The 425,949-nt window shown below is 33.5% G+C and overlaps 6 protein-coding genes and 1 long non-coding RNA gene across 10 annotated transcripts; 4 read left to right on the top strand and 3 right to left on the bottom strand.

The window, feature by feature from the left end:
• Nucleotides 1–51,716: 51,716 nt before the first annotated feature.
• On the top strand, nt 51,717–85,009 carry LOC140448425 (uncharacterized). Its single transcript, XM_072541510.1, has 5 exons — nt 51,717–51,834; nt 58,030–58,217; nt 63,734–63,789; nt 74,601–75,512; nt 84,821–85,009. The coding sequence occupies exons 1-5, from the start codon at nt 51,790–51,792 to the stop codon at nt 84,997–84,999; spliced, it is 1,380 nt and encodes a 459-aa protein (XP_072397611.1). The 5' UTR covers nt 51,717–51,789; the 3' UTR covers nt 85,000–85,009.
• A 6,163-nt stretch (nt 85,010–91,172) lies between these two features.
• On the bottom strand, nt 91,173–238,197 carry yl (Putative vitellogenin receptor yl). The gene is made up of 24 exons (XM_072540372.1): nt 238,075–238,197; nt 229,810–229,982; nt 221,167–221,291; nt 207,785–208,031; nt 204,760–205,044; nt 199,277–199,578; nt 176,456–176,643; nt 175,259–175,460; nt 173,191–173,503; nt 164,670–164,930; nt 162,321–162,465; nt 155,041–155,237; nt 150,431–150,583; nt 146,505–146,754; nt 141,943–142,133; nt 141,639–141,777; nt 137,010–137,092; nt 128,107–128,554; nt 126,653–126,961; nt 121,911–122,446; nt 118,459–118,675; nt 109,483–109,684; nt 105,645–105,823; nt 91,173–91,697 (listed from the first exon to the last, which is right to left on the bottom strand). Exons 2-24 carry the CDS (start codon nt 229,979–229,981, stop codon nt 91,529–91,531), a joined length of 5,313 nt encoding a protein of 1,770 aa, XP_072396473.1. The 5' UTR covers nt 229,982; nt 238,075–238,197; the 3' UTR covers nt 91,173–91,528.
• LOC140447616 (uncharacterized) lies at nt 203,455–203,942 on the top strand. The gene is made up of 2 exons (XR_011951614.1): nt 203,455–203,533; nt 203,691–203,942. It is a non-coding gene; the product is annotated as an uncharacterized lncRNA (long non-coding RNA).
• Nucleotides 238,198–246,173: 7,976 nt separating the features above from the next.
• Upf2 (UPF2 regulator of nonsense mediated mRNA decay) lies at nt 246,174–300,120 on the top strand. Its single transcript, XM_072540373.1, has 10 exons — nt 246,174–247,017; nt 248,767–249,116; nt 253,231–253,459; nt 261,468–261,854; nt 277,278–277,740; nt 282,765–282,963; nt 284,302–284,419; nt 288,460–288,867; nt 291,994–292,229; nt 299,676–300,120. Exons 1-10 carry the CDS (start codon nt 246,351–246,353, stop codon nt 300,009–300,011), a joined length of 3,393 nt encoding a protein of 1,130 aa, XP_072396474.1. The 5' UTR covers nt 246,174–246,350; the 3' UTR covers nt 300,012–300,120.
• Nucleotides 300,121–317,776: 17,656 nt separating this feature from the next.
• On the bottom strand, nt 317,777–345,955 carry LOC140448426 (methylosome subunit pICln-like). The gene is made up of 5 exons (XM_072541512.1): nt 345,694–345,955; nt 345,261–345,403; nt 333,408–333,541; nt 320,232–320,367; nt 317,777–318,027 (listed from the first exon to the last, which is right to left on the bottom strand). The coding sequence occupies exons 1-5, from the start codon at nt 345,810–345,812 to the stop codon at nt 317,924–317,926; spliced, it is 636 nt and encodes a 211-aa protein (XP_072397613.1). The 5' UTR covers nt 345,813–345,955; the 3' UTR covers nt 317,777–317,923.
• Nucleotides 345,956–355,015: 9,060 nt separating this feature from the next.
• On the bottom strand, nt 355,016–401,413 carry LOC140447618 (uncharacterized). Of its 4 annotated transcripts, none has more exons than XR_011951616.1 (4): nt 401,264–401,413; nt 386,793–386,899; nt 372,877–373,013; nt 371,975–372,357 (listed from the first exon to the last, which is right to left on the bottom strand). XR_011951616.1 is itself a non-coding variant. In XM_072540375.1 (3 exons), the coding sequence occupies exons 1-3, from the start codon at nt 401,319–401,321 to the stop codon at nt 355,261–355,263; spliced, it is 300 nt and encodes a 99-aa protein (XP_072396476.1). In that variant the 5' UTR covers nt 401,322–401,413; the 3' UTR covers nt 355,016–355,260. The 4 variants fall into 4 exon arrangements, 2 of the variants coding, with proteins under 2 accessions (XP_072396476.1, XP_072396475.1); XR_011951615.1 differs by lacking the exon at nt 401,264–401,413 and adding an exon at nt 390,252–391,513; XM_072540375.1 differs by lacking the exons at nt 371,975–372,357; nt 372,877–373,013 and adding an exon at nt 355,016–355,395.
• A 12,058-nt stretch (nt 401,414–413,471) lies between these two features.
• Spt3 (Transcription initiation protein Spt3) lies at nt 413,472–414,667 on the top strand. Its single transcript, XM_072541513.1, has one exon. The coding sequence runs from the start codon at nt 413,651–413,653 to the stop codon at nt 414,530–414,532; it is 882 nt and encodes a 293-aa protein (XP_072397614.1). The 5' UTR covers nt 413,472–413,650; the 3' UTR covers nt 414,533–414,667.
• The last annotated feature ends 11,282 nt before the right edge of the window (nt 414,668–425,949 follow it).

Genomic DNA, 425,949 nt, shown 5'->3' on the forward strand with positions numbered 1-425,949 from the left:
TTTTCAATACCATTTATACCAGCGGACAACTACCTAATGGTTGGTCTAATTGACTGTTTATAGCTCTACCTAAAAAGACAACAGCAAAAACCTGTGCTGATTATAGAACTATCAGTTTATTATACCACTTATTGAAAACTTTTTTGTGGGTAAGATATAGTCGTATCTACAATAAATGCTAGGAATACCTGGATGACACCCAGTTTGGTTTCCGTAACGGGTTTGGAACGAGAGAGGCACTGTTTGGAATGAACGTACTTGCTCAAAGATGTAGAGATATATCTGTAGATATATACTGTTGTATTATTGACTTCCGAAAGGCATTTGATCGTTTTAATCACTCTATATTGATCGAAGTTCTAAAAGACATTAGCTTGGACGACAGAGATGTTAGAATAAGTTTTAACAACATCAGTTTTAGTAGATGGTGTGGAATCACAGGCTCTTAATATTAAAAGAGGAGTACGGCAGGGATGCCTCTTGTCACCCCTGCTTTTCAACGTTTACTCCGAAAGAATTTTCAGAAAAGCACTTTCTGAAAAACAAGAAGGAATACTTGTGAACGGTGAAGTCATCAATAATTTGCGATATGCGGACGAAACAGTACTCCTAGGTTCTAGTCAAGAAGATCTGCAAACACTACTTGATAGTGTCGTTGAGAGTTGTAGGGAGGCAGGTCTGGATCTGAACATACGGAAAACCAAAATACTCATCATAAGTAAACAACAGCATATAAAACCGTCTATATACGTAAATAATACCAAACTTGAGCAAGTTGATAAAATGGTTTATCTTGGACAGTAATTAAATTGTAACGCAGAAAGTCACGGCGAAATTATATCTAGGATAGAGCAAGCTTCTTCTTCTTCGTCAGTGCCTTATCCGGTCCGGATGTTGGCGATCATCAAGGCTATCATGGTTTTGTTGACTGCTCTGCAAAACAGCTCCGCTGAGGTCATCCCAAACCATTGTCGGAGATTTTTCAACCACGAGATACGACGGCGTCCCGGTCCTCTTCTGCCAAATACTTTACCCTGCATAACGAGTTGAAGAATTCGATATTTTTCTTCGTTCCGCATCACGTGGCCGAGGTACTCAAGCTTACGTTGTTTAATTAAATTAAGCACTTCTTTCTCTTTTGTCATGCGCTGTAGGACCTCAACGTTGGTGACATGGTCCACATAAGATATTTTTAGTATCCTTCTGTATATCCACATCTCTAAGGCTTCGATTCGTTTTTCAGTGGCTTGCGTCAGTGTGCAGGCTTCAACTCCATATAGTAACACTGGAAGAACGTAGCACCTCACTATCCGCATCTTGGTTTCCAAACTGAGATCACTGCAGCACAGCAAGGATCTCAACTTAATAAATGTAGATTGTGCTATTTCAATTCTAGATCTAATCTCTTGAGCGTAGTCCCATTGTACATTGAGGGTAGTTCCGAGGTAAGTGAATCTGTCGACTCTCTGGATCTCTTCGCTACCTGTCATTAGTGCCCCGGGATCTAAATTTGTACGGCTAACAACCATGAATTTAGTTTTCTTAATATTGAGGTTCAGTCCTCGGTCTAGTAAGGCCTGCAGATCGTTTAGGCTGGTTGCTAGTAACACAGTGTCTCAGTAGAGCAGGCTAGAGCGGCTTTTAGAAGGATGTCCAAGGTTTTATGTAACAGAGACCTAAAATTGGCATTGAGGATCTGCCTACTTCGCTGCTACGTGTTCTCGGTCTTACTTTATGCTGCCGAGTCCTGGACTTTGAATAAAATCGATATAAATCGCCTTGAGGCTTTCGAAATATGGTGCTATAAAAGAATTTTAAAAGTTTCCTGGGTGGAGAAGATTCGAAACTCCACAATACTAGAACGTCTCAGCAAGACTACTGAGATCATAAAAAACATCAAGCATAGAAAGCTGGAGTATTTCGGACATGTAATGAGAGGTCCCAAATATAGGTTGCTACAAATATCATGCAAGAAAAAATAGCAGGCAAAAGCAGTTCAGGACAAAGAAGAACTTCATGGTTAAAGAACTTGCAAAATTGGTATGGTGTTGATACAGGTATGCTATTTAGGGTGGCAGTGAATAAAATTAAGATAGCTATGATGGTAACCAACGTTCTGAAAGGACATGGTACATGAAGAAGAAAGAATGTCTAATGTCTGTAACAATAAAATACTGAAAACTTTGTTTTTAAAACTTCCACAAAATTTATTATAATATTTTGTCACTACAGCTGTTTCGGCAGAGTTCATTTCTTAAGTGATCTATTGTTGGATGTGTGTACAATTTATAGTCTTTAACGAAATAGGTTTAGGAGAGGAGAACTGATTATCTTAATCTCGAATCTATGGAAATTAACAAATTAAAAAACACAGTCATAATTCCGAATGACCAATTTAAAACAAAAAGTTCTCCCCTCCTCAACCTATTTCGTTAAAAAGACTATAATTGTTTTATTGTTATATAAAATGAATTTCCATCAAGCACCGGTCGAATTCATCACTTATAAATAATGTCTTTAAGTTATATGAGCAAAATTTATTTTTTTATTTATTTATTTATTTACGGACTTGACATAACGATAAAATCACATGAAACAACTACACAATATACAAAAATACAAATAACTTGCAAAAAATATAAAACATATTTATATAAAAGTCATAAAACATTATAGGCATAAGATGCTTTCTGAAAAGGGACTATGGATACAATTTCTTTTCTAATTGATTAAGTGTACAGCCAAATAAATCTATATCAGGAATGTTATTAAATTTATTACAAATTCTAGTTAAAGCTGACTGTTGGCCATGGAGTGTACGATGGCATTCAATCTGAAAAGTATCTGAACTACGGGTAGCACTTGTAGGTACTACCCCCACGTTTCTTATGGATGTACCATGATTAAGCACGTTATCATTTAATGTGTAATCATAACTTTGGAGATTTGCGTTTTAAGAAACTCCTACAGCAGCATTTGTTGACATTTAGTGAAAATTTGTTTTGCTGACACCAAGCAAAAATCTGTTTAAATCCTGTTGAAGCAGTTTGCAGTCTTGAACATTCTCAATTTTTCTAAAAAGCTTAAAATCATCAGCATATAATAAAAATTTGATATTCTAGACACTTTTTCTTTTTTGCCTCTTTATCACCTTAGCTTCTTTAGCTCTAGCCTCTTTAGCAACTTATCACTTGCTATTTTGACGACACGGGTCTCCTCCATTTTGCTTGGGATACCAAGAGATAAGTCACCAATCGGCAGGAGAAGTATCGGACGACCGCGCAAAAGAAGGAGTGACAACCTTCCATAGAGGTATTAATCCGCCAATGAACAAGCAGAATGGCTTATAAAGAGAAAGAAAAAGAAGAAGAAGAAAAAATTGTTGAGAAGTGACTCCCCTGAGGAATCATTGGGATGACATCCTATGGTTTTTAGAGACCAAAATTTATGTTAAAAATTTGAAGACGATTTGATAAAAAGCTTTAGATCCAACTAAAAAGTGACCCAAATACTCCCAGAGATGATAACTTACTTCTCACCATAGAATGACTTACTGTGTCAAATCGGTGTAAATAGCATGTACTTCACTCCTATCCTCCAAGGAATCAATAGTTGATCAATTTGCGGGAAAACCATGTTGTTCCTTACTTCTTCTTCTTAACATGCCATACACCAAAGTGCGTAGGCGACTATCTCATTACTAGAATTCTGTTCTTGGCGGCGTGACACAGCTCGCCTGTATTGTTTATTCCTGTCCATTCTTTAATATTCCTTAACCAGGATAATTGTTTGCGGCCGGCTCCTCTCCTACCTTCGATCTTCCCTTGTAGGATTAACTGTGGTATTTCATATTTTGCTCCTCTCAATATGTGCCCAAGGTAACCAATCTTGCGTTTTTTAATTAATTCAAAGAGTTCCTTACATAAAATATTAAATAAAAAGCATTTTAAAATTCCTCTATAGTTTCTAACATCTGTCTTGTTACCATATTTAAAGACAGGAGTAATATAACTTGTCTTCCAAGCTTCTGAAAAGATTCCTGAGCTAAGAGATAAATTAAAGATCTTCAGTAGATTTGGAGATATAACGAATCTAGTATTATAAGAAATCTCGTGAAATACCATCTTGACCTATTTTTAATTTAACATGCATGCTTTCTAAACAGTTGTACACATTCATTAGATCAATAGAAATATAGCCTTAGTTGAGAGCAGGATTATAGTTAGACAGGTAAGGCTGTAGATTTTCATTAGAAGAATACACTAAACCAAAAAAATCAGCAAACATTTAAACTCCATCCATCCAATGGCACTACAGCCCAAATCGGGCCTTGGCTTCCTTCAACAGGCTTCTCCAATCATTTCGATTTACCGCTGTTCTTTTCCATGAACGCGTTCCCAGGCAGTTCCTGGCATCCTAATCGACTTCGTCTTCACATCTCTTTTTAGGTCTTCCAACAGGTATTTTTCCCTGCATTCTTACATTTAGTAATTTTCTGGGGATTCTATTCTCATGCATGCGGACCACGTGCCCTGCTCACCGTAATCTCTGCAGTTTAGTATATTGTACTAGAGTTGGTTCGCTATATTGCTCGTATATTCGTCTATTATACCTAATTCGCCAGTTGTTGTTATCACTTATTTAGTATTCCTAGTATCCTACGTAATATTTTTCTTTCAAACACATCTAATGCATTGGCAGATTTCTGTGTCACCACCCATGTTTCAAAACCATAACTTACTATGGGCCTGATTATTGTTTTATAGACCCGGAGTTTTGTTTTACGGTGTACGTCTCGCGATTTGAATATGTGGTTCACCGCGAAATAGGCTTTATTTGCCAGCATAAGCCTTCTATTAATTTCCGGTTCTTCTTCATTGCTTGCGACCAGATCCATTCCTAGGTATGTGAATCTATTCACATGTTCTATATCGTCAATAAAGTGTTGTTGCGCAGGTCTATTTGATCTGGTTTGTATAAATAGTTTTGTTTTATTTATATTTATTGCTAGCCCTACTGCTTCTGCACTCTTAGTAGGTTTCTTCCGCTGCATTCACTGTTCTGCTCATTATATTTATATCATCTGCGTATTGTATTAATCTACTAATTGAATAGATTCGTTTGTAAGTATGTTATTTCCGCTCACCGTCAACCGTCTAATTACATATTCAAGAATAAGATTAAAGAGCGTTGGGGCCAGTCCGTCGCCTTATTTCAGTCCTTGCGTTATCGTAAACTCATCAGTGATCTGTCTCTGAATACATACCTGTGCTTCTGTTTCTGTCATTGTCATTTGCGCTAGTCCTATTAATTTTGATGGTATGCCAAATTCTTCCAATATATTAGGTAGAATTGTTCTATCTATTGAATCATAGGCTTGTTTAAAATCTACAAAGAAATTGTAAACGTCCATGTCATATTCCCATGCTTTGGCTAGTATTTGTTTAACTGTAAATAGTTGGTCAATGGTAGATCTATTTTGCCTAAACCCTGCTTGATATTCCCGATGATTTTTTCCGTGAGGTTGAAGTATTCGATTAATGATGTTTGTGAGTATTTTGTATCCCGAAAAAAGTAAAGAGATGCCTCTATAATTCTTACACAACAGTCTGTCTCCTTTTTTATAAATAGGGCAGATTATACTTTTCTTCCATTGTTGGGGGATTTCTTTTTCTATCCATATCTCTCGTATTAGCTGCTACATTTATTGTGTCAAATTCCTTCCTCCTTTCTTGAGTAGTTTTGCCGGTATTTTATCTATTCCCGGTGCTTCATGGCTTTTTTGTACGTATATTGCCGTTTGGACCTCCTCTAGCGGTGGGGGTCTAGTTAATTCATTTTCTTCTTCATCTTCCCCCAGTTCTTGTTGTTGTACCTCCTGCCGTGCGCGGTTGTTGTAATGGTGGTTGTGTCCCTTTGTTTAGTAATTCCTTAAAATATGTCATCCAGGTTCTCTTAATTTCGTCCATATCGCTGATGATTTCACCCTTCTTATTTTTGCAGAGGCTAGTCTTCGGTTTGTATCCCTTGTAGCATTTAAACTGTTGACATAAATTATTAGAAGTAACATTATTATATGACGTAGCATTTAGAATGTTGTCATTATTTTTTCACGGACCTAACTCCAGAACTTTAAACTATCATTGGCGGTTGAATTATCAATATCCAGAGGACTTAAAATTCTTATGGCTTTTTTCTCAATTATGAGTTTTCGAAGTTCGGGTTCAATGTCTTTGGAAATTTTTTATTTCTAGATCTACTCCTAGGTACAAAACAGTCTATTGTTGGGAGTAAAATATCATAAAATCTATCAACGGCTATATCTATATTATTCACATCTCAGAATGGTGTCCCATGGGAGACTAGGTAGAAAAAATAAATGTCCCTGTAAAGTGCCCATTTAAAGTCATAATAATCATAATCATAAATTTATTTTGGACAATATATATATATATATATATATATATATATATATATATATATTAAATGTTATAGCTAAAATAACAACATAGCTGATAGATAAAAATCACCTGCTAGAACAAAAAAATTAAATTGATTGTTGGAAATAACATAGTCAACATTATTACAGAATTTTTCATAAATAAGTATACCTGATTTTGTTGGTAAATATACATAGCTAAAGATAATACTCAACCCTTCTAACTCAATCAATAAAAATAACTGCGGAGAGTGTTGAAACATTTAGGTTTTCGATATAAAAAGACAAATAATAGACAAGTATTGTGTGAACTCTCTAATGTTTCAAAACGGTGGCATTTTTTAAGAAAATTCATGAAAAATAAAATGTCTGATAGTCCGAGGCAAGTTGTATTTTTAGACGAAACTTGGATTTTCGCTAAAGGAAATATATCAAAATCATCTTGGCAAGATGGCACCACGAAATGTTATTTTTCTAGTCGTTCCGGTAATGGTAAACGCTACATTATACTTCATGCTGGAAATGATGAGGGTTTTATTCCTGACGCTAGTTTAATTTTTTTGTCCAAAAAGAATACAGGTGATTACCATGGAAATATGGATGCAAATATTTTTGAAGAATGGTTTGAAGAAAATTTGTTAAAAAAATTGGAGCGACCATCCATAATAGTGTTGGATAATGCATCCTACCACTCAAGAGTAGAAGAGAGATTTCCTTCAAGCAGCTGGACAAAAGAAGAAATAAAGTTGTGGTTGACAGAAAAGAAAATTTATCACAGTGACATATTTTTAAAAGTCGATTTACTTCAAAGGTGTGGAGAGCACAAAATTCAAAAAAAAATTGATACTGACTAAATGGCTCTTAAATATGGCCATGAAGTTCTTCGACTTCCGCCCTACCATTGCCACTATAATGCAATTGAGTTGGTTTGGGGTATAGCCAAAAATGTTTATGATAAACATGCATCCAAAACAAAAGATGACGCTATCGTTCTTGGTTTATGAAAAGAATCGCTAGAACAAATAAAGGCATAACAATGACAAAATTGTATTATACATACGGAAGACATAATCGTTCAGTCTTTTCAAACCGAACGAGTTCTAGATGAGGCCTCTAATTATTCGGATAGACAATTCAGCTAGTGACGACTCTGTTAGTGAAATATCAGACAGTGAATAGGACAAATCGTTTGCTAAAAAGAAGAAACAAAAAAGTGTTTCGGGAATTCAATTCGGACTTTGTGGTGTGTTTAAGTTAAACGATAAAGTACCTTCGGTCTAATTAATGGACTGCATACTCTCAATAGCTTTGGTATTAATTACTGGACTACACATGTTTAAACCATTTGTTTTGCTGAAAACTCGGAAGTGATTTAGTGCCAATTTGTTTTAAGGTTATATTTAATATAGTGTCGCAGAAAGTAAAGTATTGGATGTATTTTATTCAAATTTGGACATACCAGCAACTTGGCAAGTATTTTCCAATTTAACTGCATGCAAAACCATTCGTATAATTTTCACTCTACGCAAAATAGAGACTTATAGAGACCTTGATGAACATTTGATATCGACAAATAATTTCGAGTATTCGAAATATTCCGTCCCACTTCTTTTAACCGCCCTGTATATACATATTGTGTATATAATATTACAATATTATACATATTGTAAAATCCAATGTTATTACTAAACGTAAAATACAGGAAATTAAATATTTTTACTTTTCAAGCAAGCGATCGGAATTAAATTTAACGTCCAAAGTCCCACTGTTTGAGGCCCACTGATCATATCTTAATTACATATCGGCCTTCATAGGGTAAAAGGAGTATAGTTCGTGAGCAGTTGATGCATTTGCAATTAACCCTAGCTGCTTATTTTAAGGCCATGCTTAACACAGATGGAAAACAATATTAAAATGATTTCTAATGGCATACGCGAAAAGTATTGGATAAAAACAAAGGAGCAGAAATTCGATAAACCAAAAATTATAAATGCCATTAATGAACTGAAAAGAAATAATCCCAGGTCCCAAATATAGCCCAGGTCCAGATGGATTATATCTAAAAAGGTTAAATTAGTCTGCTGGGAACACATCGAAATATTTGTCCTTTTATTCAATCGCATTTATGATACAGAAAAGAACTGGCTAGAATCAATATTCATTCCACTGTCGAAAAGGCCAAAACCTCCACACTGAAATGAGTTCCGTATTATGAGTCATACAGTTAAAGTCTTAAAAATTATACATAACCGAATCATTAAAAAGTGCGAAACAATTATCGGAGATGATCAGTTTGGAGTCAGAGCCGGTTAGGAACAAGACAAGCCCTGTTTAATTTACTTATTTTGGTCCAAAAATGATACGGCTACAAAAAGATATATTTGTATGTTTAATAGACTTCGAAAAAGCATTTGATAGAGTAGGACACAAACTACTATTAGAACATTTTCAAGAGGTCGATTTAGATAGGAAGGATATCAAACTCTAAAAAACTTGTATTAAAAATAAAACGCTAGAGTTAGGATCAAATGTTCCAAGTCCGAGTAGAAATTAGGAGAGGAGTTAGAGAAGAATGTGTTTTGTCACTTCTGCTATTTATTCTGTATTCCGAGTTTGTTTTTAAAGAGGCACTGGAGGATTCAAAGGATGAAGTCAAGGTGAATGGCGTAAATATCAATAATATCCGACAGCCGATGATACGGTCTTGAGTGTGGTTTCCGATTTGGGTCTTCAACGACTCATCGACAGGACCAACTCGGTCTGTGAACAATTTGGGATGGAAATAAACATTAAGGAAACCAGAATGATGTTAATCCGAAAAAAACAAAATGTACCTCAATCTTACAAAATACATGGGCATATTTTAGAACAGATCAACAAGTTCAGGTACCTGAGATGTATAGCATTGATCTAGAAATAAGATCGAACATCGAATAGGCCAAAAAATGCTTCGAAAAAATCAAAAGACTGTTATGTGCGTCCTTAAAACATTTACCCGAAAATGAATTATAGGTCTTTAAAATGTATATCTATCGCAGAATCCTCAAGATTTCATGGACATTGCATATCTAAAACGAAGAAGTGCTGCAAGAATAGGCAAGGAACGAGAACTTGTTAACACAGTGAAAGTTAGAAAAACATCATACTTAGGCCATATGCTGAGAAATAATAAGTACTAATATGTTCAACTAATAGTAAAAGAAATCATCTAGAGAGAAATATCTATGAAGGAAAAGACTATCATTATCATTATTCTGGCTTTACAACCCTACGTGGATCTAGCCTTCTCAAGAATGTCTCTCCAGTCGTCCCTATTTATCGCCTTCCTCCACCAAGCACGTATTCCCATATTTCTCATGTCTTCATCGATGTTATCAAGGAACCTTGTTTTGGGTCTTCCTCTTCTTTTCTGACCAATGGGTCTATCAAGGAGCATTTTTATAGCTGGGTCATTTTGGTACGGAACGAATACCTATATACGTTAAGTTTTGCAGACGATCAAGTAGTGATTGCACAAGACCAAGACGACCTCAGCTACATGATGAAGAAACTACAAGAAGAATATACCAAGGCTGGCCTAGATATTAACCTCGCGAAAACAGAGTACCTATCTACAAGTGAAGAAGACATAGAAGATCTACAGATTGATGACAACGTAACAATCAAAGGAAAGGATAAATTCAAATACCTGGGGTCACGAAAAAGGCAACAACAGAGGAAGAAATTACACAAAGATTAGGACAAACAAGAACAGCAATCCGACAACTTAACTCAGTATGGTGGGATAGACACCTAAATATGAAGACAAAAACGCAGATTTATAAAACATTAGTGCGAAGTATTATGACATATGGGGCCGAAAATTGGATCATAAACAAGAAAAACAGCAGTAAGATAATAGCAACAGAGATGGAATGCCTGCGAAGATGCTGCAGAGTAACAAGAATGGATAGGAGAAGTAATGACGAAATAAAGCAAAGAACATCAATAGAAACAGACATACTAACATATATAGAACAAAAAAGACTAAAGTGGTATGGACATGTAAGAAGAGCTAGCGACAGCAGATGGATAAAAAGAATAACCGAATGGAGCCCCATAGGAAGGAGGAAAAGAGGACGACCCCGAAAATCCTGGAGGAACGAAGTAGACGACGCCATGAGTAAGAGAGGACTAAACGATCGAGAATGGAACAACAGAGAGAGATGGAAACGGTTGAGCGAGGGAAGGCAGTGAATACTGTAGAATCCCTAAATATATATATTTTGTTCCATTCGCATTACATGCCCTATCCATCTCAGACGTTGTATCTTAAAATGTTTTACGATATCTGGTTACTGGTATATTCTGTAAAGTTCCATAGATTCGCCTTAATACATTTCTTTCTAAACATCCTAACATATTTTCATTACTTTTTTGTTAGAGTTCAGGTCTCTGACCCATACGTTAGAACTAAGCGTATTATTGTTTTGTACAGTTTTATTTTTGTATTTCTTGATATAATTGTGGATTTAAGGAGGAGATTAAGCCTAAAATAGCATCTGTTGGCCGTGCAAATTCTGCGATTTATCTCTACGGTAGTATTATTTTTAGTTTTAAGGAGCGCTCTCAGGTATACAAATTAGTTCTCTGCTTCGATCACGTCGTTTTCTATAACAAGTAGTCATAGAATTTGTGGTTGCGTGCTTATTTTCATCGTGTTCGTTTCAGCGTGTTCGTTATTAAACCCATTTTTGTAGCTGATTCTTTTATTGATACATACATCTCTCGTACAGTATTTTCCGTTCTCCCAACAATATTAATATCATCAACATAGGCAAGGATTTGGACATACGTACTACTTTGTAAGAGCCAGATTAAACAGTATACAGGAGAGAGGGTCTCCTTGGCGCAGCCCGTTATTTGTTTTAAAAGGTTTAGACAGTTCATATTTCAGTGTTTTTTCTAAAATTTGTTTCAGGATTGCAATCTGATGAATTGTTAATTTATCACCTTTGAAACCAGGCTAATATTTTTCTACTTATGGTGCACATGGTGCCATACGGTGACGTAGTACTGTGGATAATATTTTATACGCTGCGTTTAAAAGCATAATTCTTCTGTGGTTAGAGCATTCAAAGATATCTCTTTTTTGTGTTTGGTGCAAAATATTCCAACATTCCAATCATTGGTGAGGGATTTCAGTGTCCATATTTCTTTCATAAGCTGCCTTAATGCCATTATGGTCTAAAAAAAGTCTATCATGGCTATGAAATATCCGACAAAGGAAAGGGCTAAACTTCGAATAGCTAATAAGAACAGCTGCTGAAGACAGAAAAGAGTTCGCAATTTTAGTAGCTAACCTCCATTAACGAGAGGGCACTTTAAGAAGAAAAACAATTTTAAGGCATATTACAGACTTGTAATCGTATTCTTCTAGACAATAAAAGTCCTGCAGGCGAACCTCCACCATACTAAGGCACCTTTGGCGGAAGTTACGGTTGCTATGAAAAAATTTGATCTAGCTTTAATACAAGATTAGTAGATTTACCAGGATAGGTGGGTCTTCTTCTTCTTTCTTGGCTCTGAAACTATAAGTGATTCTTGGTTGCGTTTACTATTTTCCTCCACTCTGGCCGGTCTTGAGCAGCAATCTTTCATTGTTGTACACCAATCTTACTTAGATCACTTGTTACTACATCTTTCCATCTTTTTCTTTTTAACTGCCCTTCTACCATCGGGTCGTTTCCAGAAGGTTGTATTTAGTAGTCTTTCATCGTTTTATCTTAGTACATTTCTTGAACATTTTATCCGATTTTTCTTAATGTATCGTACCATGTTTTCTTTGATCTTTTGATCTCTTTCGATTGGTACATTACAGCAACAAAAGTCAACTAAAAACTGCATATGGGTATAAACATATCTGGCGAAAGGTACGAGAGAGTTATTACAACTTGTCTCGTTTTTTTTTAACTAGTTAGAGTTACTAACTTAGTTTAAATGTATATATGTAATAGTATAATGGTATATATTTATTATAAAATTTAAGATCATAGAAGTATTAAATTTAGTAATTTGGTAAGAAATACTAGAAATATAACCACGTAAATATAAAAAATTAGAAATAAAGACAGATATTGATAATACCGTATGTAACAAAAGTTTTCGAAAATATATCGTATGAATGATTTAACAAGTTGACTGCTAGTGTTTTCTATAGGACACACGCTAGACTTCTGCGAGAGCCCAGTGTTTCTTATAGAACACACCAGTCGACCATATATTGTGAGCCGGTGTTTGCTAAAGAATACAAAGTTTATTGCATTTTACATTGGAGACCTGTAGTAGTGGCTCCAAAGGATATCTCACGTGAATGGGTTGTGGATACTATCGGTTTTTGTTAAACATTAAAAAAATAAAATATTAAATGAAAAAAAAACACAGTATTTTTAAAAAATAACTAATGATATTTATTAAAGCACTTTAAAGAAAACATAATAATCAAACAAACATAATAAATATTAACATCATTCAAACTTATGCCCCTACGGCCGATAAACCCATAGAAGGGCTAGAAGCGTGGTATGCTGACGTAGAAAAACTTATAAAGATGACCAAAAAACGAGACCTAACATTTATCTTAGGTGACTTTAATGCTAAGTTAGGTAGAGGAAAAGTTTCTGGATTGATCGGAGACTTCGGACTTGGAGCAAGGAACGACAGGGGAGAGAGAATGACCGAATTCTGCCAACAACACAACATGGTAGCGACAAATACATGGTTTAAATTACACCCTCGCAGATTGTACACTTGGACTTCACCACAACACAATGAAAACAGAGTAATTCGTAACCAAATAGATTACATATTGGTCAACAAAAGATATCACAATGCAATCATCAGTGCAAAAACATATCCTGGAACTGACATCAATTCTGATCATAATCCTGTTGTTGCAAAAGTTCGCGCAAGATGGAAACTAATAAAGAAACAAAAACCTCAACACCAACTATTAGACATCCAATTATTAAAAAACGACACCATACATCAGACAGTAAATAAAGAATTAAACAAAAATTTAGGAAATATCGACCACAATAGAATTAGCGAGTACGATGACATAAACGTTCTGTGGAAAACTATTAAAGAACAAATGAACAATATAACGGAAAAACATCTAAAAGTAACACCTAGAAGTAACAAACAGGAATGGATGACAGAAGAGATTTTACAATTAATGAACAAACGAAGAGAATCTAAAGGAAAAAATGACAAGGATGGAGAATACAAAAGACTAAATGGAATAATTCGAAAAAAAATAATCGAAGCAAAAGAGAAATGGCTGGAAACAAAATGCGTGAAAATAGAAGAACTACAACAAAGGCACGTTTTTTTTAATTTACATAAAAAGGTAAAAGAGTTTACATCGACTACCAAGAGAACGACTTTTCACACCATGCTGAACACGGATGGCAAACTGTTAGAATCAACGGAAGATAAACTGAAAGAATGGGAAAACTATATTAAAATTCTTTTTCACGACATACGAGAAGAACCAAGATTGGAAAATAACAACGAAGGGCCAACAATTCTGAAATCTGAAATCATAAATACAATTAATCATCTTAAAACAAATAAAAGCCCAGGTCCAGACGGAATATACCCAGAAACGTTAAAATTAATTAGCGAAGAAAATATCGAAATATTTGTCCTTTTATTCAATCGCATTTATGATACAGGCAAAATACCCCAAGATTGGCTGAAGTCAATATTCATCCCACTACCAAAAAAGCCAAACCCACAACACTGCAATGAGTTCCGTCTGATAAGCCTTATGAGTCATGCAGTAAAAGTCCTACTAAAAATCGTACATAATCGTATCTATAGAAAGTGCGAAACAATCATCGGAGACGATCAGTTTGGATTCAGAGCCGGCATGGGAACGAGAGAAGCCCTGTTCAGTTTACTAGTTCTCGCCCAAAAATGCTACGACCAACAGAAAGATATATTTATATGCTTTATAGACTTCGAAAAAGCATTTGATAGAGTAAGACACGACCTACTATTAGAACGTTTGCAAGAAGTCGGTTTAGATGGAAAAGACATCAAATTCTTAAAAAACTTGTACTGGAACCAAAACGCCAGAGTTAGGATCGAAGGCTCCACATCCGCAGAAGTAGAAATTAGGAGGGGAGTTAGACAGGGATGTGTTCTGTCGCCTCTGCTGTTTAATCTTTACTCCGAGTTTCTATTTAAACAAGCATTGGAGGATTCCACGGATGAAGTCAATGTGAATGGCGTAAATATCAACAGTATCAGATACGCCGATGATACAGTGTTAATTGCGGACAAGACCAACTCGACTTGTGAGCAATTTGGTATGAAAATAAACATTAAAAAAAACCAAAGTGATGTCAATCCGAAAAAACCAAAACGTACCTCAACCTTGCACAATAAATGGGCACATTTTAGAACAGGTCAATAGATTTAAGTACCTGGGATGTTGGATCGATAGCAGCCTAAATCCTGATCTAGAAATAAGATCGAGAATAGAACAGGCCAGAAAATCTTTCGAAAAAATAAAAAAACTGCTTTGTGATTCTCGAATAAAACTCGAAATTCGACTACGTTTATCAAAATGCTACGTCTGGTCGACTCTTCTATATGCAGTTGAAACGTGGACCCTTAAAACATCAACCGTAAATAAATTGGAGGCCTTTGAAATGTGGATCTACCGGAGAATACTCAAAATTTCATGGACATCGCATATCTCAAACGAAGAAGTGCTGCATAGAATAGGCAAGGAAAGAGAACTTTTTAACACGGTAAAAGTTAGAAAAACATCATACCTAGGCCACATACTGAGAAATAATAAGTACCAATATACCCAACTTAGTGAAAGGAAAAATCGAGGGAAAGAGAGACCTAGGAAAGAAAAGACTATCGTGGCTCAGAAACATCCGACAATGGACAGGGCTAAATTTTGAACAGCTAATAAGAACAGCTGACGATAGAGAAGAGTTTAAAATTGTATTAGCCAACCTCCATTGAGGAGAGGGCACTTTAAGAAGAAGAAACAAAACATTTTACTGCATCCGGTGCACATTGCTTGTATACATTGTTACTACTTGTAGTTTGTAGTAACAAATTTGATTTTTCCGTCAACCATAGTTCCTTTTTTGCTACACTTTTTGTATCATTCCGAACACCTTCCTTTAGTTTTTCGTGGTGGATCTCCAATTAATTTTTGAATTAATTTGTGTCCATGTTTACGCGAATTTGGCGATGGTGGTTCATCAGTTGCGTATTTTTGTAACATAAAACAAGTTACGTGTTTTCTAAATTCAGTAATTTTAAGAAACCTCTGCATTCTTAAATCATTATTGTTGTATAGAAAATAACCATTAACGATGCTAGTTCCCCATATAATTTCAAATGTTAATTTTCTGTAGCACTTTGTACAGCGTCTCAATGCTGTATTATATGACGTCATTTGGTCGCTCAAATTGATGGAAGGCTTTCCTGTGTTATAGACAACTATACACGTGGGTTTGGTGATGTTACTTCCAGAACGTGTAGTCTTTTCTACAGTCTGTAATGCAGAATATTTTGTACTAAGGACAGAAACAATTCTCTTATCTCTGCATTTTAAAATACTAATACTATCTTTACTCGTGCTGGCAACAAATTCTTCCTTGTTTAGTTTGGCATTAACATCTTGTGGCAAATATTTTCGATCGAGTCTAAGTATACCAACTAAATGGGTATTTCGATTCAGTAGACGATATGCCAATGAAAGGCTAGTGTAGTAATTGTCCATGTATAAAACTCTAGCTTTATCCAGAAGATGGTCAATGAGCTCTATTACTACACTTTAAGCAACGCCAATATCTCCATTTTTTGATCTTCCAGAGTACATCGGCATATTCCAGGTGTATTCTTTGTCACAACACGACCTGAAAATTTGAATGCCGTATTCAGACTTTCATTGATGTTTTGGAAATTGCTGATAAACATATTGTTAACGTTTCGTATTTTATATAAGCGGTCATTTTCTGCAACTTTCATGTTTCATAGTGTAATGAAGCATTTTCAAAATAATTTCGAATCTGTTTCTGGACATAACAGACCTGGCTAGTGAGAAATTATATAAATTATCTGTTTGCCAATAGTAGCGAAGAATTGGTACTTTCACCAATCTTATACAACCAATAAGAGTAAGGAATCGATATATTTTTGCTTTATCAACTGGTCGCCATTGATGAATTCTGGATCGCTGAAAGATATCTTGACCAGTCGTAAGTATTTGAGTGACGTAAAGATTTGTTTCATCATCTATTACACTAATTATGTGGTCAGTTAAGAATAGTTCGAAATATTCCAATAGTTTAGCATTTGCAAACATTGCTTTGTATATTTCTTTCAGACCACTTTTGTATTGTGCAATAAATTTAAACTGATTTGGATTATATTCTTGATCTATCTTCCAGACTACATTCTTTAGCTGATTTTCAACTAACTTTCTTTCGTTTAAGCTGTTGATATACATGGTTGATTGTTGACATTCCTAAAGGTTGGACTAAAAGCTGATGGAGGTACTAGTAGAGTCAATTTATGATCAGAATCTAAGTCGAAATACCCAATCGAATCTGAATCTGATTCGTCTGTCTTATTTGGCATAAAATCAGGATTGTCATACGAATCGTCACTTGAAAAGTTCATTATTATTATTTGTTCACTAACTGTTTTTCTAAATATGTAACTAAAAAATCTCAGTCTATTTTTAGTAAATCACTTTAAATCTGAAGCTCATTTTACGACTCTCTTAACAATGGAGAATATTTTTAAAATGGAGTAATAAAAGTATTTTCAATATGTTTCGCCATCTAAAACAAAAAAATCAGTTAATCCACAATAATGTTATGTGTCTTATAGGACATATTGGCCCCTATATCTATTTTTTTTTTTTTTTCAAAAAACTATCTCAGAGGCCGATGTATCCTATAATACACACGGTAAAAATGAATAGAATAAAATAGAATTTATTTAATCAAATATACAAAAAATAATTTTTGTTTTTGACAAGTCAACGGAATAGTGACAATACATATAAAATGTTTGGCGAATTTAAACATTACTTAATAATAAAAATTAAAAAAAAAACGACAAACACTCTTAATGGAATTATAAAAAACATGAAATATAATTATAATAGGCAAATACCCTGACCAAACTAGTACTATTGTGTAAAAGCTGTACTAAGGTACTCCGTTTTTGAATAGAAACAATGTTTCAAAAAGTGTGATTTGATTTTAGGCTTAAACGATAACAAGTGAAGACTTTTTACTTCATCTGGCAAAAAGTTATACAAACTAACATAAGTCGAATTTTTTATGCTCTTTGTCAACCTAAAACGTTGTGCTCTAATAGCATCTCTAGATCTTGTATCGTGATCGTGGACGTTGGAGTTTATGTTAAACTTACCTTTGTTGGCATGAATTTCAATCAGCGTCTCATATAGATTGAAGGTAGTGGCACCTAAATCCAGAAATAAAGATTTACAGTGTTCCCTATACTCTGCTCTTGCAAGTATCCTCACTACTCTTTTTTGTAGTTTAAAAATTCGATCTGCGTGAGAAGAATTACCCCAAACAGTTATTTCGTACTGTAAATGGTTATGAAATAGTGCAAAGTAGCACATTCTAAGGGAATTTTTAGGAATCATATAAACTAAGTTGCGTATTAAAAATATACTTGTTGCAAGTCTAGAACTTAAGTAATCTGTATGAGCACTCCAATCCAAATTATCATCTAGAAAGATTCCTAATAGTTTAACACTATTTTTTGAGATATACTTCCAATCGGAACTAAAAATCAAATTCTGATTTTTCTCTTCATTTAGCTTTAGCCCATTATGTACAAGCCAGTTTTTTGCTTTCTTTGTATCACTATCTATTTTAATTTTTAAATTATTCTGACTAATATCAGTATTTATGAGTGTTGTATCATCTGCAAAGCAAACACATTTTATAGGAAAAGTGTAGTGAAATAAATCGTTCAGATAAATAAGAAACAAAGTGGGTCCTAATATCGGACCTTGAGGTACAAAATATTCGACAGTGTTAAACTCAGAATAGCTGTTATTAAGAAAAAGTGCCTGTTTTCTATTTGTTAGGTATGATCTAAATAGATTAAGGGTGTTGCCCCTAATACCGTATTTATGCATTTTTTCCAACAGTAATTCATGCGAAATACAATCAAAAGCTTTGGATAAGTCACACAATGTCAAATACACAAAATGACCTTCCTCCAAGCCATCAACTATATCTCTCACAATTGTCTGTATAGCTAGTGTAGTGCTACACTTTTTTCTAAAGCCATATTGATTACAGTGAAGTATTTAGTGTTTTTTTAGATATTCTACCAAACGATCATTTAGAATACTCTCAAAAATTTTGCCGAAAATGGGAATGATTGAGATGGGACCATAATTTCCAATTTCATCTAAAGCTCCCTTTTTGAACACTGGTAGCACTTTTGTTACTTTTAAAACATCTGGGAAAATCCCTTGAGTAAGACAATTATTATAAAGTATACTTAATTTGTCAATAATTATATTGATTGTTTCCACAATTATTTGTTTGTTTAAGAAATAAAAATCCGTGCAGTGTGAATTTTTCAATGTATGCAAAACATTCCTGATTTCAGTATCACTAACAAGTAATAAAAATAAAGAGTCGCAAAGAACTTCCAATATGTTTAGCCAGTGAAGTAAAGTAATTATTGAAATCGTTTGATGTAATCGCGCTTGGACAGACTTTTTTGTTTTGAAATTTATTTCTGTGATAATTTATAAGTTTCCAACTATCACGAGATATATTTTTTGAATTGGAAAAGAAATTCTCATAAGCCAGTTTTTTCTTTAATCATATTGTTGATTTATGGTGCTTCTTAAATTTTTTATACTCACTATATTCCTTTGTAACATCAGCAATTATCTTGACTGTGGAAAGATTTTCTCGCATTTCTATTAGTTCATCATCATACCAAGAAATTGGAGCTTTACTATGAGTTTGTGATTTTTTTAATGGAAAATTAATTTCATTTAATTTTACATATATTACGGTAATAAATTGAGCTAATTCTGTTGCTGTTTTGAGAGAAACAACTGAAGCCCAATCAACGTTGTTTAACGACTATTTTAACATCAGGATGCCATTACTTGTTATATGTCTTTTGTATGTATTAGCATTATGATTTTTATCAGATTTTATTTTTAAATAGAAAAATTGAGCAAGATGATCAGAAATACATGGGTCCACAATTCCGCAACCAACTATCTCACTGCTAATGTTTGTTAAGATGTTATCTAAACAAGTTGCTGATCTAGTTGTGATTCTACTGAATTCATTAATATTTATGGTTAAGCCAAAAGTAGAAATTAGATCACGGAAACTGTTTAATTCATTAAAAGTTTTTTTGAAATCAATGTTGAAATCTCCAATTATTATTATTTCTGAAAAATTAGCAGAGCAAAACTCCAATAACTTTTCAAATAGCTCTAGAAAATCTTTGACATTCCCATTTCCGATTCTATACACTGTTACTAAAATAGTTTTAATATCTATAATTTCTAATGCACAAAATTCACCCTCATATTCACATGATATATCATTTAAACAAATTGGTCGTGTAGAGATTTTATTATCGCTAAAAATTACAACACCTCCATATTCCCTTACCTTCCGATAATAAAAAGTTGACAAAAAATACCCATCAAGCTTTAATGTTGTTAATTCATTTTCTCTGAGCCAGTGTTCAGAGAAACATAATATATTGTATCTTGTATTTTTCAAAAAAATATTAAGCTGATCTATTTTGTTTAATAAACTTTCTGTGTTTACATTAAAAATATTAACTAGACTAATCTGCTCAGAGTTTGCTAAAGATTTTTGTTTAATATAAAATGGTACAGATTTATTCGAAACAACTCTTTCACTTCTGTCTTTTTCGGTTGATGTAGGTATCTAGTCTGTCTAGAAGATTTATCGACGGAATGTTTTCTGCGAAAAAAATATTCACTCACCTCTATGCCCTTCGGCCACGTCTGTGGTTGAAAAAGAATATCCCTTAATTCTGCATCTGCCGTGATTCTGAAGGAATTGGATCCATTTACCTTGTTCGCGTACAAAGTGCACGAGAACTCATGTCCGGGGAACTTTGTTTGTAGATATGTTTCCAGTTTTTCTGTACTTCTTTTAGTGCCTATCTGTTTCGGATATTGGCGACCATCATAGCAATCTGTACTTTGCAGACTGCTGCTATAAATGGATTTGTGGTTTTTGTGTTGAACTAGGTATGTAGATTTTTCAGCCAGAAAATCCTTGGCCTTTCTGGTTATCGTTTTTCTTTTTCCTGTTTTTCCTGTTAAATTAGTTGCTGTAATTTGTACCTTTCGCTGTTCCACATGATGTGACCTAGGTATTCGATTTCGGCTGTTTTTATTAACAGTCCCTTTTTCTATTTGCATTCTTAATAAAACGTCCTGATTAGTAACGTAGTCAGTATAGGATATCTTTAGGATTACCGCCATTATAAGTATTATCCCAGATTTAGCCATACGGCTCACACTCCCTCTAAGGGGAAAATTCACTCATCCCAGACACCTAGGGTATCAAAAGGATTGAGCTCTGGTGGGACTCTTTCCATGTTATCGAGTCTTAGGTGACTTAATACTTGATTTCCTTTTTGACAAATACAATTTGTATAGGATCAATCCCAGTTTAGAAAACAAAATAAGTAAATATAAATGTAAATCTAAAATTACGCTAAACCTAACATTACAAGACAAACACAAATAGAAAATGTAACATTACTAGTATATACTTAAAATAATGTCAACTACTAAAATATTCATCAACAGAATAAAACGTATTCTGCAATAAAAAATCTTTTAAAATTAATTTAAATATTTTCATATTCTTACATTTTTTTATTGGGTCGGGTAACTTATTATATATTCTTTGACCTATTATTGCAGGTGAGTAAAAATGCATATTTCCTTTAGAAAAAGGCACATGTAATTTTTGATTCTGCCTTGTATTTATATTGTGAATTTGACTATTAGTTTTAAATTTCTCAAGATTTGAATGTATAAAAACACAAACTTCAAAAATATATAAACACGGCACAGTTAAAAGTTTATATCTAGTAAAGTAACTCTTACAGCTAGTGATTCGAGAAATACCAGCAATACAACGGACTATTCTCTTTTGAGACAGAAAGACTTCACCGAATTTACAAGACCTACCCCAAAATACTATGCCATACCGCAAACGAGACTCCACCTGAGCATAATACAGCATAATTAGCTGTTTTTCACTTAGTATATCTTTGAGGTTTCGAAGTAGATAGCATGATGAGTTTATTTTGGAAATAATATCATCACATTGCCTTTTCCAGTTGAGACATTCATCAACATACAAACCCAAAAACTTTAGGCAATGAACTTTTTCAATTTGTTTAGAATATATTGATAGTTCGATATCTAACAGATGTTTCTGTCTATTGTGGAAATGAATAGCATGTGTTTTATCCGCATTAAGATGTAAGTAATTCGAGGAAAACCAATTACTAAGATCACACAAAAGTTCGTTACATTTATTTTCAAGAGATATATGTGATTTATCTGATATAAGTATTGAAGTATCATCTGCATAAAGTGTAAACTGTACAGCAGAATTTATTGAGACAATATCATTTAAGTAAATAAGAAATAATATTGGGCCAATTACAGAACCTTGTGGAACACCCATATGAATGTAAATGTAATCTGATTTGCAAATATTTACTGATTGTTGGGATACATCTGTTAAGGAGACATACTGACGACGTTCTGATAGGTAGGATTCTATCCATTTTAGAGGGAGATCTTTTATTCCAATATTTTCTAACTTATTAATGAGTAACGTATGATCGACACAGTCAAATGCCCTACTGAGATCACAAAAAATCCCGACAGGGCATTCATCCGCATCAATATAGTTAGTTAAAGTCTCATAAAATGAATGAACTGCTGTATTTGTAGACTTACCTGCCTGAAAGCCATGCTGATATTTACTAACAATACCTTTCTCCAATAAATAAGAATTTAATCTGTTAAGATAACAGTATTCGAATATTTTTGAAAACACTGAAGGGACAGTTATTGGGCGATAATTACTAATATTCTTTGGATCACCTTTCTTATGTACAGGAACGACTTTTCCCACCTTTAGATAATCCGGGAAAATACCATTGCAAAAAGACAAGTTTATTAGAAATGTTAAAAGTGATAATATGAATGGAATTACTTTTTTAATAAAAATTGAGGTATTTCATCAAATCCACACGATTTTGAAGATTTCAATTTTCCTATCAATAATTCACTCAGCTCATTTGGAGTGTAAGGACATAATTGTAAAAAATTGTCATTTTCATTATAAGGCGGTTTCCTTAAAGTACTATTTTGATGACTGGGAATTTTAGAACGTACCTCAATTGGAGCATTCTTAAAGAAAACATTAAACATGTTAGCAACAATAGGGCATTCCTCTATGACACAATTTTCATCTGTTTTTAGACATATATTTTTCCTTCTATTATTGTCAACATTATTAGTCACGTCGGCAACAAGTCTCCAGGCACTTTTTGTTGGATTATCTGATGATGAAATAATATTCTGGTAATAATTTTTCTTTGTCAAACATAAAAGTTTCTGGTGTTTCTTTTTTTCTAACTTGTAATATTCACGAAGACACGGACAGGATCTAGATAAAACATGCAAGTTTTTTAAGTTACTACTAGATAAGCGTACTTCAGTGTTTACCCATTTTTTACGATCATTTATAATACGTTTATTTTGCAATGGAAAATTAATGTTAAAATAATACGAAAAAATATCAACAAACACATTAAAAGCCAAATTAGTATCAAGTATACCATAAACAAGATTCCAATCTTCCAGCACAAGGCTCGTAACAAAATTATCTATCCCACTCTCAGAAAAATATCGTTTTTGACAAGACATAGGCAATTTCGATATATCGATTTCAAGTTCGACTAAAACAGTTCTATGATCAGACACAGTGTTGTCAAGAATAGATGATGTACCTAAATTAGAAAAATTTACAAAAATATTATCAATTGTTGTTATGCTGGTATTTGTTACTCTTGTAGGCCATTTGACAAGATTAGTATGTATGTTATAAGCAGATAAGCAATTAAGTAGTTTTGTTTGGTTATTGTTTGACGTTTTCATATCAATATTAAAGTCACCACAAATAATATAACATGCATTTGGCTTGTATAAATGATTTAAAAGACAGTCAAGATTATCTAAAAAAATATTTACATCTCCACACGGAGATCGGTAGCAATTCAATATGTAAAAGATATTATTGTTTTTATCCCTAATTAAAGAACAACAAAACTCTGAATGTTTATCAGAACAGAATTATTTAACATTAATATTATGAGCGTTTACATTTCTCTTTACGAATATTCCTACACCACCTCCTCTTACGGAGGAGTTTCTACAATAACTACTACTCGTAGTAAATCCAGCAATGTATACATTATTAATAGAGTCAATGGTTTCCCATAATTCTGTTAGACATAAGATTTCTATATTTTTAAATGTATTAATATCCACAACAATGTCACATATTTTATGGTTATTTATACTTTGAACATTTAATAACATTAATTTAGGGTTAAACATTACCTCTGGAACCTCTGATTTTTCCGTAGGTACAAAAAATTGTTCACACATGCATTTTCAGGCCAGAGTGCTGGATCCATAGCTTTATTGAAATTGTTTTGATATATTCGGACCTTAAATGATGAGTAAAGACTTGGGTAGCGAGACTCCATAGACTCGCAAAGCACTTCCGGAAAATAGGGTTTTAGAAGATTTTCCATTGCAGTCACATTGGTGCTAGGATCAATGCGATACACATGTAGATCCACATATTTTGGAACACCTTTGACAGATCCAGCACCAGTTCCAACAACTACCTGTCTTCTTCTTTTGTTTCTGTCTTGAACTTTCTGCCATGGAGCTTCGTCTTTTGTGGCTTCTTTCGTAAGATTTATTACAGATGACATAATACTTTCTTGGGCCTTTTGACACTCATCACTTCCTAAATCAACTGAAGCGGGAAGTGCTGCTTCCACAGTGGACGTAGATTGACTTTTACTACGACTACGACTACTATTATTAGCTACAGCATTTGAATTTTCAGGTGGTTTAAGTCCCCCGTTAGTAGGTTTGGCAACGTTGGACGTAGTCCGTTTATGTTCAATATTTTTATTTGAATTCGTTTTTAATAAAGAAATAATTAAATCTTGACGTTCATTTACCTTTTACTAGCTCTGTATTTAACGATTTTAAGTAAGTAATCTCAATCTCGGCACACTTTAACTTGCACTGTAGTTGAGTGAGTTCTAACCTCAAATCACTATTGCACAGTTTCACATCGGAACAAGAAGATCCACTGGTCTCCAAAACATTTTTGACACTTTCACTAATTTTTATTCCTTCGGGAACCTTTTTGTGAATAAGTATTTCCAATAATTCTGATTTCTTAAGACGATCTAGTTCTTTGTATATTAATTCGTCAGTCGCCATCTTGATGAACTTAGTACGTCGGTGTATCTTCCAAAAATTTTTACACGCATCTGGACGTCGAAAGTAGCACAGCTTTCTGCACGATCCTATAAAGATGTTCATTTAGTCCCAGCTTTTTTATGTTTTTTAGGAGATTCCTCGAAATGACTCCAGTGGTAGAAACAATAATAGGTATCGTCTGGGTACTTTCCATTCTCCATTTTCTCCTTATTTGTATTGTCAGATATCTCTGTACTTGGCGATCTTGTCGTTGTACTTAACAGGCAAATTATTGTTGTTAGGTATCGCTACGTCGATTAGTATTGTTTGTCTTGTTAGTTTATTAACTAGCACGAGATCTGGTCTATTATGTGCTACAATTTGGTCTGTGAGCACAGTGCGATTCCGGTATAGCTTGTAGTTGTTATTCTTAAGCATACTCTCAGGAACGTAGTGATAATATGGGAGATGGTTTGTTTGTAGAAGTCCCAGTTTAAAATCTATCTCTTGATGGAGGATCTTCCCTACTGAATCATGCTGTTCCTTTTATTCAGTTGCAGCAAATGCCTGGCAGCCCCCGGTAAGATGTTGGATGGTTTCTTTGGCTTGACATCCATATCGGCATTTGTCGTTTTGGACCTGAGGGTCTTTGACAATATATTTCATCTAATTTTTGGTTGGTATAACCTGATCCTGAATGGCAAGTAATGAACCTTCTGTTTCAGGGAACATCTTTCCTGATGTCAACCAATAGTTCGACGCTATATTGTCGACATAGTCTTGACTGACTTCATTCGGATGTCTTGCGTGTAGAAGTTTACCCATCCAGATGAGAATTTTTTCGTTCTTAGTAAAATGGTTTATGCGCATTTCTTGTTCCCTCAGTTTGATCGGTGTTGTGTCATCTACTGCACAAATCGCGCGATGAAGAGTAGACGTCTCCGCCTGCACCTGAAAATAAGTTCTTAAATTACTAATCTGTTTTTCTAATTGCTCGCTTATATCCATAAGTCCTCGTCCTCCTAAATACCGCGGTAATGTCGTTCTTTTCACTGCACTTCTAGGATAATGTTTTTGTGCCTTTGTGAGGTGTTTTCGTACTTTTCGCCAAAGTGTTTCTATATCCGTTTTAGTCCACTTAATAATCCCAAATGAGTAGCTAAGCGCGGAAAATGCGTAGGTGTTTAATGCCTTAAACAAATTTTTACTATTAAGATGTGAGCGAAGTAGCTGTTTTACCCTTTGTATGAACTCTGATGTTAATTCAATTTTCATTTGTTTATGGTTAATTTTCTACGCTTGCTTTACTCCTAGATATTTATACATGTCATTTTCGCCCATAGCCTCGATGTTTTGGCTATTTTGCATATCGAATCCTCCGGGCTGAACCTTTCCCTTGACTATATTTAGTACACGACATTTGTCTAGCCCAAAGTGCATACTGATATTATTTGAAAAAGTTTCTACAGTTTTTAGCATTTGATCTAAGTGATTTCGAGTGGAAGACATTAGTTTCAAATCTACCATATACAACAGATGATTAAGCTTCGCCACTACAGTATTATTGTTTTTAATGCTAAAACCTGAGTTAGTAGAGTTCAATAGCTGGGATAGTGGGTTCATCGCTAGACAGAACCACAAAGGACTCAGCGAATCTCCTTGGAATAGGCCGCGGTTAATTGCAATATTTTCCGTTTCGATATTGTTTTCACCAGGTATTTGGAGGTGAATTTTAGTCTTCCAATCTTTCATTTTATCTCTTAAGAAGGTCACTATATTATCATCGACTTTATATATTCTTAATATATCTACCAGCCATTCATGCTGCACTCAGTCAAAGGCTTTCTTATAGTCAATAAAAGCAGTGAAGAGGTTCCTTTATTTGGTGTATGCCTGGTTAGAAATAACTGGGTCGATAATAAGTTGTTCTTTGCAACCCATGTAACCCTTAGCGCATCCTTTCTGTTAAGGTTCTATGATATTGTTTAGAGCGCAGTGTTGGTAGATACGCTGGGCTACACAGGATGTGATTAATTCATACAGATTTAAAAGACAAGTAATTGGGCGGTACTTGGCTGGATCTTGGGTATTATTTTGATCCTTCGGTAAATAAGTTGATCCCTGAGTTAGTAATGGTAGTATTTCCTGCGGATTAGAAATAACACGATTAATTAGTATTGACAAGTAATCATGAGCACTCCACAACTTCTTAAGCCAGAAGTTTTGAACTCCGTCTGGTCCAAGAGATTTCCAGTTATGAAGCTCTTTGATGGTATTAGAGACTTCTTCTGTGGTGAAGGGTTCACAGACAGTTGTACGGTAGTGTTGATAGCTGTGCGTCTTATCTTCTATTCATCCAGCATTGGTGTTAAGAGCAGCTAGTGTGGAAAGTTGATTTCCTCAAAATTCCTGAATGTCTTCTTGGCTTAGGTATGATTTATTGACAGTTGAATTGAGTTTCCGATAGAAAGCCTTCTCGGCATGCTCAAAAAACGCTTTATCACATTTCCGGCTGTTACTAACTTTATACTTCCTTAGTCGTCCTGAATAAACGGAGAGTTTTTGTTTTAATGTATCCAGGCACTATTGGGCTGTGTTGTTTTCTGGATCATATTTCGAGTGCCTTGCAGGGTTTAGCATTATTTGATCAGCTTTTTTAATGACTTTTCTACTTGTTGTTTCCCGTATATTTCTGTCATTTGACCAATGTCCCTGCGCAATAATTCAATCTTGTTTAGAAGCAGTTTCTCCCAGGGTGCAACTCTGTTATCTGTCCTTCTGGCATTGGTACCCCGTCGTGTTCTGATCTTAATTCCCATTACATTAGCTGTTGCTGTTGCTGCACAGTAAATAAGCACGTGCCATTTCGCTTACCAGAGAATAGCGTAACTCGTTGTTGTCCTGTAGTGTATGATAGAGTTTCTTGTATGGCAAGCTCAGGAATCTGCTCATATATTTTATTAGGGACTTGATCCACATTTACCTCTTGGTGAATAATCTCCCGTTCTACTTCGCTTCTGATGGTACTGCGTCTAGTCTCTGTGTATCTTAGTATTATTATTATTATTATATTAGTATTAATAAATCATGACATTTGAATAGCTTAGCCATTTTTGGAAATACAAATCTGGTTTTCTCTATCTTACATTTGATTTCCAGGGAATGGTTCCAATTTTCATTAACGTTCGTACCAAGATAGGTATTTTATTACTTTTTTTATTTGTTGAGTATAGGAAAGATCGTAGTAAGCTGATTGTTATGGGTATCGGTAAATCATGACAATTGAATAGCTTAGCCATTTTTTGAAATACATATCTTGTTTTCCTTATCCTACATTTAATTTTTAGGGAATGGTCCTAATTTTCATTGATGTTCGTACCAAGGTAGGTGTATATTTTTCATCTCTCACGTGGTCAATATAAGACCATGAAATGCTTGTAATTTATTTAACACATTAGGCTAGAAACAGATAAATTTTATTTTACAAAGCCAAAATAAAAGAGTTTTTGTATGTATTTGGTCCATAGGCAAATTTCTTGATTTTTATATATGTGATGATGTTCCCCTGGTGACGTTGATCCATAGTTTGCTAGCTGTGTTGGATTTCTGAAGGCCAGCTGTTTGTTTAACATTTTAATGTTTATTAAACGTATCGTGTTTTTGTTAACCAAAATAAAATGTAAGAAACCAATTTTTTTGGCCTTTCGTATTTCAGGTTTTATTTTTGTCTCTGAATATTGTTGTACATTATTTTGTTGTTCTTTGATTTTCTTCTTTTTTTCATGATTTGCAGTATACTGTCATTCATCCAACTTTTCCTCTTCTATTTATTTTCTATTAGATGTTCTTCTCTGATTAGAAGTTTCACATATATTCTAGAGTAATTCTACTGCAGTTTTCCATTTATTGTTGTCAAAAATGTTTAATTGGATGAGCCTGGAGTACATTTGAGGTTGTCATTTTTGGGTACATATGAGATGTTGTAGTACTGTAACCAAGTTTTCATTGTTGCAGAGTACAAGTCTCGAAATCGGACCAAACTATAATTTCATCGTTAGGATGATCTGTATTAATAAAATCATCCAATTTTAAATGGTAACGCTGAGTATACATATAACAGTCCAATACCTCACCTCTCACCCGGTAAACATAAGGCCACAAAATACCCGTGGCTGATATAACACATCAGGCTAGAAAACGATTGAAAACAAGTTTCGAAGCTCTAAGCTAAATTTTATTTACAAAGTCAAAAGAAATCGCCATTAACATTAATTTGTAATCTCACATTAAAACCCCTTAATTTGTAATCTCACATTAATCCTAACTTCCTATATACCTGTATATAATTTTTTACCTATTTTAATGATAATACATATCTATGCTTTAATTACGAGGTTATTTATCTTCCAGTAGAATTGGATCAGTTACTAAATTCTTTTACAAAAATTTCATAGTTCGACTTATATTTGTATAAGCACTTGGTTTATCGTGCAAGTCACAAGGTTTAAGTCAATGGCCTTTTTTATGAATGTAGTTTTATTTGTTGTCTTTTTTTAATGTGTAGTGTAACAGAAAATTTACCTCAATAAACATAGTTAAGTCAATTGTTTGAAGTTTACGTCGATTGTACTTATTTTGGAGCTACCAATAAACCCTTACGACTTCTATAATATTTCACCTAGTCGATCGAGAAGTTGGACATAGGCATTTTAATTCGAAATATATTATATCGCAAATATACATTGAATTTATACAATGAAAATTTTTATTTCCGAGTGAAAATAATTGTTGAAAATTTATAATATTGTCGTCCCTTATAATTTAGTTTCAAAGAATTTCTATGGCTGTATTATTTAAATCTAATAAGATGATGCGTTAATTCTGTCCAGTCGTTAATCATAAGGAATGAAATCGATCACATTCATTTTAAAAGACACCAAAACGGTGAAAATGCAATTTAACTGGTTAAAAAGTTCGATTGCATCATGAATTACGGCTGAAATCGACAAAGCGTTGGCACTAGTCGTTTAAATAGCGGCTTAAGATTTAGAATTCTGTGGACATGGTTTAGCTGAAACTGAAAAGAGAATTCGAACTGCCGTGACGTTCGAGAAGATGCAGTTAGTTAGCGACTATTGCCCGCCAGATGTCAGAACAGTAGCGGGTGACAGTCACGGCTAATATATGTTCAAGATAATCGAGAAACAACCAATATGGGTTGGATTCAGCCAGGTTAATTTCCGAGAAATTTGACGCAATATATTTAGATAGTGCAATGGCATTAAATATGTATTATTTGTAATAAAAAACGAAATATTATTTTCTAACTGTTTTGATACTTTTTGTAGTTATTTGAAATTGAAAAGTCGGAAATAAAACAGGTAAAATATATAATGCCATAAAAGAAATGAAAAGAATGCAAATCAGCATCCTCGGAATAAGTGAAATGCGGTGGCCGGGATCAGGAGTATGTAACGTATATGGATATCAAGTGTACCATGCCGAAATACCGAGCCAATCGCTATAACGAAGTTGCAATCGCAGTAACAAAACACTTAGCTCAATCAGTATTAAGTTATATCCCCATATCTGACGGAGTAATGCTAGTGAAATTTAGTTCAAAGTTGTTCATTACCAATGTAATTCAGGTCTATGCCCCAACATCATCCAGTGATGAAGATAAATTAGAAGCATTTTACAAAGATCTTACTGATGCTCTAGATCTTGTCAAAACAGCAGAAAATACCATACTCCTCTGATATTTAAATGCTAAAGTCGGCAAAGGACGCTGTTTGAACATTGTGGGAGATTATGGCTTGGGAAACAGAAACGAACGTGGAAATCGACTTGTCCAGTTCTGTCAATAACACGATTTCATTATATCGAATACTCACTTTAAACTACCACCGAGAAGACTCTACACCTGGAAGTCAAATGCAGAATCAGAGGACAAAATTATTAGGAACCAAATCGACTTCATTCTAATAAAAAATCGATTTAGAAACTGCATCAAATCAGTTAAAACTTATCCAGGTGCTGACATTGGGTCTGATCACAATCCCATAGTAGCTGTAACTCAATTAAAATTAAAAAAGGTGATCAAAATGAAGTCTCGCAAAAATATTAATACAGCCCAATTACAAGACGAGAAAGTTAAGGAATCAGTTCAAAGACAACTGAACGAAAGTTTAATTTGGGAAAATATTGGTGAAAATGTTGATGAGGGCTTAAATAAAATCGTAACAACAGTAAAAAAAATCTGTGTGAGAAATTTACAAGGCAGGTCAAAGCTAAAAACGCAGGCTTGGATGACAGATGACATATTGGATTTGATGGAACAACGGCGACTAGCGAAAAACAACAAAACACTTTATAAAAGCATACAAAAAAAAATTCGACGTAAAATACGAGGAGCAAAGAGTCAACATCTAGCCAAACAGTGTCATGACATTCTTCTTCTTCAAGTGCCATCTCCGCCGTGGAGGTCGGCAATCATCATAGCTATTCGGACTTCTGAGACGGCTGTTCTGAAAAGTTCATTTGATGTACATCCGTACCACTCTCTCAGGTTGCGCAGCCATGACATTCTACGCCTCCCTATGCTTCTCTTTCCTTGGATCTTTCCCTGTGTAATCAGTTGGAGCAAGGTGTATTTCTCTCCACGTGTACTATGTAATATGTCATGGCATTGAAGAACTTGAAAATAGATACGACACGTTTAACACGTATAAAAAAGTGAAAGAACGGCTGGTATCATCAATAAAAAACAAACTGCATTGCTACAGGATGAACATGGTAAAGTAATATTTGAAGTAGAGGACACACTTAAAGAATGAGAAAATTACGTCACGAACCTATTCGAAGACGATAGGAATAGTTCACCTCCCGATATTACTAACTGCGACGGACCCCTAATAACACGCTCTGAGGTTATAAAAGCCATACATTCATCAAAAGATGGCAGAGCGACTGGTCCTGATGAAATTCCAACTAAAATATACAAGTCTATAAATGATAGCAATGTTTTAGAGGCTATAACTTCGTTTTTTAATACCATTTATACCAGCGGACAACTACCTAATTTTTGGTATAATTCACTGTTTATAGCTCTATCTAAGAAGACAACAGCAAAAACCTTTGCTGATTATAGAACCATCAGTTTGTTAAACAACTTATTGAAAATTTTTCTGAAGGTAATACATGGTCGTATCTACAATAAATGTGAGGAATACCTAGATGATACACAGTTTGGTTTCCGTAACGGGTTTGGAACGAGAAAGGCACTGTTTGGAATGAACGTACTTGCTGAAAGATGTCAAGATATATCTGTAGACATATACTGTTGTTTTATTGACTTCCAAAAGGCATTTGATTGTGTTAAGCACTCTATATTGATCGAAGCTCTAAAAGACATTGGCTTGGACGGCAGAGATGTTCGAATAATTGCAAATTTATATTGGAATCAAACAACATCAGTTTTAGTAGATGGTGTGGAATCACAGGTTTTTAATATTAAAAGAAGAGTACGGCAGGGACGCCTCTTGTCACCCCTGCTTTTTAACGTTTACTCCGAAAGAATTTGCAGAAAAGCCCTTTCTGAAAAACAAGAAGAAATACTTGTGAACGATGAAGTCATCAATAATTTGCGATATGGGACGATACGGTACTCCTAGCTTCTAGTCAATAAGATCTGCAAACACTACTTGATAGTGTCGTTGAGAGTTGTAGGGAGGCAGGTCTGGATCTGAACATACGAAAAACCAAAATACTCGTAATAAGTAAACAACAGCATATAAAACCGTCTATAATATGTAAATAATACCAAATTTGAGCAAGTTGATAAAATCGTTTACCTTGAACAGCAATTAAATTGTAACGCAGAAAGTCGCGACGAAATTAGATCTAACATAGAGCAGGCTAGAGCGGCTTTAAGAAGGATGTCCAAGGTGTTATGTAACAGAGACCTAAAATTGCCATTGAGGATCCGCCTACTTCGCTGCTACGTGTTTTTGGTCTTACTTTATGGTGTCGAGTCCTGGACTGTGAATAAAATCGATCTAAATCGCCTTGAGGTTTTCGAAATGTGGTGCTATAGAAGAATTTTAAAAGTTTCCTGGGTGGAGGAGATTCGAAACTCCACAATACTAGAACGTCTCAGCAAGACTACTGAGATCATAAAAAGCATCAAGCAGAGAAAGCTGGAGTATTTCAGACATGTAATGGTAGATCCCAAATATAGGTTGCTACAAAATATCATGCAAGGAAAAATAGCAGGCAAACGCAGTCTAGGACGAAGAATAACCTCATGGTTAAAGAACTTCCGAGTTTGGTATGGTGTTGATACAAGCCTGCTATTTAGGGTGGCAGTGAATAAAATTAAGATAGCTATGATGGTAACCAACGTTCTGAAAGGACATGGTACATGAAGAAGAAGAAGAAATAAAACAAGGCATGCATAAATTAAAGAATAAGAAAAAACTCAAGATTTAATTCCAATTGAATTACTGGAATACCGGTGAAGAAAGTAGAATACAATAGTTGACAATACTACTCCCAAAGATTTTGTAACACCATAAAACCCCAAATTAATGGCAGGCGTGCATTACCACTTCTATGTTTAGAAAGTGCGATAAGAAAATTCCTCCAATTACAGAAATTTAAACTTAGTGACCGTAAAAATAAAACTTAAAACATATATAATAGCAAATAAAACCATAAGTTTTAGTCAAGCAGATCCTATACAGATGCCATCTTTGTTCTTAGTCAAATAACTGAAAGATTAAATAAGTATAAGGATATGGTGCACTTATGATTATTAATTTAGTTAACGCATTTGACTGTGTCTACCTGAATGATGTCATAGAACTTACTCGTCAAGTATTCGCTGAAATATAATCTGTAACAAAGATGACCCCCTTTTCTCTATATCATCATTGGATAAATTTTTGTAAGAAATGTATCCAAGTGTTGCTACGCCACTTGGATAGTTCCAAAGAAATCGCTGGTATAAAGTATTCAAAAGCTGTTGTTAACCATTGAAAACTGATACCTTGAAAATTCTTGGTTAAAAATCATTCAAAAGGGGGTTTTGGATACCTAATAGAAATGTGAAAGGAATTTCCCCTGGCCCCTGATAGGTAAGGCAGTGATAATTTGAAAGTAGTCACGTAGTCAGTGTCATATTGTATCCCAGCTTAGCTGGTCGCGTCTTGGTTAGAGTTTTCATCTCCCGCATATTAGTCAGTGTCAGTTTAGAATTCGATCAAAGGGATCGACGCATTTCTGGTTCAAGTGTTTTAGACTCTCGCGTATTGAGTACACCTAGTTATTGTTATATAGCCTATAGTTTAAACGCTGCATGTTTTACAAACGCTTATTAAAATTGCGTAAATTGAAAAATTAGAAAGTACTGTCTAGAGCATACGTTGTTAATAAAGTGGATGACAAAAACGATCTACCATGACTTTTAAAACAAGTTAATGGTATAGCCAATTTATTTAATAAAATGATTTCTGCTTATAAAACACAATATAAATATCAACGATACCCCTAAAAAATAATCTTTTAAAGTAATTGTAGTTGTTATTAATAATTAGGTAGAGAAATATCAGGTTTTGGATATGTTTATACGAAATTAACAGAGCAAATAATAAGAATAGCAAAAATGGTAGATTTAGATAGGTGACAGATCTACTTCAGAGTTTCAGCCCTGCCTACGTGAACGTTGGTTTATCTACTAATACCATACAGGGCAAACCATTGTCCTACCCTTAGGCCATATCCAAATCTATCATTTCCCTTCCAGTATCCTTGATGGATTTACCGATAAAGAGCCTAAATTAAATACGGAAATGATTTTAATTAACGAACAGGCACTATGGAAAGAATAGGAGGTTGAGGCGCCGGACCTCCTACCCGACACTCAGAAAAAACTATTTTACAAAAAACAATCCAAGACAACCTAGAAATTTGTACGGAAACAAGGATATACGATTTAGGCAAAGAAAAAAGACTATGACGATGGGAACGTGGAATATACATATAAGGGATCACAAAGAAACAAAATGAAATATTTCCAGAAATCGAAAGACTAGGCACAGATAGTCTTAACTGAAAAAAAAATAGTATCGAGGAGAGTCAATTAACTTTCAATCAAGTGTGAAATATACACACATATGGAATGAGGTTTGCAAACATAAAAGAGCACCAAAATAAGTATCAATATTAAAAAAACGGGTGTGGCAGTCCAGTGGGACTGCCGGTGGAAGTTACACTTCTATACACGCATTCGCCGTTACAAATTTATTTGGGAGTCAATCTGCACAATCATTACATATGTAATTCTATAGGTAAGACATAGCAGAAAGAGAACAGAATTAATAACAACTTACTAACAATGAAGGATTGAATCAATATTTTGATGAAAATGTATATTTTTATTTTCATATATGTATGAAAGGAGTTGAATGCAAAAATTTTTTTACACATACTCTGCAGTAAAATTCATTGTTTATTTTGTTATTAATATAATAATACAATACAAATTAAACTGCAATATTCATAAGTATTTATTATTATCATTATTATTTATCATTAAAAATGACAATAATATACATAAAAAAATACACTACAATACAGTGCAACATAATTCCATATAATAATACAATACAAATTAAAATGCAATATCCATAAGTATTTAAAAATGACAATAATGTAATGATATTAATAAAAAAAGTCCTCCCAAACTGGGAATCGAACCCCGGTCTCCCGCGTGACAGGCGGGGATACTGACTACTATACTACCGAGGACATAACACAAACGTATTTCAAAATTGACAGTTCTGGATCATACAGTGATTTATTGAGATTATTATTTTGAAATACAAAAGACTAATATAATTATGAACATTTAATAAATAATACAAAACATATCACATAAATAATAATATTAATAAATATTTTATTATATGTATAATATTATATGTATATATATAATATAATAGTCTCCCGTTTTATACCGCTGTCGCGGCTTTGGGAGTATAGCAGGGTAGTCTGCTATATCTATATTATATGCTATGTATATATATCTTTATATAATATATAAAATATTAAATTATATATACAAAAGGAACATTTTTATATTCGAGAGAGGAAGAGAGAGAAAATATATCTTCTGTCTCTCTCTTACTCATTATCTTACATATGTAATGATTTCACAGATTCACTTCCATACAAATTTCCAACGTGGAGCTCGCATATAGAAGTATAACATCAAAAAAATAAATTGAGAAAACACATACAAGATTACTAGTAAATAAATGAACAAATAATGGAAGTTAGAATGAACATTTTTGTACTACTTCTTAGGGTGCCTGTCATCATCTGATCATTCTAAGTGTTGTTCAATAAAATTGAAACAGGAGAGAAGATTCCAGATGAGTTTAATCTATCATATATGTCGCCAATTTTCAAAAAAGGTGGGATATAGAAATATAGAGGGATCAGAAAAAAAGAACAACACATGGACCATTATGGCTAAGAACAAGCCGGATTCCGAAAAGCCAGATCATGTTTAGATAATATATTCGTCGTGAGACAAGTGATAGAAAATAACAAAGAGGAAAATATTGAAACATATATGAACTTTGTTGACTTAAAAATAGCATACAATAGCGTGCACGGGAAACAATTATGGGAAGCTATGAGAAGAATACAAGTTAGAGAGAAATGAGTGAATATAACACAAATACTGTATTGCACAAAAACAGAGGTACAAATAAAGTTAGTCAATGAAAAGATGGTATAGAAAATGCGGAAGAAAATATATTACATTGATTACTTTTCGCAGATAACCAAGTCACTTTTGCACAAGACAGGGAATACATGGAATATGTTTAACGAAATTAGTAGAAGAATATGAGCGATAAGAAGTTAAGATATTTATAAGACCGAATATTTATGCATTGGATCCGAGGTTGCAGATTTGAAATTCATTTAAGAAGAAACTGTTAAAAGTTAGAAGATTATAAGTATTTAGGGTCAATGTTAAGCCAAGATGGTACTTATATGAAAAATATATAAATGAAAACAGCACGTGAAAAACAAGCCACGAAAACACTCCACGGAGTAATATCGAACAACACTCTAACCAAAGAAAACAAAAAAAAACATCTTTCAGAGCATAGTGCTAAATATTACCCTATATGGAGCTAAAGTGTGGCCAATGACAATAACGATACGAAATATCATAGGATCAGTTGAAGTAGACCTTATGAAAAGAGGTCTATAAATCAACAGAGAGGATAGAATAAGAACAGAGCAGATATGGAAGTTAAATGGTCAATTATAAAAAGATTGAAAAACAGCGCCCTGCAATGGTACGGGCGTGTAGAAAGAATGTCAGAGCACAGGTTGCTGAAAAGAACATTGGACTGGGACTAACAGAGAAGAAGACGGAAAGAAGACTTGCTATAAGATGAAAAATGTACATAATAAATGTTAGGATAGACAGAGACCTTATACTCTGGAAAGGTGACTGGGAGAATACAGTGCTTTGGACGACGAAAACTCATATTAAAAATGTTAAAAAGCCAAGGAAGAAGATAAAAATAGTAGATTGTCCAATAAAGTACGAAAACGCGCAAATTGAGTTTGACATAAGAGAAGCCAGATAGTTGACCTAACAGAAGCCGGATTTTTTGCTTTCGGGAAATTGTGAATAGGATTCACATAAGTTTAGATACTGTGTTAAGATGTTATCGGGGATGGCGTCAAGAAGGCCGAAAACAAAAATTGAGGTGCTCAGGGCAACGTTGAAGAAGAACAGATCCTCAAGATCGTCGCCTTTGGTTTGGCTCTAAGAGGCCGCTTCTCCAGTATCAAGTCTATTACAAATCAGTAGTTTGCAGAACATGGAAGACCAATTGGAATGCGAACAATTTATCATCAAATTCGTAGTCGTGGCATCTTTTCATTTATCATCGCTTATAGTTTAAGGTTACCTCTAATCTTTGTCATAGTGAACAGGACAGCTCAGCAATACGTAGAAAAAATTTTAGAATCTCATCTCATATCCTACCTTTAGACGCTTTAAAACCCCAATATCCTCACGTCAACGCAAGGCTATACAATACGAGAGTTACTTTGTACTTATTTGAACAGGCTGGAGTCAGCCTTTTGCTCGAGATCACCAGATTTATCCCCAATTGAACACGTGTGGAACATGATGAGTCGGAGACTTCTTAAAACTTTGGAAGCTCTTCGGAAGAAGTTAGTTAGTCCATTGAACGAATTAACCCTAACTCTAACCCAAGAGAATATTGACAACCTAATTAGAAGCGAACCCAGCTGCATCCAAGAGTGTGATGCCGACTGAGATAAATCAACACATTATTAATTATTAATTTACTCCTGTAAGTTTTTCAATCATATTAAAATTTTAATCGTTTATTTATTTTGCTAAACTATATAAATGTACAAATTTTTTTCAAAATATAATATTTTATAATGGGTGTTCGAATTTCTATGTCACTTAGTATATCTACTTCATCTAATCCTCTTCCATTTATTTTTAATTTAGCTGCCTAGCGTTATTTCTTAAAGTTTTTAATAATTTTTTTTTTGTACATTATAACGTTGTAAACATCACATGTTTGTTATTTTTAAATTTTTTTCATTTTATTAACTTTCTCTTTTATTTTAACATTTTTATTCTAAAACTAGTTTTTCGATCAACTAAATATCCAATGTAATGTTTATTTTTCAATTTTAATCTTTCAATTACTATAATAATATTCTAATTCCTATTATTTAGACCCCATTATGTTCTATGTGATAGACATATATAAATTTCTATGGTTCACTTTAGTCAACAAACGTTATTTGTCAGTTGGAAACTCTTCCCTTTGAGCAGTTTTACTTCAATGCAAAAATAGGGAGTGATTTTTATAATATTTTTCATCTATTATATGATTAAATATTTTCTTGGGTTAAGTATATTTCATATTTATAGGTAATTATTTTTTTACATATCTGTCTTTTTATAATTTTCTATAGTTTACTTGTTTTTTACATTAGCTCCAACCTACGTGTATCTTTTCAAACCGTGTGCATGGAGGATCTTTATTTAAATAATTTTAACTAATTTATTTGAATAATAATTATATTCATTTAATTATCCTTGCCATCAAATATGTTCTATAAAAAAGTTGTTTTTTGAAACGTAGTGGCTAACTTAAGGTATTTTAGTGTTTTGGCCTTAATAAACTTTTCTTGTCCCCCTTGTTGGAAGAAACTGTCCGAAGGCTTGTAGTGTACCACACATAGGGATGATAACTGCAGCAGCATAGCATAACATCATGCAAAACTCAATAGCTGCTTGAAGTTACAACCGATTAAAACGCTGGATCCACCAACTTGAAATATACTGCAACATCAGAAGCCACTAGCAACTTATCCTGTCAACCACATCAGGCCAATCAATTTAAAATTTTGTAAAGCTATAGACGTGATTTGCTTTTTTTATTTAATAATTTCATTCTATTATATTTTTACAATAAATACGATTAGTTAATATCTTGGTTTATTTGTGCCAGCCAGATTCATTTTTGGATTTAATTTTCAGATAAGAAGTTCTCACACAATTGGCGCCCAGAGAAAGTTGTGAGTTTTATTTTTATACATTTTCTCCCAACTTTTAGAGGCTTTTATAAAGTCAATAAACATTACATACAGGTATGTCTTTTCTTTATTTGGTGACCTGTTCCAAGATAATTTTAGTGTATAGATGTAGTCAATACTGTAGTTCTAGCCCACAGTTGGATAGTATAAGACTGAATATATTTGAGCGTTATTATATCAACTTGAGCCCTACGAATTTTTGCTACGGCATCACAAACTTTGTTAAAAAGGCTGGAATGAAGAAAAAACTCTAACTTATGGATTAGCCACAATACACCTCTTAGGTCGAGCGGAAGAGTAGTTAAGCGCCCACTCGTATTAATCCTAACCTGATTCTGGCTTGAATCTGTTCAATATGATCTTTGACAGTATTTTAGAAGTATCTGTCAAGAACTGTTGTTCCATTCGTTTGGTAGTTGTTCGCCAGACCATATCTTGATAATTAATTTCTGTAGCATTTCGACTGAATCAGTTCAATTAAAAGTAGCCAATAAAAATGGAAAAATTTTATCTGGTTGTATGCTGCATCCAGTTACCAATATTATTTAAACATGATTGAAAATACTATTGAATTTTTTCCATTTTTTATAAACAAATTTTTTTATCCCCAATAAACTATTAGTCAATATATAAAAAAGGAGATAAGAGGGAATGCCAGAATTATAGGCCAATTACATTGCTAAATGTAATATACAAAATTCTTTCTGGTATAATCTACAATAGATTATTAGAATACTCCGAAAATATAATTGGTGATTATCAAAATGGATTCAGACCAAATAGAGCCACTACAGATAACATATTCATACTAAGAACGATACAAGAAAAAGCTTATGAATACGACATAGACCTATATAATATGTATATAGACTTTAAACAAGCTTTTGATAGTGTGAAAAGAGACAGAATGCTGGAAGACCTTTGTAATCTAGGTATACCTAAGAAATACATCAGCCTCATAAAAATGACGTTGCAGGGTTCAAAAGCCGTAGTCAGAGTAGATGGAGAACTGACTCCCCTGTTTAACATCAACATGGGAGTAAGACAGAGAGATGCCCTATCAACCATGCTATTCAACCTAGTTCTTGAGGCAGTCATCAGAAAAACCAATATAACCGGTCATATAAACACCAAATCAGTACAAATTACTGCATATGCAGACGATGTAGTCATCATTAGTAGGAATAATCCACGACTAATAGAAGTGTTCAAACAAATTGATCCTGAAGCAAGAAAAAGAGGTCTCAAAACAAACGAAGCAAAAACGAAGTATATGACAGTCAAAAGAATAACTGACAATGAAAATAATATCACAATAGACAACTATACTATCAAACGAGTGGATGCCTTTACATACCACAGAATGAAAGAAAGATGCACAGAAATCAACCAGAAGAACTCCGTAAGTAGCGAAATTAATGCACGTATTTCCAGCGGGAATCGTACATACTATGCTAATAAAAGATTGATGACATCGAAATTATTAGACAAAAAAACCAAAATGACTATCTACAGAACACTGATTAGACCCGTAGTAACCTATGGATATGAAACTTGGGTAATGACGAAAAAAGATGAAGCCCAACTCTGGACATTCGAGAGAAAAATACTGAGGAAAGTATATTTCCCGGTACAAGAGGAAGATGGCACATAGAGAATCGGGAGAAACGACGAGGTTAATGAGTTAAATGAAGGTTATGACATTGTAAGATTTGTGAAAAGTCAAAGACTGTCATGGCTGGGACATGACAGTCATTGGTGCAGAGACAAAACGATGCAAAAGCAACAAAGAAAATGTTACAATGGAAGCCCATAGGAAGGTGAAAAAGAGGAAGGCTCAGAACGAGATGGTTGGATGACGTAGAAGACGACCTGAAACAATGAACATAAGACAATGGAGAAGAAGGGCACAAGAGAGATCTGAATGGAAGGACATAGCCAGACAGGCAAAGACCCATCCAGGGTTATGATGCCAAAAGAAGAAGAAGAAGAAAATATTAGTTTATTCAGTTAAATTATAATTCCGAATTAAAATTACTCAACCGAAGCATAACAAATTTTAAAACAAAGTCACATCTGCACTGTGTGCTGTATATCTGTTTTAAATGGAAACTTTAATTTATACTTTACTTCTTTAGAGTATTGTACTTTGGACGTAAATGACTATAAGTGCTTTTTAAAAATGCGCAATTGACTCTTTCTACTTTTTTCTGTCTAACTTTTTCATGCGTTCAATGCGAAAGAGTGTTATATCTATTCTGTTTATAGCAGGCGGGGTCGTTATCATGGTTCTTTGTTTGTTTAACTTAGCGTGTTGTTATTCTGTTAATAGAGGTAAAGAGATAAATCATGAAGTAAATCTATATATAAAACTCTGAAAAATAGCTCTGATTGTGAAATATCACTGAACTCAAAATCAGATCAGCAGAAAAAAATCACGATTAAGTCAAAGTAGCCTTATGTAATATATAAGGTAATTTACTGTATAGGTTGGTACATAAATAGGCTTTGAGTCTTAGCAAATGCATGGCGATTTGTCTATCTATTAAACAGTAAAATGTATTTCATTCTATATACAATTTCTGCGTGAGTAATTTTTTATTAGTTTAGCAGATATTTAAAAGCATAAAAAACAACAAAAAAGATTTGTGGTTGCAGAGACAAGCAACCTGTGTGTGTATGTAGATAGTGAATGGTCAGATGGCATGTAGAAGTTATGGTCGCTTGCGACTTGCGACCGCATATTGCTTTGCAGGCTAAACCGCCGACAAACCCAGGGATGGACTGAGTAGTCTCACGGAATTATCATTTTCAAATATTCTCTCAAATTCAAGCTTCAAACATCATTTAGTCTACCAATTACCCACTATAATTTAAGAACTAAAGCTTTTTTATTCTTAAATTTAACCCAGTCAGTTAATCCTTTGTTTTTTGTGGGTAACTTCCAAATAACATTCATAGATTTCGAAAAACTCTCTAATCTGGTGTAAATATACACATTAACAAAGTAGTTAAGGAAAAACAGAATTAACTTTCGATACATTTAGAACATTAAAGATGTCTATAAGGACACCACTTTAACAGTTAACCTATTCGCCCATACACATTTAATTGAAGTAGAAACGCGTTAGGCGCGGAGATCCACTATCCTCGAAATTATTCATGAACCTACTAGAGGACTGAAAAAGCTTAATACTTTCATTTAAGAGAAAGAAAAATAAATATCAACGGCCCCTAGCAAAATTGGGATTTACAGAAGACATTTGCTAAAATAGGTAAGAGAAATAAGAATAAGTTACTTCAAGGAAAAGTATAAGGAAAACGAAGATCAGGAAGGCGAAGCATTTCCAGTCTGAAAAATCTACGTACGTGGTTCAACACAACAACCACAAATATTTTCAGAGCCGCAGTTTGCAAAATACAGATTGCCATGATGGTCGCCAACATCCAAAACGGATAGGCCTACAAGAAGAAGATCTTGGTAAACTGGTGACCGGTGATCATCGTTTTTATTGTAACTATTTAACAAATAATTATGGGGAAAGTTCTTGAGGGGAGAGATATTAACAAATAAACTAGGAAGTAGGTAATGTGTAGATTGTTTGTTGAAATGAATGTGATGTGCTATATTATTTAAAACTTATTTATATTTATTCAATAGATATAGTTTGGAAACGTGTGTTAATTTATTGAAAATCCTTTATTTAGAACAGACAGCTCTATGATAATAAATAAAGGTAGATGTATAATTTGTGGGTGTGCAATAACTTCAACTTGTAATTATCAAATGATGATAAATTGATTTGGTCTATATTAGAGCAGAATTGTTGTAATCAAATCTCAATAATATTTTAGATGTCAAATAAATTTAAATTAAAAACAATTAAGAACACTTAGGGACAAACAGAACACATTTAAAAAGACACAATAGACATTTAATTTAAAAGGGACACTTAGTGGCACTACATCACTTCTAAGGAGAGGAACTGGTAAAAAAGACTAGTTTTTTGATGTATAATAAATTTTTAAGAGATAAAATTGACAAGTAATTGTGGGTTAAAGTGTAACAGTTGTTCTTCTATTTGTTCTTCTTCTTCTAGTTTCATGACCATTATCGATCGTTGGATATCATGTTGGCTACCATATTCGCTATCGTGACTTTATTGACAGCAGCTCTAAATAACGATGTAGTTGTTTTTCCATACCATTGCCTTAGATTTTTCAGCCATGATGTTCTTCTTCTACCAGGACCACGATTACCTTGGACCTTTTCCTGAATGATCAGATGTAAAAGATCATATTTTTCAGGGTGTCCCATAATGTGACCGAAGTATTCCAGCTTGCGTTTCTTTATTATATTGACCAGTTGTGTTGTTTGGTTCAGCCGTCTAAGTACCTCCTCATTTCTAACTCTGTCGACCCAGCTTATTTTCAGTAGTCGTCTGTATATCGACATCTCAAAGGCTGTCAAGCGTCTAAGGATAGCCTCCGTTAAAGTCCACGCTTCCACTCCATACAACATAACAGGAAAGATGTAGCAAGATGTCATTCGAACTCTAAGGTCAATGCTAAGATCGTGACTGCAAAGTACGTTTCTCATTTTTACAAAGGCAGCTCGGGCTTGTCCAGTGTGGCATCTCCGACTTTTATACGGTCATCCTGTATATAATTTTGTTTGCTAACTATCATATATTTAGTTTTCTTAACGTTGAGTTTTAATCCATACTGATCACAAGTCTGTTTTATTTTGTTCATTAGATTTTGTGGGTCTTCTCCGCAATTAGCAAGCACTAAGGTATCGTCGGCATATCTAATATTGTTGACGGTTACTCCATTCACAATAATACCTTCGGTTGTCTCCATTAAGGCTTCCTTAAATATTTACTCCGAATATAAGGTAAAAAGTAAAGGCGACAATATATAGCCTTGTCTCACTCCTCTTTTTATATTTATTTCATCCGACAGTTCTTGTTCAACCTTTATTCTTGCCACTTGGTGCCAGTATAGATTTGTAATTATTCGTAGATCTTTATCGTCCAATCCAGCTGTTTCCAATATTTCTAGCATTTTGTTATGTCGGACTGTCAAAAGCCTTTTCAAAATCGATTGCACAAATGTACACGTTTTGATTTATATCTCTGCATCTCTGTACTAGCACCTGTATACTAAACAAGGCTTCTCTTGTGCCCAAGCCACTCGTAAACCCAAATTGAGTATTGCTAATTTTGTCCTCTAACAGCGTGTAAATTCTGCTGTGTATTACTCGCAGGAAGATCTTCAAAACGTGACTCATGAGACTTATTGTCCGATAAAAACCGCATGTCTTTGGACGATGTTTCTTAGGTATTGTGACAAATGTCGACTTTAACCAATCAGTTGGTAATATCCCAGTGTCATAAATTCTGTTAAAGAGATTACACAGAGCTTTAATTCCATTTTCTCCCAAAAACTTTAGTATTTCAGCACTTACTTTATCGCTGCCAAGTGCTTTTCCATTTTTTGCCATTTGTAGTGAACGTGTAACCTCACTTTATGTTATAGATGGACCTGATATAGCAATCGGTGTATAGTGTTCTACTCTCTCATCTTCAAATAATTCAGAAATGTAGTTTTCCCATTCTTTTAACTGTTCATTGATGTCTAATATTCTGTGTCCGTTTCTGTCTTCTATACTTTGGGATACTTGTTTCCGTTTGTTTACAGCGACCTCTTTTAATTTCTTGTGCAGATGAAATGTATCGTGTTTCTTTTCATATTGTTCAATTTCATTACATTCTTTACTATGAAATTGTGTTTGCGCGTGTCTTATCTTCTGCCTAATTATTGCGTGTATCCTCTTGTATTCGTTTTTATCTTTTTTTCTGACTTCTCTTCTTTGATCCATAAGTCTCAGTATTTCTTCTGTCATCCACCCTTGTTTTTTTCTTGCTTTTAGCGCACTCAATTTTGTTTCTTGAACAGTCTTTAATATGTGTTTAATTCTCATCCAGTTTTCCTCAGTACTTTCCTCTTTGCTTGATGTTAACTTTATTTTTTGTTCTAATATACTAGTTATTTCTTGTTTTACAGTATCATTTAACATCTTTTCCCTATCAGTAGTAACTGTTTGCTTATTCGTCCTTGCAACTCTTTTTAATTTCAGTCTTATTTTTCCTACTAAAATATTGTGATCTGTTGGTACATCTGCGCCTGGATATATTTTTACTGCTAATACTGAATTTCTGTATCTCTTATTTATACATATGAAGTCTATTTGGTTACGAACAACTCGTTCAGGTGTGGTGATTTTCAGGTGTAAAGACGACGTTTTGGAAGTTTGAAAATTGTGTTTGTTATTACTAATTGCTTTTCTACGCAAAAAGATGCCAACATATCTCCTCTTTCATTTCGTATTTCCAGACCATATTTTCCTATGATATCTTCCTGTTCACCTTCACCAATCTTTGCAATAAAATCTCCCATGATAATATTGAGATCGTGTTTCTTTGTAGGTGCTAATACTTTTTCTAAATCATGATAGAATTTTTCAATGTCTTCTTCTTCAGAGTCTTGTGTGGGTGCATATACTTGTAATATGTTCACATTGATTGTTGTTGATTTTATTTGTATCATCAGTATCCTGCCTGAGAATAGGACAACGTTTTTTACAGCTTTATCTGTTTCCTTCGACACAATTATTGCTACATAATTTTTGTGTTTTGAGCTGTGTTCTCCTGAATAGTATACAATGTGATCATCTACAGTTACTTTTCCAGACCCTGGCCATCTCATTTCACTTATTCGTTCGTACATGCTTCTTACATTTCATGTACCTATTTTTCTTTCTTTAGAAAATGTGTTCATGTTTCTAGCTGATCGGGAGATTCTTAGCACCCCTGCTCCATTTAAGGAGCGCCCGTACTCGGGGCTGTTGTATTTATCAGCCATTTCCATGATTTTTTTTCTTGGGAAAATTAGGCTCTAGGTGGTTTCCCGTTGCCTTCGTACACGTAGAGTGTGTAATAGAAGGAAATATAGTGACCCGTCTGCCCTCGGAAACCTAATAGCCATTCAGGGTCGAAAGAAACAAGAGTTAGCCAAGAGAGGCTGATAGGAAAGATTAAAGACATTTCACTCAAGACAAGTTGAAAAAGAGTAAAATGTGAAGGCCCTTATGATGCGCCAGGTGCGTTTCATAAGCGTATGAGTATTAATACATTTTGTGTTCCCGCTCACACCTCGGGGTATTAAAGATTTCAATATGGCGGTACAGTGCAAAACTGTGTGAATATTGCTGTCGCTAATTTGCATTTATTAATTAAAATAATGGAAGAACTAACTAAACAAATTGAAAAAGGAGTCCTAATTAAGGAAGGAAAAGAAAAAGTCAGCCGGATTTATGGAAAAAGAACAAATTGAAGGAAAAAATGTGAGTTAAAGTTGTGTCTTTTACTATGGCTTTAGGTACTATTAGTAAGGTGATACAGCATGTCCGTTTTGTTGACAATTCATAACCAAAACATTAGAGTAACATTGATTCTCTATATTGTTCTGAAGCTATTTTCTTGTGGCATTTTAAATTAATTACTATTTAAATGGGAATAAGCCACAATTAAAGTTTAAAATACGTTTATTGACGTTTCAATTTCCACTTCGGAAATCGTTCCCAAAATACAAACATTAGTAAATTAAACAAATTTTGTTTTTTGTTACTTAGTGAAAAATTCTTCTAATAATTTAATTTTATCTGACTCATCTATATTGACAATTCAGACATACATTATACATTTTAAAGTAGACGACTTTAAAATGATATTGCCAATATTGTTGAGTTGCGATCCTGGGACGACTTTACTTATAAGATAGTTCATTCGATTACATGAAATCAACTTTAACTTGAGAATATCCGTCAGAAAAGTTATTAAAAAGAAAATACCAGTATTGGTAAGTCAGTAACATATAGAGAAAGCATCATTTATGTTTTTTAAATAACAAACATATAAAATCTGAATTTGATGTTTATTGAAGGTAAACTAAATGCACGATCAAATACTTAACATGTCGGGATAGTATTATGAGGATTTTTTTCCTGGTTTTTCCCTTATAATTTACTATGGAATCACTAACAGGAGAATTTTACTGTCATCATGGCATGTATTTGTCTTTTTAAAGACGAATTACATGTTATGATCTTTTCTGACGGATATTCTCAAGTTAAAGTTGATTTCATGTAATCGAATGAACTATCATATAAGTAGAGTCGTCCTAGGATCGCAACTCAACAATATTGGCAATATCATTTTAAAGTCGTCTACTTTAAAATGTATAATGTATGTCTGAATTGTCAATATAGATGAGTCAGATAAAATTAAATTATTAGAAGAATTTTTCACTAAGTAACAAAAAACAAAATTTGTTTAATTTACTAATGTTTGTATTTTGAGAACGATTTCCGAAGTGGAAATTGAAACGTCAATAAACGTATTTTAACCTTTAATTGTGGCTTATTCCCATTTAAATAGTATTTAATTGATTCTCTATGATTTACAATTATTTATTTATTATACACTTGTAAAATGAGCTACGTTTAAATCCATTTTTTTTCTTTTTGGATTAATGTTATTAACAGTGGAGTAAATTCCAACATAATTCCGTCATGTATTATGAGTAAGTACCTTTATTTTTTTCAGATATACAGCTGCTGATTTGCATGTTTTACCGAAATGTAAACATAATACAAAAAGCTTAAAGTGTGGTTCTTTGACAATGAGCGATATCATGAATTAACACAAGCACTTTTACACAAAACATAATAAAATATACCAAGATAATTTCATTTTAAAGAACTGTGTGACAAAAAATATTCAAAGACATCGACCTAAAGATGGAAGTCGAATTTCCAGAACAATGGTTACAAAATATTTCCTTTATAACAAAACTGATGGAAAAAATTTTCGTGTTTGCAAATCAGCTTTTATGTCAATTTTACGTATCAACAAGGACAGATATACTGGAGTATTGCAACGGTCACACCAATCGTCAGGTGGATAAGCAAAAGAAACCAGAGGTGGAGATCACCGATCTCAGAAAAAAGAAGAAAAGCGTATCGCCATTCACAATTTCATTCAGTCGTTTGAATGCAGCGAAGCACATTATTGTAGAGGAAAATCGGATGGACGAGTGTATTTGAGCGCTGATCTCAACATAAAAAAAATGTCGAGGCTGTATAATAGTAGCACATCTCTGGAAAATAAAGTGAAGCAATCATTTTTCAGGAAGGAATTAAACATTAATTATAATATTGGTTTTGGAAGCCCTCGAACTGATGTATGCTCCCGCTGTAGCGAATTACTGGCGAACATAAATGTGTCTAAAACTTATGAAGAAAAGCAGTCTCTAATGGTAACTAAACGAGTACATAACTTAAAAGCTAAAGCGTTTTATAACCTACTCAAAGATAAAGACAGTAAAATAATGTCACTTTCTTCTGACTGCCAGAAAAATCATTGCCTACCAAAACTTCCTGACCGGAGTGCATATTTTAGTAGACAATATAACTTTTATAATTTCACTATTGTCATTGGCAACTCTAAAAGTAAGCTGAGTACTGAAAATGTTTTGTGTTACTATTGGTATGAAACAGGGAGGCCCAAAGGGTCAAATGAAATCGCAAGTGCAGTTTACCATACTTTGAAGACCCTAAACATACCAGAACACGTAACAATATTGAGGTTATTTGCAGACGGCTGTGGTGGCCAAAACAGAAACACAATTTTGATTGGTATGTGTGGCAAGTGGCTGTATTCATTTTCACCAGTTCAATTAAAAAAAATTGAAATTATATTTCCGGTAGTCGGTCACTCTTTTCTTTTGGCAGACAGAGTGTTTGCTAAAATAGAAAAAGATATTCGAAGAAGAGAAGTTATCATTAAGCCAGAGAACTATGTGAAAATTTTAAGTCAGCATGGACAAACATTCCATCTCTCACAGGAAGTACCAGTTTTAGACTGGAAAACGCAGTCAATGCTGTATCCTCCAGGAAGTTGGCATTTTGGTTTCAATATTTCAAAAAGATTTTTTTTTATATATAAAGGGAAAACGAATGTTGCCGTACAAGGAGAGGAAAATTACAGGAGTGAAAGAAATGATAAAAAACTGGTTATCAAAAAGGGTAAATCTGTATCCATCTTATCACCTATTAACTTACCTGTGGGAACTAACTTGAAAAAAGAAAAAGTTAATGATGTCTGCAAATTACTACAGAAGCATTATGGAGAGAATTGGCGTGAACTATCCAACTTAAACTATTACTACAAAGCTGAACAGGCCTATCTTAATGTAACAGCAACAAGTAAGGAGGAGAATAAAAATGAGGATATTGTTTATGAAAGAGTAGTAGAAAATGAACGATTTGTTTAATTTTTTTTGTTTTAATATAGTTTTGTATGCCTTAATTTTGTGATTTAAATATAAATATTAGTCTCAGTAACTGACTTTTTCATTTAAACAACCTGTATATGAGCAAAAAAGTAATTCGTTAAAAAAGCCGGTAAATTCACCTATAGTTATATCCAAAATCCGCTAACTCCACTGGTTAGTTTCAAAACTCGCTATATCCATTTTTTTTTATATATAAATTAATGTTTATCTCTTTTTTAATAATCAAATTACGTAAATAAATGTTATAAACAAATTAGAATTACATTCCCTAATGGAATAGTTACAATTCATTTAGACAGGTACTCGGAAATAATAGATACACTTTTTTGCTTTTACTGAAAATATGTTGCGTGTGGAGTTAGCACACATTGGAATTATACGACTCATTTCAACCTTCTGTACTTTCTATTAGAAGTAAACCTTTTGTTTTTGCAATACTTCATATTATTCTTGTTAGTTTCCCTAGATTTCATAACTTCTTGGTAGAAAATGGACAGATTTATCTTCAATAAATTTTATACACACAAATTTTAAAGATTGTTTGTTGATTCTTCTATAATAGCTACTAAAATATATCTAATTTCAAGCTTTGTGCTTCGAAATGTTAGATGTATGCAAAGTTTATACTTACTACCAGTCAGATTACTGTCAATTGACTTTAATATGAGACCGCTATGTTTATTGGTTGGTTTGATCTCAGAGTACTCGTTTTACATTTTAACTCTAAGCGTTCATTGGTATAGTTAAGACTTCAGCTGCAAAGGACTATCTTCTTTAGCTGACCCTGGTGCCGTATTTTGTTAAACATTTTAGCGATCCAGAAATATAGACTCCACCTCCGAGAAAGTGCTGAAGCTTCCTGACAATTCACCAACCAACAGAAGGCTTAACAGAAGGTAGCCGTCAAATTAAGTGCTATAGCATTAGTCAAAATTGGATGCAGAAACTGGTCACGCAAATTTGTTACGTTCTTATTCTTGTTCAAAAAGCATACCAATGAGGATTTCATAGATAAGTACAGAATTTAGTTTGTAATAAATATCAGGTAAAAGCTGTAGGTTAGTCAATTAAGACTAGTAATAATTTTAATAATAAAAAATAATAATTTAAAAAACTAATTATTTTTAAAAATAAGGATAAGAAAGGACAAAGAATAAACAGAAATACAGCATTTTTTTTAAAAGATGGTCAAAGTAAATATGGTTAGTGGGACATGATTAAAATACATGGAGAACTTATCTATGAAAGGGATGAATATTTTTATGATCTAAGATAAAAACTTGTGAAGAAATTTAATTATGGAAGTTAACCCCGCCCGTTAATTACGATGTTAAATGGATCTCACAATCCAAACAACACGCGAAGCAAATATGAGTTGCTACCAAGAAATATTATTACTGGATTGGTACATTAGATCAAGTAATTGTTTATACAAAATTTAAGAGAAAGAAGAATGCAAAGTTAAATTTCTTATATACGAATATAAACAGTTCACCGTTCCCGTATTTACTCTTCGAATTATCACTAAAATAAAGGGGGTCAAACATTAGTCTGGTTTAGTTCTATGGTTTTATTCAGACTGAACGTTTAATATTTCATTATGTGGTCAATTTAATTTTTAAATATGGATTACTTGATAATATTATTGGGCACGTACATATTTATATCGGTAAGTCAGTACATTTAATTAAAATATTTATATTTATTCCGTTCTTATTGATTTCATAATACCGTACATAATGTTTTAATGTATGTTTTTGTGGTAAAGAATATAAAGTAAAAAATATCTATTTGTTTTTTTATCAATAATATTTGTGCTTTAAATTCTACGTGCTAGAATCAGTGTATCCTTTGTGTACCCAGTGTACCTTTAACGATTTCACAACTATGACAATTAACAACACATTCTTTTTTTCTGAGGTCTCACCATTTGATATTGAAAATGCTATATCTTCCTTAAACTATACCAGCTCAGAAGGTATTGATCAAATCCCCACTAAAATAATTAAATACATTTCTTCATATATATCTCCTGTTCTGTCTCACATCATCAACCTATCTGTTAAGGATGGCAAGTTTCCAAGTGACCTTAAAACGGGAGTAGTTAGTCCAATTTTCAAAAAGGGAGATCCATGTTTGGTTGATAATTACAGGCCAATCACCGTAACAAGTGTACTCTCTAAGATTATCGAAAAGTGTATTTACAGTAAAATGTTAAATTTTCTGAATAAATATGATATCTTAAATAAATGCCAGCATGGTTTTCTTCCTAATAAATCTACAGAGAGTGCTTCTATTTCATTATTTAATTATATCCACGCTGCTTTGGATCGAAAAAGGTATGTGGGTGCACTCTTTTTTGACTTAACTAAGGCTTTTGACTCTCTCTCTCTTGTCGTTTCCTCATTGCTGAGGATCGTGATTTACTACAATGCGGCTGTCAATTCTCTCCATCTCTTGCGATTTTGGGCTGCTCTCATGGACTCGGAAAATATCTCTCCAGTGGCTTTCTGTACTTGATCTGACCATTGGATAGGTGAGCGATAGTTTGACTCTATTGACATTGAAATTATACTGCATAAATTAGAAGCCCTTGGTTTTCGGGGTCATTTCTTGAACTGGTTAAGGTCATACTTACAACATCGTAAATTCCTAGTAAAAGTCGATAATAAGAAGTCATCTATTTTTAAACTTGATCAAGGTGTACCGCAAGGCTCCGTATTGGGACCATACAGTTCTTTATGCAGATGATTTAACAATTGTAGTTGACGAGTCAACTGAAGTCGAACTCATTTCAAAAATGAACTTAGTAGTACAGGAATTTACAACCTGGTGTAAAAGGAACTCTTTAATGGTAAATGCAAAGAAAACTATTTGTATGCAGTTCTACTCGCGCTGTAAGCCATCCCATGGTTATAAAATCACAGTCAGTTGTGAGGAAATACCCTTTAGTGATAAGTGATACAACACTATTTCTTGGTAGCATTTTAGAAAGTAATATGACATGGGATGAAAATGTCACTAAAGTCTCCAAAGCAATGAATAAGGGTTACTATGCGATCCTTCAGTTGAAAACTCTATTTAACACCAATCAATGGATAAGTGTGTATTATGCATTGGTTTATTCATATATGGCCTATAATGTTGTCTTGTGGGGAAACTCTAGAAACTCTTCTAGAGTTTTTATAACTCAAAAGAGAATTCTTAGATTGATATTCAATATTGATAATAGACAATCGTGTCGTAAATATTTTATTGAACACGACTGTTGACTTTTCATGCTTTATATATATATATATATAAGTGTATTATTCACGTCAAAACTAAATTTCAAAATTTTATCCTCAACTCTTACTTTCATAATTACCCGACAAGACACGGGAGGTTGATTAGCGTGTGTAAACACTCCACAACTCTCTTTGAAACTAGCCCTGATTTTGCAGGATCTAAATTTTACAATTGTTTGCCACTTAATATAAGAAATGAAAATAATATTCAAAAATTCAAAAATAAATTAAAAGCATGCTTGATCCAATTATGCGTTTACAACCTAAATGATTATTTTGACTAAATAAAAGACTACAGGGAATGAGGACCGACGGGTTCAGAGACGCTCTATATCGCATATCTTTTTTTTTGTGATTTTATTGATTTTGTTTTATGTAATTGTTCTATATAACTTGTTGATCATGCTTTATGTACTGTATGACTTGTCCTATATCACAATGTGATCTGATGGGATTAATAAAGAATATTCTATTCTATTCTATTCTATTCTATTCTATTCTATTCTATTCTATTCTATCTCATATATAGATCAGTCATATAAGCATTTGAAAAAAATTGCAGTTTTCTTTCAATAAAACAACTGCTGTTTACTATGTTATTTATGTATTTAACTATAATCTCTCTTAACAGGTATGTAGTGAATATAATCATTCATAATTATGAATGTTCTTCCAATGTTATTATGGCGTTAGTTCGAAATCTTTCTCTGTACTGACTTTCTTGCGAATATTTATTTATATTATTATTTATTTACAGCCCTTACGAATATTTATCTAGTAGTTTTGCCATTATGTTAGTCCAGTTGGTTGTGATCGAAATCCACTTATTCTCTGTACCTGGAGTTCCCAACGTTTTAGCAACTGTGTACTACCCAAAGGATTTTAAAGGTTTAGGCATACCACCATCAACAGGTAGTCGGGGCGTGGGGGGGGGGTGTAAATTAAAAAAAAGCAGTCCTGATTCTAGTTTGCTTAGAAACGTATTTGCTATCAGTAGCATGTCCATTATTTATTTTGTTTTTATTAAATAAGTAATAAAACTTCATATGCATTGTATAAAAACAACATTTTTCATGGAAATGTCTTCTGGTATATCGGTAAATTTGTCCTTGCAGTTCTAATTCATTTAGTGAGCTTCCTACAAAAGGAATTCTGATCCAGTCAGATTTGGAAAAATATTCAATAAAACATTTATTATTACTTTCTTGAAGACCTTCGTTGTGCAGAAATATATCAACAAATACATAGGTTTTCAATTTCTTCTAAAAACGTTGGACAGTGTAAAAATGCTAAGGCTCTTCTCCTATATTTATGAACATATTTGGGACCCATTTTTTTATAAAGAGTTTATTTTGTCATTGGTTGTGAATGGTATTGTATTTGCGCCCTAAAGACGCCAAGAATGTGGAAAATCGAGAAGTATATTATTCAGGTGAAGACAGCGACTATCATCGTAAGGCTGTAGAATTCATAGTCTCTAGGTTGGCTAGCAAATGTGAATGCGGAGAAGAAAGCGAAAACAGAAATATAAATGTAATACAAGTGTATGCACCGACAGCTGAAAGTGAACTAGAAGCAGATGTAAAAAACTGTTACTGACCAACTCACCACTAAAGATCTCATTATTCTGATGGATGAGCTTAATGCTTAGGTAGGAAAACGCGAACAAAGTAACTTTATTGAAGATTTTAAGGACCCTTAAGCTAGGAGGGACAAATGAGTGGAATCCAGTTTAACCTACGTAATATTTTTTCATCCATTTTTCACTAATTTATAACCACCCTAATAATTTTTCACCGCCAAACCACCCTTAATGGGGGCCATTCTGTTGGCTTAAGGTTCGCAGAATTCAGAAAAAAGACTGTTTGCCGATGGCATATTTTTTACCCATTTTTCACTAATTTATTACCACCCTAATAATGTTTTACCACCAAACCACCCTTAAGGGCAGCGATTCTGTTGGCTTAAGGTTCAAGCTAGCAGAATTCAGAAAAAAGACTTTTTGCCGATGGCATATTTTTTTACTAATTTATTACCACCTTAATAATTTTTTACCACCAAACCACCCTTAATGGAAGCGATTCTGTTGACTTAAGGTTCAACCTAGCAGAATTCAGAAAAAAGACTGTTTGCCGATGGCATATTTTTTACCCATTTTTTACTAATTTATTACCACCCTAATAATGTTTCACCACCAAACCACCCTTAAGGGCAGGGATTCTGCTGGCTTACGGTTAAAACTAGTAGAATACAAAAAAATATTTATGATATACCACAGTGCTCTGGTAGGTACGAATTTATTACCACACTAGTAATTATTCACCCCTCAACTTTTCCTTATTTTTCCTTGTGAGAAGTCAATAATTCTGTTGGGTTAATATTTAACGTGATAAAAAATCTACTTTTACAATTTTACTGTACTCTACTTGTAACTGAAAGTATAAATGGCTTGCCAGGTTTTAACTTAATTTTATCCACACTCATAATTTTTGACCCCCTAAGCCACAGTTAGTGGGAAACATTCAATAAGCTACGCATTCACGCTCGCTAAATGCGTAATCTTCTTGGAAATACAAAAGTGCTCTACTAGATTTTTACTATATTTTTACCAACCTAGTCATTGTTTTCTGAACTATCCTCATTGAAAACATTCTGAAATGTTACTCTGTGCTGACTAATATTTATTTTTTAAATGTTTAAATATTGAAAATATGAAAATGCTTTATTCCAAAAATTATAAATTTTAACTGTTTTAAAAAATTGACTCTGATTATAGTAGTGAGTACATGGCTAAGAGATATCGAATCGTGAGTCCCTTTTATGAATATAAAATAACTGAAATCAAGTTGAGTTTTAGTAAATACAATGAAATTGATATACAGAACAGTGGCTATACCGTTCTGACGAGACTTAAATAGGTCGAAATACGTATAAGCGGTTGTCACTGCCCTGTATCAAAACAAAAATCTAATACCGTCATTATGTTATGAAATTGATATATTTTACAGAATAATAATTAACAGGTAGAAAATATTTAAATTGAAATAATTTTATTGTGTATATTACATTAATTACCTAATTGTAAAGGAGGGTCGGGACACCTTGCGCACCTATTGTTAAAAGATTAAAAGATTTTTATTTATATGGTACATCCATAGACCTGAGCGAAGTGTACCGCCAATCAAAGAGTGGGGACTGCAGTATTAATCGGATATTATATCGATACAGCCCTCTTCACTATTATTTAACTTTGGCAATAAATTGCAAATATAGCGCCTCTGTACTGTTCCTGAGTATGTTTATGCTGAGTGCAATGGTTTTTGAGTAATTTTTAATAGTCAACACCGGTGCACATTCATCTACGCACGATCTCGTCTATACATATAGTTAACTCTTGAAATGTGAAAACAGGCATTTTTTTTATAGCGGAAGAAAAAGTACGACTTTACGCCCCCAAAATTAGAGCCTAAAGGGCGGAATTTATGCCCAGTGTGTTAGGTGAAAAATATGAAGATATCAAAAAATAGAAAAAGGTTGAAGTAAAAGTACAATACAGAAAAATTATTAAAAATACCTTTTATAATTTTGTTTTGTCAATTAAAAATTCAACCTAGCAGAATTATTGGCTTCTCACAGAGTGGTAAACAATTGTGAAGGTGGTAAATGAATTGGAAAAGCTTTGTAGCACACAGTGGTATTTAAAAATTACTTTTTTTATTTTAACCTAAGCTACTACGGGTTAGTTGAGAGGGGGAAAATTAGTAAAAATCGAGTAGAAACATGTAATATTTCAAAGTTAAATTAGCTAGCTTACTATTCGAGCTTCCGCTTAATAGCTGAATATTGACTTCCCACAAGGAGTAGTTAAGAAGTGAAAAATTAATAGGGTAATAATAAATTTGTAAAAACCTGTCAAAACACTGTAGTACTTCAAAAAAATATTTTTTTTTAATCTGGTGGCTCGAATATTTCGCTAGCGGGAACGTTTCCAAATAAAAATGCTTTAGTGGTGGAAAATTATCAGGGTGGTAAGTAAAACTGTAGCAAAACTTACCAGAAAACGTTTTTATTTCAATTACAAGTAGAGTACAGTGAAATATAAAGAAAACATTTTGCCATAAATTTTAACCTATAACTTATAACAAAATTATTGATTGATAGACTATATTAAAATTGTAAAAATAGATTTTTCGTTACCTTAAATCTTACCCAAGAATTGTTGACTTTCGACATGGATTAGTTGAGGGTGAAAAATTACTAGGGTGGTAATAAATTCGTAAAAACCTAGCAGAACACTGTGGTATTTCAGGACTGTGCAACTACTCCTCGACAGGATAGGTATGTGGTAGGATTAGCTAGTCGAAATATGCATATAACTTCATATAAAAATCTTGTAAATTCCTCAAAATAAAGTACTCTTTTCTCATGGTTGCTAAAACTAAATATTTGTACGCAGTTATCTATATTACAGGTGGATATGATTTGCCTAAACTTCACATAAACATTTAGCATATAACACATAACTTCATTTAGCAATTTAAATTATAACTAAAATTCATCTTATTTTTTCGTTTTAGAATTCTTGTATTCAACGGAATAGTGCCTTTGATACAATAAAACCAAAGTGTTCCAACAAAAGAATAACATGTTTAGATAATAAGAGATACAGATTTTGTTTTCATACTAGTAAGTCAGTTATAGAGTATGGAAACATAAAATATTGTCCAAAATCTACGACGTGCTGCGAATACACAGGAACATCACCGTAAGTGTTTTGATGCAATATTTTTAGCACTACTTAGATTCTAAGGAAAACCATTGGGATTACCTAGAACAGTAAGGTAGCAGATTAGATAAATATAAAATGCTGGTTAATCATAGAAATAGGTGCAGTGTTCCTTTTCTCTCCAGGTTCTAGGGCGTTGTCTGTAACAGACTAGAGCAATTATTGTTTCATTCAAGAAGATCAGATGAAGTCGTGCCAGAGGCTTTATATTAGGTAAACCATTTTCTTCTAAATTATATGCTTCGAGTTAACGTGTTGTTTAGTTGCTTTGTTCGCGACAATTTGGATGTATAGAGGTTTGATCATTTACCTCACACAATTTGCATTTTGAATTACTACATATTATTGATTTACCACATTAATTGTTTTTATCAGTCCATAATGACCGGTAAATATTCCTGTGAAAATACGTAGTACTTTTGTTTAAACTATTCTTCTATGGTTATCTTGTTCTTAAAGTACCTTCTCTTTAATAAAGTTAGTTACTACAATTACAAACTCCTCTCTATCTTCAGCTGATGTTATTAGCTGTTCAAAATTTAGCCCTACCCTGTGTCTCTATCTCTTTTACGATATTTCCCTTCACTATTGATTAAGCGTATTGGTACTTATTATTTCTTTGTATGTGGACTAGGTATTAGATAACTACTAACTTTCTCTGGGTTGAAAAGTTCTCGCTCCTTGCCTGTTCTATGCAGCACTTTTTCGTTTGGGATGTGCTATGTCTATGAATTCTTTAGGATCCTTCGGCAGAGCCACATTTCAAAAGCCTCCTTTTATGTTTTTATTTACTGTTACTGTTTTAAATTTCGAGATTTATTCGAGAATCAAACCGAATCTTTTCATTATTTCGAAAGATTTAGCTTTCATTTCAACTTTCGAAAGAACGAGTTGGACATGTTGATGAATCGTTGTAGACCCAAATTGAAATCTGCAATAACTATGGTTATGGTTCCTTAAAAGTATTTTTGATTTTTTCTTTTTTTGTAACTCTTTCAAATGTTTAGATCTTTTACGACCTACTATTCTTTTGATCTCAGAAAACTCAAGTTCCATAAAAGATGTTTTTGTAGCTCTTATATGTTCCGAAATCTGTAAGCGAGTAATTGATTTTTTTATTATCTTACTCTTTCTATTATCTTTAACTCATTATTTTTCAAAGCATTTCCATACCACTTTGGAGTTAATTATATTATTGCAATGTTTTATTGACTGTTTAACTAGGTATCTAATATTATCTCTATATCGAATATCAAATATAATCTCTTGCCCATAAGATTTTTTTTCTAAATTTAACTGCGTGCATCCTTCAATAGTGTTCTAAAGATTAAATAGAATTTTGTTGTCCGTATCTTTTAAGTGAGATATTTACACTTAAAATGGTGCGTTACTTTTTTTGTGTTATGCTACACTAATTATTTTCTTTTTTGCTTAATTTATGGATGTTTCTACAAAAAGCTCGAAAAATACAGGTTCGCCAACGCAGAGCTCCTCTAGCACTGAGGGGGCCAAAGAGTTTTGATGGTACCCCTAGAAAACCGTTCGAGAATATGTGCTGTGTGGTTATTCAGTCTTCAGCATGGTTTCTCACATTTTGAATTACGGATTTTTTTGTGCGACAGTTTGTCTCGTGAAGTTGAGTTTGAGTAGTAAAAGTTGGTAAGAAATTTGAGAGAAAAGTACGTACGGTCAAGTTGCTGGGGCAAGACACTCAACCTATGGCTAAATGATTGGAAGTGGACTTTTCAGCATCCATTTTGGGAATTTTAAACATATCCCCGTTAAAAGTGCCAATTCGTATATTTGTGAATTTAGTTAAGGTACGTTTAACACCGTTCTAGATCTTAAATTATCAGCATGCAGTGTGCTTCTTGTTATACTGTAAGAGATTGATCTACGGTATGTTCAGAACGTAGGCGCAAAATTTCGGGCCAATGTTTATAAATGCAATCTTTTTTTCGAATCGAGAAAACTAATAAATATTTTAAAAAAATTTAAAAGTAGAATGAAAGACTACATTATTACTGTGGGCCGAAAGTCTCTTAGAATAAAAAAAAAGTTTCTTTAGAATGAGATATTTGAAATTAAAAATCACACTTAATTTAATCTTCTTTTTCAAATCCGTAACTTACTAAAATAAACATTATAGAAGTTTTCAGGGACTTTCCGCCCTCGGTAATAATGTAATCTTTCATTATTTCGTCTATGGATAAAATCAGCTAAATAATATTGTCTTTTCTTTTTTTTTATTGTTTAGAAGTCAAATTAGACACCACTTGTGATGTAAATTCATTAAAGATAAATTTGCAATAACCCAATGTATGGCACATACATGTAAGACATAACCCCTAATTATGTGTGCGCTTATCTATATCTTAATATATTTTATGTCGGTTGATTCTTAGTTCAATAATCACGTATGTGACTTCAATAAATATGAATTTTAATAATATGACTAAAGTTTTTGTTTATAGTTATCAACAAAGGAAGAGGTCAACAAATAGTCTTTCGATCAACCCTGTATTAAATAAAAATATAAAATAAAACATGCATATTATACATATACATACATACATACATATATATATATATATATATATATATATATATATATATATATATATATAAGAATAAGAAAAAAGAAGTACTTGTGACTCGTTTGGAACAAATATATAACTGTTTTGGATGGGTTGGAGTCAATAATAGGGCTATTGGTTAACTATTTTTTTATTCTCGAGCTTTCAATTGTGTTTACAATTATTATCAAGAGCTAAAAAAGACAAAATACTTACAAGGTTGAACTAAAAAGAAAAAACAATTTTTGTTAACTTACCAAATAAAAATTAGTTTGGTAAGTAAAAATCACTGCTTACATGTTCAAAATATTTAATACAAAAATGTTTTTATCTAATAAATGTTTCTCTGAAAAATTTTTATAATTTTGAAAACATTTTTTTTAATATAAGAATAATTGAATTTATAAATAAGTTCAAATAGCAACCAATTACAAATAGCCTCAATGTCATAAATGCCAACATAAAATTTTTATTTTTGACAATTATATTGCCAAAAGTAAAACTTCGTTTAAACATTCGTTTTTGTTTAGTAACAAAAAGAAGAAGATTTATTCACCCTTGACAGATGTCTGAAAGAATGTGACAGATATATGGAGAATTAAATATGACATTTTACAAGTTTTATATATAAATCATAAAGAAAGAATATAATTATAAATTTTGCTTAAATTTTGAATTTCAGATCAGTGAAAGTAATAAATTTAAAAGGACTTTTTTGGAAATGTTTTGTATTAGCAAAAATGATAAGAGTTTAAACAAAAGATCTGAAATTCAAAATTTAAGCAAAATTTATAATTATATTCTTTCTTTATGATTTATATATAAAACTTGTAAAATGTCATATTTAATTCTCCATATATCTGTCACATTCTTTCAGACATCTGTCAAGGGTGAATAAATCTTCTTCTTTTTGTTACTAAACAAAAAAGAATGTTTAAACGAAGTTTTACTTTTGGCAATATAATTGTCAAAAATAAAAATTTTATGTTGGCATTTATGACATTGAGGCTATTTGTAATTGGTTGCTATTTGAACTTATTTATAAATTCAATTATTCTTATATTAAAAAAAAATGTTTTCAAAATTATTAAAATTTTTCAGAGAAACATTTATTAGATAAAAACATTTTTGTATTAAATATTTTGAACATGTAAGCAGTGATTTTTACTTACCAAACTAATTTTTATTTGGTAAGTTAACAAAAATTGTTTTTTCTTTTTAGTTCAACCTTGTAAGTATTTTGTCTTTTTTAGCTCTTGATAATAATTGTAAACACAATTGAAAGCTCGAGAATAAAAAAATAGTTAACCAATAGCCCTATTATTGACTCCAACCCATCCAAAACAGTTATATATATATATATATATATATATATATATATATATATATATATATATATATATATATATATATATATATATATATATATATATATATTGAGATGATTGGTGTTTAAAGAAAATAATTTATAAGTTATATACTAGATAATATTAGATATAACAAGTATTTGGTTATTTTAAGAAGTTATATACTAGAGAATTTAATAAAAATTATTTATGTGAGGGCGTTTTTAAGAAATTAGCATATAATAATTGTAAAAAGTTGTATTTTAATGTTGTAAACATATTTAAGTGAGCCATGTGATTAGGCAACCAGATATACATACTCTCGAAGTGACAGTTTAAGTAATGATTACGAATATAAAGTGGGGTTATAATAATAGGTTGTTTAAAATGTGTATTTTATTAAATTAGAATGTTAAGTTACTGATTTAAGTGTATATTCTGATCTGAAAAGCCTAAACGTCAACAAAATTATCAATAGAAAATAAAAGAATTCTCCAGAATAGAGAATTTGACCTTTGTTTACGGTGGAACATTCTCGAAATAATGGTTATGTCTGTGGATCGAACATATACTTTTTTCGAGAACATCCATATAGAAGAAATAGAACAAATCGAACATGATTTCTTACCAGATGGTTCTGGAACATGAAAAAAGGATATAAATACCCGGTGATTTGGATTCAAGAGGTCCATTCAGTTAGTCAATCAGTTATGAGTTACAGTTACTATGAGACCAGTTTTAGTATGAAAGTTAGTTAGAGTCAGTCAATCAGTTCAGTAAGTTCAAGATAGTCAGAAGGTCCAATTCTTCAATATAGTGAGTTAAATGAAGATTAAGAAACAGTATAAAGAAAATATTATTGAAGATTAAGAATTATGTTATGTATAAATAGTGATTGGATAATGGAAGAAGTATTAATTGAATATTAAAATTATATAATATATTTGGTGATTGGATATTGGTATATTGAAAAGAAGAATAAATATAAATATATAATATATTTGGTGATTGGATATTGGTATATTGAAAAGAAGAATAAATGTAAATGCTGTTTGCTGGTTTGCTTGGTGGTTTATAAATGCTTAAGAAGAAATATATTTTAAATTGGTGGAAGCTGATAATTGGAAAAAGTAATTTCACAAAAACAAGGATAACCGAAGCACGAAGACATTGAGTGGTGATTAGAATCTATATAGTGGAAAACAGTTCATTTAGGCATTCAGTGACAGAAAGGTACAAAATTTTGTTAATATAATTTAGATAGTGTCATAACAATTTCAATTTTGAAGATAGTTTGTTTAAATTTTACATTGTCTATAGAATTTAATTAGTATCATAAGAATTTAAATTTAAAGATAGTTTATTTTAAATTTACATTGGCTAGGTTAGATATATATGTGTGTTTCATAATAGATATAATAAAGATAATTTAAAAAAGTACTTACAAACTAATTCTTTGAGAACCGCGATAAAAACCCTATATTATTAAAAAAACACTCATTGCTCATCATTCACAAACAATACATTAGTATATAATAAAAAAAAGAAAAATTAAAATATTTTTATTTTTTAGGTGTATTAAACAAGAGAATAATGAGACGAATGTAACGTTCCAAATGATAACTCCAGGTATAATACATATTATAAAAATTTTAAAATATAATTGTTTCTTTATAAATATATTGGAACTAATTTATGAATTAATAATAACAATAATTTGTAATAGGAACGGCTTAACTATATTTGCATTCTTTACTCTAAGGCACATTTTACATTTAGTTGGTATACTTAGTATAAATCTCGATGCACGTCATTATCTACGTCAGAGATCTAAGTTGACTTCTTCTTCTTCATGTGCCGAGCCCGATTATCGAGCGTTGGCTATCAAATTGGTTATAGTAATTTTGTTGACGGCAGCTCGGAAAACAGATGCAGAGGATCTGTTAAACCAATCTCTCAGGTTTCTAAGCCATGACGTTCTTCTTTCATCTACCTTGCCTTGTATTATTAAATGGAGTATATTATATCTCTCAAGTTTGCGATCTTTAACTGTTTTGACGACTTCCGTAACTTTTCCCATCCGATGCAAAACAACTTCGTTACGAACTCTATCCACCCAACTTATTTGTAGGATTCTCCGATACACCCAGATTTCAAAGGCTCTCAGTTTCTTGAGAAGTGTATCCGTCAAAGTCCAACCTTTGACACCATATAAAAGAGTAGAGAACACATAACATCTCACTAATCTAATTTTCAAAAGAACTATTGAGAACAGTCAAAAGAAGAAAAACCTGTTATTTAGGGCATTTGTTGCGCAACGAGAAATACTACATCCCTCAGTTGATAATAAAAGGCAAAATAGAAGGAAAGCGAGGAATTGGAAGAAAAAAATTGTCCTGGTTACGTAACATCAGAAACTGGACAGGACTTGGATTTGAGGAACTCTTAAGAACAGCTGAAGATAGACAAACGTTTGCCACCATAACCGCTAACCTCCATTGATGGAGACGGCACTTGAAGAAGAAGAAGAATCTAATTTTCAGACTTAAAGTAATATTGTTTCCACATAACAGTTTCTTCATCTTAAAAAATGCAGCTCTGGCCTTCTCTATCCGTATTCTAATTTCTTTGCTCATGTTTCAGTTCTCATTTAGATTACAACCAAGGTAAGTGATACTGCTAGTTCTCTCCAGTTGTTCACCATAAGCTGTTATCACTTCCGGTTGTATTGGCGTTTTACTGACGACCATCACCGTTGTCTTTGCGGTGTTTAGCTTAAGGCCATATTCATCACACGTTGTGGTAATCCTATTAATTAGATGTTGAAGTTCTTCGTAATTGCTTGCAATTAACACTGTGTCATCCGCATATCTCAAATTATTAATATTGACGCCATTCATTTTTATACCATATTGAACATTATCCACTGCTTTATTGAAAACGAACTCAGAATAGATGTTAAATAGTAGCGGGGAATAGTGTTAAATCTAAGTTGACATTGTTGCTAAATTATTGAGATAACATTGTCTCATTGAAACACACTTTATTGTTCGTTAACCAATCTTTTATTTCAGTCTTGGTTGAAGACATGTTTGGTGTTTTCTCTAACAACATACTCTGGTATCGAGTGTTATCAATTATATTTAAATATGGTTTAGACAAACTTTTTAATAGTTGATTTTCAAACCATGATAAAAAATTTACTTGATTCATTTTCTTCCCCATGGTAATCCATTAAAGCCGATTTAAAGGAAAATATAGCCTCTCTACCCTGAATGAAGCAATTCTCATTACCGGCCTGAAAAATAATGTGTCTACAAAAAATTTTAACATCTCTTTAACATATGTTCTTCATAATATTAAATAGATTACCGTTTCTCATTTTAATAGTTTTTACACTTCTTTTATTCTTATTTTGCCATGAGCGACATTAGATCCATTCCAAAAAATCCAAGTTCATCTATAAAAACAAACTTGTATAGTTCTTTATGATAATATTTTTGATATAATCACAAATATTTTGCTCTCTTTACAGCAATATGAGACTGTTCCAACAGTCCTTGCCTTGGATTATCTTTTAGCTATTTAACAATATCTTTCAGTAAAATACTGAGTGACATGCGATAACCACTAAACAGTTCGTTTTCCTTCAATTTAATTAATAAATAGGTCAAAGTCACATGTTCTTCTGAAAATAATTAAATTTGTTTCATGTTAAACAAATCTGGTTAACTTAACAAACTTTATAATATCTAATGAAAAGTATACTTACTTCATTCATACATACGTACTGTAAATTGTATTAGGAATTTAGCTTGTATTTATTATTTCGGTATTGGTAACTTTCTTAGTGCTATTTAATGTTTATAGTGAAAGCATCTGCCAGGAAACCCTTTTGCAAGCAAACGAAGGAATCGTAATCAATGGAGAGGTTGTAAATAATATTCGATACGCAGACGACACTGTACTAGTTGCAAGAACAGTAGAAGAATTACAACGATTACTTACAAATATAAATATTGCCTGCAAAAATTATGGCATAAGTATCAATATCAAAAAAACTAAGTATATGGTCTTCAGTAAGAACATGACACAACCAGCACATATTAGTATAAACGGCATTCAAATTGAAAAAGTATCAAGTTACAAATACTTGAGTACTTCAATAAACGAAACTGGAGACCAAAACAATGAAATAAAAAGACGTATCGAAATTGCCAGTTTCATAAACATGAGGAAATTCTTCTGCAACAGAGATATAAGCATCCCTCTCCGATTAAGAATGCTAAGGGCCTACGTATTTAACACGCTATTATACGGTGTAGAGGCCTGGACTCTTAAGCAGAACAATATAAAAAATATTGAAAGTTTCGAGATGTGGTGCTACCGTCGAATGCTGAAGATAAGTTGCGTTGAAAGAATTACAAATTTTAAAGCAATGCGAAGGATAGGAAAAGACCCAGAAATTTTGTCAACGATCAAACGAAGAAAACTCGAATATCTGAGTCACCTGATGAGAGGACATAAATACGTATTACTTCAAAATATAATGCAAGGAAAAATAGAAGGAAAACGGAATCCAGGCCGTAGAAGAATGTCATGGCTGCGTAATTTGAGAGAGTGGTTTGGCTGTACCACTAATGAACTCTTTAGGTCAGTAAACAAGATCAGGATAGCCTTGACGATTTCTAATCTCCAATAGGAGTGGCACAAGAAGAAGAAGAACAACTTTCTTAGGCCTAGTATGTTTTTGGGTGGTGATGTTTAAGGTTTTTAAGTTTTCAGCTTGAGAGATAGACCTCAAAGTTAAAATATATAAATTTAAAGATGCACCTACAAGCTAAAACAAGAATGTATATTTTAAGCATCCACATAAACATATAAGAAATACATTACATACTTCCCTAACAGCAGTCAACGGTAGAATGGAGTCGTTATTATCACGTTCCTGTTTAAAATAATAAATCAGAGAAGCTACCATCTCTTTACAACGACTAATTATAGCCATTTGTGTATTGTACAGCAAATTAAACGTTTTGGTGTAAAAACTAAAGAATTACTACTGGAATGCCTTTATAACTGCCTAGAGCGATATTTGTACTCAACAGGAAAGACAATACCAACGTCAACATAAGGAAAAGGACGAAAATCGTTGATATTCTACAACGTATCACACAGTCTGAATGCAGATGGGCAGGTCACATAGCCCAATTATTGGCAACCGTTAGACCAGAAGACTAGTAAGATTGACGAGCAGAGCGAATAAAATAAATAGAAGGAAACCACCAACCAGATGGAGTGACGATATAAAGACGATAACCAGCAAACTGGATAAACAAATGGATAAAACGGAATATTTGGAAGAAGTCGGAGGAAGCCAATGTTCGGTAGTGGACAAGAGTAGCTGACTCATGTTAATGATGATTAGCGCCACTTCTCGTCCCATATCATGCCGGTCTTCACAGGGTACTACCTAATAAATATTAAACCTTACGCAGTATTTTGACAACGGATAAGAAAATCTTATAGGTCAGTAGATAGGCCAATGGTACTGCCAATCTAAGATTTATGTTACAAAAGGTCTAACTCATCATCTCGGCTATTAGAAGTCTTCTTGAGATCCGCGTGTTCTTTGTTCTATTTCAAGACGATAAAAATAGGTGGCGAATATAGAAATGACCTGCTACTAACAAACGATACCACGAACTTTATATACTTGATACAGCCGTAGCTGTCTAGGTTAACACGTTTGACGAGCTATTACAACAACCTTGTCTAGGGTCGAATAATACTATAACTAGAACTAACTTAAGCCAAACCCAATAAAGACTCAAGTATGCGTCTAGAATACTACAGATTATCTGGAGAGGAATGCTGCTGAAACATGGCCACTATCTTAAATACTTGGGCGTTAACTTATATAAAGCATTGACGTATAAACAATACTGTTATAACACCAAGATAAAAGTCTGTGACAGAAATATTCTCCTCCGTAAAATTAAAGCTTACACTGGAGTGTCACATCACAAATAGGTACTGAGGACAACGGCACTAGCAGTATTTAACAGTTTTTACTAACAGGTTGCTTCTTCAGTCTAGTTTAAGTATGCCACTACCAAACAAGTAGACGTAGTACTTAATGAAACGTGCAGACTCATTACAGGAATTGCTTCACCAGAAGTTTGACGGGAGGCGGACGCCTATAAAGAGGGAATAAAGTTGATAGAGCCCAAACACTATCTATATTGTATTTATCCGACTCCACTTAGGCTAAAATCGTAATATAATTTTCGCAGAGTAACTTAGAACTACGCCCATCAAACCATATCCAAATCAGAGAGATTAATAGCATTAACAGATCATCACTGGCTGGAACCATACTATTAGAACTAGCTCCTGACCACGATAAATCATGGGAAATCTGGAACTCCGTTAACATACTACGGACTGGGAATACGAGGTATAAAGATAACCCCTACATATAGAGATATACGGTACCATTCAATCTCAACCTCTGTTGGAAGGTTCAATTGACAATTGGCTGTCAGTGGTCACAGATGTTGATTGTATTCCAACTAACGCAGCCCCAAATATCTGATGGATTCAACCCATAATTGACATAGGCACTATCGTTCCAAGCACATCTAACTTAAATCCTCTGGCTAATTGGCTAAGCCAAAGCCATTATACAATAAAAAACACTTAAAGCCTTAATTATGTAAAATGCAGATTTTACCAATAATGACACAATATCCTTTTTTAGCAAGACAGACGTGGCGAAAGGGTCGGGACGGTTCAGATAAAGTGTATGGTTATGGTACCTCGAAGAAATTTTTATTTTTCATGATAATTATGTCATATGTCGCGCACAACACAATAAAAATATGTTGCAATAAAGAAATATTTATAAAATGAACTGACCTCCTAACTCACCAGACTTAAATCTCATTTAACATTTAACACCTTACCACGGATATAATCTTCTCTTCTTCTCTTTAGCAATACGATCCGGTGTGTCTTCACTGATTTTACAATCTAACTCCACTTGCTGCGGTCCATCATTAGATCCTCTATACATTCGATATTGATCGAAAATATCGAAAATATCTGCAAAACAACACAATAGAAGTAAAAATAGAAGAAAAACTAACTGACCCTATTGAAGCTGGCAATTGGCTAATACAGAGAGATTCCCGGAGTCCTCTATTGATAAACCTGATTAGGGATGAAATCATATTAAAAGTAAGAACTAAAAAAGGATACCAAATGGGAGAAAAACAGCTTAAAATAATCTGCTATGCAGACAACGCCATACGACTCTCTCAGAGTGAAGATGATTTACAACGTATGCTGTACCAATTTAATATAACCGCCAAAAAATTTAATATGTTAATTTCCCCAAAAACGACAAAATGCATGGTTTTAACACGACAAAATGCATGGAGTTTTAATATATAAATACGCATTACATTATCTGGCTATGGAAAGCTCAAAACAGAAGTTGAACATAAAGTGAATAGAGCAAACAGAGCCGCAGGTTGTCTGAATGAAACAATATGGAGAAATAAAAATATCGGGAAACAAATGAAAGGCATAATTTACAAAAAAATCATCAGACCAATAATGGCATACGCGGTAGAAACACGTCCTGACACAGAGAGGATAAAAAGTATGTTAGAAACAGGAGACATGAATACAAAAAATTTATAGTGAAATACTATGGGGCAGAGCTAGAAGTACAGATATACGACGTAGATGTAAGGTGGAGAACATCAAGGACTGGGTAAGAAATAGTGGAGTAAAATGGAACGATCATATAAGCCGAATAACAACAAATAGAGTAGTAAAGACGGCAAGAGACGGTTCCCTAACATAAAAACGATCAGTAGGAAGACCATGTAAACGATGGAACGACAACTTACTGAAGGAACATTGAAAAACAGACAGAGTCCTGTCTACATAAAAAGAAGAAAAAGAAGAGATCATTTGATGTTTAGGCTACGTAAATATGCTCCCATATTATCTCTCCATTGCATCTTTGGTGTTCCCAGCGAGCGTTTTTCGTTCGGAATTACCTCCCACTTTAACCTGACACATTCTGGTCTTGTCTTTTGACATGGCTGGATCATCTCAATCTTACTTTGTTATTTTCATTATATCTGTCTGATTATATAAGCCTTCGAATTTGCATTTAGTTTTTACGATGTAAAGGTAAATTCTTCTTTCAACAATTGTTAATCAGTTTTTATTTTATTTTGTCATCATCCGTATTTTACATGCATATTTTATTTTAGTCTTATAACCATGATAAATTATTATTTTTGCGCAAAATAGCAGCGATGTCCTCCTTGCAGTCTGTTGTTTTTCTCTTGGGTAATATTGTTGTTTTTTCAAAGTTCATAGTGGTCCAATTTTTCGTTCTATTATATTTAATATTTTAATAAAATCTTTCTTGACATTAATAGTTTTATTTTCTACAATATACATATTATCAAAAGCCAGTATAGTTCAAAAACCTTGACTTCTAAATAGAAGCGTTTTAGTGTTTATTTTTTCACGATGCAAAGCGAAGTTAAAGAAGAGTTGGGATAGCGCATTTCCCTATTTAAGAGATATGCTAATGATTCTTTGATATGCTCAGTTCTGTCATAGCATCCCACTGCTTCGCATTTATGATGCTATCATATGCTTGCTGAAAATCTATAAATAGCTGGAACAATGTTGTGTTATATTCCGATCATTTCTTTATTAACTATCTAATTGTAAAATTTTTTCCTAAATCCACACTTAATCTCCTACTTGATATTTCACACACTCAATCAGACATTTTAATAGCTTCTTGTTCTTTATGTTCCGTCTTCTGATAAAGGTTGGCGCACATCAAACGATAGATTTCTTTGTTTTATGCCACACGTATTATGATGGCAGCTTCAGGTATTTAGAACCATTCTCGTAAGTTTCTCAGACAGGATTTCGTCTTTCTGCCCAAACCTCTTCTATTCTCAATATGGCCTTTCATACTAAGCTGTAGCAGACTGTACTTATCAGTACGGAACACGTGGCCTAGATATGACACTTTAACAGTTGAAAAAAGTACTTTATATCCTATGTTAATTAAAAGATTAAAATACTTATATAGTATGTATATGTATGTATACAATATTTTTTCTCCAGAGGGTTGGCACGTGCTTTCCTTTTTAAGTTGACAGATCTTCTTCTTGTAGTGCCTATTCTTTCCGGATGTTGGCGACCATCATGTCAATCTGTATTTTGCAAACTTCTGCCCTGAAAAGATTTGTGATTATTGTGTTAAACCACGTACGTAGATTTTTCAGGTAATTCTTCGCATTCCCTCGTTTTTCTTCTACATTTTCCTGTAGAATTAATTGCAGCAACTTATAACTTTTGAGCATGTACCGAAGTTTCCCCTACATTTTATCACAGAGACAGTGACGTTTCCCGTGGCTTTCAGTTTACGGATAGCTCTTAATACCTCTTCTGAAATATTCTGTAGACTTCGGTCGATCGAGATATACACGTTTAGCAGCCCATTAAAGTATCTTCTTCAGGCCTGATAGCCTTACTCATACCCGAAGTTACTTACGAACAGCTTGTAAAAGGCCGCCTTGTGCGAGAGTTAGAAGAAAGGCATGCGCTGAGCAACCACCAATATAGTTTAGATCATAGATGCGGTCACAGAAGTAACCTCTTTAGTTACGCAGGATACAAAGAGCTGGGTGGCTCTCATCCTGCTTGACGTCAAGAATGCCTTTAATACGGCATCATGGGAAAAAATCATGTCCAGGCTTTCGTTAGTGAGTACCTGGTCAATGTAATTGACAGATACTTTTCTGACAGGTCCATAAGGGAAAAAGATACCAGCATTAATTTGTCGCATTGTGTTCCGCAGGGTTCAGTTCTAGGTCTTATCCCGTGGAATGTCCTGTACGATGGGGTGTTGAGGCTAAAGATGCCAAGGGGATGCACTCTTGTAGCTTATGCCGATGATCTCGCACTGGTTGCGAAGGCGAGTCAGAAAACGAACATGGCTAATGCGGCTAACACAGCCCTGGGTCGCATTAGTAGGTGGATCAGAAAGAACGATCTACAGCTAGCGCCTCAGAAAACTCAGGTGTTAGTTCTCAAGGGGAGCCGGGAAAAATCCTATCTTCGCCTGATAGTGGAAGGTGTGGAGGTTGTACCGGTTAAATCGATTAAGTATCTAGGAGTCTGGTTGTCAGAAGGACTAAGGTTTGAAGTACATATCCAAAAGACGGTAGAGAATGCGAACCGAAATGTGGAGGCGTTGATACGGCTGATGCCAAATATTGGAGGCCCAGGTAGTGCCAAAAGAAAGGTGTTAAATGGAGTTTTCCAGTCGGTGGTAACCCACGCTGCCCCCGTGTGTTGTAGCGTACTAAATACTGCGAAATACGCTAAGGCAATGGAGACTTCTCAAAGGCGAATGCTCCTCAGAGTATCTAGCGCATATGGAACAGTTTCAAATGAGGTTCTATGTCTTTGGAGCGATGATACCAATCGTTTTGTTGTGCAAAGAGCGAGCAAGGGTGTATGCGAGGAGGATGGATGTAAATATAGATGAGAATGAGAGAGAAAGAACGATAGTAGAGTGCTAGAGAGAATGGGCGAATGATAGCGGAAAGGCAAGGTAGGCGAAGAAGCTAATTTCCGATCCAAGGCCGTGGTTGGAACGTAAGTTCAGGAAACTAGACTACTTTCTGACGCAGTTTCTGACCGGACATGGTAGTTTTGGCACCTTCACAAATAGAATAGGCAAATCTGCCTCAGCAGATTGTACTGTTTGTGGGCTACCGGACGCTCCCGACCACATTTTTAACTGCCAGGGATGGACAAATAAGAAGAGAGATTTCGAGGGGCGAATGGGTTTCGGGCTGGATGAAAGAAACGTTGTAAACATATTGTTGAGAGGAGAGAAAAAATGAAGAGAAGTACACTGTCTAATTTCTGGGGTGCTGAAGAAAAAGGAGCAGGAGGACAAAGGAGGAAATTGAGCCAGGGATCTGAAATTTATGGTTAATATTATTTATCAGTTTATGGCCTAACGTCTGAAACATTTTCTGACTTACGGTTATAGGAATGGTTATTTATAAATTTGATCAAGATAAAGACGATCAAGTAGTGATTGCACAAGACCAAGACGACCTCAGCTACATGATGAAGAAACTACAAGAAGAATATACCAAGGCTGGCCTAGATATTAACCTCGTAATAAAACAGAGTACCTATCTACAAGTGAAGAAGACGTAGAAGATATACAGATTGATGACTATGTAATAATCAAAGAAAAGGATAAATTCAAATACTTGGGGTTTATAATCACGAAAAAGGCAACAACAGAGGAAGAAATTACACAAAGATTAGGACAAACAAGAACAGCAATCCGACAACTAAACTCAGTATGCTGGGATAGACACCTAAATATGAAGACAAAAACACAGATTTATAAAACATTAGTGCGAAGTATTATGACATATGGGGCTGAAACTTGGATCATAAACAAGAAAAACAGCAGTAAGATAGTAGCAACAGAGATGGAATGCCTGCGAAGATGCTGCAGAGTAACAAGAATGGATAGGAGAAGTAATGACAAAATAAAGCAAAGAACATCAATAGAAACAGACATACTAACATACATAGAACAAAAAAGACGAAAGTGGTATGGACATGTAAGAAGAACTAGTGACAGCAGATGAATAAAGTGAATAACCGAATGGAGTCCCATAGGAAGGAGGAAAAGAGGACGACCCCGAAACTCCTGGAGGAACGAAATAGACGACGCCATGAGTAAGAGAGGCCTACACGATGGAGAATGGAACAACAGAGAGAGATGGAAACGGTTGAGCGAGGGAAGGCAGTGAATACTGTAGAATCCCTGAATATATATATATATATATATATATATATATATATATATAAATTTTTAGATTTTTATTTTAGTTGTTCATTGAGTGGCAAGACCACCTCTCTGGAACGGTGTGGTTAAGGTTTTAGCTGGAACACGGTAAATCCGGAACTACCCTAAGGTCTTCTGGCCTAGTATCCTACTCGGTCGAAAGATGCCAGGGTGTCTTGTTCTGTGACGTAGATGTCCAAAAAAGTTTTTCCCCACTGTTGCCTGTCAGAATTCAATGGATACCTTTTTAGGCTCTTACTGGAATCTGGCAATACGGCAATTAAAAAAAAATAAAAAAAAAGTTACATTCGTCACTCTTTATAATAATTCTAACTCTTGGTTTAAATATTATTATATTTTAGATATTTTCTTGTGGCAAAAATACAGAGAACCTGTGATATATATTTTGCTCGTTTGTATACCGCGGCATTCGGTATTTTTTTGTTAAATTTAAAATGCCAATTTTCGGAGGTGTGTACATTAGTTTAGTAACTTTTATTTTTAGATTACGAAATTACCAAGGCAACTGGAACTACCTTTAAGAATCAAAGTATTACTGCTGCTAACATAACTCCCTTTATTCAACAACATGAGACATTTATTACGACACCAACCCAGATTGAAGCATTATTGACTACTAAGTTTACAACAGAGCAAAACACAAAGTTAACTAAAAAACCAACAACTGAGAGAACTGTACAAATAAAACGTAAAAAGAAACCAAACAAAACTAAAAATAAGGTTCAAAAGTCCAAAAGAAAAACGCTATTGACCAAAGTTAAGATGTATTTAGATAAATTGCAGAAAAAAATTAATAAAAAGAAAAAGCATAAGAAAACTAATTACTCCTCTACACCCAATTATATACAAGCGGTACAACAAGTTTCAACACCAGATATACATCTATTTACAAGGCAACACATAGATGTTAAGAAGAAGAAACCGGTACGAAAATTACCAACAACATACCCTGTAATAAAAGTAACCCAGAAAATTAAAAAGAAAGCTGCAACCAAACGATTTCCAACAAAAAGTACAAATTCTAAACTTAAACAAAACAAAATAAAATTGCATCTGGACCAGATAAGTTTATATACTAGAACAAATGATATTTTACTACCAGTTACAGAGCACTTGTCTGAATACGATGGTTTGAAAAATCTATATACAACGAGTACCATAGAAGTCGTTAATAAAGTTACCGATAAGTCTAAAGTTAAAAGAATTAAAAATAAACCAGTTAAAATGTCGAGTATTAAAGATAATTTAGATTTAAGTAATCACACTTTTACCAGCGTTACAGATAGTTCTACAATTCATACAATAACAGATAGCCCTTCGACATCTTTGTACACCCAGACTTCATCCCCATTGATCTTTACAAACTTTAAAATACTATCCACGACAAGATCAACAGGTAAGTCAAATAAATTTGTAAGTTTACTTGTTTTAATATTTTATTATATAATTTTGATCACATAAAGAAATTCAAAATATTAAAACAATAAATTTATCCAAAGGATTCTAAATACTCAGGAAGATCAAATAAGATTATAAAAAATTGTTTAATAAAAAATTAATACACATGACTAACATCCAAATCAAATTTATGAAGAGTTTTTTATTAGTAAGAAAACTCACTCTATTAGTTTTAAATAAAAATTGTAGTACAATCCCTGTATCTACGTGTAAATCTTTGTAAAGTTTCAAGGGTATGTCTAATGGATATTTTTGCCATTTAATTTCCAATAAGGCGAATGAACGGGTCTCATATAAATTCAGTATAAATAATATTTTCTGGAAGAGGCTCGTGACATACGGACCGATACAGAAACGCAAATACTCTCGAAAATTTAATATCGCTACATACAACGTTAGGAGCCTATCGACAGAGAATCAATTATTGAAACTCTAAGAAGTATTAAAAGCTCGAAATTAGCAAAATTAGAAACCGAGGTGAAGAATGGATTATTCCCAAGTCAGGAGATATTCTCTTTTTTCGGTTTATAGGTGAAGGGGATAAATCCATAGGTGTTGTGGGCTACTTGATAAATAAAAAATATGATCTAGATATTATATTATAAGCATTACAAGCGTTTTCAAGAGCGTAGTGTACTTAATACTCTGCCTACACACCAAACTTAGAAAGAAAAATATCCAAGTGTATGCACCCACATCTGCAAACGGTGAAGAAGAAATGAAACGTCAACGCCCTTGCAGTTACTTAATGCAGTCAAATTTTCATAAGGCGGAAAATTTTCAAAAATAAGTGCATAAAATGCCAACGCTACAGCCAGACCAAAAATTTTTTGCTTCCTTGTTCAAAGATATGTGAGTCAACCACAATTCTGACCAGTGTCCTTGCAAAGAAAAACACAATCAGGTGAGAAGGAAATCACACATCAAACTATTGTGGGTGCTTAGTCCACAAAGATCTGCAAAAAACGGCATTTTTACAACTGAGAAGCAAACCAACATTAACAACAAGTAAGTCTGTCTAATCAAAACAACATTTAGTAGTTCCGGATATGACCTATGCTTATATAGCAACTGCTGGTAATCAGGTTCCCAGTTTTCAACAGTCCACTGACTTAAAAATATTATTATCAAACAATTGGTAGAGCAAATGAGCACAACAGTAAATTTCTTAACTGTTCTCATTGATAAGAAAGGATGGATGCATTTCTAAAATTGATATAAGGTTGAATGCTCAAATAAATGAACTTTGATTAAATAAAAGGCAGATATCGCACAGTTTATTAATTAAATCTTGTCCAAGTACTTTCTCTTCCTAGACGAAAAATTGACGAAATGCCAATGAAGATGCTCTAGGAAGCAAAAGTATTTGGGCAAGATTTAATTAATAAACTGTGCTCGATATCTGCCTTTTATTTGATCAAAATTTCTAAAATAAGCTGCATGAAACGCCAATGGCATATCAGAACACACACAGAAAATTAAATACTTTCTACACCTTTATAAAATAGATACATTGCTAGTATTCGAAGCTCACTTTTCACAAAAAAGTTACCTTAAGATTGAAAACTATATTATATACACTGCTAATTACCCATATGGATCCGCACGTGGAAGCTCTGAAATTATAGTTAGAAATACAATAAAACATCATAATGGTGGCGATTACATATTAAATCATATTCAAGCGACCAATATTGTGGTTAAAAACTGGAGTGAACCACTTACAATATCTGCGCTGTATTGTCCCCCTCGACACTATATTACCAAGGAACAATTTAAAAATTATTACGATTCACTTGGGAGCCGCTAGATTCCACCAGGGGACTATGATGCCAAACACATCAAGACTAATCACTCTGAGGGGTAAAGTTCTTCTCAATATCATAGAGTCAAATAATATGGATTATGCATTCACCGGCGAACCAACATACTGGCCTTCGGATAGAAATAAAGCTCCCGATTTGGTCGATTATACTGTGGTTAAGAAAATTCCTAGGGCTAATATAAAAGCTACATTATACTACGATTTATTGGTCTCATCACTCACCTATATTATTTACATTTCTAACATTTACATTTGGAAGGATATATCCCCCCACTTCATAACATACGCACAAACTGGCCAAAATTCAGATCAATCCTGAAGATTCAAGTGCCCCTAGATATTCCACTAAAGCCAAAGATAATCTTTTTCTTGCTGTGGAACAATTACCCACAAATATTCAATCAGCTGCCTGACAAGCAACACCAATAATACAAGACAAGTGCATAACAAATAACTGCCCGCAAATAGTCAAAAAAAAGTTATGCCAAAGAGAAGATTGAGAAAAAGAAGGCAAGAGACTGGAGATCCTGCTGATAAACATAGATTCAATATTACAACAAGAAAATTTTGAAAAACTGTTCCAACACCTCAAAACCAGTCAATTCAGTTGTTCTACTTAAAAAATTTAGATTCCACCAAAGGAAGCGATTTCTCACCATGAAAAGCTATAAGAAAACTGAAAAACAACAAAAACCGCCACTTCTTATCAGAAAATTGAGCAAAGAATGAGCACGTAGTGCACAAGGGAAAACATGTTATTTTGCAGAGCATTTCTCTGAAGTATTTACTCCCAACCTGATGGATTCACCTATAGAAGAATACTTATCCTCATTTCTTAAAAGTTCCTAGTTAAAAAATTACCTCCCAAATGCATAAAACTTATAAGAGTTTATATGAAATGCCATACTAAACTTATGTTACTTCCCCGATCAGTAAAAAGTATTTTAGAAAATAAAAATTCTAAAACCAGGAAAGTCTCAGGAAAAAACTACATCCTACCGACCAATCAGCATCTTGCCAATCACGTCCAAAGTGTTCGAAAAACTATTAGTCAAAAGATTTAAACCCTGGATCAAAAATCTAATTCCAGACCACCAGTTTGGATTTCAGTCTCATCACTTAACAATCCAACAAGTTCACAGGTAGTGGTAAAACATATAAAAGGAGATTTTGAGACCAAGAGGTACTGTTCAGTTGCGTTTCTGGACGTTAGTCAGATATTCGATAAGGTGGGGCATGAAGGCCTCCTATACAAGCTAAAAAGGACATTATCGCACAGCGCTTACATTGCTCTTGAGTTATTTGTCAAGTAGGCGTTACTTTATTAAATATTAAGATGCAATTTCCAAACTCTATTTTATCAAAGCTGGCGTACCACAGGTTAGCGTACTGGCAACCTACCTTGTATCTCTTGTTTACCGAAAATACTGATGATGACATTATTTTTGTTACAAATCTATTCCTGTTACATTGACAACTCGGAGAGGGATCTGTACCCCTGTAACTTTAAATAATCATCAATTACCTTCAGCCAATGAAGTAAAATATCTTGGTATTTATTTGGACAGAAGTCTCACATGAAATAAACATATTTGAATCAAGAGAAAGCAACTAAGCCTCCAATTAAGAAATACGCATTGGTTAATGGATCGTTCATTAAGGTTCATTTCTGGATAATAAATTGCTACTCTATAAGGTAATACTTACGCTCATCTGAACATATGAGTTGGAACTATGGGGAACAGCCAGTCACTCCAACCATGAAATCATTCTGCACTTTTAATCAAAAATCCTCCGAACTATCACCAATGCACCGTGGTACATCAACAACAAAATTATTCATCGTTACCTTAAAATGGATATGATATAGAAACTCTTTAAAAATTTAGCACTGCATATATTACCAAGCTGGAAGATCATGAAAACCAGTTTGCACTTAACCTCCTAGACAATTTCCAGGAACAACGTAGATGAAAGAGATTAAAACCACCAAACTTGCCATTTAAACTTGTAAACTAGTTAGTTGGTAGTTATAACATGAATGTATCTGTTTCCAATATAACTTTATAATAATTCTACTTTGATTTTACCAGTGGGTAAAATCCTTTTTGTCTTTAGTCCATGTAACTACTTTTTTTAATGTTGATACTTAATAGATTGAAAAATACTTTTAATTAAAAAAACAACGCTAAAATTTCAAAATGACACGATAAAATTGAGAAAGTAATCGGACCATTTGGAATTGAAGTCAGAAAGGATAGAGGCAGTACTCTAAAATCGAAGATGTACCAACGAAAAAAAATACTAAATGGACCCCTTTAAGAACGAGTTTAATTACGGAGACCCTGCTACAGTTACTTTAGAAGTAATGACTTTATAGAACTAACTTGATATTAAAACTATAAATACCAATATAAGTAAAGGTATAAAAGAAGCAGAAAAATAACAGTGAAAACAAAATAACAAAAAGCAATAGAATCTCAATCAAAATACGAAAAATATTATATATTTACAAAAAGAAATGTTCAAACCCAACGACAGAAACTATGAAGACCTAGAAAGGTTAGTTAAACAAAAGAATATCTTAAGAAATCAGGAAAGACGTAAGAAATTTCAATACAGAAAGTATAAAACAAGCTATAGCAGATAATAAAAGTATATAGGAGTTGCAGACAAAGATGTAAAATGGAAAGAGAGAGATCTTTAAGATAATGAAAACTACAAAGCAAGCTTGAAAACTTCACACCGATAAGCCTTCTTTGTCGCTTGTATAAGCTATTCAGCAACAGCATAGCCAAACGTTTAAAAAAATAAACTGGACTTCTATCAACCAAGCGAACAAGCAGCTTTCAGGAAAATTTATGGGACAAATGATCATCTTCAAGTAATTTAAGTCCTGATAAAAAGGTCCCGATTAAAATGAAAAAACTAACATCAATAATAGCAATATTGGAACAATGTAAAGTGGATTACATTTACTTAACGCATACAGAATGCACACAGTAATGCCACCACCACAATAATCGGAAAGAATCTTCTATCCGAACAGAATATATATATATATATATATATATATATATATATATATATATATATATATATATATACCCGGTATTTAGGCGTTCCACGCCCTTCCGGTAGGGATCTATGGAGGAGTATCACCTAGCCGCAAGCCCTTATCTCTTGCCGTACTGCTCCACCATAGGCCGATCAGATACCAGCATATTCTAGACTAAGCCGCAGATTCATTTTAGAATTTTAAACTACTGCGTTAGCCTTTTTGTTTTGCTATTCACCGAGCCGGGGATTTGAACTGACATCTCTCGCATTGAAGCGAAGGAGAAGCCAGCCGCCCAGCCCGCTTGGACATCCGATCGACCGAACAGAATATAATTAGAAATAAAAATACTGAGAATGTGAACATTATGTGGGGCAAAATTAAAGATTCTGTTATAAAGACACAGAACAAAACTCTACAAAAGAAAGAAAAAAGCCTTAAAACTTGGATGACTCACGAAATACTGGAAATCATGGAATAAAGAAGAAAATATAGAAACAAAACCCAGATAACTACATAAAAAAAACATAAATTAATAAGGTACAAAATAAAAAAGGTGAAGAAATAGTGGATGATGGAAACATGCATTGAGATGGAGGAATTACAGGAAAAAAACAAGATCATTATAATTTACTTTAAAAAGTTAAAGAATTATCTGGAAAATCACGAATGAAAACACTTAGTATGAACTAAATATATTGAAAATATTTTCAAGGACGGAACCAACACAAATAGACAGCGAGGAAGCCCCAATAATATCATAATCTGAAGTCCAATATGCTATAAAGAAATCTGACATAGCCCCTTGACTGGATAAAGTGCACATCGAGCTGATTAAAGTTATACATGAGGACGATTTAAGCGCAATAAATATGCTCTTTAACAACATATACAAATCTAGAGAGAGATCTCAAGAATGCATACTATCGAGCTTTGTTCCGCTACCAAAAACCAAGAACCCAAACACAATAGATTGAGCAGTTTAATGTCCCAATTGTTAAAAATATTTTTAAAGGTGATACATATAAGTATTTTCAGAAAGTGTAAAGCGGATATCAATAATAACCAGTTTGGCTTTCGTAATGGCTTCGGAATAAGAGAAGCTCTATATAGTTTCACAATTCTTGCTCAAAAATGTCGAGATCAACAAAAAGATATATACATCGGCGTCGCTTTTATAGACTATGAGAACATTTTCGGCAAAGTTAAGCATAACATTCTTAAGGAAGGTCCAAAGCGAAAAGGACTTAGCAAAAATGATAACATGGTTAGAAATCTCTATTGAAATCCACGGGCTGTGGTAACGTTAGATGGAAATAGTACAGATGCACAACAGATAGGCTGATTAGTAGGACAATAATGGTGTGTACTTTCACTATTACTATTTAATAGAAACTCTGAAGAGTTATTTACACAAACACTTGAAAACTACAGAAGGGATCAAGTAAATCAAACAAGCGGGAAACAAAAACCATGGTTATGTGTAAATATTAGGGGTAAATTAATTTATATTTAAATGGGAATAAGCCACAATTAAAGGTTAAAATACGTTTATTGACGTTTCAATTTCCACTTCAATAAAAAAACGTCAATAAACGTATTTTAACCTTTAATTGTGGCTTATTCCCATTTAAATATAAATTAATTTAAAATGCCACAAGAGAATAGCTTCAGAACAATATTAGGGGTAAAGTCATAACAAATATTCAGATAAAAATAAAGATATTGAACAAGTGAACAAAATAAAATACTGTAAAAGACTTGCAATCCATTTAGCTCATCGCTCACTATTAGCTTCATCTCCGTAACTGATTATTTTTCTGATATATATTATTTTTCCATTAATTTTTACACCATATTCCAATTTGTCCAAAGTGTGTTTAAAGATTCTATCTGAATATAAACTAAACAACAGTGGAGTCAGCACACAACCTTGTCTAACTCTTTTTAGAATCTTACACTATTCTGTTAACTTCTGCTTTATATGAAAGGTCGCTGTTGGATGCTAATGTAATATTCCAACGATTCTGACGTCACGAGTATTAACATTATCTCTTAATATTTAAATGAACTTGTCGTAATCTACAATACCAAATACCTTTTCATAAATATTAAATATAGCAAAGGCATTTAAATGTTGTTCTGGGCAATTCTGTAGCAAACCATTTAATGCAAAAATTACTTCTCTAGTTCCCAACCCATCTCTTAAACGAAACTGCGTTTCACCTTGATCTTCGTCACACTTACTATTTATTTTACTGTGAATGTTACATATGAATAACTTTAAGGTGTGACTCATAAGACTTTTAAGTCTCTAGTCGCTACAGTATTTCAAATGTTGTTTTATTTTTGTAAAGTTATGAATTCGGACTTTAAACAGTCATCTGGGATTTCACCAGTTGTACACATGATTTAAAACCTTAGCCGTTAATTAGTTTTAACATATCTTCCGGAATATTGTCAAGGGCAACACCTTTCCTGTGCTTTGCCAATTTTGTAGCATGCAGTACTTCTACCTTTAGTATTTCTGGTCCTTCGTCTTTACCTTATGTCTGTTTTTCTTCTTATCTGACATCAATAAACAGTATACTAAGTTGTCCGAATTTTTTCTGTATATATTATGGTTTGCTCTGTCGAGTCTGTGATTGTATGAGAAAATTTCTTATGATTCAGGGCAGCTATTTCTCTGCTTTCTCGAACAAATTTAATGTGTCATGTTTTTATTTTAACTCTTTCATCTCAACGTTTTTATCCTCCATCCACTTTTCTTTCGCGATCTTTATCTTTTGTTTTAATAATTTATGTTGTTTCTTATATTCCTCTGTTGTCATTTCTGCTCCATCAATTCAAAAATTTCTTTAGTTATCCATTGCTATTTTTTTTAATTCTTTTTAGTATGTTTTTTTATTATTTGTGAGATATTATTTTTAAACATTTTCCATATTTCCACACCTTTGTTTTGATGTATTGTTTTATTAAGCTGGTTATTTAGATCTTCTTCTATTTGTTTTTGTTGTCCTCTGTTATATTTATTTTCGTGTTTTGGAATTTTGTTGAAACTTTTTTGAGCTTGAATTTGATGTTATTTGTTGATCTTAGAATTGTGGTCTAAACCCCTGTAGTTACTTGAATATGCCGTATTCTGTTGACACCATTTTTGAATCTCTTATCTAGAATATAAGCTGATTTCTGATTATATGATGTGGATTATCTTCTGTTTCTTTTCACGTATACAGCCTTCTCGTGTGTAGTTTAAACCAGGTATTTGTTATTATCATATCGTTTTCTTGACATAACTACTTAGTAAAACCTGTTGCCTCGTTCATTGCCTTTTTCTTGTTCATATTCGGCTACCACGTCAGATCTTCGACCTTTACATTACATTAAATGGTATGCTATTTAATTGGATCAATACTATTATGTCACTAATACGTGTAATATTTTTAACGTATATTTAAACTGCGATATTCTAGATATACCCACTCTGTTCCTGTTATGTGTATCGTCCTCCTTACTCCAAGACTACACTTACATCTCATGTACATATCCTAATTATGTTCTTGAAATTGTTTAGAAGTGTTGTTTTATATTTTAAACTGTAAGAATTTCGTGTGATAACGACCATGTAGACCCCTTCTTCTTTGCCGTTTTCTAACGAAGTTTGGGGATCACGTCTTTAAAAGCTTCCCTATCTTTTTCAACGTAAAATATCTGTTTAACACTGAGGTTAGTCCAATCTCTGATATTCATTAGACAAAATTTCATCTTTCTTCTTAAGCCTTTTCTTCACTCTACTCTTCCTTGTATGATGATGTGCAGAAGAGAGTATTTATCGTTTCTAAGTACATATGTAGCTCAGACCCCGCAATTTGATAGTGTATGTCCTCCTCAGCTGAATCTTGGCTTCCAAAGTCCATCAGTAATACTTTCTTGGCTATTGAGTTCCCTGTTAATTATACCCGGGAAAATTAATTATGGTGGTTTAGCGTTACCTTCCCAATGATTTTTCTGCCATGTTAGGTTTACTTTTGGAGATTGGATATGATGTGTAATAATTTATGGTTACTTTAAGAAAACTTTGGGTTGGAACACGACTTCTCCCCCTGAAGGAATTGGGATATAATCATGGCTTGCAAGGGAAAAGTCTCGTCCCTAAAATAGATCTGTATTATACTGAAGTCGTATAAGAGTATCCATCCGCTACCTTTAAAAACCCATAATTAATTAATTTATAGTATGTTTCAATATTCTAAATTTCTTCCAGATCTTCTTAAATAATGTCTTCGTCTAAATTACTTACCACTTAAAGCTTTTATTTAAATACATAAACATTAAGCTTACAACTAAATTTTATTATTTTTAGTACCAACACAGTTATCAGCTTGCTCCATGCCTACAAAATTTCGTGGTGCCAAGTGTAACGAATATTACGAATGTGTGAAAATAATGTGGACAAACAGATTGATGTTATTTAGGTGCAGATCAAAAGAAAGTTTTGACTCAGAAACATTAAATTGTATACCAAATACAGATTGTTATTAAATAAATGTATATTTACAAAAATTGTAATATTCATTACCCATTTTCCTATATTTTAAAGTTTTAAAATATGAGGACCTTGAGTAAAATTGTTAAACGCTAATTCAAAGCAATATGGTGATATATATCTAACAAGATAAGTCTCGTTGTGTTCTTGCAGATTTCTCAATGTAATACTGAAGAAAAAAGGTCTGTAATGTTTTCTACGACTTAGTGATGCGAACTGTATTTTTTAAACCTTTTCTAATACATCGTAATAATATTACTAACGATCGTCTTACATCTGTAACTTTTTTATTTCTTTACTTACGATATTTTCTATTTTACGATGATTATTTTGCAGCAAATTTGAAATTATCGTAAAATCGTCAAAATTCCTCAAAACATTGAGGAAGATCGTCTAATCTGCGTTACCTGACATTTAATGTAATCTACAGTCTGATCTAGAATCATTCATTTCACTGCATCCCCATACTTTCGACTGAAGCCTTATCGATGATCCTCCAGTTTCCGGTTTTTTGCCGTCTATAATTATTTTCTCGTGTCTTGTCATGTGTATTCACCTTCGCCTAAATTATTGGAATATCACATTCATTTTTATCATCTAAATAAATATATTTTTTAACATTTAAGTTCGTACAGATTCATAAGAAATTATTGGAGAAGCTAGAATTTATTAGGTTTTTAAACGTTTGGTCTTACTCTAGCTTTGTTTAAAAGGCATGCAAATAGATATTTTATGATTTTAACTACCTACTAACTATTAACAACACAAGCGAAGGCAATCACTGGTGCCCGATAGAAGATTTTCCAATTCCAATACTTCCGGTCTGTAGCTAAGTTCCTGCCTTGCACGCAATTCTTAACGCACGTATTGGCTGTGGGACAAATAAGAAATAGAATCCAGCTCTGCTGTCAAATTCTACTCTCACGGCCCCGGAGACTTGGTCTGATGATCACAATGGATGTACGCAGTTGACAATAGAAGACAAAAAGCGAGTTTTCGGAGCCTAAAAATAAACTGGAGAACATCGACTAACAGATAGAAAACTGCTGCAAAAACCAGGCAGGTTTTAAGTCCCTTAGGTGGCATCCCCAGTATCCGACTTACTTAGCTACATATTTGTAGCTTGGATTTTCCTTGGACAATCTCGAGGTTCGTGCTTCTGTCTAAGTTTAAGGCGGGAAAATTTCGTCATATTTGCTTTCTTACTTGCATCGAAAAATTGTGTAAGAGAATGCTGCTTGCACGTATTGAGGATGTGATTGTGCGGTCTGGAGGTTTGTCACCGAGACAGTATGGTTTGTGTCAAGGAACGTGCAGTCGATACGGTCACCGATGTGCTTAGGCCGTACGGAGAATTAGGACTGACCACTAAATGATCGTTTTGATCCTCTTTGACGTTCAAAATGCTTTTTATACATTGCAATGGGGGCACGTAACGAGTTCTTTAGAAGCAGGGAACTCTCTGGGGCATCTGAGAAACGTTGTCGCTAATTATATTTCCAGGGTAACGCTGTGGTGGAAATGGTGTGATGTTGGATGTAATGGCTAGGGTCCCGCAGAGTTCCGTCCTGGGTTCAACGATATGGAACCGAGCATATGACGGAGCCTTAAACTAGGAATATAAAGAAAGCATTACCCCCTTCGCATTCGTGGACGACCTCACTATGCTGATGGTATCGCGGGACAAGTAGGAACTTATGTTTAGAATTACACGTGCTTATGTCCTCGTTGAGGATTGAATAAGGAGCTGTTCTCGCGGAGGATAAGGTACAGGCTGTAGTACACTCATATACTATAGTATACACGAGGTCTTTTTCCGATAAACTTCATATTAGTGTTGGCGCTATCTTTCTGCTATGTATGTATTTTGATGGCTCTTATAATTTTATGTTATACATAAAATACTCTTCTACTCAATTCCGACTCTTACCTTTACGTGGCGAAACCCCGGCTGTGCAATCCTGTGGAAGATTGTGGTAACTTTAAAACTTAAACGACATTTCATCAACTACAGTCTAATTAATGCGCATGCCCAGATGAAAAAAATTGAAGATGAAATTAGAAAAGAGTTTTATGATAAACCATCCTCATCGGTCATGCCCAAAAAATGATGATACAAATAATCTATAGAGACCTAAACGCAAAAGTTGGTAAGTAACAGCAAATCAAAAGATCCGTGTGTGTCAAAGAGCGATGGAGCGTGCTATGTTAAGCGTTTCACTACGAGACAAGATCCCAAATCGCCAGCTACGACAAAAAACAGGAGTGGCTGATGCAGTAGACAGAGTAGCAACACAGAAATGGAACTGGGCAGGTCACGTGGCTCGAATGACAGATAATAGATGGACAAAGCGGATACTGGAATGGAGACCAAGAGATGATGCTTAACGAAGCAGAGGTCGTCCACCAACACGTTGGACTGACGATCTAAAACGTTGTCATAGGAATTGGATGCAAGAGGCACAAGACCGAAATAGATGGAAAATTATGAGGAATATCTATGTCCAGCAGTGGATAAGCGAAGATTGAATGATGAACAGCAATTTTAACCCACAATAAATAAGCACAGTTTCCATGAGCAATCAAATGACAATGGCAATAGATTAATAAACCTAGCAGGATCACTTAACATGATGATTGCTACCACATACTTCGTTAAAAAAGATATAGGTACACAAAGGCACCTGGAACTCACCAGAAGGACTTACTGTAAATATTATAGATCAAATTATTCTAGACTCAAGACACCAATCAAACATAACAAACGTCCGCACCATAAGAAGATAGATCAAATACGGATTCTGATCACTACCTGGTCAGAGAGGAACATCAGACAGGAAAGAAGTTCTACACATAAACGATACAATATAGAAGAACTCAAGCATATGAATAAAAATAGAGAGTATAAAGAAAACATAAACGTCAGACTAGAAGACAGGCTAAAACATGAAAACATAAATAAGAAGTGGAAAGAGTGCAGATAAATCATAACAGAAGCAGCTAGCTAAACATACGATGAACTTATGACTGGTTTGATGAAAAATTCCTGTTTACAACATAAAGAAAAAATAGAGCATAATATATACTGATGAAATACAGCCCCGACAAGCAGGGGAACAATATAAACAATCACGTAAAAAAAAGAAAACTCACCAAAGAAAGAAGAGAGAAAATATGAACAAAGAACTACAAAAATTAAGTAAACCAAGAGTGTCGTACGGTCGGAGCATCCGCAAAGGTATTTTCTGTATCTGGATGTGATTCGACCGCTGCTCGTGAGGCGGAGCGAATGTTCTTCGCCTCCATCCTCGACCTCATGATTATCTGTATGTACTTGTACCACACTCCACGAGAAGTTTACTGCTGGCTCTGTAATTCCCGAAGGCCTACCAGCAATTCAGAATACCTTAACAGTTTGAAGGTTCTTACTTGACAGTGGATTTATCTTACATATAATAATTATGGGTATTCTAATTGCGGTGTACGCCTTCGCTCTCATAGAGATGCCGGTCCTGTACGTTTCGACGTCTGGTCGAGCACACACTCCACGAGGTATATAGGAACACCGTCGGATTGGCGACTTCACGTTGGTGCTACGCTTCACACGTCACCTCCCGCGGAAACAACCTCATGTCTTGTAAAGAGGTTGATTGTTTCCGTCGAAAAAGTTTCTAACGGCGAAGCGCGACTTCAGCTCGGCTACCGAGTGAGGAGTAATTTCAAGTCCACCCGGAGCTTTTATTCACTCCTAACCTTCGATGGTTCAGTGGAATACTATGCCAGTTTAGCACATCTCCAGGATAGATGGCTACTCGGGCAAAGAATGTTCACTCCGAGCTGATAGTGTTTTTCGTAAAGTGATAAGTGTTCATGATTGACAATGTCAATCATGAACAATTGATAGATATTCTGCGAAAGACAGGTATTGACGACAAGGACATTCGAATTGTGGCAAACCTATACTGGGGTCAAACAGCAAGAGCAAAAATTGGCAACGAACTCACTAAAAGTGTGCAGATCAAAAGAGGTATCCGTCAGGGTTGTATATTATCCCCACTCCTATTCAATATTTATTCCGAAGAAATATTTAATAAATGTATGGAAAATGCAAATGAGGGCATAAAAATAAACGGCGAGTTAACAAACAATATAAGATATGCCGACGACACGGTGATCCTTGCCAGTACCATAGACGAATTACAGCAGGTAATGGAAAGAGTTTATTCAGTTAGTGAGGAATACGGCCTGAGCCTCAACTTCAAGAAGACAAAGTGGATGCTGATAAGCAGGAAGCAACAGCCTGCTCGACAGTTACGGATAAGTAACATACTAATTGACCATGTAGAATCTTATGTGTACCTTGGCACCAACGTAAATGCAAAATGGGAACAGGCCACAGAAATTAAGGCGAGAATAGAACGAGCTAGAGCAGCATTTAGCAATATGAAAAAGCTCCTCATAAGCAGGGATTTGTCTCTTCCCCTAAAACTACGTCTAGTTAAATGCTACATTTTTCCGATCTTACTGTATGGTGTGGAGGCTTGGACGCTGACGGAGACGCTCACGAGAAAACTAGAAGCATTCGAAATGTGGGTGTACCGACGCATTCTTCGTATATCCTGGACCGAACATGTCACCAACACAGAGGTAATCCAAAGAATCGGAAAGGAGAAAGAAATCGTGAATACAATTAAACAAAGAAAGCTTGAATATCTAGGCCACATATTGAGACACGATAAGTACCGTCTACTGCAATTGATTGTCCAGGGAAAAATAGACAGTAAGCGAGGGCCAGGCAGGAGAAGACACTCGTGGCTCCAAAATCTGAGGAAGTGGTTCGGGCTCACATCGGTCGAACTATTCAGAAGCGCCGCAAATAAGATCAGAATTGCCATGTTAATAGCCAACGTTCGCAACGGACAGGGCACTTGAAGAAGAAGAAGATAAGTTTACTACTAAACTGTTCTTCATCTCAAAGAAAGAATGACCAACAGTCGCTATTCCGGTTCACTCTTCTTCAAACGAAGTCGTCTCACAAGGGTTCACTCTTGGGTAATAACAATAAACGTTGAATTTTTAAGAGGCACTCGTCCAACAAGGTCTAGTAGGGGCTAGTGGTGTAAGACGACTAGATCCCGATCGGAAGCTACCTTTTCATACACTTCGTGTTTGCAATTCAGCACAGATCTTTCATCGGAAGGCCAATAACAAAGCAATTAATAAAATTGTTTGATATCGGCCGACCAGAGTGACAATCTCGTCCTGATGGGTCACTTCTGGTGACAAGAGAAAAGAAAATTTTACCAGAAACTCAAAAAAACAGAAAATAATTCGAACCGAAAACAACAATTTGTAGAGATAAGGAAGGTAATATATTTACAGCAAGAAATATTAAAAAGATGGACATACCATTTTAGGGAAAGCTTAAGGGAGATAGGAGATAGGTATACCCTAATATATTATTAGACCAAGCAGATACCAGAGAAGAGTCCACCAACAATAGCCGAGATTAGAACAGCAGTAGTCAAATTAAAGAACAATAAATAACCGAGATCGGATTAAATAGCATCGGAACTACTGAAGAATGGAGGAGTTGTTATTAAAAATTAATTAAAAATTATTAGGAATTATTAAAAACAATACATGACCTAATAACAAGGATATGGTTAAATAAGCAGTTACCAGCGGAGTGGAACAGCGGTCTTATTGTAGGAGACCCTTTAGAATATGGAAACTACCGTCGAATCAAGCTGTTAAACGCAGCATACAAACTAATGTCCAACGTCATTTATGAAAGACTTAGATCACACGCTGGAAAACAGTTGGCAAATACCAATGTGGCTTTTTCAGACCGAAGTCACATAAATAAAGCACAAAATAGATCAGAATGAACAAAAATCCTGGAACAGGCCAAGAGCCAAAAAGGGTTGTAGAACCAGTGATGATGATGACTTACACTATAAATTTTAACGTGGCCTTTACTGTTATTTCCACTGGATTTTGGTTTATTTTTTCTTATAAACATGGAAAGGTGGAACTTTTGACTAAGAAGGGTCAAAAGGATTTTTTCTTAATTAACGTTACAAGATTATTGTTTACTCATCAGTAAACTTTAATATCATATTTTTTTATTGTTTTTTATTTAGTAAAGCAAACCAAATAATACACATTTAAAAGTTCATAAAATTTTAATAAAATATAATTATAAAAATATAAAGTATTATGCATTTAGCCTATTCTATAATAAATAATTTGATATTGTCAAATGCACCCGTTACACCTATTTATTGGTATTAAGGTTAAACTCTACTGCTCGATATAGCGTTATAATAAATATTCATTTGTATCTATTTTGATGTAGGTATAATATAGATTGTTATGTTCAACAATTCAATTTTCAACGAATTTAATATTTGTGAAGTGTAAGAATTAATTTACTTTTAATACACTTCAAAAGATTAAAACAACGTTTATAAGATTATATAAAACATAAAACAAAGAATGACGTAACAAAAAGATACAAAGTTAACAAACACAACTATCGTTTAGCATTCTGCTAGCATCTTTCGCATGGTCCTCTTGACTTCTTTCTTCTGCCACAATGATCGGATTTGTGTACTCGTGTTGTCCTGGCTGAAGGATTGGTTTTTGGTCTTCGACAGGTTTTCCGTAAAGTGGGTTATAAAATCTCATGCTAAAATAAAATGTTAAAATCAGTCGAGATACCTATCTATAATAAAAAATGGCATTAATAAACGTTTTTAGAAAGACTTTGCTAACGATTATCAATAACCGATTTAAATAGTGTTCATATATTTTCTCTATTACTAATAGAGAAATAAATAGTCCAAATGTAGTCCAGTCATCAGAGATTTGACCTCTAAAAATCATACAAAACAGGCTGATTTTGCTAAGAATATCAATTTCGGGATCCCAAAAAGATGCAAAAAAGTTCACTACTTCTGCCCCCAGGAAGTCCCCTAAAACGGCCCCTCGTAGGTGGTCGATTTACTTCCCTTTCTCTAAATCGATTTACCAAGAAAGCGTCAAAGCAGAGCATTGTGCGATTTTAATATATCTGTGTAAACTTTACACAGATAGAGCTCCTTTGATGATTGGTGTCAATTCCGGGCTAGTTACTTTACTGAAAAAGCATCTGCAAGAAAAAAACATAAACGCTGAAGATCTTAAGCAGTTTCACTACATTATACACCAAGAAGCCCTCTGTTCTAAAAAAATTGAATTTCAAAATGTCATGAAAGTGGTAGTTTTGTTTGTAAATTTCATAAAATCACGAAGACTCAATCACAGACAATTCAAACAATTCCTTGATGACATCGGAAGCGAATACGGAGATTTACTGTATTATACAGAAGTAAGGTGGCTAAGTCGTGGATTGACACTGGAACGATTTCTAAATTTAATAGAAGAAATTGGAATATTTCTGGCGGAAAAGCAAAGGGATGTCCCGGAACTTAAAAATCCTGATTGGTTGTGTGATTTGGCTTTTTTAGTTGACATTACAAATCATTTGAATGTCTTGAACACACGGCTTCAAGGCAAAAATCAACTGATATCCCAGCTCTACGCTCATGTATCATCCTTTCAATGCAAGCTGACACTTTTCAGATCACAGTTGAATTCTGGAAATTACAATCATTTTCCGAATTATAAGCGAATTATAAGAAAATGGCTGAAAAATTCAACAAAACTGCGATTAATTTCAGTTATGTAGAAAAGCTAGATATTTTGATTCAATCTTTTCAAGAAAGATTTTCGGAGTTTAAAAAAGTGAAACCTCTGTTGGACATATTCAGCAATCCTTTCACGATTTCAGTTTAAAATGCACCAGAGTCAATGCAGTTAGAAATTATCGACATTCAAAACGACCAAGATTAACGCAACAAATTCAACGAAGGAGACTTGCTGAACTTTTACCGCTGCATTGATAAAAATATGTACGAAGAGTTGCGCATAAACGCTCTGAAATGTGCCAGCTTCTTTGGTTCTACCTATATATGTGAAAAAACTTTTTCAATACTAAATAATAATAAAACAAAAAATCGAAACCGCCTTGCAAATGAAAGTTTGGAAGCAGTTTTACGTATTGCTACAAGTAAATTTGAGCCAAATATAAAAAAGATTGTAAGCACTATGCAGTGCCACGCTTCAAATTAATAAATTATTTTTCAATTTTAATAAATTATTATCAATTCTTTATTGTCTTTAATTACCTATACTTCTGGCGGCCGGCCCGCCATCAGTTCATGATTTGCCCGAGTGGCCCCTAGTCTTAATAAGTCTGTGCATCCCTGGTGTAAAGTGTAATTATTACTATAAGTAACTTAGTACCTTTATAAACATTACGGAATGAAATTCTAGTTATTATAATGACAACTGTAACAATAATTTAAGTTAGAATAGAACTGCTCACAATCTTTTTGATCAGACTATAGTACAAAGTACCTTTAGTTTGTTGGTATAATAAAAAAATGTCTAATGAAAAATGATTAATTTTAATTTATAAAATCTAAAAATATAATCGTCTTACACGTAATACACGTCTTAAAATCTACCGAGGTAAGTTCTCCAGCAAATTCTCATGAAAGCCGATAATGTATTCAAAAAATATTTTTACCCACAGATTAACTTTCTCCGACTAATTCCCAAAATTGCACTGCTGGAAAGAATTCAAAAGGTTGGTTTTACCTACCTCTATTTAGAAATATCGATGTCACCCCCCGCAAATTTCTTGGCAATAGTCAGGCATTGCAATCAGAATTTTAAGTAGTCAGTATAAAATTGTATCCGAGCTTAGCTGGTCGCTGCTTGGTTAGAAGTTTAACTCTCGCATATTAGTTAGTGTTAGTTTCGTATTCGATCAAATTCGGCACATTTCTGGTTTAAGAGTTTAGACTCTCGCGTATTGAATATCATCATCATCATCATATAACGGGGGTCCTACGGCGATTGCCGCTTCCCGCATTTCAGCCTCCATCTTTTCCTATCTCTTCAATCTCCCTCTTCTAAGCCTCTAGATTGCATTGTTTTTGTAATTTCTCTTCTCCAGGAATTTGGTGGTCTTCCCCTTTTCCTTCTTTCTGGCGGAACATACATTAAGGCTTTCTTTGGCCACAGCTCCTCCTCCATTCTCATCACGTGACCATACCATTGTAATTGCCTTCCTTGTATTCTATCTGAAAGAGTATCTCTAATTCCTGTACGGTTTCGTATTTCCTCATTCCTGATTCTTTCCATTCTCGATACTCGACATGACCTTCTAAGATAATCCATTTCCACAACGTCTACTTTATCTCGTTCATTCTTTGTCATCGTCCAACATTCGGCACCATATGTAGTAATTGGTTCTACAATTGCTCTGTATACGCGAAGTTTGGTATGCATCTTTATTTTATTAGACCACAGTAATGAATTCAGTATTCGGATGCATTTTTTCCCTTGGGTTATTCGGTTTTGTACATCTATCTTAACTCTGCCATCTGCTGATATGATGCTTCCTAGATATTTATACTGGTTGCAGCCTTTTATGACTGCGTTTTCAAGCCTCAGATCTGTGGTATTTCCTCCAATTTTTAAATATTCTGTTTTGCTTATATTTACAGTAAGCCCCCATTTGGCATATTCCTCAAATAATTTTCGATTCATATAATTTATATCTTCCTCATCGGTTGCAACCACCCCCTGATCATCTGCAAACAACAATGTATACAGAGTTTCTTGTCCCACTTCGATGCCCATAAATCTACATTTATTTCTCCAATTCCTCAATGCTTCTTGGACGTATATTTTAAAGAGTGTCGGTGACAAACAGCATCCTTGCTTTAGGCTTTTAGTGACTTTAAATTCATTTGAGGTTCTGGTTCCAATTTTTACACAACTAACTGCATTTTCGTACAATTTATACAATTGTACAAATTGTACGCGTATTGAATATACCTAGTTATTGTTACATAGCTTATAGTTAAAAGCTGAACGCTCATTCTTAATCAAGTATATTAATATTGAAGAAAACACCCTTAGTTGAAGTGATATTTATTAGTAACATTTTAATCTGTATCAGTGCTAGTGTAGTGTGTCGCAGACTAGTGTATGGTTGACAGTGATCGGAGGTTTTAATAAAAGAACTTGCGCTAAAACTTTAGCTACATATTAACTTAGTTGTAGTAACATTCAATTATTAAATTACGTATTGTTTAAACTGCTTGTGTTCTTATTTCTAGTGTTGCCCAAAATCGGTCTTGGTCTTGCAGTCTTGGTCTTGTTCTTGCGTTTTTGCAAGACCAAGACCAAGACTGCCTAATTTTAGCAAGACCAAGACCAAGACTGACCATGCAAGATTTAAGCAAGAACAAGACTAAGCCTGCGAGACTCTTGCATCTTGCAGTTAGGACTGAGTGTGGTTTTAGCGAGTATAGTAGTTCGGGTATATGCTTAAAGACTCTATGAGATGCAAAAAAATATGTAATAAAATTTGAAAAACTGGACTTGCGAATTACAAACAATACCATAAACATACATACCGAATTAAAATATTCATTAAAAAACACATTTGACACGTGCTCAGAGGTCATAATTACAATGTAAAAATAAAATATTTTGTACATTTTCCAGCAGACTTCTTCGCTCTGAAATTAATTGTACATATTTTGAGAATAGCCGCTCTCTAATCATAAAAATAATCTTCTTGCATTGCGACGCCGACAGTAATATCGTATCGATATTTTTTTAAATATGTCACCCTAGCTAGTCAGGAGTAATCTAAATAAACAAATCTTATCGGCCTAAGGCTATATTGTTTCTGCTGAGTGTGCGATGAGATCATTAGGTTAAAGAAAATTTGCTGAAAGCTTTCCTTTGAGTTTAATGTAGTAATTGTTTTTCAACTAATCCTTGTTGTTCCCGGAGTGACCAGTTTACAATGTGACATGAGGGACAAAGATTCAAATAGTTCTAGTCGGAGTAATGAGCGTTGGAGTTATAGATCTAAAAGCCCTAAAAGCAAATTTGATGAGTTTTTCGAAATAATTTATGCATCCCAAATTTTTTTGTGTAAATTGTGCCTACATAGGAAGGTTGAAATGAAAATGAACACCAGAAACACGTCAGGTTTAAGGAAGCATCTAATATCTTTTCACAAAAAGGAATTACAAATATTTCTTCCTGAAAAACCAAAATTCGGTGGAGATATTACAAGCTTTTTAATAACCGCTAGAAAAAGTGGAGATGTAAAAAATATACTTATTACCTTATTACCAATTACATATACTACCTACTATTTTAGTTTGGTAAATTAATGTATTTATTAAGTAGGTATCTCCTTAATTTAAAACAACTTCTTTTGATTATCATTGCTTTTTTACCTATTCTTTATTTTTTCTTTATTCTTTATTTTTTATTTAACTATAAGTTAGTTTTTTATATAAAAGTAGAAATAAGATTGGTAAAAACATTTATTTTGCTTTACTAAGTGTATTATAGTTATATAATCCTTACATATATAGTATATGTAAGCATAGTAAATACAAACGTTTATTAAGAAACAGATTGACTTCCGTGGGGCATGGTAGATAGATGAGTTAATTAGAGCATAGGCACAGATCGTGGCTTCAAACCCCACCCGATGTCAGTTGTTTAGACATTTATTAATTTGGTTGGTCTTTATTATTCTTCTTCTTCTTCATGTGCCGAGCTGGTTGTCGAGCGTTGGCTATCAAATTGGCTATAGTAATTTTGTTGACGGCAGCTCGGAAAAGAGATGTAGAGGATCTGTTAAACCAATCTCTCAGATTTCTAAGCCCTTTTTCAGATTTCTTCTTCGACCTTTATTACGGCTTTATTTTGGCTATGTTAATTCAAGCTTAAAATGTACTTACTCTGTTACGTTGTTCTAAGATCTAAAGTAACGTTTAATAAATAGCAGTAGGCTAATAGGTAACTGCAAGACTTGCAAGACTCTTGCTGCAAGACCAAGACCAAGACCGGAAGTGCAATACCAAAACCAAGACCAAGACCAGGTGCATTGCCGCAAGACCAAGACCAAGACTGTCTAAGTCTCGTCTTGTTCTTGCATTTGGGCAACACTACTTATTTCCCACGCCAGTGGGTGGTCCTTCAAGTTGGAAATAATTACATGACTTAGTACGCTCTAAATGGTAGGAATCCATCCTAATTTGTTGAACAAATGTCCGTCTAATTCTACTAATCAATGTAAAAAAATATTTTATTTCTAATGCTCCTCTAATTTCCTCCTCTTAATGCGGCGCTGATTCTCATGAGAATCGTAATTAAAGCAAAAAATTGCTAATGAACATTTTTGTTTAAAATTATCACAGCTACATTTTGAATTTGATACATTTTTTTCGACGGAGTACAATAATTCTTCTTAAATCGATTTTATTCGTTTTCCCTTCCTACCAGGAGGAACCGAGGGGGTAGGAGTGGTAAACATTTTTGCATATTTTTGGGGTCCCAAAATTGACATTTTTAGCAAATATTTGTTTGTATGATTTTTAAGATTTGGTGGCATTTTCGTCTCAAATGACTGCAATGTAAATGTAAATGATACATATGTAAAAGAATAATTAACCAAGCTGTATTGATTCGATCAAGCTGATTCGGTTATAAATGTGAATATATCACAAAAAAGAATGAATATTTCACATCAATTTATGCAGCAAAAAAGAACTAGATATAAGAAACAAACTTATAAAAACTGCATTCTTATAGACCTATTTAAAAACGAAGGTAATATATTTATAGATTAAATTTACAAAATAAATGTCAGTTTGTAATAAAATACGAATAGCAGAACGGTGGAAAGAGTGCAATGGAATTACCTAGTCCCAACAACGAGTTTAAAAATTACATCTTCTTCTTCTTCTTCTGGTGAACTCTATTACTGGAGTCATGACATGACTCTTCTGCCTACTTCTCTTCGGCCCTCTATTTTCTCTCTAATTTGATTACTCGTAGTAAGTTATATTTGTCATTTTTCCATTATCTGGCCTACATACGAGGTCTTTCTTTTCTTAATCGTTATTATAAGTTCTAACTCTCTATTCTGAGCATTCTGCGGTAAAGCGACATTCCAAAGGCTTCTAGCTATTTCATGGAATTTAATTTTAATGTAGGTTTTAACACCACACAGAAGTACTGAGGACTGACCAAACGTAGCATTTAATAACTCTTATTCGGATGTCGAAGCTTAGTTTTCGGTTATAGATAATTTGTTTCCATTTATTGTACATGTTTCTAGCTCGTTCTATTCGTATTTTTATTTCTACATCCGAAACCCACTTATCGTTTAGTACTACTCCTAAGTATCTGAATTTGTGAACTTGTTCTAATCAAATGTTATTTAGATCAATGCGACAATTTTCATCGCTATTACTTTAATTTTTTTTAGATTTATTTTAGTCCCATTGCTTAACTTGCATTACTAACTCCGTCTAGTATATAATGTAAGTCTTTCATTTTTTCTGTTATTAGAACGGTATCGTCTGCATACCTGATATTGTTAATATATTAACCGTTTATTTTTTATACCAATTTTGGCGCCGTCTAGTGCTTGTTTGAATATGCAATCAGAGTACAAGTTAAAGAACAATGGAGACATGACACAGCCATGTCGGACACCTCTTTGTATATGGACGCTTTTAGTAGTGTGTTTGGAATATTTTAAGGTTGCTTCTTGGTTCCAATAATGATTTTGAACTATGCGGAGATCTTTTCAGTCTAGCTTCATTTTCTGTAGCTAGTACAACAATTTTTTATGCTGGACTCTATCAAAAGTCTTCTGATAGTCCATGAAACAGAGATCCATTTTTTTCTGACGAACGAGACATTTTTAAATAAGTGTTTGGGTCACAAATAGCGTCCCTCTTGTTCTTTCTTTCTTTCTAATTTCGAATTGAGAGTATATTTTCTATTTTTTATAATTTCTATTTTGTATAATCTTTAAGAATATTTTTAGTAAGTGACTCATTAAGCTAATGAGCCTAAATTCGTCGCATTTGCGTGACCTAGATTTATTTGGTAACGCTATGAACTCTGAGTTAAGCCATTCCTCTATCTATTAGTTTTATTACATCTATTTCGTCTGGTCCAAAAGCTTTCCAATTCTTTACATATTGTATCGCATATTTTACCATTATATCCAGGATTGGTGGGGGTCCTTTCATTTCCCACGTCGACATCTGTTGGAATTCAGGTCTGTCATCCGCAAAGGATTTTTCGATAAATTCCTTCCATACATCTTACTTCATTGAATCGTAATGTTTCAATAGTATTCCTGCTGATTTTTTTTATTACATTATGGACCTTTCCTACTTTTAGTAGGCTTCGAATATCCTGTAACAGAGTAATACTCGCGACGGTACTGTATACACTTTAAAAGACAATTTATCTACTAAAAGACTACTAAGGGTGCCTAACAGATACCTATTATAGTTGGACAGCCATTCATCAATAATGAGAGCGTCATTATGACGGTACACGGCGAACAAGTTAGACTTTTTAACAAACACAAAGCGGATTTAGGGGCTGTTGCAAGCCTACTTTCTCGTAAAGTCACCTTATGGGCTAAAGAAACGACGGTTATACTTCCCATCATTTAGGTCATATCACAATACACAGTGATCAGTAGAGTGGCGGCATTTTTGTTGACTTGCATCATAGATCGTGGCCTTCCCAATTCCATGTCATTCCTCGTTGTATTCTTAATCTAGATGAAGACTATATTTTACCTATTTTCAATGGTACGGACGAACCAGTGGAGTATTTAAAAGGTGTCGTGGTTGCCAGAGGTTATAATTGCCATAAAATGCAAAATTGAAATCTGAAATAAGCCTTAATTGGAATAAGTGGTCGGCTTTTAATTATTAATTTATAATTCCATGTTCCAATTTTTACAAATTACATAAGTGTATCTTATTTCAACACAATATACAACATATTCTATAACACTTATACAGTCCTCCAAATTCACACCTGGGAAAGCTCCTTGATATTTTTTTCTTTGTGGGTACAATTTCCTTAAAAGAGGTTGGTAATTATCACGCCTATTTTCACTTTCTGAAGCTTTGAACAGGTCATAAGCTTTGAAAATGAGCATTTTTCTAATAGTATATTTTTCCTGCATTATAGTTTGTAAAAATATTTATCTATCTATCTACCACATCTATCATTTGTGATATGACCCACATTTTCTTCTTTTAAACGTATTGTTTGGGAAAGTATATACTATTTGTTTTCATATTTTTACATTTAATATTTTTCTGTTACGATACTGTAATGTGATCTAATTCAATGATGTATTCTAACGACTTTGGTAAAATATATTGCTTCCTGTAAAATTGTTAAACTGGCCATCTCATGTATTATGTTTTAAGTACGGAGAATTTGACTTCTCTTTTGTATTCTGTGTCACAAAGATGCACACAAGTGTACGGTTTCGTATTACAGTCACAATTAACTTAAATTATCGCCACTCAAAATCACAATACACTAGGGTGATTTATTGATGGACCCTCTTCCACCCAACGGCCAGAAGGTTCTTTTCTGACCTGCAATCTCAAAACACTTCATCCTCAGACAGCGAACCAAACGTACCTAGTGTGTTATAAGTTCTCTCCATCGAGCGTCGGCGGGCGCCCCGACGCGGTATCAACAAGAGTTCCCTGGCTAAGAATACATCAATATTTCAAGGGGTAAGTCTATATTCTTTGTACAAACATCAATAATGAGTCTTCTTCTCATTGCGCCGTCTCCTTTCGAAGGTTGGCGATCCAAATGGCAATTGTAGTTTTGGAAACTGCTGCGCGAAAGATTTCTGCGGATGAGCGGTCGAACCATCTCCTCAGGTCTTTCAGCCACAAGTTCTGGCGTCTTCCTACTGATCTTTTGCCCTGTACTTTTCCTTCCAGTATAACTTGAAGTAATTCATATCTTTCGCCTCTCAGCACATGACCCAAGTATTGCATTTTCCTCTCTTTGATTATTCTTAGTAATTCTTTTTGTTTACACATGCGACGAAGTACCTCAACATTAGTAACTCTTTGTACCCATGGAATCCTCAACATTCGTCTGTATATATACATCTCAAAGACATCTATTCTTTTTTCTACTTCGGAGTCCATTGTCCAACTTTCACAGCCATACAGTAAGACAGAAAAAACGTAACATCTGATCATTCGGATTCTAAGCTGTAGACTAAGGTCTGATCTTGTAAAAAATGCTCATGAATGTTTTCCTTGCTTGTTCGATTCTTGACAGGATTTCTTTTTTTGGATTACACTGACTATTGATATTTGTTCCCAAATATTTTATGGAATTTACCTGTTCTATTATTTGACCCTTGGCATACACCTGTACGTTTATTGGTGTCTTTGAAAATACTAAAGTTTTAGTTTTGGAAACGTTTAGATGTAAACCGAACATTTCGCTGTGGTGAACTACCGCATTTATTATATTTTGTAGTTCTTTTGCGTTGCTTGCTATTAAGACGGTATCATCAGCATATCTGATGTTGTCTATGCTGATTCCGTTAATCTTAATTCCGCCTTGGACCTCGTCTAATGCTTCTCTGAATATAGAGTCCGAATACAAATTAAAGAGTAGCGGTGATAAGACGCAACCCTGTCTCACTCCTCGTCGGATTTGTATGTCTTCGGATGTTGTGTGCTCTATTTCAATTGTTGCCGTTTGGTGCCAGTATAGTTCTGAGATAATTCGCAAGTCTTGTTCGTCAACTCCAGTTGTTCTCAGAATTTCGATCATCTTTTGATAGTTAACGCAGTCAAATGCTTTTCGATAGTCAATAAAACATGCATATACATCCACATTCATGTCTCTACATCGTTGCGTTAACACGTCAATAATGAGTAAGACCAGTTAATTTCTTAATTTACTGACAGTTGTGTTTGCTTTTTGTCGCTAATTTATTCACAAACAAAATATCGCATTTTTACTTTATAATTATTTATCTAATATCATTTAACCAGCGACCTCTTAAGTTTTATACAAAACACGTATTCATCACTTCCTTCTTCTTTTTCATTATTCTGAGGACCTCTGGATTTGAAACTATGTCTAACCAATTTATTTTTAATATTCTTCTTTAGTTGGTAAATCAAGGTCACACTGTACAGCATTTTTATTATTTTATTGAAATCCTTCTAGCTTGTCCCAGTAATATTCTTATTTCTTCTGTATATTGTCATTAATAATCCTACCAAGATATATGTATTTTTTACCTTTCTACTGGCACACCTTTTAAATTTAAAGTGTCTTTTGCTATATTTTTTAAATTATCATAAATTTCGTCTTGTTAACGTAAATATTTTTATATGGAATTAAAGCACACATGATTGTAATGGGAAGTGTAAATTGTTTTGATGTTTCGATTTCCAATCCGGTAATCATTTTCAAACAATTTTTAAACGAAGAATTTTCAATTACTTTACCTGTAAGTGTTTACAGAGTGGCGCTGGGTGGTGACACTAATTTGATAGTTGACTTTCTTGGCCTCGATCTTGTAGGCATTAGCCATATTTTAAGTAAAATTCTGAAAGGTGTTGTGTACCCTCTAATTGATTTTTGATCAATCTCCAAGTTTGATCTTTTTGTGCCTAACTAGTTAATTACAGATGATGTGTCTTTGACATGATATTATCTCATTAACCTTTGGGTATTGGCGTCACTATGTGAGAGACCGGTCGACTGTTTTTTTTTGGTGTTGATATCAAACAGGAGTCGAACGTGTCAGTACCTTCATGTATCATTTTCACTGACATTGGGTTAGTCGTCGTGTGACCATTACAGTGTAATAATGTGGTATATTAAACGAGCTCGCGGGTGTCTCAGCCCGGCGCCACATATTGATACAAAATTATTCCGAGGTAAGCTCTTAGATATTTATATATATATATATATATATATATATATATATATATATATATATATATATATACATATATATATATACATATATATACCGGTATTTAGGCGCCTCGCCCTTCCGGTAGGGATCTATGGAGGAGTATAGCTAAGCCGCAAGCCCTTATCTCTTGCCGTACTGCCCCACCATAGGCCGATCAGACACCAGCATATTCTAGTCCAAGCCGCAGATTCATTTAGAATTTTAAACTGCTGCGTTAGCCTTTTTGTTTTCTGTACACCGAGCTGGGGATCGAACCACTGAACCACTCGCAGTGAAGCGAATGAGAACCAGCCGCCCAGCCCGCTTGGCTATCTGACCGACGACTTTTAGATATTTATCCGTTTTCCTAATTCTAATTAAAAGATTGTTAGATTTTAGTAATGGGAGATTACGAGCACGGACAAGCTTACTTGCAGAAACTTTTAGAACAAGTAGGACTAGATAATAATAGTGATAGTGAATCAGTGGCATACAGAGATAAATCAGAGTAAGAGAAACAGGACATTGAAGAGGATACAATTTACGACAGTGAATCAGAACAGGAGATATCAGATGCAGATGAAATAGTTGCGATTCGTCAGTCTGCCTGTCTTTTGTATATACGTATGTTAATAAACTAGAATATGTATTAGCAAGTTTTAGTCGTGTTAAATTTTTATTGTTTTATGCAAGAATCGTACAACTTACTGAAAGAAGCATCCTCCAACGCCAAGAATCACTAGAACAAAACAGGATAACATAATAATTCGCTTACCAGGAAATACAAAAATTACTAAACATTTAAAGCACACTGTCGAGATTTGGAATTATTTCTTGGACGGCTCGATACGGAGTGAGTTGCTAATCTCAATGATGGAATCGAAATGTGTTTTTATAGGACTCTTGTAGTTATCTGAACCAGGTCACAACAATCTTGCCCTCGCAGAAGATCTTTGGAGGAGAGACTGTTATGGTATAAAAATATTTACATCTTACGATGACTCTGCCAAGGTTCTGATTTCTTCTTCGTTGCATTAGTTTTGATAAAGTAAAGTTCGTGTAACCTTCTGGCTGAGGTTTAGTGTTAGGGTTTTCAGGTCACGCAAGCGCCCCTAACATGACTTAACGACTACTTTCGTAGCCGGGACCGACGGATTTACGTGCCCCCGAAACACGGTGGCAGCTCAGTTAAATTAGAAATTGAAAATTTTGTCGGTGCTGGGATTTGAACCTGGGCCCTCCAGCTTGTTAAGCCAGGAACATAGCCACTGAGCTACGGCTTTTACATTAGGTTTGAAGTTTTGATGATAAGGAAATACGTGCAGAGCAATCGAAAATTGACAAGCTAGCTCTCATTCGTGTGGTATTTCACCAGTTCGTAAAAAATTGTCAAAATGGTTAAAATTATTCAGCATTTATTACCATTGATGAGGTTCTCCCTGGTTTCAGAGGGAGATGTTTATTCCGTCCGTACATTCCCTCAAAACCTAACAAATATAGGTTGAAAATTTTTGCAATTTGTGATTCAAAAGTATTTTACACTTCAAAATGGATGCCTACATGGGATCCCAACCCGATGGCCCATATAAATTTTCTAATAACCTTAGTGATGTGGTTTTAAGATTGTGCAAACACATTTCTTGTTCACGCGTTAACTTGATAATGGATAACTGAACTGGTTTAAGTTCCACTTGTGGAAAAGTTGCTTCGGGATTACAAAATAGCTATAATTGGATCGCTAAGAAAAAATAAAACAGAATTCTCAATCGAATTTTCAAACCACAATAAACGTTCAACCCATACAAGCATGTTTGGATTTACAGAGGATATCACAATCGTTTCTTATATCCCAAAGCAAAGCAAAAATTTGATTTTAATATCAAGTATGCACCATTATAATGGTATTGACATAAAAAGTGGTAATAAATCTAATCCAGTAAGTCACTACTTGTGCGCTAGTTACAACTGCTCCCGGAATAGCAGAAGATGGTCCATGGTGATATTCTACACATTATTTAATGTTGCAGGAATCAATACTCAGGTGATATATAAAGAAAACAACAGAGACCCAAATATACGACGACTTTTTTAAGAGATTTACCAAACGCATCAGTTCATCCACATTTGAAAAGCAGCTCTTAGCAATCTTCCGAGGAAAGTAACGAAGTGATGCACCGAAAAATCAAGAGACGCCAGTACCTACTGGAAGGTGCGTCTACTGGGGTTGGAGAAAGAATAAAAAAACTCGTTTTTCCCACTACAAATGCAATGCATTTATGTGTATAGAGCATGTCATAGGTGTATGTCAGAACTGTAGGGATCTACAATAAAAGTATATGGTTTTGTTTTATGTAGCTATTTGTTACATTTATGTTTATTTATCATTTTTTAGGTATGTTTGTTACGTTACGTTTATTTTTATTTTATAAGAAAAAATTAAAACACATAACATTTTTTTCAATAACCATTCAAAAGATTTTTCTGTTAAGTTTAATAAAGTTTAAATTAGTTTTTTTTCGAACTTCGAACTATATTCATTAGAGAACTAAACTTGTAAGATAAGTTATGATTCATGTATTTTTTATCGAAATGTTTATCTCTATACAGCTGTACAAGACGATTACAACATAAAAATTTCCGAAATTAAAAATTTGGGACTTGTAATGGATCGAATCAATTATTAAATGATGTTTGTACACTTACCTTATATTTAAGCCAGTATCACCTTTCTTTTTTAGCACATAATAAAATACTGCTCCAAGGAATACCAAGAGTATTGGAATTAATATTGCTGAGGCCACTGCTCCAGAGTGTTTATCGGATGCCGTTTGTAATGGTGTAGTGTGTACAGCAAACTTGTGATTATTTCCTGACTGATTATCCTTAAAAACATTATATATGAAATTACTGTTTTTGTTGGGAATCAGCCACAATTTAAGTTTAAAATTAGGTGTTTTCGACGTTTCGATTTACGTTTTGGAAATCTTTTTCAAAATACAAAACATTAACAATTTTTTTTTCTTGGTGAAAAATTCTTCTAATAATTTAATTTTGTCTGACTTAATTATGTTGACAATTCAGACATATATTAAACATTTTAAAGTAGACAACTTTAAAATAATATTGCCAATATTGCTGAGTTGCGTTTCTGGGACGACTTTATAATTTTAACTTGAGAATAACCATCAGAAAAAAAATTATTGCATGTGATTTGTTTTTGGAAAGACAACCACATGTAATGATGGTCGTAAAATTCTCCTGTTAGTGATTTCATAGTAAATCCTGAGGAAAAAAAACAGGAAAAAACCATGATAACATCCCGACATGGTAAGTATTTGGTCTTACATTTAGTTTACTCTCAATAAACACCAAACTCTGATTTTATATGTATGTAAAATAATCTAAATACATACACTAAGAGTAATAATCTAATTTGATCTATATATTGTTAAGGTTTATTGTTTTTTCTGTCATGATCGTACGTGCCTATTGATCATACGATTGTTTTATGAACTTTTGAACTTTTCTTTCGTATGCATTTCTTTGGATCCACACACCTGCAAATAAACTAAGGACGTTCTGTTACCTATTATTATTCTTATTATTTTCTACTCATCGATGTCGGTCTTAATTATCTGTATGTCAAGGTATTTGAACTGCTTTACGACTTCAATGTTTACATCGTTTATTGTCAAATTTTGCATAAGTCGTTGTTTTCTTATTGCACTATGGCTTTAGTTTTACCTATGTTGACGATTGGACCAATTTCTTTCGCATTTTTCCTAGGTTGCAGTTAAAGTTCATTGATAACTCCTACGATTTGGCCCATTAAGTTGACATGATGGAACACCACAATATGTTTAGATTTATTAAACAATATATTTTTTAAGTTGGCAGACATTTTTCTTAACATATTTCATATGCATGTTAACCAGAGTCGGAAGCTAACCAGACCCTCTGTTTTGGTCCTTTAGTTATATGGAATAAAACTGTCAGTTGACTTTACACTCGCACATGCACTTATGTGTAACTCATAGTGCAAATAATTTTACCAATTGTCTTGGTAGATCAAATTTGTCGCATCAGCAAATATAGTTTGTCTCTATTTATGTTGTCATAAACGTGAAAAATCTACGGAGATATGGTAGATATTTAGATCGGGTTCACAGGCGTTAGCTAATATTTGTTTTATGTCGAATAACTGGCCAATAGAAGACCGCCCCGATGTTATCCTATTATTTACTCTGTGAAGTGACCCAATCTCTTGTTTCTAAACCATGTCAATACTTTATAGCCCACACAAAGTAAGATTATGCCTGTATCTTGTACAACTAAGCTTGTCTGTTGTTTTTAATTTCCTTCCATGCTTAAATTGCTTTCAAAAAAGCAAAAAAATAATCCACCAACCCAGATAAAAACAGCTACTGGAAATATAAGAAATATCAACCTGAAAAACTTCATAACGTTATCAAAGAAAAACAGAGGTTAAATATAGATATACTCGGTGTTAGTGATGTAAAATGATCAGGAAATGGAGAGCTATCAATAAATTACCACAATATGTATTCAACTGGAGGAGACAAAACTGATCATAGATAGGGTATATGGGGTTCATCATAAGCAACACAAATAGAAAATCAGTGCTAGTGCGAAGATCGAAAAGTTTTATTTAGAATCGCACAATACACTGCAGTTAACAAAGTCTAGATACATTGCGTACATTTTAAGAGAATTTAATGTAAAAATTGTAATGTAAAAATTGAAAATATAGTTGGACAGTTTGGATCAGAAACTAGAAACGAGAGAGGAGAAAGGCAAATAGAATTCTGGCAAGAAAAAACTATGATAATTGCCAATAATACGATTAGCTTCCTAATAGAAGCCTCTATACATATACAACTTTACTATATACATAGACGTTTCCTTCACATGCAGAAAACCATATTTTTAGAAGTCAGATAGATTTTATACTTGTAAAGAGCAGATATAAAAACTCTATAATCTCCAGGATAAGTTAAAACTTATCCTGAAGCCGATGTTAACTTAGACCACAATCCGTTAGTTGCTGTCGTAAAAATAACATTAAAAAGAATTAAACTCAGGAGACAAAAACCAAAAATTAATATAATAATGCTAAAAAACGAAGAATTTAAAAGGGAATTAAAAAATAATACGAATGTGAATTTACAAAAGACACTAACCGACAACAAACAATTTATGGATGTAAATAAAAAGTAAAATAATATAAAAAACCATATTGCTAAAACGAGCTCCAAAAAGTTTAACACAACATAGGTCAGAAGCTAAAAAACAATAGATGACAGATGAAATACTACGACAGATGGAAGAAAGAAAGAAATATAAAGGAAAAGATGTACACAAGTATAAAGAAATACAAAGAAATATTAAGGAAAAAATCAATACAACTAAGAAAATGTATTTGATGAAACAACGTAAAGAGGTAGAAGAACCATAAACAAAATGTAATATGAGAAATATGCACAAAAAAATAAAATAAGTGACCAGAATGGGTCAAAAAAGACAGCGAGGGCACATCAACGACAAATGGTACTGCTAGTTGACTTCCTATGTAAATGTAAATGTAAATGTAAATGTAAATGTAAAAATTTAAATTCTTAGATGGATGAGTGGAGTGACAAAAAAGGATAACATTAAGTATGAGTATATTAAGGGAAGTTTAGGGGTGGTACCAATTGTTACCAAATTAGAGAGAATGGGTTAAGATCGTTTGTATGAGAGGAATAACAAAGAAGACCTGGGTGAGACGATTAGGCAGGACATGTCGGTAAAGGCGATTGATGTTGCTATGACAAAAAATAGATTCTTAGAGAAACTGGAAATGTAATAAGGGGTATAGGAGAAATGTATTTAGGGAAGTCGGCCCTGCTTAGTGATCAAGGTAAAGAGAACGGTGAGAGAATGACAATGGAAATAAACACAGACACTTAATATTTTGGAATGACTCTGGATCGGTCTCTTGTTCTAGTAAGTTAAAAACAACAAACATAGGTACTATGTTTCTTGACTATACATTTGACACTAAATAAGACATGCAGGATAATTGCATGCATGCATGCAAGATTCATGAAACCGACCACGAATCTATATAACGAGATGGGACTTGCAGATTCCATAACCCGCAGCGTAGAAATCGTATAAAAGCGGCCCTATAGAGTTTAAATACCAAGAAGATAACGGAAATTTAGGAAAACCGTTCTTCAGTCTTTCTACAGCTTCTTATCGATTTCCGTAGAGATTAATATATTGGTCGATCTGATACACCAGCGTATTCTAGTTTAAGTCGTAGATCCATTTTGAATCGTGGAATACTCTTTAAAGAAAAGTGTCGCCCATTTCTCCCGAATTGTAATAACCTTTCTACTTTTTAGTTACTTTGAACTAACAAGCCTCTTTAAATTTTCCTACATAACTAATTTAGATATTTTATAAATTGGTCTAATAAGCCCAATAATATTGATACAATCTACCAAATATCTAATTATTGCAAAACTATACTTACATCATTTTCGCCACAAATTTCTGAATGATTACTAACTTTCCCGTCATGGCAAAGACATCTATAACCTGTTTCTGCTGGTACACATAAGTATGGACATTTGTGTCCAGTACAAACATTTTCGGTTTTAGGCTGAAGCGATTCCTGCTCAATAATAAATTGACCACTGGCAAAAGTGTGTAATTTATATCTGGGATGACAAGATCTAGTAAAATATAACTTAGTTAGAAAAAGAAGAGTATTCAATTATAGGTAACAGTAAATTCTTACCGCTACAATTCTAAATATACATTACATAAAACATAACAGAATGATGTGCTTACAATGATAAAGGAGAGAAAACAAAAAACAGTAAATAAAGAAAGCAATTATTCATTTGTTATGAGAAAAGCAGTATATTTACAAATAAGCAAAGGCTTTTTTATAGAAATAATATATTAAGTGAGATTTCTGAAAATAAGATACGTCAAATAGTTGATATTTTAAAATGTATAATAATTTCGGTAAAAGGCATTACTACAAAAAAAAATTACATTTCTGCACATGTTTCTGTTTACGGTAATACCAATAATAATCCCTTTTTGAAGACGTATCTTGACTAAATATTCTCGTCATCGGCTCTACAACCGATAGTGGGTCTTGACCTGTTCTAGGATCAGCTTTAATTTCTTCCTATCCTTCGTCTTGGTTTTCCAATTTCGTACTCTTAACACTCGTAAGTCCTCTTTCACCTGATCCTTAAATCGTGCTCTGAGCATGCCTATTCTCCTCACTCTTTTTGGTTATAAATGTGTTTCGACGGCTCCATCTCGTTCATTTTGTCTAAGTAGCCTAGCCACCGCAGCCTGTTTATTTTGATGGACCTACTAGGTTTATTATAATCAGTTTTTCTGCACGCCTTAATAAATAGATCTGAGGATTTTACGTTCAAAACAAGCTAAACGTTCTTCATCGCTTTTTGTCATCATCCCCGTTTCTGACGCGTGAGGGCGGCCTTGATAAGAGTTCTGTAAATCAATATTTTCGTTCTTGTTGTGACTATGTTTGATTTTAAAAGTTTCTTTGATCCATAGTATGCTCTATTTGCTAGATATATACGTCTGTTAATTTCTGCAGTTACTGTATTACTTTAGTTGATTTATGAGCTTAGATACATGAACTCTCTTACTCCTTTAAAAGTATATTTAGGCCGATATTATTCTTGTTATGATATCGATGTCCTCCGCATAAGCTGGTATTTGTACACTCCTATTAATAAATGTTCCTCTTATTGTTATTTCAGATTCACTAATAGCTTTTGATAAGGATTCTCTAATAGATTTCTCTTAATGTTGGATAGCAGTCATGATAGACTATCTCTTTGTATAAGTCCTATTTGTGTCCGGAAAATTTTTGATACTCCATTCTATACTCTAACCTTTCACTCAACTGTTGAGAGGGTTACTTTCAGCAATTTCACCAAATAAATTGGGATATTTAATTCTACCCTAGTGCGTTTCAAACATAATTCAAGTCTATGCCCCAACGGCCGAAAAAGATAACGAAAGGCGGAATCGTTCTATGAACAAATTCAAGAGGTATTGAAAACTACCAAAGCACGTGACGTCAAAATAATAATGGGTGACCTGAACGCCAAAATTGTAAAGGGTAGCACAAGCAACGTAGTGGAAAATTTTGGATTAGGTAATAAAAATCAAAGAGGAGATAGGTTGATACAATTCTGTCCAGATAATAATATGATTGTTACAAACACGTTCTTTGAATTACCTAATAGACGTTTGTACACGTGGAAATTGCCAAGAGATAATGAACATCAGATAATAAAAAATCAAATAGAAATAGACAGCAAAAGAAGAAAGAACTGATATTAATACACTAAGAGATCCAGAAATCAGAGAAAATATCAAGGAAAAAATAAATGAACGTCTAAAGATCGTACAGATTGAAGGGGAATGCAATGAAGAAAACATCATCAAAAACTGGGAAAAAATAAAGGCTGACTTAATAGAACCTTCAAAAAAGTATCTACGCAAAACCAAAGAAAAGAAAAAAGATTAGAGGACGAACGAAATACTAAACTTGATAAACAAAAGAAGAGTATATAAGGACAAAAATAAATCATTATACCAGCAAACACAAAAAGAAATACGGCGACAAATTCGAATAGCAAAATAAAATTGGTTAAAAGAAAAATGTGATGAAATAGAAATGCTAAAAAATAAACATGATAACTTTAATTTACACAGGAAAGTAAAAGAATTAACTAGATGACAGAATTCAAACAAAATAGGCATACTAGTTGATGAAAAGGTGGACACAGTAATGGATACAGAAAACAAATTGATGGTATGGGCAAACTATATAGAACAGATGTTTAACGACAAACGAGACAAAATAGATAACGAATATTTCGTTAAAGAGACTGGACCAGAAATAACAAAGAGTTAAGTAAAATACACAATTAAAGAAATGAAAACTGGAAAAGCAGTAGGACCAGACGAAATACCGACAGAAATATTGCAACTTATCGCCAACTGCAATATACATGTTATTGTCGAATTATTTAATATCATATACAGAACAGGTATATTACTTAAAGAATGGCTTCTATCAACATTCGTAACTATACCGAAAAAGAAAAACACCAGACAATGTTGCGATCACCGTACCATCAGTCTAATGTGCCACAAACTAAAATTATTCCTAAATATTATTCATCGTAGAATATATAAAAAGTTAGAACAAGACATTGGACAAACTCAGTTCGGATTTAGAAATGCTCAAGGATCCAGAGAAGCACTATATGCAGTAAATGTGATAATACAGAGATGTTTAGATGTAAACCAGGATATCTATGTCTGCTTCCTAGATTATAACAAGGCATTCAATACAGTGAAACATAATCCGTTAATAAAACTACTGAGAACAAAGAACATCGACACACGGGATATAAGAATAATAAATATTCTGTATTATGAACAAGAAGCTGTCATAAAATAAAATAATTTAAAAACTATTAAAATAAAAATCAAAAGTGGTGTTAGACAGGGCTGTGTCTTGTCGCCATCACTGTTTAATGCATACTCAGAGAAAATATTCAAAAAAGCATTAGAAGATGAACTAGCAGGCATAAAAATAAATGGCCTACCCATACGTGAAATTATATATGATGATGATACAATACTAATAGCAGAAAATATTACAGATCTACAAAGAATTTTAGATAAGGTTGTTGCAGCGAGTGAAGAATTTGGTCTGTCACTTAACATAAAGAAAGCAAAATTCATGGTTATATTAAAGAAAAATATTAGATACATCAATCTACACGTAAATTAAAAAGACGATAGAACAAGTTCAGAATTATAACTATTTAGGGGCAAATATTAAGGAAACAAACGATTATACCAAAGAAATTAGAGTTAGAATAGAAAAGGCTAGAAGTGAATTCAATAATGTGAAACAAATATTATGTTGTAGAGAACTCAGCCTAAATATTAGAAAACGAGAACTAAAGTGTTATGTATTTTCTGTTCTATTGTATGGTGTGGAGATATGGACTTTAAATAAACAATATCTCAATAAATTGGAAGCATTTAAACTGTGGACATATCGAAGAATGCTGAGAATCTCCTGGACAGACAGAATAACCAATGAAGAAGTACTAACAAAAATAGAGAACAGCAGGGAGATACTCGATTCCATCAAAATAAAAAAACTACAATATCTGGGTCATATACCACGTGGTGACAGATATGAATTCCTAAAACTAATAATGCAGGGAAAGATTCAAGGAAAGCGCAGCATTGGTAGAAGAAGAATGTCCTGGCTGAGAAACCTCATAGAATGGTTTGGATGCAGCTCAACTGAACTCTTTCGGGCTGTAGTGTCAAAAGTTAGAATAGCAGTGATGATTGCCAACCTTCGTCGCGGAGGTGGCACGTAAAGAAGAAGAAGACAGTGCATTTCTGTCTACACTATCATAAACACATATAAAATTTACAAACAAATGGTCAGTTTCAATTCCATACTCAAAGGATTTTTCTAAAACGTGACTTAAAAGAATATTTAATGTATAGTTGATTTTTCTTTGCGAAACCCACACTAATATCTGCCTATTATATTTACACAATATCCCGATAGTCAATCATAAAGAATGTAGACCAATATTTGTAGTTGCATTTCCATTTATGTGTTATACTTCTCTAGTTCTTTCAGTTGGTTTTCTATATGCTCCGGCTTTTTTTCAGTATTCTACTCTTCATCTACTTGTCTTGTTTGTCGTCCTTGGAGTCTTCTATATGCTTGATTTTTTCTTGGCGTTGCTTGTGCACATTCCTCATCGTACCAGTCCGACCTTATTTTTTCACTATTTTGTCTTCCAATTTCTTTGGTTGCTACTTTTTCCAATATGGTTCTACACCATATTTAATAGTTGTTAACATCTTCAACTACATCACCTGTAGCTTAACTTTAACTAGACTTTTCTCAAATTTCTTCACTATCGCAGAGTTTTTTGCCGCTTTTACGTCAAAACTTTTCTCTTTAATTCCTCTTACTTTCTTTGCATTGGAGATTCTAGCTTTTATATTTGTTTGAACTAGATAGTGGTTCGGAGTTTATGTTTGTCCCGCGTCTTGCACATACGTCTATAACGCCGCTTAAATGTCTTGTGTCGACCACTAAATATTCTACCAATCTCTTTTTTGGCCTTTCACTCCGATTTCCTCTAGGCCATTGACTCTGACGGATTCATGATATTAAGATATTATCATTTCATTATTAAAGGTGTCTTAACTATCCTAACTAATGTTTTTATATTTTTGTATCACTCACTGCCACACCTCGACTTCTTTTTATACATTTATTTTATCCTTTTGTAAAATTAAACCAATTTCATTATTATTCTACAAAAGACATTCTTTGTTTTTTTTTTTATTTTTACCTACCTAGTATCCTACCTTATAGTTGATCTTTTAGGGCCTATAAAGTTTCATGGAAATTTTTTCCACTCAACACATTTTTCCTTCTATTTAATCCATTCTATATTTACTTAGACCTACTAAGTTTTAAAATTATTTTATTATTTTAGGTCATCATCATTATTCTGGCTTTACAACTCTGCGTGAGTCCTAGCTTCCTCAAGAATTTCTCTGCAGTCGTCCCTATACATCGCCAAGCATGTATTCCCATATTTCTCATGTCTTTATCGATGTTATCAAGGAACCTTGTTCTGGGTCTTCCTCTTCTTCTCTGGCCAATGGGTCTAAGGAGTGTTTTTCTAGCTGGATTATTTTGTTCCATCTGCATTGCATGCCCTATCGACCTCAGACGTCATATCTTAATATGTTTTACGATATCTGGATTCTGGTATATTCTATAAAGTTCGAAGTTGTATCGTCTTCTCTACACTTCATTGGCATTTGCTGCTCCATATATTCGCCTTAGGACTTTTCTTTCGAAACATCCTAATATGTTATCATTACTTTTTGTCCAGGTGTCTCACCCATATGTTAAGACTGGGCGTATTATTGTTTTGTAGAGTTTTATTTGTGTATTTTTTGATATAATTGTGGATTTAAGGAGGAGATTGAGCCCAAAATATCATCTCTTGGCCATGCAAATTCTGCGGTTTATCTCTGCGGTAGTATTATTTTTAGTGTTAAGGAGCGCTCCCAACTATACAAATTCGTTCACTGCTTCAATAACGTCGTTTTCTATAACAAGTAGTCGTAGGATTTGTAGTTGCATGCTTATTGTCATATACTTCGTTTTGTTGGTGTTTATTATCAAACCCATTTTCGTAGCTAATTCTTTTAATGCTACATACGCCCCTCGTACAGCGTTTTGCGTTCTTCCAACAATATTCAACGTATATCATCAGCATGGGCAAGGATTTGCACTGATTTATTATATATTGAACCAATGGCTGTGGTTTGTAACATACGTATTACTTTTTCCAGAGTTAGATTGAACAGTATACAGGAAAAGAGAAAGGGTCTTCCTGGCACAGCCCGTTATTTGTTTTAAAAGTTTCAGACAGTTCCCTCTAAATTCTTACTCGGCATTCAACTTTTTCAAGAGTTAGTTTTGTTAAATTTACCAACTGTTTTTTCTTAAATTTGTCTCAGAGTTGCAATCTGATGAATTGTCGATTTACCACCTCTGAAACCAGTCTGGTATTTTTCTATTATCCGTTTTACATATGGTGCCATACGGTGATATAGTAATGTGTAAAATATTTTATACGCTGCATTTAGAAGCGTAATTCTTCTATGGTTAAAACATTCATTAAAGGTTCTACCGGTTTGACAGATATAAGTTTTTGGGCAGTCACCATATTTAAGATTGTAAATACCACTGTGTAAGTGCTTTTTATTTTGGCTCTTGTTGTTTTTAATATATTTGGATAAGTTGTTGTTTTTTCTAGAAGCTGGTGTTATTTTTTTTATTTTTTATGTGTTTGGCTATTTTTGTTGTTATTTTGCCTGTATATGTAATTGAGCAGAAAGTACTGGATTTTTTCTCTGATGGTGGAAATACTAATTGCAGGGCTTTCTTGTCTAGTTTTTAATTTAAAATTTTATTAATTATTTGTCCGTTGTACCCATTGTTTCCTGCTATTTCCTTAATAATATTTAATTCTGTCTCAAAGTTGTATTTTGACATCGGATTTCTATTAATCTACGTAACATGCTATGTTAGGCTGCCAGTTTATGTTGTGTAGGATGGGATGATGAATTGTGTATAGTCGTGTCAGTATGGATGGGTTTATGAAATATAGAGAACTCATGTTTGTTTTTAAGTCTGATGATTTTTAAATTTAAAAAATTAATGGATTGATTTTGTTCTGTTCCTATTGTAAATTTAATGTGACTATGGAGTGAATTAATAAACGATAAAAATTGGTCAAGTTGTCTGTTAGTTCCTGTAAATTTTACCAGTACATCGTCTACGTATCTCCACCAATATAGAAACTGTTTGAATACGGGATATTTTGAAATCTTTGTCTCTAGATGATCCATAAAAATTACTAAAGTCCTGCACTGTTATTTGTATATATTTAATTATTAAATTCAAATTAGTTCTGGTTTATGCAAATTTCGAAAATATGTAGAATTTCAGATGTATTTATTGTATTTGTAATATTATGGTGTAAAAGATTTTTTACTAGAACAAAAGTTTCTGTAGGAGGAATACTAAGAAAAATATTTTTTACGACAAATGAAATTAATCTGGAGTTGTTAGGTAATTGAAAATATTGTCTTTTATTAACTAGTTCTATTGTATATTTACGGTAAATTTAGGTAAAAATTTAGTGTGTTCTAAAATAATCACAGTTTTTTTTAAGTTTATATAACGGAGCTGTATAAAAAGAAACTTAGGTCTTATTGGGTGATCAGGTTTGTGTAGTTTATTAAAAGACTATAAGTTGTAGCATTTTTATATTCTTTCATATGTATTGAAATCACCCCGTATATGTTAAAACACCGAAGAATATGTGCCATGTATTTCTGTTTCCTATCGTATATGCTAAAACACCGAAATATTATTTCGATCATTTTTGCACCGCTGAGGTCGATAATAGACACATTTTAAAGTTTGATTATATATCACAAATGGGTATTTCCTCGGTATTCTTTGATCGTTTGCTGCTTAAAATTGCGCCTGAAATAATATATAACCTAGGTGTCGGCGTCCAGAAGCCGGCAGATTAGGATAGAGTATAGTAAGTTTGTTTTTGATACTTTCTTTTTCTCTTTAACTAACTATCTAACCCTTTTTTGTGTTTTTAGGAAGGAATAACCTTTTCTTTCATCCAGCAGGAAGATTCTTCAAAGCGGCGTCCTTATTTTAAATAGCTTAAGAACCTTCTTGTGTTTTGTTTGTCCAAGAGACTCATGTAAGTACCCCTTTGTTTCATTTTTGTATTTGCCACAATCCCAACCCCCTTGTCATTTACTTATCCACGATCCAGCTCTCAAATAAACCCTGAATAGCCGTTCGCCAAAGTTTTGATTTGTTTTGCTTGCCCTACCTCTACCCCAATAATTTCTGTCCCCAATATTCAACCCCCCATAGTAATACTATGCCTATGTGGTAGGCAAAATAAATGTTACCAATTCAGGAGGCTGTGGATTTATGGTGTTGAGGTATTTCTGTTCTAATAAATTTAATATTGATTTTAAATTTTCTAAAGCTAGTATAATTTGTTTTTGATACTTTTCTGTCGGATCTTTGTTTACAGTTTCAATATTTTGATTATTCAAAAATTTTATTGTTTTATTATTATATTCTATTTTAACTATAGCAAAAGTAGTGGTACCTTTGTCTGCTTTTGTAAACACTATGTTGGTTTTTATTGATTTATTTTTAATTGAAATCGCTGTTTGATTCTCTTTGTAACAGGATTTTTAGTTTCACTACACACATCGGTTATAGATTATACAATGATACTTTTTTCGATATTGTTGACAGTTGGCAGTACTTTGAATTTAATAATCAAATATATACAACTAACAGTACAGGACTTATAATGGATAATCCTCTAAACCCAATGCTATCAGATATGTTTATGGTTCATCTAGAGACAAATTACTATACACAAATGCCACTGATGATGATGATTCTTTTAGTGACGAATTTAAAATTCTTTACAATTAAAATAAAGGCCTTAAGCTATCTTTATTAGAATCTATAGAAAGTAACAAATTAGAAAACACAGACATAATTCTGAATGACCAACTTGAGACAAACAGTTCTTCCCTCCTGAACATATTTTATTAAATACTATAAATTGTAAACGCATCCAAAAATGATGCACTTGAGAAAGGTACTCTGCCGAAACAGCTGTAGTGTTAAGATAGTATAATAAATTTTGTGGAAGTTTTGAAAACAAAGTTTTCTGTGTTTTATTGTTATATAAAATGAATGTCCATCAAGTAACGGTCGAATCTATAATTAAATAAAAATTTAACTTACTTGTCTCCATATAGCTTACAACTGACTATATAACCAGTTGCAACAGTATAGTATAACTGATTTTCGAAAAATTTAAGACCTTCTGGTTGAGAGATGTTTGAAAATACAGTTTTAACAGGTCCTCCTTTGTAGTTTACTTCATATATACTTTCATCTTGTTTATTAGTGTAGTATAAAAGTTTCTTGTTAATATCGAAAGTTATATCTTCAACATTACCTAAAAAACCAAAATTTATAAATAAATTAGTATAATTTAATTTTTGCTCGTAGCTTCTCTTACAGAATATATGCTCTACAGTAACGAGATAACGTTGTCCGAGCTACCATAAGCTACCATAGCGATTAACTGGCTATTTAATTTATTTACCTATGTATTTAGTTGGATGACAGAGAAAATTCTAGGCATCATGGAAGAAAGAAGAAATTTAAAGAATAATAAAAGAGAATACAAATAAACAAATAAACGAATTAAAAAGAAAATAAAGAATACCAAAAATAAACAAATAAATAAATAAAAACTACGAGAAAGCAGAACTACTACTTATAAAAAATGCTCTTTCAACTTCCATCAAAAACTCAAAGAAACAACAAAGACCTTCAGAAAAAGTAACTAATAAAAAATAACAAAAGTCAATAACATCATAACAGATCACAACGAACTATGCAACATTTGGCAGACATATATACTAGACCTTTACTCTGACGATCTCAACTTAGATATAGATATAGAAAGATTCATCTTCTGCATAATAGAGAAGTTCCTCTAAATATTATAAAAACTATGGAAAACATCTATCAAAACAACAAAATGGAAGTCAGAATAGATAGACAACTTACAGAACCTATAGAAATAGGCAGCGGAATAAGACAAGGTGATTCATTAAGCCCCATGCTCTTTAATTTGATCATGGATGAAATCATCAAAAGCGTTAGCAAAGGAAGAGGATACATCCTCTTCCTAAACATCGATTTACCAAGAATACGTACGCCACGCGCCGTGGAAAAAATGTTTCAAAAAAAAATGTAGCCGAGATAATTTTGAACAAAAATGTTTATTAGCCTATTTTTAAGATGTTTTCCCCGTGTGGTATGGAAATCAGTTAAGAGGAATACACCCACAAAATCTCCTACTTGTAAAAGGCTACTAACTGGGGCAGATGATCGCTGTCCTTACCCGACATTCATCCTAACTTACCCAACTAACTGTCTCAGAAACCGTTTTACCCACGTCTCGAGCAGTGAAGAAGTCATTTGACCATATTTGAGTGGATACGGTTTATTTTATATTTTGTTACACACAAACTCCGAAACTGCGCCTCTGTCTATTTACATACTCCGAAATTTTTCCCTCCACCTATCAATCTGTTTTACCAACGTAAAGAGTCATTCACCGAATGATTGCCGGTACAATCAATCCCCCATTTACTGACCAACGGCTCCGGGCAGATGAGTTGGTAAGTGGTAGGGCTTCCTTTTGTCCTGAGGTTGTGAAATCGGCCGAAGGCGGATGAACCAAAGATTTAATCAATGGCATAAGGATGGATAAGACCAAGTAGGGCAACACCCTATTAAAGATCCATAGCGATGCGTTTTAGTCAATCAATTATAGCGATCCTCAATACTGAAATAAATTTCGGAGTGAGTCCTCCGATCGTGTCTCCGGAGAGGACAGTTTTGATTTCACAAAAAGATGATAAATTAAAGTGCAGAAAGAATATAAATATTTGCACATGGAATATTAAAACCTTGTATAGAGCAGAAACAATATACAATGCAATGAAGGGGGTAAAGAATATGCATATAGAAATCATGGGAAGAGCAGAAACGAGTCAAAGTAATCGTATTATATAAGGTCGCCAAATTCGTTACTAACTTTACACCAATATCAGAGAGAATGATGTTACTACAAGGACAATCCAACCCCATCGATATAAACATCCAAGTCTGCACTCCCACTTCAGACAAATAGGAAGAAGAGGTAATTGACTTGTATCAAGAAATCAACAGAATCATACAGAAAATTCTACCACAGGAAGTTCTCATCATTATGAGTGATTTTATTGCCAAGTTTGGAGCTGAAGATAAGACACAGTACATCGGAGACCATGGACTTAGAGTCAGCAACGAGAAGGGAGACCTCCTATAAAAGTTAGCAGAGGAGTCAGAACTAGTTTTCATCAACACATTCTTCCAATTGCCATCGTGAAAACTGTACACGTAAAAATCTCTTCAAGCTAGACCCGGTAGAATCAGAAATCAAATAGAGTATCCTGGAGAAGACTTGGAGATGGACCAGGTTCCGCTGGTGGGAGTATTTCGAGTCAAACTCAAAGTGGTGCAGCAAAGAAAATCACAATCATACGATCTATAAATGCTAAAAGACGTTAATATAACAATAATAGTCCAAGCCACGTTAAACAAGTAAGTGACTGCAATTAGAGACGAATCGAATCAGGAACAAACGATTAAACAGATTACAGGAATAGTTGAAAATTAAAGAATAAACACTTAAAGACAGAAAAAATAATCAAGAAAAAATCGTGGAGGGGAGATGAAATAGTGAAACTAATGGAAGAAAGAAGAAAAGTCAAAAGAAAAGGTCAAAAATGATCCAGACATATATAAAACGATAAATATAACGATAATAAGGAAATAAAAGAAGCGAAAGGAAAAGAATCAATGAAAAGATGCAAAAAAATTGAGCCTCTACAGTGAAAGTACGATAGTCCCAATGTACATAGGAAAGTTAATGAACTCACAGGTATACTAGGATGAAGACAGAAAGGAGATCTAACTGATTCTGACGGAAACATTATCTTGGACAAACAGAGTAAAATAAGAATGTGGAAAGAATACCTAGAGAAACTTTTTTAAGACCAAAGAGATAACACCTTTGAGCTAGAAAAAGGCATAAATGATGGACCAACGATATTACAACAAGAAGTTTATTCTGCAATAACATAGCTAAAGGATGGCAAAGCAACAAGCCCCGATAATATATAAGCAGAACTATTCAAGTTAATGGACAATGAATCAATCGAAATAATCATAAAGATACTCAACAAATCAACAACATATACAACTCTGGCTGGAGAAATACCAACAGAATGGCTGAGGTTTCTGAGAGAACGGTTCATTCAACACAAAAAAGGCTAATAAACATTTTTGTTTGAAATTATCTCAGTTAAATTTGTTTTTTTTTTTAGCTCTGTTTTTCGTTAAAACATGTTTTTCTACAGCGTAGAAATTCTTGGTAAATAATCTTAAAATGCCTTAAATAACTATTTTACCCGCCACCTGGCAAATCAAACTAATACCAATTTTAACCAAAAAGCTTTTTATCGACGTTGAACTGTTAGTTTTACTATTATTAAGATTGGTATATTCAAATTTTTTCTTAAAATAAATAATACTCTACGTCGTATCATTAATGAAAGATAACAAATACGCACCTGTTGTTGTTTTTACTATTTCTTGTCTATTAGATCCATCCAAGTTTACACTGTATATTACGAAGCTTGGTGTTTCTAATACCCACCAATTCCTCAAAACGTAGAAAAGTTTTTTATTAACGGAATCAACAGCTAAGGCAGATACATGTCGAGGCGATTCAATATTTATTAACTTAGCACACTTTTCTTCAAAACTGCAAACACTAATGGACCGGCCATTATAATCAGTATCGAAGTAATAAATGTTTTGAGTGGACCAATCAACTGCAATTTTTCTAGGAAAACCTACGTTTCTGATGTAGTGCATCATGTTTGTGGTGGTATCCAGTTTATAAATAGCTTGAGTTTCATAAGAACCAAAGAAGATTAGTTTTGGTTTAATCAGAGTATCCAAGCTGGAGATTTTTATCATTGGATTGGTGTAAACAACAGCCATTGTATTTGATTTAGGAATTAGTTGACGGATTTCGTTTCCGTAAATCACTAAGTATATGGTCATTCGTGGTCCGTGAGCCTTACAAGATTTTTTATTAGAACTAAAATGAAAAAAACCAGTGCAGTCTATAACAAATCAATACATTTAAAATTATAACCGAATTTGTACCTATTATTCAAGAACATATATACTTTAGGAGCCAGAGAGGTTTGATGTTTTTATGTATGCACTTTTATGTTTCCTCGGTACCTTGACGTTTTTTAGGTTTTTTGGTGAGTAGAGGGTACGAGGCTGAAAGCCCGTCAAATAATTTGTTATTAATAGTTTAATTGTTTAAATTATTGTATCTGCTAAACTATTCGTTTTGAAAAAATGAACAAAATACTGTTCGGTAAATTTGATCCGATTGTGAGAACCGGAGTTACCAAATAACATTAATAGTAATATTTGCCCGCTTTTAACTAAAAGGGCGACAATACATTGAACAGATCTTCGTTAATTATACACGATGTCCCAAAATATAGTTAATAATAGTTTCTGTAGTGTAATTTACTCTTAAATCATCTTTTCCAAACAATAATCAAGCTATAGTGATGCATGCTGCTAAAAATCTTAAGCTATTTAAATGTGTGAAGGTAGTAGGTCTACATTTTTTTTGCTTCCAGAGTATCCAATAATCGAATCTGTATCATCATTCAATCTTCGCTTATCCACTGCTGGACATAGATCTCCCTCATAATTTTCCATCTATTTCGATCTTGTGCCTCTTGCATCCAATTCCTATGACAACGTTTTAGATCGTCAGTCCAACGTGTTGGTGGACGACCTCTGCTTCGGTAGGCATCATCTCTTGGTCTCCATTCCAGTATCCGCTTTGTCCATCTAGTATCTGTCATTCGAGCCACGTGACCTGCCCAGTTCCATTTCAGTGTTGCTACTCTCTCTACTGCATCAGCCACTCCTGTTCTTTGTCGTAGCTGGCGATTTGAGATCTTTTCTCGTAGTGAAACGCCCAACATAGCACGCTCCATCGCCCTTTGACACACACGGATCTTTTGAACTGTTTTTCTTGTCATGGTCAACGTTTCCGCACCGTAAGTTAACACTGGCAAAACACACTGATTGAACGTTTTTCTTTTAAGGCATATTGATATATCAGACGATTTGAAAATATGGTTCAGCTTGCCGAAGGCTGCCCAAGTCAGTCTTATAAGACGGAGAAGCTCAACGGTTTGGTTGTCTTTTTATATGCGAATCTCATGACCTAGGTATTTATAGACCATTACCTGGTCTATGGATCTTGTTCCTACGCATATATCTTCGCTGACTACAAGATTTGTAATCATCTGGGTTTTAGATATATTTATTTTCAATCCCCCTTCTAGCGAGGAAAGGTAGCGCTGATTAAAAGTTCTTTGGCCTCATCTATCCTATCAGCTATTAGTACAATATCATCTGCAAACCTTAGATGGCTAAGCTTTTCTCCGTTTATGTTTATGCCCTTGTTGGTCAGTTTTGTCCTTTTACATATATATTCCAAAAGCGTAGTGAACAGTTCCGGCGATATGGTGTCCCCCTGGCGTACTTCACCTTGTATCGGGAATTTCTGGGTTTGACGATCACCCACTCTAACACTGGCTGTTGCGTTTTGTGTTTAATTATATTTATATAACGATAGTCAATTCAGCATTCTGTCAAGGCTTCCAACATTTTTTGTTGATTTACGGTGTCGAATGCCTTTTCGTAGTCGACAAATATTAAAGCTAGTGGTTTATTATATTCAGTGCATTTTTCTATAAGATTTTTTATTACCAGTAGGTGATCGTTTGTTCCATAGCCTTTTCTAAAACCCGCCTGTTCTATGGGCTGATAAAATTCCAATTTATTTTCTAGTCGTTTCGTAATTATTTTTGTAAATAGTTTATAAATATGTGCAAGTAGACTTATGGGCCTGTAATTCCTGAGGTCGGTAGCATCCCCTTTTTTTATGAAGTATGATAATTTCTGCGTTATATCACTGGGTTGGTGTTATTAGTTCCTGCAAACATCCAGTGATTAGTTTGGCAAGGACCTGCCATAATCTTTTTCCAGCCACTTTCAAGGCATCTGCCACTATTTCATCGCCTCCGGGGGACTTGTTTTTCATTTCTTGCACTGACCTTCGAACTTCATTGGGTGTTACGTCCGGTAAAATTTCAGATCCGAATTTCGATTTCGATTCTGTATATACCTAAATAATTCAGATTTTGTTGATAACCTTTAAAAATTGCATCCAACGCTGACAGTTCCGAACTCCATCATGAATCTAGGTAGACTGGTTTCACCTGCTTAAAGAATAATAATCTCAATCATTTCTCCTTGCATTTCACACGATCTTGTAGAGGATACTAGGAAAAATCTTGGTTTTCAGCTGGCATCTCCAGTTTCATTTTTAGAGCAGGAATACCCGATGACGAAAATTATCATATTTTAAGTTTTACGCGACAAGTATATATCTTTACTTCCCAAGACAACTTCGAACTCCAAACCTCTTTAGTAATCACATTTGGTGGTAATGCCTGTAATGACTCCTCCTTAAATAAATACCAAAAAACCAAAAAAGAAATGAAAGGTGAGCTCTCCTTTGCAAACGCTCTTTTTGAAATTGCAAAAGAGTATATTGTGTAATGATGTGTACCATTAATCCCCCAAAATCTTTTGTATTCCTTCTGATACCATGATCGCATTTATAGAAAAATACTTTGGATTGTATTGACCCATATACCGAGGCAATAAAATTCACAAATATTGTCACAACACTAGATTCCAATTTACCACTGTTACCCGATTTTTACAGAAAAATCTGTGAATAATTAACTTGCTTAACAAAAAAACTTAATAATACAATATGTATTTCCGAAAACTCGCTGAGCTGATGATTTTACCAGATTCGGAGTAAGAGGATATTGAACAATTGTCTAGAGCAGAGCTACTGTCTAAGTCAGATATATCTGTCCCTAAACTCTTAAGTAGTTGCTTTTGAAGTTTTGCAAACTTGGATTTTGTTGAGCTATCATTTGCATATTGATAGCTGCATTTTAAAAAATAGGGTAAACTAACCATATCAGTTGTAAATTCTTTGACGACGTTAATAGTGTCGCGTAAGCCTAGGACATTATCAATCTTAAAGGACAATTGGTGGTAATTTAAAACAAAATGTGTTATATGATTAGCAATAAAATTTTCAAGAGTTTTCCGCATAGATGGATCTTTGGATAAGCGCAGTATTTTAATTTAGAAGATTTGGAATTTGTAAGCAGATTTTGTGATGAAATTGCTGAATCTGTAGGACGAGAAACAACCTCACCAAAACTTAGTTTTAGTTTTTACTCTTGCGTTGGCGCAAGTATTATCACAGTTTTTACTTAGCTGCTCTAGCTTTATTACATTTGGAAGTACTGCATCAGACTCACACATAATGGCAGAAGTCGAGCTGGAAGTTTTATTTAAAAAATTGGCTTTAACTTTATCAGAGTTTTCTGCAATTTTATCTATTGAGAGAGGTGCAGATAGATTGGAGGATATTGCTAATTTTTAGGCTATAACTTAACTAAACACTATTCGTAAATTCCACTGTAAATTGCAAATTTTGTAGGACCGAAGAAAAACACTGTTTACTATTATACCACCAGGTACGGTCTCCTTGGAATTTCTTTTTTAGAAACGTCATCTTTCTTTGGAGATCTGGTTGTTTTTTGGATTGTTTAAAAGCAAATAAAACATCTTTGACTTTTCTTTTTCCCTCTTCATCTGCTGTAGAATCATCGGAGTCAAATATTTTGGTAGACCGCGATAGGAACTAGTATTTAGGTAAGCCCTTCAGAAATACCTGTTTCTCTCAGTGCAGCATATTCGTTCCCACCTCTATTATTTACAAATTTTATTAGTTTTTATTGACTTTAGTTCTTTTACTGATAACTATTGTTTCTTGTTTTAATGGAGGTTATAAAAATATTACATTCTACTTACCGTTTCTAATTGCAATATTTTTGTTGCCGCTTACTACTAAACATACTAATTATCAATTATTATTTATTATTAAATTTTACTAAATTTGTTACATATATTGTCCCATTCTTTGTTATTTTTAATTTATCTTCTATTCATACTTTTCTATGCTTCTTTTGTTTTCGTCTTCGAACAATTATTGAATGCATTATCTTAACCTATTTAGTTCGACTTGTCTTCTGTTAAAATCTAACTGAATTGATATTGAAATTGGTAATATTTAATACCTATATAGATATAAAAACAAAGCGAAACTCACCTTAAAAGGAAATTATTGTAACAATCACAAGAATAACCTCCTTCTTTATTGTGACATAACTGACTACAGATTGGGGGATCCGTTTGGCATTCATTATCATCGATACACGTTTTTCCGTCTCCTAGCAATTTATATCCCAGTCTACATTCACATCTTGGTCCAGATGGTGTTTTTACGCATATTTGATTGCAGGGATTTTTTACACCGACACAAGATGAAGAACAGAGTCCATCTTCATCAGAGCCATCATAACAATCGTGTTTATTATTGCATACTGAAGTCATATTTATGCATGCACCGCTGCGACATCTGAAAATTTAATATACTATTACGAATTGCGAAAATAAAGGTATATTATATATATATATATATATATATATATATATATATATATATATATATATAAAGGGGGTTGAAGTTAATTGGATATACAGCTGATTGGAAGCCAAGTGTACTCTGTTCAACAGTTCATTATATTTCGCCAATTTTCATTGGCATCATCAGATGAGAGTTGATTGAGGCTAACGGCAGTCTGATTTTTTAATAACGTCAAGTAATGGTTTGTGGATACAATGTGGGTTGCAGCTATATTCTACATGTAACATTTAGTTGTATAATCTACTTTAACAGTTAAAATATAAGTACAAACACAATTCAAATTAAAAACAAAATAAAAATAAAAACATTTAGTTGATGTTATTAAAAAATCAGACTGCCGTTAACCTCAATCAACTCTCATCTGATGATGCCAATGAAAATTGGCGAAATATAATGAACTGTTGAACAGAGTACACTTGGCTTTCAATCAGCTGCTGTATATATATATATATATATATATATATACAGTTAGAAGACCCTGATGGTTTCCAGGGCAACAACTAACACCAACCACGGAGGAAGCTACAGCTACCTGGAGAAAGGAATGCCAAACGTTGAAACGTTTAAAATAAATGGAAAAGGATAATGCGAGTGAATAATAAAAGTAAAAAGTAATGGCATGTCTCGCAAAACAGAAAACCCAAAATTATATATATATATATATATATATATATATATATATATATATATATATATATATATATATAGATATATATATATATATATATATATATGTATATATATATATATATATATATATATATATATATGTATATATATATATATATATATAGATATATATATATATATATATAACCAAAGATTCATGAGGATGCGGACAAAATTATATTTTCAATAATATATTTGAAATTTTGTATTTTACAATTATATATTATATTGTTTTTTATTTTAATATGGCTTGCGAACTATTCGAAGCTTTACATTTATTGTCTTGATAAAGAGACTAAACAGTTTTGAAAGCTCGACTTTTATTAAAAGAGTCTACATATGTTAGTGTAATCACTGAGATGATAAAGATACTTCCAGAGTTATATAAATAAATCCACTATACTCACCTATATCCGGTTAGACACGGATCAGCAACAGCAGTATTATTTCCCAGAGTTTTGAGTTTTGAAGAACATGTTTCCATATTCTCATCACTATTATCACCGCAATCATCTGCGCCATCACATAACCAGGATCTAGGAATACATTCTCTGTAATGCTTATTCTTACACTCAAATTCATCTTCTTCGCATTTTGAACAATCCTTTTCGTCTTCTTTATTCGGGCATTCTGATGTTCCGTTACATTTAGCTGATTGTGGAAGACAAATGGAAGTATTAGTGGTGCATGCGAATTCCTCCAATGTACATTTTGGTGCTTTCGAGTGATGCAAACATTGCTCGAATTTTTCATCAGAGTGGTCACCGCAGTCATCAAACCCATCGCAATGAAGTTTAGGATCGATACATCTGTTGTTATCACACTTGAAATAGTCGGAGCGACAACCTTCTGAAGCTAAAAAAACGTATTTTTCTAAATTAGCAGCTGTTTTATTGAACTAATTATTTACACAATAACAGTTGAGTAACGACAAACAAGAACTAAACAACAAAATGCCACTAAAAAGTCCAATACATTATTTTTTATCATTAAATATATAGAAAAAGCAATACAAAAGGTTTGAACATACACTGCTGAACAACGAAATCTGACACCTTCATGTTAATAACTTGGTAATATTAAACACAATTTTTAAACAGAAAGGCGGTATTAGATTTAATTTTAATGCAAGGCACCCACTAGCCGCTTATACGTATTTCAACCTCATTCAGTATCATCAGAGCGACATATGCAGAGGCTCTATTTGAATATAATTTGAATTTAGTTTCACCAAGTAGGAAATCTTAGAATTATTACTCTATACTCTAATCTAGTGTTATTACAAATTTTAAAATTTATTCTTCGGAAATAAAGGTTGATTTCTTAACATTTCTCTCGGCCTTTTCTTCCACTCTTTTCTTATCGAACTTACAAGGTTGGTACTTATAATTTAATCAAAAATACTGTGAATTCTTAAGCCGTTTCAGAAAAGTGATTTTTACGAGGACGAAGAAGGTTCTGGCCGAGCAAGGTGCACCACAGAACTAGGGGAGCAATGTACACAATGTTCAGCATTAATTAAACAATGTTCACGATAATACCATTTCTGTAAGAATAGTATGTGTGTCACTATAGCATTCCATATACCATTCAAAAGCCTGAAATTTGTCGAAAATTAGAAAAGAGTTTCTTTTTTTTATTTATTTTAAGTGACTCATTTCCACGAAGTTAAAGCATTTAAGCATTTATTTACTCATATTTATCATAATCTAGATGTTATGTTTATTTCCAAAGCACACATGACTAATAAGAGCCATGTCTATATTTCCAAATATTCAACATATGTAACTCAACATCCATTAGGTAAAGTCCACGGAGGTACGGCAATTATTACAAGAAATAACATTAAGCATCATGAAACAAATAAAATTAGTAAAGTTAACATCCAAGCCACATCAGTGTCGGTCGAAGTTTCACAAGGTCCGATTATTCTATCTGCTGTTTACTGTCCACCGAATAAAATAATTACAGCTGATCATTTTACTGAATACTTTAAGATGCTAGGACACCGTTTCATTACTGCTGGAGATTATAATGCCAAACATCATAAATGGAGTTCCAGAATCGTAACCTCACGTGGACGAGAATTATTAAAAAGTATTAATGAGAATCACTTAAGTCCTTTCTCTACTGGAGAACCTACGTATTGGCCTACTGATAGACAAAAAATTCCTGATCTTATTGATTTCGCTAGAGTAAAAGGAATATTACATACCTACCTCCAAAATTTTCCTTCATTTGACTTCTCATTAGATCATTCTCCTTTCTTCATAGATCTACAAAGCCAAATTCATAACTGTCCTAAACATTCAATACTCTCTAATAAAAGACCACACTGGAACAGATATAGAGAAGAAATAAAAACATCCATTAATCTAAACTTGCCTCTTAAAAGTGATAGCGACATAGAAAATGCAGTTGCTCACTGAACTACAGTTATTCAGCAAGCTGCTTGGATGTCCACCCCAGAAATTAATTACAAACACAACTCGAGTCCTATCCTGCACACATAAATACACTCATATTGGAAAAAAGAAAACTTCGAAAGATATGGCAGCTCACTAGGCATTCAGAAGATAAAGCAAATCTAAATAGAGCTTGCAGACTACTCAAAAGAAAACTGATCCAACATAAACACAATGGAATCAACAAATATTTAATGCATACTTAATGCATATTTAATGCAGATGATACAAACTATTCGCTGTGGAATCTAACAAAAAAACTTAAACTCAACGAACAAATAAATATGCCAATCAGGAAACAAAATGGCACTTGGGCTAAAACTGACATAGATAAAGCATATACTTTTGCAAATCATCTGTGGGAGGTATTTCAACCACATCAGAGGGAAGTCTCAGTTGAAGAAGAGCAAGCTATCCATGAAGTCGTAAATGCATCATATCAAATGGCTCCACCTAATAAATCTGTTAAGAAAACTGAAATCAAAGAAATAATTGATAATCTGGAAATTAAAAAGTCACCTGGATATGACTTAATATCTAGTTTAGTACTAAAAAATCTACCCAACAAAGACGTAAGCTTAATTACTTATATATTTAATTCAATATTAAAAACAGGTTATTTTCCACTCCAATGGAAAGTTGCTCAAATTGTTCTTATTCCAAAACCTAATAAGGATCACACGGAAGTATCTTCATACCGCCCAATTAGCTTGTTGCCGATTATATCCAAAGTATTTGAACGGCTTTTTCTGAGAAGACCGGAGCTTATTTTATATGACAGTAATGTTTTACCGAATTATCAGTTTGGGTTTAGGAAACAGCATGGTACTATCGAGTAAATTCATAGGGTGGTAAAGACTATCAGAAATTCTCTCGAACAAAAAATTACTGTACTGCTGCATTTCTAGATGTCTCTCAAGCATTCGACAAAGTTTGGCATGTAGGTCTTATCTCCAAAATTAAATCCATATTTCCTCATCCCATAAGTTCACTTTTAAGATCCTACCTGACATATCGATTCTTTCAAGTCAAAAGAGGTGGGGAAATCACTAACCTGTTTCCAATTTGTTCCGGAGTTCCACAAGGAAGCATACTAGGACCCACCCTCTACTTAATATACACATCAGACCAAAAAAGGTGTCTCTCCACCAGTTTCTATAAACAACACTCCACTACCTATTAATACCGTCATTAAATACTTAGGATTCCATTTGGATAGCAAACTTAATTGGGGTATTCACATCTGGAAGAAACGCTTTTAACTCAGCTTAATCTACAGGAAAATGTATTGGTACGTGAGTCGAAAATCAAATCTTAGCCTGGAGAACAAACTTCTGATAGATAAATGTAATGTAGTTTAAAACCGGAATGGCAATATGCAGCACAAATCTGGGATACAGCAAGTAATACCAACGTACAAAAACTTCAACATTTCCAATCAAAAGTACTGCGCCAGATCTGTAATGCCCCTTGGTATATCACGAACCACAGATTACACCACGATTTACAGTTACCAACAGTTAGCGAAGCAATATCTGCTGTAAACTCTGTATACAAGACCAGAATACCCTGCCATCCACCGCTGGCCACGGATCTGCTCAACATTTCACACGTAAGAAGATAACAACGACCAGACCCTTTGGACCTCTAGTAAATCAGGAGAAACAGAGCCTAGTGTCATGGTGCGGTGAAATAACAAGTTTCTATTCTCGTATTTTCTAAATCTTTTCTTAATTTGTTTTTTTTTTAGTCTTGTAATACTCATATGTGTGTCAGTGATGTTTATCTGTATTAAACTTTGTTTGTTAAGTTGAAGTTTAAATTAATTGTTATATCATAGATTATATTTATATTATGTCTTACCTGGGTGCTCGCCACTGGGCAGCTTCCCACTATGTTATTGTACATAAATTATACATATTGCTCATTGTTTGTAATGAGACAGATTGCTATAAACATTGGATGTTAAATAAAAAAAAGTGACCCAATCAGAGACAATGTATTTGAAGATGTAAATTTTTGTATTATTTTCTTCGGTTCTTTTTGCTTATACATTGTATTTTCGCAGTTTTTGTGTGTAACTATGTAAATATTTCTCGCTACTATTCTAATTTCCTTCTCTACTTTCTCACGTACATATAATATAACTATTATCTTTATTATTTTTAGCGTACATACCTAGTAATTCAAACATCGTCTCATGAATACATTACTTAATATAATATTATATTATTATAGCTTTCAGTATAATGTCTTCACACTTTAGTTTTTAGTGTAGATTATCAAATTTATCGTTAAATTCATTCAAGACCATAATCGAGAAATAAAAACCGACAAGATTGCAGAAACCTGAAAAAATTACTTCTTAGATTTATACAAAGACACTTCAAAAGATGCATTAGATGCAAAAAAAACACAAAAAACACAAGAAATATGCAATCAAAGAGGTAGAACCAGTAATTTTACGAGCATAGGGTTCCAACCAACTAAGAAACAAAAAACCATGAATACATGGCATACCAATGAAGACTCTAAAACAAATGAGCAAGATTAGTATAAATGTAATACTGGATATGTGCAACATAATATCGTTCGCAGGTGAATGGACTGATGAATGATGCAAATCAAGCTTTATCCCTATCCATAAAAAAGGATCACCACCCATATGCATCAATTACAGAACCATTGCACTTTTTCCTCATGTAAGCAAAAGCTTGCTACATATAATCAATGATTGGCTAAAGAGATAGTCAAAGAAATACTTGGAAAAGCAATGCGTAAACTGATATTGAACACCAGACAGATAATAGAAAACGAGAGGGAACACAGTATATTAATGCTGCTCGGTGTCGTAGATTATGCAAAGGCTTTCGATTCAGTAAAATAGAATTTCCACTGTAGCATAATGGGAAATACGTTAGGAAAGGAAGTAGACAGGGCTGTCTAGTATCAACATATTCTGAATGCATAATGAGGAAAGTACTAGAAAAATGGAATAGAGAAATCACTATAAAAGACAGAAAAATCAGTAACGTGCGATACACAGATACACTTATACTAGCAGCGAATGAAGTCGAAATAATTATTATCACTGAGCGGCTAAGCCGGATAAGCAAAGAATTCATATTTCAGATCAACACCGCAAAAACCAAAATAATTATCTTAGACGGGACAAATATACGGAACTGTCTATACTTGGATTCCCCGATAACCAACAATAGCGACAGGTCCTCAGAAATCAAGCGTACTAGCAACGGCCCGGACCGCAACAGCTAAATTAATTAACATATGAAAAGACCGAGCAATAACAAGAAATATTAGGCTCATGTTGGTCAATGCCCTTATTTTTCCCATTATTATATACGCAGTTAAAACATGGACTTTCAAAAAAATCTATAGAAGTAAGCCGTTAATAAGAAGTAAGCCTTCGAAATGTGGGTCTACACAGAAGAATTCTACGCGTATTCTGAACAGAGCACAGAACCAACTTGTCAATTCTGGAAGAGCTTCATACAAAAGAGAGGCTACTGAAAAACGTAAACCCAGCATACCTGAATTACTTCGGTCACATATTTAGAAGAATTTTGGTAGTAGAAGAAAAGTTAGAAGGTCAAAGACCAAGGGGAAGATCTTCAACAGGTTGGACATACCAAATGAAGACTCTGGTGGGAAAATCCATATATAAAGCTGTTCATCTGATACAAGAGGATAAAATTTATATTTTTTTATACTTTGCTTGTATTTTCTTATCGATTTTTCTTTTCTCTTCATCTTTAATTTTCTATTTTTAATTCAGTTACTTTTAGTCACTTTATTATTTTGGGCTCACATTTTTGGTTTATGGTTTTTGGTTACTTAGTATTCAGGTTATCAACTATTAGCTCTAGATTTTGGGTAGACTACGTTCATGAATTAACAGATATATCTTGGTATAACATTGGTATAGTATTTTACAATGTAATAAAAACTGTCTAGTGACACTGCCATTTATTACTTATTTCTGTATTTAATTTTTACCACTTATTTCGCCGAATTGTTCCACAATTTCTTTATTATTTTTCAACAGTTCCTCTTCAATTCAGAGCCTACTTAGCGGTATCCCGTTATTTTATTTAACAAAAAAGAAAGTTTTTCCAACTATCAACTTTTCTTTTTAACGGGACTTTCGAGTACAATTTCTCTCTAAAAGGCTTTGCAGATGTTTCATATAGAATTTCTTCTTCTTTTTATGTAGACATGACTCTGTCTGTTTTTTAATGTGCCTCCAGAATGTTGTCGTTTCATCTTTTTCGTGACCTTCCTACTGATCGTCTTCCTATTGAGAAACCTACTATAGGAAAACTATTTGTTGTCATCCGGCTTATATGATCGTTCCATTCCATTTTTTTATTTTTTACCCCGCTCTTGATGTTCTCCACCTTGCATCTACGTCGTATATCTGTACTTCTAGCTGTTTACATCTTTGCTGTTTATAACATCCTTTTTGTCCTCTCTGTGTCAGATTGTGGTCTGATGACTGTTTTGTAAATTCTGCCTTTCTTTGTTTTTGATATTTTTATTTCTCCATATTGTTTCATCCAGGCAACCTGCGTCTCTGTTTGCTCTATTTACTTGATCTTTCACTTCAGTTTTGACCTTTCTGTGGCTAGATAATGTGATGATTACATATTTAAACTCCATCCCTAGTTCTATTATATGACCTTCCAGCTCCAATTTCCATCTTAGTAAATTTGCTGTTATAACCAGGCATTTTGTCTGTTTTGGAGAAATCAACACATTAAATATTCTGGCGATTATATAAAATTGGTGCAGCATACATTGTAAATCATCTTCACTTTGAGAGAGCAGTATTGTTCATCCATAATCAGGTTAAAAAATAGAGGACTAGGGAATCTCTCTGTCGTATCCCATTGCCAGCTTCAATAGGGTCGGTTAGTTCTTCTTCTACTTTTACTTTTATTGTGTTATTTTGGTAGATATTTTTGATCGTTTTGATTATTCCCCTGAACGTCCTTTAATTTAACCAGGTCAAATTAAGGTTCAGGACACAGATATTCCCTGTTTGTTGTATTCTAGTGATTTCTCTTGCACTTGCCTCATTATAAATATACCGTCGGTGCGCGATCTTCCTGGCCGAAAAGCTTGTTGTTTTTCTGTTAGTGTTATAATTTCTTTTAGTTTATTTGTTATCAGTTTGGTTGTTAATTTTGGTATTGTGTTTATGCTGTTTAATAAATTAATTCCTCTGTAATTTTCCGAATCCGATTTGTCTCCATTTTGAAGAGAGGTATTAAAATGCTTGATCTCCATTCTTGAGGAATTCTGTTTTGTTTTATTATTTTTTGGATTAGTTTTAATAGTTGTTTGGTCAGATCTAGTCCTCCTTATAGGAGTATGTTCTGTATTCTGTCCTCTCCTGGTGATTTTCTATTTTTTTATTTCGTTAATGCTTCCTTTACCCCTTCCTCCTTAATAAATATTTCTTCGTTTGTCGTCACCTCTGGTGTTCATTATCGTCACCTTTAACAAATAGGAATCGAAAGTAGTCTACCCATGTTTCCTTCTGAATGTAGTTCGTTCATATCTTTTCTTTGTTCTCTGATCATTGTCCATATTTCTTTTTGTGTTCCGAAGAAATCCTGTTCCATCTGTTTTGAGAAGCTCTGCCAGTATTCCCTTTTATTTATTTAACTAAAGTATTCGTTCCATTTCTAAGTCGATTATAGTGGTTATATGCCTGTTGTGTTTGTTTTACTTTGTATTCTAAAAAGAATGCTTTCTTCTTTTCTTCACATTTTATCTTCACTTCCTCTCTAAGCCATGGTGTTTCCTTTTTGATATATTAGTGTTCGTTACTTTTTGTTCTCCAAGTGATTCTGTTTCTGCGTTAATTATGTTATTTTTTCCCAGCTTTTCTCGATGTTATCGTTTTCCAATATTTTATTCCCAGCGATCTTCTCTGATATTTTTATATGGAATTTGATTAAGTAATTTATTTTATTTGTATAATTAATATGGGTTGATTTGATTTATCCAATTCAACATTGGATCAATGGATTTTTAAATGACGTTTGCAACTTTTTAGTCTTTGTTTTATTTGGATTTACAACGTAATATACTCTTCTGTGTGATTACACCTCTAATCTCCCTTAAATCTTCATACACCCCTTCGTTCTTTATTCTGAAATACCTATTCAAAATGTATGATTTTAAGATAACATATCGTTTTAAATTTAAACCCAACTGAGTTGCTACTTTAAGTCCTTTATACTATAACATCCTATAAAATTATCAGCAACAATGTAGTATAAAACCAATTTTTATACTACATTTAAATCGCTTAAATTACTACATTTAAATTGTTTTTACCCTTATATTTAGTGGCTTCACATGTGTATACCCAGTACCAGCAGTGATGATGAAAACTTTCTGTAATGTAGCCCAAAAGGGTTCTTTTAACTAAAATGCCTTTTAATAAAGGATTTTTTAATTAAAATTTTTTGTTAAATATTAAAATTTAAATTTAAAATTTTTGTGATTTGTGGTACAGCCGACTACAGGAAATTTATTTTCCTTGAAAATTTCTTATATAATCCAGGTATACTTTTATTTATTATTTGTCTTATATAATAAATATTCTTATATATACTAATAAAATACTAGTTTCTAATTATGCTCTGTGTGTGTTTCTTGCGACTCATAAGTTATATTCTACTTATTTCGAGAATATTGTATAATATATGATTAAAAACAAACATAGTATAACCGAGAAAAAGGTTAATGCAGAATGGACTTTGTAAATTACACACATTGAAAAATTATATGAAATAAATCAAATAACTTACAACAGTGCTCATCTGAATTATCAGTACAGTCATATTCTCCATCGCATTCCCAATCTTTTGGTATGCAAGTTCCGACATCACACCTAGAATTATAAAAAATAATTAAATATATTGAACAAGAAATAAAAAAAAAAGAAAATATTCATATTCGGATGACCAAAACTCATCACTACTACACCGATCACCAATTTATGCACTACTATTGGTGATCAGTGTAGTAGTGTCTGGAGGCTCGGGAGACTGAGATCTCGGAAGCCCTGAAGAAGACATCAGAGAGGATGTCGAAAGCTCAGCTTAATGAGAATCAATGCGGTTCAATCTGGAAGACTGTTAACTTTAATATTTATTTTTGCAATAGTATTAATCTTATCTCAAGGTTTAATTGTGCTACGCAAACCGCGAAAATCTTTCGGAATATATATATATATATATATATATATATATATATATATATATATATATATATATATATATATATATATATATATATATATATATATATATATACAGGCGCGGATACAGAGGGGGTCTACGAGGTTTTAGACCCCCCTATTATATTTAGTTTATAAACATTATTTTTCGCAGTTTCGCATCTCGGGACAGTGAGTGCGGATTGGGATTCAGTGCGTCTTTTATTAAGATAAGGCAATATAAATCAATTTTAACTCGTGACGACTTGCACCGCGGAACGATCATTCTCAGCAAGACGTGTGAAAATCTATCTCAGATCCAGGAAACATTTATCGCACATTTAACACTCACTTCTGTGTGTGTATCAAAAAAAATCATACACCTTTGCGCAAGAAAACATTCTAGACGACCCCAATCATATTAAAATGTACATAGGCTGTATAATTTATTTTGAAGAATTAAATTTTAGCACTTAAAATTATCCTTTATATTGTATTCGGTGATAATTATACAATTTATAATAATAACTTCATTAAACTGTGAGTAGACTATATAATTATTGATTCTGAAGATCCGATATGCAAAAGGCCGAAACATTGAGGCCATTGGTAAAAGTGATAGTATAAATATCTCAGAGTAAAGCAAGCGTGGAAAATTGAGCATCAGCAAATGAAAACTGAGATAACTACGACGATTATACGAAGGATAAAACAGCTGCTTCATTTACACCTGATCAGTAAATATTTGTTTAAGGCACTAAGGCATTTTTCACTCTTAACTGTTCATTTCGTATTGCTAAGCAGACCTAAACGAATATGGAAAATCTTTAGCGAAAAGTATGAACACACCTCATGAAAGCACGAAAACATCATCCTCGTAGTGCAGTTGAAAGAACGACATTACCACGATATTTACACAGCACCGTTTAAATTGAGGAAACCAAAATCGTGCACAAACCATCTTTTTAAGGAGGAAAAAAATGCGTACTTGCATGAGTAAACCTCTACATAGGTGACATCCCAATGAAATCAGCCAAGAATTCGTCGATAATATTGCGTCAAACTATTGGTTTACCAGGACTGCCAGGCATTTACAACTGAATATAAGGAACGACATGACTCAGTAGGGAAAATCCTCCATCAAGAGATTACTATTAAATTGGGACTTCTCCAAACCAACCATCTTTTATATTCTGAAAGCGTTAATGAGCATATGCTTGAGAATGGCAACTACAAGCTATACTGGGACCGCATTGTGCACACAGACCAAACAGTGGCACATAATAGACCAGATCTCATATTAGTTAATAAGTTAACTCAACAAAGAACACTAATTGATGCGGCGATACTTAACAACAATAATCTGCATGTTACATATATCGAAAAAATCGCCAAATACAAAGATCTGGAAATTCAAATACAGAGGCAACAGAGAATGGAAGGTACCCAGACAATACCTATTAGACTTTCTACTACTGGAGTCATTCCGAAAAATCTCCTAGAAAAGTCGGTGGCAGGCTATTGTGCAGGCGGACCCTTGTCGTACAATCAGCTACATCCCCACAACAAGAAGAACCACATATGAGCTAAACAACAATAGGAGCTCCACTCGCTGAAGGTGCTGCGCAGGAACATCAGCCGTTACTCACTAAAGCATGACTGACGACGAATAGCAGATAAATTTCGAGTAATTATAAGAAATAATCTTATCCCAGAGACTAGACGCAATACCACCAGAAGGCAAGTCGAACGGGAGATTTATAACCAAAAGCTAGTTGTAGATCAAGTCCCTAATGAAATCCCTATTGAACAGACTTCTGAGCCTCTCATACAAGAAACTTAACTTATTAATACGCAGCAGGACAACAACGAGTTGTACGATAGCCTGGTAAGTGAAATGGCACGTGCTGTACAACAGTCTAATGAGACAAACCCAATTAGCAGACCACCGCTACTAAAAATAAATTTTTTTAAGCGCTGTTACAAATTGTGAGGACTGAAGTTCTACCCAATTATATCTTGGAAACATGTATATTGGAATATTTGCATATGCTTATTTACTGTGCATCAACAGCAATTGCTAATGTTATAGGCATTAAAATCAGTACACGACGATATACTGATATCGGAAGGACTGAAAGCAGAATTGCACCCTGGGAAAAACGACTTCTAAGTAAAATTGAATTATTGGACAAATTACGGAATACATCCGTATACTGCAAGACACTCACAACATGATCTAGAAAACAACACAGCTCAACACTGTCTGGACATATTAAAATAAAAACACTCCGTTTGTTCAGGTCGCCTTAGTAGATACAAAATTAGTAACAACCGAAAATGCGACAATATACTTTTTGAGTATGCAAAGAAGGCTTTCTATAGCAAAACTAAATTTCACTGTAGAAAATAAAAATAAACCCTACCCAAGCCAAGAAGAAATTCATGAGTTTTGGGGAAACCAACTTTCGACGCCAGCCATTAATAACAAAAATGCTGGATGGATTGAAGACCCGACGAATAACTGTCAATGCTACAGTAATATTCCCTATGAACCTTTTACCACTAAAGAAGTCTCGAACATTATCAAAGACCTTTATTACTGAACATGTCCTGAACCAGACGGGGTTCAAAACTTCTGGATAAAGAAGTTTTGGAGTGTCCATGAACAATGTTAATTAATCATGTTATTTCTGATCCGCAAAAAAAATTACCATTTATTACTCAGATAACCACTTATCTAATACCGAAGGGTCAAAATAATATCCAAGATATAGCCAAGTACCGTCCAATAACTTGTCTTCCACCTTTGTACAAATTGGTTTCATCCTGTGTAATCCAGTGTATCTACCAAAACTGTTCTTTAAACAATAGCATAAGGTCTCAGCAGAAAGGATGCACTAAGGGTTTTATGGGTTGCAAAAAACAACTTATAATCGACTCAGAAGAAAGGTTAAGACCGGAGGTTTCTATATGCAAGATGGCCAAAACATCGAGGAAATGGGTGAAAATGATATATACAAATATCTCGAAGTAAAGTAAGCGCGAAAAATTGACCATAGATAAATGAAAACCGAACTAACTTCTGAGTTTGTGCAAAGAGTAATACAACTTAATCGGTCATATCTTAATAGTAAAAATCTGTTTAAGGTAATAAATACGTACGCCTGTTCCGCGCTAAGCTACTCATTAGGTATTATAAACTGGTCAGAAACGGATATAGAAAGTCGTCAGCGAAAAGTAAGAACACTTCTTGCAAAGGCGCAAAAACACCATTTACGCAGTGCAGTATAGAGAACAACATTACGGCGGTATCCAATAAAGTGTCGAACTATTGGTTGATATCAGGAAATATGTTTCCCGAGACTGAGGGTTTTCTATTTATCATTCAGAATCAGGTTATTTCAACTCTTACCTGAAATATATTGTTAAAGATCCTTAAGTCCAAAATGACAAATGCCGATATGGACAACAAAACCCAACAAACAATACAACATCTTACCGGAGGCTGCCAGGCGTTTGTCGGTAATGATTATAAAGCACGCAATGACTCACTAGAAAATATTATCCACTAAGAACTACCTGACAAATTGGGACTTCGCCAAACCGACCATCTTTATTATTACGCATTAGGTCATGCAGAAATCTGTACTCCTCACGACGTCCAAATGTGTATTAAAATTTTTGGGAGATAATCCAGGATACCAAATCACCTAGGGCTCGATAAGATGGAAAGAGTCCCACCAGAGCTCAATCCTTTTGATACTGCAGGTATATTTAATGAGTGAATTTTCCCCTTGGAGGGAGTGTGAGTGTATGGCTAAATCTGGATAATAATAATATTTTAATATATATATATATATATATATATATATATATATATATATATCTTCTTCTTCTCGTGCCACTCCTAACGGAGATTGGAAATCATCATGGCCACTGCGACTTTGTTAGCAGCGCGCCTAAAAAGTTCAATCGAACTACACCCGAACCATTCACGTAGATTACGAAGATTACGAATTATATATATATATATATATATATATATATATATATATAAATATATATATATATATATATATATATATATATAAATATATATATATATATATAAATATATATATATATATATATATATATATATATATATATATATATATATATATATATATATATATAGATACTACAAAGATTCAAATCGGTAATTGGGTAAACTTACCTGAACTGAGATTCCAAACAAATATTATTCTCGCAATTAAATTCATCTGATCCATCATCGCAATCATGATAACCATCACATAAAAATCGTTCTGATATACATTCAGAGCTCTTACAGGTAAAATGACCGGGAGGACACCCTACAAACGATTGTGAAAGAAATTAGATGCAATATTAGACTATCAAACATAATCAAAGTATAGTTAAATTAGAAATTAAATTAAAATAATAAGACGCATTGTTTAAAAAAATAGTTACATAGCGCTAAAGCTGATCTAATAGATAATAATAAATATTTGTATTACCTAGTTTCTTCTTTTTATCTGCACATCCATACTCGTCCGACTTATCTTTACAGTCATAACTATGATTGCAGACCAAATCTTCACTGATGCACTGTCCATCGTCGCATTTATACTGACCAGGTAAACATTCGGAAGCAGCTTGACAATCCCATTCATCTTCACCAAATGCGCAGTCTTTAAAACCATTGCACCTAAATTTATAATATATTCATAATAATATAGATGTAGCAAACATTAAACATAACGTAAATTAAATATGCAGTAAAGTCTCAAAAAAAACAGAATATCCTTTTACCTATATTGATAAATGGGATAATATTAAAACGAAATAAAATTAAAAGGAAAAATCTCAGTGGTTGGCTGTATAACATAGTTTAAAAAACATTGTTTTTTAATATTTTAAATACTTAAATATATAGTTTAAAATTTTAAATCATCTAAAAGAATTAACAATTTGAAAACATTTCGGTCCTATCTACCATCATCAGTAAAAACGTAGAAATAAGTATTTCTTCTTACGAATCCGATTTCGACAGTTCGTCGTCAGACACCGACGACGATGAGGGTGACCTAAAATGTAAACTGTTATAATGATAAAACCAGTGTTATTTTCTTTGTTTTTGTAAAAACTATTTTTTATTGAGATATATGTTTTAAATACTAATATTGTATTATTATGTATTATGTTATCCAGTCGGTTCATTATAACGCAAATTATTTTATTTGTACATAATTTTTAAAAACAATTGTTTAGAAATAATATTAGTTATACTCAACTCTATCTCAACTCAAAATAAATTGAAAATATGAAATTATAAACAACTAGTACCTTTGGCCGTCGCAATCCAATGCGACGGGGAATCCAATCAATTATTGTCATCTACAGTCAGTCATTCATTTTTTAAAATAATAAACTTTTGCATATAAGTATAATATATAAAGTATGATCTGGTGAGTTTCTGACCTGATAACATGTTTTTACTATACCATATATATATATATATATATATATATATATATATATATATATATATATATATATATATATATATAGATATATATATATATATATATATATATATATATATATATATATATGTTAATGGAACGCTATATACATTATATGTACAATATGTCTCACGGTCATATGCTAGTATTAGGCTAGTTGTTTATTTTGTAATCAGTCAGAGGCCTTTTTGAGGTCAATAAAGCAAATTTACCTTATGCTTTATATATAAAGGAAATATGTCTATTATCATCCATTAGGGTAGTGCCCTTTTGGTAGTCTCTTAACAATCAGTTGTTTATTTTGTACTCAGCCTTCTGTAAGTCAATAAATCAAAATTTGTCTTATGGTAAATTTCTTTTTGTCCATAGTGACCTATGATATCTCGTATGTCACCGCTATACGTTCATCAATAATGAAGATACTGTGTAGTGCCTTTTTAGTAGTAGCCTTGTTTGTGTTTTCTATCTAAATATATTCATTATATCTGCAATTTCATTTAATATGTCGCATGTTAGTACTCGTTCAGTTGTTTTTTTTTTTTTTGTATACAGCCAGAGGACTTCTTTAAGTTTAATAATATTAAATTAAGTTCTTTAAAAGATCAATATCATCAGCGTATGCTAAGATTTTTATTGATCTATTTTAAATAGTACTGCCGTCTCTAATTCGTGTCTCGGGCTGCCTTTTCCAAGGCAATGGTAGATAGGAGGCAAGCCAGGGCATTCCCTTGTCTGAGTCCATCCTTTATCTCAAAGGATCGAGAATTTTCTCCCTGCATACTAACTCTGGCTTTTAAATTATGCATTGTTATTCTCGTTAATCGGATAAGTTTTTCTGGTATACCAAATTCATGCATTGATTGGGATAGTAATGTTCTCTTGACACTGCCATATGCAACCTTGAAGTCGACGAATAAGTGATGGGTTTCAATATTAAATTCTAATGTTTTCTCGAGGATCTGTCTTATTGAATGAATCTGGCCAATTGTTGATTTTTCTGGAGTAAATCCAGGCTGGTATTTTCCAACTATGCCAACTGTGTAAATTTGTAGCCTTGTATAGAGAATATTTTGTAAACAGTTGTTAACAGGGCTATACCTCTATAGTGTCACACTGGAGCTGATCGCCTTTTTATGTAACGGGCATATCAGGCCTTAAAACCATTTATACGGCCTGATCTAATTTTGACAGGGAAGAAGTAAAAGTTTATGCAGTGCTTGCAGCAGGGCGTCGCCACCATTCTTGTAGAGCTCACTACAAATTTGATCAGTTCCTGGTGATTTATTATTTTTAGGCTTTTTAATAGCTTGGACAACCTCTTCAGTAGTGGGTGGTCTTTCGTTTGGGTTAAATAGATTCCAACCATTTCGATCTGCTACGGTGTTAACTGCTTCCTCGATATAATAGCCGTTCAATTTTAAGTCGAAAAATGCAACCCATCGGTTCAAGGTTAAGGCCGTATCACTTAGGATATTTCCTTCTCCATCCCTATTCTTGGCTTAAAGTCTTTACTCATTTTGTTTACATTTCTGTACTTTCGAGTTTCGTTTTGATTTCATAACCATTCAATGTTTTCTTACTTATTTCTTTAAATTGCTTTTTTCTTCTTTTATGTAGTCTTTTTTCTTCTCTTTCTGCTTTCAAATTTTTTTTGTTATCTGTTGCTGCTTGGCACTCCTCGTCAAGTCATTCGTTTTGTTTAACTGATCCTCCTCCTACTATCACGTTTTTGGTGCTTGCAAAGTTTATTAATCTCAACCCGTTATCATTTGACTCTTCATGTAAACTCTCAAATCCTATAGTTGGCTGGAAAAACTGCTCTCTCTTGCCAGTTTTTGCATTAAGGTACCCCGCAATTATTTTCACGTCATGATGTGGACATTGACCATATTCTTTGTCTAAGGTGTCGTAGAATTTATCTTTTTCGTCGACTTCCTGTTCTTCTGTGGGTGCGTGTACACTAAGTAAGCTACTGTAAAAGAATTTTCCTTTAAGCCATAGATAACATATTCTGTCATTTATGGGTTTAAAGCTGAGGACTAATTGCTTTACTTTTTTACTGACTAGAAAACGACTGCCAAATATGTGTACAATGTTCTGCTATAGTATATATTGTAGTCTTTTCTTTTAAAAAATCCTAAACCAGTCCATCGCATCTCATGAATCGCTATTACATCGGTTTTCAAATTATTCAGTTCTTGTGTTAGCAATTTGAGAGCGCCTCGGGCATAAATGGTTCATACGTATCATGTGCAGATCCGTAAATCGTTAATTCTTTGTCGTTTGCTATGTCGTCGTCCTAAATTAAACAGTCTGGCTTTTCTTCTTCGTGGTTTTTTCGACACTCTTCTTCCATTCGGCATTTCTTCCGCTCTCGTTTGCCCTGACTCTGCTTCCCACTGGGATTGGTTACCACAATCTTCCACGAGTTGCTCAGGTTACCGTGACCAACGCGTGGAGGTCAACGCGTGGAGGTTAGAGTCGGAATTGAATAGGAGAGATTAGTGACGCTAACAGGATACAGCGTCATATCTTGCGCATAACTTCCTTATTTAAACCCCATATTAGTAATATTAAAAGGTTGTTTCGATAGGTCCTAGTGAATTTTGCGTTAAAACTTAAAACTTTAGTAAATGTGTCCAAATTATTTTATCTTATATCGATCTAAGAGAATTTACATTTACTGCTTATACAGGGAATGATAAGAGATGTGCAGAGTCGGTTTCCCTCTTGGGTGATTTTTGCTTCTGAATTTCGGTGTTGATATAGTACAAAAACCTTTAACATATTACAGTTTGGTAAACGAATATAAATGCTTTTACAAAACGATATTAACGGCAAACCACTCATATGAACACGAAGTACAAATAAGAGCTAAGACATTTAAGCGTACATAATTAATGAGACCTTGCTCAGACCAGCAAAGTGGTATCAAGAAAATACCACTTGAAGTGAAATAGCTGAACCTTGCTGATTATTTACTCTCACTTTTTTTGTTTTCAATAGATAAAGATATACAGACAAAGATGGACTTAAATCTAGAATCTAGAAAAAAGTAAGGAGAAAAATTATTAATCAACGTTTTGAAGGTAACCACTTTTTGAAAATTTTACTACATATCTAAATCTGAATAAGGAATGAAAAAAACAAATCTTGCTAAAAATGATAAGAATCAAAGTACTACAAAACTTCTTGTAGAATACTGAAATTATATTAAATGATCTCTTAATAGATTAAGAGGATTTGAAATGTAAATACAATTTCTGGATGGTAGGAAAATTTTAATGCTAATACCTTGCTAACTGGAGAAGAAGAATCGTTTTCAACTCTCAAATATTATAAAGTTTGTAACCTATGACATATATTTCGTCGCGACTGATACTACACTCATAATGATTTTAAAAGTTAAAGCCGAGTAGTAATCAGAAGAAGAAAATTTTCTTCTTCCAATTACTATTATTATTACTATGAAAAAGTAAGTTATGATGATCTTTAAATAGTCAGTCACAGTAGTAGTAGCAATAGCAAATATTTGGTTATATAAAAAAACTCACCTTAAGCTCTTTAGAATGCAAGTATTGGAATGAGGACAAAGCATCTCTTTATTGTCGCAGGTTAACCTTTTATTACATGTAAAACCATTTGCCGATAGCTCCCATCCAGCTGGACATGCACAAATTATTGATTTGTGGGATTGAAGACAAAGATGACTGCATCCATTATTATTAACACGGCAACCATTAATTTCTAATTGTTTATGTGTCACTGATACTAAGTGAATATTAACGTTATCTTCTTTAAAACCTACAATTAAAATTTGAACGTAAGTATAATTAAATAGTAAAATATTTTTTCAAGTTTTATTAATAAATTAAATCTTATTGTGTTAAAGTTAACAATCAAATACAAATTTAGATCACTTTGTGGTGAAATATCTATCATGAAATATCTAGGGTGTAGAGCTAGTTCGCGTCCGTAGTAGAATAGTACACGTGCATCCTGGGTAACGCTAAATGAACTAGCAAATACTGGCGGTCAGATAATCTCAGAATTTCCTAACCAGAGACACATTGCAAACAATGCCAATAAACGTTATCAGAAGGCAAATTAACAGTAATACAAATGGCCCTTCTCAGGACCCAACGACTATAAAACTCGGAAATAAGATCCGAATTTGTCACTTAAATGTAGAAAGCACATGCTATTCAAAGAGCCAGTACTTATCAAAATTTCTAAAAGATAACAACATCGACCTAGTCGCTCTACAGGAAACACACGTACCATCGATCATACGGCACAGCAACGTACGTTAAATAAAACGTAGAAAACGCCGTTCTTGTTTCCACGTGTATTAATGATAAAATTCACAATGTTGTAAAAATTGGAAGCATCACCGTTACTAACACCTACAATACAAACCACCAGCTATAGCCTGGTCAGCTCCATACACATCCGCACATCCACACACATCCGCACCCATCAATATACGTGGGGGACTACAACAGTCACCATGAGCAGTGGAAATATGAACAATGCAACAGCAATGGGAATGCCCTAGTAAAATGGGCAGAGGACGGGCATTTATCACTTAAGTTTGATGCTAAATACCGACCTACATTCATGTCAGCTACATGGAAGAAGGAGTACAATCCTGATCTATGTTTTGTCTCTACTAAGAAAAACGGGCAACCTCCAGCACTCTCTCGAAAAGTAATGGACGACTTCCCACACAGCCAACACAGCCCAGTGATCATAGAGTCAGGAACCCAGATTTCCATAATCACATCCATCCCTTGCCCACGGTGGAATATAGAGAAAGCTATGTGGGGTAGCTTTTCTGCGGAACTGGACAAGACTCTAGGCTGGATACCTCCTACCATCAGAAATTACAAAAGATTAGTTTGAGCCGCAATAAGCACGGCCAAAAATCATATACCAAGAGGCTACCGAAAAGAATACATTCCTGGTTGGTCCCATATCAGCGAAGAACTGTACCAAAATTTCCTTGAAAGCGGCGATAAAGAATTAGCAGATGAACTGCTCCATAGACAAAAATGGACGGAAACGGTAGAAAGTCTTAATTTTCAAACATCAAGTAGGCAAGCATGGACACTACTAAGAAAATTAGGAAGCGAAACTCCCATAACAAGGGACAAAACAACAATTAACCCAAACACTATTGCCTCACATCTGGTATCGACATCTAGAGCCCCGAAAGACAAGCCACACAAAATCAAGGTAAAACGTGAGCTCAAATTTTAAAATTCCAATCTGCAGAAACCGAATACTTCCGCCCTTTCACTTACGAAGAAGACACTATAGCTCTCAAGGATGTAAAGCCAGGTAAAGCCTTAGGTTTTGACAATATTCATCCCGAATTCTTAATTAACAGCAGCAAATACGCGAAAGAATGGATGGCCCACTTTTTCACAGACATTATGAAGACCGGTACCATACCACAGGAACTCAAACGCTCGAAGATCATTGTTATATTAAAACCAGGGAAACCAAATGATAACAACCCTAAGAACTACAGACCAATAGCTCTACTATCGGCGACGTTCAAGCTACTAGAACGACTTATCTTCAACAGAAGTAGTCCAAAGCTACTTGAATCAATACCGGTTGATCAGGCAGGTTTCCGACCGAAAAGTAGCTGCGCAGATCAGGTTCTTTCACTTACCACATTTATTGAGGCAGAGTTCCAGAGAAAACTTAAAACTGCAGCCACATTCATAGACCTAATAGCGGCCAACGATACAGTCTGGAGAAAAGGCATGATATACAAGCTCCTCTGTACAATCTCCTGTAAATCCACCGCTCGAATAATCAACAGCATGCTAGCCGACTCAAGTAGTCATGGGAACTGAAATCAGCACCCAAATAAAACTAAAGAATGGACTGCCTCAGGGATCTGTCCTAGCTCCTCTTCTCTTTAGCCTGTATATCGCTGATATACCAGAAACCAGATCAAGGAAGTTTGGTTATGCCGATGACTGGGTTCTTGCAACAAGGTGTAAGTCATTTGAACAAACAAAAGAAATCCTCACGGCGGACTTGCACACAGTGGGAAAGTATTTCCATAAATGGAGGCTCCAGCCAAGCGCTGCCAAAACAGAGGTTTCCAGTTTTCACCTCAATAACAAGCTTGCAGGAAGAACACCCAACATCCAATTGGAAAACACCACACACGCCTAAAATAAAACACCAAAGTACCTTGGGGTGACTCTTGACATAATCCTATCTTTCAAGGAACATCTGTCAAAAACAGCGGAAAAACTTAAATCCAGAAACAATATCATCCAAAAGCTTTGCGGCACAACATGGGGAGCATCGGCTTCCACCTTGCGATCATCTGCCCTGGGCCGCGGAATACTGCTCTTCAGCCTGGTTTAACAGCCCACATGTACACAAAATAGATGCCCAATTGAACAGTACAATGAGAATGATTGCTGGTGTTATCAAATCTACTCCTACGCAATGGCTCCCAGTACTGAGCCACATTCCATCACCCAAACTACGGCACATAGACTCCCTCACTAGTGAGTACAGAAAGATAATTAGTAACTAGATCCTGCCAATCCATCAAGATAAAGATGCTGCCAACGGTAACAGTCTACGCTCCAGACGACCGCCAATAAAAACAGCACAGACTTCTGTGGAAAATGAGTTCAACTGAACGACTACTTGGACTCTAGAATGGATGGAACAACAAAATAACAGCTTACTCTGCATCACACAAAAACCACCAGGTTTTGACTTACCACGCCACATATGGACTATGCTGAACCGAATCAGAACCCAACACGACAGATGCGATTACATGATGCACAAATGGGGTAAACGACCATCCCAACTCTGTGACTGCGGACAACCACAAAACATCTGTCATATTACAGAACAGTGTCCCACAAAATCCTATCAAGGCAGGTCAGAGGATTTCCTAATGGCCACTCCAGAGTCGATAGACTATATAAATAAGTTAGATGTTCATTTGTAAACATATATGTGTTATGTTTTATACAAAATACACGTAAATTTAAATGTAAATGTGTCAAGTGCCATACGATAAATAAAAATAAATATCATCAATATATCAATAATACATCTACAGAATATCTATCAAGAATATCTAAACATAACAAATACTGACACTATTCAAGAAAAATAGTAAAGCAAAAAACTCTATATAAAAAAGCAGTTTATGGTCAGTAGTGAAATTGTTTAAAAAACAAGGAATAATGAAGAATCTGCAACAGATAAAAGAAACCGTATACTAATAAAATTAATTCAAAAAAATCAACATAGATTTTTTTTTATTTTAAGTAGTTAAAATTGTTTCGATTTTTAGACGTAATTTCGTTTGTTCAATACGAAAGCTCAAATGGCTCGTATACAATTTAGTATTAAAAAATTAGATTAAAATTTTAATAACATTTTATTAATGTATAGTGGGTATTCCTATAAGATTTAAACTCACCTAAAGTAATTTTCTTCTCATAAGACTCACTAGATCTTTTTTCAGACCAATATAAATCCTTGGAGTCAATATTTGTCCACAATATATCATCTTTCAAAACCGCTAAACTTACTGGATGAGTAGTCAGAGTACGAAAATGATGTCTATCGTCACCTAAAAATAAAAAACGTATAATTACTATAGACAGGAATTGTAATTAATATGTATACGGGGATGTTTATGTATACGACTAAATGAGAATCTATATTCATAGCCTCTTCTCTTGGTTTGCATCAGTTGGTACTGCTCTAACTGTAATATTATAATTTTGACTAATGTTTTATATAATGTGTCCAATACGGCAGGTTCTTCACAGTCCTTTAATCTTAATTAGTTCATACACTTTCTCAGCTAATTTTTTTATCTCAAAATTGGAACTTTTTTTTATTTTTCTGCAGAACTGTTACTGTTTAAATTCAAATATGGTTGTGTAAATTAATCGATAGATTTCTCCTCCCTGGAACCCTACGATTTCTATAACACCAATCAGAGAATGGATCTCGGAATCAAGAGCGTGGGCGTCGATAAGATGGAACAGGCGCAACTCGAAAGTGGACAGTGGAAAGTGGTAAAAATTTACCATTGAAGTTACCGGTAAGTCCACAACTAGTTTTACCATAACCTGTACATTGTTAAGATTGTTTACTGCAACAATTTAAAACTTGATAATTGTTTGCACCTATGAGTTAAAGTTCATGTATATCACCTGGGCTATTGAAGGAAATTTAGTTGATATTAATTTACTACTACTACTACTAAGGATTTCCACAGTTTTCACTGTCTTCCTTCACTCAACCGTTTTCTCCAATTTTCCCTGTCATTCCAGTCTCCATCTCGCAGGGTTCTTTTCTCCATAGCCTCGTCGATTTCATCTCTGAATGACCTTCGGGGTCTTCCTCTCTTTCTTCTTCCAATCGGGCTCCATTCTGTGATTTTGTTTATCCAGCGTCCTCTGTCCGCTCTTCTGACGTGGCCGTACCAGGATAGTCTCTTCTCCTCTATATAGTCGATTATGTCTGATTGCACTCCCATTCTCCGCTTAATCTCTGCGTTTTCAATTCTGTCTCTTTTTGTAAGTCTACAGCTTCTCCTCAGGAACTCCATTTCTACTGCTCTTATTCTACCTCTATTTCTCTTGTTTATTGTCCAGTTTTCGGACCCATATGTCAGGATACTTCTTGTCAGGGTGTTATATATTCTCTTTTTTGTCTTTATCGTAATGTTCTTATCCCACAACACTGAGTTTAGTTGTCTTATACAGTTTCTTGTTTGTCTCAGTCTGTTGTTTATATCTTCTTCTGTTGTTCCCTGGTTCGATATTATGGTTCCTAAATACTTGAATTTATCTGTTCCATTTATTTGTCTTCCCTCGTCTATCTCTAGGTTTCTCATATCCTTGTTTTCTGTTGTTAGGTATTCGGTTTTCTCTAAGTTTATTTCCATTCCGTTGTTTTTATATTCTTCTTCTAGTTTTCTGAGCATAAAGCTGAGATCTTCTTCATCTTGTGCGATGACTACTTGATCGTCGGCAAAACTTAAGGTGTATAGGTATTCGTCTCTTACTGGTATGCCCATTCCTTCGCACTTTCTCCTCCATGGTTTGAGTGTCTTTTCCAAGAATATTTTAAACAGAGTAGGGGACGTAGCACAGCCTTGTAGAAGTCCTTTTGTCGTCTTAAATGGATTGTAGGCTTTATTTCCACATTTAATATTTATTTATTTAATTTATTAATTTAATTATTATTAATTATCTCGTAATAGATCATTGTTTGTTTAATTCGCCACAGTTACAATTCTTTAATATTATATTAAATTTATTATTTCTTTGAAAGAATGTTTGTACATTAGTTTATCCTATATATGAGACATTGATACGAGCAAACTCAACAATTGACTAAAAAAAAATTCGTAAAGTATGTCCTAAAAGTATTGGCACAAAATTCCTCGGCTTTAATATTAACAAAAAAAATAATAATATAAGTTGCCTTTTGAAACAAAAGTTTGTTTACTGTCAGTTAAGATTTATTTACTTTGTAGTTTTCGCTTTAAGATGTCTTATGAAAAAGTATCTAAAAGTTGGTTGGGCGGGTACCCAAAGCTTAAATCTGATGAATATTCCAAAATGAAAATATTTTACTCAGAATCATTTATAGAACAATAGCGGAATGCGAGCAAGAAATACCATATCTAAATCTTTCAAAAAGTTAAAAACCGCAGTAGGTACCACCAATACAGATCTAAGATGTAAGATTACGATATTGTTGGGATTTAAAAGGAATGGTCTTCAATATCAAAAGCGATGTAAGTTCCCCAAATACTCTCAAGCGCAACTCCTTCGTGTACCAAGATGCTGTCGTCAACTGAGGCGGGTTCACTTTGTCGATAAAAAAATTAATATTTCAGATGATGAAAAGTATTTCACTTGAAGTAGTTCTAAAATAATAAGAAACGATGGATTTTATACATATAAACAAAGCCTTCTTTAGAACATTCCTCCATTCCGTCCTAAATATAATAGCAGTCCTCCATCCTTTACCTTCAATTATTACAGTTGTCATTTTTTAAGTTGTCGGTGGGATTTTAAGTCATCTTGCAAGTTGTCCAGGTACCTAGCTTGTCCAGCTTCTCCGAAACTTCTATATAACTCAAAGTTGTAGCATTTTCTCCACAAACTCCGCACATTTAATCTTCCGAATATTGTTCTTAGAATCTTTCGCTACAACCGCTTAAGAAGGTCTTGGTCATTCTGTGTGAGTGGCCACATTTTAGCTTCATAAGTTGAAACTGATCTTATTAGTGTTCTATACATGGTCAGTTTAATTCTTGGAACTTTTGTCATTTTTTTTCCGAACCATAATAACATTTATTGACAATGACTATTTTTCTTTTGATTTCTTTGCGGACATTGTTGTTCTTAGTCACTAACTAACCTAGGTATATGAAGGTATCCACACGTTATAACTCCATATCGTTATGTATAACTCCGTATCGTATTAGTGTAGGTGTCTGATTGTCAGACTTGGAGACGTACACATAGTTCGTTTTTTGAGCATTTATTTTTAGTCCCATTTTCAGACGCCCTGAACTATTAAAAAGCTTCTTTTAGGGAGTTTGTGGATCTAACGATTATGTCAATGTCATCTGCATATCTATTATACCTTCTTAATGCACCGCCTTCTACCGAAGGTCGATGGTCATCAAACGATATCTTTATCTATTTTGTACCGTATGTATTATGTTTGCAGCTTCTGGTATTTGGAATCATTCCCTTAAGTTTCTTAGTCAATATTTTTAAATATATAGGTTGCGGATGCTTAAGAGCATATAAATTTTTATAATTCTGGATCTTGCTATTTCAATTCGGATCTTGATCTCTACGTCATGGTCCCGCTTCATTTGCTGTGTGTCCCAGATATTTAATGAGACAACCAATATGCAGCTTCTTGTCTCAAGTTCTTTTTACTAATCCTATAAATTTAGTTTTCTTCCTGTTAATTTTTATATTAAATTGGTTGCCTGTAGTATTTATTTTACTGAGACATCATCTGTACATTTTTTTATGTTATCCGCTAGTTTCACAGAATTATCTGCATACCGAAGATTACTTATTGGTACGCCATTAATCTTGATGCCTTCATTATACTCTTCCAGTGCCTCTTGAAATATGTTTTCATATATAGGTTAAAAAGCAGTGACAAAATAATGCTGCCCTATCTAACCCCGTTAGAAATGGTTAAGTTTTCCATATTGTATGTTGGCTGGTTGATTCCAATACAGATTTTTAATAATCCGGATATCCTTAGTATCAAGTCCTGAAAGATGTATTAGTTCTATAATTTTGTCATGTCTGATAGTGTCGAAGGGTTTCTCATAGTCAATAAAGCAGGCGTAAACATATTTTTGTTGACCCGGGCATTTTTGCATTGCAAAGAGGGGCTCTCCTCATCTAAAGCCGAACCGTGTTTTACCTATACTTTGTTCTAATTTTTTGTTGCTCATTAAACTAAGGCGATATTCACAGCACATCTTAGAATTTAATTTCTTGTGAAGAGTCACAAACGTAGATTTCAACCAGTCCGATGGAATTTTACCGGTTAAATATTGTACCAGTCGTATAATTCTGATACTCAAGAATAATATTTTTCAGTGCAAGGTTAAAAAGGAAGCACGATAGATAGTCCATCACCTTGTCTTAATCCATTTTTGTAGCGGAAGGACCTTGAGGTGCCGTTCTGGATTTTGACTATACTATATATGCGTATTAATTCCATTAGCTTAACTATCTGGAACGATATATGGAATCTAATGCCAGGAACAGTACCTGGAATAGCCCTCGCTCTATTAGCAGAGTAATTTGAGTCAGTATAATAAACTCTGTAATTATTTTTTGTATTCCCTGATATTAAAAAAAAATCTATTAAAAAAGTATAATAAAACTTATTTTGTAATTTATATTTTATTAGTGCCTATAGTTTACTTCAGGTTCTATTTTTTATTATTTTTTTGTCTTTCTTTATTAAACTCACTTAAGAAATAATGTTATTTAAAAATAATTGAATATAAAATCTTACCGGTCACACTCGTAGATTCGATAACACCAGTACTTAGATCCGCAAAGAAAATTCTATAAAGACTGTGGTCATACACTACATGGACTGGGCCCACTAATCCGCTTTCGATGACGTGAGTTCTTCCGGTACCATCCATGAATAAACGATCGATGTGACTATTTCCTGATTTTCCTTGTTTAAAACTTACAAACATGATACTGAAAATGAGAAATAAGTAAATATAAAATTTATTATATTTTAACTTTAGTGACAAATTAGACAAGAATTTAATTAATACTAAAACTATAAATCTATAATATTTATCGTTTAAGGGAGGTTACAGCTAAAACAAAAGGATATTGCTGAATTATCCTTTTATTGAAAAACGTTTCATATATTAATTCAAGAACATCATCAGCTTCTTGTCTAAAAGTAAAGAGACACTGCGACAGTGTTTCATAGTCTCTCAAAGGATACAATATGATAAACCTACATAATGTGTAGCTCTAACGATTGATCTTAACATTAGCAAAGAGTTGCTTTAAATATAAATGAAATATAAATAAATTCCCCACTCATAAGGAAAAAAGAGAATCAAGTCGTAAAATCCAAAACTATTTTAATTTTAATATAATAATAATAATGACAAGATCCCCATATGTTTTATAGATCTAACAAAGGCTTTCGATCGCATCCAAGTCAAAGACGTATTGCACCTACTGTATAAAAGGAATATACCAATCAATATTATACAAACTATCTACTTCTATAATCGAATACAGGCAAGATAAATGGAAAACTAACACAGTGTATACACAGTACAAAGCGGAGTCAGGACTCGTTAAGCCCACTTCTTTTTAATATAATAATGGAGGAAATAATACAAGCAGTACGTAAAGGTCATGATTACAGATTGGCAAATAAAGAAATCCAAATCTTATATTATGCAGACGACGCCGCATTATTCGCAGAGATAGAAGACGAGCTCCAAAGATTAACATATATCTTGAATACAACAACCAAGAAATACAATATGATAATATCAGCAGAAAAAACCAAATGTATGACAACATCTAAATACCCACTACGATGTAAAATCGAAATTGATGGGAAAATAATAAAGCAGGAAGCAAGGTTTAGATATCTGGGAATAGATATAACTAGTTACGGAGATGTTAAAGAAGAAGTAGGACAACCAAGTTAAAAGCAAGTAAAGCGGCGGGATCTCTTAATGATACAATCTGAAAGAACAAACACCTAAGACAAGACACAAAAACAAGAATCTATAAAGCAGCAATTAGACCTATATTAACATACACGGCGGAGACAAGACCTGACACATCTAAAACGAGACGACTACTAGAGACAACAGAGATGAAAATACTCCGACGAATATCAGGGAAAAGTATGTTGCATAGCAGCAAACAGGAGTGGAACGAACACATTAGTAGAATGGCAGAGGATAGGATAGGACGAATAGCACGAGATAAGTATAAGTCACCAAATACAAAGAAGTATTGGTAGACCAAGAAAAGAAAAAGATGGTGGGATAATTTAAACAATTTAGGAGACTAATATTAAAAAAGAAACAGGCTTTAATGCCTACATACAAGAAGGAAGAAGAAGAAGAAGAAGACAAGATCCTTGAACATGTGCGCATTATTTGTATAAATTAAAAAGAAAACGTTTTTTTTTGTAAATAGTGTTGATTTCTATTTTAGGTAAAAAGTTATAATTTATCAAACGATAAAAGTTAGCAAAGGCACTTGTGAACTGAATAAACGATGAAGCCAAAATTGCTTAGGTCAATTCAATAATGACAATCGTGGATTGTGGTTATAATTTCACACACAAGAAATCAGTGGAGAAGCCGGTGTAGCGTTTAGCGATTTATTTGAATATTTATGGAAATATTATATTGGGATTATAGCAATAATGGACTATAGTTATACAATCAACATTCATAAACTGTCAGAAAGGTAGACAAAAACTCAAATGGTGTGTTAAAATATGGGAAAGAAGGTCCATTCAGAGCAATGTAACATGAAAAGAAATCCTAAGATAATTTGGAAGAATATTGCTAGTGTTATTAGAAAACTATTACTGAAATAGTTGGAAAAACCTTTAAAAATAAGTTAAACGATAAAGAAACCTACTAGTGGTAAAACGAAGATAAAGCAGAAAAGAAAACTATATAAACAGTGGAAAGGGAAGACGCTTAAAACTATAAGTTCGCCAAAAAGGACTAAAATGTAGCAGTAGTAAAAGCTAAAGCATAAGCGTATACAAATCAATTATCTCCCAATTATCTTAAACAACCGCATTGTTCCTAATAAGAAAACACCTAAATACCAAGGTTTAAACCTGGACGTCAAACTCAAATGGAAGGAGCATGTTAAAAAGAAAACTGAATAGTTGAAGATAAAGTACAAAAATATGTATTGGCCGATAGGTAGGTACTCTCAACTTTCCATCCAGAACAAATTTACAACTGATTTACAAACAAATATTGAAACCGGTGTGGACATATGGCCTATAATTATGGGGCTGTACCAAAAAAAAAGTAATTATAGAAATTAAGAAACGCTCCAGAAGCGAATACTAAGGAATATTGTAATTGCTCCTTGGTATGTTCGGAATGACGATTTACGTAGAGATTTTAAAGTCGAATCTATTCCAAATTAAATTAAGAAAGTCACTAGGTGACATTAAGAGAGGCACCATAAGCATCCCACCATAAAGTACTGAAGCTTCTTGTCAACCAACCCTAGATCCGAAGGCTCAAGAGGACTAAACCATTCTAGCTTGTGTAATGTGTGAAGTTGTGCAAGGCTTAGTTAGTGTTGTCCATTGTAGCCACAAGAAGAGCGTGAGCAATTAGTTAAAAGCAGAGTCGGTGCTGTGCTATGTGGCCACAACAAAGAAGTGGGCTTTTTTGTCAAAAAAGCTAGGATGGACCAGGTGACATCTAGTTTACAAACAGTCTTAGGAAAATTGGTTAAAGAAAAAATGCTGATTAATCTTGTAGATTAGGCGTATTCTTATTGTTTAAAATTAAAAAAATAAAAAAATAATAATTTGATTTTTATTTCTTAGCATATACATTTTTATTGTCTCTTTTATAATTGGTTTTTTCTTTCTGTACTAGTCTTTTTCTTCTTTTTTATTTCTTCTCGTATCTTTGTTACTACCATGTAATGGTCGCTGCCTATTTCGGGTCCTCTCTGTACTTTTGCATCCATTACTCTTCTTTTATCATTGCTTTCAACTAGTATATAGTCAATTATGTATTTTTTATTTCGACTTTTTACTTCTTTAGTATACTTGTGGATTTCCTTGAGTTTAAAAAGTGTGTTCGTTATTGTCATATTGCTTAAAGTGCAAAATTCTAGCAATCTCCTTCCATTGGTATTTTTGGTCATTTATCCATATGGTTCTATATAAAGAACCGATTTAAAGAACCAAAAACTAAAAGAAGACTGGCTTAGGAGGCAAACCATCTAGGAACTCCATTTACACTAAAGTAACGTCACGATGGTATGAACAGGCTAAACTACGAGAAAGATGCAGGTGTGGATGATATATGCAGTAAACAAATAAAATAGGCCAAGGTACAAGAAAATGGATCTTGCAGCTCTATAATACAATATTGACAATTATATCGACGAATTTTTAAAATATCGCAGATTGTTTATATTATTATTTAAAAAGTGTTTACAAGAATGAACAAGTAGGAACACAGTTGAGATACATAGAAAAGTTAAGTCAATTGTCTTAAGACAGTCACCTAAGAGTACCTAGCATTGATTGAAATTACTTTCATTCCTTCTTCTTATTAGAATGTTCCAAACACTGAGAATAGTCTTTTTTTCTCAAACCAGACAGCATTAAGTAAACCCAACCCTTTTTGTTGTTTGGATGAGTACAATACTTAGATTGACGTATTGTTTCACACTTCATGTCATATGTGTGTCACGGTCTTCAACGTGTACACATTCTAGTGATTTTACATAATCACTAGGTTAATTAGATCTTTTTATATATAACATCATGTGTTAAAAATTATTACTATTTTCAATGGATAATGGACCGAGTGGGTGTTTACCAATTCCTCTACATTTCTTTTCGTGAATCTCCTATTTTCTTTCTTGTTGTGCAACATTAATATTATATAAAATTAAACCAAATAATATAACTTTTCTTTTAACCATATATAGCGTATACAGGGATGAGTGCCTTAAGAACCGGCAAAATAACGCAAAAGATAGAAAACATAATACGTTGTGAAGTAAAAAGAGATGAAAGTAGTAGAGGTGAGAAATTATGGATATAAATCTATAATTTACTTTACATTACATTAGAATTATCGAAAATTTCCCACCTTTAGACGTTAGCTTATGAGCTGGTTGACTTCAGTCATAGTAATACGTATCACGTAATGTAAGTAAAAACAGTTTAAGTAGGAGTATTTTTTTATCCAAAATTAAAGTATTGATCAATAATAAACTATGATTTGAGACGTCGCATACACTCTTCTCAATACAGAATTATCATAGCTTGTTATTCTGTATTCGTCAACACAGAATTAATTATCAAATTGCTACTAATTAAACTGTTTACTTACATTTGCTTTATTGCCTTCAATCAGTTTTTATTTTATGCGAAATTTAAAAAATGTTAATGTTCGACGTCAAACTTGTAATATTATGACTGAAGTCAACTAGCTCATAAGCATAAGCTAACGTCTAAAGGTGGGAAACTATCGATAGTCCTAATATAATGTAATGTAAATGTAATGTAAGGTTTCTATCGATAGTTTCCCACCTCTACTACTTTCATCTCTTTTTATTTCACAACGTATTATGTTTTCTATCTTTTGCGTTATTTTGCCGGTTCTTAAGGCACTCATCACTGTATATAAAATTGAGCACATCGCTTATTCTAAATTAATGTCAGGATATGTTTTAACCGATACGAATGCATTATATATCTCTTGTTTATCATTATGTAATCAATTTAATTTGTTCTACTCGTGTTGTATTTTTTTGAGTATGCATTGGGAATGTTAAAGAGTTTTTGGAACTAGAAAAAAGATTTTTTGAATATATTTAATATTCTCGCGAATAGTAAGGAACTAGTATAAGAAGATGTAATATACAGAACAAATATGCATATATATATATATATATATATATATATATATATATATATATATATATATACAAAACCACCAGTTTAGTAGGGCTGCAGTCAGGTTGGCCGAGATGTTAGAGAAACACTCATTTGACTTTTTGTCAAGCGTTCGGAATAGTTTTATTCCTTTTTCAAGACATTGTAATATAAATAAAAATGTGTAAATGTTTACAAAATATCATAATTTGTCAGTGCAACTTACTAGTCGTTGAGATTATTTAAAATAAACTTTGACACTCAACATTAACAACACAAATATAAAATTAATAATGGACAATACATTCTAAAAATTTGGTCAGGATAGTAAAACTTAGTTTATTTGATGACATCTTTTGATAGTGTGTTTTAACTCTGATAGATAGAGAACAGAAAGAAAAAACAATGTGATTAAAATGTAATTAGTTGTTCTTAATATTGTATTTATTTTCAAGAAACAAGAGGCTCATATTGGGTAGTTTTTTATTTTTAATTATTAAACCTGTCTTAATGGTATCCAACCAGTTATGTATACAAGAATATGTAGAGGTTAATATTTATTTTATTTTTGATGCTTTTCCAGTTAATAACAATAAATGTTGCTCAATTTATCTATGTCAGATTTTTTATTTATGCAAGATGTACTAGATGTTATGAAACACATTTCCAAGGAAACATGTTTTGCATGATTTTTTCTTTTGCCAGATTATAGCTTGATAGTTTCTGGATGTTCTTTTAGAACCGAAGCTTTACGCAAAGAAAATGTATCAATTTACTCTTGGGCTGAACACGAAATGAAAAAGTCTTCGAATGAAATAGCCTCTGCAGTATTTGAAGAACTTGAGTGCAGATCTAGATCTGGTTACTTTGAAGGAAAAGACACCTTAAGGCTGGTAGCTGATGGGTGTCCAGGCCAAAACAAGAATAGTATTGTATTAACAATGTGCATTGCTTGGCTGCAGAGGACTAAAAGTTCAATCGCAACAGTGGAGCTTTTGTTTCCTGTTACCGGTCACTCATATATGCCTAGTGATAGAAGTTTTGGTGGCGTAGAACGTCAGTGTAAAGAAAATAGATACAATTGTGTAGCTTGAAAAGTATCATTCAGAGTTTAATAAGCATGGGACAGTCAAACTTTTAGGAAAATACTGGACCAACCAAGATTGGAAGTCAGAAGCTAAAAACTGTGTTAAAGACCCAACAAATCTTCATTTCAAAATTTCACAAGTCGAAAAGTTAATTCTGACCAAGAAACAAGAGACAGTAACTGTCAGTGGCGAACAAAACTACAGTTTTCCAATTAATTTAAGTTTGAGTGTCAAGAGACCAGAGAAAAAAGTGTGGAATATAAACCCAACTGAACTTATGCTTGGAGTCAAAGTGAATGCGTTAAAAATTAAAGACGTGCGCGTTTTATTACAAAAACATTATGGTAAAAAATGGAGTGAAATGGAAAATGTGAAATGGTATCATGAAGTGATAACCAATAATAAAATGATGCCTGAAAATCCACTTCCTGAATGTGAGTACTTAAATAATGCAGAATGTGATGAAGTCATGGAAGTCAACCAAGTTGTAGTGGACTTTTTGATTCAGAATTATTGTAAGATTCAGGTATTATCTACCGATCAAGCTGATATCTAAAGAACTTTTGTTGTTAGTGTATTGATCGGGTTTTTAAATTTTATTGACAAATATTGTATTAGCCCAATAAATTATTAATATTTTTAACACATATTTCAACTTTTTTAATTTTCACCAAAAAAATCTTCAGTATAGGGCAAGCCCTGATGCATTGCTACTGATATTTTACTGCTGACTTAAGATATCAGCAATATCAGCATCACTATCAGCAATATTTTGGTGACAAAAACGACTACCTCCACATGTTGGTTACAAACACGGCGAACTCCATATTTCAACGTTAAATATTCCTTTAACTACAGTAAAAAAGCATAAATATTGTTATTCCAAGATGCTCTGGAAATAATTGTTAATCAACAAAAAAAAATTCAACAGTACCAATTGTGTGAAAGTAGTTTAAACAATTTGTTACCTATACTGAAAATTATGCTAAATGGAGTTGGCCATCTTTGTAACGAGGCTACAGACATAAAAAAAATTATACTTACCCATCTTCCGGTACCAAAGCAATGCTTTCAGGACTTTCTCCAAAAGTGTCGTGAACAATTATTTTTCTTTCTTGACTATTCATATCAATAATTTCTACAACCAGCCTTTCCGTATCGCAAATGTATAAATTATTACTTTTTGGATCTGCAAAAAAAAAATTTTTAGAATATTATTTATATATAAATTAGAGAAAACATTGTGGGCTTTCTTCAATCAAGTTTTCTTGATATGATTCATTCATAACTTTTACGCGAAGACCTGCTATACGACGATCTCGCTAAAAGGCGACGTTGTCCATGTGTAAAAACCAGGTTTCGCAAATAAATTTTATCGCACGGCAATGCCTAATCTTGAGCTTGTTCTGTTTGGATTAAGTCTTATTAACTTAACAATAAACTAACAATCATAAAGCTTGAATAAGAGCTCCGTTTTTCATGGACATAAATATATTCTAGGGATAAACATGACTTCCAGGGCCGCCGCTACCATGTGTGCCAAGTGCCACCGCACACGGGCGGCCAACAATAGGGGCGGCCAAAAGCAGTCCACTGATGATAAAATACTTTTTTAAAAAGAAAATAAATTCAAATAATTCAATAATAGTAATGATTCAGATAATTCTGTGAACTCTAATATTCCAAACAATAATAATTATTCAGTACGTAATAATACTTAAATGTGTTTCATTTATCATGTATACTTCTTTTTTTCATCCTAATCTAAAAAAAATGTCAGAAAATATTATTTATTGTATGAACTGCCGCCCTTTTGCAGGTACAGTCATAAAGCAGTTTTGGGAATACTTTTTAATTCAAAGCAGCTGGCGGCTTTCGGACTTCAGTTATTTGAGATTTCCCACGTAGATACTTTACAAGAATTTAGGCAAGTGGTAGTAAAGTTTCTGTTATAATATTGTTCCTATGGTTATGTTTATAGATGGGTTATATATCTTATGTTCAGTCTTAGTTGAGAATTCGATGAATTTAGACACGTTTTTGATAAACGATTATGTTTTGTAAAATATAGTAGTGTACCCGTTTCTATTGCACAGATATCAGAGCAATTTTATTCGTATACGCGTTACGGCTACATATTATTTGGAGAAACATTATTTGGACAACTTATTTGCAGTGTTTTTGGATTTATTTTGTTAAATTCGCCCGGCTTCGTTCTTAAGTGGTACTTTCAAAATGTCCGAAAGAAAAAGAAAACGACTTTCAGGTTTTTAATATAGAAAAATAAAAGAGGCAAAAACTGAGGAGAAAAAAAACTTACCGGTACACTGGAATCATTTTTGATAAAAAACATACATGAAAATATGGAAGACTCGGATATAAATTTAGGACCTTCAACTTCAAGCGAACTCCAAACCATAGAAAAAAGTACCAAACAATTTCATATTCCTGCGGATAGAGACGGATGATTTGATGACAATAATAGCGATAGTGCGAGTGCTGATGCTGAAACGCCTAAACCTGAAACCACCAACCAAGACAGAACAATTAATGTTCCAGTTAATCTGGATTGCAGTGTAGGAAGCTCCAGCATATACTTGGTTTCAGATGATGCCGGAAAATGGCCTGCAAATATGAATCCAAGTGAAGTCCAATTTGTTGTTGAAAATTTTCCTCAGCAAATTACAAAAATTAACTTCCCCAGAGATACAAATAATAGGAAAGATTCAGAAACTTATTATTATCGCACATTACCTAATCAATACCAAATTCATCGCCCGTGGTTACTTTGCTCATTATCACTAAATAGTGTTTTTGTGCACCTTGTAAACTGTTTTGTTGTGATGAAAACAGCCGACAATTACTTAGTGGAATTAATGGGGTAAGTGACTGGCAACATTTAGCTATTATTTTAAAAAGACATGAATCCGGTGCAGCTCATATAAAATATTCTCAAACACTGTTTAAACTGTCTACAACATTAAAAAAAGGATTAACAGTTGACTCTGCTCATCAAAAATTATATGAAGTGGAGAAAAAACATTGGGGCGCACGTAGAACAAATAACAATTGTAGTAGCGCTTTTTCCTCAAAGCGCTTTAAAATTTTTTGTACCGTAGCCTTATGGATAGGAGAATGGTTTAGGAAAGTATCGTTGAACAAAGTGGCTATTTTACTATAAGATTTTTTTCTACTGCCGTAACCCCTCATCAATAAAACCGCAATTTGCTATTTTTCTTTAAAAACCTTCTCTAATTTTAGAGCTTTTAAAAACACATAAAACAACTTTATGTTAGGTTTAGTTTAATACAATTTATTTTACAAAACTTTTCATTAAACGTCAGGGTATTGTTAGTTATGTATCGAAAAATTATATATCTAATAAATTCTTACCAAAATCCATTGAAGTAACTCTGCCAATACCGCTGATATCAAGAGTTTTGCTAACGCCTGTAACCATGTTAAGCTCAACTATACTTTTTGTTTCCAAATCGCTAACATACAAAACTTTTTTATAACTGTCATACGCTAAGCTTCCTACGTGTTTCACCAGGTCTGGTAGGAATGTTACGTCGTGTTTGCCTAGAAATTGATGTTTGATTGACACTAAAACATGTCCAGTTCCTCCAACAAGTGCTTGCGTTGGTTGTATTTCTAAAAACATATAAATCAAATATGAGATTTAGTTGGCATAAAAGTAAATATATTATTACGAAAGTTCCGTATTATTAAAATTAAAATTCTAGAATATTCAAGATGCCATCATAAATCCTAAAATGTCTAGTAAAGTCTAGAACGTGGGAAAATGTATATAAACAGATGTTAATATTTTGAACAATATAAAAGTGTTTTTGTGAACAATACAGCAAGATGAATACAGACACTTCAAGACAGAAAACATTTCATTTATTTACATTATTTATGGTTCGTTTCCGAACTATCACTATTACTACATAGCAACCTTCCTTCCTTTAGATGAATTTTTACATTGGATACAGACACTTCAAGACAGAAAACATTTCATTTATTTACATTATTTATGGTTCGTTTCCGAACTACCACAATTACTACATAGCAACCTCCGTTCCTTTAGATGAATTCTTACATTACGAAGAAAAGTAAACATAAAGCTAGGTCAAAATTAAGATGGAAATGCAATGTCTATAAGGATGTTAGGAAAATTGGTCGCTGCTTATCAAAGTGAAACGAAGATCAAGTCTCTATTTTAAGAATTTAGTACTCATTATGATAAACAAAGATCCATCAAGCTTCTCTTCCTAGAGTGCCGTCTCCCTACGAAGGTTGGCAATCATAATGGCTATTTTTATTTTTGAGCTTGCTGCTCTAAACAAATCAATCGATCTGCATTGATACCAATCACGTAGATTCTTCAATCATGAGTTCTGCCTTCGGCCAACAGATCTTCTTCTTTGAATCTTTCCCTGTATTATGAGTCTCAAAATTTCATATTTTGGTCCCCTCATCACGTGGCCTAGGTCTTCCAGTATTTTGGTTTGTATGGTGGTGATTAGTTCTGTTTCTTTACCAACCCTCTCCAATACTTCTTTATTTGTAATTCTATCCATCTATCCATCAAGCACTTCAAGATGACAAGAGCATCAAAGTTTTAAAGATAAAATTAACAAATAGCAAAAAAATGACGAAATTAAAGAATAAAAATTAAAATATCATAACCAACAGATATGAATTACTAAGGGTAGTAAAAGATTTCTATAGACAATTATAGAAAAGTCAACAGAACCGTAATGAGCATCTAATAGAAAAGTTTAGAAAGAAAATTCGGAAAAAAGATTAGTCAACCAAGAATCGATATTGATTCCTTATAGATCAATAGAAGAAATAAGGAATGCACTGAAGAAAATGATAAGAAATAAAGCTCCTAGAGAAGACAATATCTTTATAAAAGCCGCAAAGATTGGAAGAGACTTGTAGAAAATATAAAGAAACTTAATTCAACTTAAATTGGAGCTCTATCAGACATCTTCAAGAGCAACATGCCAAATTATTTGAAAAAGAAGACGTTAGAACAATGTGTAGTTCCAGTCTTTATTGCGCCAAAACATTTTTCTCAACCCAGACCACAGCAACCAAACTAAGAGTAGTCTAAAGAAGAATGAGACGGTCGTTACTTGGACTGGCTCTCAGAGACAGGGTAAGATACAAGGAAATAATAAGGGCAGGCGTCTCAGGTGACATAGAATGCTATCCACATGGCTTAAGTGGAACCGGGCGGGGTGGCCAAAATTATTGACGGTCGGTGGGTCCAAAAAATTACAGTATGAGCAGACAGAAGAATCATAGATAGAATATCTACACGATGGACAGACGTCAAAAGAATCGCTGAAAAACGTCTGCAGGAAGCTCAACACTTAGAACTGGAAGAAATTGGTGGATACCTATGTTTAACTTTGGACGCAGAAGGCTGGATGATGATGATGATGATAAAGGTTTTTTCCCGCATACTAATTTGTTACCATACTAAAAATAGTTAGTAGGTAACCATTTTGTATTATTTTTATATCCCTAACAATATTCCCTTCTCTTGGATACTAAATAAGTAATTCTAATAATGTTTACTAAAAAACATATAGGGTAAGTGCATTGTGGACGTCTTTAAACCTAGGTTTCTGCGTTTAACTTAAATTCAAGGAAGGAACGTCCGCTTGGGTTAATTTTTTCTTTCCACTAGGAAACTAAGTTCCTGTAGGTGGCTGTATACCATGTATCACAAAAAAATTTTATTTCAAAATTTTTAGTAAAAGGTATAAATAAAATACCCAAACGGGCTATATCACAAATACAGAACGTTTTCGGAATGTAAATTAGATCATCAGTGTAACAAAGTGCACATGATATGAGCCACTAAAATATATGGGTGAAAACCCTTTAAATGTTATAAATTTACAAATATGTTACATTATATACTATTAAAAATTAGGATGTTTAAGTTACCGTTGGAATTGGTAACATGGCAACGTATGGGTTTACATCGGTTACTTGGTCCTGAGACAAAGTGTCTTCGAGGACCTGTTGGACCTGTTGATAACAACTGTCGAGTTGTTATCAACAGGTCCTCGAAGACACTTTGTCTCAGGACCAAGTAACCGATGTAGAGCCATACGTTGCCATGTTACCAATTCCAACGGTAACTTAAACATCCTAATTTTTAATAGTATATAATGTAACATATACTTCATCTAATTTACATTCCGTTGCACGTCATCGGCGTCACAGCCTGTGACGTCCCATTATACCAACACGAAACATTTAGGCGGTAAGTATGTTCTTTTTTAGAATCACTTTTGCGGAGTACACTGGCATTACAGCCACTAGACATATTTTATTATATACTCGTATAGTATATTTAAAGAATAAGCTGGAGTAAATTCTTAGAATACTAATCTTCGCACCTCGAAATACATAGGCGTGCACATCTAACTAAAACGTAATCTTAAAAGAAAAGTTTGCGTTAAATTTATTTGGATATTTAGAACAAAGTAATTAATCCAATCCAATACTGGTTTAAAATAAAAAGATATACATAAAAAGAATAAAAATTCTATTATTTGTGAAACATACAGTTAATATAAAATAATAAAATATAATAAATTATACTGAAACGTAAAATACATACACAAAAACTGTAAGTTTTTATATATTCCTATTAGGTAATAAATAATAATATTCTTAATACTAATAATATTGGAAATAAGAATGAAAATTATATTAGCAATAAAAAATAAATAAAAAATAAACAATGAAGTTGTCGGCAGTTAGTTCAAATGTAAAATAAACTTCTTTTCTGAATATCCATAACGTGATTAATACATTTTTGCCAATGTTCAGTCGTTACTTCGGATATTGATTTATGAAAAAGAATAGTAACATCTGACAATTTAAAAGTTGTATTATTTCGAGCAACGTTACTTTTAACTTCGGCCCATACTAATTCAATCGGATTTAGCTCGCAATGATTCGGTGGTAGGCGAAGTATTTCAATTCCTCGTTTTTTGGCTATTTCCTCAATGACATATTTTTTATAATTTTGTTTATTATTCTAATAATTCTGCTTTTGTCATTGTATCGTCAAAGATTAAATTCTTAGAAGTTAACCACATTACAATTTTATCTTTCCTCCATTGAGTAGTTGGTAAACGTTCAACTAATCTAGAGTGGTAACTTGCATTGTCCATCACAATAACTGAATTTTTAGGTATGGATTCAATCATCTGTTCGAAATATTCTTCAAACACGTCTCCGTTCATCTCTTCGTGATAATCACAGGTCTTTTTTGATTCAAACAAAAGTAAACCCTCCTTAAGAAATCCATTCATACTACCTATATGGGTAACAATTAATCGTCGACCTTTACCTGTTGGTTCCTTGAAACCAGGTGAATATCCTTCCAGAAATGCTTGTCGACATGTTTTTATAGTTTGGTCTTTCCAAACTCTCCCTACAGTATGCCCTTCATTAACCCACCTTTCATCTAAATAATAAATGTTCTTATTTTCTGTCCTCATTTTTTTTATTTTTTCGAGGTAGTCTCGTCTCCAACACACAATTTTTTCGGAATCGATAAGCATTGACTGTCTGCCCACTTTTTCATACTTAAAGTTTAACTCATGCAAAACTTTCCAAAGTTTGTCTCTACTTATTGTGGGTAAATCGGGATCGTCGGTAATGGCTTGTAAAACTTTATCTAAAGTTGGTATTTGTTTGTTAAAAAAAAAATGAGTGGACCATTCTACGAATTGCATTTTTGAAAAATTCATCCACATTCACTTTCGACAATTTTGGCCTTCCTGGTCTCGGTTTGGGTGGCGTTATACCAGCTGATTTTTCCTCTTTTAAAATGTTATATACAGTTGATTTTAAATATCCCATTACTTTAGACGAAATTTCAACTATACTATCAACAGTATTGGAAGGATTGTGTTGCTTAAAATAATTGTAGACGTTAAGGATAACACTCTTTTCGTTAAGTGATAAATGATTCAACTTTAATTTTTTAACTGGTGTATAATCACACGTTAATTTCATATTCTATAAACTCACTATTCACTCTTGCAAAAAACAACTGTGTCAGATATCTTCACTCGCTTATAATCGACTAAACAACAATTTTCTGATATTAATGAATGACTATTTAAAGACCATTAACCATTTTATTAATCATTGGTTTTCCAAACAAAATCGAAATTTATACTATTTAAGATAGCGTTCACATTTATCAGAAACCATCTTTCGCTAATCGACTTTTTCTATCTAAACTATCAAAAGACCATTAACTAAATACCTATGTATTTTAAAAGTTTCTTTATTTCTTGTTATTTAATGGGTCATTATAATAACGACAAAAATAACCATAAATAAGGTTACTAAAATAAACAGATTTATATAAATATAATATGCTTTGAAAATGGTTTAAATATCTAACCTAACAAACCGAAACAAATAATGTAATACCCTTAAAGTACGTCTATGACCAGCTGAAAAATCCGTAGCCTGCACAGTTCTAACAATAGCAGGTATTTAAATTTTACGATAGTCCATGTGACATGGAAAAATTTCTATCTAAATAGTTAAACCCAACGTAAAATAAGCTAAAATATTGACGTTGTACGGAAAGCACACGTACTAAAATATGCTTAACAATTTAGTTTTTTTTTCTGAGAATTTACTCCAGCTTATTCTTCAAATATACTATAGAAATAATATTTAAAGATTTCTATTAATGTTAACTTAAAGAAATAAACAATAATATGTTTCATTTAATTTGTATAAATGCACTATAAAGCGTTTTTATGAAGAACATTTATTCGGAAAACGCTGTAACTGTAATCGAACGAAGGTGAAATTTTGGCATAAATTGGTAACACTTATTTGACAGTTGCGGTGTTGACACTTTAGTTTTGTTTTTATTATTAACTTATAATTAAACTATGTTGTTTTTTAAACAAGCGGCTCAAATTGTTTTTAACAAGATTATTTTTTGACTCTTGTTTTGTTTCTATTTATTTACATTAAATATTAGTTTATTTTGTTGTATAATCCACTTTTGAAATAATTATGTGACCTATTTGATTTGAAATGGATTCAGGAATTTTTTATACTTTGGCAACTATGTCAACTTCGATCTCTGACGTAGATAATGACGTGCAACGGTATGTAAATTAGATGGACTGTATTTGTAAATTTATAACATTTAAAGGGTTTTCACCCATATATTTTAGTGGCTCATAGCATGTGCACTTTGTTACACTGATGATGGAATTTACATTCCGAAAACGTTCTGTATTTGTGATATAGCCCGTTTGGGTATTTTATTTATACCTTTTACTAAAAATTTTGAAATAAAAATTTTTTTTTTAATTTTTTCTTTCTCAAAACACCCAACCTCTGGGCCTCCTATCCATCTAGATTGATTATATAGCCATAAGTGGTAATCTATATTTTCCTCGTCCGTCGAAGACGATTTAGTCGAAGACATTCGACTGTAGGTAGTATTTGAATATACAGGGTGTAACAAAAAGGTAGGTCATAAATTAAATCACGTATTCTGGGACCAAAAATAGTTCGATTGAACCTAACTTATCTTAGTACAGATGTGCACATAAAAAAAGCTACAGCACTTTGAAGTAACAAAATGAAACTCGATTGTTTCCAATTTATTTCCAATGTATAGATTTTTTTCAATATATCGAAAACTATTAGAGATTTTATATTGAAAATGGACAGGTGGCTTTCTTATAGCAGGAATATCTTAAAAAAATAACAGTGAAATTTGTACCCCCATGCAAAATTTATAGGGGTTTTGTTCCCTTAAACCCCCAAATGTTTGTATACGTTCCAATTTAATTATTACTGTGGAACCATTAGTTAAACACAATGTTTGTAAAACTTTTTTGCCTCTCAGTACTTTTTCGATAAGTCAGTTTTTATCGAGATGGGACTACTATTATATTTTAAAAACTCTCTAGTCGGTTGTATAACACTTGTTGCTATGATTACTATGTATTTAATAGTAGTATCAAAAATACATGTTGTCAGTTATAAATATTCCAATTGTTGTGCATTTAGATGCAAGACTAGTAGCGGCTCAATTAGATGTTTCTCACATGATAATTTGGAGAAGATTCAAGGAACAGCAGTTTCATCCTTGGCACTTAACACCCGTTCAAGAAATACTGGATGAAGATTATTCTAAAATAATGGGGTTTTGCGATTGGTATTTAACGGAAAACACACAAAATGTCAATTTTAACAATCATGTTATGTTTGCCGACGAAGCTACCTTTAACTGAAATGTCATTACAAACCATCATAACACGCACATCTGGGCAGAAGAAAACCCCCACGCAAAAAAAAAAGTCTCTCATCATCAAAGAAATTTTAAAGTCAATGTTTGGGCAGAAATTGTGGATAATAATCTAATAGTATTTCTTCTAAACAATTTAAACGGTGAAAATTATTCACACTTTCCACAAACCGTGTTACCAGAGTACTTAGACGAGGTCATTCTCGCAGTCAGGAAAAATATGTGGTTTTTACAGGATGGCACTCCAGGACATTACCATAATAAAATACGAGAATATCTTTTCGATCAGTCTTGGGCATAGGATTGGAAGGGGCCCTGATGTGCCTATTTCTTGGCCACCCAGAGGTGCAGATCTTAACCCAATTGACTTTTGCTTCTAGGATTTTATGACAGGGTACGTATATTTCGTACCAACTATGAACGAACAACAACTAAGGAAGTAAATCGTGAAGCTGCACATCGATTTCGTCAGAAGCCCATGATTTTCCAAACTATTTGATTTTCCTTTTTAAAACGGTGTCGAATGTGTATTCAAGAAAATGGAGGTCATTTTGAGAAATGGCAGAAATGGAGGGCATTTGTAAAATCCACCACATATTTGTAAATGGTTAAGTAAGATTATAGAGACCTGGTGAGAATATGAAAATTTATTTATATTTTACGTTGTGTTAGATACTCAGAAATTTTTAAAGATATTAAAAAGAAGCCACATCTCGATAAAAAGTGGCTTATCAAAAAGTACTGAGAGGCAAAAAAGATTTTAAAACATTGTATTTAACTAACGGTACGAAAATAATAATTTAATTGAAACCTATACAAACATATGGGGGGAGTTTAAGGGAACAAAAGCCCCATCAAATTTTTATTTTATTTTTACGGGATGTACAAATTTCACTGTTATTCTTTCTAAAGATATTTCTGTCATAAGAAATCCACATGTCTATTTTCAATATAAAATCTCTAACAGCTTCGATATATTGGAAAAAATCAATTTTCATTTTCTAACTATAAGGGGCTGTAACTTTTTTTATTTGCACATTTGTACTAAGGTAAGTTAGGTTCAATCAAACTATTTTTGGTACCAAAATAGGCGACTTAATTTATGACCTACCTTTGTTGTTACACCCTGTATAAGTTGTTCACATTTACGACAATAAAACCCTTGTAAATGTATCGGATAATCCAATTTTTTTAATCACGCCCTATTTACAACCCTTATTTTCAATGGGTGTTAAAAATGATATTTTTTTCAATTTTTGCTTTCAAATTTTAAAAAATTGTATGGACATTAAATGTTGAAAAAAATATCTAGCTTATTATCACTACTTTATTTTATGGTACACTCAATTTAGTTCAGAAAAAACTTTTATCACGAGAAAATCTCGGAAACAAGTGGTGCAAGAATGTAGAGAGAATCAGTGAGACCAAATGAGTTCAATGAATCTGAAATTTAAAAGACTAGGTGTGTTAGTTGAAAAACAAATAATCTTATTACTTTTCACAAGAAAACATACCACGTATCAATTTTTAAATTCATATTATAGTATTATACAAAATAAATAAAATACATACCTTTGCACGTATGACCATCCGTATCTAAAATTTTATTTTCCGGGCACGCACAAGCATATGACTGAGCCTTCAATAGACAAATATCACTACAGGAAGTATGGTCACAAGGATTCACTAGACGCTTTTCGAGAGCATAGTGAAAGATACTGATTCCATAGATTAGATTTTTATGTTCTTCTACGAGTGTATGGTGATTTTTACCATCGAACTTATCACAAGTTTGAATGCTATGGGAGTCCCAATCTGACCAATACAATTTGTTTTCAAACACAGCGATGGCATAGGGATGTTTCACGATTCCTTCCAAAACAATCTAAAATTAAATAGAACTGCTAAAATATATTTTATAACAAATAATTATATGTATATATATATATATATATATATATATATATATATATATATATATATATCACAGGACAAATAATTCTGTTAATCTATCATCCGAGTCATTTGTTTGCAGCCACTTCTGATATGCTTGTTTCTTGTTGTGTACTGAATTAGCGATGTCTTGTGTCCACCAGAATGGAGTATCCTTTTTGTTCCTTTGGACCATGCCGACTGCTTCATAAGCTGCTTAATTGACTTTATTTATTATCTCTTGGTAGGTATTCTGGGCTAAAGAGTAGATCAGGTTTGTTAATTTTTGGCTAAGCCGTAACTTATATAAAAATGAAGTCGTTTTGCAACAATATTGTATTTGGTTGGATTCATTTCCAGTAGCTTTGATTGTGCTGGTTGGTTGTCACTTTGATGTAGCGGTTGCGGTCGATACTGTAGGTAACATTTTGATCTTACCATATAGTGGTCCGCACTCCGGTCCTCTTAACACTCTTAAGCCTTCGACTTGTATGTGTATTTCTTGTTTTGTAATAACTTAATCTACAATTGACTTATCGTTTCTCGTTGGTGGACCCAGGTATACTTATGTATATTTTTAAGATGGTAGAATCCGTTTAGGATTTTCAGAGAGTGCTGTTCCCAGAATTGGATTAATTTTTTATTTATTTTTGCACCTACTAATTTGTCATTTGTTTTTTTCCTGTCCAAGCACTAAACTCTCCCAACAGTACAATTCTTTATGACTATTTATATTTTCAATGAGTTCTGATAAAGTGTCGTAGAATATTTGTTTATCTGTTTTTAATGTACTTTCTGATGGCGCATATATTCCAATGATCTTGAGATCGTACCCTTTCCACGTAATAGATACTCTAATAATTCTCTCATTGATTTGTTTTAAGCTTTTTAGCTTTCCTTTTAAGTCTTTTTTATCAATATAGATACCCCTGCTTGTGCTCTCTTGTCTTTTTCTACTCCACTATAAATATGAATAAAACCTCCTATGTTTTCGCTACCTTGGCCTTTTTTCGATAAGAACTGTGATATTTTATTTTATTTTTTTTTTACTTCTGCTATGACTTTTTCTGACTTTCTGAAGTTCGTTCTCAACAGAGAACGAACTCTGGGTTAAGCTGTCGGGCAGAAGATCATTCTGATAAGTAGGACGATGGTAGTTTCTTTTGTTGGAGATGTTTGGAGGATTCCTTCCTTCTTACGTACCAGCAGGATTTGGGCGTTAAGGAAGAATAACCGGAATAGACGAAAATTAATTTTTAATTCGTTGATAATTTATATGAAAAAATTGGTTAAATTAGTCCTATTATATATTGACTATATTTTGGAATCAACATAATTTTATTTTGTTCAAAATTTAGAAAATATTTTGAAAGTTATCAATCAATTGCTAATAAATAATATCAAATAATAATAAAATACTGCGGGTGGCCTGATATACTAGTTAAATTCCTGACCTTAATTAAAGATACATATTATATAATTGGAGAACGTGCAAATTAATGATAGCGAAACAAGAATTAACAAATGTTCACAACCTTTAACAAAAAGAGCTTTTTAAAAACACAAACCAGAAAACAAGATATTGATAAAAGACAAACTATTATTGGACAAAAATACCCTTTCCAAGAATATATATATATATATATATATATATATATATATATATATATATATATATATATATATATATAATCTATGTATAGCTTACCCTTTGATCAGTTCCGTCTAAATTAATACTTTCTAATGTCATCTTTTTGGCATCAGTCCAATAAAGTCTAGAGTTAGGTTGATCTAGAGCCAAACCATTGGGCCAGTGTATATTATTGGTGACAAACGGTCTGTCATGGGAACCATCCATAAGTGAATATCCAATTGCTGCTGGTACTCCCCAATCAGACCAATACATATCTCTACAAAAGAAATTCTACTATTTACTCGCCCGTAAATTACGTAGTAAAAAATGAAGTAGGTAGCTAAATATTTTTTTTGTAAATTTTATTGTATTTATGAAGGACTATCGTATTAAGACTGAAATATTATGCCCTAATTAGTAGAAGCCTCGTGATTTCCTTGGTCACAACTATTCATATTTAAAGGTCGAATGGTGCCTCAATGATCTCAAATAGATAACTTAATGTAGAGTCATATGTCGACATGTTACCAATCCAACGGTAACTTTAACATCTCAACTGTAAATTAGACATAATGTAAACTAAATTTCATTTAATAATTTTTAAAGGGTTTTTACCCACATATTTAGTGGCTACATCCATGTATTAACTAGACACTGATGATGGAATACTTATTCCGAAAACGTTTTGTCAATTCAACATAGCCCAACTGGGTTTTTTATATACCTTTTTATAAAGGATTTTATTTAAAAAATTTTTAATATATGGTATACAGCCAAATACAGGAACTTTGTTTCCTTGTGGATTTTTTAATATACTTATATTTTTAAATTAGTTATTTTTTTTTAATTTACTACTGTATGTTTAAGATTGCATCTACCATAATGACTAATATTAATTTTTACATTAATCATTTATTATAAGTACATTTTTACATTACAAGTACAAATTACTCATTTATTGAAGTTTATATCGCGCAAAGGCTCCTTCTTGGGCTTTTATATATCCCTAGCTCTAATATTATTTATTATTAAATAACTAGTTTTTATAATTAAATAAACCAATAGGTGAGTAAAATAAACGTTTTGTTTTTTTTTTTTAAATCTAAATTGTAATACAATTAAATGTAATAATTCACGACATGCCTATAACATTACAATTGGTCACAACTGAAAGAAGGCTGTGAGAAGCATAGAAGAACCTACGAAGGTAACAAGTAGGACCTGTCACTAAATATGACTTTGAAAGAGAAATTAAAAGAAGTTATCACTTACCCAGCTTCCACATTAACAACAATCCCACGTGGTTTTCGAATATCTTTGTTGACTAGTACTGTACAATGGTTACCATCATTGGAACATACTCCAACATGTTGTTTCAGAGCATCGGTAAAATAAATATTATGAGTTAACCAATCAAATGCTAGATCCTCTGGTAAACTTAATCCAGATGTTACCAATACCTAAAAACATAAAAAATTATATTTATATCTAAAAACATAATTATTCATTACAATTACAACATAGAATCATCTCTACCCGTATCATAAACTTTATGGTTACGGACCTAACACAGGACATTTTCATTATTGAAAAACTTTTCACAAAACTTGTGACCAGAGTATTTTGTGGTTTATAAATTCATCTTTAACATAGTATTTCTTTTGATATTTTTTTATCGAGTTGAATTTTTGCCACTATTACAATACGTCAATCTGAGGAAGATCTTCTTAAAGTGCCTATCCGTTCCGGATGTTGGCGATCATCACGGCTATCTTTACTTTGTTTATTGCAACGCGGAACAGTTCAGTGGTAGTCGTGTTATACCACTTTCGTAAATTTTGAAGCCAGGAAATGCGTCTTCTTCCCGGTCCTCTCTTACCATTTACCTTCCCTTGGAGAATCAGCTGGAGAAGGCCGTAACGTTCTTGATTTCTCATTACATGTCCTAGATATTCCAACTTTTTGGTTTTGACGGTCATGAGAATTTCACATTCTTTCCCCATTCTACACAGGACCTCCACATTAGTAACTCTGTCAACCCAGGATATACGTAAGATGCGGCTATAACACCACATTTCGAAAGCTTCGAGCCGATTCATAGATGCAACAGTTAGTGTCCACGCTTCCATTCCGTAGAGCAGAACTGTGAATATGTAGCAGTTCAATAGACGGCATTTTGTTTTTAATGATATGTCTCGACTGTTGAAAATGGTTCTCATTTTAACGAATGCTGCTTTTGCTTTTATTATTTGCTGTTTAATTTCTGTTGAGTGGTCCCATTGGCTATTTAAATTGATGCCTAGATATGTATATTGCTCGACTCTTTCGATATTCTGTTGGTTGATTGTAAGTTGAGCGTTTAGTATTGGTTTTTTACTAATTGTCATAAATTTGGTTTTCTTTATGTTAAGAGCTAGTCCGTATCTGTTGCTGACTTCTGTTATGCGATTTGTTAATATCTGTAAGTCATTCAGATTATCGGCAAAAACTATAGTGTCATCTGCATATATAATGTTATTCAACCATTCACCGTTTATTAGTATTCCTTTCGCACAACAGTCTAAAGCTTCCTTAAATACCCATTCAGAATAAATATTGAACAACGATGGAGACAAAATACAGCCCTGTCGTACTCCACGTTCTATTGCAATTTTATCCGTTAACTGGACTTCTATTTTGATTTTAGCCATTTGATTGTACTAAATGTTTCTTATAATTTTAAGATCTTTGTTGTCAATTCCAATTTCTTGCATTAGAGTCATTAATTTGTCATGTTTTACTCTGTCAAATGCCTTCTGCTAATCTATAAAGCATACGTATATGTCATAATTCACATCCCTGCATCTCTGAAATAGCACCTGTACAGCAAAAAAGGCCTCCCGTGTTCCCAGAGCATCACGAAATCCGAATTGTGTTCTTGTTAGTTGTTCCTCACATTTTGTATATATTCTTTTGTGAATGACCTTTAGAAATGTTTTAAGTAAATGGCTCATAAGGCTTATCATATATATTGTTAAATATATTTGTCAACCATTTTATGCCATCATAGTCCATAAGTTTTAAGAATTCTGAGTGAAAATTATCAGGGCCTACTGCTTTACCATCTTTGGTGCTTTTGATGGCATATTTTACTTCTTCGACTGTAAATGGTGGTCCAGATTCGCAATTGGTGTTTGTTGTAATACCAGTGTTACTTCGTATATCTTCAAAAGTTTTTTCCACGTATTTAATCCAAATATTCCTTTTATGCTCTATTTTCAGTACTATGTTTCCCTGATTATCTGTCAGGAATCCAGTGTTCTTGTGTTTATATAAGCCTGCCGCTTCTTTAATCTTTTTATGGAGGTTAAATGAATCATGTTTTTGTTGTAATGACTCTATCTCTGTACACTTCGAGCTAAACCAATTTTCTTTTGCTATTTTAATAGCCCTTTTTATTTCGTTATTTATGTTGTTGTAGTAATTCTTATTATCTTTAGCGTTTCTTCTGTCTTCCATCATACATAGAATCTCCTCCGTCATCCATTCCTTTTTATTTGTTCTTTTAGGTTTCAAGTATTTCTCTATTATTTCTTGACTTACTTTGTGCAAATTTTCTAATTCTACATATGTGTTATCTGTTTCTGTACGAGCCCATGGTTTTTCTGTACGAGCCAACGTTTTTTCTTTTGGGCGTTTTTGTACCTTTTTCTTTACTGTTTTATTTTTCAGTTGGTTAATATCGTACTTTATAATTTTTGGTCTTTGAACTTTCTTTAAACTAAGTTTCATTTTGGCGATAAGTGGATTGTGGTCCGAATTTATGTCGGATCCCGGGTACGCTTTAACAGATGTTATAGAATTTCTAAATCGTTTGTTAATAAGAATATAGTCTATTTGATTTCGTACTGTGTGATCTGGAGTATCCTGGGGAGATTTCCACGTATATAGTCGTCTTGGAGGAAGATCATAAAAGGTGTTTGTCACTACGAGCTGTTCTTCAGTTGCAAATTCATCAAACGGTCTCCGCGTTCATTACGTTCCTCTAGACCAAAGGATCCCACTAAATTTTCACTTTGTCCTTTGCCAACTTTGGCATTAAAGTCTCCCATTATTAGTATTATTTCGTTTTTCCGAATCCTTTTGACAATAGTAGTAAGGTCATTGTAAAATTCTTCTATGATTTCTTCTGGGGCGTCCGCTGTAGGAGCGTATACTTGAATAATGTTTGTTTTTATGGGAGTTGTGTTTAGTTGAACTAAGAGCATCCTTTCTGATACAGATACAAAGTGACTGACACAATTGGCGATTTTATTATTCATAATTAGGCCCACTCTATTTATATGTTCGTTCTTAAGATTTCCTGAATAGAATATTTTGTAATCTTTCATAACTCGGTATCCCGTATCTGTCCAGCGCATTTCGCTTATTCCGATAATATTATTCGAGAGTCTTTCCACTTCTTGAATGGTATTATAGATTTTTCCCGCCTCGTACATTGTTCTAACGTTCCATGTACCTATCTTTATGGCTGTTCGCAATACTTTTAGAGATCCATCATGTAGAATGTAGTTTGGTTCGTGAGGATTTCTCTTGATAACGACCTGGAAGGCCTCACGGTTTGAGCTAGATTTACCTTTCCTGCCGAATCTTGAATTCCGATTTTCATGGTCAGTAGTCGGAATCTTAAAGTTTTTTATCACCATGATAATTGTACTAGAGATACTTATAAGAAGTCTTTAATGCAGTGGTTTCTCCTTGCATTCTGAGGAAGATAGGGAAGATAGTCCCTTTTTTATATATTCTTGAGATTGAAAAGTACAATAACTTAAGTTTAGTGTGAGTAATAAAGCAAACCATGTTTTTTCAAAGTAGAACTTCCAAGTACGTTATATAAAACTACAAACAAATATTAAAATATACAGCTTTCTTCTACAAGAAATTAATTTTAAATCTAGTTAGTAGTCAACATTGTAAAGAATAGTTTCATCCTGCTTATAAAGTGCGGTATCCCATATCCCATATAAAGATACGTTCATCCAAGTGACGAAATACGGGCACTCCTCACAGTAGTTATTCTGGGCCTATACAAAAAATGTAAGCGGGAGTGAGGTAATAATATTCTTTAGTTGCATTGGTAGTGTAATTGCCAAATCGTGATTAAAATAAAATATATAAAGCTGATAGGAAAGGCATTCAGGCATCAAATGTCCGAAAATGATTTAAGACCATAATAATAAAAGGACCTTCTCCAACATAAAAAAAGATCTCCGTTCCGATTTTCAGGTGAATACTGTTTCAAATTAGAAAAAACAGAATAGTTACACTAAGAATGGGGTTTGAATAATTCTGATAGAGAAAAACATTATTTATATGATAAATTAGAAGATACACTTAGATATATTCCATCGGAAGATGAAATTATAATAAAAGGTAATAGGTACCATGAAATATATTGAGAACTGGGCTTTGGAACTAAAAATGATGTTAAAATAACGAATGAAGAACTTTATTACTTGAGACCTGGTGGTGGTCATTCGAAATTTAAGAAAAAATAAAGGAGAAGAGAAAACCGTATAAAGAGTGGCAGTTGTGAATAAAATAATGCCATAAAATATGCAGAATTTAAAACACCGACCAAAGAAAATATTTTAATTAGATGGGATGTATCCGAGACGAAAATAAAAAAATAGTTCACGCAAAGAATATCAACAACTAATCGAACAACAGTTTATTAAATAAATAATTTGTCAAAAAATCAGTTTAACTAACGCATAACGGAGGCAGAATGGAAACATTAGGCAAAATCTAGGGGTGGCACCATTTGATGCCAAAATGAAATAGTATAAAATAACATAGTTAGGACGTGTTAAACGTTGTAACGTTATAAACGTTACATGTTTCTTATTTTTCGTTAAATAATTATTTTATTTTAATTTCTTTCGATTTTAGTCATTTAATAACTTGACTCTTTCTTTTTACTATTTTTATTCTAAAATTATTTGACGCTCAACTCTTCGATTAACTTTCTATTTACTAAATATTCTGCCATAATCTAATTTTCACTTAATGTTCTAATTCCCTGTACTCAGACCCCATTATGTTCTATGATATAGAACATATATTAATTTCTATGCCCTTCTTCAGTCGACAAAATATATCTGTCAGTTGGCTACTCTTGACTTCTATCATGTCAGTTGTACTTCAAAATAGAAAAGAAAATATTATTTATAAATATCCTTCACCTATAAAAAGATATGCTTCTATTAAAAATTGATTTAAATTGTTAAATTTTTCTTAGGGTTTTTGGCCTACATTCAATTTTATATTGTTCCTCCTTGTTGAGTGAAACTTCCTAAAGCCTTGTGGTGCACCACACATGCGATAATAACAGCATAGGAGATATGCAAAACTTAATAGCTGCTTAAGACCAAAACGAGCTCGATCCCGGTGTCTGCCTTCACCAACCTGAAAGCTACCCATAAGCAAGTTATTCTGTGAAGCTAACATCACAAGTCATCAGCAAGTTATCCTGTGAGGTCGTAAGTATCATTTTAAAATCTTTATGTAAAGCTATAGGCAAGAGTTGTTTTTAATTTAATAATAAAATTTTATTTTTTTTTTTAATTTTATTTATGACCAATAAATATGATTAGTTAATATTTTAATTTATTTGTCCTAGCCAAACTCATTTTTCAAATTTACATTTAAGATAAGACGTTCGCATACCTGAGAGACTAAACTAGACGAGGATTAACAATTGACTCCCAAAGAAAGTTGTGAGTTTTATTGTTCTACATTGGCTCCCAACTTTCGGCAATAGTTATACTGTTACCCAGTGACCCAGTGACACCCACCGTTTCTGATGGGTCGTTCGATGGTTACACTTCGGCGCCCAATGCCTAAAACTTAGATCTAGAAGGTAACAACGTCAAGTTGCTAATCACACAATACAAAGAATGACTGCGTTGCTAGTTCCTGAAAGAAGTAGAAGAAAAAAAAGACCAAAGAAGACTTGATGGGAGATACTAATGCAGAACGTTTTTTTCTTTTTGACGTTTACTATAGTGCCTTTTTTGTCTGTATTTAATTTCATTGTGTATTAGTTTTTAGTATTTGCCATTTATATGTCTACTAGTTGAAACTTATATAGAAATTATTATATTGATTTATACATATTACTTTTTTTATTACCTATTCTACATTTTCTCATGATGGACCTGGCCTAACTTAACGTAATCAACTTTTTAATAAACGACAATATATTCTGCAAAGGAAGAGGATACAGAATGGGAAACAAAGAAATAAAAATATTTTGTTACGCAGACGACGCAATTTTGATAGCTCAAGATGAAGATAGTCTGCAAAGACTGGTCCACAGATTTAACATAAGAGCAAAAGAATTTAATATGACAATCTCATCTCATAAAACTAAAACAGTAATAGTCAGCAAAGAACCAACCAAATATAAAATAGAAATTGATGGCATCAGCATTGAACAAGTAATGGAAATAAAATACCTGGGAATTACACTATCCAGCTGTGGAGACTTGGACAAAGTAAGAGATCAAGTACAAAAAGCAAATAGATTGGCAGGATGCCTTAATAACAGTATATGGCGAAACGGACACACTAACACTGAGATGAAGTCAAGAATTTATAAAGCCAGTGTAAGACCAATAATGACATATGCCTCAGAAACAAGACCCAACACAGCCATAACGCATAAGCTACTGGAAACTGCAGAGATACTACTGCAGAGTACTAAGAAGAATTACAGGAAATACGCTGAGAGATCGAAAGAGAATTGAAGACATTTGAAGTAAATGTAACGTACAGTGTATAAATGAATGGACACAAAATAAAAAAAAAGAATGGAATACCCACATAAGCAGAATGGAGAAGACCCCCGTCGTCAAAATAGCAAGAGATAAGTCACCAATCGGCAGAAGAAGTATCAGACGACCACTCAAAAGATGGAGTAACAACCTTTCATAGAGCTATTATTCCGCTAATGAACAAGCGGAATTGCTTATAAAGAGGAAGAAAAAGAAGAAGATATTCTGCTTAGTCTTACTACTATTAGACTTCAATTAATATGCTTTCAATTACCTCTAGCCGTTTATGAAGCATACCATGTAGTGTTTTTAATGACGACAATTCATGTGTAGTTTTTTAATGGCATAGAACTTTCGTTATACAGCCAAACACAAAATAAATAAGAGAGTACCCATAATTATAAGGAGCCTAAATTCTCTAATACAAGATCATGATTAAATCTACGTTAGGACAAAAACACTTTCTTCTCTCCTAAGGATCAATCAAGATATTGGTTTGCAAAAGACATACAACACGAAAAGAGGGAAGTTATACAAATGGTTAAAGAAAAGGTAATAAGATTAACTACAACTTTATATATAAAAATCTCGTGTCACGATGTTTGCCCAATCTAATATTCAAAAACCGCTGAACCGATTTCAATAAAATTTTGTGAAAGTGTATTTGTTGGTCCAGCTTAGAATATATGATATTTTTTATCTCGATGAATGAATGAATATTTATTTTTTTAATTATTGTAAATTCAAAATGTTTTGTACCACTTCACTTCTACAGTTTTAGTTTATTTGATTCGTTTGTTAAACGTCCTTTTGTGGTATTTTATAACTACATACAAAATATCATAAAATGACGTTTAATCGTGTGTTATCCATTTTTCTAAAGTTTGTGTTTGTAGTCAGATTCTGGCTATTTCAATTTTATAAAGAATTATAATGATAGCAGTTTAGCAGTTCTGAAGAGTTTTATTGTTTTTTCCGCTCCACTGCTTTAAATTTTTCAATCAGGATGTACGTTGTTTCCCGGATCTTGTTTTTCCTCCCACCTTTCACCAATCGTATCAATTTCCTTTTCTTCACAGTGTTGAGTATTTCTTTAACTTTTTTCATCTTTCTTAAGATGTCCGTGTTTGGTTACGTGTTTATGATATTTTCCATATTCTTCGATAATATCAAATCAAATTTCAACGCTAGCAAGTCTTTTTTCAGTTGCATCCGAAATTGTCCGGTCTTCAACTCCATATAACAGGACAGAAAATATGTAGCATCTTAATACTCTAGATCTAATTTCTATTCCCAGTTTTCCATGACATAATATTCTGGCTATCACAATGTGTCGTTTTATGACAAGACTACAGTCCCATCGTTTATTTAGCTCACATCTTCGTTTCGTCTTCAATCTTTTTCTTACTAAAAATTACGATTTTTTTTGTGTGTTCAGAGCCATTCCATGCCTTTCGCAGAACTACACAGCGTGCTTAACCAAAATGTGTAGCGCTTCTCTGCTCTCCGGAAGGAGTATCGTATTATTTGCATATCTAAGACAATTCACTAGTATATTTTAATAGATGTACTGTGGCGCACACAGGGAGGGGGGTTTTGGGGGTTAAACCCCCCCCAGGGCATATAAAGTAAACAATATATAAAGAATAATAGGAAAATGTAACTTGTCTTTCACACATAATACAAAAAATCCAAAACGCTGATTGAATAATTAAATTACCACTTTAAATATGTAGAACACAATAATTATTGTATAAATAGACACTAATTAATAATACTTTTCATTATATTTAGAAGATATAGATACCTAATATTAGGCTTATGAAAAAGTAGACAGAACGAGTCTGTTGCGAGTAGGATGCGCCTACAGGACTGTATCTGCGGCGGCCTTGTGGACTATCACGGGCTGTATTCCTCTGCATGTGTTAGCAGTAGAAGAGACGTATCTATGGGAGAAGAAAACATTTGACAACAGCTATAAAAAACAGAAGAAAGGGAAAGATCAATGGAAAGATGGCAAGAAGAGTGGAACAATAAGGAAGATGTTGCTCAGTGGACAAAGATGCTGATCCCGAGCCTAAGGGACTGGGTAGATTGTCTGTTTTAGGGCGTATCTTCATAGGTTCAGAAAGACAGATACAGATAAATGCCTATACTGCGAATATTCCGACATTGTTAGTCACACAATGTTGGAGTTTAATACATGTATAGTGAAGAGAAACAGAATGTATAAAGAAATAGGTATGAACCCTGTGACTGTAAGAGAGATGATCGTGAATATGGCGGAAAATACGGAGGGATGGAATAGTGTTCATAATTACATCCGAGCAGTCATTAAAATTAAAATAGCGATGATGATTTCCAACCTCCGATAGGAGAAGGAACCTGAAGAAGTCATTGAAAAAAAAGAAGAAGAAAAGAAACACCAACCGGGCTAACGACAGAGATAAGATCTAATTACTGTTTCAATGGAAATAAGTCGCAATTGAAGGTTAAAATAAGTTTATTGGCGTTTGAATTTTTGATCTTTGATCTTGCACTGATAACTTGTTTATACTCCAACAATTAATAGAAAAAAGAATAGCGGTTGGTACCGAAGTACATCTAGCCTTCATTGACCTAGAAAAGGCGTATAATATAGTTCCAAGACTTAAATTGTGGTAAGCTTAATAACAACTCGACATTAGTCCATACCTTTTAGGAATAATCACAGAAGTATACAGGGATAACACTACTTACCTAAAAATCGGATAGAGACTATCAAAGCCAATAAAAGTAACTAAAGGACTAAAACAAGGATGCAGTATGTCACCCTTACTGTTTAATTTATATATTGAGGCAGCCCTCCAAAATTGGAAAAACCACTGCCGGGGAAGAACTTTGCAGATGACCAAGTCATCCTAGCTCAAGATTCTTATGATCTAGAATTTATGATAAAGTGTCGATAGAGAGAATATTTAAAATGGGGGTTACAAGTCAGCGGCTTAGGAGAAACCGAAATTAAACACGAATTAATCAGGGACGTAAAATTGTAGGATGTCTCCTTATGGTGGGAAAACGATGGTTGAATCAGTTCTTTGTTATGGCTCTGAAGTATGGACAATTAATGCAGACCTGAAGAGAAGATTGTTGGCAGTTGAAATGGATTATTTGAGAAGAAGTGCAAGAACATCAAGGCTGGAAAGGAAGACCAACGAATATATAAGAAATAACATGAATGCTACAGAAACGGTTATTGACAGAATAGAAAGAACAGGTTCAAAATGGTTTGGACATCTATTGAGAATGCCTGACGAACGTTGGCCCCAAAAACTTCACAAATCGAAGCTCCCTGGAAGAAAAAAAAAAGACCTCGACGCTCATAAACTGAAGGAATTAGAAGAGCGATGGAATCGAGAGGTTTGGAGGAGGAGCATGCCTTGGACCGGGAGGATTCGCTGAGGAGAACGGGAATACGGCGATAGCCGTCTTTAAAATGTATTGTATTTACATATCGGATTAATGTCAAATATCAATAACCTTATTTTAACCTTCAATTGTGGTTTATTTCCATTAAAATAGTAATTACTTTAAAATTCCACAAGAAAATAGCTTTAGAACAATAGATAAGATCTAGATAAGAGAAGGGAGTGTTCCAAAAATGTCGTCAGCCTTACAGTGGCCACCCCACTTGCGACTGGAGTACGGTACGTGCGACAGTCAACTGCGCACAAGTAAGAGAGGATGGTTTTAGTTGGTAGGCAAACTTTGGGGACTCAAAATGGAGGTAGCATAAAAAAATTTCAAACCCCCCCCCCAAAGACAAATTCTGGGTGCGCCACTGTAGATGTATATGTAAATTTTTAACTGTCTTGTAGCTTTTTAAATTCTACTGTTTGTCATTGGTTACAATTATTTTCAACATTTAATTTTTAATATTGTGGAACAATTGCATCGGATAGTAAAGCTTCTTCATTTCTTATGATACTCCTTCATATATTTAATACTGCACTTAAAACTGCGCCTTTAATGAGAAACAATTATAAATAGACATAATGTAACTGACCTATATGGATAACAGTAATACTACATAATATAATAATAGTAAGCAAAGAATCTTGCAGCATAAGATATTTTAAAAACAATACACTTATTTTGTATAAACTCTTAGATAATCTAATTACATTGTAAACACTCAGCTGATGACTTTATAAATAGATAAAGAAATATTTAATTTGTATATAGTTTGATTCACGTATAATTTGAAACTCGATAATTTGTATATAAATTTCAGTTGCGTAAATAATTAAATTGAAAATATATTGCCTCATTGCTTTTAAAAGCCGTCTCCCAAGTGATTACCAAACCTTGCCAAAGTTTGGAGATAACTGATGTACATTTTTCTCTTTATTTTATGGATTTCATATTTATTTTTGAAATCCTACTCCCCAATTCATTATGAATGCTATGTATATACGGCATTTGATCTATGACGCGATCACGTTTCAGCTATCTTCCCTTCCATTTTGACCTTCAGCAAGTTTTACTTGCAGGTGAAAATGAAAGGGTAAATAGCTGAAACGTGATCGCGATAGACATCAAATACCATGCATGCATTGCATTGCATATTGAATTAATAAACTAACGAGACAAAATAACACTAATCGATGTGGCGATACCTAATAACAATAATCTGCGTGTTAAATACAACTAAAAGATTGCCAAGTACAGAGATCTGGAAATTCAAATATGAAGATAATGGAGAATGGAAAGTACTCAGACAGTTCCTATTATCCGTTCTACTACTGAAACCATTCCGAAGAACCTTCTAGAAAATATAAAAAAGCTTGGTCTTAATAAACATCTGTATACGACCATGCAAAAAGCTGTGGTAGTCTCGACGTCCAAATGCGTACGAACATTTTTGGGAGATTGGGAGATACTACGACGTATTAAGCCCCTAGGGCTCGATAACAAGAAAAAATTCCCACCAGAGCTTAATGCTTTTGATACCGTAGGTATCTGGTAATAGACCAGATCTCATACTAGTTAATAAACTAACGAGAAAAACAACACTAATCAATGTAGCGATACCTAACAACAATAATCTGCGTGTTAAATACAACGAAAAGATCGCCAAGTGCAGAGACATGAAGATACAACTAAGGAGACAATAGAGAATGGAAAGTACCTAGACGATGCCTATTATTCTTTCTACTACTGGAGTCATTCCGAAGAACCTCCTAGCAAACATAAAAAAGCTGGGTCTAAATGAACATATATATAAGACCATGCAGAAAGCTGTGCTATTGTCGACATCCAGATGCGTACAAAATTTTTGGGAGATACAACGACGTATCCGAAGTCCCCTGGGACTAGATAACCCGGAAAGAGTCCCACCAGAGCTCAATCCTTTTGATACCGTAGGTAACTTTGATGACTGAATTTTCCCCTGGAGGGAGTGTGAGCCGCGATTATAGCGAGCATATTCGAGGAATTACAAATTATGATGAAGGAACTCGCAGACAGCTCCCAATACGTCGGCCTAAAAATGAATATGATAAAAATAATAAGAATGACAAACACAGGTGACCACAGACGTAGAACTATAAATATCAGTGAGATAGAACAAGTTCAGGAATATAACTACCTATAAGGTCAAATTCTGTCATATTATAGGCCAAATTCTGAAACTTGATAAAAAGAGCACCAAAGTTCGGAAATCACTAGAAGAGCAAGACTCTAACTAAGGCAAATATGAATAAACTAGCCACAACAGAATGAAAAGAGCAATGTTAGGTATACGACTGTCAGATAAAAATAGAAACGACTGGGTAAGATCAAAAATGAAAGGATATCACAACAAAAATTGCCAAACTCAAATGGAACTTCGAAGATCATGCTTCTGGACAAAAAGACCAACGTTGTAACGCCACTAGATAACATTGGAGACCTTAAAAAGGTAGACACCAAGAGGAAGACCACAGATGAGATGATAGATGACATAAAAAGAAAAGCCGGAACAAATTGGAAGTGTGTTGCTCAAGATCGAGACCAATGGAAGGAGTTGGGAGAGGCCTATGTAAAAAAATTGATGAAAGAAGGCTAAGAAGAAGAAATAATAAGCTAAGAAAAATATGTACAAAATAAAAAACAAAGATGGAAACATTACTACTCATAGAACCAAAATCCTTGAAGTTGTCGAATCCTTTTAACGCGAAATTTATGAGAGCACCGACGTAAGGCAAGATCAGCCCCTGCCCAAAATCACAAACCAGGGATCAGACATAATGCCAGAAATAACTCCTTCTTCTATCGGAGGTTGGAAATCATCATCGCTGTTTTAATTTTATTGGCCGCGTTTCTGAATAATTCTAAAGAGCTGCAACCGAACCACTCTCTCAAATTTCTTAGCCAGGATATTTTGCGTCGTCCTGGGTTTCTCTTCCCTTATATCTTCCCTTGCATAATTAATTTAAGTATTTCTCGCCCCTCATTATATGACCCAGATATTGAATCTTTCTAATTTTAACAGTTTCTATGACTTCACATTATTTCTTCATTCTTTGTAACATAGTTACTTTTTCAGTCCACGATATTCTGTGGATTCTTCTGTAGCACCACATCACAAAGAAGTTTAATTTTTTAATTTCAGACTGTTTTATCGTCCGAGCTTCCATGCCGTAAAGTAAAGTAGAAAAAACGTAACAACGTAGCATTCTTGTGCGGATCTCTAGATTAAGGTTACGGTTGCAAAGTAAGTTCTTCAATTTTATGAACGTGTTTCTTGCCATTTCTATTCTAGATCTGATTTCTTTTGTTTGATCTCCATCTTCGGTTAGCCACGTTCCTAAATATTTATATGTTGTTACTCTTTCGATCGTTGTATTATTGATGATCAGGTTATCTACATTTTGTAGTTTTTTTGAGAATATCATTGACCTCGTTTTCTTGAGATTCATTTGCAGTTCGTACCTTTCACATGCATTGTATACATGTTGTATTATGTACTGTAGATCTTCCATGTCACTTGCAAATATGACCGTATCGTCCGCATATCTAATAATATTAATGCTATTTCCGTTGACCAAAATACCTTCCACAATATCCAATATAGCTTCTTGAAATATCACTTCACTGTAGACGTTGAGTAAGAGTAGTGAAAGTATGCACCCTTGTCGAACTCCTCTAAGTATACTTACTTCCTCTGTTAGTTCTCCTTCGACTCTTATTCTTGCTTTCTGATTTTGATACAGATTCGATATAATTTGTAGATCTCTACTATCTATGTTTTTGGTATATATTTTAAGAATACTTAAAAACTTTTCATGTTGAACTCTGTCAAAAGCTTTTTTGAAATCTATGAAGCAAGCATATATGTTCTGATTCATATCCAGACATCGTTGTGTCAGAACATTGACTCCGAATAATGCTTCTCTAGTTCCTAGACCCTTTCTAAAACCCATCTGTGAATTACTTATTTCTTGTTCTAATTTCATGTGGATTCTGTTATGTATGATTTTAAGGAAGGTTTTCAATGTGTAGCTCATTAATGAAATTGTCCGATAGTCATTGCAATCTTTAGCATTTGTGATTTTTGAAATCGTTACAAAAGTTGAGAGAAGCCATTCTTTGGGTATGTGTCCTGTCTTGTATATGAAGTTAAAAAGGTCTACCAAGACATCAATATTATCTTCATCAATTATCTTCAATAGTTCAATTGATATATTATCGGGTCCTGGAGCTTTTCTACCTTTTGTGTGTTTTATGGCATAAATAACTTCCTCTTTCATTATTTCTGGTCCCGTGATTTCTCCGTCAACTTCTAATTGTTCTACTTTTTATTCATAAAATAGGTGTTCAATGTATTTTTTTCATCTACGTAATTTGCCTTGCGTTTCAGTTATAGTGGTACCTTCTGCATTTGTTAATATCCCGATTGGTTTGTTACAATTTCCTGAAATCATTTCTTTAACCTTCTTATGGGTGTTGAAAGTGTCATACCTTGCCTCACATTCCTCAATTTCTTCACATTTAATAGACATCCATGTTTCATTAGCTTGTTTTATATTGTACTGTTTTATTTGTTTATTAATTTCTTGATATTTAATTTTATTTTTGTTTTTATGTATTCTTTGACCGTGCCATTTCAATTCTCCCATTGTGAGTTGAGGGTAGTTACAAGGTAAGTGAAGGCTTGTAGATCATTTAGGATGGTTGCTAGTAACACAGTGTCATCGGCGTAGCGGATATTATTGATGTATTCACCGTTCACTCGGATTCCCATCTCTAGGTTTGTAAGGGCTTCAGTAAAAATTTCTTCAGAATATATATTGAAAAGAGTCAGCGAGAGTACACAGCCCTCCTTACTCCTCGCATGATCTGCACTTGGTCGGTCAGCTGGTCTCCGGCCTTGACTTGAGCGCGCTGGTTCCAGTATAAATTCATGATGATCCAAATGTCCTTCTCATTCAATCCTACTCTTTGTAGGGCAGCAACCACCTTTGGGTGCTTACAACGGTCAAATGCCTTGGCGTAGTCAATAAAACAAATATAGACTCACAACAAATATCACAACTGACATCGCGGCATCTCTGAAGTAGGACTTGTAAGGTGAAAAGTGCTTCACGTGTACCCATGGAATTGCTGAATCCAAATTACATTTTATCGACATTTTCTTCGCCTTTCTTGTAAATTCTGGCATGTATGACTTTAAGAAAAATGCATGACTCATAAGGCTGATAGTTCAAAAATCTTCGCACGTTTTCGCAGATCGTTTTTTTTTTGGAAGTATTACAAATGTTGACAATAGCCATTCCTCTGGGATATTACCTGAATCGTATATGGCGTTAAACAGTTCATTTAACTCCTTTGTGCTCTCTTCACTCATCACCTTAATAAGTTCAACGCGTATTTCATCCGGACCTGTGGCCTTACCATTCTTAGACTGTTTTAAAGCTGCTTTCATCTTGCTTTCTAGTATTGACGGCCCTGTCATGCAATTTATTTCTGGAAGGTTACCTCGGTAGTCCCATAAAAGTTTTCGATGTACATTTTCCAGGTCACCAACTTCTCCTTAACTGTCTTCACCAGGTTCTTATTTTTGTTTATGAGGATATGTGTGTTTTTCCTCTTGTATTAACCAGTGGCTGCTTGAATCTTTCGGTGGATATTTATATGATCGTGTTTTACTTGGAACTCTTCGATTAGTTTACATTTTTTTTGCATCCATGTCTCCTTGGCTCTTCGTATTTCTTGTTTAATTGTTTGGTTGATTTCTTGGTATTTCTTGGCGTCCCTGTTTTTCATTTATCTTCTTTGGTCCGTCATCTGCAGAATGTCTATATGGATCATCTTTCCACATAGTGCATAGCTCAGATATAACTCGATTACTGAACTCTCTACCAGTATCCCAATGTAATAAGGCGAGAGCACATATGTTAAAAACCTTTTAAGAAGGTGATAAGCTACTTCTTCCGCCCTCTTGGTTTTCAATAATAGTAGCTGAAAAAACTTGGTTAAATGGTCTTGGTATGCCATTTTAAATTTGTAATCGCCGTCTCTATGAGATTGCAAGTATACTAAGTCGAGTTGACATGTTAAGTTAAATTTGGAACTTATCATTTTTTTCACAACAATACCTTTTTTCGGAGCACTATGTTTCATTTGACACTGTTTACACAAATTTAAATATAACATTACAACTTTATAAGTAATATTTTTGTATTTAACTTGTAATTCTTTAAGCATATATATATATATATATATATATATATATATATATATGTTACAGCATCCAACTGGTAAATACAATACATTTTGGAGACAGCTATCGCCGTATTCCCGTTCTCCTTCGTCAATCCTCCCGGTCCAAGACATGCTTCTCCTCCAAACCTCTCGATTCCATCGCTCTTCTAATTCCTTCATTTCATGAGCATCGAGGTCTACCTCTTTTTCTTCTTTTTTTTCTATTATTATCACTAACCTATAAAATGTCAAAACCTTTTAAACCTCTGTAGTCCAAAGGTGTACTGCACTTATTTTTAGCAGAATTCACTTTCAACATTATTTTAGTGTATATTTCCTGAGAAAAATAGAAACAATTTTCTTTTCGTTTACTTTTAATTAGGGCATGTAATTTTTGAAAAAACTGATCACGATTTACTGCAGCAGCCATTGATAACACATAAGATAATGCCAAATATAACCTTAACTTAGCACACGCTTCTTAACCTTGCTTAAGACTGACCAGAGGCAACAAGAAATAGAACACGCCACCCTTGAACCATCAAAAACCAGTTACAGCCGCTTATTTCCAACATTCGCCGAAACTCATTTGCTATTGTCGACATACACCGGTGATACTTCGAAACTATAACACCGGTGAATGTCGGCCAATTTCTGACTTTCACTTGTAATTCCTTAAATATCTAGGAAATAGGGCATACTATGGATTAAAGAAACTTTTAACATCAAACATAGTCACGAATATATTGATATACAGAACTCTTATTAAGCCTGTCCTTACTTACGCGTGCAGTAAAATGAATTCTGGCGTAGGCGCTATAACTTTGAGCTTCCCCGCCTTTATAGTGAACCTAGTATTTGTAGATCCATCAAAATAAACAAGCTGCGGCGGCTTGGCAGTTAGAGAGAATGAACGAGATGGAGCAATCGAAACACATATATAACCAAAGATGAGATGGAGTAAGGAGAAAAGGCAGACCCAGATCACGATTTAAGGGCCAAGTGGAAGACGACCTACGAGTGTTGAGAGTACGAAATTGGAAAAACATTAAGGCGAATGATAGGAAGAAATAGAAGCTGATCCTAGAATAGGCCAAGACCCACTATGGGTTGTAGAGCCAATGGTGATGATAATTATTAGTTTAGGTTGAAACATTTTAACTTTTGTTTACATTGAAGCAGTTTTATTATATTATTAAGTACCCTTAAGATCCGATTAATATTGGTTATTAGCTCTTGTTCTTGGTTGTATAGTAACTTCCAGCCTCTTCCAGTCCAAGTTAAAATTTAACTAATGTAGCAAAAAATAAAGCGAATCGAGTATTGTAGCGTTTTAAATTTTATAATTCGTCCCTGTTCGTTTATCTCGTCAGTACGCATAAAGATTGCCATAAAATCTGTTTTTGTCTTTTACGAAAATCCTTAATGCGTAAATAACGCTGAATATATTTTTTGTCTATGTGTACTTTCAAATCCCATAACCTTTTGTTACAAAGTCAGGTAGAACTCCGGTTTAAAAACTACGTGCTATTTTGTTAATTTGAATTATGTTATATCTATTTCGACAAGTTTTTGTCGCCTAGAGGATTATATTTCATGATGCCCCCCTAATATAAAAAAGAGTTTTTATTTGTCTTTCGTCGTTAAAACGCAATAAACTGGAATATTTAAAAAGTTGTTTTTGTCGCTTAGAACGAGGGTCCGAGGGATATTTGTTTGTTTAGGTTTTGTAAACACAAGGGGGAGAGTTATTTTATGACGTGGAATTTGTAAAATTTAACGTAAATAGGAGTCGACATTTAAGTTCCAAGCAGGGCAGACGTTCTACAATGTGAGTCGAGCTAAGGAAGTCTAACAAAAGATTTGAAATGTAAAATCTGGGGCAATTTTTGAATCGAACAAGCAATTCAACTTTTTTGTAATGTTCTCATACCAGTGGACGTGATGATACTCTTTGCATAGGCAGTTCTGTCAGAGTGGTCACTGGAAGATTTGAACAGATACTGGAAATTTTTGAAAAGTATTATATAGAATGTCCCCGTCGACAGCTTGATTCCTCCACCAAGTTCCTGTTTCAATCGTCTCTGCGTATGGAAATGGTTTCCTTTTGTCCAAGTTGAGAGTTTTGCCCTTTGCAGCTCCAATCCCAGAGATAGTAGCAAATTTTTTCTTTGAAGTTAAGTGAAACAAGTGAAATTAAGGTAACAATTAACATTTTAAATTTTAAAGTAAAGACAGACTTTTTTTTGATAATTATTAATAATTGCTTTCATTAAAATTTAAAGGAATTGTAATATTTAATAAATTGTAAATTTTATGGTTTAACTTAGCTGTCATTTTAATTGTTTTTTTTTAATTTAATGTTAACATATGATAGCTAGCTTTATTTGTTTCGATATTAATTTGTTTTGTTTGTTTTAAAAAAAGGTTAATCTCTGTGCGGTAACATTTGTAAGTTTTTGTAGTATCTCCAACCCCTTTGTAAACGGAGTTTGTAAACGGACACATGTAAGTTTTTTTTATTCGGTATTTGGCAACTATTTATATAGTATATTTTTTGTGTCATTTATATGTTTGATAACTGTTTGTATGAGACAAAAATAAACGCTTGATTTGTTTCTCCAACCATTTTGTTTATTTTATTTAGAAAAATCTCCTAACCTTTTTTGTGTGTTTACTTTTTAGGAAGGAAGAGCCCTTTTTTTCTTTCCTTCAGCAAGTTTAGGATTCTTCGAAGCGGCGTCCTTTCCTGTAAAATAGCTAAAAGCCCTTTCTTGTTGTATTAATTGTCCAGTTGTCCAGAAGATTTACGTAAGTAACACCTTTGTTTCATATTTTGGTAGCTACCCCAATCTCAACCCCTTGTCGTTCACTTATCCACGACCCCAGCTCTCCAACAACCCCCTGAGTGCCGTTCGCATACGTATCGATTTGTTTTGCTTGCCCTTTCTCAACCCCTTTAGTTTCTGTCCCCAACTTTCTACCCTATATTCTTACCTTGAGGTAGGCAAGATAAATTTCGTTACAGTATATTATATTACTTTGTAACTGTTTGTAAATATTAATTATTTAGATGTTGACGTTAATTCCATGTTGTATGTATACATACAACATGGAATATTTGTTTATTATTATTAACCGTTATCTAACAAGCGTGTTATAAATATTTGCCAGTTTGCACTTAAAATTGTTATTGCAATATTATTTTTATTTTTCTGTTTACTATTAAAAATACATCGTAAAATACGTCAAAATAATAACAAATAAGAAATTTGTTACTTTTTTATATTAACTATCAATATATTTGTAAAATTAATAATTTGTAACGAAGTTCTTTCGGTCTTAGGCCATCATCGGAGCTATGCTTAAGCCATATAGAAGGGATTCCAAAAAATCTGTTTTCTGTATACATCTGATTTACGTTAAAATAAATAGTATATATATATATATATATATATATATATATATATATATATATATATATATATATATATATATATATATATATATATATATATATATATATATATATATTTATATATATATATATATATATATAAATTAGGGAATACTCGAAGAGTGGTGGGTTTTTCGGTCAAAGTGGAGAAATAAAAGACAAAGAAGGTGGCTACTTCATCTAGTTATTGAAGACGTTTCGCTTTCTAATCAGAAAGCCTCATCAGTTCATCTAAAAAGAACAATATGAAAAACCAAACATCCATAGAAAAGTTATTACATGTATGTTACCTTAAAAAGACATGTAGCAGTCAATCATATTAAATGTGTGTATTGAAACTAGGTACAGTTTACAAATTAACAAACTTAGCACAGCAAAAGAACATGTGATAATCATACATGTATATAAAAATTTTTTGTAACAAACTTAAGCAAAAAACATTATATTCATATTGTTCTTTTTAGATGAACTGATGATGCTTTCTGATTAGAAAGCGAAACGTCTTCAATAAATAGATGAAGTAGCCACCTTCTTTGCCTTTTATTTCTCCACTTTGACCGAAAAACCCACCACTCTTCGAGTGTTCCTTAATTTATATTGGATTGACGGTCGTACTCCTTTTCTCGATATATACAATATATATATATATATATATATATATATATATATATATATATATATATATATATATATATATATATATATATATATATACGAAGTAACAAGAAGTCTAGAGAGACCTCTCTGATAGTAAATTAGGTGAACCGCAAATTCAAAGCCTCTTACTAGATACTTTTAACGACGCTAGAAGTATCTTTTTACTTCAACATGCATCTACGATTCACCTTTGAAAATTACTATCTTTTTCGCTCTTTACGTAGAGAAAGACGTTTAAATGAAAGTAAAAGATTGCATTTCATTTCAATCGGAACTCCACCATTGCTCTACACGTGTTTCGAGTTATTCAACTCATCATCAGGAGCACTTGTGCGGAGTTAGTTATATTGTTAGTTAGTTAGTTATATTGTCATCATTGAAAAGTCTCCTGACTTCATATTTGTTCATTTAGGGGTCGCTACTAGTGTAAACTTAAATATTATGTTACAATAATAGTCAGGAGGATGGACCATTTCTTAAAAATTTGAAGACTAATTTGAAAGGGTTTTAGAATAGAAAGAAATTCTGAACAACTGGCAAGACTGATGAGATGTACAAAAATTGACTTTAAAAGAAAGAAAAGGACAAAAATTGCCATACTAGATGTAGACAAAGCCTACGACACAGTTTGGAGAAAAAGCCCTAATCTACAAGAGCTAAGCTGTCTCAATACTTTCAACATATGTGATACATATTTGACTAAGAAGACGTCCAGGATACAATCTGTTTAAGAAGATGTCTCAGGGCAGCATTTTATTACCGATACTATATGAAATTTTTATTTCAGATTTTGCCATCGATACCAGAACAAATACATACAGACGTATATGACTGTATATGCAGACTACACGGCAATATACAGTGCAGACAAAGACCACAGGAGGATCGTCGGGAGACTAGAGTAATAGGACACTACACGTACAAATGAAAAATAAAAATCAACAGAGAAGAGTTCATCATTTTTACGAACGACTTAAAGTATGATTAAAAATGAGAGCAAACAGAATTCAGGATAAAAAGTCATCAAGTAGTCCACCTCGATAGAAAACTAAACTTCACAAGACACATTCAGGAAATTAAATAAATATCAGTGGCTAAGAAAGTGATCCAACCCTATATATTCAGGACCAACCCTCTATCGCAGGCCAAGACGATTTAATTATACCAGGCCTACGTTAGAGATGTAATGTTATATGCAGTTCCAGTATGGATTAACATAGACAAACTAGAAGAAGGTTATAAAAACAGAAACGCCTTACTATAGGTTAATAAATGGATCGAAATGAAAAGCCAGAGTTACAAATGTAACCATATAAGAAAGGCCCTAGTACACACCACTAAGTGTGTGACCGTTAATAGGAACAGAAAATTCTTCCACCAGACCACAAAAAACTCTTAAGACCAGGAATATCCTTACCAAAAACAGAGTGCAGAGGATTCATCGTGAAACCATGGACTGATTTACCTCCTAACTTTTGTTTTGTTGCCGAAGGCAGCTAAAGTTAGCTTAGGCAGCTTAGTTCTGGCCAAAGGTCTTTGGCCAGATCTTATATTAGCTATAGTGATAAAGTTAGCCATTAGATTAAATATTTGTTAAATATTTTATTTTTTATTCCCACATCCTTGGATGGTCCTTCGATATTAAATTTATTGAATAGCTAATTTCGCCATCCCAACTTCTTATTTATCTTTCACAAGCTTATTCTTCTCCCTTCTAGGATTTGTCCTACTTCCGAAATTTTATTAAACAAATCTATAAGATAACGTATTTTTACTGGCACCAAAATATTCATGTCTCGAAGGACCTAAAACTTTCCGACTATTGTGTACTACAAAAAATTAAGAAAAAGTACTATTGCTCTGACCGTATTTGCTTGTGCTATTACTATGTAGTTCTACCCTTTATTGGGACTTATAAAATGTAGAATAGAAAAAGACAAGAATAAAGTGAGAATAATAAATTTTACAAAATTTTATGAATCGAACTAAATAGTTGTTTCGACAAAAATTTATTTAACACCGGAAGTAAATTTGTTAATAACAATAGACTTATTTGTCTAACAGTAGATTTATTTCTTAATCCTAATGAATATTTTGTTTAAATTTGTTCAATTAAAAGTAGGTTTCAATTTCTAAATTTGTTTTCATTGAACAATAGTATGGAAACTTAATAATGTATGAGAGTAAATGTTTGCTCTAGTTTACTCGAAACCAGAAAAACTTCCAATTTCATTATTTTCCTCACATAACTTTAAATAACTATTGCAGTTTTGGCGGCTCCAATTTTCGAACGCGCAGACTCAAAGCATAAATTTGTTATACTTATATTATATTTTATTTATATTTATTTTTGATACTTGTATTTTTTTGTTTCGGTCCAAAATTTCATCATAAATATTAATCAGAAACAAACCTAATAAAAATTCGTATACAAACCTCTCTCTGTGATCCATCTTCAATAGACCTCGATATAGTTTCATGTCCAGTAAATACGTCTGTCCAATAAATATGATTTCCATCGTATGCTATTCCGACTACTTGTTTTAAATCTTTAGCCACTGTAAAATAATCTAAAGAATCCAAGGTTAAAGCTCTAATTTCCTGCTTGGAACTAAAGATCATTATTCCGCTTCCTCCAATTGCTTTACAAGTTCTTTTATCAGCTTGGAGTTTGTATTTATCATCACAGTAGCATTCGTATGATCCAGGAAGATTTCGACATTTTTGGTCGCATATACCTGAAAAGTTATCAAAGTAAATATAAAATTTAAGTGGTTTCTCCTACAGAAACAGAAAGTATTTAAAAACATTACGGAATATATATTAATTAAGGAACCTAGAAGTAAAGGGGTATAAGTCATTTTTGTGAATATTGAGAAAACGGCATCGCTGAACTGGAAATCTTTCATTCTAATTTAAGGTAAAGAGATCTAAGCGATAAGTCCAACAGGTGCTGCTTTTTAGTGGCAAGTTACTTAGCCTCCAAGACAACTATAAGTATGGCATGGAAAAGAAGGGACACACGTGCACTTGTACCCCTGCTCCACTGTGTCAGACTGTTAGTTGAGTTTTTTATCATTTTGGATAGCAGTATAGTTCCTAAGTAATACTTTAATGTAAACTGCTGCGTTTTACGTTATTATATACTACAGTGTTTTTAGGAAGAGTTCGTTTTGTTTCTTTGCGGAATACGGAGCCAATGATAAGGAATTTACCTGCTAATGCATTTCCACCACCAAAGCAGACTAGCAAGAAAAGGAGTCGGAGACGGATCTTACATGAACAAAAAATAATACTCACGAAGCTAAAAAGTTACGAGAACTTTAAAATATTATTTTTGGAAAAAAAGTACCAATATTATTTCACAAGAACAAAGACTTTCAATGTTTAAATAGTATTAAGCATTGGGCACTGGAATCTCCCAAACAGCTTTTCTAAATCGATCCATACAGACTAAGCCTATAAAAAGAATAAAACTAATTACAGTTAGCAACAAAGAGGTCTCATGTGTTTATAATCTGTAAAGTTTTAGAGTATGTAAACAATTTATAATGAAAACTCTTGATGTCTCCAACAAACATTTACAAAATGTAGTTGAAATCAAAAAAATTCTTCTCAGGCATGTCATAAATAGACAAAAGAGGAAAGAAATCACCCGCGAACAAAATTTATTAAAAGGCAATTGAAATCATAAAAGAGCATATTTATAAGTTTCCTGAGGACACAAGCCACTACACTAGAAATAAGACTCCGAAAAGGAAGTATCTTCCTCAGGAGTGTAATTTGAAAATAATGTACAAACTTTGTGATTTCTGTAAGGATGAAAAACAGAAAGAACCTGTAAGTGAAAGCTTTTACAGAAATATTTTTAATACTTAGTTTAATCTTAGTTTTAAAAGGTTGAGTACAGATATCTTTGATAAATGTGACAAATTTCAGATAAAAATAAATCATGGTTCGGCAGAAGAAAACGCTTTAGCTTAGACATAAAAAGTCTTTCACTTGCGTAAGACGGAAGCCATAAGAACAGAAAAAGATGAGTGTCACGACCTAAAGGATGCTATATAGCAAAGTGTCGATAATCTTCGACTTGCAAAAAACTATGTCAACTCAATTATTTAAACAAACTATGGACTTATAACTTAGGAGTTCATAACCTACTGACTAGAACGACCCATTTCTTAATGTAACACGAAGACCAGGCGTCACGCGGATGTCGGGAAATATCACCTTGTCTCCTAAAATATATCAGAAGCCTTTCCACATCTGTGAAACACAAACTGCATTTAGCGATAACTGTGAACGTCAGAATAAGAGTCATCTGACACTCATATTTTGGCTTTACATTGTTAAAAACACTAATATTTAAACAGTAGATCATCGTTTTTTTTAAGTGGTCATTTTTATAATGAGTGTGACCAAGACTGTGGATGAATAGATTTTAAAAAACAAGAACCAAAAGGAACCTTTATGTACCTCAACGTTGGATGGAGCTGATAACTTCTACAAGTAGAAAGTTCTTTCCAGTACAGGTGGAAAATGACGATTTTTTAGACTTCTAAACACTTACGCCATACTTTAAGAAAAGCGTAAGTGGAATGCAAAGCATGCAATTGTTACATTACAATAGGACAAACCTTCAACCCTGTTTTACAATAAAACAGCTAAAGGTATCATAGAAGAGTTTAGAGAGCTATCTATGAAACCCGTTCGAGCTGGCAAAAACTCTGCCATCTTGCCAGTATTAAAAATTAATTAAATTGTCAGTATTAATATTGCCAATATTAAAAATTACCAGTATTGCCAGTATTAATACCAATTGACAAAAGGCCTCTCATTAAACAAGACAAATATTCATATTTTCAACAGTTACTCAACTACGTATCTCCAATTTACCATGAGTTTTTGATAAATCTGCGACGTGATGGTCAACAATGACACTGATGTCGATTATGGTGTCAATTATGTATTAGTGTTATGGTAAAGAAAAAATTTGTACAAAAACTTTATGATCTTTTTACATTTTTTACCTTTATGTTGCATTTCTTAGAAGTAAAAGGGTACAAGTGCTAGTTAGCAACACAAAAATAGCTCCAAAATGAGTAAAGTCAAAAAAATTATAATTTTGTTAACAATAATAATAATGCCAACAGTTACTAAACCGGAGAAGAAAAACTAGCATTAAAAAACCATGGCAATTACAGTGAAGGCTTGTCATTGAACGGCATTTACTCAAAATTTACTTGTTGTCACTTATACCCCTTTACTTCTAGGTTCCTCAATTAAATATTTTGAGTAGCGATTAGGTACCCTTCCTATAGTGAAGAATAGATCTACTTCAGGGATGCGATTCGACTTTAACTAAGCCTTGATTCTCTGTCAACTCCTGTACTGGAGAGAAATCAGGCCCTAAAACTATTCCTCCCTAATTTGTACCATATCCTACCAATTTCCCAGCCAACAATTTGACCGTTACACGATTCATTCAGGACACTTTGACAAACTTCTTTTTTCAGATGCCATTCCATTAAATAGATTTGTAATTTTCTTATCAAATGCTGCCCCATATATGGTTAAGGTGGCGCAAAATTTAAAAATATTTTATCAGAATCTTTTTCATATTACTTGTTTAGCTCATGCAGTTAACAGAGTTGCAGAGATTATCAGAGCCCAATTTTCTCTTATGAACGAATTAATTAGCAATGTAAAGAAGGTATTCCTTAAGGCTCCTTTAAGAGTTCGCGACGTACCGCTACCTCCCCAACCTGTATTAACTCGATGGAGGACTTGGCTAAGTGCAGCTATTTTTTATGCTGAAAATTATGCTAGAATATACTTAATAAACGACATATCAGACTCTTCGCAGGCTGTCATATCATCAGAAGCAGTTTTCGATAATAAGGAGGTGCATAAAAGTCTGATATTTATTAAAACGAAGTATAGTTTTATCCCGGAAACAATTATCGCAACTTCTACTAGATTCTGTGGAACTAATTGAAAATTTTCAGAAGGAATGCCAAAAAGTAAAAGGCGACATTGGTACAAAAGTTTTTGTGAAGCTTAAGCAGGTTTTAGAAAATAATGAAGGCTTCAAAATTATTCAGAATATGTCATACATTTTTAGAGGCTATTTTGACATTGAAACCTGTATTGATGAAAGCCTGTTGCCAAAATTAAAATATGCCCCTATTACGTCAGTAGATGTGGAGCGAAGCAATGTGTCCATTTTTTATGTATACCATTTTTCAAAGTAAAACACTAGCACGTCACGATTTATACAAAGTGACATTTAAAATTTCCAGAACGTCAACCTTAGAGTTCAAATGTTTCTAACACAGCTAATATTACGAAACCCATACGGAACTGCTCGATCTTTCATAGGCGTCAACATGGTGTAATAATCAGAAAAATGTAATCATCATTATATTGAAAATTTTAGTATTATATTGATAAAATAACCAAAAACATTTGTTATTATTAATAATATAAATTTTATGAAATAACTCTTCAAGCCTAATATTGCACAAAATAATAATTTTAATTAAATAGATTAGATAATTGTACGCAACTGATACCGGAATACTTCAAATTTTATTGACAGTTCAGCGTGTGGCAAAAGATAATAAAGATGTGTACATAATTTTGAACAAGAAATAATGTCGGGAAGTCTTTACTATTACAGCCCTAAAACAGGTAAGTTTAAAATTTAGAATATATAATTTTGTATTAAAATGTTTTCTTATGTATTTTAGTGTGTTGCAGTAGTCTTAAAACTAAGTGTATTGTTACGATAAATATCATGGCGTAAAATAACTGTAAATATATTATGACTAATTCTGTTTTGTTGTAGAAATTTCGGTGAAGGATCTAGACCCAAATTATGATGAATCATCCGATTCGAGGTGTCCAGGTAGACCGAAATAAAACCGGTCTGAGCTTCTGGGGAGATCGCCGCCGGAATAACAGGACTTCATATATAATAACGGAACTGTAATTGAAGGGGATCAGTTAATTTTGAAGAAGACGCGCTCGCGATTTTAATTGTTACGTTCGCCTAAAATAAATTATGTATTCTTAGTGGTTAATAAACTTATATAAATTATTGTGCTTTTTAATAAATTAAAATAAGAACCTTTTAATAAAGACATTATAAATTAAATAAAGACATAGCAGTTAAATAAATTTCATTTCAGTATTTAATGTTAATATAATAGTTTGACAAATAGTGGACATTTTAAAAATTCCTCACTTACTAACTATTCTGATGTTTTGGCAACGCTGTGGGGTTCTGACGTCGTAAATCTTGAATGACGTGCAAGCATTTTTATGTGAAAAATGCTGTATGTATTTTATTTGATTTGAATTTTCCACGATGACGACATACGGTGTACGACGATAAATCAAAACAGCGGTGTTGCGTTGGTTCACAAATAAGGCGGCAAACTTCTATGACCACGAAATATAAAAGATTGTTGTTTAAACCAGGTTATTTAATACTAGTTGTAATTATATGAAAAAATAAACAAAAATGTATTTTTTCATGTAAAAATAAAATATTTACAAAAAGTTTACTTCCACTCTTTAACATATCAAAACAGTACATACTCTAAAAATACGCATCGTACAAAACTAACAGGTGCTAATGAAATACACTACACATATTATAAGAGTAACAATAACCAAAAGAAAGGATCGAGACAGTGGGAACGAAAACCATACGAAAGATAATAAAGCAACCACTGACCAGACAACACAATTAAGGAAAAATCAAACTGATACCTATCGAAGAAGTAGGAAAATTATATCCTTTTTGCATTGCTTTTATTACTCTTTTATTCTCATATCTAATATATAATATATTACATCGTAATACCATATAATAACCTTAAGTAGATAATCAATTGTTAAAAAATACTTACCATAAATTGTACATTCATTAATATCCAAACATTTCGAATCATCAATCGTATGGTATCCATTCGGACACAGACATTTTGTACCCGTTGGAAGTGGGATACATGTGTGCGAACATTTGTTATTCTTACATAATACTGTAGACGAATTGCAAAGTTTTCCTTCATCAGAATAATCGGGACAATCAAACTTATTATCACAGACTGAGTGAAGATCGATGCAAGTTTTATTGTTGCTACACAAGAATTTTCTTTTATCCAAAGTGCATTGATCAAGTGGCACGTGGTCTTCTAAAAAATAATATAAATTGAAATAGTTATGTTAATAATTTATTAAAAAAGACAATAATAATCTTTTCCTTGGACTTGTGGCAGGATATGTGGGAAAACATGGAGTTTAAAACCCGAACAGATCTACTCGGTATATATGACTGTAGTTAGACCTATGATTACGTATGGCGCACTAATATGGTGGTCTAAATGCCAACAAAACATTACCAAAGAGAAGCTTCAACGACAAGCATTTTTAATCATAACGGATGCCACGCACTCTAAATATAATTTCAAAAAGCCGTTTACCGTCTCCTTTCCAAGATGGGATGAATGGGAGTCGAATAAAACAAATCTCATAATGACAAATAAGTGCCGGTATACAGACGGCTCTAAAACCGATGAAGGAGCTGGGGTATATGGAGGAAAACTAAGGCTAAGCCTTAGTGAAAGCCTAGGTATAGTCAGGCGATATTAAAGGCACTGGAATCAAATCGGATTGACTCTAAGTTAGTTTGGAACTGTCTTTAGAATCTGATTCGGATCGGAAAAATAATAAAGTAAGCTAACTATGAGTGCCTGGACATACTAGTCCATAACGAAATATATGGTCATTAGCAGAAACCCTCCAGAAAACCCGATAATATGCATAGGTGACGATCGCATAAAACGCGTGAAAACTTTTAAATACCTTGGCACCACAATCAATGACCAATCGGATCCACAACAAGAGATAAAAACCCGAATACAAATGGCAAGACAAGCTTTTGTGAAATTCAGACCGCTCCTATGTAATCAAAACCTACATTTCGAAATACGCTACAGAATGGTCAAGTGCTACATATAGTCCATCTTGCTTTATGGCATGGAAACGTGGACTTTAAAAAAAACATCTATCAACAAACTTGAAGCATTTGAAATGTGGTCATTAAGAAGAATGATGCGCATACCTTGAGTGGATAGAGTTCGAAACGATGACGTCCTTAAGAGCGCCGGCGTGGAAAGGGACTCTTTAAATTAATTAAAAAACGTAAGATTGGTTACCTTGGGCACATATTGAGAGGAGCAAAATATGAAATACCACAGTTAATCCTACAAGGGAAGATCGAAGGTAGGAGAGGAGCCGGCGGCAAACAATTATCCTGGTTAAGAAATATTAAAGAATGGACAGGAATACACAATACAGGCGAGCTGTGTCACGCCGCCAAGAACAGAATTCTAGTAATGAGATAGTCGCCTACGCACTTTGGTGTATGGCATGTTAAGAAGAAGAAGAAGGACATACTAGTATTGATGAAAACGAAATGAGAAATAAACATTCGAAGGCTTTTATACATTAACCTTAAAAGATCCAAAGATCTACTAGATATAAATAGGAGTAATCTGCGGATAATCGTAGGTCTCCTAACAGGATACTTTCGCCTTAAGGAGCACATAAACAAAATCAAACTGACAGAAAGTACGAATTGCAGATTCTGTAAGGCTGATGAAGAGATGGTGGAACATGTTCTGTGCAACTTCCCAGGGCTGGATAGGATAAGACTCAATACATTTGAGCATTATAAACGAGATCCCTAGAACTTCGTAGAAGTGTCACCGAGGAACATAATAGACTTAACCTAACCTAAAATTTCGTCATTTGCTTAAGTGGTTACCAAAAGGCGTTTGATAATGTAAGCCATGAGTTATTGGTGTAATTTTTAAACTTAAGTGGGTTCGGTGGCAAAGACAGAAGGAAGATTCATAAACTATATTGTATATAATATATACAATCAAACAAATAGAAATAAGCAAAGGCATGAGACAATGATGCATTCTCTCCTCAACTTTGTTTAATATTTATGTAAACCAGATATTTTATCTTGCACAACCAATTGAAAACGGTATCAATATAAGTGGTACGTCTATGGAGCTGAAGAAGAATACGGATTTCATATCAACATCGCAAGGGCTAAGTTAATGATAATCACTAAAGAGCCTCATATGGAAGCTCAGTTGAAAATAAATATCTCATCAGGCATAAAATTCCTTTAAACCTTCGAATATGGGTCTACTAACATGAAATCTGCTCACTAAAAGTAAGATCTGAATCGTGTGGAAGTTTTCGAGATGTGGTATCTTAAAAGTTTACTTACAATTCGATGGGTGGACCACACAGAAATTAGTTACAAATTAAGAGGTCCTAAGAAAAGTTAATATCCGAAAGAACTACTGGATCTCATTAAATGGCGAAGGTTTCATGCTTGGTGCATACTCTATGATATGCCAAATATAAGCTACTAAATATAATCTTAATGGGCACAATTGAAGCAAGAAGTGGACCAGGTAGCAAGCAACAGTCATCCAAAAGTATGTTGCCCATCGATGTTCATCAATATATTATAATTGATTTACCCCTGTTAAGTAAGTTCCTTCATATTGAAATTTTGATCTTCGTTTATTTTGCTGCCCTGTATAATTGTACACAATATTTTTAAAATATAATAATTTATAATAGGTGTTTGGATTTCTATGTTACTTTCTAGTAGTCTGGTATATTTATAGATTATTTTCTAGTCATTTTCTAAATATATGGATTATGAAAAATATCAGAATCCTCTACTATTTTTACAGATCCTAACTAGATTAAGTATGACTTGACATTAAGTACTTGAATTATTGTAGTACGTGATTTACAATTTAAGTTTACATGTACACGACTAAAATATTTGATGACCTACCTACTGTTCTCTATATCTATATATAATATTGGTCTACTTACCACAATCTTGTTCATCAGTTTTATCGCCGCAATCGTCAACACCATCGCAATTCCATTCATTTGGTATACAATGACCATTTTTACATTTAAACCCATCACAATCGATCTTGCTGCTACATCCAATAGTTTCATCTGATCCATCCAAACATTCAGGTACGCCATTACACACCCAGTCATTTGGAATACACAATCTATCAGTACACTTCCAATGACCATCTTCACAATGCTGATCAGTTTCGAGAGTTAGCTAAAATGAAAAGTTATATATAGAGAAAATAAATATCAAACTCGAACATGGAAGTAAAACAATACTGTTGTAATTGTATATTTAATTTAAGGTATATTTCATTAAAATTAAATTTAGAAATTTAAAAATTAAAAATTTAAAAGGATTAAGTTCAAAAGGTTTTCACACTTCTCCAGTGAACTTAAAAGCAAGTAATACCATTTAATTAATAAAAACGCAAGGTCAAATTATGACTATTATATGCAAACATGTGATTTATTACTTACTTTGTAGTACTTGCAAAATAACTTCAAAAAAAAACAATGGTTGGGTTTAAATGACTTAAACCAAACTTGAAATTATTATCTGGTAAAATTCCAATGAAATTAGATTGGCTACAGGGAAAATAAGTCCCTACTCGAAAGAGTTTTCTACATCCGAACTGTGGGAATGTTAATTGCCAACTAATCTGATATATCAGTGATAATTCACTGTTTACAATGGCAATGACTTAATTAAATATACCCATTAAAACAGCAGTGTTTTACTTATATGTTCACTCGAACTCCCGAACTCCCGAATGTTCATACAGCCAACTCCCTGAAATGATCCCTTTTTAAATTAAAAATAAATATCGTTTTAAACACAATTATTTACGATATAAATACGACATTAAATTTATCACTCTACAGTGAAATAAATGGAGAGTGGCGTCAGAATTGAAGTCACTCTGTGGATTCGAATGCCTATGATATTTACACTAGAATTTATATGAAATTCATTTTGTTTTCGGCTTTTTATAATTTCAGTAAGCTCACGTTTTGAGCTTATTTAATGGAAAACTTCTAAGTTGGTGTTGTGGAAAGTCCAAGGCATTCGTAAAATTTGTCTATATAAACAGGTTGCAAATGCTTTAAATTCGCTTAGAAATCTACTGCACTATAAATACAATTCAAAAACTCATTTACATTCAAAATATTAAAAGTATAAAATAGATTATCAAAAGAATTAAAATTAAAATCGATAGCTTCTTTTAAAATATACGTCTAAATCCAAAATTGTTCCAGGGCTTCGTCTTTGGTAACTTGTCAATTCTTTTATTTTCTTATAGAGGTTAAAGCTGTCAAATTTTGCCTGTAGTATCTCTATTTTACCGAATTTTTCCTGTACCCATCGCTCGTTAGACTCCTTAATTGCTCTGATTACTGTTTGATGTAATTACTTGTATTTCTCTTCATTTTTACGCCTGTGTTATATTTTTTCTTCTAGAAGCTCCAGAATAGCGTCTGTCATCCATTCCTGTCTTTTTGTTTCCTCGTTGAGTTTCAGTTCTTTTTGTGTTATTGTGGTTGTCTTTATTTTGTTCCAGAGCGATTCTATTTCTGTATCATGGTTATTACGTTCCGCTATAGTTTTAAGTTCTGTGATTATCTTTTCTTTAATTTGTTGAAGGATAATGCCTGTCTTGTTTAAGTCTCCGTACGTCAATATCTCTTGGAGATATTTTTTTTAAGTTTTGTAAGAATCAGCAATAGGTTGTGGTCTGATGGAATGTCTGTCCTTAGATAGGTTTTACAGCGCATAACCTTATTGCAGTATTTTCTGTTTATCATGACGAAGTCAATCGGGTTTCTCACAATTTCATAATATTCATGATTATTGTATTGTCTATTTCCTGAAAAAATTCTATTAGTCGTTTTCCTCTTTGGGTTTTACTCCTAGTCCAAAACCTTCTACCACTTGTTCAATGTTTTCTTTTCCAACTTTGGTATTCATCTAACTCAATATGATATTAACTTCTATCTTCTTTATGTAAGTATGTTAGGTAGATTTTTAAGTTCTTAATAAAACTCTTCTCTATCGGTTTCGCTAGCTTTGGCTGTCGGTGAATATGTCTACATGACCTTTAGATCAAATGGTTTTGCCTAGTTCTTGATTAACGCGACTCTTCTCCAAATTATTATGAATCCTTTTACAGCTCTCTTGATGTGCGTGTTAAGGATTATTGCCACTTTGTCTTTGTTTCTAGCGGTATCATCTCACAAGAAATATACATGAAGTTCGTCTATGACACATTCTCCTAAATTTGGTCATCTTGTTTCGCTGCAGCCTAAGATATCTATTTGAAATCGTTATATCTCTTTTATTGTATTTGTCGCTTGAGAAACTAACAGAAAAATTAGAAAATTCAGAAAAAAAATTTGTCAAACAAGGATCGGAGTTGATGACTGATATATCAACAGACAAAATAAGGAAAGCGCTGAAGAAAATGAAAAGAAATAAAGCCCCGGGAGAAGATAATATTGATATAGAAGTCGCAAATATTGGAGGAGATAGACTTTTAGGGAATATATAGAAATTGCTTAAGTTATGTCTGCACCAAAGTGAAATACCTACAAGATGGCACAGTGCACTTAACATATTATTACACAAAAAGAGCGATCCAATAGACCTAAAGAGTTACCGATGCATAAGCCTATTAAACCACCCCTATAAGTTATTCACAAGAATAATAACAAACAGACTGGAAACAAAATTAGATTTATATCAATCAAAAATTTAGTACAGGCAGGTTTTAGAAAAAACTCTGGCACCAACGACCACCTCTACTGACGAAAAGGGATTAAAGAAAAATCCACCAAATAGAACTGACAAAGGACCCACATCGGCATGTCGGCATATTAACGAAGGAAGATGGAAACAAAACTTCCAACCTTTGCGAAAGTGCTGAAGTCCTGATGAAAACACACTTTCCCGGTTCTAGTGTCTCAACAGCACCAAACTGGATGGAAGAAGCAATCATACACTGAACAAACGACTGACATCTCGCCAGAACAATGATTAATGAGGAAAAGGTAAAATGGGCCATATTGGGCTTCACTCCTTTTAAATCACCAGGGCCTGACGGCATATATCCAGCCCTAGTACGGTGGGGACTGGATGTTCTTCTGCCGCACCTCGTGGAAATATTCAGAGCCTCTTTGGCTCTGAGATATATTCCTAGGAAGTGGAGAGAGGTACGTGTGGTCTTCATACCAAAACCAGGTAGGATGGACTACACCCTACCAAAGGTTTTCCGACCAATTAGCCTAACATCCTTTCTGTTGGAAACGATGGAAAGGCTATGCGAGAGGTACATAAGGGATGAAGTTCTGGTCCATAACCCACTTCACCCAAATCAGCATGCATATACTTCGGGAAAATCTGCCGATTCTGCACTGAATCATGTAGTGGGAAGAATTGAAAAATCGCTGAATAATAAAGAATCCACCCTAGGTATATCCATAGAGATTGAGGGAGCGTTTGTTAAAACCACATCCCCAACCATCACCCAACAGCTCAACGTCAGGAATGTTCCCCTGGTCGTAAGCGAATGAATATTCAGTATGCTCTCTAATAGAACAATAAGCATAAATGTAGAAGACGTTTCTGTTAGAGGCATGGTTACGAGGGGGTGTCCACAGGGAGGGGTGCTATCACCACTCCTCTGGAACATAGTTCTAGATACCCTGTTTGACCAACTCAGTAGCAACGATTTCTACACAATAGCCTAAGCAGGCGACATTGCTGTCCTGCAAAGCGGTAAGTTTGAGAACACACTATGTGAGAGATTACAAGTTGCTCTCCGACTAAATAGAAACATGGTGCAAGAAACACTCACTATCTCTAAATCCTAAGAAAACAGAGATGGTCCTCTTTACCAGAAAAAGAAAAATCACGGGTTTAATACCCCCAAGGATACTAAACTATAGTCTTAATTTTTCTGGCGAGGTGAAGTACCTTGGTATTACCCTTGACAGGAAGTTAACATGGAACTCACACTTAGATGGTAGAGCTAAAAGAGCATATATTGCCTATGAGCAGTGTCGACGAACGGTCGGATGCACCTGGGGCCTTTCGCCCAGGGTGAACGCCTGGTTCTACACTGCTATCATTACGCCAATGCTAACTTACGGAGATATTGTTGGGGTACCAAAAGTGATACAGGCAACAGCGATTAACAAACTAAACCATATTCAGCGGATGGCTTGCATAAATATAACAGGTGCCATGAAAACAACACCAACTGCTGCAATGAAGTTGATCATTGGCATCACGCCTCTAGATATATATGTCAAAGAGGTGGCGCTAGTAACAATGATGCGACTGCGCTCAGCTAGTGCAAACCTTGATGTAGGAATGGGACAATTGAAAACTCGTTTCTGGCGGGGAGAACTGGATGCGCTACCACTGCTACAGGCAGGCTGCGACTCGATTGAACCAAAGTTTGTCTTTAACAAACCCTACAAAATCGAAACACTTGTATAGGGAGACAAACGTGGCAAATGCCTATTGCATATACACCAATGGCTCCAAAATGAAAGAAGGCTCAGGATGCGGGATATACTCCAGATCACTGAACCTAAGAATAAAGTGGGGTATGGGCAAAAATTCGAGCGTAGTTCAGACAGAACTGACTGGTATCTCCATAGATGCAGAAGAGATAACCCAAAAAGATATAGCAGGGAAAACTATAATGATCTGCACAGATAGCAGACAAGCGTTACTAACCTTGAATAGACCACGTATCACTTCAGGGTTAGTAATGGAGTGTCACGAGTCACTAACTCAAGCTTCGGATGGTAATACCATCATCCTGAGGTGGGTTAAAGGACACAATAGGAATAAAGGTAACCGCATTGCTGACCTGGGAATCTTTTTGCTTGGTCAACTACAACAATCGCGGAAATTGTCAAATGTCACTCCCATACGCAAACCGTAAAAAGATGGGAAGAAGGGAAGGATGTAAACTTGCCAGGGTAACACTAAGTAACCTTGAAGAGTCAACATCAAAGAAGTACTTGGGAATGACCAGGAAAAACCTACGTTTGACAGTTGGTTTTCTAACTGGTCATTGTAAACTAAGTAAACACCTCCACACACTGGGGCTAGCAGACACACCTCTATGTAGGAAGTGTAAACGAGAAGATGAAACTGTAGAGCATGTCCTATGTGAATGTCCGGAGTTATCGTTAATACGAGAGTACGCGTTCGGCGAGTCCTGGCCCACACCTGCCCACATAAGAGAGATGTCTCCTGGTGACTTGTCCACCTTCCTAGAAAGGGCAGGATGGACAATAAGCTAAGGGTGACAGCTCCCTGGGAGGATGCACAATGGGTTAATTGTGGCCTAAGTGCTGTGAAACTTAACTCGCCCTCCCTACTCTGCAGATACAGATACAACTGACAATTGGCTCTGGCTTTCGTAGACTTTTGCAAAGCATTCGATACTATAAAAATTAACAGTATAGATTATCAGTACTCCAAACTGATCGCGAATATATACAATAATGCAACCATGACCATAAGACTACACAAAGATATAAACTGTATAAAAATTAAAAGAGGAACCAAACAAGAAGTCACGTTACCTCCCAAACTCTTTACGTCAGTTCACAAGCCTTTTGTTATTATCTTCATGAATAGTTTGTATGTACGGGAGAGCAAACTAATAGGTCTGTAGTTCTTTAGGTCTGAAATGTTACATTTTTTGTGCATAATGGTTACTATTGCATTATTCCATTACGAGGGGGTTACGCCTCTTGTCAAACAAACATTGAACATATTTTTCAACACATTTATTACCGTTTCTCCTCCTTCTTTGATTTTTTCTACGACTATCCCATCTTCTCCAGGTGATTTGTTGGTTTTCATCTCCAAGAGAGCTTTTTTATTTCCTCTCTTGTGATATCTGGGATGCCTTCTGAGCCTATATTTAGGACTTTTGGTATTTGACTTCGATTAGGATCTGGAAGTTTTTCTCGTTTATACAATTCTGAGTAAAAGTCTTGAATAAATTTTAAAATATCTTCTTTATTTGTTTAAGTTTATCCCTTTTCATTTACAAGTTTTCAAAATATACTATCTGTTCCAATGTTGATCAATATTTTTACTCTAACCAACCCATGGTCACTCCTAACAGTGATTTTATTAATTACAGTAATATCTTGGACAATATTTTTTCTATTTGTGATTATAAAATCAGTTTCGTTTTTTAATTTGTTCATGATATAGAGACGAAGATGCAACAAAAAAAAAAAAAAAAAAAAAAATTGAGTAGCATACCTTCTCTATCGAGTTTCGTTTGAACCTTCGAAGAGAGAAGTCAAACAACAATAACCGGCTTACCGATTTGTTATTAATTAGTGTTCAAGTTTTTGTTTTTCGTGTTGCTAAATTTATGAAAACAATTTAAATAAGTTAGATTTTAAAAACTTCGCCCCCGCCATGGGGAGCGTAAAAAATAAGACGCCAGATGGTGATAGTGGAGTTATTTGTGAAAGTGATAGTTTTTCCAATATGGAAAGTACTGCTGCCGTCATGGAAACGGGAACAATAGGTGCTAAGGAGGACGAACCAAAACTATTTGACTCGATAAATCCAGATAAGTACTTGTTAAATAATTATTGCGTATATGTTGAAAAAACTAATCAGCAAAGTTTGGGTCGTTTGCATCCTATGTTTGTAGGACATATTTTACACAAAAATCTAAAAGTACAAAACATTCAGGAAATTAAGGGAATAGGTAGAAATCGCGTTAAAGTAATATTAAATTCAATAGCAGAAGCTAATAAGTTGGTCACAAATAAAAATTTAAAAGAATTAAACTTAAAAGCTTTCATACCTAATCACCTTTTAGAGGTCAAGGGTCTGATCCGAGACGTTGACACAAGTTACGACGTTGATTATTTAAAACAAAACATAAATTCAAACTCAAGGGTTCTAGACATCAGACGAATGCACAGGAAAATTGAAAAAGATGGTAAAGCTGAGTATGTACCTAAGAAGACCATTGTAGTCAGCTTTGAAGGAAACATATTACCCAGCCATATATCCGTTAATTTTGTTTATTTTAATGTGGAAAAGTTTATAGGCAGGGTCACACAATGATATAGATGTTTGAGATTCGGACACATATCAAAACAGTGCAAAAGCAGCCAAGAACATTGTATTTTATGTGGATCTGTCAAAACCGAAGAACATAACTGCTCTGAATTTAATAAATCATGTATACATTGCAAGAGTACACAGCATACATCGATTTCCAAACTATGCCCAATTTACGAGGAACAGAAACGTATTAAAAATTTGATGATAGAACAGAAAGTATCCTTTTTAGAAGCCAAAAAGCTTTTTCAATCTTCATATTCAGAAATAACAACGAACAATCGCTTTTCTGCCTTAACAAACTACGAGGCAGATTTCCCGAAACTACCTCAAAGTTCTGGTAATAAACATGCTTTCCAGCAGCCACAACCTACAAATTCTCAACGTTCGGATAGTAGCAGACCTATGGCACTAACCCATAACAACAAAAAACGTAAAGCCACTACTTCTCCCTCATCCCCAAACTTACAGAACCCTCCCATGTTTAACTTCTATTTTGGACCATCACATCCTCTTCCCCAGTATCCAAAGCAATCTACCTTTCAACCCACAGAAGGTGATAATAAAGACATTGCTCAGGCAGTGACGGAGTGTGTCATTAATTTTTTAAAAAATATTCACACACTTGAGGATTTAAAATCTGTAGATAATGAGAGCATAAATCAAAAAATATTTTCAGTATTGGAGGGTACTAAAACATTGAAATAAAATTCTTAGCATATATCAAAATTAAAATTATTTATCTAAATTATGTAATTCAAATGGAACTTTTTTCTGGCAGTATTTCTTATTTAAACATTAATCCAAGATCAAAATGCACTATTAAAAAAACCAATATGAATGTTTTCACTTATTTTATTATACAACTTTTTACTTATTCGTTAGAATCAGATGTTGGAGGACATCTTCAGTAAATAAGGTTTTCCAAGGAGAAACAACTCTGGGAATTTTACAATGGAACGGAAGGTCCGTTGCATCCAATAAAAATAGTTTAGTTCATTTTTTAACAGCTGAAAACATTGATATAGCGTTGTTAAGTGAAACATGGTTCAAACCAAATCAAAACTATATATTTAAAGGTTATAATATAATCCGCCAGGATAGATACGATGGATATGCCGGTGTAGCAATTTTGATTAAAACTTCTATCTCATTCTGTCAAGTGAATATTACTAAAAATTTCAATGATAAAATTTTCGTTTGTGGCATCTCCGTTAAATTTAACAATTTAGAATTAAGTTTCTTGTCTGTGTATAGGCCTCCTAAAGTCCATACTTCTAAAGATGATTGGAAAAATATCTTCTCTCAAGTTACATCACCTTGTATAATTGGAGGGGATATGAATGCTCATAACTCTTTATGGGGCTCACTGCACAATGATGCTGCAGGTCATCAAATCGTCAGCAGTGTCGAGGACCTAGATCTTATTATTTTGAATAACGGGGAACCCACATATCTTTCCAAATATGGTACTCAGAAATCTATGATTGACATTTCTCTCTGTACAGCTAATCTAGCCAGTAAAGTTTCCTGGTCCGTATCTTCAGATACCTTAGGGTCAAATCATTTTGCTATAACCATGAACCTTTCCACAACTAACACATCACATGAAACAATTTATCCAAAAAGCAAATGGAATATCAATAAAGCCAATTGGTCACTTTATACATCCTTGATAGAAAACATGTTTGTCAACTATAGTATCTCTTTAAACACTTACGAAAATTATAATTTTCTTATTAATTGTATTAATGAATCTGCTTCAAAATCTATCCCTCAATATAAAATTCTTAAACTCAAAAATCGTCCCCCACCACCTTGGTGGGACCCTGAATGTGATATTATAATTAATGAAAGAAAAAAGGCTTTAAAAGCTTACAAACTTTCATCGAGTTTTGATAACTACTTAAAATGTCAGGAAGTTACTGCTCGAACAAAAAAGCAGTTGAAGCAAAAAGTTAAATCCAGTTGGATCAAATGGTGCTCCAATTTAAACAAAAATACCTCTGCTAAGCAAATATGGTCACAGGCCAACAAAATGAATCGAAAACCGCAGAATAGTATAAAACCTTTCAGCAATGAAGTTTTAGATGACTTCTTTAATAAAGTTTCTCCTCCCTGGGTTCAATATTTCTCTAACCAATCCGAACAAAGTCACCAAATCAATCACTTTTTGTTGAAACCTTTCACTAAATCTGAATTAGATTTTGCTCTCAAAAATTGCAATAATACCTCCCCAGGGATTGATCAAATCAAATACCCTATGTTAATCAACCTACCAAGAGCCGCTAAAGATCTGCTGTTACAGGTATTTAATGACATCATTCAAAATAACATCGTTATTGATTCATTTAAAAACGCCATTGTGGTTCCTATCCTAAAGTCTGGTGAAGATCCAAATATTGCAAATTCATACAGACCAATATCGTTACTTTCCTGTGTTTTTAAAACTCTAGAGAGACTCATAAAATTTAAACTGGATTGGTGGTTACAAAAAAATAATTTGCTACCAGAAAATCAGTTTGGTTATAAAAGAAGCTTTGGAACACTAGATGCTCTAACAACCATTGTGGTAGATGTACAAAATACCTTAACCAGAAACAACTATTTAACAGGACTATTCTTGGATATTGAGGGAGCATACGAATCAGTTTTCTTGTCAACTTTAAGAAATAAAATGGTTAATTTATTTCATATGCCAATCGCATTCGTGGATACAATAATTGGATTTTACACAAAGAGGATCATCTATGTAAGAGATCATAATAACAAGCTAATTGGACCGCGATATAATTATCAAGGTATACCACAAGGCTCAGTTTTATCTCCAATCTTATTCAATATATACAGCTCTGACATACATAACATCCAAATAAATAACAGTTCATTCAAAATCGTACAGTATGCCGACGATTTCTGCATCTATACAGAAAACAAAAAATATGAAACCTGTATACAAAGCCTTAGCAAAGTATGTGAATCCCTTTTTTCATGGTTCTTAGAGAATGGTCTCAATTTATCTATAGAAAAATCAGTAGTATCTATCTTCACAAGACACAACATTCCTACAAATGAAAATATCATTCTGAACGATCAATGTTTTAAACTTCAAAATCATGTCAAATATCTAGGCCTTATTTTGGATAAGAAGTTAACTTGGAGACAACACATAGAGTACATGCTTGATAGATGTAACAAAGGCAGCAATTTCCTCAGAATGACAACTAAAACGTGGTGGGGATGCGATGTAGAAACATCCTTGTTGTTTTATCGCGCATATATACGATCTATTCTAGATTACGGTGCTACTCTTTATGGTTCCGCCTCTAAGAACCTTTTAAGAAAAATCGACACGTTTCAAAATTCTATTATGAGGATATGTTTGGGTGCTATGAGATCAACCCCTATACAACCCTTATATGTTGAAGCCGCTGAGCTACCCCTGGAAAATAGAAGAAATTTTTTAAGTGAAAAAAGCCTTCTTAAAATTCTATTAACTAACTCCCAGTTATTTTCAAGCGTCCGTCAACTTAACGAGTCAGATCTTACAAACAAATATTGGGAGAAAAAACCTTCCCCGCCTTTATGCATGGCATTACAGAATAATCCTATTTTTTTCAAGAAATTGGACACGGTTGACAGAAGCTTAGACTACTATTCTTTATTCCACAGAACTCAGGTTATAATACCCACTTATAGTGAGAACACCATTATGAGTAGCAATCTTCTAACATCTCTATTGCAGGATTATAGGGAAGCCACAGTAATATACACGGACGCATCAAAAACAACAGAAGGGACGGGATGCGCATACTTTTTACCTGCTACAAACGTAGATTTCAAGTATAAACTACCATATGAATTTTCAATCTTTTCAGCGGAATCAATAGCTATACTTGAAGCTCTAAAATATGTTAAAAACACCTGTAATAGACATATATCTTAATTCTGTCAGATTGCCTTTCAGTTTTGCAGAGCATAAAAAACATTGAATTACCCTCAACATTTAGCAACCCCTACATATTTGAAATAAAAGACCGATTGTATCATTTATCATCGACTGGAGTCAACATAAAATTTATTTGGGTCAAAGCACATATTGGTCTCAAACACAATGAATATGTAGATCACTTGGCTAAAATGAGTGTAACAACTGGCTCTACGTTGAAATATATGCTTAACACATCAGATGTTACTACGATTTTCAAAAAAAATCAGCAACTTAGATGGAAAGAGCAATGGAAACATTACTGTTCTACAAACTCTAAAAGGTATACCTCTTTACAACCAACTCTACCTCAAACAACCTGGTTTCAGAATTTCAAAGCTCCTCGTAAATATATTACTACTATAAATCGAATACGCTTTGGACATGCATGCTACCCATACCATTTATTTAAAATTAAAGTCATCGATGATGATAGTTGCAAACATTGCGGCAAGCTAGGTGACCTCGATCACATCTTCTTTGAATGTCCTAAATTTATTCAGCATTCAAACGCCCTGTATACAAAATTAACTAAATGCAATACATACGCTCCATATAATATACAGTCTTTGTTAGCCATAGGTTCTGTAACAATATATAATTTAATTATAGAATTTTTGTCAGACACATGCATAGCTTTATAAATCTGGTACTCGTTCATGAAAATTTTCATGAGCGTGTATAGGATTAGACTTGTACCCTTTGTTTATCCTTTATGTAACAATACCTTATCCGTGGTCCAGTATTGTTTGTCTGTTAAAATAAATGTCTTGACGGACCCCTAGACGAGAAGCGAGTGTCCTTGTATTTTCCTTCGACGTGTTCTTCTATTAATTATTCGTCTATTTCGTTTTAGGGATATCGCTGTGCATTTGTCTGAGAGAAATAATCTGTACTTATCTGTCTATACTTTTTTAAGGAATATATTATAACCTTTCGAGACTGGCTGAATGACGAAAGTCAATGCCACAAAAAAAAAAAAAAAAAATACCTTCTCTATCGTTCCGCTTACCGTATCCAAATGATCGAATAGTCACTTCTGCGTTATCTTCTTTAAATCCAAGTTTAGCGTTAAAATCACCCATTAAGATTACTTGGTGGGTTTTATCCTTTACCATGGCTCAATGTATAGCTTCATAAAAGTTTTGAATTCCTTCATCGCTATGGCTCGTCGTGGGTGCAAATATTTGGATAATTTTAATAGAGCGTCTCCCGTTTAGTTTTAAAATGAGGTACACAATTCTTGAGCTTACACTCTCTACTTTTATAATTTTATATCGGAGTTTTTGTGTACGAGAAAGCCTACGCCGCCAAGTACGCCTTATCATTTTCTTCAATGGAATGCAGCAGATGCCCTGATTTTAAAACTAATTGGTTTTGTCCTTTTCTTCGTATTTCATAAAGTCGTAATACTTGACATTTTATGCAGTTAAGTTCTTCCTGCAATTTAATGAGCTTCTCCTGAGCTGCAAGAGTTCTTACGTTATAAGTGAAAATATGCAATGTTCGTTGTCCATGGTAGCCGTATCTGCCCGGTGATTATTTACACCTTCTGCACTCTTGGACTTTTTCTAGTTTGTGTCATATCATTTATGGGGGAGATTAGCCATTTCACGACACGCTGACATGTGCTGGTTGGTAGCGGGATTTGCGGGATGTTGTAAGGATTGGAAAATGAGGAGAAAGATAGGTTGAGGATCTGGTATCTCCTGAAGGCTTGGACATAGGAGAAAATCGGTAGATAGCATACTGCAGGGACGCCACTCCCTGTAGCAGCCTTTCCTTTACCGGGATCGTAGAGAAGTACTACCCGCTACCGTAATACATATTATACAATACAATACAGTATATAATAACTTAGCTAGTCAATCAACACTTCATAACACCACTGTCTAGTCTACAGTTATCTAAAAAATTAGCGAAACACGTTTTTGAGAAGCTTTTAAGAACGTTTTTCTACGTATTTCTCATTAAACTCTTTTTCAAAGACTTTTTAGTATTGATAATGAATAACAAATAATAAACGAAAGCATCGTAGCTTTTATTGGTTGGGAAAGTTCGAAAGATACTACCTGACTACTACCTACTGCTACTACCACTACCTCGAAAATATCCTAGATATTTCCACATACAGCGAGTTTCAGTACAATAAAAGTTACAAATAAACGCTTATGACCTTCTTTCGCATTTTATATTTATTATTTGATTAACTGTTTGAGGCAATATTAATAGTTAACTTACCGTTTTATCCTTACAGTCTTTTTCATCCAAAAAGTTATTACAATCATTTTCACCATCACATACGAATGCTTCGCTTATACATCTCCCATTTCGACAATCGAAAAAATGTTCATGACATTTATGATCTGCAAAAAAGGTTTTATTTTAAGTTGTTTATGAGAATGCTTAACAACGCTAAAATGACAATTTCAGTTATTTCATAATACACATGTCAAGTGTTTAAATATAACCAATAAAATTCTAGATATAATTAAGGGTCTTAAATATATTTGTTATTGGTACCCCATTTTGATTATTTATAATACGCTGTAGCGTGTTTATATTCAACTTTCAAAAACGCGCGTGTTTTAAAGTTACCATGGCAACATCAACAGTTTTAAATATTTATCTGACCTGACAAGAGTACATAACTTGTGACGTCAAATAAATAAAAGATGAATAAAATATTACTATAGTATTTTTCATATAAAAACACGTGCACGTCACAATTTATATAAAGTGGCGTCACTTATATAAGTCCAATATAAATATAAAGTCCAATATTCCACAAAATAATAATTTGAATTAAATAGATTAGACAATTGTACGCAACTGATACAGGAATACTTCAAATTTTATTGACAGTTCAGCGTGTGGCAAAAGTGTATAAAGTGTTGCCGTTTTTTTAGAGTAAGAATTTTGTTTATGTTTTGATTTCTTGCACAATTTGATCGTAATATATTATATATTAATAAATTGTATTTATAAATACATATTAAATTTAGATTAATAGCTTTAAAAACTAATTACTGTTGTGTTGTGTATTGTGATTGTGCTATGCCAAAACAACTAAATAGTCTGTAGAAAGCTGATAAACTTTTATATAAGATAGATTATTTTGAACAAGAAATAATGGCGGGACGTTTTTACTATTAATGCTCTAAATAGAGGTAAGTTTAAAATTTAGAAGTAGTAGTAGTCTTAAAACTAAGTGTATTTACTGTTATATGATAGTTTGACAAATTCACTGACTGACTATTCCCTTTTTTTTTTTCAACGCTGTGGGGTTCTGACGTCGTAAATCTTGATTGACGTGCACGCATTTTTATATGAAAAATACTATAACAAATATTTCAAAAGTTTTATTCAAATATTTGGAAATCTTAATCTTTTAAATGAATATGAAAGGTACAGTTATTATTGTTTGAAATGTTTGTACTTCCGTTTTGTAAATCAGAGTAAATGCTGTTCAAATTAATACTACCGACATTCTCAGAAGCCAATTGGGTTGTACTTCCATTAATGGCACTCCCAATAATGTTTGAAACATTCTTCTCATTCTTCTTTTAAGCAATATACAACCAGTAATAACAATTAATCTGATGTGACAGATTGCAAATTAATTTTTGTTTTTCTCATTTTCATAATAACGAAAGGTATACTGATGTACATCACAAATTCAACCATTTTACATTATTAGCTCTTATTTCAATTTTTTGCAGTAATAATACATGATTTTAAAGTGTACCAATAAAAAAAATAGCGTAAAGTATTCGTGGATAACTTGTCTTTGAAACACTTGCTATATTTCGAGCAAATGCTTCACAGTGCTCAAAAATTGGGCGTGTTTTAAAGACCTCAATATCCACTTATACTTTAATATACTATTATAATTACGTAGTGATCACGAACGGTCTAGGATTCATAATGTACAGTTCTTTTAGTTAGCCACTAGCCACTAGCGTAATATGTGATGGTAAGTAAAAACAATAATAAATGACAAAAAAATAAAAGCATTCTGTAACTAGTACACACTATTACAAGACAATGATATTCACAAACTATAAATGATACGAGTATATTTTGAAAGTTTATTATAAAATAAACACAAATTGATAATGTAGAGATAGTGCAAGCACTCCTAACCACGGCGCAGTAGACAAAATTTGGTTTAGTCCCCACTTCCATGCGAAACGCATTGTAATATGCACTGTATAATTCCACTTACAATAGAACTTTTCTGCCTTTACGTGAATTTGACTCCGCCTTCGCGCAGCTCCATGGTCAGGAGTGTTTGAACTATCTTTAATATATTGGTCAGATATTAAAAAGAGAAGAAAGACTTCAAACCCAAGAGAGCGGCGCCAACACAAACAAAAATCAAAGTCGAAGTATCCACAGAATACTTATACAGAAAAAGAAACTATTAAAAAAGAAAATGATATCAAAAAAAGCTGGGAAAAACTTAAAAATAACATAATTAACGAAGCAACAGAATCACTTGGAGAAAGGAAAGTAACGAACACCAACATATCAAAAAAGAAAACCACATGGTTTCGAGAGGAAATGATGAAAAGAAGAAAATCTTTTTACAATACAGAACACAACAAAACACAACAGGCATACAACCACTATAAACGAATCAGAAATGAAACGAATACGTTAGTTAGACAAATAAAAAGGGAACGCTGGCAGAACTTCTCAAAACAGATGGAACACGACTTCTACGGAATACAAAAAAAATATGGACAATGATCAGAGGACAAAGAAAAGAGATGAACGCACCAACAAAAACAAAACACATTCAGAAGGAAATATGGACAGACTACTTTCGATCCCTATTTGCTAAAGTTAACGATAATGAACCACCAACACCAGAAGTGATGACTAACGAAAAAATAAATATTGAGTAAAAGAGGTAAAGGAAGCATTAAGGAACTTAAGAAATAGAAAATCACATGCATAGGACAGAATACTGAACGAACTTCTTAAGTACAGAGGACCAGATCTGACCAAACAACTATTAAAAGTAATCCAAAAAATAATAGAACAAAACAGAATTCCTCAGGAATGGAGACCAAATAGCCTAATTCCTCTCTACAAAAAAACGGAGATAAATGGGAAAATTACAGAGGAATTAATTTATTAAACACAACAATAAAATTAGCAACCAAAGTAATAACAAATAAATTGAATGAAAATATAACACTAGCATAAGAACAACAAGATCATGAAGATCTTGCTGTAATAAGAAGGCTGTAACATTTTAAACGTCACATCTTTATTAATTTATATTTAAATGATTATTTTATTTTAATTTCTTTATTTATTTATTAATTCCTTAACCTTCAGTTTCTTTCTTACTATTTTTTCTTCAAAAAATAGTTGGTGTCCTCTCTTTTTTGTCCGGTAGAATAAATAGTCGTCCTGTCTCTTTCTGTCCGGTAGACTAAATATTTTGTTCTATGTTGACAGAAGAGCTAATTTCATCATAGACATAATATGCTAAATATATGTTCTATGGCTTCTGTGCTATACTTCATTCTAGTCACAACTTTTGTCTCCCACTTATTTTAGTCAATTAGCTTTTCTAACGTGATGGGAATATTCTTTTTTATGTGTAGTTGAAATTTATAAAAGAAGGTAAAAATTATTATAAGGTTCATTTTATGGTCTGCAGAAATCTCTTGGCTTTCTGAAATATTTTACGGAATAATTTATGAAATAATTTATCGAATGATTTATGAGATAATTTATTAAATCAAATGATGGATTAACCACATATCCAACCAACTAAGACTGCAACTAAGACCATCCAACCACCATCAGGAGCCATCAACAACTTACCCTGTCAACCACATTAAGCCATAAGTATCACTTTTAAATTTGTTTATTGTAAAGCTTTAGGCAGGGTTTGTTTGTGCAAACTAAATATTATTGTTTTATGCTGAATAAATATGATTAGTTAATTCATTGTTTTATTTGTTACCAACTGAATGTTCATTGTTTATTTCACAGTTTAAGACAAGACGGATTCACACTTGAGAGACTGAGCTAGGCGAAGCATATACGATAAACTCCCATAGAAAATGTAACATGTTAATTTTTTCAAAAAAGACAAAATGCATGGTTATAACAGGGGAGTTAAAATATCTAGACATTACATTATCTAGCTACGGAAAACACGAAATAAAAGTGAAAGATCAAGTTAATAGAGCAAACAGAGCCGCAGGTTGCCTGAATAAAATAATATGGAGAAAGAAAAATATCGGGAAAGAAATGAAAGGCAGAATGTACAAAATAGTCATCAGACCAATAAAGACATACGTTTCAGAAACACAACCTGACACAGAGTGAACAAAATTACTGTTAGAAACAGCAGAGATAAAAACACTTCAAAAACTGGATAAGAAAATAGAAGAGTAGAATGAAACGAACATATAAGTCGAATGACAACAAAGAGAGTAGTAAGGACGGCAAAAGGCGGTTCCCCAATAAGAAGACAATCATTGGGAAGATCACGTAATAGATGAAATGACAATTTACTGGAGGCACATTAAAAAACAGACAGAGCCATGTCTACATAAAAGAAGAAGGAGAAGATATTAAAGATAAACCCCACTACGGCGCTCTTGTATATATATCACACCATAGTATTAATTTTAATTTTATAAGTTAAAGCAATATGTAGTTTGTTTAGACCAGATTGTTAAGCCGCTCCCGTAGGAAAAATGTTTCTGATTCGGTTTCGTTGTGGATTTTTGTTTACAAATGTCCTCTTTCAAAAAATCTGAAATTTTTGTGGGTCATTTTAAAGAAAAAAGATGGTACAGTAGGGGGTGCAGTAGATTTGCGCGAAGCTCATGTTTTCTGTATTTTTAAAATTTAAATAATACTTTTTAAATTAAATAAAGTGCTTATATTATTAAATTATTATTTATATTTTAAACAAATTATATTATATTAAAATAATTCAATAAAATAATATGTTTGCTCCTAACACCACATCCTAACGTATTAACAAAGTATACGTTGTTTACTTCTGACAGACCTGCCAAATTCAGACGAAGAATTAATAATAAAATACAAATAAATGAAATTTTAAAGTAAGTTTAGTTGTTATATAAAATAAATAAGATGTTTAAAATAATAATTGTATTTATATAAAATAATTTTAAAACGAGAATTATTATAAAAGTTTAAACATATGATTCAATATTGTCAGATATTAATTGCATGACATTTATGACTTCGTTATGAACAATATTAACTGACAATCGTTACGAATCAAATCTCTTATTGACAGATATTATTTTAATTTTTTAGCTCTCATTTTTTGTATGTATTTTTTTTTTTAGTTATTTTCCATAAAGTTTTTAATTTAAACCTGCTTAAAATAAATATATAATGACGAGAAACGAATTGGTCTAGAGTACCTAGTAATTTGATGTGAAAAAACGCTATTTCGTGACGCTATCCATGACGCTTTCTCGTGGCGCTAGTTTCGTGACGCTCGCCTTAGCATTTTACTATAGAGAAAAAAATAATACACGGACAGTATAGAAGCTTCGTTTTAAAAAGGTTTCTTGTCATTTTTCTCTCAAGGTGATAGTTTTAGAGTTTAAAACTATAAATAAACGATTTAAAATATGAAAAATGCGAAAATATGCACTTTCGCTTAAAAACTCTAATATGTAAATTATTATTTTTGAGGTTGCCAAGTTCTTAAATTGAAGTTTAAACATTTAATTTTAAAATTCTGAAAGTAATCGGGGCCTATTTAAATTTGGACCGTAGTTTTTTAATTGTTAATTATTCGCGTCCACTCGATTTTTAAGCTGCCGCGCGCGTCTCACTATATGGTGCGTCTCTGTCACCCTTTACATACTACACCTTACGCGGAAAATTCCCAACAAAAATACTTAAAATTTATTAAAATTTTGTAATTTATTATTAACATAGTTTTTTTTAATAATTTAATTATTAAATTAATAATTGCCCAATGTGGTAATTAAATTCGCCAATCATCACAATATAGTAAGCGTATTGTTATTTTCTTTTTTTTTTATTGGTGTTCCATTTTGCTTATTTAAAGTACGTCGTGGCGTGTTTAAATTCAACTTCAACAATTCAAATTCAAAAACACGCGTGTTTTAAAGTTCCATGGCAGCATCAACAGTTTTAAATTTTTTAAATATATATCTGACCTGACAAGAGTACATAACTTGTAACGTCAAATAAATAAAATATGAATAAAATATTACTAACAAATATTTCAAAAGCTTTATTCAAATATTATCATTTTACATTATTAGCTCTTATTTCAATTTTTTGTAGTAATAATACATGACTTCAAAGTGTGTGTTTTAAAGACCTCAACATCCACTTATACTTTAATATCCATTTTTTTCTTTAATGTGATCGATACAAAATACTTATCTACTGAATATATATTTATTTGTATTAATTGTACACAAAACTTCTTCTTCTTATAGTGCCGTGTACCTATATGTTCCGTAGCCACGACATTTGTTTGCGACCTACTCCTCTCTTGCCTTCAATCTTTCCCTGGATGATTAGTTGAGGGATTGCGTATTTTTTCCTCTCAGAATATGGCGGAGGTATCCAATTTTTCGTACCTTGATAAAATTGAGTAGTTCTCTCTTAGTATTAGCCTTTCTTAAGACTTCCTCGTTTCTCACCCTATCTGTCCATGGTATGCGGAACATTCTTCGCCGTATCCACATTTCAAAGGCCTCTAACCTATTAATGGAAGGTACTCTTAACGTCCATGTTTCCATGCCATATAACAATATGGACCATACATAGCAATTAACCATCCTGTAGGGGAGATTGAAGGAAAGATTGCGGTTACATAGTAGCGGTTCAAATTTGATAAAAGCTTGTCTTGTTTGTTCGGCACGGCATTTTATTTCTTGTTGAGGATCCCATTGGTCATTCATCATCATTTCCAAGTATTTAAATGTTTTCACTTGATCGATTGGAGCATTATTTACTTGCAGTTGTATTCTTAAAAGTGCGTTTTTTCTTATTGCCATGATTTAGTTTTTCCAGCATTTATCTTCAAGTCATATATTTTTCCTACGGTGTTTATTTTATATAACATCAACTGCATATCATATTCGTTGTCTGTTATTATCGCAGTGGCGTAACGAATGTTATTTATCGGGAACCTGTTCACCTTTATTCCACACATAGAGCCTTCCTGTGTCTCTGCAAAAATGTTCTCCACATAGTAATTGAAGAGCATAGGAGACAAAATGCACACCCCTGTCGCACCCCTCTTAAAATTTCAAATTTTTCTGTGTTGGTTGATTTGTTCAGTCTTACTCGTGCTTTTTGATTCCAATAGAGATTCTGGATAACTCTTATATCTTTCTTGTCAAACAAAACTATAATTCTAATACTTGACATGTATTAAAATTTGGTTATTTATTATTAACATTTTTTAAATAACTAAAATATTAAGTTATTAATTATTTGTAGTTTATTATAATTGATTTTTACTGTAAATTATATGTAAAAATTATAGTAGGTAGACAATAAATTTCAAAAGGTGTCATTTTATTTAAAAGTCTAATAATAATTACACAAAGTAATTGTTTAAAAGATATTAATTTAATAAATAAATTAATAATTAAAAAAAACTACGCTAATAATAAATTACAAAATTTTAATAAATGTCAAGTATTTGACATTTATGTATATTTATTAAATTATGTATAATCTAATCATATAATCCAATCGGGTGGACGCGCATAATTAGTAATAAAAAAACAAAGGTCTAAATTGAAATAAGCCCCGTTACTCTTTAGTATCTTGAAATTTAATATTTAAACTTCAATTTAAGCATTTGGCAACCCCAAAAATAATAATTTACATATGAGTTTTCAAACGTAGACCTGATTTGTTCAAATGACCCGAAAAACTAAAAAAAGGTGATTTTTGGAATTTGTTTAAACAATTTCTGCCCAAAAATTTCGCCTGATAGCCTTTATATTTGTTTAAAGGGGAAATTTTTGAAAAGTAGTCGGCAAAGAAACCAAATCAGAAACATTTTCCCTACGGGAGCGCCCTCACAACCTGGACTAGTTGTGTTTGCTATGTATAGAAATAAACGGTAATTTTAGGCTTCGGTGTTAAGTGTTTTTTGTACGAAACATTTCATGGCGATCAAGATAAAACCTTTTTGTAAATTTTTAAATTGTTTATAAAAGTGATAAACGAAATTTCGAAGGACGAGAAATTAGGTTTAACGGTAAATTTGAAATGTAATCCAAAATGTGTGAATGAAGTGTGTTCATTAAAAAGCTCGAACAGTATTATTACCAAACAAATTACAGATGTTCATATTAAAAGCGCTATTTTGTTATACAGCCTCTTAGAAGAAGCTTATATTTTGTTATCAGATTGATCAGTACCTGAAGAATGTGAATTGTCTAGATAGCTATTATATTTTATTGTGCTTCGAAATCAGAAAGCTAGCACAAATTGAAGAAGCAGCAATGACATTTTTTGAAGAAAATCAATATTTTTTCGATGAAAGTTTAAACAGAAAATTGAAACTTTAATATAAAATTTATAAGAATGGATCAAAACTGCATATTTTTTATTTATTTTTGAAAACAAGCCTCTGGCGACAGAAATAAACTTTCACAGAAGATCACTATAAAAATCCAAACTAAAAATAAATAGATATAAAATATCCGGAACTATAAACAAAACGGGTGCAGGTTGAATACTAAATGAATAATAATAGATTTAATAACTTTTAGTAAACTTTAATCATCCGTACACATGAGGAGCACTAAAAAAGAAATAACAGTTGACTTAGCATTAAAAAAAAATTTTATATTTACTTACCACACTCCAGTTCATCCGATCCATCCCCACAATTATCGGAACCATCACATCTTTGCTGAAAATCTATACATTTTGAATTTGTGCATCTGAACTGATGTTGAAGACAATCATTGTTATTCGTTGAAACGACTGCATTTAATAACGTGGAAAGCACAAAAAACAAAATTAACATACTGAAAATAAAAATTACACTATAAGTTACTTGTCTACACAAACTGATTAAGACTAGTATAATAAGAGTACTAGCAATAAATAAATAATGAATAATATTACAGCCTGAACTTTAATATTGACTCTAATCAAATAAATACGTAATAATGTAGAAATTGATTAAAATTAGATCTGTGCCAGTCATTTGCGTTGTTTATTATTAATAAACTATTGGGATTTACTATGATTTTATAATATTTGTAATATGGACAATATATTGTATTATTGTACCTATAAGTATTAGCATTTTTTGGACTACTATTTTTTTTTCTTTCTTCAAAAAATTGATATAAAAATTATTCTTCTTCATTACGTGCCATATCAGAATTGTCCGACGTTAGCGATCACTATTGCGAAGGCTTCTCGATCTTCTGCCACATGAAATAATTGTCCTGTATTTCTTCCTACACCTCTCCAACCTTCTATTTTACCTTTAAGAATTAGTTGTAGTATTGTATATCAATTTCTCCTCAATATATGTCATAGACAAGACTTTTCCTGTGTTTAACAGTATTTAGTAATTCTGTGTTTGTTGACCCTCCTTAGTACTTACTGGTTAGTTTTTCTTGCCGTCCAAATTATTTCAACATCAGCCTATGAATCCACATTTTAGTGCTTGCTAATACTTAAAAAAGGATTACTAGTTGTTAATTGCAAGCTGTTCTAGTTATAAATGTAAACAATAGTCACAAATCGATTTTTTTTTAAATCCACTTAATGAAAGTTAGATATGTTTACAATTTGTTATTTTCTTCTATTCATACACTAATATTTATGGTTTGACCCTTGAAAGCTGAAGGAGCTTAAACCAACATTCAAATGAAGCCATCGGTCAAAATTAAATGAACAATAGTGCCCTTTTACAGTTTTTCTTGTGTTTTTTGTTTCTTTTTTCTCGTTTAGTTAGTAAGTTATCGTAGAGTTTTTATAACATCTAAAAAAAACCTATTGTTTTTGTAAGTATGAACCCTGTTCGTTGTTTACTTATACTCTAAGGATATATATATATTTTATTTAGCGGTATAGCCACTGCTTTGAATTGAAACAAAATCTATCCCGTCGTAGGCCAATAGTTATCAAAATAACTATTTATGTACGTATCTACGCCATCTAATAACAAAAAGAAAAATCATACGATTTCTACCTGTCGAAACCGCATTCAAATTTTAACCACTGTGCCTTCTAAAACTTGCAAAGCAAACAGCTTGATAAATTACTCGGCAAGGAAATCTAAAAATTGCATTCCACCTGCCGTTCATTATGGTGAAAATTTGTAGTGAATTCAGTTTCTGGTACTCCAAACGGAGTAAAGAAATAAATCATAATGAGGGTATTAGATTTTTGTTTCGATACAGGGTAGCGGAAGCCGCTTATGCGAATTTAGATCTCTTTAGGTCTCCTCAGAGCGGTATAGCCACTGCTCTGAATCGAAACAAAATCTATCCCGTCGTAGACCAATGGCTATACTACTCTGAGGAGACCTAAAGAGGTCGGAAAACGTATAAACGGCTTGACGCTGCCCTGTATTGAAACAAAAATCTAATACCGTCATTATGTATTATTTCTTTACTCCGTTTGAAGTACCAGAAACTGAATTGCCGTTTTTGCAAAAAAAGTTGAAAACATCTGATTTTTGGATTCTGTCAGATTCAATAATTTTTGGTTTATTTGAGAATTTTAAATGTCATTAGTTTTCATCATTTGTACGATCGGTACTGTCATTCAGCTGTAGTTGTCAAGATGGTTTACAGTATACCTGAACGCGTGGAGATCATTTTCATATTTGCCTTCCAGAACCAGTGTTATTTACGAACTCAAATATTTCATGAAAGGCATCCGGGCAAAAATGTAAGTCACGTGTACGACTGTGGTTTAGTTAAAAAGTTTGGAGAAACGGGATCAGTGCAAAATAAAAAAAGGCATGCCCTAAAATCACTGAATAAAGCATCCCAAATTGAGGTTCTTGGAAATTTTGCAATAGAGTCTACTGCATTAACACGTCATGTATCTGCAATGATAGGACTTTTACATGAGTCGGTTAAAAAAGTGTTCAAAGTTTTACCCGTACAAAACATAAATTCTTCAAGAACTAAGCGATGATGATCCAAACCGACGAATTGAGTTTTGTGAACTCATGACTGAAAGAATTCGCGTTGAACCAAGAATCTTAAAAAATATTTGTTTCACTGATGAATGTACTTTTATGCTGAATGATAATGTAAATAAACAAAACTGTCGGTACTGGAGTGATGCGAACCCGCATCGATCCAGAGAACGTCACACTCAATATCCTGAAAAACTGAATGTTTGGGCAGGAATATTAGGTGATGCTATAATTGGCCCCTTGTTCATACCAGGCAGTTTAAGTGGAGACATTTATCTCGATATGCTGGAAAACACCATCGAACCTTTAAATGTCCATGAATTAGAGAACGAAAGGGACGATCAAGGCAACCTAGCTGGAGCACCTTCTCACTATGCAGCTCCAGTTAGGCACTGGTTGGATACTAATTATCCGAACAAATGGATTTGAAGGAGAGGTTCTATTGAGTGGTCACCGAGGTCTCTAGACTTACCGCCACCTGACTTTTTTCTATGGAGTTACCTCAAGTCAGTTGTTTATAAAACTCAATCTGCGTCACTTGGGGAATTGCGAGATAGAATTACGCAAGCATGTCGCGCTATTAATAGAACAACATATAATAAAAATAACATAATAACATTAATGATAATAAAAAATAAATAATATTATATATATATACATAGTATATATTATATATAATATGTATTATATACACACACTCAAAAATGTTTTGCATAATGTAATATTTTCAAAATTATCCACCTAATCCGGTAAAATCTATTTTTTTTTTAACAAAATACTTTATTATATATACAAAATTGTATGTTTTGAAAAAAAAACAATAAACAAAATTTAAAGGATTAAAAATTTATTATCATTATTTATAATATGTATTATAAATATATTTTTTTAAATTTGTACAGATATAGGAACTAATACTTAATATACCGTATTTCCACCTCTTGTATCAATGCAAGACTTAATGCCATGTCCCATGCTTCTTATAAGTGTATTAATGTAGTTCTGGTCCATGGTACCCCATTCTTCAATCGCTGCTATTCTAAGGTCTTGTAGTGTCCTTGGGGGTGGCTGCCGAGACTAAATTTTTCTTTTGAGCATATCTCATCCGTGCTCAATGGTATGGAGGTCAGGTGAGCAAGGTGGCCATTGTAATCTGACGATATCTTCTGTCTCTAAAAAATCTGCTATATGTCTCATACGATGGGAAGGCGCATTGTCGTCCATAAAAATAAATTCTGGACCAATAGCTCCTTGCCACAAGCGTACAACAGGCCTAAGAATGGTATCAATATAAATTTGTCCATTCATGTTACCAACAATAGGAATTAAAGGAGTTTTATTATTTAGCATGATGCCGCCCCAAAACATTATGAAGCCACCTTGATATGGGACTCTTTGGACAGCTTGGTTAAGTCTATCCTGTCGATTTGGGTTCCCCCAAATCCTAATTCGGCGATTATCCGACAAAAGGCTAATTTTGGTTTCATCAGAAAATAACACGTTTCCCCATCTGCTGTCATGCCATTGTAAATGTTCATTGCACCATTCCAGTCGAGTCCTTTTCTGCTCTAACGTAAGCTTTGGTACAAACAATTGTCTTCTTGTAAATAAATTCGCCGAATGTAACCTGTTTCTAATAGTCTGATCGCAAATTACAATATTATGAGCTTGCTGGAGCTCTCTTCTAATAGCTGGGGCAGTCATAGTGGGGTTTCTCCGGGCAGTTAACGTTAAAAAGCGTTCTTGGACATTGGTAGTAATTCTGGGTCTTCCGCTTTTTGGACGATCGCTAACAGAATTCGTCTCTCAATATTTTTTCACAATCCGAGACACATCACTCTAATTAACTCCAACCCGGACAGCAACGTCGACTTGTGTGTGGCCTTCTTCAATCAAAGTAACGATTCTAGCTCTGTTGAACTCAGATATCACTTCTCTATTCATATTGTTTACTACAAAGTGAATAAAACGCAAACCAATTTTTACAAATATCGGTTTTCGAAAACTGATGAACACAATATGAATACTGAGAATCTTTTCGACGATTAAGAAACAAAAAACAAGCAATAAAATACTTTATTTTAGTACACAAAAAGAAAACAATGCAAAAAATTTCAAATAAGAAACGTTCAGTGGCGTTACAGATAATATGCAAAACATTTTTGAGTGTGTATAGATTATATATAATATTATATATATATATATATATATATATATATATATATATATATATATATATTATATAAACAAATAATTATTAATGGCTTCCACTCGAAACCACCTACATCAGATGCTAAAAACTGTAGAAACTTTCTCTAATGATATTAGTATGCACTTTGGACTAGACAAGTGCCTTATACTAAATATAGTCAGAGAAAAGGTTCAGCCCGGAGGTTTCGATATGCAAGATGGAAAAAAAAATTGAAGCAATGGGTGAAAATGATATGTACAAATATCTCTGAGTACAGTAAGCGCGAAAAATTGACCATAAACTAATGAAAACCGAACTAACTTCTGAGTTTGTGCGAAGAGTAAGACAGCTAAATCGGTCATATCTTAATAGTAAAAATTTGTTTAAGACATTAAATACGTACGCCTGTTCCGCGCTTAGCTACTTATTTGGTATTATCAAGTGGTCAAAAACGGATATAGAAAGTCTCCAGCGAAAAGTAAGAACACTTCTTACAAATGCGAAAACACACCATCCACGCAGTGCAGTAGAGAGAACAACAGTACTGAGATATCAAGGAAGAAGAGGACTTATGGACATAGATGAGCAACTAGAAAAACAGATTGCTAATTTAAGAACTTATTTTCAGGTCCAGGCTGAGACTTCTATTTTACATCGACCGATTTGCGCAGTAGACGATACAACGCCGCTTAAACTGAGGGAACAAGAAATACGCATAAACCACCTGACTAAGCAAGAAAAAATGCGCACCTGGATGAGTAAACCTCTGCATGGGCGACATCTCAATGAGATCAGCCAAGAATATTCGTTGAAATCAGGAAAGATGTTTTCCGATACTGAGGGTTTCCTACTTGCCATTCAGGATCAGGTTATTCCAACAAAAATTTTAGAACAACAAGAACAACATAGTAATTTTCTTTGTAGACCTTGATAAAGGTGGCAAAAAACCACCGAAAGCTTGGATTCAGAATAAATAGTACGCCTTAGCAAAGCTCTATTTTTATTGACTACCGCACCCAAAAAGAAAAAAGTATTTACCTATTATATATATATATATATATATATATATATATATATATATATATATATATATATATATATATATATATATTATATGTATATAATATATATATATATTATATATATATACTACATATATATATATATATATGTATATATATATATATATATATATTATATATATATATATATAAATATATATATATATATATATATATATATATATATATATATATATATATATATATATAATATAGGTATATATATAAAAAAGGATCACTCGAAGAGTGGTGGGTTTTTCGGTCAAAAGTTGGAGAAAAAAGACAAAGAAGTTGGCTACTTCATCTATTTATTGAAGACGTTTCGCTCTCTAATCAGAAAGCATCATCAGTTCATCTAAAAAGCACAATATGAAAAACCAAACATCCATAGACAAGTCAATATAAATGTGTTACCTCAAAAAGACATGTAGCAGTCAATGGTGTAACCTGTGAAGTAAATGATGTAAAGAAGCTTAAGTTAATGGACATCAATAATTAGTTGTATAAACAATAAATTGAAACTAGATACAGTTTACAATTTGATTACAAACATAGCACAGCAAAAGACCATGTGGTTTTTGTACATGTAATTTAAAAAAGTATGTAAAAAACTTATGTAAAAAATAAGTATTTGCCGAGAACTAGCAAGATCATAAGATCACACTTCCAACAATTTAATACTAATTTAATTTTATTTTTACTTTAGGTAACATTATTGAACAGATTAAGAGTTTAATTAATAATATTATAAAAGGTGTAATGAAGTTAGCACAAAAGCTTCCAATGCTAACAGGAGATACCCAGCAAATGGGAGCACAATTCAGGTCCACATAGCTATCACTTGAAAAGACAGTGTCCTTGAAGGCAAAAAATGACACACAACAAGGCGAGTTACCAACCGCTTAAGCAATATGACGGTAAGTTTAAAAAATATGAAAAAGTAGGCGAAAACCTTGTCTGTACGAACCATTAAATGAAAGAAAAAGATGTTTAAAAACACCATTTTCCACTCAGGGAATGGCTCGGAGAAAATATATATATATATATATATATATATATATATATATATATATATATATATATATATATATATATATATATATATATATATATATAAAATAAAGTTTTGTTTTGGGGTTGCAGTATTTGCTTCTTCAGGATATGCTAAAATATGGTATCAGTAAATACAATGAAATTAAAATTAAATAGCATTGTATAAAACTAGTATAAAAACTTACAACATGAGTATTGTACAAAATTAAATAAAATTAAAATATTGTACTTACATAACTAGATAATTTTAATAAGTTAAGTTTTAGTGTTTTGTAAATTTGAAAATTTAATGGATTAACCTCATGTTGTAAGTATTTATACTAGTTTTATACAATGCCATTTAATTTTAATTTCATTGTATTTACTGATACCATATTTTAGCATATCCTGAAGAAGCAAATAAATTTTGCGAAAGCTAGATAAAGAACAAAGAGTTTCACTTTCCTGTCCTATTAATGACTGCAACCCCAAAATAAAACTTTATTTTACATAACGTGTCAGTCATTAATACCTAACTACTTTATATATATATATATATATATATTATATATATATATATATATATATATATATATATACCTATATATATATATATATATATATATATATATATATATATATATATATATATATATATATATATATATATATATAGATAGATAGAGAAAATAATAATCTACTGGAAATACACCAAGTGGCAAATTTCTTACGCTCCCTGATAACCATCAGCGATTGCTTCTCAGATATTAAGCGTAGACTAACAATGGCCCGAACCGTAACAGCTAAATTAATTAAAATATGGAAAGACCGCACAATAACAAAGAATACTAGACTCAGGTTGGTCAATTACTTTATTTTTCCCATTGTTACATACAAAGCTCAAAAACCGACTCTCAAAAAAATCGATAGGAGTAAGATCGAAGCCTTCAAAATATGGGTCTATAGAAGAATTCCACGCATGTCCTGGACAGACTATAGAACCAACCTGTCAATTCTGAAAGAGCTTTATATAAAAGACAGGCTATAAAAAAAGTAAACCGAGAATACCTAAATTACTTCGGCCACATAGCTAGAAGAACGGGGACTATGGAATTATTGGTAGTAGAAGTAAAGATAGAAGACCGAAGACCAAGAGGAAAATCTCCAACACAATGGGCAGACCAAATGAAGACTCTGGTGGGAAAATTCCTACATGAAGCCGTAAGAAAAAAAAACTGTAAAGTATTTCTACAAATCATTACAACCTACTATAAATTTTCATTCATTCATTTAATTAATTTGTTATGTATTTTAATACTGATGTATTTTCAAGGTCCTAATAGATACGTAACCCGAAAAATAAGAAGACCATGAGGTAAGCAACAGGACATAATTTTTTTTTTTTTTTTCGATTGTAAATCATCGATAAAAAAATTAACTTACAGACACGTTTAAATAAATAAAAAGTACATGTAGTTGTTGAGTTCTTTATACAATCAAAAACTTTTGAATAATTCTTTAGAAATTATCTATTCCGATAGTTATAGTAATTTATCTAAAAAAACACTCAACTAAAAAGTATATTTATAAAAAGCTTATTAACCAGCCATATATAGGTTATTATTCTTATATTGATCCAATATAAAGAATGATGAATTAATACATACCTTTACGAGATATTCAAAAAATGTAGCACTCACAGTTTTAACTGATGAACTGGCCAAAAGATACACCAACAATAAAAGTTCTAATGGCATATTGGGTTTCTATATTATCAATCAAGTTTTTTTGTTACTTTTTAGTATTAGTACGGCCAGTTAGCAAATTATTGATAAATAGGTAGTTCTTTTTAATTTACAGGCTTTTAAAAATCTTTAAGGATTTTACGATAAAATAATAATTGAAATAAACAAACAAGTTTAAATGCTCTAAAAAAATATTGCACCACTAGTGCTTTAAATAAATATACTCATTCAATAATAAAATATTGATAGCAGCAAAGAATTATTATGTTATGTATATGTTTTATTCGTTCTTTCTTTTAATTCCACTGATTTTTTGCCTCATTTTTATCCTTATTATATCCTTGTTGCATGCAATAAGTAATGGAGTGCATGAGATGCTTCTTAAATGCCCAGTTTCCTGGTGAAACATTTATTGAAGACATTTAAGGCAAATTTACGATAAAAGATTTTATCTTTCAACCCCTACTATAACAAGATATTTATAACATACTACCTCACATGTCAAAATAATTAAAGGTGAGTTTTCATCTCCTTCTTTCACAATAGTGAGGATCGATTAGAGTCTGCTTTATTTCTGAAAGGAGCAAACGTCTTCCAGAAGGTATTTCTTATAAAAGAAATGGAAAAAAGTAAACACGTATATAAAAAGTGAATACTACTTATCAAATCTACGACTTCAACCAGGTAATCAACTAGTTCAACCCTACTTTTACCAGGCAAATTTGTCCTACCTATTCTTACTCTCCTTTTGACTAATAACTGATTGGAAAAAATTCAGTCCAAGCTGCTACTAAAGTGTCAATTTCGTCTCTAGGTGTATTCTCTGGTGTGTGTGTGTGCTTGATTTAAGGGTACCCTATAACCCTTATCCCGATTTAAGGCAACTCTTATCCCCCCTCCCAAATGTCCAGACACTTATTCTTGATTTTTTTTACTAGTGGTGGCGGTTGTTTTGGAATCCTACGGAGGAGTTATCAAGAGTAGACAAGACTAAGATGAATATATAACAACGGATCTTTTCGCACGTTTCTTCTTGTTGGGTAAATTTACCGTTTGCGATTGTGCTATGCGTTGAGGGCAGATGTGGCAGAAGTGAAAGTGTGGTATATTTGTACGATGGGATCTAGAAATCACTTAATACCAATCCCAAATTGTCTATGTGCAAAGTTCGAGTTAGACTATTTAACTAATGACAGTAAGAAAGCAGAGTTTCCTCCAGGATGTCTATGTATTTGTAAGGGAGTTCATTACTGGCATAAGTAAGCAATTTAGTAGGGAGGTGAGGGATTTTCTTTTTGGGATTTCTAACGAAATTGCCGAAAGACGAGCACGATGTTTTGGGCTGGGATATTTTCTCCACGAATCATTTTTTGGATGTAACTCCTGCTCGCCAACCTTCGAAAGGACACAGCGCCATGAGAAGAAGAAGAACTCCTGCTCAGGGTGGAAAGCATGATTAGGTTGTTTGATAATTAATGTATTTGGGCGGAGAGGAATTTTGTTGTTTTTAATTTGCTTTACACAAAATATTTAAAGTTACTAGCTTGTGTACAACATCGTGATTGAGGGAGAGTAGATAAATTTGCTCTACACTCAATAAGAAGACGTATGTACGTTTTTCTAGGTTACAGAGGACTAGCTTAAAATCAACGAGCCCTTTTTTTGTATAAAAATATACCACAATTGCTAGGTATGATGGGCCACGTTCAGCTCATGGTGGCACCCTAATTCTTTCTACAAATAATGATTTCTCTATGGTAACAAAATATGACTTTCTGTTGAGTTAAGCCTCTTTGAGTTTTCCTTAGTTTATAATAAGAATCTTAGTCTATACATTATTTGCATTTATAGATCACCTGACTCTTTCGCCAGACTCTGACACCTGAAATTTTTTAGATGACCTGCACAATTAATTTTCGTTAATTCTCCTACAGGAATTTCTAAAATAACATCTGCTATAATTGATTATAGATAGATAGATAGATAGAACGTTTATTGACCACTTTACATAAAGTTTGAAGTCCGTATAAAAAATACAATAAAAGATATAATAATGTAAACTTAAAATTAACTTAACCATATTGGCTAAAGTAATATACATATGTAAGTATTAGCAGAAGAATTAAAATTAAAAATTTAAGATAAAAAAATCTCTAACCAAAAAAAAAAAACAAACCTAAGCTGCCACATAAAAAATCTTTGAAATATGGAAGTAACAAAAATGTGCAAATAATTAAGAATATTCCCGAATCGATGACTTTAAAACTCCCCTAAAAATCCAACTGAATACTTCGTTAATGTGAGTTAAAATATAACATGAATTATTTTGTCACAACAAGATCCCATTTTCTCTCTCCCAAGTCAAAAAATTTCTCCGAATTCATTCTTTATAAGACCAGTTGATAAATCTGAACTGATCGACACAACCAATATTATCTAAAACAAATCTTCCTGTGGTACTGATGAACTATCTATTAAAACATTTCTTAAATCTTCCAAAAAATTTGTTGGAAGTCCTGGTTACTAATTAATGATTCCTTTGAAAAAGGTTATTTCCAGATTGGTTAAAGACAGCCATTAATATTCCTCTTCATAAGGGTGGTAAAAAATCTAATCCCTGCAACTATAGACATTTTGCCTTGTCAAAATGTTCAATTCTGCATCAAATTTTATATTTTCGCACTAAGTTTATTACATTAAATGTTAAACATCATACTGATCATACTCTCCGATTTCATTAAATGTTTTAATATCCATGTCTGTAACCTACACTAAACAACAATATTTAGGTTATATTTTTGATTTCGCGATAACCTACAACATAATAACGAACTACAATGAACACAATTTATTTTTTAGATTACTTTTTTTCAGTACTTTATTTGACAAATAAGTATTTTATATTTTATAAGTCAAATAATTTTAATTTATTTTATCTGTCAGTTTATCTGTACCTTAAAAATATTAATAATATTATTTATTAATTATATTAATACGTAATTAATATTTTTTGTATTATTAATTAAACGTATCGTTTCAAAAACAAACTATGATTGACTCATAGGTTGATATGTCAGTAATTCAGATTTCTGTGTTCAGATGGCGTTAGGATTTGAAATCTAAACTAACATAAAGATGCATAAAGCTTTAAATTATTTTGATTGTTATTAATAACAAAATATGATTGAAATGTCAAATGGTGGTAGTTCAGATTTCTTTCTTAGATGGCGTCGTTAGTTTACTGGACAAACGATGTGACTTGTCATTATTATAAAGATAAATTAGTGTGTTATATGATCAATGGCGGATCGAGACATTTGCTTTGGGAGGGAAACTTCCAACTTGGTTGGAACTTTCAATAAAATACCAACCAAAAGACATAAAAAATATAAACCCAAACTACATAAAAGTCATAAATAATAGGTTTTCTTTAATTTTGAACCTTCTTGGGGAAGAAATTTCCCCATTTCTCCGCGAGTATCCGCTACTGGTAGAGGTTGACTCTTCTTCTTAACCTCTCTACGGTTGCTCTCAGATCATGACCCCAGTTCAATGTTCTACTCAACACTACGCAGAGATACTTGTCTGATCGCTGAAGTGAAGTCGGTCTTCTCACAGTCTGAGGACAATAATTCATTATTACGCTTGCTGTGTGTTAAAGCAGCTAAAATTTGGGTCTCTAAAGAGTATAAGTTGTATTTTGTTTAAATTTGGTATTACTCTCTCTCTCTCTCTCTCTCTCTCTCTCTCTCTCTCTCTCTCTCTCTCTCTCTCTCTCTCTCTCTTCTGCATCACCTATCGCTATGATTAAGATGAGTTCGTACTTTCACTGACCTTCTCTAGGTCTCGTAATGTTGATAGTAGTAGATAGTGCATAACGTCGATGCAAGAATAAAACCTTGGGCTACTTCTGCGGAGGAAGTGAAAGGTATTAAGAATTAATTTTTCCCCTTGGCCTTTATGCTCCTATTTGAGAATTACGAAAGGATGAGTTTAACAAAACGGATGGGTAGGACGATATTTCATTGTTTCTTCAATGGTCCGGCATGCCAGACTTTGTTAAAGGTTTTCTGGACATTAAGAAAGATGCCCAAAGAGATTTTTTGTCAATTAGGTTTTAAGTGATGTGGGTGACGACTTTAGTCAACGCAGTTGTAAAATAGTGACCTTCTCGAAAGCTTCATTAGAAAGAGGTGATGTTTTTGTTTTCTGTGGTAAATTCTAGAAATCTCTTCTTTAGAATCCTTTCGAAGACTACTGGGAATTTTAAGTAGAGATCGCTCTATGTGAGTTAAGAGTGGTTAGAGTTTAGGGAGCATGGTAGTGTTGATTACTTTCGCTGATAACAAATTCCTTTGGTGACGCGAAGAAACAATGTGATCGTGCATACGCATCGATGGCCAAATGGCACGGCATCGAGCCCTGTAGCATTCGATCACTGTCATCACATGGACGGCTGCCGTAATCATTGCCGTCCTTCCAAGCCAAACGGTTATAAATGAAAACGCGCACACACATCGATCTTTGTCGACCAACCAGAGGACCAGTTGCGGTTTTTGGACACTGCTGAAGGTACGTTGCTCCATGTTGCTACGTAGTTCTGTGTTGTGATTTGGTGTACTTTACCTAACAAACCATTGTGAATTAACAAACGTCATCGAATAAATGTCGGGTAGTGTGCGTGAAAAGCATCGTCGACAAAAGTTCGATAAAACCGAATTTGATGTGTGTGCGCCTAGCCTTACACTTGTACTTGTAAAGCAATAAAACTTATTTATTTTCTAATTAAGTATAATAATAGTGTTATTATTATTAATCTGCGTAGACAGGTTTCGAGCCCAGCTGCAGAAATATACAAAAGTGTTTTTAAGTTTTTGTTTTGAAAAAAGTAAAATTTGTGCTGCTAAAAGTGTAGTTTGCAGGAAAAATTGTATTCACAATTTTTGCACGTGTGTCATTTAGTTATGGCTTCGTCAAGCAATTAATTTTTTATGGCTAATGTAAAATAATATAATAGAGCCGGTTTTGATTCGTGTAAATTTCGATTGGAAAGAACATTGGAACGACATGGTGTTTAGATGTCTTCTCAATAGAAACCTGCTAGCACTGACGATAAGTACAAGCCACACTTGTATCTGCAATCCCTGATAAATTTAGTTCAGTTCTAACATCCATTGATATTTTGTTTCGTTCTGATCCATTAAAAGTAACTGTAGATTTTGTGAAAATAGTTTAATGGTAGAAGAAGATCTTTAAAAATAAAGGAAGTTACTAGTGTACCTGTTCCTTCGCAAACATACTTTTACAGTTCGTTGTTATCACTGTCATGAAATGGCGCATATGTTAAAAATAAAGAAATTGCATTTCTTGGTAGTCACACATAACAGGAAGTTGCAGTCAGATTTGATTCAAATGTAATGAATAGTGTACATCTGGTTGTGGATAGTGTCTGAGTTCTAAAGTTTGGTATGGTTACAAACCTGATATGAGCAAAATTAAATTATTTGGATGTAATGCCTACGCACATATTCCTGAAGAAGATCGATCTGAGAAGTTTAATGAGAGATCAGAAAAATGTATTTTTATTGGCTATTGTGACAATGGATATCGCTTCTGGGATCCTCTAAAACGAGCAGTGTTTACATCTCGTTCAGTTAGATTTGATGAAACTTGTGAAAGTGTATCTCTAGCTCATGTGATGAGACATAGAGGTCTGGATGAGCAAACTACTAATGAACCTGTTAAAATTGAACCTGAAGTAATACAACCTGATAGTAATCAAGAAAACGAGATAGGTACGTAGAAGTTCAAGAAATAGAATGAAGTGAGTATGATGATGTCTTTATCTGCTGGCTGTTTCCCTTCTGAATATCTAAAAACTACACTGAATCTGTGTTGATAGGAAATGGATGGAAGAACGCCATAGATAAGGAATTTCACTATTTTCATGTATCCGCCCCTGGCCCTGGTGGCGACTGCCCAAAACTTACATCGGTCAAACTGATAAAACTGTTAACAAACGTATAACAGAACATAAAACGGCTTTCAATATTAGAAAAACAGATTCTACGTAAAAACTTCACCTTCTAGATCATAATCATTCTTTTAATGACGAATTTCAAATTCTTCACATTCAAAATAAAGGCCTTAAGCTATCCTTGTTAGAATCTATGGAAATTAACAAATTTAAAAAATACAGATATAATTCTGAATGACCAACTAGAGACAAACAGTTCTCCCCTCCTCAACCTACTGCGCGGCATAAGTTAGGAGTATTGCCAATATAAAGGTAATGGTACTTCGTACTTCATTCTGCATCAATTATATGTAAGTAAACATTTAAAAATTATTATAGATTTTAAAAAACATGTTATATGTTATATATTTGTAATCAGGAAATGCAGGACTACTCAAAACTATAAAATAATTCAGGGTGTCCCATTTGAAATATTGAAGATACATTTTATTGGGCACTCCCTGTATAGTACAAAATTTGGTCTGTTGCTACACTGTTGGTCGTTACAGATAAAATAATACAACTTTTATTTGAAACTTTTTTTGGTATTCCAGAAATTAAGGAAAATAAGTGGGGGTCAAAAAATAATGAAAACCCCTGTAAACTTTACTCTTGTACAATATTTCCATCAATGCTTGTACTTAGTCGTAAAACAATAAAACTTTTTTTTTCTAATTAAGTAAGTATAACAATAGTGTTATTATTATTAACCAGCGTAAGCATAAACATCCTTATTTATTTATCGATCATCACAAGATCCAAATATAATAAGATTTGCAGTAGAAGTACAAAATTATCGGTTAGTCAATCGAATAGTCAATTATATCTTATGTCACTTCCTGTCCTGTATATAAATCATTTTAAGATCAAAAAACAAAACAAAAAAAATGGTAAAATGGGAAAGAACCGTAGTATATATATAATCTAGACCTAGACAGCTAGTCGCAAGAAGAAGAGATCTAATCATAATGAGATGAAGTTGTAAATGAATGCTTCGTTTCACTGATGCCGCAGTTATGTGTGTATCTGTAGATCTCCAAATTTTTACTAAAAATCACAAATAAATTTTTGAGCTCATAATAAAAATGTAGTATGCTAGTACTACAACTAAACTCCATTCGCTTAGCTCGGGCATATTTTGACAGATTCATTGTCGGAAACCTACAACACAATTCCTACTTCTCAGTATTAATAGCTCAAGTATCCTACTATTGCAGACTTCTTTCTTTAAAAAAAAAAAGAAGAATTATTCTAAATAGTGGAAGTGTATACTAAACTCATCAAATTTTGGATAGTATATATTTAAAAAATATATTTTAGTCGTTATAATTTAACATAACCATTTATTATATGGTGCAGATAAATAAATATTAATTGTCGGTAATTCGCAAAGTTCTATTTTATTTACTATTTAGTTTGTTTACTATTAATATTGGCTGTGAGTACGTGTGCTTGGTTGTATAGTAATTTCCAGCCACTTTTAGTCTGTCAAAAAGTAACTAACTTCGCAAAAAAATAATTACTAAATGCACTAGACAGTTCGGACTGGGAATAGCGAACCGAGTTTAGTGCAAAATTAAAATTATATATACAACTAAAACGCAGATTATGAAAATACATATATAATGTCTTTGTTACTAAAGCTTGTTTATATTCAGCATGTTTACATTAGCACAGAATAATAAAACAATTGTTATTTTATTCTATGACATTAGTTTGCGTGTTTACTTTTAAATACATTCTTTGAAAATATGAAATAAATATAACATATTTCGGTTTGTACATTAAGATCGGTACAACAATTTACTAACTGAATGCTTTTCAAGGCAAACTAAATTCAAATTATTTAAATGTTTTATGCCTTTGTTGCACTATTAGTTGAAACAAATTATTTGGCAAGAGTTTGGGATTATACCTTCAAAACGCGAACATTATACGTCAAGTCGATATGATAATAAGTTTGCTGAACATTTGTAACCCCTTCGAAAAGGTAGCAGTCTACTTATATAATCATGGAAGCGTGGCATCAGTGTATAGTTTTTTAAGTTGTCAAGTATATCATAATCATAGACATTAGACAGTATTTTTGTAGTGTTTACTGCTGATTTACTGTCATATAAGGAACATAAAAATAAATAAAATAAGTTATATTGCAGAGAAATAATACAAGACATTATTTAAAATGACTGTTAATGAGAATACTGAAGATGACCCAGAGCAAATTGCGGGATCAAATTCAGATTTAGCTGAAAGTGAAAAAGCTGTTCTACTAACATTCATTCAGGAAATCCAAGAAAAACTTGCTCAGAAAAAAGAACTAAGGGCTAAAAACACAAATGCCTCGAGCAACAGACCTAGTGACTCATCTTTTAGTAAACTAGATTCAAGTTTAAAGAAAAATACAGCATTTGTTAAAAAAATTAAGAACTTTTCTTCATCATGTGTAGAAGGCTACCTTAAGGATATGGCTGGTTTGAATTTATCTAAATACATATCAGAAATTGCAGCCGCAATAGTTGACTCAAAACTTAAAATGAGTGATGCTCCAGCTGCAGTAAAGCTATGTAGTGTTTTACACCAAACCTATGCAGATTTTTCACAACATCTTTTCGAAAACTGGCAGAAAATTTTAGCTATTAAGGTTGGAGACAAAATTCCCAACCCCAGTAAATTACGTGTTGATTTAAGATTTTATGCTGATCTGTTACAAGCAGGAATATTTTCAAATAAGAATGCTCTCTCACTACTGGGCTCTGTTTTAACAACTTTGATTAACATGGATAAAGAGGAACATTTCAATATTGCTATTATTTTGAGTTTTTGTAGACATTGTGGAGATGATTATGCAGGTATGTTTTTATATGATAAACAAGTTTTTTAGGGATCAAAATACATACTGGTTAATTTTGAGTATTTGTAATTGGTTATAAGTGAAAACTGTAATATATTTTATATATGAATTATTATGTATATGTAGTTAATAACCCTACGGGTTAATGACAAATCCATAAAATAAATATAAAAATGTGTTTGGTAATATAATAAAAATAATAATATAATGGAATATAAGAAGGATGTTATCATGGATATTAAGAGGTATAGGTACCACCTAAGATCACATATATAACATACTAATCTGTATAAGAAATCAAATTAATTGTCTGTCATTAGAATCCCTATGTTTGCAGCAGTAATGGAAACAAAATACTGGATATAAAAACACATCAAATTAGCAAAATTTGTATTAACATGTTAATTCCAAAATCATTGACATGCTCTTTTCGTCTTAGACCAAATGTGCTGTGGCCACATTTGAATACAATTACACTGTGAGTGAAATTGGTATGAATGGTCTGTAGTAGTAAAAACATGTGCAACAGACTGGTGCACATGGGGTTAAACATATTAATATATATCTTTGGCTTAGGATGAAAACCATGTATCTACAAAAACTAGATTACAGGCGACGAAAAGAACTGTCTAGTTTATTTGCATTTACAGTTTTTCAATCTTTTTGTCTTCTTAAAAATTGTGTCATCAGCAGACATTGCCGGCTTATGTATTGATGCTGGTCCAGAAAGCCCCGGTAGATGTGATACTATATCTGATGCACGGGTCCAGCTTGAGGCAGGAGCTATTTTCAACCATTTTTTCCTATTTCTTCCATAATAATAATTTCTCTCAGTCCCCTCTTTATTATAAACATTTTTGTTCTCACTACTCAAATCACTGACCAGTATTTGATCATTCCCCGCAGTATCACCTTGGTCATAATCATTAAGTTCAGAATTACTATTAGTATCATGATCAATAATAACTCTTTTGGTGTCAGAAATATCATCACTGTCAAAAAAGTGTTCAGCAATCTCCTCTAACTCCTGCTGGGTTAGAGGTTTCTTTTTATCTTTTCAATTGGCCATTATTCTTTAAAAACTATACACTGCAAAAAACACTGAAGGTATGGCAGGGTCAAATTTTACCCGATCAACATGTAACACCCAACTAAGTGGAAGGTTAAAGATGACTACTACATGTAAGTGATATTCTTGGTATCATAGGGAAATAGCTGTTAGGCGAGGTTGCCACATCCTTCTGTCTCTCAGAAATATGTCATACCAATTAAGGGTTAACTAGTTTTATGGAAACTGGTTAACTGGTTTGTTGTTGTAACTGGTCATACTGCAGCCATTTGGATTATTGTAATATCTTCCATTTGTGTAACCTTCTGGCTCAGGTTTTAGTATTAACTATTTACTTAACCAGGACCAATGGCTTTATGTGTCTTAGTTGGATTAGAAATTGAAAAATTGCTTGTGTATGCCAGGCTTGAACCTGGATCTTCTGGATTAGTAAGCCAGCACCTAGTGACTGAGCTATGGCCACTACATTAACCATTAACTAGTTATGGTTTCATTATGATTTTTTTTATTTTGTTGTCTTGTTCTGTTTAAAGCTTTTCTTCATATTTTGGTAACAGATTGCAATAAGACCTTATCAAATTTGTGTTTCTAAAAACTAAATATAATTATATTTTTTTATTATTTTTACCATTTTTGGTTAACAATATTATGTTTTCTCTAATGTTTGTTATTTTTTAGGGCTTGTACCTCGAAAGATGAAAGAATTTTCTACCAAATACAATATGGAAATACCAAAAAGTGCATTTCTACCTTCTGAGAAGCAGCAAAATGTTAGAGCTTTACTAAAAGACTACTATGTTTCACTTTGTAAACATTTGGTAAAAGATCACATTGAGATGCAAAATTTTGAGAGACAAAACATGAGAATACTTCAGACCAAAGGAGAATTGAGTCAAGAAAGAAAGGAAAAACTTGAACAATTGCAATCAGCATATGAAAAGTTATTAGCTAATACTCAAAATTTTTCGGATATATTAGATGAAGATATGCCTGCATTAAGAACACAAAACTTGCCAAAGGGAGATGAAGTAAGTAATCAAAATAACTGTATTTCAAAATCAATAGTTAGGCAATTATAAACCAATCATTTGAATGTCCTATATTTTGGATAAGAAAACCATTTTATGTTCTTCCCCTCTAAATGTTGATTTATGATCAAATATTGACTATCTTTGTAGATGTTCCTACTTGATGGAAAAGTTCTGTAGTATCTGACCCCATGTCTTCAGGTTGTTAAACCAGGATATTTTTCTTCGTAAAGGATTCCTTTTTCCAGGTATTTTTCCTTGCATTAGTAGTTTTAACACTTCATATCTGTTTTCAGTAGCATTACATGATCTAGATATTTGTGTTTGTGTATTTGAACTGCTTGAAAGACTTTTCAAACTACATTTCAAAAGCCTTCAATTTTTATGTAAATGCATCTGTAATGGTCTATGTTTCGGATAAGCACTGGAAACATAGCTGAACTTTTATTTTTGTTTGAAGTTTATGACTGTAAAATAATAAGGAGGATACACATGGAACTTCTTCATGGCGATCCTGTATCCCTGATCCCAGATGTCCTCATCTAGCTTTTCACACAGCTCTTTTCAGTGCCTTCTTTTTTCTGTATGGATTTTCTTGTAAAGTTCCCTCTTATTTGCACGGTACTCTTCCTCAATCTCCTCGATGACCTTAGGGTTGATCGCTGCTCTACCCCTTGCTCTTGTTAACCTTCCTCTCATTGCTATACATTCATTTCTCAGTGCCTCGATGTCTGCATTCCACCAGTATGGCATCCTGTTGACATCTCAGTGACCTATCTTGCTTCCGTCAGTATTCTGCCAAGAGTGTCAGTGATATGAAATCCCTACTCCGCTGCTTTTGCGTTAAAATCTCCCAGCACTACGCATTCTCCTCCTGTGTTTCCCACTTCCTGCATGATCTCGTCTATCTTCATCTCGTACTCGCCCACCGTTACGTTTTGAGAAATATAACAGCAGACCAGCAGCACCCCTTCCATTCAAACAATCACATATCCTTCTTTTGGCTTAATTTCACACTCGCAGCTTCCTATTGTAGATTTTAGTACTCCCGGTCGTATCTACAAACCATCCTCTTCTCCTCACCGCTGTTGGTTTTGGCTCCGCTGTCAACGGCACATCGATGTTCTTTTCTACTGCGGCAGCCTCGGCAAGATCATTTGCTAATCTTGCTGTTCCCACGTTAGTTTGGAGCACCCTAATCTCTCGAGTCTTGTTTCCTGTGTTTGCTATTTCTAAGCCTTGGACTTCTTCCGCCTCACTTTCGTACTGTTTATACTCGCATACTCTTCTTGGGACTTGTACTCAGTTATTCCTATTTTCAACCAGTCAGTTAAACTTTGGGCATATTCTTGAATTCGCCACATCCCAGTCACATCGCAGTTGAGGCATCTGGTTGTTTCTTCCTTGCATTCCAGTGCTATGTGACCCTCTTTGCCACATCGGAAGCAACATCCTCTTCTGTTCTACCCCTTACAGTGCCATTGTTTGTGTCCAAAGACGAGTCATCTCAGGCATCCCGGTATTTCTACCCTTGATTCTATTACTCAGCAGGATGTGTAGTCTACCTTTATTCGTTTCATTTTCAAGATCTTTTCGGCCGCGTTTTTATCCACATCCATCACGGCACTCATTATCCTTCTTACTTCGCCTCGTGTCTCAGTCCAAGCAGCCTTTGCCGGCTGCTTCCTCTGTGGCCTTTTGGATCTCTTCCTCCGTTGTATTGGGTGGGATTGCCTATACCAAGATTGTTCTCTTCACGATGCCCCCTTTTGCTACCGCTCTCGACACGCATGTATTATCAGAGAGGAGTTTCTTCACTTCCTGCGCCATTTTCCGTCCTCCGCCCAACTCCAGTGATTCCTTGGTCTCTAGTCTGTCTGATCCTTTTTATGTCAATGCTCTTTCTTCCTGTCAGTTTGTTTTTTACTTCTGTCATTAGATCTACAAAAGATTTTTCTTTGGTTTGGCCAATGATTACGACTCCATTTTGTTCTTTGGGCTTGGTGTTAATGTTGACCCACCTTCTTGTTCATCCACATCCCTTCCTCTTCCAGCCCACTTCATAATTCTTCTCGATGTCTCAACTCCAAGTGCTGCCGGCGTGTGAATCTTTATGAGCAGACATCATGACTCTCATAGTTCCCAGACCGCCCTCCTCGTCCACCTCTGCTGGAGCACCTGGTAGCTGCGGAAACATAGCTTTGATCTTTTCCATGGCATTGTTGTGCTCAGAATTGCACCCACTTAGACAGGCTGACGATATATATAAAAGAAACAGTACTCACAATACTTGATCTAGAAAACAGCTTAACAGCATGTTGACTGACTGTATAGCCAATTCCTGGAGACACACTCAGATGACTCCATGTTCAGCAAGGGAAAACTCGATTGCACCTGGACTAAATTGGACATACTCAAGATATGTCGGACCAACAGTGAGTTGGCTTCAGAATAAACTGAAGACCCAAATTGGAAAATACTGAGACCGCCGTTGGATTAACGTTGGACCGATATAAACTTTGTATTAAGATTATATTATACTTCAGATTATATTCCGGATCATACTTGTGACCCTAATTAAATAGGAAAATACAAAGTCACAAATAGGCGAAGATAAAGCAAAAATAAAAACAAAGAAATACTAGACTTATCCTTTGTGAGGGGTCTGGAAAAGTAACACCATCGACTGCATCGTTCTGTTCATTGGCAAAATGAATTTAATTCAAGAAGTATCCCTATTTATAGAAATAAATATTTAAAAGAGGAAAAGATCCTTTAAGAAATAAAGGAGGGGTACAGATATTTTTTTGTGTGTGGTCTGTTTTCGATGTGAACATTAGTATATTTCATAACTTTTGGATGGCATAAGGCTATTACACGTGGATGGCATAAGAAGAATGGGAAGAGATATTTCATTTCATATTTCAAGTGCATAACTCAAAGGCTTATGGTTTTATTTTCTGCCATCCACCTCATAAACCTCATAAGAATGGCACATGTCATAGTGTGGATGGAGCACAAACTTTTATGTAGGATTAGGGAAATTTTAACAAAATCCTGTAAATAATAATATGAAAATAAAACATTGTTATTTGTAGTGCTTTTTCCATGCTGTATTAGTACACTTGCTAATTGCCTTATTGTACATCTTCCATTCTTTCATGATACTCATTCCAGGATTCTGGAATCCTGTACCAGCTTATACAGGTTAAGTGGATGGGTACCATATATATTTGGAGTCACTTCGTTGTCTCCAAAAAGTGTTTGGTTGACTTTTTCAGGTTTTTTTGCTGTATAGTCTGTAGCTCAAGTGTCCATGAAACACACCCTTTTTATGCAGGTGTCACTTCACTGGGGCATGTCCAGTAAGGAAAGGAAGCCTGTTGTGACTCAGTTGATTCCTGCTTATTTTCCACAGTACTTTAGCCTTATTAGTACATGTCCGTATACATCTTGCCATTTCTTTCATTGCCACATATTACTTGATGACCCATACAGGTGTAAAACTGTTATGCCAGTCTGTTGAGTTTGATGAGAACCCCCTGGCTGCTTGACTATCTGTGCATTGACTCGCTAAAGGAGGGAGATCCAGTAGGACCTCTATAGCTGCCGTTGGTTTGCCCCTCATAGCCCCTGTGATTCCGAGGCAAGCAAATCTTCGCACCTTGCTTAGTTTGAGGATGGTACTTGTTTGGTGCATCTTTGTGCACCATACCACTGATGTATATATAATTGTTGGTTTTACTACCATGTTAAGTCCAATATAACATGTTTGGTTTTAAAACCCAGATTTTTTGCATTGCATTGCATTATGTCTCGGTGGGCTAAGATGACTAGGTCATCCGCATAGCCCAGGATATGATGCATGTTGTTACTCAGTCTAGCTATCAGTCCATCTATGACCAGATTCTTAAAGAAAGGAGATAAAACAGTTTCTGGCTATCTGTGCTGACACTGGATTCCCCAGCAATGTTGCGTATATCACACGGCTCATCAGCATACTTTAACAATCAAGAGATATCATAGATATGATATCAAGAGATATCATAGATATGATATCAAGAGATTTCATAGATAGAATTATTTCCGTTTTAATATTTATTTCTCTTTTTAGAACATGATAGTAACTGGTTCAGGTACTGATTTAGAAGATGGAACCGGTAATGTAGAAAATATATGGTGTGATATAGAAACTCAAAAGTTTTACTGTGATTTGCCTGAACTGACTGTATTTCTTCCTACAGCATTTTTAAACAAAGGGCAAACTCCTCCTCCAGCTGAAACTGCCGTGACGGAAGAAGTTTTGGATAGCGATTTACCTGTAGAGGAATTGGAAGATGATAGTAAGTCATTTAAAGAGTTTTTAGTTTATTACTGTCACTGTATATTTTTAGAATGTATATCTTTAGAAACAAATGTAGAAATATATACTCGGTTCGCTGACCCTTAGTCTAGTAAATTTAGTGATTATTTTTGGTTACGTTGGATAAATTTTGACCGGCTGGTGTAGATAGATAAATACAGTAAGTTATAGATTAGTATTTGCAAATGAAAAGTTTTTAATTAGAATTAATGATTATTCGTATCCATATTATTCATGATTATTCTTCTTTTTTTCAATGAAAGAAGTCTGCAACAGTAAGTTTATTTGGGTTATTAATAGTGAGAGGTAGAAATTGTTGTGTTATACGTTTCTGACAATAAATCTGTCAAAATCATAGACGTATAAATAAAGTAAAAAATATTCACAAGCTGGGCGAATGGCCTGTAGTTACCATACTGGCCGTATATACATACTAATTAGCTATAAATTATATATACTCATTATAAACTCTGTAAAAAATTACGCAGACTAGTACATCATCATTAAGTATCTAATCCACATGTAAGGTATCAGGAAGTTTAAAGTAAATACTTCCATACTGTTTATTGAATCTGTTCAGTTCATAGTTGTTTCAGCCCATAATATTCAGATGATTAAACTTAAGCATATTTGGAAATATCTTTGAATATAAGACTCAGCATTCAAGGCTTGTCCTCAAAGTAAGGCTAACATGTGCTGTTGAATTCCCATCCATAGAAATCCGTCAGCAAATTTTGGTTTTGCTTTAAATTTAACTTTGTACATTTTTGAATATCAGAGGTGCAAAATCCATTGCTGTCTTTTATTTCAGAATGTGCTTTAAATGTTTCTCGTCATCTAGTTAAATGGTTAAATCATATGAGGAACATAGTTTGAAAAGGTTCTGAAATTGTATTCTTATGGCATGTCTAAGTTATGTAAATATTATGTTTATAATGAATTAAATTTAGTTGATTGTGGAAAATGGGAATGGAAATAAATAATCAATGATATTATATATATATATATATATATATATATATATATATATATATATATATATATATATATATATATATATATATATATATATATATATATATATATATATATATCACATTCACGACGGGTAGTATTTCCATTGAAACTGTTTAAATACGATTCGGGCCCCGGGCGTTCTGTATCAAGATTTTATTCATATACTATTCGGGTCTCCGGCGTCCCTAATAGTGCCTTTTTTTAAACGTTGTTTTTTTCATATAAACAAATATTCTTAAAATTCTAATATGTGAAATAAATGTCGACAATTATGTTTTAAATACAAGGTTTTATCAGGAACTAAATATAATAAAAAATAAGACTAATTTTTAAAAGAAAAAATCTATTTTATTTATAAAAGAAATACCTGGACAAAATTAACAAATATGCATTAAAAATTAATTTACATGGTTTTCGTTGAAACAAGGTAAACAACATCCTGGCTGACCTGTACAATTAGCACAATAGCTGATTACTTTTCTAACTTTCATATCTGCTTCTTGACTTAAAAGTGATTTCCGTAACATTGTGTAACATCCTACACACTTTTTCCTTGGTTTGCGTCCTTTACCCTCCGGTTTTACAAATGTATGGATTTTCGTTTTGGTGTTTTATTTATTGTATCTCTAGTATCCGTAGTAACTAATGACCGAGCTAATTGCCTTCTAAATTGCATCATAGACAACTTTTTTCCTGTGGTTAACTGAAAAACGACCCATGCATTTACAACACACGTTCCAAAAAGCAACTCGAAACAAAGCTTTCGATACCATTTTAGTGATTTCCTCAAAACCGTAAAATAGGCGGACATTTGATCACTTATATCCACACCTTTTTTAGCTTTATTGTAATCAATAATACATTTTGGTTTTTTTATTTCGTTACCTTTTCTATCTTTTTTACCAGTTTCTACAAGGATCGCTTTATGTGTGACATCAGAAGTGATCATCAAAACTGGTCTCTTATCTATCCACTTTATTATTCTTAAATTCCCACTTTCTTCTCCATACACCTCAGATTTCTTCATCTTTCTTTCAAAAGATTTTGGAATCCCTTTTCTATTAGATCGAAGTGTTTCGCAATATTTGATATTTTTTAGATACAATTCCTTCACTAAAGAAATGCTGGAATAGAAATTATCAGCGTTTAAGGTTCTGCCCTCCTTCTGGTCTAAACTTAAAATTAATTTTAGTACAATGCCTTCTGAATGATTGCTACTGCTAATATTAACCGTATCGTAGTTTTTACCTGCATAAACTATCATATTGTGCGTATACCCATCTACTGTACATAATTTGTCTAGTTTGATGCCATATTTATGTGTTTTATTACGAATGTACTGTTTGAATAACAATCTGCCTCTCCAAGGAATCATGCTTTCATCTATTATAATCTCTTGGCCAGGTGTCAGACAGACTTAAAAGTTTTCCAGCAGTATATCAAGCAATGGTTTTACTTTGCAGAGCCTATTTTCACTAGCAACGGTGTTATCGGAAAAATGTAGATATTTGAGCAATGTTAAAAATCTATCACGGGGCATGATGGAACTTACAAATGCATTATGAAACATTTCGTCTTTACTCCAATAAGCACTAAGTGTCGGCAAAGGAACTAAGCCCATTGTTAAAATGATTGCAAAAAATGATAAAATTTCATTTTTATCGGTATTACTCCATTCAACTCTCTTCTTACTTTTCTTTTAAATATCTAATTTTTGGATTGCATTAGTTTCTCTAATAATCAGTTCCAAAACATCGTCGGTTAAAAAAGCCTGTAAGCATCTAGCGGTTCTTTGATATTTTCCATATTAACATTTAACTTTTGTGTACAAGTTGTTACAAACGGGTCGAGTTTCCGAAAAATAGGCCTCCATAGGTCACATTGTTGACTTTGAATGTTAGTGACATTTTGGTCAGAGTATTGATTATCTTGATCCCCTGCATCTGAAGCAGAAAATAAATCTGATTCTGCTTCAGAAATTGACTCTTCTTCAGAAGACGGCATGTAGTTTGTATCTATTATAGTCACTTGATACTTCGATATCAGTTCTTTCACACATAGTAGTATTCTCAGAGGGGCCATATTCAATTTCTTCTTCTAACACATCTTCCCTAATATAATTGTCTTGATTTACTGTTTTTTCATGAGTAACTCTTGTAACCATTCCAAAATAATTTCCATTTTGCTCTTGTAATGGATTATTACCAGATTCTTCCGAAAAAACGGAACATGCAGGTGACTCGTCATAATCTACTAGTTTCTGTACAATAACTTTTGGTTCAGAAGATTGGTTTTCTTTGTCAGTTTCGAAAGCTAGTTTTAATATTTTGGTCGCTCTTCTATCCATTTTTGAAACACTGGAACAAATATCATGTTTGTATAAAAGGCACAGTGCAATGAAATAAACAATTAAAAGTTTATTTTACAATCCAAAGCATCTTTACACACATATATCTATATTTTATATAGAGTCTACCTTGTGTCTTACGAATAGAATCATATAGTATTCAGTTATGAAACAATGGAGAAATATCTGTGTCTAAAATGGTTTCCGATTCCGAAAGCTCGACCAAAAGTCAAAAGAGTGTTTCTATAACATCCCGGCCAAACCTACTGACTGCAGCCCTAATAAACTGTGTTGTTTGTATATATATATATATATATATATATATATATATATATATATATATATATATATATATATATATATATATATCTTCCTATAGGGTTCCTGTCGTTAGCTTTTTAGCAATCATGTTGTCAGGCATTCGTATTATGTGTCCGGTCCATCTAAGTCGCTGTGTTTTAATGAACGTTACAACATCTGGTTTATTAAAGAGTTAGTATAATTCGAAATTAAATCTTTTATGCCACTGTCCTTAATCCACTGATTTCCGCCCTGTATGTAAGGACCGGCTTCATCAGTGTTTTGTATATAATAATTTTAGTTTTTATTTGGATATTTCTTGAGTGGAATTGTTTTTGGAGTCCATAGCATGCCCTATTTGTAAGATTCATTCGTCTTTCAATGTCTTCGCTTGTTTTATTGGTAGTAGTCACTAGCGAGCGAAGGTATGTGAAGCTGTCAACACGTTCAAAGATATGACTTCCAAATGCTGTTTCCCGTTCCTCGTTTGCTATAGGATTCTTAGTAACCAACATGTACCTGGTTTTGTCTTCGTTGATGACTAGACCGACCTGTTTCGCGGCCGTTTCGAATTCTAGGAAATATTGTTTAACATCTCGGTTGCTACGGCCTATTATGCCAATGTCATCTGCGTATGCTAAGATTTGTATCCATCTATTGTAAATAGTACCGCCGTCTCTAATTCGTGTGTCTCGGACTGCCTTTTTCGAGGCAATGTTAAATAGGAGGCATTCCCTTGTCTGAGTCCATCCTTTATTTCAAAGGATCGAGAATGTTCTCTCTGTATCCTAACGCTGGCTTTTAAGTTAGACATTGTCATTCTCGTTAATCGGATAAGTTGTTCTGGTATACCAAACTCACTCATTGTTTGGTATAATACTGTTCTCTTGACAGTCATATGCAGCCTTGAAGTCGACGAATAGGTGATGGGTTTCGATGTTAAATTCTAATGTTTTCTCGAGGATCTATCTTATTGAATGAATCTGGTAAAATTTTTATTTTTCTGGAGTAAATCCGGCCTGGTTTTTTCCACCTGAGCCAACTGTGTAAACTTGTAGCCTTTCGTAGAGAATATTTGCTAGTCTTTTGTAAGCAATTGTTAACAGATACCTCTGTAGTTGTCACACTGTAGCTGATCGCCTTTTTTATGTAACGGGAATATCACGCTTTGAGATCATTCACAGGGCGTGGTCTCATTTTACCAGACAAGAAGTAAAAGTTTTTTCAGTGCTTGTAGCAGGGCGTCGCCACCATTCTTGTAGAGCTCACTACAAATTTGATCAGTTCCTGGTGCTTTATTATTTTTAAGCTTTTTAATGGCTTGGGCAATCTCTTCAGTGGTTTCTTCAGTCTTTCGTTTGGGTTGAATATTCCAATCATTGTGATCTGCTACGGTGTTATCATCATCTTCGATATAACGGCAGTAAAATTTTGCTTCGAAAAATTCAACCCATCGGTTCAAGATTGAGGCCATATCAGTTAGGATATTTCCTTCTCCATTCTTACAGCTCCCTATTCTTGGCTTAAATTCTTTACTTATTTTGTTTACATTTCTATAGAACTTTCTAGTTTCGTTGTGATTTCTTAGCCATTCTATGTTTTCTATCTACTATTCTTCAAATTGCCTTCTTTTTCTTCGATGTAATATTTTATCTTCCCTTTCTAGGGTCCGGTATTCCTCCTTTGCTCTTCTTGTGCATCTAGCTTGATTTGATTTGTCTTTAGGTATGCTCTATTTTTGTTACCTGTTGCCTCTTGGCACTCCTCGTCAAACCATTCGTTTTGTCTAACTGGTTTGGTTTTCCCAAATATTTCTGATACCTTCTCAGTTATTACATTTCTACAGTTTGCCCACAATTCGTCCACATTTCCCCCCGCTTCCAGGCTCTCTATTTCCTCATCAATTTGTCTCCTATACTCTCTCGCAACGGTTTCAATGCGCAGATTATCAAAATTAATTTTGTCATGTTTCATGTGTTTATCCTTCTTTAGATTTGATATTTTTCCTCTGATTTATCCTATTACAAGAAAGTGGTCACTATATATGTTTGGACCTCGTTAGCTTCTGACATCCATGAGGTCGGAAGAATGCTTTGCATCTATTAGGATGTGATCTATCTGGTTAACGGTTTCGTTGTCAGGTGATTTCCATGTTCCTTTGTGTATTATTTTATGGGGAAATCTTGTTCCTCCTACTATCATGTTTTTAATGGTACTAATAAACAAAGTTTATTAGTCTCAACCCGTTATCATTGGACTCTTCATGCAAGCTCTCACATCCTATAGTTGGCTGGAAAAATTGCTCTTTGCCAATTTGACCCCAGCAATTATTTTCATGTTATGACGTGGTCATCGATCATATTTTTTGTCTAAGGTGTCGTAGAATTCATATTTTTCGTCGTCTGTCTTTTCTTCCATGCGTGCGTGTACACAAAGTATGCTATAGTTAAAGAATTTTCCTTTAAGACGTTATAGATAACATATTCTGTTGTTTATGGGTTTAAAGTTAAGGACTAATTGCTTTGCTGTTTTACTGACTACAAAACCACTGCCAAACTCTTGTCGGGTGCTATGTCCGCTATAGTATATATTGTACTCTTTTCTCTCGATAATTCCTAAACCAGTCCATGTTATCTCTTGAATCGCTATTACACCGGTTCTCATTTCATCCAGTTCTTGCGTTAGCAATTTAAGAGTGCCTAGGAGATAACATCGTACGTTCCATGTGCAGATCCGTAAATCGTTTGTCGTTTGCTAGGTCGTCGTGAATTAAACAGTCCGGCTTTTCTTCTTTGTGCTTTCATAACAATCAGTTTTGTTTAAGGGAGAAGGTCGTTAATTAACCTTTTGCCCAATCCCCTAATATTCGAAGGACCATTTCTGCCGCTCTCGTTTGCCCTGACTCTGCTTCCCACTGGGTTTGTTTACCACAATCTTCCACAGATTTGCTTAGGTTACCGAGGTTCACCGCAGTGGTCAAAGTCGGAATCGAGTAGGGGAGGCTAGTGACGCTAACAGAATACAGCGTCATATTTGCGCTTCACTACATTATTTAAATTCCATATATATATATATATATATATATATATATATATATATATATATATATATATATATATATATATATATATATATATATATATATATATATATAACTTAAGAGTGGCATTAATCTGAATAAAGTACAAGCCTGTGCATTAAGTGAGCATTCTGTCACGATTGGTCTCATGCCTAACTATGACCAAGTAGAGATATTGAGAAGGGAAAGAAATCATAACAAAAGACTGTTTCTAAAAAAGGGTTTAATTAAAACTACACAAAACGTCTTGAACAAAAGAGCAGACATTTAGAATCTAAGTGCTATATACAGTAATCTACTATCAATGAAAAAAACAACCATATAAAAGTCTCATAAAAATTACACAAATTAGAGGGGTTATTCCAAGTTCAAATGAAATCAATTGTTTTTTGGTAATATTAGGCTGAGGAAATATTACAGGTAGGTACATATTACAAGAGGAACTTTGTTTAATATTACGATTGATTAATATACATGGTGTTCCATTTAAAATAGGCCTCATATTACACATTGAATAATCCAATAATGAAACTTTAAGTTTTGAACACCCTGTAAAGAGAGAGATGTTTGATAATCAATCATGGAATATCTTCAACGAATATCCAACTATTTAGATGTAAGAGAAAAGTTTTTATAATTGCTTAAATAAGTTGAGAATGACTCTTCTGTTAAATCTATACCTTTTAAGAAAAGTCGACATAACTCAGAACTCTGTATACTTAAGTATAGGGAACCCATATGAAACTGTACCTTATTTTTTGCGGACAATTAGAAAATACAATGAAATACATGGTGCACAATAACTTTGATACGCCACAATTTATTAGGACATCCTATTATATTTTAAAATAATTTTAAAATGTAGCTTTTATCAACTTAGGAACTATTAATGTAAAAAATTTTTTAATTCTTTTATCCTTTCGCTATAATCTTCCGTCCCTTTAGTGATGTCTCACCCTGTATATGTCAAAAACAAAAAATGTACAAATCCATTTCTATTGTATTTGTCGTCGCTTTCTCGCTCTTTTCCATAGCGAGGAAGCAAATAAAGAACGCTTGTGTCGAATTAGAATGTAAATATTTATAGAAACTTAATATAATATTTCGTCCACTGATAAGCGTTTTTCATACTAAATTGTAGTTTATCCCTCTTGTCGTGCAGAGGGGCTACTACAGATTTGCTTCGCAGTATATATTAGTTAGTCAAACTTCTCAAATGCCTAAATTAAACAAATATTATTTTAGGTAAAGCAGAAGAACCTCCTATTACCGAGGAAGAAATAGAAGATCCAACTTCAACAACTGCCAGCAATAAAATAGTGTTAGAAGCTTTTTTAAACAATTTACCTAACTGCGTAAACAGGGAAATGATCGATAATGCAGCAATAGATTTTCTGGTTACATTAAACAACAAACATAATCGTAAGAAATTGGTTCGTAGTTTGTTTGGCGTTAACCGCACCAGATTAGATCTGCTTCCGTTTTATGCACGGTTTGTTGCTATTTTGCATCCTGCAGTTCCCGAAGTAGGAAGCGAGTTATGTCAAATGTTACGACAGGATTTTAAGTATCATGTTAGGAAAAAAGATCAGATAAATATAGAATCGAAAATTAAAGTCGCTAGGTTTATAGGTAAGTCAATTTTCCTTTCAGTTACTTTTAGTTTTTTGATATATGTAAATGATTATGACGAAAAGATAGGCAGTGTAATGAAATATAGCTTAAAATGGTTGATACATGAAATTTTAAAGTTTCAGACGCAATGGAAACGATTTTATTATTCAACTGTATGGTTTGAATATATCTTTAATTATACAGAAAGTCCCAATAGCATTAAATGCAAGTGCTGATTTTGAGATCAGTTATTACCCAAGTAAGCGCTATGGAAGCAATTTAAAAGAAAGCGAATAATACATAAAAAATGAAATTATCCATGCTTGGAATAACCTTGATAAAATAAAAAATGACGAAATAAGAAGATTTTTTGACCTCAAAGGCCAACATAAATATACATTTAATAACACTCGTGGACAAAGATCTATGATAGATTATGTTATAACTAACAGAGATATACATCCATCGAAAATAATTGAGTTAATATGCCTCAACTCAGCAGATGTAGGTAGCGACCATAGCCTAGTATTATGTATAATAAGATTCATCCTGAAATACTTCACACCCAAGAGAGCGGCGCCAACACAAAAAAAAATCATTATTAGAAATCAAAATATTAGAATAATTTTTATTTTAATGGGAATAATAATAATAAACATTAATGTTTGTATTTTGAGAACGATTTCCGAAGTGGAAATTGAAACGTTAATAAACTTACTTTAACCTTTAACTGTGGCTTATTCCCATTTAAATAGTAAGTACTTTAAAATGCCACAAGAAAATAGCTTTAGAACAATATTAAAAAATAATAGAAAACGACAACATCGAGGAATATTGGGAAAACTCAAAAATAACATAATTAACGCAGCAACAGAATCACTGACATATCAAAAAAGAAAATACCATGGTTTAGTGAGGAAGTTAAGACAAAATGTGAAGAAAAGAAGAAAGCCTTTTTACAATACAGAACACAACAAAACACAACAGGCATACAACCACTATAAACGAATCAGAAATGAAACGAATACTTTAGATAGACGAATAAAAAGGGAACACTGGGAGAGCTTCTCAAAACAGATGGAACACGACTTCTACGGAACACAAAAATAAATATGGAGAATGATCAGAGGACAAAGAAAAGAGATGAACGAACTAATAAAAACGAAACACATTCAGAAGGAAACATGGGTAGACTACTTTCGATCTCTATTTGCCAAAGGTGGCGATAATGAACCACCAATACCAGAGGTGACGACAAACGAAGAAATAAATATTGAGGAGGAAGAGGTAAAGAAAGCATTAAGGAAATTAAAAAATAGAAAATCACTAGGAGAGGACAGAATACCGAACGAACTCCCAAAGTACGGAGGATCAAATCTGACCAAAAAACTATTAAAACTAATCCAAAAAATAATAGAACAAAACAGAATTCGTCAAGAATGAATTTCAAAGCATCCTGTGGCCTGTTTGCGGAAAGCAAAGTAGTCGGGGCACACTTTAAACTGTTTTATTGATTTATTAGCAATAAACTACATACTAAAAACAAGTAAGAAAACTGTAAGAGTTCTTTTCGTTGTGACCTCGTCGTGTGATCATGTTCTGACAGACCTCAGCTGCTCTGATCTCTTCTTCTTTTCTCCGTCGACGTTCCATCACTTCGGTAGCACAGTCAACCCATGTGTGGCTGGAGGTTAACTGTCAATCTGCCACAGGGCTCCCCTCCAGTGAGGAACCTGCTGGTTTCGAACGGCTATGTTGACTTGTGTTTCTCATCAGACGGTTGGCATATGCATGTTCTCCCTGCAACTGTTGGGCCGCTGGAATATATGCTGGTTTGAGCCAGTCCATGGAAATCCGCTGAGGAACATTTTGGACATCCACTGTTAAAAACTTATCACTTCATTCTAACACTCTAAACGGGCCAGTATAGGGAGGTGTAAGAGGAGGCTTCACTTTATCGGTCCGCACAAACACATGACTCGTCGTCTATAGATCCGGATGGACAAAGGCAGTGCGGGCTGAGTGGTTGCTCGTCGGTACAGGACGCAATGCTCCCATGGTCTCCGTAGTCGTTGGACAAAACTATGCTCGTCGGGTGTAACAGCACTAGGGACAAGCAGCTGTCCAGGGAGACTCACTGGGGTACCATACACTAACTCGGAGGCTGCACATGCAATATCTTGTTTGAAAAAGTTTCGAAGGCTTAGCATGACCAGAGGGAGGGCTTCAACCCACGATACTGTGTCCGCGGCGATGAGAGCAGCCTTGAGTGTTCGGTGGAAACGTTCAATACATCCGTTTGATTGTGGGTGGTAGGCAGTGGTTTTAATATGTTGTACACCTAGCAATCCATTGAGCTGGCGAAACAACTGGCTCTCAAATTGCCTACCTCGGTCCGTTGTTATGGTTGCTGGCACGCCAAACCGGGATATCCATCCCTCAAGAAGCTTCTGCGCGACAACTTCGGTTGTAATCTCCGAGATAGGTATGGCCTCTGGCCATCTTGTGAAACGGTCGATAATTGTGAGCAGGTATCGAAAGTTCTAATTTGCTGGAAGTGGGCCCACGATGTCGACATGTATGTGTGCGAATCGATCATCTGGCATTCCTAGAGGTGTCACAGGTGTAACAGTGTGACGTCCGATTTTGGCACGTTGACATTGGATGCACTCTCGTGACCACTGATTGACTTGGCGATTCATGTTATGCCACACAAAACGTTCAGCAATGATTCGTAATGTAGCAGCATGCCCTGGGTGGGACTGCGTGTGGAACTTTAGGAAAACATCTCTTTGGAACACTGTTGGCACATAAACTCGTATACGACCATCTTGGACTGAACAATAAATCGGCCGCTGGCTATCTGGTAGAACTATGCGTTGAAGTTGTAAGGAACTGGCAGGATCGTTCAGGGTCTGTTGAAGACCCTCATCTATAGTCTAAGCTTCGGATAGCCGGTCATAGTCAATAGTAATGGGTGTTGTGATAGCGTCTACTTCAGGTCGTGAGAGACAATCGGCAACAATATTGGCTGCGCCCTGTATATGTCGAATATGTTCTAGAACTGACATGTTCAATTGGGCATTTGGTGCTGGAAAGACCAATTCAGTCGACGCGGCCAAGAGTTCTTTTACCTTGGTGAAAGCTGCTGCAGCTGCTGATGTTAATGTTAGTTCTTGCTGCTTTTTCTTTTGCTGAGACAATAACTCCGTTAGTGGCATTAGCTCATTGGCAGCATTAGGTAACCAACGTCTGTAGAAATTGAACATACCCATAAATCGTCGTAGCTGTCGATAGGTCGTAGGTTGTGGAAACTTACGAATCGCGCTAACTTTAGCCGGTAATGGACGAACGCCAGTTGGGGATACCGTGGCACCCAGGAAGTTTACTTCACGTTTACGGAATTTTGATTTATCCTTGTTGATTTGGAGTCCATTTGCTTCCAGAATTCGAAGTACTGATGCCAGGTGTTGCTCATGCTCAGTCTCAGTCTCCGAGGCAACCAAGATATCGTCAATGTATACATACACATATGAGCATTCTCGAAAAAGGTGATCGAGGTATCTCTGGAACGTCTGGGCAGCATTTCGCAAACCGAACGGCATTCGGAGGAACTCGTACAGCCCAAAGGGGGTTATTACAGCCGTCTTTTGGACATCCTTCGGGTGGACTGGAATTTGGTAAAAAGCACGTACCAAGTCGATGCAAGAGAAAATTTTCTTACCATGTAGCTGGTTAGCAAAATCCTGGATGTGCGGTATAGGGTAGCGATCTGGTTTCGTCATGGCATTTAAACGGCGGAAATCTCCACAGGCACGCCATCGTCCATTGGACTTCTGAACTAAGTGAAGCGGACTGGCCCAAGATGACTTTGATGGTCGGATAATGCCTGACTGCATCAGCTCGTTGAATCCTGCTCGTGCAGCTTGAAGACGGTCTGGTGGAAGTCTTCGTGGTTTAGAGAAAACTGGTGTACCTCGAGTCTCAATATAGTGCTGGACTCTTTCAGTATCCTCTGGTATAGCAACAGTTGGATGATCATAGGGATGTGCAGTGGATAAGCCTACTTCTGGCACCCTAACACGACGAGACACACAGGTAATACTGCTTGACATACTTGGACTTACTAGTCGTTTGTTTCTCATGTCTACACTAATGCCATGGTACGTCAGAAAATCGGCTCCTAGTATGGGTGTGGTGACATCTACGACTACAAATGTCCATGTTTTACAGGTTGGCCTAGACCAAGGTTTAGTGTGAGCTGTTTCTGACCATATGTTTGGATGCACGATCCGGTGGCAGAATACAGGCATACAGTGCTGGGCTGAGTCGCAGTGCAGATTTTACGTGGAAGCACACTTAGGTCTGCCCCTGTATCAATAAGAAATTGAAGTTGGAGAGCACTATCGGTAATGAAGAGGCGGCGTGGTATGTGAGGGGCTGCGGTTGCCGCCATTACTGCGCCCTTCGATCGTTTTTTGTAAAATTGCAGGGTGGTCTACATTTCTTTGCTTGTGCACCAAATCTTCGATGGTAGTAACACTGTTCGTTAGATGATGACTTGGTACTCTTGGTCATTTGAATCTGTTGCCCTTCTTCAGCTACAGTTAATCTGTTGGATAAAGCATTCACTTGGTCACTCAATGCAGCCACTGTTTTGTCTAAGGTAGAGCTTTCGGTAACAACCATGACTGGAAAACTGGAACACCGGAGGTACGTAGCAAGTTCTTCTAGGTCTCCATCAAGAATAGATATAACGCTTCGAACTGAAGGTGGTAGGCGGTCCAACCAAAAATTTTTGAGAACTTGCCTACTAATGCTATCCATGGCCAAAGCTTGCATTCGATGGAGTAGTTGAGTGGGTTTTAGGTCACCCAGAGTGAGTTCCATCAACTTGTGGATCTTTTCATCTGAGCTGGTGCCATACCTGTCGAGAAGTCGAGTTTTTAGTTGTATATAGGCATTGCCAGCAGTGGGATTCTTTACTATGTCTGCTACTTCTATAACTACTTCACTGTTTAAACTAGCAACAGTATGGTCGAATTTACAGTTGTCAGTTGTGATTTTGGCTTGTCGAAACTGCGCTTCTAGCCGGAGAAACCATAGTTCTGGTTCAGTGCGCCAAAACTCTGGCGCTTTAATGCCTACCCGTGCAATTAATTAGTGATCATCGCCTTCGCACGGTGTAATATTCATATTGTTTGGCATTGTTTGGTCGGTGTTTGTCATAGTTGTGTATAAAACGTTTTACTTACAGTTTTTTTTTTTCTCGGGGTCACCAATGTGGCCTGTTTGCGGGAAGCAAAGTAGTCGGGGCACACTTTAAACTGTTTTATTGATTTATTAGCAATAATCTACATACTAAAAACAAGTAAGAAAACTGTAAGAGTTCTTTTCGTTGTCACCTCGTCATGTGATCATGTTCTGACAGACCTCAGCTGCTCTGATCTCTTCTTCTTTTCTCCGTCGACGTTCCATCACTTCGGTAGCACAGTCAACCCATGTGTGGCTGGAGGTTAACTGTCAATCTGCCACAATCCTAATCATCATCATCATCATTGGCTCCACAACCAATGGTGGGTCTTGGCCTGCTCAAAGATACGTCTCCATTCTCTTCTATTCTTCGCCTTGGTTTTCCAGTTTCGTACTCCCAACATTCTCAAGTCTTCCTCCACCTGATCCTTAAATCGTGCTCTGGGTCTGCCTCTCCTTCTCACTCCTCCTATTCTTTGGTTATAAATATGTTTTGGCGGCTCCATCTCATTCATTCTCTCTATGTGACCTAACCACCTCAGCCGCAAGCATCCTAATGCCTCTCTTCAAAATGGGAGACAAATCGGACCCGGAAAATTACAGAGGAATTAATTTATGAAACACAACACTAAAATTAACAACCAAAGTGATAACAAATAAACTGAATGAAATTATAACACTAGCAGAAGAACAACGAGGTTTTAGGTCGGGAAGACCGACCATGCACCGAAGCTATATTTATAATGAGAAGTGCAAGAGAAATCATTAGAATACAACCAACCGGCATATCTATGTTTCGTGGACCTGAAGAAGGCATTTGACTGGGTCAAATTAAAGGATGTTATCCACTTATTGTACGTAAGACAGATGCCTCTAGGAATAATCAAAATGATCGAAAATACCTACCAAAGCAACACAATAAAAGTAAAAGTAGAAGAACTGACCGGTCCTATTGAAGCAGGCAATGAGGATGATTTACAACGTATTCTGCACTAATTTAATATAACCGCCAAAAAATTTAACATGTTAATTTACCCAAAAAAGACCAAATGCATGGTTATAACATCAAATTTACTAAGATGTAAATTGGAGCTGGAAGGTCAGATAATAGAACAAGTGATGGAGTTTAAATATCTAGGCATCACATTATCTATCTACAGAGAGCTCGAAACTGAAGTGGAAGATCAAGTGAATGAGCAAACAGAGCCGCAGATTGCCCGAATAAAACCATATGGGGAAATAAAAATATCGGGAAAGAAATAAAAGGCAGAATTTACAAAACAGCCATCAGTCATATCCGACACACTTAGAAAAATTGATCGTAAAACACTATGGAACAGAGCTAGAAGCACAGATATACGACGTAGATGTAAGGAGGAGAACATCAAGAACTGAGTAAGAAATAGAAGAGTAGAATGGAACGATCATATAAGCCGAATGACAGCTAATAGAGTAGTCAACACAGCAAGAGACGCTTCCCCATTAGGAAGACGATCAGTAGGAAGACCACGAAAACGATGGAACAACAACTTACTGGAGGCACATTGAAAAACAGACAGTCATGTCTATATAAAAAGAAAAAGAAGAAGAACCAAAGTGCCCGACGTAGACAGTATAGCACGGGAAAAATAGAGATGTACTACAAAATAGCGGTTTATACGGGTTATTCAATTTTTTCGAAGAAAAAAATGTTGCCCGTATTTTATTACTTTTTCTTACTTAGCGATGACTCAAAAGAGTATCGAAAAATACATCTTCAATGTAAAATTTTCTACCGAACATGATTCCGGTGTTAAAATTAGCCTAACTATCAAGGAAAATTTGAAAACTCTTTTTCTTAAAAAAAAAGTATATTGAGGTAAAAATAAGCGCAGCTCTTATGCCAGAGGATGAAATGGTATTACATTCATATGAATGGCCAAATTCCCAATTTTTCCGAAATTGTACGTTTTTTTTTTGAAAGTTTTCTGCAATTTCTCCTTATTTTCTCAACCTAAATGCCACTCTGAACACAGATTTGGATTCTCCACAAAATTTTACATGAAATAGTCTATTTTAATATCATTTTTCAGCATATAATTAGATGTCTTCAGTAATTGAAAAAAATCGTTTTTTTGTAATTTGTCACAATTGTAATTTATTATTTGTTAATTATTACAACTGCAAAATACTACAAATTAAATTACTAAAACTTATATTTATTTAATCTGTTCTCTGAAATTTTTATTTACACGCAAGAATTAAGTGTCCTGAAAAAAGACAAAAATCCTAAAATAATATGATGTGACATATAATACTTTTTCCTATTGCTTGAAAAATATGTATTAATGATAAAAATTATTTGCGAGTAGGAAAATTTTAAATAACGAGCTAACTGGCTCACTGTTTCAGTGCGTATGGCTTTTAATGCCATTTAAGAATGGTGGCTTCTTTAGTCCCCTCAGCTTTGTATTGAAAAACGTGTAGTATGATGAGGTGTTTTTGTGTGTTATTGTGCCTCTTCGTATTATAATTAGATCAATTGCTAGCTCAATTTTTGAAACTCATACATTATATTACATTTGTTTTTATCTGTAATTATAATTGTCTGTGATGGAAGTAATGGAAGTAAATCAAATTGCACTTAGATATCTCACAATTTTCTTAAGAAGAGTATTCTAACAACCAACCTATAATTATAATACGAAGAGGCACGATAACATTGTAAAGTATCTAGGATTTAAATAAAACTTGTCTGTCAATCGAGTTTTACAAAAAGGTTTGGAATTTTTTATGACAATGAAAACAATCTATAAAGCATTCGATAATAAACACGTTATCATACTACACGTTTTCTAACTACAAAGCTGAGGGGGCTAGACGAAGCGACCATTTTTAACTGGCTGAATCATAAGTCATGCGCAGTGCAACAGCGAGCCATGGAGTGCATTATTTAAAATTTTCCTACTTGCAAATAATTATTGTCATTAATACTTATTTTTCAAGTAAGAATATTTTATATACTATAAAAGTGTAATGAATCGTATATTATTTAGCAATTTCTTTACAGAAAACATTACAAATATATTTTACAGAAATTAATTTTTATAAACTGTGTATAATTATAAATAAAAAGTATTAGATTAATCTTTATATATAATTAACATATTACAATGATTACGTTATTAATATTAACATACTAAAATTATAAGCATAATTCAAGAAAAATTATCACATATAGATTTGATTTTCAAATAAAAAATTAATTTTTTTGGAAAATTTATTTTTAAAAGAAATTATTTATAACTACAATACATAAATATTTAAGTTACCTATCATTTCATAACCTTATCTTTTAATAATAATAACAGAAAAGTAAAATTTTGCAAAATAATTATTTATTTTTTGGGTTCAAAAGGGGTTGTGAGGCGCAATACAAGATGCTGTTTCCAGTTAGCATATCTAGCCTATCCTACTCAATTCCTATCCTCACCTCCACGAACTACGGCTTGAGCTGCACGGGCGAATCCCGGAGGACCTGAGCAACCCTGCTGGAGATTGGGTAACCAACCCCATTGGAAGACAGGGTCAGGGCAGACGAGGAAGGGAGAAATGGTCCTCCGAAAAGGGGATTTTGCTATGGACCAGCAATCCGTACATAGAAAAAGAAAGACGCTACGAATCGGATACTATTGCCTGGTTCAGGCCCAGAATTGCAACACATGCCATAAAACAGCTTCAAAAATATAAGATGGACGTAACTGAGATTCAGGAAATGAGATGGACAGGATCGGGAAGCCTGCAAATGGAAAATTCCCTGGTTTTCTGGTCAGGAGAAGAAGAAAGGCACGAATTTGGATGTGGGTTTGTAGTTAACTGCCATAATTGATTTCAAACCAATCAACAAGCGCATGAGCTCTCTAAGACTCAAAGGAAAATGGTTGAACCTAACCCTCTTCTCAATCCACGCACCAACGGAAGAAGCAAATGAAAACTACAAGGAGGAATTTTATGAAATTTTAGACCAACATTACACAACGTCACCCAGATACGACGTCAAAATTATACTGGGAGACTTAAATGCCAAACTAGGTAAAGAGGACCATCTTAAAGCGGTGATCAGCACACATAGCTTACATGATAACACTAATGCAGAAATATCATCAGCGCACACAGTCTGAGGGGAGCAGAAAGTGACTCTGACCACTTCCTGATCAGAACAAAAATGAGAAATAGGCTAAAGACGAGACAGCCAAAGCAACGCCAACAAGGAAACAGATGGGACATTTCAAGGCTCGATTTACCTGATAATGAACGCCAATATCAGGCACTGATCCAAAACAAATTGCAGATACTGGAAGAAGAAGAAACATCAACGCCAGAATTGACCATAGGCCAGAAATGGCAAAATATAACGAACGCCATAGAAAGTGCCGCAGCCGAAACTATAGGAAAAGAAAGGAATAACAAGAAGAAAAACCAATGGTTTTTCTCCAGAAAAGGAAAGTAGGCAACAGAGTGATAACTCAAACGAGAAGACTTTTGAGAAGAAAAAAGAAACAGTACCTAGAAGAGCGAACACAGCAACTGGAGGAGGAGCATAGAACCGGTCAGGCTAGACAATTTTATAATGCCCTAAAAACAATTAAGGGCAACACGACCAACAGCCCAAGATTTATAAAAGACGATGACGTGGACATAATTGCACAATCCTCCAGAGATGCAAAAGAATTTTTTACCCTATTCGAAAACGGAGCCAAGGAAGTTGGTCTGAAAGTCAACGATGACAAGACCAAGTACGTGGTGGTTACGAAGAACCCAAGACCAAGGGTTAGACAAAACGTAACAATCAATAAATACAACTTTCAGGTCGTCAAAGAATTCAAGTACCTGGGAGCGATCGTAACATCTGAAAATAAATATGAGAAGGACGTGGCAGCCAGAATCATTGCAGCAAACAGGGCATATTACTCATTAATGACCGTACTTAAGAGCGTACGCGCAAAATTTTGGGCCAATGCTTTTAAATGCAGTCATTTTTTTCGAATCCTGAGAAAACTAATAAGTATTTTTGAAAAATTTAAATGCAGAATGACAGATTACATTATTGCCGAGGGCCAAAAGTCCCTGAAAACTTCTATAATGTTTATTTTAATAAGCTACAGGGGTGAAAAAGAAGAGAAAATTAAGTGTAATTTTTAATTTCAAATATCTTATTTGAAAGAAACTTCTTGTTTATTCTAAGGGACTTTCGGCCCTCGGGAATAATGTAAACTTTCATTCTGCGTTTAAATTTGTCAAAAATATTTATTAGTTTTCTCAGGATTCGAAAAAAATAAAAGCATTGACCCGAAATACCCTCTTAAATCAAAAATACTCTCAATACCAGCAAAAATAAGCGTGTACAAGACAATAATTCGCCCCACAATAACGTATGGAAGCGAGACATGGACTCTGAACCAGCGGGAAACGACAAAATTACTGGTACTGGAAAGAAAGACACTGCGGACTATCTATGGGCCTTGCAGAGAAGAGACACCAGGAGAATGGAGAAGAAGACACAATGATGAACTACAGACAGTATATGGAGATAAAAACATAGTACGCTACATTAAAGCAAACCGAATAAGATAGGCGGACCATGGCGAACGCCACACTCTGGGAAAGGCCCGATGGCAGAAGGTCAGTTGGTCGCCCAAGAAAGAGATGGAAGGACGCAGTACAAAAAATCGGAATACAGCAATGGGAAATAGCTGCTCAGGACCGACAACAAGGGAGGCAAATAGTAAACGCGGCCAAGACTCACATAGAGTTGTAGAGCCAAATGATGATGATTATGAATTATTTATTCTTAATTATTTAAACAAATTACCCGGTTAAATAAACAATTCACAAATTGCCTGATTAAATCTTTAGAATCTATGCAACGAGGTACCCCAAATTTCAAAACGTCAATTTTCGTTGATTATAACCGGAGATTTTTATAAATTTAAATTTATCAATTTAGTTTTTAAAATAGTAAAATCTAGAAATAAAACAGGGATGACTCGGGTTCTAAGGGTCGTATTACATGGTATTTTTTAACATTTCGAATAAAACAAATTAACTTCCTATATGTTGATGTTATTTTAAATGTTTATAAGTTTAAAATCACAGTACTTTTGTAACCTAAATAGTTAAAGTAAATTGTCTAATCGTTAAATGATTTAATTTGATATCATAAGCCTTTCTCTTAAATTTAGTGCTTTCAGAATTCATGTATACCTAATAGTTAATAGTAGATAAAAGCTTACTGGATAAAAAGTTTCAATTTTGCATTAACTATTAAGTGAAACTTCTTGAAATTTTTATACCTGAATACATATGATATTGCCGCTATTATCACGCGAAGTTAAAGTTTTTTGTTTTGTGCATTTTTAGAAAAGTCATTAATAATTTTCAAAAAATGGACTTTTGAAGCTATTTTTGCAATAATTAAGCAACAGATTAACAAAAATAACTTTGTTTATATATTATTTGTAAGTAAAAAATTAAGTTTCATTTTTGCATATTTTGTTTATTACGTATTGTTATCACCAAATTTATCAAAATCTGTTGTTCGATACCTGTATCAGAGTATCACAAAAAAAGGCTTTTTATTTGCTAATTTCTCTGGTCTACAATTCTAAAATTGTTAATACACTTGTAAATAAAGCTCAATTATAAAAAATGAAGACTAAAAACTTTTCATCAATTCGTAATTGATCTTAAGAGGCTACATCAGCGCGTCATCACTATTAATTTGAGAAATAGTAGCCGCACCGTCTTTTGAAAGTTCTGCGAACCTTTGGCAACAGTGCGTCGGCAGTGCGTGATATTATCAAAAAGGAAGGCACAATATTGTGATAATTAGAGTTCGGATTTAAAAGTATAAAGAAACGCAAAAAAAGCATTACGATTTTATGAAAATATTTTATTATTTATTTATTATACAAAAAAGAATAAACATAAGCATATAAATTTTAACAAACATTTTTTTACGAAATTAGTATAAAACATCTTAGCTTAAGAATTAGTAAGTACCTATCATAAATTTAATAATAATATATTTTCACACTTTTTATTTACGACAACAGTAGATTGCTTATACTTACATTATTAAAATTTGTGGTGGCTCTAATTTCGATTTTCGAATCATTTTAGCACGGTTTTTACTGGACTTTTTCTTGGAAGGCGTGACTTTATCTTTCGCTTGAGAAATTTTTCTGTTTTAAAATAATTTATATTTCTAGAATAAAAAATCCTCCTAAAACTATACAGGGTGTTTCATAAAGGTATGTCATAAATTAAATCACGCATTTCGGAGACAAAAATAAATTGATTGAATCCAACTTACCTCAGTACAAAAGTGTACACAAAAAAAGTTACAGCCCTTTGAAGTTACAAAATAAAAATTTTTTTTTTACATTTTCTCCTAAACTACTTTACATTTTGTAATAAAATGGACACGTTACTTTCTTGTTCTGAAAGCATTTTTCCTACAAAAGGAACAACAAAATCTAAGCGCACAGAAAATTTTTAAAGGGGTGTGCAGCCATAAATCTCCCCAAACTTTTGAGTACGTTCAAATCAAATGAATTTTGTGGCATCATGTGTTCAAATAAACACATTATTTTTAAAACTTATTTGCCTTTTATCATTTTTTCGAAAAACTAGTTTTTTCCTAGTTGGCCATAAAATTACAATTAGTTTCTACGGGTACAATAATTACAAACAGTTCCATCAATAATAGTCAATAATTTGAAGCTATCATTTATTGTGTGAATAAGATTAATATTAAAAATTTTGATGGCCTACACATTTCAGGAAATGGCAGATATGCATTTAACTTTGAGTAAGTTGGATCAGATTAAATTATGATTTCAATAAACTATCGGGAATATCGTAAGTGAATGTCAAGGAAATAGTGCAGCCGCAAGGCGTTATGCAGTAAAATACCTAAACTCGAAATGCACCCGATAGACGATTATTTCTGACCACTGATCGTCGTTTACGGGAAACGGGTACATTCGAACCGCAAGTTGCTGGTAATAGTGGTCGTCCAATAATGGATGCAACTGATGAAGACATTTTAGAAATCATTGAAGAAGTCCCTGAAACAAGTACAAGGGTAATAGCTGCTCAACTAAATGTTCCTCACGAAAGGGTTTGGAGGCGTTTGAAGGATCAGCTGCTTAAACCCTATCACTTAACAACGGTTCAAGAGTAATTGGTTGAAGATTATCCTAAAAGGATTGGATTTTGCGATTAGTTGTTAATGGAAAACACTCGAAATGTTAATTTTATTAGAAATATTTTGTTTACCGACGAGGCTACCTTCAGCAGAAATGGAATAACAAACCATCATAACGAGCACATTTGGGCCGACGAAAATCCTCACGCCAAAAAAACGACTCATCACCAAAGGACTTTCAAAGTTAATGTTTGGGCAGGAATTGTGGATAACAATCTAATAGGCCCAGTATTTCTTCCCAACAATTTAAATGGTGATAATTATTTGCAGTTCTTGGCAAAAGATTTACAAGAGTATTTGGAAGAAGTGGATATTGCAATAAGGCAAAATATGTGGTTTTTACAAGATGGCGCTCCACCGAGTTACAGTAATGAAGTCCGGGAATATTTTTGCCTGCAGGCAGTATCCTGGTAGGTGGATTGGAAGGGGTCGTGACGCACCTATTTCTTGGCCACCCAGAAGTCCTGATCTTAATCCCATGGACTTTTGCTTTTAGAGGTTTATGAAAGAGAAAGTGTATTCTGTAACAATAGAGGACGAACAACAATTGAGGATTAGAATAATTGAAGCTGCAAATCAATTTCGTCAGGACATATGGTTTTTCAGCGCATTCGGTTTTCCTTATTAAAACGATACCAAATGTGTATTGAAGAAAATGGGGGTCATTTTGAACATTTATTATAATATCATATTTATAGAGGTTATAAACATTTTTTGTACTTGTTAATTCATTTAAGCCATATATTTAGTTGCACGTAATTTTTTAAAGTTTAATGAAAAGGGCCGTAACTCAATAAAAACTGTTTTTTGAAAAAAGTGATACGAGGCAAACAATTTTAAAAATAATGTGTTAAACTAATGATGACACAAAATTTATTTGATTTGAACGTACTCAAAAGTTTGAGGGGATTTAGGGCTGCACACGCCCCTTAAAATTTTTCTGTATGCTTAGATTTTGTTGTTTCTTTTTTATGAAAAATGCTTTCAAAACAAGAAAGTAACGTGTCCATTTTTATTACAAAATGTCAAGTAGTTTCGGAGATAATGCAAAAAAACAATTTTTATTTTGTAACTTCAAAGGGCTGCAACGTTTTTGTGTACACTTTTGTACTAAGGTAAGTCGGATTCAATCAATTTATTTTTGTCCCCGGAATGCGTGATTTAATTTATGAAATACCTTTTTGAAACACCCTGTATACTCGCATTAGAATTTGAAATATTTTTACTTTATTTGAAATATAACTATAAAACTCACAATTAATAATAATCTATTTTTTTCAAATAGTCCAACAACCTAGTTCTATTACACAAATATAATACATTCATTTTAAACAAACACTACTTCACTATGAATCAACAATAACGAATTCCAATATCTTAGAAAATAATATCCATAATCCACATCCAAAATAATATTCCAATATCTGGCTGAACAGATATCGATACAGATAACAGAGCAGAATCGTGCTATCACTTACACAAAAAACAGACGCAGGTGTGCAAATGTGATGGCGCTGACTTATTCTCTATGTTGCCAACTCACTCAGTTAAGTTCGATTTCTTGTTATAGATCTTTGATTTTAGGTGATTTTAGTAATTCCAATCTGACACAAAATCTAGGCATGGGATAAAAAAGGTTATTTGAAGAAAGTGTAATTTTTTGTTTTTCTTAATGACGGTACAGACTCGTTTTTGTAATATTTTATTTAGTTATAGAGTAATTTCCATAAACTAACATATTTCTCAAATTGGGCTCCGTACCGCCATTCTTTACTATATCACGTATGTGTGTGCCAAATATCTCGACAAAATATTAAAAATTAAAGCTGTAATCTTGGAACGCGTTTTCCGTCTTGATGACGCGCTGATGTAGCCTCTTAAATTTAATCGCTAGTGAATTTGAGTTATATTTAATCTAACTTATAAAAATGTTTTAGGGGAACTCGTAAAATTTAAATTATATTCTAAAATAGAAGCTCTCTACTGCCTGAAAGTTTTACTTCATGATTTTTCTCATCATCACATTGAAATGGCATGTAATTTGTTGGAAGTCTGCGGAAGATTCTTATACTGTAGTCCAGACTCTTACCAAAGAACTAAAGTGTATCTAGAACAAATGATGAGAAAAAAGGCAGTTATGGCATTGGATTCGAGATACGTAACACAGATTGAAAATGCTTACTATTATGTTAATCCCCCTGAAGTCGTTACAATTACGAAAAAAGAGAGACCTGTGATGCATCAATTTATAAGAAAGTTACTCTATCAGGATTTACAGAAGAATAATACTGACAAAATTATGAGACTTATGAGAAAATTAGATTGGGCCAATCCAGAAATTGCTGCTTATGCTGTAAAATGTTTGACAGGTGCTCATAATCTTAAATATTTCAATATTAGGTAAGTTGTTATAATTTATTTTTCAAAACATTATTTATTACCATAGTTAAGTATTAAAAATGTAGACATCATTGCCAGGTTGTGATCATAGATAATGTATCCAACTTCTATATTAATAATTCACATACAGTCAAATAGTCATAGGATACCGGATTTTTAAAGTATCTCATAAAATATGACAACGCTTACCAGTAGAAAACAACAGTAGATAATCGAAGCCGCAAGTTAGATAGAGATATATCAATCAGTCTGGACGTTCACTGCACACACAGCAGCTTATCGTTCACGTTGTTAAGTGAATTTTAAAAATGTATATGTACTAAAATAAGTATTTTTACGAAATGTATTTGAAACAAAATTACGTAAAGCTTATTTAGTTTTTAAAAATTAGTAACGTATGTAGGAGTTATAGAAGACATAATTATTTTAATTTGACATGTATGTAAAAAATAACATACCTATTATATGAGACATTGAGGGCTATGATGTATCGTTTATGTGAAATAATTACATGCTGTAAACTCCGATTTTAACACATTTATGTAAAAATTTTCAAATTGGTATGATGTAAGAACTACGTATAACGGGTTGCCTACCTTGATATGTAATTTATCTATATGTAAATGTAATTTTTAAGCTGTCTAAAATTAGGTGCCGTTTTCTCTCTTAGTTAGGTTATGTTATTGTATGTAATTTGTGGTAACAAGTTACTATTTTTTTATAATTATAATAAAATAAACTAATGGCTTCAATTAAAAAGAAAACAACCAGGAAACAATTGTAAGTGATGTTAGACTTCATAAAAATAAATAGTGCTTACTGGCAAAATAGTCAAGGAAGGCTAAGAAAGTAGCCCAATTGTGAGAGGAATTTGCTATCATGGTAAATACAGTAGATGGTGGCCCTAAAAAACAGGAGAACAATGAAGACATGTAAGAAGATTAATTTCTGTTACTATCAAATTTAATAAATGCTAAATTTTTAGGTGTTCAATGAGTGGAAGATTTTGCAACTCATTTCAAAGATTCATCTTGGGGAGCCCCAGATTATAAATACATTGGAGTTTAAAAGTAAAGATTAATTATTGATGTATTATGTTTATTATGGTGTATAATATTTTTCAGAAGGAGAAGGAAGTCAACCTGTAAAAATTAAAAATGCAATAGTTTTATTTAAAATTCTATAAACATATCCTTTATAAAATTTTATCTCAATTATGGAATAAACTGAATATAAACATTTTTATTTAACAATTTTATAACTCAAAATTTTTTAGCCACTTTGTAATATGTTTCAGATTTTTTGTTTTGTCTTGATCTTTGTGTTATTCTTTTTGATTTTGTAACTAATTATAACATAAATACCTACATATCATTATGAAATATACTAATTATAAACACTTTTATTTAACAACTTTTTTTTTTTTATTTTACAACACCGAAGTTTGCAGCAATAATACTTCTTCATATTCTCTAAGGTTTATGAGCACATTTGGACCATTTTGTTATATATTTTAGTTTGTTTTACCATTATCATTAGTCAACATCAATGCAACACAGGAATATATGTTTCCAGCTTTAACAAGGCTATAATGTAAACCTCTGTGCTTGTGCAAATAATTCTTTAGGACAATCCTCTATTCACCCCTGTGTCTACCAACTCTTCTTTACATTCTAACTCCAATAGATTTTAAATCATCGTCTAAACTGTCTTGATACCCAAGTCTTGGTTTTCTTCTAGTTTATTGTCCCATCAGCCCTCTTCTGTTAAAAACCTTTCTGACTGTTGCACCTACCTCTTGCCTGATGAAATGCTCTGCTTTATCCATGTAAGATATGCTACCTTAATGAATTTTATGTCAGGTTCTATACAACCCAAAGTTGTAATGCTTGTGCTACAAACCTTGTTCTTTGTAGTAGTATATTTTAGGTGTATTTGTAGGTTTACTTTGTGATATATTTTAGGTTTGCGTTAATTTTTGAAATTGTATTCTTTACTTGTATGTTTTAATTTTCCAAGGGTTTTAACAAATTTTGGACTACTTTTTAATATACTTTAAATTTGTTTATTTTGAACTTTTTGCAATTAATTGTAACATAAGGGTTTTATGTTTTTAAACATTTTTATTTAACAATTTTATAACACAAAGTTTGTATAAATATAAATCATATAATTATAAAATAAACTGAGGATAAACATTTTTATTTAAATATTTTATAACATAACATTTGCAGCGATAACACTTCTTTATATTCTCTAAGGGTTTTCAAAACTTTTGAGCCAGGTTGTAATATATTTTTATTTTGTTAGTGTTGTGTCATTTTTGTAATTAATTGTAACATACATGATTTGTGTTTTTGTTTTTAACAATATATAAACATTTTTAATTTAATATGTTATAATACAGTGTGCAGCAATATAATATCTTCGTATTATCTAAACAGTTTAAAAAATTTTTGAGCCACTTAGTAATATGTTTTAGATTGTTTGTTTTGAGCTTTTTGTAATTAATTGAAATATTAACATTTATATCACTAAACTATACTAGATTATAAAACTCTATCATATATATTATAAAATGATGAAATATCACTAAATTGTAAAATTATATTACTAAACTATATTTGATTATAAAACTATATCACTATTTATCATTGTGAAATAAATAAATTATGAAAATATTAATACGTTTTTGTTTCACTACACAAAGTTTGCAGCAATAACACTTCTTATTCTCTGTGCTTCCAACACCCAACCATTGTTTTGATTTGCCTCTTTTGGAATCATTTCTATGAGAACTACAGGCTGTACTTCATCTTTTTCACCATTTTGGCACAAAGTGTTCCACTATCCCTGCAGCTATTTCTGTTAATACTTTACTAAATGTACTTTGTTCCATTGAAAATAACAGGTTGTTACCAGTACATTTTTGGTAACTTTCATTTCCTACAAAATTAAGTAGGGAGAGAACCTTTAATTCTATTGCAATTTAGTTAGAGCTGGTTATCTATTTCAAATGGGTTACTGGTGTCCCGTAACTGAAGTTGCTCTACATTTACATAATTTCTTTCTGCCACATCATTCAATTCATTGTGTAATAACAAATTTACAAAATCCATTTTTTCAAAAACAAACAAGAAGCCAAAAGTTAGGTTAATTTGAATTATCTGACAGATCTTCAGGATATGACAGAACCGAAAATAACGTTTTATGTAATTTTCTGCTGTGGCTTGGTCATTTTACGCATAGCAACGCAGGGCATGATACATCATACCGTTTTTACACATTATGTTTTGAGAACTGTAATCTGATGTACGTTTTCTGAATTTTACACTAGTATGTAATTATTTACGTAAATGATACATCATAGCCCCCATTATTGACAAAGTAGTCAGACATCCACAAAAGGTCAAAATATTAACTATCGTCTGAAGAAAACTCGTCGGACGATGAAGAACACTATGATAATAAAAGGTTTGACAGAAAAATCCTCTCTAGTGTCCAGATCCCACATTTTGCTTTCTTCAAATTTTTGGGCGTCCATTTCTTCATGATAGTCATTGGTTTTCTTGGATTCGAAGAGTAACAAGCCGTTATCCAAAAAACCTACAATTAAATTAGAGCAGTAGAGCCATCTCTAGAATTAGAAACAAAATTAAGGGTGCAGGTCAACCTTCTGGCAGTTGTGGCAGAAAGGGATGGGTTCTTTATTTATTAAGTGGATATGGGTTGGTACAGATAGTATATCCTAATCGCAGTCCAGTTATTATTACTTGCTCACTACGTTTGGGTGGGAGTGGTAAGGTGGTGCCGACAGTTTCTAGAATATCTTTTAATTTGTTGGATGTGGAATTCCAGTTATTCTGTCATAAATTGGTAATATGTTTTCTGATAGAGGCTTTATAGTCGTTTCTTGTTAGCATGTTTGACTCAGTGATGCTTTCATCTAGTGTATCTTCGCAAGTTGTTCCCCTGCTTCGTTTCCTTTGATTCCCACCTGTGATGGCACCCATAAAAAAGTCGTTTCTATATTTTTTGTTAATGATAGTATGAGTTCATTTTTATTAGCATTATAATTTCGTTTGATGGATATCTCTTCTCTCTTTGTCAACCATTTTCCATCCACTCATGAATGTAGGTCTCTCCCAATTGCTTCCATATTTCTCTATCTTGTTTTCCACTGTTTCACTGAATCCACTGTTTGCCTCCCACTGCTCTTATATCATCTACCCATCTTTTTTGAAATTTCATTTCATTTTTGTAATTTCTTCCACAATATCCCTAATCTTCGTTCTACGTCTTATCTCGGTGTTTCTAATCTTGTCTCTCAGTGATATTCCAAGCATGATTCGTTCCATTGCTCTTTGCGTTGTTTCTAATTTTTTAGCAGATTTTTTGGTAAGGCCTACTGTCTCATATGAAAAGCCGTAGGTACAAACTGGTAATATGCATGTGTTATACACCTTTTTCTTTAAGTTTACAGGAATGGAGGTGTTTTTCAAGATATATGCTAGTTTACCGAAAGCGTTTGATGGATATAATTGCTGTAAAGCTTTTAGTGTACTTAAAGAGTCCAAAATATTCCAATATAGAGTCATAAATATTTTTGTGGCCACTACTTTTCTACCATTCTGCGTTTCTTTCTCTCTATATTTCTACAAATTTTCCCCATTAGTATTTATTGGAATGTATTTCAACTGTATTCATTCATCTGGTGCATTATGTTCTTTGTTCTAGTTGTATTTGTCTGTGGAGAATGTGTTTATATTATTATTTGATATTTAGATTCTTAAATAATTACATATTCCGTTTTTATACCATTTATTTGTCACTTTTGCCACTGTCGCAATTTTCTATGACGACTCGAAGGAAATATATACTTCAATCGCGGCAATATCATTATGCTTGGCGTTTGCTACATTATTTTTTGACTTTAATTGGCAGTGAAAGTGTTTTGTTTCCTCCTATCATTGAAGCATGATATAATTTCAATGTCTTATAAGTTCAATGAATTATAATTTTAGGTGCTTAGCAAATCTATTGGCAGGCCTAGTTGCCTATCAAGAAGAGGTTGGAACTAAAGTTGTAGATGGTGTTTTAGAAGATATTAGATTAGGTATGGAAGTAAACCTTCCCAAGTACAACCAAAGACGAATAGCTCAAGTCAAATATCTTGGGGAATTATACAATTATAGAATGGTAGAAAGTTCAGATGTTTTTAAAGTAAGTATAATTATTAATATACGCAGTTAATATTCATTAACAAATCTAGAGACCAGGCAAAAGCAATAAACCAAATTGGTGTCATTTAAGTTTATATATGGCACTTTTGCACTACTACTATTGTAGGAAGGATGGAAATGCACTTACTGCTTTCTGATTTTGATTTAAAAAACGACGAAATTACAATTTGAATGTAGACAAAAACAGGGTACAAAACTTAGAGCCTGTCAAATCTGATACAGAAATTCCTAAATGAATGAATCCAGAAATGAATTTGGTATTCCTAAACTAATAATAGGTATAAAATGATATCCCGAAAAACTTTTGGCAAGGTAAGGTACAATGAATTTATAGTCCTTCTAAAAAGGAAAAGAATTCGAAAAGACCTTAAATAAAAAGAACAGTTTGATCTAGCAATATAACACTGAAAACTTTTGTTTTCAACACTTCTACAAAATTTATTATAGTTTATTATCACTACAGCTGTTTCGGCCAGAGTGCCTTTCTCGAGTGAGATATTTTTGTTATGCGTATACATGTCTGTATTTTAATTTGTTAATTTCCATAGATTCTAATAATGATAGCTTAAGGCCTTTATTTTAAATGTGAAGAATTTGAAATCGGGTATTAAAAGAATGATTATGATCTAGAAGGTGAAGTGCATACGTAGAATCGGTTTTTATGTTATTCAAAGCCCTTTTGCGTTCTGCTTTACGTTTGTTGAAGGTTCTACCAGTTTGACCTATTTAAGTTTTTATACACCACTGTATTAGTATTTTTTTTTTGGCTCTTGTTGTTCTTTATATATTGGCTTAAGTTGTTGTTTGTTCTGAAAGTTGGCGTTATTCCTTTCTTTTTTATGTGTTTGGCTATTTTTGTTGATATCTTGTCTGTATATGTAATCGAGCAGAAAGTACTGGGTTTTTCTCTTTTGGTGAGAAAACTAATTTCAGGGCCTTCGTATGCAGTTTTTGGTTTAAAATCTTGTTTATTGTCTATTCGTTGTATTACTATATACTGCATATACCATTAGCCACGGTCCATGAAAACCATCAAAATAAACCGCCTAAGATGGGTGGATCACGTGATGGGAATGGATAGAAGTGACTCTATTAAAATACCTACGCTAGACAAGTCGATCTAAGAAGAAGAGGACGACCTAAGGTCATATATCTTAATGATGCCGAGGAAGATTTGATAAAGATTAGAGTGGCACTAACCTTTAACAGAAGGTGTTAAATCATATTTATGACGAATGAGTTGAGTTGAATTGTGTACAAATAATAATAAAATATTCTGTATAAATAATCCATCTGAAAAATAGCACAATATTTTTAGGTTTTATATTCAATAATATCATTTGGAGTTTCAATGGATCCTACTGAGCCTTCTCCACTTGATCCGCCCCATCATTTATTTAGAATTCGATTGGCCTCCGTGCTTTTAGAAACTTGCGGTAAGTATATTTAAATCATAACAGCTCAAAATTTATATGTCCTTTAAATATAAGTATTTACTAAAAACATTTAAAATAATAATTGTTTCTTCTCTAAATACCTATACAGATAACGACATTGTTTTGTTGACCATAGGAATTAACATTTATTGCAATCCCATCTCTAGAATATATTTATTATAATGCTCTAAAACTAATTTTTTGGTTATTTTTTAGCCTTAATAGCAATACAAATAAATTAAGTAAATAAGTAATATGCTTTATTGTCACTGAAAATTGTACAAATTTTATGGACAAAGCTTATAACAACAAGACAAGAAAGAAGAAAAAAAATCAGAATAAGAATCGTTTGTACTTTTAAATAAAAAAAACAATAAAATTCTTCCAAACTTAAACATAAAAAATACTACCTAATTAAGAACCTACAAACTTACCTAACAATGTAAAATGTACCTAACAAAAAATAAAAATTAGGAAAGCAGATTAATGAATTAAGGGCTCAAATATTCGACCAAAATCACAGGATCTAGCGGGTCATTTAATTGTACCACGTGTACTTATCAGTCGATCAGTAAACGTTTTATTGAGGAAGTCAATAGTTACTCTAGAGTTGTGAGCCGAACACCCATCCTGTTGGAAAGAAACCTCCTGAAAATTAACAGAAAGGCGTCGAACTTCCAAAATGATCTCATTCTGTAAAAGTTGTAAATATTTGGGCCCGTTTAGGTTTCCATCGATAAAAAATGGACCGACAATATGGTCGCCTAACATCCCAATCCAAACATTTAACTTTTGCAGATGCTGCGTTCGCACTGCAACACTGGGGTGCTTATTTTTCAGAGAATAATACCTTGCAACGGATGGATTGTGTTTTTTATGTAATGAAAATGAAGATTCGTCAGAAAATCAAATATTTTTTAAAAAGTGTACATTTTCAATCTGTTTATCTGACATAATTTCACAAAACTCCATCCGCCTAAAGTTATCTTCTAGAAACAGTTCTTGTGTTGGTTGCATCTTAAAACAGTGATATCCATTCCTTTTGAGAACTGACTGGACAGTTCGAACATTCACGTTAACTTCCCTAGCAATTTGTACACTATTGCAGGGTTCACTAGCTTCCACAACAGCACAAATATCAATATCCCTGTTTTGACGCTCCTCATCGACAGGTCTAATACGTGGTTCATTACCTTCATGACACTTTTTACAACTGTTTACACATCCCGTGTAAATGTTTAATGGTATTTTTAACTGTTGTAACACTTGGTGGGGGTCTATTTTCGAAGGCAACAATAAATAAATCAATTACTTCGCGTATCGAATGACCCTGAAAGTACCACGTTACAAGTTGCACTTTTTCTTGGACGGTATACAACTTAATAGGCATTTTATTAATTATTTGTTTATTCTTTCAGAACTTCGTTTGAAATTTTTAATGTCAATGTGACAATTACGACAATTCTTACCTACTGTGAAATGAATATAGAGGTGGAAACGTGTAACATGTCACAACGTTTGCCATTGTGTTGTATGGTCAATAAAACAATGTCGTGATCTGTATAAGTTAAAACACGCATATCTTAATAGTTTAAATTGTTTAAAAATTTACAATATTGATAGAGAGACATGCGTGAAAATTATAGCCTAAAATCCCACTGCAGGATCACCACGTTCATAACATAGTTAATCAAACTCACATTTGTACATACATTTAAAATTAGGAGAATAAATTGATAATAGGTTGTCAATCAAAAAGTGGCCGCATATATTTTTAATTCGATTGATAGTAATTAATGTTTGACAAAAAAATTATTTCGTTCATTTATTGTTTAAATAAAATACTCTGCTCATGACGTATATGCATGTATTTTATATCAAATTAAAGATCATTTTTTTCTTAATATGATATTAATTAATATAAGGTTGCCTGAGAAAAAATGGTCGATAACGCGAGCTTGCCAGAGCTGTTAAAAACGCAAGTTGTAACGAGATTTAAATAAGCATCAGATCTAAGTAACCTTTTAATAACATGACACATATTTGCGAAACGCAATTGTTTATTTATGACCTAGTGAAATTTGCAATGTAATCAAAAGCTTATTAAATAACGTGTATAAATTAAACAAGTAAAAACAATATTATATCAACAAACGCAAGTGAGTTAAATAGCTGGAAATCACGGGAGTAAGATTATAATTAAGAATGAAGAATCCAGAAAACGGTCTAAGTTAGTGTTGTCATCCGTCAACTGAGTACTATCTGTTTAGAGAACGAATAAACGGAATTATCAGTATCTAGTGTGTTCAAGTAATTAACCACCTGCAAGGGGTAAACTACCCTGGAGTTCCATTATATGGAACTCTTGATAGAATCAATCCCATCAGCGTTACAAGAATGATACAACATTATTATAGAGTTATCAAAGATAAAATAAAAGACAGCTAGCGGGCAACGCTATTGGTTTGAACTGTCAATTGTGTGAGTTCTATCACTTGTCAAACCAATTTCGTTGCGGCCTAATTCTACTTTACTTTATCGTTGATACCTCAAGTAAGTAGGTGGAGAGTTCAAAAAAATGGCCTTCCACAGGGAAGTGTTTTAGCACCGACGCTCTTCAATATATATACAAACGACCAACCTACGCCGACCGAAACCAAGCACTTCCTCTATGCTGACGATCTTGCAATATGTGCTCAAGGAAATAGTTTTGAAGAAGTGGAGAAGAAACTCGAAACTGCATTAAAAACAATGACAGCGTACTACCTGCAGAATTCCCTGAGACCCAATCCCTCTAAAACCCAAGTCTGCGCTTTCCACCTTCGCGCAAAGGAAGCCAAGCGAAAACTCCAAATTGTGTGGAATGGTAATACATTAGAACACACAAGCCAACCTATATATCTTGGAGTAACTCTGGACCGGTCCCTCACCTACAGACAACATTGCATAAAAACGAAAGGGAAAGTAACAACTAGGAACAGCATACTCAGAAAGCTAACGGGAAGTAAATGGGGCGCACGTCCTGGCGTTTTAAGAACAACGGCACAGGCACTGTGTTTCTCAACTGCTGAATATGCGTGCCCCGTTTGGGGAAGATCTGCCCACACCAAACAAGTTGATACTGCGCTAAATGAGACATGCAGGATAGTAACGGGGTGCATGAAACCGACGCCACTCTCAAATCTATATAAAGCAGCGGGTTTTGCAGAACCCTCAACACGCAGAGGCGTTGCAGAGCACATAGAGAAAATTAAACAGATCGCGGACGAGCGGCATGCCCTATACAAAGCTCGAACGTCACGAAAGCGACTAAAATCTAGGAAAAGCTTCCTTGGAACAGTGCAGGATGAACCGCCTGAGTATTTTCCTCTTCCCCAGGTTCAATGGACCGGCCAGTCCCTAGACTTTAAAACGTGGAAAACTATGAATCGGATAAGAACGGGGGTCGCTCCAGTAAAATCAAACATGGCAAAATGGGGAAAAATCGACCAAGATGATGTGAACTGTGACTGTGGAGAAACACAGAATATGGAACATCTTCTTACATGCAGAAACTGTCCTCATCGATGTAAATTCGAATTGATGTATCATCGATCGAAATTTTATGAATGACATGTCCGGACACGATAAAGTAAAGTAAGTAAGTTGATACCTCGCGTTTTTAACCGCTGTCAACCTTAATTTGCGACCATTTCTTCTCAGGCAGCCTTATATCATATTTAGAAAAAATTAGCTTTAATTTAATATAAAAAAACATGCATATACGCCATGATCAGTGTATTTTATTTAAAAAATAAATGAACGAAATAAAATATTTGTCAAATACTAATTACTATTAGTGGAGTAGATGAATTAAAAATATTTGCGGCCACGCTTTGACTGGCAACCTATTATCAATCTATTGTCCTAATTTTAAATTTGTGTAAAAATGTGAGTTTGCAAACTACGTTATGAACGTAGTGATCCTGTAGTGGGATCTTGTATTATTATGATTAAAAGCAAACTAACTTGTATATAATTTACGATGTATATTTTTTCAGGAACATATTTTAGTAGTGGTAGCAGTAAACGGAAGCTTGACTATTATTTAGCATTTTTACAAGCATATTACTGGTTTAAAAAGAAAATGTGGCAAGAAGGATTCCCTCCAATACTTGAACATATCTTTAAAGATACCCTAACTACTTTGAGGCCCAAACTGAAACTTTGTCAAAGTTACGATGAGGCGATCGAAGAATTAAACAATATCAAAGTGGCGTTAGGTATAGAAAAATTACTGGAAATCGATCATGGAACCGTAGAAGAAGATGGATTAGACACAATAACGGAAACTGATAACGAAGAAGTAGCAGAGGATGAGACATCCGAAGGCGTAACGGGTCCTGTGACTGATGACACTGCCACTGAAGATGAAACAGTTGATAACACTCAAGGATCGGATGATGAAGGTATTTTTTTTTATTTTTACAATTTTCTGTCTTCTGACGTCCACTGGCACTAGTTTGCATGTTAAAGACCATGTGATTTATTATCTTCGATTTTATCTTTGTGTTTCTTTGTTTTTTGCTTTTAGTTTTCATTTGCACTTGACTAAACTTTGCGTCGTGTCTGTTAATTTGTTCTGACGGATAGTACAGAGTTAGATTATAAGTCATCATCATCATTCTGGCTTTACAACCCTACGTAGGTCCTAGCCTCCTCAAGAATTTCTCTCCAGTCGTCCCTATTCTTCGCCTTTCTCCGCCAAGCACGTATTCCCATATTTCTCATGTCTTTATCGATGTTATCAAGGAACCTTGTTCTAGGTCTTCTCTTCTTCTCTGACCAATGGGTCTATCAAGGAGCGTTTTTCTAGCTGGGTCATTTTGTTTCATCCGCATTACATGCCCTATCCACCTCAGACGTCCTATCTTAATATGTTTTACGATATCAGGATTCTAATATATTCTATAAAGTTCGAAGTTGTGTCGTCTTCTCCACACTCCATTGTCATTCACTGCTTCATAAATTCATCTTAGTATTTTTCTTTCGAAACATCCTAACATGTTTTCATTATTTTTTGTTAGATTCAGGTCTCTGAACCATAAGTTAGGAATGGACGTATTATTGTTTTGTAGAGCTTTATTTTTGTATTTCTCGATATAATTGTGGATTTAAGGGGGAGATTGAGTCCAAAATAGCATCTGTTAGCCGTGCAAATTCTGCAGTTTATCTCTGCGGTAGTATTATTTTCAGTGTTAAGGAGCGCTCCCAGGTATACAAATTCGCTGCTTCGATGACGTCGTTTTATATAACAAGTGGTCGTAGTATTTGTGGTTGCGTGCTTATTTTCATATACTTCGTTTTGTTTGTGTTTATTATTAAACCCATTTTTGTGGCTGATTATTTTAATGCTATATACGCCTCCCGTACAGCGTTTTCCGTTCCCCCAACAATATTGATATCATCAGCATAGGCCAGGATTTGCACTGATTTATTAATATATTGAACTAGTGGTTGTGATTTGGGACATACGTATTAATTTTCCCAGAGGCAGATTGAACAGTATACAGGAGAGAGAGTCTCTCTGGCGCAGCCGTTATTTGTTTTAAAAGGTTCAGACAGTTCCGCCTGTTCTACATTCAACTTTTTCAAGAGTTAGTTTTGTTAAATTTACCAACTGATTTGGTATTCCTAGCTCTTTCATTGCTTTGAACATTTTTCTTCTATTCACAGAGTCGTAGGCTGCTCGTAGTATGTGATGAGTATCAATGCCATATTCCAGTGTTTTTTCCAAAATTTGTTTCAGGGTTGCAATCTGATGAATTGTCTCTTTACCACCTCTTAAATCAGCCTGGTATTTTCCTACTATCCGGTAGGCATATGGTGCCATACGATCACATAGTACCGTGGATAATATTTTATACGCTGCATTTAGAAGTGTAATACCTCTGTGGTTAGAGCATTCAAAGATATCTCTTTTTTGTGTATGGTGCAAAGTATTCCGATATTCCAATCATTGGGGAGGGATTTCTGTGTCCATATTTCTTTTATCTTCTTCTTCTTGTGCCACTCCTATCGGAGATTTGAAATCATCAAGGCTATCCTGACCTTGTTTACAGCTGACCTAAAGAGTTCATTAGTGGTACAGCCAAACCACTCTCTCAAATTACGCAACCATGACATTCTTCTACGGCCTGGAGTCCGTTTCCCTTCTATTTTTCCTTGCATTATATTTTGAAGTAATGCGTATTTATCTCCTCTCATCAGGTGACCCAAATATTCGAGTTTTCTTTGTTTGATCGTTGACAAAATTTCTGGGTCTTTTCTTATCCTTCGCATTACTTCAAAGTTTGTAACTCTTTCGACCCAACTTATCTTCAGCATTCGACGGTAGCACCACATCTCGAAACTTTCAATATTTTTTATATTGTTCTGCTTGAGAGTCCAGACCTCTACACCGTATAATAGCGTGTTAAATACGTAGCCCCTTAGCATTCTTAATCGGAGAGGGATGCTTATATCTCTGTTGCAGAAGTATTTCCTCATCTTAATGAAAGTGGCCCTGGCAATTTCGATGCGTCTTTTTATTTCTGTTATAAGCTGCTGTAATGCCATTATGCTATCATGGCCACCCTCTTTATATAGTTCAGCTGGGAGATTATCTATTCCGGATGATTTGTTTCTGGCTAGTTTTTTAACTGCATCTTTAACTTCAAGAATCGTTGGTGGTTCCTCTTCCCTCTCGTCTGTTCCCCTTACCTCATCTCTTTCGTCTTCCAGGTTTTCTTTTTCTTCCTCTATATTAAATGCCTTGTTAAAGTATTGCACCCATCTATTCAATACCTCTTTCCTTGTTGTTAATAGGTCGCCATTCTGACTTCTACATTGTCTTGTGGTTGCCTTGAATTCTTTTCTATTGATGTTTGATTACAAGTAATAGTGTTTATATTCTGGAGATGACTTTCGAGTTTCTAGTGCTTCACGAATTTCTCTATCTATTTTTAGACAGAAAATGGATTTTATCAAATTATATGGAATGTCATTTTCTTAGTAGTGTTGTTTTACTTCAAAATGTTGTTTATACATATCTTGTTTGTTTATAACAATTAAGAAACCCAATTAGTGGCATTTGAAAAATCAAGGAATGATATCGTAATGTACAAAGTTTGAAAAGATTGCCTATAAACAGAGTCATCTACAAAGCTTTAAAATGTGGAGCTCCAATTCGGTGAACTTGGAGTTGTGGAGGAGGAACTTGAAAATTCCCTCTCTCAAAAAATTAAATATTTAAGTTTATTTAAATTTTCCTGACTATAATGTCCCGCGTTGTGTATATGAAAAGGTTGTCGTCATTGCCATTTCTTGTAGTTTTATGTCGGTGGCTTCTAAAAGCAAGACATATTTTAAATGCAACATAAAAATGAACGTTAAACACCCCACAAAAAGCATTGTAGATTAATCAGTAACTAAAACAGAACTCATTGTTATCATTTTCTGGTTCGTAGAGGTCCTACCCTCTTGCTACACTAGTACCAATGATTTTAGTGAATATGTCGTCCAAAAATGTAGTAAAATAATATTTGAAATTTTAGGTGAAAATATGACTAGTGAAGCCGAACAAGATCCAGTTTCAGAATCTTTGGCGATACCCAAAGGTCCCAAAAAGGTTGACTGTGCTGAAGATGACGAATTTCTAAATGCTCTTGATAAAATGGTTTCGGAAAATATCCAGGAGCGCATGAAGGAGCCTGTTAAAGCCGGAAATATTGACATTTCTGTTCCAGTTGTTCTTAAGTCTAACGTTAAACGAACTTACGAACAGTTACAGGTAAATATTATATGTTTTTTATGTGGTTTTAACCTTGCACCACCACCCATGCCTAGTCTGTCAGACCCGAACTATCTTTATTTCTTTTTAATTTAGGGTTGGGCTGAAATATGCGGTTATCGTGCTTTGTACCTTTCGCCTAGTAGGTGTTCTGTACCCTTGAGCACTTTCGTAGCAAGTGGTTATATTTTTTTTGTTTATCTGTTGCAAAAATCTAATACACCCTTCGCGAGTAGTTGTGTAACTGTGTTATAGGATGAGCTGATTTTCTTCTAACGTCGATTCTCGGATAATCTATAGTATATAACATTTCTCAAATGGAAAATTAAAAGTTATGAAAAGAGACAGAAACGTCTTTTTAGGCTTTTTGAATAAGTTGAAGTAGATAAGATAACCCTCGAATTGATGAAGAATAGGATTTTGATGAAGATAACGTTGAGCAGAGGTTTGAAAATACCTATACTGACCAAGATGGAGAAACGTGAAAAGAAATTTGTTGGAAAAGAAGGCAAAACTATTTGGAAGAAATATGCTACCAAAAGAAACGTCAGAGCAAGACGTCTGAATCTTATTACTAGACTTCATGGTGTCATATCATGTACTAAGGATTCAAATACAATACTGGAATGTTGGAACTTATTTTTTACACCTAATATATTAAAAATAATTGAGACATTGACAATGAAAAGAAGGTCTTCTTCTTCTTTACGTGCCATCTCCGCGACCGAGGTTGGCAATCATCATGGTTATTCTGATTTTAGATGCTGCCGCTCTGAATGTGCATCCGTACTATTTCCTCAAGTTACGCAACCATAAGATTCTTCTCCTTCCTTCACTTCTCTTGCTCTGGATTTTCCCTTGTATAATTAATTGAAGTATGTTGTATCTTTTATTACGCATAACATGCCCCAGGTATTGCAGCTTTCGTGTCTTGATTTCCATTCTTTTGTTCACTCTTCTCATGACTTCGTTGTTTGTTACATGCTCGGTCCATGATATCTTCAGGATTCTTCTATACACCCACAGTTCAAATGCTTTTAACTTTTTAGTAGTCGACGTGTTATGTGTCCATGCTTCTATCCCGTAAAGCAAAGTCGAGAAAATATAACACCTTGCCAGCCTAACTCTCAAGTCTAATTTCAGTTCTCTTACACAAAGTACCTTTCCCATTTTATTGAAGTTTGTTCGTGCTTTCTCTATTCGAACTTTAATTTCTTTGGAGTAATCGTTTGTGTGATTAATTATTGTTCTAAGATAATTGTAGTTTTCAACTTCAACTGTCACCTCATCAATGACATTGGCCTTGGTTTAAACTATATTTCTAAGGCAAAAACAACGTTTTGAAAATTTTGGCACTTACCTTCTTTTCAATTCAGTTTAAATTCTTCAGTCAAGAGCTGAACAATTTCTAGAGATGCAAAGTGCACCGACATAATTGAAATCAAGTCATGATTTTAGCTGGCACATTACGAAATAGTCGTCTGAATGTTGAAGAATTTTGAAATCGCAAATGGTACCGGTATTTATCTTTCTTGGACATCGATGATAAAGAAACACGAGATCATCGAAGAACTGTTGATAAGCTAGACCTAATAAGAGATATGTTTGATGTATTCGTAATATAACGCAATATAACGTGCCACAGCTGGTTTACTTCATTTTCACTTATAATTAAATTGCAAAAAGACCATAATTTCAATTTGTTTAGAACAGTTCGGAAAATAATCGAGAGTTACCACTTAAATTTCTCAACGCCAAAAATCGTCCTATAATCCTAACATTTTTGGTTACCAAGAAAATATTACAATTATTTCCTACGTACTACGCAAGGGTTAAAATATTATTGCCGAAAGTTTACATACCAATGATAACGGTGATAAAATATGTATTAATTGATAAGATTGTTTTTATAATTCGACCAAGGGTGGTATAGATAAATTTTGTGGCAAATATGATGTATCTAAAAATACCAGACGTTGGCCAATGGTTATTTTCTTTCACCTTTTAAATATTGGTGTCATAAATCGTCAAATAATCTAAAATTCTAAAAGATCCTGCTTGTGCACTTACCGATGATCATCAAAGGCTTAACTGTCAAATTTGTCTAGGGAAGTATGAGACAGAAGACAAGAGATATCAGGAGTGATTGTTTTGGTTGCTCAAACTTCATGCCCAAGTGGAATCCGAAAAAGATGTCACTTTTGCAATAAAGACAGCAAAACAAGATTTAATGCTAGTGTGACAAATTTGAATGTCTTACTCACGCTCAAATCTTGTACCCAGAGTGCATAAATATTTATAAAAAAAATAGTAGGAATATGTAATATGAAATATTTTATACAAAAATTTGTATTTGTTTATGTTATTTTTGTCTTAATAATTGAATCGGTTTGGGGGATAAAGGGCTAGAATGCGAAAACATGGAGTTGATTCCAGTTTACTTTAATTAGCCTCTTCCACTTAAATCCGACTCTCAGCTTCACGCTGGTGTCCCCTGTAAACTGAGCAACATAACTAAAGATCCGGTATCCAACCCAGGTGGAAAGTTGGGTCAGGAACTGACGAGGGCGGGTGAAATGGCCCTCCGAAAAGGGGGTTTGGCGTTGGGTTAACTACCCAACCCTGTAAAAAATCTTTTGTTATGAGAGCTACAACGACTGAAACCGGACTGTATAACCTACGACGAACTCGCAAACGACATAAGGATAATGATTTAAAAATTTGCACGTGGAACGTAAGAAGCCTTTATTAGCCTGGAGCCACGGCTCTGCTCATACAGGAAATGAATAAAGCCAAAGCAGATATCACTGCTTTACAGGAAATGGGGTGAACTATCCTGGAAAAAAATAACTGCAATATTTACTACAGTGGACATCCTACCCGACACGAATTTGGTACCGGATTTATTGTAAGCAGCAAGGTCAAACATAGTGTAATTGATTTCAAAGCTATTGATCATAGGATATGTGGAATAAGACTTAAAGGGAAGTTCGCTAATATTAGAATTATTAACATCCATGCTCCAACGGAAGAAAAAGAGGATGATGAAAAAGACATGTTCTATGAAGCACTAGACCGAGAGTACGATGAGTGCCCAAAAAATGACATCAAAATAATAGCAGGAGACTTAAATGCCTAAGTCGGAAGAGAGAATATATTTTCGCCTACCATCGGAAAAGAGAGCCTATACGTAGACTCTAATGATAACGGTCTCAGAATCATAAACTTTGCGATGTCTAAGAACATGGTAATAGCTGGGACACGATTTCCCCATAAAGATATACAAAAGGGAACTTGGAAATCTCCTGATAATGAAACGATTAACCAAATAGATCATATAATCATCGATGCAAGACACTGCTCTAACTTATTAGATGTTAGGTGTTTTAGAGAAGCAAACATAGATAGGGATCACTATTTAGTTAAAGCGCGATTTAAAGAGAGAATATCCAATTTAAAAAGGGAGATCGGGAAAAGGGGAGAAAAAATCAACATTAATAAACTAAAAGATCCCGGCATTGCAAATGTATACAGACAGCAAATGGAAGATCAAATAAGGATAGAAAACTGAGAAGAAGAAGAAGACATTAATAAGCTATGGGCAAATATACGAGATATTGTGTTACAGAAATCATTGGACAAAACCAAGTCAAAAAAAGAAATCATTGGTTTGATCAGGAGTGCAAAATGGCCACAAATAGAAAGAACGCAGCATATCAAAAAACCATCGACGCACGTTGCAAAAAGGGGAAAAAGGAAGAGTATAGACGTCTTAGAAGAGAGAAAAAACGTATCCATCGACGTAAGAAGAGGAAATACGAACCGAACACTCTCAATGAGATACAAAGTTTATTCGATAAAAATGAAACGAGGAAATACTACAAATCCTTAAATAATACCCGTCGAGAATTTAAACCATGATTAAAAATTTGTAAAGACACTAACGGTGAAATTCTACATGGTAAAAACTCAGTCTTAACAGATGAGCACAACATTTCAGCGAACATCTAAATGTAAACGATATTGAAGGAGGCTACAACATATACAATCAACAATCAACAAAATCCATAATGTCAACTACACAGTGAAGACCAACAAGAGAAGAAGTGTCAAATGCCATCCTAAAACTCAAAGACACTAAAGCTCCAGGAATCGATGAAATCTGTTCGGAAATGTATAAAAAAAAAGCCGGTGATCAACTTTTTGCAGCAATCCATAAACTAAGAGTACTTATATGGCAGAATGAATTGGTACCAGAAGAGTGGCTAAAGGGAATAATACGTCCGTTACATAAAAAGGGTGAGCAACTGGAGTGTAAGAACTATAGAGGCATTACTCTGTTAGCATCTGCGTATAAAATCTTCGGCAATGTATTGTTTAAAAGACAAGCATTTTATAAAAGATATTGTTGGACAATATCAATGTGGATTTTTCTGCTGGAAAGTCAATTACACATCAAATTCAAGCACATAAGCAGATTCTAGATAAGTCACTAGAATATAACATAGATACACACCATCTATTCGTCGACTTCAAAGCAGTCTATGAGAGTGTGAAAAGAACTGCAATATATAATGCAATGATAGGAGACCCTACCTAAGTTAGTTAAGTTGACCCAACTAACAATGCAAAACGTAAGCTAATGCGTTAGAATTGAAGGAGAAAACTCTTCATCCGTGGATGGTGGAGAACAAGGTCTATCATCGTCAAAAGTGTCTGAATGTATTCTTTCCGTGTCTCCAGTTTGTCTTCTGTACCTGAGTGACTTGGTATAACTGGTGAGTTACTACTTTTTTACAATTATTCGTTCCACTTTATCGGATGGTTTTTATTACGTTCTTTGACATTAATAATGGTCTAAGACAGGGGGACGCGCTGGCGTATCTCCTCTTTAATATTGCCTTGGAAAAGGCGATCAGACAATTAAATATTAGAATGAATGGGACTATTTTTAATAGATCGACGCAAATTCTCGCATTCGCTGACGATATAGTTGAAGTGGACAGAAGTATGAGAGACATGGTGCAGTGTTTTACAAGGCTTGCGGACACGGCAAGTGAATTAGGACTTGTGGTAAACGAGGAAAAAATCAAATATATGTTGATTTCTAAAAACCCCCGAAATATCCAACAGAGAATTCAAATTAACCAAGTCAAAGATTTTGATATAAGACTATAAGAGATATAAGACCGGTTTTGATATATGGTGCTGAAAAGTGGACCTTATCTTAAAATGATGAAAGACTTCTTGATATTTTTGAGAGAAAAATTCTTAGAAAGATTTTTGGGGTCGTAAATAAAAATGGGCTATGGTGTCGAAGATACAACTTTGAACTATATCAGTTATACACCGATCCAGATATTGTGAAATTCGTTAAAGTGCAGAGACTTAGATGAACTGGACACATTGCTAGGATGTCAGATTACGAATACACGAAGAGATTAACATTTTCAAAACCAGACGGCACAAGAAGTAGAGGACGACCACGAAGGAGGTGGATTGATGATGTGGAAGAAGACCTACAGATTCTAAGGGTCAGAAGATGGAGGGAAGTTGCCAGGAATCGACAGGAGTGGCGACTTCTTTGTGAGCAGGCCAAGATCCACAACGGATTGTCGAGCCACTTATCCTCCTAAGTGCCTTCTCTGTTGAGGTTGGCGATCAATATGGCAAATTTCTCTCTATTCTGGGCTTGATGAATTAATTCATTTCCTTTTGTGTGGGTCCAATCTCTGATGTTTCGTAGCCAAGATTTTTTCTTTCGCCCTATGCCTCTTTTACCTTCAATCTTGCCTTCTAATATTACCTGGCGCTGCTCAAATTCCCTATGGCGAATTATGTGTCCTAGATATGACGTCTTTCTAATTTTGATAGTATTGACCAGATGAGGGCGTGTGTTCAGTGCTCTCAGTACTTCTTCATTCGTAGTTCTGCTGGTCCAGCTTATTCTTAGCATTCGGCGGTACATCTACATTTCAAATGAATTTAATTTGTTGACGTCATACTGTTTTAATGTCCAGGTCCCACAGCCATATAGTAATAGAGACCACACATAACACTTTAGTGTTCTCAATCTTATTGAGACTGTAGCTTGGGGTTACATAGCATTTTACGCATATTCAAGAAACCAGATCTTGCTATTTCGATGCGTCTTCTAATTTCTTTTGAGTGGTCTAGTTGACTATTTAGTTCACTGCCCGTGTATATGAAGCTTATGCCACTTATGATGAATTGAATCGGTTTGTCTTTTTTATGAAAGTGCTTTGTTTGCCCTTTTTTAATAAAAAGATTTTCGTATATCTGTAGTACATATTAAAAAAAGTGAAGAAGTCTGAAGTTCCAGAAATGTCAGCATATTTAATGAGTTCTGTATTTATCCCATCTACCATTTCAGTGTTCCCATTTTTCATATTTTTAAGTGTGGTTTTTAGTTAGTTCATTGTTATTTGATCGATTCTTAGGTTTCACTATTAGCGTCTAAATCTATTATTATCTCGAACTTCTCCTTGTTTTTGCCAGAGTGCTTTGTAGTGGTTTATCGATTGGTAATTCTTTAATTAATTCAGTTTAGGCTCATCTTTTTCTATCTGATTTAAATATCTCACTGTATATACTAATGTCTGCAGTCCGTGTATATCATGTTCGTAATCAGTAATAAACTTATCCCAGGGTTCTTGTTGAACTTGTGCTGGTTACCTAGCGTAACTTCTCTTTTGATTAATATGTCTTTAGCTTCTTATGTGTTTTTCTGTAGAAATTCTAGCTAAGCATTCCGTTGCTTGTTTATGACTGTTTATAGTTATTCGTTTCACAATCGTAGTTTTTGTCTTCCTTTTTCCCTATTGTATAGCATAACATTCAATTCTATGTTAAATATTGTATGTGCTATTCTTAGCCTTTCTATGGTGTATGATATACAAGATTGTAAGTGCAAGAAATACTCTATAATATACTGGCTGAAGGTTGAATTTTTTAAGTTGCCATTTTTTTAACTATTTTTTGGCTGTTTTGAAATGTTAATCTTTCGATAATTCGTTCCGAAAATTAGCTAGTCGTTTTCAAAATTAAATTTTTCCAAATTTGAAAAAATATATTGGGAAAAATATATAAGTTCATGCTTCAACTGAATAATATGTATAAATAAAAAAGTGATTTGAGATAGCATCGCTAATAGTAGGTTGAATTGTATGACGGGAACATATTTTATATGGTTGACCGCCTGAGTTGAAACTTAGTGCGGTACGATTGGTTCTCGTAATAAAATTATTGAAAATATTTTAGTGACGTTTTGATTTTTCGGCTTCCGGTGAAATTGTAATATTCGAAAACTTTTATTTCGAAGAGGATTTTAGATGTGAAAGTTAGTAGGTCAATAAAATATGTCCAATCCCACAATTGTCCTTTTTTCCGAATATACATTAATTATAAAATTATATTTCTTTGTAGGAAACTCCAGATGAAAGCACCCAGGGGAAAATTGGATTCGTACTTATGGTACGTAAAGGTAACAAACAACAATATAAACAGTTTGAAGCTGATGTTGATTCAGAATTAGCACAAAATCTTAGAGACCAAGAGCAGGCTCAAAGGGAAGAAAAGGAGAAAGTCAAACGTCTTACGTTAAACATAACAGAGAGATTCGAAGAGGAAGACTATCAAGAAATGATGCAACAGCAAAACAAGCCTATTACCCAAAATTTAAACCGGGAAAGAAAAAAATATCAACATCTTAAAGGTACCCCAGACGCCGACTTAATATTCGGTCCTAAAAAAGTTCGATAAAGAATATGTAAGTACCACGAAGGAATTAAATATTGGAAATCAAATTGAACTGAAGATTTTAAAAGAAAAAAAACGTCTTAGACTAGTTGTGGTTTGAAGTTAAGATTTTTTTTGAGAATTACGTCCTTTATGAAGTATTTTAGAAGTTTTTTACGATTTGAGTGACGTTTTGTTTAAATTTTCTAAATAAATTAGTAGTTTACTTATTGTTGAAGACTGTGTTTATTATTATAAAACCTCATAGAAATTATTTGTTTATCTATAGTGTTAACTAGTTAACTATAATGTATTTTTTATAAACCGTTACACGTCATCCAATTTTGACGTGAAAGTGACGAAAATATAGGTTAATATTAGGATGGGGCTATATCTCCAAGAGATGTGTGCATAGAATAGAGCAATATGTAGGAGTATCAAAAAGAATAGCAATGATAAAACTCATGATACACGCAAAATTATCTTAAAAATTATGTATGCTACTACATCAATTCGCTGCAACAAAGAAAAAACGAGGTTTACGAGAAAGTCACGGAAACTAATGCGAGTTATTCCAGCACAAATACCATAATAATGATAGATTTCAACTCTAAAATTGGTAAAAAGCTGTACCTTTCTTAAAAATTAGGAGGTGAATATGGCTTGGAAGAGGAGAAACAATGGTCAACTTCCTAATGCTGTAAATGGATTCTACAAGAAACCACTGCAAAGAAAGTGAATGTGGATGTCTCCGGATGGAATAACATATAACGGAATACATGGAGGGGGCGAAACCATAATAATTAGGTGTTATGCAATATTAAGAAGTTAATCAATCGGTTATGTTTCAACAGAATAGTAATGTGTTGGTCTTTATTTGGGTAAGGACATGCGGGAATAAAAGGTAATGAGGTAGTGGATGACAATGATGACATGTCAAAAATTCCGCAACTTTAAATCAAATACAAAACTTTGTATGCTATGGTATAAAAATGGTTACCTAATGCGATCTCCTCTTTTGAACACAAATACACGTTGGGGAGGGAGAAGGAATTGTAATTAAAATTTTGATTTTCAAATTACAAATCTTGAAAATATAGCTCAATACGAATAAATGAATCCTTGTAAAGACGGCAACAATTTTTGCAATTGAAAAATGGCAATATTTGTACGAACAATTTCAATAATTCATAAGTTATTGAATACTTTTTAATCAAATTTTGAGGGTTTTACCAAGGTACTGTATACCCAGGATAGCAGTAAAAATTGGAGGGTAGACACTTTTCCCATAAATATCGACTGATTTCTTTGTATCTACAGAAATGTTGCTTATATGAATCATTGTTTTGCAAAATTAGTGACTGTCTAACGAGTTGGTTATTTAACATTGATACTTAATAGTGATGGTTTGAAACTAATTACACTTACCTAAGGTACGGTAATTTCCATAGTCTGTGGTACACAATAATATAAATTATAAAAAGGACGGACTCATAATAAAAAATAGAATTTGGAATTAAATCAAATCACCTACATTAATAATACATGATTCTATAGCAGCATCAAATAATGGCTCCTTTGGATGGGAATTCATGCTCAATCATTCTAACTTTGTCTACAATTTTCCCCACTGTTCTACGTACAATATTTCTTAGAATAGGCCTAGAAATTTTTTTTTTATTTTTGTTTAATCTACAAAAAAAACGTTAACACATTATTAATTAAAGTATAAAACCAATAAAATACTATAAATTAGATTTTCGTGATCTTCATCAGAAACACACTAGGTGGTTCATCACAGGCTTTAACGACCGGTAAAATCGGTGATACTGCCTAAACTAAATTTCAATACGTGATGCAGGGCGTGTAAACAAACATAAACTTGTATTTTAATTGAATCGTTTATTTCAGAAGCCACCTAAGCGACAAAATATCAAAAAATGTGTTTTTGATGGTACTGTACATTTTAAAGGTAAATATATCTTTTAGTGCAGAAATAACCTATGTTTCATATCAGCAATGTTATTTGGCAGCCTTGAAAATAATTCGTTTATTTCCTTTCTCAAAGAACAATAAAAAAACAGATTTACACGATTAATGAAAAGAATCAGACAACAATACAATGTTAAATCAGCAGAAAATACTTAACGATATAATAACAATACCATGTCTTTCACAAACATATCCCAGTGACGATGAATCTTACTCTGATACTTAACTTACCTCCCAAAACTCTTTAAAATAATCTTATCGATACATTTCTGTTTTCTTTTAATTCTGAGATATCTTTTCTTCTTTCTGTGTAATCTTTCTCTTTAATACAATGAAATTATGATGGGTTTTACGCCCGTCTAGAACGCATCCGACAACTTATTCAAGAGACCGCTCCAGATATTCTTTGTCTACAAGAAACAAATTTGAAGGAAACCCAAAATCCGTACCTAAAAAATTACATAGGCTATCATTAGATTAGATCCACACCCCTACGCGCAAGTGGTGGTACTTCTATTTTTGTATCGCCAGATATATATTCCGAAAAATTTAATATCACTTCTAATTTAGAGGTAGTAGCTGTTTCATTCTGGTGTCCTCTGGATAAAATCACTATTTGCAATATATATTTACCGCCTAATAAGGTACAGTAAAGATAAGTAAATCATACAGAAATTTCTAACTTAATAGCAGAACTCCCATCCCCATAGGAGATTTCAATGCTCGCAGCACAATGTGGGGTCTAACAGCACATTTGGCAGAGGAAAAATTATAGAAAACATAATTAGCAATGAAGATATATTTCTACTCAATACTGGTTGTAGCACCCACTTCAATATATCTTGAGGAACTTTCTCAAATATCGATCTCAGCCTTTGTGATCCAAAACTAGGTCCATCTCTAACATGGTGTCCACTAGATAGTCTGTTCGATAGTGATCATTTCCGTATATTAATCTCAGACAATAAACCCAAATCGTACAACCCAGTAAGTAAATGGCGTATTGCACAAGCGGACTGGATGAATTTCAGTCTAAACGTCCGAGATCAAGTCAATTCAATTAAATATGAATATAACATAGACCACTTAGTTGATCAGTTTACCAATTTCATAATTAACTCCGCTCAAAAATATATAGGAAAATATTCTGTTAAACCTACACGAAAATTAGTTCCTTGGTGGAATGACTCCTGTGCTGTAGCAGTTCGTGTATGCAAGAAAGCTCTGAATAAATATAGACGAACAAGAACTAATGAAAATCTTATCAAGTTTAAATTAGCGAAAGCTAAATCAAAACGTATCATAAAGGAAAGCAAAAAGACTTCATGGAACCTTTATACCAATTCTATTTCTTCCGACACAGCTCCAAGCCAAGTTTGGAACAAAATTAAACATATGAAAGGTCAAAGCACCGCCTACAAAATCCTCGCCTAATTCATGACAACAAAATAGTGACTCAAAGTCAAGTATTGCCAAGATTTTTGCGCATCACTTTCAATCCAAAACGCTAAACCAAAATAAGTCTCCTTTACACTAATTTAACATCGCAAGTGGTAAAACTAACGATATTTCCAACCCAATAAACCTACCCTTTGTACCTTGCTTTAAATACAAATCTGCATGATCTGCGGAAAAGCTCGAAATGCAGGAGAGTTATGAAAACACATTGAAAAAAACAAGGAAGCTAACAAATTTCACGATGAATCAAATAATAGTGTTAATTTTATTAAATTTGATTTAGAGGCAGTACGGTATTGCCCAAATGTAAAAACGCAAAAGCTTTGTTTTATAAAAGATTAGCTGTTTATAATCTCATAGAATATATATCGTAAAAAATAATAACGCTCTGTGCTACATGTGGCATGAAGAAGTGGCAGGACGAGACTCAAATTAGGTGCTGTCATGTATCTTTGATTATTTGAAAAAAAAAAAAAAAATGTAAACGGCAAACCATTTGTCCTAATGAGTGATAGTTACGGTGGACAAAACAGAAATGTTAATATTTCCGCTGTTTTATTGTATGCAGTTCAAACGCTAAATATCCCCGTCACAGATCAATGTTTTTTTGAACTTGGCCACTCCATGATGGAATGCGACACAGTACATGCACAAATAGAGGCAAAGCGTAAAAATATTGAAATTTTTGACCCAGCCGGCTGGTACATAGTGGTCAGAATGTCATCAAAGAAACAAAGATAATTAGTACAAGAGATGTGTCAAGGAAATATTTTTGACGTAAATAATTTGAAAACAAAATTATTAAAAAACAAAAAAGTTGGCACAAATGGCAATGATATTAATTGGTTAAAATTTCTTGGATTCAATACAGAAAAGATGATCCAAATCACATTTATTTCAAATATGATAAAAGCGAAAGGGGAGGGATAAGGCAAGCACCTACAAAATTTTACTTCAACTGGCATATCGGCAGACAGGAGGCATGTTGCCTATAGCCAAAGAAAAATTAAATGACCAGCTACACCTTTGTGACAGTAGGATAATACCTATACTAAAATCAATAAGCTATGCAGGTGACGAAATATTACCAGGTGTAGGTTTCTAAATGTTTGTACGATTCCAAAAAGTTTAAGTATTAAAAAAAACATTATGAACTGGATAATATGTCACTATCATCAACGTTTATAACAAGCGTTTCAACATGTGTTTAAATTATATTGTTCAGCCGCCACATTTCCTTTTTCTAGAGCATGTAAAATGCAGTTCTTCCACATTTCTGGTGTAAATAATGAACTTGAATTATAAAACAGATTTATGGCATCTGAAAATTTGAAGGTGGTGTTTTTTCCTGCACTATCATTTTTGAGCCTAGCATTCCGAATAATATTCCGTTTGTATTTTTCTTCGTGCACAACTCCACGCCTACGCTTGAGACTAGGTTCATCATCTGTACTATCTGACATGGCTTAAGAACTATATAACGTAACAATAAACAACAAAACACCTCATTTTCATCGAAAACTCACGAAAACTAATCACTCAGTGTTACCTAACCTTTAAATCGAACAAAACAGCGAGTTACAAAATTCACCGCCAACCGTCACGAGTGAGTGCAATTTATCGCAGAAAGAACCTAAGCGACGGCGTTTGGGTTCTTTCATAGATAGAAATCACATTGGTGAGGAGTGTATTGATGTCGTTTGTAAACTTTAGGGCTTCATGATAGGGGTCACTGCTGCCTTTAGTATTTTCTAAAAACGCAAAAAGAACGTTTAAGAAGAGTATATTGTTATGTGGATTTTGTTGTAATAGTCGGTAATGTCAAGTTTAGTAATATCAGAGATACTAGTATCATCCGTTTTTCGTTTTTTCTTCTTGGATTTTTTTTAGTTAATTCATTGGGGATATAAGGCGGTTGCATTTCAGAGGTTTCAGCTAACGGAGTTGTAGAAAGACTAGATTCATCCTTAAGTGATTCCGAAGGAGGTCTTTTTGGCCTATTACTGGAATGTCTTGAGATGATTGGACGCTTTTATTTATATTCGTGCTAGGTTTATTGTTAGAAATGGGAGATTGGGTATCTGACTGTATAGGAATAATGGAAGATTGCGACACAAGCCCTCAATAAGGATCAAATTAAGGCATGGTTCCTGAAGAAAGATATTGTTACGTAAAAATATGAGTCATAGTTTTAACCTTTAAAACATGTTTTTATTCTAATATGTTGTAGAGTTTACGAGAGGCCTCGATTTACCTGAGCGACCTTCCAGAACCGATGCGAGGGAAATCCAGTTTGCCTTTACCGTTTCGCCATCGAAGGTTTTAGACTATTCGAGATAACGGCACTGGTATATAATAACGGAACTTTATTTGGAAGGAACAGTTAATTCTCAAGAGCCGCGCTCGCGAATTTGTTACGTACGGATATATATAAATTATTGTCAGATAAGTTAATATAAATAAAAATAAATTAAATCCATAAGTGTTATAAATATTGAACCTTTTAATAAATTCACAACAAATGGTGCCAGAAGTGAGATCGAACATAAATTAGACTTATAATAATAATACAAGTGAATACGTAAAATAAATTGTGAAAATGACGACGATTTATGAGCTGACAGTGACTAATTTAAGAAGACATCTTGAAGACAGAGAATTAGCTTCTACCGGAAAAAAGGCTGAGTTAGTCCAACGACTAAAGAACGCTTTGCTAGAAGAAGGACTAGATCCAGAGACTTATATATTTGAAGATGCTGTGATCTCGTCGATTTCGAAATTAGAGAACAAAGTTTCTGGTGACATCGCATCATTAGAGAACAAAGTTTCCGGCGACATCGCTTCTTTGGAAGACAAAGTTTCTAACGAGATTTCTTCGCTGGAAAGCAAAGTCTCTGCTAATATCTCTTTGGAAATCTCTAAAGTAACTTCTGAGATGTCTGCCCTCGACAATAGAATGTCTTCGCTAAAAAACCAAGTTGCTGCCGATATGTCGGCCTTCGAAGAAAAGATTAAAGAGATAGAAAGGAAGATGGAGGAAACCGGGACAGCAGAGAGAGGAAACAATCCAATTACAGTGGAGACAAAAGAAGACGAGACGAAATGTAAGTTGGAAACACGACCGAAATTTGAAGGAAGTGGAGGTACTATCCATGTGAAAGTCATAACTTTCGACGGAAAATCATCATGGAACAACTACATGAAACAGTTCGAATCAGCCGCAAGAGCAAATGGATGGTCTGAAAAAGAAAAGGCTGTAAACCTGACTATCGCTCTTCGAGGAGATGCCTTAGATGTGCTTCAGACCATAGCCGTAGAGGAGACCGATGATTTCGAACAACTGAAGAAGAGGTTAAATATGCGATATGGCCACGAACATTTGGAGCATGTATATCAGTCACAGCTTAAAAATCGTAGACAGAAGAAAGATGAGGCTCTTCAAGAATATGAGGTAGATATTGCCAGATTAGTACGATATGCTTATCCAACAGCTCCCGAAGACATGATGGAAAAATTGGCCGTGCAAACATTTATTGATGGTCTTCGTGATCATGAAATGCAGAGAACACTGCGATTAGCTCGTCACAAGACGCTGGTTGATGTCCTATCCGCCGCCCTCGAATACGAGTCAGCTACGCAGGCCTCTGGCGGGTACAGTAAAGTTGGGACTGTAAAAGAGGAAGAAGATGAAGATAAACTTGACCAGCTCGTTAATATGATAAAAAGCATGACATACAAGAAAACGAAGACCATCAGATGCTGGAATTGTGGCGAAATAGGACACGTACGAAGCTCCTGTAAGCACCCTAGGTACGACGCAAATCAAGAAACTCACCATCAGGAAAACTAGAACGGGTCAGCCTTAGGGGGGCAGCTTCGACCCAGAACTTTTCCAAAGACCCTCTCATACTAATAGCTTCTTTGAAATGTCGTGAAGATAGTGTATATGTAGATGGAGACATAAATGGTAAAAAGCATACGTTGTTGGTGGATACCGGAGCGACCAGAACCATTATACGCCCGACAGTTATAAACAGCCGAAAGAAACTGTTACCAACGAGGTTACGACTTCGGACCGCTACAGGTGAAAATGCCAACATTCATGGAGAAATCCAGGTACAATTGGGAATTGGGGCAGAAAAGTTTGTCCATACTGTTATAGTTGCTGACATCGAAGAGGATGTTATGTTAGGAATGGACGTAATGAATATGCATGGATTCCAATTGGATTTTAAGAATAAGGTAATCAAAGTTGGCAACGAGGAGGTATTTCTCCATCCACATAATGACAACACTGTGCAAGCAGCCATTACAGAAGATACAGTCGTGCCTGCGAGAAGCGAAACGATCATAGTAGCGCGACTACAGGGAATTGTAGACGAAGGGAGACCTGTTATGATGGAGCCTTGGAACCACGACGATGAGGTTGGCCGTGGAATCATAATTGGAAAGGAATTGGTGACTTCGGCTAAAGAAATTCCTGTGAGACTTATCAATGTCAACGACTACCCAGTGACCATAAAGAAAGAGACAAAAGTAGGAACTTGTGTACCTGTGACATCCATAATCCGTCAGGCGACAACATCTGATAATTCCAACGACAAATTCGACCAAATGGTTGCAGTTGCAGGACAGTCTCTAAATCAGATGGAGAAAAGGAAATTAAGGGAATTTCTTCGGCAGTATCGTGATATTTTCGTACCGAAAGGAGGGAAGACGGGAAGAACTACCGTTGTTAAGCATAAAATTGATACTGGTAATGCTAAGCCAATTCGTCAAACAGCTCGACGATTACCACAGGCGAAAAGAGAGGAAGCTGAAACGATTGTTCAGGAAATGAAGAAAGACGGGGTGATAGAACCTTCTACGAGCCCATGGGTCTCTCCGGTGGTCCTGGTTAAGAAGAAAGACGGAACGACGAGGTTCTGTGTGGATTACCGTTTGCTGAACAACGTTACCAAGAAAGATAGTTATCCTCTGCCTCGGATCGATGACACATTGGACACATTGGCTGGAAGTAAATTGTTTTCTACTTTGGATTTGAAGTCTGGATACTGGCAGGTAGAAATGGACCCAGTCGATAAAGAAAAGACAGCCTTCACCACAGGATCTGGATTGTGGCAATTCAACGTTATGCCATTTGGACTTTGTAATGCTCCTGCGACATTTGAGAGGCTTATGGAAAATGTGTTGAGAGGGTTATCTTGGAAAACATGCCTGGTTTATTTAGATGACATAATCGTCTTGGGGGAGACATTCGAAGACCATTTGAGGAATTTGGAAAACGTTTTTAATCGACTTAAAGCTGCCCAATTGATGTTAAACCCCAAGAAGTGCCAGCTATTTCAAGGTAAAGTCAATTATCTGGGTCATATAGTCAGTAAAGAAGGAGTGGCCGTGGATAAGGGAAAAATCGATTCCATTAAGGAATGGCCAAAACCAACTGACAAACATCAAGTGAGAAGTTTTCTTGGACTATGTACTTACTACCGGAGGTTTATTAAGAAGTTTGCAGATATCGCTAAGCCATTAACGCGACTTACGGAGGAAGCAAGAGATTACCGCTGGGATACAGACTGCCAAAATGCCTTTGAGACCTTGAAAAAGCATTTAATAACAGCACCAATTTTAGGGTATCCACTGCCAGAAGGAGAGTTCATCTTAGATACAGATGCAAGTAATGTGGGAATTGGAGGAGTGCTGTCTCAGATTCAAGGAGGACAGGAACGAGTCCTCGGATATTTTAGTAAAGTTCTTTCAAAACCTGAGCGGAATTATTGCGTCACGAGAAGAGAACTTCTGGCAGTAGTGAAATCAGTAGAGCACTTCTATCAATACCTCTATGGAAGGAAGTTTTTAATCCGAACCGACCATGCCGCCCTTAAGTGGTTGATGCAGTTTAAGAATCCAGAGGGTCAGATAGCCAGGTGGATCGAACGACTCCAAGAATACGATTTTAAGATTGAGCACCGAGCCGGAGTTAGCCACAGAAACGCTGATTCTCTTTCCAGACGGCCATGCCCAGCAGAGTGTCCCCACTGCAACAAAACGGAATCCAAGGAAGCAGCAGTGCTAAGAACGACGATTGTCAACGACGACTGGACGCCTACTAAGATAAGGGAAGAACAAGAGAGAGATCCAGTTATACAGAAAATCCGAAAATGGAAAGAGGAAAACCGTCGACCACCTTGGCAGGAAATATCAAACCTATGCTCAGTAGTTAAGACGTATTGGGCCCAGTGGGACTCATTTATCATCGAAGATGGCTTGCTTAAACGAGTCCTGGAAAATGATGACGGTTCAGAGAAGAGAAGACAGTTGGTGATCCCAAAGAGCAGAATAGCCGAAGTACTTCGTCAGTTACACGACAGTCCATCGGGAGGGCATTTTGGTGTAAGGAAAACCCTTCAGCGAATTCGGGAACGGTTTTATTGGATGAACAGTTCCGACGACGTAAAAGACTGGTGTAAGAAATGTACTATTTGTGCTACGAGTAACGGGCCTCACCGGAAAAGGAGAGCTCCTATGAGACAATATAATGTTGGAAGCCCGTTTGAAAGAATAGCTTTGGACATTGCAGGGCCATTTCCAGAAAGTGAAAATGGGGGCAAGTACATGTTGGTAGTAATGGATTACTTCACTAAGTGGGTCGAGATTTACGCACTTCCAGACCAGAAGGCCGCCACCGTTGCAGATAAGTTGATCCAAGAATATATCAGCCGATTTGGAGTGCCTTTGGAGATCCATAGTGACCAAGGCAGGAACTTCGAAAGTGATCTATTCCAAGGAATATGTGATAGACTAGGCATGAAGAAAACAAGAACTACCGCGTATCATCCGCAATCAGATGGTATGGTAGAACGAATGAATAGGACAGTTGGCAAGTATTTGACAAAGATGGTGTCCGATCATCAGCGAGACTGGGACCAATACCTTCCGTTCTTCACAATGGCCTACAGATCTGCTGTTAACGAATCAACGGGCCAGACACCAGCCAGAGTCCTGTTCGGACGCGAAATGCGACTACCTTGTGATCTAGAATTTGGGTGTCGACCTGGAGAAGATGTAGCAGGTGAAGATTATGTGATCGAATTACGAAGAAGAATGGACGATGTACATGAGTTGGTCCGTTCCCACCTTCAGATCGCTAGCGACCGAATGAAGAAACGGTACGATACACAAGCCGAAAAGGGTTGCTTTAAGAAGAACGACAAAGTATGGCTGTATAATCCCAAGAAGCGAAAAGGTTGTTCTCCCAAATTGCAGCAGTTTTGGGAAGGTCCATACCTCATCATGGAGAAGATCAACGATGTCATCTACCGAATAAGCAAGATTCCGAGGGGAAAGCCGATGATAGTACACCATAACCGGTTGGCATCTTTCGAAGGTGACCACGACGTAGATGAAGAAGTGGAAGTAAACCAAGTCCAAGATGTGTTTGACCTCACGTTTGAGGAATTCATGGGTGCCTATGGAGGTACCGGTAAAGCGAGACATGGTGTTACCACTGAAGAAAAGCAAGATCTACTCGCGCTTCCCGATGACTACTCGCTGGCCCTTACCATCCCGGCCAGTATCAAAGACGCACCAGGGTTGGCATCCGTCTTTCGAAGGAAGTTTGGTCGAGTTGCAGAACTTCAATGCCAAGTGCCAGCTCCCGGTAAAACCTTGAAACTCCAAGATGCATCACGTTACCTTTTCTACCTGGTAACAAAAGACACTGCCCGTGACCAACCTACCTACCGAGATGTATGGGAAGCCTTACTTCAATTGAGAGGGCACGTACTAGAGTCCGACGTGCAAAAGTTAGCCATGCCAAAGTTGGAGTGCCGCCAATTAGATTGGAGGGTTATCCGAAATATGGTGGAGGAGATCTTTAAAGACACCGAAGTCCAGGTGTTAGTCTGTTGCAAAACGCATAGTTACTGGTGCGGAGAGAAAACCGTCCCTTGTCATTTTTATACAACTGGAAGTTGTAAAAGAGGGTCCAGTTGCCGATACCAACATACCGTTCCAGTTCTAGTCCCAACAAGGTTCCAGGAGGAACCATCTTTTGAGAGGGGGGCAATGTTACGTAAAAATATGAGTCATAGTTTTAACCTTTAAAACATGTTTTTATTCTAATATGTTGTAGAGTTTACGAGAGGCCTCGATTTACCTGAGCGACCTTCCAGAACCGATGCGAGGGAAATCCAGTTTGCCTTTACCGTTTCGCCATCGAAGGTTTTAGACTATTCGAGATAACGGCACTGGTATATAATAACGGAACTTTATTTGGAAGGAACAGTTAATTCTCAAGAGCCGCGCTCGCGAATTTGTTACGTACGGATATATATAAATTATTGTCAGATAAGTTAATATAAATAAAAATAAATTAAATCCATAAGTGTTATAAATATTGAACCTTTTAATAAATTCACAACAATATCTTTTTTGAAGAATATTATTTAAAATCAGAGCTCATAGAAGTCATAAACACATACAAAGAAAAATACATAAAATATAAAATCGACGAGATGTGCAAAGAGAAAAATGTTGCCATTCTGAGACTACCTCCATACCATTGTGAGTTAAATCCAATTGAAATGGTATGTAGTCAAGTCAAAAGACATATTGCCTCACACAACACAATGTTTAAGACCGCCGCTATGGAACAATTAAAAAGAAATGCATTTGGTGTAGTAACAGTGGAAAACTGGAAAAACTATTGTAAACTTGCTACTAAGGAAGAGCAAAAATTTTGGGTTATTGACGGGTTGATGGACGATATTGATCCTGTGGTAATACATATATAATATATATATATATATATATATATATATATATATATATATATATATATATATATATATATATATATATATATATATATATATATATATATACATATATACATACATATATACATATATATACATATATATGTATATATATATATATATATATATATATATATATATATATATATATATATATGTAACAATATATATGTATATATATATATATATATATATATATATATATATATATGTAACATATAGTGTATTAATGAATGGACACTAAATAGAAAAAAGAATGGAATAACCACATAAGCAGAATTGGGGAGACACGTGTGGTCAAAATAGCAAGAGATAAATCATTAATTGGTAGAAGTAGTATCGGCCGACCGCGCAAAAGATAGTGTGACAACCTTCCATAGAGGTATCAATCCGCCAATGAACAAGCAGGATTGCTTATAAAGAGGAAGAAGAATAAGAAGATAAAATATAACTTTGATACGCCGAAATTCATTGGGACACCCTGTATATTTCAAAAATTTTAAAATGTAGCTTTTATCAGCTTACAAACTAATAATTTAAAATTTTTTTACTCTTTCGCTGTAACCTTCCGTTCCGTTAGTGATGATTTACGCTGTATACAAGGAAAAATTTTTATGTATGCAATTGTTGTTACTACTTAAATGAAAATAAAATTAAAGCTGCACTTGTTTTTTTTTTTAGTTACATCTTATCTTATCTCTTAAAGCTTAATAAATATGTAATGTTAAACAATAGTAAAATTTAACTATTTTTATTAGACCTATAATAATTACATACCTATATCTGCCAATTAAAGAAACAAGTATTTATAATGTATTATTTTGTATTCAACTATACAATCCTTTTATTAGTGAAATTAATTAACTACAACTACACAGTGCTGAACACGGCTCTGATTAGAATGAATCATATATCGACAATTTAACAGCAACACGTGCCTGAGAGTTTTGGCAACACTGATCTCCATAAGCGCAATGTTATTTTCTTAACTTGAAACAAAGTATAGTCGTTTCTTCTGCCCCTGTTTTTAATTTTGAATATATTTCTGCCGCCTCTTCTGTTCTGCGAGACATAATGATGTCATCGATGCTAAAGGAGATTACCTATTCCTATATTCAGCTGTGTTACCACATCTTCAAGAGACTGGTTGAATAGTATCGGTGCCACCCCGTCTCCTTGTTTTAATCCTTTGAGTATTGAAAAGTTCTCAGTGAGCTCATTTTGTACTCTGACAGTTGCTGCTAACGAGTCCATTGTTGCTTTTACTAGTCGGATGTATAAGCTATGCAATATTTGATATAACTTTTGTCTGTTAATTGAGTCGTAGGCCTGTTTGAAATCTATGAATATGTTGTGGAAGTCAATGTCGTATTCCCACGATTTGTTTCACTGTGAATAGCTGTTCAGTTGTAGATCTTCCTTGTCGGAAACCGGTTTGATATTCCCCGACAATATTTTCAGTTCGTTGTTGGAGTCGTTTATTTAGTATATAAGTAAAAACTTTATACGATTTGCACAAGAGGGTTATGTAAGTAAGTATATGCATTTGTCTTACTAAGTGTTCACCACCTAATTTATGAAGCTCAAAGAGGACGTTGTCAATACCAGGAGCCTTGTTATTCTTCTGTGCTCGTATTGCTTGTTTTGTCTCTTCCATCGTCGGGGGATGATTTGACGATTTCGTTTGTGTGTCTCCCTCAATGTGCTGCATGTAAATATGCTCTTCATTTTCTTACGTCTCTGGGAGAATTTGGAAATAGGTTTTCCAGAATGATTTTGTTTCTTTTGGATAACTGGTCATTTTCCCTTTTTGATTTGGAAAATACTTATTTTTTCATTAGGCTAAACAATCTGAAATTTCAACATACGATCTCGTCATTACACATCATTCTCTATTTATAGAATTGCTGTTTGCTGTAAACGTTACATTTGTTTTTTTAACTTAATTTGAAAGTTTCCTTGTGTTTATTTGTTTATATAAATATAAAAATATATTATGACGTTCATATAAATTAAAATGAAGTAAGCCAAACTATTATCATGTGAATGCGTGTATATAGTAGTGCATTTGTTTATTTCAGTAAATTCTCGAAATATGAAATGAAGATGGCACTAACTACTAAAGAGTTAATAGCTTTGTTAGAAGAAGGCTCAGATTGTGAAAATGCTGACTCACTTAATGTGGTGTATTTGCCGCCGAGATTAGATTAGAAAGTTTCTGATGTAGAAGACATTGATGATAATATTATTTGTGAAGAATCAATAAAATCGGGTACATATAAAATACAAGTGATTGGGAATTCTGACGATTCTGATTATGATATTCCCCTGATAGATAAAACGTCCAAAGAAAAAACCAGGCAAAAATAGTAAATCCAAATTTGTCTCAAGTTGTAACAACAGATACTCCTTCGTGCTCAGTAGTAATTCAACATCAGTCTGATATTTCGACAATATAAGAGCCCACCATGGAAGCAAGTCATATATTGAGGTTTTTCACTCTTTTTTGATAAAAAAGTAATGGAGAGCATTCTATATTTTACAAATATTTGTGCATCGCAGAATAACTCACGATTTTGAAATGAATAACAGATTTAAAAAAAAAATTATTAGCATATGTATATTATCTGGTTCACACTCTGCTTCAAGTTGATATGCATTGGTCAAAGGATGAGGATAAAGAAGTCCACATTATAAGAGAAAGCATGAGCCGACATATATTTATAATTTATAATAGTGAAGAAACCGCTACATCAGTGTCAAACTTAGTACATGGACGTCAATCTAAATTGGCTTTGCCAGATGAAACCAGATTCGACAATATTAGCCACATTACAAAAAGAGACGATAGTGCAAGAATGTAGGATGTGCAAAAGTAATACTATTTATTTACACTGAGCGGCAAAAAAAGGGGCCACCCTATAAATTTCGGAAAATAAAAATTTATTGCTATCATATGCTTGTTTTTGACAGTTTTGACACTTATGTTGTTGTTTTCTGTAGTCGTTGTGATTCTTCTAAGTTGAAAACATTTAATCAAACAGAAATTTAGCGTTTTAAACGTGGATTTCCACTAGTCGCTGTTTATCTTCTAATTTGAAAACATTTAATTAAACAGTTTTTTTCCGTTGATTTCCACTAAGTAAATAATTAAGATATGGTGTTATTACCAGTAGATGTTGTTCGAATTATTAAGTAAGGCTGGCTATTGTTCCTGAATTACAACTCAAGACACTGTAGGAATCGATTAATTTTTGCTCGACAACATTAACACTCGATTGGAGCCGAATTCCCTTTACTGATAAATCGCGGTTCTGTTTGAAGTCTGACCATATCCGAGAGAGTGTTTGGAGACATAGAAATAAAAAATATACCCAAGATTGTATGTCCCAGAGAAGAAAGTTTGGCGGTGGTGGTGTCATGGTTTGTGCTCTAATCTCATTTGAAGCTCGAAGTGAACTTAGTTTCATCAATGCCCCCCCGAATGCTCACCGGTATATAGAGGATATTTTGACAGAAGCAGTAGTTCTATTTGGTCCATTTATTGGGGACAAATTCGTCTTTACGCACAATAATGCATACGCAAGAATCGTGACAAATTACTTGGGGGAAGTAAGAATTAATACTATGGAATGGCCAGCCTGCAGCCCTGATCTGAACATCATCGAACATCTTTGGGATGAACTTCATCGTAGGGTCAGAAGTCAACCAGGCCAGCCAGAAAGTCTTGCAAAACTTCAAAACATGCTTTGTAAAGAATATAAACATATTCCTCAAGTTTTTATTCAAAATTTGTTTCTTTTCCTTACAAACCGTATGCAAACGGTTACTGATGTTTTAGCGCAAAATACTCGATATTAGACAATTTTGTTCAATTTCACTCGTAATTTTTATTGTATGTAATTCGTTTGTATATTACACTATTTTCTTTTGTATCCTTCTAATTAAATACATTATGCTAAGGAATCAAGCAGTAATGGCAATTTAAGTGAAAGATCTTGAGTATAGAATATGAAACAGTGCATAAAACTTTCAATGAATTTTTACTTTCGGAAATTTGTAGGGTAGCCACTTTTTTTGCCGGTTAGTGTATGTAAAAGGTGTAGAATGCATCTACACCCCGAGTGTTTAGAAAATGTTCACCTTAAAATTTAATTTACATTTAAGATACAATATGTTCCTTTATTAAAAATTGTACTGTTTTCCTTGAAAATGAGAAAAAACAATCTTTTTGGTTGTAAATTAATCTTAATTTATGTGTTTTTAATCCAATCTAATAAATTAATTGTCAAATTTCTCTTTGTATATTGAGCGGCCGTTAATGGGTTAATACTATATAAAGAATAAACTTGCCTCAAATTTACTTTACTTACCTCAAAACTATTTTAAAGTTAATAATAAGGTCTATTTAATAAATAAATATATTCCCAAGAAATAGAACACACTACGCCTATGCACATATAAAATGCGGAACGAATAAACTAAAATATCATATTTCTCTCATTGCCATTCTTTCTAAGAACGTAAATATATATAGACCAGCAAAATATTGATAAGTTTACCGATCTTTCAAACTATTCAATGAACTTGTCTCACTATACACTAGTGAATTGCACCAATTTATATTGTTACGGGGGCAAATTTTATGGCACTATGTTACTTTTTCACTTATTTACATGAGCGAAGCATACACAATAAAAATGACCCCGGTAAGAATTTACTGCTGACATTTTACATGGTTGCCGCTACCGTTTAGTTCAATTTGTAGATTAGTCACCTTTAATTGAAAATTGTCCGACTATAACACAAAAACTGAATTTATTTTAAATTAGTTTTCTCTTGATTATCTCCTTATGCATCCATAGAATGTTGGGGTACATAACAAAAAACAAAACAACGAACTCTAAACAACTTAGAAAAGTATAAAACGGCTTATTATAATATATAGTTGGTAGTAGTCACTAGCGAGCCCAGGTATGTGTAGATGTCAACACGTTGAAAGATATGGCTTCCAAAGACCGTTTTTCATTCCTCATTTGCTATAGGAAGCTTAGTAACCAACATGTACTTGGTTTTGTATTCGTTGATGATTAGATCGACCTGTTTTGCCGCCGTTTCTAATTCTAGGAAATATTGCTCAACATCTCGCTCGCTACGCCCTATTATGTCAATGTCATCAGCGTATGCTAAGATTCGTATCGATCTATTGTAAATAGTACCACCGCCTCTAATTCATGTGTCTTGGACTGCCTTTTTCAAGGCAATGTTAAATAGGAGGCAAACCAGGACAGCTCATTGTCTGAGTTCATCCTTTAACTCAAAGGATGGATAATTCTCTCCTTATATCCTAACACTGTCTTTCAAGTGTCAACGATTTAAAATCACTACGTTTACCATCACTAGTTCAAATGGTGAAATCTCCCACGACCTATCACTTTGTTGCCGCGCACCCGAAGATCAGATACAAAATGAAATTTTCCAAGGAATATATCTTGAATATAAAATTTTAAATAAATACAATTAGCACAAAAACTGAATTTATTTTAAATTAGTTTTCTCTTGATCTCTCCTTATGCATCCATAGGATGTTGGAGTAAATAACAAAAAAATAAAAAAACAACTAACTCTAAACAAATTAGAAAAGTATAAAACGGCTTATTGTAATATTCAGTCGGCATCTTGAAAGTCATCTTCTTCAGTTGTGCCGTTTGTATAATTTATTTGAATGTTGAGATTGTTTCTCAGGATTCTTCTAGAAAGATCATCTACATCTGAAATTAAATAGAGCGAGATTAAAAGAAGAAAAAATAATTGTACTATACTCTTGACTTTCTTTCTACAGTAACATCTACTACTAGTCTCTTTATATATGCAGGCAGATGAACAATAACTTTGGTATTCTAAATGCAACATATATATTATTGTATTTTTAGATTCTACGTAAAATTCTAGATAAAATTTGTATAAGATACCATGAGTCAAAACTTCATATTTTTTGAGTTATTCATCGTTTGACCACAGTAACAAAATATTTTAAATGAAACACCCTTTTATAATTTTAATGAAAAAAGAAGTTAATTGTCTTTCAAATCACCCCACACATTTTAAGGATCGTCTAGTTTGACTCTTTGTAATTATGTGGTTCGGATTTGATGTGGAGTAATAGTGGAAGTTATGCCGATTGACACATCGAATTATTGTTTGTTGTGTTGTAGCATTTTCGTTTCACCCCGTATATAAAAAAACGCAAAAAGATACTTAATCTTTTTGCGTCTCTGAGATTGATAATAATCTAAACATTTTTAGTCTGTTTATAATAACACAAATTGCTTTTTCTTTTGATATTTTTTCCGCCTAGATGTTACGCAGGAAATAAAAGGAATCTTTCCGCTCATGTCTATACTGCTTTGGGAGGATGATATCACTCTTCGATGAATCGGCAGCGAAAGCAGTCGATTTCATTGTTGAAGTTATGAAGAATTTTGTAACATCGGGACTTCGATAAGTAGTAGTCAGAGAACGAATTGGGATCGCACGAGAAAAGATCTTTTTCGGCGATAGTTTCAAAAACGGCAAATTTTGGCTTAATTCGAATGAGTTTTGGTTAAAAGGAAGGTGATTGTGAAAGTGATGAAGGTTGTGGTTGTGAAGGTGATTGTGGAAGTGAATGTTTGACTGAATGAATCTTGTTTCACTGAACCAGTACGATTTAATCTATCCATTACATTTTAAAATGCTTCCCTATTCGGTTGCCTACGATCTGGATATCGCTCATCATAGACTCTTGCTGCAGGTAAACAGTTCTTACTACATTCCTAATATCCATACCATATCTACCAGTTCTTCCCTTTCAAAATTCATTGTTGACTGTTGTTTTATTCTATTCTATTTTATTTCTATTCGATTCGATAATTGATTGGATTCGATAATCGATTCGATATTTGATTCGATTCGATAATCGATAAACTTGAATTAAAACTTAATTGTCAATTTGTGAAACATACCTTCAAAGCAACCTTGATTTTAATGATATGTGAACTCATTTCGAACACCTTCTACAATGAAAATAACAAATTCTTTATTTTTTTTTGTGTTTCACTTCGATCGCAGTGGTTGTTAATGGAAGTGCGGGTACGCAGCGAGCTAAAGAGTATTAGGACAATCAATATGGCTACAACAGGTCGTTGCTTTTGTACCCATTTTCAATTATACAGGACATTGAACTTGACACGATTGTCATTGAAATTTGGTTATAACTTTTTAAATATCCTGTATCACACACAATTTTGTATTCTTGTAACGAGGATGTGGCGAATTAAATAAACAATGAACTATTACGAGAATTAATAATAATTAAATTAACACCAACTATATTTCCTTCGATAGCCCTGGCGAGATGAATGAACTTTAACTCATAAGTGCAAATAATTATCAAAATTTAAATGGTTGCAATAGACAATCAAAACAATGCATATATTCAGGTAAAACTAGGTATGGCTTACCGCTACTTGAAGCTAATTACCATGGTTTACACTACTTTACAAAACAACGAACAAAACGAATTTTATATGAGTGCATTGGTTCACTGTCAATTCACAGTTCAGCTGCGTCTGTCCTTCTTAACGGCTCACGCTCTTTAAAATTTAAGGTGTGAAGGTAACAGCTACCTTCTATTTTTGTAAATATTGTTTTTTTGTATCTCTTATAATTACAGATACAACAGATTTTGACACGAAAGTTGATCAGCCTGTATAGAGTTTTGCAAATTAAAATAAAAGATATATTGACGTCAGTGTTGGGTAATTCGTTTAAATAATTAATGAACTAAAAATTAATTGTGACTCAATTTAATAGAAAATGTAAGGCAAATTAAAATAAACATAATTGTAGCAAATAAAAACGTATATGTTAATATAAGTTAGTTTTTATAATAATTAGTTTAATAATATAATAAATTAATCATGAGATCTTTTACCTGCATCACCTCCCCCTCTTTCACCAATATTATATTCTCCTTCCAGATCATCTTCAGCATCTTCATATAAGTTGTCATCGTTATCATCACTCAATTCATCTTCGCCTACTTCATCCATGGGATCCGGATTCAATTCCTAAAAGGTAATAAGGTAAAACATAAAAAATAAAAATGAGCCACCGTATACAGTCACTACGAAATACTGCAATATCTCAGTAGAATTATGAAATAGGAAAGTTAAACATATGTTTGATTACTAGAGTAAATTGTAGTAAATTAGAATATAATAGAAATTATTGATGTTGAATACCAATACTGATGTCACGGGCGTAGCCAGATGAGTTTTGGAGATCCAAACCCTCCCCCTCCGAAAAGTCATCATCACGGTGCTACAGTTCTTAAAGGGTCTTGACCTTTCTGCGCCATTCTGCTGCGTCCGTTGCTTGAATTTTCCAGTTGCCATCCTGTGTTTCCTCGTCTATCCACCTCAGCTTTGGTCTGCCTCGTCTTCTTATTCCCAACGGCTGCGCTGTTAAAATCTTGTTTATCATGTTCGATTCCGGGGCTCGAGCTACATGCTCTTCTCACTGCAGACGGTCTCGTTTAATTACTGTGGTAATATATTTTCCACCAAACTTATGCTTATAGATATTCTACAGTTCAAAGTTAGATCTATACACCGAATATTTGGATTTTTTTCAAACATCGATGGAAAGGATTCGTGTGGTTTGGTTAAGGTTCATGCCTCTGATACATATTTGAGAACGGGGTTCATCAGTGCTCGATAAGTCTTAAACAAGTTTTTTGAGAGTTTTTGTCTTTTTCATTCATTACTATTACATATTTTATGCCACCTTTTAATTCTGCTAAATTGGATGTTGGTTTGTATGCCGATCAAGATAAAATCGAGAATCATTATCTAATTATTTTAGATTTAGATAGATAGAATTATATCTATCTGGTTGTCATATTCTGAATATAAATGTAGAACATACTGTAGAATTTGCATTATAATGAGGCGTTCGCTTAATGATGGTAAAAGGGGCCATGAGCGGTTTATCCAGCTTATAATCGGCACTTTTTGCAAGTAGAAAAATGCACTAGAAATATTTGAAACTCATGGAAAATCAGGATATCACAAACGAAATTCGGAACTTGCAGTAACACCCTAAAAGTAATGTCTTCTAAACTTTTTCAGTCGAGGAGCAGTTATCTTCTGAAAGAAAGAGACAGCAACAGGAAAACCGAAAGAAACTATCACTATCGTAAAAGGAATAATTTTTTGTGGCAAACAAGGATATTCCTTTCGGAATGATGGTAATTTTCGAGCACTGTTCGGTATGCAGCCGAATCTGCGGATAAAGATCTCTCTGATCATTTGGATCATCTTAGAAGAATTCCCGCCCACAAATCCAAAATAAAATAATTAACAGTTGCGGTGAAATTATTTAACATAAGATAATCAGTGGAGTAAAGGATCCTAAATTTTTCTCGATTCTCGCTGATGAGACGACTGACATTGCGCGTATGGAGCAAGTCTCGCTGTGGTTGCGATATGTTGATTTAGAAGATACTGAACAAAATAAAGTTAAGGAGATGTTCTTAGAGTATATTCCAACTGTAGTCTTGACAGGATCCAGCTTTGAAAACCTCATACTTACAACTATAAAAAAACATTGACATGAATATTCTCATGTGGTTGGTCAAGGTTACGACGGGGCTGCAGCTGTGGGTGGGTATTTGCACGATGTCCAAGCGTATATTCGTCAAGAATGTCCTCTTCATCTTTATGTGTGCAGACGTGTACGAAATTGCTTTGGGATCGTGCAGTCTGTTGGTTCCTAATTAGGCATTCGGCTCAACGCACTGCCGTTCTGAAAGAAAAATTCGGGATCTGTTACCGGCTGATCATCAAAAAAGTCTGCTTGCGATGTGCGAAACACAGTAGCTTCACAAGCATGAAGCCGTTACAATATTCAAGGAAATTTATTCAGTGACTGCGCATGTTCTAGAAGAACTCCAATCTAGCCACAATAAAGAAACATCACAACACGTCGTCTAAACGCTTAACACACTTCAATCTTCGAATTTTGTTATATATCTAGTGATTCTTCAAAAAGTAATGAGCTATACATTGCCGCTATCAAAGCAATTGCACGCAATTAACACAGACCTCATACGAGCCGCGTTGATGATGGTATTAACGTCTTGCAACTTTTGAGTCAGAAATTTGACGAAGAGTAGATCTCTATGAAGAAGCAAAGGTGTTGCTCGAAAAAAAAAATGGTGGTATACTGTTGTCACATATCGTCGGAAAGCAATTAAAGGCATTATCTGGTGTGTTGCCAACAAATTTTGAGGCCAGTTTTGAAATTGAAGAGGCAATCTGTATGTATTACATGTTAGATAAGTGCGACCAAAAACTATATCCAAATATTTACAAATTGTTGCAAATATTGGCTACCATACCTGTTTCCACTGCTACCCCTGAAAGGAGTTTTTCGAGCCTAAGAAGACTTAAAAACTACTTGTGCAACACAATGAGTGAAAGCAGACTTGGCTTGGTTCTCGTGTACATTTACTATGGGATAGAAATTGATGCTAATGAAGTAGTGGATATATTTAAAAATAAAAACAGTACATTAATTCTGTAATGCATCCTATATATAAAACCGATGGTTATTTTTTTTATTTAGCCTATTATCCCACTGCTCGAAAAAGGACTTCCCCAATTCCTTCCAGGAGCTGTCGCCAATAGCTCAATTCCGGCTTTACGATTGGTCAAATTGCAACCACAATTGCAGCCAATGGTATTACCCGAAATTGAAACTCAATTCCGGCTTTACGATTGGTCGAATTGCAACGATAATTGCAACCAATGGTATTGCCAATTTCATATAAGTATAGGTGCACGACGGCCAAAAACTCGTTCTGGTCTGGACAGGGCTCCTCAGAACCAGTCTTCTTGGCATTAGAGACCTTCTGGTTTTTAATTGGATTTAGTTCCCAGAAACTCTGCTTTGTATTGCACCTAACCACTAACCTTTTATTTCAGGAAGTTCTCTAGCGAGACTTACTAATTTATATTTAAATTGTATTTATTTCAGCTTTTTCGACTTCAAATATTTCTCGTGAAATATTTTATTTCGAATTAAATCGTATTTTCGACTTAGTACGATTTCATATTTTTCTTCTATTTTCATGGTATTTTCGACTTAGAAAATTTTGGTAAGATATTTATTTCTGATTTAATAACTTGAATAATAAGAACTTAATAAATAATAATAGTCTCCCGTTTTATACCGCTGTCGCGGCTTTGGGAGTATAGCAGGGTAGTCTGCTATATCTAGGGCCTACGGTATACAAGGAAGGTAACATGGCCAGTGCTACGCTTCAACCGTCTATTATTACCCCTGGTTTTACCCAAGGTACTCATTTTTATTCAGGCTGAGTCGACCTGGGGCCTATAGACATTTTTGAAATGTCTAGATGTTCTTGCCGGCGGTAGGATTCGAACTCCGGACCACCGGCTTGCGAGGCAAGCATCCTACCGCTTGCGCTACGCAGGCCCTATAATAAGAACTTAAAGACTTAAATAATAAGAATAATTTGAATTATTTGGTTATTTCTTTCAGGATTTTTCTAAGGTCTTAAACGAACTTATAGTTTTTCATATTTATTTATTTGGTATTTTTCGACGAATTTAGACTTAGGATAATTTTGTAAAATTATTTCTCTTTCAGATTCTCTAAGTTACTGAACGGAACTTAGAAGAATTATATAATATTTCTTTCAGCGACTTAGGATAATTTCTGACAAATTATTTCTTTTCCTTTAGGTACTTTGAAATATTTTCGGATGTAAAATAAATTAGGATATTTTTATATTTATTCCCTTTTAGGGACTTTGAAATATTTTTGATATAAAAATAACTTGGATCTTGACTTGGATCGAAAATTTCCAATAACTTGCTTTGTGTTGATATTTCGTTACATGTGTTTGTTGATTCGTCCCGAAGTCATCACGACAAACACTTTATTTGCAGATTCTTAGTTTTAGTAAACATTTCTTTTCATTTCTCTAAAAAGGTATTTCCCTCTAGCTTTATGGGCATATACGGCCTATATGTCCACGGACCGTGACCCTTACCTGCTCCGGTCCATTTCAGCTATGGACCACCTTCCCTCATTCCCGAGGATTCAGGCCAGCGACAGAGCTTTGTTCTCTACCAATTTTTTACATCTTTAATATTTTTCATATAATTATAAGGGTTATTTTATGTACTTTTAGTCGTTTTATTTCTTAACCCCCTTCCCCCCAAACTAAAACCTGGCTACGCCCGTGTCATATATAAATGATATTTATCTGCTTCGCAACTTCAGCTGGCTTTTTGCTTTTCAAAATAAAATTATACAGTAATAGATTGGCACGAGCTAATAATGTACCTCTAACGTGGGAGCAGCAACAAGATAATCACAAGAAGAGTACAAAATGCCAAGAAAAGAAGAGAAAAAGCTATATAGAAGAAAGAAAGGGAACAAACAAAAAGAGAAATGTAAGATCTTGAAACTCTTAACAACAGATCAGAGAGAGTTCCTACCTCTAGACTAACTATGTGTAGAAATAAAGACGGAATAATAATAAACGACCAACAAGAAATTCTGAAAATATTCAGAATCCAGAGAAGAAGAAATCCCCACAATTTCAAAAATTAAAGATCCTATTATCAAACTTAGGAATGGAAAATCAACAGGGTCAGTCAATATTACATCAGAGTTAAGTAACCAGGGTGGAGAAAGCCTAATGGAATTATTACAGAAATTTCTTACTCTGGAATCAGACATAAATACCATATCAATGGAGTCTCAGAGTTATAGCCCCCATATTCAAAAAGGGAGACTCAATCGAATGTGATAATTACTGAGGTATTACCCTGCTCTGTACAGAAATATGTCAGACAGAAAGAGCAAGAACTAAGAAAGGAAGGGAGAAAAGTGAAAGTAGGATATAAGAAAATATATTCCGATCAGGAAATATGGCGATGGGATGGCATGAACCAAACGTTGGTGGTAGAGACCAAAGCAAAAAACTAAGCACCAGCATGAAAAGGAAAGAAATGAAGACGAACAATACGAAAAAAAGGATTACGAACTATGAAAACGAAACAAAACAAGACAGTAGTACAAAGGTAAAGCCGAAGAATGACAAGATACATTTAGCTACATGGAATGTCAGAGGAACCTTTTATGAAGGTGCGCTAAAAGAACTAATGAATGAGGCAAGGAAGTATAAAATCGATTTAATGGCTCTTCAAGAGACAAAACAATTAGGATCGGAAATAACTGATATAGAAGATATGGTGCTCTTCAAAAGTGGAGGTAAAGATAGAATGCTTGGAACTGGTTTTTTAGTAGCTGAATGTATCAAGGACAAAGTGATAGCTTTTAATCCTATCTCTGATAGGATGTGTTCAATACGAATTAAAAAGTAAGAAAAGGATATAATCAATATTCATGCACCGTCAGACAAAGACGACGAAATAAAAGATCTTTACTACGAACAGCTAAATGATGAATACGAGCGTCTACCTAAACGTGATGTAAAAATAATAATGGGTGATTGTAATGCTAAAGTGGGAAAAGAACCTCTGTACACTGCAGTAACTGGTAACTACAGTAAACACGAAGTACCAAACGATAATGGTCAAAAACTTATTGGATTTGCCATGGAGAAAAACATGGTGGTGAGAAGCACACAACTAAAACGAAAAGAAATATACAAAGGTACGTGGGTCTCCCCAGATGGAAGGACGGTGAATCAAATAGATCATGTTATGATTGAAAGTCAATACATGAATATCGTTCAGAAGGTAAGAGCTGAGCCAGACATGAGCTAAGAGAGGAGCTGAAATCGACTCGGACCATTACCTCGTTAAAGTCACATGTGGGAGGAGGCTGGAAGAAAAAGAGAAATCGAACAATAAAACGAAGAGAAAGTACAATATTGAGAAACTTAAGGAAGTAGAAATAAAAAATAAATATGAAGAAGACATAAATAAAATTCTACAACAATGTGACCAAAATTTACAGACAGATCAAGCCTGGGAGCAAATTAAATCTGCCGTAGGAGAAGCTAGCGAGAAAATAGTTATGTGCGACTCCAAGAGAAGTACAAACAAAGATTGGTTTGACGAAGAGTGTCAGGCGATAGCAAAGGAAAAGAAGAAGATCAGACAACAAATATTAACAGATAATAGAGAGTGTAAAAAACAAGAATATAGAATAATACGAGGAAGATTGAAAGCTCTGTGTAGAAGGAAAAAGAGATACCACAATAAGTTGAAATTAAAAGAGATAGAAGAGAAGTTTAAAAACAAAGAGGTGAGGTCGTTCTATCAAGAATTTAAAAATGGGAAAAGGTTACCAAAGACACTGTAGTTATATGAAAGGTAAAGACGGAAATTTAATCAGCGATCCGGCAGAAATAATGACGGAATGGAAAAAACATTTTGAAGAATTATTAAATGGTGAGGTGGACCACAAAGCAGTAGACATCTAGACGGTTTCAGAAGATGCGATAGGTGAAAGGCAGCCTACAGAGGGGGAGGTGGTGACAGCAATACAAGAAATGAAAAATAACAGAAGTCCTGGTAAAAATGACATATGCATAGAAATGATCAAGTTTGGTGGAGAACAACTACAAAGAAAAATACGTGGATTTCTGCACTGCATATGACAGTATAATTCGTGACATTCTATATAGACCAATAGTAAGATCTGACATACGAAAGAAATTATTAGAACTAGTCAAAAGACTGTTAAACAGAAAATTTAGGGTGAAAATCCAAGGAAATGATCAGTGACAGTGATGTTTGACAGATCAGTTCTCGACAAACACCGGCCTCAGACAATAAGACTCAGTGCCTTGTATTCTACTCAATCTGATCCTAGAAAACATTGTAAGAGACTCAAACATAAACTTAAGGGGCACAACAGTAAACAAGAGCGTATCAATTATGACATATTCAGATGATGTAGATATCACAGATCGCACGCAACAATAAATACTGGAGTCATTCTCTTGCATAGATGGGACTAGGAGTAATTTTGATAAAATATAATACATGCCAATGAATAGTAGGCGAGAAGCCACCCAAATTACTATAATGGGGAAGAAAGTCAAAGCGTCTCAGAATTTACAAGACAGAATGTACAAATACAGACAAAGACAGAAATTCAGCTTAGAATTTACCTAGCAAATTGAGTGTACAATGAAATTTTAAGACATCTGAAATCAGATATATTTACCAGGGAATCCAAATTGATGACTCATTTTAAATGATTTCTGATCATTTAAAAGAATGTCCTTCGGCATATATATGGTGGTGTATGCTAAGGCACGGATATAGGCAGATATAAGGCTTGGCAGACTAAGATGGAGAGGTCATATGGAACCATCTGAAACAGCAAGAATCATAACCCAACAAATGATGGGAAAGCAACCCAAGGAGCAGCCAAAAATATGATATATGAAGGGTACAGGCAAAGAAGGTGTTATGTAAATTTTTGCAGAAAATGAATTTCTGGTCCCCTCTGTTAGCCAGTGATCTAGACTACCATTCTATAAATCAATCACCACTATGAACGTGTTCAGTCATGAATAATAACATATTTTAATTTCTCTAGTCAGGCTAAGAAGGTGGCAAGTCCGCGCGGTCCCGTCGAAAAAAGTGCTTTGTCAGGTTGTACACGTAAGCGTCGACTGATGCTACTGCATCGGCAAATTCCAGCAAATTTAGTAAACAAACGTGTTTTCGTCAGTGAACTTGTGTTTCTTACAAAAACTGAGTAATGGAGAAAATTTACCCTGAAATCGTTGATAACGACATTTCGCCTTCAAATAGAAATAGTAAAAAAAGAAAGTATGGAAAATTGAGTAATGTAAATAAGTTATTAAATTTGAGAAGCCATACTATGGGTGAGGACTGTAGGTGTAAGAGATTAAAGTGTTTTGAGCGTGTACCAGAAAATGTTAGGAACAAAATCATCCAGAGTTTTAATCTACTCAACTCAATTAATGAGCAGAATATATATTTGTGTGGTTTGATAACGACACTTCCGATCAAACAACGAAGACCAAGGCAACAAGAACAAGATGCTCTTCTTCACGATGCTTCCTCCCTGTACCGTGTAAGAGTTGTAAACAATATAAATAGGCATACTGAAGATGTTGAAATATCTAAAAAGACATTTATATCTATACATGGAATAGGTCGAAGAAAGTTAGCCGTGCTGCAGCAATCATTGAAACTAACAGGAGATGCACCAAAAGATCGTAGAGGTAAGCACACTAATCGGCCACACAAACTCTCTATTGAAGCAAAAAGTAAGATAAAAAGTCATATTGGATCGTTTAGAGATTACATTATGCATGATACGGCTAAGGTATACCTACCAGAAGAACTGAATATTAAAAAAATGTTTAATATGTTCTGTGAAAAGTTTCCAAATTAGCATGTGTCATATGAAACGTATAGGACCATTTTTTCAACCGAGTTCAACATATCATTTGGATACCCTAGATCTGACACATGTAGTCAATGCGACGAATATTTAGCCAATATTAAAAGTCTAGTCGTAAATCGATTATATATCAATCAATGAACGATTTAAAAACTGCATAAAATCGGTCAAGACTTACCCAGGTGCCGATATTCGGTCAGACCATACTCTACTGTGCTCTACAATCACAGTTAAGCTAAAGAGAGTCTGTCAAAATCAGAAAACCTCCAAAATATCACTAGATGCACTCCAAGACCCATGCACGATAAATTAACGACAAGTTCCACGAAATTAGACTAGAAGATACCAACAACATAGATGATATCTATGTTGTTGGTATCTATATAAATACATGTTGGTATATATATATAAATACATAAAGAAATCCGAAAAAGAATTAAAGTAGCAAAAGACCGATGGCTACAAGAATCCTGTTTAGAAATTGAGAAACTGGAGCAACAACACGACAGCTTCCATTTGCATAAAAAACTAAAAGAATTAACAGGCAAAAGCAGAACTTATGGGCAAAATATATTACAAGACTCTGGTGGTAGAATTTTAAGTGATAAAAAAGAGCGCTGTACCGAATGGGAAAATTACATAATAGAATTATTTAACGATGACCAAAGAATCTACCAAGAAATAACATCTAACCGAGATACAGGCCCACCGATTCTAATCTCAGAAGTTCAGAAGGCTATCGACCAAGCGAAACGAAGGAAACGAAACTGGTCCTGACGAAATACATGCAGAATTGTTAAAACTATTTGATAATGAGAGTGTTGCGATTATCACATCCTTCTTTAATAATATATACAGCGGCAAATTACCAGACAACTGGTTAGAATCGATATTTATAACTATTCCCAAGAAAAAGAATGCCAGACAGTATAGCGACTATCGACTTATCAGTTTAATGAGTCACACGCTCAAAATTTTTATGAAAATATTGCATTGTCGCATATATAAACTTTGTGAGGGGATAACTGGTGATGAGCGAAAGATGATGAGAATACTCTTACAAAAGAGCATTGAGTTTAGGAAAAATATTTACGTATGTTTTATAGATTTCGAAAAAGCCTTTGATAGAGTACCACAAACATTATTATTTCAATGCTTAGACTCAGTTGGTCTGGACACGTATGACATTAGATTGCTTAAAAATCTTTACTACAATCAGACCGCTTGTGTTAAGGTGGACCAAGAGGTTTCAGCTAAAGTTTCTATTAAGCGTGGTGTCAGGCAGGGATGTGATACGTCACCGATGTTGTTGTTGCCTACACTGAACCAGTTTTTGAAATAGCGTTAAATAATCGCCGCGAAGGTGTTAAGATCGGTGGTGAAATTATTAACAACATGCACTGTTGAATGCTGTAAACAACGAATGCACTGAAAAGGGCTTAACAATCAACGCAAAAAAAAACAAAATGGATGGTGGTCGGAAAAATTAATATCGAAGACTCAGTACTAAGATTAGATAACAAAATCCTGGAATCCTGGAAAGGGTGGAACATTGTAGATATCTGGGTAGCTGGATTGACTGCAGGGTTGAAAGTAACGAGGAAATTTCGACCAGAATAGAACTCGCACGGAAAAACTTTATTAACTGGCGTTCTGTATTATGCAGTAGAAGTCTGTCGTTGACAGACTAAGAGTATTGAAGTGCTACGTCTGGTCCACTTTGTTCTATGGATGTGGAACCTGGACAACAAAAATAAAAACTCTTAACAAATTAGAAGCGTTTGAGTTATGGTGTTACCGTCGCATGCTCAGAATCCCGTGTACAGCACACATATCTAACGAACGCGTGCTAGAGACCGTGCACCATCAAAATGAGAAAGGTCCAATACTTCGGTCATATAATGAGAGGACAACAATGGCAGGAAGTATTCCGAATGGCTAGAAAAAAAACCCTCTCCTTTTCAAGTAGAAAACGTTAACCAAACGTACTTCAGAACCTGGACAACATTCTTGAATAGACGTTATAGAGGAATTTCTTGGTCCTATTAGGGAAATAAAAATAGAAAAAGAACATCCAAGGATGATACTTCACCGAGACAACTACAATGGTGCGTGGGAAACTACTGCTGTTACTGATCCCAAATTTAAAACTAAAAGCAAATTAGAAGGCAACCAATAATTAGAAAATTTCTTTTAGCGCTTTTACCCATTAGTAAGATGAAATGGAAGAATCTCCAAGAGCTGAAAATATTTTGTGGCTCAGCGGCTCAAGACTACTTTAACCAGTTGCCATATTTGTAGAAGACAAACTGATGCATTACCTTTGAGCTTTATGATTATCTATTGCGGTAAGCTAGACAACATCATCTGTATACGAATTGACCCTAAATTTTTTTTTGTTCTAAGATCAATAAAGCATTCAGCACCTGAAAAATTTTACCACATCCTCTTTTTTCATAAGGAAACGCTTTTAGTTTTATTTATATAGATTTTAAGTTTACTGTTACAAAAAAAAGCACCGGGATCGGATCAAATAGCATCGGAGTTACCGAAGGAAGGAGGAGACGCACTACAAAAAACAATAAATGAATTGATAACAAAGATATGGTCGAATAAACAGCTACCAACGGAGTGGAATAGCGGTATTATTGTACCATTACATAAAAAAGGAAAGAAAAGAAGTTAGAATGTGGAAACTACCGTGGAATCACGCTGCTGAATGCAGCATACAAAATAATGTCCAACGTAATTTATGAAAGACTTAGACCACACGCTGAAAAAATAGGTGGCAAATACCAAAGTCGCTTCTGTAGACAGAAGTCAACAATAGACCAGATATTTGTTCTGCGACAGATCCTCGAAAAAACAAGTGAATATAACATCGGCACACATCATTTCTACATAGACTTTGAAAGCGCATATGACAATATAAACCGAGAATTCTTAATAAAAGCAATGAAAGAATTCAATATACCAACACAACTAATAGAACTGATAAAAGAATCTCTAAAAGTAGAAAGTTGAATCCGGATACAAAATGAATTAGCGGAAACAATAGATGTGAAAAAGGGACTACGCCAGGGAGACGCTCTATCATGCATCTTGTTCAACATCGTACTCGAGAAAATCCTGAGGGACACAACGGTCAATACAACGGTCAACACGAGGAAGAATCATTAATAAAAGTGTGCAAATACTAGCATTTGCAGATGATGTTGACATAATCGCAAGATCAAGAAGAGAAATGATAGAGGCATAAAAAAGCACGAAACAGATCAGAATGGAGAAGAATCCTGGAACAGGCCAAGACCCAAAAAGGGTTGTCGAGCCAATGATGATGTTACAATAAAAATATTATGTTTAGTAAGTAGTCTATAATATTAAGTTATTTGACAAAACATCTTTTTGCCCTGTAAAAATTGCAATTTTCTACCAAATGTTCTATTACTTTTTATGCATTTGTATTTTGGCTATTCATATTTAACTGTCTTATAGGTAACATTCCAATACATTTATTAAAAAATTTGTCACCTTTTATTTTCCCACAATAAACAAACACCAGAGAGTCCAAACCTTTAAAACCGTTTTTCTCGAAACTTGTTTTTTTTTACATAGCACCTTCTTTGCTTGTACCCTTTATATGATATTAGTTCAGAAGGATTTGAGAAAACTCGAAACTGTAGAATAAAAGCTAGAAATAGGAATGAGTGGAGAGGATTAACTGAACAGGTCAAGGTACAATCTGCATAATGGAGGTAATGATTATGATGGATGTGGTTGCCTGGATATGAGGGAGACCAAGGGAATTAACTTGCTTTTCATTATAAAAGCAATCTAGAAGAATCTTTAAAGGCCCAAACCATTCTACGGCATCACAAAAGATGCCTTAACTACAATATTTTTGGGAATACAAGGCAGCATTATAATTAAAAATATTTTATTTTTTACGTTTTCATTTGTAATTCGGAAATTGTTCTCGAAATCTAAATTAAACAAATCACCATAAAATTAACAATTACGAATTAAGCAATATAGTTTGTATACTTAAAATTTAATAATATTTTACAGTTCATATAAAAATTCCGCAATAAAGCAATTTCAGAACTACGAAACATGTTGATAGATTTCAAATTCAAAGAGTCACTGGAGTAATAACAACAAATGAAGAGTGACAATCCCATATAAAGAATCAGTAGAAACATTTAGAGGACAACTTTGTCTAATCTAATGAATGAATATTAACAGACCACAACTGAAGATGATCACCATTGTGCGGGAAATGTGATCTACGAAAAGAAACAGCTATAACATGCCCTTGCGAACGTGAAATGCTTACTGAAATGAGGCTGGTATACACTGGCTTTATTTAGTATAAAAGGTTCCGAACTACTTGGTGGCATTTATTTAAATCACAGATTTTGTATAATAGCACCTGAGCCAAGTAGTGCCTAAGCTGATGTAAGAAGTCGAGTTAACTTAAAAAATTTTCCGCATATTGATAGACCATAACAAATATAATATATGTGATTAGACTGAGACTGAAAATCTATTATTATTTTACTTATTAATATGCTATATTATTGATACTTTATTCTTCTGGTATATACAATACTGGTCAAATCAGTCATTTCAATATATGTGTTAAAATTCTTACTTGACAAACTTTAATTGCTTCATAAATTTGTGGAATTGATTCTGTATTTCTCGGTACAAACAATATTTCAGAAATGTCTTCGGTGGACTCAGCATCACTATCATCATCTTCATTAATTACAGGGGGGCTGTCACCTAAAAAATGTGCATAAAATATTATTGATGGCAGAAATAATAAGTGTTGGTAAAATAATCAATAGAAATAGACCACAGAAGTTATTTCATACCCTAATGGTGTAATAAAGTTAGAAATTATTACAAATAGCTTAAGGTTAAATATATATAGTCTTACGATGATATATTCAGTATTGGATATACCCTGTATGAATACTTTTTTACCAGAAACTGGCAGCTTTCATCTCTAGATATTCGAAGCACTTGAAAACTGCAATCCACAATCTTCTTTTCCTTGGTACTCTTGAAGAAGCTATGTTACTTAAAAATGACATTTTCCACAACCCAATATGAGATTTTACTCAATAATGCTCAAATCCTCTAGCTACTATCAGTTCTTTATCTCTACTGCCTTACCTCCTTATGGAGTATTGGGCGCTCTTGCGTTTTTAAGCTAAAAGTGAAACATGGCTGATTAGCTGGATCAGCACATCCTCTTCTGTTATACTCCTTCGAAATTTCCCCTACAAGTCTTTTCCATTTCTCTCTATTTCTTGCTCTCTATTTGACCTCTCTTCATCTTGTTACAGTTCTCCAGTCATTATCCAGTCTTCTTCTTCGTCTACTTCTTCTGTCTGGTTGCCATTCGAGTGCTTGTCTAGTTATATTATTTTAGTCTTTCTTTAGCGTATATCCAATCTATTTCCATTTTATTCTTTTAATCGTGACTGTTATTTTCTTTTGTTTTGTTGTTGTCCATAGTTCTGAGTTTGTTATTTTATCAGGCCCATATATTTTTAGGATTGTTATATAACGATTTATTTATAAAGGTTTGTCTTTTTTTTCAGTTGTTTCTTCCTGTCTAAGATTCTTCCTGTTAAATATTTTGATTTTGGTTAATTCTGATATATCGCCTGTGTTCCAGATTTTCTTTAGGGAGTTATATGCATGTTGTGCCTTTCCTATTAATTTTTCTACATCTGATCTCAGTGACGGCTCGTGACCACTAAAAGAGGCGGTGCACAAATAGATAAATTTACCGTAGGTAAATTTACCGAGTACTGGATGAAAAAGGATTTTCTTCCGTTTTTTGGGCACACGTTCTTTAAAATTAACATTTATGTATAATTAGATGACCGCATTTCATCACGAATTTTTTGCATTGTCTTTTCAACTATTTACAGATCTTGTTTAGCCTTAATGGGGCCAGTATGAATCATCTGCAGTTGCTTAAAAAGTATTTCTACATGTGACATGATTTTATGAAAAACTGTTAACCAAAATATGAAATCTTTATTCTGTAATCTAAGTTTATATGCATCCATGACTTGTATTAGCTCATTTCGGTATTCATAAACTGTATTGACTCCACGTGATTAAAAATTTCATCTAGTTTGTGATAATCGTTTATGAGCTATCTCATCCAATATATTTGTTCTTTGAGGTGATGTAGTAAAAAAACAAATCCCAGTTAAATGGGCGAAAAAAATCGGAACAGATGCATTATTATGAGATTCATCTGATTTGCATAGCAATGTACATAGTTTGCAAATGGATATTTATCTTTAATTATTTTTTGTGTCCCATTTACATCTCTGCTCATTAATGACGCTCCGTCATAACTCTGTGCTATTAACTTATTTAGCGTGTCACTGATTAAAGGATTAATTTCATTTCATATACAATTTGCTATTGGAATGGCATTTGTTAATTTCTCACCTTCTCATCATGGTAAACGCCAAGCATATAGTCCAATAGTTCATTTTGTATACTTTTAGAGGTCCCTTTAAATACTGTTGCCTTATTAAAATGATCCTTTAAATCTGTTCTAATTAAGAACTAAAATCTATTAATTCCCGAAAAACTCATTTATTTGTTGATTCTTCCATTTCATCGTGATCTGGCAATGCTAATTCTAATGTACCACAGAATCTTATACATTTTATCTCTTTCTTCCTCAGCTTTTCCCTTTTCAGGGGTCGCTGTTCGTTACTCCTCGTCGTTACTCACTTCTGTCCATCGGGTTTTCTTCACCTAATCTTTTCTCTCCAAAGTACTCTGCCACACAGTCCTTCCATCTTCTTTTCGGTTTTCCTCTACCTCTTCTCTGCCACACAGTCCTTCCATCTTCTTCTCGGTTTTCCTCTACCTCTTCTTCCATAAACTTCTAATAGCTCTATTCTTTGTCTCACATAGTTTTCATCTCCACGTCTGACATGACCAAACCATTACAGTCTTTATTCTTGAATCTTTTTTGAGACTGTTGTCACCCCGGCTCTTTCTTTACAGGCCACACCTCACCGCCGTACACCAATGCATGTCTCACCACACTCTTGTATATCTTTTCTTTCAGCCTTTCCCTGATTTTTCGATCACAAAGTACCCCAATCATTCGCTTCCAGTTAAACCAACCAGCCTGTATCCTGTGGGCAATTTCTCGTTCTAGCCCATTTTCCGTTATGTAGGAGCCAAGGTATTTAAATTCTCCTACTCATCCTAGCTTTTCTCCAAGCAATTCTATGTTACCAACCATTCCCCTTCCTACCAACCACATATACTCCGTTTTCGACCTGCTAACCTTAAGTCCTCCCTTTTCAATAGAACTTCTTCAACACTCCAACTTCTCCTCCAACATTTCTTTGTTCTCCTCTACTAACACGATATCATCAGCAAAGAGCATTGACCCCTTCCTTACTTTCTCTGTCCGTACTTCCATAACAAGATTACACAGGTAAGAGCCTTGATGCAAACCAACCCTCACTGGAAAACTTTCGGCCTATCCGACATCAATCCTTACTTTGGTGTACACTTCCTCATACATATCCTTCACGAGCCTTACATACTTCTCAGAAACCCGTTTCTCTCTGATACATCTCTATAGCTCTTGTCTTGTATGTCTCTATTAACTGTCTCAACGCAAACAAGGCATGCATTGTCCTCCTTCCTGGCATAAACCCAAACTGTTCTTCTCCCATGGATGTCTCTCTCCTTAACCTTTACTCTACAGTTCTCCCCCAAATTTTTATTGTTTTACGACATTAACTTCATCCCTCTATAGTTCTTACAGACCTGAATGGTCTCCATGCATTAGGCATCCTTTCTTCTTCATATATCCTACTCATCATTTGCCACAAAATATCAATCCCTTCCTCTCCTAGAGCCTTCCAAGCATCCACAGGTATTCATCAGGTCCTACTGCCTAACTGTTCTTTGTCCTATTTAACGCCTCGACAACTTCATCTCTCTCTATCCCCGGTATTACATTCTCATTTGGGATACCACATCTTCTGTCTCTCCTCTGGTGTTCTTCATTTAGCAACTTACTAAAGTACTGATACCATCCTTGCTTTATTTCAACATAGGTTCTTATAAACTTTATAATAATAAAAAATTTGTTAAAATCCTTAATAAAAGGTATATAATTAAAAACCCAATCGGCCTAACTTAATCATTATATTTGACTTTCCGAGCACAGAGAAACTAAAAGTATTATTAAATATACACTAAATCAATGATACCATGTCTTGCCCATGTAGAATCGCCCTCAAACAAAACACACACGAAACAGAAAAATGCATTTTGTTAATCACATCCACAAATCCAGCTATTTTTTAAATATAAATTTCTATTAAACTTCCTTACACGGCCTTTAAAATTTTAAGAGCTAGACGTTGAAGCTTTCTGCGTAATTGTTATTTTCAAATCTGGAAGTGGTATCCAAGTTCTTTGATTTGCTGCCAAATCTTGAAAATAGAGAGGTAGGAAAAGTCCAAAAGCAGATAAACAGCGACAGCGTGAAGAATAAGAAATACAGACACCATTAACAATTTTGTAAACACTTTTGTAAAATCTTACGCAAAATCTTAATAAAGTATCTTATGCTGAAATATTCCCAGAAGTCTTTCATCCTTCTGCGTTAGAGTCCATGTTTCCGCCCCGTATGTGAGGACCTCACAGTGAGGCCTCAGCAGTGTTTTATATATATATAAAACATGGAGTGGAATTGTTTTTTGATTCCTTAGTCCATACGCCACTGGTAAAAAGTCTAAAAGTTTGTTTAGTTTACTAATTACCACAAAAACAAGTTATTCAGATGAGGTGAAAATAGCGAATTTTTGGAATTAATTGCACTTTTCACTAAAGGAGTTAATTTCTCACCGCAAATGTACTAAGGTACTATAAATGTATGAAGGATCTTTTACAGGTCACAAAGGTATTATTTTCATTGCATTTCATTTCATTGGCGTTCATATCTCCCTATTTTATTTCTCTTTTGTATTTACTATTCACATTTGTCATATGTTGCTTGGAGTTGCTCAAGAAATTTTCCTTCTCTTCCTCATTACTTTCATTTGTGGGATGTAAATGTTAATTACTAATATGTCATAGTATTTTGCCTTGAATCTCGCCCATTTAATTATTTCAGATGTTGCCTCCCATTGTAATAGAGGATGTTTTCCTTTTTCTGACATCATTATTGCAACGCCTATTTCATGTTTATCGTTTTCATTTATATTTCCTGAGTATATCATTACCTGTCGATCTACTACTCAGATTTTTCCGATGTATTTCCAACGTGTTTCACTTAATCCTATAATTTCAACGTTATATTTGTTCATTTCTTGATACACGTTTTCCAGCTTGATTATTTCGTATATTGCTACTACGAGATAAATGCGCATAAAATATATTTCAGTCAGAAAAAGAGACAGTCAACATTCATTGGAAAAATTTGTAATTAACTCGCTACCAGCTTCAAGAAAGAAAGTGATTATTAAACAACAATTAAATTTGATTGTAAAAGATCTTTCATCCAAAAGATAATTTTTATTTATATTTTTCATATTTCCAACTATTTTCAATGTATCTAACTTTTTAGACGGAAATTTCATCACGTTTTTCCAAGAGTTAATTAATTTGGGTACAGACATTGGTAAACATTATGTGAAAACATATTATCTTCTATAAGAACTTTAGCGAGGATGATTTTGCCAGGAGAATATGACACAAAAAAATAAAAGTTACAATTACTTCTCAGAAGCTCTGAAGTTTTTTTAGGACAGATTTATGGACAGAAGAATACACACAACATAGTTTTTTACTCTATCAACTCCGTTTTTTTTTATGAAAATATGTATCTTAAGAATATGTACTTTTATTATCATCATCATTCTCTTTGCCTTTATCCCGATGGGGGGTCGGCTTTCCTAATTACATTTCTCCATAAATGTCTATCTTTGGTCACATCAATATTAATACCCTTTACCGACATGTCGTGCCTAAGCGTCTCTTCCCAGGTCTTTTTTGGTCTTCCTCTCCTACTACTTCCGGGAACCTGCAGATCAGCAATTCTTCGCATTAGGTGATTAACGTCTCTACATTGAACATGACCACACTATCTTAACGTGTGCTCTCATCTTGGAAACAATTGGTGCCACCCCTAGACTTCCCCTAATATACTTATTCCGGTTGAGTTTACCGAAAATACAAGCTGATTATAGTCACAAATGTCAAACATGGAACAAAAAATTTCGGTTTGGCAGTGTTGGCATGTTTTTATAATGTAGATACTGTATGCTTCAAATATAAAAAGATAAAGCTTTAGAAAAGTACATTTTGTTTATATTATGTGATGAATCCTGCAATTTTTGATTTATATAAAAGAATAATGAGTAAATATTTGTTTCTTTGGAGATTAATTATTGCAGATAATCATTGACATTTTTTTTGGCAACTACAAATCAGCAGTTGACAGATTGCAACAGATGTTTGCAATTAATCTCGAAAAAGATAAATATTTACTCGTTATTGTTTCATATAAATTAAAAATTGCGGAATTCATAAAATGGTATAATCAAAATGAACTTTTTAAAAGCTTTCTCTCTTTATATTTGAAGCTTACAACAAATGCATTCTAAAACATTTCAACACTGCCAAACCGAAATATTTTAATTCTTGGTTGACATTTGCGGCTATATTCACCTTGTACTTTCGGTAAACTCAACCCTTATTTTTTGTCCTTCTCTTTTGTCCTCCTTTTTTGTCACTTCACTCATCCATCTAAGCATTCTCATTTCCGCCACATGCATTCGTTGTTCCTCTTTCTTTTTAACTGCCCAACAATCATTTCACCATCCAAATATATCATTCTATTTGTACTAACTCCATTTTTAAATGAACATTCCAAGTACCCTGTTTCACATGAAATCTATCAGTTTTAAGAAGATGTACTTTGACCTACACTAGTGGCCAAAATTCTGGAAACTTTACAAAAAGTATCGTTTTTTTAGCAAGACTCGTCTCATGGTCATGATTTATATAGTTTACCATTACAATTACATTTTTATTTTATTGTTTTATATTCCTGCATAATATTTTATGTATTTCTCACTCTTTTTTCATTAACATCACTATTTAATAAAATATGGAACCAGATTCAAGCGAAACGCAAAAAAACCGAGATTTGTGAATGGCAACATTGGCAATACTGTATTGCGTCAGGGTTTTGCTAGTCAGTCAACAACCCAACTGGTAGCGGTTAGGTGGCCTTTAGTACAGTTTCGTGCGGCTTCCAGTGTTTATTAGTGACATCAGGTAGTTGTTACTAAGGTGATATTGTTTAATTGTCGGAGAGGATTTTCATCAGCAGCGATTCAACGAAAATGGCAACCAGAAACCCAAAACGTGTTGACTGGTCGCCAGGAAAGAGCGCCAAAGCAATTATCCTTCGAGAAGAAGGTTACACTTATCAAGAAATAGCAAACAAATTGGGTGGTGGCGCCACAAAATCAGGTGTAATGAAAGTTTGCAAACGTGGAACGACAAAATCAGCAAAAAGATCTGGCAGAAAACCCAAAGTTAGTCACTACGATGTGCGTAGAATATGCCGACTTTCTTTAGAAGATCGTCGCAGATCCGCAAAAGATATTAACGGTATTGTCAAATCAACTGGATTACAAATATCGGACCGCACTATCAGAAGAAAGTTGTGTGAAAATGGATTGCGAGCACGAATTCCTAGAAAGAAGCCGTTCCTGAACAAAAAACAGAGGCAAAAACGCATTGATTGGGCTTTGGCATACAGAGGGTGGACAGAAGAACAATGGAGTAAAGTAATTTGGAGTGATGAAACCAAAATCTCGATCTTTGGGAGTGACAGAGTGAAGTTTGTTCGCCGCCGACAGGGAGAAGACCTTTTGCTCCAGTGTACTACAGTCACTATGAAGCATCCTGTGAGTGTCATGGTATGGGCTTGCATGACCACTAATGGAGTTGGACGTTTAGCAGTAATAGAGGCCAATATTGATGCAAAAAAATATCAGGAAGAGATACTCCAAGTCAAACTGCTGCCGACTATGCCCAACAATGCATCTTCCAGCAGGATGGAGCGCCTTTTCATACGGCTAAGACTTCCATGGAATGGTTGAGAAACCATGATGTTACTGTTCTGCCTTGGCCTGGAAATAGTCCCGATCTAAATCCAATAGAAAATTTATGGTCAAGGTAATTTATGGAAAGTCTTAGTATCACGCCAAAACACAAGCAACAAGAGAGAACTGATAGAAGCAATTATTCAAAACTGGTTTAGAGTTATTACACCAGAAGATTTGGCTCGTTTCGTCAACTCCATGCCTCGCAGAATTGAGTCTGTCCTAAAAAACAAAGGTTATCCTACCAAATACTAATTTTGTTGTTTTATTTATTTTTAAATTCCACAAGGAATCTATGTTCCTGTAGTTGGCTGTATACCATATATTAAAAAATTTATTAAAATCCTTTGTAAAAGGTATATATTTAAAAACCCAAACGGGCTATGTTAGACAAAACGTTTTCAACTCATTCAACCTATAACTTATCCTTTTATATTACTTATGTACCTAGTGTTGCTTTATGACAGATAGGGCCTTTCTTAAGTTATAAGTTGAGTACTATACTATTAACATACTACAAAACCATGTCCCAACCATCAACTTTTGTTCATTTCATATAATAGTTAATACAATAAAACTTCCACACCACTTAGTCCGTTAACACCCAATCAGATATTTATGTTCATGAACTTATAACTTAAAAAGTTTTACATTTACCAGGTACCAAATATTGTTTTTTGACATACAGGGCCTTCTATATTTGAGTTATAAGTTAAATATTACATGGACATTATACTACAAAAGTTTTATTTTATTTACTCAAGAACACTTTCATATTTTAAATATATTCATTCATATTCCACCAATAACAATAAAATTTCAAGAACTCAACTTCCCACATGTGTGTAGTTTCTATTTTCCAGGTACCAAATGTTGAAGAAACATAAAGGGCCTTATATTAAAATCTCTATTTCATAATACTACTGCACACATGTATAGTTGGTTGCCTAACTATAACCACATAATTTTCTCTCCACATTTCATCTTATATATGTCGTAGGCAAGTATGAAATGCAGGTATTCTCGCAAAAGCCTAGTCATTTTCGTAATGACTTGGCAGTTTGTATAACGTTTTCATTTTTACGAAATGACTTCAACCTTTTAGGCATTTGCGAAACTACCGGAAACGATAATTTCATGATATCATGGGTAATAATTCTATTTTGAAACAGTGTTGCAAGTTAGGCACAGATCATATAATATAAAAAAGGGAAGAGAAAATGAATTAAATTATTATTATATACTTGTATTTTTGTATAATTATTTCTGCATTTTTATTGTTTTAGGCCTCTTTACGAAAATCACCCAAAGCATTGTTTCGATGGTTTTTAAAAGGTGCCAAATATTCTCTAGAATCAAGGACATTTGCACTGACTTTTTATTCACCAAAAGAATATGATTTTGGAAGAGCTTTTAATAATTCATTTAGGAAAGGAAAACATTTTTTTATATTATATTATCTGTGCCTAAATTGCAACACTGTTTCAAAATAGAATTACCGTTTCCGGTAGTTTCGCAAATGCCTAAAAGGTTGAAGTCATTTCGTAAAAATGAAAACGTTATACAAACTGCCAAGTTATTACGAAAATGACTAGGCTTTTGCGAGAATGCCTGCATTTCATACTTGCCTATGACATATACATAATTTTAAAACAACAACATTGATGATTGATACTGTTATATTAATTTATTTTACTTTAACAATTTTAAATAATGTTTGCTTTTGTCTTAAGTAGACACATACAGTTATATTGACTGCTCTGTTACGACTTCCGTCCTAACTTGTCAACATTGTCATTTCAATCAGTTGCTTCCATAAAGTCCTCGTAGACACCGTCTCAGGACTAGCAACTTCACGTGGAGTCATATGTCGCCATGTTACCTAATCCAACAGTAACTTTAACATCTTAATATTTTATAAGAAATACTGTAAACCAAATGTAACTAATTATTTTTTAACGGGTTTTTACCCATATATTTAGTGGCTACATTCATGTACTCCTAGTAAGTATTAACCACACTTTACATTAACCTTGGTCAAAATTTAAACTTCATGTTCTTTTTAATTAAGTGGTTATATATTTTCTAGGACACTAATGATGGAATATGGATTCCGAAAACGTTTTGTCTAACATAGCCCGTTTGGGTTTTTAAATATATACCTTTTACAAAGCATTTTAATAATTTTTTTATTTTTAAATGTTTAGAGGATTTTCCCCTTAAAATAGATGTTAAATATTAAGTAGAAGCATAAAACGATGTAATAAAATTATAGATAAACTTATATATAAGTCTTGTGAAAAAGAGGAATGCTGATAACAAAACTAAAATTTTTGAAAAGTTTCCAGAATTTTGGCCACTAGTGTAGGCTTATTTGTGGCAAAGATTACAATTCACAATGTGGGGCACTATTATAAGACAGAAATTCAGAATATACTAATTGAAAGAGATAAAATCAGCAGACTGGTTTTACACTAAAAACTCTAACTAATTTTTTATATATGATTAGAGAATGTTCTAAAACTTAAAATTTAGATTTAAAAACCCGAAGATTCAGATTTAGTCAAGGAATAAAAATACCTTTATTTTTAGGCCCAAATTTTAAGACAATGAAATTTCTCAGTGAGACAAGACATAATGTTAAATAATCAGTAAAGGCTATGCTAGAAACTATTTTAAAATCCCAATCTACAGACAAAGATTATCAGGATTAAAACAGCCCAAGAAAATGTGGGCAAAGTGAGAAAAATCTTTGCCTCCACTTCGTATCATCTGTAATGTTACATCTGTAATGTAAGGATAGACTTCTCCTAATGAACTCATATTCATATTGTTCCCTACAATCTAGCCTGATCTAAAACCTGCAATTCTTAAGAACTTGCTGAAATTCTTCTGCAAATCTCTGAACAGTCTGAACCTTAAAGGTATTAGATGTAAGTTGATTAATGTTACTTGAAAAGAAGAGTTAAGAATCAATAAAAACTCTAAGATTGGCTATTTCATTTTAAATATTAACTAATATATTGTAAGGTTCTCAAACTATTACCATACCACACCAAAGGTGGATACCAAGTCATATAGGCATCAGAGGTAACAAATGAAATGAAATAATAACAAACCAACTAGCTAATATAAAGTAAGAGAAAATGAACAAATGGATAGATATAAACTAGTTTTATATCTAACCATACAAATACCCTTTTGGGACTGTTGGAAAATTAAGAAAAGCAACAAAAGGAAGAAGGGCAAATAAAGAGAAATCCTATGGAGAAACTTGAGAAAGACCACTTCTGGGGTCGTATTTTCGAATTCGTTCGAGCATATTTCGCATACGAAATTAGAAGAAATTCGCTCGAAATCCAGTTTTTTATATTTTCAAATAGTGCGTATACGAATTTTTTCGTATACGACGACACGAATGGGTATGAACCATTCGAATTTCGACGCTAGTATACGATCAAAGTAATTTTTGTCATTTCAGTTGTCACTGGGCCCGTGTATGTCAGATAAAATTTCAGCTTATAGTTTTTAATCGTTGTTTTAGATTGAACAATACAATAAAATTTACATTAATACCTACCATATTTTTACATTGAACTTTGTTTTTAATGGGTGGTTTAAATAATTTTTTAATAAAAAGAAATAGTTAATGCCCTTGCCGAGGGGATAATATTAGTGGAACGAAGAGGCAAGTTTACCAACCCATTCTTAACCATCTAGAGGACTATTCGGATGTATAATTTCAAAAATTGTACAGATTAACAAGGCCCCTCACAATGGAGTTGATAGAATGGCTTTTTTTGTTCAGCCGACACTGAACCACCATATTTCATGCCCTTTTTTACTTCTTGTTTTAGATAACAAATTCACCATAAACTAGGTTAAGTAAAACTGCCAATTATTCTTCTTTTTTTATTATTTAAGTTTTGGTTGTTCGAATTTGCAGTGTTGCCGGTGCAAATTCTTTTAGTGTATGTATAAAATTTCGAAGTATGTTCAAAAATACAGATTCAAATTCGTATATGAAATTTTTCTTTTGAGTTAACTCGTATACGAAAAAATTTTAATGAATTCGAAAATACGACCCCAGAAACCATAGTTAAAATAAAAATGTTACTCAATACAGTATATGACAATATGATAAATAAAAAAATACACTTTTACTCAACATCAAGAATACTAAATGCTGTCCTGAAAACTTGGTAAAAATTACTGTGTAAATATAGATCTGGATTGTTGTGTTTCCAGGAATATAAGTTTTTTATTTTACCTCAAATCATCTTTTAGATATGTAATAATAAAACACTTACCTGGCATAGTAATATGTCCATCTGTCACAAGGTATACACATTCTGTAGAATGGATATTTAAATCTTTAGATATAGCATGCAAGGAAATACTTGAATATTCAATAGCAAATCCATTGTCCTCTTCTTGTTGCCAGCATAAAGTACTACAAAAACAATAGGTAAGGTTTTAGTTGTGCACAGTATGAAGCAGAGCTATTAGGAAATCCAGTAACCAATCATTAACACCATTACAAAGGACTGTGTATAAGCATAAATAGTATACATAGTTATTATAAATAGTGAATACTTTCCTTACATTGAAATTAGAAACTTAAGAGATGTACATACAACATAATCATAGGTAAGTATCTCTATATCATATCTCTACTAATATGTCAAAATCCAAAAATGATGTATCTTAAAAGCTGTTATTTCATGGTTTAAGATTAGTTACCTTTCGCTAACAAATAAAGTTCCCAGGCCCAAATCTTTCTTGTCTAAGTAGACTTGAACATCTTCTTGTTGATACCTAATAGGAGACTCGGGGTGTTTAAAGGAATTAAAAATCACCATACTGAGGTATTGAGCTAGTGATGAATAAATTCAAATTCCCAATTAAATGTAACTAACTCGAGGATAATAACTTTTAACAGTCAGTATAAACTTTACCGAAATGAAAAAGTTGACAAGCTAACAGAGCTAACCTAAACTTCACTTTCTTCTTTCTTTTTGTTGGTTGCCACTGGCCTCGTCACAGCATAGACACATGCTGTGACCTCGTGTCTTTCAACATCCAGCCAATTTCCATCCTAAACTAAACTTTTCAGGAACAATTTTCCATTTTTCCATTGAATATTCTGATATCTGCTAGCGAGTAGCAGAGATGTTATGGTTCGCACTCGCGCTATACTAAAGGAATTATGTATAATTTTAGTTTAAAATGTTTTTTTTATTTAGATAATTATTGTATCGACCAAATGGTCATTAGCGACAAATTAATAGATTACATGAGTTTATTAAATGTTGTGGTACTTATTATGGTCTTTCAAAAAATTTATAATATTTTTGAAATTACACTCTGTACCTAGGGCTTCTAGAAGTGTTGCTGGTATCTTATTATTACTTCGTTGATTATTATAGAGGGGACATTCACATGGTATGTGTTTTATTGTTAAAGTTTATTAAAAGTTTCACACCGCGGAGATTCGCACTTTTTAATTAAGTAATTATGCGTTAACCTAGCATGACCGAGTCTGAGACGCGTTATTATTATTTCTTGGCTCCTCGAGGTAGGTAGTTGTTGTATATACTGTGGTAACACATTCCATATCTCTATGCGGAGTTTCACTTGTTTTAACTTTGAGTTCGACACACTCCATTTATTTTTCCACGCATCTAATATTGATTTTTTTATACAAGCTTTTATGTCCGTTGATACCGATATGTTTATAATTTCGGAAACATTCACAATCGCGTCTTTAGCAGTCAGCAATTTCGTTGCCTTTTATTTCTATATGGGATGGAATCCAGATGAACTTTATCTCATTATGAGCCTGATAAAGGACAGTTTTAATTTTTTTTTAAAGCGGGTTTTTTGGAAACACTTGTCGGATACTTTGTATGACACTGTGTCTGTTGAGATAATATATTTGCAGTTTATTGTAAGATTGGTTAGTTCTATGGCGCAATAGAGAGCATACAGTTCGGCTGTATAGATAGTACTAATACTAGATAGCTTGAATTTAAGTTCTCTGGAGTTACTACAGATGCTTCCACACCTTCAGTTGTTTTTAAACCATCAGTGTATATCTGGGTATGATTTTTATAGCGACTAAGGATTTTTCTAAAATGGGAAATAATTAAATCCCGATTAGTAGAGTTTTTGTTAAATTACGTAAGTTCAAAGTTATATTGATGCAGATAATATAGCAAAGTTTTTCTGTGGTGTTTATTTGTGAAGGAGTGTTTAACCAAAGAATATAGATGCATATATGCATCTACATTCTTTGGTTTAACGATGTTGAAATTGATTAATGTGTCTAGACGGTGTTGAAATAGATTTTTACAAATATTACCATTTAAAGCATAGCTGGTTGTTTTATATATATAAGGTTCTTGAACTCCTAAGTGGAGCATAGAGCTTCAGTGAAAATGCGCCATCGGGTTCTATTTTGCGCTAAGGCCTTCACCTCATTCCAAGACTTTCCTTGGCCTCTTATCTCGTCCATGATGGATCTTCTCCAAGTTTGTACTGGGCGACCTCTTTTTCTTTTCCCTTGGGGATTCCACTCTAGGGCAGTCTTTGCGATACTGCAACTATTTTTTCGGAGTGTGTGACCGATCCAACCCCACTTTCTGGACTTAATTTCATTTTGTACCCTCTTTTGTTCGGTCAGGTGTAGCAGATCGTCGTTTCTGATGGTGTTAGGCCAGAATATACGAACAATTCTTCGTAGACATTTGTTAACAAAGACCTGCAGTTTGTCTGTGAGGGTGTTTGTCACTTTCCAGGTTTCACATCCGTAGAGTAGAACAGACATGACATTTGATCGGAATATTCGGATCTTTGTCCTTGTAGTATACTCGCTAGATTTCCAAACAGGGTTGAGCTGCTGAAAGCTTGTTGGGCTTTTCGTATCCTCATACGAATATCGTCTTCTGTACCTCCGTTTTCTGTTATGACACTTCCAAGATAAGTAAAGTTTTCCACATTTTCAATCTGCATATTGTCGATAGTAAATAGCGTGTTGTTCCTTGCATTTATTCTCATGGACTTGGTTTTACTAATATTGATTTTCAAACCTATTTTATTGGCTTCAGTGGAAAGTGTTTCCAATTGGTAAGCCAGATCTTGGAACCTTTGACCTAATAGACAGATATCGTCCGCGTATTCTAGATCGCTTAGGCGTGTGGTTAACGTCCATTGTATCCCTCTTGTGTCAAAGTCTAGTTTGGAGAGAACATAGTCTATAGCTATGTTAAAAAGAAACGAAGAAAGCACGCATAACTCCAGTAAGTACGTTGAATTCGTCACTGTTTATCCCATTGTGTGTCACGCTGCATTTCGCATCAGTATATAGTGACTTTATAATAGAAATTATTTTTTGCGGGATGTTTCTTAGGTCTAAAACTTTCCATAAAGCAGCGTGTGACAAGCTATCAAAGGCACGTTTAAAATCAACAAAAACCATGTATAGGGGTGTGTTCCATTCAACCGATTGTTCCATTATTACCCTCACAGTATTAATGTGGTCTATGCAGGAGGATTCTGGTCTAAAGCCTGCTTGATTAGCTCGAAACTCAACCTTGTTTGTTATTCTTTTCAGTATGATGGACGCGAAAATTTTATTTATGACAGTAAGCAAGGTTATTCCTCTCCAATTTTTGCACAGTGTGAGGTTGCCTTTTTTTGGAAGCTTGATAATGTTACCTTTTTTCCAGCCCGCTGGAATGTGGTTTGTTTCCCACACCTCTCGGATTATGGGGAGCAAAATTTCAGCAGTTAGATGCGGATCAGCTTTAAGTATTTCAGCAGCAGCTGGTTGTTTTGGGATAAGAAAATTCGATAGGATTTGTAATCGTGATTAATCAAAATAGATTCTGGTAGAGGATTTATAACAGGGTTGATAAAAACTTGTATTTTTAAAGACAGGAAAGATTTATTTTTCACGTTGAGAACGCCTATGAATAGCTGTTCTGATGAGCCTTATTAAGGCGAAATATGTATAAACAGATACATAGACGCTTTGTACGTGAAATCAAATCTTGACTGTCTTTTTTATTTTATTCGGATCTACTCTGTATGAGTACAAGAAACCAATTCGCTAATGATTTCTGCTTAGTTGAGGAGACATGTCGTGGAATGCAAAATTTTAGATTCCCCATGTCTCTATTAACATCTTTATCAACGTCTGCTTTGCCTTGCAATTTTTAGAAGGCTCAGGGCAGAAATCTGAATTGTGTTTCGAAACTATTTTACGGATTTGCTATAGAATATCTTTATAAAAATATAACAGTTAAACCTCAACATAAACTAAATTTTACCTATGTTCCTAATCATCATCATCATCATCGTTCTTATGGAATCTCAAGGATCAACACATTAAAGATTTATTCATTTGTATAAATAATTGTTTTTTTTTTTTTTTTTTTTTTTAATAAAAATATATACTTTTTTGTACGTTATTCTTATTTAACACCTTGTACACAATAAATAATTTCATAACTGTTCTGATATTGAACAAATATATCTAGACCGGTTCGAGGCTACAATGAATAAGGATTTGAAGAGACAACTTATAACTAAACGAAAAAACATCCAAAGTAAATTGAGACAACTAAAACAAGGACAAATAATTCAAGAAGATTTATTAAATCCAATTACAAAGCGCTTGAAAAATATTGAGACCAAGTTGAGTAAGAATTCAAGTCCAGAAAATGAAACAAAAAACTATGAACATTTAAGGTACATTAAAAATGATGATGATGATGAGGAAACTGACTTCGAAACAAGCGAAATAAAACAATCTATATTAGACAACCTTGAAGTGGATGATATAAAAGAACAGATTAAAAATGATTCTGAAAATCGATTTGAAGATACTGCTAACCAGGCGCGTGCAAACTACTGGGATGACTATGATCCATTACATAGGAAATATATTAAAGATGTGCAAGCTGATGTTCTAAATAAAGAATTCGATCATAAATATGGAATTAGATTTGATGAAACATCAGAAAAGCTACTAATTGGAAATTCTGAAATAAATTTAGATGGTGCTGATGTTCTTGTAAAAAACAAAAGATACAGGGGAACAAAAGGTTTATACGAACTTTTGTTTAAAAAACATCCAGCTAATTTTACTGCCCAAGATGAAAATAACTACATTATTGAAGAGATAAGAGGCACAAATTATAGAATAAATATCATGTCGTCGACTTCGTCGGTAAAAAGAGATATCATTACTGAGCAGCACAAACCTGCAAGAATGAACTTTAAACGACGAAGAATTATTATAAAACCTTTGAATGATTTGTTCCAAGCTGACTTGATTGATATGCAAAAGTATTCAAATACAAACAGAAATTTTAAATATATTTTGGTTGTAATAATTTGTTTTTCAAAATTTTTATGGGCTTTACTACTAAAAAATAAATCAGGTGTTGAAGTAGCCAAATGTATGGAGTTTGTGTTTAAACAACAAAAACCAAATAATCTTCAAACCGATATGGGAACTGAATGTATACAGAGAAAAAAGGCTACGATTGCTGAGCGAGTTATTGATCAATTTAATCAACAGAATACAACAATAAAAAGTTCAGAGAACAATAGGAATGAAACCAGTGAATGTTAAGAAAAAGCATGAAAAACTATTTTTAAATACAGTATACAATCACATTAAAATGGTTTATTTGGAAAATCAAAAATTTCATATTGGTGATCATGTACGCATTTTAAAATATCGAGGAGTTTTTGACAAGAAATACAATCCAAATTGGCCTAATAAAATTTTCACTGTTTATAAAATAAAACTGGGAAACACTATTACATACTATTTAAAAGACTATAGAGGTGAAGAAATTCTTGGGGGATTTTATAAGGAGCAGCTACATAAAAACAGTTATTTAGTTGAAAAGGTATTAAAGACAACTCAAAATAAAATTTTTGTTAAGTAGTTAGGTTTTGATAGTTCTCACAACTCATAGATAAATAAAAGTGACGCAATATAATAAAGAGGGGATAGAAAAACATGTAAAAGACGTTCCACCTGCAAGATTTTGTTTGTTGTTAGAGAATATCAAAAGAGAAAACATGTTCATTATGGATATCCAATTCTTTGTAGGAAAATTGCTTTAGATCCTACTGCAAAAAAGATTATACACAGAATGGTTGTTTTACCAGTAACACAAGCAATGGAAAATACATCATATATAAAATCTATCGAACAACAGTGTGTTCAAAACCATGGTTTAAGTTGGTACTCTTGGCATTTTTGTGATGATCATCTAAAATATGAAGAAATTTCAAAATTTTTACACGACAACGTATTAGATGAAACAATATTGGTAAGAAATCATGAAACAAAAAAATATTTGGAAAAATTCATGAAAAATCGCATTGATTGTGTAGAAGATGAACCTAATATACTTTCAGATGAGACTATGACTAATACGTCGTGTTTTCAACATAACAATGAAAATTTACAATGTGCTCTTAACAATGTATTTAATATTCATTATTGGTATAAATATTGTGGAAAGTGTTGACAATAAATAATAAAAATTAAAAATAGTCTTTTATTAATAGATACACAACACATTTATTTTCAAATTGATACCAGACATGAAGCTTGTAAAACAAAAGACTAAGCTTGATGTGGAAAATAATTTATTGGAACCAATTGAGAATAAGTTTTAAAACATGGAGTTTTGTTCCCTTCAACTATTCGTTGACCCTTCATATTGTGGTAAGACCAATGTGATGATAAGTCTATTGGAACATGCTAATGAAAATGTGTTTATTTACTCAAAATCATTAATGCAACCAAAGAACAAATATTTAGAAACTTTGCTAGAACCACTTAAAGGAATAGAATATTATACTTATAGTGGAAGTACGGATATAATGCACCCATCTGAAGCGAAACCCAATTCAATTTTTATCTTTGATGATGTTGCGTGTGACAACCAAGATGTTATTCGGGAATATTTTAGCATGTCTCGACATTCTTAGGTGGATCCATTTTATTTGAGTCAGAGTTATGCAAAAATTCCAAAACACCTAATTAGGAATAATGCGAATATTTTAGTCGTATTTAAATAAGATGACCTAAATTTGAAACATATATACAATGATCATATAAGGATCGATATGACTTTTGAACAGTAAAAAACATATGTTCAACATGTTAGCAAGATAACTATGGGTTCTTATCAATTTTTAAAGCTAGTGTATGGATTTTTGAAGTTAAACTTCTATCGCACTCCACGTTGGAAATTTGTATGGGAGTGAATCTGTGAAATAATTACATATGTAAGATAATGAGTAAGAGAGAGACAGAAGATATATTTTCTCTCTCTTCCTCTCTCGAATATAAAAATGTTCCTTTTGTATATATATTTAATATTATATATATACATATAATATTATATATATACATATAATATTATATATATATATATATATATATATATATAAATATATATATATAGAATAAAATATTTATTAATATTATTATTTATGTGATATGTTTTGTATTATTTATTAAATGTTCATAATTATACCTATTAGTCTTTTGTATTTCAAAATAATAATCTCAATAAATCACTGTATGACCCAGAACTGTCAATTTTGAAATACGTTTGTGTCACGCGGGAGACCGGGGTTCGATTACCAGTCGGGGAGGACTTTTTTATTAATATTTACATCGTAAATTAAACACATGCGTAAGTAGAAAAGTTATGTATATTATTGTCATTTTTAAATACTTATGAATATTGCATTTTAATTTGTATTGTATTATTATATTGAATTATGTTGCAGTGTATTGTATTGTATTTTTATATTAATAACAAAATAAACAATGAATTTTACTGCAAAGTATGTATAAAAAAATTTTTGCATTCAACTCCTTTCATACATATATGAAAATAAAAATATACATATTCATCAAAATATTGATTCAATCCTTCATTTACTATACTCCTATTACAGGTCAAATATTGTTTATTAATTGTTAGTAATTCCGTTTCTCTTTCTGCTATGTTTTACCTATAGCATTACATATGTAATGATTGTGCAGATTGACTCCCAAATAAATTTGTAACGGCGAATGCGTGTATAGAAGTGTAACTTCTACCGGCAGTCCCACTGGACTGCCACACCCGTTTTTTTTACTGTTGTTTTTTTTTTATTTTTTTAAGTACGAAACAAGTATTAAAAGAAAAATGCAGAATGTACGAAAAACAAAGCTTTTATTTAATTTATTTCATAAATTACAGGTAAGCGCACAAACAGGATTGATTAAAAAAAATCAAAAGTAATGATAATTTAGTAAGACGTATTGCCTCCTCTAGCTCTTACAACATCTAGACAACGTTGTGGCATACTTCCAATTAATCTTCTTAGATAATCTTGATCGATATTAATCCATTATACGGGTAACAACCATTGCAGATTAATTTTAATATATTAAAGAAATGTATAAAAAATAGGGCTGATTGTGTTAAAAATTTTCATTGTGTAGAGGCGAATATGTCTATTCTTAAAACATATCTAGAAAATTTTAAAAACAGATTAAATGTTAGAAAAAATATTAAGAGAGGGTTATTGTGGCAGGATTTGGAATCTTGTTTTAATAGCAGAGTTAAAACAGGCGTTATCATAAATTTAAAATATAAAGACCGTAAACTATTTATGGAAAAGGCTTTTAAAAGTTTTTCAATTCAAATTAAAAAAAAATTAGTCTCATGTAGGTATGTTAAAAGTTACTGTAATTTTTTATGTACTTTTCATCAAACCTCAAGATGGTGAAACGTCTGTTAAACATTTTTCTACGAAAAATACAAAAGATTGGTGTAAAATCAATTGTATAGACACCGTTTTAAGAAAGTTTGAAGATTATCAAGAAAAAGACAGTGGATGGGCGCTATCCCACATTTTAAACTTCAATTCAATTCAAAAGTCAATATAAATAAATATAATAGTAGATATTCTATACCAATCCTAGTAAAAATTAGGATGGAAGAAACCGGTTCCAATCAAGGCCGGTCAAATTCAAGGTCACGCGAAGGTCAAGGTCAAGCGAATGTCAGGTTCTAGGTCATTTGAAGGTCACGCGAAGGTCAAGGTCGGACAAGTTTAAGACCACAAAAGGTTACCTGTTGTATAAAATAGGATCAAAAGCGGTTAGGCCGATTCCAATCAAGGTTGGACAAGTTCAGGATCATGAAAAAGTTACCTGACTGAAGGTCACAATTCACATGAACGTTCATGAAATTCAAAGTCACCTGAAGGTTGATCTAGGTAACCTTAAGATACTTTACACATGTAGTTAGACTAATGTCAGTCAAAGTCGTACAAGTTCAATTTCATGAGAAAGTTACCTGAAGGTTACGATAAGGTCACTGGAACGTCACGATAAAGTCACCTGAAGGTTGAGTTCAAGGTAACCTCAAAGTTACGTTCGGTATCCATCTTAAACAAACATCACTTGGCTGTTACCACATACTTAATGGTTCATTTAGTATCGCAGTAGTACAAACGACATTTGTGTATTGGCATATTCCTTCATGAAACCTTTATAACCACACTGTTATCGTAGTCACTGAACGAGTTAATTTAGTACCAGGTATACTGATTTGTGAAGATCCTAGTTCACCTTGCATAATTTGATAAATTATACGTCAATCATTTTTAATTTAGTTCCTTCTAAATTTTTTAAATAATGTGATTATAACTGCAAATTTTAGTAACGCTGCTGCGGCAAGTTATATCTGTTTTATCTCGAAATGAATTTTTTTTACAAAATTGCAGTCACAGTTAACTTTTTTAAATTTAGTACAAGATATTTTGGTTTGGTAACTATTCTATTTCATCTTGTATAATCTGAGAATATACAAATTATATGATAGCACCGTTACTGATAAGCTAATAAATAGTTGTTTCTTTACAAGATTGTATTCCAATTATTGCATAAGATTAGTTCAGTCAATATTATTTTAATTATTGAAACCTATTTGTATAGTTATTAGTGTCTAATTAATAAAAACAAAGGTAAAACATAAAAATATATTTATATAAAATTATAAATTTTTAACATATCTGTTTGATACGCAATAAACTGAAGATTTAGATTTTTTCTTGTTCAGCTATGACCTGTTCTCTAGCTGCAATCTCTATCTTGTCGTATAATAACGAACAGGATTGTTGGTTATTATACGACTGATTGTACCGGTCAGTCATCTCTCGGCTGTACTCTTCCAACTGCTCCATGGTGACAGTTGTCGAATATGAGGAAGTCTATGGTCTCGAGGAAGAGGAAGTCGATGTTTCCGAGCAAGAGGAAGTCGATGGTCCCGGGGAAGAGGATGATCCATCAACTGGCCCCAAGAATTCCTTTAGGAAATCATGACTGTCAAGGTTAGTCAAATCAATCTAAAACAAAAAGTGCATTAGAATAATTTATTTAAAATTAAGACAGAATGTAAAAAGCTTCTAGACAGAGTTAAAAAAGCTTTTAGACAGGGTTAAATAAAATAGAAAACAAAGAAATAAAATACTACAAAACAAAAGAAAATACTACAATAAAAAAACAAAAAATAGGCGAAACTGTTTTCTTGTGACATATATAATTTAGTATATTTTAGATAAGACCGAGTCACAAGTAGTGGTATAAATATCCAAACGTAATGTGAATAGAAACATCCAAAACATACAAAAATCCAGAAACATACAAAAGCAACAACAATACAGAAAATTAGAAATAACAATAAATCGTACACAATTTACAAATAATGAATATGAGTTTTCGGCGGCTTTGTCAAGAGCTTTTCCAATTCTGACATTGCTTTCTCTATTTTGGGCTTTTTGATTTGAGTATTTGAGTGGATTTTGATATTCTTACGCATCTTGTTTTACTGTATTCACAGGCTGATAGTATAAAGGGACATTTCGATTTTTATATAGACGAACTAGTTGTAAAAATGCATCTGAAAATCCCAATTACCCAACCTACCTTAACATGCCGTTAAGACGCATTCACAATTATCGTGAAACAAAGACCTGTAACATCAGAAAATAATAATAAACTTTACAATGTATTCCCGACCAAGCAAGCCTTCCGTAAACTGAAGTCGACCTCAAGACGTGATTATGCTATAATTTAAGATTATGAAAGTCAACAAAAAGTAGAAATTTTTCCTAATTGCTGACACATGCATATATATGCAATTATTATACTTATATACGGTTATAGTCATTCCTTTGTTTTATTCGTGAAAACGAACCGTAAATATATCCTCTGAAAAATGCCGGAGAGAGGAGAAAATGAAAAAATCATTCTCTCAGGCAAAAAATTTTTTCTCAAAGTGAAGCAGTCCAAACGCGACCAAGTATGCATGAATTTTATTTCAGAATTATTATTTTAACAAATATAGGGCGATTAAAGCAGAGAATTAAAAAAATAAGAATAATAGTCTCCCGTTTTATGTTGCTAACGTGGCTTTGTAATTATAACCGCCTATAATTACACCTGATTTTACCCAAGTTACTAATTTTATTCAAGCTGCGTCGACCTGAGAAATTTATACCAGTAATAAATAGATCAGGGCCCTGATTCTAATTGAGATTTCGACTCAAAACATGTCGAAATTAATATGGCGACGTCGAAATGCGACTTTGCGAACCTTGTGGATTTCAGCTGAACTAACCAAACGTCACTAATTTTCGATTTATCGAAATTAATTTCAACTTCAAGAAAGTGGTTGAAATTTAATTTCGAGTCGAAATTAATCTGACATCTGACATGACATGGCTGCTGGGCTGGACTGGGAGGAGTGAACTTAGGTTCAGTTTAGGTAGGCGGTGTTGTGTTTTGATCCTTGCAAGGAAAACTGAGGCAAAAAGTATTAATATGGCTGTGTTTTACGGATATTTGCAAGTTTTGGAGGAATTATTTAATAAGGGTATTAGAACCATATTTGGAAGAAGGTGTTTATGCCTCTAGAATACCCAAAATGTTTAGGGTTGGTGTTACTAAGCTGCAGTAAATTTAAAAACATATTAGAACATAACCACTAAGTCAAATCTTAGTGGTTATAACTTAAGGATCTCCTACATCGCCTTTTTTTTGCCATCTTTTCTTTCAATTCAAAATATAATTGAGAATAGCCACTATTTATGATTTAACAACTCAAACAAGAAAAAACAGACGTTCACGTAACGTATAAACGTAAACTAATCAAACATTCAACTAGCGTATGCAGCATAGATAAAATTACACCTGGTGGTAGTGTGCTATGCGTATGCAGCCAATAAACAAGAGGGCCAACCCAAATTTTCAGCAGTGTCAAAATGATAAAGTAAATATCCCCAGTTTTAACTACAATCGAAATGAATGAGAATCGCTAGCGATTGCGACTGTCATGGCGTAGTCGCTTTTAAATTTCGACATCGAAATGAAATAGAATCAGGACCCAGAGGGTTCATGATCCAACCTCAAAAGTCCATTGTTGAACATAGACCTCCTCGTGTTTCCAAACCCGTCTATTCTTCATTGCTCTCTACACTATGGATCTTGTTCCCAATCTATTTTATCTCTTGTTTCGAATTATTATTTTGACAAATATTATAGGGTGATCCAAATAATTAATTAAACATGAGATGAATTATATCAATTACAAATAGATCGGAGGGTTCATAATCCGACCTCAAAAGTCCACTGCTGAACATAGACCTCCTCGTGTTTCCAACTTCGTCTATTCTTCATCGCTCTCATACAGTTGTTAGTTCATCTGGTAAATAGTTGACCGACGCTTCTTTTGTCTTTCTTAGATCTCCATTCTAGCTATGTGCCCTATCCATTTTAGTCTGACTGTCATTTCGATGATATTAGTCACTTTGATTCTTCTTCTGCTTCGTTTAATCTTTCTCAGAGGTTTGCTAGTATGATCCATTCTTTCCTATACGACCTTCAGTATAAAGTTCAGTTTCAGTTTTGAACATGAAATTTTTAATTTGAATTTTAAAAAAATATTTGTAGTACCAGTCTACTTTCATAACTTGTCCGGATACGATTCGCACTTTATAATAAGAGAGTAGATACTCTATACCATTTCTGGTGCAAATTGTGGTGGGGGAAACAGGTTATTTAACCAACTTTTAACCCTTAATCTTTGACACTTGATCTTTGACTCTTAACCTTTAACACTCGATCTTTCACCCTTAATCTTTCCATTAATTCTTCCGGTTTGTGACCAGTTTTGGTGGGAGAAAAAAATTAGACCAGTTATTCCAGTTTACAATTATTCCGGCTATACCAAATTATTTCGGTTTGTGAAGTACCCTGTGCCACCTACACCTTAATTATTACAAGTAAAACTTATAAACTATAGTATTAGTTATTTAAACGGTGACGTTTCCTATTCCACCTTGTGGCATCTTAATGTAGTTAACTATTTTAAATGAAATTGTGACTTATTTTCCATTTAAATAGTTAACTACAATATAATTTTAACCATTGAAACCAATTTGCATAATTACTACTTATTTAATAATAAAAGAAATACGTGGAGTTCGGCCCTGATAGCGATCAAATCTACAACTACAACGTTATCAGCTGTCCCGAAATATAGTCATTTTAAATGGTAAAAACAAATCATAATTTAATATTTTATACCTCTACGACAAATTTCAGTGCATTATAGTTAGTGCTGACAATATTATCTCAAGTGAGTAGCACTTCTTTTCGTATTATTTTTGTAACAATAACAAAATAACCTTTAAAAAATAATACCTACGTAAAGAGATAACAAAAATTCCAGTTGGGTCTTGACCGGTTTTTTGGACCGGCTCAACTTCTGATCAAGAAAATTAATAAAATGACTTCATACAACAATAATACTACACACAACTCCGTTAAATGCAATTACTCAGATGTCGTAAATTATTTTAAACATCCAACAAAACAACAAGCAATAGTCATTTCCAGCATTGAAGGCACAAAAATCCATGATTACGTCGTAGCTGTTGGATCACTAGTGCGTCCAATTAATGTACTTTTTTCCTCAAGAATTGCTAACAATAGGATATGCATATATCTCTCTTCAAAAAACACTGTTGATGCTCTTCTTCATTCTTATAAATATATCGAAATAAATGGATGTCAAGTCGAAGTAAGAAGATTAATTTCTCCAGCCCAGAGACTTCTAATATATAATGCATGTCCTACAATCCCGAACGAAATAATTGAACAAGAATTACAAAAACTTGGTATTCACACTGTAACCGTTTCAAAAGATTTAAAAGAAAATCATTATAAATTTCGATTATTTTTTTTTAAATAAAACTACTAACCCCATCTATTTGTCAAGTACCTACCTGTAGCCGACTCAAGGATTCTTCTGTAATTCCCAAATATATCCGGTAGATGAGCCTATTCATCAACTTGTCACTCACGCCCAGAATCAGGCGCCATGATAGCGCTTCGCTCTTTTCTGTTAAGACCGTCCAACCGTTAAGATGTGTTTCCAAAGTGGGTCTCAATTTAGAGGTGAGCTAATAAATCCTTTTCTTGTCCATATTTCAGATAGATATTTATTTTTTTAGACCCTTATTGGAGAGGCTATAATGCTGATATTTTTCTGATACATTGTCGCGAGATAATATTGGTATGGAGTTATTCCAGATCAAGGCCCAGTAGCGGTATCTTTTTATGGAATACCTAATCCCTCTTATCTAGGATGGTGGTGGTTTGATATAGTACGTAGCCGAATGAATAGTTTATTTGGTGACTGATTAAATAAGAAGAGAAACAGCAGATTAAGGTTGTACCAATTTTTATTATACCTACTTTCAAGACAACAGAAATGATTATGAACTCTAAAAAATGAAAATATAGTGAAGTGTTCTAATTTAATTTAAAGGTTTATTTTCTTCATTGTTCCTAGTTGATAAATAACTATATTATTTTCAATGTAAACAAATTTCGAAATTTGGGGTTAATATATATATATATATATATATATATATATATATATATATATATATATATATATATATATATATATATATATATATATATATATATATATATATATATATATATATATATATATATATACATCCTACTATCATTTTCGCATCGATACATTATGCTTTTACCATCAATTTAGCATCGTCTTGCAAAGTAGCATCTGTATATCGACGCTACTTTACAAGACCTTAATAACTGTTTTCCCGTACTTGTTACAAGAATTTTAACCATCTCATTGATTAGAGTCTTGATACCGTGTTGGTATTTTAAAATATCCGCTTTCTCTTTTTATCCCTTACTGAGTTATATAAGTTTATTCCAGAAAATGTTTGAGTCTAAAATGATGGTACAGTGAAAATATTATATATATTTAGTTCAGGGTTTTACCGTTTACTCGCTGCCATTATATACATGAAAATGTATATCCCACTTTCATTATCAATCATTTTAGCATCAGAAATTTGGCATCGTTGTTGAATATAATATTACCCACGACGAAATAGTAAATTTAAGAATATATATATATTTTTTTATCTACAAATCATTCTGGCATCATGTTTGGTTAAAAGTAACGGGTTATGATATATTGCAACTACCTATTGTATCTTCGCTCCAATTCGTCCAGTCGCGACGTACAGCACCTCAAATGATAGGATTTAACCAATAAAATACAATAAGACAGAAAAATCAAATATAGCAGCATGTCAAAAAGGCCTTAATTATATATCTTCGTTTCTATAAGTCCAATCGTGACGTACAGTATCTCAAATGACAGGATTTAACCAATTAAAAACAATGAAATAAAAAAATTAAACACAGCAACATGTCCAAAGGGCCGTAGTCACGTATCTTCGGTCCTATTAGTCCAATCGTGACGTATAGTACCTCTAATGATAGGATTTAACATAAATAATACAATGGCATAGAAAAATCAAATGCAGAACAATGTCAAAAGGGCCTTAGTTGTGTATCTTTAGTTCTGTTAGTCCAATCATGACGTGCAGTACCTCAAATAAAAGGATTTGACAAATAAAATACAATGAGGTATAAAAATTTAATATAGTAGCATGTCAAAATGGCCTTAGTTATGTATCTTCGGTCCTATTAGTCCAATCGTGACGTACGATACCTCAAATGATAGCACTTAACCAATAGAATACAATGACATAGAAATCAAATACAGCATCACGTCAAAAGGGCCTTAGTTACGTATCTTTGTTTTTAGTGGCCCAATCGTGACGTACAGTACCTCAAATGATAGGATTTAACCAATCGAATACAATAAGATAGAAAAATAAAATACATCAGCTTGTCAAAAGGGCCTTAGTTATGTATCTGCGGTCCTATTAGTCCAATCATGACGTTTCGTACCTTAAATGATAGAATTTAACTAATATAATACAATGAGATATAAAAATTAAATAGAGTAGCTTGGCAAAAGGGCCTTAGTTATGTATCTTCGATCCTATTAGTCCAATCGTGACGTAAAGTACCTCAAATGGTACCATTTAACTAATAGAATACTACGACGTACAAATCAAATACATCAACACTAAAAGGACTATAGGTATATATCTTTGCTCCTATATATGTTATGTCAAAAGAGGCTTAGTTGCGTAAACGAATTAACGCACAGAAGTGTGTGGCATATTACGTGACAGGATTATTAGCGAATACCATACGATTACGTCATACATCTCTTTGCATACGTCCACTTTTAGTTAACTACTTAGTATGTATTCAGTACTTTGCTTTACGGTTGTTGAAGCATTAACTCTTAAACAGAAGAATGTTAAAAATCTTGAAAGCTTTGAGATGTGGTGCTACCGCCGTATACTAAAAATAAGTCGGGTGGATAAAATTACAAATGAAGAGGTAATACGCAGAATAAATAACGATCCAGAAGTTATACTGAATATAAAAAAGAGAAAACTTGAATAGTTTGGCCACCTGATGAGAGGACAAAAGTACACATTCCTACAAAATATAATGCATGGAAAAATCCAAGGACGCAGAAATCCAGGCCGTAGAAGAATGTCCTGGATGAGAAATTTAAGAGAGTGGTTTGGCTGTACCACTAACGAATTATTCAAAACAGCAGTAAATAAAATTAGAATCGCCCTAATGATATCCAATCTGCGATAGCAGAGGCACTCAAAGAAGAAGATATGATAAACTCGAAAAATCTCCAACGTTCACTGTTAGACATATGCCTCCCGTTCAGTATACACATTTACTGCTCCTTGACGCTGTGACGAGAATGAGATAGGATTTAACAAATAGAATGACAGAAAACTAAAAAAGACAATGTGTCAAACGTGGAATGCGTCGCAGAACGTGAAATATTAGCGTAAAATTATATGATGCCATAGACGGTTCTTTAATACCCAGCAAACTCGCTTTGTAAAGTTACATAGCAGGGATCTGTGCGAGAAAAAGTCGATCATTCGTTTTATAACCCAAAGGGGACCATAAAATATTCAACGTTAAAATTTGACATAATGTAACGGTATGACAAATCTTTTTTCTCCCGCATGTGCTTGCCTGTGTACCTATACAAGGGGAGTCGTGCATAACCTTTAAGTTGATCGTAATACATGCAATAAAACATAAATGCACATAAAACTGCAACAACAAGTATGTTGACGACTTGGGTTAGTATATACAGTGCATTCCGTACGTTTTTTAAACATGGTTAGGAAATTGTTGACTGGAGGCTATTAAAGAAGTTCTTAAAATAATTGCGGGTCACCGCCTTTTCTGTAAATGGAGTGAATATTGTTATCGATTTAATTTTTTTCTTCAGTTGAATAATTCCTGCTGGTATTTGGTCTAAGCTTACTTCTTTTTCTCATTCAAACTGTTTCATAGCTAATTTTACTTCCTCTTTATAGTGCCCTGTTTACCTGTTTTGGTAATTTCATCTCTTATAACATAAAACAGTTGTTTCAGATATCTTTATCGCGTTTCCTTTTTTTATGGATGAATATGCTGCCGTTTTCATCTCCTACTATTTCATATGGAGCTACACGATTAACAATTCCAAATCAAGAAAAGACAAATAACACTCCGAATTATATTATACAACTAATAGTCGAAAAATAAAGAGCAAGAGGTAGATAATCAGACAATTAAGATGAGCGCTACATGATGTACGCAATGCCACATTTGAACACTACATTAGTACATTGTCTAAAGAAGATCATTCACTATGGATAGCAACAAAACACTTAAAGAGACCTGATCAATACAACCCACCAATTAAGAAAGATGACGTTAGTTGAGGGAGATCAGACCAGGAAAAAATGTCAACATTTTCAGAATACCAGATAATAATAATCAAGCAATAGAACACTGAAAACTTTTGTTTTTAACTGTACGCCCGTGAATGACTTATTATTTTTTAAATAACACTTAATATTGCACTTTTTTATTGTATTTTTTTCATCTTTCAAGATAATTCTTATAGTAATATATTTATTTATAACATACGGTCTTATGGGAACAAGAGTTGCAGTAAAAGATTTTTCTAAATATAGAATGTAAACCATATTTCTAATATATTTGTGAAAAAGAACCAGTTTATAATATTCCGGACGACGTAATAAAACCTTATTTTAGACTATTGGTCGATGAATTGAAATCATTGTTCAAGAAACGAATTATTCATGTGCAGATGTTTTACTATAAAAACATGTACAACCAAAATCTCGATTAAAAAAATTGCAACCAGTTACTCACGATGAAACTTAACCCCATTATTGATTTTACAAGTAATAAAATGGGTCGACAAAAGACCAATTTTAATTCTTACAACATTTAAACATAATAGTTATATCTTGGTTTAATCAGATGAAAAGAAAAATTATACACAAGTACTAAAACCACAAACTATTCTCGATTATAACTTGGTGAAAAAGAGTGTTGATTTTAGTGATTAAGTGGCTTCTTACCAAAGCCCAATACGCAAAATTCTGAAGTGGTACCGGAAAGTGGCAGTGGAATTAATATTTAATACCGCATTTAATACCGCAGTAGTAAATGCTTAGTTGCTAAATAATAGAAAACGTAAAAAAGCGACAACCTATCCTTGAGTTCAGACTGGAGTTCGCGAAGGCATTTGCAAATAAAGAAATGTTGTAACCCTCACGAACAGTTACACCCAAAAATACCATCTCAGGCAAAGCGATGTAGATAATACAAAGAGAAGAAAGTGTACAAGATGTAACAAACTTTTAAGAAGAAGCATGACTAGTAGAAAGGACGATAAAAAAGTTAAAACATACTCTGAAGAATGTGATGGCAAAACTGGAATATGTCTAGTGTGCTTCAATGGAGCACATTAAAAAACAATTTTACTTATACTGGAACTATTATTGAGTAAAAACGTATTATACCTCAAGTGGCCTTATAGTATTGGAAGTCGTAAGTTGATAGTTTTAGTAGAACATTTTAATTGTTAATTACCTCCGTAAAAGTGAGTTATAGTATTTATAAAAAGATGGATGTAAATAATATGCCTTCGACATCTAAAAAAGCTAAATGTGAATATAAACGTAGATTGACCACTGCTGAATTACAATCATTATTAGAAGCATCTGGCGAGGACGATGTAGATTAAATAAATGGTGGAAGTGACTCTGATTGACTCTGACGAAATATTTGCACAAAGTCGGTCAGAAAAATCGAGGATTGCGTTTTGGAAAGAAACAACACAAACAGAATTTAAGACTTTTCTCGGACTTATGTTCCATATGGGGACAATTAAGATGAAACGTCTGAATGACTACTAAAAAAGTATGGGTAACTTCTATAATAGTGTTGACTTGACTAGATAATTGCTCATAGCCCATATTAAGAAATAAGCGAATAGATAATCCTCACTTGTCAAAGAAACTGAAAAAACGTGAAGTGGTCTAAAAACTAAAAAGTCCCCTATTCAAACTGGTTTTTAATAAAAAATTTAATAATATGTTAAAGTTTTTTTAATATACCCTAAAACTAAAAGCGAAAAGAATCGATTGCAAGTTACAAAATACTTGTAGAGTCATACTGTTTGGACAAGTACAGTTGTTTAAATAATCGCTTTCTGTCATAAACAAATTGAATAAATTGTAAAATATTTTTTGATCTGCTTGATATTTAGCACACTTTAATAACTCATCAATTGCCATAATTGCCTGTCGTTAGGCCAAAAACAAAGTTATTAACATTATTTATAAATTACTACAAACATAATATCATAGAGTTTACGGTTTTTTGGAATTATATCAATTATTTATGTATTTAAATTTGGTATTTCTCTACATAAAAAACTTTTTATGGTCTACAACTATTATTTGAATTATTTTTCTTTAGAATGTATAAAAAACGTTTTATAAGCAAAAAATTATTTTTTTTTTGCCTTTTAAGATTGTTTAAAAAAACAAAGCAAAATCAACTGTACGTCTTTACGAATTTTTCGTCAGCTACCCCTCATACTATTTAGAATTTAAATTTCTGTATAAGATTTTTTTAAATTATTTAGTCAAATATTATTTTTTTATGTGATTAAGCCACAATTATTGGTCGTTATTGAGATGAAAATTACATTTTTAATTAACTAATATTTAACGTTTTGATTTCCACTATTATTTTACAATAGCTTTGTTTATTGTACTAATTATGTAAACATGTGTATACACATTTTGTACAGAAAAACGTTGTTTGAGAACGATTTCCGGAATGGAAATCAAAATTTCAAACATTATCACAATCACAACCAATAATAAAGGCCTTAGTCCCATAAAACCATAATATTTATCTCAAACTATTCATCGATAGCTTCGACTAAACAGGTTGTAAATTAAAATTTATGTAAAATATTCCCCTACACGATTCTCTGGGCAAAAATATCTAGGTTAAATAAATATAACATCTAAACGAAGAAAAAAACCTGTTGAGACTGCAACTTGTGAGCAGGTAGTTTCAATGTCGTCATTCGAACTTGACCCAAACAACCGATCGATATTTAGGTATCTAAAATATTATTTTAAGGATTAATACCGGCAACATCTACTGGCTCTAAAATGATGCCAAATACAGTGATTTTACCGCTCGATGTTAAAACGTAGGTTTGATGTAAGAATTAAATATATAAAAAAAATCGGAATATTAAAAAACCGACAACAGTGCCAAGCCTACAAAGGTACCCTAAACGAACATACACAATTTATAAATAGAAAATGATAGCAATTCTTGGTGATGCTAAATTACTGCAACGTGAAAAGAGTTCTAAAGGATAGCGGGATATATATATATATATATATATATATATATATATATATATATATATATATATATATACATTATATATATATATATATATATATATATATATATATATATATATACATATATATATATATATATATATATATATATATATATATATATATATATATATACATATATATATATATATATATATATATATATATATATTATATATATATATATATATATATATATATATATATATATATATATATATATATATATATATATATATATATATATATATATATATATATATATATATATATATATATATATATATATATATATATATATATATATATATATATATATATATATATATATATATATATATATATATATATATATATATATATATATATATATATATATATATATATATATATATATATATATATATATATATATATATATATATATATATATATATATATATATATATATATATATATATATATATATATATATATATATATATATATATATATATATATATATATATATATATATATATATATATATATATATATATATATATATATATATATATATATATATATATATATATATATATATATATATATATATATATATATATATATATATATATATATATATATATATATATGTTAGTTTTGATATTTCCGCGGGAGCTGTATGTTATATCAATGGTATTTATTCCGGGTTTGACTCCGCGTTAAATGTTGTTGGTTTTGATAAAAACCATTTTGACGACGTTTCGGCAAGATCTCACTTGCCATTTTCAAGTCTCTCTGGATGGTCTGCTTCTTGTCGATGTTCGAGTGGAAGTGACGCTACGGGTGTTAGGCAGCTGGCTTTTATAGTTACTGCGTGTTGCGCGCGCTCTTGTAATTGGTCCGGTGCGCAGGTCAGTGGGCGGGGTCTTGGTCGATTCCGTTCTTGCGTTATTCTTCGGGATAATTGTTTTCCATGTTTTTGGCAATCTTTGGGCATCGTCTCGAGAATTTAAATTATTTTCTTGTTTTTCTATTTCTATTGCTTCTCTGATAATTCGTTTTCTCTTGTTTTCGACATTCGCTAACATTACCGTATGTTTGAGGTCAATTTTGTGTCCTGTAGCTAAGGAATGCTGGGCTAGGGATGACGTCGTTTCTTTTCGTTCGATGGCATTGCGATGTTCTTCTTGTCTTACTTGGATCCTTCTATTTGTCTGTCCAATATAGGCTCTATCGCATTCTCCACAGGGAATTTTGTATACTCCTTGGTTTTCTAGGGGAATCTTTGTCTTGGCAGATGGTAATATGTTTGCGATTTTTCTGTCGGTGTTGAAGACAGTCTCTATTTTGTGTTTTCTCAGAACCCTGCTTATCTTCTCTGTTGTGCCTTTAATATACGGTAGAGTGGTTTTGGCAATCGGTTTTTCGTCTTCTTTTATTTCTTTTGTTGTTTTTATATATATATATATATATATATATATATATATATATATATATATATATATATACATTCATTTTCTTTATAACCAATTCTTAATTTAATACGATACAAAGTTTTTTTGTTTATGATAATGTTAACATAAAATAATAATTTGGTATCCCTTTGGGATGACGTAACTATTAATGTTTTCTTTTTGTTCATTACTAAGAAATAATAAAGAATAGTTTTCTTGTAAAGTTTCGATAAATCTTAATTTTTTTTTTCTCGTCCCCTTCGAGGATAAACCAGGGGTGGCGTCCAATAATAAATTATAATTTCATATTATCTAATTGTGCTTGGATTTAAAATACGATATAGTTTCTATATGTTTATGAAAACCCCGCCCAACACTCTTCGACAACGAGCGATTCTAGCCTTGTATATATCATTGTAGCACGGCAGTGTTACAACACTGTATCTAAAATGACTTTCTTCGAGTAGGTATGTCTGAAAGTGAGTACAGTCATGTTCTGAGCTTTAGAAGGCAATCATTCATTACACCCCTGGAAAATATGTCTATCCCTGACTCTTTTACCATAACTCATGATAATACTTCCTACCGAGTATTTCTCTTCATAGACGGATTCAGTTGCTCCAAATGTAAAACCATTGGTCATCAAGAATCAGAATGCGCTAACATTTCAAACTAAACTAATTCAACTACCCTCTTAGATTCAACTCAAACCACTTCAACATTATCTAAACATCATCAACCTAATGATACCCCTTCAACTCCCCTCTCAAATTCAACTCTAACCACATCGTCATTATCTAAACCTAATGATAAAATATATCAATCTACGGAAACCGACCTCATCCAAAACATATCTAAAGATAATCCAAACACTTCGTCTTCTTCTTCCAAAACAACATCACCAGCTGTAAATAGCACTGAAAATACTACGGAAACCGACATTATCCAAAACATATCTAAAGATAATCCAAACACGTCGTCTTCTTCTTCCAAAACAACAGCACCAGCTGTAAATAACACTGAAAATACTACGACACCAGAAACATCAATAACCTTAAATAATGCAGTCAATTCTAAAGAGCTAAAAAGACATAGCATATCATCTCCTGAAATTAACGATGACAACCCAAAAACCGACTCATCCGTTTTTAATACCCCTAAACAAAATAAACCAAAAAAGAAACCCAAAACTTCTTCCAAAACCCCCCGCGAAGATGTTCTTCACTCCCTAGAATCCATCAAAGACAAAATCGAAAATAGATCACCTCCATTTATACTAAATTTTAATAAAATATGTGATTTTATGGAAAATGTTTTAAACTCTCATAATCCTGAATTAACTTCTAAAGATTACTCCAATGAACCAGAGGAACTAATTCAAATCCTTAATTTTGTTTATTGTTACACCCAAAATTCTAGGTTAAGAAATAATATCACCCGATTAAAGAAAAAAATAAACCCAACCCTTCTTCAACTGACGAATCGTCACTAGTTGAAAAATAATTAAGGGATGACTAATTCATTTATAGTGCAATGGAACATAAATGGGTTTTATACCCATTATGAACAGTTAAAACTACTAATCGGCAAGCTTTCCCCTTTAATTCTATGTCTTCAAGAAACCCACTTTAAACAAAATAACATTAATAACTTTAATAATAAATTTAAAAAATTTTCAATGTTTTAAAAAAAATCGAATAGCTCAACAAGCTAGTGGTGGAGTAGCTATTTTCACCAGAACTGATTTGGAAGCTAAACCGATCGCGCTAAGTACTAATTTTGAAGCTGTAGCAGTCTCTATTACCTATCATAAAAAGATTAACATATGTAACATTTATTTACCACACCCTAGTAATCTAGATACGCACGAATTAAATAATCTTATAGACCAAATTCCACATCCTAAATTAATTTTAGGAGATATGAACTGCCACCACCCGGCATGGGGACGTCACTAAACTAATAAATACGGTAACTTATTGAAAAACCTAATTGATTGTTCTGATTTATTGTTACTTAATACAGGGAATCCAACTAGATTTAATTCTTATAACGGTTCATTTTCCGCCATTGATATATCCTTATGCAGTCAATCACTCTCAACTACATTGTCATGGAACACTTTGAACTCATTATATAATAGTGACCACTTTCCAATTTCTATAACATCAGATCACACTCATCCCCTTGATTTCCCAATATATCAGTCCTGGAAATTAAAAAATGCAGATTGGGCATCCTATCAATCCTATATCAATAATAAACTTGAAAACTTCCATTTAAGCAATGATATAAATTATGATATCACCTCTTTAAATATTATTATAGAAGCAGCTTTAGAAAATATAGGAAAGACAAAACCCTGTAAAAGGCAACCCGTACCTTGGTGGAATAGTGAAATTGCAAAAGCACTCTCATCTTGTAAACATGCCTTTAATAAACTTAAAAAACATAATAAAGACGAAAACTTACTTAATTTTAAAAAACTCAGAGCTGAATCAAGATATCTTATGAAAAAAAGCAAAAAAGATACTTGGAAAGACTACGTCCATAAATTCATCAACACCTTCACAGGTTATTTGGTCTAAAATTCGGAAACTTAAAGGTACCAACTCCTTTAGGCATATCAATGCACTAACATATAATGAGATCATCACCTGTAAAAAAGCTATTGGTGAAACTTTAGCGACCTTTAGTGACTTTAAGAAAATTCTAGCGACCAAAATATAACAATAAGCCCAAAGATATACCCTCATCGTACCGTCCTATTTCTCTCACATGCAGCATGTGCAAAATACTGGAAAAAATTCTAAATCTCCGTCTAACATGGTATTTAGAAACAAAAGATCTCCTTACCCCATTTCAGAGTGGTTTTCGCAAGAGACGGTCTACATTAGATAATCATATTTCACTGCAAACCTCAATCAATGAAGCCTTTGCAAACAATCAGAAGTTGATTGCAATATTTTTTGACATAACCCAGGCTTTTGATAAGACATGGAAACACTCTATATTAGCAACACTTAATAATTACGGAATTCAATTATAAGTTCTCCAAAAATGCTAGATAATGGAATCCCTCAAGGATCCATTTTTAGTCCAACCCTATTTTTAGTGGCTTTTAATAGCATCATAAATGTAATCAGAGCTCCTATTAAAGCTAGCTCCCAAATTTGCCATCCGAATATTGGTTCTACAAAACCAACTAAAAATAGTACTCCCCTTATAGAACGAATAAAATCTTCTAACTTTGATATGGATAAGCTAAATCGATCTCTACAAGTCAGTGTAAATTTTCCTCCATGGATAATCCAACCACTTACCATTGATTTAACCCTCACAAAATACCCCAAATCAACTACAAATCCGATTTTCATTAAACACTTGTACTCCGAAGTGATATCTCATTATCCTAATCCTCTCCAAATTTTCAGTGATGCCTCTAAAGCTCATGACGGACATGCTGCTGCATACTACTGTAAATACACTACTCACACTATATCCATACCTACAAACTGCTGCATCCTCACAGGCGAGACCTTATATTTCGGGCTATAAAAAATGAGATAAATGTAATTCAATCAACTCGAAAAGAAGTAGCATTTATCTGGGTACCATCGCATGTAGGAATAGCTGGAAATGAGAAAGTGGACAACCTAGCAAACACAAGTCGAATAAACTCACAATACACAACCAAAACAATAAATTACCCATATTCCGATCTCAAAAACCTAATTAAAGACCACTGTATGAACATATGGCAAGACTACTGGAAAGATTCAGGAACCAAACTATATAAGATTTATCCCCTTGTGAAGACCATCTTGAATAATCCATCCAATAGAAGGGATCAAGTAATAATTAACCGACTAAGAATTGGACACACTGCACTGACCCATAGATTCTTAATCAACAAAGAACCTTCTCCAACCTGCAGAAACTGTTCTCTCCCATTGACGGTGAAGTATATTCTGATTGACTGCCAGTACCACGAAGAAAATATGGAATCTCAGATGACATCAAAACCACTTTAACCATAAACACTGACCATGTAATAAATTATTTAAAATATTTACGTTTATATACATCTATTTAATGTAAATAAAATGAACTTTTGTGTACGTTACTCCACTAACAACCCTTCGTGGTTGATGTGGATTATATGTTTTTTCTAAAAAAAAAAAAAAAAAAACCTAGAAAAAATAAATTTATTTTTAGAAACTAATGCATCTTATAACTAATCTTAAACTTATTACAAATATATACAATCACTATTTCTTAAACGAATAAAAAATTTTATCTTCTTTTAAGCTTTTTATCATGTTTTCGGATCTTTTTTTTGTAAATTTTCATTCACTTCAATGTCCAATTTTTTTCCTTTCTTTAAAATTTCTTGATGTTCTTGTTCTTAATTTTTTAATTTATCTTTCAATAAACAAAAGGATTGAAATTGTCCGTATATATTCGCGTATTTTTCTTCCAAACTTTTATAAAACGTATCAATTCGTTGAGGAGTCCAATCTGTTGTTAGTGGAATTTTTAAGGAAGCTGAAGACGCATCTGAAGAGGAAGTGCAGCTGAACACTGAAAGTTTTTTATTGAGTCGAGGGTCAATCTAAAACAAAAAAGTGTATTAGAATAATTTATTAAAAAATATATACAGAATGTTTCCAAACAATTTAAGCTTTCAAATAGATTTTAAGCAAACTAATTAATTATAAAATAGCATCGAAAGATAGAGTGTTTAAAACAATTTAATAAAGCACCCAAATAATAAAACATAGATTTTAAGTGAGATAAAAAATAGCATTAAAACAATAAATCTAATATATAAAAGAGAATGTTTTAAATAATTTAAGCTTCTAAACATATTTTAAGCGAGTTGGAAAACAATATTCAAACAGTTTCCAAACAATTTAAACTTTTGAATAAATTTTAAGCAAAATAATTAATTAGAAAATAGTATCGAAAAATAGAAGGTTTAAAACAATTTAATATAGCACCCAAATAATAATACATAGATAAATTCAAAATATATAAAACAGAATATTTTAAACAATTTTAGCTCCTAACCATATTTTAAGCGAGTAGAAAATAATATTTAAAAAATAAATACAAAATAAAAAGTACTTACAGATTTTTTCGGGTTTTCAGCAAAAGTTAGGTATAGGTTTTTTTATTCTTGCTTTTTTAACCTGTACGTTTTGTTGTATTCTTATGTTTTAGACATTTTCACTGAATTTTCTTCAAAGACTGAAAGTTCCGTTTAATCTAAAAATAGAATGTACTATAAAGGACAGGTACCTAGGTCTAGAATCTTTTAACAAGAATAAAAATTAAGTTGAATAAACATTGACTGCAAAAGCGAAATGAACTTTGGCTTGAAAAAAAAATTATTAACGGCAAAGGGCAACAAACTTTAACTAGAGTAAAACTTAGGTTCAGATTAACGTTCCTGCAAAGTGCAGCAAACTTTAGTCAAAATAAAAATTAAAACTTAAAAACGTTAACTTCAAGTTAAATGAACTCCATGCAAATTTAGAAAATACTACAAGTCAATACCTTATATCTGTTGGGTAGAACTTTTTGACCAAAAATCAATTAGAACATTGACATCGAAGTTAAATGAACTCAATGAAAAAGTTAGAAGAATGTAAAGGCTCCAAAAATCATTTAGAGAATTGACATCAAAGTGAAATGCACTCAATAAAATTAGAACATTATAATAGGATAAGGACTGGTTAAATTTTTATTAAAGGTTCAAGTTTGTACCCAAAAATCATTTAGAACATTGACATCAAAGATAAATGAACTCAATGCAGTCAAAAAGTACGATAGGTGAATGACAAATCAAATAAATTTTTTTATTTGTCAAAAGAATGTGAAGGTTTATATCCAAAAACCATTATTAACCTTCTGGTAAATCCATACATATTTTTTGGCAATATTTTAAAGAATATACTTCTCTTTTATCATTAGGAAAACAGAATTGAGAAGAGATGAGTTAGACTCAGCCCGAGATTAATGCAAGTAACTATTTATTTTAAAGCATTATTTTTCAACGTGTAGCAAGACGTTCTAAAAACTAGAAACAAATTGAAACTAAGAAAAAAATTGGCTTTTCAGAGACACCTAACAGTATATATGTCTTATACTAATCTGAATTTTTTAGTTTCTGATCAATGACCCCGTCGTTGAGGCCGCTTACCGCTAAGATCTTCATTCACGCAATCGATGACCGAAACTTTTACTAATAATCTTGAAACGAGGATAAGGAAATCTTTACGCATCCAAGGCGGACCATAATGAGAAGATGAAATTATAGAAATATAGGGCGATTCAAATCGAAAATGTGTGAAAAGATGAAAAATCTATTTTTTTTTTAATTTAAAGAATTTAATACCACAATTAATAATTTTTAAAATATACAAGGCGACATGAGTTATCTATAAGTTATTATTTTAATTAATATAGGGTGATTCATATTGAAGAATCAAAAACAATGAAATCTAGTTTAGTAATTATTAACCGAAGATGTATAAAAAGATGAAAAATCAATTTTTTAAATTTAATGAATTTAATACAACAAATACTAATTTTTAAAATATACAAGGCGACAGAAGTTATCTATAAGTTATTATCTTGATTAATATAAGGTGATTCACATTTAAGAATCAAAAAGAATGAAATCTAGTTTAGTAATTAATGTAGTGTTAATTATTAACCGAAGAAATATAAGGTGATTCAAATCAAGTCTAATAAAAAAGATGAATATTATTTAGCAATTCAGTTATCCACATAATCATTTTTAAAATATACAAGGTGAAAAGAGTTATCCAAAAGTTATTATCTTGAAGAATATGTGTAATCAAATAAATAAGCAAAATTTATACAAAAGGCAAATAGACTGAGGAGATCTTAGTATATAACTTATGGAAATATAGGGCGATTCAAATCGAAGATGTGTAAAAAGATGAAAAATCATTTTTTTTTAAATTTAAAGCGTTTAATACCACAATAAAAAATTTTAAAATATACAAGTCGACAGGAGATATCTATAAGTTATTATCTTAATTAATATAGGGTAATTCACATTTAAGAATCAAAAAGAATAAAATCTAGTTTAGTGATTAATACAGTGTTAATTCTTAACCGAAGAAATATAGGGTGATTCAAATCAAGTCTATTCACATTGAAGAATCAAAAGAATTAAATCTAATTTATTAATTAGTACATTGTATAAGCTAATAGACTATGGTAAGGCAAATAGTATAAATTTTAAATGGTGGGGTCAAATGTCAAACATCAATAATCAAAAATCAAAGGTCTAAGGTCAAAGGTTGATGTCATGGTCAATACCAAGGTTAATACCGGATATCCTTGACATGTGTTAGAATTGCTATAAAAGGCTGAAGCAAACAGCGTTTCAGAGTAGGTTGAAAGTCTTCACTGATAGCATTACGTTACGTTAAGTATCTCAGTTAGTGGTATTTAAATTTAACTCGGTGTGTTATTTAACGGTAAGTTAAGTGTTTTAAGTGTTAACAGTTTGATAATTTGTGACTTTTTCAGAAGAAAAAATGGATTTAGAAGCACTAAATGAGTTTCTTCTTTAGAAGGACAACGAAAACCTATCATAAAGTTAAAAAAACTTCAGATAAATGTTCCGTACAAAATTTCTGACGCTAATGTGACTGCATCGAAATTCGGAGATTTTGTTGTTTTGGAAGTGGATGATAAGGTTGTGTTTTTACCACCTAGATCTACCGAGGTGGTAAAAATTTCATATTTTGGAATTGGGAAATGGAAGGTATTCGCTAGTATTCATTGGAGAAAAGGACACAGGCAAAAGAAATCCGGCAGCTTTATTTAAATTTATAAAATCTTAAGGTGAGTGTTAGTTTAAAATGTCAGAAAGACTTGCTAACGATGTAAACAAACTAGTTAAAAAGTTTTATAAAAACATTATGATTTTACTGTTGAAGAAATTGAATCATGGTTTAAACATGTTGATATTGCAATTAGTTTATGTTTTAAGGCATTAAAAACAAAAAATTTTGAAATAGAAAATATCCGCATGTGGCAAACAAAATTAAGTCATTTAACAGTTGTTTATAACAAGCTTAAAGCATTAAAAGAAAATACTTATACAGTTAAATGGGAAGATTTAGTGTCAGTTTATCAAGAAAGGGTTCAAAGTGGTGTAATAGTGAATTTAAAACATAAAGATGTTTTACAGTTTCTAAATGATGCTATGTCTTTATTTAAAATTAAAATTTTGTTAATTTTATCTAGATTTAACATAATTAAGGTTAACAGTACCTTTTGTGGCAAGTTTATAACAAAAACAGTAGATAATGAAGAAACGATAGATTTTAAATATTTTCACACACCATATGCAACCATAAATAAATCTACTGATTTAAATAAATGGTTTTAGGAACGTATAGTTGATTTTATTTTAAACAAAGTATCAGAGTTTCAAGAACGTGATTCGGGTTGGGCATTAAGTAAAGTAATTTCTTTAAAGATAAACATTAATAGGTATGAAATTGGAAATGGTTCGAGCTATATTCAATTCCCTCAACTAATTATTAATAAAAAATGTGTAAACGTTAGAAATTTTGATGAAGCTTGTTTTTTCTGGAGCATAGTAAGTGCATTACATCCAGCAAATCAATGCATCAATCGGATTACTTTATATCCACATTATAGTCAAGTTTTAAATTTGGAAGGACTTGAAATTCCAATTAAATTTAATAAAATAGCAATTTTTGAAAAATTTAATAATATTTCAATAAATGTTTATGGTTTGGAGCTAATCGGAAACAAATTTAATATAATTCCGTTACGTCTATCTAAAAGTAAATTACAGCAACACGTTAATTTGCTAATGATTGAAAATTTATATTTTCAAAAGTTAAACGATTATGATGCGCCTGATCCACTTGACATTGAACAAGTTAATATTACTTATCATTATTGTTAGATTAAAAGTTTATCTAAATTATTAAATAGTCAACTAAATAAGGATGGTCATAAAAATACGATTGTAGCGACAACAATCATAGGTCATCCGAAATTAATTCAATAAGACAAACACTCTTACAAAACGGCTACCACAAAACCCAAATCAATAAGAGCATTCAAAGACATCTAAACCCCATTCCATCCAAAAAAGAAACCTTGCCGCCGGATCAACCCAAAATCTTTCTACCTTTTATTAAAGGTGTCACTGACAAGATCAGTAGAACTCTTCTTCCTCTAAATATCAAAACCATCTTCACTACTCACTCCAAGTTGTCCAATCTCGTCAGATCCGTAAAAGACCAAATCCCTAATGAAGACCATGGTGTCTACTAGATACCCTGTTTCAGTTGCCCACGTACATACATCGGACAGACAAACCGACGAATCCATAACCGTAATTACGAACATTCTATATCTGTCAAACATTCCGATACTACTTCACCCCTAGCCCAACATCATATTCAAACAGGCCACAAAATAGATTTCGAAAAAGCAAAAACCATCGCCCCCATCCGCTCCATAAAATCGAGAATTATTCGTGAAGCTATCGAAATCGAAAAACGGCCTAACAGCTTGAACACGCGCGATGACGCGAAACGATTGCCGGCAACATGGCGACCCCTGCTTCAGCGACCTCCCGCCCACACCGCTCAGGCACGTCACGAGTGAGGGGAGTAGGCAGATTGAGACCCCGAACTCGAACCGAACCGTATCACTCTTGATAATGGCTCCAAAATGGATGCAGAAACGTCGAGTAATAAATTCTCAACGCGGTTCTTCCCGAGAACTAAGTAATTTGCATATATATATATATATATATATATATATATATATATATATATATATATATATATATATATATATATATATATATATATATATATATATATATACAGTGTAGGTAAAAGTTTATGGTCGGTATAGTTTAACAGGATATCTAAAACAGATATAAAATCATATTTTCAGCGAATAGACAAAGATAACAATCATATTTCCCCTTGGTCTCCCCTCCATATTTCTAATAGACGCCTATTGCCCATTAGTGATACGATTATTTCCGATCAGAGATATTTTATACATCTCTGGTTCCGATCCACCTTATACCTAAGTAACTAGAGGTGGGACGTTGACATTTTTATCGGAACCGTTTTTCGTATACTAGTAACTAGTGGATTGTTTCAAATAAGCGAGTACACAAACAAACATATTGGCTATTATCGTTTATGTGTATAAGTATTGAAGTGAAAGAAACTAACGAAGGATATATTTATTATAACTTGAAAAAATAAATTAAACAATACAAATAGTAAATAGTACTTACATTTACATTACACATTATTAAATCGGGAATCGTCTAAATTGACATTTAAAAACATAAGTTTTTCCACTTTTCTTGTTAACCGTGTTCTTTTTTCATTTAAAATTAAACCAGATCTTGAACATGTGTTCACAAGGAACAGATTTTGTTACAATACTACAATAATTTTGAATATAGTGGTTAAGTTAGGATATACATGGCGATGGTTTTTCCACCACTGTAATGGACAGTTCCAATCTCCGTTCGAAATTTTTTGTGGGTAATATATCATCAGACAAATACATGTCGACTTCTTTTATATCTCTCGATACAGGTTTATGTTTAGATGAGTCATGTCCAATTAATTGATCAAAAATACACCATGGACTTAAGTTATCTTTATCAGTTTCTTTTTCTTCTACTGGTTGATTTTTAATAGTACAATATTCTTTTTCTTTTTTTATAGAAGTAACCAGCTTCTTAACTCTTTCTTTTGTTTTTTTACCTTCATTTTTATCAGAAAATCACTGCATTTTAAATCATTATTTGTCATTTACGAATCTACAGTTTCTCACTGGTAAGCCAACTAGTTGATAATTGATTCAAAAAAACTACGTTTTGTGTAGATGTAAACAGAGGAGCAACGAACACTTTACGTCGACGAGGACGATTAGTTGATCTGAGAGACTACTACAAAACTAAAAATAACATGTGACTCTTTCGGGACAGTGGACAGTCGGGCGATCGGTTGACGTTGACAATAAAATAACTAGGTATTCTGATTAATGAATGAGTTTCGATTTACGATTGATCTGCATTTTCGAAAGTGATGGATACTTCAATTAATAAAAATATTAGTTTAGAACAAAAGAAACAAATAGATATGGATTTACTAAACCTATGCAAAGGCTCGTTGCATCCGTTTTCCATAGTTGAAGAAAGAGCTTTTAAAAAGTGTGCAGGGTGGATTCCTGGATATAAACCGCCAACAAGAAAAACTTTGTCAGGTTCATCACTTCGGGAATGTTATATCAAAACTGAGCAAATTATTAGATCACAAGTTGTTAAAGAAGTAGAAAATATCTGTATTACTAGTGACCTCTGGACATCTAGAGTAACTGAGAGTTACATCGCATTAACAGGATAATATTTAACCAAAAATTTAGAATTTAAAACGGTTTTATTAGGCTGCTGCCATTTTTCTGGAAACCATAATTCAGAAAACATCGCTTTTGAAATTAGTGAAATTATTAATCAGTTGGGTCTAAAACGAAAAGTAAATTTTGCAGTAACTGATAATGCCTCAAATATGGTCAAAGCTATTAAAGATGTTTTGGAATGAAAACATTTAAATTGTTTTGCTCATACGTTAAATTTATTGGTGGCGGACGCACTTAAATGCTGTCGTGTACAAATAGATAAAATAAAAAGTCTTTTTTTCGACAATCCGGCAAAAAACACATTTCAAAAAAAGTACCTTATCTTCAGAAAGTATCAATTTTAAAGTATCAATTACAACATAACAAAGTTCCCAAACGGCCTATCCAAGACGTGGAAACTAGGTAGAACTTTACCTATAACATGTTAAAAAGAATGACCGAGTTAGAAGAGGCAATCCGTTCCACATTGGTATTAGTTAATACAGACTTAGACTTAGACCAAATCTAAATAATGAAGACTGGATTATTTGTTTTCAACTTTCCCAAATTTTACGGACTTTTAAAGAAATAACAAGTACAATGAGTGGCCAAAAATACTTGAAGGGTAGTTATTGTTATGGTACGCTGCCTGCAAGAATCTTGCAATAAAATTTTAGCATACGGTAACCTTACATCCATATTATCCGACATAGGACAGTTACTAATATGGGGTTTAGCAAAAAGATTTAGAGGGATAGAACAGAGTGGCACATTGTCATTATGTACATTTATGGATTCACGATTTAAAGTGCAGGGATTTTCTGATAAAAATGCAGGTAAAAAAAAAAAAGAGTTAAGAAGCTGGTTATTTCTATAAAAAAAGAAAAAGAAGATTGTACTATTGAAAATCAACCAGTACAAGAAAAAGAAACCGACAAAGATGGCTTAAGTCCATGATGTATTTTTGATCAATTAATTGGACATGACTCATCTAAACGTACACCTGTATCGAGAGTCCATTACAATGGTGGAAAAACCATCGCTATGTATATCCTAACTTAACCACTATATTCATAAAGTATTGTTAATGTGAACACATGTTCAAAATCTGGTTTAATTTTAAATAAAAGAAGAACACAGTTAACAAGAAGTAAAGTAGAAAAACTTACGTTTTTAAATGTCAATTTAGACGATTCGCGATTTAATAATAACGTGTAATGTAAATGTAAGTACGATTTACTATTTGTATTGTTTAGTTTATTTTTCAAGTTATAATAAATATATCCTTCATTAGTTTCTTTCACTTCAATAAATATACACATAAACGATAATAGCCATTATGTTTGTTTATGTAGGTACTCTCTTACTTGAAACTACTGTTAAACAATCATAGTTATTGTTTACGAAAATCGGTTTAGTTGCGTTAAGAGCGTAGGCGCAAAATTTCGGGCCAATGCTTTTTAAATGCATTCATTTTTTTCGAATCCTGAGAAAACTAACAAATATTTTTTAAAAATTTAAACGCAGAATGAAAGATTACATTATTCCCGAGGGCCGAAAGTCCCTTAGAATAAACAAAACGTTTTTTTGAATAAGATATTGGAAATTCAAAATCACACTAAATTTTCTCTTTTTTCACCCCTGTAACTTATTAAAATAAACATTATAGAAGTTTTCAGGGACTTTCGGCCCTCGGTAATGAATTACGGTATGAATTAGAATGTAATAAATTACTTGAAGGATTTTTTAATCCCGTTGTTAATCCATCCAAAAAAGCTTGTTTACATGATTTGACTGTAGTGTCTACCCATATTTTAGATTTTGTATGCTCAAGATATTCTCGTCGCCACACCACAATGTCTTCTCTTTCTAATAAAAGGGCGTTTTTCCCCTGCGTTAATATTGAAAATTAAATTCTTTTAATATTCTATAAAATGTGGTTTTCGTAAAATTTGGCAGTCATTCATTTTGGCGGGTCATCATTCACCTCCTTTAAAACCCCATTCACGGTGGGTATTTTGTTTCTCATAAAAAAATTATGAACCTGCCTTCTAATTGCATTTTTGTCAAAATCATCTATTTTTTCAAACTTTTTTTTTCCGAGTCATATACTTTTGGTCAAGCGAACTAATGATTAGTTTTATATTCCTTAATCAGCGTAAATACACTTCGATAACCAACTCAAACTTTAGTCGCCACTTTTCTACAATATCTTGAACCACTAATCTGGAATTTTCTATTGTTTCATATTTAAATACATTTAAAATTATTTCTTTCGCTTCAGCGCTAAGAGCCTTTTTAGTTTGTTTTCGAAAAGGACTCAATTTATTTTCAACTAATTTATTAGCAGAATCAGTAGACGACATTTTTGTCTTCAACACTGTGTGCAAGTACTTGGAGGGGATACGAGAAACGATCGTGCGTGTACAGCGGTGAAATCTTGCAACTTCATTAGCATATTACATAAGTAGTCATTGACGAAAATGGGATTTCGCAAATGCTGTTATAAATTGTAAAAATACAACAAAAAATAGTAAATTCAAGTTCTATCGGTTTCCAACTTCTAAGCACAAATTAATGCAACAAGAAAAGAGGATTTATATCATAATAAACAAGAAGTAAGTAACATAACCCAAATTCTGCATTCTTACGCCCGATTTCTTAATAGGTTTGACGTGAACATTAAATTAAAGTTCACTTTAAAGTGTAAATTTAATATAAAGTTAACTTTAAAGTGTAAATTTCGATAATAATCATGGCGGTTCAAGTTTGTTTACAATTTTATGTTTTTTTCAAATTTAAAAAAATTTCTTTAAGTTCAGATTACGCCACCCAAAAATTGACAGGAAAAGAATTAATTATTTAAAGCAATGTGATGTATGTTTCTTTGAAAGGTTTCTTTATCATACCAAAATATTGATATGATATGCAATTATTAATTGTATTTTACAGTGCAGATGATAGTTGGTTGAAAAGGTATTATATGTTTTATTTTCTGGAATCCAGTTTTTATTATTGCATCCATATTAATAGTAATACTGCAATTTAATATTTATTTTTATTTAGTACATACAATGTTTACCCTTTAACAACCTCATAACCTCAATCTTAAATGTCAAATAATGAAATCTAAAGGTAAAAATATACTTATGAATTTTTACAGTTAAAAATGTTTGTAAGTTAATTATTGATATATATTACAATAATTATTGTATTAAACAAACTTAACTAGTTTAACTCACTTTATTTGCAACTAATATAAGTTAATAAAAAGTTAATAAAAGTAATTAAGCTAAAATATTAATAGTGCTAATACCTTCGCTGATTTATGTCACTAGGTGTTACTCTTCGGAACTTGCATAGGTATAGCGAATACAGTTTAAAGTCGTTATACAGATATATATATATATATATATATATATATATATATATATATATATATATATATATAATTCATATATATATATATATATAATAGTCTCCCGTTTTATACCGCTCGCGGCTTTGGGAGTATAGCAGGATAGTCTGCTATATCTAGGGCCTACGGTATACAAGGAAGGTAACATGGCCAGTGCTACGCTTCAACCGCCTATTATTACCCCTGGTTTTACCCAAGGTACTCATTTTATTCAGGCTGAGTCGACCTGGGGCCTATAGACATTTTAAAAATGTCTAGTTGTTCTTGCCGGCGGTAGGATTCGAACTCCGGATCACCGGCATGCGAGGCAAGCATCCTACCGCTTGCGCTACGCAGGCCCACTAAAAATAAATATTTAAGTAGTTTTAAAACGCACAACAAATAATTATTACTAGTTCAATATTAACAGTATAAACATAAATTGTCGTTTAACCATCAAAACGACAAAAACATTACTAACAAATCGATTTAGAGTACAATACTTCATTACCCAAATAGTAAATCTTTAGCCATACGGCTCCTACTCCCTCTAAGGGGAAAATTCACTCATCCCAGATCCCTACGGCATCAAAAGGATTGAGCTCTGGTGGGACTCTTTCCGTGTTATCGAGCCCTAGGTGGCTTGGTATGCTGAAGTATTTCCCAAAAATTTTCGTACACATCTGGACGTCGCGTGTATAGCTTTTCGCATGGCCTTATAGAGATGTTCATTTAGACCCAGTTGTTTTGCTCTCTAGGAGGTTTTTGGGAATAACACCAGCAATAGATAGAATAATAGGTACTGTTTGAGTACTTTCCAATCTCCATTGTCTCCTAATTTGTATTTATAGATTTCTGTACTTGGCGATATTTTCGTTATATTTAACAAGCAAATGATTGGTGTTAGCTATCGCCACATCAATAAGTGTTGTTTAGTAAGTTTATTAACTAGTATGAGATCCGGTCTATTAAGCGCCACTGGTGATAATAAGGAAGATGGTCGGTTTGGAGTAGTCCCCCAATTTGTCAGCTAGTTCTTGGTGGATAATTTTTCCTACTGAGTTGTGGCATTATTTGTAATCAATTCGGACAAACGCCTGGCAGCCCCCGTAAGATGTTTAATGGTTTCTTGGGCTTGACATCCATATCGGCATTTGTTGTTTTGGACCTGAGGGTCCTTGACAATATACTCCAGGTAGTTTGTATTTGGAATAACCTGATCCTGAACGGCAAGTAGAACGCCCTCAGTCTCTGGAAACATCTTTCCTGATGTCAACCAATAGTTCGACGCTATATTGTGGACATATTCTTGGATGATCTCATTGAGACGTCGCCCATGCAGAGGTTTACTCATGCAGGTGCGCATTTTTTCTTGCTTAGTCAAGTGGTTTATACGCATTTCTTGTTCCCTCAATTTAAGCGGCGTTGTATCATCTACTGCGCAAATTGCTCGATGTAAGGTAGATGTCTCAGCCTGCACGTGAAAATAAGTTTTTAAATTGGCAACCTGTTTATTCAGTTGCTCATCTATGTCCCTTGATATCTACTGCACTGCATGGATGGTGTTTTTGCGCCTTTGTGTGAAGTGTTCTTACTTTCCGCTGAAGACCCTCTATATCCGTTTTTAAGCATTTTATAACACCAAATGAGTAGCTCAGCGCAACAGCCATACGCATTTAATGCCTTAAACAAATTTTTACTATTAAGATATGACCGATTTAGTTGCCTTACTCTTCGTACGACCTCGGAAGTTCGTTCAGTTTTCATTTGTTTATGGTCAATTTTCCGCGCTTGCTTTAGTCCGAGATATTTGTACATATCATTTTCACCCATTGCCTCGATGTTGTGGCCATCTTGCGTATTGAAACCTGCGGACTGAACCTTTCCTCTGACTATATTTAGTATACGGCACTTTTCTAGTCCAAAATGTATACTGATATCATTAGAGAAAGTTTCTACAGTTTTTAGCATCTGATCTAGGTGGTTTCGAGTGGAAGCCATTAATTTCAAATCATCCCTATACAACAGATGATTAAGCTTCGCCACAACAGTATTGTTATTTTTGATGCTAAATCCTGAGTCAGTGGAGTTCAGCAGCTGAGATAGTGGGTTCATCGCTAGGCAAAACCAAAGTGGACTCTAGTACACCTGGAAAAGGCTCCGGTGAATTGGGATATCTTCAGTTTCGACATTGGTTTCACCAGGTATTTGAAGGTGAATTTTAGTCTTCCACTCTGCCATTATATGCTCCAAAAAGGTCACGAGATTATCATCTTTATATATTTTCAATATATCTATAAGTCATTCATGCGGCACTGAATAAGAGCCTTCTTGTAGTCAATGAAGGCAGTAAAAAGGTTCCTTTTTTTGTTGTATGCCCGGTTAGAAATGACTGCGTCGATAATAAGTTGTTCTTTGCAACCCATGGAGCCCTTAGCGCATCCTTTCTTATCGTTAAAGATCTATGATGTTGTTTGGAGCACAGTATTGGTAGATACGCCGGGCTAGACAGGATGTGACCAATTTGTACAAAGTTGGAAGACAGTGTTATTTTGATCCTTCGGTATTAGATAAAAGCTTCGCTGAGTAAGAAATGATGATATTTCGTGTAAAAAAAGAAATAATATGATTAATTAATACTGTTAAAAGCTCATGAACACTCCAAAACTTCTTTAACCAGAAGTTTTTTTTAACTCCGTCTGGTCCAGGAGATTTCCAGTTATGAAGCTCTTTGATTATGCTCGAGACTTCTTCGGTGGTGAAAGGTTCATAAGGTATATTCCTATAGTGTTGACAGTTGTTCGTCGTGTCTTCAATCAATCCAGCATTGTTGTTATCAGTAGTTAGCGTCGAAAGTTGGTTTTCCCAAAACTCATGAGTTTCTTCTTGGCTTGGGTAGAATTTATTTACATTTGCCTTTCTGCCATTTACAAGCCTTCTCTGCATGCTCAAAAAGTATATTGTCGCATTTGTTGTTACTAACTTTGTATCTCCTTAGGCCACCTGAATAAACGAAGAGTTTTTGTTTTAATGTGTTTAGGCAGTGTTGAGCTGTGTTGGTTTCTGGATCATGTTGTCTGTGTTTTGGAGTGTTCAGAATTATTTCTTCAGCTCTTTTAATTACTTTTCGACTTCTTACTCCTCGGATGTATTCCGTAATTTGTCCAATATCCCTGTGCAATAATTCAATTTTCTTCGGCAGTCATTTTTCCCAGGTTTTCAGTCCTTCCGATATTAGTTAGCCGTCGTGTTACGCTAAAAATACCCAGAGAGTATCGCCATTCGCAGGGGGCTGCGCCTGATAGAAGAACTGATAAAAACTCCCACAGGTCATTAATTTTCATTAATATGATTATTTTTTAACATCTGTACCAACTAAAATACAATTTTATCGTTGTTTACACGCCCTGCGTCGCTTATTGAAATTTAGTATAGTATTGTTATTACATATTATTGGAGAAATGGATAGAGATCCATGCACTAGGATTAGAGTGTGATGGATCAGTGTTTTGACATATTTGACATATGACAGAAAGATTAAAATGAAATTAAAAAGAGAATTCCATCAAACTGCCATAAGACCAGCTTTGATGTATGGAAGGAAGAGTGACAATGAATGCATGTGGCCGAAATGAGAATGCTTTATTAGATGCGTAGAGATGGCACCAATTAATTTGCACTCAAAAGAGAGTGCAAATGTTAACATGGCTAAGGTTCAATATCCAAATTATAATTACCCAATAGTTGCTGAGTTACAAGTTCCTAGGAGTAGGAGAGAAAGGGCAAATAACACTTGAAGGGGAAAGTTTACATGGGACAAGTCTGTAAAGGGGATTGATATGGGTCCAAGATATAAACTTGTAGACATGTAATTAGGGAAGTCAATCTCGTATAGGGATAAACGCAAACAGAATGATGCATGGAAAGATGATGTTAAGTTTTACTTGGTAATATTTTTGCAGTAAAAATAAATTGTTTTAATTCTTGTTCCTAAATATCTTAACTAACCAAATTAAAATTATATAAAAACCAACAAGAAGGTATATTTCACTAGGTGTTCAAATACATTAGGTTAAGATATATGGTAAATCTAATTGATAAACATAGAAAATTCATTATTAACTTTATAAATAGCTGTTTATATTCAATTTTTTTTGGAGATATTATATTTTTATTATTTGTCTCACCTGATCTTTAAGGTCTTCCAACATAACTGATGTAGATAACTGACTCTGTACATGGCTTTGCTCATAATGCTCAGCTTCCTCCTTAATTTCATCTTTAACTTCTATAACTAATAAATAAATTAAATTAATATCAAAATTTTAAATAAATAAATTAATTTACTTAGTGTCAGAATTAAGTACCCTGATAATATTGTACTGTACATCGGAAGTTCCAAAGATCAAAACAAATAGATTTTATTTAACAAATAGTAATTCCTATATTATCAACACCTAAAACTCATACTCTTACACCTTAAAGAACCTCAAATGTCCTTGATGAAGCTCGATATGACAGATTTGATCTTTTTTTTCAAAAAAAAAAAAAATTGTTTAACTTACTAACAGATTTGATCATTGAGATACAGAGACATTGTGCAAGATGCCATACTTAAATACGTAACTTTTATTTGCAACAAATGTAATGTTGGACTTCACATTGACTACTTTAGATTGTACCACCTGAGATAAATTTCTCTTGTTTATAATATTAAGTTTTCTTTGAAAACGTTCGTTAGTTCATTAGTTTTGTTCGTATTATTGTATATTTTCCAATAATAAAATCATGGCTTTATGAAAACCTAGCGTATGAATATTTAGACAGCTATTTACGGCAACTTAGCTACTTTTTAAACAAAAATGCTTGAAGTATATTGTATCTTAACCCATTTTATAGCTAAACTAAAAAGAAAAAATTTTTAAATAAGTTTTAAGGGGGTCAGGTTTTGGGAGGTTAAGATGTTATCACAGTTTAACCCCTAAATCTCACCCTCTAGATTATTTTTAATTAAAACAATGTCATTGAATATTTTGTCTCCACTAATTTGTATGGAAATTTGGATTTAGGTTTTAATTACCCTCCACTTCAAAATTGGACTTGTGCCATTGGTTGTTTTTAATATTTTAGGGGTGAAAACGACCCCTATTGGAATTATTTAATTATACAGTGACCTTAAATTTAGATTTCTTTCCTATTTTAATCTTTTAAAACATAATTTCTACACTAATTAAAACCATTCCTTGCGAAGAAATTCAAATAGTTGAAGGATTTTTTTGTTCATTGAAACTATAAATACAATTTTTTTTTTTAATCAATATGTTCAACTCAAAGAACAAAACTTATTAGTTTGTAAGGATGGGTGAAAGCCTTAATAGCACATTATGTGTATATTACAATGCTCTAGTATATGCATTCTGATATCTCCTAAAATGTGTGATTGGTTTTTACTCATAACTCGGTTAGCTTTTAAGCTATGAAGTACTTAAAAAACCATTTTGTGGGTTTTTTTAAGGGCAATAAGATCATTTCAATTATTTTTTGAAAGGAATTAAAGAGTCACTAATCACGAGTGTATGCAAATTTTGAACAGCAATATCTTAACCAATTTTTGTCTTACAGAAAAACAAAAAAAAACCAAAATATCCAGAAAAGCAAAACCTATATTTTTTACTCTTCAAGATATTTCATAGCACTAATAATTTTGAAGTTATTTTGAAAAAAATGTATTTTTTTTTTCAAAATTTCAAGAATTTTTCTTTTACTATTTCTTCAAAAATAAGCACTTTGAACCATTCCAATTTACTGATCATATAAACAATACATAAATAAAGTAACAATTAATTTTATTATTTATTAGGGGGTGATTTTCACAATGTTGTTACCAAAAAAAGGAACCAACTTTATTTTGAGTGTAAAACGCTTATTATTGGGCTAGAAATTTTCTAAAAAAAAACAAAAATAAAGCTTTTTTTAAACGCTTTCAAAAAGTTTTGATGACTTTTCACTGAAAAGTTATCATTTTTTGGTTATTTCACATTGAAATATATGATTCGGAATTTGACAAATTGGAAACCTACTTTTCAAGAGCTACAACGCTGCCTCTACTGGGTCTAAAGACTTCATAACTACACCATTTTTTTTTTATTTTTTATAACTTACATTTTTGCTAAGAATATTTTTTTTCAATACTTACTTTTTTAAGTTATTTGTGAAAACCCGTCTGAAAATGTGGTTTTTATTTTGAGAAATGAACACTTTACTCACAAATAACTTAAAAACCATATAGAATAATCATATTTTTTCACCCCCTAGAAGGGCTTTGACCCCCCAAGTAAAAGCAAGCCTGTGCTGAAGTCTAAAAGTGAAGTAGAGGGTAAGAGAAACCTACATGCAAATTTTCAAGCAAATCTGTCATGACAAGGAAAATTTCACTCTAAAATGTCCCAAAATTCTTGGTAGTACTAGTCGATCATCCTAAAATCCTGGTGAAAGTGTTCCCCTGCTACTCACTGATATAGACAAGATTCTCAGAAATTTTTTTTTTGGTGGTGGATTCTTATGAAAGGTGACTAGTCAACAAATGAAGCTTGATAGTTTTATTACACCAAAGATCCCAAAATGCCAATAGCCTATTAACTAGAATCTCATAATTATCAACTTTTTTATTACCAAAGAAATTTTCTATATCTTTTAAAGAGAGCTAAGCATACTTTTCGGACAGTAATTAGTTTAGAGCATCCATTATAACCAAATTTTTATATGAAATTTAACGTATGCAAAAGTGAGTTACAATGATTTTCATATCAGGTGTCAATATAATAGAAAGGTATTGAAATGATATAAAAGATTAATAGTATAAATTAAATTAACGATAAAAAATGAAATGCATATATAATGTGTGTGAGTGTGTGTTTTATTGGCACTGGTTTTAATAACCAACTGGCCAATCAGTGCATTAAAATGATATTAACGATTACTAGTATTAATTAAATTATAGATAAAAAATGAAATGCATATATAATGTGTGTAAGTGTGTGTTTTATTGGCACTGGTTTTAATAAACAACTGGCCAGTCAGTGCATATATAATAAAATGCATTAAAATGATATTAACGGTTAATAGTATTAATTAAATTAGATAAAAAATGAAATGCATATAATACAATGCAATAAAATGATATAAAAGACTAATACAATAATTTAAATTAAAGATAAAAAATTATTTACTACATTAAGCACTAAATTAAACTAAACTTAAATTTAACTAAACTAAATATTGTTCTAAAATACAAATTAGGAACTCCACAAATTCGTCTTTATCTTTCATGTGCTCCCTCTACATAAATTCGTGGAGGTATGATGGAAATAAACCTCTGGAAGTTCCACATTGTCGACAGAGCTTCCTCTTGGAACGCATCCAAACACTTTCTATGGTTTGTGTACGAGCACTGTTCACAATCATCTGGATTCACAAAGTGGGTCTGATGAGTAACAGTTCGGTGATCATACACTCCTCCACGCAGGAAACCAATGTTTCTATATGCCCTCCATCCGTCAGTAATACCTAATTATTTTACCCGGTAGAATTATTCTAAAAACAATATTACTGTATTCTACGACTAAATATTTGTAATAATAACATACCTTGATATGATGGACAGCAAAGTTTCTTCATTCCGTGCTGGAACCGGTGTAAGGAACATTGTTTCCAGTGTTCCTTTCTATTGCCCCAAAAATCCATTTCCCTGCCCTGTAGGCACCTCTATGGTATTTCTAGTTGTTATCCATTCGCATCAAATCCTCCTAGTTCCACAGGATGTTGATCCAAATATCTGCCGCAAACTTCACGGCAGAAATTACACCAGTCAGTCACTGTAACGCTGGTGGTACTTAAGTGGACTTCCCTGCAAATTAGTTTATGCGAGAAGTCATTTGCAAATCTATATACAACATTATTAGTTTGGACAGTGCCAGATGACTTCCCGCAAAGAATGATCCATCACGAATCGATGTTGACGATTTCCATTATTTACATCTCCACATATATTCATCTATGGGGCCACTGCGTTTTAAAAATGTCTTGTTGATATTGCAAATGTCGCACACTACACTGTTTTTTATTAAATTTCGCAATGCGCACCACACCAGTGTTGCCAGAAGTACGATAATTATCGTATTTGTACGATAATTAAAGTTACTGTACGATGTACGATCAATATTGATAAATGTACGATAATTTCTGAATGTTGATTAGAAAAATATATACTAAAGGCTGAAGTACCGCGAAACTGTATTTAAAGTCGATATGACTTTCCAGACAAATTCTGACGGTTCCATGTCTTTCATACGTTGTGACGAGATTCTTATTAGCAACGGCGCCGCTGCCTGAGAGTTCGTTTTTCGGGTAATCTCGGGCGAGCGATCATCAAATGTCAATGGCAAGAGGATAGAGGATTGAAGATTTGATGTTTCATGTTTCTGTTTGTATCGTATCGTACCCTGATTTTGTTTAGATATAATTGATGTGATTGGAGATTAGTTTCTTATTGTGAGTTTATTTTCAAAATGTCTTCACCTACCTCCAGCAGTGAAAATGAGGGGCCTTCAACCAGTGAAAAACTTAAAAGTATTGGTAAAGTAGCTGCAAAACATAGACTACAAAAATATCGTAAAGCATGGGAATCTTTGGCAGACTTTAAGGGTTGGCTGACTGAGGCTACTGGTAGAGGTAAGTTTTCTTTAATTTTGGGTTCCGGTGCATTTATTAGCCACGCGCTTCCGTGAAAAATTTTTGTAAATCTTGAAAATATACATTATTTTAAGCTATTTCCAAAAAAAAAATTGCGGAATTTCCATTTGTTTAAATAAAAAATGACTTTGAAAATTGAAAATTTCAAACTTTTTGGGCGGCCATATTGAGAGTTGACTCGTTGACTGCGACGTTTCCAAATCTATAAAAAATGTATAGTATCACAAATATTCTCTATACTTTAAATTTTATGATATATTTTTTGAAGGGAATTCTTTTTACGTAATATATATGCATAAACACTTATTACTCTGCTCATCGACTTATATAAATACTATTTTAGAATATAATGATAATCTAAATGCAGTAATTAGACATAAATACTAGATAATGAAAAATAAAAATGATCAATAAATTCTGTATTATATTTAACAAATTTTGGAAATTACTAAAATCATTAAACAAAATTTTTAAAGGAAAAAAATAAGTTTTCTTAAATTTTAAAGAACTGAAATTCTTCTTATTCCTCTTTATAAGCAATTCTGCTTGTTCATTGGCGGATTAATACCTCTATGGAAGGCTGTCATTCCACTTATCTCTTCCTATTTTGATGACACTGGTCTCCTCCATTCTGCTTATGTTGTTATTCCATTCTTTTTTTCTATTTTGTGTTCATTTATTTATACACTGTACGTTACATTTTCTTCTAATGTCATCACTTATCTTTTGATTTCCGAGCGTAATTCCTGTAATTCTTCTCAATACTAAAGAACTTAAATGTGCGGTGTTATTATAAAAAAATTGACAATTCAGTAATATTATATATTAACGATTTACTTTTAAATGAGGAACACTTTACGTTTTTATACTAGCTTTAGTGGTAAATATACAACAATCGGAACTATATGCAATAGACTAATAGTTTACCTGTGCAAGGTCGATACGGAAAATCGTGGGAAATGTTAAAAATAATATATTGAGCGTCTTGTTACGTTTAGCAGACAGATGGTGATCTACATATGTCATTAGGTCATCTTACACCCCAGGAAGGGAACTCAACCTATCCTCACCTAAATAAAAATAATTAAGGTAAAATATATTAATCGGTGTATATTATTAAGATAAAAATATACGAGTTCCCTTCCTGGGGTGTGAGATGACTTACCGACGTCCACCACATAAAATAGAGTCCTGACTGGTACTCTCAATTCTTCAAAAAATGTACCTGTACATACGGAATACATTTTTTTGCATTTACTGCACCAAAAACCATGGTTTAATTTATACCCATTTTTCTGTCTCACTACACATAGACGTCGACATTGTCTAACTTTACATTTAAATTGTTCTCTAAGTAATCCAATATTTTGTAAATATTGAATTAATTCAGTATCGCTTTTGTGTTATATTATTTATATCAATAATATAATTCACTTCCATTTTTCAGGAATAAAAGCAAAACTTATATAATATATTAAACTTATATGTTTGTTTTATAAAAATATGTCGCAAATTAGCTTGGCTAATAAGTGCACTGGCACCTTATATTTGTTAGCAGCTAAGCATATAGGTAATTATTTTTATATTTTAGATTCTGGAAAAGCTTTTTGTCGTGCGTGCAATAATATTATGACTGCCGAAATTACAGTGATAAAAAATCACTCAAAATCAGCTAAGCATATGCGAATGGTTAAAGTAATACCAAAAACTAATATATCTACTATGTTTAAAAAAGTAGAAAATCCGTTAGAAACGCAAATAAAAAGAACGGAATTAAAACTAACGGGATTTTTAACTGAGCATAACATTTCATTCAGATGTGCTGATCATTTAACAGACATTTTAAAAGAGTGTTTCTCTGATTCTAAAATCGCACAGGGAATTAAACTACATCGAACCAAGGCTACAAAAATTGCAACAAATGTAATTGGTTTTTGCAGCGAAGAAGAATTAAACGCGCTTTTAAAAATCACAAAATTTAGTATGATAATTGACGAAGCAACAGACATTGCCTCGGTAAAAACTTTGTGCATTTGCGTTAGATTTTTTCATCCTAAATTTGGAAAAATTGTGACACTATTTTGGAATCTTATTCAGATATTCTCTGGAAATGAACCCAATCAGGCAAATATAGGAGCCACATCTGAAAGATTATTTACAGCTATACAGAATGAATTTTCATCTAAAAATATTCCTTTCACTAACATTATTGGGTTTGGCTCAGACGGGTGCAATACGATGTTTGGGAAATATAATTCTGTTGCAAGTAAATTAAAAGATGCTCTTCCAGGAGTTATAGTTCAAAAATGTATATGCCATTCACTTCATTTATGCGCAAGTGAGGCTTGTAAGTCTTTGGCTAGAAGATGTGAGGATATGGCCAGGAATATATACAATTTTTTCAAAAATAGTGCAAAAAGACAGGCTACGTTTAAAGAGTTTCAGGTTTTTTGTAACGTAGATCCTCACCAAATATTGCGACCAGCACAAACCAGATGGCTTTCTTTGTTTTCTGTAGTGAAAAGAATATTAGAACAGTGGGAACCATTACGGTTATTTTTTACCTCCACTTATATTGAGCATCGAGTTCTGGCCAGTGAAGAAATATATAATGACCTTAATGACAAAGCAATAAAACTGTTTTATTTATTTTTAGAGTGGGTTTTGCCGAAATTTGTTGATATGAACAAATATTTTCAGAGCGAGAAAGTCGTTATAATGAAATTGCATACGCAAATGGTCAATACCTATAAAGATTTATTAATGGCGTACATGGATCCTCAATATGTAAGGCAAACAGATGTAGATAAAATTGATCCAGCAAATAAAGCAAAATTTAATTCTCCTAATAATATCTATCTCGGAATTGGCGTTCTCAGAAATATTAATGATTTGGAAAATGATATTAAGCAAGATTTTTATGAGAGATGCAGACGCTTTTTAATTAATTCTTGTTTAGAAATTAAAAAGAGGTATGACTTTGCAGATCCGGTTCTTAGCAAACTAAGTATGTTAGAAAAATGTAGTATTAAACATGTTAATACACTTTTTCCATTGATGGAATTATTACCACGTATTTGTGATCCACAAGACGTTGATAAAATGCAGAAAATCGATGATCAGTGGAGAACTCTACAAAATTTAGAAGAACTGCCACTTGAAGAGGATCTTGATTTATTTTATTGCAAGCTAGGTCAGATCACAAATTTTGAGGGTAATTATTTGTTTAAAGACGTAAGTCAATTTGCATTGTGTGTATTATCATTGCCTCACTCTAGTGCAAGCTGCGAACGAATTTTTTCCAAAGTTAATTTAGTAAAAACCAAAGTCAGAAATAAAATCATTACCCAAACATTAAATGGAATTATGCACTCATCTCAACGTATTGATTTGGATAATGGATGTGTAAGTTTTAAACCTACGGATGAAATGATAAAATCCATGACATCCTTCAAAATGTATGGACAAAAACAATTGGAAGATCAAGATCAGGAAGAAGTACAAGAAGAAGAAATTATTTTTGAAACTTTAGCTGAACAAGAATAAGTTGTTATTTTTTTTTTTTTTTTTTTTGTATTATGTTTATCAATAAAATAGTTTTATTAATTAATTTAATTACACTAACCCTAGCCTTAATCCTTTAGACTAACCAGCCTTCGTCAGTCGGTGTACGATAATATCATTTAAAAAACGATAATTTCGACAGCATTGTACGATATTTTCGTTTTGATCATCTGGCAACCCTGCACCACACTATAACGTCGTAAGTATTAGTAAATGCAGTAGCGAGAAGTGCAAGATTCCAAAACTCCTCCCGCATCTGATTGATTGTTAATTGGCTCCCAATTAGAACAATAAAAGTAGCCATGATAATAATATTAAATTTTCATACACTTCCAAAGTACGCTGAATGAAAGGGAATAATAAATGCAGGTAGGTACATTTGTTCGAAAAATATTTATGCCCGTATTTATAGTCGGTACTCAAGCTCGTGCTTGAGCACGTGCTTCGCCAAGTCGAACTTACGTCAAAGTCGTGCTCCGTGCTCCTCAAGAGTATTTGTTGTGTTTTGTGTTCTATAAACGATACTTCGGGTATTCTCGTATAAGATTGATCCACCGAACAACGGTGTCCGAAGGCGGTGATTGATCTCAAGCACGAAAATTAGGGATTTTAAGTAAATTTGATTGATGACATCCAATAAAAAGAAGATTCTGTCAATTATTACCATTGTCACAAAACTTTATTTAAATATTTTTAGCGCCAAATTTAGCTTTATTGAAGAAGAGGCATGTTGTATATTAAACCAAAATTTATTTTTAATAAATTATTTTAAGGTATGTAATATATTATAAAAAATATGCATTAGAGGGAATAAATTTCAATTATGTGGATTTTTAATGGAATGAAAATTTTTAGTGAAATTGTACTAAATATGCAATGTATTAAACAAAAGGAAAGGTGTTTTTAATCCAGCTGTTAAAGGAAAATAATACTGTAGAGAATAAAAGGACATACGGTACTTCCTTAATGAAAAAAGAAGGGTTGGGAGTACAATACAGCATATTATATAACTGCCAGCCTGAGGTAGACATATTAAGGACTTCAGAACAGCTACGAAAATTGTAAAACAAATTGAAACAGAGGTAAAATACTTTTATTTATTTAAGCAAAGTTTTTATCGTAGAAAATGCAGAGAAACAACAGCATGCTGGCTACAGGTGATGGTCCTTTGAAAAAGCCAAAGCCTGATGTAGTGCTGGAGTTTGTGAAAGTTGCTGTTCCCAACATATATGTAAGCATTGACTGTCCTTTAGACAGCACAGAAGTATTTGGAAGAGGTAAATTTACTATATATTCATACTTAGTATAATTATAGGGCAAAAGGAGGCCCACCAGCTAGGAGGACATGTAAGTTTAATAACTGTAACATCAGAAGTATCTGACTCCCTCCGTTGCTTTTCCAGCTCTAAATAAAGAGTTGTTATGTATGATAATTTTGAGAAATCTTACCTGTACATGTAATAATAATTTCAAGTAATACTTGTAATATGACACCTGTTATTCCTATAGAATATGTAAATGTGCTTCAAATGGTAAGTAATATTAAATCTACCTATGGCAATATGTAACAATAATAACAAACACTACTACTAATGGAGTAGTGGCTATAATAATTGCAAATAAAAAATATTTGCCAAAAAAAAAATGTTTGAATTATTCCAAAGGTTAATAGTAATCTATAGTTATGGATTTTTAAAACAATCATTTATATATAACTATTCTTATTTTGTACTTAATGTATGTATTATATTCAAACTGTTAAAATTCTAAATGTAAATACTAGTTGTGCATATTTTTTTAGATTTTGTTTTTAATGTATACTACGGTGGTTGTAAAGCGATTATTATATTATTTTATATTTAACAAGCCTCATATTCCATTTTTTAGTTATATACATTGTTACTTTCAAATTTACTTATCGTGAAGGTTTATAAATATATTTTTAAATAAAGAATATTAATATTTTAAATGTGTAATTAATTTTATATTTGATAAGGAAAGGTTTTATGAAAGGCATAAACACTTATTTAAAAGGAGGGAGACAACTTGAACTCAATAAAGATATACTTGCTTAAGTTGTCTGAGTATAGTACCTATAAGTCTCATTTATTTTAAATTAAAATATAAGAAATACATTTTGTCAAATAAAATAAAGAATTACATTTAACATAATATGTGTAAGTATGCAATAATATATTCACATTCTGATGCATAACATTGTCTCCTAAAATTTAAACCTTGTTCCACATCATTAACATTTCTATTTACTGGCACATCAATATTTTCTAGAAAATCATCATCACTATCATTATTTTCCTGTAAACATATATTGCAGAGTACTGCTGTAGCACTTATTATTGCAAGATATGTATTTAATTTGATTTGTAGGCCTCATTGCAGACAGGGAAACCATATTTTCCAGGTTCTAAATAGCCTTTTGGCAACATTTCTTACATGTGCACTATTATATCTATTTTGTTGATCATTACCTAAAAATATATATCTATCAAATAACCTATTTTTTTGCTTAGCCCATTATCAATAAATACCTTGCTTTAATACTGAAGTAAGTAGATAGTGCCTGCGCTGCATGCATATTCACTATTCATAATAATTCACCTACTAATAATTCTGGAATTTGTCCTCTTTCCATTCTAACTCTTAATCAATTCTGATCAAATATTAAGCTGCCATGAATTAATCCTGGATGTTGAACAACAATATCCATAAATAATCGCAAAAAAACAAAAAAAAAATATTGTATTGGAAGCGAATTGGAAAAAAATATAAATATAAACAAACAAGTTAGGTTAGGATCTCGTGCTCAAGGCAGGTCGATCCGATGCTTGAGTACGAGCTGTCATTTCTGCATACTCAAGCTCGACTTCGTGCTTGAGAATGGTTTATAGAACACAAATTTGATTCAAGGTCGACCTTAAGCGTCGACCGATACTTGAGCATCGACTATAAATATGGGCCTTAGAAATTGTCATTTGCTGACCATCTGTGGAAGTCTTGCAATTCCCTTTTTAAGGTTTTTGGCTTCATTGTCATGTATACAGAGTTGGCCTAAAGTAATTGTACAAAAAGAAACAGTAAATTCTACACTTAAAATATTACAATTTACGCCAAATTGCTTTAATAAAATATTGATATTTAGAGAATATAGGCTGTTAAAGTTGAAATTTAAAATTTTATTTTTTTTATAACATTTGTGTTTGTGGGCATTTATGTATAAAATTTAATAACTGGGAGCTTTTGAGGATGAAGAATTATAATTTGATGCATACTTTAATGTAACCGATAGCGCCGCAACATATGCCACATATGTGGCATAAATACAAGATATACTTGTTACAAGATATACTTGTTAACAACTTCAAAACTTAACATCAATAATTCTGAATTTTGAAATTAAAGTCAAAATAAAATACATTTTATTTACAAACCAAATTAAGAAATAGTTCAACTGAATAATATTAATTTTTTTCTTAAAGTAAGTATTTGTTATGTCCACCATTTTCTTCAATGCATTTATCAATACGTTCCATAAAAGATCGTCTCATATTAAATAGCATTAGTGGTTCAAAAGAAACTGCTGCAGAATTTATTTCTTTCCAAAGTTGGTTGGGAGTGTTTATGGGATATTTGTAGACACGCTTTTACATTGCGTTATGTACAACAAAATCTAAAATCTAAGGTATTAAAATCTGGGCAACGTGGTGGCCGAGGAAAATGACGACTAATCCAGGGAAGGGGAGGAAAACATTTATTTACCAAGAATCACTATGCCGTAGGAAAAAATGTTTTAAACAAGAAATGTGGCTGAGTTAATTTTGAACAAAAATCTTATTAACACTTTTTCTGTAGAATAAAGCGTTCCCCCTGAAAAAACGCTTGAAGCGACCAGCGATATTGAATGGCAGTTAGGCGCGTGAAAATTTTTAAATAAAATTTGTATCAACTCAACGATAAAAGTTAAATATCTTTTGATCAGTGTTCTATCGACAAACATTAAAATGTTTTTTAAAGGTGAAGAGGGCAGTGTATTTCAATTTTACATTTTGCCTCAAATAAAAAGACTGTCTATAAAGCTCTTAAATAAATAAATTTGGCGCGATTTTTGCCATTTTTTATGATTATTATGAGATCAATAAAGTGTATCACTACCATCATGTGGTCGCTATAAAATTTCCATTGTTAAAGCCTAATCTTTAAAATAAAGAACATAAAATTTCGATTTTGGTTTCTTGCAACACATATTAGGCATTTGAAATATGCCTAAGAAACGCTGAATTAAAACTTTCATATTACAAAAGATTTCACATCACGAGAAATGCTTTTACAAAGACGACATTAAGAGGAATTTGTAGCTGAGGTTGTTTTGTTTAAAAAAACGTACTTGTGAAATCGAAAAGAAGGAGTTTTAAACATTTTAGATCGTTTGTAATGTGAACGTTTAAATTCAACGTTTTGCAGGCATATTTCAAATGCCTCATATGTGTTGCAAGAACTCAAAATCGAAATTTCATTTTATAGATTTTGAAGATTAACCTCCAGCAATGAAAATTACATAGTGTCCGGTTAATGAAAGTAATAAATTTTATTGTCTCATGAGGATCGTAAAAAATTGCAAAAATCGCGCAACCTTCATTTATTTAACAGCTTTATAGAAACTGACCTCATTTGCGGCAAAATGCAAAAAATTGTTACGAAAGCTGCACTTTTCATCTTTAAAACGCATTTTGACTTTTGTCAATAGGACACTCTGATCAAAAGATCTGGAATTTTTACAGTCGAATTGATACAAATTTTATTTAAAAAATGTTCACGCGTGTAACTAACATTCAATATCGCCGGTCGCTTCAAGCGTTGTTTCCGAAAGAACGATTCATTACACAGAAAAAGTGGTAATAAACATTTTTTTTTAATTAACTCAGCTAAATTTCTTGTTTAAAACATTTTTTCTATGGCGTACTAATTCTTAGTAACTACTAAATGTATTATGGTTTCCTCCTACGGGGAGGGGGGTTATGGGGAAGCCCGGGGGTAGGAGTGATAAACTTTTTTGCATCTTCTTTGGGGTCTCAAAATTGATATTCTCAGCAAAGTTCAGCTGGTTCGTATGATATTTAGAGGTTCAGTAGCATTTTTGTTTCTGACGACTGGAGTAGCTGTCTAATAATGACGTAAGAAAGCATGTTGTGGTATTAGATAACTAGAATAAACTATTAATTATGCTTATCAACACATATTCAGTGATTTGAGGCACAAATATCACAATATTAAGAATTATTATGCAGCTGATTTGTAAAATGCAATTATCTCGTTAACTGTTTAGTTTTGAAGTTGTTAACAATTATATCTTTTTTGTGTTGAAATAATGTAGCTTTAATATTATTTGACAGAAAAAGCGCTAACTTGAAAAGGCCAAAAAATTAGCCCAAATTTATGCCACATATGTGGCACCCATTATCAGCTATATCAAATGATTCAACAAATTATAATTCCTCATAGTCAAAGGACCTCAGTTATAAATTTTTATATAAATTTAAAATTAAATTTATATATGAATGTCCACAAACATAAAAGTTATAGGGAAATATAATATTTTTAATTTTTAAATTTAGTTATAACCAGAGAAAATAAGATCGAAAAACGTGTTGTTTTACATTTTTGACCTGGCCATGGTTATAAATAAATACCCTTTCAACTGTCGCCCGCAATAAACCTCTTAGGAAATTTACAATTTATGATTCACAAGTGAAATTCAAAACTTGTAGCTTCTCATAATACAAATGATAATTTCGTAAAAGTAACTTATATTTTAAACCTTCATATACATTTTACAAAAAAAATATGGCAAGTTTTATACTTATACTAATTATTGCCCGACTTTATAATATATTTATTTTGATTATAAATTCTTTGTTATGTACAAAGGCTCGAGTTTGCAGCCCACCAAACAAACCTGCTTTTGATTTTCTTGTATGACAAAGCTTGAAAGGCAGAAACTATACACTTGAAACATTTGCTTCTCTGTCTCTGTTCAATGCCAATTGCTTCACAAGTTTCAAGCTAAGTGAAAAAAAAAACAATATTCTCTCAACTGACATTGGGTTATTCAAAATCGGTTAAACAGAAGACAGAATATTCAGATAACATACACTGTACCTTTTCACAATTGCGGCATATAACATGAGGAGTCTTATTAATTACCCTAATTTATTATACTACTTGTTGGTAATTTATGACAGAGGCTATACTGAGAAGAAATACTGGGCAATTGATGGGTGCCCTAAACTAATCATTGCCCGAAATACTTATATAAAAATATTCATACCATTTTCACCACGAACTTGTTCAGCCTTCTTTTTGATGTCTTCAAGAGTAACTTCCATACTTAATTGATTTGATTTTGTTGAAACAACACTTTTAACAAAATATGGAAACTAAACTCTACATGAGATAATTTGGCAATAGAGAAAGTGCCGATGAAGTTAGCTACAAATGAGGGACAGATTTGTATTTGGCAGTGTTGTCATATCGCAAATAAATCACGCAAGAGCATGCGATATAATATTATAATAAGTAATGTTAAACTCCATTCGCTTAGCTCGGGCATATTTTGACAGATTCATTGTCGGAAACCTACAACACAACAATTCCTACTTCTCAGTATTAATAGCTCAAGTATCCTGCTATTACAGACTTCTTTCTTTAAAAAAAGAAGAATTATTCTAAATAGTCGAAGTGTATACTAAACCCATCAAATTTTGGGTAGTATATATTTAAAAAATATATATTTAGTTGTTATAATTTAACTTAACTATTTATTATATGGTGCAGATAAATAAATATTGATTGTCGGTAATTCGCAAAGTTCTATTTTATTTACTATTTAGTTTGTTTACTATTAATATTGGCTATGAGTACGGGTGCTTGGTTGTATAGTAATTTCCAGCCACTTGACGTCTGTCAAAAAGTAACTAACTTCGCAAAAAAATAAATACTAAATTCACTAGACAGTTCGGACTGGGATTAGCGAACCGAGTACTAAACGTTCTTTTTAAGTTTTTAAAAGAAGTTTAATTAATTTAAATTTAATTTATTATCATTTAAATTAACTTTAACTTTTTAAGCTTTTAAATTCTTAAGTTTTTAAGGTATTCAGGTACCATATCATCCCAAAATTATAAGAAAATAGGCATACAATTGAAATCTGCTGAACATCTGTTGCAATCTGGCAACTAGTGGTTTCAAAGTTTTGCCAAGTTTATTTGCTAATCTACCAAAGGCCAATTATATTTTTTTTCTAATAACTAACTGCAACTAATATCAAAAGAAAGAAATATTCATTCATTCGTGTTTTATATAAATTTAAAAATTTTTAAAAAATACCCGATTTCATAAAATAATATAATAAAAATGTACTGGTTCAAAGCATATTTGAGACATAAAACATATAAATACATAATAAGGACATGGAAATACCGCAAACACAAATTTGACGGATCATTTATAGCTAACTTCATCGGCACTTTCTCTATACTTTTGCCGGTAATTCAATATTATCTTGTTCTTGTTTTACTTCCATTGACTGGATTATCTAATTATTGTACTTTATTTAAGTAATTTAAGTACCTAATTATTATTAATAATCGCATAATATATATTATTTATTCCAATCCAAACAGACTATCGGCTCTATGGACTATTATATCCCAAATACAGTAATACTTAATAATACCAAAGCATTTGCAAATATGCGTCTATATTCTTTGATAATACAGTTACATACACTTAATACACTACCTAGAAGAACAGTTCAAATGGGCGATTTGGTCAAGCACCAAGGTTGTGATGTGACTGTATAAAACTATAAACTCAAAACGTGGCCGTCGGCTCAAAACCATCATGAAAGATGTAGTTTGGGGAAAGTGGGAAAGGAGTACGAACGGAGCAATTTATTTAACTTATCACGTAACTACGTGTCTTTGCTACGTGTAATCAAATTTCGATGCCATTGATTTGCAAACTGTCTTTATTTTTAATGTATTAAATTGTTAAACTTTTAATTTTAAGACTTAAAAAGGTATGATATTTACAATATTCAAAGTATTTATTTTTTTTATTAGATGTAAATAAAATTTTATAACTTTGAATTAAAAATAGGTTTGTTCCAACACTACGAAAAACCGTCACATAACTTTTTTTTTATACTGTTTTCCTGCCCAAAAATTTACGAAACATTTTTTAAAAAATTCAAAATTTTTCAACCAAAAATTTAATTTTCTCAGAACTTTTCATCAAACTTTTTAGACAATTTTGACTTCTGTCCTTTAATTTGCAGGATTGTCATTCCACCAGGGTACTTTCCTGTTGATTGAATAACCCAAATTATTGGGTTATTCAATCAACGGTTCAATGTATGCCTTATCGTCCCTTTAATCTTATCTAAACAATATTAAAGGTCTGCTTGATATGCTTCCTAATTTGTATTACGAGTATTACGATAAGTTTCCTTGATATGCTCATTGCCTGTCTCGATAGTCTGAACAAGACAAGTCATCTAAAGCATGATATTTTTTTACAGTTTGGTATTTGTACTGTTCCTGGTCAGATGATAAGCATTCATATCATAGCCAATGATTAATTGCAGTTCATTTTTCATGCAATCTCTCACTAACTGTTCCAACTCCCTTGATGGTTGTTCCGGATCATCATATGGGAGGTATGCTGATCTGAGAACTATCTCCTTCATAACTCCTTCCTCTATAACCTTTATCTTTACTGTCGTTCAGTCTGTGGAACAGAGATCACAACCAGTCTTCTGTGTTAAGGTCTTGATTTTGCCTCTTTAGACGGGTCCTGATAGTTTCTTCATCAAGTTTTTTCTCGGGTACGAGACGTATTATTTGGAACAATTATATTTAAGTTTACTCCCTCCCATAGCTCCGCAATAGTTTTCACCACTTCAGTCGTCCATTTTTTTTACTCGTTAACACAGTTCACCCACAGGGTCCCTAAACGATGTTTTATGGAACTGCAGAAGTTCATTTTGACCTCAGATAGGAGCCTCATCAAGTGCTTGCTCCAGTTTGTTAATGATAAAATTTGCTTGAGCCCGATCTAGTTGAGTATCAGGATGGTGTCTATGTGTTACCACTATTCTGAATACTTTCGGCAGGGTGCTTTATGACCTAGTCTTTAGTTTCTTAGCAACTTTGTTACGAGGGGGGTGATGGTATTCTCCCGAAGTCTCTTTTTATCGTCGGCTGTTGCTGATTTGGATTTCTTAGGATTTGGTATGATCTATGTCTCAGCAGCCATTTTTGCCTTTTTCTTATCTTCCTTTGTTGAGCTCTAAATTATACTTCAAAATTTCGAATTTTCAAATTGTAAAAAATAATTCTTTGGTGCTATGTGCTAAAAAGTAATTCTAGCGTACTAACAAGATCAGGAATTGTTTTTTGATCGAAACACCTTATAATTTTTTGAGCTGTCTCTCCCGGTGATTGACTTTGCCGACGCTGAAAAATTACAGTGAAAAATCATTCTATTGAATTTTTCATATAAAAATGATTGCACGTCATTCAAGATTGCGCGTCAGAACCCGACAGCGTTGCCAAAACATCAGAATAGTTAGTAAGTGAGGAATTTTTAAAGTGTCAACTATTTGTCAAACTGTTATATTAACAGTAAATACACTTAGTTTTAAGACTTCTGCAACACACTAAAATACATAAGAAAACATTTTAATACAACATTATATATTCTAAATTTTAAACTTATCTCTTTTAGAGCATTAATAGTAAAAACGTCCCGCCATTATTGTTCAAAATAATTCATCTTAAATGAAAGCTTATCAGCTTTCTACAGACTATTTAGTTGTTTTGGCATAGCACAATCACAATACACAACAATAATTAGTTTTTAAAGCTATTAATCTAAATTTAATATGTATTTATATATACAAATTATTAATATATAATATATTATGATCAACTTGCGTAAGAAATCAAAACATAAACAAAATTCTTACTCTAAAAAAGCGGCAACACTTTAAACAATTTTGCCACACGCTGAACTGTTATTAAAATTTAAGGTATTCCCGTATCAGTTACGTACAATTGTCTAATCTATTTATTTAAAATTATTAAGTATTTTGTGGAATATTAGACTTAAAGGAGTTATTTCATAAAATTTATATTATTAATAATAACAAACGTTTTTGGTTATTTAATCAATATAATTCTAAAATTACCAATATAATGATGATTACATTTTTCTGATTATTATACCATGTTGACGCCTATGAAAAATCAAGCAGTTCCGTATGGGTTTAAATGGGATGTTTAAATGGTATTAAATGGGATAAAATAGTACCAAGTTCTTTCTCTTCCATAAAAAGTTCTGCTACATATCTGGTTTTAATATGGAATTCATTATATAAATTTTCTTCATGGATTGTTTAGTGTACGTCTTAAAAATAGCTTCACTATATAATCAGAATCTTCACAACAGCACATTTCTATTATCTCCATTTAAACTTTTTATCAATACAGAATGATTTATACCTGTATATTTTTCATTTTGGGATCCGATACTGCTATTATTTAATCAATCAGTGGCGAATCTAGACATTTGCTTTGGGAGGGGAACTTCCAACTTGGGGGGAACTTCCAATGAAAAACCAACCAAAAGACACAAAAGACATAAATAATAGATTTTCTTTAATTTTGAACATTTGGGGGATGGGATTTCCTATTCCCCCGTGTATTCGCCCACTGTTAACTCTAATAGCACCAATGCAATAACAGAATACCTACTTTTATTAACAACTATTTGTTAGCCGAAGACAGCTACGATTTTAACTATATGGTAAGAAAACTGTAAGAAGAATATGAGGTGGCAGGTCTAAACATGAATATGACAAAATGTGAATATCTCTCAGTGGGAACAGATGAAATATGTGACCTAGTCTTGGAAGACGACAAAATTAAAGGAGTGCAATCCTGCAAATAGTTTTGGGTCATTTTCAACAAGAAGGGAAATAGCGCAGATGAAATCAGGGAAAAAATAAACAAGGGCAGAGCAGCGACCCGTGCCTTAACCTCTCGTCTCTGGCAAAAAACAATTCGACGAGAAACCAAAAAACACATTTACAGTAGTAGTATAGTCCAAAGTATTACACTTTACGGTTCGGAAGTATGGGACGTCACCAAAGCTAATAGAAACACACTTATGACGACAGAAATGGATAATCTGAGACAAAGCTGCGGTAGATCGAAACTGGAGAGAGTTAGAAACGAACAAATAAGAAACGAAATGAAAATAGAGCGAAGTATCAATGATGACATAGAAAAAAATAATTAATCTGGTTCGGACATGTTAAAAGAATGCCAGAGTACAGATGGCCTAGAATAGTACTGGAATGGATCCCTCCTGAAAGAAGAAAGAGAGGACGACCACGGAGAAGATGGCGCAACGATATTCGCGATTGAAACTGAATGTAGAGGGCAGGTCGATTGCAGTGTAATGGCCGATATAAATGGTATAAACAACTAATGTTTATCATTGCTTTTGCATGTTTAGTTTGGTTTAAGACGACTTATTTTATCATTTATAAATGGAAATTAGCCTTAATGATATCTTTGAGTATTGTGGTGAAGCAAAGAGTTCATTGGTTGAAGGGGAAGCAGTTTTCAAGTGATGAATTCTTAAATTTTAACTTAAATATTTGGAACTGTCTTGTGTATTGATGAATCCAGAATCCTATTTTGTGTATACCTGGGAACCCAGAGTATAATGTTTTGTGTAATGTTTGTCTTACTACCTAGTATATGCATTATTTTATATTATGCCTTGTTTTTAATATGTTAATTTTTATTTTATACTATTTTTTGACATGTAAGTACTTTATTGTATATTAACATAAATAAATAACTTTTTGAGTTTATTGTAAGATAGTTCATTTGATTACATGAAATCAACCTTAACTTGGAGAGTCACCTGTCAAAAAAGATCATAGCACATGATTTGTCTTTAAAAGATTCCGTAATAAATCATGAGGAAAAAACCTCACGATACTATCCCAACATGGTAAGTATTTGTATGTCTGTTATTCAAGAAAATAAATTATGTATTCTCAGTATGTTATTGACTTAATGATAGTGGTATTTTCTTTTTATTGATTTCCTCTTTTTACTAAGTTTTCCAGTTTAGGAAAGAGAAATAGAGAAATATCTTTTGTCGATCTTGAATTGCATTGAGGAACAGAACAATATCGATTTGATTTAAAATACTTTAACGTAGTTACAGTATATTGCTTTATAAAGAATATTCTTTGGCAATATACTGTGACATAGTCATAATGTTGAAATTTACTAAAAAAATTTAATAATTCTATTCAAATCAACAGCTGTCTGGTTTGTTTATACCACTTATAGTAGTTTAAATTTATTCCGCCAGAGGTCAGATACTTTGTTTTCCATCGCGAATTGATGAAGCAATGGCGGCAAGAGACTTAGAAGAGGCAACTGCATATGACAGAAAAAGATGGAAATTGGGGGCGGAGAAGCGGCGACAGCCGTAATCAATCCTTTATTAAAAAAAAATAACAACTATTTACAATATTCTCAGAATAAAGATCACTGTCGTTTTACTTAATCTAAACCTCTTAAACAAGTTTGTATCATTACAAAAATTAAAATGGTCGATTCTGCCTCAAATCATAGATTCTCACGCTAAGTTTATAAACATAAAAAAACAAATCATACTCGATTTCAATAAATCTCCTAATACTGGACAAACAGTGTGACTTGTCGTCCTAGCCTTTTATATAGATATATATTTCGTAAAAGTATGCATAATCATATTAGCCTTCTATATTTCGGATGTCGAAACATATTTTATCTTAATAAATAAATCAAGGTACAGAAGTGTTTACGTTTTTTTTTTGTGAGAGTGGAAATCTTCTACAGACCGTACCAGGTGAATCGTACCTGGCATCTGTTAGATTTAGAGTAGACGGAATACATCCGAACGCAATTTCCCTTTTGGAAGTCTTGCCTCGGATGCATCCATGGTACAATGTCTACCAACTAAAACCACTCCCGGCTTACGAGCGTGGCACGTATTTCCAGACCGTTATCTCGCGCGCACAGCTACCCTTTCAGTTATATTTAATTATTCTCTCTGTGTTACTTATGTTTGCACCCGTTATCTCTCTCTCTCTAAAATATCTTTTTTTTTAACGATTTTTGTTACAGCAGCTAGCACTTCTTTAAACTCATTTTCCCCTTTCTTACTATGGCCACGAAAGTTATACCCACTCTTGCATATAGCTCCGCTCTTCTGTTATTGAACTTACTGCATTCGAACACACAGTATTTTGCTGTGTCGCTTATTCCGCAGTCCAGACAGTTAGCATATATTACCTTGCCTATCCTCTCCAGATATTGCTCTAAATTACCCGTGTCCCGTAAGGAATTGCGTGAAGAAGTCTTTCGTGCTTTTATATTTGCACTCCACCCACTCTTCCACAACCGGGATCAGAGTTCTTGTCCATGGAGCCCTCCGCTCGTTTACCCACTCTTCCTGCCATTTTGTGATCGTTTCTATTCTTTCTTCCACCTTCTCTTGATTACTCTTGCTGTATGTTTTGGCTCTCTCTTTTACCTGCAGTTATATCGGTGGTACCCCAGCTATAACTTGTAGGGCTACCGTCAAGGTCGTTCTACAGGCGCATATGACCCTTAATATTCTTTGGACCTTCTCTAAAATTTGTTTCTACATTTGTTTGTTAGTTACTTGATGCCACACCGGTGCCGCATATAGAATTGTGGAATATACCACTTCTATCAAAATCCTTCTTTTTCCTGTACCTTGGCCACCGATATTTGGCACAATTATTGCCAATGATGTTGCTCTCTATTCATCCTTGTTTGCAGCATATTTGACATGTTCGCCAAATATCTGTTTACTGTCTAGCATTACTTCTAGGTATTTAACCTTTTTGGTCGGCATTATTCTTTCTCCCTCGAGGGCGAAGGAGATGTGATCTCTGTCTTTAGGTCCTTTTAGTATCAAAGCTTCAGTTTTTTTGCGTAGCGAGTGTCAACTCTCGAATTTTAACCACGTTTTCACCCTTTCCAGTGCAGAGCTGAGTTTATTATGAGTGGGTTTTCGTTATGCTCTATTATAAAGACCAGGTCATCCGTGTAAGCTATAGCTTATGTCCCTTCTCCCAAATCTTCTTCTAGTATATCATTATAAAGGATGTTCCAGAGCAACGGTCACCAAGCCCTGTGGCACTCCTGCCGATGTCTGCATTACATCTCCCCTCGCTTTTTTAATCTGTCTACTTGAGAAGTATCCGCTCACTATGTTTTGTAAGTATGGGGATACTTCCAATTTCTCCAGTATTTCAGTTATTACTCTCTAGCTCGCGCAGTTGAAGGCATTTTTTATATCCAGAAAGAAGGCCACCAACAACTTGCTCCTACATATGGTAGTTAATTCCGTGATCCGACTAACTGCGTCTATTGCATATTTCCCTTTCCTAAACCTATAGAGGCGTTCAGACAAACCCTCTTTATCTATGACTTATTTTTTCTAGTCTCGTCTTTATAAGTATTTCGAAGATATTGTCAATTGTGTTTAAGAGACAGATCGGTCTAAAAGTTCCGGGTTTCTCAGGTTTGGGAATAAGTAAGAGATTTGCCATTCTCCATGATTCTGAGAATTTATGTTTTCTTAGGAAGTCGTTCATGATTTCTTTCACCTATGGTGTTTTTTCCTGAATAATTATCTTTATATTTAGTCCCGGCTTTTAGTGCTTTTCTCGCATCCATCAGATCCTCTGTAGAGAAGTCTGCCGCCGGCGTCCTTACATGCAAAGGTGTGAAAACTATCTTGTACGCATCACCCCAGATGTCATTCTCGAGGTTATCGCACATTTCTTTCCAGCACCTTTTCTTTTCGTTGTTAATTTCTTTTGCGAGTTATTTCTTTAAAGTTTTTATTCGCTCTGCCTCTTCCTCCACTAACTGGTTTTTCTTTTTGTCTCTAGTGACTTTTTTCTTAGTTCAATGTATCCTATATTCTTCTACCTTGTGGGCAGCACTTTCTGGCCAGCTCTTTGATTTTTTTCGTATCCCTCTTCATAGTTGTTGGGATATTCTTCTATTGCATTTATTTCTTCCTTTAGTTTCTGCGTGACATCTATTTGAGGCCAGCTTCCCCTCTAACAAAGGTTGGTTTGCCGTTGTTAAGGGCCGATAGATTCATTGCATCGATTACCTTATTCCACATGTCTCCTCTGTCATCATTCTCTGGTACTCCCCATAGCGTAGATTTCGCATTTATATCACCCGCAATAATCAGTCTCTTTTTCAATCTTGCACGACTGGCTTTGTCTTCCACGGCTTTCTTGCATTTTCTTAGTGTGGTAATCGGGGAGATGTAGGCATGTAGGTCGCCACCAGGACGAATATTCTGGGGTCCAGGATTATCAATCCCTCCTTCCTAAGGCATGTTTTCACTCCCATTTCTCTGTTTCTGATATAGATTGCTACGTCTTACTTCTTGTCTGCAATCCATCTCCTTTTGGTTGTAATATTTTTATTGGGTTCGGATACTATTACGAGATCCGCCCCAGTTTCCTCCCCTCTTATTTTCTATTATGGAATTGAATTTAATTGTTACTCCCGCTTTGAGCTGTGTATTTCCTGTACTTCGGACAGCCGTTATGTTTGCTGTTACATATGCCACAGTAAGGTGTATTTTGGCAATTTTTCGTGTAGTGCTCTTCTTTACAGCAGTTAAGGCATTTGTCCTTGCATGTGTTTCTTGTGTGCCCAAAATGTAAACATTCATAACACCTCTATGGTCTGTATTTTGGGGCCATAATTTTGCATGTTACCAACACTATTTTGATCGATTTCTTGCTTATTATAGTTTGGGCTGCTTCAATGTTGACCGTTACTATTACCGTTTGACCCACGCTGTATCCTGCCTTTCTCTCAAGAATTCTTATTGTTTCTCCTTATTTCTGCCCCAAGTATTCTTTCAATGCTCCAATCACCTGTTCGTCATTCATAGTTTTATCTACGTCATAAATGATTTAGTTATTTTTGCACAGTTTTGCCCAGAAGTCTGGAATTAACTTCCAGTCCCGTTTTGCTCGCTATGTCTTTAGTTAGGTCTTCTATTTTATTTCTTTCTCCTCTTATCTCCAATTTAAGATCACCGTTCGCCGTTTCCTTTATGGTTTTAATTTCTACCCCGCTATTTGTAAGGTCTACCTTATTTCTTACTTTTGTACTACTTGTGCGTATGTTTTGTCTCCGCGTTTTATTAAGATGTTTCCCCATTCCGTTTTCCCGTTTACATTTGGGAGCACCATAGTAATGGTCACCTCCCCATTCTGTAGAGAACATTCTAGGGCCTTTCTGTAATTCTGCAAGCCATATCTTGTTCAATTATGCAGAACAAGTTTTGATCTTTATTCTTCCTTACTTTAACTGCTTTTCCTCGATCGGAGTTGCGTATGCAACCCTCGTGTTTAATTTGCTTCTTCCTTTCCTAGATTCAGATGTACTAAGAATGTAGTTCGTACTTACTTTTGCATTCCCTTATTATTCTATCCAGACTGGTATGGCCTTGAACCCACTGCATGGTGTAGTTGTTCATGTCGCCTTTCGCCTTGCCTACTGTTATTATTATATATTTGTCCCGTGTTGGCGCTATTTCTCTTCTTTCTACAGTTTCAGTTATTCTGTTTTCTGTTTCAGGGTATTCTTCTCCAACATATCTTATAAACTCCTCCTTTGTCATCCCTTTCTCTAGGGTGGTAATAATTTCTCTTTCAGTTTTCTTTCTTCTTAAGTCTATATCTTTTTCGATATCTCCTTCATTTACTTGCGTCCACATTTCTATCTTTTCCACCGGTTCTTCTTCACTGTTTTTTATCTTTATACGACTTCGTCTTGCCATGCATTCGCTTTGTTGCCTTGTACAGCTTCTGAATCATCTTCTTTATTTCCATTTTTGTGTTTACGTATTCTTTTGTCAATAAAGCCAGTGTTAACATACGGGTCTGAAACATGGTCACTTACACAGAACGACCAAGAATTGCTTAAACGTTTCGAGAGAAAAATTCTAAGGAAAATATATGGAGGAATCCAAGAACAGGGTTTGTGGCGTAGGCGCTACAACTTTGAGTTATATAGAAGTTTTGGGGAACCTGACGTTGTAAAATGTATTAAATTAGCACGCCTTCGATGGATAGGACATGTAATTAGGCGAGATGAAGATGCAACGATCAGAAAAATTTTCGACCGAAGAGGACCAGTGGGAAAACGAGCCAGAGGAAGACCAAAACTTAGGTATCAAGATAACATAGAGGATGATCTAAAATCCATTGGAGTTAAAGCATGGAGAAGAGTTGCCAGAGACAGGGGCGAATGGAAGATTGTTCTGAAGAAGGCTTTGGTTCATAACGAGCTGTAATGCCACTGATGATGATTCTTTTGTCATGTTAACTAATGTTCTTGATGTTTCATATATTTCTTCCACAGTCTTTGTCATAAGCGTTAATTCTTCATTTTCCGTATAATTTTCTTCTTGCGTTACCTCCAATATCAAGACCTCCACTTCCTCATCACCGCTTTGGTCATCTAGTACTTTCTCTGTTTCTATTCTCATTTCTATTGCCGTCTCGTCGCTGTTTTCGTCATCAGGTATATCCGTTAGGTTGTTTAAAGTTTCATCTATTACCGTCCCACGAGTTGGGAAGTTCTTTTTGTCCGGCTGGGCAGTGTTCCCTTACTCAGCTAAGGATTTTTTTTCGTACCACTAATTCACCCTGTTCACGAGGGCAACGTTCGAAACTACTTCCTTGTAGTCATTCATCCCCTAGTCAAGGTGGCTTACGAACCGAGATTGCGGATTTTTTATCGAGGTTTATTCCTTTTGATTTGCCCCGGTTTTCTCCGGTAGCAGTGACAGCAACGCTCGTATACCGCCTATTGATCCTCAGTGCAGCTTACACCACATTGTGGTGAAGTGGAAAGGAGCAAAGATGGGTAAGGAGTGAGTGATGCTTTCTGATTGTACTCGGAGTTCAGGTCTGATGTGTTTTTGGATATCTTGGTCATTGACCATTTGGTGACTGATTTATGCCGCAGCCTTGAAAGGCGACAGTGAGGGCCTGAGAGCCTTCAAATTTTCGTCAGGGATTGGCACAATCAGATGAAAGGTTGTTTTTTAAGGGGAAGAAGGAGCAGCAATTGGAAAAGATTGCTGCGCCTTTCAGCGTCCGGCGCCCACCCGGTGCACTGTTGCTAGTTGGACCTGTTTATAGTTACAAAATTTATCATAATATAACCGTTTTAAATACCATCCAACAGTATGACCAACGAATATATGCGCATACGAATATGCGTCCATATTCGTTGGTATTCGAAGGTCAAGTGACCGAATGTCAAATATATCAAAGGCAGCCTCTGTGAATGCACAAGGCATCGAGTTAGAATCTAACTCGATGGCACATGGCACATGGCACAAGGCAACAACAACAACTACTGTATACTGTCTTTCAATGACAGGTTAACGGTGACAGACAATAATTAAACAAATAAACAAAAATATGTAACAAACAAATTAGACGTTAAAGGTTAAAGTGAATATATTAGATTCTTGTTTCCAGATTGTTTATTCAAAAATGGAAGTTGGCTCAGATGTAACCTTTTGCAATGAAATATCTATGATGATGTTCGGCTTTGGTGACAGTCATAAACCAAATCCAGAAACTGTTAGGCTTGTAGAAAGCATAGTATTGAAACAGCTCAGGACAATTATCCAAGCAGCTCTTAAATATTCAGAGGGAGAAACCTTAAAGGGGCACGAATTAGTCTTTCTGATGAGACATAATAAACACAAAATGAGACGGTTTGTAAAGTATCTGATTAATAAACAAAATCAAAAACAACTGTTTAAAAGTGAAATTGACTCAAATCTGGAAGAATCATCCAAAAATGTATTACTTGAGTTCATTGAGAGAATTGATGAAACTGAAGAATTTACAAATTTAACAGAATTAGATGAAATCAAACATGAGAGACAATTAAGAGCTGATAGAATATCACAAGCTTTAGATGAGAAAAAATATCTTGAGTTTTGTAAGGCACGATGCTCATCCTTTTATAGTAAAGGTACATCTCATAGGAGTTTGGATAAATTAAGACAGTGGGTTGACCCAAGAAAGGAAATTAGCTTTAAAGATGATGCCCTTGATGTTCTAGCTTACTATGCATACCAAACTGTGGCTGAAATAACTGATTATGCACTTTTAGTTAGAATGGATGCAAAATGTGGAACTGACCCATTAAATCATTTAACAGGTTCATATTATACTGCCACAATGTTTACTGGAAAACATAGGTTTGAAGAAAGAAATCCAGATTACAGTAAAGTTTATATGAGCCAGCAGGCTATTAGTGTTAATGAAATTAAAGAAGTAATGAGAAGAGTTTGTACTCCACAAGTAGGAAGGTTAAATTTTGGAGGAAAATTACCTGAAACTCAACATTTATTTGCACTGTAACTGAACTATACCATTTTAAGTGAAAATCATTTGAGTCACAGTATGTAAATATAGGAGTAATAAATATTTTATTAGCTTTAACAAATATTTATAATTTTACGAATTAATAATATAATACTGTATTTATGTACTAGACATATGACTTTTCCTTTGATAAGTGGTACCTAACAAGTTTTTATTTCACTGTTACAAGAATTAATTATAAACAATCTAAAGGTAGTGCAGATTCTGATATATATAATTTTAACCACTGTGTTGCCACTTTCTACTTATATGAATTGTCAGTCAGTGAGCCCAGAAATTTTTTTTCATGTTTCCAAATGGTTCTTCAAAACTGTTTATCTAACAGAATATGATTCACAAAAATTGATGATATTCATCAATCTGTGTATGAAATGTTGCACTTCTACACAACTATAACTGGTCTAGATAGATATATAGCTAATAATTTTAGGTACTACAAAAAGTGGTGCATTGGGATGAATTTGTGTTTTCTGAAATTACACAAGTAGTTTCTGAAAGATTATTTAATAATTGTCTAACTTTAATTTCAATCCAAAATGACTAAAAACAGACATGTGCATTATGTCTGTCCTATGCATTGTTCTAGGTTTTAAAAGATCTAGAATCTAGAAGTATACAAGAGCTATCCTAAAACTGTGTAACATAAATTTCACATGTTTGTTATTTTTCTTTAAATAATTATTTTATTTAAATTTCTTTTTATTTTTGAAGTGAATAGGTACTTCTTATCACTCAGTATGATGTTTTACAGGGGCCTGAAATCCTATTTAGCGTGATTTATAAAATTGAGACTGGTGTATCAACCTAGGGGTATACCGATTTGGGTATTTTTTATTTTAAAATATTTATATGAAATAAAATAAATTAAAAACATTCAATAAAATTATAGAAAATTATAAAACATTAAAAACAATTATAGAAAATTATAAAAAATGTTTTTATATTTTGGTTGGTGACAAATATTTTACAACTATTAGTAAATATTGTTTATTTTTATTCAAATCATGATATTTTGATACTTTTTGAATAATTTTCTTATTTAGAGCTGTCCAACTTCAACTAGTTTGGGGGCCACCATATTGTTGTGTATTTAATGAAGTTCACACTAACAAGACATAACTTTTTATTTACCTATAAAACAGTTTCATATAACTCAATTAATCATAGCAGCATGGACATTCCGAGCTGCCCATCGACTTGACATAACCTCACCCACGCCTGTCTAATTCTCTAATTTTTCCGAAGTGTCTACTGTTCTGATGCAGGATTAATAGATAACACCTCCTCTTTCGTTAGAGATCAAGCTTAATGGGAGCTTTTACTAATCTTCTGGAGCGCGTTCTAATATTGCAATCTGTGGATGTTTCATCTCTAGGTAGAGATGGGCTTGTTTTTTCTTGTGATGGGCTCCTTTGGTTCTAACTGAACCGATTCGTGTCTCGAATTTGGATTCACTGTGAGTTTAATTGTAACACTGGCATATTACCACACACTATAGCAGTTTCTGACTTTTGGGTCTCGTCAGAATCTAAGAATAAAATAAGAAGTTGCGCTACAGTGAGAAAAAACAGAAAAGGTTTGCCAAGTGTTCTATTATCTAAACTCCAGCGAGGTTAAATCATGTGAAGAACTGGAATTTATTAAAGTGTTAAAATGGGTTGATAAAAGACCAGTTTTAATGCTTAGAACATTTGATCATCATAATTGTGTTTTGGTTGACTTAAGCAACTTTAATCTATCCTAAATTACTACTATATATCTTCTTTTATTTTCTCTTCATCTTTATCAATCTTTAATCCAGTTACTACATTATTGTTTCTTTTCGAGTCTTTCCGTCTTTGCCATCTTATTTACATTCTAGGAAGATCCTCGTTAAACTTGGTGACTCATGATCAGATTATGGTGATATTGATATTGCGGTTCCTCAGGCAATATTGGGGCCATTAATATTCCTATGCCATATTAATCATATGCCTATATTAATGTTAATGCTAAAAAAATCACAAGCATGCAATTCTAATATAGATCAAATTTAAGTTACCAGTTTTCTATAAAAGTAAATAGCCTGGTTCATTCTACAACTTCCACCAAACTTTTAGGTTTGTATCTTGATAGTAACATGAGCTGGGAATCTCAAATTAATCATGTTTGCAAAACAATAAATAGTAGTTATTACGCAATATTGCAATGCAATTAAAAAGTTTTCTTAAAATGGAACAGTTATTAAATGTTTATTATGCAATTGTTTATTCTCACTTGGCCTTCAATATAAATCTTTGGGGCAGTGCTGTGAATGCTACAAGAGTGTTTGTCTCTCAGAAACGGATAATTTGGTTAATTTTTAATGTACCGTAAAGGCATTCATGTCGACAATATTTTAAAAAATACTTTTAACAGTACCTTCTATATATATTTTTAAATGTAACATCAGAGTACCAAAACATACTAGAGCACGATTTGAAAAATCCCAGTATTATATCGGTATAAGACTTTTCAATCATCTTCCCAACAGTGTTAAATCTAAAACGAATTTAAATAAATTTCAAGGTAAATTAAAATCTTTTCTATTGCAAAATTATCTCTACAATGTAAGTGAATATCTAGGTGATGTAAATAATTAATCCTATGTACTTTTTATCTTAATTCTAAAATTGTGATGTTTTTATTTATATTTTTTTTACTCGAATTGCCCTATATCATGTAAATGATTTTTCAGGATGAATAAATTATTATTATTATCCAGATTTAGCCATACGGCTCACACTCCCTCTAAGGGGAAAATTCACTCATCCTGTGCGCTCATCACATGTACCTTGTGAGGTACAAGTTGTAACAAAAAAAAACGGATGGAGGAGCAGTATTTTTTTGTTACGTATTGTTTTAGTTGCCTCTCTCAAGCATATCTACCAAATTTTATAATTTTTGGATGCCTCTTTCTAGGTGTGTGACTGAAAGGCTTAACACGAAGATTATTGTTGTTGCTTATCGCCACATCAATTAATGTTGTTTGTCTCTTTAGTTTATTGACTAGTATGAGATCTGGTCAATTATGTGCCACTGTTTGGTCTGTGAGCACAGTGCGGTCCCAGTATAGCTTGTAGTTGTCATTCTCAAGTATACTCTCAGGAACGTATTGATAATATGGAAGATGGTTTGTTTGAAGAAGTCCCAGTTTAATAGCTATCTCTTGATGAAGGATCTTTCCTACTGAGTCGTGCCGTTCCTTATATTCAGTTGCAGAAAATGCCTGACAGCCACCGGTAAGATGTTGGATAGTTTCCTGAGCTTGACATCCATATCGGCATTTGTCATTTTGGACCCGAGGGTCTTTTGACGATATATTTCAGGTAATTTTTGGTTGGTATAACCTGATCCTGAATGGCCAGTAGTGAATCTTCTGTTTCAGGGAACATCTTTCCTGATGTCAGCCAATAGTTCGACGCTATTTGTCGACATGGTCTTGACTGACCTCATTTGGATGTCGCTCTTGCAGAGGTTTACCCATCCAAGTGCGCATTTTTCGTCCTTAGTAAGATAGTTATGTGCATTTCTGGTTCCCTCAGTTTGATCGGTGTTGTATCATCTACTGTACAAATCGCGCGATGTAGAGTAGATGTCTCAGTCTACACCTGAAAATAAATTCTTAAATTAGTAATCTGTTTTTCTAGTTGCTCACCTATATCCATAAGTCCTCGTCTACCTAAATACCGCGGTAATGTCGTTCTTTCTACTGCACTTCGAGGATGATGTTTTTGTGCCTTTGTGAGGTGTGTTTAGTATTTAGGTGTTTAGTGCCTTAAACAAATTTTTACTTTTAAGGTGTGAACAAAGCAGCTGTTTTACCCTTCGTATAAACTCAGTAGTTATCTCAGTTTTCATTTGCTTATAGTCAATCTTCCGCGCTTGCTTTATTCCGAGGTATATATATATATATATATATATATATATATATATATAAATACTTTTTTTGGGTGTGGTAGTCAATATATATATATATATATATATATATATATATATATATATATATATATATATATATATATATATATATATATATATATATATATATATATATATATATATATATATATATATATATATATATATATTATATATCATTTTCACCCATGGCCTCGATATTATTATCGAAGTGCATAGTATTATCATTAGAGAAATTTTCTACTGATTTCAGCATTTGATCCAGGTGGCTTCGAGTGGAAGCCAATAGTTTTAAACCATCCATATACAATAGATGATTAAGCTTTGCAACAACAGTAGTGATATTTTTGATGCTAAAACCTGTGCCAGTTGAGTTCAGTAGCCGAGATAGGTGGTTCATCGCTAGACAAAACCACAATGGGCTCAACGAATCTCCTTGAAATATGCCCCGGTTGATTGCAATATTTTCAGTTTCGATATTGTTTTCACCAGGTAATTAAAGGTGAATTTTTGTCTTCCAATCTGACATTATATGTTTTAAAACAGTCACTATATTATCATCGACTTTATATATTTTTAAAATATCTATAAGCCATTCATGCGACACTGAATCAAATGCTTTCTTGTAGTCGATGAAAGCAGTAAAGAGATTCCGTTTTTTGCTATATGCTTGGTTAGAAATGACAAAGTCGATGATAAGTTGTTCTTTGCATCCCATGGAATCCTTAGTGTTGAGGCTCAGTTGAGGCTCAGTTCTGTTGTTCAGAGCACAGTGTTGGCTGATACGCCGGGCTACACAGGATGTGACCAATTTATACAGAGTTGGAAGACAAATAATTGGGCGGAACTTGGTTGGATCTTGTGTGTTATTTTGATCTTTGGGTATTAAATAAGTTGTTCCCTGGGTTAAGAAAGATGGAATTTCCTGCGGATTAGAAATAGTGTGATTAATTATTGCTGATAAGCACTCATGAATACTCCAAAACTTCTTAAGCCTGAAGTTCTGAACGCCATCTGGTCCAGGAGATTTCCAGTTATGAAGCTCTTTCATAATATTTGAAACTTTTTCAGTAGTGAAGGGTTCGTAGGGAGCAATAACGTAGTGTTGGCTGTTGTGCGCCGTATCTTCGATCTATCCAGCATTGGTGTTAAGAGCAGCTGGTGTGGAAAGTTGATTTCCCCAAAACTCATGGATTTTTTCTCGGCTTGGGTAAGATTTATTGGCACTTTCTACAGTAGAATTGAGTTTCCGATAGAACGCCTTCTCGGCATATTATTATTATTATATTATTTCCAATTCTATTGAAATACTATTAACTAGTATATCAAGCCAAAAAAACCTTCTCAAACTAGACCTATACGAAGACCTTGAAATCATTAAAGAAAAACAAAAAAGTCCAAATTGTGTTAATCGCCAGGTCTCATTCAATTGAGACTGCCTCCCACTCCATCGCCAATTATTCTCATAACCCATATCCTTAATTTACTTCTACAATAAAATTTACATTTATCATTATTCGTTCGTCAATTTTTCATCTTCCTTAGTTCACTCCAAAACCTCTTTTCAATACATCAAACTCTCTATCTTTCCCCACTCCTTTCTATTTAACCTAAATTTCAGGTCTGATCCCTATATCTAATGTTCTCCATGCTTCTTTTTGACACAACTAATCTTCTCTCAACTTTCTCTCCTCACAACATTTTAAAACACCACATTTTTTCATTTTTCTTTTTAATTTTCTTTTTACTTAAATTTAACAGAGTCACTTCAACAATTCTACTTTTGCAGTTCTTGCACGTCAGGTCAATATACACCAATAGTCTATCAACTTTTTCTACCCACCTCAAGCTCGTGAACTTATAACTTATCCTTTTTATATTTCTCATGTACCTAGTGTTGCTTTATAACAGATAGGGCCTTTTCTCCTTAAGTTATAAGCTGAGTCTACCCATCACAAAATCACCCACATATCTGTTTAAACAAGATCATCACCTTTTCATCATTTTCCATCCCTCATCTTATTTTACTTATCCATATAGCTCCCTCAGGATTTGGTTTCGGATCTCTGGAGACCCAAGCCTCCTGTAGAGTCTTTCCTCTTCTCACAACTTTTTTAAAATTATTACTCATTCTCTCTTTTTACTTAAATTTAACAGAGCCAATTACAAACATTCTACTTTTGCAGTTCTTACATATCTTGTCAATATACAACAGTTTATTAACTCTGTCTACCCACTTTAAGCTCATGAACTTATAACTTATCCTTTTATATTTCTCATGTACCTATTGTTGCTTTATAACAGATAGGGCCTCTTCATCTTAAGTTATAAGCTGAGTAACGTATGATCAACATATTAAAAAACCACGTTTCAACCATCAATTTCTATTCTTCTCATATAGTTGTTAACATAAAACAACTTTATCCGATAACACATAATCAGTTATTTATGTTCATGAACTTGTAACTTGAGAATTCTTTTATATTTACCAGGTAGGTACCAAGTGTTGTTTTTTTTAACATACAGGGCCTTCTATGCTCAAGTTATAAATCTCTGTGGCGCACTCAGGGGGGGTTTTGGGGGTTAAAACCCAGGCCATATAAAGTAAAAATATATAAATAATAGTAGGAAAATGTAACTTGTCTTTGACACACAATACAAAAAATCCAAAACGCTAATTGAATAATTAAATTACCACTTTAAATATGTAGAACACAATAATTATTGTATAAATACACAATAATTAATACACTATAATTAATAATATTTTTCATTATATTTAGATAAATATACCTAATATTAGGCTTATGACAAAAGTAGACAGAACGAGTCTGTTGCGAATAGCATGCGCCTAGAGGACGGTATCTGCGGCGGCCTTGTGGACTATTACGGGTTGTGTTCTTCTGCATGTGTTAGCAGTAGAAAAGAGACATCTCTATGAGAGAAAAGGGCATTTGACAACAGCTATAAAAAAAGGAGAAAGGGAAAGATCAATGAAAAGATGGCAAGAAGAGGGGAACAACAAGGAAGATGTTGCCCAGAGGACCAAGGTGCTTATCCTGAGCCTAAGGGACTGGGTAGATTGTCTGATTTAGGGCGTATCTTCATAGGTTCAGAAAGACAGATACAGATAAATATGCCTATACTGCGAATATTCCGACATTGTTACTCACATAATGCTGGAGTGTAATAGATGTACAGTGGAGAGAAACAGATTGTATAAAGAAATAGGTATGAACCCTATGACTGTAAGAGATATGATCGTGAAGATGACGGGAAGTACGGAGGGATGGAATAGTGTTCACAATTACATCCAAGCAGAAGAAGAGAAACACCGGGCCAACGACAGAGATAAGATCTAATTACTATGTTAATGGGAATAAGCCGCAATTGAAGGTTAAAATAAGTTTATTGACGTTTGAATCTTTGATCTTGCACTGATAAGTTGTTTATACTCCAACAATAAATAGACAAAAGAATAGCAGTTAGTAGCGAAGTACATCTAGCCTTCATCGACCTAGAAAAGGCGTATGATACAGTTCCAACACTTAAATTGTGGCAACCTTTACAACAACTCGACATTAGTCCATACCTTTTAGGAATAATCACAGAAGTATACAGGTATAACACGACTTACCTAAAAATCGGAAATAGACTATCAGAGTCAGTAAAAGTAACTAAAGGACTAAAACAAACCCACTGCCATCCAAAATTGGAAAAACCCACTGCCAGGTAATGGGAATGGCCATAGGAAATGTACTGTTCTCCCTGAACTTTGCGGATGACCAAGTCGTCCTAGCTCAAGATTCTTATGATCTAGAATTTATGATAAAGCGTCTATACGGAGAATATGTAAAATGGGGGTTATAAGTCAGCATGAAGAAAACCGAATATTTAGTTATCAATGCAGATGCAAGGTTTGAAGTGTTGATCGACGAGGACGTGGAAATCAAAAACCAAAAGTGGAAAAATTTAAATATTTAGGTGCACCCATTGCTAAGAACGGCTTGGGAGAAACCGAAATTAAACACCGAATTAGTCAGGGACGTAAAATTGTAGGATGTCTGAACTCCTTATGTGGGATCGCAACATTTCCAAAAGGAACAAAAAATGAATAGGGCAAACCGTGATTGAATCAGTTCTTTGTTATGGCTCTGAAGTATGGACAATTAATGCAGACCTGAAGAGAAAATTGTTGACAGTTGAAATAGATTATTTGAGAAGAAATGCTAGAACATTAAGGCAGGAAAGGAAGACCAACGACTCTATAAGAAATAACATTAATGCTACCGAAACAGTCATTGACATAATAGAAGGAAGAGGTTCAAAATGGTTTGGACACCTATTGAGAATTCCTGACGAACGTTGGCCCCAAAAACTTCACAAATGGAAGCCCCCTGGAATAAGAAAAAGAGGTAGAACTCGACGTTCATGGAATGAAGGGATTAGAAGAGCGATGGAATCGAGAGGTTTGGAGGAGGAGCATGTCTTGGACCGGCAGGATTGGCGGAAAAGAACGGGAATTCGGCGATAGTCGTCTCCAAAATGTATTTTATTTACAAGTTGAATTAATGTCAAACATCAATAAATTTATTTTAACCTTCAATTGTTGCTTATTCCCATTAAAATAGTAATTACTAAAATTCCACAAGAAAATAGCTTCAGAATAATAGATAAAATCTAGATAAGAGACGGGAGTGTTCCAAAAATGTCGACAGTCTTACAGCGGCCACCCCACTTTCGGAGTACGGTACGTGCGACAGTCAAATGCGCACAAGTAAGAGAGGGTGGTTTTAGTTAGTAGGCAGGATAATAGATACCGGAATCTTTGGCAATGCTATCTTTAGTACTTTAAATTAAACTAAAACTCAAATTTTAGGGACTCAAAATGGAGGTAGCACAACAAATTTCAAAACCCCCCCTCAGACAAATTCTGGGTGGGCCACTGATATATCTAACGAACACCACATTACAAAAGTATTTTATTGTATTCACTTAATATCATTTTCAAAAAAAAAAAAAATATGTTTCCTATTTCACCCATCAACAATAAAGTCTCAAGCATCCGACTTCCCACATATATCTATTTTGCATTTTCCAGGTACCAAATGTTGTAAAACATAAAGGGCCTTTTATTAGAATTCTGATTTCACACCAATTCATTAGACCTATGTATAGTTGGTTGCCTATCAGTACCCACACAATTCTTCATCACAATTCATTCCACATACATTAATCAATAAAACACTTTTCTCCAGGTTCTGTCATATTTAGACACAGACATTAAGTTATAATGACTGCTTTGTTCGGACTTCCGTCCTAACATGTCAATTTTGTCATTCAAATCAGTTGCTATCATCAAGTCCCCGTATACACTTCGTCTCAGGACCAGCAACTTCATGTGGAGTCGTGCGTTGCCATGTTATCATATGCACTGATAACTTTAACATCCTAAAATATAATACTAAATAATGTAAACTAAATTGTAACATATAACTTTTAACGGGTTTTTACCATGATATTTAGTGGCTCAAAACATGTACACCTAGTAAGTATTAACCACATTTTGTATTAACCTTGGTCAAAATTTTAACTTCATGTTCTTTTTAATTAAAGTGATTATATACTTTTTAGGACACTGATGATGGAACATGGATTCCGAAAACGTTTTGTCTTCATGACATAGCCCGTTTGGGTTTTTTAATTTATATACCTTTTATAAAGGATTTTTACATAAAATTTTTTACCTAATTTTTTATTCCCTTTTGCTATTCTGGTCTCGAGCTCCCATTTCTCTTTTCCATTTTCATCGAAAACTACACCCAAGTATTCAAATTTGTCCACCCTTTTAAAACTATAGCTTTTACCACTTACAGACCTCACACTAAAGTCTTCTTTTTTCCTTCTGTCCCTCCCATGATCATATATTTGGTTTTGTCTTCATTTAGTTCCAATCCGAATTTATGTGCTTCTTCAATGATTTTCTTCACAACTCTTCTTAATTCTTTCTTGGTTTTTGCTAGGATCGTTAGATCGTCAGCAAATGCCAAGCACTGGTTCTCATTTTTCATGATCGTTTCTTCCACCTTCATGCTGCATTTTCTGATTACAGTTTCTCACAATAAGTTGAATAATGTAAATAAACCGTAAATTGATCTGATATGTGACCCTGCCAAGCAATTTCACACGTAGAGTTATTTAGTGTCATTTTAACTAGCCGGATCAGTTTCTTTGGTATACCAAAATGTTGCATTGCTCGATACATTTTGACTCTATAGACTCTATCATATGCTTGTCTAAAATCCACAAACAAAATATGCAGGGGAACTTTGTAAGACCAATAATGACGCATGCGTCAGAAACAAGACCCGATACAGGGTATAAAAGATGACATTAAATAGAAAAAAAGAATGGAGCAATCATATCAGTAGAATCACAAGAGTCGGTAAAATAGCAAGGGATAAATCACCACGTGGTAGACGAAGTATCGGCCGACCGCGAAAGAGACGGAGTGACAATCTTCCATAGAGGTAACCATCCGACAATGAACAAACCAAATTGCTTATATAAAAGAAGGCTTTGTTTTATATATTTCTGCCAGTGCATTAGGGGCTACCATTTTGTTTTTCCATCATAAATACCTGCATTATGAATAAATCACAACAAATGAAAGTGTAACACAACAAATTTAGTTTAATAAAAAAATTTTATCGTTTTAGAAATTTATAGCAAAAAAAATATTTTTTCAAAATGACAAAATTTGAAAATTACAAAATGTGGTGGTTAAATGGGCTAACAGTTCACCTTCCTTTGCTTATCAACTTCCTTTCACTCACTTTTTCTCTTAGCTTCTTTCAAATTTAATTGATATGGTGACGACGTTATAACTGCTGCTTTGGATCCTTTATTTGTCAATCTTTTTTGTTTTTTGGAACAGGTAAACTGTCTCTTTGTGAAACCATTGCCTTTTTCATTGACATGGATGACATGCCTGAACGACCAGCTCCTGCTACGTCTTTAGCACAGAGTGTGCTGCTCTGGACTGCGCTAGTTTTCTGAAGCTGTTGTGTCCTCCCAGTGACTTGGGGCGAGTCCTGGGGTGCGGTCCCTGCGGTAAAGTGTTTGTGGATTTCTTTCTGTCCTTATGTGTCTATGCCCAGCTCTTCCATATTAAAATGATCAAAGTCCACATCCGAAAAGATGTTTCGGTTGCATGGATATATTCCACAAACTACGAAACCATGGCGGGTCATTTGACCACTTGGATAGGCTTTTCCAAACAGCTTAGCTATGTTATACGGTCCAAATGGTTTATCATTATGGAGCATCCACTGCCAACATTTTCACTATAACGATGTTTAAAAGGAGACATGAATGATTTGTCTAGTAGGCTGCATTTTGTGAGAAGTATGAGGTGGTAAGCTAATTATTGTTATGTGGTTGCCTCTTGCAAT

The sequence above is a fragment of the Diabrotica undecimpunctata genome, chromosome 8, assembly GCF_040954645.1.
Source record: "Diabrotica undecimpunctata isolate CICGRU chromosome 8, icDiaUnde3, whole genome shotgun sequence".
Lineage (NCBI taxonomy): Eukaryota > Metazoa > Arthropoda > Insecta > Coleoptera > Chrysomelidae > Diabrotica > Diabrotica undecimpunctata.

What these genes read in the sequence shown, in the direction of transcription:
- LOC140448425 (XM_072541510.1), top strand. Translation starts at nt 51,790, where the DNA reads ATGGATTACTTGATAATATTATTGGGCACGTACATATTTATATCG. An exon ending in GCACGTACATATTTATATCG is followed by an intron (nt 51,835 to 58,029) that starts GTAAGTCAGTAC and finishes TTTTCGTTTTAG; the next exon opens with AATTCTTGTATTCAACGGAA. An exon ending in GTTCCAAATGATAACTCCAG is followed by an intron (nt 63,790 to 74,600) that starts GTATAATACATA and finishes TTTTATTTTTAG; the next exon opens with ATTACGAAATTACCAAGGCA.
- yl (XM_072540372.1), bottom strand. Translation starts at nt 229,981, where the DNA reads ATGTTAATTTTGTTTTTTGTGCTTTCCACGTTATTAAATGCAGTCGTT. An exon ending in TAATTCAGATGAGCACTGTT is followed by an intron (nt 128,555 to 137,009) that starts GTAAGTTATTTG and finishes ACGTTTTTTTAG; the next exon opens with CTTCAGAAGGTTGTCGCTCC. An exon ending in TGTAAGCTATATGGAGACAA is followed by an intron (nt 109,685 to 118,458) that starts GTAAGTTAAATT and finishes ATATTTTACTAG; the next exon opens with ATCTTGTCATCCCAGATATA.
- Upf2 (XM_072540373.1), top strand. Translation starts at nt 246,351, where the DNA reads ATGACTGTTAATGAGAATACTGAAGATGACCCAGAGCAAATTGCGGGA. An exon ending in TTGTGGAGATGATTATGCAG is followed by an intron (nt 247,018 to 248,766) that starts GTATGTTTTTAT and finishes GTTATTTTTTAG; the next exon opens with GGCTTGTACCTCGAAAGATG. An exon ending in GAACTTACGAACAGTTACAG is followed by an intron (nt 292,230 to 299,675) that starts GTAAATATTATA and finishes ATTTCTTTGTAG; the next exon opens with GAAACTCCAGATGAAAGCAC.
- LOC140448426 (XM_072541512.1), bottom strand. Translation starts at nt 345,812, where the DNA reads ATGGTGATTTTTAATTCCTTTAAACACCCCGAGTCTCCTATTAGGTAT. An exon ending in ACTTTATTTGTTAGCGAAAG is followed by an intron (nt 345,404 to 345,693) that starts GTAACTAATCTT and finishes TTGTTTTTGTAG; the next exon opens with TACTTTATGCTGGCAACAAG. An exon ending in TGGACATATTACTATGCCAG is followed by an intron (nt 333,542 to 345,260) that starts GTAAGTGTTTTA and finishes CACATTTTTTAG; the next exon opens with GTGACAGCCCCCCTGTAATT.
- LOC140447618 (XM_072540374.1), bottom strand. Translation starts at nt 390,348, where the DNA reads ATGGATTTTTGGGGCAATAGAAAGGAACACTGGAAACAATGTTCCTTA. An exon ending in TTGCTGTCCATCATATCAAG is followed by an intron (nt 386,900 to 390,251) that starts GTATGTTATTAT and finishes TTTATTTATTAG; the next exon opens with TTATAGAAGTTAAAGATGAA. An exon ending in TGGAAGACCTTAAAGATCAG is followed by an intron (nt 355,396 to 386,792) that starts GTGAGACAAATA and finishes TTTTTGTTTTAG; the next exon opens with ATTGATTTGACTAACCTTGA.
- Spt3 (XM_072541513.1), top strand. Translation starts at nt 413,651, where the DNA reads ATGGAAGTTGGCTCAGATGTAACCTTTTGCAATGAAATATCTATGATG.